Source organism: Panthera tigris, chromosome A1 (assembly GCF_018350195.1).
Source record: "Panthera tigris isolate Pti1 chromosome A1, P.tigris_Pti1_mat1.1, whole genome shotgun sequence".
Classification (NCBI taxonomy): domain Eukaryota; kingdom Metazoa; phylum Chordata; class Mammalia; order Carnivora; family Felidae; genus Panthera; species Panthera tigris.
Window position 1 is genome coordinate 162,490,865 of NC_056660.1, and position 576,716 is coordinate 163,067,580.

Genomic DNA, 576,716 nt, shown 5'->3' on the forward strand with positions numbered 1-576,716 from the left:
CCTCCTCTGTTATCATCATCATTTTTAAAGACCTCTCCCCACACATACTGAATTCATCTCCAGCTTATTGCAAGTAGTGAGAATGTAAAGTTGATGTTCATGACCATCCATATGTTAGTTGGAAGAATAAAACCAAGGCCAAGAGAATGCAAGCATAGCTGCAAAGCTAATCCTTCAAGCTTAATTACAGATTTAAATCTGCGAGTGTTTTGGAGATGGGTTATAAATTTTAATCCCGAACATTGTTATAGAAAACTTGTGTTCTAAATTCAGAATTAAGCCACAAAAGGGTGAGTGTTCACACTTAATACCCCTTGATAGGCTAACACATGGTAACATATGAGAAATATTTATTTATTGAATAAAAGTATGAATAAATGAATCAATCAATGAACTTGCTCTGAGACTCACTTGAAAGATTCCCCATGAGGTGGTTCTTTTCCCGAACCATTCCACCTCCCCCAAGTGCAGATTCTGCAAGTGCCTGCCTCACTGTACCATGCCAGATATTTGCTGCCCCTCAACCATCAGTTACTGGAGTACCCGTGGTGAAGAACCATAGACTTGCTACAATGAGGGGAAATAGGATTCCATTATGCCTGGTGGGGAACCCTGCCTGGAAGCTGACAACTACATGGAATTGACTCACAAGCTTCTGCAAGTAGATACAAAGCTAATGAGACAACATTACTCAACTTTGCCAAGGCAATGTAGCACAGGGATATGGCTAATTAAAAAAACAAAAAATAAAAATTTTCCACAATTGGGTTAATGCTTTATATTCTCCACACAAAGGTCTGCCTCCAAAGAGCCATTATATAGGGAAAATTAACTTCATTTTCATTGTTCACCATGAAACCCTGAAGTAATTCTACATTGGGTAAATCTAGGAAGAGTTACCCAAACTAAAACTGGTCGAATCAATCCTGGCCATCAAAGGAGTAACAGATGTTATGGCCAGGCTGCCCTTACATTTTGCCAGAAAACTAAGTCATGATTTTAGACAGATTGCAACATTTTATGCAATATTCCAAATGGAGTCGTTCTTATCTTAACAACTAACACCACAGAGCTGCTTGGGTGTGGAGGAGATTGTTTTGCATCCAGAACAAAGAAATCTGATACAGGCTAGGTATCCTTAAAAACCAGAAATTTTCTGGTGAACTCAAAGAACAGGGGACCACAATGTATTTGGAACTACAAGTAATTTCTGCAATATGAATATACCTCTGCAGATTGGTACCAAATAACCACAGGGAGGAAGGTAAAATATTTGTTTCCAGCTTGCTGCAAGGTGTTTTTATTACAAAGTCACTGGTAAGTGGTGAGATTTTTATTCAATAGCATTGCTTGTAGCCAGCATGGAATGTCTGATGAAGGTAGGAGGCATATTTTCCACTGTCCTTCATGCTTCATACAGCGTTTATGAAATTCTCTCCTATACAGAATGTTGCCCTGAGCAACAAAGTGATTTTTATGTTTTGGGGCAGCAACAGCCTAGTGCTACACCATTCAGCTCTACCCACCATTGAGGAGCCTTCTATGGAGTGAGATGAGGCATCCAATACTCCTCCTACACCATAGTTGCAGACGCTTAAAATCTTAAAATTTGTTATTTTGTGTATTACATGTAAATTTCAAAATAATCATGGGTGTTAAGCCATGATCTACTGCAGAAACTTCTGAACAGGAAATGGCCTTACCATTTATAACTCAGAGTTCCTCAGTTACCAGAGTCTTATCTAAAAGTTGGTCTTATTGACTGGAGAAGAGATCCTGAGAATATTGATTACCAAAGTGGCTGTCAATCACAAAAAGAGAAGAAAGGGGAGGTTGGACTGCCAAAGCAAAAACAACGTGCCCACCCTGGATTACCTATGGCACTAATGAAGAGAGACATGTATCCAGAATCTCCAAACCCCAAATCTTGGCACCGTAGGTGTCTAAGGAGTATGTGCACAGAAGATACTATGCACACACAGAAGAAAAATTAATTCTTAATTATCAGCTAAGACTACAGTGTCAAACCTCTGGTTTATCTTATATCTCAGCAAGCCCAGAACTCTGAGGCCTCTTTTTTGGCCCTGCGGGTACACAGCATGCTCCAAGCCAGCTTTACCTTGGTTCTACGAAGTCATTCTACAGGTGGTCTCCCAATGCTGGGGAAGGGAAGGTCCCAAGGTGAAGCAGCACTAAACCACCTCACTGCACCTGGTGGGAAGGAAGAGACACAAAATGTCCAAAAGAGAGATCATTCAAGAGACACAGATGTAAAGGGGACCTGCAGAAGAGAGAGCATTTAACTTCTTTTCCTGTCCCTTCTCAGAAACTGAATATGCTTGATTCACATCAGAATTCAAACTCCTTAGGGTTAGTGGAATAAGTGAAGTGGGGAGTTTTGGTGGGAGGTAGTGAAAGAGGAAAGAATGGAGGCTGGAGCCTACATCTCTAAAGATTAGAGCGTCAGTAAATGCTTTGTATGTTAACTTGGCTGTAGATAAGTGCATAGGAAACAGGAGGCAGGGCTCAGGTTTACTCTTCTCTTAGTTGTCCTACTAATACAGACTTGAGAGCAAACATTCCACACTTGGCTATGCCACTGAACACAACTAGCATATTTTCCTCAATAATTATAATGGACAAGGCAGAACTGGCGTAAAACCAGCTAATCTTAAAGTTTGCTGAATGAATCTGTCAGTTAACTAATGCAGCCATGCCCAAATAACTCTAAGCATGGTTTCTTGATTTGTAAAAGGAGAATGAGTTAAGTTTCTAAAAGTACTTTTTCTTAATTTCTTAGCTCATAAATCCCATGATTTATAAATTGATAATTTATTTTAATAATTTTAAGGGATTGTCATGCTATACAGTAAGTAATATGTGGACAGGGGCAAGGATGGTGAGGCAAGCAGTAGCTATGTAGGTACCACCCCCCTCCTGAGGCAGTAGCTGCAAATGGGAACACTACAATCATAGAGCTAAGTTACAGATCGTATCAAAACTCCCCAACCTCTTCCACTCCCATTCTCTTAATGAAATAATATGCCTCCCAGTATCCCACAGAAGAGTTCTGTGCAGTGTCTGGCATTGAGCTTCGGATGGAGCCATTTACCCCATTTCAGCTCTTAATAGCTGTGAAAGGATTTGTTCAACCCCGATTGTTGATATTTCTCACGACCTGAAAAGATTGGGATGTTCAGATACAAACTGCAAACTCAGACCCCTCCAGCCTAGTAGTCTAAGTTATTCCTTAATGGGAAGAAGAGACGTTTTTTGTGAAGCTAACTGCAACTTAAATCTTCAGAACCCCTTCATTTTTGTGGCTAACTATTGTGACCCTGAGAGGTTTTAGCAAGACATTGAATTTGAAATTTTGCACAATTTTAACTTCAACCAATTAACACTATTATCCCTTTGCATTCTAACTTCCTCCCCTTTGCACTGTCCTAGGTGTTTGGTGGCATCAGAGTAGCCATGAGCATAATGGGATCCAGGTAAAGGAAATTTGAGATGCACAGTCATTCAACACGGGTTTGGCCTGGCTCCCAGTGACTTCTGTACATCCACAGATTTGTGCATTGCTAGTCCTCCTGATGCAGGAAGGGCTTCCAGGAATGACTCGGTGATGAATCATCTGCAGGAAGGTACAGGGACAAAGGCTTTATTGTGATTTAAGCACATAATTTGTGGAGAAATGAGGTTTGAAAATCCAGAGCCAGACACTAGTCTATGGAAAATTCTTCTAATCATCAGACATATAGAATTGTAATAAGGGGAACCAATTCTCATCTATGACTGATCAAAACTGAATTTTTCTCCTATCAGAAATATAATAAATAATGCAGCCTATACAATTATGCAGCAACAATTTTGTGGAATGGTCCAAAAAAGAATTTATCAGCATTTCTGAGTTTGTAGGGCATAAACCTGAAGCAGTACTAACAAAAAACAAATATAGCTATATGTAAAGTCATGTTTTATTAATGCCAATGTATTAGATCACATGTTAGTAAATATAATGCATTGTCCTGATAAGACCAGAGGTTCAGATGAAATGACATGCAAAAAGGCTATGAAGGCAGCAAAACACCCTGAGAATACAAAGTGTTTCCATGACCAAACTCCTACACTTACCTATTCAATGTGTTTTATATGAGTAATTTGATTACAAAATTATGTGGCCCATTACAACATAGCACTAACTCTAGCATACATTTAGCTTGGCATGTGCATTCCATAATTTCAGATTCCTTTTACTATTTTTTTTTTCAGAATTATGGAGCATATCAGAATTTAAATGTATTAAGAAGAAAGTATTCAAGTAAAAGCCAAAATCATAACCAACAACAAAAAATATTTGTTAGCTGGTTTTTAAAAATGTTTAATTTGTGGCAATTTATCGTTCTAAATAAACATTTTTTTTTCATACCTAATTTTCTATTTGTAATTTCCCATTCCTTTTCTTATATTGGGGGGGGGGGGGTGTCCAATCAAATTAAGTTTCAGGCTGCACAAAACCTGAATCTGACACCAAATCAAACCAGCTGCAAAGGTGTTGGGGTCCCTGGGTATGCTGGCTCTGCCATGTTGTGTAGAGCATGGCTGACTTTTGGGAAAATGGGCTCAGGCCACCCTTACTTCAGTGCATAGCTCTAAAAGCCCTTATCCCAATGATGAAATCCTAAAAATTCTGAAAACTTAAAGATGTGTTTATTATTTGGCATCAACACTCATTAGGCAACTAAACTTAGCTGGAACTGACATGAGGCTATTTATAAATTTAATTGATCTCACTTAGTATGAATATTCATATATTATTGTGGAAATATTAAAAATTTGAGTTTAAGATGATGCACAAATCCCATGGGAGGTTTTAGAATTTATTTTTTTTAACTCAATTTTTTTTTTTAATTCTGAAATACATGTAGATCTGGGGATCTATTTTTCCCCACAGTTGCCTCCCATGGGCAGGGACTTATGGAGTCAAGCAATCTGTTGGGGACTGTGATAAAGTTTGGGGAATATTTGGTGTTTTTTTTGTGTTTTTTTTTTTAATTTTTTTTAACATTTATTTATTTTTGAGACAGAGAGAGACAGAGCATGAACGGGGGAGGGTCAGAGAGAGGGAGACACAGAATCGGAAGCAGGCTCCAGGCTCTGAGCCATCAGCACAGAGCCCGATGCGGGGCTCGAACCCACGGACCGTGAGATCATGACCTGAGCCGAAGTCGGCCACTTAACCTACTGAGCCACCCAGGCGCCCCGGGGAATATTTGATAGTATATGACTGGTGGATTCATGGATATCTAATCCCTGCCCTGGGTTCCAGAAGATACTGTTCACAAAAGAAAACTGATGGAATGGAGGCAAAATTCCATCTGATTATTGGGGGTTACTGATGTGGACTTGAAACCTACATTAGATCTACAATGTCTCTAAGCCCAAAGAAATGATCAGCACACTTAGGCACATACTAGTTGTGTGACCTTGGGCAAAAGCTTCTCTGTGAAAAAAATGCCCTCCCCTAGAAAACATTATTTTATATCATCCACTTTATATTTTTATATAACATAGGTATAAATATATTATCTACTTTATAGATTTGTTTTTAGGTTTAAATGGTATAATACAAGTAACATACTTAAAACAATGTCTTAAGTGCTTATAACATATGGATACCTAGTAAAGTTCAGCAATTATTATTATATTACAGATGAGGAGAGAGAGTAATGATAAGATCCCCAGAAGGGCCCACATCTACTTACAAAGCACACTCACTCCCTTTGAGCTATATTAACTAAGTTCTAAAAATGTAGCCCAGGGGCGCCTGGGTGGCTCAGTCGGTTAAGCGTCCGCCTTCAGCTCAGGTCACGATCTCGCGGTCCGTGAGTTTGAGCCCCGTGTCGGGCTCTGGGCTGATGGCTCAGAGCCTGGAGCCTGCTTCCGAGTCTGTGTCTCCCTCTCTCTCTGCCCCTCCCCCGTTCATGCTCTGTCTCTCTCTGTCTCAAAAATAAATAAACATTAAAAAAAAAAAATGTAGCCCTGACTCCAATTGATACTTGTACACCTATGTTCATAGCAACATTATTCACAATAGCCCAAGGTGGAAACGACCCAAATGCCCATCAGCAAATGAATGGTATATACATACAATAGAATTTTATTTAGCCTTAAAAAACAATGAAATTCTGACACATGCTGCAGTATGTTTACATTCGGAAGGTGTTATGCTAAGTGAAATAAACCAGATGCAAAAGGACAAACATCGCAGGATTCTACTCACATAAGGTACCAAGGATAATCAAATTCATATAGACAGCAAGTAGAATGGTGATTGCCAAGGGATGGGGGGGAGGGAGAATAGGGGGTTATTGTTTAAGGGGCAGGGAGTTTCAGTTTGGGAAGATGAAAGAATTCTTGAGATGGATGGTTGTGATGTTTGCAAAAACAATGCAAATGTATTTAATGCCACTGAACTATACACTTAAAAATGGTTAAAATGGTAAATTTTATATTATGTATTTTTAACACAACAAAAAAAAAAGGCTAAATAAATAAATAAATGTAGCCCTGGCTCTCTCCTCAACTGGCTAGTGAAGGTCCTCCAGCCCTCTGATAAGTCTACCTCTACTGACCTGAGTTTTCTCCTCTGTGCTCAAGAACAAATCTGTTGAACTGTAACAGAGTATGCATAAATTTGTCCTGTTCTGCTCCATCCGCTATTTACTGAGCACCAACATCTCCTATTGGAAACTGAAGTAATGAACCCAAGATGTCCAAATGAAATTGAGAAAGTTGTCTCCTTTTTTTTGCTTTTGCCTTCTGTAAAGGGGGTGTCAAAGTTATGATTCTTCTTCCTCAATTTCTTACAGTTTTTAGTAAAATATTTCTTTCTGGTTTTATTTACAATCCCTCAATCTTTTCCCCAAACCTCAACAAACTACTATTGTATACTCAAAATTTTCTTCCCTTCATCCTCCATTCCATTAGTCTTGTGAGTCTGATTCTCTCTTCCCTTAGGAGATGTGGCTGATATTTAGCTAGTATACACCATTACGGCCATGCTATTGATTAAATACTGAAATGGTCTTCATGGGTTGCATACTGCTACTGTCCTGTGACCCTGAGGGCCTCCTCCTGCCTCCCTAGCCACCCCAGCCACCCCAGGCCATCCCTCCAGGACCCCTCACACCTGGCACTATTCCATCAATGAGGAGTTAGCATATAGCATGGTTAGTGCTTACAGGACCACACCTCATCACCCCCAGCCAGTGGTCATTCTGATTGGCCAATGTCGTGTCTTAGCAGTTGTTAAATATTTTGAAATTGCCTCTGTCTGACACAGTCTGTTAGCTGGCTCCTTCATCTCTTAGAAATTGTCCTATTAAGTCATCAGCTATGCTCCACTTCATTAGTCATCAAGAAAAGGCAAATAAAGAATGCAATGAGATACCCCAACACATCCTACAGAATGGCTAGAATGAAAAATAGAGTTGACAAGGATGTAGAACACATGCAGTTCTCATACACCGCTGGTGGGAGTGCAGCTACGTGGGGAAATTGGTTACTGATATTTACTGAAGCTGAACGTATATGTGTTGGCACAGGTCATGACCCAGCAATTCCACGCTAAGCAGGGAAATGTCTCTCTCTCTACACTTTGCCTCCTCATCTTTCAACAAGGGGATATTCCCCAGGGTTGTTGTCTACCTACAAGGAGACCACAGATACTGGTTGCCTACCCTTCTCAGATCCACAGTGGGACAGCATTTTGATGTGCACAGCTTTCTCAATCCTAGTGTCTCACAGGTATTTTTATAATGCAGCACTCCTCAATCACAGTAAAAAATTTCTACCTCCTCTCCTGCCTGTTTCTGTGACTTAATAAACTTTATAAAAATACCAGCACCCAGCATGGATTGCTGCCAAAGCTTTTTTGTTCTGTTCTCTACTTTTCCTCTTCAACAAGGATTCAATGGGCACTGCTAGTTCTCCTGTCTCTTTCTGGATGGAAACGTGAAGAAGGGACAAGCAGGAGAGCCACTTTAAAAATGCAGAATCCACAAATTAGATGGGTACCTAAACATTTTCTGGTGGGTAAAGGCCAGAATAAGGGTGTAGCCTTGCTATTTTTTTCTCCATCCAGCTCTAGCTTCTTCATATTGGTTAGAAACATATCCTAGGGGTGCCTTGGTGGCTCAGTCAGTTAAGCATCCAACTTTGGCTCAGGTCATGATTTAATGGTTCATGAGTTCAAGCCCCATGTTGGGCTCTGTGCTGACAGCTCGGAGACTGGAGCCTGCTTTGAATTCTTTGTCTCCCTCTCTCTCTGCCCCTTCCCCGCTTGCATTCTGTCTCTCTCTCTCTCTCTCTCTCTCAAAAATGAATGAACACTAAAATTTTTTTTAAAGAAATGTATCCCAGATTTTGACATTAGCTTTTCTGATAATCTTAGTTTTTGGTGAGGTCTCTACTGCATTTAGCAGAAATATGCATCAAGTGACTCAGGTCAGACACGATTTAAAACCAGAGAACTGCTCCTTTTTAGATTATTCGGCAAAAGATCATTCCTATCTTATACATTTATATATTCCCCCCAACCTTGACCCCAAAACCTCTCAGGTAATGCTGACAGAGTCTTTTCTGACTTAGATTTTTTTATGTCACTACTCCACACTCATTCTTCAAGTAATGCCTCCCCTCCACCATCTCATGTCAGGAGGATGATCTTTTACAATATTAAAACACCTTCAAACTATAGTAGCAGCAACAGACTCAATTTCCACTAAAAGCCCAAAAGAGTGTCACTCTTGCCTTTAGTAATTTGAATATCCAGCAGTAACCCAGCTGTTTAGATATTCAGGATAGCACTTTTCTCTTCTGATGGTTACAAGAAGCTATGATTAATGCCCCCAAAGGTATTAATATCAGACCTACGCCTTTCTGCAGAACAGCCAAATCCAGCTATGTCAGGCAGAAGAAGACCACTCGGACATGTTAGTCATCACAAGAACTACTCTCATACACATAACTTAGAAAATAAAGTGTAATATTGGCTTCAACTCTAAGGCATGGCCATATTCCAATACCTTACTTTTAAAACTCTGGTCTCACCATTTGAAATCAAAGTTGGTATGCAGGTGGTGCCAATGGAACTTTCCCACCAGCCAACTGTGCCTGTAGGGAAGACAGGATTCCGATGAAGTCTCACCAGCTTTGATTATCATCCAGTGCTGGTGCCACAGAGCTGCCCTTTCCTACTTGTCAGCCCTCCAAGAGACACAATGGCTTCCATTAGGCAAAAGCAATACCACAACAGTTATTACAGGAAGGAAGAGACATTCATCACTGGAATATTTTAGCAAATGAATCACAACAGACTGTTGCCATAACTCACGTTCTAAGGCCAAGTACAAAAATTATATGGTTTATTTTAAGGCAGCAGCAGAGTAAAAAAAAAAACAGATTGAAAAACATATGATATCCCCTCCAGCTCAAAGCTCTATAAACAGCAGTGGCATTTGCAAAGTTCTGCGTGTCTTCTCAAATGTGGTTTCAGTTTTAATGTGTGTTGACATCTTTCTCTGTGTGCAGATTTAACTGGAAGAACAACAGTTTGTGCTTTTTTTTTCCTTTTGCTACAGGATGAGAAGAATAGGGAAAGAACCCAACAATCTATATTTACATTGAGCATCTATACGCTCTGAATGAACACTAAGATATGGTTTTCCTTCGGTGATTTCAAATTAGCATAATGAAAACATGCTTAAGCCATTATAACACAGGAGAGATGTACTAGCCGTGGTGGCTCTTTACATTCTCCTGTGGAGCAGAGGCAAATGAAATAAATAAATAAGATGACTGGAAAGGAATTCTCTTTTTCAAAACCAATGTATGGTAGAGGAACTGAGTGCCAGACTTCACAGAACCACACAAAGAACTGGAGCTTCGAATTGTAATTTCCAAAATAGTGGAGTGAAAAATTAAGGAGCTCTAACACGAAACAAATTTAGGAAGAAAGAGAAAGAAACAGCATGCCAAGAACTGTACTGATTAGGAAGTGGGCAATTTAATTTCTTCAGGAGAGTAAATCTCCAACATGAATTAATTTGCTTCACGCTGAGACCTGCTGGTTTTTCTTCTTTCCTCAATCACTGTTTATTTCACAAAATCAGCACTCACCTATCTTCTTTGATTATTTAATTTTGGGAGGATTTTCCTTTCACAAAGCAGTTAGCGTAGCTAAACTCACTCTGCATGCCATGTGTAAACACATTATAATGGCCTGCCTAGGTGTGGAGATTATTTATTTCATCTTGGAGACATTGTTTTGACGTTCTACTTCCCCTCAAGTGAAATCTCTCAGTGACATTGCTGAATCCACTTCCCACAGAATACATCTTTCATTGACATTTGCCAAATGCACAGGTTCTGATACAAAATCCGGAAAGCAGTATTCAAACCATGGCATACATATTCTTATTTCTAAAGAAGTGAGTGGGTCATGGGAGATAGCTGATAGCACTTGTAAATAATACACAAAATGCCATTTTAAAATGAAAATAGGCATTGACGTCTTTGTTAGTAACTTCTCTGTGGATGTCTAAACTCTCCTGAGTTTTCATTTTATGCACGTAGGTCAATGTAATAGCAAGGTTTATTAGAATTCAAGGCTATGCCTTTTTTAAAAAAAGGAGGCTGGTATCTCAATGAATTTCTTCTGGCAGAATATTTAGACAGAGATTATTAGAAATATGGTACACTTAGAAATAAACAACTAAAGATCCCCTTAGAAGTGCCACAGAGTTTGTTTTTAACTTTGCCTCAAGGACAAGCATGACGCATATAGCCTCTCCTTTAATCTTTGTTTCTGCTTCTTTACTGCTTCTGATTAGTGACCTCAATTGAGACTCATTGCTCATGGCAAAGGCTGCTAATGGATTGTTTGAGCCTGAATGTGTTAGGCTGGAATATTCCATCTCCCCAGACCCAAGGCCAGGGCTTTTCCACCGCCAGGACATTCTACTCGGATTTCTAGATAGTGATGATCAGGTTATTCAAACTGAGTGCTTTTTCACTTTTGAAAAAACAAAGTTCTCCTTTATCATGTTCTATATAGTGATGTTTGTGGTCATTATATTCAAAAGCACGCTGTTGGGCTGCCTCAATTTGAGCCAAGGCATTTTCTTATCAAAACCCATGCCAGGAGAGATCAAATCAGGAAACCAAATATTCATATAGATCTTCACAGTGAACTTTAATCATGAGGTAACCGCTCAGATTATTAGTCTATTGTAATTATGTTTATATGTTTTACTCACTTGCTTTGTCACTTAAGAGACATGAAAATGCTATTCATCGTTGCTAGGAGATGGGTGACTATGGCAACAGTGTGGGACAGAGCCAGATGCAGCGCCTCAAGCATAGTCAGGTTTAGGCTCCGTTTTGATCTCTAACTGACTCCATAGCAGTCCTGTCCAAAGAAGCCCCAAATCGCTGCCTCTTCAGCTTGTTTCAAAAGATACTCCACATGGCTTCTTCTCGCACACATCAGTTCTCCCCATTTAACAAGTGTCTTTTCAGTGCTTAACTGTACACCATGAAGTTGTCTGGAAAAGAGAAAAGCTGGATAACAAGGGGATTATCACTATTTAGCTGTGTTTTCATACTGTTATTAATTTAGTTCAGATCCGGTGCCATATGCTTGTCGTCATCATTCCACTGAACTCCTAGTGACTTTCATAGAAGTTCCATGCAAAGAATGAGAGCAACATATGGTTCTAATAGTGGTTTGTTCATTCCTCAAAGATTTATGGATGTTTTAAAGTCATTAATCGTTATCATTGAGACACCCTTCAATGTGTTCAGAAGGAGTACTTTCACTGATTTAAAGGAATCCTCACCATGCAGCCATGTCTAGTATGAAAAATAATGTTTGTTTTTCTTTAAAATCTTGGAAAGAAAAGAAAAATACTGATTTATCCCTCTTACAATCAAGGAAGGTGGCAGCAAATTACAATCATCAATGGTCGTAGGAAATGGCCATTATATCTAGTATTCTAAAAGTAATTTGCTATTGGATCATGAAAGTCTTAACGGATTTACTCATCATTTTCATGATGTCACTCACCTTCAAAAAGCTATGACTCCCTATTGTCCACCACATCAAATCCAAATTCCTTCACCTGGTCTTCCTCTACTTGGGTCCCAACAATCCATCGAGGATAATTTATTCCCCTACATAAATCTTTCCTCTGACCATATTAGAGGAATTATCTCACTATCTCTCCCTTCCACTGTTATTCAGATAGATAATCTCTATGTCCATTTCTGTACCTATGTGGCTGCCATTTCCTAAAATATCTTCTCCGTCATGAATGCTTATTTTGGTTCAAATACTTCTCAGGTATCTGCCATGGGCATGATGAGAGCACCACACCATCTAATAAGGGCAACAGATCCATAAAACTCAACAGTGGACCTCATTTTTGAAGTGTTCACTGTACACAGGACTCACTGAGACCCTACTCCCTATTTAATAATGTTCAGAATCTTGTCATTGTCATCTCTGGCCAACAGATCAAAGACCTGAGTCCTTGCTCAAATGGTCAAGGGTAAATGATTTGCCCAAAGTCAGAGAGCCACTTAGCAGTAAAACTGAAACTACAACCTAGGTCTGTCTCATTTAAAAAATGGTACTTAATCACACTGCTGTTTTCACACAATGAGATACTTTCAGTAATGTAAACATGTATTTCACAAAGATAGGAACCACTAACGGAGAATGATCCACTCCATTAGGGAGGGTCAGAGAAGAGTCCCTAGGGTTTAGAAAGGGGGTAATTTATAAATAAGTAGTTTGACAGTGAATTTAGCAGGCAAAATACATTTTTGGAAAGGGGTTGAACTTAGAAGTTTAAATTCTTTTCAGCTTCTTTTAATACCAGTCCTATCAACTTCATGCTTTCCCTTTATCAAAGTGCAACTCAACGCCTACCTCTTTCCTACTGTTGTCAGTCTGCGCATTGACCTTTGCTCTTTTCATTCTCCTCTAAACTCTAATGGCACTTCTTTTGCGGGAGCCCCTTAGGTCTTGATTAGATACTGTTTTATGCTGAGGACACTGAGGACACTGAGGACAGTAACCACATTTTTATCTCTTTTATAGCTTCCAAAGCACCTAGAGCTGTATTAGAAACATCCTTGGTGATCTGCATGTGCCACTGATTGGCAATAAGTCCTCTATCATGTTTATAGGTTGTAAATTCTTTCATGCATGCAATCTTCTTGGATATTCACAATAACCCAGAGAAGTATGCTGTGTGCTGTTTTTCATCCCCATTTTGCAGACTGGACGAAACTATAATTTAGAGTAGTTCGTTGGAAAACCCAGAATCACCCTGGCAGTAAATAAATGAAACATTCAGTAAAAGAATCTAGGTGCTGTCTTCACTATACAATTCTTAATTCAGAGCATGATGGAGAGATGGGCTAACTTCCATATTCTGGAAGATGTATCAAGTCTCATATCCACATTATCACCAGTGAGTCTGTAATATAATTCCGTCTTCATATAATAAGTGTCTAGCCAATTTTATCTCAGAGAAGTAACTGCAAAATATTTCACTTAAGCCATTCAACCACTTGATAGTTGAACAAAGAGCAAAGAAAGGGATTTTGAAAATGCGCATAAAGTAGCATGGCGGTTACTCTTGTCCACTTGAGAATCAGCTTAACAAGTCTCATACAGACTGCAAACAGCAGGTGGGTATTTCCCAGCCATCTGCTGATTTCTCCAATTGAGAGCCCTTGAGAAAGTCACTAACATGATTGTGAAAGGGATGAACAGTCCTGCTCATTAATCAAAGACTGCAGGAAAATAACCAAACTTGACTCTCCCTGCTGAAGGCTGGGCACACCGTCAAAGCCCAGAAGGAGGGCACGATGTAGGATAAAATGTCTCCTCTATTCAATGCAGAACTTGCTTTCACTACCATGGAAAGACCCTCAGTCCATGGCCCTAGGAGAATCCACTGTGAACACACATCCTGAATGAAGATCAGAGCCCTAAGTGAGCCCTTTAAAGGGCCTCTTTGGCAGAACACTGTTTTATCTCATCAGAAATCAAACCTGAAATTATCTTGACATTTTTAACTGATGAGCGAGCAGGTAAGCATGTTATAAAGCATTCACTGAGTCTCAAAGGGCTTATTGGATATTCCATCTGGCCTGCTCTTCTGCCCCCAGACCCAGAGATAATTCTCCAATATTGACCACTGGGACAGAATTCAAAGGAGATATGTGAGTTCCACTTACCAGTGGTTCTGTTTAGAAATTTGAGTCTAGCTGCTTCGAAGTATGTCTGCATTTAACACTCCGAACCCCCTTCTCCATTGTCTTCCTTCTCTCCTTCCCATTATTCTACACATGCACCCAACTACATGGCTTTAAGATAAGGGATTTGTCCTATTTTTTTTTTTCTTTCTCCACTGACACCCCTCCAGAATACATGTAATGTATGGTCAGCAAACAGGAGGTTAATAACATTTACTAAAGATAAGGCATTAGATTCAATTGAAGGGAAAAAAATAGAATTAGCTTAAACAAGTGTGGAAAGAATTCAATCTCACTAGTAAACAAACAAAAAAACTATATACTACTTCTACCTATATACTTGGCAAAGCTCTTTTAAATTTCTTTTTTCTTCTTTTTTAACAAAATTTATTTTGTATTTTGTAATGAGATTTCTCAGTGCCAGAGTCACTTTGTAAATAAATTGCCGTAAGTTATTCAATCCTGATTAAATTCTCAATGACATGCTTTTCTCTACTTAGTGATCAGCTTCCCACCTCAGAGATCAGGCTTCTTATGCCTGACTTTGTCCCAACAGTTTCCAAGTTTTCCCTGTTCAAATCTCTCTTGATCCTGGTAATGATTTCTTCCTCTCTATTGGATCTCTCAACTCTCTCGTCCACACCAACTGCACCACAGCCCAAGAGGGTTTAAAGGCACTCTTTGGGCACTGCCTGCTCCAACCCCTTTCCAACATTGTGCCCATCACAGTGCACTCCTCACACTCAGCTTTTTTTTTTTTTAAGTTTTTAGTTTTTAATTTTGAGAAAGCAGAGGAGGCGCAGAGAAAGGAGGGGACGGAGGATCTGAAGCGGGCTCTGTGCTGACAACAGTGAGACCAATGCAGGGCTTGAACTCATGAACCATGAGATCGTGACCTGAGCCCAAGTCAGATGCTTAACCAACTGAGCTACCCAGGCGCCCCCACACACCCAGCTTCTGATGTGACTATAGACTTACTGATTCATCTTGATTTTCCTTTACTGTGCTAATTAGCTCACATAAAATATTTTTGATATTTAAAAATACCAGAACAATTCAGAGGCACCAGGATGGCTCAGTTGGTTCAGCGTCCTACTTCAGCTCGAGTCATGATCTCATGGTTCGTGGGTTTGAACCCCATGTTTGGCTTTGTGCTGACAGCTCAGAGCCTGGAACCTGCTTTGGATTCTGTGTCTCCCTCTCTCTCTGCCCCTCCCCTGCTCACATTCTGTCTTTCTCTCTCTCTCAAAAATAAATAGACATTAAAAAAATTGTTTTAAATAAAAATACCAGAACAATTCTTGTTTTTTCAGTCAATATATCCCAGTTTGGGAGGGAGGATGAAAATCCATTCTGTATCTGCACACAAGTTATTGACAGAAAAGCATTAACTTGCCTCATGAGCACTTCAATTAGTTCTCAAAGTACATCTTTCTTACACTACCTTCTCGCTTTTATTTCCATGAAGAACACATTATTTCCTTCCTCAAAAGGCTATGGCAGTAAGAAATGAGATGAAAGCAGCACACACAGTATGCATCCATGTTGCCCTGGAAGGTACTGAATGTGTTTCCCCTGAGTTCCCTTCCTTTGAGTTTCACGCTGTTATAAATGTTACTTTCCAAAGACTACTAAAGATTCTTTTCAAAGTGACCTGGGAACTTCCAAATCAATCAAACTCTGTTTTTTAAAGATGGCAGGAATGTTTTGTGATAACATCTAAAAATACATTTTAATAGAACCAACATTTATAGTGGCGTGGATAAATTTATAAATTACATTGTCAGAATCTCAATTTTATTTATGCCAAATTGAAATATAAAGCACCGTATGGGGTATCTGGGTGACTCAGTTGGTTGAGTGACCAACTCGTGATTTTCACTAAGGTCATGATCTTGTGGTTGGCAAGTTCAAACCCCACATCCAGCTCTGCCCTGATAGTGTAGAACCTGCTTGGGATTCTCTCTCTCCCTCTCCCTCTCTCTCTCTGGCCCTCCCTCTTTTCACACAAAATAAATAAATAAGCTTAAAGAAAAAGAAAATATAAATAGCATATACAAATGAACTCTTAGAAAACTCAAATACAATATTATGTACCTGTTTCAAATTGTTTCCCCACCACCATCATATGTAAGGACAGATTAAGCCCTGAGTTATGTTCCTATTTAGTTTTCCTATCCAATTTCTGTTCTCGATCACTTTAAGCAGAGAGGATTACTCAAGGGCAGGTAACCAGAGGGAAAATAGGTAAAGCAAAAAGCCTGTATTATCTTCATATTAGAGTATTCATATTGAGTAAGTGAATAATTAAGAGTTAACAATACACGGGCGCCTGGGTGGCTCAGTTGGTTAAGCATCAGACTTCAGCTCACATCATGATCTTACAGTTTGTGTGTTCAAGGCTGACGTCAGGCTCTGTGCTGACAGCTCAGAGCCTGGAGTCTGCTTAGGATTCTGTGTCTCCCTCGATCTCTGCCCCTCCCCCACTCATGCTCGCTCACTCTCTCACTGTCTCTCTCTCTCAAAAATAACAATTAAAAAGTTAAAAAATTTAAAAAAAAGAGTTAACAATACATTTCTTATTGTTTTGGTAGATTAATATTTCCAATAAAATAATCAGTAATGTTCTCTAAAGCACACACCTAAGAAAACACATTTAAGTTATCAAGCTTTACTGTTATTACTTACATTAATTTAGTGTAACTTGGAAAAACAATCACACTTTATATTTTAAACTTCTTTGAAATTGTATACAAAATGGACTTCCTTGCACAAAAATATGGATTCAAAGTGATCTTAGTTTACATAAGTGATTTTAATTTAAAAAAAAAAACAAGTCAGGGCGTTTGCTGAACTCTATGAGATTTGTTTTTACTGCCCTTCACTAGTGTGCTTAGGCATTCTTACTGGTAAGAATTCCAGAATGGTTTATGTATTTCTTACGAAAATGAGCTTGACAAATAATCACTAAATGAGTTTTTATTCTGCAAATTGATAGTAAAGTAATAGTTTCTATTTGCCACCTGATTTTCTCTTTATTTTCCAACAAAATTTAAAAATAGGCAGATTCATCCATTAAAGCATTAAAACACATCCTCAACTGAATCTACAGTCAAGTTTAATTCAGAAGAAATACAAAATTAGCCTCTAACACATAAGAGGCTAATCATATATTCTGGATATAATGGGACAGCCATAATTTCAAATATTTGGTCCATTGATGTGTCCCCATTTTTGATCCAAGATATAGGATTACTCCAACCATATGATTGTGTGGGTTGACATTGACTGGTTACTTTCAGTTAGTGCAGAAATACTCATTTCCAGAGGTTAGTTGGAACGCAGCATATGCCAGCTACGTGGTGGCTTCCAGAAAGGAGGTGGGGGAGGAGGGTGAAATAAATGAATGGGACCAAGAGTACTCACTCTTATCTTGATGAGCACTGAGTAATGTATAGAATTGTTGAATCATTGTATTATATATCTGAAATTAATATAACATTGTATGTTAATCATACTTCAATTAAAAGAAAGAAAAAAACAATGAAAGCATTCTATGAGAATCAGCTGATTATATGGAATTGGCAATAAATGGTGTTGCATATAAAAATAAAATAAACTCTGTGAAAAAACACATATGCCAACCATGTATGAGGCAGCTCTTGAATAACTTTACAATTTCTGTATTATAGCTTTGCCATCCTCATATAGAGAGTTTCTGACCACAGAAATGAATTGCAAATTTTTCTGAAGGCAACCCATCTTGGTTCCGCATAATAAAAACCAGTAAGGCAGTGTGTGTGTTGCAAAGTACATGTCACTTTGTGATTACAAGGTTTTAATTCAAAATGTTCAAAGCAAATTTTTAATAGAGCAAACTGAATCAGACGTTCAAATGTCATGTACTCTGCCAACTTTTTTCTCCCCTGCACGAAGATAATGGACTTCAAAGCCAGAGAGACGTGGCTTCTTCATTTCCTAGCTGCAAGATGTTTCCGAAACTTAGTTAACCTCCAGAACTTTATTTCCTCAATGGCAAAGTAGGGTGAAGAGTTTACAGAATTGCTGGCAGCTTTAAATGAGCTAAAGAAATGTGAGAATGTCTGGCGTGTTGCCTGGCATATAGCAGATAACCAATAAATGTTAGTTTCATTTTCACATCTCCAAAATACTTTAGTAATATGTCCCTTCACTGTAATTCTGACCTTGCATTTTACATAAATCCTTAACTTTGAGAAACTTTTACAATTTAGATACCAACCTTATCAATAAAGTTGACTGCTTAGCTCTTCTATGTGATTTCAACAGCAACAAAAAGTCCCCTTGACTTCAAAAACAGTTCTCTTTGTTATGCTCATACCTAAAGCTCCTAAATATTATCGAAGACAAAGGCATTTATTCTAGAATTACAGATAAGTCCAAAAATATAAATCCCCCAGAGACAGATAGCACCATGACTTCAATTCATACCAGGCTCTACATGACTGATAACAGACACTTTTCTTTGATGAATGGGCAGAGCAGGAGTGAGAGCACAAGGAAATGCAGAAATCTGGGCTGGGAAGAGGGTCTGCTGAGGGAGGAAAATGATTTTGAAATAAGGGACAAAGCCAAAGACAAATTTCAACCACACAATTTTTCCTCTAGACCAGATTCTGCAAAAAAAGATATGATTTACATCACAATGACTTTTTTAAAAAAACAACTTTTGCCTGATGGTGGTAGAGAATCCAGTTTAAAATATAGACTTCACCATGGTGATATTTTCTGCTATTACTGATTAGCCCAGGGCATGTATATGATCAGAGATGGTATAATTAGAAATATGTCAGTGTCCACAGTGTGCTAGCCTCTGCCCACAGGTGTTGCTAGTATCTTTAACATTCCTAATTTAGTGTTATGAATTGGTATTTTCAGGCTTGTTTTCCCAATGGGTGGAGGAATGAATAATTGAACTATTGAATGGAACTTACAGAGAAGCTACAGAAAATATTAAATATCAAGGTTTTCACACCAATCAGTGCTTTCAACCCCTTGCCCTCTGGAGTGGCTAGGGCCTCCAGTGGATGCTCTGAAAATTATTCTGGACCTACCAGTCAGTCAACCAAAGAAAGAAACCAAGAGAGCAAGAGGGTTTTGGGGGGTTTTGTTTTTTTTTTCTAAACCTAACATAAATAACTGTTTGCAATATGCTTCAGCCCAAGACACCTAATCCTCTACGTTAGGAGCGGTAGCCTGGTGGGAGAATATCAGATGATTTAAGCAAATTCTGAAAGCACTAAGCTGTCAGACTTGGGTATTTATGGTCTTTGATTGCAAACTTCGAAAGAACAAAGACCATGTCATGTATATTCTGAACCAGCACTCTATGGATACTCAGGGAATATTAAACAATAACATTTTATTGTAGAAGGCCTTTAAATGTCCTCTCTGACAGTCAGGCCAGGCTCCTCAAATGGTATTGCATATTTTGTATTCATTCTGAAGCCAGAGCCTTCCTTGTGGAAAGTGTTCTTCCTCTTACATCTCCCCTGAAGTTAATAAAACCCCAGACATCTTTCAGTAAAACAAAACTAAATATAATTTCTACCTAGAAGCTATCTCTGGTTATTCCAGTTTACACTTAGAACTTTTTTTTTGTAATTAAAGGCTGTATAATGACATGATACTTTGAACTCTTATGTTTCTTCCTTGTTTTAATCTTGATATTATTTCCTTTTCTTAGCTGTGTTACTGGTTCACTGTGGTAAGGATCATGTCCTACCATTCTAATACCAATCCCATTCCCATTTATTCTTAACCCCTGGTATGTGATTTTTTTAAGGATATTTTTTATTTATTAATTGAAAATCAGTTAAATTATTAAAATCCACACATATCAGCATTTGTTATGTTTGTGTCCCCTTTCCCAAATCTATATGTTGAAGCCCAAATCCTTTATGTGACTGCAGTTGGAGATAGGGCTTTTGAGAAGGTGATAGAGGTTAAAGGGGGTCTTAGGTAGAGTCCTAACCTGGTGCCCTTATTAGAAGAAAAGATACCAGAATTCTCTTTCTAGAAGGCAGCCATCTCCAGCCAGGAAGAGAGCTCTCACTAGAAACCAACTGTTCAGGACCTTGATGTGGGACTTCCAGCCTCCAGAACTGTGAAAATAAATGTCTATGTTCAAGGGACCCAGTCCATGGTATTTTGTTACGGCAGCCCAAGCAGACTAATGAAACAGTTAAACTGTTTTGAGGAAGTTCATTATGCATGTTTTCAATTTCAAGAAAGAACTATATTCAAAGCCATCAGAAATCAATTCTCTGGTTTAAGTGTACAAAGAAAGAAAACCTTTGGGCAATTCTGGTTAAAAAACTTTGCCTTTCACCTTCAGTAGTGTAGTGCCAATTTTAGGAAAAGATCATGAAAAGAACCAGAAAAATTCCTTATACATTTACGAAGGTAAACAAAGCCAAAACAAACATCTAAAAAACAAAACCACTAATTATAAAGTAATAAAATCTACATGACATTTATATAAATTAAAAAAATAATTTTATAAAAAGCTTTCAGAGGAAGTACTTCTCAAATGTTGGCATTAATTTAAAAAATGGGAGATGGTCTTAAAGGCCCAACCCAACAGTCTTTTGTAACCAGTAGGGGGCAGCAAGGCACCCCAGATCCCTCAGTGTCTGAAACTTGAGGGAGTCTTGCCAGGTTAGCCAAGAAATTGTCCAGGGGAGCAACAGGAGGCAGGGCAAGCAACAGATATGCAGAAATAAAGAAGCCAGAAAGTTGGGATAAGGCATTAGAAAAAAGAGATGGTAGAAATACCTAAGTCAAAATTACCTGGACACCGATGCAGAGCTTTGAATTAGAACTGAGAATATGTATGCTTCTAGAAATCAGTATGTGTCAGCACTTCCTTAATACCCCTACCAAATTCACCAAAATAATACAGAATGTTTGGGATCATCCTGCCCTAATTTCTCAGAGTTAAATCTGAGCACTCTTCCTTTCTCTTGTACTCATTGCCTTTAAGCCTGCGCAGGAAGTAGCTCTACAACATTTTGAACGGTTCAGTGGTCTAGGATGAAGGGTAGGTTTACTATTTCTCTCCCAGGAAAAGAGAAGACAGACTTTCAGCACTGCATAACTGTAGAAAAAAACCAGTTTGTTCCAAAACTCACTACCCTTTGCCTAACAGAATATGCCCAGAGAATTAGGCCCTGGAAGAAATTAAGCTAAATCTAAAAGATCTCAGGTAATGTCAAAATTTAGAATTGTTAAATTCCTTACCACTTTCACTATACTAATATGGCACCTTTTTTGTAGTTACTATGCATTTGATAAACACAAAGAAAGTTGATAAATTGTTTGCTGGTTAGTTGAAAAGATTGTGAGAAAATAGATAAATTTTCTCAGCCACAAACAAAGAGCTTACAGTTTTCCCAACTTGCTGAAGTAACTTCATAATGTTTCTGCGAGAAATGTTTCATTAATGAAAAGATTATAGAGATCCAGAAGGAAAAGGAGCAGTGCTTTTTTTCTGATGAATGTGACTTCCTTGCTCTTTCTCCACTAAGCAAATTCCATGTTGGTCATAGCAGAAGGATTAACTTCCCCTGAGGACCATGATACAAAAAAGAAAGCGGAGTAGGAAAAGAAAGGGGGAAGGGGAGGTGGAAGAAGAAGAAAAGGCAAACCAACAAACAAATAAGATGCAGTACATATCACCACATCTGTCAGGCATGAATATTGGTACTGAAGTTTCAGAAATGAAAGCTTAGACATATTCCACCCTTTTCTGGCCTCTGACTATCTTAGTCTCAGAAACATGAACGAACTCTTGTGTTGGGATTAAGGAAAAAAAATTTCCCCTCAAGACTTGACTTCAGCCTGCAGTGAATTTTTATGATCAAGTTATTAACCCCTGAAAAATGGGATTTATAATGGAAATACCGATAGATTCTTAATGGTAGCTGTGCTGGCAGGCACCTATATATTAGCCTTAATAATGTCATATTATAAAACCAAAGTGATTGAAAACCTACTAAGTTACACTTAAGGAATCCCTGCTTCAGTAGTTTTTGATATGTCCCTCATGTGAATGATTTTCCAGGCTGTTCTGAAGACTAGAGTCCTATATTTTTGACAATTAGAGTTGCAAAATCATATAGGACTTTGTGAACATCATAAACTTAGAATGGCATATTTATTTCTGAATGGCTTAAGACTCTGTGGTCCTTTTCTATTTAGGAAATTTACCTGTATAAAAATCTTGAGTTCTCCAGCCATGAATTCTATAGCCTGAGGCCTTTCTTCTTTTCCTCCCATTTTATTTTATTCTTATTTCTAGTGGCTCATTGCACAGCTGAAGGGGATAACAATGTAATTTCATGAGCAGTGACCAGAAAGAAAAAAAAAAATCCTTGACTTGGGTAGATAAGCAGACTCTCCACACTGTTAGTAGAACTACAGCTGGATGCCAGACTTTGATTGGCTTAATCTCGTTACATAACCTATTCCCTGCAACTGTCTTCTGTTATGGCCTGTTTTATGTGACCTGACAGCGCATATACAGATGTAGCAGTAAATACATGCTGCCAATGCTTAAACAAAAATTTTCCCTATCATCATGTTTATCAGGATAAATGTGTTGCCAGATATATTCTTCTTCCTGAGTTGATATAAGCAGAGCATGGCAAATGTCATCTCTCCCTCCTCAAGGGGCTCTTCTGAAGATCTCATTTGGCATTTGAAAACATTGAACACGGTTGAATAGATCCAGATGCATTCTGTAACAGAAGTTACAGAAACATGGAGGCAACTTTATCCTGCCAATAATTGTATTATTTCAGGGCTATTCTGACATGGAGCAGGAAATTCAAAGCACTTTTGCCCTGAACCAACTGTAGCATACAGCACAACAAGGAAAGTCAAATCAGTCAGAGAAAGTTTTGAAATCCTATGCTTTATGGCCTTTGGGATGTGGGAAGCTGTTTCACTGCATTTTTCAAGAACAATTAGAAAAAAATCATGTAAACATCATAGATTTAGATTTGTGTGCGTGCGTGTGTGTGTGTGTGTGTGTGTGTGTACACACAGATATATAAATACAACAGCAATAGTACCAGTACATTTATGCATCTCCATTACAAATACTATCCTAAACAGAATTTGCATGGATGGAGTTTTCCCTTAGCCTTTATAAGCCACTGGGAACAATGCAAGAATTTCAAGTAACCACCCAGCTTTCCATTTTCCATCACTGAAAAGCTTACCCTTTGCGTGCAAATCTCTCGCTGTGGCTGACGGCTGTAAGCCCATTATATTTCAACTGCCATCTGGCAGCAGAGATTCAATCCATTGCTTCAATCACAGTGGCCTGTCTTCTCTTGCTCTGGGAATTGCACTAAAGTGTGTGATTTAAATGTCTTCACTGTCAAATTATTGTTGTTTAGTTCATCAAGATAAATTTAAAAAAAATAACATGGGGAAAAATATGCCCTAAAGAGTATCATTTGTTGTAGGGAAGAAAGTATTTGAAAACCAACAGTTGCTGAGAGACCTCAAATTAGTTTTATTCATAATGCTACGTTTGCTAAGTGTGAGGTAACAGAATAATAATTACCAAATAAGCCAAATGCTTAATGTATAAAAGGCCCAATTCAAACATTTGGGTGGAAAAATGTAGTGTTTTAAATAATTAGAAGTTTATAAAATCTTTGCCTTTTTGCTCACCACCCTCCCAAGATCATTTCTAATTCATTTTGCAGTACATTTGCCAGGCGATTGTTCTTTACCAGGCACTGTGAGAGGTAGTGGGAATAGAAAGATAAATAAGACATGGTCCTTGCCTTCTAGACACTAGTAAAAGTAAGAGAACAGCCTTTGATTTATGACTTACTAAAAGTCACTTCTTTGTCACAAAAGAAAACACAGCTGACAGTGGCAAACTGGGGAAAACATGGCTGCCAACTTCGCATATCATGCCTGGCTTTTGCTAGGTTTCCCTGCACACCACGGCATATACTACCAGAGGATGCCTACAGTTGTTCTCAACTTTTTATTTACCCAGATGTGCCTACATGATGTGACACATCCTTATCAGCAATTGTAACTCACTTGGCCAGTAGTTTTCTTCCTTTATTTTTTTAAATGTGTCTTTATTTATTTCTGAGAGAGAGAGAGAGAGAGCACATGTGCATGTGAGCAGTTGAAGGGCAAAAAGAAAGAGACAGAATCCCTAGCAGGCTTAGCACTGTCATTGCAGGGCCCAATGCAGGGCTCAATTCCTCAAAAGAAACTGTGAGATCACTACCTGAGCAGAAATCAAGCATCTGATGCTTAACTGACTGAGCCACCCAGGTACCCTGGCAGTAATTTTCAATGGTAGCAGTGGGAGAGTGTCCACAAAACTGTTTTTAAAAAGCCCACAGCTGGTTTTGATTGTGCACTTAATCCCTGCCTTGAGAATGGGTGCTCTACCATGTAGAATTGAACAGTGCAAGGCAGATGAGTTTCCATGAGTTTCCATGTTCCACACACATGAGTGTGTCCCTTGTGTAACTAAGAAAGACAATTGAGAAGCTAACTATGAGCTTCATGTATAAATTGGCCCCCTTCACCCTCTCCCCTCCAGGGAACACAGGCTTTCTATTTATGAAGAGCAGTTTCTCTCTCTTACCTGCTCACATTACTGTAAGTTCTTTGGCTCCATATTTTTCTAGGCTTCACTGCAAACAAAACAATTTTCAGATTTGGGATTTGTATATTCTTATTCCACTTTTGGGAAAAATCCAACAGAATATCTGGTAAAGCCCAGGACCCCTAAGTTTACATGAGCCAGGTCTCCCGGGCTAGTCAGAGAATGAGACTCACTCAGTCATTACTATAAAATGGAAGTTTGGATAAATTAAATTAAACATACAGAAGAAGGATTGGGGGAAAAAAATCAAAGGGGCAGAAGCTATCATAAGTTACTGTATTTAAGTTATGAAATTCTGATCTCCCCATTGGAGCAGAGACAGAAAAGAAGGAAAAAAAAAAACCAAGTGAATTAAAGGTTCTCACAAAGGATATTGGTTGACAGAAGGATTTCCAAGAGATAAATCCTGTTCCTATCTCTGCTCCACAGTAGAGCTACAGGGAGAGTGGATCATTTCACTTCAAAACTCTTCCATAGTTCCCATCATCTGCAAAATGACAGCCAACCAGCCAGTCTAATCAATGAGGGGACAGGTGGCAGTGCATGTCCTGAGCCCATTTGTCTGCTCCTGTCATAGCTCTGCCCCATGTCCATCTATATCTGGCTAAGTCAAATTGCTTGCTAATCTGCGCACCACAGCCCTCTCCTCTCATGCCCCATGCTGTTTTCTCCTTCCATGCTTTGGCTCCTGCTATTCTGTCTGATAGAAATCCCCTCTTCACCTTCCTTGGTCTAGCTGGACCAAGGTTTTTCTACTCTTCAAGACTTCCTCTGGTCATCTCCTCTGGGAAGCACCCTGTTTTCCCAGTTTGGCTGAAGACCTCCTTCTTTATATTCCCACAGCATCCAAGTGAATCTATGTCTTACCTCCTACTATATTTATATTTAAGTCATCTGTTTATGTGCGCATTTCTTCATCTAGGCTGTCAGTTCTTCAAAGCTAGTAAGCTAAGTGCAATGCCTGGAGTGTAATAGACTTCAAATAAGTTGGTTTTTTGTTTGTATACTAAACTTAAAAGCAAGCATTAAGGGAAAAATCTTGTGTGGATAAGATAACGTTGAGCATATTAATGAAATTCTATATAATTACATTTCCAGAAAACATAAAAATACAAAATGAAATATCAGAGCTGAAGATTCTCAAACTCGTATACCACACACCCATGACTGTCGTCATCACTGGACTAGGGGTTAAGAGTCTATCTGGAGACTGCTCACTGATTTCACCTGTTCCACCAACTGCCTCGAGTAAGTTACTGAGCTACTTTTGCCTCATTTCTTCAACTGTGAAATGGGGGCAATAATTGCATCATTGTGAGTCTTAAAACAAGACAATATATGTAAAACACTTCTTAAAACTTCTTATGATCACTGTTGCAGCCTTTGTACCTCCCTTACCATATAGTTTTCCCCATGTGTTATTTCCATCCATTGTAGCAACCATCTACTGAGTAATAAACTGCAAAAATTACTACTGCAAAAATCCTCGCTGCACGGTAATGGAAGTATTGTTAGCTGCCATTTTATGGACGGTGATATTAAAGCTCAGATAGATGAAATATATTACTCATAGTCACACCATTAGTATGTGGTGGATCCAGAAAATAAAGCCAAAACTAGCCAACTGTAAGACCAGTACTTTTTCACAACACCAAGATGCTTTCTCAACACCTCAGGAAAAACAGAATTGTGGAGCTTTTATAAGTTCATTGTTCCTCTAGAATGTGGTTGTATGATTTCAAGTGATCTAGAAAAATTACCTACCCTCTCACTTTCTAAAGCCTGATAGTCATGGGCCGCCTGGGTGGCTCAGTCGGTTAAGCATCCAACTTCGGTTCAGGTCATGATCTCACAGTCCATGAGTTCGAGCCCTGGGTCGGACTCTGTGCTCACAGCTTGGAGCCTGGAGACTCTTTTAGATTCTGTGTCTCCCTCTCTCTCTCTCTGCTCCTCCCCCATTCATGCTCTGTCTTTCTTAGTCTCAAAATAAACATTAAAAAAAATTTAATGCCTGACAGTCGTTAAACAGGCAACATGTTTAGTTCCACGGTCAGAAGTCAAACAAAAAAAGAGAGACTATTCCTGAGAAGTAACATGTTAATATTCACACTAAAGTGTTAATGACAAATATGAAGTCCTTTCCTAAGAGCCATATTAGTATAAAGCATCAAAGGAATGAGGTAAGCGTACAAAATTACTTTACTACTTAAAGCAGAAGAAAGTGAAAGTCAATTTTTAATATCAAAGTAGTTGTTTCTTTAACCTGTTGGGGAGATTATTTCTGATGATTTGCTAGAAGCTATGAAAACCTTTTCAGAAATATGCTCAACAGCATACATACTCATTCATTACAACTTTTGAATGTCTTGTCAGGAGATTCACAACTCACAAAGCTCAAACCTAGATTTCCCCACAAAAATCTCTGGCCGGGGTCCAGTGATGCCAACACAAAGATTTTGCAGGAGAGACCAATATGGGGAAAGGAAGGATTTAAAAATATCAAGGAGGCCAATAAAAGCTGTTTCCACACCTCATAGACTTACTACACTCTCTTCTATTAATTTTGAGATGCCCCCAAGTGTTCCACATTATCTTCAGTTTAAGAACCAATGGCTTGACAGTCTACAGCATGGGGGAAGATATTTGCAAATGATATATCTCAGAAAGGATTAGTATACAAAATCTATAAAGAATTTATCAAACTCAAGATCCAACAAATAATCCAGTTAAGAAATGGGCAGAATAGACATGAATAGACATTTTTCCAAAGAAGACATACAAATGACTAACAGGCACAGGAAAAGATGCTCAACATCACTCATCATCAGGGAAATACAAATCGAAATTTGTATCACAATGAGTTACCACCTCACACTTGCAAGAATGGCTAAAATTAACAACACAGGAAACAACAGATGCTGGTGAGGATACAGAGAAAGGGGAACCTTCTTACATAAGATTGTTAGTAGGAACACACACTGGTGCAGCCACTCTGGAGAACACTATAGAGGTTCCTCAAAAAGTTAAAAATAGAACTATCCTTTGATGCAGCAATTGCACTAGTAGGTATTTACCCAAAAGATACAAAAATGCTGATTCAAAGGGGCACATGCATCCCAATGTTTATAGCAGTACTATCAATAATAGTCACATTATGGGAAGAGCCCAAATGTCCATTGACTGATGAATGGATAAAAAAGATGTGTCATAACACACACACACACACACACACACACACACACACACACATTGGAATATCACTCAGCCATCAAAAAGAATGAAACTTGCCGTTTGCAATGACATGAATGGAGCTAGAGTGTATTATGCTAAGTAAAATAAGTCAGTCAGAGTAAGACAAATACCGTATGTGGAACTTAAGAAACAAAGCAGATGAACATATGGAAAGGGAAAGAAAAGAGAGAGAGAGTGAAACAAACCATGACAGACTCTCAATGATAGAGAGCTAACTGAAGGTTGATGGAGGGAGGTGGGTGGGGATGGGCTAGATGGGTGATGGGTAATAAGGAAGACACTTCTTGTGATGAGCACTGGGTGTTATACGTAAGTGATGAATCACTAAATTCTACTCCTGAAACCAATATTACATTATATGTTAACTAAAATTTAAATGAAAATTTAAAAAAAAAGAACGAATGGTCTGAAACATTAAACAATATGCACCTCCTGAAACCCTTAGCATTCATTTCATCATGCTCTAAAATGTAGGGTAGAATTTGTTTTAAACAAGGCTTTCTTGACCACGTGTAACACATTCTGATGAAGCTAAAGAAAGGGAGTATAGCATTAGATTTGGGGGTTATACAAATATTAATTGCCTAGAAAATATGAGAGAAGCATCAGGGGTCTCTCAGGTGCAAAGGAGCCCTTTTCCTCTCATCATGAGCCTCCTTTCCCTTTCTCTCCTCCTTCAGCCCAGGCTCAGTATGCACTTGCTGCATATTGCCATCCATGAAGGACAAATGACTCACTCTTTTATGCTTGTCTGTTCACTATGAATTCTGAGAAAGATCTACATTTATGCATTCATTCCATTGGGCAAGCTGAGCACATGTGCTGTTAGAAGTTGCTGCTAGCATCTTTCCATATGGTCTTGCTTACAGACTTCAAAACTGAATAGACTGAGACAGAAACTACTCAACATTTGAATATCAGATCATGATGCTTGTCTAGGGAGCCCCATTGAGGGTTATGGTGAAGCCACTGATTCCAAATATAGCATTATTTTTCATATGGCTTTCATGCATACCCTTAGCTTAGCCCTCAAGAACTGTTTTACAAGCTGTTACAAACATGGTAACCAGAGCCCAGGCTGTAGGAAAAAGAATGCTAACCATGTGGTGATTCTGCAGCACAATTTTGCAATCTCCAAATCGTAATAAATAGGGTTGCTTCCTTCCTATTAAGCATTTGTGACTTTGCTGGGAACCAAAAGACAGATGGACAGAAATGTAAGAAGCAATGTAGTCATTGAATAAATGGAATGGCATCAAAACGTGTGCTAGAATTTTGCTTGTGAAGAACATTTAGATGAAGTACTTACAATGTCACAAAAATAATGGCCCCCAATTTAAAAAAATTCACAGTTCAAAAAACTATAGCAACCTGTCAATGAAAGAAATACCAAGCAGATGTTTTCCTTATTTCCAAATATATTTAGAATTCTGAGGGAAAACCACAAAGGGTGTTTTTATTATGCACCTGTCGTGGTCAACATCTGGCACTAGCTCTCGCCAATCCATCAACCCTGCAATGTTGTGTCTCCTTCCAGCTCACAGGGAGACTGTAAATAAACCCACAGTGCAGAGTACGGCTTTTCCTTTTCCCTTTTCTTTATTTCTCCTTTCTTTTTCTTGTCTTTATTTGTGTGTCTGTGTGTTTGTTTTTCATAGCAAGAAGGGAGCAGCACAGAAAACAGAAAAAGTCTATTTGTGCCATCTATAAACTGTATAGTATACAGGCCTCCTAAAGAAGGAATTACAAATGTAGTAGGATGAGAGAATTTAAATTCTTTTTAAGAAAAAAAGGAGTTGTCTGGTATCTGCCAATCTTCTATTCTTTCGTTCACTTAACAACTACTTTTCACTACTCGGGCATAGTATGTAACACAGTGCATTAAGGCCAAATTAAAAATACACTTGCACAATGAAAAAGTCCTTGCTCTCATGCAAGACAGGGCATACACTCAAAGAACTATTATAAAGTCTGTAAGTGAGGGGTCAAGACCTGATGCTGATCTTATTTACGAGACTTTTATTTATATAAACTGGGAGGAACATTTTCAGGCCCTGGCACAGGAAACAGGAGAAAACTTTCTATCAGTTATTTCATGAAAAGAGAGAGAGATCAAATTCCATTAAAAAGAGCATAGTTACCATCTAAATTATTTTGTTATTTTTAGATTTTGGATAAGTGGGTCATTGACTAAAGATTGGAAGTTTGTTTTTGTAAAAGAAGTATTTTATTCATCACTTGTTACACTGGATTTTTTTGCATAACAGATTCTTTTAAGCCACTTTTTTTTCTTGTCTAAAAATCTTACTGGAAATGTCAGGTAGGTAAACAGACAAGACTTGCATTAGTCATGTTCCCATTTAGGGGAACTTACAAACACACACACACACACACACACACACTCACACACAAACACACTTGTACAATTGTAGCTAGAAGTTCACGGTGTGCTTTAAGACTCTTGATTTCAAGTGAGGAAACTCAGTTTGAACTAAGAAAGAGAGACACCATTGATTCATAACAAAGGAATGGGTAAGAGTGGCTGGAACAAGGGACTCATACATCTTCAGGACTCTTGCTTTCAGGTTTCTGCTTCTTCCTGTATGTTATTCACTGCTTAATTTCTCCCAGACAGGCAGGGCTCTCCATGCTGTGAGAGATTTGAATGTGTTGCCAATAGCATCTGTGTTCAAATCATCCCAGATTCACCATCATAAAGAAGAAATTCTTTTCCGCTATTCTTGACTCTTTCTCATGCCAATCTTAGTCTGAAACCTCTCTAAAATGGACAATGGTAGTAGATGTCCATTTGGAATCACCACTAAAGCCAGTGAGGTAGTATCAGGTAGGAAGAAAGGAAGCTCCAATTCAACCATGTGGAGATAGCTGGGTGGGGGGCATGGGGAGGAGAAGGAGAGAAGTCTACAAAGGTAGGAAGAGCCAGTCCTCCAAAGAGAGGAATGCTAGACATAGAAGTAATTAATGACCTCAAATGTGGTTTAAATATCTTCAAATGTTTGATGTCATTGTGATTGTTTTTGTCAAAGCTTTATAGTTTCTGTGAAGGGTATATGTTCATTTGTTATTGATAAAGGAGTTCTAATCTTGTTTTGCAATTCAAATATAAAGTATATTACTTGTGATTGAAAATAATGGAATTATATCTGGGAGTATTATTTGATTCTTTGTATTTTATTATATTTTTACAATTATTTAACCTCAACAAAGGTGTTATAATACTTCGCTATTGCAGTGATAGTTGTAAAATCACACAAAAAAATATGAGCTTATAATGCCATAATTAGAAGCAACATACTAGAGATTTGGCCGTTTCTAGTACAGCCTATTTCTTTAAACATTTAGAGTCAACATAGATTTTTTTTTTAAGTGCCTCTAATAAATTTAGACAGATCTCTTCTTATAAAGCAATTTATTTCTATATTGTTACAAACAAAATGTCTTGTTCAAACTAACTTTCTTCAATGGTTTAGGGGGAAAAACGTACTTGTAGATAATTTTAGCCTTCTCAATGGCAATTTCTATTCAAGTTCAAATTGGAATTGACTCAAATGAGTGAAAATCAGTTCCGTTATTTTCATTTTCTACAATGCCCTTCACTTCCATTTTTTTAATACCATGAGCTAGTCATTTCTTATTTTCTTCACTTTTCTTCCGAGTAGATTCATATGCATAGCTTCTAATTTCCCAGATCTGCCATTTTAATTTCTTAAGGCATAGATTAGATTTCTAATTTTGAACCTTGTAGCACAAAAACGTAGAATGGGTCAGACAGCTGAATGTAATTAAGGTTGATTGGCCAATTCAACAATAAAAACAACTAGCCAGATAAGGGGTTAGTGTTTGTGCCAAGCAAGTAAAAAAGAATCAAATTACCTAATCGCTGGAATGAAACGCTTGAATTTTGAAAGAATAAAGACTGGTGATAAACTTGAAAGTGCACTATATGTACTACAATGTACTCTCTTTGGGCCAAATATAATATGCCTGCTAGGAAGATCCGTGGAGATGTGTTCAACCACAAATAATAAACTGAAACTTGTTCCATATTGGTGGGCGACCATAAGATATTTCCGTGTAACCACAGAGCCCCTGGGTCTCAGAATGGTGTATAGCAGAGTTTTCATGAACCCTTCAGGCACTATTCTGTAAAATCCAGTGTGCAAAGTACTAAAAGTCATATGATCTTTTTTTTTTTTTTAATTTAAAGTGTACTTATTTATTCTGAGACAGAGAAAGCACGGGTCAGGGAGGGGTGGAGAGAGAGGGAGAGAGAGAAAATCTCAAGCAGGCTCTGCACTGTCAACACAAAGCCTGACACAGGGCTCAAACCCACAAACAATGAGATCATGACCTGAACCTCAGTCAGAAGCTTAACCAACTGAGCCACCCAGGCACCCCCATGTGATCATTTTAGATGTCACACACAACACTTTCCTTTTCCTTTTACTCAACTTTTAATACATTGACTATAATATAAACATTAGAATTATATATTAGATAAAATACAATATCACACCCACATTTTAATGACTAGTTTGTTAAGACTAAGACTGAAGTTGAGATTTAAGATTAAAAAAGGATCAATTTGAAGAAAAATATCCAGTATTCAGTTGCTCATTCTACAAGTATTAAGCAGGTAGCCAGTGTTGACCTTGTTGAGAAGGTGAGATCTGAGCCAACTTGGAAAAGGTGAAGGAGGGAGCCAAGTTGATATCTGGGGTAGTGTTCCTTGCAGAGGGAAGTTAGAACAGAAGCCCTAGAGTAGAAGTGGCCCGTGTGTGGGAGGAATAGTAAGGAGGCCAGTGTGGCCAGAGAAGAGAAGGAGAGGGGGCCAACAGATTATGGGGATCCAGACCATGTAGTGCATTCTAGGTGGATGACTGTAGAACTATCATACAATCTGGGATGCTCACTAGAGTAAAGAACATGTATTTGTTTAATAGTTACATCAAAACAGCATGTGTAAATTGGAGCTATCCCAGGAAAACTGAAACATAGGGTCACTCAACTCATACAACAATGTAAAGACTTTGGCTTTTACTCTGAGCAAAATGGAGAGCCATTGCAGATATTTTTAAAGGATTGTCCTTGCTGCTAGGACTAGACTGTAGTAGGGTGGGTGTAAAAACAGACAATAGGTTATAATTGAGGTGATACAAGCATATGGCCAAGTCTAGAAAGTACTGTTCTAGCACATATGGCACTGTTAATCCTCCTGATCCAGGATAATTCTGTCAGGTCCCTAGAATAGGTGATGTCAGGATATGCCTAAAGAGTTTGTTCCACATCCCAAGAGATTAACACTTATTTTCTATAGCACTGAGCTAGGTACTAGAAATATAATATTTAAACCATACACCTAGACTCAAGAAATTTGATTGGAGAGATAGAAAACAAATTTATGTGACAAATAATAAACCTTCAAAGATTGTGGATTGGGAATACTAGCAGCCTGGTGAAGTTATTCTCCTGATGTTAGAGGAGAAACAAGAAAAGACATTCTAGGCAGACTCCAGCAGGTGAGTTCAAAGAACTCATATCTCATTTTTTCTTCTGAAACTTCTGACAAACCCCCAAAAAGAGTGTGTCTAGTTTTAAACCTAGAAAACACTTCCTGGTGATTCTAATATTAGTGCTTAAGTTGAGAACCATTCACCATAGTGAAAGTACACTGGATTACAGGATATTCTTTTGGGACTTGTTTTCCTCATTTCAGAATTAAAAACAGTGTACAGTTACACCCCATTGTGAGCTGCTAAAGATAGAAAAACTTGGAAGAGACTAGACAAAAACATGGGTTGAGTCAAGTTTTCATTTGTATAAGGAAATGCAACTAGATAGAGACAGACAGATAGATGGAAATGATAGATAGAGGTGATCCCTGAAGAGCACAGATTTGAACTGTGTAGATACACTTAAATGTAGAGTTTTTTCAATAAATATATGTAAAGTACTATAAATATATTTCTTCATCCTTGTGATTTGTTTAGTAAGATTTTCTTTTTCTCTAGCTTACTGTAAGAATGCAGCATATAATACATATAACATACAAAATATGTGTTAGCTGTCTATGCTATTGGTAAGGCTTCCACTCAATAGTAGGCTATTAATAGTTAAATTTTAGGGGGAGTCAAAAGTTATAGGTGGATTTTCAACTGCACTGGGTTGACACCCCTAAGCCCCACATTGTTCAGTGTCAACTGTGTATGTACTAGTCTGCCTGGCCAAAGGAGATACCACAAACTGGGTGCCTTGAACATTTATATCCTTACAGTTCTGGAGGCCAAAAGATCACAATCAAAGTGGCTTCAGAGCTGATTTCTGCTAAGAACTCATTTCCTGGCTGTTCTCACATGGCAACTTCTCTGTATGTATAGACATAGAGAGAGAGATCTCTGGAGTCTCTTCCTCTTATAGGGACACCAGTCTTTCAGATTAAAGCCCCACCCTTATGACCTCATTTAACCTTAGTTACCCCCTCTAAAGTCCCTATCTTCAATAAAGTCGCTGAAGATTAGGGCTTCAGCACATAAATTTTGAGGGGAAAAAATGAAGTCAGTAGCAGTATACAGTAAAACCTCGGTTTGGGAGCATAAATTCCATTCTGGAAACATGCTTGTAATCCAAAGCACTTGTATATCAAAATAATTTCCCCAGGGGTACCTGAGTGGCTCAGTCAGTTAAGCATCTGACTTTGGCTCAGGTCATGATCTCACGGTTTGTGAGTTCAAGCCCCGCGTCGGGCTCTGTGCTGACAGCTCGGAGCTTGGAGCCTGCTTCTGATTCTCTGTCTCCCTCTCTCTCTGCCCCTCCCTGCTCACTCTCTCTCTCTCTCACACACACAAGAATAAATTAACATTAACAAAATTTAAAAAAAAAGAATTTCCCCAGAAGAAATAATGGAAACTCAAATGATTCATTCCACAACCCAAAAATATTCATATAAAAATGATTACACTACTGTAATATAATACAAAATAATAAAGAAAATACAAAATATTTTTAAAAGTAAACAAATTAACCTGCACTTACCTCTGAAAACCTTCATGGCTGATGTGAGGGAGACAAGAGAGAGGAGGGTTATTTTGTAGGAGGACTTTCACTATCACTAACGGAATCACTGCTACCTATTGGCGTAAATGAATATTTTTCTTTTCTTGCAACTTTAACAAAGAACCTATCCAATGGCACTTGCTTTTGCCTCTTTTTGAGGATTTTGAGGAAATGTGACATTGCACTGATGATCACCCACAATCCCGCAGCGAGAGAGAGAGAGAGAGAGAGAGAGAGGGGAGTGGCTCAGATATGATCATGTGACATTTTGTGTCACATACGACCCATATTGCAAGACATCATTCATTTATCAAGTTAAAATTTATTAGAAATGTTTGCTTCTCTTGCAGAACACTCTCAGGAAAAAGTTACAATCTGTATATCTATAAATGTCTATGTATCTATATTTATATATGAATCTAAATATGTCTGTCTGTCTGTCTATCTATCTATCTATCCATCTACTAAACTGTTGGCTACAGGTAATTCAGTAGGGGATAAGTACTTTGAATTGCTAGGTCCAAGCTAATTGTTGCAACTCTTCTGATAAACAGCAGGCCCGTCACTTTGAGAAGGAATTGATTTCACTTTGACTACATTTAATTAACTCAGAAGCAAAAGAAATATATCATTTGTGTATATCTTTTGTCCAAGAGCTGATTCGAAATAAGAGCTCTGACTCAAAATGGTTGCCACATTACATAGCCTGATTATACCTCAGGAGGTAGATACAGGCAAAAACCCTTGTCTGTCTCAGAGTCCTTACCATTTCCAGACAAGTGTATAATGACTAACAAATGCACCAGTAGGAATTCTTGGTAGAAGTAAACGTGCCTCTTCTCAACTTCCTCTAGCACAAGATGATAATTTCAGTGACCTCTGTCCTATTCACCAAACCTGTTTCCCAATTGTTATGCTATATGATTGTACAGGTTCATCACCTTTTCCCCAATTTGGGCTTTAGCTCTTGCTTTAATTAGCTTATGTTTTAGTAGAATGAACTGAACTTGACACCTTTAAGCTCTCACTTTAAATTGATCTAAACTCTTTTGTATTATACATGCTGTTCCTTTTTATTTCTTCCAACTGAATCTTACAAATTGAATATCATCTGCATACTTGAAAGAAGAATTTCATGTCCTCTCTCTGCAGCTCTCCTGTCTCGTGGATAATAGTAATTCTAAAATGGGTTTGTGATAAATCCTCTCTGAAAGGAATTTAGGGAATATGCAAGTAAAAATGCACATTAAATGTAAACTCTTCATTTTACAGAGGAGGAAATTGTGGTCTATAGAGATTCCATGATCTGCTTAGAACTACTCAATTAATGTCAAAGCAAAACCTAGAACCCAGAGAACTTAATTCCAAATAAAAACAATGTTGTACTAAGAAAAGGATCTTACTGAAATGTTTTAAGAGATAATTACTCATTTTCTGAATTAGAAATCTAGACACCAATGTCCCCATTAATAGATTACCACTGGGAAATTGTATCTTCTTTTGTTATATGTTTATTTTATATGCAAAATAAAAGAGGTACTCTTGTCAAACACCTTAAGGGGATATATAAATTCACACTACAAATATTAGGAACGAGCAATAGTCACAAGTGATATTCTGTGATGTTCTTTGATATGCATCTCCCAGAAGCAGAATTGACAGGCACAATCTTCATGTTACATTTTTAAAAATGGAATGCACTGCCAAACATATAGAAAGCCATTCAGGCAAAGAGCAGTGTAGAACAAGCCAAGAGGTGATATCCTGGCCAAATAAAAGTCAGTTCTCAAATAAATATGTCTAGAAATGGAAATTTCAGTTTATGTCTTCAGTTGTATAATCTGATTATTGTAATAAGTAACATAACAATGATGATGATGATGATGATGATGACGGTGGAGATGACAACAGTTAACATTAACATGGAACAACATGCCAGGCACCTTTTCAAGCATTTTACATTTATTTGATCCTCAGAAAAGTCATATAAAATAGGTACTATTATTACCCTTTTTAAAACTTCTTTTATAAAAAGCATAGGTGTGTGTGGAAGGCAGAATTTGATAAGATCAATGGAAAAGAGAAAGGCTAAGAGAGTAGCCTTGATGAGGAAGCCTATGTTTGGTATATTAAGAGCAGGGATTCTTCTGTCTACTTGAGAAAAAAATCCAGCTCACAGTGGCTTAATTAAAATGGATATGTATTGGCTTGCATAAGCCAAAGGCTGGATCTAGGGGCTCAAATGGCGTCCTCAGCACTTGGTTTCTTTCCATCTTTTGTGTCTGCTTTGTTCTGTGATGGCTTCATTCAGGTCAGTTCTTCCTGGAGGGCTAGAGAGTAATAACCACAGCTCCAGGCTTAGATCTCATCACTTTAGCAATCCCACCAAAACTAGAACTTTTCCATTCCAATCATCAAAGCCATATTACTATACTGGAGTTTCATTGGACTGACACCCATCAAATTGGGCCTATGTCCATCACTGTGGCCATGGAGCTAGAATATGATTCAACCAGAACTAGGCCATATGCCTATTCCTGATGCTAATCATCCTCCAAAGAAAAATCAGTTTTTGTTATTAGATGAAGGGAAAATGACACCAGGAAAGCAAAAGTCAAAGCTGTCTACCAAAGCATAGAAATAAGTGCATAAACATACAGGGCAAGACAGAAATCATAAAATAGTGGTGAAGGGAGTTAAGGTAAGACAGTTCCTTTAGGAGGGGAAGAAATCATACAGACAGAAAAGAAAACGTTAGAATGGGGTATAAAATGTTCTTGTCATTATGCAAGTAAAATAAAATTACAATGGGGTTTAACTTATATTATGACTTTTATTCTGCATTGGGTCTTGCTGTAATTCCCAGGCTCTATGAAAAGTAAAAGACTACATTCAGCTGGGTTCTGCATTAAATAACCTAAGAGCATGTAGCATCAGCTCCCAAATTTAACCCAATGCAACAATCAAGCTGTTTGTGAAGCTCTGGGTTAAGCAGTAAGTGACTGATGAAAAAGACCGACTTACAACCAACTACAACTCAAAACAGACCATGGTAAGTACTATAACAGAAATGCTGACAGTTATTTAGTGGGGGGTGGGAATCTGGAAGAGGTTATTAGAGAGAGACAGAAGGTCACAGAAGAAAGCATCATGGAAGAAGTGGCATCTCCAGTAGGCCTTGAAAGATGAGAAGAACCTTGACATGAGAAATTATGGGGACAGTATTTAATGGTAAGAGGTGAAAGAAAGTAGCATCTAGTGATGTGAAAGCAGAAGTCTTGAAAGAATTCTAAAAATAAGATAAGGTTATAAATGTAGCTGGTGAACAGAGTATGAACGGCATGGGGGGGATTAAAATTCTTCAGGCAAAGAGGGACAATTGAAGAAGACCTTCAAGTATAAGCAGAGTGTCATTAGTTGTGTAGTGCTAATAGAATTGTCCTACAGAAAGAATATTCTGTGGGCACCTGGGTGACTCAGTCGGTTAACTATCTGACTCTTGGTTTCGCTCAGGTCACCATCTCCCAGTTTCTGGGTTTGAGCCCCGTGCTGGACTCTGTGCTGACAGTGCGGAGCCTGCTTGGATTCTCTGTTTCTACCTCTCTCTCTGCCCCTCCCCTTCTCGTGCCCTCTCTCAAAATAAGTAAATAAACTTGAAAAAAAAAAAAAAAACATTCTGGTGGTAGAAGACAAATTGGCGGAAACAAGCCCGAGGCAAGGAATCCCACTGGGAGTTTATGGCAAAATTTTGAATGGAAGAATAGTGGAGATGAAAGGAGTAACAAAGGAAAGAAAGGAGAACATAAAGCAAGAAATAGTTTGGAGTAGAATTCATAGAACTTGTCAATAATTAGTTGTGAGAATTGAAAGAAGAGATGAAAAACAATTTCAAGACCGGGAGCTTAGGAGAATGGTGAAATGGTGATGCCATTAATGAAGCTAGATGTCACAGAAGGGAGGCTGGTTTGTCTGTCTTATTTGTCCAAATTAGTAGAGTGGGGCAGGGCGTGCATGGGGAAAGAGTGAAGAATAACCTCACAGCAAAAAAGAAACAAATGCATGATTGGAAACATTGTATGATGCAGGTGAAGAAGACAACCTTTCACAGGTTGTGACTGTTTAAGCTATAATTTAAAGTATATTTAGACTTTTTAAAATGTTACTTATGTTCTCTAGCTCCTAACTCTGAATCAGATTCATATAAAATGAAAGCTTAAAAAATACCAGCTAAATCGATTTTCATTTCCCTGACTGCACCTTACTAATAATCCTGAACCCTTGTCATCTAGACTTGCTGCTTTCTTCATTAAGTAAGCCTAAACTTTTAAGAAGGAATTCTTTAATCTGTACAAACTTTAGTTCATTTCCTGTCATTTTCAGAGAACTGATTCTTGTCTTGTGCAGTCTCCAGGTTCTTTTCTCTAAAGATAGTGGAGAAGTAAATATTTAGTGACTATGCCCTTATCCTCTGACACAAGCTCTCTAGTCTGCTTTTAAAACACCCTGCAATTTCTTTCATCTTAAAACTAGCCAGGGGGAGAGGAAGAAGTTGGAGGTGATTGCTTGAAATCAAACATCATTTTTTGAAAAATGTCAAGCACTTGTTTTGAGTGAGATTCTAGGTGGACAGGGAAGGGAAGCAAATAACCTGACAATAGCACTCATAAGGGATGGTTTCAGTGATTATAATGCCCAAGCAAATCTTTTTCCTCTGGCCTCTGTGTTCTCAGATCAGAAGTATTCCGTGAAGAATTCATCCCAGATTTAACATGATAAACAACATGCACTGAGATAACAATGCATCAGGGAACCCAAAGTGACTTTCGGTTAACTATCAAAGCTAAAAATACTTATTACAGCTGCAACTCCCTTCCTCTTGTCCAAGATGTTGGGGTATTAACTGAAGACTCCGCGAACGGGAGCACGGCAGCGGCAAAGACAAGCCAACCGTGAAAGGAAGAAAGAGAACTCGGACTGAAGGGGAAGACGGGATAAAGGGTCAAATAAAGCTGAATGTTGCCCTTAAAGATAAAGTGGTCACATTAAAAAAGAAAAAGAAATACTTATTACACAGGTAGCAGATTTGCCTTCCCCACTGCCTCTTCCTTCTTTATTATTGTTCACGAAGCTCTATTTTTTCCCACCTCTCCTCAGATGACTTAAAATTAAGTCCTAATGAAGTTTATCAATGTCAAGAAAAATAAATCCCATTGTTCATACCAGTGATGGGCTGAAAAATGAATGTATTATATAATTCTGGCCAATCGGATGAAAATAAAGATCTGCTGACTGGTTTCTGGTGAAGTTCCCTTGCTGCTGCGAAGAGGAACACACAAAAGGATGTCCATTACTCTGCTCCCCATATTCTTTCAGATGGTGTCAAGTGTGAGTGTGGTAACACCTAGAACTTGAGCAGCAACCATCTTGCTACCATGACTGGTGCTAGTCAAAGACAGAGTCAGATGGCAGGGCAGACACCAGGAGAGCTTGGGTTCTAGGGTATTTCATTTAACTGCTGAATTAACCAATCTGGAAGCCACTGTTAAAATTATTATAATTTACTTTAAAATACTTCAGCATATACAGGGGCACCTGGGTGACCCAGTCAGTTGAGTATCTGACTCTTGATCTCAGCTCAGGTCTTGATCCAGCATTGTGAGTTCAAGACCCACATTGGGCTCCACACTGGACATGAAACCGACATCCTACTTTAAAGAAAATTCACCATAGATTGTGATGTTATGTGAGTGTAACTTGGGTTGAGTTCTAAGCATTGTAATCAAACATGCCCTATCCCAGAGTGATCAATGACCATGGCAATCAAGAACACAAGAGTGATCTGCTGGCATTCTCATCAGGACATCTGTACTTCCGAAAGGCTAATTACAAGCACTTCTGTTACCTGGATCTTGCTCAATAACCTACACTTTGTTAATTAGCATACTAAATGTCAGAAAAGGGCTTTGAGTGATAAAAATAGCAGTCTGTTGACTAGCATGATGCATGCTAAAATTGGGCTCTCACTGGTGAAACGGAAGGTATTTAAGTTGTGTTGATTTGCTAAAATTATTTTACAGACACTTCCTACTCTTGCATGAATAGAGAATAAGAGTTAAGCAAGGTCATAAACCTGTGCTCCTCAGGATTTTTTCCCAGGCTAAATGCCTAAACCACATAGTCCCTAGCCCTGGAATCCAGAATCCTATTTGCCTGCAGCCAGCTGCCGGGATGGCAGAATCTTGTCTCAGGAATCTTCGTGATTATCTTCAGTGGCCCTTTCATACAAGATGGTGATCTGAGACTGTAGAAGGGTAGGGAGATGGGACTTCCTCAAGCCTAGAGAACAGACTGTACAAATTCTTTGCATTCACGTGCCCACCAATATATGTTTAGCACAATAAATTTCTGTAACAGTGTCATTACATTTATTTTGTAACGTTACCCACCTTAAGGCTGCTTATTTTGATAAGAATGCTTTTATTTATTGTCTGAGATGGCTGAATCAGGATTTTCTATTACTTGCTGCTGAGAGCATCCTAATTTATGTACCCTACCCACCAATATGGTTCAGCAATTATCTCTGCAACTTAGGTAATAATTTGAAGGGTATGAGTTACAGGAAAGATTGGGGGGGGGGTGCCTACATGGCTTTGTTGGTTAAGGGTCTGACTCTTGATTTTAGCTCATGATCTCATGGTTCTTGAGTTTGAGCCCCATGTCGGGCTCTGCAATGTCAGCACTGAACCTGCTTGGGATTCTCTCTCTCCCTCTCTCTCTCTCTCTGTCCCTCCCCTGCTCTCTCTGTCTCTCTCAAAAATAAACTTAAAAAAAAAAAAGGAAAGATTTTTTTTTTTTACTTAGGAAATGTGTTGTAGAAGAAAAAAAGAGTGAAACAGGCACTCATGAGATGAAGTTTGAGACTCCATTCTGTGACAGCCTTGGATATATCATTCAACCTCCCTAAGAATGAGTGACAGGCAAAGTAGCAAATGAAGACGAGGGAGTCAGACAGCCTGGGTTTAATCCTGGCTTCATCACTTACTAGCTGTGCGAGCTTTTTAGGCTTTAATTTCCTTATCATATAATGGGCTAGTACCTACTTACAGTTGTTGTAAGGATTAAACAGGACATGACACAATCAACCCATAGCACAAAGCCTGGCATGGTAAATAGGAAGTAAATATCATCATTATAATCTCTAAAATAAGGTAACCAGTCTGATTGGTCACCTCATTCCTCTTCTTTCTTTCTTTCTTTTTAATTATTTACTTAATTTGAGGGAGGGAGGGAGGGAGGGAGGCAGGGAGAGAGAGAGCGCGAGCGAGCACAAGCAGGGGAGGTGCAGAGAGAGTGGGGGAGAGAGAGAGAGAATCCCAAGCAGGCTCCCAGCCATCAGCACAGAGACGTGGAGCTCAAAGAGCTCATGAGATCATGACTGGAACTGAAACCAAGAGTCAGTCACTTAGCCAACTAAGCTACCCAGGCTCCCTCTCTTCTTTCTAATACTTTGCAATTTTACTTTCATTGTTGTATGCTCCAGAGAAAGCGTTAGTAAAGAAATGTAAAATTCATCTATTTTAAATTCAGTGTTAATCCTTGGGTAAGGCAATACCATCCACTCCCTTATTTATGTAGTCACACATTTATTGAGTGCCTACTGTAAACAAGGCACTGTGTAAACACAGGAGATATCTCTGAGGAGCTCCTAGTCCTGCAGAAAAACCAGGAATATCTGTTTTTCCCCCAAACTGAAATGCTTGCCCACATATATTCAAGTTTCATAACAGTCCTTTCTCAAAACAGGGCTTTGATACAAATTTGTGCTCCGTGTTACATAAATCTGTGTTCCAACTTTGAGCCCCTCACCCAATGTGGAAATTAACATTCATCCCTTTGTTGGTGGTGAGGGAACAATAGCTATGACCAATGAAGAGCCTGCAGAGAGTTAAAGGAAACCATGAACCATGCAGTTCTGAAGGATTTCCGTGCCATTGTCTGCAATCACAGTCACTTGTAATCTGACACAGACCACTAAGGAGACCTTCTATACTAATGAAATAAAGGATCTGAGACAAGGAGCTTCTTTAAAACTGGTAACTCTTTCTCCCCCTCTTCTCCATAGGCCTCAGTTTAAATTTGCTCCTTAAGCAAGAATGCCAATATTTTCCCCTCTGATCATGAAACACTGCTTACAAATTGAACTCTTTTTATCACATGCATTCTACCACGTGTGAGAGCGCAGTGAGCCTTGGCAACCGGAACAAAGCCCCCATGTGTTTGGACCCACTGTACTGCACACACTTGAAACACCATCTGCAGGCGGCCTTTCCTCTCCAACTTGTCAGGGTGAGCGGCAGAAGAGAATCATGAGCTGAGATGCTTCGTTGACTGGCAGTAAAGCTGTCAGTACGAGGGGAACATCTGTACCAGCCAAATCTGGTGAAAATTAAACCATTAACTAAGTCTGAACATACAAGCAAGTGAGACTCTCAATGTCCTTAAAACAAAAACCATGCCTCTAAAACCCCTGATTGTGTCTCCATATCTTAGCATTCACTGCAAGCACCAGGGTCACGTGAGGGTCATTTAAATCTTGGAAATGTCTTAGAGATGCTTCTTGGATCTTTAGAGTGCTGGTGTCTTAAGGGGTGTGTGGGAGGAAGCTGGGAATCAGTAAGCCTTGCCCTTGTCCTGATCTTTCTTCACCTTTCTCCATGGTGAAAACAGTGAATTATCTCAGCATGGACAATATTTCAAAATTTTCCCCTGAAACAGTCTCTAAAGCATAAGTGTTTATGATAGGAGGTTTTGTGAACTACAAATAAAAAAAAATTTTAAATCAAAACTCTCTACTTCTGCACCAATTGAAACAGGTTGATCCTCTCAGTGTGATCCCTGAGTTTAGATTTGTTAAGAAGTCTGGCTGAAAAATTCTGAAGAAAGCCTGTATGTGCACACAGAAAAAAATTGGGCAGGTAGACTGATAGCCAGCCAGTGAATCTTATGTGGGCTAACCCATGAAGCATGTTAGGACTTCAGTTAATGATGGCAGTTGGGGAAAGGGAGTCAGGAAGGGAGTGTCAGGGAGGACTAGAGTTCATGGCTCAAAGAGCGACCAACATTGTGAATCATGGCTGCCAAAGTGTCAGAGCGAACTCTGGCTCCATCCATACCAGCACTCACACCTAACAAGGAAGTGACCTAGGACACAGGAGTTCCTAGGCTGTAGGTGGCGATACTGGTTGAGTAAAAGATCTGAACCGGAAACCACAGGTGCAGAAAGCAAGGAACATTGAGAGATAACCAAGACATTTGGGCTCCAAATAAGTGACCTAGTGTTAGGGCTCTATTCTGGGTGGGTACTTGTAATGCAGACAGGGTTATCTGATGAGTTGAGTATTTCACAGTGTAGGTAGAGAAAAAAGCTACCATAAGGTGCTCAGGTGACTGGGGGCTCATCTCAGGGACCCCCAGTTTCTAAGCTGAAGCAAGATAATTACAAACCCCCTCTTGTGGGAGGCAGAAGTATCCTATTGTATATGTTGACAATATATATTTAGCCAGTATTGGCTCAGGGACTAGGTGGTTTGAACCTGTCTACAGCCTTCAGTGAATGCTGCTGAGCAGGGTGTGGAAAGGCAAGGACTGGCATCTGGCAAAATTTTCTTCCAGGACCTCTCTAAACTCACAAGCATGTTGCTCTTGGCCTAGGTGTTTCTTTATCTCCTCATTCTTGGTACTTGGTCACCACCCTACTAGTTAAAATGTATTTTTTAATATGGGAGTCCTGACTATATCTATACACACACCTGAGAGGACTGTCCTTATGAAGTTAGCCATCATCCCAATCGCAGCTCTTAGCCCATCATTATCCTGACCCCACTCTCAGCATGAACATCATTAAATATCTACTGCAACCACTACACTGACATAATTATCAGTAAATAGGAATAAATTAGGGTGAGGACCTGCTTTAAGATGTCACAATCATCATTTTCTTCTCAAATAATTAGAGAAGAAGAGAAAAATCTGGAGATAAAACAGTGGATTGAATAATATTTCCATGAGTCATTAGCATACTCTAAAAGTGACTCACAATAATAAGTTCTGAGCTCTGGAAATGTTCACCTACTTAGCAAATTCTGGGAAAACATCAGAATCTTTGGGGATGAGGTCAACTCTCTGTAAGTATGTCACTCCTGCTTCCCATGATCTGTTGATGATTTAACATGTTTTTTAAATTTTTAAATGTTTATTCATTTTTGAGACAGAGAGAGAGAGACAGAGCATGAGCAGGGGAGGAGGAGAGAAAGAGGGAGACACAGAATCCAAAGCAGGCTCCAGGCTCTAAGCTGTTAGCACAGAACCCAATGCCGGGCTAGAACTCATGAGCCGGAATCAGACACTCAACTGACCGAGCCACCAGGGGCCCTGATGATTTAACATGTTTAACAGGGCGACTTTGTAAAATAATAATAATGATAATAATAATAATAACAATAATAATAATGGTTTTAGCTTGTAGTTCATTCACACCAACTCCCCAAAAGGATAACACAGAGTTCCTAAAATTTCTTTTGTGACAAATTGCATTGAGTAATTCATGAGGAGAGAGGTTGGGAGAAAGTAGCAAAAGGGAAAGACACGGGGAGGAGTTTGAGGTGGGTTTGGGAAGAAGCAGAGATTGCCCTCATGGTAGCTGGCAAGGCCCTGAAAAATGGTTGGGTATCACCCATTTAAGGACCCAGAAAAGCTGCAAACTAGACTGAAACTAACAACCTCATCACAGAACCCATGCACAAGTAAAGAGCCAAAGGAAGCTTAGAGAGTGAGGGTCTCCACAGTGACCAGGGGGGAGCCAACTTAAGAATACCTCTCTCCTCTTCCGGACTGCCTCAAACCCTTCCTCTTTAGCATGGCTCTAAAGAAAAGGGAGTCATATTAATTACTGGGATTGAATTTCTATGATTCTGAATAATGGGGGGTTTATGGGCAAATATAATTTTATTTTGAAAAATGAAGGATGGTAAAACTTTCCCATTCTAGTTTTGAGGAAGGTAAAATTTATACCCACTGCCCATGTAACAGACTAAAGAATATTGCCCAACTTTGTGTTTGTACAAGGAAAGAAGAATACTAATAGAACATTGTAATAGGTAATGGGGGAGAGTCTGGAGAAAAAGAATTCGAAAAGATAGGGGAGTGGCTCCTCCATGGTGTCCTAGCACCCTTTGCTCCACTCCAGACATGCCATATGGGCAAAGGTGTGAACTGTAGCCTGAGTCATGGCAAGATGCCTTATGAACTTCACAGAGCAGAAATGAATGGAAGGCTAGGGATGGCTTGGAACCATTGCACACCTGCCTTTCTTTCTCCCCCAGGAGGCTGTCACGAGACAGTTTCCCACTGTCTCTGCTGAAGTATGAGAATTTCAGCCCCTCCTCCTTGAAGGTACAGTGACAGACTATGAAACCACTTAGCTATAGTCTAGAATGGGCTGCTTAACAATGGGATAATCCACAACATGCAATACAGTCATTCAGTCCCTGTGGGTTCCGTGGCATCTGTTTTGTGGTGTGGGAAAGGGAACTGGCATTCGGCAGCTTTAATTACTCTTACATGGATGGTCTATGTAAGTAATAAACTCTTAAAAAATGAAAAGTGGCTCCAGGGTCACTGTTGTCAAATCAGGGTCAAATCAGTGTCAAATCATTTTGGCCTTGCCCTGTCTTCTGTGTGCAACAGGAGAAAGAAAAAAGCTAGAAAGGACCACTGAAGTCTCTAAAAGAAGCATGGAAAGCTATTCATGAAAATTTATTTTACAATAAACTTCTTAAAAGTAGTTCGAAAATATGTAGTAAAGGAAAAAATGGTGCTTGTTTTAAACTCCCACCTTGTCTACACACATGAAATGTACAAGCCATCCCTCACAAAGTGAACTGTGTGGTGTGGTCCCTCAGGTGGGCCAGTGTGGACGGTCAGAGCTGAGCAATGGAGGGCCTGCCATAACCAGGATCAGAGATTACGATGCCTGCGAGGAAGCACGAAGTGTCCTTCCCGTGCTTACATATTTCCATTATTGGTTTTTCTATTTTAATGTTTAATGTTATGAGATAGAAATAAGTTTTATTAAAAGCGGATTCTTTTTGTTTTCTTGTTCCTATATTCCAGGTGAAGTAATGAAAGTTCATTTAATGACAGGAAAAGACTTTAAGCCAAGAAGGAGCTCAAGTTTCTAAAACTGTGCTTCCTCCTTGCCCACGTAAACAGAGTCAAATCCCAACAAAATGTCTTGGATTTGTTTTCAATATTCTGTCTGCAGCAAACACTAAACCATGAAGGGGGCACAATGATACTGAAAGGGCAGGGCTACACTGATATGCTATTAATATTTCCTAAACTCATATTTTGTGCCAGAACCAAAAAAAAAAACCACACAAATTTTATTCAATCCCTGACTGTTATGTGAGCTAGTTGTTAGTAGAGCCTCTCACCATGTTCTTTCACATTTGTTTAGTTTAGCTGGTGGCAAAGGCTTAAAGAATAAAACTAGAAATGTAGAGAGAGAAAAATCCTAGAATACACACACACACGCACCTAGACAAACACTCACATATATAAACATAAACTTTGGCACTTATTTCAGGGAATAAGATGTAAAGCAAAAATGTTAACTAATTTAAGAAAACATCTAGAATAACATTCCAATTTTTAAAAAACACCTTAGGTTGAAATATGCTTTCATAAAGGAAATGTATGTGTATACTTCTTTTCCATAAAAACAGTATTCTTTCTTCTGAAGTACAGTCTCACATGATTTCATATTGAGTGACAAAGAGTCAATTTGTTTTAAGCTGTAATTATTCCTTTAGAAAAATTAATTCGTGGATGTCATTCAGTATAGGTTTGTAGTAAGTTTGCTTTCACCTATACTGAGAAACAAACTAACAATGACTCTTCATCCAGAAATTACTGTTTCTGTATATATCACTCCATCCCCCATCCCACTCCCAACAGTGATTGATACATGTGATGAGGAAAATGGAAGCTGAAAAGGTAATGAGGCCAAAGAAATCCCATGAATTTTTTCGCCCTGCCTTTAGCAGCCTAGCCTCAATTAGTTAATAATACTCTGACACAGAGAAGAATGACAAAATGTCACATCTGCCATTAAGCAGTTATGAACTTTCTTTAGTTTTAAATTGCATTTCTTAGAATATTCAACCAGTGATTCGCTCACTAGCAAATATTTATTGAGCTCTTCATGTATGCCTGGTTCAACCAATTAAAAAACCTAGGAACTTCTGAGTCTGGGTTATTGACAATGGTTCTAAGGCCATCTTAAGTAGCCTAGGACATCAGAAAAGATCTCTAGAAAGCTGAATTCTTTAGGACCACCTGGGTGGCTCAGTCAGTTAAGTGACCAACTCTTGATTTCACCTCAGGTCGTGATTTCACGGTTTGTGAGTTCCAGGGTTCTTGCTATGAGCAAGGAGCCTGCTTGGGATTCTCTCCCTCTGCCCTTCCCTTTCCCTCTCTCTCTCTCTCTCTCTGCCCCTCCTTTTCTTTCTCTGTCCCTCCCTCTCTCCCTCTCTCTGCCCCTCCCTGTCTTGCCCAGGGATGTGTGTTCTCTCTCTCTCCCTCAAAATAAATAAACTTAAAAAAAAAAAAAAACAGCCAAATTCTCTATCTTAAATCAAGGGGATTTATAAGAAAACTACTATGGCTTTAGAAGAAAAATTCTATATATTATATTCTTAATGGACCTTCTTCCATTTTCTATTTGTCACTGGGTAGAGGAAAGGCAGTTGATTAAGCATCTGACATCAGCTCAGGTCATGATCTTACAGCTGGTGAACTCAAGTCCCACATGGGGCTCTGTGCTTACAATGCAGAGCCTGCTTGGGATTCTCTCTCTCTCCCTGTCTTTCTGCCTCGCCCCCACTTGCATGTACTTTCTCTCTATAAACAAATAAATAAACTTAAAAGTGTGTGTATATATATATGTATACATGTATATATATACATACATATAATAAAAGTGCAACAACAAAAGTAGCTATAGTTTATTAAACATTTTTTATATGCAAATCACTTAACACCTAATTACATCTTTTTCCTTGTTTAAAATCTGGGGGTCCATTGTTTTCTTCTTGGGAATATTGAAGAGATAACACATTTTAGATTGGATATGGTGGATTTGAAACCACACACACACACACACACACCTACTTAGAATTATTGCTATTTTTCAGCACATTGCTTAAACCACAAATTACTACTCTCACTACCCTCACTGACATCCAATTTTTTATGTTACATTTGTTTCTGTAGCCTAACTTCAGCATTTAAGAACTAAGAAGTAATAGGAAAATTTGGTTTCTTTACCTCTTTTTTTCCTATTTGTAAGTAGAGGAAAATGTATAATTCCATTTTATTTTTAAATTGGAATATTCCTTAACAGTATGAAAATAACAGTTGAAAAAAAAAACTAATGAGGAAAGCACTACTTCTCTTGGAAAAGCAGTATCCTCAACTGAGGCAGATTATATGATTCTTCATGTTAAATCTCAGGAAAAAAAAGCTAACATTTGAACTTCAATTCAAGGGTCCAATTTGTTTCTGAATTTCAGACCAGCATTAAATATGATACAGTGTCAGGCATCATATTTGGATTCTGAAAATATTGGTTTTGAAAATATTCCAATATACTTAAAGGGATATTAGAGATTAAGGAAGATGAGCATCACTTCATGTATACTAGAAACTGGAACTGCAATAACTTGTTACAGAAATACGATTGCTCTAATCTGTCTTTCAGATAGCACTAGACACAAATATCATGCATATTTAACAAGGATTTAAACAAATATTTAGCCAATATTAACAAATATTTGCTAAAAAGATGATCATTTGTTAAATCTGTTAAATGATCCAGCTAAATAAATGAGTAATTTTTCAGAATATTTATACATGTCAAGCCTAGTATATAACACATGCAGTACAGTACATTAATTCTCTCATGTGTCTCCATAGGTCAATGGAATAATAAACCCCAGTCGTTCATTATAAAGATGGAATGCTGATGTGATTTTCTTGGGACTCTAAGCCATAGGACTTCTACCCTGAAAATATTGAAAGATTTATACTTCAAAGATAAATTATCAACACAGAGATTATGCTTCCCAGTGTCGGAAAATGTGAAATAACAATAAGGTAGTGGTCAGAAAACCATATTTCTCTACTTATATTGTGTGACAGACACGAAAATAAACCATAGGACCTAAAGAAAAATTGGGACGGCTTTAGAGCATTTTATCTGTGTCTCTTTTTTCTGTTCCAGTTTATTTGGTTTTCATGAGATCCTGTTTATAAGATTCTCTAGGAGCCTTTGCTATAGAGTGCCTTTTGTTTCCTTGACCTTGTGACATGAAAAGTAGATGAATATAAAGGATGTGGGGAGGGGGAGGAGAAAGACATTTATTCAAGATAATATAAAGGTTCTCGCTCTCACAAGTTACAGAATTAATGATTTTTGACACTAATTCTAGGGCTAAAGAAATTCTTTAAGGGGTGATAGAAAAAAAGTGTCTAGTTGCTTAACTTATCATCATTTATTGCAAACCTAAAGGTTCTGACTATAGTAGATGGACTTTCTTTAATTCTACACAAAGACAAAGTAACTGTCTCCAATATTTTGCCCCCCCACCACAAACTCTAGTATGAAACAAAGTAATAAGGCCCAATATTAGCACATCTTACTATCACAGAAATTAAATAGATTTCTAAATCACCGCATGAAATTTTAAGTATATTCTTTTGACATGTATTACTATGATAGTAATTACCAGCTTATAAATACTCCTTCCACAAACACTTATTGAACACCTATTTGGTGTTAGACATATTGGTAGTCTTAGCAATGCATGGCCTATCTCTAACCCAGTACTTTTCAAACATTACAGAAATGACGAATTCTCTTATCTGTTTTTTCAAACAGACTTGTATTCCTTGAAAGCAAAATCACTGTCAGTAGAGTTGCCAGTAACAACTCCCCAGAGAAGAAGTTACTTGAACAAAATTTTGAAAGCCACTAATGGTAATCATAGTATTGATAATAATTACAATATTAAGAAGGAAGAGGAAAAGAAGAAGGGGCAATATTGAAGGGATTGCTAATTACTAGTATTCTCTGTTTATTTTTCCATTTAATCCTATCATAACTCTATGAAGGAGATAACATTATGGATCGATCCCATTTACACATTAGTAAGTCAAGATTCCAAAGTGTTAGTAGCAAGGTGTTAGCATGATCAAATTCATCCAAGAAATAGAAATGAGGAGGTGGAGAGTGGTAGACGGAGAGAGGGGTGTCTGTGGCCCATCATTATGAGGCACTAGATATGTATATCTGGATTTTGGAAGGCAGAGGTCTGGGTTGTAGACATAGATTTAGGAGTCCTTGACTTACACAGAGTAGTCAAATGCTTGTACGTGTATAAACAGGACAACAAAGAAGAAGAAGATGGGTTGAGTAGAATACTTACAGAATACAGAAGGGAGAATATTATGAAAACAAAAGAGGAAATGATGTCAAGGAAGAGTGATGGAAGTATCAGATTCTGCAGGAGAGGTGAAGTAGGATGAGAAGGGAAAGTGCACATCATTTGAGAACTTGGGGTAGAGGAGTATTTGTAGTCATGTGATTGAGCATGTGATGTGGCAAAAGCCAAAGCTGAGGGCTATGGAAAGAAACAATGGATACATGCATCCCAATATTTATAACAGCATTATCTACAATAACCAAACTATGGAAACAGCCCAAGTGTCCACTGACTGATGAATGGATAAAGAAAAGATAGTATACACATACAACGGAGTATTACTCAGCCATAAAAAAAAGAATGAAATCCTGTCATTTGCAACCATGAGGCTAGAGCTCGAGAGTATAATGCTAATAAAATAAGTCAAAGAAAGACAAATACCATATGATTTCACTCATATGTGGAATTTCAGAAACAAAACAAACAAGTATAGGGAAAAAGAGAGAGAGGGGGCAAACCAAGAAACAGACTCTTAACTATAGAGCACACACTGATGGTTACCAGAGGAGAGGGAGGCAGGGGGATGGGTTAAAAAAGAGATGGGGATTAAGGAGTGCACTTGTGATGAGCACTCAGTGTTGTATGGAAGTGTTGAATCACTATATTGTGTCACCTGAAACTAATATTACACTGTATGTTAACTAACTGGAATTTAAACTAAAACTTTAAAAGAAAGAAAGAAAGAAAGAAAGAAAGAAAGAAAGAAAGAAAGAAACAAACAAACAAACAAACAGGGGCGCCTGGGTGGTTCAGTTGGTTAAACGTCCAACTTTGGCTCAGGTCATGATCTCATGGTTCATGGGTTTGAGACCCGTGTAGGGCTCTGTGCTGAACAGTTCAGAACCTGGACCCTGCTTCAGATTCTGTGTCTCCTTCTCTTTCTGCCCTTCTCCCACTCACACTCTGTTTCTCTCTCTCTCTCTCTCTCTCTCAAAGATAAATAAACTTTGAAAAAATTTATAAAAGGAAAGAAAAGAAACAACGAAGACATGGAGAGAAAACTTCTCTCAAGGAACTTGGCTATAAAAAAATAATATAGAAGTAAGGGCAATATAAGATAAAGGAAAGAGCTTTTACATTTTTAACATAGGAGATATATAAATATGTTTCTGAACTGAGGATAACTTAGTAGCTCCCAGGAAGAAGTGAGATTTGAGATGGAGAAGAGAGGTGACTGATATAGGAGGTTGGGGATCATGGAATCCAGAACAAAGATGGAGAAATTAGGAAAAGCTAGCAAAGAGCCTCTAAAATGAATGTGGGGAGTTAAGCCATAAGCTAAGTCATTAAACACACAAACATACTGGAAAAGAATGTGTGTATTATATTGTAAACAGCTAATCTCCGAGTATATACAAGGCTCTTTGAACTCCGTGAAAGTATGACCAACAATCAATAAAAATAGGGATATGATATGAGTAGCAAGGTCACAGGAAGGCAAAGCAAACAACCTATAAAAAAGATAATTAAATTCACTCAGAACAAGAGGTATACAAACGAGGATATACAGAGATATTTGTTTTCACTCATCAGATTGTCAACAATGCAAAAGTTTGACAACTTTGAACTTTTGTTATTGTCACAACCTTAAAAAGAAGGAAAACTTGCAATATATACATATCATAAATTTCTTTACCCTTTGAACTAGGAATCCCACTTCTGGGAGTTTATCTCATCCTTAATTTAAGAACACCTTGGTCTTTCAGGATTCCTTTTTTTTTTTTTAATCTTTTGTTTCTTTAACTTTTCAGATTCTGAACTTCTTGGACTCAAAAATTCCATGTCATTTGAAACATTTTTTTTAATTAGAAAATATTTGTATCACTCACAAAATAACACACATTCAAGGTTATTTTTTGCAACATTCTTTATAATAGCAAAAGATTAGAATCTCTCTTAGTTTCCACGAATATTGGACTGACTAAAAATGTCTTATGGTATAGACCATGTAGTTTTAAAAATGAAATATATATATATATATATATATATATGTATATATATATATATATATATATATATATTCTGTGTCATAATATATCATCAGAGTATGTGATGTAGAGTACCCTTGGATAGATTTAAAACTAAAAAAAAAAAAAAGAAAAGAAAACCATGGTGCAAGACAATGGATATAGTAGCCTTCATTTGTGAAATGAAAGAGGAAAATAAGAATATATATTTAAATTACATGAAGAACCACAAGTCAAAACTAAAAGTTAATGCCTACCAAAAGGGGCAAGAAAGGGAAAAGATATGAGAATGCGACTTCTCAGCATATATCTTTTCATATCATTCTGATTTTTGGATAATTTAACTATGTTAGCTATTAAAAAAATAAGAGCATTGAAAGAAAACATGAAATAAAATTTATTGTTGGCACTCCTAACCTTTATTCATGATTAAATCGGTAAATGCTGCACAAAAGCTGTTCTCAGCCATAAGGCTCTAAAACATTTTGTCTCCATCAGATGTGAAGTATTCTGTATAATAAAATATCAAGGTTAGGAATGATTTTTTAAAAATATATTAAAGTCAATGTTTTCCCCAATACTCTCATGCACTTAATATCCAATGTGCATTTGGAAATGCAGTGCAGTAGTCTTGACCTTATGCACAGGGATTCTTTCCAAGACCCCCCACTGGATGCCTGAAACCAAGCACAGAACTAAACCCTGTATATACTGTATTTTTTCACTACACATACATACCTATGATAAAGTTTAATTTATAAATTAGGCACAGTAAGAGATTAACAATAATAACCAATAATATAAAGTAGAACTATTATTAACAATACACAATAATAAAAGTTATGTGAATGTGGTCTCTTTCAAAATATTTTATTGTAGTGTACTCATCTTCCTTTAAAATTTTTTTTTAATGTTTATTTATTTTTGAGAGAGCGAGAGAGAGACAGAGCGCAAGCAGGGGAGGGGCAGAGAGAGAAGGAGACACAGAATCCGAAGCAGGCTCCAGGGTCTGATCTGTCAGCACAGGGCGCGCGCAAAGCTCGCATGGGCCATGAGAACATGACCTGAGCTGAAGTCGGACCGGTGCCCCTCACCTTTCTTTTTTAATTTTTTTTTAAGTTCATTTATTTTTAAGAGGGGGTAGGGGGAGAGGGCGAGTGCAAGTGGGGGAGGGGCAAAAAGAGAAGGAGGGAGAGAATCCAAAGCTCGTTCCTCACTATCAGCGCAGAGCCTCATGTGGGGCTGGAGCTCACAAACCGTGAGTTCATGACCTGAGCCAGTCAGAAGCTTAACTGACTGAGCCACCCAGGTGCCCTTGTACTCACCTTTCTTATGATGATGTGAGAAAATAAGTTGCCTCCATGATGAAATGAAGTGACGTGATGTAGGCATTGTGATGTAGAGTTAGGAAACTACTGACCTTCTGATGATTCATCAAAGAAGGATTGCCTGCTTTCCGGCTGAAGGATCGCATGCTTTCCGGCAGAAGGATCACCTGCTTGTGGTTGACTTGATCACAGGTAACCGAAACAGCAGAAAGCAAAACTGTAGACAGACTACTTTACTTGTGGTCTCAATTGGCGCCAGGGTCTCTTGTGAATGTGACTCACATGTAAATATTATGGCCACATTTTATTGTAGAGAAGCAACAAGTTTAGCAAATGCTATTCTAGGGTTCCCCCCAAAAATGTTTAAACTAGAAATCTCAGCTTTGTTTGTATCGCACTGTTAAAATGTGAGAGACAATTCCTAGGAATTTCTACCATCAAAACAGGAAGTATAATGGTTTACCAGTATATTACCTGGAACCCAAGAAAGACCATGACTGCCTGGTTCTCTTTTGCTCAGGTTCTGAACTTCTTAGACACAGAAGTCCAGCTCTTGGGGAAATATATATGTATATATATATATATATATATATATATATATATATATATGTATATATATATATATATACACACACACACACACACAGGGTTTTGTTTCTGTTTTTGTTTTTGTTTTTTTAGTAAGAAGGAGGCTATTTGCATTTGAAACTATGAAGTTTCACAGGCCAAATTATGTTTTTTAACCTCATGTCCAAATAAATTCTGACAGAGAGAAAAAGAATAATTTTTCATAGATGTTATTTGTATATCAGTCCCAAAGAATAAATGCTTTCAAAACTGCTGCAAATAGCTCTCAGCTAGTGAAATTTCTGCAACAGACATTTTCCTCTAGAAAGTGTAAAATAAATAAACAAAACCCGTCACAGTGCATTTGGTGGCTTGAATTCTAGGTAGTCTGAATTTAGAGTTACAAATTAGCTTAGCTCTGTATATCCAAAACCTAAAAGAAATTGAACTGTGTAAATAGATGAATAAGTAATAACTGTGAGTTTACCCCCTACCCAATGAGAAAATTGATCTACAGCATCAGTTCTGATATGGTTCCTTAATCAGTAAAATTAAGGGTCTTGGATTAGACTGTATATAGCCCTCACTACCTTAAACATTCTGATTTCCCTTCCTCTTGGTTGCACTAGGAAACAAAGTTGCATTTTCCGGTGGTCCTTACTCTGAGACCAACATTTCCAACCACGTCACTCACTACAATAGACAAGAAAATCTGAGGCTTAAACTATACTTTCTGCCAAGAAAAATTTTCAGAGACATATTCTGGAATGAGTGGGAGCCCTCTACAATGCAGAGGTCTGAGAGATGAGAGTCTTCTTTTTTGTTCCAGCATTTTCTGAAATTCAGAAGCATTATCATTGCTTCATACCCTAGCTGAGCAATATAAGGTTTCTTTCCACAATCTAGGTTGAGAGTACCATATAAGAAAAAAAAAAAAAAAAAAATCGAAGTGATCTAACAGCATTCCTCTAAGGTGGTCTGCAACTTTTGCCCTTTCTTAACTGAATATTGAAAAATCTGAAAAAAACACAGCTCAAAGAAAATAGGTTTTATATGTTTATTAACTTTAGATGTTTCTCCCAGGAAAGAGAGATTGTTGGCAGAAAATAATGAAAACACAAGGGCTTGTGCTGTATGCTGAAAGAATTGCTCCTGAGATGATAAAGGTGAATGCAGATAAGGACCATCAAGATGCAGCCTATTTGCTTTGTTTAGTTAAAGAAAATTATGTTTCCATTCCATTCCTATCCATCCTGGCTATGAAGTAACTGTCAACCCAGAGATGTAGAAGCTCCAAGTAAATAATGTAGACTTAATTACTTTGGTGCCCTTTAGGTATCTAATGCATACTATAGATGATTGCACTGTCATTTTATCACTGGGAGGTACAAAATAATAGGTCCATCTTCAAAGGACATGGCCTTAACAGGACTAGTATTTTTACTTTTAGTATCCAGAATACTGGAATAAAGGTAATCATTAACTATAACTTAGGAGTATGGAATAAAGGAAATTACTAACTATAACTTAAAGCAGAAATATGCATACATTTTAGTCATTGCAAGCACTAAGTCATTTTAGGTATTCTCAATGCCACATTTTAATGGAACCAAATTTTCCTACTTGAAATAGGAATTTTATAATAGTCATATGTTAATGGAACAGGAAGAAATTTCTTGGGCCATCTCTGTGCCATGTGGTCCACTGAAACCCCAATTGTAAATAATTTGACCTATTTTGAGACACATATTATCACGTTTAAACATTCATCACCTCCAAATGCATCTTACATTAGGTACTGAATCAATTTAATTGGCAGTGTTTTTCTTTTTCATTGGTATATAAAATAACAGTGCAACTCTGTGATCATGAAGAATGGTAAGTGACTGATGCTTTTCTTGTCTCATATGGTAAGAGGATTACTTATTTCATGGAATGAAGCAAATAAATAAAGCATTAAAATCAGCGTATGTTTTCTCCAGGCACTAAGGGATGTTAATAGTAAAGCACGCAGTAAAGACCATAACATTATTCTGTGGTAAGCCGAATAATGTCTTTCAAAGATGTCCACATCCAGAACCCCAGAGTCGGTAACTATGTGGCCCAACATGACAAAAGGGATTTCGCAGATGTGATTACATTAAACCCCTTGAGATAGGGAGATTATCTTTGATTATCTGGGTAGGGCCAGAGTAGTCATAAGGGTCCTTATAACAGGGAGGCAGGAGGGGCAGAGTTCAGGAGAGATTTAAGGATGGAAGAAAAGGTTGGAGTGATGTACTTTGAAGAATGAGGAAGGAATGAAAAGATTGTTTTAGAAGCTGAAAAACATGAGGAAACATTTTCCTTCAAAGCCTTCAGAAGGAATGTAGTTTTGCTGACACCTTAAATTTAGCCTGTAAGATCTCAGATTTCTGCCTCCAGAACCATAAGATTAATAAATTCATGTTGTTTTAAGCCTGCGAGTTTGTGTGATATTTTTAAACAAAACAGACATTTTTACAGCAATAGGGAACTAATACAATCCTCTCCAAGAAACATCCTCTGAAAAATACAGAATATATTTTACACACCTTCTGGTTGGTCTCAATATATATACATATAGTAATAATTCCATTCTTATTTTATAAGAAGATACAGAGCTCAAAAAAAAAAAGATGGAACAATAGATGTATAGAAAGACGGGTAGATTAGTGAGTACATAATAAAGCAAAAATAGCAACATGCTAATTACAGAATTGAGGAAGTAAGTATATGGATATTGGCTGCATACTTTTCCTTTCAACATTCCCATATTTTTTTTTAAACATCTTGTAACAAAATATTGGTAAGGGGAAATGTCAAATGCATATTTGACAGCATTAAAATAGAGATGATGTTATTCTTTGAAAGAAAAAAAAAAAAACAGCTTTCGGAAGCGACCCTGCAAAAAGTTAAGCCCGTGCATGGCTAGCACTATGTAATTGGGTTAAATCACAACTTTTATATTAGTCGTAATTTTCATTTATGAGGTGTTTTATATATATAAAGCCAAAACCTGGAATGAAAAAAAATGATTCTTTTTCTTCATTAAGAATAATTTTTTATTCAAGCATGACTTTTAAAATGGTAAAAGAAATCACACGCAGAATTTAACAACATGTACTGAAAGACATGCTTGCTGCAATTCTTATGTCAGCAAAAGAATTATAAAACAACCTTAATATTTCCCAGTCCTGGGAAAAAAAATGTGAAGTAGAAATTAGCCTTTAATTCTCTTCCACCCTGTCTACTAGGTCCCACTCTCTTGACCTCCCCCCCAACCCCTCTCTACAAAGGGATTTGCTCTGTATCAGAGCTGGAAAATGAACAGCTAGGTTGTTCTTTACCAAGATGGTTTTATTTTAGCCGGCCTCTGCCAAAAATTTCAGTGCCTTTAGTTCTTACAGTGAATGAATAAACAATGGCAGAGTTCCAAGTCCTGTTCCAAGTCCATGCCACAAAGTATCTGTGAATCTCCAAAAGATGAAGCCTGGCTTGCTTCCAAAATCAGTTCATGAGGTTAGCACTACAACCTATGTGCGGTGAATAGCTCCTGTTACCTGGTTAATAAGTGAAATCATGTAGGAACTGTAAAGTAGACTATTGTTTTCTGATTATTTCCATATCTTTGGATTCAGTTATGCTCACAGTCCACAGCACTGCTTCTGAAATTTTAGAAGAAAACACAATTAATAGGAACAATAAGGTATAAAAATTTTATTCCACCTTTAAATTCTGTGACTGATTTTCATTATCACACTTATATCTCAACTGGTTAATTGTATTTAATTTTTTTCATATTCCTTCTACTTGTTTCATTATATCTATTATCCTCTTAAAATTGCCTATAACCTACAGTAGAGTATCTTCAGAAATTAGCCAATTAAACAAAGGCACAGACCATTAAGTAACTTAATTGTTTGTTCAATGGACTTTGCCAGTTTATTTTAGATTATCCTATTTTAAAAATTCACTTAGATGTACTGCCAACATGTAAAGTGCCCTGCTTGATCTCAGGTGAAACCATACTGTTATTATACCTTTTTGACATCATCCTTGATTACTGTTGATAACATTTTCCTCCTTTTAGTTTTAAACTGAACTCCTCCAAAAAAGCATCCCTTATGTCTTCACCTTCTTTGTTAGTAATATAAAGAATAGAGTCCTCTCTCTCTTTTTTCTTTCTTTTTAATTGCATTGGATTAGATTCCTCAGCTGGGCCCCCAAGTGCTACTCAGCAATTCTTTTATTTAACTCTAATTGATTCCCTATTGCACTTGCCACAGCAACTGTTTGAAAATGCATCTCAAGGCTCCTAATCCACACCTGTCATCCTTACTCTCAGTAAATAATTTTTCCCTCTACCTAAATCACACAGACGACCAAAGCCCTCTGAAGGAGATTCCCATTCTGGTATATATCCAGCATTTGATATTTTCTTGGAAACTTATTCTTTCTGATTCCTCTATGATCTGAAGGCAGGAATGTTACTTCCTTCCAAGACTAAATCTTCTACATTTTCCACTACATAGGAAAAAACACTGCTTCATCTATAATGTTTGCCCTGTACGAACAAGTAGATTTCCCCCATTCTACCCCATAGCACACCAAACAAGTCTGAAATATTTAAACATGACTTTACTGAGGGCTAGAGGATAATGAAAGAGAAAAAGTTCCAAAGAGGTATGTGTAACCAGAGGATCTGATTTGCAATACAATGGACCCGTCTTCAGTTTATGGCCTACTACAGGGTCCTATCTTCTTGGCTTCCTAGACTACCTACACAGAATTCAACAGCATGCAGGAGCATACATCTGGGTAGATGTCCTCCTCAGGAAGAGGCCAAGATAGCAGGATACAAAGAGGTAAGTATTTGCTTTCTTGACTTCCCAGGGACCACCTTCAGAGTATTCTTTTCTTTTCTTCTCAAGATGGAGGCTAGGAATATCTACTCTACCATGAAAATCACTCTGTGTTCTACCTACATAAATTTTTTGCCCACGTTCTATAAATACTTTCCTTATCCTGATTTATAGTCTTTGTCCTGGAGTACATTTCCTCTGCTTCCCTTCCATGAATTATCTACCCATTCCTTAACACATTTCCAACTTTCGTTTCCTCCAGATGACCTTCCCAGGATTGGGAAGGTCTCTAGTTGCACTTATTTGTTTTTCCTCTGATGTAGATGATTCTCAACTTGTAGGATATTTGTTAGTTGTATATTTGGCTGCCTCTTTCACGGGATTGAACTCTTGGGAAGTAAGAAATCTGCCTTTTTCATAATAATATCAAAAATTACATATACGTTATTATTATAATTTATACTTACATGTGTTGATCCCTTTAGCCTGCTTAACAAAAATGCCATAGACTGGGTAGCTTATAAACAACATAAATTTATTTCTACAGATCTGGAGGTTGGAAAGTCCAAGATCAAGGGGCCAGCAGATGCTGTGTCTGTGAGGACTTGCTTCTTGATTTATAGATGGCTGTTTTTTTTTCTCTATATCCTCACCTGGAGGAAGGAGAAGGGGAGCTCTCTGAAGTTTTTCAATAAGGGTTTTAGTAAGGTTTTTTTATAATCCCATTAGTGCCCTCATGATCTAATCACCTTCCAAAGGCCCCACCTCCAAATACTATCACACTGGGGATTAAGTTTCAACATATGAATTTTTGGAGGACACAGTCAGCCTATGGCATTGTGGTCACATATGTATCCGATGGTCTGCTTTCAAAGTGTTATCTCATTTAATCTTTACCACAAACTTAAGAAATAGGTTCTATTATTAGCTCCATTTTACAAATGAGGAATAGGGGAAAAGAAGTTCGATAACTTGCCCAAATTCCTACGATATTAAGGATTGAACCAGGCTTTATGAGTAAGCATCTAATTCCAGTGATCTCGCCCTTGTGTCTTACACGACCCCCACAACAATCCCTTTCACCAACAGGTACTACATAAATGTTGGTTGACTTTGAGATTGCAATGGTTCTTCCACTTAAAGCAAGGTAAGTTTTAGCTCTCAACTATATTCCATGAGATAGAAAAGATTAGACTTTAAAAATAAAGTGCATCAAAAAGACCACTGCAAATAAGAACCTCAACTCATACAATTTATAGGAAAAGGTATGGTTTGGGTTCATTCGGAATATCAACATGAGGGTTATTGGCTCCTAATTTAAAATTTTTTGCAGAAAAATAATAAATAAAAACCAAGAGACCATGTGAAGCCACTTACATTTTCTTTATACACATATTCTTGCACACCTAAGTTATGTTACCAAGTCTGATTGAACAGACTATGTTACCATAACATGTCACCATTTTATTTAACCCTATCAGTAAACAGTAGTATTCCCCATAGTACTTTCCTTTTCAGGCTCTTAAGTTAACTAAGAGCTGTATCTTCTAAATGAATCATCTCTTATAGGGAATTCTTGATGAATGTTGGCTAATACAAAATAAATGAATTTTCTTGGGAAGGGCAGTTAAGATGGCAAAGTAGGGGACCTGGATTTTCCTTGTCCCTCAAACACAGCTATATTTAGGTCAAATCACTTGGGACACCCATGAAATAGATCTGCGGAGCAGCAGAAGGATCTCCATAGCTGGAGGAAGACAACTTGGCAGGACGGAGGTGTGTATATGTGTGTTGGGAGAGATAAAACAGTGGAGCTGTAGAGGAAAGGGAACCCTTTCTGTGGAAAGACAAAAAAGAGAGAAAGAGAGAGGGGTTGTGAAAATATGGCATGGAGTTAGCACAAGAGGAAAACCTCTCTGGACCATGGACTTGTGCAAACAGCCTTTGGAGCTGAAACTCCAAGGCTTTGAAAATGCACGACTTTCTCCAAAGCAGAGCCACAGCGCGTGCTCCTGGGGAGGGGGAGAGCTGGCCCAGGGGTACATAGCATGGTGTAGTGATCTCCGAGGCACACTGGGAGAAAATGCTTCCTTTCCTGGAGTACTTTGGGAAGAGGGCTTATTGCCTCCCCAAGGACAAAAGACCCTGCAGGTTCCGGCCACAGGCCTTTCATCAGCAGGGTGACAGGCTCTACTCGTGAGCAGGGGAGAGAATCCACACAGTGCTGGGTCCTTTTAAGACATGGGGTTTTGAATCCCAGCTGAGCGCCAAGAAGAAGGAGCAGGAGAACTGTGGTGCAGGGCAAGCCAACTGCCCTCACTCTTCTGTGCGGGCTGCCTGAACAGCATGGGTTGAGATTCCTGGTCCACAGTGGAGAAAGTGGGGTGACACTGACACCATTTTTCTCCTCAACACCAACATGGTGAGACTTCAGAGAGCAGCACAACAGCTCCCAGTGGAGGCAGGACAAGCTTATAACCAAACCTCACCCTTCCGTGCCTGGCAAATGGTTAGTTACTGGAGCAAGACTGACTGAGCCAACACAGCCAATACAGTGACAGCAAGGATGGGAGAAGCAGAGGAGAAAATAGATGAGATAGAAAATAAAATTATGGAAAATAATGAAGCTGGAAAAAAGAGGGAAAAGGAATTACTAGATGACAAGGGGATGAAACAAAACAATACCCTTATCATAGGATTCCCAGAAGAGTGAGAAAAAGGCGCAGGAGGTTCATTTAAACAAATTATAGTGGAGAAGTTCCCTATTCTGGGGAAGGAAACAGGTATCCAAGTCCAAGAGGCCTAGAGAACTCCCTTCTAAATCAACAAAAGCAGGTCAACAACACAACATATCATAGTAAAACTTGCAAAATACAAAGATAAAGAGAGAATTCTGAAAGCAGCTAGGGACAAAATGTTCTTAAACTAACAGGGTAGACCCACAAGGTTAGTAGCAGACCTGTCCACTGAAACTTGGCAGGCCAGAAGGAAGTGGCAGGAAATATTCAATACTCTGAATATGAAAAATAGGAGGCCAAGAATCCTTTATCTATCGAGGCTGTCATTCAGAATAGAAAAAAGGACAGTTAAAGACTTCTCAGACAAACAAAAACTAAAAGAGTTCATGACACCTAAGCCAGTCCTGCAAGAAATTCTAAGGGGGACTCTGTGAGTAGAAATCGAAAGAGACTACAAATGACCAGAGAACATCACTACAAACATGAAATCTATGGATAACACAATGGCACTAAATTCATACTTTAAATAATCACTCTGAGTGTAAATGGACTAAATGCCCCAAACAAAAGACATAGGGTATCAGAATGGATAAAATAACAAGATCCATCTATATGCTGCCTAGAAGAGACTCATTTTAGAACTGAGGAACGCTACAGGTTGAAAGTGAGGGGATGGGGAACCATCTATCATGCTAATGGAGGTCAGAAGAAAGTTGAAGTAGCCATACTTATATCAGACAAACTAGATTTTTTAAATTTTTTTTCAATATATAAAATTTATTGTCAAATTGGTTTCCATACAACACCCAGTGCTCATCCCAACAGGTGCCCTCCTAAATACACATAACCCACCCTCCAATCCCTCCCACCCCCCATCAACCCTCAGTTAGTTCTCAGTTTTTAACAGTCTCTTATGCTTTGGCTCTCTCCCACTCTAACCTCTTTTTTTTTTCCTTCACCTCCCCCATGGGTTTCTGTTAAGTTTCTCAGGATCCACATAAAAGTGAAAACATACAGTATCTGGCTTTCTCTGTATGGCTTATTTCACTTAGCATCACACTCTCCAGTTCCATCCATGTTTCTACAAAGGGCCATATTTCATTCTTTCTCATTGCCACATAGTACTCCATTGTGTATATAAACCACAATTTCTTTATCCATTCATCAGTTGATGGACATTTAGGCTCTTTCCATAATTTAGCTATTGTTGAGAGCGCTGCTATAAACATTGGGGTACAAGTGCCCCTATGCATCAGTACTCCTGTATCCCTTGGGTAAATTCCTAGCAGTGCTACTGCTGGGTCATAGGGTAGATCTATTTTTAATTTTTTGAGGAACCTCCACACTGTTTTCTAGAGTGGCTGCACCAATTTGCATTCTCACCAACAGTGCAAGAGGGTTCCCGTTTCTCCACATCCTCGCCAGCATCTATAGTCTCCTGATTTGTTCATTTTGGCCACTCTGGTGTGAGGTGATATCTGAGTGTGGTTTTGATTTGTATTTCCCTGATGAGGAGTTACGTTGAGCATCTTTTCATGTGCCTGTTGGCCATCTGGATGTCTTCTTTAGAGAAGTGTCCATTCATGTTTTCTGCCCATTTCTTCACTGGGTCATTTGTTTTTTGGGTGTGGAGTTTAGTGAGCTCTTTATAGATTTTGGATACTAGCCCTTTGTCTGATATGTCATTTGCAAATATCTTTTCCCATTCCGTTGGTTGCCTTTTAGTTTTGTTGGTTGTTTCCTTTGCTGTGCAGAAGCTTTTGATCTTCATAAGGTCCCAGTAGTTCATTTTTGCTTTTAATTCCCTTGCCTTTGGGGATGTGTCAAGTAAGAAATTGCTACAGCTGAGGTCAGAGAGGTCTTTTCCTGCTTTCTCCTCTAGAGTTTTGATGATTTCCTATCTCACATTCAGGTCCTTTATCCATTTTGAGTTTATTTTTGTGAATGGTGTGAGAAAGTGATCTAGTTTCAACCTTCTGCATGTTGCTGTCCAGTTCTCCCAGCACCATTTGTTAAAGAGACTGTCTTTTTTCCATTGGATGTTCTTTCCTGCTTTGTCAAAGATGAGTTGGCCATACGTTTGTGGGTCTAGTTCTGGGGTTTCTATTCTATTCCATTGGTCTATGTGTCTGTTTTTGTGCCAATACCATGCTGTCTTGATGATGACAGCTTTGTAGTAGAGGCTAAAGTCTGGGATTGTGATGCCTCCTGCTTTGCTCTTCTTCTTCAAAATTACTTTGGCTATTCGGGGCCTTTTGTGGTTCCATATGAATTTTAGGATTGCTTGTTCTAGCTTCGAGAAGAATGCTGGTGCGATTTTGATTGGGATTGCATTGAATGTGTAGATAGCTTTGGGTAGTATTGACATTTTGACAATATTTCTTCTTCCAATCCATGGGCATGGAATGTTTTTCCATTTCTTTATATCTTCCTCAATTTCCTTCATAAGCTTTCTATAGTTTTCAGCATACAGATCTTTTACATCTTTGGTTAGATTTATTCCTAGGTATTTTATGCTTCTTGGTGCAATTGTGAATGGGATCAGTTTCTTTATTTGTCTTTCTGTTGCTTCATTATTACTGTATAAGAATGCAACTGATTTCTGTACATTGATTTTGTATCCTGCAACTTTGCTAAATTCAGGTATCAGTTCTAGCAGACTTCTGGTGGAGTCTATCGGATTTTCCATGTATAATATCATGTCATCTGCAAAAAGTGAAAGCTTAACTTCATCTTTGCCTATTTTGATGCCTTTGATTTCCTTTTGTTGTCTGATTGCTGATGCTAGAACTTCCAGCACTATGTTAAACAACAGCGATGAGAGTGGGCATCCCTGTCGTGTTCCTGATCTCAGAGGAAAAGCTCTCAGTTTTTCCCCATTGAGGATGATGTTAGCTGTGGGCTTTTCATAAATGGCTTTTATGATCTTTAAGTATGTTCATTCTATCCCAACTTTCTCGAGGGCTTTTATTAAGAAAGTTGCTGAATTTTGTCAAATGCCTTTTCTGCATTGATTGACAGGATCATATGGTTCTTATCTTTTCTTTTATTAATGTGATGTATCACATTGATTGATTTGCAAATGTTGAACCAGCCCTGCATCCCAGGAATGAATCCCACTTGATCATGGTGAATAATTCTTTTTATAAGCTGTTGAATTCGATTTGCTAGTATCTTATTGAGAACTTTTGCATCTATATTCATCAGGGATGTTGGCCTGTAATTCTCTTTTTTTACTGGGTGTCTGTCTGGTTTAGGAATCAAAGTAATACTGGCTTCATAGAATGAGTCTGGAAGTTTTCCTTCCCTTTCTATTTTTTGGAATAGGTTGAGAAGGATAGGTATTATCTCTGCTTTAAACGTCTGGTAGAACTCCCTTGGGAAGCCATCTGGTCCTGGACTCTTATCAGACAAACTAGATTTTAAAACAAAGACTGTAACAAGAGATGAACAAAGGCATTATATCATAATTAAGGGGTCTATCCATCAAGAAGAGCTAACAATCACAAATATTTATGCTCTCAACTTGAGCGCACCCAAATATATAAATCAATTAATCACAAAAATAAGCAAACTTATTGATAATAATACCATAATTGTAGGAGACTTTAATACTCCATTTACAACAATGAACAGATCATCTAAGCAGAAAATCAACAAAGAAACAATGGCTCTGAATGACACATTGGACCAAATGGACTTAACAAATATATTCAGAATATTTCATTCTAAAGCAGCAAAAAACACATTCTTTTTGAGTGCACATGGAACATTCTCCAGAATAGATCACATATTGGGTCACAAATCAGCCCTCAACAGGTACAAAAAGATTGAGATCATATCATGCATATTTTCAGATCACAATGCTATGAAACTTGGAAACTACCACAAGAAAAACTTTGGAAAGGCCTCAAATACATGGGAGTTAAAGAACGTCCTATGAAAGAATCAATGTGTTAACCAGGAAATTAAAGAAGAAATTAAAAAATACATGGAAGAAAATGCAATGAAAACATGATAGTCCAAACCCTTTGGGATGCAGTAAAGGCAGTCTTAAGAGGAAAATACATTGCAGTTCAGGCCTATCTCAAGAAGCAAGAAAGGTCCCAAATATACAACCTAATCTTACACCTAAAGGAGCTAGAAAAGGTTCAGCAAATAAAGTGTAAAGCCAGCAGGAGAAGGGAAATAATAAAGATTAGAGCAGAAATAAATGATATAGAATCCAAAAAAACAGTAGAGCAGATCAATGAAACTAAGAGCTGGTTTTTTGAAAGAATAAGCAAAACTAATAAACCCCTAGCCAGATTTCTCAAAAACAAAAGAGAGGACCCAAATGGATAAAGTCATGAATAAAGGAGGAGAGATTACAATCAACACCACAGAAAATAAATGAATTTTCTTAATAAAAATAAAAGATGATCCAGACTTTTGATGCATAATATGTAAAATGAGTTGCACCCAGGCAGGAACAAGTTGTTGATGAAACTCTCAGTGTCTTTGAACATAAACATTCCAGGACCAACTGAATTTTTTGTCTAAGTGAAAGTATTTTTCTTTTTCAAATAATTAGGGAAATGTATAATATCAAGACAGTAGCTATCAAGGGCATCCACCTAAATTGAGCTTATGAGACTAGAATATAAAATATATATAAACAAGAGACAGAAAGTAAAGCATTTTATTGGATGGGTTATTATAATGTAATATCGAATATTTTTAAAATATCTCATTTCCCAATTGTTTTCATACAATTGTTTTTGTTTTCCTTTAAGTGTATTTTAAAGTAAAACTGGAATTGTGAATATTACCATATTAGCTGCTGCACAAAAAAAATTGTTCTGATATATGGCCCATATAAGAGATGACAAGTATTACATCTTCTTTAGCTCATTCCAACACCACTCAATTTCTTCTGCTGTACCTTACTTGAGCAGATGCAAAAATATGTTACAATATAGAAATCCTAAATACTGCTTTTGAATTCATACAGTTTGTATTTTATTGACTTTTTAAAATCAGTTTGTTTCTCCCCTTAATATTAGTAGCTCAGCACATCAATTTAAGAGAACTGTGCTCTGATGGATTGAGAGCCTGGATCTCAGCAGTATTTTCTTTCTGCTAGAAGCAATAAAATATAGGATGAGCTATTAGGATTGGGAGGTGGTTGAGGGAAGAATAGAGGGCAAAGGTAAGGAGTGTCCAGAAAAAAATCATGAAGCATTCTTAAGCCTGCAGGAATTTATCGGATAATTTTAATCCTTAAAAGAGATCTTTGAAGATTTTCATGCTTTCTTGTTGCCAGCAGTGTTTCTGTTGAAATAAGATAATTTCTGTAATTGTGTACCTCAGAAAAGAAAAAGAAAAAAAATTGAAACATTGGCACATTTTTTCTAAAATACCAAATTAAACAGAATGACAGACTGAGTTAAGGACAGAGAAAAGTGGCAAAGCTTTGCACATGCCAAGACCTCAGATATCCTGCCATAAATTATGTGGATGCTATTTATATGCTTAGAACAAGTATCTTTGTGAAACATTTACATAAAACATGATAAAGGTAGCCAGAGTTTACTGATGAAGTACCTAAGAGAACAGAATTTCTTTTTAAAATTGCTGAGGTAGGGGCATTTGGGTGGCTCAGTCAGTTAAGCAACCAACTCTTGGTTTTGGCTCAGCTCATGATCTCACAGTTTGTGAGTTTGAGTCCTGCATTGGGCTCTGTGCTGACAGTGTGGAGCCTGCTTGGGATTCTCTCTCTCTCTCTCTCTCTCTCTCTGCCTCTCTCTCTTTCTCTCAAAATAAATAAGTAAACTTAAAATGAAATAAAATAAAATTTCTGACTTAGGGGGTGCCTGGGTGGCTCAGTCGGTCGAGTGTGCAACTTTGATTCAGGTCATGATCTCAAGGTTCCAGCTCCACATCGGTCTCTCCCCTAACAGATGGATGCTGCTTGGGATTCTCTGTCTCCCTCTGTCTCTATCCCTTCTCAGCTCTCTCTGTCTCTCTCTCAAAAATACATACATACAAGCAAACAATTAAAAAATTCTTTCAAGTTAGAAGTAATATGTCAATTACATGAAGAACAATGTCTGGGTGTAAACATATTCCAAGTTTTCATAAAATGAACAATGTCTATTTTTGTCTGAGGCAACAATAAAGTTGAAGGAACAAAAAGCATGGCAGGGCCTGGAATGATGATGTTGCTAACTAGTTTCATGAAATAAAAAGCTTTAAGCTAATATTATATGATATATATTTATATTTACAAATAAAATACATAAAAATGTATTATGTATAATTATGTATTATGTATAAAATACATAAAAATACATATATTTCACAGATTTCCTTATTCAACCCTCCTCACATGGTACAATGTCCTTTAAAAATGTGTTTTTGTTGAGTTTATTATTCAGATTCATATCCTCATGGGATTTAAGCAAAGGCTGAGACACATTTATTAATGCCTAAAATATGGTTCATCTCACTGCAGTGACATGAATGCCAAAAAAAAGAACCAGATATTGCATTTTTCATCAAATATTGAAATAGAGATTATCTAGTAAATGCAGTTTTTTCCAGGAGCTTATGGGAAGTAATTTGTATGTATGTGACAGATATCTGAGCATCCTTCATTTAGTGTATGTTTTTGTGTATATTGCACATATTTTAAAAATGCCACCCTACTTTCAATGTCCTGGGCCTCCAGGCAAACTGACACTGACCAGAGTCCTTCCACCATCTAGACATCCCTCAGCAGGCCATGGAAAGCTTGGTGACTTGACGATCAAAAAGCAAATACCCATGACCACATACTCTCGTTTCCCCCTCTCCTTCTGCCTTTGACATTCTTTTATGCCATTCATGTAAAAACTCTGAGCTTATTCCTCCAGAAATTCCACAGGTTTTTAATCATCTACCTATCCAATAGGGTAAACCTGCTCACCTACTTCCTCTCAACCACGAGTCTGCCTCCTGCTTCTCATGAGCCTGTCACCTTGACAACCTTCTGTGCTTCCCCTGTTACTTGTCAGTTACGTATAAATTCCCAGCTGCTCAATATAGTGTGAGAGATGACAGTATTTCATGTCGTATGAATTTTAGTGTAGTCCTAGTGAGAATATAAAATTGAGAGGTTATAGGTTAAAGCAGTAGTTCTCGAAGGTTTTGGTCTCTGTATCCCTCCATACTCTTAAAGATCCCAAAGACCTTTTTGGTTTATGTGAATAATAGCTACTGATATTTTTTGTATTAGAAAGTAAAACAAAATTTTCAAATATTTATTAATTCATTTAAAAATAATGGTCGTTTGGGGCGCCTGGGTGGCTCAGTTGGTTAAGCATCCAACTTCGACTCAGGTCATGATCTCGCGCTCTGTGAGTTCGAGCCCCGCCTCGGGCTCTGGGCTGATGGCTCGGAGTCTGGAGCCTGCTTCCGATTCTGTGTCTCCCTCTCTCTCTGCCCCTCCCCCGTTCATGCTCTGTCTCTCTCTGTCTCAAAAATAAATAAACGTTAAAAAAAATTAAAAAACATAATGGTCGTAAACCCACTACATGGTAACAATAATATATTTAGGAGAACAAAATACCCTACATTTTCCACAGTGAAAGAAATTCAGTGAGAAGAAAGCCATTGTTTGCATTTTGGCCAATGTGTTTAATGTCTGATTTAATAGTCAAAATTAAATGTAAATTCTTGCTTCTCTTATCTGCTTCTACAGTTAGTCACTTGTGATATCACATGTCATATAGATACTGGAAAACACTACCTGCTTCTGAGCAAAAGTGATAAAGGCAAATATCTGTCTTGTAATTTAACCTCACGGATTGTGGGGTCTTTTATACTTTGTGTGGCATAACTGTAAAAACGTTTCAGCATCTCTCAGCCACCCCCCGGATTTCATTGTGAGATCCTCTGGAATAAAGGACTCTGAGAAAGGAACCATTGAGAATACAGTGCAGTGCCTCTTAAAGGTGAATAACGAACAGAATCCTGAAGTAAAAATAATTTCAGGGACTCTTCAATGATTACTTAAACTATCTTTAATATGATGTAAATATAAACTAAAATCTAGGTGGAAATTCATTGCATAAGCCTTTGGACAACTATTAAATTGAAATTTAAAATTACAAACTACATAAACAAAAAACAAAATTCTAATTCTTAACACTGATTTAATGTGACAGGTGATATTTGCTGGATATTTCTAACATGAATACAATACTCACTGCTCTAGCAGCAAGGCTTGTCAGTATGTGTGTGCTATCATGTCCCATGTGTAACACAGTCTTCTCTCTCATGCTCTCATTGGAACTCAGGTGCACAAAATTAGATAAATCATCATCTATAGTTCAGCGCACATTGTCATCATTAATCCATTAATAGTCCTCTTACACTTAGTTAGCTGGTTAATTTTTGTAGTGTTACAAACGACAGTAAACCCATCGCTCAAAATAAAACTCAGGATCCTGAAAAGGACGGTGATAGTGACCACACATTAGGGTAGACGTTTTACTTCCTACTCTTCCCTTACCTCAGGCTTTATTACCTCAGGCACACAACTGGCCCTCTTTGACCCTCAATTCCTCACTTGTAGAAGAAAGAGGAGGGCTGATCTACATTACTTCCAAATTTCCCGTTGGCTTTCAGAGGAAAAGAGAGCAGATTCTAGTCAGATCTTTTTTCTTTAAATTTTTTCTCCATCACCCAATAGCTTAGTTCTCACTTTAAAAAATGAGGATGTATACATAAGGGGTGAATCACAGGAATCTACTCCTGAAATCATTAGTGCATTATATGCTAACTTGGATATACATTAAAAATAAATAAATAAATAAATAAATAAATAAGTTAGTCAGGATAAAAACAGTACTGACCTGATAGAGTTGTTGTGAAGATTAAATAAAATAATATGTATGAAACAGTAAAACACAACAACAAACACAGAAACAAAAACTTAGGATCCTGACAATAGCTTACACTGACAATACGACCTCCTATTCTATTCCCTAGGCTCCTATGCCTGTGGTAACCATCATCCTAAATTCTGTACTTACGATCATTTTTGCCTTTTAAAAGATGGTTTTATGTCATATACATAATTTTATAAATGTATAAGAAGGATTATATATTTCTAAAAAGTACATATTTTATTTTTATTGTTTTTAATTTCATAGGAGAAATATGATATTTGGAAACATTTTTTCCTTTGATATTATATTTCTAATATCCATCCATATTGTATTCCTGCATGGTGCCGCGCTTTATTCACTTTAACTACTATATCACATTCTATTGTGTGAATATGTAGCAGTTTATCCAGCCACCTTTTTATTTGTGGGTAATGGGTTATTTCCTATATCTTCACTATCAAGAACAATGCTTCTTTGAGCATTCTTATTCACACATCCTATTGTACATATGTAAGTCATTTCTTCTACCATTTTTCTCTATTGGAGTTACAGTAAAACCTATAGCATACCTGATGTCACATGCTCTTCACTTGGCTCAAAAACATAATTTATATAATCAAAAGAATAGAGCATTTTTGAGCATTTACTGTATGGCAGACAATATTCTAAGATCTCTACTCATATCAACTCCTTTAATATTCACACTAACCTAGTGAGGTTGGTAGTTATCATTTTCTCTATTTTACAGACAAGGACACTAGCAACTAAAAGTCAGAATAAATTTTCAGAGATATTGCCAGGATTCAAACACAGGCAGTTGCCAGAGCATGCTCTTTTATTACAACCATCATTAATTCTTTATCTTTAGCTCACAAAAATGACTTGTGACAAAAGCAATGAAATTGCATGGCAGTCCTCAATTAGAGGGTCATCCAGATAAACAAGACTATTTTTACATAAATTATTTAAAGTTAGAATTGAAATGTAAATGAACATTTTAAAATGTGTATATTGTTTCTGGACATTCTGAAAATATGTCTGTAGACCCTAGTTTGAGAAATAATGCTATCAAGGAATGACTGGTTGGACCTTCTCTATAATCTAGGACTTCAGTCAAGTTTATTGTAAGTGATAGGAATGCAACTGAAAGTCGTATAACAATAAGATAATTTGTTGTCTCACAGATTTAGGCAGGATGCAAAGTAGTCAGATGAAAAAAAAATGTTGCAGGAGAAATAGACAAATCTGTGACAATAATTGGAGACTTCAATACCCTTCTTTCAATAGTTAATAGAATAAGGAAACATAAAAATCAGCACAAATAAGGAAGAATTTAATAGCATAATCTGTCAAAAGGATCTAATCAACACGTATAAAATACTCCACACTACAACTCTTCCCATTAAAATTAACTGGTCTATCTTGCATTTTAAGTTAACCCTTATTGAAGAATGATTCAATAACATCATGGATGGTCATGTGAAAAATGTCGGTTCACTGAGTTATCCAAATCTTCCCTATTTTATTGTGCAACATAAAAAAGTACGTTTGCTAACATCATCACTGACCTTTAAGAAAAATCTTTAAGCCCTGGAAAATACAAGTTTTCCAAAATTCTAATTTTGCTTCAATGTCTGGTATTTACTACTGGCAACAAATATTGTTATTTATTTTCCTTGAAATCACAGGCCCGCATTGTTTATTTTCCAGAAAATATCTGCCAAATACCTAAGTCTAAATAACTACATTTTCTCTGCCAGTAATTTCTTTTCAAGTAAAAATGGTGCTGCGTGGAGAGGCAGCTATATTAGCTCACAACTTCGACGAATTGCCCCAGTGCTTTTCCTCATAACAATAGTATTTGAGTACGCAGAAGGGCTTCATGAGTACTTTGCATTTGGTGACACAGAACATGAAAAAAATGGGTATTCAAGTAGCAAATGTAAGAGTTATTTTTACTGCTACATCTGTGACATTCTTAAGTAAAGTTGGCATTAAAATTTTTATAATGTAAGTGTATGGCTATAAAAAATTATTATTCATACAATTTGGTGCCTTGATTCATATTAAGGCACCAGCAGTTTTACCCATGATTTCTTTTGTGCCATCACTACAAATGGAACACAGTGAAAAAGGCAAATAATGTCTTAGTATTATTATTAAAGAAGTTTTGACTTCGTGGTCCCCCTGAAAAGGTAAGAGACTCTCAGGATTCTAGGGACCACATTCTTGACAGCACTGCTCTGTTAGAACAAATCTTTTGCTTCTCTGGTTCAACTAGTGTTTCCATCCTGCTAGAACAGTAACTAGAATGTAGTAGGTAGTCAATAAATATTTGTTGGATAAAGAATGGAGGGATGAATGAATTATCCCTGTAGACACTTGGTTGAAATTTCTTTACCACTCTGTAAATGTACAAAGACTAATAATTCATCCATGAATTAGTTAATTTACCTTTTTAAACAGCATCTAGCCCCAGAAAGGAGAAAGAAGAAATGGTTCTAGTTTGATCTCTAGTGTATAAAGTAAGATGCAGATAAAAGAGTACATCTAATACGGATGTGAAACAAAGATATCAATAAGGCATCAGAGAAATGGTGGGGGTTTTTTTCTAATCTCAAACTTCCATGAAAATTCAAAGGGAGATGGTAGTAACACTTTTATATTGATATGAGTCAGATGATAAGTTCATTATAAAAATATGGCTTTATGGTTACTTACAAGAACCTATTAAGCCAGATTTTCCCAGGAGAGAGAGAAAAAGAATGTCCATAACAGTATTCCTTTGGCATGATTATTCAAACACCTAATACAATTATTATGATTATCTATTTTTGTTACAGATTAAATGCTCAGTAGACAATACTCTGCATTAGATTTTATTCTTTAATAAACTGTATTTTTATTATAAAACATGCCACTTCTTCACCTAAAACATAGGGAAAGAGACTCCGTTACATAAAGTAGCTATTAGAATAAAAAGCAAGATTCAAAATCTTCCCCTTTGAATAGTCATCTACCATTTGCAGGCAGCAGTGTGTAGCCAAGACTTTGGGGTTAGAAGGAATAGAAACCAGAGTCGGAATCCCAGAACCATTTTTTCCAGCTCTCTAAGCCCCTGGATGAGTTTCTTGTGTTTTGTTTTTTGTTTTAATTTATCTAACCTGGAGTTCTCTCATGTAGAGGAGATCACAAAATTAATTTCAGGTCAAAACATTTTTGTGAGTTGCCAATTCATGAAGTAATGGCTTTGAAAGTGGCTGACGAATTATAAAGAAAAATCAACTAATAGTAATGTTCATTGCTATTTTTGCAACTCACATAAGTGTGCTTATACCTAATCAGTCTTAAGTCACGTCAATATTGGAAAAGAATAAAGGTTTTCATCATGAATATTAACCTAAGGGAAAATGCCTCTTATTTTTGATAATAAAAAATACTGGCAATTTAAGTCATCATTTCCTATCTGCAAACTGATGAGCTCTAAATCTTGCATTTCTAAGGCTTCCAATAAAAACAGGAAAAGAGGATTATAAGAGCCACAATAGCAGATTAAGAAAGGATTAATTGCAATTTACAAACCACTGAACACCTAAAAAACACCTATTGGACATTTAAAAACTAGCTACTAAATATGACCACATTAAGGTAATATATTTTATTCCCCCTTTAAAATATCCTTTGCATGCAAAGTATATCTATCATGTAGTCAATTATCTTACACAGCATGAGATCAATCCTAACATATGCACATGAGAGTAATAACATGGTATACTGTTTGTTTGAAAGTAATAGGTACACTAGAATAGTCTACCATACCGACATACCTTTAATGTCCCAGTGTTAAAAAGGCTCTTTAAGATTGTGAATTAGCAATAGTGTATGAATGCTCCAAATATGGTACTGATGCAATTACTTAGAATGTTAAATGCATTGGGAAATCTTTCCTTTTATTTTATTTTCTTCACAAATGCAGGAGAAAAAAGCTATTGGGATCATTTCTTGTCTTAGTCTGAGAACCCCTGTGGAGAGGATCCAAGCGTGATGTTTCCTTTGAAGTGAATGGAATATCCATTCTCAGATCAGCCATGAGGCTATATAGAGGAGAACAAGAAACTGGCTGAATGAAAACTGACATTAGCATTTAAATAAGGCTAGGCTTAAAAGAAAATTTATGCAACAAAAAATACTAAGATTTGAAAACTAACATGCAATTTTTCAGAATCCTAGGTCAAACCACCTTGCATTAGAAGCAGGTCTTTGTTAGGTCTAACACAAAGAAACTAACAATAGAAAATGTTCAAAAAGCTTAAAGGTTAGGTCAGATATAGGAGATCTATAGCATATTGAAATATCATAGATGCCAAGTATTCCTACTGTGGATACACACAAAAGTCCTGCAACAGCCATGGATTGTATGTGTCCCAAATCCTGATTTTCATTCTGTATTTAATACTAGTAGACTGGCAACGAATAAAACAAAACACAACAAAAATAACCACCACAAAACAATATTCCAGTTAAGAATTCAAGCATAAATCTTGCTGATGTGAGAAAATACAGCATAGGAAATATAATCTTCTTTTAATGCAAAATGTATCTGCCATCTATAAAACCAAAATAGAAACCATAATCAGTGATTTCAGCAGTATCCGTCATCTGTCAGTCAAAAACTAGGCTTTGAATAGCAGCAGTGTTCTTGGTCTGTTCAGCTGAGTTTAAGTCATGGCTCCTGATTTTGATGTTTATACGTAAGAAGATAGCTAACTATATAAGGCAATATATGTTGAGCACCAAAAATTTTTTGAAGGAAGAGAATCTTAGTAAGTTAAAATTCCCTGCAAAGGTTTCCTAGACAGTTCTCAAAGGATGGAGAGCACCTAGCCCAACAGAGTGGAATGTTGAGGTCCTGCACATAGAGGGAGGTACCCAAGCAAAGACTTGGAAACAGGCAGGAAGAGTGAGTTTGAGGATGAGAAGAGGACCAAAGGTCTCTAGAGCAAAGAGACCTAGCAGTGTCTGGTGAAAAATAAAGGAGGAGAGGAAGGTTGGGATCAGAATGAAGAGGGCTCTCTAGTCAGAGCTCTCATGGCAAGTCACAGACCTAAAGAATCATAATTGGAAGGGCGTGGTGGGGTTGATCAGGCCCAACTTACCGAGTAACCCTTGACTGCCTCTTCAAGCACCCATGGCAAATTGTCATCCAGTCTCTGCTTGCAGAATGATGAAAAATTGATGTGCATATTAACTTTCTTAGGTCCCTGATGTTTTCCCCTTGTATACATCATGAATTCATAAAATATGAACCCCCAAATTGTGTGTTGATGAATGACAGAATAACATACTCTTTGTACTGGGAGAATTCAGGGAATGGAAATGGAAATAGCCAGGAAAGGTATCATAGAAAAGGAGGACATCGATGGGCTTTGAAAAATGGGTAGTACTTAGGAAGTAGAGAGGAAAGGGATGGATTCTGCACAGGTAGATTTTAGGAGGAAAACCTCAAGGGCAAAAAGAACATACATTAAGGAGAAAAAACTACAAAGATCCACCTTTTTAACACAGATTTTTCATTAAGAAGTGGTGAGTGTCAAGACCATCAAAAAGATATCAAAAGACTTTGGATTTGTTGATGTAGACAATAAGTTGCTACAGTAAATTCTCGAGTAAAATTAGCATTTAGAATGTAAGGAAAACATGCTGAAAGTAGCATTTTTAGGAAGACCAAATTAATGATAGTGGACACGATAGATGGATTTAGAAAAAAACTGGAGTCAGAAGCACTATTTAAGAATCTTTTTAACTGGAAAAGCAATAAGAATGAAATCGGTGTAAGCATTTTGGAAAACAATTTGGCATTACCTGGTAGAGCTCATGGCCCAGTGATTCTGCTCCTTGGTATAGTCCCTAAAGAAACTTCACATATGCACCAGAAAACATGCATATGAATGTTTGCCGCAGTATTATTTATATTAGTAAAATCCTGGAAACCTCTCAAATATTCTTTAACAGTAGAATAAATGCACTGTAGCATATTCATAAAGAGCAATGACAACGAGTGAACTAAAGCTCCATCAACATGTAAATACCACCAAAACATAATTTGACTGGGAAAAATAATTCACAAGAGAATTTTATATATTTGTTAATGTGTGTGTGTGTGTATATTTTTAAAAATATATTTATATATTCATGTGCCTGAACATAGATTCTCTTGTGGGAATTTTACTTATTATCTTGTTTATTATATATACACATTTATATATATAGTTGTATGTGTATACATGTATAAATTCTCTTGTGAATTGTGAATTTTTATAATTTCACAAACATATAAGACAACCATATTTTTGTTTAGGAATGCATAAAAATGTGGGAAACGTATAAGGGATGGTAAGGGAATGATAATAAAGTTCAAGATATTATTTACCTCTGGGGAAAAGAGCATATGACTGAGGAGGGAGGGTCTTTCTGAGGTTTTGGCAACACTATTTCTTTAACTGCATGTATATCTGAGTTTATTTTGTTATTAAACAGTGTAGCTATATTTTATATACCCTTAAGTAGTTGTGATATATTTCACAAGTTGAAAACAAATATTAAGGATTTGATCTAGGGTGGTCACAGTGGGCATACAAAGAAATACACACATGGTGACATTCACTGCTCATTTGTAAGATTACAACAAGAGTTAATTTTGTACTACTAACACTAGTGCTGAGGATAAACTGTGCAAACCAACAATGCACTAAAACTATGACTTAGATTTGGAATGAAAGAATAGCAATTCTGGAAGTCTATTACGTATGGTTTTTGACAAAGGGTAGCATGGTAGAGGGGAAAGAAGTCGTGAACTGTTGAGGCATGCTTGAATGTTGTCATCCACTCTGAAGTACAACGTGATAAGGCTCCCCTAACATGAGCTGCAACATGTTGGCCTTCCATTGTACCCCTCTTCCATCTCACCAATTCCATACCCATTGTTGATTCCTGGCTAATTGTGAAAGTTCTCTTTCACTTTTCCAAAAATATTTGTGAAAAATGAAGACTTATGTCTCCCTGTGATACTTTGATTTACTATATGCATATGGTCCTTCAGATGACCAGAATACATTTCTCATATGTGTGTATGTGGTCTTCATTCAGTTCCTGGCTCATAGCTCCCCAAACCCTCAGAATTTTCTGAGCAATAACAGCAGTGGGAGCATCTTTTGTTATATTATTTGGTCTCTTGTCTTCAGTTTCTGAAAATGCTTCAAAGCCATAAAGGTAAAATGGGTGTCTTGTTACTCATAACAACCCCCTTTTTACACAACTGGGTTTATGTTACTGCAGTGACTTTTGGAAAGCACCTAAGGATGGGGCTGGTTGCCAGAAGAACCAACCATGATTAGAGGTTTGGAATTTTCAGTCCCACTCCTTGATTTCTGGGAGGTGAAAGGGGCTGGATATTGAAGGGTCATCAATGAGCAACTAGTTAACTCAGTCATGCCTATGTAATGAAGCCTCTGTAAAAACCCAAAAGGAGGGGGTTGAGAGAACTTCCTGGTTGGGGAATCAGAATGTTTCCTTGTGCCACCGTGCCAGGCCCAAGCTCCATGAGGACAGAAGCTCCTTTGTTTGGGACTCACCATATATACCTCTTCATCAGGCTGTTGATTTGTATTATTTAATATCCTTTGTAATAAATCAGTGATCTAGTGAGTAAATGGGTTTCCTGAGTTCTAGCAAATTAAGTGAGTCCAAGGTGGGGGCCAGGGGAACCTCTGATTTATAGACATTTGGTCAGAAGTACAGGTAAGAATCTGAGCTTGTGATTGGAACCTGAAGTGGAGGGTGGTCCTGTGAGAATGCACCCTTTATTTTTGGAATCTGATGCTATCTCCAGGTAGATAGTGTCAGAATTGAGTTGAACTGAGTTGAATTCTCACACACTTCCTGAGAATTGTTTGTTGGTATGGGGCAGAGTCCACATAACACAAGTTGGACTAGGGGTCCAGGAACTAACATACTATTTCTTACTCTCCCTCCCTTTTATCTTACTTTCATCACCCAATATTTATTCAAACTAAATGTCAATTCCATGCAAAGTACTGGGAGCCAGAGGTAAAGAGGCATGGGTCATAGCTTTCATTCAAGATACAGTGGATGCATTGCTTTTCAATAATTGTTGTAACAAATTACCACAAACTTAGCATCTTGAAACACAAAATTATTTTTATCTTACAGCTTTATGGGTCAGAAGTGCCAAGCGGGTCTCACTAAGCTAAAACCAAAGTCTGGCAAGGCTGAGTTCCTTTTTGGAGGCTTACAGGAGCATCGATATTCTTGCTCACCTAGATTATTGACAGACTTCAGTTTCTTGGGGTTATAGGACTGAAGATCCTTTTTCCTTGCTGGCTGTTGGCTGGGGCTCATTCCCAGCTTCTAAATCCATGTGCACTCTTTGGCTTATAGCCCTCTTTGTCTCCGAAGTCAGAAAGGCAGTTAAGTCTTTGTCAGGTCTTATCTCTCTGGCCTCTTCTCCCATCATTGAATCTCTCTGATGAACTCTCTTGCCTTCCTTATCCACTTTGAAGGACTCATGTGATTAGACTGGGCCAACCCAGATACTCCAGGAAAATCTCCCTGTCTTAGTCATATCTGCAAAGTCTCTTGCCATGTAAAGTAACATGGTCACAGGCTCCAGGGATCAGGATGTGGACATCTTTGGAAGCCATTATTCTGCCTACCACATTGGATTTTTTTTTTTAATTATAAAATGAAAACCAAAGCCACATAATTATTAATGTGTGGCCATGGAGTGGTGATTAATAGTGCGGCCATGGTAACAAAGGATAAGAACTATCATTTGCTTCAGTACATTTTTCTATTTTTTTTCCTGGGAAGACAGAAAGATGCAACAGGTGAGGAGCACAGCACAGTGCCTGACACATAGTAAGCCTTCAACAAATAAGAGATCTCATGTGACCCAAATGCTGTCAATAATCCCATCCTCAGATGCCTTCTCTTTAATATTCAAACAGTTAGCCAGTCCTCCACCTAGCTGGACTCATAGGAAGGGCTGCCTTTTACTATATTTCCCATCCCAGACAATTTAAGGGTCATAAGTGTTTCACCATCAGGCACCGTTACCCTGGGCTGCTCTGAAGGTCACAACACCATCATTTCCGTCTCCTGCAGCTGTTACAGATGTCTCTCATAGAGCTTCCCTAAGCATTAACCCATATCTTTCCCTTCATTCTCCAAAACTCAGCAAAGTCAGCATGGTGAGATGAGAAAATGGATGGACTGCAGACAAGGAAACTTATCATTGGATCCATTACCTGTATCCCTACACAACCATCTTGCTACCAACCATCTGCTGTTGATGGCTTTGCTTCTGGGACCAAAGTGGCTGCCAATGACCAGAGTAGACTGTGACCAATCCCTCTATACGTGCTTCAGGTATTCAGGCATTCGGTGTCTCAGGTGTCCTTTCCTGAGAAGAGTCAGGCCTTGATCTCAGGAGAGTAAAAATACCCACTAATGCCTCCTCCCAACAGAAAACACTTCCACAAAGGGCAGGAGCAGAGTGCCTGCTTGCCCAAGCCTCAAGAAAAAGCAGGCATTTAAAAATATGTACTTGTTTTTTGTAGCCATCAATATTTCAGAAACATAGGGGTCTAATCCCAAAGCACTTCCTTGAGTGAACTTTTGCTTTTTTTTGTTGTCCATAAAATAATCTTATGTTATTTTTGAAGAAACTTGAAGTTTAGGCCAACCTCTCACCATGTACTGGAAAAAGGACAGAGAGGAGAAGTGATGTGCATGTGACACAACTCATCAGCAATAAATGCACAATAAGGAGAATCAGGTATTCTGACCTCCTGTATGCTATTTTGAAAAGCTTTTTTTGGTTCATGATAAAAACAAAAAAAAGTAACACCCATATGTGGTTTTCTTGCTGCTAAATAGCACTGGAAATTTTGTCATTCTTTACATATCCAGGATTTTGTTGTTGTTGTTGTTGTTGTTGTTGAAAACAAATCTCCATTGCCATCCCACTAAGAACCTAAAATAGAGAGGCAAATTTACAGGTGTAAAATGAAAAGAAAATACAAATATGAGAAAGAAAACTGTGAAGCAAATTTACTTCATTTTCAGTTTTCAAGTCACTGAAAAGAAACAGGATGCTATGACAAAGGATGTAGATCATGCCTTTTGAAAATAACATTGGTCACTTTCTAACAATAAATGTATTACATGTTATTTTGGAAAGTCCGGAAAAGTATAAACCTTTTTAAAAAATTCAACAAAATTGAGGTCACATACGCAAATAATTTCAAAGAATCTATCAGTCCTTCTAATTTCCTTTACATGTACTAATAACCATTTGTATATTTTCTACTTGAAAAATATGGGGGATTACCACTTTCTATTAGGAAATCAAGTAAATCCATTTGGTGAGAAATTAACTGAATTTCTTATTTAAAAAAATCTAAGCTCATGGAGCATTGTTGGAGTCATTGACTTGCAGAAATTTCTAGTGACTCATTGGCTATTCTAGCCTTCATCTCTGCCGTACCACCTTTATAAACTGCTAGTAGTCACTCCAAATAAGGTAATGAAGGAAAGCAGTAGTAACTCACATTTAACTTGACCTTGTAATCTCTACTGCCTAAACACTATTAGCTCATTCACCTTCTCCAATATATCAATTTCCTATCAACTGATTTCTTTCTTATATCCCCTTTTCCCACCTTGCTCTCTCTTATCCAAGCATGCTAAATTGTATGAAGAGAGCTTTTATGGTTTAAATATGATATTGTATATAAAACCTATCATGTATTCTTTTTCAGGTTAGATTATTTTCATTCCATAAGCATATTCAAAATATTAACTACTTATGTGAAATTGCCAGAAGCATTTTGACACTCCGTTTTCAGAATCAAATATTTCTTTCTTCATTAGTGCTGAATCTACATAAAACTGATGATCCTGGTTATTCTCGTAATGATTTTGTTTCTAAACCTTGGACTTTATAGAAATAATTAATTATAGCATGTATCCATTTTTTAAAGGCTAAATTGGATAATGGTTTAATAGCTCAAGGAGATTACTTGTGAGAATTTAAGACTTATAAGATTCGGTTTTCCCCAAGTCTATTTTCCTACAGTGATCCATGGCTTTGATTCCAGTAAATCACCAAAACCAGGGTAGGTGATGCACTTGCATTGTGAGCTAGCCTCGCTATCTTAGCCAAAAAGTTAGGTAGAGAGAACATAATTTGGTAAGGAAAACTTACCTTGTCAAACCAAATTAACAACTTTCGTGATTTAAAAAAAAAAAAAAGTAAAAAAGTGCACCCAATTGGTAGGTCAGTTCATATTAAATAGTATATTAAAAATGAATAGCTTTATTTTTATTTGCTACGTGTTCACATGCTGCCAGTGGCTGCCCTGAGTGCAAATAAAAACCACCTAGAGAATTAAAGGAATACCTATCCTCGGGCTCCACCCCCCATGGAGTCTTGATTATTTGGTTGAGGCAGGCTTGAGACATCAGGATTTTTAAAGCTCCCCAGATAATTTTAATATGCAGTCAGGATTGAGAATCACTATGTCTAGCCAATAAGACTGAAATGTATTTTCCTCCCCAAATAAGGGGATTCTATGAAATTAGAGGGACCAGTTCCTGGGGAACGTGGGATATATGAATCATAATTAGGCCCTCTAAGTGTCAACCACAGTCTGGGCAGGGAACACCTGTTGAGCCAAGGATTAGAAATGAATGATGCCCTTTGTACTGCAATGATAATACATTCTACTCTCTGGGAAGCTATTAAGATATTCCTCTTAAGAATTTTTTTAAAATCTATTTTAAAGTGTCACAAGTAATATGAGGTATTCAAGAAGGCTCTGTGTACTTAACCTGGCAGGGCTTTCTGAAAAATATTTTGGTATTTTATTTATGTGTGCATCATGCAGTGAAAGAGGGGAGAATGGGAGTTTGCCTGAGAAAAGAAAAAGAGAAAAAGGTTTTATATTTGCATTACATCAAGGAAGTTTGACTTGGCCTAACTATCTCTTATTGCACTTTTCAAATCTTGAGGTCTATTTGATGCATAAATTTCATAAGAATCAAGCCTCATTTAAATGATAATTTATGTCCTTAGAATGCCATTTCCAGCCTTGTTCTTCTGCACACCCCTGGAGCTGATCAGAGTGTGGTGATTCCTTTGTTTTCAAAGGAAACTTCATGTTCACATTCTCTCTACAGGGGTTAGTAGAGGAAGACAAGAAAATAGTTCCATAGTGTTTCTGCCAGTTTATGAAGAAAATTTTTCCTCCTACATATATCATGGTACATAATTGAATTAGTACTCCAGTAGGAAAGGGTTTGCTATTTCATACTCCTATAGTTTTTTCTTAACACCATGAAATTAAAGACATGCCAGCATGAAGCTGCATATTCCTGATCACTTTCAAATAAGCAATGTAGTATATTATTTCTTTTATGTGCTTTTATAGCACATGCTGTGCAAGATAATTGACTCCATGACAGATGTCTGTATTTCAGAGGAAAATTTATTTGTGAAAGAACACACATATATTACTTTAACATGGCTCTATTCTTTATGTGGTCCACAAGGTGCTTTTTGATGACTTGTAAATTGAAATTAATATTTTCTCGTGCCATTCTGTATATGCATAAGCAAATTTGACTGTTTGATATAACCAATTTGAAGCTTATTCTACTACTGAATATAACCCTCTGTTCTCAATCAGGGTTGGGTGCTCTTAGATCTTATTGGAAGAGCTGCAGAATGTAGAAGGATGCAGTTTTCTTTCTTTTCAGAGAAGCCCATAGGCCTGCACATTCCCCAACCGTCCAGGATAACTTCTGTCCATTGGACCTGTCTTTACAATGAAATGACTACCAGAAAGATCTAAAAGAGTACAGGAAAGATTTTCCATGGATCTCCTTTTATTCTTTCACTTCTGCTCAAAATGTCACTCTTTCCCACGACAAGCACTGGTAGGCAACAGCATCTGAAGTCCCTAACACTTTTCTGTGAGGTGTATTGGCTTGGAGAACTGGCAATATTGGGTGGATGAGGCTGCTGGGAAGGCAAATCGAAGCAGGAGAGGTTTAAGGAGGACATGCCCATCTCAGTGTACTTTGTAATACTTCCTGAGACCAATTCTCCTTCCTGTAAATAAACTCTCCCATTCTTTTTGGCTACAAGAATTTTCCTAGGGAAAAAAAAACTGGACCCTTTATCCCCATCAGCTGGCTGGACACTTTTTGCCATAGGATTGTACCATATATATAAGATCAAAATAACTAATAGATATAGAGGGATTATCATATTCAGAAATGATGCAAGTTTAATAAGACTCCATTTCAGAGATGGTTTTTCTTTTAATGAGAAGAGAAGAAGAAACTTCTTATTAGGGCAGGTCCCTTCTAGCCTCTGGGACTTTTAATGGCTTAGCCTTTTGTGCACTAGCAGAAATAAGGAAAGGAGATTTCATAGTTGAAATTGAGGTAGCCTTTACAATAGTAACAGTGGGACACCAGGGATGGTTCTGTAATGGCACTTCTACAGGGCAAAGCTCAGGGGAGGTGGAGCCCTGAGGCCAGGAGAAAAGAATCTTCTCACCTACAAAGTGGGGGTGGTTGGCTCTCTTCCATAAGTTGGTGCTAAGCTTGTGTGTGCTCGGTGGCTGGACTGCACACAGACTGGAACGTTCTGAGGCTGTGATGTCTGACTTCTGAGCTTGGGGGGGACTTCCTCAGGCAGACTGGCTCTGTGTCAGTGCAGGTGAAGCTGTGGCTGTGCGCACCCTCTCGAGACTGTGAGAGAAGGTTGCCATCAGGTAAAATAGAAAGCGCTGTCCCAGCCATTCTCTTATCTTGGAAAGGAAACTTTTCTTGACATAAAAATACACCGAATTGAACTTAAAAATAACAACCACCATAGTCTTAGGACTTCCATCCCTCCCCACTTCCTTCTTTTCTCATCAAAAGTGACTTCTTAGTTCAAGGGAGGGTTCCAAGTGTTTGTTTCAGTAAATAACCCAGGCCAGGAGGGAGGGATAAGTGAGTTAGAGGATGCCTAAGGCAGAAGAACAGCCAGGCCAGCTGTAAACCTGACCCAGCTGTTTCCTTGTATCTCCTCAATGACCCATCACTTCCCAGGATGAATTACTCATCTTTGGCCAAGAGCTAGAGGGGTTATCAGACTTCCCAGGAATTTAGGAGGGAAGTGGAGCTGGTGAAGGCATGCTCTAGGTCCTGAAGTTTATCTGTGACTCCACTGCTCTCTGGGAATTCTGTTGGAGATGGTCCAAATTTTCCAATCTGTCTACTGCAAGCATTGATGCTTTCCCAAGGGAGAAATGGATTTTCTTTCTTGGAGTTGCCCTATGGCTGGAGGGCTTTGCTTTCTGTCTTACAGCCTATCTCCTGAGTTTTCATTCGGTTTGCATTTTCCTTCCCTGCCCTCAGTCCACCGGCTCATTTTTCTTCCTCTTCACTGTTTCTCCTCCCAGATTGCTCTTCGCTCCCCAATCCCCCAACTCTCCCCGCCCCCCCCCAAGACCCCAGGAGGATCTGCTATTTGAAGAACCAGCTGGAATGGGAAAGGCTGGGAGAAGACAGAGTGGGATTTAGGGAGATGAGAAACGGCTGGCGCTGGGGAGGGAAAAAGCACGGTGCATGTACCCAAGAGCTCACCTGTAATGGGATACAGAAAGTGGCAGACACAGCCCTCGAATTGTACGCGTATTAATTTGTCTGTGGGATCAGTAACGCTCAGCATGTCACCTCATGGGTACAGAACCTTCCCGCCGAAACTACCCGGATCCTCGGCACCCTGTTTCCTCCTGCTTTGAGGTGAGGCCCGGAGGGAGTTGGCTCCTTAGTTCCTTGCCCGCACTTTAGGGGAGAAGTGGTCAAGAGAGTGCGCGCTGGGCGCGCTGCAGGATTAAGATTTGGGCGGGGCGGAGGACCTGCAGACCTAAGTGGGAAGCCAGGCTAGGAAAGGGGGTGCCCTTAGGCCTGGGGTGCGGGCAGGAAAGGACTGCGAAGACGTGAGCGAGGAACCTGAACTCAGGGACCGGGTTAGGGTGTGTGTGTGACTAGAAACCACACCTTTTCCGCAGGTTCAACCCCCGGTGCCCGGTCTGCTAGTTGCCTACCCTCTCTGTGCTAGAGTTCCCAGCCCCAGGCAGGAGCTGGGGGGGAGGGGTCCTCGGTTCCCTCGGGAAATGTCCTCCCAGCCCCTCGCTGGGCGGAGGGAGAGTCGGACATTTTCCTCGGCCTCTTTCCGGGCAGCCGGCGTGGCCACCTCGCAGGGCTGCTTTTAAGGGACACGGGACTCGGGCGGAGCAAAAGGAGACTTTCAGGCCCGCCCTTCACCCCCTGCCCAGGCTCAAGAACGAGCCCCAGCTCTTGCCCACCTCCTGCCCTCACGTAAGTGCAAACACCCAGGACGAGCGATCCCCGCAGGGAAACCCCGGCAAGCTGCGCGCGACCAGGAGGTGACTCTGCGGGGACCTCGTTCCCAACCCCCGCGGCCCCCCGCCCGAGGGGGCAGGGGCGGAGCGCAGGCGGGCCCGGGGGCGGCCGGGAACCGCGGAGCCGCCCCGGGGGAGGGACTGAGAGCTGTCCCCGGGAGGGGAGGGCGAGCGGCGGACCGGGCTGGGCCCCGCGCGCGCCAGGAGGAAGGAGCCCCCGCCACCGCGGCCGCCGCGTGCTTAGCCTGTCCCCGCCCAGGGAGCCGGAGCCTCCCAACTAACTCCGCCCGCCGCGCCCGTCGCTTCGCCGCCGGCAGGCTCTGGCTTCCGTCCCGGACTGTGCCCGCGGCCGCGCAGGTTGGTGCCGCCGCCGCCGCCGCCGTGGGGCGGGCCGGGCGAGGCTGGGGTGGGAGCGCCGAGGGGGCTCGGAAGTTAGGCAGATGCTGGGGCCGGGGCGCCGACCCTGCCCCCTCGGCGCCCGACGCGGTTGTTGATTTCCTCCTCGGCTGCGGGTCCCGGGGAAGCCAGCGCCTCGGCCGGGGAGGGTCGCCGGGACTGAGCCTTCCTCGAGCTCCCCTGGTCTCTCCCTGGCCGCCCCGCCCCCCCCGCCTCGGCCTCGGCCGCTTCGAGAGGGGTCACCCCCTCCTGGCTCTCTCACCTTCGCACTTCTTGCACCCATTAATTCGTTCTTTCTGCCCCCAACTTCGGGAACTCTCGGTGCCGGTGAGAAAGCCTCCCTGGTTCCCGGCTTGCTCCTGAGACTAGTTTGGGGGGAAGCGGGGTCCGCCGCGCGGGGAGAGGGGCTGGAGCTGGGGAGCGACCTGGGGGGCTCGAGAACCGGCGGGGAAGTGCCGGGAAGCGGTGGAAATTCCCTCTCGCCCGTCGCGTCCTTGCCCAGCTCTGCCCTCCTTCCCGCCGTTCTGCCGGTCAGACGACTGCGCCCGCCAAGGGTGATCGCAGAGGCGGGATGGAAAAAGCCGCCACTTGGCGCTCTGTCGGGATTTCAGTCGGGTCTCGGTCATCCTCCTGTTTGCGTGGCCTTGGGACTCGACCCCTGGGCACTGGGTTGGTGTCTGCAAAACGTGCGTCCGCTCTGCCCACCGCGGAGGGTCGTTGTGAAGATCCAGTGGGATGACTTAGGGGTGTTCCTCGACTTCGAGCCTTGTCGCCCGTCTCTCGGGAAGCTCCTGGATGGCGGGTCCTGTGTTCTAATCATCGGAGTTCAGGTGCTTCTGCTGAGATGTAATTATGTCTCTAGGTGGTTGGGCGTGTAGCTCTTCTGGGATAAAAGGCTCGTGTTTCCGGATCGGGTCAGAAGTGTTCAGGGTTGAAATCGTTTCTTCCCCACCGAACCCAAAGTACCAAGCTAGGGACCTTACGTATATATCTATGGCCATAGGAATTCAAACAGCAGAAGATCGTTACTGGCCTCGTTCTTTGTAAACAAGAATTGTGTGTGCTTCCGATGTTTGCCAACCTTTGCAATCGCTTTTCCATCTGTACTGAAATTTAAATTTGCTAAAAATTCAGGAAGTAGACCTTTATTTTAGTAGGTAAGTTTAGACATTTAGCTCAAAGAAAAGATAGATACTCTATCGTTGGCAACTTTTCAGTTTAAAATCATAGGCACAAGAAGCATGGTTAGCACCATTCTAATTACTGTATGAAGAAAGCAAGTAAATGGCCTAAGAAAGTCAGCTTTAGACTTGATATTAAATGTCTGAGTCCCGCCATCCATGAATTCCTGATTTTGTAGACATTTCCTAAGTTCCTGTATTGTACAATATACATGGTGATAGGTGCTTAAAAAGACAAATATACAATATATTCCTTGTCCTAAAGAGGCTTCCAGTCTAAATTAGAGAATAATATTTTTACTTCCTATTTTTATATGAACATCGAATATATCCTAATGCTACATACAGCAAGTAGAATGATATCAAGAATACATTATTGAAGGCCCTTTAAGATAATTAATTTGGTGAATCTACTTAATAGGTTGAAATAAAAAGTTAACCTAAGCCAGTGTTTTCTGAAGTGAAATTTCAAATGTTATTTCACCAAATGGGAGGCATTCTTTGTAATAAAATAAATTCTGTGTTTTTAGAATGAAAACTCAGAAAAAGTATCCATGCATATATGATATGGTAATCAAATGTTAAAAGCTATAGAAAGTTCAATCCTAATTCAGCTCTCTTTAGTCAAGTCAATTTATGGTGCCCATATATGTTTTTTTCTCAGCTCTTTGAGAAAGGAAATTAAAATGGCTAGAAAAAGTACAGAGATTGAATGTAATATTTTTAATAAATTGAAACTTGAACACTTAAAGGCCTATGGGCCCTGGATTGACTCTGGAAATTTGACTGAAACAGTTACAAGATTCTCAGTAAGACGTTGTGTTTTTTTGTTTGTTTTGTTTTTGTTTTTCCCATTTTAAAAGAATTTAGTTTGGCACAAAGGATGGGCAAGAATTCCATCTGGAAAAGATTGACCAGGCTGTGTTGTATTTGGTGCAACATTAGTGACATCTCTGGTTCTTGTCAGTGAGGCAAGCCACCTTGAAGGACATCCTGAGGGAGATGAAGTTAACTTTACACTTGGCCTTTTTGCTTAGCACCTTTGGCTTTTTTTTATAATTTTGAGTTGAGATTAAAGATCCTGTCACTGCTCTGGAAACTGTGCGGTTTGGTAAATAGTCATGAGTCTTCAGCCAGGAAGCTTCTTATGTAAGAACTTTATTTACCCCTTTTAACTCCTTTAACTAGTAAAAGCTAATTGTTAAAACTACATACACATAGCTTTACAAAAAAAGTCTCTGAATAAAGTTGTTGGTATTATGTTCTCTCAAGTCTCCTTGGAGAAGTTTTGGTCATCTTTATCTCCTGTCATTTACTGTACTTGTGTAGAGAATAAGACCTTCATTTTACCCAGCGTTGGACAGCTAGTTAGTGGCGGCAAGAGTAGATCTATAATTCATATTGCTTGAATAATAGTTCTGTGGGTTTCTTTCTTTCTTCCTTCCTTTCTTAACCCTGTGTGGTCTTTTATCATCTAGGGTATATTAAAAATCTCATGTTTGTAAATTGTATATGGTTAAAACTTTTGGATTTGGGGTCTGGTGGGCCTGGGTTTGAATCCTGCCCTGCCATTTAGTAGTCATGTAATAATGGGTAAGTTACTTAACCTCCCAAGTCCTCAGTTTCCTCATCTCCAAAACAGGGATAATGGAAGTACCTAGCTCAAAGGACTGTTATTAGGATGAAATGCACTTAGCACATTGCCTTTATTTAGTACAAAACCTACTTCTCTACTAAAGTAGTTATTTTAGTTTCTTGGGGCAGGGGATGATGTTTCAAAATTTAAAAATAAATAAAATTACATTGCTATTTAACATTTAAAAAATAAAAGCAAAAACAAAACTATACATCACCCCCCCTCCCCAATATTTTGAATTGGTCATTCTTCAGCTAATGTTTGTTTATTTAGTCAGCAATGTTTATTGAGCTCCTACTGTGTGTTGGACTTTTTCCTAGGCACTGGCATACAGTGGCGTAGAAGATAGTCATAGTCACTCTTTTATGACCTTAAGAGTCTGGGGAGGGATCTGGACTTGTAAACAGAAAATTATAATCTCATGTGATTCGTGCCATGATAGGGGTAATGCAGAGAACCACAGGAGATGGGATGGTGGGGGCCTGGGTGCAAGAGTGTCCTCCAGTGCATCACCTCATTGTACCTGGGGCTGGTGGTGGGTAGGGAAAGCTTACTGTGAATGCACTAAAACCTGAAGAATTAATGATAATTAGTAACTGCAGAAGTTGGGGATTGAGGAATGTCGCAGACCAAGGGGAACAAACAGAGCATGATGCGTTAGAATGGAAGTCAGGTAGATAATGTAAAAGAATAAATGAATGAGAGTGGGAAGGAGAGGTGTGGCACCTGCAGAACCCAGGCTTTGTTCAAAAGAAACAGTGATACTCAACTCCAGCCAAGTGTTGTCAGGTTGGGATGCAGGCCTTGTATGGCCAGATGCCCTGGTTGTTGTTGTTGTTTTTAAAAAAATTGTTTTTAGTGTTTATTTTTGAGAGAGAGAGAGAGAGAGAGACAGACAGAGACAGACAAAGCATGAGCAGAGGAGGGGCAGAGAGAGGAGACACAGAATCTGAAGCAGACTCCAGGCTCTGAGCTGTCAGCACAGAGCCCGATGTGGGGCTCAAACTCACATATTGTGAGATCATGTCCTGAGCCAAAGTCGGACACTTAACCAACTGAGCCACCCAGGCGTCCCAGAGGCCCTGGATTTTTAAGAAGAGCTGACTGTCTAGTGTAAGAGATTTGGGTACTCTAAGCTCAGGGTCCCCCTTCTGCAATGCAATCATTAGGTATCACTTGCCCTGTTTGCATCATACTGTGGGAACTGGGTTTCAAAGAGCTGGCACAACTGTATTAATACCCTTGCTATTGCTGTTTCCGTGAGTAGTGTAGTCCTTTGTCTCATACTTAGCAATCTCCTGTCTTCTCCCAGCGTCTATAAAGCTGTGGCATGCTTATTTGTTAGCTTGCCAATTGGGTAAAATCTAAGATCCTTTACAGTTCTTTAAAGCCACTAGTTACATTGTTTAAATTTAAATTTAGTTAATTAAAAAAAATGTTAATTCCTCTGTCACACTGGCCACATTTTAGGTGTTTAATAGCCACATGTGGCTAGTGGCTACTGTTGTGGGAAGAGCAGATACAGAACATTTCCATCACTGCAGGAAGTTCTACCAGGGATTGCTGCTTTAAAGCTTCAGATTTTTTTGTGTGTTCTTGGGTGAGTTGAGATGAGTTGTTGATTTCGACAGCCTAAAAATGATAACTTGTTTTCATGTTAGGCTCATAGGAGTTCCTTTATACAAAGGAAATATTTCAGTTTGGATAATCAATGCAGTATTCGGTTCAGGCCTCTTGGGAAAATAAAAGCAGAAAATTACCCAAAGTGTCAGTTTGGAGACTGGACAGACGAGGGCCATGTGGCAACAGAAATTCTCCATGTATATGGCATTCCTCAGTATCATGTGGAGATAGGATCTGTGCCCAAAGGAGCTTGAACTTCTGCACACTGTCTTCAGTTTCATCTACTAGGCATGTTTACTGTGAAAGGATAAGAGGTGTGCATTCGCAAGGAGGTTCTGGAACACTGCCAGTCCACCAGCACCCAGGCTGCTCCTTCTGCCCTCCAGCTGTGCCATCTGAATTCATATAGAGGATGGAGGAAAGGAACAAGATTCCCAGTGGCTCTCATTCAGGGAGTTTAAAGGGACAGCCTGGAGGACAGAGCAAACTAGATTCAAACAGGAGAAAAAAAAAAGTAGTACTTTACAGCACAACTTTCAGTGACACCGCGTGGGTGGGAGAAAATTCCAGGAAACGATAAAAACAGCAGATCCCCTCTCTGTCGGGGGGGCGGGGGGGAGTGGCGGGAGGACAGTTCATTTTGAGGAGGTCATGGACCACAAGTCCCGGGAAGGAGAAGCACAACATTATTTCTATCATTCTTTCTGTCATTCTGTAGGCCCAGACAACAGCAGTGGCAGCCTCAGAGGACGGTTTTTTACCTGCATTGACTGTGAAATTGACTGCAGTCATGTAGGTACAACATAAGCAAAACAAAGGACAGTGGTTGAAATTTAAAAAAAATGAAGGCGGAGGCCCTTAGGGAAGAATCATATTACCACCTGCTATTTCCCTGGCTAGAAATGCCCTATAAAAAATTTCAGATTTGGGGAATTTCATTTACGTGTGGCAGAAGAAATTTGCTTGTACGTATTTCTAGTGTAATAAAATGGTTCGTACTTGAAGACAAATTCAAAGTTTTAAAAATTTGAGTTTTAGAATATTTTAAAAATTGCATTTATTGTTCACAAGTTCTTACATGCATAACCCAGAGTACGCTATGGCTTTCTTTTAGAACTCTTTCACAGAAGACTTTTATAAAAGAGACAGGTTAATTTTGAAGTCGCAAGATGATTGGATGATTGTTTGCATATAACTGGAGGGCTTCTGTGTTATTTAAAGAAAATTTGTGTAGGCTACACATATAGCTCTTGTTTACCCTGCTAAATGCATAGACAAACCCTTATTTTCACAGATACTCTTCAGGTTTTAATAGATTTGGGGAGAGCTGGATCGTGTGCTGTTAGGGTTTGTACCAATGTAGAGTCCCCTGCATAAATTTCTCAATTAGTAAGGTTTTACTCCATTTTGTGTTTCAGTGTTACTTTGCTCCGTGTCTTTTTGTATGTGTGTGAATTTTGAAATCTTAATTCTGGAGGGGTGGAAAAGGTTTGTGATCTTCCCTGTATTCTTCCCGCCCCTCCCAGCCTAAATCTCACACCATCAGTTTTTTAGCATGCTTTCGTTTTTCCCTTTCTGTTTTGTTTGCCACAGTTTGGTTAGCACACTTCAGGCTTGCATTTCCTTGTGCCTCCTTTCTCTTCATATCAACAGCATGAAATTGGAAGTAATCATTGTCTGTTGTATTTCTGAAGATCAGAATTCTCAGCAGTTTCATGCTGTCCTTTCGCAGGCAGGGTGTGGTAAATCATCTTTGGAGAACTGGCTCCAGTAAAACTGGAGTATGTGGTTGAAACTGTTGTGCCCTTCTCAGAAACAAACCCAGGAGACTTGGCTGTTTATTGCATGAGTCACTGATGGGCTCAAATGAAAGGAGATGGTACTAGGTTGCTTTTCATTCACGTCCACGTTACCTCTTATTTTAAAAGAAGCCTGAAATAAAGAAAAACCAGTAAGTTCTTCCTTTTCCCTCAGAATTTAGAATTACATGGATTCAGCATTAGGTGATAAAAACAACAACAGTTGAGGGTTACAAATCAGGCTTTGTCGTTTAACCCCTGATTTCCTGTGGTGTTCAAAAATTTTTAGTGTGTACATTTCCTCAAGTCATACATGAGTGGCTTTAATCAGTAGCAAAGTGGGTTCTTTCTATTATATGTCATTTCCTCCATAGACCTTGCCTCACTTAGCTATTGCTCTATGCCTAATTGACCACAGTGAAATGTCTTTAAAACATTTTCCGGGGACTGAGGACTTTTTTGAGAATTTTTATAAGAGCAAATGCCAAGAAGGAAAGTTTGAATAGTTTCTTTGCAGAGACAATTGTTTCCAGAGAGACTGATGAGTCAAGGAGTCCTTAATAGGATATGTAGATGTAACCTTTCACCTAGTTACTGTCATTACCTAAGTCATAACTGTGTAGTTTTAGCAAATTGTTTGGACTGGTTCTTGTCTAGTTCTTAATGTAACAAACTCTCTTCGTGCCATTCTTTTCCAGTCTGTAGTCAGTGTTGTTTCAAAGTTTGTATTGCCCTCGGCTTCCCCTTGTTCCTCCTGTTTTAGTGCCAGCTTGTTATCATATTGTACATTTTCACTAGTATCTTTGTCTTCAGCTCTTCTTCAGTATTTGTGGAAAGTTTTTATATGTGTATTTGATACTGGCTTCTAGCTCTTTGGTTCCTACCAAGGTGCCTTCTTTCACTTATTCAACAAATATTTATTCGGTGCCAGTCATGTACTAGGCACTGTTCTTGACCCTAGAGATTCGATAGGGAGCAAATTATTCATGATCTGTGCTGTCATGGAGTGAAGAGTCCAAGATGAAGACAATCATTAATTTAAAAATACCCACAGCAACTAAAATTACATAAATGTACAGAGTTAAATGCTCTGAATAGAACAATACGGTGTTATGGGCTTGTGTAACAGGAACCTGAGTAAGTAACACTCGATCAATATCTGAAAAATAAGGTGGAGAATTTGAGAGAGGGTGGGGAGAAGAATGGTCCTGACAGCAGACAGAAGTTTGTGCAAAGGCCCTGTGAAGGTGGTTGGTCATGGGGAGGAGATGGATGGCTGCTGCATTCCAAGTAGAAATGACCATGTGCATTACACCTGTTTGTATGCTGTGGAGTGGTAGTGAAGATGGATTAAAAAGTGTTTTAGAGGATAACATCAGCCGTATTTGGGAATAAGATTCTTTTATTCAGTCAGCAAATATTTATGAGTCCCTGCTTTATGCCAAGATTTGTGCCAGGCTCTGGAGATACAGCTGTGAATAAGACAAGCAAGATCCCTGTACTTGTGGAGTTTATGTACTGACGAGAGTAATGGCTAATCAATAATTTAAAAATAAATATAATTTGAGGTAATAACAAGTCTTATAGAGAAAAATGAAGCCATGTAAGGGAATGGAGAATGACAAGGGGAGAGTCTTCTTGTATAGAGTAGTCAAGAACGATCTTTCTGAAGAGGTGGGTCTTTTGAACAAAGACCCAAATAAAGTGGGGGAGCTAACCATGCAAAAATCCTCTACCAAGCAGAGGGAGCAGCTAGTACAAGGTCTTGAGGCTGAAACAAGAACCCCCCCACACCCTCAAAAAAAACCAAGAAGGCCAGTTTGTCTAGAAATATGTAAGCTGTCAAGGATGTCTTGGTCGAAGCTGAAACTTGGAGCATCTAGAGAGATTCATTATACTCTGTGTAGTCATGACCACTCTTTCAAAGCCACACACTGTACCAGTCACAATCCCACTTTGCTCTGCCATTAAACTGTTGTTAACACTGCTACTGGGACAGTTTCCTTCATCACATCACACGCCCGCTGAAAGTCAGGCATTGGTAACTGCTTGTCCATCATGTCAATGATAACCCTTTGATTGGCTCAATGGAAGGACCCCTTTTTTAAAATTTTAACCTATTTTCCATTATAGCCTTCTCTGGACTTCTCCATTTAGTCATTTGAAGGGCCTGATGTTTGTTTCGGCCTTACCCATAATTTGTTATCTTTCTCCTTGATGTTACATTTATTCACCATGGTGCCTATTTCCTTTTTGTTAGTCTGTTTCCAGCTCTTCCTTCAAGGCCAGGTTCATAAATTACCAGTTACTTTTTCTACCAGTTTCTTCTGAATTACCCCATTTTATTTGGATCACTGAGCACCTCAGCCTAGTCCGTCTGTAGGATACTATTTTTTTCCTTTGTTCCTTGAGTCATTGGAAGAGGCACCACTTTAAAGTGCTACTGTTGTTTCAAGTTAAAATACTTATGTTTCTATTCTTCCTAGAAAAGACTGGACACCAATACTAGCTCTGCCATATGCATATGTGACTTTGGCCAACGCATTCAACCCTTTGAGGTTCAGGTTCCTTGTCAGTAAGATGAAGATGATAATCCTCCCCTATTTCATTCACAGTGTGGTTGTGAGAAGTAAATGAAGTAAAACACAGGAAACATGTTTTAAACAAATGTAAGTCATTATTTTAAATATTGTAGATGGGCAAATTTCATTTCCTCATCTAAATTGCAAGTTTTTCACACCAGTTCCTAGTGTGGAATCTCGTGTGCTGCCGGAATTCTTTGAGGCTTCTTGAGCTTCTAGCCTCACTACGCAAGCTTGGGACATGCCAGTCCATGTCCTGTGTAATAGTTTCCTGGGGCTGCTATAACAAAACACCAGAAACTGGGTGGCTTAGCACAACAGAAACATATTGTCTCATGGTTCTGGAGGCTCTGAGCTTAGTGTATGGTCAGGGTGGGTTCCCTCTGAGGGCTGTGAGGGGGCATCTCTTCCATTCCTCTCTCTTAGTTTCCAGGAGCCCCTGGCATTCCTTTGCCTGCAGATGCAGTTCTCTTGGTGTCTTCACATCACCATTCCTCTGTGTCACTGTGTCCAAGTTGCCCCTTTGTATAAGGACACAGTCATTGGATTACAGCCCACCCTAATGTCCTCATCTTAACTTGATCACTTGCAAAGATCCTATTTCCAAATAAGATGACATTCACAGATACTGGAATAAGACTTTAACATCTTTTTTAGGGGATGTGATTCAGCTCACATCTGCATGATTCAATACACATTAAGAAATGGTAACCACAAATATCATGAATTAGTTGTGTAGTATTAGAATGATTGATAGAGGTGATGGATTAGGTATGTAAGAGCTAATCTTCTGTATGACATAGGGCAAAATAAATGAAATACCTGGTCAAAGTTCCATGTGAAATTCTGAACGTACGTATATACTTATTTAAGAATTCTGTAATTCCTGTTAATTTCCAGTTGGTATAAATTAGAATAGAGAGGGACAACCATACTTTTCTTTTAATAGTACATTCAGATATTGTACTGATGTAAATGGAAGCAAATATGTAATTCTTCTACTTATTCATATAATCTTTATGTAGACTCTTGTGTGTGAAAAGTTTTATTTCTTCAATTGCTTCTTTGGCCTAAGCATGCTTCCTTTGACTCTCTGGAAGGCCACATGTGGTCCTGTGACACAGACTAACCACTCTCCACTAAACGTGTGGAAGGATCTGTGGTTTTTATGTTATTAGATGGCTCAGCCTCGGTTGATTAAAAACTCACTCTTCTCTTAGGCTTAAAAATCTCATATATTTGTTTTTATCATCAGTTTCTTTTTTGTTTGCATTTATTTATTTATTTATTTATGATACCGCAGGGAAGAGTTTAATACGATTCTATCTGTTGATGTTGGAGAATACTTAAGTGCTTCTCTTGCAAGAGTTTTTATCATATTTGGCATTAAGGTGTTCCATTTTTCGTGTTACTCTTCAGACGGCCTCTTCTTCTAGTGTTCAGGACAACCTTTGTTACAGGGGCCCTGAGGAAAGGTACCTGCAGCTGGTGTGGTGGTATTTTCCTGTGTACCTGGCCGACCTGTTTAAAAGTCTGACCATTTTTTATTTTCTAATAGTCTAGCATGTAGATCACATCTGAGAAGCCTATGGTAGGAAGCCGTTCAGATTTAGTGAATAGAAATTGAATACTTGACCTTTACCACAAAAGTGGCTATTTTTGGTCAATCAGAACTTTTTTAGCATAGCTCTTATATTCCAAATAATTATGTGATAGAGAAAGGTTTTAATTGTTGCACTTTAATTAATTTGTTTCACTGTTATTGCTATATTGAGATTTTTGCTAAAGGAAAAACGGCCATGGATTATTTCTGCTTGTACTTTTTTGTAAAAATTTTTTAAAGAAAAAGGCAAGCAGTGAATTTCAGATTTCACTGTTATTGTAGAAATAAATTTCCTCTTGGTATGCAATCAAGTAGATGTCATCAGGAGAAAAAAATGTTTTCATCGTTATTTTCCAAATCTACTAGAACATCTTCTTTCTGAAACTAGAAAAAAATTGAAAAATCATATGAGAAGGATAAAATCATCACAGGAGATTAAATTTATTGCTACCTTAATCTTCACTATCTGCAAAATTTGATTTTTCCTTGTTCTTAAGCAAAGTTTTTGACATATATTTTACTTTCTAAACATAAACACCAGAGGGTCAAAACAGTGACTGAAGCAATAACATCAACCAAAAATATGTTGAAGAGAGAACATGTTAGATAGAAAATTTCATGGGTTGAGGAGTGAGACATGTGGGGAAAACATTTGAAAGAAGTATATTTGTTCCTGGAGTCAGGAAAGATCTTGATTCTGGTCATGTAAATTTTTTGGTATTTTTGTTTTGGCAACTTTTCATTGTTCCACTTTAAATGTGTATATTCTTTCTCCTGAAAACATGAGCTTTAAGCTATACTTGGGACTATTTGGTGTTTCATGTAATCTCAGCATGTAGTAGAGATATTTGACCCAAGGGGTGCTTAATCACTAGGTTCTGGGGCAGTCATTCCAGAGCATCATCAACTTCATTGATACTGGTTGTCTCATTGAGTAAATTCTCTATACTTGAAAAATACAGTTTTTGTTTGTTTGTTTTGAGGTAGTTAAAAGGATGGACTTGAGAGTTAAAATGCCTTATGTTCAGACTCTAGGTCTGACTTTTACCAGTTTGTGACTTCAGACAAATGACTTATTTTCTCTATGCCTCAGTTTCCTAATCTCTGAAATGAAATGATAATAATAATAATAATAACAACAACAATGACTCCTCACAGGGTGCCTGGGTGGTTCAGTCAGTTAAGCATCTGACTCTTGATTTTGGCTCAGGTTATGATCTCACGGCTGTGAGATTGAGTGCTAAATCAGACTTTACCCTGAGTACACTGAGCCTACTTGGGATTCTCTGTTTGCCTGTCTCTCTCTGTGCCCTTCTCCCACTCATGCTCTCTCTGACTCTCTCAAAATAAACAAGTAAACTTAAAAAGATAATAATTCACCAGTAGCCCTTGTGATACTGGTTATATGCCAGGCATTGTTCTAAACATGTCACATATTTTTAACACATTTAAGTCTCACAGCAACTTTGTGCCATAGGTAGTTATTACTCCAGTTACAAATAAGGAAAATCAGCTACTCATAGGTCAACGTAATTTACCCAAGGTCACATTGATATTAAGTGGTGTGGCCACTATTTGAATCCAGGGATTCTGGCTTGGGGGCCTATGCCACCCTGGAACAGATGAGATGCTCATGTAATGCACTTAGCCCGGAGTCACGCACTTATGAGCACTTGAACTACCGCTCCTTTTCACCACTACTGCTATTACAATAACTACTACTACTGTTTATATTGCCCACTCTGATTCATACCTAACTATATTTTAATAATAATCATTTTCCCAAACACTCTCTATAGACTCTGAAAAAATGACTTTACTAGTGTCTCTCTTATTGTTTCCCCTTTTTTAGTTATTTTCAAGGCATTGATTCCTAAAGGAGTTTTTGAACATAATATTTTAGCATGTCCATATAATAAAAGTATTTTGTACAGTGGAGCCATTTATAGGTCGTAGCTATACAAAAAAAAAAAAAAAAAAAAAAATCCACAAGGTGTTGGTTAAGCTTTTGGGAGTTATAAATTCTTGGCAGCCATTTTATTAAAAAATTAAAAAAAAATTTTAATGTTTATTTATTTTTGAGAGAGAGAGAGAAAGAGAGCATGAACAGGGGATGGGCAGAGAGAAAAGAGAAGGAGACACAGAATCTGAAGCAGGTTCCACGCTCTGAACTGTCAGCACAGAGCCCACCCAATGCAGGGCTCGAACTCATGAGCCATGAGATCATGACCTGAGAAGTCTGACTGAACCACCCAGACGCCCATAAAAAAATTTTTTTAATGTTTATTTATTTTTGAGAGAGAGAGAGAGCAAGCAAGTAGGGGAGGGACAGAGAGAGACAGGGAGACATAGAATCCTAAGTGGGCTCCAGGCTCTGAGCTGTCAGCACAGAACCTGACGTGAGGCTTGAACTCACAAACTGCGAGATCATGACCTGGGGTGAAGTCAGATACCCAACCAACTGAGCCACCCAGGTGCCCCATTGATAGCCATTTTAGTGTCTCTTCAAAGAAGTTAAGCCCTGTCACAGTTTAAAACCTTTATATTTCAGTACATTGTATACTTGATTCTGGGGCGGGGGGGAGGGTGGGCAGTAAGATGTGAGGGTAGTTGGGAACTAAATCTCCTAATAACCTTTTTTTCCCATTGCTAAAAATTATAATTCTGATAATCATTTAAGATGATCGATCTTTCTTTCTTTCTTTCTTTCTTTCTTTCTTTCTTTCTTTCCTTAAGTAATCTCTGCACCCACTGTGGGGCTCAAACTCATGATTCAGAGATCAAGAGTCTCATGTTCTACCAGTTGAGCCAGCCAGGTGCCCCTAAGATGCCTCTAAAAAATGAAAATAAACCCATTTTCCAGTTAGGAATGAAACTGAAGATTTTTGTCATTGGTACTACATTCTAAGCAGGGGAAACATAGGAAATGGCAAGAAGGGGTTTTAGTTTTTAAAGTATAACCCTGTATGGAGTTTAAACACACCAACTTTGCAATGTTAACCAAGATTTTTTTTTATTATTTGTACAAAAACCTTGGTGGTGACAATGATTTTGGCTCCTTCCCATAAGCACTGTGTACTTATGCCTAGTGACTTAGTCTAGAGTTATCAACTATGGGAATACAAAGGGAGGAAACACTGGGGGAGGAACCTTTTAGAATCCTGAGAAGAGGAAATTGATGTTTACACTGCTGTTGGCTAGTTTTGAAGCTTTTAAAAATAAAGTTGCATTGTATGTCTCAAATTTTGTAGAAAGAAGACTAATGCCAATTGGAAAATAGCATTCTGGGAAGGTTTATGACCTGAGTGGCTCGGAAACCCCCTCAGAGGCCATGGCTCACTAGAAGGTCTGTGGCTAGGTTTAAAAGAAGAAATGTTTATGTGTTCTCATTCTAGTAAACTATGGACATAAGTATCATGATAATTGCTCCCATTTATTGAGGGATTTTTTTATAAAGGAGAAGAAAACGAGCTTCCTGGCCTTAGATATTTTGGTTAAGTCTTAGCTCTCCATTTTAATAGCTACGTGACCTTGGACAAATCACTGAACCTCTCAGTGTCTTAGCTTTATCATCTTTAAAACAAAGATATGCTAGTACCTATTATATGTGGTGTAGTGGTTGTAATTATTTTTTGAAGTGATGCATATAAAATGTTATGTGTGTATAAAATGCATACAAAATGCCTAGCACATGATTAACTGTATAGTAAATATTAACTATTAGTATTATTATTACTGTTACATGTTGTATACCTACCTGGAGTACTTCTGCTTTCTATAACCCTGCAATGGAAACCATTATCCCTGTTTTACAGAAGAAAACTGAAGCTCACAAAGGTGAAGTATTTTGTTCTGAAGGTGAATTCATGTGAAAATGGTCCTTCTTTTGGCATCCTTTTCATCCTGATGGTTATGTTCTGCTGTTGCCCATTAATACCAAGCTTGTGAGATAGAGCATAAGGGGTTTGCGATTGTTTTTCTCAGAATTTATGTACTAGGATTATGATGCAATTTACAAGATACAGCATTCTCAAACTTATGAAATACAAAGGCCTCTTTTCATCCTTATTTCCAGTTTGACTTAATTATGTTTGTCGTAATGTTATGTAAATATATCCCAACATGGAGTAAATGTCTTAGTTTATAGCATTTACACAGTTATAAAATAAAGCAAATTTACAAATTGAATGCCAACAAAACTGCAAAAACAATAAAATTCAAGTAATGACATTAATTTATGTGACAGATGTGTTATTCTGCTGCAAGTAAACTGTCAATTTTGGGTTTATCCATACTCCAGATGGGTTTTATGTTTAGTCTATGACTACCTCTTGATTTAATACTATTAATGTGTTATAAACCTTTGAATATCTATGGTTTCATGTGTTCCAGCTCAAGAAACAATGTCTTTTTAAATGAATGTTTTATGATTTGAGAGCAATTTCAAGCTGTTTGACAGTTCAGAATAATAGGACTTTAGGAACACCAGTTTTACCGGGTGTTACTTGACAAACCTGAAAAGCTGTTGTATTCCCTGCAGAGTCAGTGTTTAAGTGTAACCTTCACCCCAGTCTTGGCCCTGAGCATAGGACCTAGAGTCAGACTTCTTGGGTTCTCATTGCTGCAACAATACATTTACAGGAAACTTTAGGTGAATTATACATTTCTTTGTGATAAATGAAAATTACTGGGTCAACTCGTGTGAAGATATGCATATTTTGTTTTGCGTTGCATTTGATTGCCATTTACAGCGACAGTGTAGAAGAGGGCCCAGTTTACCATATCCCAAATTGGGAGACAACAAACATTTCTTGGAAAAAGCCAAATGGGATAAATATTTTAGGCTTTGCAGGCCACATGCAATCTCTGTTCCAACTGCTTAACTCTGCTGTTATTTGTAGACATTGAAATTAAACTTCATATAATTTTCACGTCACAAAATTTTCACGTTACATGATTTTTTTTCCCCCCAACAATTGAAGAATGCAAAAACCATTCATTTTTAGCTTGCAGACCATGCAAAAATGTCTGGCAGGGCATTTGAGTTCAGGGCCTGGTTTGTCCAGGCCTGCCCTCGACGACATGTGACAGAGTGAAAAGGTATCTCTTTTTTCCTTTTATTTATGAAGGCAGTAGAGTGTGGTGAAGAACACAGCAGCTCTGAACAGAGCCTGTTTGCCCTTGGAATATGACTTTTTCGTTGACTCCGTTTTCTCAACTGAAAAACAGGGGAAAGTTTTTTTTTGTACCTCGGTTGCAGGAGATGAGGTAAGAAACTGGACGTATAACATGTAGCACAGAGTACATCGTCTGCAGCTTTAGCTCTTGTGATTTCTTTAATTACTATTGAGGTCATACAGTTTTCATGTACTTATTGGCTATTTTAATATTTTGTTCTTTTATGACTTCTACAGTCATATTGACTATTTTGATGCAATGCCGTACTTATATATTATCAACCCATTGTCAGACACTTAGTGAATTATTTTTGTTTGCCTTCTGGTTTTGTAGTGGTGAGTTTTTTAAAAAAAACAAAATAGTCTCAGTTTTATATATTTCAGTTATTGAAGAAATGCAATTATTTCAGTTGTTGAAGATAAATGCAATACATTTATCTTCTCCATTGTTTTTATTTTTGTAAAAATGTTCTCACACTAAGGTCAGATAATATTTACCTATGTTTTTAGTCTAGTTGTTTTGTAATTTCACATCTTAACTGTTTAATTCTGGAATTAAATCTTACGTATGTCATGATTAATACTGTTTAATATAGATTGTTACAAATTAGTTCCACATCATGAATTGATGAGTTATTTCCTCCCCACCCGTTTAAAGTGCCACTTTTTTCTGATTCCAGGTAATTTGGTTGAATGGAATTGGACCTGAAAAATATTTTGGTGGGGAGCACCTGGCTGGTTAATTCAATAGAGTATGTGACTCTTGATCTTGGGGTTGTGAGTTCAAGCTCCATGTTGGGTGTAGGGATTACTTAAAAATAAAATATTAAAAAAATTTTTATTTTAAAAACAAGGCTGTCAGTATGACACTATTCTTTGGCCTTCAGTATTGGTAATTTGGTACAATATGAAGCTTTTATATGACTTTAATAATTTTTATCTATCTTTTAATTGTGGTAAAAAACATCACAAAGTTTATCATATGAACTCTTTTTAAGTGTATATAGTTCAGGAGTATTAATTAAATTCATATTTTTATGTAACAGATCTCCAAAACTTTTTGTTACTTATAAAACAGAAGCTCTATACCCATTAGACAACAACTCTTCACTTCCTCCTCCCTTTGCTCTGGTAACTACCATTCTGCTCTATGTTTCTATAATTTGACATTTCAGATAACTCATATAAATGGAACCATGCAATATTTGTCTTTTTGTGACTGGCTTGTTTCACCTAGCATAATATCTTAAGTTTAGAACTTCTTAAAAATATTTTTTTCTAGGACACCTGAGTGTCTTAGTCGATTAAGCCTCCTCTTTAAAAACAAAAATTTTTTTAACGTTTATTTTTGAGAGAGAGAGAGAGACAGACAGACAGACCTTGAGTGGGGGAGGGGCAGAGAGAGAGGGAGACACAGAATCCCAGGCAGGCTCCAGGCTCTGAGCTGTCAGCCCAGAGCCAGACATGGGACTCAAACCCATGAACCTTCAGATCATGACCTGAGCTGAAGTTGGATGCTTAACTTGAGCCACCCAGGCACCCCTAGCCTCTGACTTGATTTCTGCTCAGGTCATGATCTCACGTTTGTGGGATCAAGTCCTGCATCAGGTTCTGCACTGAATCCCTGCTCGGGATTCTCTCTCTCCCTCTCTCTCTCTCTCTCTGGCCCTTCCCTGCTGGTGAGTGTTCTCTCTCTCTCTGTCTCAAAATAAGTAAGTAAACATTAAAAAAATTAAAATTATAAAAAAAATTTTTCCCATTATTTGGTATCTTGGTAATTATGGGTGAGATTGAAATGTTTTTAAATCTAGTCTCTTATCTGATGGGATTATGGATGTCCTTTATGTCTTACTGCTTTCAGATATATCTTAATGTATTTATTATACATTTTGTAGGAAAAAATGATGCAAGAATTTCTGCTGGACTTTCAGGTTATTTTCTGTGTGTCTCTTGCGGTAGGACCTGTAGCTGGTCACTAGCCCTGTTCTGGCTCGTTGGCTGCACAGTTATTTACCAGATCTTCTCTGTGTACCAGAGTACCAAATCTGATCATCCCCTATTATCAAAATTTGATTTGGTCCTTATACATCACTTGTATCAAATACTTAATTGTTACAACTTATCACTGTGATTGGACATTGAGTTTTTCCAACTTAAAAAAAAAATTGTGATGTGCCAGAGCAGGAATTTTTAGCAGACTGAAATTAATAATGAAATAAAAAAAAAAAGAAGGAAAGGAAAGGAAGAAAGAAAGAAAGAAAAAGAAAGGAAGAAGGAAAGAAAGAAAGAAAGAAAGAGAGAAAGAAAGAAAGAAAAAAATACCAAAACAATATTTAGGAGAAAACACTTTTTAACATGAACAAAACACTTAAAAACAGTTTTAAAGCTGTTCTTCTCTTAGGTGCCCAATTTGCCATTATGTGAAAAATATCAGTGAACAAATTAACTACATAGCTTTGAAAAATAGATACCGTTTAAAGAAAATTAAAAGCTACAAATAACATTAAGAAACTGAACACAAACCAAAAGGGAAAAAGAATCAGCCAGAGTCAACTACTGTTAACGTGAGTATTCTTACAAATAGGTGTGTTGATAAATATAGAATCATGCTGTGCTTACTGTTTTGTAACCTGTTATCTGATCTAACTTGTGGATATATGTCAGTTGCTTCTTTTTCTTCCTTTCAAATTATTTGGTAAAAATAACCTAAATTTTCTTATTTTTTTTCTCAATCATTTTTTTTTCTGTGTCCCCATCCCTAATTCTTTAAGGTTTTTGTTTTGTTTTGATTGGTATGATTAAAATAATTTCAGGGGTGCCTGGGTGGCTCAGTCGGTTTAGCATCCAACTTCAGCTCTGGTCAGGATCTTGTGGTTCATGAGTTGGAGCCCTGTGTTGGGCTCTGTGCTGACAGCTCAGAGCCTGGAGCCTGCTTCAGATTCTATGTCTCCCTCTCTCTCTGCTCCTCCCCGTCTCATGCTGTCTCTCTCTTGCTCTCTCTCTCTTTCTCTCTCAAAAACAGTAAAAAATAATAATTTCAAAGTCTTGTCCACATGTACATTGTAAGTCGAAATCTGTATGTTCTACAAAGTGATCACCACTAAAAGTCTAGTTACAGTCCATCACCATACAAGTGAACCCCTTTCTTCCATTTTGCCCACCCCTTGCCATCTCCTTCCCCCCGGTAACCACACATTTGTTCATTGTATCTGTGACTTTGTTTATGTTTTCTTTAGTGTGTTCATTTGTTTTTTAAATTCTACATATTAGTGAAATCACATGATACTTGTCTTTGACTTATTTTATTGGGCATGATACCTTCAAGGTCCATCCATGTTGTCACAGATGGCAAAATTTCACTCTTTTGTTATGACTGAGTGGTATTCCATTGTGTATAAATACTGCATCTTCTTTATCCATTTATCTGTCTGTGGACTTTTAGATTATTTCCATTTCTTGGCTATTGTAAATAACACTATAGTGAACAAAGGGGTATATGTATCTTTTCAAATCAGTATTTTTGTGTTCTTTGGCTAAATATCCAGAAGTGAAATAGCTGGATCATATAAGTTCTATTATTAATTTTTTGATGAATCATGATACCGATTTCCACAGTGACTGTACCAATTTATATTCCCATCAACAGTGCACAAGGATTCCCTTTTCTCTACATCCTCACCAACACTTGTTGGTGATAATAGCCATCCTAATTGGTGTGAGATGATATCCATTGTGGTTGTGACTCGCATTTCCATAATAATTAGTCATGTTGATCAACTGTTCATGTGCCTGTTGGTGGCCATCTGGATGTCTTCTTTGGAAAAATGTCTTTTCATATCCTCTGTGCATTTTCTAACAGGTGGTTTGGTTTTTAGGATGAGTTGTGTGAGTTCTTTACACATTTTAGATATTAATCTTTTGTTGGATATACGACTTGCAAAAATCTCCCATTCAGTTGGTTACCTTTTCATTTTGATGATGGTTTCATTTGCTCTGCAGAACCTTGTTAGTTTGGTCTGTAAGCCCATTTGTTTATTTTTGCTTTTGTTTCCTTTGCCTTTGGAGTCAGATGTACAAGAGCATCACTAAGACTAATGTTCAGGAGCTTACCACCTACATTTTCTGTATATACAAAACCCAAAAGACTCTGTCATAAAGCTGTTAGAACTAATAAATGAATTCATTAAAGTAGCAGGATATAAAATTGATGTATAGAAATGTGGCATTTCTATACACAAATAACAAATTATCAGAAAGAGAAATGAACACTTACAATTGATGCATGTACATTTACATCAGAAAGAATAAAATACCTAGGAATGAATTTAACCAACGAGGTGAAAGACTTGTACACTGAAAACTATAAGACAGTGATGAAAGAAATTGAGGAAGACACAAATGGAAAGATATTTTGTGCTTATGGATTGGAAGAGAATCAATATTATTAAAATATCCATACTACCCAAAGCAACCTGTAGATTAAATGTAACCCTTATCAAAATTCCAATGCCATTTTTTTACAGAACTGGAACAAATAATTCTAAAATTTTCATAGAACCACAAATCATCCCAAATAGCCAAAGCAGTCTTGAGAGAGAACAAAACTGGATATATCGTGCTCCCTGATTTCAAACTATACTACAAAGCTGTAGTAGTCAAAACAGCATGGTATTGGCATGAAAACAGACACATAAATCAATGACACAAAATTGAGATCCCAGAAATAAACCCACACATGTATTAACAATTTATGACAAAGGAGCCAAGAACACACAATGGGGAAAGGACAGTCCCTTCGTCAAGTGTTGGGAAAACTGGACAGCTACATGAAAAGAATGAAACTAGACCACTATCCTATACCCTACACACAAATTAACTCAAAATAGGTGAAAGGTTTGAATGTAAAACTTCAAACCATAAAATTACCTTCAATTTTTTAATCTACCTGGGTGAGTGAGTGAGTGTGTGTGTGTGTGTGTGTGTGTGTGTGTTGTGTAGGTCTGTGTAGTGTGAGGTATAATTTTAAGTTGATCCCTTCCCCACGTTGCTTAAAATGATTCAGAGCATAGTGTATTTCTTCTCCATTGAGCTGTGGTTTTTCTTTTATGTGTGAATACAGAACATGACTTCCTGGGAAGTTTATGGGTTTATTCTTCTCCATGAGAAGATGTATCTGTCTATTCTACAAGTACCAGATTGATCTTATTTTTTGTAGTTTGAAGATAGGTTATATGACTGGTAAGTCATGCTTTTTAGTGATCCTTTTTTTCCAATTAGATTCCCTATCATTTGTTATTCCCAGTCATTGATTCTTAACCAACGTTATGCATAAAAATTATCTGGGAAGCTTTGACCAAATATATGTGACATTTGTAAGTTGTAATTTCCTAAGTGTAAGGTGGGACACAGGCATGTGTATTCTGATAAAACTCTGATGGATTCTGATATATGCCTATGTTTAACAACCACTGTTCAGAGATGTTAGCATTGTTATGCTCATTTATGCTCTACCTTGAGATTTTTTTTTTAGTGGAATTGCATTAAATTTGCCAATTAATTTTGGAAGAAATAACATTTTTATAGTATTTACTCTTCTCATACAGGGTAACGATATTTACTTGCCATTGTTGCATAACTGTATTTATTGCTCATAAAAATTTTATTTTTGTGTATCTCACACGTTTTTTATTAGAGTTATTCCTATATATTTAGGGTTGTTTTGTTTTGCTTTGTGAATGGGTAAGGCCTCCCTTTTGCTCCCTCATATTTTCTTACTTGTTTTTGTGGGTATGCAGAAAAGTTTTTGTGGGGAGAGAAGAATGTTTGTATTGTAGGGCAGTTTTCTTTATAGTTTCTGGAACTTTATCTTAGTTGAAATGGATCTTTTTCGCAATCACCATGTAGCAACAAAAATAGGGATACAAAAATGGAAAAAGTGAGGCAACATATGAGTTGACTTAAAATCTAGAAAGGAGATTTTCTGTGAATTAGACTGTTCAAGTTACTTTCTCATTGAGACCTACCTTGACTGTGCTGTGTGAATTTGCACCCCTGCACCTCTAATTCTTTATCCTTTTGCCCTGCTCTCTTTTTCTCCCATAGAACTTGTTATTGTCTAACATATTACATAATTTACTTTAAATATTTTCCCCTTACTGTCTATCTTGATCAGAATCAAAGCTTCATTGGGCTCATTTTTTAGAATAGTGCCTGGAACCTAGGAAGTGTTCTATAAATTTTAGTTGAATAAAACTTTAGTTAGGGAAAAATCAAGTATTTAAGTGAGGGTTTCTGAAAATAGTGACCTACTTGTCTGAGTAAGGGTGAGAAATCTGTTCTACTAGAGAATTTAAAAATTAGCCAAATGAAGCTTTTTCTTTGCGGAAGGAATCCATAGGTAAAATGTGCATTAGGGAAGCAGGCTTTTAGCTAAGAGGTCAGTGATTTATATTTGAATATGTGAGAAACAGGATGTTGCTCTTCATGCTGAGGGCTCTGTTAACTATGTGGAGATCTATTTTCTTTCAGCAATAGCAGATTGGGTTACCCCTCTTGTTTCCCCTACAAAAGAGAGGTCATTGAAGCTATCATTCTCCATTTTTAAAGATGAAAATAAACATGAGAGAGAAAAGTTGTTTTGCTAGATTAGAGATTAATAGGGGCTCGTTCTGTTTATTTCTCCTGTGATGTTGTAAGTGAAATGTCATCTGCCAAATTTCTTCCTGCCCTTGAGAGACCTGTAGTCATTTCTGTTACAGGCAGAACTGTATTAATTATGGCTTAACACTTGAATGGCACCAGCCTGGATATCTGCTATATATATTTGTATTGCCCTAATATATTATCATGCCCTTTTATAGTATATATAATATTTATGATCCAATAACATTTCAGTATGTAAATGCTTAGTTACAATTAAGTGAGAAGATGTAATGAAGTATTCAGAATCAACTCTTGGAGCCCCCACTAGTTCGAAAAAGTTCAAGGGAGAAAACCCACATCACAGAAAATTAAGAAGGAGACTTGGGAGGGCCGCCTTTCAGCTTCTCAGCTCCCCACATTTTTTTTTTTAAGATTTGATTTGTCTTCCCTTTTAATACTTGTGTATCGTTCTTCCGCAGTCTCCTTGATTTTGCCCTATGCTTGTGTTTATATGTTTGTATTTGCTCTGTCTCCTGTTTTAGGTGGTAACATTGTCAGTGGCAGACAGTTTGTCTCCTATTTTATAATTCCCTAGAGCATTCTGTACAGTGTTTTAAACAAGAAGCACTCAATTAATGTTTGCCTCACAAGTAAATGAGGGAAAATTAAGGTTCCAGGAAGGAGATTGTAACATTACCAAAAATTATATTAAGGAGTCAGAATAATCAAAACAGGCATTTGGTCTCTCTGGCATTCAGAGTGAGATGAAAAGTGGACCTCATACGGATGGATAAAATGAGTTTGGGGACTGCTCAAGTAGATTACTGTTATTGTTTGCTTCCAAAGCCTGGTCTGTGGCATTTGTTCCAGAGGAAATTCTAGATCGGTGGTGATTTAATCCTGCCAAGTGACAAATGTCTGAAATGAGTCATTCCCATTTTCATTCACTTTGTTTTTATTTTATTTATTTATTTTTATTTTAGAGAGAGAGCACAAGCAGTGAGAGGGGCAGAGAGAGAGAGAGAGAGAGAGAGAGGAAGAGAGAGAGAGAGAATGAATCTTAAGCAGGTTCCATGCTCAGCACAGATTCTGACCCAGGGTTCTATCCCATGACCCTAGGATTATGACCTGAGCCAAAAATCAAGACTCAGACACTCAACTGACTGAGCCACCCAGGCGCCCTTCACTTTGTTTTTACATGGAAGACCACATGGACAACCAAATAAATGAAGCTGAGCTTTCTGATTGGTTGGCACTGACAATTTTCACAATTCATCCTTGTCGTGGTTCCCATAGTAATATTTTATATGTGGATCCTGTACAAGATGGGTTTATATTGTATATTTGGAGGGAATAGTTTGTGTGAATTTGAATCAGGCAGTCCCTACCACTCAGAGATCTTTTGATAGTGTGAATCTAAGACCAGAATTACCTGTCATGGAAAACTCTTGGACTTGCCATGAGGAACCTGGGCTCCTCTCCAGGCATCCAACTTGACTTCCATAAAATGAAGGAGTTGAATAAGGTATTCTGTAAAGCAAAGATTCTCAACCCTGTAAGATCCAATGCTTCTTTTTTACAGCATATGTTTTGTAGTACCTTCTTTGCTACCATGAAGTGAAATCCTATATAATATAACCTCCTTGCATGCATAATTTTATAAAAATATATATATTATTTATATTTATGTGTATATAAAATTCCTACCTGTAATATAAAATAACAATACAAATCAAGTAATTTATAATGAAATAATATACTTTTAATATGTAAATTAGTTACAGTTACACAGGAAGACATAATGAAGTATTCAGAAGGCTGTGCCTATATGTAGAATAACAGTGTATGTGATGGCTATACACATAGATTGATGTTTTTGTTATATTGCCCACTCAGATACTATAAATGGTGTTGGTGATGTTATTTTTCCAGAATGATGAGCAACTCTTGGCAGAGTTCCAGATTAAACAAAATGCTGCCTTCTCTTGATTTATGTAGTTTCATTTCTAAACATAAAAGTTTTTAAACCATACAAAAATTTTTTTTGTGTTCATATGTATGATGGAATTAGGCTCTGGCCTAGATAATCATAAACACGTTGATCACCATTGTGGTTCATGAGACATTTGAAAGTTCAGTAGCATACGGTATGGCACTCTATTAAGAGTGCACATTGCATGATGTATCCCTGGACCTGGCCACCTAATGCCTGTAGCCCCCTTTTGTCACACCAACCCTGATGCCAGATTTGTGCATCACCTTCTAGGGGACAGTACTGCCCCCATGGAAAACCATTGTCCTAGGGTGCAGTTTCTTAACCTTAGTAACACTTTTCACATTTTAGGCCAGGGAATTCTTTATTTAGGGGAGCTGTCCTTGTGTTGGAAGATGTTTAGCAGCAATCCCTGGCTTCTACCCACTCGATGCCAGTGCTCTCCCTTAGTTGTGATAAACAAAAATGACTTCAGACATTGCCAAATGTCTCTTGGGGGGTGAAACTACTCCAGGTTGAGATGCATTACTCTGAGGTCTCTACCAGCTCCCCAGATCTGTCATTAGAATTATGTAATACTTGTTTATATGGATAAAAAACATTGCATACCACACTAATAGGTAGTATTAATTTTTCTGTCAGGCTCAGCACTAATGGAGGCTTTTACCAATTTCTCATTCTTGATTTTCTAGTTATTCAACAGTGGGATTATTTTATAGCCTGGCTTTGGAGGGGTAGGAAGTATGTACAGTGTAGGATGATAAATTTCTTAGTATGAGAAAAATGAGAATTTCAAGAAAAACTACCCTAAGAAGACCCTCTGATAGGTAGGAGTTCATGGAATTCCTTTCTGACAAGTTTGACATTGATGTTAAAGGTTACAAAATCAGAATTTCAGTTCTGCAGGAAATATTAGAAATTCTATGGGTACTTTCTCATTTTACAGATGAGAAAAGGACTAAAAGCTAAAGTGTGGTCATAGTTTCAGTGTGAACCAGTACTTTAATAAATCTCATGGGTGTCTCCCTGATGCTCTTTGTACATTACAGTGTCTCCTAACCAGGCTATATTTGTAAAAATAGTTCTGGTTTTTTGCAAGCTCTGACTCTTGATGCGACATGAAAGACAAAATAATACTTTTCTTTAAAACCTTGATGTCCATCATGCTTGCCAGGAAAAACAAGTGAGAAGGTTCACTATCAGATACAGGGACTTATATTCCTAGATTAAACAGAAATATTTTTAATACTAAGGTTAATAACACCACTTCCATGAAGGTTTTGTGGACTAGGCCTTTTTCCAAGAATTGTATCTTTTAATTCTTACAATAGCCCTATGAAGTAGATACTGCTTTTATCATCCCCCTTATGTAGGTGAGGTGCCAAGAGCCCAAGAAGCCTGCCCAAGGTCATGGGGTTCCTACGTGGCAGAGCTGGGATCTAAGGCCAGTCAGTCGACTGCCAGATCCCACGCTCTTGTTCGCTACCTGCTCCAGTCTACTTGCTTCAAGCCTTAAGCACTGAACTCATGAAGGACAGATAGCTGTTACATCCTGCTGGTGAAACTGGTATTCTTAGGAGTTAAACGTTTGGAGCATTTCAAACCTGAACACTTTCGGGACACATTCTATTTTCTCCAAAGATGAAATCATTCTTCACACTTCTCCAACATTTACACCGAAGGTGAACTCACTCTTTATAGGGTATAAGAGCTCCTTTCATCTTGTCCATATCTGAAGCAAATAAAGCAGAATTCTGGCATGAAGTTCATAGCAGGAAGGAACCAGGATCTGAAATGAAAGGATTATATGAAGTCATCTTCCTTTTTGTTTTACCCTTTGTTATTCTCCCAGAGGAAGGAGAAAGGATTTTGAAAACATTTATTGCAAAATGAGTTCAAACTCATATATATTTGATTGACAGCTATAAGTAGAAAGAAAGAAAAATCCAACCCTTACTTAAGTAAGACAGTTGATGGAAAACCATCTGTATTTATTGAGAAGTGAATGCAAACCTTTTCAAAGGTAATATTTGAAAAATCAAAATAGCATTGCAGGGTTTAGAAATATTTCCAAAGTCAATATTAGGTTTGTAAGTGCAGGTAGTAGAGAAGGCAGAATCAATTAAGTTCTGTATTCCCAGTGCTTTCTCTCTTTCCCTCTGGTTTTATATATTATTGGTGATACCGGTATAGGCAACATGTTGGCTTCTTTTTTCCATTTACCTTTTTTTTTTTAAATTTTTTTTAACGTTTATTTATTTTTGATACAGAGAGAGAGACAGAGTATGAACGGGGGAGGGTCAGAGAGAGAGGGAGACACAGAATCTGAAACAGGCTCCAGGCTCTGAGCTGTCAGCACAGAGCCTGACGCGGGGCTCGAACGCACGGACCGTAAGATCATGACCTGAGCCGAAGTCGGACGCTCAACCAACTGAGCCACTCAGGCACCCCTCCATTTACCTTTTTTTAAAAAGAAATTGTGCTTTTGTGAAAAGTATTTCTTAAAATTTTCATTCTTTCCGTATACTCTCCATACTGTTGGTAGTGTTTAAATCTCTAAAGGGCTTTCATTTCCAGGTTTTTATTTCCTAGTTGGCAGCCGCACTTTTACACCTTCGTGCAGATGGAAACTTGGCAGGAAAGTTGTACATCAGGGTGTGTTTCTGTGGGGGATTTGAAGGCAGGAAAGGAAGATGCTGAAATAAAAAGAAAGTTTTTCATTCAGTGTGATCTCAGCTGGTGTTGTATATTACTCAGTTCATTCATTTACCTTATGAACTTAATGTTTAGATTTGCTGTCATGCTCAGGAGGGGTTACACAATTTGTTGGGCCCGGTTTGAAATGAAAATGTGGGTAGGGCTACCAGATTGAGGAAATAAGAATAGGGGACACCTGGCTACATTTGTGGGTTTTGGGGTTTTTTTTCAGTGTTATTGAGGTATAATTGACAAAATCTGTATATGTTTAAATTTTTTTTAATGTTTATCATTTTTGAGAGAGAGAGAGAGCAAGAGGGGAGGGACAGAGAGAGAAGGAGACACAGAATCTGAAGCAGGCTCCAGGATCTGAGCTGTCAGCACAGAATCCAACGTGGAGCTCCAACTCACAGACCGCGAGATCATGATCTGAGCTGAAGTCAGCCACTTAACTCACTGAGCCACCCAAGCGCCCCCCAAATCTGTATATTTGTAAGATGTACAACCTGATGTTTTGCTATAGGTATACATTGTGAAATGATCACCACAGTCAAGCTAATTAACATATCCATCAGGCCATATAGTTACCATTTTTTTGTGTGTGGTGAGAACACTTAAGATCTATCCTCTTAGCAAATTTCAAGTACGCAATACAGGGATGTCTGGGTGGTTCAGTCGGTTAAGTTTCTGACTTCAGCTCAAGTCTTGGTCACATGGTTTGATTCATGGGTTCAAGCCCTGCGTGGGGCTCTGTGCTGACAACTCAGAGCCTGGTGCCTGTTTTTGGATTGTGTGTCTCCCTCTCGCTCTGCCCCTGCCCTGCTTGCACTCTTTCTCTCTCAAAAACAAACATTAAAATTTAAAAAAAGAATTTAAATTCAAGCACACAATACAGTTCACAATAGTGTGCAAATCAGAATGACCTGGAGGATTAAAAAAAACTCCACACAATGAAATCCTGCATGTATTTGGTTGAGGGTATATGGCAGGGCATTTTATGAAACTTGCCCACGTAGTTTTAAAGTGTGGTCTCTGGCCCAGCAGCATTATAACCACCTAGGAACTTGTAGGAAATGCAGATTCTTGGGCCCCATCCTAGTCTGGTCAAATCGGAAAGGGAGAGGGGTCTTATGGCAATCTGTTTTAACAAGCCTTTCTGGTGAATGTAATATACTTTATAGTTTGGAAATCCTGCTTTATTTTTTAAAATTTTTTGAATGCTTATTTTTGAGAGGCAGAGTGAGACAGAGTGCAAGCGGGAGAGGGGCAAAGAGAGAGGGAGACAGAATCCGAAGTAGGCTCCAGCCTCTGAGCTGTCAGCACAGAACCTGATGTGGGGCTTGGTCCCACAAACCGTGAGATCATGACCTGAGCTGAAGTCAGACGCTCAGCTGTGCCACCCAGGTGTCCCTGGAAATTCTGCTTTAAATGATTGGAAACTTAAAAGCTTTTAATTTTCTTTTTACGTTAGAAGAGAACTCTGATAGAGATTTATGAAGGACTGATTAAAGAATAAACCAGAGGATAAAGCAGTCTGTTAGAAGCTGTTACCATTACAGGTTCCTGGGGTAAGAAAATGGGGCTCAGAACTGGAGCAGTGAATACAGGAATGAAGGCAGGTGACAGATTCGGGAGATGTGCCAGAGATACAATTGGCAGAATATTGTGATGAATGATTGCATTGAAGGTATTGAAAGAGAGCACGGGCTGAAAAAAATATGAAGTTTCTTTTTTGGTTGATTAGATGATGTGATTAAACAAGGTAGAAATGTGTTTGGGAAGTGTAAGCTTGGGGGAAGAGATAAACCTGTTGAATATGAAGTGACCTTAACCATCCAAGAGGTTTCTTGCCTAAAATTTGTCTCCATAACTTTGAAAGCAAATGGGGACTAGGGGGTAATTGTGAGTTCTCACTATGGTATTTACATTTTTAAAATCACTCATTTAAATGGTTATATATGTACTAAATTTTATATATGTACTAAACATGTCCATTTCATATCAGATTGAACCAAAGATGCTGAACTTTAAACACATCTGTAAACTCTCTTATTTGGATCATTTATATGGAGTTATTTTTAGTAATTAATAAAATCTGTAGAATATGTTAGCAAAATTATAGTAAAACAAAAGTTACTTTTTGTAAACTTACATTATTCCATTCTTGGGTCAAACAAACACAAAAGATATTCATTTCAGAGAAAGAACTGAGATAGGAAAAAGAAAAAAATCTTGTTGCAGCTTTTAATTAAAGGAGGTGGTTTGTGTCATGATTACAACTACAGGTTCTGGGGGCGCCTGGGTGGCTCAGTCGGTTAAGCGTCCGACTTCAGCTCAGGTCACGATCTCGCAGTCCGTGAGTTCGAGCCCCGCTTCGGGCTCTAGCCTGATGGCTCGGAGCCTGGAGCCTGCTTCCGATTCTGTGTCTCCCTCTCTCTCTGCCCCTCCCCCGTTCATGCTCTGTCTCTGTCTGTCTCAAAAATAAATAAAACGTTAAAAAAAAAACAAAAACCAAAAAAACCCCTACAGGTTCTGGAGCTAGACTGAGTTACACCCACTTACAGGAGTAGTGACTTTGGACATAGTACTTACACTCTGTGCTTTCGCTTCCTTGTTTGCAAAGTGGCTTAGTTGGTTGGTATTATCCATTTTACAGGGTTTTATAAGCATTGATGAGTTCATTTCTAAAAGTATTTTGGAAAGTGCCTCGCATTTAGTTAGCCATAATTAAATTTAAGCTCTTCCTAATACTGAAAACAAATTTTCCCTCTTTCTACTTGGTCTTACTTTCTAAATTGCTGCTGTTAACAGTTTCTGAGTCTTCTGTTATTTCTGTCATTTTTATGAACTTCCGGACATTGAAGGGAAGATTACAAACCAGCAGATTTCTAGGAATTGTATTCTGAAACGTTCATAGAGAAAAAGTAGAAAATACCAAAAATGTAGTACAATTTATATATATATGAAAACTAAACCTTGCCTTTCAGTTTTGACACATTCCAGTTTATTTGCTAAAAGTTGACGGTCAGGAGGAGCTAGGCTCCAAATTCTTTACAACTTTAAATCTATTCCATTAATCTTCATTCTGAGTAGTCAGTAGCAAATCAATAATTTACTCTGAACAGGAATAAGTAAATTACTACTCTTTTGATGCAAAGTATAAAGGTCAAGAATATATCATAACAATTTCTATATCAAAAGTTATGTGAAAGAAAGCTACCAAGCAAAGTGTGATTATAATTAGGTATAATAATGATAATTCCCAGCTGTAACATTTGACCCTTACAACGCAGTGAGAAGAAGGTAGCACCTCTGGAAGCAGAAAATCATCTTATTCTTCTATCTGAGTTTTGTAAATTAAAACTGTTCATCACCATTCTTGAATTATAATGGCATGACTTTCACTTTAAATCTTCCCTTAGTTTAGAAATCATTATGCAGATGTAAAGGCCAGGGAGAAATGCTCCATCTTTAACATTTTGCTTATCCTCTTCAAAAATGGTTTTACAATCCACGTTTTCCAACCCATTTCAGTTGAGGTGGGGAGCTGGCAGAAGAAGAATAGATGTAGTCCTGGGTATTTGTATGTCCAGGCCCTATCAGACCCATAGGACTCTTGCAACTTGGGGATATGCCCAGCCAGGTTCTAAATATAGCTTTCACGATCCTATGCTACTTGGAATTCTTGTGTTCTGGGAATGGCCCATGGTTGGACTCAGTAAAAGGTATGGAAAATATGCCACGTTATGGTTTAAGTGCCTAAACGCAAACTTCACTTACCGCAGTCACCTTTACTTCCAGAAGAAAACTATTGTGCAACTCTCACCAAGGAAATCCAAATTAATGATACTCATGGGGGGCAAGTAGAGGTGTGGATTCTTTGGCAAAACAGATAGGGCTTTACAAAAAAACTAATGTTCGATATTCTTAGGAAATATTGGTTATTTCCAGTATTGATCAATTGCCTCCCATCTAAGGAATTGAAGTTCTCTATGTTAGGATTTAGCATGTATAGTGAGTACATTTTTTGGGATTTATTAAGTGATGCATATATTATAGATATTTCAAAGTTGTTAGTATCAGTGTTGATGGATTTGGCAAAATAGATTCTTTAATTTTTTTTCAATTTGGTTTATTCATTTAATATTGCAAAATGGTGGCATCCTGGGCGCCTGGGTGGCTCAGTCGGTTGAGCGGCCGACTTTGGCCCAGGTCATGATCTCGCGGTCCGTGAGTTCGAGCCCCGCGTTGGGCTCTGTGCTGACAGCTCAGAGCCTGGAGCCTGTTTCAGATTCTGTGTCTCCCTCTCTCTGATGCTCCCCCGTTCATGCTTTGTCTCTCTCTGTCTCAAAAATAAATAAACGCTAAAAAAAAAAAAAATGGTGGCATCCTAACTCTATCATTCTATCTTCACTTTACTTTTTGATTTAAGAGCTAAAATTGTATCACGTCATTGAAAACTTCTTGTTCTTCCTCGCTGTTAAAGTAGTTGAGGGAAGTCTTGTCCTATTTCAATTAATTTGTATTTCCACAGCTCTAACTGACTTCAGTATCAATCACTGGACCCTAGTAACATAAATTGTATATTTGATGTCTTGGAGGAGAAATGGACAGATATGAAGTAATTTTCTATTATAACTTAATCACATAATTCAGCTTGCTTCAAATTGTTTGTTAACAATGTGTGACAATTTATGTATTAAAGATAAAAATTTATAATAAGTAACTGCCCACATACTTTACTTGAAGGGTAATTACCCTTCATAAAATCCATAATTCACCAGCTTTGATGAAGGTGGCAGTGAGTTATGATGGTCTTTACCTTGTCAGAAAGACTTTAATAACTTCATCATGCCACTGGTATCTTAAAATTATGGATTGTATGCAAGGCATAATAACTCTATTTCTTTTTGATAGAAACTACATTTCTCTTCTCAAGTGGTCAGTAATTCACAGTTAGGAATTCAAATTGGCTTTGTATCTCTAGAGTATATTTCCACTCACTATAGTGATGAAATGCCTTTAGTATATTTACATAGTTTTAAAAACTACTCACATATTAATGTGAGTATAATCCTCACATATTAATTTTTTTATATAGTGGAATCCTTTTGTAGTACCACTGAATAACAGATAGTAATATTTGTATTCTGGGCCAGGTATATTAGATCTGGCTTTTATGGTGGTATGAAATTAAATATTGTGTTGAGAGAGAGGGTCATGATTTGATCTGAAACATACTACCTTGTTCTTAGTCTATTTGGTTGAAGTTCTTCCTATTAAGTAACTATTAGTTTAACAGCAGAATTGTGAGCATTGTGGTGGGCATTTTCAAAATATGTATGTGTTACTTGGAAGTGGGAGGTAAGAATATGTTAATAGTTGGAGGGGAACGTATCAGCTACAAAAACAGAATGGCTTGGTGGTTTAAGTGCCCTGATGATTCACACTGAAAAGCAGAGAATACAGTGTGGGGAAACAGGAAGAGTATTTATGGATGACAGTACCAAAGAGCGATGCACTTTGCTAGGGAAAAGTTGGCTAATGTTGTTATTAGCAGGAGGTTTACCATTAAGTCTTAAGTATGAAAAATTCTTTTATTTTTAACTTGGGTTTTTAAGGCATACCCTGAAAGAGAATAAAATAGCTATTTTGCTGTTAAAAATTCAGTCTAGAGACTGAATTTGATACTGATTTTTAACATATCAAAAGATATGTTTATTGAAAGTTGGAATTCTTAAAAGCAGAACTTACCTAGCAGTTCTCTTTTGTGTTTATTCCCAAAAGATTTGAAATCAGGAACTTGAACAGATATTTGTACATCAGCGTGCATAACAGCATTATTCATAATACCCGCAAGGTGGACATAACCCAAATGCCCATCAATGGATGAATGGATAAAGTGGGATATACATGCAGTGCATATTAGTGTTAAAAAAGAAATGAAAATCTGACACCTGCTACAACATGGATTAACCTTGAAGACAGTGTGCTAACTGAAATAAGCCAGACATAAAAGGAAAAATACCGTATGATTCCACTTGCATGAGGAACTTAGAGTGTTCAGATTCATAGAAATAGAAAATAGAATGGTAGCTGCCAAGGGCTGGGTGGGAGGTGGGCAGAGAATGGGGAGTAATTGTTGAATGGACACAGAATTTTGGTTTGGAAAAGATGCTAAAGTTTTGGAGATGGACCGTGGTAATGGTTGCACAATAATTTGAATGGGACTTAATGTGAAGTCTAAAAATGGTGAAAAGGTAAATTTTATGCTATGTATATTCTACTTTAATAACAAAAACAAAACTTACTACAATGGTATCATAAAGTAATAAAATGGTTCCAGTTAGAGAACAAACTAATAAGACATATAGAAGGGTTAGCTAATTATTCATATTCATAAATATTCAGTAGTCATCGTTAGACTGAATTGGAGGAAATAAATTCCTTGTCTTGTATATGATCTAGGGAGTGATTTGCCTAAATAATTAAAAATATTTTCTTTCAGTACTTGACATAATTCATAGAACATGGAAGATGCTCAGTAAATATTTGTTGATTGCTCTTTGTTTATTCAGGAAATTATAGTCATATCTTCATGTGCAAAATAATCAGCTTAACTGTAACTCGTTAAGCCTACTTATAAGCTCAGTGAACAGATAGAAAATATAACCTTTAAAGTATAGACAATAAAACTGCAGTATACAATATATTAGATTATGGGAACTGGTATTTCTTAGTTATTATAAAATAGGCCAAGACTTTTTGTCGTTGGTATTTAAAACAGTATTAGTATTATCTTGAGAAATGGACAGTTCGTCGCCTGAAAGATTGGCTGTAGGGTCGATAGTGCTATTATCTTCATTTCATAGATGGACAGAGATCACTGTGGGTCTCGTGGCCATCTCGGTGCTTCTTTTACCATGACCACAGCTTCATGTAAGCCTGTGGTTCTTATGAGGGTGATTTGACTATTTTCCTGGGAAGAAATCTAAGTGGCGATGCAGAAAACCTATCTAAATAGTATGGTATTAGGTTATGTAACACTGCTTCATATGGCTGGTTTTGCCAGGTTGAGAGTGATGCCACTGTGTATTTTTTGTTGGCAAAGAGTTGATTTTAGTCTTTTATAGGAACATTATTTTCATTATTCTGAGCAGTATGATTCTAGTTATCAGAAACTATCTCCTACATAGGAACTTACAGTTTTGTTTTTCTGAGTAATTATGTTGTCTCCCCCTTCTCCCACCCCGGCCCATTACTTCTTGAATTATATTCATTCATTAGGCAACATTGGCAAATGCAAATGCAAAAAACAAAAACAAAAACAAAAAACACAAAGGTAATGCTATTTTTTAAATTACTCATATTTTACCACTCAAAGATAAGCACTGATATCATTTGTTTGCATGCCTGCAGTTTTCCTGTTCTGCCCCACATGTATGCACACACAGGAACAGAGATACAAAACTGGAAGACATAAAATTAGGATTGTAATGGTTACTGTATTTTATAACCTGCAATTTTTTTTTCACTGAGTGTTAAATAGTAAACATTTTCTCGTGTCACTAAATATTCTTTTACAGCTGCTTTCTAAGTAGCTGCATTGCCCTTTATTTTATGCCTATACCAATTCTCTATTACTGGGATTTTAGAATATTATTCTGTTTTTGTTATTATAAATGGCAGTATGCTGGAAATACTTAGATTAATCTTTTGCCTATTTCTATTTATTTTCTGTAAAAAAAATTGTTTTTAAGTTTATTTATTTATTTTGTGAAAGCGAACACAGGCAGGGGAGGGGCAGAGAGAGGGGAGACAGAATCCCAAGCAGGCTCTCATGACCTGAGCTGAGATCAAGAGTTGGATGCTTAACCGACTGCACCACCCAGGCACCCCTCTATTTTTTTTCTTAAAATAAATTCCTAGAAGTAGAGTTAAGTAAAGGAATATGAACATTTTAAAAGGTGTTTGATCCATATATGCCAAATTGTCCTTCAGAAAGATTCTTCTGGTTTATACTTCTGTGACGTTCTATATGAGAGCAACAACTGCCCATTCTGGAATTTGTGTGTGTGTGTGTGTGTGTGTGTGTGTGTGTGTGTGTGTGTGTGTGTGTGTTTTAACTGCCAATTAGAGAAATGAAGAATTATGATCGTTTATTTTAATTTTCAACGGTGACTTGAGCATTTTTATATGATTGTTGAGCATTTATTTTTCTCCATGTCGGGGTTAATCCTATGTGTTCCTCTTTTCTATTTGTAAGACTTATTTATATGCACATGTAATGCCCCCTATTTCTAATCCGAGAGACCACCAAGGAGCAGATACCACTGCAAACGCATGAGGGTTTATTTGCAAGCTCGAGCTTGCACCCAAGTATACCCGACACAGCGGAGCAGCGACTTGGACCCCTAGGTTAAGAGGTGTAGCAGTTTTATAGGGGCCAGTGGCCAATGAGATTGTAACACACACAGAAACTTGCATAGTCATGTCAGTCCACACACAGGTGGCCAATTGAATTACAATTTACCCTATAGTAACTGTTTGAACTAGCCTATCACTCTGGTCAGAATTGGCACCCAAGTTTGGCGGGCAAAAGGCGGGGTTTAAGAATTGGCGGTTAGGGGTTCCGCATTCCTATATGAGCCGGTTTCTAGTAAGGGTGTGCTCAGCGGCTTGACTAGGGTGGGGGAGTGTCTTAAGCAATAAGTAGGTCATGTGGGGGTTATAATGAGATGGTGGGTGTAGCACAAAATGGAGTTAGTCTTGCTTTGCTTGTCCAGGGGTAGGGGATTTTTGTTAAATTCCTTGGGTCCCACACACATTAAAGATATTACCCGTTTTATGTTATTATTTTTTTTTTTTTGCAAATACTTTTTCTCCAGTGGATTTTTCTATTTTCAACATTTTGCCAAGTGTTACCAAGGTAAAAAAAAAAAATAAATTAAAATAAATAAAAAAAAACCAAAAAAATTCTTTTAGAGAGATTACTTAAGTTTATTTCAGTTTTGTTTCTGAAGGCAAGATAGTTTCCTTTCTTCAACCCCAGATGAGAAACATTTACCCTGTCAATTAGCCCTAAAGCATTCAGTCTTATAACAATAACTAGGTAACTTTAGATCCTTTGTTTCTAAAGGGATTTGTCTCTGATAAGGGGTTTTATCTAGGTGTTAGTAGTTTATTGAAGGAAAGTGTAGGTAGAGCGAACATTTCCATTTGGATATGTTCCATTACACCAAGTATTGCTGAAACACAACAGCAGTTGGCATTTTTGCTGGGTAATATGCAAACGTGGAGAGAACGTGTACTCATGCTAATAAGGAAGATAATAATTTCATTACTGTGTAGAATTGTGTTTCTTACAGCAGAGTGTTTAAGTAACTAACACTTTTTCCAAGAAGGAGATTAGAGCCATTTATTGTTTGCAGGTTATAATTTATATTTAAACATGGTACATATGCAATTTAGGAAATTCACTTCAGATATGTGAAAGTAACACTGATGTGTATACATATATGTGGGTTTGTATATATATCAGAGGGGATGGGGTGATGAAAGTAATGCCAAAATCATAATGTTGAGAAATATATTAAAGGTAAATTAAATCTTTATGGTCATAAATTGCTCTCCAATCCAATAGTGATAAAGTGCATGTGAAAAGACTTTAAGGTTACTTTCAAAACAAACAGTTACCAGGTTCCAGGAAATGAATGTATTTGCATAAAAAGCACTTGGCAATTACAGAAGGCCTGTTCTTTATCTGTTTACCAAGCAATTGACTGTTAAGGTCTCTTAGGTTGTGTTAGGGGCCCTTGATGTGCACTCTCTTCAGCTTTCAAAAACATGATACAGGAGCACCTATTTGCCACTAACTGGCGTTATGAAGAGTTGGAATGGGGGCAGTGTACTAACATAATCTGATAGCAAATTGAGTTTTTGTAATTTGAAATCCCTTCTAAATATATTAGAGGTACTTGCTGTTTAAAGGAGCCCTATAAATTGTAATTTTGTCAAGTGAAGAATTTGCAATTCAAATTACCATTGGTTTAAACTTCTTGCAAATCAGAATACAGCTTGACAGTCTTTGAGGCTTATGGTAGTTTCAGTTTGACTATGAACAAGAAATGTGCTGTCTGTAGCCATCTTAGAGAAAAAAAGTAACAAAGTCTCAGGTAGCAAGTAAGTTAATAGTGCTGCGAAGTAGACTCTGATGTTAATCAAGTATATAGAAATTTTTTTTTCTCTCTAAAACATCTGCCCTTTGTCATCATGGTTGGTTAGGAGTCTTGGTCGTCATAGGAACGGAATACATTCTTTTCGTTCTATACCAAAATGTCTTAAACCTACTTTTGCCTTTACAAATTGTGTAAGATAACTTGTATGAATTTGTGAATTTTTGTAGAACACCTGATTCTTTGCTTTTAAAATTCTTAGAAGAAACACCTAGATATATATTTGACTATCCATATACATTGAGTTATGTCTGAAGTACCTAGGCTTTTTCATTTCTAATGTTTAAATTAAAAGCTTTTGTACATGGGAATTTGTCAAAATTTGAAACTATTACAGAATGTTTAGAACAGTTACTGGTTCAGTGCGGTATTTGAAGCGTATTATATGTATAGTATATTTAAGTAAACTAAGTGCTGTAAGTACTGGTTTTATTTTAAAGCTCAAAAATCACAGATATAGTAATGTCTTATTTAAAAACTGAACTAGTAAAAGATTTTGAAGCATTTTGAAAATATTAAATGTGTTAAGTAATTATAGCAACACTGTAAAAAATGTTTATTTATTTTGAGAGAGAAGGAGAGAGAGAATCCTAAGCAAGCCCTCACTGTTAGCACAGAGCCCTATGTGGGGCTCCAACCCACATACCACGACATTATTACCTGAGCCAAAATCAAGAGTTGGAGGCTTCAGTGACTGAGCCACAGGCACCCCAGAATAGATTATTTTTACATTAAGAATTTAAAGCTTAAATTTTTTTACACTTAAATTCAACAATATGTGAAACATATTGAATATATTGTGTTATATTTACCTGAGAGTTTCTGGTTTAATAAATGAAAGGGACATTGCTCTCTTTTTAAAAATTTGTTAAACAGGCACACCTGGGTGGGTCATTTGGTTGAGCATTCGACTTTAGCTCAGATCATGATTTCGTGGGTACAAGAGTTCAAGCCCCGCATTGGGCTCTGTGCTGTCAGCCTGCTTCGGATTCTGTGTCTCCCTCTCTTTCTGCCCCTTTCCCGCTCACACTCTATCTCTCTCAAAAAAATAAGTAAACATTAAAAACATTTAAAAAAATTTGTTGGGGCACCTGGGTGGCTCAGTTGGTTAAGCCTCCGACTTTGGCTCAGGTCATGATCTCACCGTTCATGGGTTCAAGCCCCGCATCAGGTTCTGTGCTGACAGCTCAGAGCCTGGAGCCTGCTTTGGATTCTGTGTCTCCTTCTCTATCTGCCCCTCCCCCACTCGCGTGTGTGCTCCTTCCCTATCTCTCAAAAATAAACATTAAAAGATTTTTTTTAATTTTGTTAAGTATATGCATTCATTCACAGATCTCTTTATTGAGGAATTTTAAATAAAATTTATTACTTATCTAATACTTTTGAGTTCATAATGTACTTAAAATGGTTTATTTATCCTTGGCCAGTTACTTCTTGAGACTCATACTTTCTATTTTATAGGGCTAATTTAAATGATCATTTAAACATGTTTTGTTACCGGTTATCTTCTATTTCTGGTATATTGAGGGTCATACAGGACTGGCTGTGATCACCAGGTCTCACAAAGATGGGAATAGAGGCAGAACATTCATCTTAATAAAGTCCAAGAATGACCCAGCCTGGAGCAGAGGTGTGATTTGGCAGGTGGAAATGAATATTTTCCTGGAATGAATTGGCAGAAGTAGGTTCTTACTGATTTAGATACATTTTCAACCAACTAAAGGTAGGAATTATTAAATCTAGGATTGAACAAAGCATTTCAAGCATTTTATTAGAAGTGATTAGATGAGGGAGATTTTTCTGTCCTTAAAATTAGACAGAAGATATTAGTATGATTATAATAGCAGATTCTTCTTAATCTGTAGTATTTCTAATGTAGACTTTTACTAAAAATTTAACTTTTGTAGAAAACTGAAGCCATTTGATTAAATGTGAAATTTAGTGAAATTTACAAGTATTTAGTTATGCTGTTCCCCACGAAAAAGTTGTTGTGTGTATGAATTAAAGACTATCAGCTTTAAAAATGTATATCAATTGGACATGTAAAATGTAACTATGTAAATTCTGATGTTGATGTTTTGCTTGATAACCACGCACTTCAAAATCTGACACCATGTTTCATGAGAGTGATGATTTTATTTCCACTGTTACTTACTTAGGTTATGTGACTTTTCACAAAATTAAATATATGTTAGCTGGTTCCTCTAAGCAGCGACAAATAAAAGAATAGAAAAATGGTTGGAAAGGAAGATGGGTTATGTTGCCCTCATAATTATTCTGTTTGCTTACTGCTGTATCTTTCTCAGCACACCCTTAGGTAAAACTCTGTACTTATTATTGAGATCTTTGTGGCCACCAAGTGAGACAAGAAGAAAAGTTTAAGACTGCTGCTTGACCCCTAATACTAGAGATGCTCAGTTGTTTGAGTGCCACTAAGTTTAAAAGTGCTTATCAGAGCAACTCTTTACAACCTTAATTTGTGTGTAGATTGCTGTTTGTGTTGGGACTATCTGCTTTGTATCAGGCTTGCTAGCTAATTTCCTTGTTTATTAGCTAAGTGATTTTCTTAATGGCTACCCTTTTGACAAAGGAAGAAATCTTAGCTACTCTGACAGGGAAATCAAATTTAAAGACTCACGGTGAAATGAATGAGGAACATCTGAATTCATGCTGCTGCTGTATTGTTGGTGTGGGAGAAAATCTGGTGACTGACCTTGAATCTTGACTGAAGTCACAAAAATATGCATAATTTGGCCTTTATCCATAAAACAAATAGCAACAGTCTCCAGTCAAGGCAGGGATTCAGTTTCCTTTGTTTGGGGTGTGGAAAAAGGAATCTTTTCCAACCTTATTATCTGAGATTTAGTGAATTTTTTACTGAAATATTTTAGAATCTTCATTTTGACAGATGCATTTTGTATGATTCCATGTTTTATTAACAACGAGGTATTTTGTTTAATTTGTGTTTGAAGATTTACAGGCTTCCAATGTTGTGTTTTAAGGGGAAATGTTTTTGTTGTTATTTGTTGAATAATCAAAGAAAATTCAAATACCCAGTTGCACCAACAAAACCTCTCATGATCCGATGATAGGTTTTGGATTAGGGCCCTGGAAAGATCACTGGGCACTTATATTGGAGAGCCAGTTTAAGATTTCTTACAAACAAATTTAGCATGGCTCAAGTCAGTGAGGATAACACCAGGGAAGCTGAGACCTCTCTAGAGCTAACAGCCTGGGAACTCCACTGACCCTTTTTGAAGTCAGTCTCCAAGAGTTGCCCTTGATCCATCTTAGAAACCAGGTTTATTTATTTATTTTATTTTTAACATTTATTCAGTTTTGAGAGACAGAAACAGAGCATGAGTGGGGGAGGGGCAGAGAGAAACACACACACACACACACACAGAATCCGAAGCAGGCTCCCGGCTCTGAGCTGTCAGCACAGAGACCGATGTGGGGCCTGAACCCACAAACCATGAGATCATGACCTGAGCTGAAGTTGGATGCTTAACCAACTGAGCCAGACAGGCGCTCCTATCTTAGGAACCAGGTTTATAGGTGAATAACATAGGGCTCTTAGAAACCCATTTCTGCCTCTACAGTTTGCTAATCTGACATGATACCAAAATGTGTATTTATCCATTGGAGGTAATCTCAGGGCTTGAGCAGTGAGATTGGGTATTTGCAGTCCACAAAACAGAAATCCATCTTTTAAGTAAGACAAGAAAACGTGATCTTCCTAGTGTTTAAGTAGAAGTCATCTTTGCCTTTGCAAACCAGATTACAATTCTCTTACCTCTTTATTTTGTTTATTAAGCACACCACCGTCAGTAAGATTAGAGAAGATAGTAAACAGAAATAAATAGAAACAGAAAATAGAGAAAAAGAAAAAGCCTTTGTTTCTCTTCCATCCTTTCTTTTGGCTGTCCTTGACTTAGGCCTCTTTTGTTTTCTTTCCTGTGGTTGCCCATCACATCAGGACTTCACATTTTATAAACTGTGAGTTTCCCTCCTTGAAATGTAGCCATCTGCTGTCTGTATCACTGTGAGCAAATTCCTCAACCTCTTTGTGCCTTAATTTCCTTATTTGTGAAATACTGATAGGATAATACCTATATCATCAAGTTGTTGTGGGGATTAAATGCATTAAGATTATGTCATGTACTGAGCTTAGTACCTGGCTATACAAAGTGCCACATGACCAGTCATCTAATAATTGCAAATAGAACCTATTAATATATTAATGATATTGAGCTATATACTTCATTGCCAAGTTTCAAAATGTTAAACAAGACAGGGTTGTGAATTCTTTATGTGCAATGGCACAGAGGCTGGTGTTTTGCTTCCTTTTTCTGAATGACTTGTAGAATGTCTTATTGATAAAAAAGGACTGTTGGGTCAGTCCCCAGAAGACTACTGAAGGGTGAGAGAGAATGTCCTAAGAATCCCAGGAATCAAATTAAGTCTGTCACTTTATTGGAAAAAGAGACAGTGGTAGCCATTGTGTTGAGCTGCTTGGTTATTATATGTTTTCATTTATGTATTCATTTCTCTCATAGTAGACGTGGTACTTTCTTTATCTAATGTGAATACTCCAAATTATATGACCCTTATTAAATCTTATTTTGAAATTAACTTCTGGCATGGTGAGTGTATTTCCTTTCAAGGCATCACATGTTAAAACATTTAGAATATAACTTCACCCATTTTACATTGAGAATATTGTATGCAAAATAATTTTGAAGGGCATTTTATTTCCTAGTATGTGTTTCCAGCAGGTGGCTAATGGCTTTTGACCTGCTGTAGCAGCATACAGAACTGAATGTCAGACAGAGTATTTTTTAAAAGCTGCATTTTCATCTTGCATAATGTGCACAGTGATTTTTTTTTGAGATTGTCTTGCATATTTTTCCAAGTAGTTATTGATAGAGATGTGTCAATTTGATAGGAAATAGAAAATGTAATGTTACAGCATTTAATTTTTAACAATATTTAAACTTGTTCAGATTAGTAAATATAAGTATCTTAATAAATAATATCAGATCTAATATGTTTACATGTTAAAAACCATTTAAAATTCATGGTATCAGCCTTACATCTTTCCCATATCTTTGAACCATTGTTAAGAAAAATCCCACATTTTAATCCATTCACTTCTCTTTTTAGTGATTTCCATTTTCTCTTGAAATTTATACAGGATATTCCATGGCCTATTTCACACAGCCTTTGAGAATTATACATACTAAATAATAATTCTCAATTTTTGTGTGAAAACAGACCATGATATATACTCTATAAATGATAGAGATTGCTCAGGGTTCCAGGATTAGCAATTATAGATCATTGTCAATGTTAGTTTGAAGTTAATGTTGGCACAAATTTTCATACAACCATAGTCTTTACAAGGATTTCCCACATGGCTTGTACATGTGAGTAACACTCCTGATTTCAACTTTGTTGGATTTTTGAGATGAAGTTGCATATGTAGCTTGATTAATGCCCAGAGTACCTTGTGGGGTGGTGAATCAGAAAATGCCAATGTAAATAGTTCTGTTTCCTGTACTGAGCATATTAGAGCTGGCATTTTGCCCCTGAACTGTATGATGAAGGAGGAATATTGTTTGTGTGTTAATGCATTTAAGGCTTAATTTCTGAGGCTGAGTTCTAATCTTGTTTATTCCCTCAGGTAATTACTGGTTTTCAAAATGCAAAAGAAGTATATCATTGGATTTTTTCAAATGGTTAAACTTGTAGATGTCCTTTTTTTTAAATTTAGGCACTAAAAATTCTCACACATCAAAGTAGCTTGTGATTCTCATTTGTGGCTAGAGAGTTAATCATCTTTCAGTAGTGCTTTGAAGTTGGCTTTTCTTCTTCTTCTTTTTTTTTTTTTTTTTTTTCTTAACCCAGCATGCATTCATGAATAAAACTAACCACTCTGTTAGGTATCGTGCATTATTGCTTTTGCCTATGGCTCTTGCTAATAAAAATTCAAACTCTGGGTAGTTTCCTGGAATTAGATCAATGTAGTATGTGGCATACTTTTTTCCTGTTATGAAGCCCTCTCACAGAAAATAAGTGCAAAGGAAAGCATGGTGGAGGGAAGAAAGGACAAGGCAATTCAAGATTAAATATATTTAGCTTTTCTGCCTATGGTGTGGTTAGTCTGTAACCTACACAAGAGTTTTTATTTCTCAGTGCCCTAGAATCCTTGAAATTAAAATTACTATTCCTTAGGACATTAAATTCCTAAAAATTTCTTTTCTTTAGTCAAAGTATATGAATCTGCTTTTGTGTGTCAGGATGGGGTAACAATAACAATAGCAGTAACTTCATTGATACAGGGTATCTGTGGGCTTGCCAATGCAGCTAGATGGGAAGCCATCAGCTGAAGAATAGGTAGGTGATGGCTAAAATAACTTGGAACTCTGACAGTTGCTAAAATTAAGTCATTTTGCTTACAAAATTACCTAATAATCAAATAGGATTTGATATTTTAACAACTAGGATGTTTTCCACTAACATCAGCACAGAAAAAGAATTGTGCCAAGATGCTTCCTTAAGAAAGCCAACATGTTAATTTAGAAACCAGCGAACATGCCAGAATTAGAGAGATGATTGAACAAGACATTCCATCCTAGAGCCAGATGTGCTAAGCTCAGCTGGAAAGACCCTTAAAGTGCAGTTAGGGGAATACATATAAGGACTTATTTAGCAAATTTACATGAATATATTACAGTGGGTAGGAGCATGGTCTCAGGAGTTAGAGATGCCCAGATTTGGTTCTTAGTTTTAATTATTTGAAGGCTGGTCACTTTGGGCAAATAAATTATTCCCTCTCAGCCTCAGGTTTCTTAATTACGTAATAGGAATAGTAATGGTATCTAATTTATATTATTATAAGAAAAAAGTACCAAAAATTTAAATGAAATTTATAGTGAACAAACACTGCTAATTCTAGAGCCTTGCTCTAGAATTCTAGAGCCTTGGAAATATGCTACCATTTATATATCTTGCATATATTGGAACACGTTGTTACCTAGGCTCATACTTGGCTTCAGAATCCTGCTCAACACAGAATGCCCGGAATTTTGTAGAAGTTGGCAGTCAACGTGAAACATTCGTTCTCCCTAAACTAATCCACTTCTACCAGTCTTCTCTCTTCCTTCTGTTTTGCTGACAGTATCCCTAATGCAGGTGTCAATTCAGTTACTTAAAAAGTGGGAATAGAGAGATTATTCATAATCATAATGTTCAGACATTGTGCTGGGTGTTAAGTAGATGTTTCCCAAATTTACATTTCCAGTTCTATCCTCTACCCCAAGCACCATTCATGAGTTCATTACTTGGCTTCTTCACTTACTAGTCTAATAGGTATCTACATTTACTGCTCATTGCTCTCTGTCCTCCAGCCACATTGGGCTTCTTTATGTTCTTCATACATTATGAGCTTGTTTCTGTTTTAAAACTTTTATTCTTCCTGATCAGTTATTTTACACATCTTGCTCCTTCTCCTTATTCAAGTATCATTTCTTCTGAGGTTCAGGTTTCTCTGACAAGTGTATCTAAGTCATCTTCCCATTCAGTCAGTTTCTTATCTTCTCATCCTATAAGTTTCTTCACAGCCCTTTTCCATACATATAAAATTATGTTATTTATATAATTTTTTATTGTTTTTTCTCCCATCCCAGAATGCAAGCTTCCTGAGAGGAGTGACCTTGTGTGGTGTGTTCAGCACTGTGTATTCTCAGTACCTAAAAATGTGACTGTTTCCTAGAAGTGCTCTCAACTACATTCAGAGGTAGGATTATTCTTTCCTTAATTTTATAGGTAACAAAAGTGATGCCAGGGAGGTTGAAAGCTTGTCCAAGATCACAGGAATGGAGGTGACAGAGCTGAGATTTAGACCCAGTGCTGCGCCCTAGGAACCTGTGCAACAATGCCTCCCTTTTCACAACTGAAGGTCAGGGACATTAATGGGCGGGAGGGGGCTCTGTTGAGTTCTTGGAACTTCTCTGAGTCTCTGGGCCACAGTTATTGTTCCTATAGCATTGTCAGACAAGCCCTGGTCCTGATCACTACACTCTAGTATTCTTGGCTTATCTTCTCTTCCCTTTGCCTTCCCGACTCAGTGCCCAAGACATGCATGATTAATATTTTACAAGAATGCATTCAGTCCCTTGGGAAAGACAATGAAACAGTGGACTTTAAAGAAGCTCTTGAAGGGCTAGAATTCATAGTTTTGAACCCAGATGTAATTTTCCACCTGGTGTGGTTCTTCCTCTTTCGTAATGCTATATCCTGAGCATCTATTACTTGACAGTGGCATTTATTAGGGCTGTAGCTTTTTGTGTGTGAATTTGCTGTAATCACACAGATAATGGTTTGCTTGTAGTTGGCCCCTATTGACTAGACTAGAATAGTTCGGCTTCTGCCCTTTTCTGCTCCATCCTCTAACCCCCATGCAAAATGTGATGCTGAAGCTGGACCACTTATATCGTTTTAGTCCGACACACTGTAGAATACAATAGGCAATCTTGTAATGTATATATATCATTTAAATGTAGAAATATGTTGTAGCTTTTGGGGGAAAATGAACAGAAAAAGAAAACCAGGGCAGTTGATTAAAAAGGGATAATCCACTGCATAATGAGTCACACCCAGCAAATTATAGAGGAAGAAGTTATTGGTGCTTTTTACTCTAGGACATTTGCTGTGTGTTGCTGCATTTGACCTTTTAGAAGCTATTGACATCATTTGGGAGCTGCCTGTAAACCTGCCTTAATCAGTTAAACGGAAGGAATCTTAGCATTGTGGAACTGACCGGTTGATTAATTTCAATCCAAACACGCAGTCCTGCCTGGATGCCCTCTGTGAGACCCTTGCACAAAAGGATTTCATTCAGAAGCATTATAACCCACATCCTGCTGTCAGACCCTTTCAGCTCCGTTGGTCTCCTTAGACTGCAGGCAGCTTCTTTAACCCTGCTTATGCTCCCTTTTATTTCACGAAAACAATATCTATGCTGTGATTCATACAAATGCTCTACATTTCCTTCAGAGTTCTTTATTTGTATCCTAGGGAAAATGTATTTTAAAGTTCCACTAATTGAGAGACTAAAATGGGAATTTATTTTAAACTGGCTTCTTTAGAAAAAGTGTATTAGAACTTAATCCAGAGCTTCCTCTGGGAATCATAATCAAAATTAGAATCACGAAATGTTGAAATAACTTTTTGGTATTAGACTAAGCCATCATCTGTAATTCCTTTGACTTTTAGATTCAAAACATTGAAGGCTTTATAATCTGTGTTTAGCTTTGGGAAAACATTAATTGACTCTTGAGTGAGTTCAGAGGTAGTATAAAGATCTAGTTCTGGATCTTTAAATGAAAGCAAAATTAAAATTCTTTAAGGATAAAACTTTGAATAATTTCAGTCTGTTACATAAAGTGAGAAAAAAATCCACACATTGGGTACTCTGCTGGGCTTGGTTACAAAAGAGGGCAGATATCTGTGGGGAGGAAATGAAAAAAACTGCATTCTATAGAATGCTTCCACACATGGAATATTAGCTGGAAAAGACCAACATCCCCATTTTAAACACCAAAAGACTGAGCCCCCACCCACCCCCACCCCCACTCCCGCCCCCACCCCTGCCGGCTACTTGATTAGTCAAGTTCTTAAGGGCCCTTACTTGGTCAGTTTCTACTTCCTCATCACCTAATTACAACACTTTTCTGGAATACAAAGGAAGCTTTTCAGAGATGGTTGTATAATCTGCTTCTCTGGTTTTGTTCATTTTCGTTAATTTTAATAACTACTACTTACTGAGTGTTTGTGTTGTGCTGGTACTTTGTGCCTTATCTTTGTCTTCATAACTATAATACGAGGTAGCACTCTTCCCTGTTTGAAAATGAGGAACTGATGTTTAGCAAAGTCAGGAGCTTGCCCAGCGTATCAGTTACTCTGAGAAGGTAGGATGAAACAGAGGAAGCAGCCTTCCTATGATGGTAGCTAGATATAGGGAAGATAAATTGTAACAAAAGATGTTTCTCCCAAGCCTTGTAAGTTGACTTGAGAATATTATGGTGAATGCATGACTATGCCATGGATCATTGGTAAGATAGAAAAATTAAGGCCATTTTGGCCTGAATTCTTCAGAAACAGCAGATCCACTGTGTAGGAATATGAGGGCACCTCCTTTCTGGCTGCCATTAGAAGTAGTGGATGTCCAGGTGGGGAACATGTTGGGAAATCAGGGAATCGAGAAGCTGTGTGACACAAGAGAATTCATGGCATCATTCTGAGCTTCTGCTTCTTATTTTTACTTCTAAAAGTGAAATTCCAATTTCTACTTTATGCTACCTACCCTGCTAGCTTGTTTCAAAGATTAAGTGCAATAATTTCATCTTAAGCACTCTGGAAAATGAAAAAAAAATTAAGACATAATAAATTTTTGTTCATTTATCCGATAAGTATTTATTGAATGAATGCCAGATGCAAGGCAAGGTGCCATGTAGAGAATAAGAGGCAAATACAGACTTTTGTCTCTACCTTTCAGAAGGTTAAATGGAGCAGGGAGATAAGACACATGCTAATAACTAGACAGTGGAATGCTTTAAATGCAGTTAGTAAGATAGAGAACACTGGTGTTTCTGAGGAAGAACCCATTCCTGATGGAAGAGATGGGCCGTAGAGGATTGTTAGATTGATAGGGAGGAGAGACAGGAGTTATGGATCAGGAAGTAGGTGTGGGATTTCATGAGGAAGAGACAGAAAGCTCAAAGGCCTGGAGGAGGGAAAGGATGAGGACATATTAGTGTGCCTCACCGGCTGTATGTACCTCATTGGCTGTATTTAGTTCATTGACTATGTAGCTCAAGGAGGTAGGTTTGACAAAGATGGGTTTATAGTGAAGCTGTGAAATCTGCAGTTGATTCCGTGGCTCACAAGGGGCCTGTTAAGATGTTGGATTTTTGTGGTAACCTGGTAAGAAAATGTTTTGTGATGACTCATTAAGGACACAGTGATGCATGAAATGATTAAAGAAGTGAGCAAGACACTGAAGTCAGGGAGACCCGAGACCACAGCACTATGGGAGGACTGATGGAGAAGGCTGCACTAGAGGGGCAACAATGGGACAGGAACAGAAAGGAGATAGATCACTGAAATTTGGCCCCTGACTGGACTTAAGGACAATGGGGAGTTACAACCCTTTTGCCATTGGAAGTGATACTTTCTTGTGATACTTTTTTTTTTCTTTTAATTAAATCAGTATGAATTTGTTTTAGTGAACTAATTTGAACCCAAATGCTAGTATAATCCCATATGCCACTGTCATTTTTGATTGTTTTTGTACTTATAGTATGTTTAACTGAAATTAGGAAAAGGGTTGTATTAAGACCAGAGGAGCCAAGAACATTGCTCATCTGGGCTAGAAATTCAATGTAAATTATGAGGCAGAGCTGATTTGGGATTAAGATTAAGGGTGTTTATATATATCATCAGAAAAGTGATTTGGGGGAGGAGGTCGGCTGGCTACTGTGGCTGACTATTAAGGCTTTAGAAATCCTGGCCGAACATCTCCTCATAAGTGGCACTTTAACCCCCATTTGCTTCTGAATCAGCACTTGCCAACATAAATTTACTTTAGTTTAAGAAACAGGGTTAGCTCAGGGCCTTGTTGAACACTAAACTTTGATTTAAGGATTACGGTGGTTGCATGGGAATTATATGAGATTGATCATACTTTGGTAGTCAAGGGGTGACTTCTTTGGGAAAAATGCTGTCTTTTGTTGTTGTTGTTGTTGTTGTTGTTGTTGTTGTTTTTGGAAGAGTATTTTCACCTTCTAACTTTGGTTTTCTTTCAGTTTGAGAAATTATAATATTGTTGGTTATCTGTGAAGCCTTGGGATCTGCTAGGAAATAAGAAGTGGATTTTCTGATGTTTAGGACAAATTAAAGGGGTGTACAGTTATCCAGCAAGAATATGTCAGAGCTTGGTGGAGCTCATGCTGTCATTGGGTAGATTCTGTCCCTGATCCCAGCTCTGTGCTGTGAGTGGCTTAATATAGGTGTGTACTTCACAGGGCTTCTCTGTGAGATCCTCAGGGATCCAAGGAAGAGGTAGTGATTTTTGTACAAAGTTGTCAATTTAGGAAAGCGTTTATAATCTTCTCTAAGAAGGTGGTGAGATTGCACTGATTATAAAGTGTATTGGAGTGGCAAGAGGAAATAGAACACTGATGAGAAAATGATTTGTAGATTAAAAGGAGAATAAAAACTAAATGAAGCCTGGAGTTAGGGAATGGAAGTTGGAGAGATTACGCTTCTTTTCTGTAAAGTAGACATCTTTTAACTTTATTTTTTAATGTTTATTTATTTTAGAGAGAGAGAGACAGAATGCAAGCAGGGGAGGGGCAGAGAGAGAGGGAGACACAGAATCTGAAGCAGGCTCCAGGCTCCGAGCTGTCAGCACAGAACCCGATGCGGGGTTCTAATCCACAAACCACGAGATCATGACCTGAGCCGAAGTCGGATGCTTAACCGACTGAGCCACCCAGGTGCCCCTAAAGTAGGCATCTTTAATAAGACCCATAATCTGGCTACCTGGGGCCATTTGTCTCAGTGACACTTGATTTCTATTCCTGCTGGTGGTCTTCCATGTTGCGTTCAGCCCTTTGGTCGGAAATCTCTTGCTTTGGCCTTACTTTTGGATATACTGTTTTTTAAGCTGTACCTTTTTAAAAAATGTAACAAACTAGCTTTATTGTTGGACTATTCCTTTTTGATTGTCAATTTTCTACAAAAGTCCATTCACCTTCTCCCTTTTGTGTGTGTGTTGTCCAGATAGCCTTTATTTGCTTTTCCCATCCAATTCTGTTTAGACAGGTGGATCATCTTCCTGCTGAGAACTGTTTAAAGCAACCTTAAAATTGTCTGGCTGGCATATTAGGATATAGTCCACTAAAGCTGTCATTGGTCTTCTCTGAGAGCAAGTAGAATAGAATAACAAGTTCAAACACATTTTCCATTTTTTGAATTACAGTTGTAATTCATATCCATGGGTACGAAAAACACTTAAAAGTATAAAACTATTATATAAAGTAAAAATTGGAGCATACTCTCAGTCTGTAATTGGATATGTAACTTCTAGACATTTTCCAATGCATATTCAGGTAAGCAAACACATTTATTTTAAAACATGAATCACATATGTAATATATATGTATATATATGTGTGTGTGTGTGTGTGTATATATATATATATATATATATAACTATTGTCACTTATATCATGACACACTTTGCATATGTATTTACATTTTCATTTATATCATGATAAAGTGTGCATATTTTGCTTCTCAAACTGAGGATCTCAGGAAGAACAAGTGAAATGAAGGGAGTAATTCCATTTTGTTGGAAGGCTTTTTCATCTTACCAAAGTTAAGGAACCCTGAATTTCATGTTTTTTTGTGACAGCTGACTATTCTACTTTCACAATTCTCCCTAACCTCTACAAGCAGTGAAAAGTCCAACTTGTCAATGAGTATAAATTCTCTACATTATTCCGGGTTGTAAATCGGTGCTGTTGTATTCTATTTTACTATTTTTTTAAGCAGTATTATCGCTATACATTTGTACACTGTTTACTCACAAAGGAAACATTAAAAGGCAGGCCGCACCTCATCTAGATTGAAATAGAGATAATAATAGTTTCTTTGAAGTAGCTTAGATCTAAGTATACTGTACAGAATGACAACCTTCATTTTTTATTGCGTTATGAATATCTTAAAGACGATCTGCCAAGTTACTTGCGTTACAATTACAGTATTTGCAGTAGAAAAATTAGACCAGGGTATTGTTTAAAAAACATGTCAATCCAATCTTCATGGAGAAGAAAACAATAGTTTTTATAGCACAGATGATAAATTGTATACTTATTAAAGCATCACATCTGATCGAATAAACATGGTATATCATTACAGATTCAGTCTGATGTTGAAGTGTTGTTATTTTAAGCAATTACTTTAAACCTGGTATTTTTTAAAGGGATTGTATTCCCACGAACGTGGGTGACAGATGTGGAGGAGGACAAATAGTTCAAAGGGACATTTAAATTATGTGTAGTTTTAGGGAATGTTAGAAGTAGAAGTAATTCTGCGTGTGATAGAAGAGACTTAATCAAAAAGACTGTGTGGCAGTAAGACAGCAGATTTCTTCTGATTTTATCTGGGTGTCATAATTAGGCATTTCGCTGGAGGTGTTTCCTGGATAAGTGATGTATTGGCAAGGCTTTCCTGGAGCTTGGAGATAAATGGAACGGGCAGCTGCTGCCTCCTGGAGAAGTAAATAGAATCAGTTTTCATTGTTATCAGCACATTGACCTCCGAAGGCACAGATGTGAGCTTTCTTTTCAAATGGAATCAAGTATTCATCCTCAAGGAAAAGGATGTTTGTAATGCAATAATATTAATGCTCGTTAAGTGAGAAAACCATCTATGAATACTTACACTGTTGCTACCTGGGAGCATTATTTATTGACCTGTGACTTTGTCAGAGCTTCAGCTGTGAGATGAATATTGCTAGTGGAATCATGTAATGACATTTGTCATTAAAAAGTCACGTCTCAATGAATAGATTCAAAATTCACTGAGTCCCCTTGCTCTGTGTCACATTTGCCGCTTCTGTGACAATCTTCACTTCCCACTTAGCAAATCTGAGCCTGGTAGCTTGAGCCCCAGGAAGTTGTTAAAGCAATTAAAGGCTTCTGTCTCCCAGCACATTGCTTGGTTACCATAGTATCCTCTGCCTCCAAGTCTCTCCTGATGATGTCAGTATGCATACAGGGGTTGTTCAGAGCTTTTACGTGGGGATGATTCACCCCGCAATAAAGCCCCTCTCCCGTTGCTCGGTTTCCAGCGCACTTTCAGACATCCCTAGAAATGGAAGGTGAGTGCCTTGTTTTGCATATCAGAGAATTACTAAATGCCTCTATTATTCTGTTTTAGGTATGTGAATGGTTTCTTCTTTCTAAGATACACTAATAACTGAAATCATACTATATGGGAGCATTTCATCCAATTACCTGGAATAGACTTACAGTTTGTACTCAAAGTGTGTGTTTGTGTGTGTGTGTGTGTACGCATGTGAGATAGGCTTATAAAAATAACTGAATGCACAATGTAATGCTTGCTGCTCTCCCTGGTAAGCAGCATTAGCAAACACAGTAGGGCTTTTGATTACAAATTATTTGAAATACATAAATTCCCTAAAATATTTTGACAAGCGTCACTGTTTTTAAGTCTGTAAATTATATATTTTTATTGGTAGTTTGTATATTTTATCCAGTTTAAATATTAAAATTTTAAAGGTCAAGATGACATGGGCAGATACTAGAAAAGAAGGGCCAGGTTACATTGAGAATTTGCATTGTTAGAGAAATTAAAACTTCCATTATAGCAACAAAGATTCAGTTACAGGGAGATGTATGAAGAAGCTTCAAGTATATTAATAACTACCATTTCATACTTATGCTTTTAATGCTTTTCTAAATAACTCACAATTTGATAGTAAAAACAATGCTCCTATTGTCATGTTAAATGAAATTAGGGCTTTATAAAAGTTTTCCTTTAATGCATATTCATGCTTCTTAATGATAAGCCAGCTGAGTTCAGCTCTATGACAAGAATACTTTAGAACCACTTACAACATTCTCCTAGAAGAGCCATGAACAAACATTTCCCTTGAAAAGTTAGTTTTGTGTTTCAATTTTTCTACTATGGTATGCCTCTTCAATAGACAATAAATGATGACACACAAGGCAGGTTTCTTCCTCCCAGCCTGCTTCTGAGTCTCGATGCATTATGAGAGTTCCGTCCATATGACAAGATTAGTCTTGCATTTATTTCCTCTTCTTGATTTCCACAGGACTGGTTGAGTATGTCTATGCAGACCATGCTACTGTGTATAAATGAAGTTGGTAGGTGAAGGCAGTTTCTAATTAATTAATGGATAGCTTTGCAAGAGAAAGAAAGAAAAAGAGTAGAGTGGATGGAGTAGAGAGCCCCTCTCCCCCAATTTTAATGTAACTGAACCTTCATTGTGTGTGGAAGTAAACAGGTGGCTCTTTTGAGATGTGGGTCAATGGTTTAAATGGTTTAGTCCATTCCTAGAGAGACATTGATTAAAATTTTTGTTTTATTTTCGGAATCTTCTAGAATATACCCTCCTTTGTTTTTGTGTGATACTTAGTGGACTGGTGATACCCTTCACTCACCTTTCTACAGAGAATCTGTGAGAAATAGAGTTGTGAGGGAGTGTGAAAAAAGGGTTAAAAAATTTAAATTTAACTACTTGTACGTGAAGAATTTCTGTCTTAAATATCATAAATGCTTATTTATGAGTTCTATTCTGAAAACATGCTAAACTACTTTGACTTTTAATTACTTTGTGTTTAGAATACTTAATCCTGTTCATGTGTTTGAAAATTTGCTAGTTAATTGCTATCCAAAAAAATTCCTGGGGCACTTGGCTGGCTTAGTCAGTAGGGCTGTGGCTCTTGATCTCAGGATTGTGGATTTGAGCCCTGCATTGGGTATAGAGATTACTTAAAAATAAAATCTTTTTTAAAAAGTTCCTGAGAAGTAGAGAGATATTATGACTTATTTACATATTGAGATATGTATTACATATATTACATTTTTACATTACATTAATGTAATTAATAAATTACATTACATTAATATTACATTACATAATTACCTTACTACATATATTGCATAACTTAGATCATGGTAGGTTAAATACTAAAGAAATTAAGTCAGTGTAAAGTGTTTTCATACTTTGAAAAATTCTTTTATTGAAAACCTCTTTCCAAATGCTTGTGTTAAAAACGAAACTTTTATATCCAGGCTATGTTCCATGAAATTTTTGCTCATTGTTGTATTAATGTTTTGGGTGATATAATTTAATCTATTGAGTAACTAACTGTAATTAAAAAATACTTCTGTAATTTTGAGCCCTTAATATAACCATGAAGATATTTTCCTGCTGACTTAACAGATATGGGTGGCAGTTTATAGAGAGTATGCTGTGAAGATTACAGTTTCTTTTATCCTTGAGTTAAGAAGTAATTCCAAGCAGTTTTAGGCAGGGGGTTTTAAAAATTGTCTTAGGAGAGTTTTCATTTTATTCTTTCATTTTATTCCTATGTCATAATAAGAATGTTTTAAGTTTGACAGATACTCAAACTTGTTCTTGCTCGAAATATGAAAATGGCAGGTCTGTAGAGTTTGCCATCATGAGACGATGGACAATGGCAGGAGAAGCATCACTTTGGTTGTCACCAGAAAGACAACAAGCTAAATGAAACTAGTATCCAAAAGAATTGGAAGAAGCTGTTTGGAGAAGATAGACCTGAAAATAAACATTCTTTTTTCCAATGAGAGAAAGCGGTTCAACTTGTAAGGGACTGGTTAAGTGCTTTGCCCCAATTTTTTTTTTTTTGTTATTGTTTGTTTTGTTTTTTTGTTCTTTTAATGGCATAGCCAGGGCTAGAATCTGGACGCCCACACTCTCATAGGCCGGTTTTCATTATCATGGCCGCATTCTCCCTAGTTGGAGGTGAGCCCTTTTTCCTAGTCAACTTTTCAACCTACTTCTCCCCTGCAAAAGGAAGGATTACAACAATATAATAATTAGGGAGTTTATTAGTTTTCATGTATTGCTGTAACACATTTAGCCAACATGGTGGCTTAAAGAATACGGTATTTTATAGCTCTGTTGGTTAGTAGTCTGGCACAGCTCTCAATGGACTACAAAGTCAAAGTATCAGAAAGGCTACATTCCATTCTGGAGGCTCTAGGCGAGAATCCATTTCCCATCTTTTCCAGCTTCTACGAACTGCCTGTATTCTTTGGCTCATGGCCACTTTCCTTCCTCTGTACAGCTAGCAAATGCTGAAGGAATCCTCATGCAGCCATCTCTCTGGTTCTCTGCAATTGGGGCAGAGTCTCGACTTTTAAAGAATTCATATGATTAGATTAGGCTGATTTTATAACCCAGGATAATCTCTCCATTTTAAGGTCCTTAACCTTAATCACATCTGCAAAGTCCTTTCTGTCCTGTAAAGCAGCATATTTACAAGTTCTAGGGATTAGGAAAGAGGCATCTTTTGAGACCTTATCCTGCCCACCACAGAAAGCTTACAAAATGTATGGCTGATTTTATCAACATTAAATTCACACATTGGATATTTTTATTGACAACTATAAGTTAAACTGGTGATTGCCTACAGACACTATGAAATTTTGACCTAATTCGGTGGGTGCAGCCATCCCCTGCATAATTAATGAGGAAAAATCAGATTAGAGAGTAGTGTTTCACCAATTCAAACATTTAAAACTCTGAGGTATGGATCTGAGCCTTATAAAGTGACACAATTCTCAGTTTAATATTTTTAGTGAACGGCTCATGTCAAATGAAGTTAATTAAACAAAACTGATTTGGGAATGCAAAAATTACATTAGTTACCTCGTATGTGAATCATCCTGGGTTTCTTTAGATACTGAAGGGTAATGGTGGGGCTGCCAGACGCAAAGGTGAGCCCTGGTAACCCTGAGTTTTGAATAACGCTGTCATTCATTGATCTGCCGTTAAGCCATTTGCGTCAAAAGACACAGCAGATGAATCTGACAGGTATGCCCTAACTGGTTTCCTAGGAAAGGCACAATATATTCCCACAATCAATAACACTAGACTTGAGGCCAACAGCTGCAAAAATAGTTTATTTTATTGTTCATATCCTGTGTTTATCATAGATTTGAGCCAATTCATGGCACATGTATCCATCCATACTAAGCATTAGGTCATTTATATCTAACAGTAGTTTTTAAAACTTCTTTGCTAAACACCAGTGGTAAAAGATGCAGAGGAGAGAGAACTGTAGCATATTACTTTTGGACAGAAAGCCTAAAATTACTTTTTGCTGTGGTTCTCTGAAGGAAAAGAATGGGAAGAAAATCAGCTATATTCTTTCTCATATTCCTTTTTATTTTTGGAATCATTTTCTAAGGAAAACTGAACACTACCTTACGACCCTTGCTTAGAAGACATGAGCTTGTGGAAGGCACATTTCTTTGCAAGAAGTAACTATGGGTCCTTTTGGTACTAGAGGGGTGCTATATAAAAGCATAATCTGATTTCATCCCATCATGGGATTTATTTTTCAATAAAAATATCATTATTAAAAGAAAGGTGTTATTTGACAATGAAGTTGAAAATAAAATCAGCTAAACAATTTGATAAACAACAAAATAGCTGTGCATCTGTAGAAAATATCTCTAAAAATTTAGTTGAAAGTTTCTTCATGCTCATATTAAACTCACTTCAATGTTTACTTTTATCAATAGTATGTGTTAAATGCTAATATAAATGAAGAAAACACAAACACTTTTAAACATTAAAAAAAATGTGTACACAATACTCAATACTGAATTCCCCAGCTATAGTACATTAGAGATTAAATCTCTTTGTTTCCTTAAAAAAAAAAAAAATCATGGAACAGCTGCCTTCTCTGATAGAAGAGACTATTTAATCTTTAAATCATTTTGAACTGGCTCAGTTGCTTTGCCGATCCTTTAACTTTGTTAAAAATTATCTTAAAAGCTTATCTTTGAGAGAAATCAGAGATAAAGGAACTAATTAATGGAGATGAGAGTTTTGAGGTTCTGAATCATATGTGGTCAGTGAGTGGTGGATAAGGTGGAAGGAAACTTCAAAATCGAAACTTAAAAGATTGTTATGATTTCTCACAGACTGTTTTGAAAACCAGCTCGGTTTTATTTCTAGGGGGATTTTCTCAGGCAATGGGAGTAAAGGCAATCAGCAAAGAAAGGATGGAACTAGGCAGTTATCCTAAATCTTTCTTGTTCCAAAGCCTTTGTAGATCAGAGAACCACCACAAGCTCTACTCACTTTCCTCACTGACCTTGCATTCCATTGTTTTCCTTTAATTGTTGCTTTAATTTGACTTCTGTCCTTAAAATAGGTGAGCCTTGCAAAAAGGAAAGCAATTATTGAAATTTTTATGAAGAAAGTTCTGTTATTTTAATTTGTGGAATGCCCCTGTTTCTGTCAATTTCCGCTATGGAAGCAAGATTCTATAACCATGGACCAATTTTTTTCATTAACTCCTTCTTTGGAGCGAGTATTAATGGAAATAAATGGTTCCCATTCTGCTTGCAAAATCTGTGGTGGGGCTGGGGGGCAAAGTCAGAGCAGCAGTACTTAAATGACAAAAGGCACAGGGAGAGAGTCTTGCCATCTTCTGTCAGGGGGTTGCAGTGAGGAGGGCAGCACAAGACCAGCCAAGAGGCTGGAAAGCTTAGCACCACTTCTCATGCCTGGTTCTTATTGTATCCTAGATGACTTTACAACAAGTAAGCCTATGTTGGGGGTTAGGAGGTTGATTCCTGGGATTTAGCCACAGTCATGCTAGAAAATAGAGCTGTTCTCAGGTGCTTTCTTCCCGTTCCAAGGGTGTTGGAGAGGGGAGGCAATTGCAGACCATCATGCGGCCTTCAATATTCCTAAGTAAGGGAATGAGCTCACCAATGATTTAGCTAAATTGAAACCTTCTGTTACCAAATACATACCACAAGTTAAGTTTAAAGTTTTCCCTAGAGTCTTAGGAGAGACAGTGACAGATGAATGTAACTTACCAATTGGAATATTAGAGTATGACAGGAGTCAGGTGGCATTGTTTTCCTTTGTTGGCAAAGGTCAGTCTTGTCCTCTTCAATCAAAGTGCAATCTCAGTGATTACTATTGAATGCTGTCACGTGCATGGTGGTGCACTAAACACAATGCAGAATTAATCAAAGGACGATGTGACCTTGTATTTCAAGGAGTTTCCGCTGAAAGAGGAACTACACATGGACAGTAACTTTCTTATCACTTAATAACCCATATTGTCTTATTTTCATAGTTATTTTTACCAAGTGGCAAGTTCCAGTTGGAATTTGATAAAGTCATTTTATTTACATTCTACTGAAAAGTAATGTTTTTAAAAATGGTAAACGAGGGGCGCCTGGGTGGCTCAGTCGGTTAAGCGGCCGACTTCGGCTCAGGTCATGATCTCACGTTCCGTGAGTTCGAGCCCCGCGTCGGGCTCTGTGCTGACAGCTCAGAGCCTGGAGCCTGTTTCAGATTCTGTGTCTCCCTCTCTCTGACTCTCCCCCGTTCATGCTCTGTCTCTCCCTGTCTCAAAAATAAATAAAATGTTAAAAAAAAACAAACGGTAAATGAGTTGATGTATTTACTTGGTGGCAGACTTATTGCTATGCTGTTAAGCATTTTATTCTCCCACCTTTTTGGTCCTACTTGTCTGACTTAAAAAAATTTTTTTTGATGTTTCTTAATTTTTGAGAGAGAGAGTGAACAGGGGAGGAGCAGAGATATAGGGAGACAGAATCAGAAGCAGGCTCTAGGCTCTGAGCTGTCAGCACAGAGCCCAATGTGGGGCTCGAACGCACAAGCCATGAGATCATGACCCGACTGAGGTCGGACGCTTAACCAACTGAGCCACTCACTTGCCTGACTTAAAACTCACATACTTTCTTTGTGTTTTTTCTGTTGTAGAATGTCTTTCTCTTCCTTATTACCCACACAAGTAACATGCACATGCTGACATACATGGAGTTACTTCACAATGAATGCTTCCTATGTCAGTCCTTCTCTTTACTCTTGTTTGCTTCTTCCTTTAGGCTCCCTATAATATTTAATGCAAGCAGCCCACCTCCTGTTTATGGGATCCCTATGGAGTGTAAAGCATCATGCTACACTTGGAGGCCTCTGCCTCTCCCTTTCTCCCGCTGCAGAGCCTTGATTGTATAGTTATCAGTCTCTTCTGTGGGTGGAAGGCACGTAAAATTAAAGGAGAGACAGGGCAGAAGGAAGAGGCATGACTGGTTCTAGAGAAAAGAAATTGAAGGTCGATTTTGTAAACCAGGAAAAGGAACTGAGAGCACTGATTGTGTTGAGACACTGGAGTCTTGTTAAGTTGATAGGACAAGGTAAAGAAGCAGCACCAGCAGAATTATTTTGACTGTTTCATAAGGCGTTTTATGGTGAGGAAAATGGATTGCAATATTTGCACATTGAAACTTCTGCACTAAGTTACCAGTGTATCCTTTTCAAATGGCTAACACCCAAGTGCAAAAACCTCAAAACCTTACATTTCTTAGAGATCACCTCAACTATTCTGTTACCCTGCCCATTCTCTGGCCATCATTTCTCAATCTTGGGTGCTAAACTTGGAAAGTGAATTCTTTACTTACTATTTAGAAACAATGTGTGTTTTCTAAATGAAACTTAAAGAGCCCAAGATTTTTTTTTATGCCAAGAAGCAACATATATTAGGCTTGATAATAGTTATCTAGAGTTGCCTCCTAATATGTTAACTCTATGAGGACTTTCCAGTAAAATTGAACCATTGTTGAAAGACTGATTGTGCAGAAACAATGGCCTGAAATTTGCCCAGACGTAGTAAAATGTTGGAAGTTGAAGAAGAATTGATTTTTCTTGTCGTTGTATTTTTCACTGTAACAATCTCCTATATTGATTTGGTTTACAGTCTGTGGTCTTTTTGTGTCCTAGCAGATAACTCACTGGTTATCTGCCTGAAGTTTCAGTGTTTGGGATTTTTTCATCTTTGCAGTAATGTCAAAGAAATGTAGTGGTTAGTAGTTTTTAAATGCGAAATTTGGAAAAAGAAAAAGCATCCTTGATGAAAGTGTTCACTGAGGAATTTTTACTTAGGCTTCATGACACCCAGTAATTATCAGATTGCAGTTACTTTTCAGAGGTGTTTACCCTGAGTTGAAGTTTTCACCAATCGATGATTTGAATCATGAATTAACTTTCATGTTAATCCATTGATTTACCTCAGCATTCAGTATGCCAGCTTGTGTAAAATTACTATATTGTTGCTAGGCACGTATTTTTAATTCGTTGCTGCAAAAGTTAATACTGGGCTCAGACAATCCCTGTTTTAAGAAACTTACATCAGAGTGGGAGAGAGAACCTGAGAACATAAGGCTATGATTCTACCCTCATACACCGTCTTTCTTTGCCCTCCTACACAGCAGAATGCTCAAGTGTGGTTGTTGAATTTTTCTGCAGTTCATTTCCTCCTGGTCTGTCTTGAACCCACTTCTTTTGGAGCCCCCTTCTCCACCAAACCTGCTCATGTCAGGACCCTGACTCCCTTTCAAGTCAATACCTTGGTCAGTTCTCAGTTCTCCTTGGATGTTACTTGAAGTATCTTTTGAAAAGGTGGTCATTTTCATTTTCTACTTCTACAACTACCACATTCTTTTTGTTTTCTTTCAACCTAACTTGCTGTCCTTCCCAGTCTTGTTGGCTGGTCCTTCACCTCCTTAGAGCTTAGGACTCTTTACAGTCCTCCTTACTCTAAATGTTGGATATCCTAGGGTGCAGTCCTTGGTCCTGGTTTCTTTTCTGTTGAAACCCAGTTTCTTAATGATCTCATACATTTTCTTGCCTTTAAATTCTATCTAACATTGACAGTTTCCAGATTCATAGTAGTGATCAGAACCTCCCTCTTTAACTCTAGATAACATATTCCACTTGGGGAGTCTAATAGGCATCCTAAATGTAATATATTCAAAACTTCTGATCATCCCCCTGTGTCAGATACTCTTCCTATAGTCTTTCCTCTATCAAATATCCCAGAAATGATCAATGTTAATTAACACTTTGACATATGTCTTTCCAAGCTCACGTGTGTGTGTGTGTGTGTGTGTGTGTGTGTGTGTGTGTGTTTCTCATTGCTATTCATGAGATCGTTTTGTATATACCATTTTTTCCTCTGATCCTTCCCTACCCACCCCCTGCCCCACTTTACTATGAACATGTTTTGTATACTCTTGAATGTTCTTTGGGAATCTTGCTTTTAGTAGCTATTTGGTTGTACCATAATTTATTAATGACTCTTATGAGTGAATATTGGATTGCCTCCCATGACTTGCTATTATAATTTAAACTATAACTAGCATTCCCATTACATCTAGTATCCGTGTTACAAAAGGAAAGAAAAAGCCACTTAATCATTTTAGTTCTGCAAGATCCCAATATGGTAGCCACTAACCATATGTGGTTTTTGAACACTTAAATGTGACTAGACTGAAGTAAATGTGCTGTAAATGTAAAATACACACCAGAATTCACAGAATTTGAAAAAAAGTACAATATCTTATTAATAATTTTTATATTGATCACTTATTGAAATAGTATTTTGTTTTATTGGGCTAACTAAGATATACTTTAAAAATTGATTTCATCTTTGTCCTTTACTTATTAAAATGTGACTATAAGAAAATTAAAAGTGGGGCGCCTGGTGGCTCAGTCAGTTAAGCCACCAACTCTTGATTTTGGCTCAGGTCATGACCCCAAGGTTGTGTGTGGGATCGAGCCCTGCGTCAGGCTCCGTGCTGATCATGGAGCCTACTTGGGATTATCTCTCTCTCTCTCCCTCTGCCTCTCCTTCACTCATAGGCTCTCTCTCAAAATAAATCACTAAACACTTAAAAAAAAAAGAAATTAAAAGTTAACATGTGTGACTTACACTATGTTTCTTCTGTTGGACAGTGCTGTTTTAGTAGCTCGGGTCAAAAACCTTGGAGTCATCCTTTTCTCCTCTCTTCCTTTTCTACTACTTATCCTGTGAATGCTACCTAGAAGCTGACCACTTTCCCCACATTTGCTACTGCCACTCAGATCCAAGCTGTCATTATTAACTCTTGCTTAGATTCTTGCAACAGGCATTTAACTTGTCTCCTGACTTTTACAGTCTAATTTCAATATATTGGCCTAGGTCATTGTTTTAAAACATGTCAGATCGTGCCTCTCCTCTTCTCAAAACCTTCCAGTGGCTTCTTGTATTCAGGGTAGAGGTTAAGTCCTAAAAAAGCTGGTCTCCATCTACCCCTTGGACTGTGTTTCTACACTCTCCCTGTGGTGAGCCAAACTTGTTGCCCACCTGAGGTCTTTACATTTTCTCTTACGGCACCTGGAGTGCTCTTCCTCCAGTTATCTGCCGGGCTGTACCTTCACCTCCTTCAGGTATTTGCTTCTTTGTGAAATCTTCCATTAACACCCTATTTAAAATTATCAGCCTGTCCCGCCCAACTGTACCCAATAATCCCTAATTCCCTTTCTCGATTTTTTTTTCTTAGTGCTTATCATCTAACATATTTTTCTTATCGATTGAGTTGATTTTCTGTCTTTCCCCACCAGAACATAAATTCCATGAGGGCAAGAACCTTTGTTTTATTCACTGCCATTTCTTGAGCTCTGAAAACAATGTTTAGCATATATTAGGGGATAGATAACTATTTGTCAAATGGATGAGTAAATGAACTTATTAGCACTACAGGTGCTCTAAGGACTTGAAGTGAAAGATTATAGGTGTTTCGTGAGATAAGACAACTGCTGCTTTCTTTACTGAAATGAACTAAAAGGAGGTAAGATTGGGTAATCATGGTGGGGCATTGTTAGAGAGGACCTTAAATCCTAGGTGGAGGGATCTACATTTAACTCAGTGGACTATTAGGAGCCATTCAAATTCTTTAAGTAGAAACACAATAGACTGACACTTACTTTAATCCTGTAGGTAAGAGAATAGATAGATGGACAGAGAGACAGTTGATGAAACAGTGCATAAAAGAATAATTGATTATATCACAGAGAGACCAGAGACAAGAAGACCAATTGAATGGATAATGAGGTCATGCAGTTGAAAACTAAGGACTTGCTACAGGAACCTACAGGTTTTGACAACCAATTGTATGAGATAAGGGAGGAATAAAAAGATAAAGATGACTGTTCTTTAATCCCCAATGGCAGCCTTGATGGGAAGGTAAGAAGAAATGGGGAATCCTGAAGGAGGCAAATTTTGAGGGAAATAAGTGATTTCAGGCTAGGGAAATCTTAAGCTTAAAGAGATATGAATTCATGCAATGTTTTCATGCGCATTTCAAGTTTCTTCAATGATGAGAGCACATTTGACCAAACTTGGGAGCTTGCTGCCCCTTAAATTCATGCTATGAAGATGTTCTGGGAAAGGTAGTAGAAGGATGACCCTGCTTTTATTAGTATTTGCCAATGGAAATATAGTGAACTCTGCTTTAGATTCACATATTGCAGAAGCATTAATTATTCCCAAATCAGTCTGGGCCTAACAACAACCTGGAGTATTGGTGAAAGAGATAATGTCTAGTGTAGAGTGTTTGCTTGCTGCTAATTAGTAGTGTTGGGATTGGCATGTTTGGAGCAGTCATTAGGACTGACTGAATTATTTTAGTCATGTTTGCAAAGAAAGTCACAGAATGCATTATGAATTACTTTGTGAAATTACATTTTCTGACTTCATATAGTCTTTAAGAACTGAAGTTTGCATGTCCTTGCTCATTCAAAATGTTTCTGTAGTATAATCAAGGAGCTTTAAGTAAAGTTGTTTTACATGCTATGCCAGTGTTTGTGGGCATCATAGATAATCTCATTAATTTCTTCTGGGTATTTAAGGATAGATTCAAATTATTGACCTCACCAATGGGTTTATCTCTTATTTTTGATTTTTGGTGACATGTCTTTTTTTGAAGTTATGACTCTACTTCAGAGGTAGCTTGTTAGATGGTCTTCCACCTAAAACATAAGTTGCAGTAAAAGCTCATAAAACTTCCACCAGGCTAAACTTTTAACCACTATACAAGAAATGAAGAGGTTTATGTATCATTAGCAACCGTCTGTTTCTGGAACTGATTTGATTCATTCGACAGATATTTTTTGCAAATCCACTATGTGTCAATACTATTGATCTACCAACAAAAATTCCTCCCTTTATGGAGTCTGTATTCTAGTTGTGTAAAACTGACAATAAACAAATAATTAAAATATATTGACTGTTTGAGTATGGTTAGCACCGATAGAAAAATAACAAAGCAGGCAGTAGAGGTAGGGAGTGATGAAGTGTTTGTGGTTGGGTTTGCAATTCTATTTTGAGTGGTCCGAGAATGACTCACTGAGGGTCACGGTTGAACCTTTGGAGGTGACAGATGAAAAAACAAGGTATCGAGGGGCCTGGGTAAAGAGTGTTTAAGCCACAGGGAAGAGCAAGGCCCTAGGCCTTGGGTGTGTGCAGATGTATTTGAACAACAGCAAGGAAGTCACTGTGTCTGGAATGGGGTAAATGAGGGTGAGTAGCTGGGGATGAGGTCAGATAGGTAATGGGGACAAGATGGTGCAGGGCCCTTTTAGTCCCAGCAAGAGCAGAGGCCAGTGGGAGTTTTGAACATGGGAGTGACTTGGTCCGATTTGCCTTTCTTAAAGCTCACCCCGGCCAATGAAAGGAAATGATCAGTTGGGAGGAACTGTGGTAACCTTGGTGAAAGGTGCTAGGGACCAGAGAGCAGTGGAGAGATATTCTGAATATACTTTGAAGATGGAGTGGAGAGAAAGGATTGGGTATGAAAGAAACAGAACTGGGGATGACTCCAAAGGTTTTTGATCTGAACAACTGGCAAGATAGAGTATCTAGATAGAAGATTATAAAACATTGTGTAATATTTCCTGGTTGTTTGCAATGATGCATAAAATAGTTTACTTTAGTTGGTTTTTGGTAGCCTGGAGTGATTTTTTTAGACTCCAAGGTTATGAATATCGAAGAATTTCCTTTCACTCACCTGTCACTTCCTAATATTCCTCTTTTTTACTCTTAATTTAAAATTTTCACCTTTGTCATACATAAGGAATCTATTATTTCCTGAACCTTATATCCATTGCTATAATGGATTATAGCTGCCTTCTCGCCGTTTTATTTAATTGGATGACAGCCTGCAATTATAAATCTAGCAAGTCAGGGGCGCCTGGGTGGCTTAGTCGGTTGGGCGTCCAACTTCGGCTCAGGACATGATCTCATGGTCCGTGAGTTCAAGCCCTGCATCGGGCTCTGGGCTGACAGCTCAGAGCCTGGAGCCTGTTTCGGATTCTGTGTTTCCCTCTCTCTCTGACCCTTCCCTGCTCATGCTCTGTCTCTCTCTGTCTCAAAAATAAATAAATGTTAAAAAAATAAAAATAAAAAAATTTAAAATAAAAAAATAAAAAAAATAAATCTAGCAAGTCATATACATTTTCTTGTATGGAGGAGAAAAAAAAAACCTTTGATGTGGCAGTATAACAAAGAGTATAATGTATTTTGTGCTACTCCACATTTAGTAAGTTGGCCTAATAAATACTTTGTTATATGGAGAACATATTTCCTTAAAAAATAATCATGATTTTTTGGAGCAGGGAAAAGGAGTTGGGTGATGTGGTTTCTAGTCTTCTAAGAATTTAAAGTTAAAAAAAAAAAGGAAATAAAAACATCTAGTTATTAAAACATCTCATTGTTTGGTGTTGGATTGGTAACCTAGTTACCTTTTATATGTGGATGAGGTAGCATTTGATTGAGGATCAAGGTTCTGATAATTATAAAATGGTGGTGATTTTAGGGTGATAATGGTGATCTGTGATATATTTCTAAAAGTTTTGTGTTTTTAGAACATTTTGAAAGTGTTTCTCTTAGTATACTCATTATCTGTGTCAAGGGACTCTGATAGTGAATTGATATCTGAATTCCATAGCAAATATGAAAATTGGCTCAAGGCAAGACCATTTCTTTACCAATGCTGTGAAAAGGTAGCATATATTAACTGTCTTGTCATTACTTGTTCTGGGGATAAAACTGAGAAAAAATATGAGAAGGTAGGTATCATTAAGGGTGGGTGATAATTTGGATAAGAAAAAATAAACTGGATTAGCAAAAGTTACATATGATTGTATAAACATTTTTGGTTATTTAATGTAAAAGGAAATAGTTCTTGATCAAAAATAATTCAATGAATAATTTTGAAGAAACGTAATTCTTCAATTAGTTATAAAAATAAACCAAACTTTATACAGTCCCACTAAGAGCAGCCATTTCTGTCCGATTTCAGCCTGCTTAGTTCTGAAATCTTCTTTCCACCCTGTCTCCTCTTAAATACTCACCCTTCTTCCTCCCTCTCTCCCCTTTCCTCTTCACCTTTCCCCTACTCCTCTTCTGCTAAACTGCTACCCACTTCATTTTCCATGTATTTTGAAACCTGCTTCAAATCTAAGACTATTCTGTAAAAAGTCACCAATAATTTTCAAATGGCTAATTGTAATGGGTCCCTTTTAGATCCTATGCCAAATAATCTCTTGGTTGCATTTGACCTGTAGATCACCATTCCCAAGAGATAAGTAGGCAGGAGGGAACATTATGAACTGTCAGGTGTCCCTGCCTTTCTGCATGCTGTCCCCCCCATTTGATATGTCTTCCCCCACTTCTGCCTTATTTGTCTCAGTGAAAGCATTTATCCTTCTGAAAGTCCCCCTGAATCCCAACAAGATTACTCTTTCTCTCCTCTCTGCCACCATTCATGTACTTTATTTATACGTCTCATTACATGTTTTTGTTTTGCCTTCAGGTACTTACGGTGTTGGCCACTTAGCTAGACTCTGAGATCCTTTAGGGCAGGGGCCATCTTTATTCATCTTTACTCCAACCCAGCATATAATAAGCACTTGATAAATGCTTATCGGATGAATGAAATTATTTTGTCATAATGCACATTTAGAGTTTAGAAATCCTTTTACTGTCATTACTTGTGTATGTTCCTATAGTTTCTTAAACTTCAAAACGTAACTAAAACTTTGAGGTCGCTGTGAATCCCTGAAGTTACTCTATAATCCTTGATGCTAAATATTTGGTGCTAGTGAGAGGTGGCAGGGAAGACTGAGTTGGGAGAATACAAAATGTTAAGGCAAAAGAGACCTCTTTCCCTTTAATCCCTCCCTATACTCTTCTTGCTTGCTTGCCCATCCCAGTCATGGGGAGCCCCTGAACACATCCAGGGTGGAAGTGCAAAGTCCAAGTCCTGTCTGTACTTCTACACTTCCTGTCCACATGGTGATGAAATAAGGTGAGTCCCAGAATGAACTCATTTACGAGAATAATAGCACGATAACCAAACAGCCTAATATCATTTGGGAGAAAATGAACAGGGTGTCTGTCACTTACCAGAAACGTTTTGAAAGCTCTGGTATTTCTCTTACTGACATGAATTTTTATAATAATCTAAAGATATATTAACAAGTATAATATATACTATGTAATTACAAAAACACAATAATATAAATTTGCATATTACAATAAATGAGATTTTCTCATTTTATTGAATTTTAGTAGGATTACTCTTTGGTGTCCAGAATATTTGGATCATATTTTACTTTTCAATGATTACCTCTTTTGTGTATATAATTCTCTCATGCACATTAGAATTGCCTTAGAAAAAGAGTATAACATAAAGCTGAGGTAAAATAGAAATATTTTTGAGAAGATATTCACACTATCACTAGATTTTGTTCTTAATTGACAGTGCTCTTTTTTTTTTTCTAGTACATGGCAATTTCTACTTTAGTTTTTGAAAGAAATTACGTGTTATGTCTCTTGTACTCTATGAAAATGTGCAGCTCTGGCAGTTACACTGGATGGCTTTGCTGTAGTAATTAAAACACAGATGGAGCTCATTTCTTTCCCAAGTGTTTGATTGGCAGATAGTCTGTGATCAACGCTTCCCTCAGCTGAACATGTCAGCACCATCTGCCTTCAGTCAGCTTGGAGAGGGGGGTCGCAGCAGAATTTCCTGATCATCACATGAGCCAGTTTAAATAGAGTATATTCCTCTTGCTGAAGCCACCAAATGACTTATGTAAAGTTACGTATAATATATAAGGGTTTTCAAGACAGTTGGTTGCAACTTGATGAAATATTCATTAATTAATATATGTTTTTTAATTCACCACTTCCTTCCTCTGCTTAAAATATTTGGAGCATAACATAAAGTCACCATACCTTACAAAGTTAAAATTTCTAAACAAATTGAGCTGATGGGGCGTTTTGTTTTTAGCGAGGTTATTAGAGATGATTTTAAATCAGGGTCCTGTGTTTTGAACTATTAGTGCAAGCACTAGTTACAAATAAAAATTCTTCAGTATGCTGTCTCCTAAACCCAACACAAAAATCATTTAGAAAAATATGCTAATTTTAAAAAATTGTGTATTTATAACTGTTAGAAATAAATTATGATGAATGGTGCTTATTTAGATGTCAGGGTAAGAAATGAATAGAAATTTATGCTCATCCAATTTTGATGCAGCCGAATGAATGGGGGTTGATTGTTATGTAGAAAACATACATTTAAGGCATTGGAAGCACCGAAATAAGGACATTTTTTAAAAAGAAGAAAAATATAGTTATTTCATATTCCTGGAAATGTATTTTGGAATCTATGATACTTGTGCAAACAGATAGTCTAGATTTGTAAAGACTGCACATGTATTCATAATAACATGAATTCTTTTTTTTTATTTAAAAAAAGTTTTTTTAATGTTTATTTATTTTTGAGACAGAGAGAGACAGAGCATGAATGGGGGAGGGGCAGAGAGAGAGGGAGACACAGAATCGGAAGCAGGCTCCAGGCTCTGAGCCATCAGCCCAGAGCCTGTCGCGGGGCTCGAACTCACGAACCGTGAGATCGTGACCTGAGCTGAAGTCGGACGCTCAACCGACTGAGCCACCCAGGCGCCCCACATGAATTCTAAATATAATTAAATAATGGAAAACTGATTTGACTTCCCCCTTCCCTGTCCAAATGGATACATAGTTCTGAGTGCCAAATGAAAAACATGGTCTACCGCACTTGTGGGGGCAAGTGAATGAAGGAGACTGTTGCTCACAGAATGTTAGCACAAAGAATAAAGGAGTTGGATTGAAAATCATTCTGAAGAATGTGGAATACACTCATTGCTCATGGTTCCTGTGGAAACCCACTTACAGTAAAGGGCAAGTGACTTTGGGGACTTTGACAAGCATTTGAAGATTAAATTGGTAAAGGTAATCACTTCCCAGTTGGACGGAAAAATACGATGAGTTGTGGAAGGGAGAATACAGAAAAGAAAGAAAATAATTATGTATGTATAGAAATCTATCATCTTCTATTACCAGAAACTTTTAAAGATAAAACTTTGGATTAGTTTCTCATTTTGTTTGAATATATAATCACCTCTGTTCAAGCTTGCAGTGTTTCCAGGCAAAGAGTAGGGGTGGGAAAGAAGAAAAGTTTTAATTTTAGTTACGTAAAATGCATTTTAGTTTATGTAGAAAACATTTATCCCAATGATCCTACATTCTCTGAAGGGGAAGGATGGGAATAATTTTGATTTAACAAAACAGATTAGGATAAGAACCATAAACAAAGTGCTGCAGAAATTCAGAGAAAGGAGTTTCCAAATTGAGAGGCACCCCAGAGCACCTGAACATACAGTCATTTGCTTAAATTCTCCTTCTGTAACTTACCTTGTCTCCTTGCCCAACCTGTTTCTTCTTTCTGTGACAGTTTTATTGTGTGTCAATATTTTCTATATAGTTTACGTTTGCCAATATCCATCTCATTATGATTATCTATCTAGTGTGGATCTCCAGAGAACTTTGGCAGATGTCACTTGGCTAATAACAACCAACATTTATTGAAGACTTTGTGTGTGCCTGACGGTTTTCTAAGTACATTCTTAGTTCATTCCTACAGAAACCCTATTATTATTCATTTTGCAAATGAGGAATCCCATAACCCAGCTAATCCAGTAGAGGGATTGAGATTACTGTGGGAAGATGGGCTCCAGATTACTGTTCCCTAGTGCCATTTTAGACCCACCTGGCTCCTAGAAGTGTCCTGCGTGTGAAGAGTACATGTCCCCTCCAACCTCATCCTCTCCAGATTAAACCCAAGAAAGGGCAGCAGAGGAGACTGAGAAGATGGTGTCACAATGAAGTGTTAAACTGAAAAGAGGGAAAAAAAGCTGAGAAGGGCATTTACGTTTGGGAGAGACTGAGCAGAGGGCAGACTGCTCTAGACATGCACCCAAGACTGGTATGGACTCCCTGCCATGGTTGCCCACCTGGCTTCCTCCTCATCCCAGTGTCCAATGTGTATCCCCCCCACTCATGTCCAGTCCAAGTGCTGATGGACAACTGAGAGACAAGGGGAGGAAAAGTGCTTCTTAGGGGAAAAGACGTTTCATCTCATTAATTATTTTTTTCCAGTTAAAAGAGATTTCTGAGCACCTGGACAAGGTGTTGAATGGGATGTGGAAAAGTGAATCTTTTACTTCAAACATGATAGAAAGTGTACTGGCCTGAGAGAACGTGAGTTCCCTTGTCTTAGTCCCAGGATTTATGCTAACTGTCTGTTCTTCGTTTTCTTGTTCATGTGAGGGAGTTGGGTCACCAGTTCTAGAGTCCCTACTAGCTCTGAGAAAAGTTGGTGATGATAAGGAGCTTACAGTTTAGCTGAGCAGATATGAGGCCTGTCCACACAAAGTTAACTACAAGGAAAACTTAAAAATGGGGAAAGAGATACGAAGAGAGGTTCCCCCTGGTGGTGTGGGGATTGGTTGGACTAGAAGTTCCCTACTGATGTGGTGATGGCACAGGTGTATAATTCATTAAAATTCATTGAATTGTATATTTAAGATGTGCATTTAATTCAAACAGAGCAAAGAAAAAAAGATGTGATATATTTTTTTAAAGTATCTCAAATCAGTGTAGAAATTCCATATAACAAACTCTAGGTATGGTCTAAGGGTTTAAGAAAGGTGCTATATCAGGAAGGTGGAGGGTCAAATGTGATAAATATATAAAAGATAGCCCAGTAATAGACCCTGCTTTTTTGTGTGCGATAAAATACTATTTTGCTTCCCTTAACTATTTTCATTTCTTTTTCTAAAGATTTTTTATTATTTTTAAGTAATCTGCATACCCAGCATGGAGCTTGAACTCACAACCCCAAGATCAAGACTTTCATGCTCCACTAACTGAGCCAGCCAGGCACCCCAACTGTTTTTATTTCTTAAGATAGTTTTTAGACTATTACATTTTTTTTTCTTTTTCCTTGTCTTTTTTAAGTTGCGTCACATTTTTCTTTATCCTTTCTTTAAAAAATTAGCTCTGCTATTTCTTCAAATTTCCCTCAGTTTTTTTTTTTTTAATATGGCAGTTATTGTGTGAGTCTGGCATGTCTAGACAGTTCCTGGCACATAGTTAACACCCCATAAATATTGGTTACACAAACCAAGTTTATATCACTATAATTGTTTCGCCAATTAAACAATCACCTACATTTTCACCCCTTTCCTAAAGAGATGATGCATTAGGTATACTTTGGGCTGTTCCTTTAAAAACTTTTTGTTCTTATTTAAAATTTTTATCCAAAAAGGTGTTTTTTTCTTTTTTTTAATCTTTGGTTAAAATCTTAAACCATTATTTCATTGTCACCTTTCACCTAACTTACCCATGCATGCCAACAGCAAATTGAGTGACGTTGATCGAAATTTTTGTTGTTTTTGTTATATCCAAGTGTATAAGTTAAATAAGTGGTTGGCAATACATGATCTGCTATTACACGACACCAGGATTCAAAGATAATATAATTAAAAATGCATTTTACTAAAATGTCTTGCATTTAAACAAGATGAGGAAGATTGGAAGAGAAGGAATAGGTGAAAGAAGTCGGAATAATGCATAGCTTAAGAGATGAAGTATTAAGCATGGAAAGAAGCAAAAGAGAAGGGAGGGCAGCAGTTCCTGCCCTGCTCCTGACACTCCTTATATTCTGTACTATCCTGATGCCATTATCCAAGTTATCCAACCTTGGTTTTTTGCTGGTTTGAATTCATTCTGGGCCATGCTGATTTACTGTTGGTTATTTTTGGTCTTTTTTTTCCTCCTCGGTCCCCTAAGTTCTTAAAGTCTGTGCCAATGTTACTTGTTTCCAAAATCCAAAAGGCAAAACTGGCCCTGGAAAGGGTCCTGCCTCCCAGGTGAATCTAATTCCAAAGTGCCCAAGAGGTTTGATTTGACTTTCAATATCTAAAGGTGTCCAATCTAAGAGTTCTGATAGAACAAAAATAGGTTATGGGCAGTGGTGATGTCTGAGATCTTGAGGATGAAAGGGGTGGGATTTAAAACTTTAGGAAGAAAATAAATATGTTTGTAAGGTACTCTGTCCAAATTTAAAATGCTCCATTCTTTGTAGTGTAGTTCAGTGGGAGGCCAGATTATGTTCTAAACTCTCAGATGAATGCATCTCCAAATGGGCAGTGAAGAGAAGCCCATAATCCCAAGTTTTTAGCCTCCTCAGTTAAATCTGAATGTTGACACCAGGTCACAGAAACTGTGGTGTATTTTGAATGTTTTCATTTAATTTGTTAACTCCTCTTACCACAGTCCCAAAATACAATGACTGGGTGTATAATATAGTTTGAGGATAACAGTGTAAGTTTGAATGAAGTTCAGCCAAGTTGCTGTTTTCCCACTGCCATCCTTGTGTAACGTCTGACTAATGAATATTTAAACTTTTCCAGATGGACATGATAAAGAATATTTCTACAGAATTCTACAATATTGAAAAAAAATTCTCAGAAGTTATCTTTTGAAATATAATTTTGGTGGAGAAGAGGAGAATGAATGAAGAGTATGGAATTATAGAGAAGATAGAAAAACTATGAGGAAAAAGCACTAGCTCCTTTAGAACTAGATCTCTCACATTTGTGTTATCAAAGCTGAGAGTCTTAGGAATATGGGATGTTGGGACGGGATCAGAATAAAATCACAATGTTTGTTTAGCCACATTAGGTTAAAACAGTCATAAACTGCTACAAGATCTTAACTCACTTTAAGGGAAGAGAGTTACATGAAAATTTAAAAAGATTTTTAAAAATATAAGTAGGAATTAATGGTATATAGTTCCCCTAATTTTAAAATCAAAGGCTAAAATAAATTTTTTTTCTCCTTAGAATGTTTCATTTTAAGTATGTGACCATCATGTAGAACTTTCATGTGGGAATTAATTAGACAGGAAAGACTGAACAACTGGATGATCCAATCTTTCTTGCATCTGTGACTTGATTCCTGGAAGGAGCCCTGGAACAGATGTCAAACTACAATCAGGGTGAACAGTTAAAACTAAGGAGTCGTAGAGCATACTTGCCTAGGAATTAGAGTTATGGATCCTTTCTTTTTCTATGGGCATTTTTCTCCCCAAGAGTGGCCATGAAGAAAGAAACTGCAGTGATTGGTACCAGTGGTCTTGAGTTTAAATTTACTGTAAATCTTTACATTCCTGTTCTCATTTCTACTTTGTAAGGCAGAGTCTGAACTTAGGATAATCAAGTCACAAAAGGAAACTAACTATATATCAAATAGACTCTGACCCTGGAAAAGAGTTTTGCTCCCTTCTCTGTTTAGGAGAAAAATACTTCAACTTTCATTACTTAATCTTTTCTTTGTGTGTTCCTAGTTTATTAAGCATTAATTTAACCTAACGCTTTTATTGTGGTTAGGAGCATTGGAAATGGAAACATTTAAGATGACATTTGGTTTATTAAAACCTCCCCAAACTAGCAGATGGTTTAGGAAAGCAGCATTAAAGATGCTACTTGATCCTTAATTCCAGACCATACTTGATGCTGCATCTGGAAGAAGAACTATGCCAAGAAAAACGCTATTGAGTTAAAGACTGTGTTATTCATAAATATTTAGGAAAATAAGAGACAAGTGTTCATGAGCATAGCTTGTGAAACCAAATAGATATTCCATGGGAGAAGGGTTCTGCAAACATTTCCAAATACGTGGTATTTATTCTTAGAACATTTTAATAAACCTATTGAGAATAGAATTTTATAATGAATCCAGCCAAAACTTGATAGCTATGGTGCTTTATCTTATCCATTCTCTGTACAAATGGAAGTTGTCATTTGTTATAGTCACTAGGATGAATAGTCACTGTGTATTTAAACTCCTTCACACCAAATATAGAATCCTCCAAGTTTTGACTTTAAATATTTTCCCAGCACTTAAAATATTAAAAAGCTGAGTGTAATTAATTGGTACCATATATAACTGTGATAGGTGGCATCTGGTTACTTTTCTGTTATTAAGTTTACTCTTTTGCTGTAACCATTCTGTTTGTGAAGTTGTGCTTCCTGCTTAATACATGCTAAATGTTTTGTTTCCTTTGGGTGAGGCAAAGGAAGCTTCAAAACTGTTAAATACAAGTGACAGTGTTTCCTAATTAGTTTTATGGGAGTAGAAATAAATTACTTAAAAATTGTGAGAAATAAATTACTTAAAAATTTAATTCTTTTATTAAGAAATGTAAACTTTAAACAATATGGGCTTTTGTAAACAAACACTTTTATGTTCTAATCGTTGTAGTTACCATATTGTTGCTGACCTATGTCTAGATGGCAAGTTAGACTTCAGAGACCCTGTCAGATGCTGAAATGGTCAGGAATAGGAAATTACCCATTAGTTAATGAAAGATCTCTTTGGACTTCCTAAGATCCAAGAAACTCAACAGTGGGGGAGACACTGCCTTTTCTACTTGAGCAATGATGGTCTTTGGGAGCCCTCAGGCTCTGAGTTGTAACATAGTCAGCCTCTTGTGTAAGTTAACAGAAAATAGAAAAATCTAAGTCATACTCAAACATACGAATTAAATGGCTAATAATTACATTTTAAACATCAAATATTTCCTTATTGGACTCCTGAGAAGAAACCTTGGATAATGGATCTCTCTAGAGAGAAATGATTTTAGATTCTATAATACTATTATTATCTTTTGTTCAGCGTTGCAAAATTTAGATCTAAGTCTTGGGTAGGAAATTATATATTATGTAAATCAAATATATTCTTAATAGTTGAAGACAACAGAATCAGAAGAGAATCAATGACATGTTTAATAGTAACCTGGCCATTTACTGTTTGCCTGTGTATGAGATCAAATATCTAATGTCAGATTTTAATAGCAGCATGATATGCCAGAAAGACCATCTTATGTGGCCCCAGGAGACCATTTAATGTAGCCTAAAATTCAAGCTCCAAGAGTACAGACTGTGTGGACTTGGCCAAGTCATGGAACCTCTTTGAGTCTCAGTTTCACCACAGTTAATGAGTAAATAGGAGACTAATCCTACTTTCTAAAGTACTGTGATATGTAAATAAGATTATTAAAGTGATTTATGCATTGTAAAAGCTGGGCTTGAATTCTGACTTTACCACTTTCTGGCATTGTAATTTTGGATAAATTATTTAACCCAATGGAGTCATGTTTTTCACAATTTAAAATAAAGATAAGAATCCAATATTTGCAAACTTACAAAGTAAGAGCTTCAAAAATGTTAGTTGCTGTTATAACTTACTATTTTTACTAAATGTCTACACATCTCTTGTCATTTGGAGATCTAAAATAATGTAATAAAATTTTATTTTGTTTGAAGTTATTGAAAGCCTATTCTAATAGTGTTTTTTTTGTTTTTTTTTTTTTACTTGAAGACTTGTTACTCCCCATGCTTTCTTGTAAATTAGAATAACTTAAGCTAAGGCAGTATGTAGAATGAGGAGCTTTCTTCCTAAACCGATAATGCCCTCTGTATGTAATGTTTTAGCTTTCTGATACAAGGGACTTGAGGAGGAATGGATGTCCAGAATTCTTTCATTGTTTATACTGTGCCATAATTAATTACAATTTAAATCTTTTTGTTGGTGTGTTTGGCATAAAATAAGAGAAGCTTGTATGACTCTACAGAGAGAGGGTAAAGTTTAAAAAAAAATTGCAATGAGAAGACATTTGAAGCCACTCTGAGCTGCTGGTGCCCTCCTGTAGAGAACATATTTGAGACACACAAGCAACTGCCTACCTTTTACAATCCATTTAGAGAGTCAACCTCAAACCTTTCCTTAGGTAATGGGATTAACACTCTGCTGGGACTGCAATCTTTAAAGATACAAATTTGTTTCTAAATGTTCTAGCTAGTAATCCTGTGCTCTTTAACAGGTTTTACAATGTAATTGACACTCTTGGAATGGAAAACGCAGACCTCAGACCTCTTTCTGTCTACTGGATTAGGAAATACGAAGGCTTTAACAGAAAGCACTCTGTTTTGAGAAAGTTATAATTCGTTGCGCCTCATCTTTGTTCTTCAATGGTAGTATCATTGAAGGGATGTGAAGAGTAAGGTGAATTTAGAATACAGTGATACACAGTTGCTTTTATAAGCCATTCAACCATACAGGAAAAAATTTCCTTTTAATATCCTTAATTTGTACTACTTCAGAAGAAAAGTGTGTTAAGAAACATTTTCAGTTTAAGCATATTGCTTGATAATTAAAAACCTTCAGATCCAGTTAGTTTAAATATAAAAGGAATAAAAGTCAAGAACTGTTCAGTTCTTCTCTTTACTGTCTTCTTTGAACAAGCCATACCTTACCTCCCTGGAAGGACAATATAAGTATTTTGAGACATTATTATCCTTGGAAAATAAAACAAGATAAAATCTTGGTAAACTTCTTTTATAACACATTCCTGATCATATTCTAATATTTTTATTCCCTTTTATTTTTAATTACATCCTAACATGAATAATGACTGAACATTGTAAACAAATATTATTACTTTTAGAAAAGTGCGTATAAATTGATCTATTCCAAGTCCGTTTTCATGAAGCATACTTTTTTTTAGAGCTAGGATTCCAATGGTCTATCAAATATAAATTATAATATCTTTTGAAGGTTACTGTGAGTTTAATATAAACACCGCTCTTGTTACCACATTGAGTAATTTATTTTTTTTGAGTAATTTAGATAAAAAAGCAAATATTATTCTATAGTAAAATTTTACCCCACATTTGTTGTAATTTTTCTTTTGAAACTACACTCAATTTCTTCTAAGATGTTCTATTTCCCTTTCTTCTTTATGTACTATATTGACTATGTCTTTACCTTGTCTTGATGGCTTTTGATCATAACTCTGAATATGAGTTGTGTCTGTGCTGTAGAAATGCTGGGGTACACCCTAGGGAATACTCACTTTGGCATCAGAGGCCTGATTTACCACTCTTTGACTACCTACTGTAAGTTATTCAGTTTTTTCATCTGTAAGATGGGGCTAGTCATATACATCTAGGGCAGTGGTGAGGGTTACATGAGATTGAATTGTATATAACAGTGTGTGACATATAGAAGGTGTCTCCTAGTTCAATAAGTTTAGTTTCCTAGTTCATGGTAGAATGGAAATGCAGATGGTTGGGTGTGGTTTGGGGTTTGGGTTTGGACAGTTCCATGCTTATATGCTGAGTGCATCTGTGGCCTTGATATTTATCATATTATTATTTCTTTGCTTCCTTTTTATTAATTGAAAAAAGGAGAGGAAAAATGAACCTATGTAATCTCCAAGGTAGTATCCTTTAGCTCTCAGCATAGGCTGAAAGTATATATGACTTAATCAACTGCATTTGCAGATAAGAAGTTCCTACCTCATAGGGTTATTTTGAAGATTTAAAGATATAATAATTCAAAGAGCTTATTAGCACCTGCTAAGTGCTCAGGAATGTAAGCTGTTACTAATATAAAGATGTGACTCTTGTGATAGACTTTTCATACTGTGAATTTTGGCCGAAAGTTATATGTATAAAACATTTTCTGGGTACTCCAATTTAGGCTAATCTAAATGTACTCCATTTTTTTTAAAGACTAAGCTTTTAATGGTTATAATTATCAATAAAAGTTGCTAAATTGTAAGAACATTTGATATATATTCATGTAAACAAACAATTCCTTTTGGATTTTTAATATGTAGTCTTTAAATAAAAAAGCCAAAAATTAGCAACTAAGAGATTTTTGTCTTTAGAAAAGAGTACCTGTTAGGAATAATTCTGAATATATTTTATATTTTATCCAAATATATACAGATTATCTGTGTGTATATTACCTTTGGAAATCTCAGAATCTAGAGAGAATTTACTTAGTCTCTTTTTCTGGGCCCTGGTCGTGCATCATGTCAGTAGTCCACTGGTCAAACAACATATATAGAGCTCTTTCAATATACTAGGTAAATATTTGCCTGTAACCATGGCTGATGTCTAGCTGGGATACACTCATCTTCTATTAATTAAAAATCCTATACACAGCAAATTAGGCATTTTTGCTTTGAAAAAAATGGAGGACCTAAAGGAGTCTCACAGATTTTATAGGAATAACGCTCATCGGTTGTTAAACTTCTGCCTCTGCTCATTGTGGTTATGAGTGTCAGGGTCGCAGGGTAAGTCAGAAGTCAAGTATCTCAATTTATAGATCAGAATATGAACTTCAGTGTGGTTAAGGTACTAGCCTAGGGATCATAAGTTTCAACTTCTGTGTCAGCTCTGCTCAGTTGGGTTTTGGCTGCTTGAAGGTCATAGACTTGCCAGTCAAGGTCACACAACTAGTTTGTGGCAGACCTTGGACTAGAACCTAGTTCTTTCGGTTTCTAATCTCATTTTCGTTTCTCCTGGCCATTTTAGTATAAAACTCTTGGAAACCTTTATATTGAATACATTTTTATAACCTTGTAATCCATTATGTAGGCATAAAAAGTTAAGATTCTGACATTTTTATTATATGCAAAGGAAGTGAAAATTATCTTGTTAAAAATATCATGCTTATTATTCAATTTTGAAAATGCAGACAAGATGTGTGAAAGAGGAATGTAGCTTCATATGCATATCTTTTAAGTGTGACCCTTTGTTACTGTGCTCTGTTGTACAAAGTATGCTATCAGCTTTTTTAAGGACCCACTTCAACATGGATTAAGTCTTTAGGGAATTAGCTTGAACTATTTTTTGGCAATTGCCAAAACATGCATATGTGTGGAGTAGAAATATATTATCAATAGCTGAAAGTAATTGTGATGCTATGTATAATATGACTATATTTCATACGGTTTTTAGGCCCGGTGGGTGAAGTTTGTGTATTTCCTGGGTAGCATTGTTAGCACACAGTAAATATCTAACAATATGATAACTCTTTCCCCATATAGTATTTGCTTTAACTGGAAAAAATTTACTGCTATGCTAATATGGTATAGTTCTTAAATTATGTTAAGATGCTAAGTGAAATTCATGGCATTTTGTTACAATATTGTCATTTTTTATAGGAAGTAATTTGTCTTTCTTCCTCTCGCTCTTCTGCACACACTACACCTTCCTCCAGTCATTGAACTTTCCTATGACATGCTCTATGTTTTCATCTAACTGCCTTTGTAACCAGTAGTACTAAAGTTCTACATTCCCTTAAAACCCAGGCTTTAAAGATGGTTTCAGAGCTGTTCCCTTTACGTCTTTTGTCTAGTAGTTCTTTATAACCTGAAAAATTTATAAATGTCTGAATCTAACCATGATTGCAAATTTCCAAACTTTTCTCTGTTTTTATAATTGAGTCCTACTTTACCTAGTAGTGTATTGATTATTTGGGGACACACAGTAATTCCTCTTAACAAGAATACTAAAATATTATTGGAGCTAACACCGTTTTAAGTCAGGCCTGACATTGACCCATGAACATAGCTAGGGCAAGGCCAAGCTAGTCTGGTATAGCTTCAGGAGCTTCCATGTATGTCCCCTTTCTCCCAAATATTGTCCTCCTTTTCTTTTATTCTTACATATTGCTCTTTATTCTGTAATTAGATATACCAATTTTTCAATAACTGGTTAGAAGGATAAGTCACGGAGAACTCATTCACATGAAAGTGTAATACCAGACAATTGGGTACATAACCACCTCTAGAGCAACGGGAGGTGAAACAGCTAAGTAACAAGGGGCACAAGCTTTGAGTCAGACACTCCTAGGGTTAAGTCTTTTTTTTTTTTTTTTTTAGATATTTTGCCATTTTGAACAAGTTAAAGTTTGTAAGTTCATTCAGATCACTGTTTCCTCACTTGTAAAATGAAGATGATAATGTTTCATCAACTATATTATTAGAAAGTGAATAAATGAGAAGCTGAGGCCCCTCCAGGCATGTTTTGTGGGGATCATATCTTTGCCAGGAATCTTTCCTGTTTACTTCTATTGGTTGAGGAAATGTAGAGGCCATGTTAATGCTTACAGCTGTGCTTCCCGTTATTTATAAACATTCTTTGCTTTTCTTTGATGATGTTATAAGTGGATTCATCCTCATCAAACTGAGTCTTTATTAATTGAGGATTTCTGCCCTCAAGCATCCGTCATGCAGAAACAGTCCGTACTGAAGAAACAGTTAAAATACAAAGAAACAGTTAATACAATACAGTTAATACATACAATACAACAGTTAATACATACAAGAAACAGTTAAAATACAAAGCTTTTTATATAAAGGTCATCAGTGCTACAGGATGTTGGGGAAGGGAAAGAACACATTGTGCAGATCAAACACCATATGAATGACAACTCCACTTTTCTCTTTGGTGTGGCCATTGAGATAAGTGGCATAAAAGGATGTTTGATACTGGGACTCAATAAGGGTAGTCCCGTAAAAATCTGTAAAAATCATAATTTTGTCAGATCTTGTTTGCAAGGTTTGGTTTCATAGAAGAAATTAGCATATCTTTTAAAAATATTTAATTCATTTACCATCTATACTTGAAAGGCAACTTGGTTTTTTCACATTCCAATGAGTGGAGCTTAGTATTATTCACAGGGTGAAGGATGCTGCGTTCCCCACACCTATCCCTAAGGGCTCACATTTTCTGAGAACATATCCTACATTGAATTTGCGATTGTCCATGAAGCTGTTATAGAGTAATGGCTGAAATACAAATTTTATCTTTATGTGTTTGTGGCAGCAAAATGCAGAGTTCTCCTACTTGTTTGAGTAGCAGTCTTTATTTCATATACAGAGGAAAAGCAAAGGCATATATAATTAACTTAATTATTGAATGTGTCTAACACTAAATGGTTCCCTTTTTAAAAAATTTTAGTCAAAGATGGATTTGAAATGTGTTCTTTAATTCTACGTTGACTAATTAAGTAAAGGTTTTATGAATATGTTGGAGCTCTCCTGAGTTTAATGCCAATTAGTTTATTTTGTTTTGGATGATTTTTTTAAATTTCACTTTTGTTCCTCATCTTTGTATAATCTTTTCCTCTTCTTTTGCAATGGCTCTTTCCCCCTCATGCAATGGCCATGGTAATTTCTATATCGTTTCAGTTTTCGTATATGTGCTGCCAAAGAGAGCACCCATTCTTTTTGGAACATTTATCTTGAACTGAGTACAAAAGAGTTTGTTATAATATTGTACTAGTTGAAAGTTGCATATCTGTTAACAAATATTTGCTGATGTCTTGCTATGTGTGAGGCACTATGCTAGGTATTGGGGGTATAATAGTGAATAAAGCTTTCAAAAATCCCTACTCTCATGGGGCTTACAGTCAGAAATAAAACAAAGTAATAAGTAAAATAGGTAATATTGTAATTAAACTAAACACTTTGGAGCAGTACAGGGTGGTGGGTGATCCTAGGAGCATGGGAAATGTTGCAATTCTAAATGTCAAGGTCAGTGAAGACCTCACTGTAAAGGTGATAATTTATCAAAGACCTGAAGTGAGCAAGAGAGGAAACCAAATGGATACCTACCTACGTGGGGTGAGAATATTCTTGGCAGATGAAACAGCAAGTGCAAAGACTCTGAAGTGGGAACATGCTTGTGTGAAGCACAGCAAGAAGGCCAGTGTCCCTGTTAAGAGGAAGGAGGGAGGAAAGACCCATGAAGAGGGGTGGGCGGTGGGAGAGGTTGGTTTTGTAGGGCCTCGCATGCCAGGATGATGACTCTTGATTTTACTCTGACTCAAATGAGAGGGGTGTTAAGCAGCGAGATATGAGCTGCCTTACCAAAGGCTTACTATGATTGCTGTGCATTGAGAACAGATTATAAGGTGGCAAGGGCAAAAGCGGGGAGATGAGTTAGGAGGCAATTACAATAACCCGGGTATGAGAAGATGGTATCTAACTACTTACTGTGCATTCATTGCTGCGTGTATTGTATACAGAGACCAGTGCAAAGGGACCATTTCTATTTAGTTTTTAGTCTCTGCATTGTTTCCCCTTGTGGCACAAATCTTACATGAAAGGAAAACAAATCAATGAAAGTGACATCCTTCACATTGTTTTAGTCGTTACTGTGATAATATGAATCTTGTGTGTGTATGGCATTATATAGTTTTTCAGAGCATTCTTATATATATTGCCACATCTAGCCCACACTATAGCCTATTTAAAGGATGATAGTCCTGAGGTTTATAGGACATGGCTAGAGTCATGCAGCTGGTTCCTTCTTTTTTCAGGAGCGTGCACATTGTCTTCTGTGAATATGTATAAGCTAAGCAATAACCAATAACCATCTATTCATGGAAGATGGGATTTGGGTACACTTAAAGAAATTTACTCAGCTGCTGACTCATTAAAGAGTATATTTATCATTGGTGGTGGCTGGGTTGTCAAGCTGAAAAAACAGCTTTGTTATTGGAATTGACTGTAAATTCTTCAGAGGAGATACTTTATAAACAAGAATATGCATTAATTTTCTCCTTTTAAGTTCATCATTTCTGTTTGCAGGATTCACATGTCTAAAGATGAAGTAGATAAAAGTGTTCTAAAACTGGAAGAAACTTCCCCCCAAATGGGGGGGGGGATTATAATACCGAAAGATATTTAATTTTTGTTCAACAGTATTACTAGGTACAGTGTTGCCTTGTGTATGTCAAAATATTTCAGACAGATGATTTTCATATATGGAATTTAAATAACAAGGCTCATGACATTTTACTTTTAACCTACAAGATACATTGAATACAATTAAAATAGTCAAGTTAATGTCAAAGGAAATAACAAAAATAACTTCTCTGATTTAATTTAAATTTAAAATATATTTTCAGTGTTTCAGAGAAAGAGTGAGGGTATTGCAGAAATTGCTCTATGTTATAGTAGTTGAGAAAGCAGAGTGTGTATTTTGTGTGATGTAACACCTATTGCAACATTTGAATGAACAAAATCTGAATGGGAAAATACACCTTTGTAGTCAAAGGGAATAATATATCACTTGAATTGTGTTCCTGAATTGCCATTTGTCTGGGAGATTGAATTTTTGAACATAACAGCAGTAAAATGCAAAAAAGGCAGATTAATATAGTGATGACTGTGAAAAAATTTAAGTGCTCAGGATCAGAATTTGAACTTATGGTCCACACAATAGTACTCCATTTCTTTCTTACAAATATGATTATTGAAAAGATTAATATTTTATGTTGAAAAAGCCACTTATTTGAATAAGCTCTCAATTATAATATTCCCCATTAAAGATGTTTTTTCCCCCACTTTTTAGTTGAAATAGCAATATGTATAAAATGCAGTTGATGTTCTGGCTTTCAATCTGACAAGCTTTTGCAATATGTAGAATACATGATAGGCAGAGCCCTTTCAAAATGTTCTTTTTGAGCTTTTTTCTGGGTAATGGTTTCTGGATTAGCCTAGGGATTAGTGCCGCGGGTAGCATCTGAGATAGTGGTTTCTTTTTCTCTAATCCTGTTCTTTCCTATGTGGCCCACTCTTTAAGTCCTTCTTCCCTCCTTTTGCTTCTTTTCTTGTTGATTTCATTCTTCTGTTCAACAATATGATCGAGTGCCTCCTATATGCCAGGCATTATTCAATACAGCTCCTTGCTCTCTTGAAGCTTCCCATCTTGTGAGGCAGGTGAACCATCACACAAACAAGTGAAAGTATTCACTATGATTAGGTCCAGAGAGTAGTGAGAGAGAGCAGGGCACCTTTGTGCTGGGGAGGTGGGGGGAGGCAAAGTCCGCTCACTTCGTGTGGAAAGATGGGGCTGTTACTTCCTTCTTGAGCCTTTTTCTGTTTATTCTCAGCCTGATTCCTAATAGCCTGACTGCACTCACAACTTTCATGTACCCGGAGTTGAAGCCAGTGCCACGGTGTGTCTCTTCCCCCACTTAGAGATCTGCCAGTGACAGAAAAACATCTCCCTAATGTGCTTTTGCTTTTCTTATTTCCTATTAAGCATAATGATTGAGTATTTTACAAGGCATTCCTGATCCTTCCACCACCACCTAGCTTCATTCTCTTAGTACCACACATGTTGTATTTGCTTCTGTTATAGACCCTCTCACGTTGCCTTATAACGTTTCTCTTCCATCCCGTTATTATGCCACCCCAGCTGCCCCTGTAAAAGCCAGGTAAGCATGGTTTCTGTTTATCTTTGTTTGTTTTTTCCCCCAGAGGTTAAACAGTGACTGAGGCAAATAAGTTTCAATAACTTATGTTGTATTTTGTAACCATATTAATAAATGGGTTATTTTTATAGTACTTAGTCTTACAATAATTCCAAGCCACAAATATACTTTTTTCCAAGATGTAAATTGTTAAGTGAAAGCACAAAATGTAATATATTATGGGATTAATTTCAGAAACTAAATGCACTCTTGTCAATTAAATAAAATGTAAAAGGTACATTAATAACTAGTTTCCTCTGTTTCAGTATTTATATTTTTCATAGCCAAAGACAGCAGGATTCTGAACCACATTTAGAATTAATCAGAAGAAACCTAAGAGGCATGTAGAAAAACAACGTAATTATATATGTGGTTTTATATATGCACTGCAAAGTGAAATTAGATAAGTCATTTGAAGAGTTGTATGATTCATTATAATGCAATCCATTATGTGGCTCACCTTAAATTATAATGTAACACTGAAAAAAATGCCACGGCCCTAAAGAAATATTTTATGTGAGGGATGTCATCATGCATTTACCGGAATCAGTATCGATATTTATAAGTTTTCATAGAAAAACTTCTAAACATTTTAAAGCAACATTTAAAAAGAACGTTACATTGTGAATATTTAGTTATGTGTTTTTATTTGTTCACTACTAAGATGGAGAAAAATTGATTATATTGACATCATTCTTAAGGTTTTAACAGTGTTTGCCATTATTTCCATTAGTTAAAAAAAAGTGAATAAGTATCGATTTGTAGATCAGCAGTCATTGACTTGAAACATCAAGGCATTTTTGTATTTTGTACAGCCTTTTAAAGTCTACGTACGTTTTTACTATCTTTAGTCATACCAATTTTAAAGAGTGGTCATTAAGTTCTTTGGACATGAATTACTTGCCCCCAAAAGAAGAAGAATATTAATAATACAAATACTTATGTTTATGTTTTTGTAAAAATATCTACATTTAAAGTTTTATATTGTTCCTTCCAATATGTCAGTTAGTAGGTAGTAAAATGATAAATTCAGCTAAATATAATGGAGAGAAGGGAAGAAAAAAATGTGAATACAACTTAATAATTTCTTAACTTTTGTTTTCTTCTACGTGTCAGAGAAACTTATTTAAACTCAAGTTTTAGTTGAATGGTAATTTTTATTATTTAAAAGAGAAATGTGGCATCATTGTAATTATACTCTCAAGGTGTATGTTTGCTTTGTTTTGTTTTTAATTTATTGTGAGTTCAAAGGGAATAGCTGTCTCATCATGAGTTTCTGTCAATGATCAGGAAATAAAATTAAGAAGAAAATAGTGAGGAGAGGGTCTCTGCTTCATATTCTAATCCATCAGGATAACACATATGTCATGCATGTTCTTAATTCTTGATTAAAAATCTCGATTAAGATGGAAGAGATTCTGGTTTTTCACCTTTAAATATTCTTTAATATAGAGAGTTGACAGTGATGGATTGACTAATAAGTAATAAATATAGAATCAGAGGTCTGGAATAATCTTTGAAATATCACCTCCAACTCCCTGAATCTCAGAAGTAGTGCATTGAAATATTTGAATTCCTAAAGATCTTTAAAGAAAATTTCATCACTTTTTTATTGTGATATATATCATACATACAGATGAATGCATAAAGCTTAGACAGTTTAAAGAATAGCCATATATTCCTATGGGACCAACACCCAGTTCAAGAAATAGAACATTACTCTTGCCCTAGAACATTAGTCTTTCACTCTACATGAAATTGCTTTTACTTTCTATCAAAACCAGTTCCAGTTGTCAAAGTTTATGTTCAAGGATTACATGTAGAATCACTGTGTTCCCCTTACCTCCCAAAGTTTCAGGGCTTTATTACTGGAAAGAGTTAAACTCAACAGAGACCCTGCCTAGACCAGAAGTGTTTCTATTCCTGGTGATTCTGAAATGCATTTAGTGGCTGAAAATAAAAGTGTGTCATTTAGGTAATTGTGCCAGGTGATGTGTTTGTTGAAAGAGCTGTGGGGAGCATCCTTCTATCTGTCTTTAAAATGCAGAGGCTTAAGATGAAATGTTGTAGAGATTTGGGCAGATGGGACAGAGAAGAGATTCTTGGGTTGACATCGATTAAATCCATCTTTCAGGATAATAGAAAAGATCCAGTAGTACCACAATCAGCTGAAATAGTAGGGTAGAAGGTGACTACTGGGAGGCAATTTTCAATTAAGACATCAGACAAATGTGGGCACCCGGTGGCTTAGTCAGTTAAGCCTCCAACTTCAGCTCAGGTCATGATCTCACCGTTCGTGAGTTGGAGCCCTGCATCAGGCTCTCTGCTGACAGCTCAGAGCCTGGAGTCTCCTGCTTTGGATTCTGTGTTTCCCTCCCTCTCTGCCTCTCCCATGCTTGCATTCTGTCTCTTTCTCAAAAATAAACAAACAATTTAAAAAAGACATCAGACAAGTGACTTCAGTGGGTGTAATCAAGTTTTTCAGAAGGAAAAAAACGTGTACTGTCATTTTTTACTAGACACTAGATCTTTAAATATACACCTCAGTGTTCTGCCCACAAAACATGTTGCTTTTCTTCATTTTGATAGGTACAGCATTATGTCCAAACTTATTTCTTATACCACTTCTTTTTTTTTTAAGTTTATTTATTTTGAGAGAGAAACAGAGGAAGAGCTTGAGCAGGGTAGAGAGAGAGGGGGAGAGAGAATCCCAAGCAGGCTCCATGCGGTCACTGCAGAGCCCCACACGGGGCTCACTGTGGGGCTCACTTTCAGGAACCGCGAGATTATGATCTGAGCGGAAATCAAGAGTCAGACGCTTAACCGACTGAGCCACCCAGCCTCTCTTCTTATGCTACTTTCTTACATTAGGGCCCTTTGTTTGGTTTTGTTTTATTGTATTTTGGATTATTAATCACTGAGCAGATACTTTATTATTATAAAAGGAATTATAAATATCATTGAAATGGTGCTGGTGTTGAAGGAGCAGATGGGTGCTGATTTCTGCAGTTTTTTGTCTTTGTTTTTTAATATTTTCCCAAAATAGCTGTTGGCAAAGTATAATAATCTGTGATCAGATTACTGGAACAGAAGAAAAAAAAAAAAAGGAAAAGGAAATTAACCATACATAGGTCTACATATATTTTTTCTAAAAAGAGAAAAAACCCAACACCTCTAAATATGGATATTTGTTATAATTAAAGAACATAGAAACACTTCTATCAGACTTAATATTGCACCTCTCCCATTTCATGATTTTCATTTTCCCTTGCCCTCCTGTTTACCTCTATGCTCTGTAGTGGATCTGTGTAATAATCATTGCTGCCAGGGCAAAGCTCCCACCAGCCAGAGATGTGACAGTTCACAAAGAGAGATGTTTTGGCATTCCCAGACACAGAGGACATTAAATTTGGTGTGAGACAGAACAGGTCTTCTTTATTTTGACCTATAAAACATAGATGCTATTGTAAAAAATATCACTACACAAAATATCTTCAGCCAGTAGCTTTGGATGATATCAATCTTCAAGGTTTGCACTGTATTTTATTACTGTATGTTTTGCCTCCTCCTCTTTATATTTTGAAAAGAAAACCAAGGGGATTCACTATACTATATATCAATTTTGAAGCAACTTGTCTGGCTTCAGAGGCATCTCTGAAAGGAGTGTCCCATTTCGTTGTTAGAGTATATTCTTTAACATGTTAAAGGATCATAGGTTTTAATATCACTAGCTGGGGTAAAGGGCAAGAACTAATCAATATTCTTTCCTAGATCTGTCCCAGGGTGTCTTGCAACCCTATCTGTTTCCTGTTTCTCCTTTACTTCTTCTGCTTGAGAGCTTTTCTAGTTAAAGTCTCCCACATCTCATACACAGTCCATTAGGATATCCCATTTTCTCTACCTATAAAGTGTACTTGGAATCCAACCACTTGTTACCTCAACTGCTACCACTTTGGATTGAACTACCAGGATAAGACAGAAAAAGATAATAAGATATAAAAATACTACCTAATAATAATATAATTTATAATAATATAAATGTATAATGATTTCATAAATTAATGAAATAAATTTATAATTTATAGGGGCACCTGAGTAGCTCAGTCGGTTGAACATCCGACTTCTGCTCAGGTCATGATCTCAAGGTTGCTCAATTTGAGCCCCACATTAGGTTTGCTGCTGTCAGCGCAGAGCCTGCTTCAGATCCTCAGTGCCCCTCTCTCTCTGCCCCTCTCCCGCTCATGCTCTCTCTCTCAAAAATAAATAAAGCATTAAAAAATACTGTAAATTTATAATACTATAATATAAAAAGAAGAATATACTTTCCTTGCTTTATCCCCTTTCTCCTCCATTCTTTCCCTCAGTCCACAATCTCCATAAAGAAGCAAAATGATTAATTTGAAATATAAATCCAATCATGTCCTTCTTCTCGGCCTCTGTAGTGACTTTCCATTTGACGACAAGCCATAGTCCTTACAGTGACCCATAAAGCTCTACTGATCCAATCTCCATTACCTGCCTGAGCTGCTCCCCTGACTTGATTCCAGCACATTTGCCTTTTTGTGGCTGCTTTGCTCCAGCCCTTTCATCTCCCTGGAGACCTCTGTAGACAGCCAGTGTTCTCACTCCTGACCTCCTGGGAGTCTTGGTCACCTGTCACCTTTATAGTCTCATAGTTTACTGCTTGTCTTATCCTAACATTCTCATTCTCTTTTCCTCTGCTCTCCTTTTCCCATGATGATCATCACCTTCTAACATACAATGTTATTAAACTATTGTGTGTTTATGGTCCATTTTCTTGCTACGATGTAAGATGCATGAGGGCTGAAATCTTCCATTTGTCCATGGTGTATTTTAAGCACTTAGAAATTATTTATTCAGTAAATGAATCCGTATAAAATAAATGATTGGTATACACCTTACTGGCTCTTCACTTTTCTTCCTTCCAGATCTCACAGCCGCCCTTATTTGTAACTAGACAAATGGGTGGCATCAGCACTAAATCTCTTAGATGTAGCATCCTAAACCAAATATTAGAACCAAAATTTTAAAAGGAAAGTGAATCTCAAATATAAATATCTTTAAGTCGTTTTTTAAGCATGACCATAACACCCTTATTTCTGTCTCTCTCAAAAACATCTACAAACTTTCATTATCGCTTTTGGTTCCAAAAAGGAGTTACCAAAAAGAGATGTTTTCAATCTAGATTTAATATCCCTATTGATATCCATGTTACTCTAAGGGTAATTCAGTTCTCCACTAATTTATAGATGGGAGGAATGAGAATCTTGGAATAAATGCTGAATATGATCAGAAAAGAAAATAGATCAAAATCTTCTTGTCATAGTCCTTTTAGGCTGCTATAACAAAATACCATAGACTGGATGGCTTATAAGCAAAAGAAAGCTATATCTCAAAGTTCTGGAGGCCAGGAAGTCCAACATCAAGATGTCAGCAGATTAATACCTGATGAGAACCTGCTCCCTGTTTCATAGGTGGCCATCTTTACATTGCATACTCATGTGGAAGGGACAAAGAAGCTCCTCAATGTCTCTTATAAGAACACCATGCCCTCCTCATGTACCACTGCTACCTAATCATCTGTCAAAGGCCCCACTTGCTAATATCATCACATTGGGTGTTGGGATTTCAACATGAATTTTGAGGAGGGACACAAACTTTCAGTCTATAGCACCTCTCTATTCACAGAGATAGAAATAAAATTACATCAAGATTAAAGGTGGAAAGTTTTTAGGAGAAAGTTTGGCATTAAATACCACAATAATATGGGATGCCTGGGTGGCGCTCAGTTGGTTAAATCTCCGACTCTTGGTTTTGGCTCAGGTCATGGTCTCATGATTGGCGACATAGAGCCCCACGTTGGGCTTTGCACTGGCAGCATGGAGCCTGCTTGGGATTGTTTCTCTCCCTTTCTCTCTGCCCTCCCTCCCCTCAAAATAAATAAATAAGCATTTCTTTAAAAAAAATGAAAATCCACAAAAATATGAAAAAATTCGTTTCTGGCAATAGTGTTTAAAAAGCAGCCACTCTATGTATCATGACCTTGTTGAAAAGGGTAATTATTTAGGTCAGTATGTGAGTATTTTGTGTGAACTTACATGATAACATTTGAAGACAGTACAGGTTCTGAATGAAAGAGTAAAGATCTCATATACTCATATACTCATATTTTTCCATCTATAATGGAAAAATATAGATCCACAGAAAGTGTAGTGGAAATATGGGTTGGGTGCTAGAACAGGAAGATAGATTAAAAATTTTACCAAAAAATTTTAACCAACTTTGGCTGAAAAATTTTACCAAATGCTAATCAGTGAAGGGAGGAACCTTTTGTTTCAGTTTTACCCCTAAAGTAGGTCACAGTGTCATACGCTAAAAAGCTAGAAGGGGGGCGCCTGGGTGGCTTGGTCGGTTAAGCGTCTCACTTCGGCTCAGGTCACGTCTCACGGTCCGTGAGTTCAAGCCCCGCGTCGGGCTCTGTGCTGACAGCTCAGAGCCTGGAGCCTGTTTCCGATTCTGTGTCTCCCTCTCTCTCTGCCCCTCCCCTGTTCATGCTCTGTCTCTCTCTGTCTCAAAAATAAATAAATATTAAAAAAAATAATAATAAAAAAATAAAAAAATTAAAAAAAAAAATAAAAAGCTAGAAGGGACAGCAAGTGCATTTGATTAGAAAATCAAGGTCCCAAATATCATTTGAAATGGGTTTGAGCAAAACAAATATAATTTAATGCAGTAGTGAGAACTTCTATAGTTAGTCCAAAAAAAAAAAAAAAACCTGCATAATGAAAAGATGGTAAAGCTGTATAGCGTAGAAAGATCATTAGAATTCTAGTAGCTACCAGAAAAAAGAGTCTGATGTGAAGATGAACTATTGTAATGAGCACTCAGGGTACAAGGATACTTCCTAGGATTTTTTGCTTTCAGAAACCACAATTTAAGAGGGACTTGAAAAATGGAAACTCCAAGAATGTTCATCAGAGTGGGAAATGAAGGAAGAGGAATGAACTGTCTGGAAAATACACTGCTTAGGCACTGACCATGAAGCTCATTTAATCCCCTTAACTCTGCAAGTGGATTAATGTCTCCACAAGATAGAAAATTTAGTATTGCTCTTTTTACTAAATCGAAATTATCAATGAAACTTTCAAATGGACACCATCTTGGGAAAATATCTCAACAGAACTAACTCAAGAAAAAATAAAAATTGGAAAAGGTCTGTAACCATTAAAGGGATTCAGTCACTAGTTAAAAACTTATTTACAAAAAAATCTCAAAAGGCCTAAACATTTTTGCAGGAAACTTCTATAAACAATTTCGAGAATATACAAACTGAACAAAATACAGTCTAGAAGAATGTTTTATTTGCAAGTCATTTTATAAGTCTTGGATAATCTTGATGTCCAAACCAGAGAAGAGAATATGATAAGATAAAATTAAAGGTAAATCTTATTTGTAAAATTAGATGAAAAAATCCTCAGTGAAATAATAAAAACTGAACCCAGACACATATTTAAAACATGTATCATGACCGAAGGTGTTTTATCGAAAATGTTAAAGAGTGGTTTGACCTCAGAAAATTTATTAAGGTAATTTCCCACATGAGTAGATTAAAGGTTAAAAAAAGCACATTAGTAATGATTTCACAAAAATATTTGATAAAATTCAGTGTCCCATTGTAATAAAAACTCTTAGCAAACTGGAAATAGAAAGTAACTATCCCTAACTGGATAAAGGGAGTCTACTAAGACTCACAGCAGATGTCATGCTTGATGCTGAAAGATGTGAAGTGTTCGCTTTATATTAGAAATGAGGCATGTCTACTCTCACTGCTCCTATTTACTGTTGTAGTAGATGTCCTAACCAGAGCAGTAAAACAAGAAGAATGAAAATTCAAATATTATATATAAATGTAAATTAAAATTAATATATAGTTACATATGGTTAGATTAAGATACGTTAAAAATAGTAAACATTCTTTTCTTTGAAACAACATTGATCCAAACTATTTTTAAATGATGCATAAAAGGGAGGAAAATTAGGTTGTCTTTATTTGTTACTTATGGGTTTTATAAATATGTTCTTTGTTTCTATTCAAAAGTGCTGATATTAATGGGAAAAAAGCCATGGGCAAAACAAAGTCTAGAGGAAACGATTATTTTGTTTTGGAAACTCTTTGACATAAAAATTCTTTAATTAAACCGTATTGTCTTAGACATAGTAGATTCAATTTAACTAACATATAGTATAGTATTGGTTTTAGAAGTAGAATTTAGTAATTCATCCCTTACATATAATACCCAGTGCTCATCTAAACAAGTGCCCTTCTTAATGCCCATCACCCATTTAGCCTATCTCCCCACCTACCTCCCCTCAATCAACCCTCAATTTGTTCTCTCTGTTTAGGAATCTCTTAGGGCTTGCCTCCCTCTCTGGACATAGTGTATGTTTATAACAATGATAAAAAAATTTCTGTAGAAAACTTGTTTAATACATTGGGTCCCACAGACTTTAATCCTACTGGGCAGTAGTGGTATATAATTTGGGAGTGGATTTGACTACATACAGCAAAACAAATGAAAATATTTCAATAAGATAGCAGTTAATTTCATTCACAAAGGAAAGAGATATATGTGTTTTGGAGATAAGGTGGTCTGGCTTTTCCATATATTCATCAGGGACCCAGGCTCATTCTAGCCTACCACTCTAGCATCTTTAGGTATAGTCCTTGTCCTCATGGTTCAGCCCAGCTGTGAAACCTCCAGTCATAGCATGCCCTTTTTAGCCAGCAGGATAGATGAAGTGGCAAAGCAGGACGTACAAATAATACTTTGGCTTTACCTATCTGCTGTTGAGGGTGAGGCATGTCATCCTATAATTGAGCAGCAATGTGACTAGCTAAAAATTAGGGTTTTTGTGCTGAAGGTGGAAAGGGAAAGGGATATTGTAAGGCTAGTGGTCCTTGTTACATGTCAGGTGGCTGTTTAACTTCATAATAATGATGGTTTAATTGTTGGAAGATTAGAGGAGACATACTATTTTTTTAAGTTTATTTATTTATTCTGAGAGAGAGAGAGAAAGAATCTCAAGCAGGCTCCATGCTGTCAGTGCAAAGCCAGGTGTAGGGCTCAATCCCATGAACCATGAGATGATGAACTAAGCCAAAGCCAAGAGTCAGATGCTCAACTGACTGAGCCACCCAGGCACCCCACAGAGGAGACATACTCTTCACTTGATTTTTTTTTAATGTTATTTATTTTTGAGAGAAACAGAGTGCGAGCAGGGGAGGGGCAGAGAGAGAGGAAGACACAGAATCTGAAGCAGGCTGCAGGCTGTGAGTTGGCAGCACAGAGCTCGACATGGGGCTCGAACTTACGAACCCCAAGATCATGACCGGAACCAAAGTTGGATGCTCAATCAACTGAGCCACTCAGGTGCCCCTTTACTTGTTTTTACCTTGTCCCTTTCAGTATAGGAGTAAGTCTGTCATCGAGCACTTATTTTTTTTAAGATGACTTTGTCATTATGAATGGTAAACACACTAGCATAGAAACAAGAAATAACACATATAATAAGCTTCATTAAAATTCAGTTATTTAGAGTGAAATTGCCTAATTCTTCCAGGCAACTCATACTAACAAATTGTACTTAGCATAATTGCTGGGTTAATATTATCTCTTTTTCCAAATTACATATTTTTGATTCACATTTATTATGGCAGTTGTCCTCTGCACTTGGAGTGATAACACACTGTTTATTTATACATTCTAGGACCCAGAATCAAGCTTTGATTTTTCTACCATCTCTACCTGCTCACTCCTGAACTGTTACAAACACACAGACATACACACACACAGACACACACACACACACACACACACACACACACACACACACATCTTCATTATCATTTCACCTATTGATGGACCCTTATGTTACCTCCATATCTTGGCTATTGTAAATAGTGCTGCAATAAACATAGGGGTACATATATCCTTTCAAAACAGAGTTTTTGTTTTCTTTGGATAAATGCCTAGTAGTGAAATTATTGGATCATATGGTATTTCTATTTTTAATTTTTTGAGGAGCCCCCATACTTTTTCCACAGTGACTATACCAATTTACATTTCCACCAACACTGTACATGGGTTCCTTTTTTCCACATCTTCACCAACACTTGTAATTTCTTGTGTTTGAGTTTAGCCATTCTGACAGGTATAAGGTGATATCCCATTGTGGTTTTGATTTTCATTTTCCCGATGATGAGTGATGTTGAGCATCTTTCCGTGTGTCTGTTGACCATCTGTATGTCTTCTTTTGAAAAATGTCTGTTCAGGGCCTCTGCCCATTTTTTAATTGGGTTGTTGTTTTTTTGGTGTTGAGTTGTGTATGATCTTTACATATTTTTGATATTAACCCCTTATCATTTGCAAATATTGTCTCCCATTCAGTAGGTTGCCTTTTGTTTTGTTGATGGTTTCCTTTGACGTGCAAAAGTTTTTATTTCGATGTAGACCCAATAGTTTATTTTTGCTTTTCTTTCCTTTGTTCTTAGGAGACATATCTAGAAAAATGCTGTTATGTTCGATGTCTGAGAAATTACATCTTGTGTTATCTTCTAGAATTTTTATGGTTTCAGGCCTGACACTTAGATCTTAAATCCATCTTGAGTTTGTTTTTGTACGTGGTGTACATGTAGCTGTCGAGTTTTCCTGACACCATTTATTGAAGAGATTATCTTCTCCTTAGTGTATATTCTTGCCTCTTTTGTCATAGATTAATTAACCATATAATTGTCGGCTTATTTCTGGGCTTTCTATCCATTGATCTATGTGTCTGTTTCTTTGCTAGTACCATACTGGTTTGATTACTACAGCTTTGTAGTATATCTTGAGAACTGGAATTGTGATACCTCCAGCTCTGTTTTTCTTTCTCAAGATTGGAGAAAAAGAGAGCAATTAATGGATAGGCTGTTTTGAATAACTTTATGAGCCAGACTTTGAGTACGACATAATTTCTCCACTGGATATGCACAATGATACTAGGATTTGGGTAGTTCTGGAATCTAGAAACATTCTTATTCCACTATCAGGGGCTATTCTAAGAGAGGAGGAAGAGGAGGGCATTAACATTGTTCTAAGAAGCAAGTCAGCACAATGCCAAATGATAAGTCTTAACAGCTTGGTCAGTGATATGTTGTACAGTGTTCTATCCTCAGTCCTGATGCTTTAAAGAAATCAGTACAGCCTAAGGGCTTGCTGATCCATGAGCAGAGGCACCGCCACATGTGATCCAGCACATGATAAAACATTTTAATATTTCTAGAACTGTGCTTTCTTACTTTGGATATGTACATTTAATGTAATCACTCTTGTTTTTGTTTTTTTTTTCCTCCTTGCAAAGTTTCTATTAAGTTGAGGGTATACTTCAAAAGTGATGGTTGGCCCAAACAAATAGAAATTCAAAGGAAAAAAAAATAAAAATAACTTCAACCTAAACCTCACAGCTTATATAAAAACTAACTTAAAATGTATCACAGTTAAATGTGAAACATAAAACTACAACACTTTTACGAAAAAAAAATAGGAGAAAATCATCAGGACCTAGGGCTAGGTGAAAAGTTCTTAGACCTGACACTAAATGCACAATCCATAAAAGGGAAAATTGACAAATTGAAGTCATCAAAACTAAAAACTTTTGCTTCGAAAAAGATGCTGTGAAGAAGATGTGAAGACAAGGTACAGAGGCAGAGATATATTTGCAAACCACATATCTGACAAAGGCCTTTTATCTAGAATATAATATAAGCTTTCAAAATTCAACAGTAAAAGAAAAAAAAAGCAATCCAGTTAGAAAATGGACAAAAGACATGAGTAGACATTTCATTGAAGAAGATATATAGTTGGCAGATAGGCGTATGAAAAGATGGCCAACATCATTACTTACCAGGGAAATGCAGATTAAAAGCAAAGTAAAGTATTACTACACACCCACCTATCACACTGGCTAAAATGTAAAAATAGCGATAACACCAAATAAAGCCCAGGGTGTGGAGAACTGGATCACTCATACATTACTAGTAGAAATCATTTTACACATAGCCACTCTAGAAAAGAGAATGACAGTTTCTCACAAAATGGCCATATGACCCAGCAATTGCATTCTTGAGCATTTATTCTCAGAGAAACAAATTTATGTTCACAGAAAAACCTGCACATGCCTGTTCATTGCAGCATAATTTAGAGAAGCCTCAAGCTGGAAACAATCCAAATGTCCTGCAAAAGATGATTAGTTAAACTATGGTACATCTGTACCATGAAATAAGACTCAGCAGTAAATAGGAATGAATTATTGATATGTATAACAGCTTGGATGTGTCTCAATGGAATTGTGCTGAGAAGCCAATCTCAGACGATGACCCAGTGTATGATTCTGTTTATAAAACATTCTTGAAATGACAAACTTATAAAAGATAGAGACCAGATTTCCTCATGTGCTGTGGACGATAGTTGAACAGGATGTTACCATAGGGAGAAATTGGATGAAGGTTATCTGGGATCTCTCTGTATTATTTCTTCCGAATTCATGTGAATCTACCATGATCTTAAAAGCAAACAAACAAAAAACTAAATGGTCCCTTCAACTCAAGGGAAAACGGACAAAAGACTCAACCTTGTAGTTAAATAACTTGCCCATGATCCCACAGCGTGTGAATATAGCAGTGCTTAGACTTGAACTCAGAGAGCTGACTTTAAATCTAGTCTCTGTTTCCACAGCACATGCCATCCTCCTGGTCCCACTCAAGGTAAATGGCAGTAATTTTTACATGCAGGCCTTTGCAGCCATTTCTCCAAAGGAAAAAAAAGTGAGAAAGAAAGAAACATTAAAATGAAAGAAATTCAAAGAAAATTGGGATCAGATGTTAGGTTGTAGTCAAACTCTCCTCAACTGTGCCTCTCAAACATCTCAAGGTCACCTGGGGTTCTTGATAAAATGCAGATTCGAACTGAGTCAGTCTTGGGTGGGGCCTGAGACTAGTTCTGATAAGCTCCCAGGTGATGCTAAAATTGTAATCCATGGACCAGTCACTGAGCAGCAGGGATAAAAGGATAAAAGAAACAGGGATAGCTGTTTGTAACTAAGGTAACGAAGAATGCCTTACAACAAACAGCATTTCAGATGCGGTTAGGATACTGCACTCCAGTGGCACATGGAATGAGAGAGGAAGAAAAACATTGTCGGGCTGTAGTTTAAGCCTGGGGAATCCATCCATAAGTGAAGACAGCTGAGTGGAAAGAGACACACACTCAAGAGTCAAAGCGTTGTGTTAAGATGATGCTTTGCAGTCAGTTGCAGCAAACAGCTGTTGTAAATGTGAGGTTGTCTACTTTTTACATTTGTGTGTAAAAGAAATTATTGATAATGTAGGAAGTTTATTGTGTCCACAGCCTAGACTGTCATCAGACCTGACAACTCCAGTTCCATTCAGTTAAGTGTTTTGGGATTTGATTTGTCCTGTTATCTAAACTAATTAAGGTCAGAATATCCAAAGTTCCATTTATTCAGGGGTACGTATGTTTAATTTTTGTATTACTGAATAGCACAAATAAATTGTGCCAAAGAGTTTTAGATGCCCTTCTTTGAAAGTCACTCTTTAATTATTAATGCTTTTATCAGGCTTTCTGAAAGGTGCCATGTTTCCGAGAGTAACTAAAGCTTGATGGGGCTTTATGTTATGATAGGAAATTAATAAATGAGTATGAGAACTGAGGAAATGAAGTGTGAAATTGTGTGGTATTTCAAAGTGTGAGCTTCTTTTGTCATCTATATTTTATCACACACTAGGTCATATTTGGTGGAGTATTTGCTCATGGGTCAGCAAGCCCATAGGCTGTAGTAGTTTCTTTAAAACAACAAGCATGAAGGGTGGAACACTGATCAACTGCACCCCTGGCCGAGCTGCAAGACCTTTTAATTTCATGGGGTGTTGTACTGACTTGCTTCTTAGGAACAGGTGAATGCCTTTTTCTTTTCCCTCCTCCCTTAGAACAGTCCCTGATGGTAGAAGTAATGACACACAAAACTACCCTTGAGAAGCTTACTTTCTCATTAGTCTCTCGTCTCCACTCTTGCTCCCAGTTCCTCCACTTCAGCCTCCACTCCACAGCCAGAGTTTACAACACACCTGTGATTCCATCACCTACAGGATGAAGTCTCAATGTATCTCGGCATGGATCACAGGGCCTCTTGTGTGTTGGCTCCTGCCTTTCTCACCAGCCTCGTTTTCTAGCCCTCCCCACTTCCAGTGTTCCTTGAGCTCTGGCCATACTAAACTACTTGTAGTTCTTAGAACTCACCTTGCTCACCTGCCTCTAGGTTGACCTATAAGCTGTTTTCTCTTTTTGGCATGTTTTGTTTGTTTTTGTTTTGTTTTGTTTTGTTTTGTTTTGTTTTGTTTCCGCTTGGCCACCTGCTGGACACTTGATCCCTAGCTTAGTCACCTCCTCCATGAGGCTGCCTTAGTCAAGGCTGTTTGGTTTCAAGGTCTAGAAATCCACCGAAATTATCACCAAAAAAGTGTTTATGTAAATGAAAATCAGGCCACTTCATGCTTTTCTGAACAGGACAGGAAATATGCTAGGGCTTTGGAGAGAACCCAGTTAGGAACCAAGTTGGCTCCCTTGGTGTTGTGTAGTTTCCATCACTCCTCTCTGTGACTGATCCATTCTTCTCTTTTGATTTGTGAAGGGATGTTCTGGCTTCTCTACCCTTTTGTCACTTCAGCTTGCTAATGGCTTTGCTTTGGATTCCCCTGATACCATTTGGCCCTGATATTACATGAATTTCTGACTCAGCTAACATCTCATTTTCACAATATCAGATTTTTAGGCAGAGATGTTTACACTGGCCCAGTTAGGTCAAGTGGCTGATTAGCTGTATACAGAGCTATATACAGGATTGTATACAGAGTGAGGTCCTACCGTAACTTCCATGGAGCCCACCATTCAAGGCTGGGAGGTGTGTTTGGTGCTGCTTCTCTGATTCTACCGCTCAGAGGGAGATGGCCCTTCCCCTTTCTCCGAAGTCTCACTTTACAGAGTTCCTACACACAGTTCTACTTACCCTTCACTCAAAGGGTATACTGATCTCAGATTTTAGGGCATGACATCTCAGTTCATATGAATAAGCCCTTTTCCAAATTCTGGGGTGGTTTTCCCTCTCATGGTTTTCTTGCCAAGTAAGAAGAGGAAGTTCACTTTTTGGAATGGCCGTGTTCTCACTGGGATTATTACAAAAACTTTGTTGTTGGTGGTGGTGGTGCAGGGGACTCAATTCTGTTTATTTGGGGAAAATTATAATTAAATTTAAGAGAAAATTAGGTTTTTAAATCTCTTGTGCTGTGAAAATGTATCTACTTGAGTGAGCTAAAGATAGTAAAATTACATCTAGGTTAATATCATTCAGCTCTCTAAACTCCTTCCTGACTATTCCGGTGAGAGTGCTTTAGATGATAAGGGGCAACATTTTTCTAAGAAAACTTATTTAAGTGGAAATATCCTAAAGAAACTCAATTAAAGCTGAAATCAGAGAATTATGGAGTTTTCTCTTTAAATACATACCACATCCTACAAATTGTTCCATGATGCTCTATTTTGAGAATTTATCTCACAGAATACCAGTTCTATAATAGAATAGGAACATGGTGAAGATTTTATTGATTAGGGCAAAGAAAAGTACTGTTTTTGAGAGGCCTATTCCATATAGCCCGTGTGATCCTCTTGACACACCTCTTACTTCATGCTGAGATTTGCTGAATATATAGAATGATTTCCCACTGTGACTGTCAGGAGAAGGGTATACCTGAGGAGAAGAAAAATTGGGTAAAAATTTTTGAATTGTAAAATGTGATCTCTTTCTTTCTCTCCATTACCTTCCTCCCCCACCCCCCGCCTTTTTTTCTTCTTTATCCAGGAAGCATAGAACTTGATTGTGCTTTATTTTTCCCACCCATAAGAAAATGAACCTATTGCCCTTATGTACTATGATTATTTGGGGGAATCTTGTGCATGTACCTTATAAACCATAATGTTTTAGAAAGGTGAGACACTGTTAAGGGTCTAGTATGTGCAGTGAAGGGAACAAAGATGCCTCACATGTGACCCCTACCCTAAAGGGTTAGCACTTATTTGGGGAGTCAGGATAATCTAGTCTCCTTGTCTGAACAAGAGAAAAATCATTTGGAGTAGAATCTGCTCCTATTTTAAAAGCCCTTTCCCTCCTATCCCAGATTATTCTTATTATTGGATCAGTTTGGGAAATACTGACAAAAGATTTCATTTTCATTTTCTTCATTCATTAAATGGAGGATAAAATGCCTACCCAGGAGATTGTGACAAAGTATGAATAAGGTAACATTCCTGAAAGTACCCGCATGGTGCTTGGAACATGATAGGTGCTTAGGAAATGGTAGCTCTCCTTCCTTTTAATAGAACGAAGAAAGAATTGACAGAACCTGAATGGAAGTACAAATTAAAGTGTCCTGGTAATTCAGAGCAGAGGAAGAAGAGTTTGTTTCCATTTGGGAAGGAGAGATGAATTCCCTGTACTGGCCCATCACTCTGAAAGGTGGTGTGTGCAGCAGGTTTAGCGGGCAGGCACTGGCATCTCTTAGTTCTACAAGACTGGGTTTCAAATCCTGGGTTTTCACTGAACAGCTGAGGAACCTGAAACATGTCACTTAACCTCATGTTATCAGTTTTCTTATTTATATAATAAAAGTAATTAAAAAAACCTAACTCATAGGATTGTTGTCAGACAATAAAGCCCTCATTCATTCATTCATTCATTCATTCGACGAGTATTTTTGAGCACTTGCTTTCTGTCAGGCATGGTTCTGCATGCTAGGGATATAGCAGTGACCAAAGAAAAAACAGCCCCCCACCATATAGTCAGTGCTCAACAAATGAGAGCCATTGTTATGCTGTAATAAAAAGTATTCCAGCCCTGTTAGTCTGATTTATATTTTGTTGCCATGACAGATATATAAATTACTGGAGCTTTAACCATTTGGCTGGAACCACAGAATCAAAATAATAAGCCTTAGCTGGAAAGAGCGCCAGAGCTCCTATGGGACATTGCTGATGTTGCCCATTGTATACACATCTGGTAGCTGTTGATGCACAGTGAGTGTGCCCCATTATTTATTTTTTTAGAAGTAGTGATTGATTGATTGATAACTGTGTGATCTAGGTACATACTCCTATTAAATCCTTCTTGTGAGTCAGGGCTCATATTTTGAAGCACTTGATGGTGGTTATACTTGTAATCATTGACCAAAGGCATAATAAATTTAACAAGTCCACATCATGTGTGCATATGCATATTTTGAAGGCAGGGCATTGACAAGGAAGATGAAGGAGAGGACAGGAGTAAGGATATACCACCTTAACTTTGTTATCATTAGCTACAGTTGGTCAACAACCAGTTCATTATGGTCAGGATTACCATATTAATAGTTTGTGCTGAATTGTTCCTAGTCTTAGTTTGGTGCTTATTTGTTTTGCTGAGGATCCTCTTTGTATACATGCATTGGTAGTGCATCAAGACCTTGAATTAGAATTTTGCAATGTATCGAAAAGCCAGATACTCCTTGTTAAAGTGTTATGATAACAGAAATAGTCAAGAAAACCAGGCGGGAACTTAAAAGATGGTAGGAAGAGAAATGCCATTATTACATTTTAGAGGCATTGTTCTTGAGTGCAAATGCATGGATGTCTTCGTGAATTATGCGAGCTGAGAATTAGCACTATGAGCTTTTGTGAAAATTAGTGTTTGTGCAGTTTATTGATGGTGTAGATGCTACACGAAAGACATTTACCACCTTCATGAATAAGAATTCTCTTTTTTAGTTCTATTTTTAGTCATTTAGTTAAGGAAACAATTGTCTTCACCTTAAGATAATTTCAGTTTTGGATAGAAATTTGAACACAATTTTGTCAAAAAAAACTCATTCATGTACATACTATTTTCCAGAAAAAAGTGTTGCCTTCAAAGTAGACGTATGTACATTAGATTTTAATGAACAAGTCCTTTGTCAGTTGTCCATCCCTCTATTTATCAGCTGTCATAAGATGTATGTGAATTTATACTGACCTGTTTTTAACATTTTAGATGGTTAGACAAATATCCAAGTTCACCTTATTCTCATTCAACTAACAGAATGATTTCCTGCTTTCTGGGAATAAAAACATTGAATGGAAAATGAATAAAGGTGTGCAAAACAAATGCTGGATTTTTCATAATTCTGCAAGGTGGTATACTCCCTGACATCTCATGTTTGTTTTGGTTCATGTGAAGCTTCTGCTTTTGCCAAGGGCCAGGAGATAGCTACAGAGGCTCCAGTCATCCTTGAATATACGGTGGTCTGAGCCAAGTAGGGGTCAGAGAGAACTAAAATGCACCTGAGGCCTTCTCTTGTCATCTTGCTCTGTTTCAGTCATAGCCATTGACATCAAGAGATTTCAGTGTATCATTACTGGAAGGGAAAGGAGTGGGGATAGTCTACCATGACTAGAAGACTATTTGGCTGTGTCCGGTTTCCCTCATACATCAAAACCCACCTATTCCCTCATGGTAGCCTCTGAGCTTTTTGTTCTTATCCAGATACCATATTTAGAAACAAGGTATATTATCCTAGATTAGTGCAAGTGGAATGGTTTTCCAGTACATCCTGTGTTGTAGGTCAGTCAGTTATGGTTGACCCAAGAAAGTGAAGACCCAAGGAAGAAAAGTCAAGGAGGATAAGTTTCGTGGAAATAATAGACTTTGATCCTAAGGGGCCCTGATGGGATCCTGTTTGTTTAGAGCACTTACCAGTAGGGTGGATTATTATGCATCAGATTTACAGAAGTCTGAACATCATCTTAAGACCCTGGAACACCATGCCTGTTGCAGAGTGATCAAAACTCCTAGGCCATGGTTTCAAAATTGATCCTCACCCCACCTGCATCAGAATACGCATTCCAGGTCCTTACCAAAGCTACTAGATGTGAGTTAGTAGGTGTGTGCTCTGGAATCTGCATTTTTAAAATAATCTTATTAAGAATAGAGAATTTAATTACAAAGAAATAATTAGTGGCAGCTTATTTTCTTTTTGAAATTTTTAAAAATTTCAATTTAAAATTTGATACCAAATTCTCAAAACTAATTTACCCTCGGTTTACTTAATTTAAAAAATATTTGTATACATTACTTGAAGTCAAACAAACAATATTGTGATGCATTTTTAAAATTTAATTTTTTTCATAACAATTTCCAAAAAAATATTTTCATTGAAGAGTGGTAAGTGCACTCTTTAACCCTCATTCCCTATTTCCCTTATCCCCCCATCCACCTCCCTTCTGGTAGCCATTAGTTCTCTATAGTTAAGAGTCTGTGTCTTGGTATTTCTTTCTCTCTCTTTTTTTTTTCTCCTTTTGCTCATTCGTTTACTATAAAAAGTTTCTGCACAGGGAGGGAAACAATCAACAACACTAAAAGGCAAACCTACTTACTGGGAGAAGATATTTGTAAATGACATATCTGATAAAGGGTTATTATCCAAAATATATAAAGAACTGATACAACTCAATACCCAAAAAAGAAATAATCTGATTAAAAATGGGCAGAAGACATGAACAGACATCTCTCCAAAGAAGACATCCAGGTGGCCAGCAGACACATGAAAAGATACTCAACATCACACATCATCAGGGAATTGCAAGTCAAAACCACAATGAGATACTACTTCACACCTGTCAGAATGGCTAAAATCAAAAACATAAGGAACAGCCTGTGTTGGAGAGGATGTGGAGAGAAAGAAACCCTCTTGCTTTTTGGTGGAAATACAAACCAGTATAGCCACTGTGGAACACAGTGTGGAGGTTCCTCAAAAAATTAAAAAGAGAAATAGTCTACAATCCAGTCATCACACTACTGTGTATTTACCCCCCAAATACAAAAACCCTAATTCAAAGGGATACATGCATCCCTAGGTTTATTGCAGCATTATTTACAACAGCCAAACTATGGAAGCTGCCCAAGTTTCCATCAATAGATGAATGGATAAAGGAGATGTGGTATATATTTACAATGGAACATTGGTCACCCATAAAAAAAGAATGAAATCTCATCATTTGCAATAATATGGATGAAGCTAGAGAGTATAACGCTAAGCAAAATAAGTCAAAGAGAGACAAATACTGTATGATCTCACTTATGTAGAATTTAAGAAACAAAAGGAGCAGTGGAATCTGTATTTTAAGCTCCCTGGGAAATAATCAAGTTTGAACAATATTGTGTTATGGGGTTGTAGGAATCAAACTCAGATTTAGGAAGACCCAATAGTGACCTGAATCCAGAAGATTTTGCTGGAAACAGTGCTCTGATTTTGCCTCTCACCTGACCCATTTGGAGAATAATAGATTGGCTTTGGTGAGAATGACATTGATCTGCAGAACAGAGATTCACAACCTGGAGAACTTTTAAAAATCACACATTGCTTACCCTACCCCTCAAAAGGTCAAACTGAGTAGGTCTGAACTTAAGCATTTATATATGTACGTAAGATTCAAAGATCCTAGAATCGGAGGACTCTTGTACCAAGCAGGTGTATGACTTTATTTATCTAGTCTAATTTTTTTCAAAAATAGGCTCCCATCTCCCACTTTGCTTTTTGACATTTCGTAAATACTTTGGAATAGTTCAGCAACTGGATATAGATCAGTTTTGATACTGTAAGACTGATGCTAGAGTATATTGGACTTTTTGGAGCAGTTTCTGTCTTCATGACTGATTCTCATGGAAGAAAGTCTTTTAAAGTAAAATATGCAGAGCCTCTCATGGCTATTGTCTTTCTTTGTCTTCCAAGAATCCCTATGAGATAAAGGGGACAAGAATAGGTTTTATTGTTCTCTTTTAAATACTTGTAATTAGAGCAAGTCCTGGAAGATTCCTTGTGAGAGCAAGCTTGGATATGGTGCATAGACATGCATTCATGAGCAAATGAAGACATTTGCTTCAAGAGCAAATTCAGGAATGTATCTTGACCTAATGGTCAAGAATCCCCAGTTACAGAATACTTGGGTCTATTTCTATTACTAATTTAAAGGGATTTGAATAATCTAAGTCTAAACCTCTCCTCAATTAAGTTATAGTTTATTCAAAATATGGTTTAATTGTATTCTAGGTAGTGGGGGCTCCCACTGCATTCCTGAATAAATAGCTAAAGCACACATATTTTAAGTCTCTAATCCTAGAATTTCAACAGAATTAGATAAGGCAAAAAAAAAAAATAGGAGGAAGTGTATGGAAATGTTTTTGCCACTGATTACATGGTTTTTGTTTGTTTATGCCTCATTAATTAAAAGCATTTGTTTTATTTTGAAATATCCAGTTGCATCTTTATAACTAAGTTGACAAAATTAAATAGAAACTATCTTTTTTCCATTGAAAGAGGTAGTGTATATGTTAAGGTCATAGGCGAGTAGATATTTGGTGATATTTTAGCTACGAAAGCTGCCTTGAAGTATGAACAATAACAAATATAATTGCTGTTGTGTTTTACCTATCTTATTTAGAATTAATAAGCATTTTATTGTTTTCCTAAGAAAGGTAAGTATTGAATACTTTATTTTAAGCTTTTCTTTTATTATCAAGAGTTATTTATTAATGCTTCCTGATTTCTTTTGATATATGACATAGAAAAAAAAGTGCCCAAATTTTAGATGTTTTTGGTGGCATTCAGTTGAATTTTTAAAATTCTACCTCATCCAGCCATATTTTTGTCTTATAACCACTGTTTTAGTCCTTAAACACCATGTCTTACTTATAGATATTGAAGCTGCTTCATAAAATTCGGGGTGTATCACTTTTTAAAAAATGGCTATCAGATAATGAAACTGTAATAAAAAATGAAGAACTACCCAGTGATTCCACAATATAGAATACAGAGAGTAAGAGTCAACGTAATATAATTGGCTTGTGCAGACGGACAGAGTCCAGAGAATCAAGCAGTAATGTTGTTGGTTTATGCGTTCTGGGCACGTGTCAAAATGCAGGACATTGCAGGAGTGGATTCTATGTTTCATGAAAACAGCCTTGGTGAAAATCTGTGAAGCATGGATCCCTCATCGCTCCTGACATAGAACCTCTGCCAACACATTGCCTTTGTTCTCCCCTTAACTGGAGCTCCTGTGGCAATATCTAATGCAAATCTCAGCTGCTTCGTGGAGCTTTTTGGAATTGCCCTGTCCCTCAGGGATCTCTCCTTCTCTCAGCTCCTTGCTGCTCATTATTTTTGACACACAGCATTCAGTGTATGCTCCCCTGAGTTATTAGTTTCCTCTTTAATTATGTAATTAGTGGATGGTTCAGTGGTATATTTCTTGTCCCTTATCCAGAAGGCCAGAAAAATGCTTTTCTTAGAAAGACGTTCTACTGGGAGTCACAGAAATCCTGGACTAATAGACAGGAGACATTTTATCCCTGGTTCTCCTCTGATTGTGGGAAAGAAACTTCGAGCAGAGCACTTAACCTACCTTTGTTTCTTTCCTCTGCTATTAAATGAAGGAATTGAACTAGATAATCTCCAGATAATCTACTTTAAAATTGTGTTTCTGAGACTTCAGGTTCAATGTGGCAGATTAAGTACATGATTTTTATCTTTTTATCTCCCCAAATCTCTCTAAAAAGGGTGGAAAAGGAGTTTTAAAAAATTATAAACCTGAAAAGATAAAGAGACTAAGAGAGATTCTACAGCAAGTAACAGATTAATACATATTTGGAAAGTGGAAAGTAGAGAACTGGTAATAAGCTTCGTATAACAGGAGGTGTTACAACTAAGTGTCCTTGAGAGGTAAGCCCCATGAGAAGCAAGCTGATTGGTCTAAAAGACCACATGAAAGTTTCAAGCCTTGGTGATGGGCTATGTGGAAATTGGGAGTGCTATCTGGGGTTGCAACCAGGGAATTAATATGCAGTCTGTTCCAGCCTCCTCTCTCTTCCTGCAGAACACTGGCAACATATTTGACCCTTTCAGGAGATGGGCAAGTTCTTCTCTAGAGAATTGAAAACCCCCCTGATGAAGAGGAACTTAGGTGTCTGAACTGAAAAGGAGAATTTAAAAAAAAAGAGAGAAAAAGGAAAAGAAACTCATTTGGAACAAGCAATGTAGAGAGGAATAGAAATTAGAAATAGCTGAACACAGAAAATAGAAAAAGTTGAGGAAATCTCTAAGAAAGGATGTAAACAAAACAGACAGTAGAAAGGAAATGGTTTTACAATTTGAAGAGCATTCCAGCAGATCCCACATGGAAATATGGAATTCTGAAAAAGAGAACAGAGATAGAGAAAAGAAATTATCAAAGACATATATAAGAATATTTATCAATAGAATGATTTAAATCTTCAGATTAAAATGACTTCATAAGATGGATAAGAAATGCCTGAGAAAATGAATGAGAAAAGACTTCATTAGGGCACATCAGTAAAAGTTCAGAACAGGAGGCTAAAGAGAAGATTTTTAAAGCTTCTGGGGATGAGAGAGGGGAGATTGAGAGAGATCATAGATAAATTGTGAAAAATCAGAATTAGGTTGGCGTCTGACTTTTCAACAACAGGATTATAAGAGAGAATATAGAGAAGTAATATCCTTAAATCTCTTAGAGGAAATGATTGTCAGCTTGTAAATCTATATCCAAACACAATGAAGGATGAAGCTAAAATAAAGATATTTTATTTTTAGATAGATATTTTAAAGATAAGTGAAGGTGATTAAGAGGTACAAATTTCCAGATATAAAATAAATAAGTCATGGGGATAGTATAGCATAGGGAATATAGTCAATAAAAAAAAATCCAAACATGGTTCAGAAACCATGCCATAGTTCTTGAACTCTAGTAAAAATAAAAAGGTGTTCAAGAAAGTTAATCATAGGACAATTACTTGGCTCAGTGAAGAACAACATTTATATATCTTTAAATTATGGTTTTACTAAACCAGTGCTAGTATTTAATACAATCTAAATACTGATTTTACTAAAAATTGTGATATGTCCAGTACTGAATATAATAAAGGCCTTATATGAAAAACCCACAGCAAACATCATACTCCGTGGTGAAAAACTGAGACCTTTTTCCCTTAAGGTCAGGAACAAGACAAAGATGTCTGCTTTCACTGCTCTTATTCAACATAGTATTGGAAGTCCTAGCTACAGTAATTAGACAACATAAAGAAATAAAAGGCATCCAAATTGATAGGGAAAAAGTAAAACTCTCACTGTTTGCAGCTGGCATGATTATATAGAAAACTCTAACGACTCTACCAAAACACTACCAGAACTGATAAATGAATTCAGTAAACTCATAGGATATAGATTCAATGCACGGAAATCTGTTAACATTCTTATACACAAATACTGAAGGAGCAGAAATTAAGGAAACAATCTCATTTACAATTGTACCAGAAACAATAAAATATCTGGGAATAAACTTAAACTAAAGAGGTGGAAGACCTGGACTCTGAAAACTATAAAACACTGATGAAAGAAATTCAAGAGGATGCAAAGACATGGAAAGACATTCCATGTTCACACATTGGAAGAACAAATGTTATTAAAATGTTTACCACCTAAAGTAATCTACCATTTAATGGAATCCCTATCAAAATACCAACATCATTTTCCACACAACCAGAAGAAATAATCCTCACATTTGTATGGAACCACAAAAGACCTCGAATAGCCAAAGCAATGTTGAATATGGAGAAAAACAAAACTGAAGGCATCACAATTCCAGATATCAAGTTACATTACAAAGTGGTAGTAATTAAAGCAGTATGGTACTAGTATAAAAATAGACACATAGATCAATAGAATAGAACAGAAAACCCAGCAATACACCCAGTTGTATGGTCAATTAATCTTTGACAAAGGAAGAATGAATATCCATAGGTAAAGATAGTCTCTTCAACACATTGTCTTGGGAAAACTGGAGAGCAACATGCAAAAGAATGAATCTGGACCATTTTCTTTGACCATACACGAAAATAAACTCAAAGTGGATTAAAGACCTAAATGTGAGACTTGAAACCATAACAGTCCTTGAAGAGAGTACAGGCAGTAATCTCTCTGACAGCAGCCATAGCAACATTTTTCTAGGTAGGCCTCTTAAGGGAAATAAAAGTAAAAATAACTATTGGGACTGTATCAAAATAAAAGTTTCTGCACTGAGACAGGAAACAACAAAATTAAAAGGCAACCTACTGAAAGGGAGAAGATATTTGTAAATGACATATCTGATAAAGGGTTAGTATCCAAATATATAAATAAGTGGTACAACTCAACACCCAAAAATCAAATAATCCAATTAAAAATAGGCAGAAGACATGAACAGACATCTCTCCAAAGAAGACATCCAGGTGGCCAACAGGCACATGAAAAGATACTCAACATCACACATCATCAGGGAATTGCAAATCAAAACCACAATGAGATACTACCTCACACCTGTCAGAATGGCTAAAATCAAAAACATAAGGAACAGCCCGTGTTGGAGAGGATGTGGAGAGAAAGAAACCCTTTTGCTTTTTGGTGGAAATACAAACCAGTATAGCCACTGTGGAACACAGTGTGGAGGTTCCTCAAAAAATTAAAAAGAGAAATAGTCTACAATCCAGTCATCACACTACTGTGTACTTACCCCCCAAATACAAAAACCCTAATTCAAAGGGATACATGCATCCCTAGGTTTATTGCAGCATTATTTACAACAGCCAAACTATTGAAGCTGCCCAGTTTCCATCAATAGATGAATGGATAAAGGAGATGTGGTATATATTTACAATGGAACATTGGAACAATGGAACATCAACCATAAAAAAGAATGAAATCTTGCCATTTGCAACAACATGGATGGACCTAGAAGAGTATAATGCTAAGCAAAATAATTCAGTCAGCGAAAGACAGATGCCATATGATCTTACTCATGTGGAATGGAAGAAACAAAACAGGTGCGCAAATGAAAAAAGAGAGAGGGAGAGAGAGAGGGAGAGAGGGAAACCAACAAACAGACTCTTAACTATAGAGAAAAAACCAGAGGGAAGGTGGGCAGGAAGATGAGTGAAATAGGGAAGGGGGATTAAAGAGTACACTTACCTTGAGGAAATAAAATAAAATGATAAAAATTTGTGATATGTTTATTAGAAAGCAGGTGGTATGAGAAGGGTGGTATAAGAGACTTCAATCCTCATCTTCCAAAGTAATAAGTCAAAAGATAATGAATAGAACTGTGAATCAGTAAACCAGAACATTAACACATTTGGAAAAATGAAGTAAAATACCTGAATAGTCTGCTAACAGTTTGCAAAAAGTTGCATCTGAGGAGTGGGACTCGAGGTAGTTGGGAGAGGACGGCTGTTTTCACTGTAGGATTTTAGCATTATTTGACTTTTAACTATGTGTATATACTACTTTGATTTAAAAAAAATTATTTTAAAGTTTCCGTCCAGTTTTATACAATGTAATATATATGCAAATTTTGGTATATATAATTTTCTCAAACTTTACTGTGAGACCCTCGAGAACTGTGTGATGTATTTCTTTGTATCCCTTGTTGGCATTCATTTGCTTAACATTTATTGAGTATGTCAATGTTGGAACAGGTAGGATGAAGTCCCAGTCTCCCTGGATTTAAAAACAACAACGAACAAACTTTTTCTACATGGAGATGAGTATGAGGCCTTAGCAAACATAGTGCATTGGGTAGGAGTAGGCATCTGAGTGTATATTGAAAATCACACCCTTTTCTCTGTGTAACTCATATAAACTTCTTCATAATGCGTACCCTCCTGGGTAGTTGGGAAGTAATGAAATTTGCCCATTGGAATTACCTGGTTCTTCTGCATTAACATTCTTTTACCATGTAAATATTTGCGTAATTTCTAAATCCAAGTCCCTGTAAGGATGGCTGTTCGTTTTATTTGCCCTCTCCCTTCCCCAGGGAGGGTCTTGGTTCAGGCTCCTGGAGCAGCCTCCCTCTCACATCACCCATCACTGAGCAGGAGGAGTGGGGGTATTTCTGTAGGTAACACAGAAGGAAAAGAGGGAAAGAGAGTGGTGAATTACATAAGGGCTTTTAAAACTTGAGTTTGGATTCACACAGTTCACTGCTATTCCCCTTTCATTGGTTAAAGTAAGTCACATACCCATTTGATGCCAGTCCTGGTGATTCCCCTACTCAGCTGGGCCATAAGCTACCCAGCTGTGGGGAAGTGAGGTGTGTTTCTATAGCAGATAAGGTGCCTACAAAACTCAGACTCCGAAAATTGGGACATGAAGAATAGAGAAAAAAGACAGAAGAGCAGCAGTAGCCATTGACTACCATTAGGCCTCAGATTGAAATACCTTAATTTGTGGACGAAATATGAGGGGACAGGAACTTAAATTAGCAGACTCCATTTCTAGAAAGCTAAAGACAGGATAATGTGCTGATTGGATCAGTGCTGAGCAGTAGGGATGTGGGATCGAGAGAACCTGAACATGAGCACGTGTGGAGAATTCTGCTCCAGAGTCAGATGCATTCTCCAACTTAGAAAACAGTTTTACATGCATAAAGAGTAGGATTGCTTCTCCAAATTTTTCTATAATTCTATTAATTTTGACTTTCTCCTTAGAAGACAACTTCAGAAGGTTTCAGTAGTGAATGAAATACTTGTGTGCATATGTATGTATTTTGATTATGTATTGGAACATACTGCATAATTAAACTTAAATATTTTAATGATATCTCATTTGCTATATCCTTGGAGGATAATTGTAACTCCATAATTTCCCCTCCAGTGTGTTTTGTTTTTACATAACAAAGGCTGCCTTAATGAACCTTTATCTCATTACAATGTAATACCAATAGTGATTTAAATATCAAAATGAAAGGGAAATTTTAGCACAGCTTTATTCTATTTTAGGCAAATTAATACTGCTTAATCCATTTATTTTTCTGGTTTTGATATTAGCATTTGGTTAAGATAAAACCTACTGGTAAAAAAAATGCTGACCTCTTTGATAACAAGCAAATTTTTGGTATTTTGTGAGAAGATAACAAGGCAATTACCCAGTTTTAGGAACAAGAAATAAAGTAGGCCATCTTAAAATGTTACTTTGGCTAAATCAGAATGAAACAGTTAGTAGTATTTTTTTAATATCTTAAAACAGCTCTGTGGCTTTGAGTTCAAGACTAAGAGAGCTGTATTATTATTTATAGAGGGAGAAATTCCACCTTTTTTTCCCTTAATCTTGACCTAATCAAATACTTTAAAGTATATTTTCCCATTGTTTGAATTGACTCTACTCATATTTAATATTTTTTTTGTTTCTGTCATTCAGCTTTTGTTTAGTCATGAATGAAGATATCATGAAGTAAAATACAAATTCTGCCATGCCCAAAGAGCAGGATCTGGTATGGTACTTTCCTAGCCGTATACCAGCATCACCAGCCTGGCACTGCCTTCCCTTTTGGTATCCATCCCTGAATCATTGAAGCACCTATCTGCCAGCCATTATGATGGTGGGAATGACCCGCTGATCAAGCATGGGCCATTAATTTTGAATCTGTTGATAGAGACATAAATTTCCCAGAAATCATATTGAAAGATAAAATGGTCAGCTTCTTTTAAGTACATGCTAATATACCTCAGGGATGATTGGAACCACTGATTATTTTATAGTTTTATTTTGCCATTGGAATTTTAAAAGGTTTTTTTTTTTTTTAATTTTTTTTTTTTTTAGCGTTTGTTTTATTTTTGAGACAGAGAGAGACAGAGCATGAACGGGGGAGGGGCAGAGAGAGAGGGAGACACAGAATCGGAAACAGGCTTCAGGCTCCGAGCCATCAGCCCAGAGCCTGACGCGGGGCTCGAACTCACGGACCGCGAGATCGTGACCTGGCTGAAGTCGGACGCTTAACCGACTGAGCCACCCAGGCGCCCCTTTTTTTTTTTTAATTTTTTTTTTAACGTTTATTTTATTTTTGAGACAGAGAGAGACAGAGCATGAACAGGGGAGGGGTGGAATTTTAAAAGGTTTGACGATGACATTAGTGTGTTTGAAAGTAACAATAAATATGATCATTCTAAATCTGTAATTACTATACCTTTATGAATAGTATGTTTAAAGGCCTAAGGTCCTATTTGTTTTTACTTCTGTTTTTACTAAATATTTAGGGATGTGCTGTTTCAAAAGAGAGAAGTCTTCTGGTGGAATTAGTGGACTGGCGGTACATTGTTTGCTTTATGAGTAGAGTTTTACATATTATCATGAGTTGTATTATGACCACATTTTTTTATCTGCAATGATTTCTTTGCTATTTGAAAGAGTCTTAACTTTATGATAATGGAAATTCATTATAACGGGAAGCAAATTTTTAAGAAAATAAAATTTGTGCATATACGCCAACTATTAAAATTTCATTTCAAAGGCTCGAAAAAAATTCTATTTCAAAAGAACCAACTTCCAGCAAAGTAATTCACATAATCCCTCTATTTAGGAGTAAATATTAAATTCAGTAGGATCAAGTAAATAGTAGTAAACTTGATACCTCATATAGCATTTAGTATTTGCGTAGCAGTAGTTACACAGCACATTTCATCTTCAAAATGCTTCAGCAACAATAAGTTATGTTTCTTGTCAATATTCCTATAAAGGAATAGGCAAGTGTTACTAATAAGAATCTATTTGTCTCACTTAAATCCCAAGCACCTAGTTGGGGCTACCATTTTATATTTACTTGTTCCCAGAAAATAACTGCTTGTGGAATATAAATTCATGTTATTTACCTCTACCACAGATGTCTTTGGGCAGCTGGTTCTGCAAGCCTGACTCTGTATACTTTCCTTAAGTCATGTGACACAAACTCAAAGGCCATGACATACTGTACCTGTCAGTGCCCATACCCAGTAAATGTTTCCTAATAATCTTGACATAACATTGGTAATTCCCTTGAAATATAAATGTTATTCCTGATTACTGGAGCACATTTCAAATGATTTAGGTTGACTTTAGTTCTCTTTTTGCTGAATGACAGAGTTCCTGCTTTTGCTCTTATTTTTCTTGTTAGGAAGAGTTTAAATTTGGATCTTTTAGCCCTATTTTTTTCCTGACTTTTCAAGGATAGTTTTTGGTTTGTTTGTTTGTTTTTGTATTCTCAAGTTAGTTAACAAACAACATAGTCTTGGCTTCAGGAGTAGAACTCAGTGATTCATCTCTTACATATGACACCCAGTGCTCATCCCAAAGAGGGCCCTCCTTAATGCCCGTCACCCATTTACCCACCCTCCCACCATCAACCTGCAGTTTGTTCTGTGTATTTAAGAGTCTCTTATGGTTTGCCTCCCTCTCTGTTTTTATCTTATTTTTCCTTCCCTTTCCCTATGTTCATCTGTTAAGTTTCTCAAATTCCACATATGAGTGAAATCAGATGATATCTGTCTTTTTGTGACCGGTTTACTTCACTTAGTATAATACCCTCTAGTTCTATCCATGTTGTTGCAAATGGCAAGACTTGCTTCTTTGTCATCTCCGAGTAATATTCTGTTGTATAGTTGTATATCACATCTTCTTAATCCATTCATCAGTTGATGGACATTGTGTTCTTTCCATAATATGGCTATCGTTGATAGTGCTGCTATAAACATTGGGGTGCCTGTGCCCCTTCGAATCAGCATTTCTGTATCCTTTGGATAAATTCCTAGTAGTGCAATTGCTGGGTCGAAGGGTAATTCTATTTTTAATTTTTTGAGGAACCTCCACACTATTTTCCAGAGCAGCTGCACCTGTTCCCATCAGCAGTGTAAAAGTGTTCTTTCTCCGCGTCCTCGCCGACATCTGCTGTTCCCTGAGTTGTTCATTTTAGCCATTCTGACCAGTGTGAGGTGGTATCTCATCATGGTTTTGATTTGTATTTCCCTGATGATGAGCGATGTTAAGCATCTTTTCATGTGTCAGTTGGCCATCTGGATGTGTTCTTTGGAAAAGTATCTATTCATGTCTTCTGCCCATTTCTTCACTGGATTATTTGTTTGCAGGTGCTAAGTTTGGTAAGTTATAGTTTATAGATTTTGGATACTAATCCTTTATCCTGTATGTCATTTGCAAATATCTTCTCCCATCCCGCCAGTTGCCTTTTAGTTTTGTTAATTGTTTCCTTTGCAGAAGCTTTGTATCTTGATGAAATCCCAATAGTTCATTCTCGCTTTTACAAAAATGGATAATTTTACAGTATCTCTCATCTGAAGATGTTCTAGTACTCCGAAACTTTACTCAAAGATGAGGTATAAGTAGATTCAGAATGTACAGTACAAAATTAGAAAAAGAAAAGATTTAAAAATTTTTCCATTGATAAAGCTGAACCTAAAACACCAATAAGAACTTCTGTCTCTGTGACTCTTTACTCTTTTCAGAATTTGCTCACGGTAGCCCTTTGGTAGTACGTTTATCAATTATCCCTCTTTGGTACAGGGAGAAACCAAAGTGCAGAGAAATGTGAAATGAATCCCTAAAATGGGACTTGAAACCACAACTTCTGATTTCAAGTGCAAGTCTTCACGCTCCATTTTACACCAGTAGTTTGCATCTTTGGGTTCAGAGTCTGCTGGAGGAGAGAGATTTTGAGATTTAGCCTGGAGTCACCGATAGAAAGCAGGCGTTATGAGATGGGAAATATCATGTCTCATGCTTATGTGTATTACTGGTTTTAGTTATATTGGGAATAAAATAGAAATTCATTGAAAATCATTACTCAGTCAGTCATAGTTTTTTTAGCCTTTACATATTCTCTTAATAAGCAAATACCAGACTTACAGCCTTTATCAAGTGTAGCCTGACATTTAATAGCTCCTACCTCTGGAATCAGCCATTGTCAATGTCAAGCAAATTCCTTAACTTCTTTGTGCCTCTATTTCCTCATCTGTAAAATGGAGATAATACTCTAGTTCATAGGATGTTGTGAGAATTCAATGAAATAATACATGAGAAGTACTTAGAACACTGTCTAGCATTTAGCAAATACTAACTGTTAAATAATTTAATTATTAAAAGTATCATTTATTATTATGGATAGGTCCATGAAATGTTGTGACTTTAGAAAGAGGTTTTCTTACTTCAAATATGGGAACCAATTTTCCATATGGTACTGTTGTGGGCCTCTTTATTTTGGTTAAAATTGGCAAACACAATTGGTCTATTTCACATTTTTCTGTGACTTAAAAGCTCAACTTTTAGTTACGATATAAGTCAAGGTTAGGGCCTATAACTTCCATAATGGAAAGAGGAGGCAAATAAAATCAACAGGGTGTGCTCAGGCCTCCCCTCCTGGGGGAAGTACCACCAGGACTGTACCCGGTGTGTGCTCCCAAGCCCAGAGGGTCATGGGCCTCATCGTTTTTCAGCGTTCATTTTCAGTGTCCGGGTGTAGTCCACATCACTATGGGAAACCTTGTAAAGAAGACTAAAAATGGGGGAAGAGCGAGCTGGTCTGTAAGCATCTTGTTAAAATAAACCACTTCTTCCTAAGCTCAAGGCAGCAAGAAATGGTTTAGTAACAATGAAATAAATTCACCACCTGTTTGTGCAGCGGTATCAAAGAGTTCTAGCAAACATAAGAATGCTTTGATCCTTTCAGTCAGAAGAAAATTATGAAGCTCCTCATTGGTAGTTCATGGGGGAGTTTGGGGACACTGATCAAAGAAAACTATTGCTGTAGACGAGAAATTAAAATGTCTGAATATTAGCTACTTTAATACATTATATTTCTTTCAATGGTGGATTGCATATTTAAAGTTTCAAATGCTGTTCTTATTAAGTTAAATTTTATTGTAGCTTCTATGCCATAAAATAAAAAACTTTAAAGTGGTTTTAAGCAACCATGTTCCTATTGTTAGTGGCTTTCAAATTATGTAGCTGAGACGGATTGAGGGGGCACTGTGTGCCGTAGATTTTATAGAATCCCTCTAGGTTGCTATAAACTCACTTGAGCAAAATTATATAAATGAGAGAATGTTTTGACATTTTTTTATGATCCTTAAGAAAAATTCCCATGTTTTTCAATTATATAATAACATTATCTAATTATAGATACCACTGTTTAGTGCTGTAATTATCGAGCTGAGAGGCTTGAAGAAAAGGATAGCCAGACAAACTTATGTAATAAAAATGGGTATGTTTATAGGCATTTTATTGTAAGGATTGAAACATTTGAAATGAAAAACATGAGAATCATTTGAAAATTTAATTCTGCTATGGGAGAAAATGCTTCTATGTGAGTATCACAAGAAGCAAAAGATAAAGTTAAGTCTTATTTTTGAATGGGAATCTAGACATTTTCCTGTAGATTTTTTACTTATCAAGAAAAAGAATTCTTATTTTTAAACTTATTTTTAGCGTGTTCTGGATCTGAGGTTTTATGTGTAGTTAATAGCTCCTGCCTCTGAAGTCATCAGGAGGCATTTAACAAAATATGGAGTAAAATGCTTTGGAAATAACCATGCCTAAGGATGTAGAATCAAACAGGAAAAAGAACCCTCAAAAGAGGACATCTCATTTAAAAAAATGTGTTGATAATTGCAAGACAGAAGGAGAGGCAGATCCCAACTATAGACCACATCCGTCTAAGCCCAGTGGCTGGCATTAAATATTTGAGCTTAAATATGGTACCTCCCACCCCATTCTGTACCAACTTCCTCTTCAAAATGGGAGAAAATAATAATGCAAAGACCCACAAAGGAAACATTACAAAGGTAATGCAAAAGACCTTTCAATACCAAAATCAGTGGGCCTTTCAGTGATCCACACTTTATTGAAAACCACAAGACATTTGAAATTTATTCAGATCTTGGGCATTAGTTTCAAATTAGTTTCTTAAAAACTTCACTGAAGAGGAAGAAGAGAGTTTATTAATTTTCGAAGTGGAAATAGCCTGTAAGTTTAGGTCCTCACATCTAACTCTGTGAGTTAGCACAGAAATCACTGAGGGCTCTCCACTTTGCTAAGAGACTCTGCAGGAGAAGGCTGACACCCTGTGATCCAGCACTTGATGGGAACATTTAAAGGAAAAGAGTGGTGAAAACTGTAGATGTGCTTTGTGTTCTTTTTCTGAAACTAAATTCTATGTGATATTCTGAGCTTGTAAATAAATAAGTTGCCTGCTAGGCAAATGAGTAGCATACAGAGGAGCTGGTCTTCTTCTCTGACATCATCAGTAACAGTTAATGCTTTCCTGTGCAAGAAACTAGTTTCCTGAGGACTGCCCAATGTAGTCCTTAGAACTAAAAGATGTGTGCTGATTGGAACTCAGGGATCTGTTTTCTCTTACAGTAAGATATGCCAGCAGTGACTTTAGATACATGTGTTATGAAGTAACATTTATATTAGTCAAAGCTGAAAAATTTAATTAAGAATAATGTCTCTTTTTTTTCCCCATGGAAGTATTTACAGAACTGAGCGATTTGATGACTAATGAACATATTTAAAGGGCATCTGGTACTGATCATGGAAACCAAAAAATAAAAGAAAATTTGTTACTGTTGGCAAGTTGTTATTCCAGTAGAATCATATGCTGAATGGTACCCCTGAGATTTTTTTTAACATAAATATTCTATAGTTACCCAGTCAGTTTTGACTTTCAAGTGAAAAATACTTCAAATTGGCTACATATTGAAATAACGAATTCCAAACAAATCCACGTGCAGAAAATGCCACTCAATTTGGTGTGCCTTAGTAATGAAGAGCGAGAGAAAGAAAAGGAGGAAGGAAGGAAGGAAGGAAGGAAGGAAGGAAGGAAGGAAGGAAGGAAGGAAGAAGGGGAAAGAAAGAAAGAAAGAAAGAAAGAAAGAAAGAAAGAAAGAAAGAAAGAAAAAAAGAAAGAAAGAGGGAAGGAAAGAGGGAAGGAAAGGAGAAAGGAAGGAAAGGAAAGGATGGAAGAGAAAAGAAAAGAACAAAGAAGAAAAAAAGAAAAGAAAAAAGAGCAGCAACTTAGTATATCAGAGTGGGCAAACTCTACCCTACGTATAGGGTCAAGTTTACCTTTTCACATAGAGAAATGCTGTGCCTCTGGGGTTACCACACAGATGATTTTAGGGTCCAGCTAGTAATGTTAACAAACAAAACAAAGACCTCCAATGAATAGACAGACAACAACTATACCTTCATGCTGAGTGGCAGTTGCAACAACTACTCTTGTCTTCAGGATCTGGAAGTAATAGGGGGGGAGTGGGGACCGCGGCAATCTGCAGAGCACTGGCCTCGTCTAAAAAGAAGACACTACTTGGCTCAGTTAGTTGTTGCCATATGGAAATGTGGGTCCAAGGATGCCAGATTTTACAATTCTTCAAAAGACACTTTTTATGTGAAATCTTTTCATTTTGAAATGTTTTCTCAGAATTCAGATTCAGTTGGGAAAAATTCATGCAAGCCAAAAGAAACCTAATTTTGGACCAGACTTGGACTTTAGTCATAAATCTTCAATTTGTTCTTTCTGAATTAGCTAAATGAGTAATGTTAGTAGATTCACAGAGGAAATGTGAATGCTTCCTAATATGTGAATGAAAAAAAATAAGACTAGGTAACATTGCTAGCTGAGTAGTTAAGGTCTTCAACTTTGGTATCCGATTGCCTGGGTTAAATCTCAGCTATGTACCCTGGGTAAATTGCCAGTTCTCTTTGTGTCCAGTTTCTACTCTGTAAAATGTGAATGATAATGGTATGAATTTCGTAGAGTTGCTGTGAGGATTCAGTTGAACTTATTGTCCACACAGTGCCTAGCACACAGTAGTTGCTCAATAAACATTGGCTATTAGTTTATAAAATAATGATCTTCAGAGGACTTGGCCTTTTTGTTCTTGAAGAAAACATTCCCTGTGAATGTAGAGTCTTTTTTATGTTGAAAAATAGGAACTAAGAGAATATATTCTGGAGTCTAAAGCCAGGATTTGAATCCTTACCCTACTGCCATATAACCAGGGCAAGTTATTTTTCTAAGGCTCAGATCTGTCATCTATAAAATGAAAATAATAGCCTGTACTTTAAAGTCATAAGAATTCAGTGAGATAATATGTATAAAATCAATACTTGGCATATAAGTCAATAAATGTTACCTGCTTTTTTGATTGTTATTTTCCTATTATTTAGAAGTTCCATATTTGCAAGCACTTTTGTTTCTGGCAATTTATGTCTCGCTATATGTATTTGAAGGAAACTGCATCACATTCGATTTACAGATTAAATTTCATGTTAATGAACCATATTATAACATTGCTTCTCAACCAAGGTGATTTACCTTCCAGAAGACATTTGGCAATGTTTGAGACATTTTGTTGTCACAACTGAAGAAAGTACAACCGAAATCTAGTAGGCAGACTCCAGAGATGCTGCTGAACATCCTGTAATGCACAGGCCAGTCCCCTACAACAAAGAAGTATTTTCCTAAAGTGTTTCTAGTACTGAGCTGGAGAAATCCTGCATTATGGCCATATAACCACCCTAAATATTAGCTTATAAAGTTCTTGCCAAGAAAGGAGAGTTATTCATTTTTCAAAATATAACCTAACTCAGATAGAAATTAACATGTAAATTGAAATATATAGATTCATATCCAATAAAATATTTTAAAATGCATATCTATATCTGTATATGTTTTTTCTGGTTACAAAAGTAACATAAACTTATAAAAGTTGAAAGCCTACAAAAACATATAAATGGAAAGTGAAGGTCTGCCTTTTTCCCCACCTGTCCCCATTGAAAACCGCTGGAAATACAACTGAATTATATTACTTCAGGTTTATAAATGCATGTGTATATTGTTGTATAATTTGATTTCTCTTTGAACAATTCAGTCCTACAGTTATTATGTGGGGCAGAGCAAGGTAGGCATTTAGAAAGGGCAGCCTGGCATAGGGTATGGAACCAATCTCATGGAAGGAGAGTGTCCATGTGGTGGGTTGGTGGCCTTCCATGGGATGCCATAGCCCAAACAAGGTACAGAGGGCATCCATGTGTGTGAGCAGCCCGCTATAGGATGTCAGCGAAGGCCAAGTGGGGTGAAGAACACAAACAGAAAGCCCTGGTGCTAAGAGGGTTTTGAGCCCAAATGAGAGAAGAGGCAAAAAAGCAAGAAAGTGCTCTAAGGATAATGGGACAAGTCAGAAGGACACAAAAGCTAGCTTAAGGGGGCCACAATTGAGACTGTTTGAGCATCTAAGTAAATAATGTAAATAAGTAAAGTTAGTAGCAGATTAAAACCCACTGAATAAAATGAGTCCGTTATGATGTAATAAATAGTAAATAAAATGAAAGTTTACTTAGAATTATAATATTTACAAAGTTAAAAAATAAATTTTCCACCAAAAAAAATAATGACAAAGGGAAAAATAATCTTTACAGTGGAAAAGCCTGGAAGACACGCCTTAATCAAATGATTTAACATCATCAGCAATGAGACAAATTAAAATTGCATGCCATCTCATGAGAGGCTGTTGTAGCCAGCTTCCAAGAAGATGATCCTTGCCTTCTGGTATTCATGCTCTTGGGTAGTTTTTGTACACACTGAGTGGGACTGACCTGTGTAACCATAGGATATTATAGAAATGACGGCATGTGACTTCTGATGCTAGATGCTAAAAGACCTTGCTCACTCTGGCGGAGGGTAGCTGCCATGTTGTAAAGGCCCTTAGGCAGCCCTGGAGAGAGGGCCACATAGTGAGGACAGGTTGTTTCTGCTAACAGCCAGCACTAATTTACTCATCCAAGGTGAGTAAGCCACCTTGCAAGCAGATCCTTCAAACCTTCAGTTGACTGTAGCCCTTGCCAACATCTTGATTGTAACTTCGTGAGAAAATCACCCCACTAACCTTCTTCTTTTCCTTATGCACAGAAACTATTTGAGATAATATTTGTTGTTTTCAACTACTAAGTTTGGGGATAATTTGATATGCTTCAATGGACAACTAATACAGATACATTGAAAAAATACGGATACATAACCTTCTGTGATATTCCTACCAGAGATGCACAACCAGAATCTAGTCCTTATGGAAAAGATAACAAATACTAATTGAGAGGCATTCTGCGAAATAACTGGCTTGAAATCTTCAGTAAAGGTCACAAAAAGTAAAGACAGACTGAGAAACTATCTTGTCATGAAGGAGACTAGATACATGATAACTGTACACATAAGGCTTGATTCTAAACTGGACTTTTGCTATTAGAGATATTATTGAGATAGTTGGCAACATCTGGAGACTGAGGATTAGATGGTAGTAATGTGTAAGTGTGAATATGTTTATTTTGATGACTGCATTGTGATAATGTAGTGGAACGTACTTAGGAAATACATACAGAAGTTTTCAGGGATGATGAGGCACCATGTCAGCAATTTACTCTCAAATGGTTAAAGGAAAAAAATTCTTTGTAACTGTACTTGCAACATTTCTAAGGTGCTCCAGTGGAGCAGCAGTCAGTGGTTAGCTCCACAGCAACATTTCGTAAGTTTGATATTGTTTAAACATTTTTTTAATTATGCAAGAAGAAAAACAATATGTCATAGAATATGACCTTGCCTATAAAAATAGACCCATCTTGTCCTATTTGTTTGTTTGTTTATTTATTTATTTATTTATTTATCATTTATTTATTTAGAGAGAGAGAAAGAGTGTGTGAGCTGGGGAGGGGCAGAGAGAGAGAGAGTGAGAGAGAGAGAGAGGGAGGGAGGGAGGGAGGGAGGGAGGGAGGGAGGGAGAGAAATCCCAAGCAGGCTCCACACTGACACAATGCGGGGCTTGAACTTAGGAATCTTGTGATCATGATCTGAGCTGAAACTAAGACTCCAACACTCAACTGACTGAGCCGCTTAGGCTCCCCTCTTGGCCTTTTTAAAAGGGATTCATAGTATTCAAGTTTTAATATTAAAAAAAAAAAAGCTTTTTGCCATTCTCTCATTGATGAGCATTTAAACTGATTCCAACTCTTTGCTTATTATAAATATCCAGTTCTTTGTTATTATAAACCATGTCAGTAAATATCACTTTAAACATGTTTGTGCTCTTGTTCAATTTTTGCTTAAGAATAAATGCGGAGAGTTGAATTGTTATGTGAGTGGATATGCATCCTTTAATCAGTTTAATCATAAGTCATTGTAGGAAACCACATAAAATCTTCGTAAAAGAAAATGAAATTTATAATTTGGTAGTTATTTTCATTTGTTTTCCCCCCCCACTAGAAATTAATCTCTATAAAAGTGAGAACTTTATCTGTCTTGATTATCACCATCCCCAGCATTAAGCAGTCTTAGGCACTCAATAAATATTTGTTGCAAGAACAGTAACAGTGAACATTTATTATATGTCTAGCACTATTCTAAGGATATAAATTCATGTACTTCTTGTAACAGCCCAAGAATAGGTAGTAGGATTATCCATTTTACTTTTGAGGAAACTGAGGCAAAGAGAGGCTAGGTACTTGCCCACTTTCACAAGGCTATGAAATGATGGAGCCAGGGATCCAGGCAGTTTTCCTTTGGTTTACATGTTCTTTGCCACTGTGCTATCTTGGTTCTCTTGTTGAATAAAGGAATTAATGGCCAATGTATTTATTTGATTCTTTGGTCAATTACAGATTTCAACTACTTTTTTTTTTCAAATGAAAATTGAAAGGAATGGAATTCTCACTTTGTAAAAGCCAAATTCATTTTATGGTCCTTTCTACTAGGCTGTACTTAACTTCATAATGTTACTGTTCCTGAAATTAATATTCTGTACTGTATAAACTTTACATCATTCTTGCTACAAATTTACGGACATGGAAACAGAATATTAGCTTTGTATTACAAATAAAATAGTAACTCTGGGTCTGCAGCTTTAGTCTAGCAGGCAGAATCTTTGTCACTTATTTTTCAAACATATCATCCACTCCCCACTTGGGCGCCTCTGCCCCTGCCCGTCCCTCAACTTGGAATATGTGTGTCCATCTCCCCACAGTGGAAACCTGACCCTCCAAACTCCCACTTCCATTGGCAACTCCTATACCTTTCTCTTTTTCTTATTCTCCTCTTGAAGGTTAAAATTATCTTTTCTTCCTCAAAATTCCCTGAGTCCTTTTTAGAGTACTATAGTATAGTATAGGAATACTACATTCTAAACATATATTAACTGTGTTAAGTTCTCATCCCCCTTAATAGACTATATTGTCTTTTCATTTTATTCATGTTACAAAACCCAAATATATATTCCAACATTTTGAACAGGATATGAAATTCAGTATTGTGGTTTTTTGGATGAGGGAATGGATTATCTCAAGGAAATATATTTTCAATTTTTCAACTACTGAATAAAGACTACTAAGATTTGGATATTATATATTCCACAACTTTCAGGAATTAGAAAATAACAAATGAAATGGCTACACTTTTTTTTTTTCATATGGTGATTTGTATTTTGTCTTTAGTTTACGAGGCATCAAGAACCAGAGTAATTAGCTTTCATTTCGATGGGACCTTCTTTTCAGTTCATTGCTGTAAATACCAGCTTTGCTTCTACCTACAACTTTGGTTCCCTTTTCTTTTAATGGGTGTTTTAGGGACATCAAAGGTAATAAAATCAATCAGAGAGATAAGTGGAATATTTTTTCAAAGGCTAGTACTTAAGGATGTGTTCCTGTTAAAGAATTTGAATACTGAATTTGTTTCAAGTGTTTGTATAATACCATATCTCCCTGCCAACTGGAAGAAGGACTGTCCTTGAATCCTGTTCTGCATGAAATAATAAAATATAATCCCTTCTTCACATACGTTTACAAAAAAAAAAGAAAAAACACCAGGGAATGGGAAGTATTGTCATTAGACAGGATTATATTTTCTTGCTGGCAGAGGCAATACTATAGCCTTCGGGCCCGTTTTTTCTCTTCCCCCATAAGGACTTCTTTCCTTTACCCACAGGATTCAGACAAAGCTGAAGGTTTTTGTTGCAGAAATCTCAAACAGCAAACCAAAGAGAAAGTTCAAGCAAATATCATCAGACTTTTAAAAATGTCATTGCTTGTGTAAGTTAATTGTGGTCTTTTGGGTGCTGGTGAGCCCCGAGCACCCCTTGGATTGGTCAGATATTCAATCATTTTATTTGTATTTGGTGTAAGGTATTCTTCTGGAAAGCACTGATCATGAGGTTTTCTGATTTAATTTAACGTTAGTGCATGCTTTTTTGTTTTAACTTTGTTTTTTGCTTGTTTGATTGTTAGGTGTGTGTTTTTTTTCAATTAACTCAATATCTTGTGCATTCCAAAAGATAATTTAGAGGCTAATGTATTATTGTGATGTACTTCTATATGATCTTACTGATTTTTTGTTTTTACTTTTATTCATCTAGCTAATAGATTTATTTGAGTTTCCCCAAACCATGTTTATAATTGGTGATTAAAATAAAACTTTAAGGAACACTGCATGTTAGCTAACTTGACCTCAAATTATATGTAAAAAATTAAAAATAATAATAATAAAGAAGAAATATTTTTCTTTGGAACTATTTTTATATTGCGAATGATACATATGAAAATGTCTTCTATCTAAAGTTACAAACGATGCATAGTCTGAGTTAAGTTCAGAAAAACAGTAAAGTCAACATACCTCTTTTTCAGAATTTAGCCTATTTGACTCTTCCTCCTAAAATCCTGAGTTCTGCAGGGCTTCTCATTTCTATTAAGTTCTTGGTCATACCCTGTGTAGGTGAAATTCATTTGGGGGCCAGCTGAGATTTTCCCTACTGTTTCTAATTGCATTGCATTGTAAATCTCCAGACTTTATTCAGGAAAGTTTATCTTTTGTGAGGCATGCCTTATAAGTAAGAAATTATTACTTTGTGTATCCAATGTAGAATTTTAAAATCGGCATTTACATTTCATATATCATGTCAGCTGTAGATCTTTTATTTGTTTTAACATTATCCTGAGAACTTCAGAAATTACTTCTTTGGTGATCATTCTTGAGGGGGGAACCGTTCTCCTGGAATCTGTAACTCTGGTGCATGTATATAAACATGCCTTTGTTCTCAAAGTCTTTTTCTATTTGATTACTGTTGTATCCAAGTGCTTTGTCTCTGCCTCTCTTAGTTGTTTTTTTTTTTCCTTCCCTTTTCTTGTTCCTTAGTGTGTCCTTTGTGTGAATAACTTTGTTTACATTCAGCAGAGGTACTAAGTGCATTTTTGATAATAGAAGGGAGTGATACAGGCAGTAAGGAGAAGACATCTGGAGAATGGGGTGGAAGAAAGGGAAAAGGAGGGAACAGTTAGGAAAGGAAAAGGTGTGATGGAGGAAGAAAGAGCAAAAGCCAGAATGGGGGGGGGGGTATGCAGGTTTGTGAGATCTTGGGGGCTGGTCGTGGGGGAGGGAGATCAACAGACCAGCATTTTCCCCAGGCTTGGGCTCAAGCTTGTGAAAACTCCTAATGTGTTAAACAACCTCAGCTGGGATTTGCTGAGGACAAATGCTGTAATGTGTTAGTCATCCATTATCTGCTTCTATTTTTGCAGGTTCTGAATGATGACTGACGCGCGTTTGTGTGATAGCCCTCACAGTCCCTGTCATTCCCGAGTGATAAGGCGCCCGCACCACTAGCCCCAGCACCGGGGCAGAAGGGAGCTCTGGAGGCTGGAAAGCTTCCGCTCGCGGACCGGACAAAAGTACCGCCTTCCCAGGGGCTTGTGCGTGCGGCTGGTGATCCAGGCGCCTCACCTCGTCCGGCTCGCCGCTCTCGCGGGCAGATGGTGTGCGGCCGCCGCAGGACGCCCGCCGCGCCCGGGCCATGAAGTAGCGGCTGCTGGCGGCGCCGCTGCCCGACCGCCGGCCCCAGGCGAGCGCTGCGCTGCCGCCGGGTCCTCTCCCGGCGGGGCCGGAGCGGCGAGGACATGGCTGGCGTGCTGAGCCTGCTTGCTCTCCTTCTTGTTTTCCCAAGCAGCTGTTTGGGTTTCAGAAGCCCGCTTTCAGTCTTTAAGAGGTGGGTGTGTGTTTTTTCAGACGGGCGGGATGGTGTTTGGATGGTTCCTGTGCATGCTGTTGAAAATGTAATCACTTTTATGAACCAGAGTGTTGTGGAAATATGCGAGGTTGATTTACTTGGCTGAAACGACTTGGGATTTTAGCACAGTAACTTGTTGTAAAGTCCCTCGTACAGAAAAAGCCCACTGTATTGTCGCCAGGCTGCACTGGCTTTCAAAACTCCAATTAGAAGTTGTGATTTCCAATACTAATCACTCCCTCTCCGGGAGATATTTCAGAAACTACAGTAGAGTCGTTTAGACTTGAATGCTTTCTTGTTTAAAACAGCTTGAAGAATAAAATATCAAGATAGATAAGTGGTGGGGAGAAGCAGATCATGGACTGTAATAGCTCAGGAGAAAACATTGAGCTGTATATACACTCCTCATAATTACCATATTAAATATTCATGCACTTGTACATTTGTAATTCACATCGCAGTCTTTTTCCCTCCCTCATACAGCTATGCCTACTAGCAATATTATTGTTGGTGTTTTGTTTCTGGCTAGTGATCCTGGATACTCACAAAATAGTTACAAAATTTTTACTTGGTTATAGTTAATGTTTATGCCATTAGAAAATTGATATGCCTGTGTTGATTTCTAATTTATGAATACTGTATTAATTGAGTAGAAACAAATATATGTTTTGACAAGCTTTTATTGAATGGAGTTTTAAATGTAGCCAGCCTGCTCGCTCGCTTTGGTGATATTTTGTTTCCAAGTTGGGCATATGTTGCTCCTAGACTATAAAATGCAATTCTGATGTTTTAGAACATTATATAGTCATTACATCTTTTAGACTTATCTTTGGAACTAAATCAATAATCTTTTATCTTAAGATCTTAGAATTCTTTTTTCCCCCTTCTCATGTTAAAATTCCATTATGTTCAAGGATATTGAAATGTTCTTTTTCAAGGTTTAAAGAAAGTACCAGATCCTTTTCCAATGAATGTCTTGGTACCACCAGACCAGTAATTCCTATTGATTCATCAGATTTCGCGTTGGATGTTCACATGCCTGGAGTCACGCCTAAACAGGTGAGAGGCATTCTGCATTTCATGATTCCTTGTTCTGTATACTGTCTGTAACTGAAGCAGGGAAAGTGCATTTACAGCAGTAGTAACTTCTTTGAAAGTAGGCATTTGATTTCAGGACTCCTCAGGTAGGCCCAAAATAATTGAATATTATAAAGAGGAGTAAATCTTTCAGGGTAAATCTTTTGGTTAAATTTCTTTTTTAAAAATTTTACTCATATTATTTGTGTTTTGAAATAGAACCTTGGAAATTTATGTTTTGAAATTCTCAGTGGACTAATAGCCTCTGTAATGCAGCATGTAAGGATGTATTAAAATATGAAAAATTATTCTAATAAAGGGAAATGATATTGAGCAGCTGCATCTAAGAAATTATTTAAATACCCTTCTATCACAGCCACAAATTAAGAAATAAAAGCATTTGTTTTCCTGCCAAGAATTTGAAAAACAAAACATCACACACTTTTAAGAAAACTGTTCAAACAGGTGGTTGATTGTGAGTTTTCTTTGGTGTGATTTGCTTGTTATAAAAAATATATATTTTGAAGAAATAATGGCAGAGCTCATACAAGTATGCCCTATAGAGTATTTTGAGTAAAACTAGGTTGTTGCCAAGGTTTTCCCTGTTTTAGAAGAAGCTCAAACTCAGTGCTGTGGTGTGTGCAAGGTGTCTCATTAGGCATAAAAAGGCCAGAATTAATTATGCTTTGTAGTCAGGCACTGCGGGGATTTATGTGTGTCATTAAAAGATAGTCTTCTTCTTTTGAAGGGCTGTGGAGACAGGGAGAGACCTGGGTGTTGTAGAGCTGCAGTGACTGATGACTCATTGTTGCAGATAACATTCTAGTTTCCTTTCCTTTTTTTTTTTTTTTTTTTTTTTTTTTTTTTTTTTTACGTATTGAAAAAACAAAAGTCGGAGAGAATTCCTTTGAAATTGACATCCAGATGCTCTAAGAAAATACACATGGCCCTTTTTTGGGCGCCTAAGGGTTGACATTCATTTGTTTGAAAACCTGTGTATGATCTAGCTATCTATAAATAACTACTTTACTATTGTAAAAGGACCCTCACCCCCACCCCTGCCCATTCTCACATGACCAGGCAGATGACTTTTCTGTACATTCAGTTGTTAGTGTCCTGGCCTTTAATTCCATAAGCTGTTTATTTAGTACATAGTCAGAAGAGGTGTAATGAGATTGGGAATAGGAGAGAGCAGTGACAGTTGCTCACTTGTGAAGAGTGCTCCTTCTTATCTCTTTTCACTTTTTTAAGAATTTTTTTAATGTTTATTTATTTTTGAGAGAGAGACAGACAGACAGAATGTGACCAGGGGAGGGGCAGAGAGAGGGAGACACAGAATCCAAAGCAGGCTCCAGGCTCTGAGCTGTCAGCACAGAGCCTGATAAGGGGCTCAAACCCACAAACTGCGAGATCATGACCTGAGCCGAAGTTGGACGCTTAACTGACTGAGCCATCCAGGCACCCCACTCTCTTTTCACTTTTAAAAGTTTTTTTTTCACCTATATTTGCTTTATGTTAAAACTGATTTTTTTTTAAATCCACTAATTGGCCTTTAAGCCCTCTTTTCCCCCAGGAAAAAGTTATTTTCTCAAGTAGTCATTTGTCATGGTTCGTTATTATTCTGTTTTTTCTTCCTGTTATTTTACAGAAATAACATTTAAGTTATTTAACAATAGTAATAATTGGTAACTATGTTGGAGTCAATATTGTCAGAAAGATTCCTAGAGGAATTGATTATTTTAAAAAAATGTAGAGAAGATCAATTTTCATAAAATAAAATGTGTTTACTCATTTTTATAATTTTATAATTATCAAAATAAGTCCTTGACAAAAGAACTTACATGAAGTTATAGCTTGCTATTCTCCACCATCTGCATCCAGTTTTTGCCTTATTCAGTGGGCAGTTTCTTCCCAGCAGACGTCTCCTCGTTGCTCCTTCTCTTTAAACCGTGTGGTTTCCAGGAGCTTTCTACCCAAGATCTAGAGGGTGAGGATTAGCCAATCACTGCATCCCATCTCCCCTCCCACACTAATTGGTTCAGAAGAAGGTGTGTGACCTAGAACAGTACAATTAAACCTCAAGACTTTTGCTGAGAATGCATTTGTCTGTTGCATGTGAGCAGGAGGCATGCACTGTTAGGGTCTGCTGCATCCGTGAGGGCAACCGTGCCTAGAGTAAAACTAATACCATAGAAGGTAATGCAGAGACAGGGAAAGAACAGATGTTCTAGGTGACCTTGCTACTTAGGAAGTTTTCAGTTACATTAGGCTTTTTGTTTCAACCAGGTTGAGTCGGGTTTACAAGTTCTGACTTGTAACTGAAACTACCTAACAGAGTAAGTGATTCAGTTGTGCTGCCTCATCAGCTCAGAACTGGTTGTTGAAGGTTTCTTCCACTTCCCCCATCATGTAAATACCAAGAGTATTTACTCACGTGATCCAGCCAACCTAGCTATACCTTGGAAACCTTCCTGAGAAATGAATTATACTCCCTACTGAGTGTAGCCGGGAGGAGATGGATGCAGAAACCCATTTCCTTCCTGAACTTGGTGTTGTTGGTGAGGAAGACCAAGAGTTGTGATAGTATGAATACTTTTGGTAGAGAAAGTATTCTTTTCCCAAAAAGCAGATGAAACCAAATTTAACACAGATACTTAGAGGAATGGAGATTACAAGGCAAGAAAAGGAAAGTGAAACATATTAGAGGAAAGAAATAAAAGAAAGGAATAAAAAGAGTTGGTCCCCCCCCCAAAAAAATTCAAGAGAATAGAACGATCAAGAACAAAAATAAAGGACAAAAAAAATAACTATAATCTGAAGAACAGAACATTTTAAAAATCTTATAAGAAAATGAGGAGTAAGGAAACATAAAAGCAAGGAGAGGCATGGAGGAGTTAAAATCTTTTTTTTTTTTTTTTTTTTTTTTTTTTTAAAGAGCAGATCATGAAGAGCAACACAATTTAAAGAAAGAAGTATCTGAGGGCCCCGAACTTAAGAGTAATTGAAGCAGACCAAGTTGGTTAAAGAGATATATTCACTCAACAAATTTTTTTTTTTTATAACACATATCTTAAGTTTTGGCAATAACAAAATAACAATGTACATCAGTGAATCTGCTCTAAGACTTTTCCTTGGGAAACTTGAGATTGTTAGGTAGGCTTGAATAGAGAAACAAACAGATGCGGAACAGAGGTGGAGAGAATTTAGCTATAATACTAACACAGTATAAGTAACTAATTTTGCTGGTGGAATACAGGACAAATTAGTGTGTTACCAAAAAATCTCCAGTCATGTCAGGTCTCTGAGTTGCAATCCATTCAGCCATATCATAGACTCCAGAGCAACCTTTAAAGAGTACTCTCGTTGAACCAGCTCTGGAGAGTCTGGGGAAGGTAGTTTAATTACCTATTGCAATGTCAACTTTATATTCAAGATAAGCTCACACTGTCTTCTGTGACTTGAAATTTTAAAAAATAATTTCTGTCTTCTTTAATAAATTTCTTATTAATCTGTATGTTCTCAGACTTTGGGAAGAGAGGGAGAAGAGAAGGCAGCTAAGTAGCCTAGAGTAGAGGTAAAGTAAGCACATCTGGTTTCTGATGGCACAGGCCTCAGACCCAACAAAGGTGCAGAGTGTAGTGTCTTGAGGCTCTTAGCACTTTTTCTTCCTCATTTGCTTCCTTTTCTCACCAAAGACCCTGCGGGCTTTTGCTGTCGCCAATTCATATCAACAAACAAAGCAATTTGATAAACTGCCAGTTGATGGTCACAGTAAGGTGCTATCATCAATTTGATGTGCATGGACAAATGTCCATTTTAAAAACAAAATAAATGAGGCATAATCATGACGATTTTATATAAAGTCTGTTGTCTAAGTCTAAGCCACATCTGGTGTGTTATGTAGACTTCAGGGCCAGGTTGAGAGCATTCTTGTCCCAGCTCTTGTGGTGTCAACTATGGTGTGGTTTTTAACCAGCAGGTCCTGCTCCTTCATCTATAGATGGAATAATAATTGTCCTTACCCAGGACTATTTTGTGGACTGAGCAAGATAATCCCAGCGGCATGTTCAGGTGCCATGCATATGATAAGTTCTCATGAACTCTGAACTTGTATCATTATTGTGATTTTGTATGTTGAGGGAAATGTGAATGAGGTTTTTTTTTTGTATTTTTTTTTAAATTTTTATTTATCCTTGAGAGAGAGAGAGAGCATGGGAGGGGCAAAGAGAGAGGGACAGAGAGAGAATCCCAAGCAGGCTCCACACGGTCATTGCAGAGCCCGATGAGGGTCTTGAACCCACAAACCATGAGATCATGACCTGAGCTGAAACCGAGAGTCAGACGCTTAAATGACTGAGCCACCCAGGCACCAGAGTCTTAAGAAAGAAATTGCCAGCCTTTATGCTTTCGGAAATAACTTCATGGGGAAGGTAAAACATTGTAATAATTTTGAAAGAGAGGAAAGTTAGCCAAATGAAGAAAAATAGAAAGCATGAACCTGGACAAGAGGAACCTGGGCAGGAAGAAGTAAGTGAGGAAGTCACTCTTGCAGTGTGCCCATTCCCCAGAAGTTATTTCTATTAAAAATGGCTCTCATGATCAGAGAATGAAGGAACACTGAGGATGAATATGTTTTTCTCAAAGTTCTTATATATTTTTCATACTGCTTAGAAAAGCAATTACCAAAAGCCATTTCATCAGTATAAAGTCTTATTTTTTTTAACATCAATTCGAAATTATCCTGGATTTCTTCACTTTGCTGGAGACTTTATACATTGACCTTATTTAAAAAAATCACTCTTACCTAACATAAGTCTTTTCAAATCCTGGGTTTAAATAACATTTTGTTTATTTGTTATCTCTGCTCTTAGGCCCTCTGCAGTCTTGCTAAGGACTTACAAATGTTAATTAATTTGTAAAAATATAATTTTATAGAATTAAATATTTTCTTTGAACCTAATAACTTGAAATCATGTAACAATTGAATTTCTTTACATTAGGATATGTTAGGCTGTCACTAATGTGGTCATTTTCCTCCCTTATTTTGGGAGCAGTTTGAGAAATAAAAAGGAGTACACTTTTCCTTTCTGAACCTCTTGCAGATTCTTGTCGCATTCTGTATTTGTCTTTTGAAGAGTCACAGATTATGCTTTGAAATCAGAAGGCAGCCTTCCCCTGTGTTCCTGAACACAAATGTCTATCACCGAGAAGAGCAGGAAATGGAAAAATTCTGAGTTTAAAGATTATATCTGATATCCCTGAACATCAAGCTGAAAAACCTTAGAGTCTAAAGTTATCACTTATTTTAAAATAACACTGAAAGAATGTAGTCATTGAAATAAAACCATGATGAACAAATTACTCCTGTGAGATTTTCTCAAAAGCTTCCCACAATGTTTCTCTTTGCTTTTTTCTCAAAATTGGACAACTATTAGAAAATGTTTACTAACATATTTTAACTTTTCATTCTCTGACATAAAAAGAAAGAGATTCCCTTTGCTTTCCCTATGCATATAAACATGTAATAAGAACCTAGCTTTTGTAGACTTTTCTTACTGCACCTGTTTAAAAAATCAGTTTCAGAGGCACCTGAGTGGCTCGGTCGGTTAAACATCGGACTCTTATTTTGGCTCAGGTCATGATCTTAAGGTTTGTGAGATCGAGCCCTGCCTTGGGCTCTGTGCTGGGCTTGGATCCTGCTTAAGATCCTCTCTCTCCCAACCGCTCTGGAAAACAGTATAGAGGTTCCTCAAAAAATCAAAAATAGACCTACCTACAACCCAGCAATTGGCCAACTAGCCATTTATCCAGAGGATAACAAAAATGCTGTTTCAAAGGGGCACATGCACCCCAATGTCTATAGCACTATCAATAATAGCCAAATTATGGAAAGAGCCTAAATGTCCATCGACTCATAAATGGATAAAGAAGATGTGGTGTGTGTGTGTGTATACATATACATAAATACACACACACACACACACACACACACTAGAATATTACTTGGCAGTCAAAAGGTATGAAATCTTATCATTTGCAGCAACGTGGATGGAATTAGAGTGTATTAGGCTAAGCAGAATAAGTGAAAGAAAGAAAAATACCGTATGATTTCACTCATATGTGGAATTTAAGAAACAAAACAGATGAACATAGGGGAAGAGAAGGAAAAATAAGAGGGAGGCAAACTATAAGAGACTCTTAAATGCAGAGAACAAACTGAGGGTTGCTTGTGAGGTATTGGGTGGTGGGGTGGGCTAAATGGGCAATGGGCATTAAGGAGGGCACTTGTTGGGATGAGCACTGGGTGTAATACCTAAGTGATGAATCACTAAATTCTATTTCTGAAATCATTATTACACTCTTTGTTAACTAACTTGGATTTATATTTTAAAAAGAAGAAAATAGGTTAAAAAATTCTTTCTCTCTCTGCCCCTCCCCCACTCACGTGTGCATACTTTCCCTCAACACAAACAAACAAACAAACAAACAAAAATCAGTTTTAAAAGATCAAGCCAGTATCATAACTTCCCTTATAAACAGCATTTGCTTAGGATATATGTTTATCAAAAGTAGTATACAAAAGTAAATGAAGAAATCGCTATAATGTCTTAATTTTCTTAAGTTCAAAATTGCTGATAAAATTAGATGTTTTCTTGTAGTCACTTACTTGTACAAAGTTTGGCTTATGACTGACTTGTGGAATATTCTAATGTATTAAATCTATATGTTTTTATATTAATCATTATGGGGGATAAAAAGGAATCCCAATCAGTGCTTAAAATTCAGGACAGAATTATCAAGGACACCTGCCCTGCAAATGAGGCTTTACTGGAATAGTTTTCAGTTCTTTGGGGGTTGTGATTTACTTGTCTCCTTCTCTCTAGTTATTAATATGTAATAATATTTGCATTTTTTTAAATAAAAATTCCGAGGTATTTTTTGAGCATGAGAATAAAAAAGAGAGATGTACTCCATATCCCATTTCAAGGCTAGTTTGACTTTCAGATTAAGCCTCTTGTACAAGTGGAGAAAATTAATCTATGGGCACCAACAGCCTTCTGGGCACCAGCAGTAGGTTATCTGTTGCACTCGTTGGAGAAAGTGGATTCAAGGTCTTCCCAAAATAGCAGGATGATTGCTGGGAAATGCCCAGAGAAGATCCCTATCTGACTCTAGAGTTTATGTATCTGGAACCCCCATAGATTCACTGACCACCCGTATGTGGCCAGTGGCTGTGTCCCATCCTGCCTTCCCTAGTCCTGTGACCTGTTCTTGCACTGCACCCTCATCCTCTTCTCATTCAATCTATGCATTAGGACAAACATGGCAAATAGGTTTGCTTTTTGAGGCAAGTCCATTTGAATGAGAGGAGGTGCCTAGAAACTGCTAAGAACTGTGAGACCATGAGTGTGAAAGACAGAGGTAGTGGCTCCAGTAACCAGTTCTATGCCAGTGCATTTCTGTTGCCAGAAAAAATATATCATGGGTAAAGGTTGATTGAATTAAGTCATTGTCTTAAAAAGAACATGAATCACAGCTTTTAGTGTTTCTTAGTTCTTAGTGTTTTAGTTTTTTTCCCTTTACAAAAACATTAAAGGAGCATGGTTGTCTTGCTACTGAAGGAGGAAAATCAAGGAATATCCTAATTCTGGACGAGTATTTGCTTTTTATTCACAAAGACTTAGGCAATGTGTATAAATTTCCAAGAGTTAGAAAACTAATAACAAGAGAGATTAACATGCTATACCTTCCACCTTCCCTAAACCAAGGAAGTAATATTATCCATTTTACCAATGGAGAAGCTAATAGCAAAGACAATTCAGTGATTATTAGAAAGGAAAGTCACCAGACCTTTGTTTTGTTTACTTAGCTGCCTCACATTAAGTTGTTTTTTCCACTTTATTTTCTGAAAGTTCAGGATTGGTGTCGTTTAAGATGCTACACGTCAAATTCTCTGGCTGGATTTGTATAATTCACCTCCTGCTTCATCAGCAAGGCTCAGTTATGTGAATTAGGTAGAATACAAAAACACTAAATGGATCTTGTAAACTGCAAATTAAAGTCATACACTGTTCACTGCTAATTGTTTAAGTTTAAATCATGATGCTTCCTCTTTATTTTTACTAAAACCTATATAATGTCCACTTGGGAAAGATATGATTGAACTATTAACAGTGTTTTCTTCTGTGAGAATAATCTAAACATCTCCCAAATCTGGGTTCAGAGCTGCAAATACACATCAACCTTTTTTTTTCTTTCTTTATTAAAAATGAGAAACAGGACTTTTTGTTTTCAATTATTTTTTGTTATCTTTATATCAATGTGATATTTAAAGAAAATATTTTACAAAGTAACTATAGTCTAAGAGACTCCCTTATGATCACCTATTTTCTCAATAAGATTTTGAGTTCTTGTTGTTTTTTATTCTAGTAAATTTTTTAAAGGAGAAAATATATTTATTGAGTGCTCATTATGCAATACCATTCTATTAGGCACTATATAAGCATTGTCTTATTAATTTTCATAAAAACATTGCATTTATGGTACTAGTAGTCCCGTTTTTATATGAGGTATAAAAACTCGGGGAGATTAAATAACCTAGCAATCACCAAATAGCCAGTAAATAGGAGAACAAGGATTTAAATACAGATTTATTTGAATCTGAGACCATGTTTGTTTCATAAACCTGTTAATGGTTTATATGTATTTTCCAGGGAATGTTTCTATATATATATTTTATGTGTGCGTATGTGTGTACACAGACACTTATACTTTTTCTTACACATGTATTATACAATAAAAGCTTTCTTTTGTCACATAAACTAAATAGAGATCACTGGTTCCATCCTAAATCCTTGAGTAACTTTTTTCTTCTATTTTCTCATGTCCATCCAGAAAGAAATGTTACTAATCTGAATTCTGATAAGGTATTTCTGATCACCTCGCTGTTAAAAGAGCCTAGTTCTGTTTTATACAATTTTGGCGTATCCCTCTCTGAATCTAAGTCAGAGATTAGCAAATTATTTCTTAAAGTGTCACATAGTAAATATTTTCAGCTTGCCAGCCGTATGGTCCCAGTTGTAACTGCTGTAGTGAGAAAGCAGCCCTAGACAATATGTAAATGAATAGCTTGGCTGTGTTCCAGTAAAAAAATTTATTTACTAAAACAAGCAGCCACCCATGCCCTGTAGTTTCCTGATCCCTGATTGAAAACCATTGCATATGCCATTTAGACTAATAAATGGATTTAACCTTTGACATCTTATGAACTGTGTCTTCTGACTTCTAGAACATAAAGAATAAAAATACCAATGCAAGGTTAACAGCTCTTTGATCTTTGTTCCTTAGTTACCTATTTGGTTTTCGTGAGTTAAATGGTTAAAAACAAGACTTTTCTTATTTGGAATATTGTGTTTCAGTCTCCTCCATCTCAGTGAACAGCAGTGCCTGTGTTACATAGTTCCTGTAGGAACTAGAAAGACACTGGAGTCTTTCTTGGTTCCTCTTTCTCACACCCCATGGACAATATGCCAGCAACTCCTGCTGGTTCTACCTTCCAGATATATCCAGAATCCAGTCCTTTCTCACCACACTCATCTCTCCCACTCTGGCCCGTGTAACATTCTCTCTTCCTGTATTATTACAGTAGCTCTCCTCACTGGTCTCCTTGCACCCTTTATTCCTATAGTCTGTGATCCATCTAGCAACAAATTGCACAATATCATTCTATAGAATATTATGCAGTAAGTGGAAGACTGAGAGAGATCTACATGTGTTGCCCTAGAAGTATTTTCACTGTGTGTTGAGTGAGAGAAGCAAACTATAGTCATATGCAGAGTATGATCCCATCTTAATAAAAATAAATAATAACAAAACTCCTGAATGTGTGTGTGTGGTTAGATATTTTTGTACAGGCATGGAGGAAGCTGGAAGGAGATACATTAAACTGTAAACACAGGTTCCCTTGGAGAAGTTAGCAGGTGAAGGAGGATAACAGCAGATTTTTTAGTATATATCAAAGTTGTTTCATCATTAAAAAGATCATCTTTTATTTTGTAATTGTTAAAAATTAATAAATAAATAAGCACTATCACCAATGAAAAGAATACACAACAACAACAACAAAAGATCTTCGTTTCTGATATAAACCCTCATGTTCTAGAAATCTCTAGAGGGGTTTTCTACGCAATGCCTCTAATTGATAAATTTTTAATCCCTATTCCTCTGCTTTGCAACAATGCTATTAAGAGAGCCTGATTAATTAAAGAATTTAGGAAATTGGTACACGTTTAGAAACAAATAGAGCCTTTTTTGTAGGGGGTCATTCTTCTATTTTAGTTGGTCTGAAGATATTTGTCGAAGGCAACCATGCATATCTTTCCACATTAGCAAGAGAAGTGATTCTCTTTGCACTTATTAGCCACCAGAAAAATCCTCTTTGTTTCACTTGTTTTCAGATTTATGTAGTCTGAATTAATATTTCAATAACCCTATTCAAGAGGAGCATTCGGAACCATTCCACATGAATGTTGCCTTCTTTAAGCAAAAGTGCAGAACACACTCTTTCAAGGCACAGATTGCTTTTCACAGATAATGTATTCTACTTAATCATATATAAAGGGACAAATCTGAGGTACACATTAAAGGAATAGCTTTGTCTCAGCGTGCAAAAGTCACCTCATCCAACAAACCTCAGTGCAGTTTTAAGGAGGAAGATATATAAAAATAGCCAGTACATTTCTGCTGTACATTGTGTCATACTCCCACCCTCCGCGAATCCAGTGTTAAATGAAAACATTTGCCATGGCAACATCGATTTACAAAGGGCAAATGATGTTTCTGAGATATTGGAGTGCTTCCTTTCATAGATCTCAGATGTACACACAGTTAACACTTTAGCACTCTTACTTAATAATTTTATATATAACTGAACTTGATTATTCTTAAATGTTTTAACTTGGAAATAGAATACAAAACAAAACACCACACTCTCAACAAAAACTGACACCAAGTTAAATATACGCTGGAAAATATCACTAAAATATTTCAGCTTTCACTGTTTGTGGAAATCAAAATTATTTCATGTGGTAAGCTACACTGAACTATGGTTAAATCTTTTGCTTTCAACTGAATGAATATTTTGCTTTCAAAATGCAAATTATCTGTTTACCTCACTATTTCTAGAATTGATGTTACTAGTTATAATATTTAGCTTCCCCATTTTGGACACATTAAAATATTAATTTTATCTCCTTAATGTATTTTTCATAAATGCTACAGCAGTACTCACAGATATTTTACTGTTGTGGTTTTCATCCACTTGCCTCAGACTTCGAAAGCAGACTCAGGAGCTGTAAGAAGGAAGATAGATTGGTAGCCTGGGTAAATGTGAGTATTAAAGAGGTGACTGTAGTGGGGTCAAACACGTTTAGAAGTTAACAAATAGTCTCTGTATTGTTTTTGTGCTCTCATAACCACTCTGTAATACAAAATGGAAAAAACTATGCTCAGGGGTAAGGAAATTAAGTTCCCGCCCTAAACAGCTCAGAGCTAAGGGTAAAAAATTTATCTTACTCAACATGAATTCTTTGACTCTGCCAGAGGTATATACTGTTCTATCTTACACCTATCATTTATTTAATCAGCACCGTAAGCTTGGGTCTAAGAAGCCCATGGCTGTTAGGTGTAAGGGGACTTTTAGTCCCTCAATCAATTATGGCAGGAGTCAGTTGAGATAAACAAGGTATTTCATACAGTTACAACCCACAATATTCCCTTTTCACTTTGGTTTGTGATGACCTGAAAACCTTCTACAATAGCCAAAGAGATATGAAGCACCACTGAAGCAAATAAAAGCCAAATCTAGCGTTCTTTTAATGCTTTCAAGTCTGCTGCTGGTGAGGGACTCCAAATTTATTGGAAGACTGTGTATCATTTATTTATTTCCGCTTCCCTTCCTTTCTCAACATGTATTCCCCAAGATTCAAAAATGTCAGTTGTCCAAAAAAGGTTTACAAATATATGAATCCAAGGCAGTTTCTTTGCTTTTAAAAGAGATAAATCTTCCAGAACCTATTTATTGTAGTTATGAACTTTAGAGAGAACAGGAATATGCAAACCCATGAAATACTCTGTTATGAAGGAGAACATTAATTAAAAAATGATCTTGTCACTTTATTGTGGTAGTCAGTTCAAGACATCATGGACTGACAATGCTTTCTTTGAGGTGTGTTCAAATCTGGTAATTCAGGCATATATGACGATGTTCTAAGTAACTTCGAAATGTAAACAAGATTGAAATGGTTTTTCCAATTCTTTCCTTTCTAAATATCAGTCTTCCAGACCGTTTCTCCCCCAGGTTTTTAAAAATAATCTTATGTAACCATCGTGACATCATTATATAGCAGTCATTATACTACACCTAGCCTATCACGTATTACAGTGAATAAAATAGTCTCGATAGCTAGCCCTTCCTTATAAAATTACTTGTATGAGTCAGGGGAAGAAGTCTGAATTCAGTCTGAGTAGTCATCACTCAAGGAACAAATCCCTGTTTCGTGTCCACTCGTTGAAGTATTATCCCCACTTCTGTCTTTTTCGAGATATACGGTCAAGAATGTAAGTTCCTTAAGAGAAAAGGCTTGTACAAGTTTCGTTCACTCTTGTATCCCCTGGGCCTAAAACAATGCCAAGTGTCCAATAAAGATTAGTTGAAAATTTTTTTTTTCAAAAGGGAAGGAAGTTACCTTCATACTGAGGATATTCCCTGCCCCTCCCCGATACCCCCAAACACACACACATACATGCACTTCCTAGTGACTGTGGTATTTTTTTTTATTTTATTTTTTTAACGTTTATTTATTTTTGAGACAGAGCGAGACAGAGCATGAACAGGGGAGGGGCAGAGAGAGAGGGAGACACAGAATCTGAAACAGGCTCCAGGCTCTGAGCTGTCAGCATCGAGCCCGACGCGGGGCTCAAACTCACGGACCGCGAGATCGTGACCTGAGCTGAAGTCAGACACTTAACCGACTGAGCCACCCAGGCGCCCCAGACTGTGGTATTTTTTATGCCTCCACACTGATGACAAATCTCCTGCTTGTGAATCCCCTGCTGCCATGCTCCTAATATGTAAGAAATCTTCATCAGATCAATTATTTTTATTTCAACTGTAATCTTTTTACTTTTGCGTGATTTTTTTCACTTTTATCAGCTTGAGATGAATTTACTTAAAAATAAAAAATCATCGATTTCAAGAGTAGAATTCGATGAATGTTGATAAATATATATGCAGTTGTATAATTGCCCCTTAGTCATGGTAAATAACATTTTCATCACCCCTGAATGTTCCCTTGTGTTCCTCTGTGCTCTTTCCCATTCCTTCCCCAAACCCAGCCTCTGGCAGGGACTGATCTTTCTGTCACTATTGTTTGGCCTTCTCTAGATTCACGTGTAAATGTAATCACAAGAGTATATAGTCTTTGGTGTCTGGCTTCTTTAACTTAGCATGAGACATTTGAGATTCATCTGTGACATTGTGTTTATCACTAGTTTGTTCCTTTTTAGTGCAAGTCATAGCCGTGAGGGAGTCTGGACTTTTTGCCTTAGGCAGACTGGCTCCAAATCTTGTGCTTTTAACCATTATGTTAGGATGTTTTTCAGTTCATATAATTTTCTTATGATCCCCATTAATGCTGTTCTCTTACTGGGAATCTTCAGTGACTCCTTGATCTGACCTCGTATGTTTCCTCGTCCACATTCTTGAATTCTATGTCCAGTGGTCCCCATCTGTGCCACTTTAACTTTTGTTCCCTGCATTGCTACTTCCTGACTTTCCCATTTTCTACCATGCTTAGCCTGTTTGTTATTCCTACAAGTAGATGCCCTGGAACTGATTTCATTCTTTAGTGCCTGTTATAATGTCTTTGCCCTGCATCTTCACTTATTGAAATCATACACTATTAAGTTGAAGAATCCATGTACCTTTCGTCATGAAGCTACCCGATTCCCTCAAACTGATCTCATCTCAGTGCCGTGATACTTTATACCACCATTCTAGACCTGTTGTATTGTCACTTACAGTGATTCATTCTCGTGTTTTAAATCTCTCCCACTAAAAAGTCTCTCAAACCAATGACTGCATCTTATTCATCATTGTGCATATTTTTGTCAGTTTACACTTAGGCTGAGCAAACAAACATCACAATCTTTATTTAAAAGAAGTCAGCTCATACCTGTCCTGCAGATTAGATATTTTTTGCACAGTGTTTTGTATCATGCCTTGCACATAGAAGGTACTCAGTGAATATTTGTTGATTAATAGATCTATCTGCCTTAAATCTGTGCCCAGCTATTTCTTCTGCTTTTGGGTACGTGTAGGAAAGCAGGTTGGCTGATGACTCATATGATGTGATAAAGATTGTCTGTGTAGTTAAGGCTATATGTTTACAGATTGATGAGGCTGTTGCAACATCTCATCTCCTTGGTTAAAATGACTGGAATAGCATTAGACTGTGTTCCCTTCCTAGTGTCTAAAATCGAGGTGTCTACAGTTTTCATTTCTTCCTTCGAAATGCCTTTCTGGTCTGTCCCTTTTCGTCTCCATCCCAGTGACACTGGTTTCTTCATTCCCGGGCCTTCCTGCACTCCCTGTCCAGTTTGGCTCTTGCTGTGTTCCTGCTGTGCTTGCTCTTCCCTCCCTGCTTGCCTTGGGTGATGCCTTCCCAGCTTTCCAGCTTCCATGTCTCAGTCTGATCACCATTCTTTCAGAGGAGCTTGTCCCGACCACCTCCTCTTCCCTCCTTCCCTGTGATGCCCCTACTCCACCTTTCAGGGAACTGTCATAGCCCCCCCAGCTCCTAGGATGTGCTTCACCACTGCAGTTTTACACTTGTTCGTGTCATTACTCTCTTCATGCCTCTGTTTCGTCATCAGACTGTGGACCGTGTGAGGGCAGGAAACATACCTGTTTTGCTCACCATTGTCTGGCAACGCTAGACTTATTTGTGGGATCAATAGATATATGGACCGTATGGCCAGATATATGGACATATTTCACTGTTATTCTCCTGTTACAGACTTAACCCAGACTGAAAGCAACATCTCCTGGTTAGTTTCCAAACTCCACTGCCTTCTCCCTCCCATTGTGTCTTTATTGCTAATTCTCAGTTCCATCAGTGTGTTCTTCCTAAAGGACTGCACTCATGACTTAATGCCCCACACCTCACTCTCTTGCTATAACCAGCCTCACATCTAAATAGATCAAATCGAAATTCACTTTATCTCCCAGGCCCTTTCTATTACCTAGCTTCATTCAATTTTTTCAACTTCCTTTCTCAGAACTCCCTAAAATGTCACCTCCACGCCTGTTCATCACACTTGCTCCCATCTGGGTTTTGTTTTTGTTTTTGTTTTTGTTTTTTTCAAACTAATTTTACAGCTTAGAGGGTCTTTCTCTTACCTCTTTATCTGAATTCTTCCCCTCCTACACAGTGACTCAGCTTCTCTGTTCAAGGTCTCTCAGATGCTAAGAGAACTCTAGGCCACTTCCTCTGTTTTTGTGGCTTCCATTTGATCATGGAATATTAAGAAATGCCAAACCAAGAGTGTAAAAGGAGGGATGTATTCTACTTGCTGGGAATTCTTCATTGGCCTCTCCAGATGTACTTTCCACTCATCTCTAGCCTTCTCTGCTCTGCAGGAGACTTACCTTTATGGATCCCATCCATAGGCTCCCTTACTCTCTGGCTTCCTGTTGGCTCTAGTCATTGGGAGGCACAGACAGAAAACTGAAAAGCAGGAAGATGTGCTGACAGAATTTATTTCCTTGGCTCTTTCTCTGTTGGGCAGCTGGTTGACACTGACAATTTCTCTTGCTTTGCCATAGCTCCTATTCTCTCTTATGGCTAAAGCAGCTTCTGGTTTTGACAATTCTTCCTCTTATTGCCTTATATGTCTTTAAGTGGTAACAGCTTGCTACTTTGTGAATCCCTGGGGTGTTTCAACATCACCCACATGCTTCTTTTAACCTAGCCCCTACCTTTATTCTTGGTTCCTTGGTTACATTTTCCTTAATTGTCCCCTTTATTTTGCCTTCTGTTTCCTAAAGAAACTTGACTGATATATTTTAATATTAAGTATAGCAAATTAATACTTTTATTACAAAGATGGTACAGTGCCATTCACAAGAAAATTACAAGATTTGTAAAATATGCTAAGTCTGTGAATTACAAGTGGTGAACAAGTTGGAACTTGTAAGATAAATGTCATCTTTTTTCAGTCTTGTCTGTGTGTCTCTCTCTGCATAATCTTGTTAGGAGAAAAGGCCCTCTGAATGTTAGGCCCTGCCAGATGGCCCTCCTCCCTGTCCCCTGACTGGTCCTATCTAGGACCAAGTCATCACTCTCCCTTCTCTGAACTCCTCTGTCACTCTTCTAGCCCTTAACACTAAGCTTTACACCTCACTCTTCCCTAAGCCCAATAGGCTTTGTCTCCATTAGATTTTAAAGTTTCTGAAGGGAGAGAATTATTTGTGTGTATTTTTGTGTACCAGGATTAAAATATATATGGACTCAAGATATGATGGTTGTTCAGTTTGTTTGTTATTGTATTAGTTGGTTGATAAGTTGGTAGCAATGATTCTTTGGGACAAACTGTACCTTTTTTATATTTTAAACATTTTTAATGGAAACTTCTAATGTACACAAAATTAAAAGGCTTATATAATGAACTCCCACATACCCATTCATGATGATAAACTCATGCTCAGGCTTATTATCATTCCTTCCCCAACACACACACTGAGTTATTTTGAGGCATCTACTAGACATCATTTCATTTCATAGTATTTCAGTACTATTTTTAAAAATAAGTACTTTATTTGGAAACATAGCCACAATTACCATTATATCATCATATATCTAGTCAGTATCAAATTTCTCTGATATGTTTTTTTTTTTTTAATGTTGGTTTGTTTGCATCATGATCCAAACATAGTCCCCATGGTAAATTTTGTTGATAGGTCTCGTTTATAGGGATTCTTGAAATTCCTTTTGTCTCTTTTTTCTCCTGTAATTTATTTGTGAAGAAAATGGTATTTGTCCTAAAACGTTTTCTGTGTTCTAGGTTTTGCTGATTGCATCACTAGAGTATCGTTTAACATGTACCTCTGTCCTTTGTATTTCTTCTACTGCTACATCTAAAGGCTTGATCAAATTCAGAGTGTTTAGCAAGAATTTTTCATAGGTGATGTTATATTAAACCAATAGGAAGCATATAATGACTGGTTGTCTCTCTTCTTATAATGTAAATCCTAATAAACAAATTAGGAATTGTGAAATTGATTGACCCATTATAAAGTTCCCTATAAGTTTTTCACCTATTGGTTTTAGCAGCTATGAATATTTATCATTGCCTCGATTTGTTAGAAGTTGCATATGATGAGTATTCTAATTATGTCATTTCTCCCAGATTTGTCAATGAAAATACTTTTATAAAAAGAAACTTTCCTCCAGGGGAACTCTTGTGCATTGTTGGTGGAAATATAAATTGATATAACTACTGTGAAAAACAGTATGGAGATTCCTCGAAATTTAAAAATAGAAATACTGTAGGAGTCAGTAATTCCACTACTGGGTATTTACCCAAAGAAAATGCAAGCGCTAATTTGAAAAGATACATGTACCGTAGGTTTATTGTAACATTATTTTGCAATAGCTACATTATGCAAACAACCCGAGTGTTGATTGATAGATAAATGGATTGTATATATATGTACACACACACACAATGGAATATTACTCAGCCATAAAAAACAATGAGAGCTTGACATTTGAGACAAGATAGATGGACCTGGAGGGATTATGCTAATTGAAATAAGTCAGACAGATAGAGATGAATGCCATATTATTTGCCTTGTATGTGTAATCTAAACTACAGAGCAAACAGACTCTTAAATACAGAAAACAAACTGGTGGTTTGTCAGAGGGGCGGTTGGTGAGGAGGATGAAATAGATAAAGGAAATTGAAAGGTACAAACTTCTAGTTTAAAATAAATAAGTCATGGATGTGAAAAGTACAGCATGGAGAATAAAGTCAATAATATTATGATGGGGCGCCTGGGTGGCTTAGTCAGTTAAGCGTCCAACTTTTGATTTCAGCTCAGGTCGTGATCTCACGGTTTGTGAGATAGAGCCCCACATTGGGCTCTGTACCGATAGCACAAAATCTACTTGGTATTCTCTCTCTCCCTCTCTGCCCCTCCCCTGCTCAGTCTCTCTCTTTCACTCTCTCTCTCAAAATAAATAAATACACATTAAAAAAATAATACTGTGATAATATTCTATGGTGACAGATGGTGACTCTACTTATAGTGATGAGCACTGAGTAATTCATAGAATTGTTGAACCAATGTGTTGTACGCTTGAAACTAATATATTGTATGTTCATTATACTTAGCCAATAATAATTACAAAAACCATTTGATCACTCTTAAATTCAGTTTATTATGTTTACACAGTTTATATCTTGTAACTGCTAGATATAAAAGGTCATATTTTCTTATAGCACCTACTAAGGGCTACTGATTGTTTAGTTTATTGTTCTTATTATGCTGTGTATGTATAAGTCTATGAAAACTTCAAGAAATGAAGCTGATTTTAAAATGTTGAATCTACTTTTTCTTTTAGTGTCAGGGATTTCCCAAGCTGGTTTAACAAAGGACGCCAATACTAAAGTGCAGTATTTATGTTTATAATGTAAAATTAACTGATGACAAGTAAAAATATATCTGGGAAATGGACATTTTCAGTTTCTAAGCTCTTTGGTTCATTGCAATAATAACTCCATTAACTATATGACAAGTATCCACCCCTGGGAGTTGAGATACAAAGAGAAGACAACCTTTGTAGAGTCATTCATTTTCTTGAATTATTAATTTGTCTTTCAATGGAAGTTGGAAAGTTGCAGTGGGATAAATTTAGTTTGATAGTCTTTTTTTTAAAGCATAAATAAAATCCTTAAAGGAAAAAATGACTCACTGCTCTGGAGCTATTTTTGTAGGAATAGGCCCTTTGTGAAATGTTACTAGTCATGCAGTTTAAAAAAAAATTCAACAAACAAATTCAACCAACATTCACTACATACCCAATTCTTATGCCAAGTGGTCTTTGGCAATACAAACAAGAATAAATCAAGGCTTCAGCCTTTAAAACACAATGTAATAACAAGGGGACACACTAGCAAACAAGGAGCTTTGTTCTAACCTGCCTGATGTTGAAACAGAGATGTTTATGATGTGCGAAGGAAAAGCAAAGAGCATTCAAAAGAATATTTTTATATTTGATTTTATAGTTCCTCTTAGAAATTTGAGGCAAAGGATGCAAATCTGTAGTAATGTTTTCTTTATGAGTTGGAAATCTAAGGAAAATGAACAGTTTGCAAAATCACTGGGAGGGAGGTTCAGAGAGACAGAAGTGTAAGCATATCATGCCTGTGGTACCTCTTGTTTGGAAGAAAAAAACATTTTTTGGAAGGTACAATTATCTTTTTTTCACTTACGGTTAAACTGGTTTTCCATCTCTTATTTCCCTCAAGATCCTCAGGTTTGCCAAACTGGGAATTTGGCATTTTATCCGCTCCTGGCCTCTAAATCTTAGTGTATTTTGGCACCTACTCAAGAGATGCAACAGAAAATGTCTAATGTAGTATATATTTAGTTGACATAATTCTTTTACTAGGCAAGAAGAAAAGATTTCAAAAATTCTGAATATTGCAGATCAATACATTGAAATGGACCCAGCTACCCAAAGATTATCTACCACTGGTTAAATTCAGAATTTTGAGGATTTTTGTTTTTGTTCTCAGTAATATTCTGTCCGGACATTTTGGTTGCCTACTCTACCAGCATTTTTTTTCTCCCTTTCTTTCTTTGACCTTCCCTAGCCCAGAAAGTGAATCTTGATTAGACTAAGCCAATCATAGTAATTGTTTTACCTTGTAATGATTAGTTTAGAAAATGGCATGTGATACAGTTCTGGCCATTTAGATGTAAAGGGAATTCTGCTGGAAGCAAATGCTTCTGGGAAAGCTTCACTCTTGAAAGGGAACTGAAGGAAGGACTTTCCCTCTGTTGGCCTTTGGGAATTAACCTGAGAATATGACATTGAAAGCTGCTGCAACTGTCTCGTAATCACGAAGAAAGAATCCTACAGATGAAAAGCGATATACTGAATATGATAAAGTTGATAGATGGCAAGAACCTAGGTCTTTGATGACATTGTTGAGTTGCTGGATGAAATAACCATTCCTGCCCCTGTCTTATTTCTGGAATTCACACACACACATTATGTGAGAGACTGCATCTCTGTTTAAGCCATTTTGAGTTCTTCTGCAATTTGCAACAAAATGTACTCTTAGTGATCACAAACATTTTCTTAGGCCTTTTACATATGACTGAGATGGTATGTATTTGATTTAGTACAGTCTTTGTGATATGTCCTGGTGAGTGTATGCTCAATCCATTACAGGAGAAAAGGGCTGTTTCTGATAAACACTTTCCTTGATAATAATGCCTCCTTCCCTTCCATTCAAATCCACTCCTAAGTCATGTCTGTTTTACCATTTAAATGTCTCTAAAATCTGTTCTCTTTTCTCCTTCTTTAGTGCAAACACCCAGTTTCAAGCTAATATCATCTTTTTTTCTGAATAACTATGTGGCCTTTTTACTTAACTCATCTAATCAATTCTAGCCTCCATGTCACTTTCCTACAAAAAGTTTCATTGGCTTTCTGTTGCTCTCAAGAAAAACAAAACGGGGGTACCTGGCTGGCTCAGTTGCAAAAACATGCGACTCTTGATTTTGAGGTTGTGAGTTTGAGCCTCACATTGGGTGTAGAGATTACTAAAAAAATAAACTTAAAAAAAAAGATAATAAAAGACAAACAAAATAAAACAAAACAACTGGAGTCCTCAACATAGACCACAAGGTCTAGCTGTATGTACTGCATCTCCTTTTCCAGTCCAGCTTGACACATGTGCCCTTGTCTCTATGCACTGACTTTTGTTTCCTCGATCACATCAAATTCTCTCCAATTACAGGACCTTTGAAAATGCTGTTTCGTATGCCTAAAACTTTGCTAACCCCCCTTCACCTGGTCATTTCACCTGAATTACTGGCTCTTATAGCAACTTGTACTGTTCCCATGTATTATTTAAAATGGGAAAAAATTAACATTCATTTGTGTGATTATTTGTCTGCTCTGTTAGTAGACTGCAAGCTCAATGAGAAGAGAAACGATATATACTTTTGCTCACAGTTTCATGAGTGTAGCCTAGTGCCTGGTTCCTAGGAGTCTCCCAACATATATGTTTGTTGAAGGAACAAATGAATGGGTAGATGAATGGATTTCTACACAGACATTAAAACAGACCTAAAGGTAGGCAAGTATAACAATAGCAGAGTGGCGCAGCGGAAGCGTGCTGGGCCCATAAAGGTAGGCAAGTATTAATGAGATGCCTATGACAAGACATGTGGGAACAGGCCCAGAAATTGTATTGGCCACTTTGTTTGCTGATGGTTCCTTTTAAATTTCAAGAGAATAGGAGGCAACTCAAGTGGGAAGGTAATTGACAGACCTGTTGAATTCTGGAGCTTCTCTTCCACGATACTGTATTGCCCCAGAATCAAATGGAAGGCACTTATCACAGAAGCCTGGTGTTTGGGTAGTGACTGTGGGGCTTTTTTGTTCTGAAGTGTCTCCAAACAGATCTGAGGTAGTTATTTTCCAATTTGCTGTGCTAAAAGATAGAAACATAGGCGTGGCTAGTTAATGTTGGTCACAGTTTCCGAAAGTTGACTCTTTTCATTCTGGGGAAATGATGAAAAGCATAAACCACTGGCTTAAGCTTGGAGAAGGTAAGTAGTAGAGGCCATCAGCAACCTCTGTTCAGAACCCTAGTTTCCTCTCACATAAATTCCCCATAATCATGAATCCAAAGAGAAACCCACCACTGTCACCACCTGTTGTTTCATAGGTGATTAATTATAGACTGTTATTAGTAAGCTCCTTTCTGTTTTCTCTTAAACGAAAGCGTGTGAAAGCTCTAAGACAGATGTTCACTCACCAAAATATTTTTTCCGTCATCATTTGCTCACACAGATTTGTAATTCCCAAAGAAGAGCCCTTGCCAGGAAGTAGCTTCCACTTGAGCTAGTTGGCATTAAGAATCTTGTCATCATCAGCCACAGTGTGATTATAGTTTAAAAATGCAAATGGGATTCTGGGATGAATCAACTGAAGGATGAAATTCATATGAAAAAGTGATGCTGTATAAAACCCTAATTAGGCAGCATCTATAATACAGGTTTCAGTTCAGCCTTTCTTAAATTGTCAGTTTATTGCCACCAAAGGAGGAAGGTACATGCAAAATTCAGCAAATATTTATAGAGCTCCCAGTATGTGCCAGATATTATTCTAAATAGGATGCAAAACAGACACTGTTATAAGAAGATTACATTCTAGATTGGGCTAAACATCCAAAAAGTACGTGGGGCTGGGGCTTATAGCTTAATATTAGGGCAAGTGTGGAACAATTTGGAGAATACTTTCTTTTAGTCAATTTGGGAATGTTTTAACATAAAATCTGCACGATGACTATTTCTTCCAGAGCCTAATGAATACAAATATAAATAGGCACATATTTTTTATTTATATGGTAAGGGAAAGACAACAGCAAGGGAAAAAATGAAGATAGACTATATACAAAGTGACAGTTTAAGGGATTTTATCTGTCAGTATCTTAAGTTCTGGTTTTAGAGAAGTACACTTTTTTTTTTAATTAAAGAGTTTTTTATTCCTCATCTTCCTCCAACTTCGCAACATAAGTATATATTGGTGAAGAAGTTTAATAGCTTATTATTCTTTTAATATCTAATACAGCATCTAAAATAGAAAGTCTTGTTTGTCTTCTTTCTTGATATTTTTTTCTCCAAATTTTCATTTAAGTTCCAGTTACTTTGCAATGTAATATTGGTTTCTGGTGTAGAATTTAGTGATTCATCACTTACATACAACACCCAGTGCTCGTTACAAGTGCCTTCCTTAATGCCCATCACCCATTTAACCCATCCCCCACCCACCTCCCCTCCAGCAACTCTCAGATTGCCCTCTAGAGTTAAGGGGCTGTTTCTTGGTTTGCCTAGAGAGGTGGACTTCTTAAACCTGAGTTTTTCACTTGAGAAAATCCTCCATGTTTTGCTATAATTTTCCTTTGCTTTAGCTTTCTTTTATACTAGGATGATGTTGAAAATACAGACTACTTTCTTTTATACTAGGATAATATTAAAAGATACAGTATAAGCTTAATAAGCATGCATTAAAGTCACTTTGGGAAATAGCAGTTTGATTCCATTTTCCATCTGGATCAATTAAAAGAAAACTTTGAAAGATAATTTTCCAGTTGCTTCCTTCCTCTCCTAACTGAAATCCTTGTCAAAGAGGCCTGATCACTTCCTGGGCCTTTCCCTTGTTGGACTGGCATCACCACCATTAGTCCCTGAGATTTCCACTAGTTCTTTGCAAAATGAAACTTACTTAAACCCAAAGTGAGTACTGTATGAAAATGAAGGGCTTTGTGGATCCTTCACACTTTGTCTAGATCAGATTTAAACTGTGCATGATCTGGGTTGGTAAAGAGGTTACTACTTGCTTTGTAAGCAATACTCTAAGGCACAAAGTCACAGTTGCCACCATGAAATGGTTTCACCACTCTGGTTATTTAGCAAGGGATGGCTGAGAAAGGTTACCAGAGACCCTACCATACACAATATAATATTTCTACAGGTTGTGGCCTATTAACAGAAAACAACCAATTTGCAAAGGGCCACGGAAATAAACATGTCCAGGTAAAACTGGGTCATGTCTATTTGTAAACCTGTTTGTGTCATTACACTGAGTAGTCTCCTTAAGAGAGGTTGTCTGCAGGGATTTTTCAAGCTCAAACAATATAAAGACAGCGAGGGGGGTGCCTGGGTGGTTCAATTGGTTAAGTGTCCAACTTTGGCTCAGGTCATGATCTCGCGGTTCATAAGGTTGAGGCCACGTTGGGCTCTGTGTTGAAGCTCAGATCCTGGAACCTGCTTCAGAGTCTGTCTCCATCTCTCTCTTCTCTCCTCCCTTCCCCTTCTCGCTCGCTCTCTCTCTCTCACACACACACACACACACACTGTCTCTCTCTCTCAAATATAAATTTATATATATATATATATATATATATATATATATGAGGCTATATCAGTGAGGATATTATCTAATCAAGATCAAATAATAGTGTTCAACACTAGAATCTGAATAGTACCTCTGGTTTCCCAAAACAAAAATTACTAGTTTTATGTGAACAGATGGTTTTGTTTGTCCCATATTAATTTAAATAAGCAGTTGATTTTGTTAACTACTCATTCCTTAGAAACCACTGCATCTCTGTCTCACAAATGACTAAATCAAAATAAAGAACACTTTTTAAATAATGTAAGGAAGGTGTTACTAAACCCTATTGTCTATGGGAGAACTCTCGTTTTAAAATGGCTTGATTTAATAGAATATAATAGGAGTTCTTTAATAACAAGTACTTTTTTTTTCGTTTCTAGTGCATTTCTTTTGTTGGAAAAATGTGCTTTTCTTGGATAGTTCCCAGTAGCAGCAGTAAAGAAGCATCAGCAATATCATATCCCTCTTGATTCAGATTTGGCTGATGTGCCATAACAGAGAGCACTGGGAAACACAGCTATGTAGATTCACATTATTTCTCCCTTTTTGTACCTCTGAGCCTTATGTTAGCAGTTTGAATCCACAGTATTTTACAGACAGTCCCCTGGCACCAAGCTCAGATCCAATGTTTTTCCCACAGAGAGAAAAAGAGGATTCATGATGATGATATATGGAAAATGGTGAAAGGTTGTATTGGTAGTTTGGGTTGAATTATGGAAGCATCCTTTCTGGGACAGTGTGTTCAAATGAAGAAGCTATTATAATGGGCAGTAAGGTGCTATTTTTGTGTCTACAGAATGTGTTGGAGAGAAGCATTGATCTGAGTTATGTATATGCTTTCAAATAGCTTTACTTTACAGAAACAAAATAATGGCAAAATTAAATTGCTGTGGCTGTAGACTAGTTCCTTGCGGTTTGTCAACAGGCTTTCATGAAATACTCTCACGTGCTATTGAAAATTTAGGGGACTTGGACTAAAACTTCCTGTTAAATGTCATGTGTCTTTGATTTCTTTATTTCTCCCCTTAATCAAAGAAACAACTAAAGTTGTGTCTAAGAATTGAAATTTTCTTTTCAAATATTAGAGAGGTTTGAAAAACAACCTTTTAATAGCTGTCTTCCTATATTGGAAAGAGAAGTGCTTTAATGAGCTGGGTTCAAATTCCATTTCATCAGTTTCAAGAATTTTGTTTTATCACAAACATGTTACTTACCTGTTTGAGCTTCAGTTTTCCACCTTTAAAACAGTGTCTGCTTAAACACCACCTGGCAGTGTTATCATGGCAAATAACTGATGGAAAGCTCCTAGAATAAAGTAGAAGGCTCAGTAAATGTTTTCCCTTTTACAAGGTATCATACACCAAGTGCTGATTGAATGTTTAAGTCATTTGAATTTTTTTTTTTTGTATTGTTGGTTGACAGAGAGTATGAGATTACATTGATCTGATGAACATATTATTAAATCGTGTTCTTGATGGTCATCCTGCAAAAAAGAAAAACACAACTGGTTACTCGTTCATATCAGTGATATAATGATTTTATTACTTTGAGAAATGTGTTGTCCCACTTTTCTTAATATTGTTGTCTTCAGAGGCTTTGTTTTTTAAAAAAGTTTCTCTATCACAAGGTTGGTAGCAATTAACTATGTAATTACATGTTATTATAGCCTTAAATTTATATTGACTGTTGTTTACAGCATGGAATTTAAATTTAAGTAACTGTCCCTTCTTGGTGACCTGCTATAGATATTAACCTGTATTGAGGAAACAGTATTTTGTAATCACCAAAATAATTTTTCTTTCCCTCTGCTATAATGAGTTCATAATAGTTTGGCAAAGGCCGCTGTCCAATCCATTATTCAGCAAATTACCTGTCTTGCCAAAAAAAAAAAAAAAAAAAAAAAAAAAAAAAAAAGCTACTCATTTACTTATGAAGAGTCTTAAATTTAATTTTAAATATAGGATTTAGTCTCATAGTTCGAGAAAAAGAGGTATGAAGATTCAAAGACTCTCTCCAGAATCACAATTTAACTAGATTAAAATGGCAAGAAACTAGATTAATGACAAGAAAGTAGCAGGAAAGATAGATAGTTATCTCTAATCGTCTTAAAGGCATAAACTTGAGGACTTTTAATCCTTATTCTGACACTAACTACCTGAGTAGCCTTAGGTAGATCAATAACCTTACTGTAAATCAGTTTCCATTTCTGTAAAAATGATGCAGTGCCTGTTAGACCTACTCACAGCATAATTGTGAGAAGAAAACAAAGTAGCACAAAAAGAGTGCTTACTCAGACTCAGCCAGCCTAAGGCGGACAGAACTTGGCCCTGAGTCATCTTTAAGATATGGCTTCTCCGATTAGTCCCTGTAAATGATCGTTAGATCATATGATCCCATATGATCATACCCTTACATAGATCTTGAGCTCTCAACTAAATTCTAGGAACCAAACTATGTTACCAGAATGTTACAGAACAGATCACTGACACCTTTTACACTTGCAGAGAAAAGAATAAATTACTTTTTGTTATTCTCTGTTCCATCGAACTGTGGTCTTCAGAGCTTTTAGCTGAAGGCTAATTATTGATTTGATACATACTATTTTTTCATGTGCTCATTTTTAGAAAAAAAAAGTTTTACCTTCTTTTCTTCTAACAGAATTATTTTTATCTTGAAAAATGGGGTATAAGTAAAAGACTAAATCAGAGTATGATGGGGCATGGTACACCATTGATCAAAGTATAAAACAGACTTTGCTGTCCCAAAACAATTTTGCCAAATTGTGCAGAGGCTCTCCCTCATCTCATCCTTGTTTTTTTTCTAAACTGGTTTCCACAGAAAAGGAAAGAAACCATTGAAATTTGAATACATTCTCACTATCGGAGAAGGTATAAGCCAAGAAATAAAAATTGGTAAGAGGAAGACATTCCCAAGTTATTCTGTCCTTTTAAATTGTGCAGCTGCTGATGAGAATAAGAATTACAACATGGATCCAATCAATTCTGAGTATGATAGTAGTTTCCTTTGTTCCGTCTATGGAACCATTATTGTGCTTCGTTGTTTATTTTTAATCAAAAGAACCAACTTTTTAAACTTGATATATGTATTTATTCCTATAACTTACTATTCCAAAAACAAGTTGAGATGGTTTATAATAAAATGAAAGGTAAAATAAAACCGAAAACTGTTAAATCCAAATATAAAAGAAGTTTTGTTTGGTTTACATTTAATTGCAACCTTTGATCCTTTATTATTACAAATATATGCTTAGCTACTCTAAATTGACTTTTGTTTTTATGTTTGCTTGTAAGTCATTAATTGTTCATATTGCTTTGAATGATCTGTAATGCATTAGTCGGACTGCCTGTGTTCAGATGCCAGCTCCTGCACTTGTTAGGGTAAAAGGTAAATCAGGTGGACACTAGTTGAAGTGGTAAGGACAGATTTTCTTCAAAATTAACCATTGTAATAGTGAAGGAGGTCCAGTGTGGACTGAACTCAATTTTGCCAAAACAAAGAACAGAAGACCTTTGAAGCCTTGGAGGGTACTAAGGGAAAAGCCCTGAAGGGTTTTAGGGAGGTTGGTCCATGTGACTAGTGCTTCTGGGTTTGTTCATTGGCACCTATCCACAAGAAAAACAAGCTTCTCCTATCTTCATGACAGGAAGCAGTGATATAACTTAGAGCAAGGCATCCACTGGCTGACAACCAGAGCAGAATTGTCTCATTGAATGTCAGAAGACAGTTCTGGGTTATAGAAGATTTATATCTCAAAGAGGCAGAGCAAAGATTTATAATTGCCAACTTTCTAAAGCAAAGTGGGGCGGGGGGTACTACTCAAAAGCCTATCAGCCTACTGTCAGGTTTTGGCTAGAGCAAACAGTGAAGTTACTTAACCTCAGTTTGCCTCAGTTTCCTCATCCGTAAAATGGAGAATAATAGTATCATATCATAGAGATGTGTTTTGAGGATTAAAGAAATTAATACATGTAAAGTGTTTAGAGCAGTGCTGTGAATAAATGTTAGTGATTATTCTCACTGTCTTTAAAATGGAGTTCATAATAGTATCTATCTACCATATTTGATTGTTTTAGTTATTAAATGATATAATACAAGTAAAACAGGAAGAGCTATGCCTGGCACATAAAAAGCATTCTATAACTGTTGGCTTAGAAATAGCAATAGTTGCTGCAGCTCTGTAGTAGCTACTAAATATCTTCTAGTCCTGAATTATTTCTAGATCAGGACGACCAAATCCTGAATTGCTTGTAGATCAGGACGACCAAATAGCAAAGAATCTTAAACTTCCTGTGTTTTATGTTAGAATGGAGTAGGTACGTTTTGTAATGGTAATAATTCAGAGATTGGAAAAATATTTATGAGCAATTTTGTGTGTGATTTTAAGATCGTTAAGCATCATTTTGCCATTGTATTTCTCGAGTTTTAGATATGCAGGCCACATGTCCATCATTTATGTCGCTTAACCTCCTTACTGTTCAACCTTCAATATTTCCCAGCATATTTCCTTCTTAGGAAAGTAAAGGTGAATCTAAATAATTGTAAATCCATTAAAGAAACAAAAGAGTTCGGGGTGCCTGGGTGGGTCAGTTGGTTAAGTGGCTGACTTCGGCTCAGGTCTTGATCTCACAGTTCGTGGGTTCGAGCCCCGTGTCAGGCTCTGTGCTGACAGCTTGGAGCCTGGAGCCTGCTTTGGATTCTGTGTCTCCTTCTGTCTCTGTTCCTCCTCTGCTCTCACTCTGTCTATCTCTCTCTCTCTCAAAAAATGAATAAATATTAAAAAAAATTTTTTTAAACAAAAGAGTTTGCTTAATTGAGAAAAAAAAAATGGCATTTATACGAGTAGTAATGGGGGTGCCTGGGTGGCTCAGTCGGTTGGACATCTGACGACTTCGGCTCAGGTCATGATCTCACAGCTGGTGAGTTCGAGCCCTGTGTCGGGCTTTGTGCTGACAGCTCAGATCCTGGAGCCTGCTTTGGATTCTGTGTCTCCCTCTCTCTCTGCCCCTCCCCGACTTGTGCTCTTTCTCTCTCTCTCTCAAAAATAAACATTAAAAGTTTTTTAAAATAGTAATAAAGACTGAACCATATTTATCAAATTTTTCAAAAGTTGAGATGTTGATTTGCTGTATATTTGAACTTCCTTGTTTCCCACCCAATACAGAATTTTAAGAAGAGGTACAGATTTCACAGTTTTTCAACGCTAACTAGTAGGTTCAGAGATACCCAAATGATCTCTATCCATGTTTATGGAATCTCTTGATCCCAGCACTGTATAGTAATAATCCATGAAGTATGAATTACTAAATGCAGTATTTGTGTTGGGTATATTACCAACTATGGTGCATAGGTCTTCCACTAATGAAGTGGAATGCATAGATGAAAAGAGAATCCCATTCTCCTTAAATTACATTTTTCATCACTAAAAATTCTTGGTGTTAATACATTTGATAGTGGAAAAATGGCCATTTAGGTAAGAGACTGGATGCTGGAAAAGAAAGAATAACTTGAGTTAATGTTGATTTCTTCAGTGTACTACATAAAAATGTTAAAGTAAGGGAGAACCAAATATATATTACCTTTTAAGACCAACTTTTTTTCATTGTACTTCTCTAATTAATATTTGGGGCAATTGTAAAGTGATTCAAGAAATTGAATAATTATGCATATAGTGAAGATGGTCAACACCAACTAACCTACCATTTTAAGGTCAAGGGCATAAAGTAGTTCACTGTTTTTATAGAAGTATCTAAAATGTTGCCTTTTAACTGTGACAGAACTAGAAATATCAGTCATAATAATTGGTGTTATAAATAGGATTTGAGGTCAATTAGGAAAGAGTCTTAGAAAAATGTTTGGAGTACCTAAGTTCTAGACTTGGCCCTTCTATTAACTTGGTCACACCCATTCAGCAGGCATCTTCACCTCATTGGGCCAATAGTTCTTTTTCAGTCATAGAGCCCATGCTTTTACTTGTTATTTTTCCTTCTTTACTAGCTGCAGATTAATTCAGATTTTGTATCTTTCTTTCTTTACCAGTCTGATACGTACTTCTGCATGTCAATGCGCTTGCCGGTGGATGAGGAAGCCTTCGTGAGTAAGTATTAATTGGATGGTGTGCCAGGGTGGGCGGTCGAAGGGAGGGCAGCTATTTGAAATCAGTGAAAGGTTCTCTTTGATGGTTATGAGCATATTAATCTTTTACTGTCAGTTTCTAAAATGCACTTATCATGCCTAATGCAGAAACAAACTAGAGAGAGCCACTCAGAGACAAGGTTGCAAACTGTATCTGGAGAGATTCATGAGTAATAGTAGTTAAGGAGTTGCATGCAGATGTCAATGGTCGCCAATACCGTGTGGTCCCATTTGTATAGTATTGGCTTTCTGTCTGTGGCTGGATGCTTAATTCCGCTCCACTCAACAGACTGTTTATTTACCTGCTGGTTCATGCTATAAATCGACTGTACTTAGAATCAACATTGGGGAATTTAAGATTTTACCTGTCAAATAGTAGATGGATAGAAAGGAAGGAAGGAGAAATTGAAAGAAGGAAAGAAGCGAAGGAGGTAGAGATTGGGAAAGGCAGGAACATTGGTCCTGTGGTTTCTATTGTAGAATAAGAGGACTCATAAATGGCAGGTCCTTCCCCAGCTGAGCTCTTAAGTCAGATAAGAAAAGTGACAAAATACCATCTGTTTCCATCTAGGTTGTTTTCATTGAAATATCCTTATGACAAACTTTTAACTGTTTGGGAGGAGGTGTGATTGACAAATTATTCATGGATTTGTTTCTGTCTCCCACTGCTTCACTTTTCTGGTTTGAGATGTTAATTTTGGAGAGAAAGTAATGGTAATGAGAGTTGTGCTTTGGTCCCATGAAACTAATCTTCAAGTAGGCTGTCTGAAATGGCCATTATCTGAATTATAAAATGTGTACTGTTGCCTCGGGGCCATCTGAGGATAAATTTTCATGAGATGTTCCCACAGGAGTATACATTACAGACCTGAAAAGCCAGAGCAATGTGCATTTTTTTCCACACACTTTGGTGGCAATTCCAACAGAAAATACAACTTAGAATAGCACTCTACAAATTTGTTCCCAGAGTTAATTCTTAAGAATGAAAGGCCTTAGGAAGTTGAGCATTGCCTGTGTGTCCTTACTTTGTATAATAATCGAATATTACCAAGAAAAAAGGTACAAACGACAATGCTCCCAGATCCTCAACTTTAACTTTAAAGACAGAGAAAATAATTGTAGTGCCTTGTGTAATAGTAAATGTGATTTAGGTTACAAATTCATCATTGAAATATCAACAGTAAAGGTTTTTTCAATATCATATCCACATTTTTGGCAGCCTAGGAGAAAATAATATTTACTCACTAAAAGGCATTTACATGATGTTTTCTTCTTTATGATTTTATATTTTCTTTCCAAGCTCCAAGAAAGCTTGATTCCTCCTATTTCACATTTGCATAGAAGAGAAGGCCATCTCCATGCCTGTATGCATATGAATGTCATGTTTCACAGCAACATTATAGGTCTCACATTAAGAGGTTATTGACTTGTTTCTGGAGGTTGGTGGTAGTATATGATTTCAGAGCTGGTGACTCTAAGGACTATAAATATATATCCTGGAATGCGTTATTGCTCTCCTAATAGAAATGTGTTTACTTTCACATAAATTAAAATCGAGAAGTACAAGTGAATATATTCAGTCAAGGAAAATATTCATGGGAAACTCATAAAGGACTATATTAGAACTAGGGTACCAAATGGTTTTGCATTTTCTTAAGCACCTCCCTTCTAAGATTAAACTGTTCCCAGTTTGAAGGTCCTTAAAGGATCTTGTAAGATTAATAATTATTTTCAATATATTTTTTTCTTTTCTCTGTGGCTGGGAGGATTGCATGAATACTAAAGATTTTGTCACTTGTTCAAAACAGGGTTGTTTCATCTTCAATGTGAGTCCTTTAATGTACTAGCTCCAGGCGTTTGTGGTTACTACTATTTGCATAATCCAGCAACCACAGATGTTTAGGTGTAAGCAAATTAGAACTGGAAAGTTGAAAACCAAACAATCATTCATATAAGGGAATGAGAAAGGGGAAGTTTGCATGTATTGTCTCATTAATTCTTAGGGCAAACCTGAAGGTAGCCCCAGTTTATAATTAGAGAAACAAAGGAACATCTCCGTCTTTGATTTAATCAAACAGGAGGGCAATAGTTTGTATAGGATCCTTGTTCATAGAATCAGCTCATTACCACCCATAATTTACCAGGGGCCTACAAGACACTAATATACTTACACCTAAGCATATTTAAGCCATTTTATAGAGAGGAAATTGATGGTCAGAGAGGTCAAGGAACGTGAGCAAGATTTTTACTAGCTGTGTGTTACCCTGTCATAAGAGATTTGGATGTGAGGATAGTGAATCGGGGAAGAAATGAAAGAAGTTATCAAATGGATAGATAGAGCTGAAATACAGCAATCGCACATCTCTGTCTTACATCAAATACAATTCTTTGATTTCCTTACCTTTCAGTCTCTACTAGGAACACTCTGGTCAGTTTTGTCAAAAACAAAAATAAACCTCAAACCATCCTACAAAGCGAAACCCAGGATACACAAAGGTGAAAGATTTGCAGTAGGAAAAGTGGATATATAGGTTGTATGTTGGGAGGGTGATCATGCATAGCTTTTCCCTATTCCCAGAGTGAAAGTTCTGCTAGTGGTAAACAAGGTTTTGCCATGATTGAAATACGTGGGTTCTCCCAAATTCTAGGTCTCAGGATACCTTATCATAAGATAAGATATGGTTGAAAATGAAGACTTGTAAAGCATTTACTACTTTTATTTTTTTTCTTAAGAGATTTATCAATTTTATATTTTCTGCTTTCATTATCTGTGCCTTTTCAATTTTTGAAGGCCAGCAGGATATGTGCTACTGGATATGGTGGGGACTCAATATTGCTTGCTCAATACATGATTGAATACTAAAAAAAGTGTTGTGCTTGGCTATTTTTAAATTTTTTTTTTTTAAACGTTTTTTTTAATTTATTTTTGGGACAGAGAGAGACAGAGCATGAACGGGGGAGGGGCAGAGAGAGAGGGAGACACAGAATCGGAAACAGGCTCCAGGCTCCGAGCCATCAGCCCAGAGCCTGACGCGGGGCTCGAACTCACGGACCGCTTGGCTATTTTTAAGACAATGTATCATCTAGTAGACACTTTACCTTTTTGCCTTAAATTTTACTCTTATTTGAATATAAGGGAATAATTCTTTTTTTAAGAAAAGCCACTTGTTCATACATTCGGCAGACATTAAAAATTCTGTTGTGTGCTAGTTATTGGGCAAGGCAATGGGGATGTGAGGTATGACACCAATTCAAAGAAATTATAGCCTGGCAGAATTCTAAAGACAAGAATATAAATATTATAACATCTGAAAAGAACTTTCTCCTTTGGCTTTTCAAATTTCTAAAGAAGATCACAAAAGGCAGAGTACAATTGAGATTGCTTATTAGGACTAAAACAAACTCTCTTCATGGTGTTAAAAGCCAGAATTGCATTTGAATAATTCATAATTTTGGCTTTCTGCTTGTGTGCCTAGTTATGTAACTCATTTTAGATAAACATATTTCTTAATTCTGAGAAGATACCATCACAATTGTCATAGAATTTATATGTGCATATGCCCAGCATTTTTATGTATAAGCATGCACAACATCTTTGATGTATTTATATGTCTCCATTGAATTAGTAAATGTGAATTAAAGTAGTTGTTTGGGGAAATACTCTAATGAAGATAAATATAATTTTTATACTTTGAACAGAATCATAGCTTTCCCTAGAGCACTGCTTTTGTTTATTGTTTTAATAAGAAATCACAGATTGGAATGGGTGAAGGTATGATAAAATCTGCATTTGACCACTGAACTGTGATGCTGTCTAAAAGGTGTTTTACAGACACTCTGAGGAATTGACTCTGACAGCAGCCCACTCAGCCAAGAAATTTGACTGTCATCTTCATCCACTTGCTTTCCCTCACATGGATGACCAGTAAATAAATGTGTCTTTTCCTTAGTGAATGATGGCGGGTCCCTATCTATTAAATTGCACTATACAAATGAGGTAGAAGCCATTGAATTTAGAAATAGATGAAATTAATCTAATGATTCATTGCTTTTCCTTTCCTTGGGCTTCTCTCTTGAATGTAGAACAATGTCTTCTGCAGAATAGCACCATGAGACTTAAATATTTCTGAATGTGACCTTTCTTAAACAAAGCACATGTTCAGGTGATGTTGAGTTACCTCAAAAAATACAGGAGCAGTCTAATTTTGATCATGTTTATGGGTCATTACATAAGGTCATTACAAGATTATAAAGACCAAGGTCGGGTAGGATACAGTGCTCAGATAATCACATTTTATGGCATGGCAGCAGTAAATAGAAGGGTGTGTGTGTGTGTGTGTGTACATACGTGTGAGTCTCCATCCCCATGAAGTCACTCTGTCACCTTTCTGCTTCTGATTAGTTGCCTGCATAACTTTTCTTTTCCCTCTTCTAGGATTTTCTCCAACATCAAAACTGTAGTCTGTGTCTTCACGTGACCATTGGGTATCTTCCCGCAATCACCCTCAGAAGCTTTTCTAGCATCATAGTGAAAGTTACTTGGAGAGCTAGCGCAAATAAGATATGCTACACCTATAGGTCTGTGATGTGCAGATAAAACCTGATTTGCTTGGTCATAAACAAAAAAGAAAAGATGTTGCTGCCTGCCTTGTCTCAGAGTATTTCTAGGATGTCTTCTATTGTTTGGTCACCCAAATACCACATTTCCAACATGACAACCCCTGATAATGCCCAGGGTTCTTTCAAGTAATAAAACAAAGGGAGATGGAGGAGTAGGAACCATCTCATCATATTTTATAAAGCTGAGAGTTAGGATGTCTTCCGTTACATACATCTAGAGATCACCAGAAACTAACTTGACACGTTGACTGTGCTGCTTTATTGCATTAATGTCAAAATGCCACCCCCCCCCCACCTCTGCCGACACTCCCAGGAAAATGGCCAATCCAGAAAGCCCAGGTCTGAATCGTATTCGATGTGTCAATGCCCTTCATTAGTGAAGGGTACATGACATTTTGACAGTCATTCTGAAGTAGCCATTTCTGCTATTTCAGTACGGACAACTGTAGGGGCCAACTCTAAAAAGATGAACGTGAACTGTTCTAGTCAGAGAAAACATCATGTGAGAGACAGACAGGATTTTATCTGCATCTGGAAAGATGGTCTATTTGGATCTGCAGAGGGGAGGAGAATATTCCAGTGGCTAACAGTATGATCAGTGAAGGAGCACACTGGGCACAATGTGAGCCTCACCACCTGCTGGCTGCAGGGTTGTACACAAGCTACTCAGCCTGTCTCTCCTCAAGGCTCATCTGTTTGAGGGGAAAAGACCAGACATAGGGTCACTGTGAGCAATAAGCAAGCCTGGCAGGGGGTGGCCCTCAGTAAATGCTAGTGGTCGTGGGTGGTTATTAGGTGCAGAGGGCTGTCCGAGGGGAGGGTAGGGTGAGTGTAGGGAGCTGTCATGTTGGAAACATCGCGGACCAGGAGACTGGTCAGAAGGAGCTATGGATTTTGTTCCATAGGAAGTTAATAGGGGACTGCTAGAGGGATGACGTTACAAATATAGGGATTAATGAAGCTTATACTATTTTAGCTTGCACAGCCTGGCTGATAAAGTCTATTTGTTGATTATTTAGTTGGTTCTGACATATACCAAAAAAGTTCCATTTTAAAAGGTATATCATCCAGAAATCTAAATCTTTTTTGTGCTTAAATTATTTTATTCAGAGGCAAGGATTATTTCATTTTAAATTCATGTTCAATTTAAAGGCTTGCTCAGGTGTCTTATTTCTTGCTTAATTTGGCAACAGCAGCTTAACATCCTCATAAACCACATTAGGGATTCTTTCTGAAGTGTACATCATTGTCCATGCTAGTGAGGGTTAACAACAATTTATCTATTAAACATTCTGATTAAAAACGTTCAAGCAAAAGGTCTTTATTTTGGTGCAGAATTGCTTTACAGTTTTGGAGGAAGCTGGTAGAAGATAATATAATATGTGATTGCTGTGGGTTTTTAACATGCTGCTAAATGGTTTGTACTGCTATGAGCTCTACATTTATCTGAACCTTTCTGACCCAGCTGCAAGATTATGAACATTAAGGGTGATCATATCCTACACTTTCATGATAGTTTACAGCCTTATCTTCAGTTGCAATGGATTTTGATATATAATCTTTATTTTTTGGGAAACAGAGAAATGTTTATGGAAGGGATATTAAGATTTGGGGCCTGTCATTTTTTAAAAATTTTAACAGCTCTTTTACGTTATTATGTCTTAAACCTTACATGTCTCTAGTCTCCATACTGAATATGACTGGAAACACTAACAGTAGTAGAAGACTGACACTACACAGACATGACTGTAATCACCAGAGGCTCCATTTGTGTGCCTGCTTCAGACCTCGGCCTTAAAATGACTTCAGGTGATATAGCTGAAGCTGTACAATGTACTGCAGAGTTCCAGTGATCTCTTTTAACACACTGATTTTGAGGGATCAGCTAATTATTTCCAGAAAATTTTTCTTTATAAATTAATTTTAAAAGAAACTTTGTTCTTACTGTTTGCTCTGTGCCTTTAAGAGAGTAACACAGTCCACGTTAACTAAGATGAGTTGACCAAACTCTAAGCATGCTTATATAATATATATATTCAGGCACTAAAAATGTCGACTGGGGTCAGAATCACCTGTGAATCACCTGTGAAACTTTTCAAATGTACACATGCCTGGAATGACCTCTGAGATTTAAATGAGATATTGATGGGGGAAGGGGTAGGACTGACCCAGGATTAACTCTGAGCATCTCTACTTTTAATAAACTGCGTAGCATAATTCTAATGCACACTATTAGATAAAAAGTATCATTGACAAAAATTGTTTAATAACAGGTAAAAATATCCATAGCATAGGAAAGAAACCATTTACTATGTATAATATGATTCCACTGGGAGAAAAAAGGAAACAAAGAGAACAATAATGATCTCTAATGATATATATGGGCAATAATTCCAGAGTGCCTAAATTCTGAAGATCCAAACTTGCATTGAAAAGTCAGTTCCTTTTTATTTGATAGGTTAATTATTGGTGGTCTATAGTATTCCTCTATGGCATATCTTTAGCTGAGAGGGGTGTACCTCTTATATTCAGTGGTAATTAGGGTTGATTGTGCATGGATATCTCCTAAGTCTCTAGTTCCTATACTTGGCCATGTGGGTTCTTCAAAATCTTTCCATGTCCCACGTCTGGCAGATACATCAACATTTGATATGCAGACCTGGATATCCAGTTGGAGAGGAAAAACGGAGAGAAAGCCAAGTGCTAAATGAAATTCCATCCTAGGTCACATTCTTAGAGAATTTTATGGTCCTGATTTGTGTCTGATGTTCGCTAAAAGAAGCCATAAATTTCAAACAACCTCATGCAGTTAGAACAAATTTTGCTTAGAACGCCAGAAAATAGACCTCACTGTCTCTGCTAAGTACGTCGCCCACACACATCCTTTCAAGTCTTTCATTGCAGATGACATTAACCTTTGAGAAGTCCTCCACCCTGTGCACTTTTAGAGCCATTGCATTTCCTTTAATTAATGTGCGTGAGTTACTATTTCTGGAGTCTTAGTCCTTCAGAAATATTTGATTCCCAGGACTTGGTCACACTTGCTTGCCTGTAAACTGCTCTCTGATCTTATACATCAGGCAGTCTGAACTAACACCCATTGAGACTGAAGTTCCATTTCCACTTAAGTAACTGTCATCTTATTATTGAGTTAGAAGAGTAGGTGGCACTTTTTAATCTTACGGAATATTCCCTTGCATTCTCACAAGGCTGTGCTTCTGCCTGTTTGTGGCCATCCCAAGGCTGCCTTTGTTTATTCCGCCTGTTAGTTGTCGTAATTATCCTCTGGCTCCCTTCCCCTTGGATCCTGGACTTCTTTGGCGTATGATGGGAGAGAGAGAAAGAAGGGAGAACTTCTTTTAAGATGTAATTTGAAAATATTTTCCCATATTCTTTTTGTGTAGTGTTGAAATCTCCAGCATGGTCATATGTGTATCTTGTGCCCAACAGATCTCATTCTTATTCACTAGGGGTGGGATCTTGTTTTGCAAAGCTAGGGATAATAAGTAGGAATGGAGCAAACCCAGGTAATGAACCTGTCAGCATAATCTTTTCCCAGTTGACCCCCCCACCATTGGCAGCAGGCCCTTCAAAGAAATTGTCCAAGGCCTGCTTTATTTTATGGCACCTACTGTTTGTTTTAGATTTACATTTTGATATGACATTCCTTTTGCTGGCAGTACTTTTCATTTCAACTTGCAATGAATTGTACTTTGAACTATAATCATATGAATACTTTGATATTATACTCTTTCTTTAGGATGTGAAAAAGATGGTTATATACAACTCTATACCAGTAATTTACTTAGCATTCAAATGAGATCTTGAGTTTCTGGAAGAATGCATGAGTCACGAGAGTAAGTTTCTATGAGAGGGAACTCTGAGGAATGTTCTGTTAACTACCTCTTAAAGATATTGATTTGTTTCTAATTATAGAAACTAAAATTAAACACTAATCTGGTAAGCTTTCAATGTGGAGCAAATAAGTGGTTCTTAAAGCAGTATGTCAGAAGGAGAAGAAAATCAGAAAATGGACAGAGAAGTTATACTTTGAATAATTTTTGCCCTTTACAAAGGACAATTAGTCCTCTGCATAAGCAGAGGCTCAGGCGAAACATTTGACTTTCATTCCTAATGAAAAGCCAAAGAGATGGTATATCTTCATGATCTGTTTTTCTCTCAACAGGTCTCCTCTCCATCCTTCCCTAAATGTTTTTGCTTAATAATTCATTTTATAAATTTAATGATGGCCCCCTTTTTTTAAAAAATAATATTTGCCTCGTTTCCCAGCAGTACACACAGTGATTTAATATTAAAAAAAAAAAAAAACAAAAAACAAAAACTGTTGGGGTCTCCTACACAGATCCTGACAGCTCAGAGCTTTCCCGAAAATTCTGTCCTGAGCCTTTTGTTCACCCTCATGGCTTGAGGGTTCAATTTCTGAGTGGTTCCCAAGTATGTAATTCTCTGACTTCTTTCTTGAGCAAGAGTCCAATCTTCTACTGGATATTTCCACCTGGATTTTTAGATGACACTGCAAATTCGTGTTGCTTTGCACCCAACAGCTTAATTCTTCATAAAATGCATTTGGCCATGTTGGTTTATTATCAAAATTCCTAGAATGATTCAAACTTTGGAAATCTAATATAATCCACCCATAGTAAAAGAAGTTAAGGGGGATGAGAACCATATGATCATCTACATAGGTTCTGAAAAAACAGAGGAGTTATCTTCTTGTTTGTCAAACCCCTTGTGTATTGACAGAGGGATATTGAAAAAGAGAGAGTAGAAGGTGGATACAGTCAGATCAAAAAGTTAGATGTCCATAGAGTGAGATAAGCCATTTCATAAAAATGAATATAAGATAACAATTACATCACATACCAAAATAAATTTTAAGTGAATAATAAACAAAGGCCAGCTACTCCCATCTCAGAGCTTTTTTCAAATTCCCTTCTGCCAGGGATAATACCCTGGGAGGATTCTGAAAGAAAGGAAGGATATCCTGTACTTGATAGTGAGTCTATGGAGATAGAATCCCTCTTATTCCTTCTATTTCTCTTGGTAACAAATGTAGACTTGTTAACAGCAGGATTTTCTATGATTTATGAACTGTTGTAACTTCCAATTGATTCTTTCCTTCTAAAGTATCTTCTTCAACCTCCTAGGCTTATTGTATTCTTTGGTGGTAGAAAACAAAGCCTTAAGTTCTAGCAAGTCCATTTTCCAGCCATTTGTTAGGTTTTTAAATGGTGGTATTAATATCTCATGATGGGATTTTTGGACTTTAAATTCTTATTTTCAACGCAGTAAGTGAAAGACTTTTTATTTCCCCTGAAAGTTGTGAGTCAAATGGCTCATAGTAGGTGTTAAGTTTTCTGACCAACCACGCTTTCCAAGTCATGACACTATACTTTGATGTAGAACATATTTTATTTTGTAAATACACCTGTACTCACATATTTTAACAATAAATGATGTTTTATTTTATCAGACAAGAAAAGACAAAATATGCAGTTTTGCATACACCTGCGATTCAAGATCATTTAAAAAAAATTGTTTTCAACGTTTTTTATTTATTTTTGGGACAGAGAGAGACAGAGCATGAACGGGGGAGGGGCAGAGAGAGAGAGGGAGACACAGAATCGGAAGCAGGCTCCAGGCTCTGAGCCATCAGCCCAGAGCCTGACGGGGGGCTCGAACTCACGGACCGCAAGATCGTGACCTGGCTGAAGTCGGACGCTTAACCGACTGCGCCACCCAGGCGCCCCTCAAGATCATTTTAGATTGTTTAGCATGTTTCTATGTAAAGGTGACTGGTAAACTGTGTTGGTAGAGCAGCAGTTTGAATGCAGACAAAAGTAGCTGAGCCAAACCCAAACCAGAAAAGGCAGCTCATGCTGAATATTGACCATGCACAATAGTATAATTTATCTTTAATTTTTTCTTTGTCTTATCTCCAAACTCATTTTTGTTTACTTTAATGTCTTTCAACCACTATTATTAGGAGAAAAATAAAGAAGTGACATTTAATAAGTTTCACTATCCTTGTAACAAGCGCACAGTGCTCCTCTAGGACAGTGATTTTTCTCTTTTCTGTACTTTCATAAAGACACATTTTCCAATTTTATTTTATTTTCTAGTAAACTGTTTCTTCATATCACATCCCAGTGACTACTGTTGGTTTAAGATGGTGATAAATTTGCGTTAAGAATCCTTCCGCTCATGTTCTGACCACTCACTGTGGTTTCTGTTTCACTGCGGTGTTGTGCAGTATTTTATAGTACTCAGCACTCTACTGAAATCTCGAAGGGAATCTGTTGTGAACACGTAGCCTGGAGCTTTCATTTTGTACCCGCATACTGTTCTCAGCACTTTAAAAGGGGTCTTCCTTTAAAAAGTATGTGGGTGTATGTATAGCTGCAGCCTGTACATTATTGCTTTTCTCTTTTCGGTCTATAATAGTTGACCACTGTCCTGCAAAATTAAATTGTCAAATCATGCTCATCTTAAGGAATAAGATAGTTTATACAATCAGGAGCAACATAATATCATTGTTACACAGCTATTGGAATGGTTGAGTGATGGGGTCTCTTGGAACATTTGTGCACAGACGTGTAACTTGTATTCACATTCATGTGTCATTTTCTTTTAACAGTTGACTTTAAACCTCGTGCCAGCATGGATACTGTCCATCATATGTTACTTTTTGGATGCAATATGCCTTCTTCCACCGGAAGTTACTGGTAAGGGATAATGGGCTCATAGTCAAAAGGGGTGTAGAAAATGTGTATGTTTTATAAATACAAATTGCATCTGTGTATGTATTTTACAACTGATTAATAAATAGGTAGAATGCTTACTTTTCAGAAAAGAACATTGTTCTTTTGCATCACGTGGTTATCATGGTCTGATTATCAGTTATTTAGTCTGCTATGGAGCACATCCATCAGTCTTAGACACTGACTTAATAAATGTATGTCTGTTGTCGTAGATAGTGTATCAAGGTACAGACAGCTTATTTAAAAAAGACAATTTAGATAATGGATGTTCTGATGTTTACTTTTTTTAAGATCTTGCTTTAATCCAAAGAGCACCATGGCTCTGTTCTTTGAGCACTCTTTTATCCTAGACAGTGTGCTAGGTAATCTGTATACACCATTTCATTTTCTCCTAAAGTTTTTGTAGAGCAGTTACTATTGTCCCCACTTTACAAACAAGAGCCTGAAGAGAATCAGTATCATGTTTAAGGTAACACAGCTGGTTGGTGTCAGACCAGGATAGAACCCTAGGTTGTCTGGTTCCAAATCCAGCATTTCACCACGCTGCCTCCCATTTCTTCGAGCAACTGTTGCAGTTTTAGAATTTATTTTAATCACTATGTAGAGTCTTAATATCATGTTATGAATGATCAGTAAGCATCTATTAAATGCCTCTTGTATCCTAGAACTATAGCAGATGCTGTGGAATAGAATACATAGATATATTTTTAACCCCCAGAAGCTTACAGCTTAATTTATGGCCTGAGATCTGTCCTTCCCTTTTGTTCTTTGGAGTTCATGAAGATTGGTGAGGTTTGAAAATAGCCATGCATTTAAGCCTCATATTTTGCACCAATAGCCAGAATCACTGTTATGTATTTCACAGTCCAGAATGACTAGTGTGTCTTGCTTTGCATTGAAAAAGTATCTGTTTTGTGTTCCTGTCCGTGCATAATCATGTAGACTGATAGACCCTTCTCTGTGCATCCTAATATTCATCAGGCTGATGCAAGGCACACAGCAACTGTATTCTAGTCGTTCTTATAACAAACGACTGTAATATGTATTTGGAACTGTTAAAAGCACAGGGCAATTAGTGGAAATCTCCAGGGACCAAGTACCATCAAAGCATTTGTTAATAGGCTTAAGTTATTTGATGAAAGGAGCATATCACATAGGAATCCTGCTCACATGACTGGGTTTATATAAAAATGGAGCCAGCAAATCACAGTTAACACTCTTTGATAGCAGCAATCCAGTTTTTGCTCTTCGATAAATTTTTGTAAATAAAATTCTGGGATTAAAAGATTATTCTGGGGGCGACTGGGTGGCTCAGTCGGTTAAGCATCCGACTTCGGCTCAGGTCATAATCTCGCGGTCTGTGAGTTGGAGTCCCGCATTGGGCTCTGTGCTGACCGCTCAGAGCCTGGAGCCTGTTTCAGATTCTGTGTCTCCCTCACTCTCTGACCCTCCCCCATTCATGCTCTGTCCCTCTCTGTCTCAAAAATAAGTAAACGTTAAAAAAAAATTTTTAAAGATTATTCTGTGACAGCTTTTTCTGAATCTTATACAATAAATCACATCCTTTGATTTTACGTTTTAAAAATATTTCTTGTGAAATTGGAAAAATTTAGTTTGAATTGGAATTAGTGAAAATGGCAGGAAGGAATATAAGCTTTTAAAACCTGCTATAACTTTACCTTGGTAGAAGAGAATGAGGGAAAAAACAAAACGTCACTAAATGTTGTTACGCTTTTAATTGAGAAAGATTATATACAATGAACTAAGCCTGGTTTACTGTTCTCCTTTCAAGGGAATATCAGAGGAAACATTATTTGGGCCCTGTAGAAGTATTTATTAATATTCTTAAATATACTGATTTGAAATTAAGTCTAGTAAAATATGTATATTTTTTTTTCCAAAAGACTTCCAAGTTGGGGAAAGAGAGAATTCGAAGAAAAATGTAAATGAAAGTGAAAATGGCAATTTTGAGTAAAGTAATTGCTAGATGTATTATTTTGCTAAAATTACTACTTGAAAGGCAACATAGTACAGTGAAAGAGTAGTGAACTAACTAGCTGGATTCCCTGGGTAAATTACTTATTTCATGTGGACTGGTCTAAGTTTCTTCATTTCAGCAAGGGACTACCACTGGATCATTTCTAGAACTCCTCTATGCTCTGTAATTCCATAATTCTATGAATATAAATTGCATGCAGATGCTGAGTCAGATTGGAAAGTCATCATTATAAGGCGTTGGAGATATGTGCACTGGTTGACTCACCTCAAGCAGGCCTCCCACTGCATTACTGCTGAGTAATTAGAACTCTGAATGGCATTATACCTATATCATTTTAAGGGGATTTTAGTAATCTACCCTGCAGCCCACATTCCCACTTAGTCTATAGGTTTGTTACGATTGACTTTATAACCATACAAGAAGGACAGTAATTGATGGTGGTATTTATCTTCTTTGAGCCAAGCGCAAGTGTTCATCTAACATTTAAAGTAGGATCTTTTTAATCTACATATCTAGGATCTGTTCGATAATGTAAACCAAGAGGTATGCATTAAGGAAAACTCTTCCAGTGACTCTGGCTTCCACAATCCAGTCTTATTCTCCATATAAAGATGGTATAGACTTTTTATCCCCCAATATTTGGCAAGATCCTTGCTTCTTTAAAGCATTGGCACTCACAGAATATTTCATAGACTAAACTCTTCAGTTGCTTCACAGAAACATCTCATACCCTGTCTCCTCACAGCAACACAGGCACAGCCATGGAAACAGCGGATGTTTTCAACTGCTTTGCCCCTTATCCTCCCACCTGAATTACAATACTAATAACAAAAATCTATCAGTGTCAAAGCCTCGCATTATTTTTCTTGAATGTTTGAGTCATAGAATTTATCACACTCATTTTACAGTTGCAAATCTATTCTTCAACAGCTCCAAGATACAGACAGTAGTTAAATTAAGATTCCCCAACGTTCACATATATTTTTGGTTATGCTACCTGTAATGTTTTTTGAGGCTTCAGAAAATCAAGAACTCCTTCACACTCTGGGAAAACCTTTATGGAAATACAAAGCTGTTTTAGTGAAAGAAGAAAAAGCTAATGGGATATTTTAGCACCAAAATGTCAAGCTTTCCTCTTTTTTTTTTTTTCTGTTTGTTAGCTAGGATTAGCCCCCTGTTTTCACGTCACTGTTCTATTTTCATTGCCAGCAGGTTGGCAAATAGGTATGTGTCTCTAATAAAGTAAACATTTCCCCCTGAAATTATGAAGTTATAATTCATCCCCTGTCTTCAGGCAGCACTTTTAATATGAAAACAAAGAGCTATTCTGATGATATTTCACTGTTGTGCTGCCCTCCTTTGCTCTTTGTAATTGCCTCTTTCTTCTGTTCATTAAAATATATTTACAGTTATATTAAGTTTACATGAAAATACTAGACACAGCATGAAGCAGTTTTCATTATGTAGTCATTTTAATTTTAAAGTTTTTTTTTCCCCACACATATTCCAGTCTTTTGTGTCTCATTCCAAATTAGCAGCCCACACCGCTAATGTGTCTAGTTAATTATATGCATGTGCATTTAAATTGCATACATTGATGTGAACCTTTTAATATACTGTGGGGTGGTCCCTTTACAGTTAGAGTGGGCCTGGTGCTCAATTCCAAATTAACATACCTCTCGAGGATGCAAACAAGGACCAGCTGATGGAAAAGCTGCTGGCCCTTGTGAAGAAGGCAGCAGTACCTGTCAGATGTAACCCTCAAACCTTCTTTCCCAGGCCCTTAGAGGAGGAGACAATTAAGTGTATCTAGGGACCAACAGAAAGTAATAGCACCAAGACTGGAGCAAAGCGTAGCAATGGCATGATTTGTTGGACTCCACTGGTGTTTGCAGACTTCACTCAAAGCATAGCAGCTCTAAGCTCTCCAGATTTGTTGGCTACACGTGAGCCATAGGTGAGTAGATGTGCCTTTTAGGGTCAGTAAGGAAATGAGGTGCTGTAAACTGGGTAATTTGGACATCAAACATCTATTACAGCTCCTTGCTAAAAAATGGTAAATTTCTAAAGATCTTAGAAATACTGCATTTGTCTATTCTATGAATACCTTTCTTTATTCTGTTTTTATTCTCAGTTTTTAAAAATAATGCATGGCTGGCTATGGAGAGTATTTCAGGCTTTGAAAATCATGATGTTTTGTTCATACAAGTTGTTTGACATTTGGGGTAGTTCAGGAGCACCACTTTTTGTAATGCAAGTTTGTACAGGCTTGTGCACTTTTATCTGCTGAGCACAGGACTTAGGGTTTAAAGCAATTTATGACTGCAAACTGCAAGATTATGTGCTCACAATATTGGGTGATTAAAGCGAATGGGCTTCTCATGTATCCTGCCTTGTACTTAGGCATCATCTTCTATACATAACTAAAGTCATTATGTTTAGTCTTAGCAATTAATATTTGATTTAAAAACTATTTCTAATGATGCTTATGACCAAGTACTTTTTACAAATCAAAGATGGCTTCTACAGGGTTGTTTGATCTTTTTTGAAAAGAAGAATCCCAGCTGGTTAAATGAGGCTGTTTCCAGCTGTTCTAACTTGGAATCCTTCTCAAGCTAAAGCAGTAGTGCTTTACCATCCTATGAGGCTTCAGCTTCAGTCCCTTTCAACTGCTTCTATTTATTAACCACCTGCTGTGTCTTTTTAAATGCCACTGTCTCCACAGGGTTACAGATGCTGATGTGGTGAAGGAGAAAAGTAGCTAAAACATACAAATATATATATCGAGAGAGAGAGAGAGAGAGAGAGAGAGAGAGAGAGAGAGGAAGAGAGAGAGAGGAGCCAGTATGTGAGACACCCTGCTTGGTTACTCATTTAAATGACTGTTTTTTTTAGGGTGCTAGTACTTTCCAGATACATCTACAGTTTTGTTGCCTCCCTCATGATGCTAATGATTCTTTGGTTGAGAGTGGCATTCGCATACACTGCCTTTATGCACCCTCTCCATATCCTAGCTATGTGTCATCCGTGCACAGTGTATGTTCTGCAGTCTCTTCTTTGTTTCTTCTGCTGTAAAGAAACTTGTAAAGCTAAACGTACATAACATCCTCATCAGTATAAATAAAAATAACAATCTCCAAAAACTGCGCTGTTCCTCATTCTAAGCCATGAGGACACAAAGTGTGTCTTTGAGTGTAGTAGCAAATTTTAGACATAAATTTCTACTAGGCTAAAATTAATTGTATCCATTTTCTTTTTCAATTGGAATGTAATAGATTCATATGATAGCACATATCAGGGTAGCATAAGGGATCTTTGTTTATATAAAATACACTTGGTACTTATTCTTACTTCTAGTTACCAGTGAACCTATTCCTTGGCTAATTTGTAGGTGCCTGGATTAGAGGTGTTGATAGGAGTTCCTTAGCAACTGACCAGTTCTTAGTAGACTAGTGTAAACTTTCATAATATACAATGGCATGATTATAACCATTTGGACAGTTTCAACAGAAACAAAAATTACATAACTTTGAATATGGTTCTTTCTTGGCAAGACGAAGCATAGTGCTATAACACCTAGTTTAGAGCCAGTAGTAATAAACATTGGTCAAATTATTTAACCTGTGTTCGTCTGTTTCCTTATCTGTAAAATGAGACTACTAATCCCACCCGATTGGGTCATCATGAAGTATAAGTAAAGGAATGTAAATAATGTGTTTGGCGCAGTGCCTGGCTCGTAGAGGTCCTTAATAAATGGTAGTTGTTATCCTCATTTGTTTATTAATATTTATTAACCATTCACTATGTGCCAAGTACTTTGTTAGGCACTGAAAGTTTGGTGTGAACAAAACAAACCCACCCTCTTTTTTTATGGAACTTATGGCTTCTTTAATCTTGCTGGGAAGGTGGGAGTGTGGGTATTGTGGGGCTATTTATCAGGCCACTTTAAATCACCACTTTTATTTAGCTTTTCCATTAAGTATCCTTCTAATTACTGTGTTATTAGCAATACCTGTTGCCTACCCATTGCACTGATATTCACATAGGATTTGTCTGAATTGGGAAATAATTGTCTATGGGTTTATAGAGCAGTTAATGAAATTTGAATATCTGATTATTCAGGATGCAGTTTTGAATGATAAAGACATTCCACATGTGCCGTTGATTATATATTGTGTTTCTTAAAGAAACATTCTAACTTTGGATTAGTTTTTCAGTGGCCCTGATATTTAATTTATTAAAATTGGAATTTAAGGCTATATAGACTTAACTTGAAGGCATGACAATTTTATTTAAAAAAAATTTTTTTTAGACAAAGAAGAAATGACTTGTCAGATCTGATCTTCCCTGAGTAACCTTGGATTTTAAATAGCCTTTAACTGATACAACTAGAGAGTACTTTAACAGTCAATCATGCTTTATTTGGATAATTCGAAATGACAGGTTAGCATTTTTCAGTGCTTGGCATAGCCTGAAAATATTCATGCCATCTGAATGGTTTCCCCATGGATTAGAGGTGAAAAGGTTCTAAAGCAACGGTCCAGGAATCCAGAATAGTTTTCTTTTCAAAAGTTAATTCTCATCATTTTCACTATGACTACTAAGAAACCACAAGGGAACTGTGTGAATCTTTTCACAATTAATAGGCTTAATCTGGAGGAGCCTTTAGGAGAAGCTGCTAGATTTATAAGAATAAGACACCCAATTGATGAAGCCTGAAATTACAACAGCCATTGATCAAGGGTTACATTGCCGCCTAGCCTGAAGACTTTTCTTATTAATAAGAATAGTAAAAATCCTCTCTATTTTTACAGTACTCTTTGAAAAGCCAAAATACACAATACTGTCTTTATCCTGGTGGTCATCTTATGTGGAGAAAATATGATGTTATTTTTCACTTAAAAGGGAAAATGGAAATCTGAAAATGAAAAGATTGCAGGGATTTTAATTAAATGTTTTTTGCCACCCGTTTGCCATTGTATTATCTGTTCTAGAACCCATTTCTCTTGGCTTTCTTATTTTGCCTCTTTACCTAGTCCTCTCACATAGGAAGTTTTAGGATTAGTTTGAATATCCCAGTGCCTTCCAGTGAGTCATTCTTTATTCAGTCTTGAGTTTAATAAATTTCTTAAAAATTATAAAACAGGACTTAAAAGAATCAAGGTTTGCTTTTGGAGCTCTACGTTTACCAGAGCTCAGAAGAAAATGAAATGTATGGAGCACCTGGGTGGCTCAGTCATTTGAGGGTCCGACTTCAGCTCAGGTGGTTTGTGAGTTCTAGCCCTGCATCTGGCTGTCTGCTGTCAGCAGGGAGCCTGTTTTGGATCCTCTGATCCTGTCTCTGCCCCTCCCCCACTCATGCTCTGTCTCTCAAAAGTAAATATTAAAAAAAGAAAGAAAGAAAATGTAAAATCATTGTCTTCTTGTGAATAAGTGAGGACAACTTATTTTATCTAGAATTTTGTTTTAGAATTGTGTACATACATTGCAGCTTAGTTCAGACATGAGAGTAGTGTAGTCATCGAAGCTTATCTTCATAGAATATAATTTTCTGCCCATACATCAATCTCATGAATTGAGACAGAAGGGAGTGTGACAGGCAGAGCTTTGAATCAGGGCTTGAATACGTGACCTTTGGAAGTTAAACTCTCTGAGCTTAATCAGCTGTAAAGCATAACCTCTTTGTATTCTTCTTGTGAAAGCTGATTTCTATAAAACACCAGGCAAGTAATAATTCAGATTTATCATTATTTAATGTTTTAGTTAAAACTTTTTAAGTAAATTAAAAAAAATTATATTTGAAAGTGTACAGTAAAATTAAGGTCAGTTCAGATTTTTTAAGTGTTCATATATGAAAAGTTAAAAACATACTTGGAAGGCAACTTCACCAAACACCTGTTGGATATTGACTCAGTGACAGGCAGGTATGCAGGTGCTGGGCGTTTATGACCTTAAATCACAAAGTATGCACAGGATATTAGTAAGCTGATACTTGATGAACACTATGGTTAACAAGTATAAGTTGGCCTGGATAGGGACCAGAGAAACTTCCTCGAGGAGAAAGCCTAGAGGGAATCTTGAAGGAGAAAGTCAGTACAGGTTTGTCAGGTAGAGATTTGGGGAAAGGGTCTTCCAGGCAAAGGGAATAGTACAGAAGAGAGACTTTACAAACTGGCAAGAACTTAGAGTGCCTGGGTGGCTCACTTGGTTAAGCAGCTGACTTCAGCTCAGGTCATGATCTCACAGCTTGTGGGTTCAAGCCCCGCGTCTGGCTCTGTGTTGACAGCTCGGAGCCTGGAGTCTGTTTCAGATTCTGTCTCTCCCTCTCTCTCCTCCCCTCCCCACTTGTGTCCTGTCTCACTCTCTCTCTCAAAAATAAATACATTTTAAAAAAAAAGAAACTGGCAGAAACTTGGCATGAGTATAAGGGGAATTTTTTTCTGAGATATAAAAGATCCCAGGTAATGAAAAGCCTTAATATGTTGTGCTACAATGTTTGGATTTTATTTTCATGTTATTTGGGAGGAAGCATTTGAAAGATTTTGTGCCAGTGAATGACATAATCGAATATGTACGTTAGAAAAACGTACTAAAGCTGTTTTCTCTGTTATATTTCATTCCGGTTCTCTCTACTCATACACTGAATTGACTTCCATATCAGAAGAAACAATTATCTTGTTTAACCTAAGACTGTCATCACGTTGATGTTAGGCACTTTTGTATATTTATGATCTTCGTTGAAAGCTCTGTAAACTGCCACCCGAGTCTGTAAATTTTAGTAGCTGACAATAGTGAGATATAAAGTTCGTCCCATCTGACAGTCTCATTTCTTAAACTATAATAGCATGAGTCCAAGGAGGAAAATTTTGCTTTTGGGCACTGTCCCATTCCCTATGCCTTTGGTACGGTTGGCACAAGGATGTCACAGACATGTTCCAGTGCACAAGTCTCACAGGATGATAATAGTCCTTCATCATAAATATATTGTTCTTGACAGTGAACACTAAGAAACCACAGGTTGATGTGTTTTACACTGCACACTAACCAGTTTCTTTCTACAGCCTGATTGAGAGAAGCAAAACATTTGTTAAATATAACCTTATGGGGACCTCCTGGTTCCCAGTCCCTCAATCATTTATCCAGATGCATAACAACTGTCTGCACTTACTGCCTTTTCTCCCACCCATTTCTGTCTATAAGCAGGGACATGTCCGTGCCTCTGAGTGTGAAAGTACATTTTACCAGTGATTTTCTTATCTGTGACCTGGGTGTTGTCCCAGTGTCTAGCCTCAGTTCCTAACCTGTTTAGAAAGCTACCACGGTCTGCCTTCATTTCTCTCCCAGCCCATGGGCACTGCCCATTTTCTACCATGTGAGCCAATGTCCTGCCCAAGAAGCTGTCTCTGTCCTTCTCATTGCTAGTCCTGAAACCTTTCAAGTCTGCCCAAACTCCTGACCCTGACCTTGCTTGGTGCCAGTTTCCCAAAACACAAATATGGAAAGGCACTTAAAAATATTACCAAATGGTGTTTTGAACAAATCCAATTCTTAGAACGGAACAAACTAAAAGATACAGTGTAATGGGAAAAAAATGTGTGGCTTGTAATCAGACAGCTTTTCGCTTATGAAATTCTATCTACTGATGTAGATTCCAATGTGCCGGTTACCATAGTGAATGTCTTACCCACATCGCCACCACAGCCCGATCAGAGAAGTTTCCATACAGGAACCAGGCCTGGGAGGGTTTACAGACATGCCCAGTCTGTATGAGGGGGGAGGTTCAACTCCAGATACGTCTTTCTGCCTGGCCTCCTGTCACCACACAACACTGCCTCTCAATAATGAGTCTGTAGATAAAGTGAATGTTTTATTAAATAATGCATTGCCCTGGTATAGTGCTTTGAGGTTTATAAAGTGCTTTTATTTATATCTCATTTGATTTATGGAATAACTGTGAGGTAAGTATAACTAACCCTGTTTGTCCAGAGAGAAAACTGAGGCTCACTAGTTCAAGTGACTTGCGCAACATGAAACAACTTATAAATGGCACAACCAGTATTCATAAACTTAAGAAAAAAGTCACATATATATAACACCAGGAACATCTTAAGTGGGATATACTTGTACTGTTCCCTCTGCTGAGAGTAGGCACTGGGTACTACTGTTTCTTGCCGTGGCCAAAGACATATTGACAATGCTGATCCCCAAAGGGGACATGTGTATGACATTTGGCTTAGTCAGCTTCCAAAGTAACAGTGTTAGCTTTGGTTTATATGCATTCTCTGTGTGATGCTTACGTTCCTACCCAATTTACACAGAATACATTCCACACAGGGACATATCACATAAATTGTATATCATCTTCACAGGATCGTTTCACATCGGGCAACACACAGACAAATCTCCCTTTGTGTTTACTTTTTTTACATGTAAAATTATTGTTTAGTCTTTGTTAAGATCTTAGAGCTGGTATGACTACAATCATGATACAATGACGTATTTTACTGTGTTTCCAAATGCCTTCCCCTTAACCTCTCTGCCCTCCTTGGTGGAGATTTTTTATGCATTTTGCTACTTGAATCTTTATTTATGGCTACTTTTTTTTTCTTCTTCAGGTTTTGTGATGAAGGAACCTGTACAGATAAAGCCAATATTCTATATGCCTGGGCAAGAAATGCTCCCCCTACCAGACTCCCCAAAGGTATATCTGAGGCCTCTTGCATAGTCTTCTTCTATAAAGCTGCTTAATTTCTGACTCCAAAGTACTTTTTATTATATGTTCTTTCCACAGTTGTTGACAGTGTTCCATTTTGCAATTTCACACTAAAAAAATATCTGTATTACCTGCTTTGTATTGAAAAGGTTTCATTTAAGTAGTTGCTCTTTCTCTGCCTCTCTTTGGTATAACTTGCCCAGCACAACAGCTTGGATAGAATTAGAAAATACCCTAGAATACCTCAAGCCACCTTTGGCCTACAGCACATTGGTTCCTGACAGCAGGAGCATTTCAGAAGCCAAGAGAGCTAGGAATTAAATAAATTGCTGTTTCAGCAAACAGATTAAAAAAAAAAATTGTCTTGGAACCTGGGTATTTAATGTAATACCAAACCTCAGCTGGCTTTCTATCTTCACTCTAAATTGCTCATCACTACCAATGTGTGAATGAATTATCAGGCTCTCTTCTATTACCTTGATGTTTCTTAATGTCAAAGGGAATGTGCAGTTCTGTAACAGAATATGTCTGCCATGGTTCAGGGATGGTGTCTTATACACCTGTTTCTCTCTTGCCTCCCTAACTTTGCCAGCTCTAACTGATACCTCTTTTGATTTGCTTCAAATGAGCTTCTGAATCCTCTCCATAGTTTACCAGGCAGCTGCTACCAAACACATTTGCAAACTAATGGGGGCTGGGGGAAGGCTGTTATAGATTTGTTGACATTTTAAAGATCCATTGGTTGAGCAGATAAAAAAAAATTTTTTTCTTCACCTGTAAATATTTTCTCTGTAGATGTTTAAAAAGCTTCCTAGGAAACTCTATTAATAGTAAGACCATTAGGAACCCTTCAGATTCCAAGCACTTATTGACACACTGGACTTTGTAATCTAATTGATAACTGATTTCCTCAATGACCTTTCCACAGATACCTGTTTTCATATGGGAATAAAAGCATTTCCCCTGAGATATTTTTAAGAAGTCTGTTTTCTATATTCAGTCAGAAACTAAAAATGAATGTGAATATATTCAAAACAAAATGAAAATGGGTTTATGTATGTCTGTTATGTACTCAATAATGGCAGAATTTTGTTTCATTCTATTTCTTTCAAAATGAGTAAATTCTTCTCTTAAAGTGTATGTATTTACTCTGGTTCTGAAATGGGAAGTATGGATAGAAACCTATCAGAGCCTGTAGAAGGAATGATAGATTATATTAGAAATTTTCAGTGAATGCCTGGTTCATTTCCTTTTTCATATAACATAATTTCATATGTTATATGCTATTTTATTTCCCTTTGGATTTCATAGATAAGCAACCTGAGATTAGTTCCATTTTAGACTTTCATTTCTAAAATATTAATTTATCATCTTTATAAATCTTTAGGAGTTGGATTCAGAGTCGGAGGAGAGACTGGAAGTAAATACTTTGTACTACAAGTACACTATGGGGATATTAGTGCTTTTAGAGGTAAGTTTTTAAATTTTGGAACTAAGCACAACTTTCAATACTATAAATATATAAAATACATACAAAAACTTAAAATGTATGTACAAACTATTGACCACACTCTCTGCTCACTGGGAAAAAACTGCTTTTGTTTCCTTTAATTTGAGACGATTGAAGCAATGACTTTTATTTTGGAAATGATGCCATCTTATACATTCTACTATTCTGCTATGCTTCTTTCTCTTATGCTGACTTCATGGTTCCTTTGCTTTCCAATGTATTGTCTTATCTGTCCTCTCCTTGCAAGCAGTATCGTCAGAAGAATAGGGACTAGCAATTTATTTCCATTGCTAGAGGCAAGCCACTGAGTGAGTCACCATACTTTGCAGTACCAGGGAGGTTCTCAGACTCTAGGGCTCATGTCAGTGCTTTCTCTGTAATCTACACTTGCCACTTCATGAACTCATCCATCATCCACTGCAGTAATGCACAGACCCCACCCACTCTTCTGACACTGCTGAACACCCCCCTAGACACTCATTGGTCTGCCCATGATTACGATGCACTTCATTTTTTTAATTGAAGTATAATTGACATACAATATCCGATTAGTTTCAGGTGTTCATCACAGTGTTTCAATATTTTTATACATTATGAAACGATCCCCATGATAAGTCTACTTACCATCTGTCACCATACAAAGTCATTACAGTATTATTGACTATATTCCCTATGCTGTACATTAATCCCCATGACTTTATAACTGGAAGTTTGTACTATGTACTTCATTTAAACCCTCCTTTTCTTATTATAGAATCATTAACATGAGGAAGGGGCCCTGTTCCCAAGGCAACAGAGACTGGTACTTGTTATTCCTTCTGCTACATTTAGTCAAACTCCAACTGCCTTCCAGGTTCACACTTCAGTGTTCACGGGAGTGTAAATATTAAGCAGTCTTCTCCTTGGCTTATCAGCTTTTCCACTATGTCTTGCTGACTTAAACATATTGCCCCAAGTTTTCTAATTTAACGTTATATTTCTGCTAACTAACCTGATACATTTTCCTCTCCAGACACATTAGCTTTCTATCCAGTAACTAAGTCTTGAAGTACATGTCCATCTCTGCCTATGAATTATCCTCTGGGGCCTTTGCTGAGAGTGCCTCGTGTGGTGATAGTTTCCATAGATTCCCAGTATTCAGGATGGGGACAGTAAATGCGGTCTTCCTCTGGGAACAAATGTTAGAAAAATTGTATATAATTTTTCAATTAGAACTAACATTGCAGTCAGACATATTATCAATTAAACAACCTCCTGTGGACCAGCCCATGAACCTGCCTTCCAAATGAAACTTGTTTTTCTATTAAAAATATACTTTGAGGTGTAGTATGCAAATAGCTTTCCGTTTTTGGAACAGAACCTAAAACCTTAAGTTGTTAACTGTAGTGTTGATAGAGGATTCTGTTGAAAACAATGAAATAAATGTGTTTGAGCAACAACGACAGAACTTATCTCTTCTAAAAATTGACTGTGTGGGTGTGAGTGGAACAGGCAGATGCCACCACTGCTGACTTTCAAAGCACTGACCTGACAATAATTTTCCCAAGAAGGCAAGGAAGGCTTTCCCTGTTCCCCCAACTAAGGTATCCGGTCATACCTACACACGCTCCCCCACTCCGACTCTCGGTCCCTCTATAGAGCCCTGGACTTCACTTTTCAATCTAATTCCTCTTAGCTTTATAGTACATGCTAACAGATACCACAATGATACCCTAGGCAAGATGGATGATATAGACTAGTTTTTAAGCTATATTACTGTCATAATATATATTAAGTTCTTACTGGTGAGGAATTAATTTTGTTTTATAATTTATATTTAATCTAGGGATAATTTAAGTTTTGATATTTAGGGGTGCCTGGGCGTCCTAGTTGGTTAAGCATCTGACTTTGGCTCAGGTCTTGATCTCACGGTTCGGTTTGCGGGTTTGAGCCCCACATCTCTCTCTGTGCTGACAGCTCGGAGCCTGGAGCCTGCTTTAGATTCCGTGTCTCCCCCTCTCTCTGCCTCTCCCCTGCTTTAACTTTGCCTTTCTCTCAAAAATAAATAAACATTAAATAATAAAAGTTCCAATATTTAATATGTAAATATATAGTTATTCTTTACTATAAGAGACTGATCAGAAATTTTTATACTAATTTTTCATTTTCCACCTTTTTGAGAACAATTTTCCTAAAAGAAGGTACAGATGAGGTATGAGTTAGAAGCATTACTGGTGCTATAATTCATAGGCTTTATTGTAATATAATAAAAATATAAACAACAAATTTCACCATGTAATTTTTTCAGTAGCCTTAGATACAGTTTTGTGCCTTAAGCTATACACGGGTACATGGCTCAGAATAGTAAATAAACACACGGGAAAATATCAAATCTCACTAAAACTAGAGAACATTTTATATTTATTAAATTGGGGGTGTGTGGAGATTAAATTATAAAACCCAGGACTGCCAGGGTTTGGACTAATCTGGTGGTACAGTTTGGGGAGCTTTTTGAATTAGTGCACTGTTTTGGAAAGCAACATTATCATATTAGATACATTTTATATAGAACAGTAAAATCTTGCTCAAGGCTCTTATCCTAAAAAGAGTTGTTGTTTTTAAATGAGCTACCTACCCATGGTTGTTTCTGCTCCATTAACTATTAATATGAAAAACTGGAAAGTTAACAAATGTCCCTAATAATAGGGGACTAGTTAAATAAATGGTATAATAACAAAAATAATAAATCATAAAAATGTATAGAGACCACATAAAACCATAAGTAGGCTTGCATGTTTCCAAGTATTATAAGGAACAAGGAAAAAAAAAGAAAATAGTCAATAAGCATGAAAGACAGGTTTGTGTGATTATTTTTTTTTCTTGAAAGTGTTATAACATTATCTTGAAGTTTTTAAAATTCCACAAGTAGAAGTAATATGTTAAGTCTGTTAATACCTACCAGTTAGCGTGCTGTATTCTCAATCATACCCTTCTGACAAAAAGCATCAGTATAAATCTCCTCTATATGCCTGATTTCCTATAAGGAGTGATTTATACTATATAAAAATTCTATGTTCTGATGACACACTTATATCTAGATATACCTAGAAGTAGAAAATAATTATATCATCTTATCTTCTAGTGATGAAAAATCACATATGTGCACATACACATACACACATATATCGTCGTATTGGTGTTGGTCAGGATTTGAACCTAATGATGTTGAAACTGTTGATGATATTTTTGAGTATAGAAATTATACATCAAAAGCAGACTAACACTACAAGGAAGTTACTGCACCCCTGAAAAACAGGAAAATGTTCAGCTTAAGGGTGTGAGTATTCATCCTTACAGGGAATGTTTTAGACGTCTGAGAAGCCTAGGACTTTTTTTTTCTTTCTTTCTTTTTTTTTTTTAATTTAAATTCAAGTTCGTTAACGTATTGTGTAGCCTTGGCTTCAGGAGTAGAAAGAACCCAGTGATGCATCTCTTACATACAACACCCAGTGCTCATTCCAAAAAGTGCCCTCCTTAATGTCCGCCCATTTAACCCATACCCCCACCCAGCGTTCCTCCAGTAGCCCTCAGTTTGTTCTCTGTATTTAAGGGTCTCTAGAACTTTTCTTTAATAGAAACACCAATAGTGAAGGTAAAATATTTTAAAATTTATTGGAATGTTTTAAAGTATCAGAAGCCAGATGGGTGTGTCTTACACTGTGGTCTCTATTAGTGGGAAAAATTGAGTGTGATTTTAGAGTGAGTTCTGTGGAATTACATGAAATATTTGTTTGGGTTTGGGTCCTTGTTTGTTTTGGAAATTGCACAGAATGTGAAGCTGTTAAAAGCATCATTTAAAAACAGCTATCTTTATTAAATGCCACGTCAATCACAGAGTCAGACCCATGCTGGTGCTGGTATCCTAACCTTCCTGCCCGGAGGAGTTTAGTATATGCCAGCAGGAGGGACAAGCACAAAACTGCATTTACAGACAATTCTAGAAATGTATATCAAGTACTGAGGCTGTGGAGGGGCAGAGCACGCAGGTTTGCTGGGAAAGCAGGAGACAGCGAGAGGAAAAGGCTTCTTAGAAGGTGGAAACAGAGCAAGGATTTGCGTGGTGGTCAGGAGCCCCCAGGTAGGCAGGGGCAGGGGGAAGACATGTTCCAAACAAAGGTGAAAGCATGTGTATAGACACAGGGAAGTGAAAAGCCCATCCATGAGGAGATTTCTGTAATTTGGTGCTCCTGGAGTGTGAAATGTAAAGACAGAAGTGGCAAGAAATGAGAACATTGGTGAAAGGTGAGGGCCAGACCATACAGAGCCTTGTCAGGACTTTATTCTCACAAACACTCAGAGTGCTTGTCAGCCAGACAGTAACCTAGGCTTCAGTCCTAGGCTTGACTGTGGAAAAGCCACTAGCCTTATGAAGAAAGCATTGAGGCTTTAGGAGGCCCAGGTAACCCAGAACTGAGGCTCCGGAAAGCCAGAATGAGTTGTTTTTAAAATATAGACTCACTAATTTTTATAAATTAATATTCCATGGAAAACATAATGTAATATAATTAGAGATGAATGTCCCAGGGAGCCTGGCTGATTCGGTCGGGAGAGCATGAAATTCTTGATGTTGGGGTTGTGAGTTCGAGCCCCATGATGAATGTGGAGATTACTTAAAAATTAAAAAACAACAACAACAAAAAGAAACGAATATCCCGCATAAGCAATAGCATTCAGGGGTTAGGTGTTTAGACTCTAAGACCAGATGGCCTGGCAATGGCACTTGCTTGTTTTGTTACCCTCACAAACTTTCTAAGCCTCTCTGCCCCCTCATCTATAAAATGGGATCATAATGGTTTATAGAAAGGTACCTGGTAAGTGCTCAATAAATATTAGCTAGTATCATTATAGTCCCTATAAAAGGCTTCAAAGTGACAATAAATTGCCCTAAATGCAACCTTTTGTCGTAGTTGCCTATAATATAAAGGGTGTGTTGGTTACTTTTCAGGGGTGTTATAATGTCTTGTTGTATTTAGACACAGAACTAAGCTACTAGAAGTTTCCTGGTTATGCTGTTTCCTGTTCTCCACAGCATTTGTTGTTATTCATAGTTCATTTATAAGAAGATAAACTACAAGACAGTCCCTGCCCTCAAGGGAATTAGAATAATAGGAAATAGAGATTCCTCCTCTTTTTTCTTTCTTGACAAGTTTTTTTCAGTAATATCTTGTTCCAAGAAGAAAATTATCCTGAGATTGCTGTAGAAATTTGGCACATTTCTTCTGGATGCTTTGGCCTAGGGGAATCTTAAGAAACTGGTCTCTCCAGAGTTATCGGCATTAGCTTGCTAGTTTCCAGCAGTAACTCATTTCTCAAATTGGAAAACTTGCTCACTCACTAACTGAAGTTGGAATGGATATCCTTAAAATGGAGATAAGAACCTCTGCCCGAGTGCAGAAGTTCTGACTATCTTTGTGTGGCAGAATTTCCAAACTGTCTTGCTTTCCAACTACTTACTGTCCCTTCAGCTCTTGTTGCTGATAGGAAAACTATCAAGGATACAGAGCCCTTTCCACAGCCTCCCCCCAAACACACATACATATCTAGGGCTTGCTTTTACCCCTTCATCACAGCTCTCAAAATCCACATACATTTTAGCATGTTCTTTGGAATATAGCTAAAAGATTCATTTTCCTTTAGAGGGGTGTTTAATACTTACACTCTAAATGAGATGATTGAAACCTGAGGTACCTGTTTTCAACTCTCTTTTCTGTGAGCTCTCAGAAATTTAGTCTCCAAATTTCTGGGGTTATAAGTAAAATCAGATCATAAAATTCCAGTTAGAATCCTTAAAGAAGAAATCATTTTTAATAGCCAAGTTTTTTAGAAAGCCAAGGTTTTAGCTCTGTAAGTATTATAATTATAAAATATTTTAGACAGAAATCTTTCCCAAATATATTACATGTCTTTTCAAATTAAAATAGGTGGTAGATGTTAAATGTCTATAGTTGTGTCCAACACAGCTGTTCGTTTCCTTCCCTATCCCCATCCCTCTTTTCTTTGTAATTTTGGGATATCGTTCTAAACGTCAACGACTGCACAATGATTTCCCTCAAAATTGAATATATGGAGTTTTTCTGTGTTATTGGGCTTGTTGCCTCCTTCTATCTGCTTTTCTATATTTTCTGTGTGTTCCTCTTTGTCAAGCTACCACTTCAACTCATTTTAATTCCCACAGAGCACTGCGTGGAAGTAAAGATGAGTAGGCTCAAAAATCTGCCTTCATGTAGGTCACCATCCAATGGCAAAAAATAAAACAATAGCTATAATCACATGAGTCAGTACACAGTCCTCGCAGGTGGTGAGAGAGGGGATTGATAAGCAGGTAAGACCATACCCAGTTTAGAAAGAGATTGATATTTTTAAAGAGTTTTTTAAATGTTCATTTATTTTGAGGGGAGGGGGGAGGGGCAGAGAGCGAGGGAGACACAGAATCCAAAGCAGGCTCCAGGCTCTGAGCTGTCAGCACAGAACCCGACGCGGGGCTTGAACTCAAATTGTGAGATCATGACCTGAGCCAAAGTCAGACGCTTAACCGACTGAGCCACCCAGGTACCCCAGAGATTGATTTCTTATAGACATTGTGCTCCCTTGTTCTAAATTGATGCATTAGATATGAAATCCAGGTGACTAAGTTTCATATAATTGTTTCCAAATTTAGAATAAACAGACTCAGATTTAAAGCGTTTAAAAGGAACTTTCTGAACAAAATCATGAGAACACTAGTGCCTGAACTTGGTGACCTTCGGATTTGATTTCTACTTGGCTTCTTTGTCTTATTCCATCCTATGATCCGTTAGGTGTGGCTTCTGAGCAGCTTAGTTCAGGGGAGGTGGGTATTCTTGGACATAGGATGTGAGTTCACGCATTCACACGTCACACTCATCCACATGCACACCCTGGGGGTCCCCGTCTCACCACCACTGCAGGAACAGTAGAACGAGCATGAAGGAGTCAATGGCAGGCAGAAGGGAAAAGAGAGGGCTCTCGAGGAATTCTAATTCCACTGTGACTTATGCTGCATCTCTGCCTCTTACAAGACTACTGCCAGGAAGCTATTGGAAAAAGCTTTGAAATTGTGAGCACAGGAAAAATCCCTTGCTAATGCATTTTTGAACAAGATGGAGTATAGATCAGTGGCAGGGCAGCGACACTTAAAATTATTTCATTCCAGTATAAAGCAGACTACTCTGACTTCAGTGGAAGCGTGAGAATGCTCTTGACTCCCTGGTACCTGGGTCCTGGATAACAGCAGGGAAGGTCACACCCCACCGCTTCCTCTGTTGTCTTCTCTAAATCTCTCTCAGAGGCTTCCTCCTGCGCTCTCTCCAGGAAGATACACCCATGCTTGACTTTACGTCTCTACAAAGTGAGGGATACTATAGGTGGGGTGTTTAAAGCCAAGTATTTTCCATTGGTTTGGATTACTTTCTATAGTTAATTAACCTCCTTTGAAATTGCAAATGTGGAGACTTTTGTTCATGCTTCTCCTCACCCCCAGCCCCTCCCCACCCCCCAGATGCCTGAAAGCCATGGGCCTTTACACTGACAGAGAAACCTAGATGGCACCTTTCTAGTCCTCAGCCTGGCCTTCCCTGAATAGGACCGTTAGTGCACGTAGTCCAGAAAGCCTAATCCCCTTCCAGAATATAGGAGGTTCGTTCTCACCATGGTCTTTTATTCCAGAGTACACATAATGTGCCCAAGTTCTCAACACCAGCAACAGCACCCCTGCTTAAGCAAGTGTACCTTCAGCAGATACAGAAATGTGGCTCTGGAAGGCTGCACTTTGCCCTTTTCTCTTTCAAGGCTGTGATACCCATGCCATTCAGCAAGTCTCCTTTCTTCCCTCCCCAGCTCCTACTTTTTTTAAAGTTTATTTATTTGTTTATGGAGAGTAAGAGAACCCATGCACATGCACATATGTGCACCCTCGCAAGGAGAGGGCAGAGAGCAAGGGAGAGACAGAATCCAAGCAGGCTCCGTGCTGTCAGTGCAGAGCCTGATTCCGGGCTCGATTTCACAAACTGTGAGATCATGAACTAAGCTGAGATCAAGAGTCAGATGCTTAACTGACTGAGCTACCCAGGCACCCCCCAACTTCCACTTTTTATTTCTCTTTTATTACTTGATAAAAGTACAAACTTTTACTCAGGTGCTTTGGGCCACATGTGGTTTGGAAGTAAGGATTGTAAATCTGATAGAAAGGTGCTTAAGCTCATAATCCATGTATTACATTATGTCACCTTTGGGAGGCTGAGGCACCATCTCTCATCAAATATGCTGACATTCCTATAGCAAAATATTCAAATAGTCACATTACAAGGGATAAATAAAGATATAAATAGCATCGCATCCATTCAGCCCAGATTTTGCTGCCAAACATTATTAAAAAACTCTTTAGGCTTCCAGAGCTTTTCAGATTTCAGAATTGCAAAAAGTTCTATTAGAAGAAAGAAACCTATTCCCTAATACTTGAGTTATCAGTTGCAATACTAACAAGATTGGAGGACTCTGGATATATTTGAATATTTTCCCATTAAAATAATCTCTCCCAAACTTTATTTTTAATCTTTTGGAAAATACAGAAAAATATTAAAAAAGAAAAGTAAAAACTCCTTCACAATGCCTTACTATTCAAAAAACCTGTGATATGAGGTGAGGGTTGTACATCTCTATGAATATACTAAAAACTGTTGAATGATACACTTTAAAGGGGTGAATTGTGTGGCATATGAATTATATCTCAATAAAGCTATCAAAGAAAAGGTATATAGATGGCAAAGAAAAAAAAATCTATAATACCCTCTTCACTTGTACCTCCCTTTCTCACTGGACACCCAGCTTCAGGTAAGTATCATTTAGATCTGCCTACTTTTCATATGCTTATCCTAACTAACATTTGTATACACACAAAAACAACAGATATGTATATATGCACTTTTTCTCTTTTGGACAAAAATCAGACCACTTTTCACAGTTCTGCATCTGCTGTTGTTTTTAATTTAACAATGTACCCTGGGCATATTTCTGAAGCAGCCCATGTAAAACTCTTCCATTATTTATAATGGTTGCCTAGTATTCTGTTGTGCAGATATACTATAATTTATACATCCTTCTCTCTATTAAAGACATTTAAGTTCTGAGTTGTTTGCTATCACAAGCAATGCTGCAGTGAACTTTAATGTAAGCAGTGTTTTAGGTAACGATGTATTGTTTCTGCAGGGTAGATTTGTAGAAATGGGATTTTTGGGTCGTGGAGTGTTTAAACCTTAACAGATTCCACCAAATTGCCTGACAAAACAGTTTTTCCAATTTACAATCCAAGTGAATGAGTGAGCCCCATATCCTTCCCTCCCCTAGATGTTTTCACACTTGAAAAATTTTGCCCATTGTTTACTTAAACAAAGGAACTCCTCTTACTGTTTCATTAAAAGGATTGGAATTAGCTGGAAGGTCTTAATAGAATTACCTCTAAAGTACATAGTCTAGTTCAGGATTTCTCAAAATCTGATCTGAGTACCACCTGCGCCAGAATCTCCTTGGGGTGCTTTTTAAAATGAAAATTCTTGTTCCATCCGGACCTACTGAATCAGATGCATAAAAGGTAGAGGTGAGGCACAGGTGTATTGGAGCTGCCTCATAATGACTCCAAGACCCAATTGTTAATTTTCACATGTTTTTTGAGCTGTTTGCTAATTATAACCATCATTAAAAATGAAGGCAATAGATACTCAAAAATCATCATCTCCTAATTATTTCACCGCATTTTACTATTACTGCTCTTGGGGATATTTAAGTTATTATTTCTATTGTATCTGTATGGTGGAAATAAAATAAAGTGGCGTGTTAACTGCTCATCTCTTCCCAACCTAGTGTTCACTGACGTCACATTGATAACTTGAAATCAACCATTACATTATGGTAATTGACAAATGCTGTAGATCTGTGCTTGAGAAATTATTTTGTTGGATCATATTTTTAAAAAATGATGGAAAAGATGTCAGTAATGCAGATTATTGTGAATAGTCAAAAAATTTGAGGAAATATTCCTCCAGTATTCAAAAACTATTAGCTAGTACAGGAAAGATTTTGCTCACATCATTGACAAGCAAATGCAGTTCTTACATATATCTTTGTTGTTTCAATAACCAAGAATATCAACAAACATTCTTTTCTGAATTACTCCTCAGTTACAACTATATATCGGCTATGGAAAAGTTCAGCAAAAATTAAGGAAATAATTCTGTGAAATTCAACTGGTGAGAAGGAATTTACAATAAAGAATATTATATATTTTATTATTATTTATGAATTATGTGTTGCATATCTTTTATATTAACAAAAACTATAATATATTTATGTGTACACACAAGCATATTTTTCCCGAGAGACAACAATATGTTACCCGCACACCAGCGAGCCCAGAATTTTGAAATTTTAATGAGCTATCCAGTTGATTTTGAGGCAAACTAAAATTTAAAAACTGAGGCTCAGATTTTTCTAGTAAGAATTGAGTTCCTTCTACATTTTTCCCCCCATGCTACAGCTGTGTCAGGGCATTCCCTGGGGACTTGGGACATGAGCAGAATAATTTGCATTTACCAAAATAAGTATAATTAAATCTCAATTCTCTTAAGAAAGGGGAAGCTTTGAAAGAGGAAAATGCATTTAATTATTGCCTGGTTATTCTAGCACTTTCTTGATTTCACTTAGAAATTTAAAAGAGAGTTTGTTTTTATTCTTAATGTTTTCACAAAATTTGGTGTAAATCAAAAAAAGTGGTGTAAGTAGAAGCCACTTAGAGTGAATAGATGACTGCCTTGGACATGTCCCTCCCTATATATAGGTGTGCAAATGTTCCTTATTTACATTTAATCTAGATGAACCTTTTTGAAGGGCAGCAAAAATAAGTTCTATCCTCCCCCCAGTTTTTACACTTTTACTTTTTTTAATGTTTATTTTTATTTATTTTGAGAGAGAGAACAGGCAGGGGAGGAGCAGAGAGACAGAGAGAGAGAGAGAGAGAGAGAGAGAGAGAGTGTCTCAAGCAGGCTCCATGCTGTCAGTGCAGAGCCTGATGCAGGGCTCAATCCCACGAATCATGAGACCATGACCTGAGCTGAATCAAGAGTCAGATGCTTAACTGACTGAGCCACCCAGGCATCCCTTACATTTTTATTTTTAAGTGGAGCTTATGGAGTGACAAGGACTAGAAAGTAAGAGAAAAGCAGAGACCATGAGACCAATTCTGAAAGAGAAATGACTGGCAAGCACTTGGTAACATTCCACCTGCACAAAATTTCCATAGCTTCTTAGGCCTTTTCAGATAAGAGATGGAAATGTGGTTAAGAATTGTTAAAAATAAAACCATAACTTTTCTTTTCTTCTGTCGTAAAAAAGGAGTGAAAACCATAGACCTTTATGAGTTGTGTACTAACTTGTTTTTAAAGCACTGGTTTTTAACACCAGAGACTGAGTGTTCAGGGTGACACAGCATGAACAATGTCCCTCAAGGGATCATCTAGCCCAACCCCTCCATTTTACAGAAAGGGGATCGATGCTGAAAAAGGTTAAGTGATTTGCCTAAGGTGATATAGCTACTAGTCCAATGCTATTAAAAACCAAAGCAATTTAATTTGTGTTGGATTTCTAGTTTGTCTATGAGCCAAAGTTCATGTCTTGACTGTATAAAACAAATAATGGAGTCAGTGTTTCTAAGAGTCCTTTGAACTGCTAGGAACCAGGAGGAATGAGCTCTTTGAATGAATATGGAGTCGTTTACCTCATCTCATTTCTGCCTTTCATCCTGACGTATGAAGTAATCCACTTCCCTTATCCAGCAGGGATATTTCTAAATCAGGTTGCTTGATAGTACCACTGATTTCAGAAGAACTGTAATCGGATGTTCTTCATGTTCTTGTCTACCCTTCATTATACACAAGCAGCTTGATATGAGTCATGGGAATGATTTTAGGACTATTCAGTACCTCTCGAACGATCCAAAAGAAGCCTATTCTCCTGCAATATTTTTTTTTGCTCTTTCCAATCTCTTCACATAAATGTGAGCTTTCTGATTCCCTAGCTTTTTCACTTTGTTAATCATCCTCAGTATGGAAGACTAATGATCCTTATTCATCTCATTCATTCCATGGGACACCTGTTTATTTTAATACCTAAATATGGTCATTAAGAATCAGAAATTGCATTTTCATTCATTTGGTTGTAAGAAGACATATTAAACACTGCAGTATTATTTCTTTGTTAAAGAATATATTCAGAACATTTTTATCCCTTAAAATGTGTTTTTTAAAGCAATTTAACATTGAACAATATAATATTTAGCTTAAGTGTGTCTTTTTTTAGGAAGAAAAGTTCCCCTAATACCATTTACTTTTTCATATTTTGAATTTATTTTCTAGTTGTTTTTGAAGCAAAGCTTATATTTTACCTTCATTTACCTCTTTGCAACTCATGCCTTTATAATCACTCGTACTTATTAACTCCTCTCTTGAAGTTGGTCAGGGCTACATAGTCCCAACTAATTAATTCTGTTTAAATTAATAGCAGATAACATTTCATTTTTTAACCAAAAGAAATTAAGAGGAGAAATAAAGTTACTTGCCCATTGGCTCACATAAAAATAGGGAGATGCAATTATGTTTCAGTGAAATCTAGTTCAGGGCACTGACACTCTCCAGGGCATCATCCTTGGATGTTACCCATTTTGCACATACTCCAGCTAGTTTCCTACCCTTCACCCTGTCTCTCATTGCTCCCCATCATTGCCTTAGCATGTTTATGTTTGTTTCCTATGTTCTAGGAATTCTGGCAAAAGAGGAATTTTTAGAGAGATATGCTAGGATTTGCACATTCCATTTCCCATTTACTATTAATACCCTTTTATGGTAGTTGACTGTCTTACTTGTAAAATGGAAAAGATACCCTCAATAAATATTTGACAAATAAAGCATTTGATGAAAATGATCCAATTATAATATTTAGTGATACTTACAAAATATTGTTAGAAAAATAGAATCCACCCTTCCCTAGACCTGGAGGAAACCCCACTAACCTCCCTGTTTCTGCCAATGGAAACATTTCTCTCTTCCTCATTCAATTTGAAAACCCTTCATCCTGCTCTGCATTTCTTCTCATTACAAATTAATTCTTATTTTCTCTATCTTTGAAAACTTTCAAGAATTTTTCTTCTTGCAGCAATATTTCTCCTCTTCACACTTGTCTATCCCCATCTTTTTTTTGCAAATGTTTCTTATTCTTGTTTCCCCAACTTAACTGAAAGAAGGATAAAATCTGATCAATAACCACAGTCCCTTCTACACTAACCCTTTATGTTATGGTATAAAGACTTGCTTAAGGACTAAGGGAATTTTGAGAGATAAATCTGGTCACCAAGGGGTTTCAGTATTTTTTTCGTTAATGTAGAAGTGATACTTAGCACTTATATACCTTATGTAAGTATAGTTACAGTATAAGTATACTATATATAAGTATACTTATAGTATAAGTATACTTAGCACTTACACCTCTCAACTCTGAAGTGTTTTATAAATGTTACTTTATTCACATTACAACATAAACATATTTATTGAATTACTGAAAACTAATGCTAAATCAAATACAGGAGCTATAATGTTCAAAGTGTATTCCCTAATTAATACCAAGGACTACATGCATGCATAATTATATGTAAATTAGATTTTTTAGATTATTTTTTTTTCACTGAAGAACCAAGCACAATATACAATAGTATTTTAAGTTGAGGAAGATAATTGGGTGGAAAATGTAGCCACTGATTTTAGATTGAGCTTCAAAAGGCATATATTGCAGTTAAATTACTGCATTTGCAGAATATGAAGTTCCTGTTGTCAAAACAAAGTAGGATAGTGTTGCCATAGCATACCCTCTTTTTGTTTATCATTTGTGAGCATTTAGAGGTTTAAATTAAATAAAAGGTGGAGAGCATCTTGCACAAAGGAGTTAAGAATTCTAAAGGAGGTGAAAGGTTAACCTTTTATATACATAAAAAAAAACCTTCCAAAATGATTTTAAAAATCATGATAGAGCATTTTATATGAGAAACATTTTTAGCTTTATATTTCAAATTGAATTTAAAACAGTATCTTTGACTAAAACTTTGAAAGTCCTGGAGTATCTGGGTGCCATATTCAGTTAAGTGTCAGACTCTTAATCTTGGCTCAGGTCATGATTTCACTGTTCATGAGCTGGGGCCCCACATCAGGCTCTGCACTGATGGTGCAGAGCCTCCTTGGGAATCTGTCTCTCCTTCTGTCTGTCCCTCACTGTTTGTGTGTTCTCTTTCAAAATAAATAAGTAAACTGAAAAAAATAATTTAAAAACTTTTCAAGTCCCTTTTCATTCCATTATTTATTTAATACTATTTCTGTGGTTCCTAGACTTTTGCATGGACATTCAGCCCTCAGTGGGGAGAACAAACAAAAATTGGGAAGAATGCAGAAGAAAATTTAGATTATCATTTTTAAAATGAATATATACTAAAAACAGAGATACAGAAGTAAGAAAGTTGATAGGGCTTTCACTGAGAGAAAGGGAAAAAATATTTCATAGTAACCAGGTATGATATTTAAAATAGTCCAGTTTAACTAGAAGCTAGTTAAGTGTGCTGGGTTTTACCTAAAAGACAACTCCAGAAAGACTAATAAATGTTTACATAAGGCATATCCATGACATAAAGATTTAAAACTTAATGCCTTAGGAATGGGACACAAATGGAGGGTTTTCCCTCTTGATATGCATGCTGATTACAAGGGTATGTTAGCATTTTTAAATTCCTGAAGCTTAAGTACCTTTTGATTTGTGCACTTTTCTGTATATTATGTAGTTCAACAAAAAGTTCAAAAATCAATCAACAATTAAAAACTCAGTGCCATTTTTAAAAAATATTTACCTAGGATTGGTGGATTTTGTCTTTTACTTCCTTAGAATTATGATTCTGGGGCAGTTTTGTAATTCTGACAGAAGAAGTCACATAAATTCTAAGCTTTGCTGTAGATACTTTTTTTTTTTTTTTGCATTCATAAAAGATGGAAACAGGAAGGTGCTTTGACATTAGTCATGCCTTAACATCCTCCACCAACAGAGTGATTATAAAAGCACGTTGGTGAGCCTGCCTGCCTGCCTTCCATTTGATCTCTTTTGGAAACAGCACAGGCCATCATTTGTGCAAGTCGTCTTCTTGCAAGATGGATAAATGCATTTTCTCTTCCTTGCCACAGGACAGATGGAAGCTAGTAATTTCTAGTCCCATAGCAGAGAATACAAAATCAAAAGAGGCCTACTTGCTGCAGTGACAGCTTCAAAAGGAATCCCTTTTTGAAGATTTTTTTTTTTTTTGTAGTGCTGGTTTATTTAGCACTGAAGCTTGTCTGTTAAGCCAGCTTTCAACGGCCTCCAGGTTGTGTCTGTATTAGCAGTGCCCCTATTGCAGTTATATTTGCTAAACAGATACACATTTGCCGTGACAGCTCAAGGTATTCATGCTTTTTGAGTGAAGATTATTTTATATCAATGGATCTATAACTGGAGAGTACTGATATTCTGAGATTATGATTTCAGGGATCCACGGATTCTCTAGGAGCAACTTGGTGCTTCAAATTTTGTCTTGAAGAAACTCTTAAGAAAAAAAACTTACAGGTATACATTTTTTGGTAAATTTGGAGGATCATTTTTTACTGAGTACTGTCCAGTGACTTTGAGACCTGTACTTATGATACAGGTGGTACCACAAAAACAATAAAGGAGCTGTGTATTAGCTTCATTAAAACCAGAGTGAACACAGGAAAAGACCCCAATTTGCTGTTCCCTCTGCCTCCTGTGCTGTGTCCATCTCATCAGCTACAGCTTTTCCAACTTACAGAAAGAACCTTTTTTTCTATAACCACACAGTCCAACTGTATAGAAATAACTTTTATTTTTTTAACAACATAGTCCAGCTGATAAAACTGACAGCAAGCTGTTCCAATGCGAAGGCGACTGGCTGTGTTTAATCTATTAAGAGACCACACCATCTACACTCCTAAGGGATTTTCCAAGTAATTTTGTCTACATGAAAATTTCCCTGACTTTAGAAATGAATCCCCAAGTACTCTCCCATTCTTGGTCACCTTGGGAGCCATGATGTAATCTCAGAAAAACATCATCTGTCTCATTAAGTTAATATTGTTCATTTAGAACAAAGAACCATAAGGTGAAGATCAAGCCAGTTTAATAAGCAAATAGTTACCACGCTATCTGTACAAACATTATTGCAGAATTATTGGTGTATACTAGTGATATCCTTCATTCATTTTTGTTTGTTCAAGACAGGGAAAAAGTTGGGAAGGTAGCCTTTAACTTTTGTTCAGAGCACTCTGAGAGAGTAGAAAGGTATGATACAGTTTACTATTTTCTTACAAATTTTGTGAAATACGTTTTTTATCATTAAAGATGTTACTTCTTTGTTTTTCATAAGACCTGGCAATGGTTTCAGGCATGCTTTGTCAGTACTTCCATAAGGAAAGGATCCATTATCCAAAACTGTGGTTGGAATGGTAGATAATGGGTATGCTTTATCCTTTACCACCTTAGGAGAGTGCAGTGAATTGAAATCCACTCTACAACTGTCTTTCTGAGGATTTTTCCAATTAGTGGGATGTAGTTTATAATAATATTCCCCCAGGATTGATGGTTAACCTATTTTTTTTTTATTAAAGCAGGAAACAACCAAGACAAGATGAGCTCATGAAATGTAGAAGGCTATCTCTAGAGGGAAAGATTAGGAGACACCAAGAGTCTTCTAAGGACTTACAATGTAATAGGTTATTATCATGCATTATTCCACAGTTACTTTGCTACTTAACTATGTATCCAAGCAGGAACTACAAGCTATTATTAGAAAGGCAAGCTAAATAGTTTGGAATGGATAACCTCACATCCCATGCATTCACCTGCCATTAAGAGAAATGAACTTCCTGCTTAAGTGGATGTCCTTAAGTACCACTGGTTACTTATCCATTCTTGCTTAATTCCTTTATCTTAGTTTCAGGATATTTCATAAATAAAATCCCTTGGAAGTGTTTAAGAAATAGAACCTTTTTTTTTAAGTAAGTAATGTTTACTAACTAGTAACATTGGAGAATTAGTTTTGATACCCAGGTATGACCCAGTTAGCTAAATTACTTTGGCCAAAGCTCCTAATCCCTGCAGCCTCTTTTTCTCTATAAAGTGCCAGAGTTGAACTCCATCATCTCCAGAGTCCCTTCCAATTCTGAAATTCTGAGTCTATATATTTGATAAACTATCTTGCTGTGATTATAGGTCTCAGCCTCAACAGAGGAGAGCAATTTCTCAAGAGACAAGCTTGAGACCCTTGTGGAGTGGTCGTCCAGTTTTCATTTTGCTCAAGATTAGATTCTGATTGAATGCTGTTTTCAAGTTTCATCCAGTGTCTGGAAATACTTGTTTCTTCCATTATCAGACTACTCTCCAGAAGTCTAACCACTCAACTACTAGTACTCTTTACTGTCCTATGCTGTGATGTGCTTCTAAGACATTATTAGACTTTCTTATTTTACATCTTTTAAAAAATAATTCTTTTAACTTTTCCACTGTTAACATCTTCACCATTACTAAAGCTTCAAGTACATACATATGACATTATAATGGAATATAATGACATATAATGAAATATATCCCATTGTCTTCTGATACCTATCTAGTGAGTGAAGTTTCATCTCTGTATCTTTAAATCCATTAGGCTATAATTATGTCTTACTAAAAGAGAACAGCGATCATGAAAGATCTCTTTAACAGGGACATCTTGGGTTCAATCCTCGATAAGTACAGAACATTAATAGCTAGGAGTCAAGTATTCACCAGTGTACCTTGAAGAAAGAATGAACCTATAGCCCAATCCAATGAGGAAGAGAATAGTTTACTTTGGGATAAGAAAATTTTAAAAAATAAATGAAGCTAGCTGGAAGGAAGACCTGTCAGGATTTTTGCATGAAGACAGTTGTGCAGTATAAGTGAATAAATGTAAATTAAAGCAACAGTTTCGGTATCAGGATAAAAATGGCCTTGCTGTCTTTTCTGCAAACATAGAATCCTATTGAACTGACCTCTAGTCCAGACCTCAGAAAGAAGCAGATTGTCTTCAGTCTGATCAGGGGATGCTTTATTACTAACAGTTGTGGAAGGATCTTGAAACAATGCATTATCAACTTTTTCATGGTCCTGTGGTACCCAGTCCAAGAATTTCATCTTAGCCAGACCATGGTACTTATGTCTTACTAATATTTCTTTATTTAGTGATTACTCTGTTCTGTATCTACCTAGTACAGACCCTTCTTAATCAGCATTTCTGTTCCTACTTTGAGAGTATTCCTATTTTGTGCAACATCTTTAAAATACCATTTCAATTCTAATTCCCTTTTTTAACCATGTCTTTACTCATTTCACATTCTCATGTTTGGGGTTGGTGGGTGGCCCCGTTGGTTAAGCGTCTGACTTTGGCTCAAGTCATGATTTCATGGTTCATGAGTTCAAGCCCCACGTTGGGCTCTGTTCTGACAGCTCAGAGCCTGGAGCCTGCTTCAGATTCTATGTCTCCCTTTCTCTCTGCCCCTCCCCCATTCTGTCTGTCTGTCTCTCTCTCTCTCTTTCTCTCTCTCTCTCTAAAATAAATAAACATTAAAAAATATTCTCATCTCCTTTTCCCCTTTTTTATAACTTTGTTAATAGTTGAAGAAATTTTATGTGGTCTAGTTTCTACAGTTAAAGAAATTCCATACCTATGACTATGAAATTATATTTGTTAAAATAAAATATTCATGTGTTGAAGATTTTTGGGATCTACCAATGAAAAGAATAATAATAATAACAACTAATATGTATTGGATATTTACTGTGATCCGCAAAGACTGTACGTTCTTTACATAGATTATCTTATTTATAGACTGTGGTTTTTTAGTGGTATCAGTATTGATTATGAATACTAAATCTACCAAGTATTAAAATTGATAACCTTCCAGATCCTACTCATTGTAGACAAAGGAACTCAAAGAGCACCTGGCTGCAACTTACGATCTTATAAGGCACTATGATCAAGTAACTGTGTGTAATTAAAATACACAGATTAATTTCAAACTTTCCACCCAACATGTCGTCCACTGTACAAACATGTACAATATTTATATGGAAATATAAATTGGGGAAGTTGTTCACTTCCTAGTCTAGCTGTCTTTCAAATTCAATCCTATAATTTCAGGCTATTTTAGTTATTTGACTCATTACTGTTCCTATCTATTTTTAAGCTATGGAATTCCATTTCTCTGGTCTTCTGCCCTACATTAACTTTCCCATCTATTTCCTCTTCTCTCTTCTTTCCTGTTTACTTTCATTCTAGTCACAGAATCAGCCTTTCCGAGGAGTTTTTTCAGCTAGCTTATGACGTTGACATTCTGAGTTCATTTTCTATACATTTCTTAATGATCTCAGTCCTTATTTTGATTTTTTTGTTTTATGTGGTAAAATATTAGCAGAGGCACTGATGTATTTTTTAATGATAATAAACCTTTTAAGTTGTCATCCATTTTTATGATGATGCATGTCAGAGACAGATTCATATATAGCCTAGCGAATTGAAATGAATTAATTCTTATGAAGCTTCGTATCCTGTCGCTGAAGTACTGTGTCGCAATAGAAGGGCAAAGTCAGAGCACACTGGAAACCATCAGTGAAATATGCAAAACTAGGAGAAGTTTCTGAGTTCACCAGAAGTAAGATCAGAGTAGAGGTTATGGAAATAAGAATGCATCACTATGGCAAGGATCACAGTGGGAGTTAGAAGGTCATAATCTCCGCACCAAACACTAGGCTGAAATATGCTTCTCTCCAGAGCTACCACTTGCTGTAGGAATATCAGCGGATCCAGGAGCCCTCCAGGCCCCCAGACCACCTTGTTTGAAGGAGTTTAAGTTGCTCCCTCGGGGACCTCTCACTGTGTGTGTATGCAAGCACACGGGATCTTCAGGGTAAACTGTAAAAAGTAGCATGAGAAGAGATTACAACCATTTACAATAATAAAATTTGACTTTGAAATGATATATATGTAGCAGTTGACTGTAATAATGTCTAAAATGTATATAAGTAATGCTTTATAAGTATTTTCCTCACTTGGAGATAACTTCTACAATTTTATTCAACTTAAAATATCATTGTTAATGGGTGCCTGGGTGGCTCACTCAGTTGAGCATCCACTCTTGGTTTCAGCTCAGGTCATGATCTCACAGTTTCATGAGTTCAAGCCCCACGTCAAGCTCTGTGCTGGCAGCACAGAGCCTGCTTGGGATTCTTTCCCCCTCTTTCCCTCTCTCTCTCTGCTCCTACCCCACTCACGCTGTCTCTGTCTCACTCAAAAAGAAACCTTAAAATATCATTGTTAAAATGTGTATCCATTATTAAGTAACTGTGTGTGATTAAACAGGATTTATTTTTTTTATGCTTATTTGTTTATTTAGAGAGAGAGAAAGTGTGAGGGGAAGGGCAGAGAGAGAGGGAGACAGAATCCCAAGCAGGCTCCACAATGTCAGAGCCCAACGTGGGGCCTGATCTTACCAACCGTAAGATCATGACCTGAGCTGAAATCAAGAGTTGTCACTTAACTCACTGAGCCACCCAGGTGCCCCTAAGTAACAGAATTTCTTAAAGTAACACAGAATTATAACTCTATTACCCCATGATTAAATAATGATGATAATCCAGAGTGTTCTGTTTAATTTAAAACATACTGTCTACATGCTTACACACATACCCGTGCACACACACAGCATAGTTTTTAGAAATGCCTTGTTTCTTGCTGATTCAGTGGATCACATTGACCAGATAAATTTGATGTAAATAAATTCCTTCAGCAGTGACTCAGAAATTCTATCTAGTGTGGTTTTTAAGTGTATCTTGTAACTAACTTTAATTCTATATATTGTTATTTCTTGAGCTTTTTGTAAAATAGGCAAGATTTTTACTTTGGATTTTTATATGTATATTCACCAACCCTCTACCCATATAAGAGTCACATTATATAGGAAAAAAAAAAAAAACGTAGAGCCTTAAAATTCAATCTTTCCTAAAGTCATTATGATATGTGAATCAGAAGTTCAGATGTTTTTCTTAAGAATGTGTTGATCATCTCATATTACTACTTGAGTTTTTAGCTGATTTGCTATGATTGTGTGGTATCCTTGACCTTTTTATAGGATATGGCATGTGGTTGATAAACATGAGTTCAAAAGAAAACCTGTACTGTGTCTTTATAGTGGAGTGAGTGGTGAGACTATGACTCACTCTTAAAACTCTGGAGTGAAGTAAATATACAACAATTACATAGCAATGGCTCTTATTTAATTTGGAGAAAACTTTTATAAGTCTGGGTATTTAAAAAAAAAGTCCTCAAATTAAAATTCGACATGTATAGACTAACATAAGTTTTTTACTTATTTTTGAGCTTTTCTCTGAGTAAAAATCCTCTCCATTTAGACAATTCTAGTAAAGAACATTATCTAAAGGAAGACACACTGTCCCTGGCATTAGCTGGCATGTTACTATTATTAGTAACATTCCTGTTACTCTGAATTTGATGACATTTCAGCCTTAATGATGAATTTCCTTAATAGTTTCTGAAATGTGTTAATTTATTTATTAGTTGTTCCTGATTTTCTTTAAGTCATGGTAAAGAATATTAGCCAAGTCGGATATCAAAATGTGACTCACTTGGTTCTTTTAATGCAAAAATGTAATGTAAATCCAAGAAGCAATTCTCATTGCACACTGGCCCTTTTGTTTGGATGGACATCATATGGGGAAAAACTCTCTCCTGGTATATCGTTAATTAAAAAAATTTACAAAGCCTAACATTCAGTAATTAGTCATCTATAAGTGCCAGGTACTGTGCTAGGTGAACACCTATATGATCCTATCACTTCATTCCTTAAAATCTTCCAGTGGCATCTGTCAGACAGAGAATAATAAAACTTTTAACACACTCTGCATGGCCTACACAATCTCTAGCCCCAAGACCACGCCATCCTTCCTGGATCACAGTGGATAAAATTGCTATGCACTCTCACATTATCCTGTTGAGTTTACTGTAACATTATTTTCTTTATATATTCGGTGTTTTGTTTTTCTGTATCTCTCCTACCTACCTCATTTCCTTATCCCTCCATTTGCATTAGAGCGTAAGTACCGCGAGAGCGGGAAACTTGAATATATTATTTTTCACTACATCCCCCATGTATAGAATAGTGTCTTAATATAGCAAGTACTCAATAAATATTAACTGAATGAAAGGATGATTATTGTCTCTCAAAATAACCTTATAAGATGGGTATGATGTTTTTTATACACACGAGAAATGTTTCCTAAAATTGACTAAGCTAAATTAGTGAGTCTCTGGAGTTTGGAAATCATTTGGCATGAATGCATGGTATACTTTCAGCCATTCTCTTTTGATCATGTAGATGTTTACATAATTCTGGTTGAAGTCCTTGGCTAATCATACTGAAAGTAGTACAGACTAGGCATATTTACTATAGCTCATGTAGTTCATTTAGGAAACCTTAGTCTCAAAAATAGTCTTTTGTAATGTTTAATTGAATTTTAATTTTGAGAGAGAGAGAGAGCATGAGGGGAGGGTCGGAGAGAGAGAGGGAGACAGAGGATCCAAGTCGGCTCTTCACTGACCGCAGAGAGCCTGATGCGGGTGCCAACTCACAAACCGTGAGATCATGAGCTGAGCCAAAGTCGGACACTTAACTGACTGAGCCACCCAGGTGCCCCCAAAATAATTTTTTTAGGACCTTAAAAAACAATACTTAATTATCCTTTCTATATTTAAAAGCATGGACAAAAATTAAGATAAACTTGTGTTGTTATTTGTTATTATTTTCTCATCTCTTTAAATGTTTATTTATTTGTTTTGAGAGGAGGGAAGGGAAAAGAGAGAGGGAGCAAGAGAGAATCCCAAGCAGACTCTGTACTGTCTTCACAGAACCTGATGCTGGGCTCAATCTCACAAACTGTGGGATCATGACCTGAGCCAAAATCAGAGAGTTGGACACTCTACCGACTTAGCCACCCAGGTGCCTCATCTCGCCATCTCTTTAAAACTCACTTGAAATTAAAAAAAAAAAAAAAAAAAAAAAAAACCTCACTAATATGATTATGAAAATATCACCACATTGGAATTTGATTTAGGAGATTAGATAGAGATCCCTTTGTAAAGTGACCAAAAAAAACCTGATTAAATATAAAATGTTTATCTTTGAATTTATTCCTGCACTATCTTTGTTAAAATCAATCTTAATACTATATCGAGAAATTTCCTTTGTGTTTTATGGCCAAAGTATTAAATAATGATTTGTTATACTTTCTGAATTTTATATCTGGTAAATCAAAATGTATATCTTGTTAGTTAGGTTACCTATTTTTATATATTACTGTATGAAGCTACCTTTGTTTTTCTCATAAGAATTATAGCTGAAACAAGGAAATTCCCATAAACTATTCTATCTGCTGTTATTTGTTAGCATACTTCACTTCTTAATTTCAAGTATAAATCTGTCAATCTTGCACACACACAGTAGTTATTTATATTAAATCAACTCAAAATTGAGATATAATGTGTTATAAATACAATAAAATGTGAAGTAAAAAGAATTTAACATATACAGAAATAGAAGGAATGAGTAAGTATGAGTTACTACTCATGGTCTCTGTGGTGACAGATCAGCAAGTTCAACAGAGATAAAAATTAGGATGGGTCATTTAAATTTTTACCTTCTTTCTACTTCAGGAAGGCAAAGGCATAAGGAAAATGATTTGTCAGAGGTCTCTAAAGGGTCCTTGACAAAAATAAAGAGATGGTCAGAGGCTTTCCACTGCAGTTGGGGTGAAAATTAGCATCAGGTCTCTATTTAGGAGGTAAGAATGGGCAAGGCATAGAAGTTAAACAAAGTGATTCCTATTCATATATCAAAAACATTGCAGACTCTAAACATGGCTGTATCTTGAAAGGTCAAAGTATGGACTGCTACAGTTTTTTAAAAGTAGAGAAACTAGTTGTCTGGAGCCACCGTGGAGCAAACCATCCAGTTAATCAACTTTTCTGGATGTTTCAACGAGGTCGCTCATTCATAAAGAGCAGCAACAACTTTCTTCTCTAAGCTTTGACTAGTATCTTGAACATCTGCAGGAAAGCAGTTGACTTAGCAGTTTGTGGTGTCAAGAAAAAACCACAGACTTTTGTTGTCATGATGCATTGGAGATTAAATATATTCATGAATATGAAAGTACTCTGCAAACTATAAAGCACCATTGAGATAAAACATAGTTGGGTGTTTTTAGTGTTGAGTTATAATCGTTTAAAATTTATTAGTTTGAAATTCGATTTTCACATTTTCATATTTAAGATGTGTATTGTGTGTGTGTGTGTGTGTGTGTGTGTATTTTCAGATAATCACAAAGACTGTTCTGGTGTGTCCTTGCACCTCACCCGCCTGCCGTAAGTACTTCCAGTTACCCCAGCTCAGTGACAGCTTTAAGATCTTTGAGAACTTAAAAGTGGGAAATCCACTGGATTCATTGTCTATTGCTGTATAACAAATTACTCTAAATTTAGTGGCCAAAACAACAAATATTCTGGGCACAAGCTTAGCTGGGGGCTGTGGCTAGTGGTCTCATACAAAGGCTGTGATCAAAGGCTCAGCCAGGGTTTCAGTCATTGGGAGCGAGGGGTGGAGAGGGGTCCCCTGAGGTAGAGCCACGTCCGGGATTACTCACATGGCTGTTGACAGGATTCAATTCCTTGCTGGCTGTGGGCTGGAGGACTCCCTCATTTCTTGCCTCGTAGGCTCTAAACAAGACAGCTCACAATATGGCACCTGGTTACCATCACACCCAGCAACAGAAAGCAAGAAAGGGCGTGTAAGATAGAAACCATAGCCTTTTTGCAGCCTAATATTGGAAGCTACTGAATAATATAGAAGTCTGATAGGTGAAGAAAAGAGTTGCCACAAATCTTTATACTCTGACTCCTATGGAAAAAAAAGTGAAATTGCATTTGCCTTATTCTGCTTGTTAGAAATAACAAATGCCTAAGTCGAGTTACTGTGCCCAATCCATGCTTAAGGGAAGAGGATTCCACAAGCGCATGAGTGTCAGAGCTAAGATATTGAGAGCTAACTATTGGGAGCTTTATTATAAGCCAGGATTCTCCAGAGAAATCAAACCAGTAGAAAGCACACGCACATGCATGCGTGCACGCACGCGTGCGCACACGCACGCGCACACACACACACGTATAGAGAAAGCCAGATTTACTTCAGAGAATTGGCTTACATGATTGTGGGGGCTGGCAAGTCTGATCTGCAAGGCAGGCTGGAAATTCTGGCAGGAGTCAGCATGCAGACTCGAGGCAGACTCCAGTGCAATCTGGAGGCAGAATTCCTTCCTCTTCCTGGGACCTCAGTCTTTTCTCTTAAGAGACCTACCCACAGGGTGAATGGTAATCTGATTTACTCAAAGTCGATAATTAACATGTTAGTCACATCTAAAGAATACCTTCACAGCTACATCTAGACCAACGTTTGACCAAGCAACTGGGCTATCACTTGCTTCACCAAGTTAACACATAGGATTAACCATCACAGGAGCCATTTAGAGACTGCTTTCCAAGTGCACCATGCCATAAAAATGTGTTTTTAATTCCTTGCCCAGGAAATTAAGTTATTTTAAGAAAAACATCTATTCTACCTCTTTTTCCATATTGTTTTGTTTTAGTTTTCACGTGAATCTTATAGACTGGTGTACTGAAGTATATCTTGTTTTTCTAAGGCCATAGTTTTGATGTTTCAAATAGTTAAGATAAATATTATTGTTTCCTGCAGACAGCCATTAATTGCTGGCATGTACCTTATGATGTCTGTTGACACTGTTATTCCACCAGGAGAAAAAGGTAATTATTTTTTCAGATTTACGATGATCTCATTACTTAATATATAGAAATGCATTTACAGAATATTTTTAATAAAATTTTGAAATGACCAATATCTCTGAAAACTAAAACAATTCTTATTATCATCCTTAGATTTAAAATAGATTTTTGTATTATTCTAAGCCAGTAGCTTATTATCATCCATTCTTTTATTGAGATGCTAAGAATTAAGGTCCATGGGTAGGTAGTAAGTTATGTAAATGAAAGAATAAATCCTGAGTATTTTACAAATCAGTCTTCCATTCTTTAGATGCCAAAAACAAACCTCATAGCATACTGTGACATAAACTTGCTACAGAGAATATCAGGTTCAAAATCAAGAAGTTAGCAAATCTTGATTTGACTCAATCTTCGAATTCAGATATACTGAGCTTAATTCTCTGTTTGTAAAATGGGGATAATAATAGCTGATTCTCCTAAACTTACTAAAAGCTTTTGGAATAAGTGTAATATTATTTATCAATGTATCTGATCTTCTGATGAAAATGCCCTATTAAATATCATTCATTTGTTTTTACTGGGAATCTTTTAAAGCTAATGACAAGTATGGTATCATTGTTACTGCTTACTTATTATCAAAGACATATTTATTGAATAACTACAGTGTTTTAAACTGAAGGGAAAGAGATGTATATGAAGTGGTTCCTTCTCAACAGGAGCTGTCAATCTAATTACCTTAGGTGTTTGCAATTTTTCAAAAATCCTTATTTTCTAAGAAATAAAAACAATTTTTAAGCTTTTTCAACTGCATAAATTTCATGGTAAAAGTAACAGATTAAGCCTATGTTTTTCCTGACGGTATGTCTTGATTTGGTCCTAGACATTTTGTTTGTGAAGGAAATTAAATGTGAGGGCAAGAGGTTATTGCAAGAGGGTAAGAGGTCATCTTAGTAAATTGGCTGGCACATAATAAGCATGTAATATCCACCGAATACATGAATGCATGTCCACTTTATAGGAAAATCCCTGTGCCTAGCATCTTGTACATACTACTACCTATACATACTTTTAGACAAGAATAATGTTGTTTTCCAGCTGGATAGTGACCTGTTTTCTGTGTTTTCATTTCTAACAGTGGTGAATTCGGATATTTCATGCCATTACAAAAAGTATCCAATGCATGTCTTTGCCTATAGAGTTCACACTCACCATTTAGGTAAGAACTTTAAACTATAGGTTAAATTATAAATATTTACCATTGTGCTTGCTAATGCTATAAATGTACAATGTAAATTATATTTGACCTTAAGTCTGTTTCTATGAGAGATGTTGTTGCATAATACCTTGAAATTCTATATTTTTTTCATATCTTTTCATTAAAATACCTAGCGTTTGGGGTTCTGACAATATTCAGATTTTATTTTGAAAAAGGAAAGCAAATAATGCCTTTTATTTTTCTAATACTTTATGATATTATATGATTCTAATTTATGTTCATTACAGGTAAGGTTGTGAGTGGGTATAGAGTAAGAAATGGACAGTGGACACTGATTGGACGCCAGAGCCCCCAGCTGCCACAGGTGTGTAGAAACTAGTTTAATTTTGAGAGAAAAAATGTTAATCAGCAGATAATAATTTTAGAAACCCTCATAGAATCCTTGTGAATGTCTCTAGAATCCTAGCGTCTCTAAATCTACCATTATTCTGTATCTAAGCTGTGTGTAACTGCGTTTTTTACAACTTCCAACTTGATGGTTTCTCTTAACATTTCTAAACAGACGATGAAGCGTGTGTCTGCATGTGTGTGTCTTCATCCTTTCTACCCAGGGCGTGCCAAGCCTCACATTATTAAAGCATGCAGTTCTGGGGTTTATTGGTAATATTAATGAATTGTGTTTATCTTCTTGGCAGGCTTTCTATCCTGTGGAACACCCAGTAGATGTTAGTTTTGGTGACATATTGGCAGCAAGATGTGTATTCACTGGCGAAGGAAGGACAGAAGCCACGCATATTGGGTATGGTTTTGCAAATTTCGCTATTTAAAAGTGTTTTATTGGGGCAAGGCATGATTATAAGTGACATTTATCTTTGTGGCTGAATCACAGACTTTCTCCTATCATGAGCAATTATAATAAATTATATATAGCCTTTTCTCATTTTAGAACTGAGTGATGAGGATAAACTCCAGAACATGTGCTTATTTTTATATGCTTGCCTTCCTCCTTTTTATTCAAAGCCTTCCATATCACACCTCCATATATTATACTTGTCACAAGAGTGTATATTACTTCCTCAGGCTCATTTAATGAAGAAAAACATAATGGAAAATGAAATTTCTTTCTCAAGTGTCCTTTTGCCCTATGGTCAAATTTAGGTAAATATATAGCTTCCACATTTGGTGGTGTCCATTAATTACTCAGAACTGTGATTTTTTTCTGCCTGTTAAAACTTCTATGTATTCATTGTTTTCCAGTTGTTTAGTCAACCAAATGAGAATAATAATATGTAGCACTTTTCTAAAAGAGAACATTGGACTTTAAACAGTTTTTAAATATTGAGCCTCTTTGAAAGAAGTATATTTTTTATAACACTAAGTAAAATTTTCAAAGCACTATAAACTCTTTCAAAAAAGGTTTGCCTAAATTAAAAATGAAAGATAAAGGCCCTTATCATAGTTTTTTGTTGTTTTGTTTTCTTTTGTTTTGTTTTTGCCAGAAAAGAACCAAGGAGCCTTCTTTCCATGTTAAACTAGGTTATAAAATATTTACTGATGCCACCTGGAAGCTGGAATTTTAAACTACTTGTCTTTGATCAAAGAGAATTTATAGAAAGTAGGCACCTGAAAATATACACTAGATGTACTAATGATGATTCTTACAGTGACAACACCAGCTATTGGTTGTCAGGGGAAAGGGAAAAGATGCTGAAGCAAGTAAAAGGAAAAAAAGGAGTTTGAGACAGTGGAATAGGATTTTTTATTTCTCTCTAAGATGATTTTTATATTAATAAACATCAATTTTAAGGCTAAAGATAGAACAAACAAAAAAATTATCGTTATATTAAACAAGAAGTTTCTAAGAGTTTTGCTTTTGAATAAATTTTTTAAGTTTGGGAGTCTTGAGGAAAACAGCAAAATTACTGAGTCGCATGAATGGTAAGTAAGAAAAGGCTTGACAAAGTAGACAAAGTTAGATGTGAAGGAAAGAATTAGACATTTACTTCTCACGTGAAGTAATAGGAGTCACAGGGTATTGATCAGCTATTTTCCACTCTGTTAGCGTAGACCTCCACAGCTTTACTTAAGTACCATTGGTGATTTTATTAACCTTTGAAATAGGTAAACAAAGTAAGAAAAAAATCCCTTTCAACACATTCTGTGTATTAGTGTACAAGTTCAAGTGTGGAATAGGTAGAAATTTTTGCTGAGAGCCCCCTTAGCAATTTGGAAGGACTTATAACTTTGACCAAATTATATCCTTTGAGTGTCCTCTGTGAGGCAGTATCCAACATAAAAACTAGTAACTTGTTAATAGTGCCAAAATGAGAGGCCAAAGTAATCTCAGGAAGGCTCTTTCATTTTTCGGAGTTCAGAACTAATTCCAAATAATTCTAGTTTTTTTAAAAATATGCATTTTGCTTGGGGCACCTGGGTTGCTCAGTCGGTTGAGAGTCTAATTCTTGATTTCAGCTCAGGTCATGATCTCACGGTCATAGGATTGAGCACTGCATCAGGCTCCATGCTGGGCGTTGAGCCTGCTTGAGATCTCTCTCTCTTGCACGTGCACACACACTTTCTCTCTGTCTAAATAAATAAGTAAATAAATAATAAAATAATACCCTAAAGTGACTGTACATCCCATGTGGGCTAAAGGGAATGCCATTTTGAAATATAAATGATAATAGAGGGAAATTACAGGAAATTAAGTTATGGGATGAGCCCATATTCGGAATATTTAATTTATATTAAGAAAGCAATTTTTCCCAGTGAAATGATAAACTGATAAGACAGGCTTGAATAAAATTTGAATATGAATAATAATTCTCATAACAACACATGGTATTCCTATAGCACTAATATGCATTTTAGTTTTAGAAAGGTTATAGCATCAATGCATTCATTTTGTAAAATAATGGATACTACTTCCATAGGGTAGTATAGAATTACAGTTGAGAATGTAAAAAGTAAAAAAAGAAAACCAGTATTTTATGAATCTGTTAAATGATACTCTGTAAAGTTCCTCTCCCTTTTCTCCCTTCCTGCCTAACTCCCAACCCACATACATGAACATGCACTCCCTCTGGGCACAGGTGTGAGCCATGAGCAGGAAGCCTACTAAGATGCAAGCCCACTTACCTGCAGGTCATATGGGGCTAGGAGATGTCCCTCCATGTCCTGGAAGAACCACCTGCATCAAATGTTTAACTTTCTTCTTCTGCAGCCACCTGGAAATTAGGTTTTATGGGGAAATTCTATCAGTGACCTACCAGGATTTTCAGCTGAGTATTCTTCCACCCAATCTGAGCTTAAGTTTGTAGTAAGCTAAAAATCTTAGGACTGGAGAAAATTTTGCCTGAGTGGAACAATGATAGTTAAAAGGCTTTTAAAAAGCACTTTTTAAAAATAGGGACTGATATTTTCATAGCAGGGACTCAACAAAAAATACAACCATTAAAAAATGGTGGATTTGGGGGGGGGGTGGTGCCTGGGTGACTCAGTCAGTTAAGCGTCCGACTCAATTTCAGCTCAGGTCATGACCTCACGGTTCCTAGGATCAAGCCCCATGTCAGGCTTTTTTGCTTATGGCATGGAGCCTGCTTGGGATTCTCTCTCTCCCTCTCTCTGCCCCTCCGTGCTTTCTCTTTCTCTCTCTTAAAATAAATAAACATTTTCGAAAAAACAAGGGGATTTTGGGGCATCTGGGTGGCTTAGTCAGCTGAGCATCTGACTCTTGGTTTTGGCCCAGGTCATGATCTCGCATTTTGTGGGTTCACACCCCGCATTGGGCTCTGCGCTGACAGTGCACAGCCTGCTTGGGATTCTCTCTCTCTGCCCCTCCCTGGCTTGCTTTCTCTGTGTCTCTCAAAATGAATAAATAAGCTTAAAAAAAATTGATGGATTTAAAATAAGACGTATTAATTTACTTAATGGTAATATTTTTTAACCTAGATATATTAAATTTCTTTTTAAATAGTAAATATGAACATGTCTTAGACAAAGTTGCACCGATGTATATACTGGCAACATAGTACTACCTAATTTATGTAAAAGCAGTATTTTGTGGCTGACTGCAGTACCTATTTTATATTCAATATGAGACTTCTCTAAATTCGTTTCTAACATTTAGTCAAGTTTAAACAAACCAAAAAAGAATTTTATTAAGTCAGTTAATTAAGCCAATTAAGTCAGTTAATTTCCCAGAAAGTTTATATGCTAAATTTTTAAATTGACTCTTGAGAATTGGTAGATAATATTTACCTATTTGGTCATTTTTCTTGGTCGTATTTTTCATTTGGAACCAGTTATTTCATGTACATATGAGAATGTCTGATGGATATTCATAGATATCAAATACAATACTTTAATCAACATTTTAAAGTGTATTATATGCAAAGATAAAGGTATATGATCAATAACTCCTTAATGTATAAGTTTAAAAGCACCATGAAACCCCTTATGAAACAATCCGAAGTTTTGAAAATTAAGGTTTTTTTTTAACGTTTATTTATTTAAAAAAAATTTTTTTTAACGTTTTATTTATTTTTGAGACAGAGAGAGACAGAGCATGAACGGGGGAGGGACAGAGAGAGAGGGAGACACAGAATCGGAAGCAGGCTCCAGGATCTGAGCCATCAGCCCAGAGCCCGACACGGGGCTCTAACCCACGGACCTCGAGATCGTGACCTGAGCTGAAGTCGGATGCTTAACCCGACTGAGCCACCCAGGCGCCCCCATTTATTTATTTTTGAGACAGAGAGAGACAGAGCATGAACGGGGGAGGGTCAGAGAGAGGGAGACACAGAATCTGAAACAGGCTCCAGGCTCTGAGCTGTCAGCACAGAGCCCGACACGGGGCTCGAACTCACGGACCGTGAGATCATGACCTGACCCGAAGTCGGACGCTTAACCGACTGAGCCACCCAGGCGCCCCATGAAAATGAAGTTCTTTAAAGTGTTCATATTTCTTTCCAAAATTAGTATTTCCCATCATTCTTTTTTTTTTTTAATGGGATTAGGGCTGAGGGCATGATCAATGGAAGGAGTATCAGAGTCACAGTGTACAACAAGATTTGGGTTTCTTTAAAATGGGACATTTGAGAATATTTTGTACTTTCTTAAACCTCTATTACATATGTTTATATGAAATAATATATTTTACTAAAACCTTCACAGAACATAGATGATAAATAGGTAGATAGATAAATAGATAGCTATAAATATTTTTCTGGAATGCCTTAGACCAAGTTCATAAAATTAACCTGACTCAGCAGTATGATATATTAGGGGTAACTGGTTATGCCATAACAAGTTGTAAACATTTATTAAAATAGATTATTCATTCTTTCCTTCAACAAATATTTATTGAGGGCTTAACAATTTTCAGGTTCATCACACTTTGTCAGATTGAGAGCTAGCTGATATAAAAAGTAGTAATCACATAAGCACTTTATTTTGCTTGATGAAAGACCTGCACCACTGTAATTTTGGAATACAGCTGGTACTAGGAGGCATTGTTCAGGGAATCACATTGGCATTAGGAAATGCATAAAGGGCTATTCAACAGAGCCAGGGCCTACGTGTGAACACAGCCTCCCAACATACTTTCTCATGTTAATAGTCATTAGGTTGACAGAGTTGAATTGCACATGTTGTTCTTTATGGAAAATAAGGGTAGATGTGTCAGAATTCTCCCTTAGGAATACAGAAAGCAGTTTGATTTTTTTTTAAGTTTATTTATTTATTTTTGGGGGGAGCATGCACATTCATTTGCATGTGAGCAGGGGAGGGGCAGAGAGAGGGAGAGAGAGAATCCCAAGCAGGCTCCGTGCTGTAGCACAGAGCCGACACGGGGCTCGATTTTACAAACCTGGAGATCATGACCTGAGCCAGAATCAAGAGTTGATGTTTAACCAAAAGCAGTTTGATTTAATATCATATTTTTTTATTACTGTTGAGTGGAAGAAAGAAGGATGTGGAATAAAATAGGCAAATTAGTTTGCTGATATTAAGAGTGTCTTGAGTCCTAACCCATTTAAGAAGTGATAGTTTCCCTGTCAGATAGGAACTCAGAGTTACCTCAACTACAAGTTCAGTTATGGATGGAAAGGAATAAAGTATGACTCTTTTCTTTCTCTTTAGCTCTTTAATGAAATTTTCTGTATGACAGCAAAGATTCTTAAGTTATTTGACCAGCTCAATTTTGTATCATAAAATCGGTATCTTAAAAAAACTATATTGGTGAGCAGATTATGCTATCTCACAGGCATGTGTTTAGAGATGAACATGGGCATGATGTTCCCATACAGGTAAAATATGGGAGGATCTGTCCATGGATTGGTTGCAAGTTTCATTTATTACTATATAAATTTATTAAGATTTTACTTTCACTAATTGGAGAAGCATACATGATTATTTTGCTTTCCCTCTCTGCATGATGATTCAAGGTCTCCTAAACTAGAGCCACATCTTGAATTTCTTCTCCCTCATCTCTGTCCCTTGATCTATATATTTTACTTCCTTTTGAACAGGGGAAGGGTAGATAATATGGTGAGAGGTTCTGGTTTTATTACTTTGACACCAGCCATTTCTTTTATAGCGCATAGTTTTCTGACCAACTCCAGCAATGTTAAAATGGAATTCTTAGGAATGATGTTTTGACACATGAAGATCTGTGTAGTGAACAGGTGTTTGTTTGGGATTGCACCTCACCATTTGCTTATATTTCACGGGAGAAGCAATTACACTGACAGGTATCAGATTCAGAGAATGAGAAGCCAAATGACTTTTAAAGCATGAAAAGTGCTTCCCATGGCAGGGATTCATTCCTCTGGTCTCTCAGGGGCTTTACATTTTCAGACCTTACAGAAACTACATCCCTGTTTTGAAAAAAAAAAAATTTCCTTCCCTTGCTGATGTCATTCTGTTGCTATGGAGAGGAAGAGAGTGCCACATGACATTGCTGGAAAAATCACCACTGACGTATTTTTGTAGAGCAAATAGTCCACTTCATAGCTTGTTTTTTATTAGCAGAGGCTTGCTAAAAATTGTCAGAACACCAAAAAGGAAACATTCATCTGCGCAAACTACCTTGGAAATGAAAGTCTCATGATGGTGTACCAAAATAATTCCCTCCTAATAGTAATGCAGAGAATGAAATACATGATAACCCACATGAAAGAAAGAAGAAAACATGTTTTAAACTACTAGGCATAACTTATATTATTTGGAACTTTTATCTTGGAAATGTCTATCCCACTGTTTTATTTTATTTATTTATTTTAAGTTTATTTATTTATTTTGAGAGAGAGAGAGAGAGCGTGCACGAGCATGTGTAAGCAGGGAAGGGTTGGAGAGAAAAACAGAGAGAGAGAATCCCAAGCGCGCTCCATACTGTCAGCAAAGAGCCCAACATGAGGCTCAACCTCACAAACTGTGAAATCATGACCTGATCCAAAACCAAGAATCGGACACTTAACTGACTGAGCCACCCACACACCCATCATCGCACTGTTTTAAAATCTATTTTTAATATTGAGTCTTTCAGTTGTTCAGTGCTGCCCCATGGAGGTCTGAGTCTTTAGAAGAGCTTAGGATTGCTTTCATTTTGTATCACTCCTGAGGCTCCCTTTTCTTCCCTGGTGTAGAAGCCAAGGTGCCAGTTCAGGTTTCAGGGATACATTTATGATGTCTTAGGGTCAGTACATGACTCTCCGTTCATGTGACCATGAGGAAGAAGGCAGTTACCCAAAGCAAGATCCTAGACTCTCAGGGTTAAATGGAAGAAGGCATTTTTGAAGGCTTGTAAATAATATATGACATTCCTGTTAAAGTGTCCTGAATTTTACCGTTATTAAATGAATAATTAAGATTTTTCTGTCAGAAAAGTACTTTGCCCAATCTCTGAGTTTTAGCAAATGGAAGAAGGGCTAAAGAATAAAAGGACTTAAAAGAGGAAAGAATGGCTGCTTAAATGCCATTTCCATCTGCCGTACTTGGTACTGCATGGAGTGAGTGCGAATGGATACTCCATTATGAAGTGGAGATAGGCCTTTGACACTGTGCTTTAGATACTAAAAACTGTGATGGGCTTTAATGAAAGCTATAAAATAAGTGCACAATATTTCCACCTCTGAACCCATTGCTGGCAGATTTACTGGTTGTGTTTTTCTTGCATTAAGAATGTGTTTTATGTGAATGGCTGATTTGTTATGTCTTGTTTTTTTTTTTTTTGCTTGCAGTGGCACATCTAGTGATGAAATGTGCAACTTATACATTATGTATTACATGGAAGCTAGGCATGCAGTCTCTTTCATGACCTGCACGCAGAATGTAGCTCCAGATATGTTCAGAACCATACCACCGGAGGCCAATATTCCAATTCCTGTGCAGTCTGATATGGTTATGATGCATGGACATCACAAAGGTAAAATGGGTATTAATTTACAGTACAATGATTTCATATTTTATATTTTCTTGCATATCACACTTGACTGTATGATTAATATTTAAAATCACCCTCCTCCTGTCACAATCACTTGTATACACAATCCAATTCCCACTTTCCCTTCTTTTGTAACCTGTCGTCCCTCCTGACATGTCCCCATCAAAACAGTTAAAGTGAAAAATCTCAACTGGTGATGAAACAGATTAATTTGGGGGCCAATTCCAGAAATGTACCTCTTTTTTTCATTCAATTCATGTTTTCTAGTTTCCCCATTTGATTCCTTCCATAGCAAGTAATGACTTATGTAATTTATGAATTTATACACCATGTTCTGAAGAGTGCTTCAGTTTGCCAATGAAAATGGTGATTGTCTCCAACCATACCCTAAATTATCTATTTTAATGGGCCTCCTCAAGCAAAGAAGAGTTTGTGATTTATGAGGCATTTCTAATCTTGGCCTTTTTGGTCTCATTCTCAGAATTGTTGATGAACTTGCTCTTCCTCTGCAAAATGATCATACTGATTGTCATTTTGTTAGTTTAAAATTGCAAAACCCACACCCTGTTTTATTGGATGAAGTATGCTGAGACTTCATTGAGTTTTACAAGTTCAATCTTAAAGTGCCAGAGCACCTTCTTATATCTTTCTATTAGAAATTTTATGAATGAAGTTTACATAGCAATTAGGTCACTTATTAAGATCTTAATATATTTATAGAATGTGCCTTAAAATGTTCTTAAAATATCCTTAAAATTTCAGTAAGTTCAATTTTTAAAATTATAAGCAGTTTTATTAATGCATTTTTAGTTTGGTATCATGTATGTATTACTGAAAGGGTAGTTGATTTAATTATTAAGTCAGAAATCTTCTTCTTAATTGGTGGTTACACTGGAGATTTTTGCGAATTAAATTCTTAATGCTTTTGTTTTTATGAAACATAAGACCCTGAAAATATTTTTACGTTGACGGCATATTTCCAATAAGCTATTTAAAGTATATGATATATCCCACAAATTTATGCTCAGTTTTTTTGATCCTTTACAGAAACAGAGAACAAAGATAAGACTTCCTTACAACAGCAGCCAAAAGGAGAAGAAGAAGTGTTAGAACAGGGTATGTATGCATAGTTTTATAACTTGACCTATAAAAGTGTTCATACTCCAATTGGGCAACCAAATCTTAAAGTTACTAAGATATTTTAGGTCTTACCAGCCTCGATCCCTGTGTATTGCTGTGTTTATATAATATATAATTCATGAGAAAATGGTCAATTGTTGTACTTTAGCTTTGAAAGTAAAATTCCTTGATGTAATAATTTGGACCTATCAGATATTTCTTTGTTTTGGTTTACTTAATATTGTATCTTTTATATATAGCGCAAATATAATTGTTAGAAACATTCATTGGGCAGCATTTTAAACTTGAAAGGACTTTACCATTTAAAATCTTGTGTATTTTGTATGGTATGTTCATTGACTGTATTTAAAATAAATTAGGACTTAAACTTGCATCTGGCCTCTCTTAAGTCTTCTCTGCCTTCAGTAAGGTAGGTGGGATTACCAACTTAGGCATTTATAGTTTTATATTAAATTGCCATCTGATGAATCAGGAGAGCATCCTTCTTCCTCTGATCCATTTATTTGAAGCTGTAATACTTGGTCCTTGCATGTCATACACTGCGTATCTTGGCACTGAAAAATATTTTCCTCAATTTTTTCTTACTAGTTGTTTCAAAGATGATACTTTGTGTTATGTGTTGGAGTATGTTATCTTATCAAGTCTTTTTGGCCTAGATAGGATATATTTTAAAACATTAATGTTAATGCAAACATACTTCTTAGGACAACATAAAGTGTACAGGAAATAGATATTTTCTATTGGCAACAGACAGAAATTTCTCACTCTTTGGATATTGTAAACCACTATTGGAATTCTTCAGAATGTATCTAGGAGGTCTAGGACAAAGATAACACTCTTGCATTAAGAGTATCTGCAAAATTAAAGAATACAGACTTTTTAAAGGGAAACATGCACTCTGAAAGGGAAATAAGGTAAACCGTAATAGAAATGTTTTTTCAGTTATATAGAGTATGTTCCATAGCATCTCATTCCAACAAAATGGCCTTTGGGAAAAATAAAATAGGACTTTAGCTCAAAGTTGTTGGTACTTTTCTGTTGAGTCAAAAAAAGGGAGATGATGTTATACTAAATGGCTCATACTAAACTATTGAGTATGATTTAAATTAGCTAAATTTATCAATCCTTTGTGTATAATTGTAAGGAAGTTAGTAATTATAACCTAAATATGGTAGTAGTAGTAATAGTGTTTGTTATAATTGTACTGAAATTTGATCAGACTTAAAATGAATCATTTCAGTTTTGATAATGAACACACTGTTTGGAATATATGTCTTTGAAATAACTTGAGTCATCTTCGCATACTCTTCCAAATAGTAACATATGTGATACAGTATGGAATGAGACCATCATTTAGTAGATGTGTCTAATAAAAAGGTAAGTTTCTATGGAAACTTAGGCTGGGCTGTGTTTTCCTTTTCAAGTTTGTTGAGTTGATCAAGGGAGACACTGAAACTTCTGAAAGGTTAGAAACCCAAAAGTTTCACTAGGTGAAGAACCTTAAATGTCAAGTTTAACCTGTTCTTTTCAAATAAGATTTAGGACGGGTCTATCACTTATGCCTAAAAACCAAATTCTTTAAAACACTTTCATGTTTTGCCAGTCATTTACCCTTTCACATCTGATAGCATACATATAATATTAAGAAGTTTAAATATATCCAAAGACTTACTGATTCCAGAGAAGAATTCCACGGACACAGAAGAAATTATTTTCTTATAGTTAGTGCTTTATTCTACTTACGAATAAAAGTTCTGTAAAGTTATTTCACTTGAGAAGAAAAAATATTCTTCTGACTGAATTTTCATACTACCGAAAATGGGCTATGGCATTCACATGTTGACATTAGTGGGTCCATCAAAATGTCACCTCCCAGGTTATTTGAAGACAGATACCTAACCAAAAACCATTCAATGTCCATTGTAGCCTATATATTATTCTACAGGCCTTTGGGGACCACCAGCCTGTAAGTTAGAGAATATAAAGGTATGCCAAATGCATATTTGTACACACAGTCCATTTGATTCGCTAATGAGGTCAATCTGTCTCCTTGCGCTACACGTGGCGAATCTACTCATTACTGAGAGAGTAAGTACCCCATTCTTCTGAAAGATGTTGATTTGCACAAAATGTGTATTTGTATTCATTCCCTGAGTTGATAGATTGATCAGGGCTCTAATTATTCAGATAAATTATGCCACATCTGCTGATTTTAAAGTAAACCCTCCAACTCAACCTCCTGCCTTATTTTGGTGCTCTGGACAAAACAATTTATGTTCAGGTACTCCTCCAGGTTGTACTGATTCTTTTAATATTTTAAATCCCTAATAAATAAAAGCCATGAATCATTTCAGTTGTGCTAGCCACAAGTTAACAGACAGCATCTATGTTGGTCACACAGAGGATGTCAGATCCCCAATGGAAATAGAACACTTGTGGAGCAGGAAAGAAAAGACCCCAAATGTCAGAAAGGCAAGTTCTATACCCATCAGTAGCTAAATAATAGAGATAGTTCTTCCTGGAGAATACAAACAATATTATTTTTACTTCCTATCTTAATACATTGGAAAGCATACAGGAAGATAAAGGTCAAGATATATAATAAATGCTCCATTGGAAAGAAGGGATGACTTTTATTAAGGTAGTAAAAAAAGAGAGAGAGAGAGAAGTATTCATATGCTATAGGCTGAAAAAAAAATGTAGCTGTGTCACATTATTTATCTGATACTCTGTTTCTCCAGAAGGAATAGAAGTGGGGTGTTTTTGAAATTCGAATCACTGAAATTGCTAGCTATTAATTTTTGTCAGGATATTAACCTTGATTGGAAATTTTACTAGAGTTTGAAAGAGACAGCTCAGATCTATGAATCTATGTAGTACTGCCCAGCCTATGCTTACAAACACACTTACCTTCTGCAGTATCCTTGTATGTGTTTGCGTCCTGTAGAACAAAATTTGGTGTAAGGCAAATGTATCTCAGACCTTATCTCAAAAGATGTAATTATGAAGACATCAGAAGAGCCTCATTGTATGACAGCTTTACCTATCAGGTTGTCCTGGATCGTACAACAATGAGACACATTTTAGTGAAGCTTTAATTAAGTCTGTGGGAGGGCGGTGGGGGCGGTCTGAGTTGTTAAATAATATTCATTTAAAAAAATATGGAATTTAAGGAAAAGTATAAAGAATCAAATAAAAATCATCCATTATTCCCAGAAATATGGATTATATGGACATCTTTGTGTGAAATATATATTATATATACATTATTTTAATAATGTTTAGATCATATATGCACAGTTTTGTCTCCTTTTTTTAAAATATTGTATCTTGAATATTTCTTCCAACTACAGAAATCACTAGCAAGCATGATTTTTAATGCCTGCATAGTATGTGTATATTCCTACCTATACTGCTTTGAAAATAGCCTGTTTGCCTGTAGGTGAGTTAATCTGTTAATGAGTTGATTGTGTCTGCCTCCAAGCAGAAAAACACTAATAGGTATTCAAAATGAACTGAAATGTTACTGTCCTTTGAAAACACTGTAAGTGAGGAATCACCTATATCTGTAATAAGTACAGTCAGCTAAACAGTACGACTCAATTAGACATTGATTCTGAGTGGAGAAAATGAATCCCAGGAGACTTCAGAATGAAAGGGTGGTGTTGAGGTTTCCCAGAGCAGACACATGAACATATCCTTTACTTATATCTTATGGTTGGCACTTTTAGGAAAGTAAAGTGTGTTTTGTAATTTCTCTATATTTCTTATGCGTATGACTTCTCATATACGTTCGCTCTACCTGTGGTACAACCTGAGCTTTCTTTCAACATTGTTTGGGTGAGGAGCTTGGGCTGAAACAAGGAAGCTTACCAGCTTCAAGCAAGCATCAATGCAACTACTATTAGGAGTGCTGATTTTGAGTGTTTCTCTCCTTTATAATTCAAAGTATAAGGTGCAGTATTGAAATTCTGCATTGAATTCTGCATTCTGCAATGAAATTCTGAACATTGAAATTCAGTGTTAGTTGTATTGTGAAGATTTGATGTCTTAAAAAAAAATCATGGCAGAATTGAAAGTCAAAATCTACAATGCCAGTTGTCCTTGTTATTATACATTATGCTCTAGACAGCATTGCTTTTGCTGCAGAAAGGGCCTTTTAACATGTTTTACTCGGTTTTCTCCAAACTCTTCTCATTGTAGTCTTTGTGCCCTCATATAATCAATCTTTCTACTCAAAGGTCAGCATGAGTGACTATATTCCCAAGGCAGGGAGAATATGACAAAAATACAATTTGTAGAGGGAAAACACTCCATGACCCCAGATAGTTAAAGGTCTTCAGACACCTTCTGTGAAACAGGATAATTTCACCCTGGTTTTATGCTAACAAAAATGAATTACCATTGGCATGTTTTATCAAATAAGCAGAATCAAGGAAACAAGGTTTCAAGTTTAAAAGACAATAGTCTACTGCAAAAGCTTGTTAAGGTGACAGTTGGTAAACCATTTATAGAGGAGTGGAGCAAAGTCCGGGCTTAATCACACAATTTGTATTTCTTTGCTTTATTCAAAATAGAATACTTCATTCATCCCTTAATAAAGTCCAAATGGTTTTAGTAGCATCTTCTTGGCTAATTCTAAGCGCCCTCATTGCCACTTTGCTGTTTGAAAGAAGTTATAATTCTTGTTTGTATTCCTATTCGCTAAAAATTTATCGGTTTGTTATGATTTATGAGCAGCTCACAAGTCTTTACATATTGAACTCATCTATCAAACGCAATTCTAAATACCCCCCAAGGCTCTGGGAAGCTGAGTGGATGCTGTTTTGAATTGGTTTCCTAATAGCAGAATAGGCAGATGAGAATGATCATTTATCACACAGTTGTGCTTTCTGATACAGATCTGTGTGCATGGTAGTTGCAGAAGCCATCATCTGCTAACTTCTCCTTTTTTATATTTGTCTCATTTTCTTAGGAAAAGGTGCAGGGAGAAGCTCATTTCTGATTGTTCAATTCAGTAGGAGGAAAAAATAATAAAGTTCACTTCTTTTGAGATCCTTGAGCTGTCATCATGATCATGCTTTATTTCTCTAAGGCTAGTGGGATAAATGTTAGTGTTAAGTAAGTGCTGAATAAACCAAATCAACTAACCAGAAAGGAAAATCAACTATGACTGAGTTACAAACCAAAAATACTAAAATCTGAAAAGAAATGCTTTTATTTCTCCATTCCTCATATCTCTGTCATTAATCAGTTACATTGCACATTGCAATCTCACTAGCTTAGTTACTTGGCATATTTTGTCAGGGGTTAAACGCTGATGAACATCCTATTTACTTTCCATGTACCATAGAAATGACAGAGCAATAACGAGCGTTATTTGGTTTGGGTAATGAAGTACTAGTGGTATGTGTGGGAAATAGGACTTCATAGTCTGAAGATTACCACGATGTTTCTGATTATTTTTTTAAATGCCTCCACAATTAAGATTTTTCGCTGTCTAGGAGTGCCTGGGTGGCTGACTCTCGATTTCCACTCAGGTCATGATCTCACGTCAAGAGATCAAGTCCCACGTTGGGCTCTGTGCCGACAGCACTTTGGAGCCTGCTTGGGATTCTTTCTCAAAAATAAATAAATAAGCTTTAAAAAAATATATTCTTAAAGATTTTTTACACTGTCTAAAAGTAGAGATACTTATTTTTTTTTCCAATAATTTTAAAGCATTTTATTAAAAAAAAAACTCATGGGGCAATTTTTCAATGTATGTTTTTATTTCAGTTTGATCTCACTATATTCCTGAAGGTAAGCCAGAAAAATTTTCATGTTGATGGCAGGGAATGCGAATGGTCCCTACTAAAGAAAAAAGGCCCACTGAGTCATGAAGTAGTTAATGCAAGCATACAACTTAACACATTGGGAGTTTAATTGGTAGTGTTTTAGATTTTCTTCTACTGTGCTGTGTACTTTTTCCTGGCACATTAGCTGCTAGCACAGTTATGTTTTCCAAATCCAGACCCACTCAGCCAAATGACATAAAAGAACTAGAACATTTGTGCATTCTATAAGAATCAAAGCTTGAGTGAGAAAAAAATAAATGGACTCACTGCAGCCTAAAATCATCAAAGAAATATTTTTATTTCTACTGATGCAGAGGCAAAGGGTGACATTTTTGACAAATTATTATTCATCCCATAATAATTTACTGGGTAGCTGCTGTGATAGGAATAGTACTAATCACTGGAAATACGACAATGTGTAAGAAATGAGAGATTTTTAATGTTTCCATAAAAAATCACATTTATCCCTTGCCACTTGTCCCTTCTCAGATAATTTAAATGTACCATTTTTTTAAGAAAATCTTAGAGAGTTTGATCATACTACACATAAGGTATATTAGAAGTGGGAAGTGAAAACTATTGAAGAGAACAGAAAACGCTCCTACTTTTTCAAACCAAAGGTAGCCAGTCATTATTCTTTAGGCCAGCTTTGTCAAATCACTATGGTATGGAGGTATTAACTAGTTTACAAGCATCTTATGTTATGATGTGGAGAAGGCAGGCCAGCAAAGGACAAAAAGAAACTTGTTCAGTTAAAGAGCACACCTGGCACAAAGCTCAGAAGACAGTTCATTTAAATAGAAAAACAAATATAGTAAGATTGACAGGTCTGAGGTAAATTCACAGGAGTTTATTAGCCACTATAGGGAAAAAAAAAAAAAGTGGAACCTGGATCCAGTATAGTCATCAGTTAGAAGGTGTGCCCTTAATACAGGTTGCTCCTTCAAATCCCAGTTCACCTTCCTACCAGATGTGCAGGTTTGTACTGTACCATTGATTTCCTCATCTCAACTGAAGACAGTAAGTATTTTGTAGAGATGAAATGTGTTAAATCATATACAGCAACTCAGCAAAGCAACTAGGTAATGCAAAGCTCACAAAAAATTTTAGCTATTACTATTGTCATGTGCAGTTTATAAAGTACTTGTTTATCCTCTTATCTCTGTCAACAATAGGTAGGGTAACTGTACATCCCAGTTTTGCCAGAATTGTCCCATTTTATACCTAGTATAAATTTTACCATTACCCTTTTTCTTCTCAAATATGTCCCAGTTTGGGAAAGAAATTATATGGTCATCTTAGCAGTGGGAGCCAGAATAAAATTAGAGAGTACCCCTGAGAAGTATATAGATTGACAGAGCCGAGAAAAAGGTGGGGCATAAGCAAGGACTGTCCAGGGAAGCAGGCAACCATGAATCAGAAGTCAGTTCCACAGAGGTAGAACAGCTTTATACCATTACAGACAGATTTTGACGTTGAAGGCAGGGATGAAAATCCATTCTGAGGAAGGAGGGGAAGAGTCTTTAAGCACGCCAATCAGATGATAAGAATCCCAAATGAGTCCTGGTGGTAGGGAGGGAAAAAATGATGTTGACATATCAGCATTGATGAATCAGTTGATTCACTGGTGAGAGAGGGATGAATCCAGTTTTCTGGATTGATGGACCCAAAACATGCTTCATCATCAAGACAGATACTATAAAAAGATAAAGTATGGGGAGGAGATTAAGAGCTCAGTTTAGGACAGGTTGAGTTCAAAATTCCTATGAAACAGACGTCTAGGTGGAAATTTCCACAGGGTGGTTTTATAAATCAATTTGGTATTAGGAGAGCTCCAGATATGAGGGTCATTTGTCTGGAGGCAGCAACTTAAGCCTTGTGAATGGCTGATATTTCTCAGCAGGAAGAGGCCTTAGCCAGCGGAGAGAAAGGATGCCAGGGACAGACCTCAGAAAACAACATTTTCATATGTTGGGGAGAGGAATATGAGAAAGCAAAGGTGACAGGTAGAGGAGATCTAGAAAGAACAATGTTATAAGCAGAGAGTTTCTGAAGGGACTTTTCAGCAGTGCTGCATGCCGCTGATAGGTTAAGATGGCTGTGGCAACTAAGAGCTCTTGAGCAACTCATGTGGAAGTCATACAGGGATGAATGAAGAAGTGGAATCAGATGCCTTTGGCTTGGGAAGGAGAGAGGATGTTGTGAGCAAGGATGAAGTAGCCTTGCACGGTCCAATATGGTAGGCGCTAGCCACATGTGGTTATTTAAATTGGGGTATAAATTAATTAAAAGTAAAATTAAAAACTAAACTCCTCAATCACATTAGCCACATTACAAGTTCTCAGTAGCCCCACATGTCTAGTGGCGTCATGTTGGGCAGCACAGGAACAGGGTATTTCCATTATCACAGAAAGCACTGTTAGGCCATGTTGGAACTTGGAAAAGGGAAGGCAGAAAAGTCTGAAAGATAGACTGTGTCAGAGGAGGGTCTCCCTTGCTTCCATGACCCACTCAAGATAAATGCAGGCTGAGTGTGCTTTTATCCTGAGTCAAGTCTTTGGCAAAGAGGCTGAATTAGGAAAAGAAAAGGAAGCAAATAGGAAAGGCTCCAGAAGGTAGTGAGAGGGCTGGCATCCAGAACACTGGAGTAGGGATAGTTCTTTCTCCAAAAATAGACTTAAGAAAAAAGAGAGAAAGCGCAAGTACAATTTACTTTGGCAAAGCGAGGACGCAAATCACTACAACAGCCATAGTGACTTGAGAAAATATAGGGCTGTAAAGTTAAAGAAACCTTTTTTTTTTTCTGTTAGGAAAATCCCAATACCTGTATATGAGATAAGAACTGATTTTTTTTTTTTAAGTTTAGGTAAACAATAGCTGGAAACAGATGCATGTGCATGTTACAACTGGAATTTATGTCTTTTTTGCTGGTAATTAGCTATAATTTAGTGATACCTCCTTTATGATATACGTGGAACTGGGCCTTGTACATTAACTTCTTTAAATCCACCAAAGAATTCTTAAAGGTAGTGGTCATTGTCTATATAATGTTAAGGCACAAAATAGCTACTAAGCGTCAGGGTTGGATTCAAAGAAGAGTGTGCAGTATACCCCAGACACTGGGCAGTAACAATACAGTGAAAGACCTGTGGGCCATATGTGCACATAGCTAAGACCCCTAATTTGATAGTCAAGGAAGGCTTCTTGGATATAAGTAACACCTCAGTAGGATCTGAAGGCTTAGGAGCTAGTTGGTTACTGGGGAGCAATTGTCCCAGGAAGAAGAAACAACATTGTAGAGTGACATTGAAGGAAGGGGAAGTCCAATACGTGTGTAACATAAACTGAGGAGAAAGAAAGGAATATTGAGAAATGAGATTGGGGTAGAGACCCCACAACTTGCTCCATTAGTTTTCTACTCCATCCACTGCACTCAAGGTTAGATATACCTGGCACAGAAAAATATTTAACATCTCAGGATTCCATATTTCCAATACCCCAGAAGCGAAAGAAAAACTCTCTAGTTTGTGTGTAAGAGTGTAAGAGATAGCCATCTAGTGGTCTCTCTCTCTCTCTCTCTCACATGTCATCTCTATAAATGAGATGCAGCCCTAAATTTCATTTCATAAGGCCAGTGCAATCTGTATGCAGCGAAGCCTAATACATTGCTAAAGGTTTACTTTCCTCACCCAATGATAACTGTAAATGACAATTTCAAAGGAACTGGAGTGCTGTGCATTTCATATTTTATCACAGCTTTTAGATTTTTACTGACAAACCTGAAGAACCATGCATAGTTGCAAGTCTGTGTTCCTCCATCAATATTAGACTAATGACATGGATTCAAGTTTTAATTTTTTTTTAACGTTTATTTATTTTTGAGACAGAGAGAGACAGAGCATGAACGGGGGAGGGTCAGAGAGAGGGAGATACAGAATCTGAAGCAGGCTCCAGGCTCTGAGCGGTCAGCACAGAGCCCGACGCGGGGCTCGAACTCACGGACCGCGAGATCATGACCTGAGCCGAAGTCGGCCGCTCAACCGACTGAGCCACCCAGGCGCCCCGGATTCAAGTTTTAAAATTCTGGTTTTTACTCATTCCTGAAATAATCTTGTGTTTTATTTTCCATGTAAATGTTTCATTGCACAACAGCACATTAAACTATTTGTATTTAGTTTGAGGGCAGGTGAATTTAACAGTAATGAATTAATTTCTTCCCTGTGAGGGAAAATGCCACTGTGGCCTAACAGATTTGGTTGAGTTGTAATTTGCTTTGTTCATTTTCCTGAGATTGGCCCTATTACTTGGTAATTATTTTTTGATTGAAGATTTCACCTGGGATAAGCCTCTTTCATGGGAAAGAATTGAAAGCTTTGAGTCATTAAGCCAAGACTATTTGTAAACATGACAGGATCTCTTAGCATCATTTTGGAAAGACTTCATTTCCCCTTACACCAATTTTTTAATAATATATTCTTTGGTGGAACGCATCATAGCAAAACCGGTTATCATTTTCATTTCCTACTGGTCATAAAAAAGATTTTGTAAATGTTAACTGATCATGCTGTAAATGTAATTAAAACTTAAGTAGTAAGACTCCACGGTCATAACTAATTTCATTAGCAGCCCTTAGAATAGGGTGAGGGAAAAGAACTGAGTGTTTGTTCAACCTTGGGGTTTGGCTTAGAAGAGCAGATTTGTTTCTATCAAGAACGTAGACATGTTTCCGATTCACATAGTTGATGTAAATGGATTTAAAGCCATAGATGTAAATGATAAGGATTAAAATGCTTTGTGAACTTTCCATAGTCATATTTTATATCTCTCATAATGTTTTATAAATAATACTGTCTTCGTGATAATGGATGATCACATCCAAGTTTACTTTTTAGTACAGAAAGGCATGAAATACATCGTGATGAACCATTCCGATGATATTAGTTTGTTAAAATCTCTTGTTTGAAACTGATTTGAGGTATTCTTTTTTCACAAAATTATTTTTCTGGAACTTGTTCATTTCTTGTCTAAAATGAACAACTGGAGCTACACACAGTAGCACTGCTAACAAAATAATAATAACAAAACATGGGTTTTTTGCTTGCCAAAGAGATGCATATCTGTTACGTTTCTTGTGTTTTATAGCATATGCTGAAAAAATATACCTTTAATTTCTTGTGCATTATACTTTAATAGGCTTTTAAAGACAACTTCAAAGGGTTTTCCTTGAAGGTAGCTCTTTTCTGATGTAGCTGTTGATCATACTTTTAGAAATCTGATGAACTGTAACTTCCAAATCAACCCGACTCTACTGTGAAAACCATTTACTGAAACATGCCGTGCAATCACATGCACATCGTTTTGTTTCCACTAATATGCAAATAGAGGTTATCTGGTGTTATTGGCTCCTGAGATAATAGAAGGACATAGGTGGTATATAAAATGAAATGTGAAGCCTATTATTTTTTTCATTGTTCTGGAAAATCATCCTTTTTCCCCTGATGCTTAAACATCTGAGAGCAACCTTCTCTCTCACTTATTATGACAAATCAGGCGATGGTATTTTTAAGGCACAAAATTTTGTAAATTTTGCAATCTTATCAACCCTCCACCCCTTCTCTCTTCTCTTTTTTCCACAGGTGATTTCTATTCACTACTTTCCAAGCTGCTAGGAGAAAGGGAAGATGTTGTTCATGTGCATAAATATAATCCTACAGAAAAGGCAGAATCAGAGTCAGACCTGGTAGCTGAGATTGCAAATGTAGTCCAAAAGAAGGATCTTGGTCGATCTGATGCCAGAGAGAGTGCAGAGCACGAGGAGAGGGGCAATGCTATTCTTGTCAGAGACAGAATTCACAAATTCCACAGACTAGAGTCTACTTTGAGGCCAGCAGAAAGCAGAGTTTTGTCATTACAGCAGCCCCTACCTGGTGAAGGCACCTGGGAACCCGAACACACAGGAGGTGCGTTTAGGGCTTCTTTTAAAGAACAAACTATGAAATGCTACAATCCACATTAGCAAAATCTGAAGGGAATAAAAATGAATGGGTGAAAATACTTATCGATAAAAAAAAAAAACTCATGAGAAAAAAACATTACTATGATTTGGGTTATCAGATACCACCTTTGTTTGAGGTTTTATTTTTGTTTTGGTCCAATACTTCATAAATTCAGCTTCTGTTCAGTTGATGAGCCAGAATTACCGGGACCAAAAATACCTAGATCGTGTTCGGAGAGTGGCACGTGAAATTCAGCATAACAAATTCTTACCAAATCAGTATTCTCTATTTTGCTCAATGGAAAGAAGCTGAAAATTCAACACCTGATCTGTAAAGTCTCAGTGTATGAAATGCTTATATGCTACCTTCTTTAAGGTAATTAAGGTCCTCTCAAAGGAATCTTCTATTTCCCAGCATTCTTTTCCAACTGACTTGTAAAATATAACCATTTTTATGATTTTGTTTCTTAAGTTCCATTATCAATTACTATCTTAATTGAAAATTTAGTTTAGTTTTTTTTTTTTTTTTTCTTTCCTGAGGGGACCTCCAGCAACTCAGAAACTATCAGATTTATCTTTATTTCTAACCAGGATTCCTCTGGTTATGGCTTCCATAATTAGAGGACAATACCTTATTCCCTTCAGGTTTCTGTACCAGCAAGCTATGGATGCCTCATCTTTGTCTTTAATTGTATTGTGGCCTCTTTCATATTGATTGTGTTTCATGTTACTTGCTAATGTGGAAAGCCAGATAATACAGCATGTGGAGATAATCTCCAAAAAAAGTAACAGATATGGGTGCATGGCAGCTGTCCATGCGTGGGCTGGAATGGCTCAGGCTGCCAGCTTGGTGTTTTCAAATACAGCTTTGCAGTAAGCCATAAATTATTCAACACCCAGCTGATTTTTATTTATAATTGAAAAAAAGCATGTGGTGCCTTTTGCTCACACAGAAGTTTCAAGCACTGTCCATTGGGTCTGGTCTAATACTTTCTATGGGGTGTACTGGGACTCAGTTTTTTACATCTTCATACTTAAACAGAGTCAGCCCTGCTCTAACTCCTAAATTTATCTAATGAAACTATTTCTCAAGAGGGTTTCCTAAACTCCACTGCATTAGAATCACCTCACCTAAGGTGCTTATGAAAAATCTAGACTCCTGAATACTACCTAAGAACAACTGAATTGACATTTCCAAGGGTGGTGCCTAGAAAATCTGCAGTTTATCACGTCCCTATCCATTTCATAGACAGACTTGAGTGTCTTTCTGAACCTCTATATTAAGGACAGCAAATGGTAACCCATACGACATGAAAATATAAAAGGCAGAAGGGCTTCTTTGGCAAGAGTACAATTCCATTCAAGTGCGAAATGTTAGAGTTGCAATATATTTTATCCCATGACTTCTCTTTGTTACCCTGGATTTGAAATAATATTGTGGTTCTTATAATTTACCTATAGGTATCATAAGTATGCATGTAAAAATCATAGTTTGACTTAAGGCATTGTATTCCTAAAACCTAGTTAGCTTTTCTAAGAAAGAAATATTTAAAATACCCCAAATACATTTACTTGCCAGATCTCATACCTTATAGGGTGGTCAAAATGGCAGTGTCCAGGAGTAAAATGTTGCTTCAGGATCTGGGTCAGGAAATTTCCTTTCATTTAAAATATGTGGGTAAACGTCACTGAATTAAATAAAATGATGAGTCATAGAAACATACAGCACAAATCCTCATTATAGAAAGAAAATGTGCCTGTGTTTCCTTTCTGCAATGATTTATTTTAGTGTTATTTCACTACTCTGATTCAAAAACCTTTTAAACGTTAAATGTAAAATAGCAAAATTCATATTTAGGTAAGCTATTTCTGAAAGTCTTTTTCTTTTCACCCTTCTGTCACTGTTTACCATAGCACAATATAAAACCTAACCTTAATTGAAAATGTTTCATTCCTTTGTGTAAGCCAGAGAATGCCCTATCCTCAGGAAACTTCCATTTGCAAAAAAAGAAAGTAGGCATTATTAGCATGTAACACCCTGGTAAAATACATTAGCAGTCTAATTCATGTATATTTCCCAGGGTATGAGCAAGGGGGATAAATTTGATGGATAATCTCCCATTGTTGTTCTCATAGCCTTTTCTTTACTTCAGACAAAGCTGAGAAGGGGACCCTGTAATAGTCTGGAGGAACTAACTGTCTCCCTAAATGCCTAATTTGCTGTAAGGAATTATATTACCTTCAAAGAAGAAGGTAGTTTATCATATGAGATTATTACTCAAACAAAAATGCGAGGCTATGGTGTTGCTTAATGTTATAGCTCCTACTCATTTCAGATGCCTTTGAGACCTATTTTAATTTTTAAATGAAGAAACTGAAGCCTAGAGAAGTTAACCCATTTCAGTGAGGTCACAGAGTCTGAATTTAAAACTTGGACTTTATAACTGAATTTAAAACTAGAATGTACACTTCCTAGTTCTTTACACTTCATTACAGTTTTGCTCAAAACACTGAGCTAACTTGTTCGCCCAGTTCAGATATGCCTCTCTGGAGCTCTGGGCCATAACTGCTGACAAGCTGGAGGCTTCCACTTAGGACTCTGTTCTAATGTCCACAGTTCATGGCACTAGCACAATCCAATACAGGAGCATTTTATGCCACAGCACTTTGGATTTCATTGACTGGACCATACTTTGGAACTACAATACAGTAATGTATCCCATCCAGCTGATTTGAGAGGTCACAGGTGAAATTATTGGATCGGCTCAAAAATCTGGATGTGACTATATGTGGTAGGCCCAGAACTACCTCATGGTTTCAAAAACACCATTTTGTGGACTTTTAGATTTGTCTGAATTCCGCTTAGTTCCATACCTTGGCAGCTGCCTTTAAACTTGAATCCCCACCTCATAATGGGATGAGCATCATTGGACACAGCTGCATGAAGAGCACAACCAGAATGACATCTTCCATCTTTGCTATGAAGCCTTTAGCATTCCCGAGAACAAGATGGTTAAGTATTGTGTCTTCAGCGTGTCTCTAAGAGCGCAAATATCCACAACTAGCACCTCTTTCTAAGTCTTGTCTTCATGACCTGTGGTGAGTCTGTTCTGAAAACTCTTGTCCCAATAGTTGTGAGAACAACATTAGAAACAGGGAAATTTCCCGGACAGGTGTAGCTAGACTAGCACAGAGGTTTTGCAGCTATTGTTGGAAAGGACGTGCCTCACATAGGAAGCTATAGCTGCAATCTCCACACAACGTACACACATGCATGCATACAACACACACATGCGTGCACTGCGCGCACACGATTCAGCTCACCCCAGAACAGTTCTGCATTTGGCCAAAATAAAATCTGAAAACCATTCCACACAGGTTGTATGCTGTGGATCACTTCAGACTCTGGAGCCTGACTTCCTGGCTTTGAATCCTAACTACACCACTTATTATGTGGTCCGTAGGAAAAATTAGAAAAGAAATTCTCTGGGCTTTAGTTTTCTCATCTATAAAAATGAGGATGATTACAGTACAGTCCTCATAGGGTTTTAGTGAGGGTCAAATAATACTTCCATGTATTCCAGGTAATGCATGGAAAGGGCTTTGAACAGTTTCTGGCACACACAAAGTATTAAATAAATGTAATACATTAACAATACATATGATTATAATTGCCACCGTTAACATCATGTCAGATTAGGATTTCAAAATTTTAAACACCAAAGCAATAGGAGTAAATGTTAATTACTATAACTTAAGCAGCACCCATGAGAGAATTTTCTTGGAAAGTGTAGGAAAGCTGTAAAATTTGGCACTCTAATTTGATAAATTCAGAAAATGACTTGGCAGTGTTCTGTCGTAATGGCAGTGTGTGGCTCTCAAATCTCTGATCACTTACATTGACCTGCCTTGACGTTTTCCTGTGATACATGATGTACAGTGTGGAAATATTCGACTAGGTAAACTGAGAAGCAAATACACTCTTTTTTACACCTAACATCATTTGTTTTTTTACCGTTAATTTGATATTTATATTGAGACAATATTCGTAGGATAGGAACAAAATCCTAGTCTTTATTCTAGTGGCCTTCTGGAAACCACACTCACTGAAAAATGAATTTAAAACTATATTCTCAGTGGCAGATTTGATTGGAATGCTATTGCTAGCATATGGAAGCCTGGTTCAGCATGTATTGTATACCTGTGAACAGAAAATAATATCTGCATGTGTGTGATGCTTATCAAAGTATTCACAGACTCTTAATCAACTCAGAGTCTATATTTCAGTCATATGCTTACCTCTAGGTTCACATCTTATAGAATTACCAGGTAAAATAAGGCATTCAGTTGGCTGCAATTTCATCCCTGGAGGGAAGGAGACTAATAAAGACAAACATATACATAGCCCTCACTGTGAGCCAGGCTAAGTGTTTTAGGTGCATTAACTTATTTAATCCCCATAACAACCCTATTTATAAACCCTTTTAGAGAGGAAGAAACAGGCACAGAAAGGTTAAGTCATGTGCCTAAAGTGCCATAGCTGAAGGAACCAAGATTTGCTCAAGTCTTGGTTTTAATCACTTTGTTATTCTGCCTCACAATAATATAAAATGATAGATAGATAGATAGATAGATAGATAGATAGATAGATAGATAAGAGAGAGAGAGAGAGAGAGATAGGAAGGCAGGCATGCAGGAGGGAAGCATGATGACAGGTTTTTTTCCAATCATCCCGTCATCTCATCTACACTTGCAGTAACTCTTGGTGTAGATTACTTTTGATCATACTTTCTCAGTCAGCATCCAAACATTTTGACCAAGTCGAAGATCTCATTTGCAATTAAATTTTAAAAAGAAAAGAAATTCTGCTAATGCTTTTGGCCCCTATGTCTAAATTCTCTTCCTCACTTCATCCTCATTAAATGAAACACTGTAATTTAATCCTTGTTTTCTTTCTGACTTGGTTATAAACATTTCTCATCTGATTTCAGTTAATCATCGCTATGGCCGACACTTCTGATGAGTAACAGTCTCTGCCCAAAATAAGTCACCTTTCCTCACTAGATGAATTCCCAAGTGTAGAAAAAGCAGCCATTACATTTTGTTCTTGTTGAAGTCATCTAGTGATTTCACTAAAACTAATCTTTTAATTACGTAACACTGAAGTCACAGCTCTGGGTTTAAAATTAGATTTTCTCTTAACTTAATTCTGTCATTTCTTCTGTAACACAGATAAATGAATGCCCTTTTAAATGCATATTAATAATTTCATATGAAAGTAGCATTGATCACTACATTAATCTCTTTCTTGGAAAGGTATAATTCATTAATTCTTAGTGATTTATTGATATAATTTTAATAGTAATGTTTATTTTTTTTCTGAAGGTCGTTAATTTTTTTCCTAAATATATAGAATATGAGGCTGCACATTGACCTTTATAATGAGTGCAAGAATTCCTCTGAAAAAATCCTATTATTTGACATCTGAATTTAGAGCAGCTGACAGAGTTGGGAATGGCTTGCCAGATGTCATGCGTAAGAAATTTGTATTAATATTCAAATTAAAACTGAAAGGCTACAACATTAGTCACATACTGAATCGCCTCTTAAATGAAAGCTAAGAAAAATATGAATTCTTAATTTTTAACTTCTCCATGATTGAAAAAGTTAGGTTTAAGTTAGAACCCAAATATATTTTATCATGTAATTTCTTTAATAAGGATTTGAAATATTTCTTAATTGGGGTCTAGAAAATAATCAATCTTGACATTGACAACTGAAGTCTGGCCCAAGCCCACAGTTCCTTTCCTGTGAAGTGAGAAAACGACCTGGGATGACCCAGTACTGTTCTGACATTCTTTGACTCTCATGTAGCAACAGGCAGGGATTGGAGAAACATGTTATTGACTCCATCCATATACCTAGACCACTAGTCCTAAAAGACTGCTTTGAATCTTGATCATCTAATCTTAAAGGGAACCGCTTTTAACCACCTAATAATGAAAAAGATGGTGACACTGGAAGCAAAAACATCAATTAACTGAGCTAATGTTCACAGAGGAGACATGAACTCAGTTTTTCTGTAACTATTTTACAATTTCTATTTAACCTGGAGACCTAGATCCTAAGAATGTTGAGGTCTTGGGTTGGTAATCTTAAAAGCGTGTGATGGTATTTTTAAATGAAATTTTAAATAATATAACCTCTCTAAAAATTTTGCGATGCACAAAGTAGTTCTCCTTTGCATTGACTCAGTACTCACAGTGTATATATTTCTTCTTATATATTTCCTTACATATTACCTTTACTGTTTTGAAAATTCACCAAACCTATACATTTTAATAATATGTTCTATTTACACTATTTTTCCTTCTTGAAAATTTCCAACCAAATGGACTCTCATATGTGACAAAATAAGCTGTTAACAACCTATCAGTCAATGCTTTTAGCAGAGTTTTGAGTGCTTACCAATCTAAGGTCATTGGTAATTGGGGTCATTCATAGCCAGTTTAAAGTTGATTGTGCAATATTTCCAATAGTTAATGAAACTCACATGTGTCCCGGTTTGTTTATTTTGGACGCTGCATCTATTTTTTATCAGAATTAGTATCTCTGGACCTTCATGAGCACCTAGCTTCCAGTACCTGCTGGATGAACCACTGAATAGAAATGTTCTAGGAAACATATCTGTTTATTTTCTTTAATAAAAATGATTAGCCAATTAGCATTTTTATTGAGTCTCTTAACGTCTTCAGCAGTGTGGAGGGTAAAAAGAGGTAGTACAAGTGAAATATAAGATTATAAGGGTGCTTAAGTGCTGGTTGACAACATAAATAAGTAGACTGGACCACAGCATTCTGTTTAGTGTATTTATTAGGCCATAACAGGCAGCCAGGTGCTGTGTTAAGACTTTACAACAAATAGTGAATACGACACGATCCCTGCCCTCAAGAAGTTCCATCTGGGTGCAGTAGTTCCGGGCACTGAGAATCTGATGAAAAGCAGCTAAATATCTGTGTTATCATGAGGTTCAAGGTTGCCTTGAAGACCATCCGGACTCTTCAGGAGCTGATGAATGAGCATAGAACAATGACCACCAAATGGACAAGCTGTAACGGAGATGGGAGTGAATGATATACAACCTGAGAACTTTAAAATAATTGAAAACATTTTCTTTGGGGGATGATTTATCCATCTGTTGATCTATCTAGACATCTCTAATTGTCATGCTCATACCACTGCTTCCAGATTTCACTTTCAAAAACACAGTTTTAATCATGCCACCCCATGCTTAGAAACCTTCAGTGGCTACCAGTCGCCTGTAGCAGCAATTTGCATCCTTTTTTCCTATTATGACAAACGTGATAGATGATGAATGTTATTCATCTGAGCAGCCCCATTCACGTCCACTGCTGTGCCCAGAATTGTTTGCAAATGTAAGCGTGCCAGCTGTAACTCTGTCCCCCTTCTCTTCAACTCAAGAAGGCGTATCAGAACACGTGAGTGAGAATGACATTCTCATGGGCCCTAATATATTTCAAAAGTAAATTATTCCAAACTCTGTGCTTTACTGATACTAATAATATACTTGCAGCATGCCTCAAAATTAATCTTCGTATAGATCAAGACACCACAGCTCAGACTGACATTCATTCGTTGTTAAATCCATACTCTGTCATATGGTATACAATATATTTTCCAGCCTAAACTAGATCTCCAGGTCTGTTAATCCCGCCTTTTGCTCTCCTAAGCCCCACCTGGACACAGAGAGGTATCCTTTCCAGATTAAAGATCTTGAAACACATTCTGCAATTGTAAACATCCTCGCTTTTGATCTTTCTGACCAAAATATTCTCTGCTTGCTTCTGCACTCAGTGAACTCACTTACCTTTAAGTGCATACACAAGTGTTTATTTCTCTGGGAAATCTCCCAGGTCTAACCTTAACCCTACCCTCTCCCAGCCAAGCCCCAGGAAGGATTATGGGCCCTCTCCTGTGTTCCATCACTACAGTGTGTCATAAGTATTTGGTTTCTGTTTTTCTCATTTTATTCTACGAGGTCTTCAAGGCCAAAAGCCATGTTTTATTCCCAGAATCTAGCAATGCCTTACATAGACAATACACTTAGCGAATACTTGAAGATGCTTCTGCAGAAGTTGTAGGCAGAACTGACCTAGGCATTCAGTTGCGCTGTTTTCTTAATTTTTATTAAAGAAAAAAATTAAATGTGCAGAGGTAAAAAGACTTTGAATGAAGCAGTACTATTTCCTTAAGTACAGTTGAGAAAATTACTTCAAAAGTGTTTATTCTCACACCAGCATGCTCTCAAGCTTTCATAAGCTGATCCTACAAGCCCTGTGCTTTCCTTTCTTCCTCCAGTCTTTAATGCCTGTCTCTAGGGATTTCACTGCATGTTGCCACATCCTCCAGAGGATGGAAAGGAGAAACGAGACTCGAATTGCTGCATTTCTACCTCTCGGCATCTCTGTTGAAGTATTCGAGAGGGAAAGAAATATGGAACTGATACAGTTGATTTCACAGTATCTTCATAACTTTATATCCTCAGTCAGTACAGCTACTTCATACATCATACCTCTTTATTCATAAGCATGTTTATAAAAGGGCCTAACACAAATAAATGCAGGTATTCTCTAAGTATAAAGGTACTCTGATTAGAAATCAGAATAACTTGAGAGTCACAGAGTTTGTTATGTTTCCCTTCTCTTGTGTCAGGAAACAGTGAAATATAAGCCATGAAAGAGAGTGTCCCTCCATTCCCATTGCTATAGGAACCCTCACATTCAGAGAAATGAGATTGGTATCTTATATAGATTCCTTGTACGATATAATTAGCGATGGTTTATTATAGGGTCTTGTGTCTATTGAACATCTAGAATTTACACAGGAGTCAGATCACACACACACACACACACACACACACACACACACACACACACACAGGCTTACTGCCCATGCTTGCTATTGATTCACACATAAAATCTCTGTATTAAAATGATGCCATCCATGTGGTCTTATTTCCCAAACATACTATTTTTAAATAATCATGTCAAGAAGAAAGTAGTCTCAGATTTGTTCTATAAGGACTTCCGGGCAAGCTGTTTTCATAGGCATGTTACCAAGAGGAAAAGAGGGCATACGGTCCCCAAACAAATTCACAGTCACTTCATTTCATAGCTCAGGAAGCTACTCGGCATGTGCATGTGGTTTATTTATTTAGAGCACGGCTTGACTTTTTTTTTTCTTTGCATCTAGTGACATTACTGCATGAGTTTCTTATAACCATTGTGCATCTTCATGAGGTTATACAGCTTTCTTTTTTACACCAAATGTCTGTATTTATCTTATAGATTTCCATGTCGAAGAATCACTGGATTGGCCTGGAGTATACCTGTTACCAGGCCAGGTCTCTGGGGTGGCTCTGGACCCTAAGAATAACCTGGTGATTTTCCACAGAGGTGACCATGTCTGGGATGGAAAGTAAGTAATATTTTTCCTTCAGGGTGTAAATGAAAATAAATGTGGCATGCATCACTTTTTGTTAAACTAGGGTAATAGTAAGAGAACTACCAAGGTTCTTTGTGAACTTGATTTTTGTGAGCAAACCATATTTATCCTTTTAATGCATGACTCTGATAAGTAATGGAGAGGAAGTCTTGGGCATTTTAAAACAATTAAAGTAGTTTCACAAACTAGTTGATGGAAAGACAATGACAATCTGATTCTGCCTACTTACCATTTTCTTCCCTTGTCCTTGAAGCCACCTTCACATTCTTAAGGAGGATAATATTAAAAGGCAGTTAAGAGAGTACATTTGCTGAGGCGTTTCAAGACTTCAAAGAAAGTGCATCCTGAGAAATGATCAACTAAGAAAAGTTACTAGTTGACTACAAGAAAACACTTTGTTATTTCCGTGTGCATGCTGCATAAAGAACCACTTTAAGACCATTGGACTCTCCTTTTCCATCAGACTGCTGCACAGCAGTGAAAACAATTAACCTTCTGGAGATTATGGTTGAACCAGTTTAGCCACCACATGTATAGAAATAGTAGCTTGACTTCATATTTTCATACAGATTAACTTTATCACTCAAATTTTCTCTTTTTATGAGCACCAAAGACTTAAGAATAACACGAGGACTAATTCCCCTGCTTTTCCTTTGGGTTTCTCTTTCCAACCTTTTATTCTACCTTCCACTATCTACTTAGAAGGATTTTGACTAAAAATGTCTAACATTTATTGTTTACTGTGGGTCTGTCACTGTTTTAAATGTTTACCTAAATCACCTTACAACAGCTGGGCACTGTTACTATCACCATCATTCACATTTTCCAGATGAAACCAAGAGGAGGTAAGTGTTTTGCCCCACGTCTCTGAGTTAGAAAATGGCAAAACCAAGCTTCACTTCCTTTTCATCTGACTCCAGGGTTGGCCCAGTTGCCCACTTTGCAATATTGCGTTTTATAGGATTGTGAGCACATTCACATGATGACATTTTTAAAAGGTTGGTCTCAACTCTCCTGAGTAATGAATATCCATTTATTCATTTATTTTATCACAAATGTGCATATGAAGGTGAATCTTAAACTAACAATTAACTGTAACGAATCTTCTCCTTTCAAGTGTATAGCTGTAGGGTCTCATTTGGAAAACGGAGAGCCTACATATATAGTTCAGTTGTTTTTTTCCCTCTAATTTCAGAGATAGTGATTATACTTATGCTGGTGCTAACTCTGCTCTGTCACACAAACGTGTATGTATTTTTCTTTGTGCAGGTCAAGATGGCACTCATTCAGCATTTCACAATACATTGGTAGTTTGGTTACTGTGTAATTGTCCTCTCCAGTTGTCACACTTGAAAATGGAATCTGAGAAAGGAATCACTTCAGAGTTCAAAGCAATCGAACTCAATATTCGTATTCATACATCTCTGTTACATCGTCTCAGTCATTATTGAACATCTAATGGTATTTTAACAAGTGCTTTTAAAAGCAAACTATTACTATTCATTGTAGCATATTCTTCGTTTTAATGAATATTGCTACATTTTCTGCATGGATTTCTAGCCACATTTTACCAGAGGAGAAAATTACAGCATCATTTTCTCCCATTGATACTGTTTCAGCTGGCCAAAGCTAAATTGGATAAAGTCCAAGTCTCCATTTGAATGTGATACTCATTCCAAGTAAACAGCAGAGGCTGGAACAGTTTCACAGGAGAAGGGATCAGTAAAGGCCAGCTTGGGGTGGGAGACGATGACACAACACTGAAATAAGAGCCACATAAGAACAGTTTCTGTGACTTATATGATAGTCCTCACTCAAGAACTGCTCTTTCCTGGCATCTAGCTTTCATCTAGATAACCAGTATCATGTGCAAATAGATTCCAGCTTCAGTGCCAAAGCCCTGGTGTGTTTATCCCGATAAATGGCACCAACAAAAGGGTGTTGTTAAAAATGCAAGACTTCTTCAGAGCAGATGTGCTGATTTAACTTATTAAATCTCTATTTCTTCTTTCTTATTCATCTTTATCTTTCAGGTGTAAGAATTTTGTTAGCTGTCTTTCCTTGTGTCTCTCTTGTAGTGTCCATTGGCCTCTAGCAGCCTTTTCAGTCAATGGTTGCAAGGAAATTCTCTTCTGGAACGTACTTCTTTGCTTTTAACCACTGTCTGCTTTATTATTCATGAAGAGAATTAGAAGTGGATTACTCTTTATTTTTTTAGAAAAATAGATTTGGATTTGTAGGCTCTGTTCTTTGAACAGTCATGCATAGCGATCCTTCATATATAAGCTGCATTATATAAAATAGGCAAAGTACATAGTTTTTGTTCTCCCTCATTAAATATCCAAGGATTGTAAAAAGAAAAAGACAGCACCTTCCTGAAAAATTTATGATGTACTGGTGAGAGACAATGGACATTAAACATTGGGAGGAAATTGCATTCTTATTGCTACCACTGTTTGAATAGAGTAGTGAGAAATCCTGTATTAATCTTCCTTGGAATTTTTCTCATCCTGATAGTTCTCATGTTCACAAAATTGTAGTTTCCTTAATGTCAGGTCTTGCTCTAAAACTAAGCACTCTGTGTCCCCTAATTTTTAGGATGTGATCATTCTTTAACCATTAGGCATGCTTCATATTAATAATCCGTACTTAATACTTAGTACCCAAAGCTCTTTGATATCATCATATCAACTTTTTTATAAGTAGTATTACTCCTCATTTCTACCTGATTTCCCTGATCACCCCTTACTCTTGTATTTAACCATGCTAAATAAGCATGGCAACCAAACTGAAATAATAATAATAATAATAATTAATAATAAACCACTTGACCTCCTGAAAGGTGGTCATCACTCCCTTTCAGTATTTGATTTCCATTTTCTTTCCTGTCCATCTCTTACTACAATATGGCTACTTTAAGAAGCTTCTTCTAGCTGCAATAAGAAATGCCTATTATCAGAAGGATGTAATGAAATGTTTAAGAGCCTGCGGTCTGTCCTGGTGTTAGGGAGGCATCACAGCTAGAGCTCTTTTCAAGTTTAAATGTGTCCCAGCAGGAGGTGGGTAGCTCCTGCCTCAGTAACAGCTGTTCCTGGGTCTCAGTCTTAAAATCCAGACTGCTGTCAAATCTTGCTTCCTGGCCTTTCTTTTATTTATCTCAGCTATGGTTCTGGTTCCACTGTGCAAGACTCACATCACATACCCACTTAACTAAACCATGGGCTTTACCCCTTATTTTTAGGTGTTAAAAAGTTGTTTCCTTTTTACAATTAGTTTTCCACCTGGAGTGGAAAGGAAAGTTGGAAGTTGTATCACTTGGAATTCTTTCAGTAAGAGAGAAAAACAACTCAAACTACCTTAGGAAAAGAAGAAATAGATTAGATTGTATAAGTGAAAACTTCAAGGGTATGGTAATCCAGATGACATCACTAGGATCCATTTTTTAACAAATTTTCTCCTGGTTAGCTCCATTCCTGCGCCCCGATTGATCTCTGTCCCTGCTTTCAGCTTCAGAATCACATTATCACACTAGTCTCACAGAAGATGTAGTCTGTGTCCTGGACAGGTCAACAGAAAATCCTTAAATTGAGTCTGTTAGCATATTTTTTGGTCTGACTTGGGTCATGTCTCCTCCATCTCCAAACCAGTCATTGTGGCAAAAAAATAAAATCCACTCTTTGGCTTAGCTTGAGTTTTTTTCTTCTGTGTCTGGAATGTAGGAATAGAGTTGACATCAGAAGTAAATGCACCGACAGCGGGCTTAGAATGTTGGGTCACCTAAAGAAACACTGAAGTTTCATTAGCTCAATGTGGGGCAGCAGACATTGGGCACCCAGAAGAGCAACTGTGCACCAGAGAGCTCACCTCCAATCTCCCGCCTAATGTACACACACCTCTTAGAAGATCTTCCACAGTCATCCAGTGCTTGGACTCTCAGTACCAAGAAATTCCCTATGATATGAGACATACTTTCCAATTATGGGACTCATCTAGCTGTTATAAAGTTCTTCACTATGTTAAACTCAAATCCGAGTCTCCTAACTCCACCTGCATGACAACCTAACGCAGGGTGAACTTACTCCCATTTATCCATGGCAATTACTTACACATTTGAAGAAAGTTTTCTCTTCTCTGGAATAAGTATCCCCAGGCCATCAACCAGTCTGTATGCTGACATGATACTGTCATCTGAAGGTAGTTTGATTTCTCATCCTTTTAAAGTGTTTTGTGGAGAAGTGGCCACAATACCTCATGTATTATCTGCTCAGCAATGCAATTACTATCCTTAATGTGTATTCTAGATATCTCTCAGCGTAAAAAGTTTGTATTCACTCTTATTCAGCATTCATATCATCTTGTTGTGTGTTGAATCTGCTAAAATCTTTAAATACATTTCATAAAACTTTTACTGGAAATTTATATTTATGTGGTGTTTTTATTTTTTAGCATATATTTATTTTTGAGAGACCGAGAGAGACACAGCATGAGCAGGGGAGGGGCAAAGAGAGAGGGAGACACAGAATCCGAAGCAGGCTCCAGGCTCTGAACTGTCAGCACAGAGCCTGACGCAGGGCTTGAACTCACGGACTGTGAGATCATGACCTGATCTGAAGTCAGACGCTCAACTGACTGAGCCACCCAGGCACCCCACTTATGTGGTGTTTTAAAAATACTGAATTCAGGACTTTATTCCAATTATATTTCCCTTCATTAGATTTAACAATTTATAGATATTATTTAACCAGAGAATGAGCTGTCCCTCCCAGCTTTGTATCAAGTCTATTCATGTACATGCCTTTCATATCTTCATAAATGTTGTTTATAAAATTTGAATAGTTCATTGGTTGGCTTAGCAAAGTTTTGTTCTTAGATATGTGGTCTTCTGGGATTCTTCTCCCATTTGCCCCCCAAATAGCTCACAAAACATGGCTTCATCAGTGCTTTATGGAATGTTGCCAAGCTCTATTGTTTCAGAAATCTCTCTGCATCCTTTCAGAAAAATCGGTTCAAGATTTGTCTCACTGGTTTTCTGGAGCCTCAGTTAAGATATCTGCTTCATTTGAGAATTAAGTGAACCTGTAAAACAGAACTCAAAGTGACTGAATGGTACCTTAGTACCTTCATATCTGAGAGAAAATCATGAGGGGTTCTACAGAAAGAATGTTTCCATATTCTAGCATTCTCTCTCACATTGTCATTTGCCACTCAAACCATTTTCTTCCAGATTTGTGTTACTTTCTCTAGTTCTTCGTTATGTGACTATTCTTCTATCGCTTTTGCATACACACATTCAGTTTGATAACTGGCAGGGAGATTCTCCAGTCCAGTGAGGTCAGTCCTACTAAGAGGAGACTATATATATAAATATGCAAATATGTTAAAAAAAAAAAAAAATATATATATATATATATATATATATATATATATACATATCTATCTTAAGACAGCTAACCTAAGTTACCTTGTAACTTAGTTACCATTAGTTAACCTTGGTTACCATCTTCTAGCTCTGAGACCTGCATGAAGATGTTTGCACTCCTTTTACCTGCAGTTCCCTAGTCCAAAAAAATGAGGACTTTAATAAGTGCCTCGTTCTATTGAGTAACAAAAAGCACTTTGTTCAGTGACTTCTACTCAGTGGCTTTACTGACCCAGCAGAGCTGGTGCTATAATACCTAGCTCTTTGTTCTTTTCATCCCTGTTTGTGATGTCTCCATTGCTAGGTCCATTGGGGCACTAAAGAGTCATACTGGTTTCTTTGTCTGTCTACCTAATTTCCTCCTCACAGAGATTTTTTGCAATGTGTATATATTCAGAAGTGAGTGTTTTTAACATATTATTTAAGTATATTCCACTTAAAAACTCTGGCCTTTATATGGTATATCTTTGCTTTCCTAATATTGAGGGTATCTTTCCACTTATTTTCTCACTTGAAAACTTACAGTTCTAACAGATGGTTAGAGGAGGTGGTGGCGGGGGGCGGGGCGGAGGGAGATAGGTGAACTAGGTGTAAGGAATTAAGAGTACACTTATAATGAGCACTGAGTAATATATGGAAGTGCTGAATCACTGTATTGTACACCTGAAATGAATATACCACTATGTATTAACTCCACTGGAATTAAAATTAAAACATAAAAGGAAAGAAAGAGAAAACCTATGGTTCTCTCTCCAGCTTCTTAATTTATGTAATTGCAACATTATATTATACTTCTCTCTTCAGTTGCTATTATTTATTTTGCATTCCCTTAATTTTGATTGATGGCACAGAAGCTTATTTTCTTCTTACTGGAGTTTATTTTTTGTGTGAATATAGCAGAGCATTTCTTCTCAGCCTTATCTAAACTATTTGATTGGCTGCTAATGTGCAAAACCATTAATGGGGGATTCAAACTGCTAAAATAAAGAAGTGATGAATTCCCGCCCATGAACCATAGTTCAGTCTTTTTGACTGAGTGTGTTTTCAGAGAAGCAAACAAAAGTCAGCAGTGCTCCAGGCACTGTGTGAAATTTGCAGGGTATTATTATATCCTGTAAAAAGTTAAATGTGGTTGAAATAAAGACTTCTCTGCAGCATATAATGTGGGGTAGCTGCTTTAGAACACTAAATAAGCAGTTTGCTATAGCAACAGTATATCCAGTTCTGTAATCTGACATCCATTTGTGAACTGTTCAAGGGTTACCGTTCTTTGAATTACAGGAATTTATAAACTACTTTATTTGGCAGATTTGGTGTGCATGTGTATGTTTGTGACTTTCCCATTTAAGAAAAAATTTCAACTTCTTCTGTCCCTTGCCCTGTGTGACTACCATGCACGAACTGTTAGTGGCACAAAGCTCCACTATCCCAAATGAAAGGATCGCGTCTGGCCAGCCAATCAGCTGAGTGACTGTCTCTTGATGTGCAGCTATAGGTATGCTGAGATCTGTTATGCTCCAGCTTTATCGGGATATACAGTAGGCATTGTTGCCACTATACAGTGCCACTATTATTAAGTATCAGTAGTGGGTCAGAACACTATGTATCAAGTGTATAGCACTTGGTAAGAACTATGAGGACTTGGTAACTTTCCATATTACTAACTCACAAGTGGGGGCAAAGTAGATAAATAATACACTAGTATGTTTCATGCCCAATCCAATAAACTGCAAGAATACATGAAAAATTTAGAAAATACAAAAGGGAAAAGGAAATCTAAATACAATCAGTAGATTTTTAGCAATATCCATAAATATCCTAGTTATGATGCTGTATTGTAGTTGTGCAAAATGCTACTTTTGAAGAGAGAAGTACATATGAATCCACAGTTCAATTCAAAATTTCTTTTCAAAAAAGAGGAAACAGATTTTAACTCCTTACAGTCAGGGAAAGCATAATTCTCACATTATTTAGACTGCTATGGTGCTGTCATAAAGCACTGGAATGTTCCTAGATAATGAAGAATATGCCTTAAAACAGATAAAAAATGAAGAGACTATTCTATTGTACATGAATGTGAACCTTATAGCATACTCTGAGTCTCAGACATGCTGACCTTATGCTATCCAATATCATAGACATGTTGGAAGAAAAAGAAAACAACACTGATGGTTGAATCCAATGCCATTGTTTTCTAGAAGAATAGTTATGATGTTTTTAGTATAGAAATTCATATTGAAAATAGAGTTTCAGATACAGAATAACTCTTTGGTGTTTCATTAAAGAATTACATCATGTTTGCCCTTTACCAGTCTCCCATGTTTTAATAACACCTTGTACATTCTTACATTGGTTCTAATAAAATTTCACATTCCAATTTAATGAAGATCCCATGAATATCTTAGAAAATCTACTTTGTTAGTGATGTTACTTCTATTTCATAAACTCAGGTATTTTTTTTTCTAGGTACTGCTGTGTGGTTTTAACTACACGTAATAGCATATGTAAACAGTATTACTTAAGTTTTAGGTTGACAAAGTTGAATCAATATTTTGTTTTTAATTGAATGCATCATTAATAAGAACTACTTCAGGGACTTAGTGTTATCTTTCATGGAAAATATCCCCAAAGACTCTAACAGTCAAGAAGCTCAAATAATCGTGTGATGAATTTTTTAATGGCAAGAGAATGTAATTTTGAAATTTTTATTCATCTACTGGGACTCTACATAAGTTCCACAAAAATGTCAACCAATCAAATATCAACCTAATCAATAGGTCTGTGACAGATCTGAGCACTCTTTTGCCTTTCCAAACTGCAAATGTATCTCCATTAATAGTTAATATTATTCAGGTTCTTCTTTTGCTTACACAGTTGAACTACAACATATTAGTTTTTTTCACAGCTTTGTCTGATTCTATAAAGGAAATTCTGTTACAGCTTTGACTGTATCAAATAGTTTCTGTTACAGAAATATTTGTTGATCATCCACTGACTCGTCTGGAAAAATATGTATATATTGTGTATATTTTTATGTAGATACACATATGTATGGCTCAACTATGTGCTAATTCAATTCTTTGTTCTTTAACATATAAATTGGTCCCTTTGTGATTTGTAGATTTACCTTTCTGTTATATAAGCTTATATTACAAGATTTTATCTTTGTCATTTGTCTCAAATAATTACCCAAACAGGAATTGAAATAAATATAGTATCTATGCTAATTGTCAATTTAGGTAAAGATACTACCAGCAATTTATATAGAAATATAAATGGGAAAAATGTATATAAACATATATGTTCATAATATTTTATAACCTGGGAGATAGAATTAAAAAGCAGAAACCGTCATGTTTGTTTTAGCTTTATATTATTATGTAGTTGGTCATTTTGTACTTAAAGAAAAATTGTTTTATGGAAGAAGTTTTATGATTCCAGAATCAATTTATGTTTTATATTTTTTAAATACTTTGAACATTATATACTATATCCTTATATTATGTATTTGCATGTTGGGGCACCTGGGTGGCTGAGTCGGTTAAGCGTCCGACTTCAGCTTAGGTTATGATCTCGCAGTTTGTGAGTTCGAGCCCCACGTCAGGCTCTGTGCTGACAGCTTAGAGCCAGGCGCCTGCTTTGGATTCTGTGTCTCCCTCTCTCTCTCTCTGCCTCCCCTGCTCACACTGTGTCTCTCAAAAATGAATAAATGTTAAAAATAATTTTAAAAATATTTGTATTTGCATGCGGTTCTTATGGCAAATACTATAGCAAACATATTTTATATTCCTTCCTGCTATCATTTACACTTTCCTTATTACAGTGTGAGTTAAAATAAGTTATGCTTCCTTCTGTAGTTTCAAATAGATATTGAATTAAAATATTTTGAGGAGCTTTGAAAAAATAAGAGTTCTTGGTAGTATTTCTTAAATTCTCATGTGAATATGAATCACCTGGGGTTCTTGTGAAAAGTATGGACTTCAGATTCAGTGGGTCTGAGACCTTGCATTTCCAGGCAGTCCCCATGTCGTTGTTCCCCTGGCCCCTCTCAGCAGCATAGTTCTACAGTCAAATGGTACAGATGTAATTATATTTGTAATTATGTATGTAATTACCCCTATATATATTGGTATATATATATATGTAATCAAAGGTACAGAAATGTGAAGGACAAAGAATGAAATCAAAGTCTAAGCTCTTTGGTTGACTGTGTATTTAGAATCTCAAGTGAATGGTCTGCATTTCTCAAGCTCATTGACCTTTCTCATTGGTCTATTTTCCATTCTAATGCTTTTGTTTGTTTGTTTGTTTTAAGCTCTTTTGACAGCATGTTTGTTTACCAGCAAAGAGGACTGGGGCCAATTGAAGAAGACACTATTCTTGTCATAGATCCAAATAATGCTGCAGTACTACAGTCCAGTGGAAAAAATCTGTGAGTTAAATTACTTATTTTTTTTAAATGTTTTATTTTTGAGAGAGAGCGAGAGCGCGCACGTGTGCGAGCGCATGGGGGAGGGGCAGAGAGAGAGGGAGTCAGAGGATCCCAAGTGGGCTCCTTGCTGAGAGAAGACAGCCTAATGAGGGACTCAATCCCACATGTGAGATCATGACCTGAGCAGAAATCAAGAATCAGACACTTAACCAACTGAGCCACCCAGGCTCCCCTACTTATGTTGTTATTAAGGCTCTTGCTGCATATATTTTATCAAAGTGTGTCACTGGCTCTGGTCCTGTAAAGGGTGTATTGTACAACAGTGGCAAAAAAGCGGAGCTTAAGAAAGCAGGTGACTAATTGGGCCATCCCATCTTTCATTTTCTAAATAGGTGGCTCTAAACTGAAATTAGAATCACCTGGGAAACTACAGAAAAATTAGATTGGATTTAGTCTGGAATGAGGCCCAGGCATCAAAACAGTACTTTTAAAGCTCCCCAGGTGATTCTAATAGGTACTCAAACTTCATAGAACCATTGATACACATAGCTAATGAAGTGAGCTGCTAGTCAGCTTAGATTTGAAGATTAAAAAAATTTTTTCAGCGTAAAAGTTACATAACCAAACTCATCAAGTAATCAACATTAAGGAAAAAGGCTTCTTTCTTCCCATCTCAAAGGGAAGACTAAACAAATGGCATTTTTAGCTTTTCTTAGCATGCATAGGTAATTTGGCCTTGAAAGCCGCTTATTATTTGCTCTTATTCCTAGATGACATTTGGCAACCAAAAAAAAAAGTTGGCTGATATTCGTGGTCATTGAAAGGAAGGGCACCTGCTTACAGTGTCCTCAACCATTTTAACCTGGCAGCTTGAGGAACTAGACCCTGCTCCGTCTGCTTAGGCACAGGAAAAGCCAGGGAGCCATCCATCCACCTGAGTGCAGCTGCTTATGGAGATGGTGATACTTTTTTATAGGATTCTAAGATGGTGGAGTCAGGGGCCAAATCCTAATACCAGCTTTATCACTTCGTGTATTTGAACCTGTCTCTTCTATGCTTTACTAATGAATCAGAAACATTCTTTTTCCAGAAGGGAATCAGAGAAAGGCAGAGCAACTGTTGCCGAATGAACCTGGGCAGCCATGGGGAGTCTGTATTGAAAGCAAATCATAACTCTCACATTCAGTCACCAAAACACAGATTTAGTTCAGTCAATTAGTCAAGGTCAGGGTGTTCCCATCTTGGCACATGAAAAAAGAATCTGTGGTGTCAACACCTTGGTTAAGGCTAGAAGCTGACAAACAGCCTGTGGATTGTTGGATGTCATGTGACCAAACCACATTAAGATATTGTCCAGGTGTTTGTTAATTCTAAGTTCCTTAAGCCTGTGAGCCTCTGTGTACATTACAGTTCTCCCACCCACATCATTCCAACTGATTTTGTTAAATAGATTAACCTTCTCTAATGATTATCCAGAACACTACTTCACTTTGCTTAGATGAACACAGCCCCTGTCTGCTGGAAGATGTTTTGTTGGGTTTTATTGTGTTTAGGAGACGCTCTTAAAGCTTTTGAGTCATAGAATTAATATTTTATATTAATACGGCATTCATTACATTACCTTGAAGTATACTGAAGCTATTCAAACTATATAAATCCATTTGTATTTTTCTACACAATTTGCTTTATGCACATTTCTAAAATGGTAATATTACCCTTGAACTCATTTTTAAATTGATGTGATTTGTGTTGTTTAATATACCATACTTTGTAATAAATATTTGTAATTGGTTGTAGGCTTCACTTATGGGTTTTTGAAAGATTAAATGCCATTTAAGATTTGTCACAAGGAGGTTTCTATGATAACAGGCATTTTCATTTAACTTATGTTGGTCTTTAGGAATGCAGGTACCCATTTATCAATTTATCAATTTATATTACCTTTACAGATTAATTAGCAAGAAATTCCTCTCATGTGGGCTTTGGGAGTAATTGTACAATTAAGACAATTATTTTTATTTTGCAGGTTTTATTTGCCCCATGGCTTGAGCATAGATAAAGACGGAAATTATTGGGTCACAGACGTTGCTCTGCATCAGGTAATCTTCCATTTGGCAGTTATTCAACTAGAAGTTCATGGAGTTATGCTTTTGATATGCTCTAGAGCTGTGTGGGTATTTTTCTGTCACCCAGGAAGTTGATAACAAGAAAATACAACTGCCAAAACTGAAATTTTTCTTTTTGAACTCAGTGCCAGGAAGAGCTAATATGTACGTAACCGAGTCACCCTTCTCTGCAGGGCTGGTGGGACACTTAAGGGCCTGATGTGAGGCTTCACCCTGACCACTGTATAGGCCATCCCACCCTCCTTCTTGGCTTTTCCACATTTGCTTTTCCTTCCTGCATCCCCAAGTCTTAGTTCTGTTTTGTCACTTGTTGTTTTAAACTACCTTAATCTATAAATCCTTCAAGGTCTTTAGTACATTCATGTTTATGTATAAAACATTTTTGTTGTTTTTAAAGGAAATTATATTTCTATCACAGAATAGCCTAAAGTCTTCCTCTCAGAAGATAAGCTCTACTAACCATTTTATGAATAAGTGGCAAAGAGGTATGAAAACTAGAAAAAAAAAAACACAACTAGAACTCAGAAGACATAACTGTAAGAGTCTTCAAACATCATCTCAGTAAACATTCATTGCTCATGTATTATTGGGAGAGCATTGTACTATTATTACATTAGCCAAGGAGAGACCCAAAAGGAAGTGTGAGGTGGGTGGAACAAGACATCCAAGTACTAGTCTCCCCTCACCACTAATTACCTGGATGACCTTGAGCAGATTACTTAATGTCTAAGGGCCTCCCTTATCAAATGAAGGAATCAGACCAAATGATCTTTAGAGTCCCATCCAGTTCTACAAAGTATCTTCCTCTAAATAAATCTCTGGGAGCTTACACTATAATTGCCTGTGAAAGTCTTCTAAGGCAGGAGTGTGCCACTAGTAACCATGCGAAGTGGGTAAGGCTTTTGTTCCTTGTTAAAAAGGTGTTCAAACTGGATCCAAACAGTAAAGGTGGTCCTCTGTTAATCCTGGGAAGGAGCATGCAACCAGGCAGTGACCAGAATCACTTTTGTCAACCCACTGATGTGGCTGTGGATCCAGACACTGGAACCATCTATGTCTCAGACGGTTACTGCAACAGTCGGATTGTGCAATTTTCACCAACTGGAACGTTCATCACACAGTGGGGAGAAGGTACTCAATAAGACTTGATCTCTAATTGTTATTCTTAGCCAGTAACAATTAGGAACTAGAGATTGGCCACCCCTCACATTCTCTAGGATTTAATTGTCCCCTCCAGTGGGAAAAGCACGGCCTTTGTTTGCACCCAGTTGCCAGCTTTCTCACACACACCACACACACACACACACACACGCGCGCGCACACACACACATACACACACGCACACACAGTCTTGTGAAAGGGAAAAAGAATGCCTCAACCTGAAAACTTTGTCCAAAAAGGGAGAAAATCTGTAATGTGTTTGTGGGTAAGAGATATTCTAGAACAAACTTAGTACCTCATTTTTCCCCTGGTTCCAAATATTTAATGGTTTACTATCATGAATTTGGAAAACTAGAAAACTTTAACATTAGAGGTTTGGGTGATTTTACAAATTGTATAGCCAAGATTTTTCTTTCTTCTATAGAATCTTCTGGGAGCAATCCTAAACCAGGCCAGTTCAGGGTTCCTCACAGCTTGGCTCTTGTGCCTCATTTGGGCCAATTATGTGTGGCAGACAGGGAAAATGGTCGAATCCAGTGTTTTAAAACTGACACCAAAGAATTTGTGCGAGAGATTAAGCATGCGTCATTTGGAAGAAACGTATTTGCAATTTCGTATATACCAGGTATTTCATCTTTATTTGTTATATTTTGTCATGCTGTCCTCTATCCTTACAAGTTACTTCTCTTATCTTAGTATACTCTTATTATAATTTTTTTCTCATTAAGGGATTGAAGATGCTTTATCAGATCTTACACTCTTTTAGTGTAAAGATGCCTTGTAAATCATTTTCAACTCAGGTGACCCTGTTCTTTATTCAGCAATAAGAAAGAACTCAAACTTAACTGTGTGTAATGGATTCAAAAATTGTTTCCAAACATTGATTTTCATTTTTCCTTAATGATGATCATTTGCTCTAGTTATTAAATGATTCATATTATGTCTTCACACATCATCAACAGATGGTGTGTGTCTGAAAAATCAGTATCCAAAATGCTTCTGCGCCACATTTTTTTTTTAAAAGCAGTGGCCAAGTTTTTTCCCTGAAGATAAATATGTAAATTAAGTGAGGCTTGTATTTAAATGTCAGGAGGAGTGACCAGTAAAATCCAGAATTTTGTTTCCTATTTTCAAAATAGATTTTCTTGATGTGAAGAAAATCAGAAAAATAATATAAACTTATGACATAAGATCCAGTTAATTCATATTACAAAATAACTTGCATAAGATTTCTTTAAATCATTAATACTGAACAACTGAAAATATATTTCTAAACTATATATAATTTTTATAATATATTTCATAAATATAGGTGTACCTATATTAAAGTAGTATTGACTATTTGTAGCCACCACTGTTATATTTACATTTCCTGTTTTATTAAAGTTGCATATTCCTGCTGTCTTCCCAAGCTGCCCCCAGTTTATTTAGGACATGGAATAAACGGATTCAAGTATGCAGATAAGGAGCAAATTTGGCTTCCACAAGGAATAAGTAATGAAGTGATAAAAGACTCATAAATTAATGTCAGTGAAAAAGAAATTCTCATGTTGGTTTTTAATTTTATATCTAAGGAATAAATTTGGCAAGTCCATTCACTTAAAAAGAGGGTGATCAAGTTCATAGTGAATAAAAAATCAAATATGAAGAGAAAAACATTAAGAGAGAAGATGAGAGAAAATCTGGTTAAAAACAATCTAAGCAAAGACAAAGTGTATTATATTTGGAATTCTCTCTACAATATTGCACAACAGTAGTTGATTGTCATAGTATTTATTTTTTTCTTAGTATGATACGCTGAAGAACCTTTTCCTGGAATCCTTAAAAAAAAGATGAAAGGATCTTCAACAGTCATTTAGTTTGATGTGTATTTTATTGTGTTTCACTTTTTTTTTTTTTTTTAATTTTTTTTTTTCAACGTTTTTTATTTATTTTTGGGACAGAGAGAGACAGAGCATGAACGGGGGAGGGGCAGAGAGAGAGGGAGACACAGAATCGGAAACAGGCTCCAGGCTCCGAGCCATCAGCCCAGAGCCTGACGCGGGGCTCGAACTCACGGACCGCGAGATTGTGACCTGGCTGAAGTCGGACGCTTAACCGACTGCGCCACCCAGGCGCCCCTTGTGTTTTACTTCTTTAAAACATAATATTCAATCATCTGAAGTGTTTAAGCCAAACATCACTGTTTCCATTATTTTTTATAAGTACTACTATATTAAGAAATACAATTTTGCTACAAAAAGTATTCATGAAGTTAATATTAAAAGGGTGGTTTAGGGGCACTTGGGAGGCTCATTTGGTTAAGTGTCTGACTCTTGATTTCGGCTCAGGTCATGATCTCATGGTTTGTGAGATTCAGCCGCGCGATAGGCTCTATGTTGAAAGCGTGAAGCATGCTTGATTGAGATTCTCTCACTCTCCCTCTCTCTTTGCTCCTCCCCCGTTCACACTCTCTTTCCCTCTCTCCCTCTCTCAAAATAAACATTTAAAAATAAATAAATAATGAAAAGATGGTCTGATTTTTTTAATTAGGAAAAAGTAGGTCTTTGATAATCTGAAGTATGCATCTCACATTTTCAAACTTCATTTGTTTAAAATCATATTATTCTGTTTCTGCTATAACATCACGTATTGCCTTTGTGTATTTTTCTCTGATTCTTCTGGTAAGGATAGCAGATATTATTTTTTAAAAGATCTAACATCCCACAATAATTTATGTAAAGGTTATCACTAGGATGTCTGTGATATGTCTCTCCATCTAGATCTATTCCTAAGCCTATGTATCTATATCTATATCACTATGTGTGTATTCCTGATTTTTACTGGCTTCCTAAATGGAGAGGCCTTGTAATTCCTGGTTTTCCTATTGCAAGGAGATTAGTCCCTTAACCTGTTTGCCCCTGTTGTTATTACTTAAGAAGATAAATTTGCTTAGTGTATTATTTTCTACTTTTGTTTTCAATTATAAGGACCAGGCTGACCCTATATTAATAGTCTGTGTAACGTACATGTATATATTTGAAGGCCAGTTTTCTCCATATTTTAAAGAGTGTTTAACTGGATGTGTTGTCACAGGTTTGCTCTTTGCGGTGAATGGGAAGCCTTACTTTGGGGACCAAGAACCTGTACAGGGATTTGTGTTGAACTTTTCCAGTGGGGAAATTATGGATGTCTTCAAGCCAGTGCGCAAGGTATTCACATATATTGCCTAGGTATCAGTTTTCATGGGAATAAACTAAAATAGGAATCTTGGCATTCGATTTGTACTTGAATAATTTTTAAAATCTTTAAGGAGATGTGATAACCAACCGTCTTAGCTAGGTTGATAGGGGTTTCCTGTTACTATGTTTTATTTAGAATAAATATCCTTGTCTGTTCTTAGATCAGTTTCTTCAGATACAAAGCAACACTGTATGCTTTCTAAGGTTCTTAGTAGACTTCACGCAGGATAGCAGGTTGAAATTCACTGTAGTTAGAACACCAAAAAAAAAAAAAATAATAATGTCTTTTCCTGGTTTCATCCAAGTAGAGAAGATACCACAGTATATCAAATTGTACTTTTGTAGTTCTCTTAGATCCAACAGAAATCTCGTTTGCTTTTTGTATGCTGTTACTACATTGAGCAACAAGACTTCAAAATAGCACTTCCTGGAGTTTAAGTCCTAAAGGCTTGGTTTAGATAAGAGACTAAAGGCTAGTTTTGACTTCACAAATGGCTTACCACTGTTTATTCTAATACTGCTTGTTTACAAACACACTGTCTGGTTCATCATGCCCACAGCTCTTTTGTCTCTTCAATGTACTTTCTCTTCAGTATGACTGCCTGAATGATCAGATTGTTCATATAAACTTCCTAGATGTACTTGTGGCAGCACATCAATTTTAGAAAATTCAGCCTGCTCACTATCGACAGTAGCCAAATTAAAGAAAGAGCCTAAATGCCCATCGACTGACAAATGGATAAAGAAGATGTAGTATATATATACATAACGGAATATTACTTGTCAATCAAAAAGAATGAAATCTTGCCATTTGCAACAACATGGATGGAACTAGAGTGTATTATGCTAAGAGAAATTAGAGAAAGATAAATATTATATGATTTTACTCATATGTGGAATTTAAGAAACAAAACAGATGAATATAGGGGAAGGGAAGGAAAAATAAGGTGAAAACAGAGGGAGACAAACCATAAGAGACTCTTAAATACAGAGAACAAACTGAGAGTTGCTGGAGGGGTGTTGGGTAGGGGGATGGGCTCAATGGGTGATGGGCATTAGACGGGGCACTTGTTGGGATGAGCAGTGGGTGTTAGATGTAAGTGATGGAACATTATTACACCATATGTTAACTAACCTGGATTTAAATTTTAAGTAAAAGAAAAAAAAAAAGAAAAAAAAATTCAGCCTGCCAAAATGCTGCTTTAATAAGAGTTATTTTTCAAAACATGCAAATATTTATTGGCTTTACTTGGATCAAAATGCAGTTGCCATAAAGCACTGGACAAACTATATCCATACTCATAATTCTTACAGTATTCTTTAAAATACCAAATTTGCTAGATTAAAAAAAAAAACAAACTTTAAAGTGTCTCAATATTTGAGAAATATGTCTGTGAGACTACTGACAGCTAGTCTGGGATTTATTTATCCTAGAGATATTTATTAACTCCCTACTCTGTCATACACCATGTTAGATAACTAAGGATATGGTGGTGAACAGAACAGGACATAGCCTACATAGCCTCTCCCTCAAATGGAGTTTTAGCTAAAGTTACAGGATCTGAGCTGAACCAAACTGAATCTGAACTAAAGATTGTAGTACAAATTCCTTATTTTTCCTAAGTTTCTATTGATATGCAACAAGAAGGACTTTTCACCGTATTTTACCTGAAAAGCTATACAGAATCAAATATCCAATCATAGTACCCTTCAGAAAGAAATTCATTACATTGATAATATCTATTTTACTTCAGTAGTGTTGCAGATCCTTACTGATTATCTGATATTCATTGTTTTGCCCCTTTGAGTTAACTTCCTCATATCTATTGATAAAGTAAGAGACTTAACTTTCTTTCAGGTCTTCACTTTGTATTAGTACAGTGTTTGCCTTGATTGTTCTTTTAATGCTAATATAATAATTGTTGTTTTAATGCTAATATAATATACTGTGTCAACCAGGACATTAACTTTTAATTCATATATGCATCTAGAAAGCAAAACTATGGGCTAAGCAAGAAGCTAAATTCTACATGAGCCTTATTCTCATAAAAATATGAACAGCCATGAATGAAAATCTTAGAAAGCATTATGCCTAAACATTAGCGTTCATCAGACATTCAACAATGAATAAGTCACAAGATGTAAGTCGTAAGTCAGTATAGCAAACTTAAATAGAGAGTCTAACTCCAAGGTGAAATTTGCTTTTCCTTTCAATAAACAGGACTTACAACAAAATGTAGAAATTTGTTCTGTGTTGACTCTGTAAACTAACATCAGTTGATGAATCTCTCAGAATTCCCATTTAATCACATTATCATCACAAAGATTAAATTTGGGTGAAGGAAACCATATGGTACTCTGATTCCTAAGTATGAAGAGATTCTTCTTTCAAATCAAAAGTCAGGTTTTGCATAATGTGTACCTGTTTGTGCCTGTCCACCACATATTTCCCCATGTACTTCAGTTCTCTCTTCTGTTACATTCTTTAGAAAAGTTTATGCCTGAATGTATGAGCTTCATTTTATGTCTATGCAGGGAGGCTCAGACCGTAGGACAGTAAAGATCAGGGCAAAAGATACACAGTTACCTTCTACTTTCTTACCCCCATTATCACAAGAAAGCCTACAGTCCCTAACATCTGGTTGCACACACATTCTTCAGGCTGGAATGGAATGGATCCCTGCCACTCCAAGCGAAAAGAAAAGAAAAAAAAACCAAAAACAGAAAACAAAAACCAGCCTATATTTATGTTGTTTCTCTAACCTTAACAATGGAGATTAAAATTACAGGATTTGATAGGATTTGAACTCAAAATTTCACACAAGTGAAATTCCTTATCCAAAGCTACAGAGTAAGTAGCACACCTGGATCATAAACACAAGTCTTTAGACCCTAAAATGTGTTTTAACCTTTTAATTCCCGGAGGTACACATCCATATACCAATGGATTATATTAAACTACAACATAACTCGGTGCAACTTCTTAGAGAGCTATTTTACTTCATATTAAGTAATTTTAAACATTATTTTATGTTGAAGAAAACATAACTGTACAGAGAACACAAATCCCTTATGCAGTTTTAAGACAGAATATAAGATTTTGAGAGCAGGTTGATTGCCCTGGGCTCTGTCATCAGATGCCCCAGGAGGATGCTGTCATTCTTTCTTGTCAGTGTTACTTTGCTAGGGAGGGGTACCTCAAGAGAAGAGAGGAGAAACCTCAGAAAAGTTTACAAAGCCTAGACTGGAAGGTCTTTAAATCCATTCAACTCTGGAATCCTAAAGCTTACAACATGATTTTCTGTTTCAGATAACACAAAACAGAATAGTTCATTAAAGAAATTACAGTTGAGTGCTTCTGATTGCAGTAGGAATAGAGGTCCCGAAGTCCTATCCACTATTTCTCCCCCCTCAACCCCTCCAATGGCCGCAGAGTATCTCCAGCAGAACCCCTGGTTCCCTGGATCAGCTTGAGAACCAGAGAGAAGTTTATTGTTATTGTAGCATGGAATTGATGACATATTGTGATTTATTTAAACCAAAGTCCTTAGCTAATGACGAGTTCACACATTTCCCCCTCACCTATTTATATTATTTTTCCTATCAGAAAATACGCAGCACTTTACAACCATATGCTTTGCAAAGCAGTTTCTAAGAACATATTTTGGTACAGAAGAGGAACTGCCTAGAATTTACAAGTCTGTTGCCACGTATTAGCTGAACCCAAAATAAAGATGAACATTTAATCACTGGCTTGTGAGATTTCAACAAGGCAACATTTTGATTTCTGGCTTTCTGTTCCTCTCATGTGCATTTGTCACAGCTCATTTGATAGTATGAGGGAATGAGCCTCCTTGGCATGGCTGTCTCATGTTTCTTTTCAGTGTGACAAATTGTTGCTGATTCGCAAAGTACAATAGTATCTCCACAGCATGTATTCTGCCCGCCTAAAGTGAGCTAGGAACAGTGGTTTGCCTCATCGGTGCCCTTTGTACTCAGCAAACTGAAGTGGGCAGATCCTGTCTGATAAGACCACAGGCAGGATAATGCTCCTGTTCACACGCACTGGTCATATTTCCGAGAACTGTATACTCAGGCCTACTGACCTCAAAGGTGAAAAAAATCATCCATGTCCTACCAGCTGGTGGACACGTGGCACCTCCGAAAGCTTCAGTAGCCAGACAGAGATGGCAGCAGCACAACATTTTAAGGCTGCTTTTCCAGGAACTAGTTTAGTGACCTTAGGAAAGTCACAGAAAGTGCTCCCCTGTCTCATGTCCTCATGACTGAGATGGCAATGATTTGAAATGGAACTATGTCATGAAGAAAAACATTAAACCACTGAATATTGAAATAGGTAAAAAAAACAAAAAACAGGAAGTACTTGCAGGAAACACTCTATTTGTTTCCTTTTGCTGACTGAAAATACTACAAATACTGGGCTTCAGAGTAAGCAAACCCCACATTTGCTGCATATCACTTTGGATGCATTCAGACTGAATGCCCTGAAACTTTGAAATGACTCCTCTTATCAGTAACGTATAAACAGCTTGTCAGGTAGCATATGGTAGGTAGCTTGATGGGAGCAATAACAAAAATTAATACTCAGTCTTTTTTTACTTGTGTAAATTAAAACAGGCAAATGTGATAGTGATTAAAAGAAGAAAGAAACATGGAGGCAAAAATACATATAACTAAATAGGTGGCTAATGTAACAGCAAGTAAACAAAACTGTAAAAAATTAATCTTCCTATAAATGCTCACTTTTAAAAGATTTGAAAGTCAGTGGTGAGGGTCCCTTGGCATTTCCCGAGGTGGCAGAGTCGGTGCCTGGTGAATGAGTGAATGCTTCTTCTTGGCCTAGAGTTGCTTTGACAGAATTATAGGTTGTTTGGTTTGATTCATAGGCTTCTTGCTTTGTTGTGTGCTTTGCTTTGTTTTTCTGCCTTTTCATGAAGAATTCAAGTGTAGGCTCACCACCCTCATTTTTATTCTGGCAGCACTTTGACATGCCTCACGATATTGCTGCGTCAGAAGATGGGACTGTGTATGTTGGAGACGCTCACACCAACACTGTGTGGAAGTTCACCCTGACTGAAAGTATGATTTTTAGAGTATTATTGTCCACACTTTTCCTCAGTTGCATCGCTTAAGAGCATGTGAAAAAAATATTTGCATTCCCTTCTCTTTTTATTGATAGGAGAAGGAAATCAAAGCATAATTGGCAGCTGTTAAACGACCTGTTTGGTTTCATTTCAGGGATTAAGCTGATTTTTAAAAAGTAAAGAGAAACACTTTTTTTTTTTTTTTTTTCCTGGCAGTTATCCCCTTGTTTCCACAGATACTCCACAGGAAATTCTTGATGCCTGGAGTAATGTCTGTTACATTGAAAGCCAATGTTAATTCCAAGTTAGTTCCAGAGGGAGATGATGGCTTTGGCAAAGCAGAGGAGCTACTGGCTTCCACCCTGGTGTCACTTCCCATGTGGCTCTTCAGCTCTCGGTAGCTGCCGAGCACCTAGGAGCACCAGCACATCTGTGTCAGACACATAGTATCCCAAGCAGGAAGCACTGCATTTTCTCCTTTAGACTTCAGCTTGTTCAGAATACTGAACTGTTGTTTCACATAACTCAAAATTATGTCTGGGGACAGAAGAGTTTCCCCATTAGGATCAAGCCAGCTACTTTTGGGGATTTTGTAATGGCAATTTGGACATTATTTCTAATTCTTGAAAAGTATACTAACCTAGCCTCTGACATCATACTAAAAACAAGTTTCTCAATTAAACAGGGTCCAGGGCACCTGGGTGGCTCAGTCGATTGAGTGTCTGACTTTTGATTTCAGGTCAGTCATAATCCCTGGGTCATAGGATCGAGCACCACGTCAGGCTCCATGCTGAGAGTGGAGCCTGCTTAAGATTCTCTCTCTCTCCCTCTGTCCCTCTCCCCCACTCACACTCTCTCTCTCTCTCTCTCAAAAAAAAAAAAAAAAAAAAAAAGGTTAGAAACAATAGGAGAAGATAGGGTTAAGGAAAAGAATTAAAGAATGGAAGACAGTAAAGCTGAGGTATCAGGAACTGCAACAAGCAATTTTAGATAGATAATAAGGTCATTTGGAATTAATGAAGATAAATACTAATTATAACAAGGAAAAGTGAAAATTACAACAAAGAAAAGAAGTAAGTTATAAGAAAGAGAAGTAATATCAAGAGTCCAAAAACTTTAATCGTTGAGCATACAGATCTTGGAACCCAAGTAAATTTGATAACTGCTATCTTCAGAATTGTCCTTTGAGTAGCTTTTGCTGTTTTGTAATAAGGACCCAGTTAGAGTTGAGGGCACAGAGATGTCTGTGGACTGTTCTATTCCAGCAGTAGCCTTACATTCCCCTTGTAAGTGTAGCTTTCCCACCATCTGCCTCCTCAAAGAGGAACCAGAACGTGTGGCAGACAGGAAAGTAAATAGATGGATAATTCCCAAATCCAAGACTAAATCCAGGCTTTTCCAAATTAAAAAAAAAAAAAAAAAATGAATAGCTTTCAAGATAGAAAAGACCTCAGAAATCTAGACAGTATCTTCATTTTGCAGACAGGAATATGATACTTGAACTCATTAAGATTCTGGTCTGAGGGTCTTTATACCATCCTAGTGGTCAGTACTCAACAGAGATGCATATCCAAGTCACGGTGGGGAGGGCTTTCAAAACACGTGGCCAGATCCTACTCAAGATCTATAGAAAGAAGAGGGTGACAATATGTGTATTTTGGAAAGTCTTCCCAAGTGGTTTTGACAATCCCTTGGTTGAGAAGCGCTGCAATAAACATTCAGCTTTGAAAGAGAAAAACGCTCTCTGGAGTCCAGAATGCAACTGAATAATAAATCTCGAAAACAGTACCTTTGGAACAGTAAGACTGCCATCGGAGGCTAAACAAATGTCCCCTGTCTTTGCATTCTACTATTTAACTAGTGAAATCTACTTATGTAGCTAGAATACTGGTAATCAAACATGGCAGAGTTAGTCATCAGTCCATGTCCATATAAAAACAGAACCACTTGATATTTCAAAAATACATTCATTATGAACTCCACAAGGAAAATCTCATTTTGAATATGAAGAGCTTAGAAATGTTTCAGCTTTCCCTAGGAGACTGTATCCAGGATTCATGGGCCTGGCACCAAATTAGTGGTTTGTCTTAAAACTCTTCTGTAATATGATATTGCATTTGATGAAGTGAGAAAATATTTGCTATTAAGGAAAATTAATGTCAGAATTAAGTTTTCAAATCTTTTTTGGAGATTTTGATTTTCTTTTTCCTTTGCTGTGCTATTTACAGAAATGGAACATCGATCAGTAAAAAAGGCTGGCATTGAGGTCCAGGAAATCAAAGGTTGGTCAGATTCCTCTTATGACTGTGAAACCCAAGACTATTTGTGCTGAATTATTTTATGGCTCTTGATTGCACATTAAAAAATATCAGACTAAAAATATAATCCGGTAAATCATCCATAACTTCTACTATGTACTGAGCCTTTAAACCTGCATGTTGCTACTGTTTTCTCTCTTAAATGGACTGGTAATAATGAGCTCAAATTCACTGATTTCAAGTGATAGAAAGTGATTCTGAACAAGCGGGCCAAAGACATTCAAAGAGGAAAAAAAGTAAGCCAGCCACTTTTAGAAGTACATTAACCTCAGACAAGCAGAAAAATACCATCCAGTATACTGGAAAAGGCCTTCCATAATGGGCTGTAGTCTAAATGAGTGAAAAACATATCTTTGGTGAGTTACTGTTATAGGGGCCTGACAAGATGAGCTGTTCCCTAAGCTCCAATCTTAGCACCAATCGCCCCAAAATTTACTGAGGGCCATCTATGTATAAGGGGCTATAATTGGTTTAAGGGAAGTGTAACTGTGCCTGACTTCAAAAGACTTATAACCTATAAGGGGAGAGAGGGGGAGAGAGAGAGAGAGAGAGAGAGAGAGAGAGAGAGAGAGAGTGTGTGTGTGTGTGTGTGTGTGTGCACGCGCACGCATATGCATATACACAAATAAGTATAGCTTTGGTACATACTATCAGGAATGGGAAATGGAATTTAGCTACTGTTAAGCAACCACTGGTTTAATTCGAAATCCTAGTCAAATTATTCTCTTCCTTTTCTAGGATCAGTTTATATTTGTACACGTTATACTATCTGCAGGGTTTTGACATGGTCATGTAAAATTAAGAACTCAATATAGGGTGCTCCTAATGTTTAAGAAGCAAAGTGATTCCATTATTAGTTGCTTTACAAATGATTCACCTAGATATTCAGACTTAACCCTAGGCTTACTTGTTTTCCTTTCTCATGAAAGCAGATGGAAAAAGATACAAAGAAGCAAGAACCAAGAGGGAGCTTAGGGATTTTATATAGGCAGATAAGAGAATATAGCCAACTCAAGGTTGAAAGGGGTAAGATAATATTATAAAATAAATAAATAGCAAATGTTTGGCATTTATAGAGATTCAACACAGGTGACTCTACTGGGTGGCATTGATACCACACTCATATTGAAGAGTTCCTGATCCTTTATTTTTCTATGATTGTTACATACAGAATTATTGGTGAGTTGTTTTCCCTGGAATAAATATATTATTATTAATAATAGCTATCATTCATGGAGCACAAACAATGAGCTATACAAAAATTACTAAATTAATTCCTTACACCAGCCATGTGATAATTTGGTATTATCCCCATTTTACACATGAGGAAATCAAAGATCAGAATTACTACTAAGTGATAGAGCCGGGGTTAAACCACAGTTTATTTGCCACTGAAGTCTGTGCTGGTAACCACTATTCCTGTACTACTGAGGAGAAATGAATACCACCAATTCATTTACCATAAATTCTTCCAAGAGCTATAGGTTGGGGATGGTTGTATTTACTCTGAAATCTCTGGGATTTCACAGTGGCCTCAAGCCACTTCTGTTTAAATAAGTTCCACCAAAAATAAAATAAAATAAAATAAAAATCGTAGATTATAGTGTTTGGATTGTTGAGAACAGCCCATCCACACTGATCTCTTCTTGCCTGGCCAATGAAGGACGAACAGTGAGCGCTCTCCCCACACCATGTCCTCTTTCCTCAGTGCACACCACTGACTGAATTCAGAAAACCTCCCAGCCTTGTGGCGGAACACAGGAGTTCAAATAGTAAATGCCATTGAGCTATCTTGTCATGACATTCACATTTTAATAGGAATACCTAAACTCAAATACCCAAACTCAAATGAAGTTGTTCTAGTCCTCTGTTGGATTCATATGACTCTCATTAAACCTTTCTTTTTTTAAGATTATTTCCTTATTACACAAAGGAGTATAAAGCATGCTGAATCTCCAAAAGTTTGTCTTTTATCAAAATCTGAAAACTTAATTTAAACCATCCCTTACAAAAGAGAGGGAGAAACATCATTCCAGATTTAGCTGCTGTATAAATTTCCAAATTTGAGTAACCTCTGATGACCTTCATCCCCACTGTGAATGGTCATATAACTGATGAGTAATAACAGGGTTTCAGAACCAGTGTTGTGTTCACAGGGAGTTGCACAGTAAGAGAATGTGTGATGACAAGAAACTTAGGAAAAGCATTTTCAAATAAAGTTGCTAGGGATGAAAGATGTCAAAATCGTAGCCTTTACCCCTAGCTCCCAAAATAAAAGATGATGATAGTGAATCAGTCTCAGTAACATAAAAAGAAACTCTCTAGGGCAGCTAGCGTCTTAGGCCTTATGGAGAACAACATATTATAGGGGAAACACACTGCATTAAAAAAATAGTAATAAAAAGAAAGGAAAGAGTAATCTCATTGGTGCTATCTGCACTTTTCCTGTTACTTGCTAGTATGCCATCTAAAACCTTCAGTCGTCAGTTGTGTCTGTAATAAACTGGGTAATAATTGCTGTATTGCTGTATTAAGAATGTCTCTCCTTTACTGTCCGAGTTATTCCAATTCCAAGAGGTCTCTGGGCTTCTCCCCTCTCTCAAGGGGAAAGAAACATGTTCATCTTGAGTGTGTGAGCTCACACAAGAATGCACCTAGGCTCCCTTTCTAAACTCAGGGCTTTAAAGAAGGGAAAAAACTTCCTGTATGTCAGCTTTTCAAAATTATACTTATTTCCAAGTATGTATAGGGATGCCAGAAGAGCTTGTTTGAAGACATTTTTGTTTAAAATGCAGTACATCTGGCATCATACATGATAGAAAAATGTCACATGAGGCAGCCCCTCTCTTCCAGAAGCCCCAGGTTCTGGATAATATTGGAGCTTCTTCACTGCTCCTTCATCAGGGATGCTCCAAATTAAAGAATTTAATTTTCAGTTAAAGAATTTAGGATAAAGAATAAAAGTGGCAGAATTTGAATTGTTACTGTTTTGAAATTCCTTAATTCCTTAAATCATAACTATTTTTTAGACTTTTTATTCCACTTATAAAAGTTCCTGAGAAAGAACAATATTGTTGTTTTGTTTTGTTTTGTTTTTTTACTGGGAAATCTAAATTTATCCTCTTTCTTTAAGATATAGAGTATTTTTTAAAATCTAAACATACTTCAGCAGGTTCAAAAGTTAGAATGTTGGTGTATTTTTAGTAGATGCACTCAGATTACCAAAGGGAATGTGGACATCAAGAATTTCTCAAGTGTAGTGTGTATACCTTAGTGAGGTTATTACCTCATTCTCAGCATACTCTCTGTGAATGCTAAACTGATTCTGTTAGTCTGTCACCTACTTCACAGTTCTTGTTTCCTTTTACTGGAGCTCACTCCTAGCTCTGCCTTTATAAAAAGGGAACTGAAAATGAGCTGGTACAGCCATTGTCTCTGGTGCCAGTAAACCCACTAAATGACAGAAAATGCTATGTAATTATTCTGGTTATAGTCACCTTCAAATAGAAACAAATCCTTCTTTCAAGGCAACAAATTTTTGACTACCAATCTGTATCTTTGGTCTGTTTTTTTAATCTTGTCTTCTATTTATTGTTATTTTCCTGCTTAAATATAGAAGGAATTTAAGTAAAACAGAACAATTTGCCTATCTCTCCTATAGTAATGAAGAAAAAGATGTAACAATTAGTGATCAGGAAGAGTAAGAATCACACTTATATTCCTCTTGGAAACTGAGATCCAGACAGGTTAAATTGGAGCCATCTAGGTCTACGAACCAATCCCTTTCCTTCTCTCCTGCTGAAGTTTCAAAGAGCCACTCCAGTGGACAAAAAATTGAAATAATGGTTTCCCCTTAACCATAGTACAGAGAAGGAAATGAAGACTATGGGGCCATCTGTAAAATGGTGATACTAACAATGCCTACACATAGGCTTGGTGTAATGATTAAATGAGAACATTGCCTGAAACAGTCTAAGTGCTCAGTAGGTTTCATTGAGATCATGAAGGAGGCTGGCTCAGAACATTGAAGCAAATAGCTGCAAAAAACTTATAAGCAAAAAGCTTATAGTGTCTTAAGTAATTTGAGAAATCCTTCCTTGGAGAATTGTCCAGCAAGCTACTAAGAATGTGAACACATATTAAACATTAACCAAAGATTTTCCTGATTGTGTTGAACCAGCTATTCCTGCCATTTTGTCAAAATTTCCATGAGGCCATATGATACACTCTACATCACACCAAGAAACTGAAGTTCCAGAAATCTTGTGAGCATTTTGGCAAAGATGATAGTAACTTCTAGACTTTGCACACTATGGTTTTTGTACAAGCACACATATGTGCTTCTGGAGGGCAAGAATGTTGGAAGGCTCAACCTTCAAGTCAGTAGTTGTTAAGATACCTGAAGCAGTTTATATGGTTCAGTTGAATCATTTCCCAAACAGTACTTTAGGCCTGTTATCTACCCAGTACCAGTCAATACCAGAGAATTGTTCTATTTTCATCATACACAGAATCATATATACAGTGCTTCTGTGTATACTTACGGCTTGCTAGGAACTGTATAAAAGAACCTGAAAAGGACACAGTTCTTTTTCCAGTTTGAAATCCTAGAATTAATGTGTGTCACTGTGCATGTGATGTGCCAGTAACTCATTGAACATTAACAAGATTCATAAACTAAAGATACAAGGAAACATGCTTATTAAACACCATCTCTATGATAAACATTCACACTCAACAATTTTATAAAGGAGGTGTTTTGTTTGTTTGTTTATCATCATAGTTCTACAGATGAGGTTACTAAGGCCCAGATTATTTAAGTAACTTGCCCAAAGTTACACAGCTAATTTATATAGGAGAACTAGGATTTCAGCCTAGATTCATTTGACTGTAGTATGCACACCAATTCTTTGCCTGCACCATACTGCCTATTAATTTTAACTTTGAAAAAATGCAAAAGGAGGATATTTGTTTTGTGGAATTATGGGGAATAAAGGGTAGGATCAAAGAAAACCAACTTAAAGGTACAAAACCATTGGGTGGATATTACTAATCACAATACCTGCTGCTAGCTTGGTAGATTCAGATATTGAAATGTGAACCCCACATGCACGGAACTCAACAAGTTCTTTATGAGCAGTTGTTGATTTGACTGGGTAGGGGTGGGTGGTTGGGTTTTGGAATCTTTGAGTCAGTTGAATATTGTGAACTCTTCTTTCCCTGAAGAATCCGAGGCAGTTGTTGAAAACAAAATGGAGAACAAACCGGCCTCCACAGAGTTGCAGAAGATGCAAGAGAAACAGAAACTGATCAAAGAGCCGGGCTTTGGAGTGCCCATTGTTCTCATTACAACCCTTCTGGTTATTCCGGTGGTTGTCCTGCTGGCCATTGCCTTATTTATTCGGTGGAAAAAATCAAAGGCCTTTGGAGGCAAGTAAAATGAGCCCCTTGAACTTGGAACCTACCTTTGAAAGAGTGTTTGGCCTAAGTATCCCCAAAGTTTGGTTGTGATTTTTTTCAGTGTTTTTTCTAAATGCTCTCTGCCTTTTTGGATATTATTGTTTATGTTCCAAATATTGTTTATAGTTAGTATCACCATAGAAAAAGTATCTGAAGCCTCAGAAATTTAGATAGTTAGATTAAAATATAACTTTTAATACTGCCTTTTAGCAATTGGCATAAGCCCAGTTAATGTCTCCACATGAAATTGTGTAGATATGTAGTCACTATAAATTAGGGTCAGTAAGGAGGAGATCCTTGCTGTTAGAAACAGGCCCAGGCCTCAAAATACCTAGGTCCATTCTTTGGGAGTTATATATTTCCCCTGCTAGTCCTGGCTTTAGCTCCTAGCTACATGACCTTGGGCAAGTTACTTAGTCTCTCCAAGCCACAGTTTCCTCATCTATAAAGTAGGGATAAAATACTCACATGGTTGTGTGAAGATTAAGGGAAATAATAAACATAAAGCATTTATCAACAGTATCTGCCACCAGGTAAGTGCTCAAGTAACACCAATGATTGTGAAAAACAGTCATTGGTAATACAGTAATAGAAGTCATAAGTCATAAAAGATACTTATCTTAAACCTCAACTTTCTCAGGAAATTAACTATTTATTCCTACAATACATCATTCAGTAGCTTTTAAATAGTCACAATTTGGGCCATCAGCCTTCCTTCACCAGACAAGGCAGGGTCCAGTGTTGGAATCAGTATTTTATCAGATCATTATCATAGTGTAGGAAGAGGAGCTGTGTTCCTTTCAGGACATTCAAATAAACAAACAAATAATCCAACCCATGATTCTTACCTCCCAGGAGCAGTCCCTTGGCTGGCTTCCCAGGCCCTAAGGCAAGAGTCTACAACTGTGTTGGGGAAGGAATCTGTGGGCCAGGGTGGGAGGCAGCATTCGATCAAGAAGTAGCATCTGATTCTATTTCAGGCCAAGGCGACCATGGCAGGGATTCAGTGCCCACGGCAAAGCCCTGACACAGAAAAGCACACAGAAACAAAGAACAGAGGATTCCATTTAATTAGTTGTGAAAGGGAATTTTTCTAGGACTTTGGTTTGCTGTTCATCTGCAATTGATAAAGCTCTCAAAAATACAATTAACTCTTCAAAAAGAACTTCTTTTGAGCCCCTGTTAAGGGTATGGAACTGTGGTAAGCAGAAGCAAAGATAAACATAGTCGTTGTCTTCATGGAGTTAGATGGAAGCTTCAAAAGAGCAAAAATCTTACATGTTGACTTGTTTACTTATGTATCCTCAGCACAGTCACAGTTCCTGGCACTAGGGGTTTGATAAATAGTTGTTGGGGAAATGACTGAATAAATAAGTGGAGCTCACAGAATAGATGAAACATAAAAAAAGAGAGGACTGTCTATAAAGGTAACAACAGAGGGTGGTAAGTGCAGTGATAAATACGCAGAGCATCAGGAACACAAGGGGCTGGGACCAGGCAGCAGGAATGGTGGTATTCAGCCACACTGGAAGGAGTAGTAGCTGGGGAGTTAAGAAGGTTTGGTCTCTCCTGTTCACCGGTAAGCACGTGTGACACGGCACTGTTACAGAATACTGAATTTACAGGAGTGTGTTGGGAAGGCAGAGACCTAAGTCAGACCATATGAAATTACCTTTATTCATATTGAAATATTCAACAGAAATATTGCAGTTTTATATGGTTCCATATAATACATTTAATTCTAAAAGTAGATCAGCCTGTCACCTTTTTTCAGCATTTGTTCTGGATAGATCTTGTCCAATTAATGAGTTTTTAGTAACCCTCATAAAAGACCTTCCATTTATTCAACACATACTTAATTGCATGTCACTTCCACATCAGACACTGTGGTAGGCACAGGGAATACAAAGCCAGCTAAGTAAAGGCTGTCCTGCATCCTTATAGAACTTACAATCTAATTTGTTGGCTCTCTAACAGTCTTAATCAGATTCTTCCCTTCTTGCCTATTTTTCTCCACACCCACTCTTCTACCTTTCCTCTGCCATCTGCTTGCTAGCTTTTTCCTCGAGGCTGCCTCTACTCCTGGTTAGAGGCTTCATAGGAGAACCCCAAGCCTCACTTCCCTGTCTACAGCCTTTAGGGGAGTAGCCCTTAGGGGAGGTCAGGACAAAAAGTACAGACAGATACAGAGCAAAGGGAAAAATAAGTCCATTGGGAGTTCTGCCTCCCCATAAAGAAAGAAAGTCCATCCATCAGGAAGATGGGAAGCTCCAAGGGAGAGTTTGGGTCACTTTTATGACTGAAATTATTCAGTGTTTCAGGTCCTTGCCTTCAGTTAAGTCCTACACAAAGAAGAAATGATGTACGTGAATCCAAGGCTGTCTCAAGCACAACATGTACTGTGCTTAATAGAAAGATTAAAGCCTAAGACAAAAGTCCTAATTTATAATAACCAAAGCTTCCCAAGTTGTTACAAACTCTTGGTAATTTAATTTTGTCCTAATAAAAATAACTAATATTTATTGAGCATTTACTGTGTAGCTACCAGGCACTGTTCTAAGCACATCACATGCAGTATCCCATCTAAACCTTGCAGATGGGTAGGGAATTATCATTGATCCCTCTTTTCTCCAATGAGAAAACTGAGGCTCAAAGAAGTAATTTATTGAGACTGCACAGCATTGAAGTCGAACCCAGCTCTGGCCCTCAGATACATCACAATAACATATCGCCTTTTTTCCCCCTTAGAATTGCTTACAGACAAACACAGGCCTTGTTTTTAATCATTTATGAACCTCTGATTCGGTATTGAAAGTTGAGCCCATGGTTGAGGAGGGTGACTGGGACTCATTTTGAAATGTGCCATCTTTTTCTAGCAGATTCTGAACACAAACTTGAGGCAAGTTCAGGAAGAGTGCTCGGAAGACTTAGAGGTATGCCTGTGACCTTTCAGAATCCTTCACATGTGGCTCAGAGTCAACACGCTCATGTCCTTTACAGAGCAGGGATCTAATTCCCATACTCTCTCTGAAAAGTAAACTCCTCATGTGCAGCACAGCAATGTTAAATGCAGAATGCAAACCGTAAACTAACCTGAAGTATGTGGCGCTGGCAGCACATTTCCCAGTTTCGTTTTTTTCTACCTTGCCTTTCTATATTTAATTCTCTTCCCCTGCCTTTTATCTATCTGGCTTCATTTGTCTTCAGTAAATTTTCTTTCACTCCTGTCAGCATGTCAGTGCTTGTCATAGTGAAGATGACCTTTTCATATAGTCATTGAAATGAAGAGCTCCTCAAGGGATCCCAGTTCCAGAGAGCCTGGAAAAAGCAGGAGCTGGGAAATGAATCTTAAAGAATCCTACAGAAACACATAATCCTGGGGAGCTTTTTTTCTTATTTATTTTAATAAATCAGTACAAGTAATATCTTTCTGACTCTGTAGGTTAAGTATCTCTTTCACTTATGTTGTTGTTGTTAATAAATACCCTTTCCCATCCCAATATCTAATGTGTTTACCATTTAAGAATTTACAAGTACACCGAGAATCATTTGTGCAAACTTTCCATCAGTTCTATGTCACTGTGTGCTTTCTCCAGGAAAGGGAAGTGGAGGCTTAAACCTCGGAAATTTCTTTGCAAGCCGGAAAGGCTACAGCCGGAAAGGGTTTGACCGTCTTAGCACCGAGGGAAGTGACCTAGAGAAAGAGGAGGATGATGGAAGTGAATCGGAAGAGGAGTATTCAGCACCTCTGCCTGCGCCCTCACCTTCTTCCTCCTGAAGACGGGCTTTGATTTAGGTTGATGAGATTTTCCAAGAATGCCCGATTCCTTTCCCTTTAGCACGTTTAGAGTTTTGCGTATTTAATTGTAAACTGTACTAGTCTATGTGGGACTGTACATGTTTTATTTCATTTGTTTTTAGTTGGCTTCTGTTTCTAGTTGAGGAGTTTCCTAAAAGTTCATAACAGTGCCATTGTCTTTATATGAACATAGCCTAGAGGAATGGTCCTCTTCTTCCATCACACTACTAATTTAATGATGGAAGCTTTGCTCATTTACATTTTTGAGACTTTTCTGTAGATGTAAATAACCCCATTCTCTGCTTGAACACAGTATTTTCCCAATAGCACTTCCATTGCCTATGTCTGTCTTTGGTGCCTTTCCTGTTCAGCATTCTCAGCCTGTGGCAGTAAAGAGAAACTTTGTGCTACATGAGGACAAAGCTGCTAAATCTCCTATTTTTTTAAAATCACTAACATTATATTGCAATGAGGGAAAGAAAAAAAAGTCTCTATTTAAATTCGTTTTTTAATTTTCTTCAGTTGGTGTGTTTTTGGGATGTCTTATTTTTAGATGGTTACACTGTTAGAACACTATTTTCAGAATCTGAATGTAATTTGTGTAATAAAGTGTTTTCAGAGCATTAGCTGTCAGAGTGTATTTTGCAATTTTTGCATACTTGCAGGGTTTTGTATACAACTTTTGTAATAATTACACAAACCACGGATATAGTGAAAACTACCCAATGTCTTCAGCAGAAAGAAATGTGTTGTATTGTATTAAAATGAAGATGATATTTTGTTATGTAGCTGATATAAATTAAAAACCAGCATCAGAGTTTACATACATGTGTAAATCCAGGCTCTCTTTTAAATTTAAAGAGGGGTTTTGCCTGTGTATCAATCAGGAGGTAAATAATTTAATAAAAGGTGATCTAGCTAAGAGGAAACCTGTGTCTCAAGTTACATATGCAAATAGACCCATCAATATAGGTTACTACTAGTTTTCTTTTTAAAGAATAATTTCACTCCAATTCCATGTATTCATGGGAATATTCATCTCTTACAGGAACTATGAATTACTTTTATAACATCTTTTTCATAATTCATCAATGCAGTTTAGTAAGAACGTGATCACTTATCTTTGTGTAATAATCAGACTCTAGAACCCTTTCTTCAAAATGCCTGTATTTGCAATCCAGGCATCTTAGTAGTGGCACATTAGAGATTTAATTGATTCATCGTGAAAACAATAGAGTGCTTTGCAAAAAAAGTATATTAATTAGAATGTCTTCCAGCTATGTTGTTTTTAAAAATCTAACATAACCTAGATTTTTTTCTTCTCATACACCAAAGAAGATCTGATTGAAATATTTATTACTTCCCATATATTCACCTTCCTGGTATAGCTTAATTTGGGCATCCTACCCAAATAGAAGCTTCACCTTTTTTTTTTTATTCTTATCTTCCTTCTCAAATAAGGATATATTTACCTCCCTTTGCCCACTCCTTTATGCCCCTTTCAGTGCATACTGGTAAACATGTAAATGTAGAATGATAACACTATTCTGAGGTATATGTGCCTGTTCACAGTATGTAAGATATTTTTATTTCAACATCAGAATTAGTCCAGTACCGCCTCCCCCCCGCCCCCACCAAGACACATGTTTTATAGGTTGACTTTGATGCTGTTCAAGTTTGCTTACATTGAGGAAATTAGTTGACTTGCACTAAGGTCATATTTTGTGGTGCAATATTTGATCATCAGCTCTATTAGCTGCTTTTTTAAATGTTACCTACATCAAATCTTATTCCTAAACAGTTTACAATGACTCAATGGATGCAAAAAATAAATAAAAATGATAAATGATAAGGAGGTGAAAAAGATAAATGGAGAACAAAGATAAAAATGGAGAACAAAGATAAAAAGAAAAATTAATACGAGAGTAGTTCCTATTACACCTGCTCAGGCCAAGACGTTGGCTCTAAGCTTTCTAGCAGCTCATTAAATAAAACTTGATTAGTTATATAATTCATAAATCCATTAAACATTTAGAATTCCTAATTATAAGGACAGAAAAACTTGTTCCCAAATATCTTCTGAAAGACAGCAAGATGTGTGAGTCAAGTCTTCAACAATATCCACAGAGTAGACAAATACATTTTGCAAGTCTGTTCTTACATATATCCCTCAATATAGCATGTGACATCTTATATCTCATATAAGCAAATGGCATTATAAAAAAGAAGATACAGAAAAAGAAAATCTGGGGCATTATAAACCTGTCCTAGTACACTACCCTTATTCTACTAACCTGGCTTAAAGATGGTAGACTAGAAATGAATGAACTGCATTGCCTTCAAGCAATCTCTCCATTGATTATTGTTCTTAGCTGAATTTCATTCACTGAGCCACTCAGAGAATGCACTGCCTGGGAAGCGTCTCAAGCGTCTCAAGAAGCCATCCCTGGCTTCACAGTAGAATCCCCTGGGGAATTTAAGAAAGAAAAGGAAAAAAAAAAAAAATAGGCACTCCTTCCAGAGAGCCTGATTTAGTTGACTTACAGTAGGACATTGGTATAAGTCACGTTTTTTAATTTCTCTAGGTAATTCTAATGTGCATCTAGAGTTGAAAACCATTGTTTTTGAGAATTGGCTATTCAACTTTGCCAGTTACTACAAGTAGATAGCTATATTTGCACATAAATTATAGTTTACAGATGTTTGGACAGAGGAGACAGGGTCTGAGGTATTTTGTTTTAACCATTAGTACCATGATCGGAATACCTCAATTGTTCATTGTTTTAAATTAGATAATTAAAATAGGTATAATTGACTTCTTAAAAAGGTGAAGAGAAACAGCTGGGCTTTGATTTTTTTTTTACATTAAATTATCCAGATACTTTTGTTTGGGGGACATAAAAGAACACTCATTCACTGATTTAGCTCTGAATTATCATATGCATAAAATCTTTTGTTCTAAGCTTTCTTCTTAGTTTATTATAATTTTTAATATATTAATTTTTTTAAGTTTTATTTATTTTGAGAGAGCATGTACGAGCAAGGGAGAAGCACAGAGTAGGAGAGAGAATCCCAAGCAGGCTCTGCACTGTCAGCATGGAATCCTACAAAGGGCTCAAACTTATGAACCGTGAGATCATGACCTGGACTGAAACCAAGAGCTGGACGCTTAACCAACTGAGTCACAAAGGTACCCCATCTTCTTAGTTTATTAAATCAGCATATTATTTTTCAAAATTCCCATATATCTTTAAACTCTCATTCAAATGTTATATAAATTGAGTATTTAAGTAGCTGAATGATAAGGGAAGCCACAGACTTGGTTTTAGGGCTTATTCCCCAGACTGTCACCTACTTAGTAGCCCAAAGTCGATGTCAAAGTTAACGTAGCCTATAGCAATACTTCTCAGACTTCAGCAACTGTAAGTATCAACTGGGGCTACTTATAAGGACTAACTCTTGGTCCCATTCCCAGAGTTTCTGATTCACTACATTGAGTGGGGCCTAGATCTCTGCATTTTTAAAAAAAGTTTATTTATTTTGAGAGAGAAAGTGCATGTGAGTGGGGGAGAGGCAGAAAGAGAGAGAGGAGAAAGAGAATCCCAAGCAGGGTACACTCTATTAGCACGGACCAGGAAGCGGGGCTTGATCTCATGAACCAGGAGATCATGATCTGAGCCAAAATCAAAGCTTAACTGAGCCACCCAGGAGCCCCAGATGTATGCATCTTTAAGAAGTACCCCTGGTGATTTGGATCCAGGTGTTTCATGGACCATCTACAGGAAATACGGTCCTACAAGGATTAGCTAAGCCTTAAAACAAATTATTAGGCACACAAAGCCGTTTGCTCAAATATGTGGTCTCTATAGAGCAAAAGGCCCAGAAGCCAACTCTCCTTATCATCCTCACTCCAAGGAGAAGCCACATTTGACTTCTCTCTCAAATGGCCATGCCCTTACTGTCCTTCCAGCTTCTAGACATTTTTCCAGATGCCTAAATAGACTTCCCCTATCAAACTCTTACCTCACTGGGTTATAATTAAATAAGAACGAAATTTTTTGGCTCATTATTTCATAACAGAGGATCTAGGGACACAAAAACTATCATCAGATCTGTCTCTCTCTGTCTCTCCCTCATTCTCTCATTCTCTTTCTCTTAACACACTCTCTCTCTCTCCCCTGCAGCTGTTTTCCTCTGTGTTGGTTTCATACTCTAGAATTTTCTTTCTATGTGATATGAAAGATATCTCCGGTAGATGTCTGAAAATTTGAGAGAGCCTCCCCTACATTCCCCATATCTATATCACTCCCCCAAAAGGATTCAGAAACGCAGTAACACTAGTATTTTCTTCTTCAGGAATGACAATAGATTCACAAAGATATATCCATCAGCCCTTATAGTTCACTCTTTTAGGAGTGAGGAAAGTGAGAAAAAGTTTTCCTTGGACCTTCTATGGCCATGGTCATTTCTGAGCTAATCCTTAGCAAAGGGAATGGGATCATTTTTATACCACTCAGGCCCATGCATGAAGCTTGATGGGATGAAATTTCCCTAAGTCTCATGGCTCCAAAAGAGAAGTGCTAGACACCGAAACAAAATTCAGACAGGAAAGAGAGGTAGAAGAAAATGGTTGTTAAGGAGGCAACCAACAGTCCACTACAGGCTAGCTGTACTCTAAGTTTAGAGAATAAAATTCATTTATCAACAGATACCTGCTAAACTCCCAAAACCTCAAAAAGCTCACAATGTTGAAGGGCAAAAAGCATAAAATCATTGGATTAAACTCAGTGATTGAAGTAGAGCAACACACCTGACAAAGTTTGTAGTCAGGGATCATAGAAGTTATATGTTAATACTCAAGAAGGCATTTAATAGAAAAAAAATTAAATGGAAGTTGTTGGTGGGCAAAAATTCTACATAGTTCTTCAATAATTAATTAGCTTTTTAATCACCTTAGGGCTTCTCTAAAAATCAAATATTGCATAGTTTGTTCGATATGTAGTTGATACTCTTCCAATAAGAATATAATTTCAGAATACCAACAAGTATCTAATAAAAATTCCAAAAAAGCAAAAGTTCTGGGTGACAGTTGAAAGTATGTTCTGAAACAAAGGCTGCAAAATTTTGCATTGGTCCCAAAGTTCCTGGACTGAAAAGAGCCTGAATTCCAGATCAAAGTTGAAAAAACATTTTAGTGTCATTTTCACATTTGTATATGATAATATTTAAACTCTAAATCATGTTAGTTTTCTTAAAATATCTAATATATCCCTTTCATTATTTATTTTTATTATTTTTTGTTTTTTAAATTTTTTTAATGTTTTTATTTATTTTTGAGACAGAGAGAGACAGAGCATGAGCAGGGGAGGGGCAGAGAGAAAGGGAGACACAGAATCCGAAGCGGGCTCCAGGCTCCGAGCTGTCAGCACAGAGCCCAATGCGGGGCTCGAACTCAAGGACTGTGAGATCATGACCTGAGCCGAAGTCGGATGCTTAACCGACTGAGCCACCCGGGCGCCCCTCCCTTTCATTATTTAGATAGATTAGAAGAGATATGTGCATTCTAATTAAAATATAAGTCAATTGATTATTGACTGACAGTCATAGCGGGAAGGAGGAAAAGAAGGACAGAGTGAGAGATGAAGGTGACATCCACATACATAGATTTCTCATCAAGAGTTCTTCAGGATAGTTATTACCAGTGCAGTGGATGGCTGACATCTGGTGGTAAAACAAAAAATTTGCATGGATTTGTGCACTCATAAAAGGGGCTATTCAGTGAATGATGCCTGTGTCTTCAAGAACAACTTAAAATGGTACTAGTCATCCAGTTTTTATGTTTACATCATGCCATACATCCAGGTATTCGAAAAGATCTGGAACATCAGGTGTCACATAGATACTGACAGTACCCATGTCCTCTTTGCCAATGCAGTCACCAGAGAACAGAAAATCATGAAATTGTTTGGCTATTTTTTTTTTTAATGTGAGCACTTGAGGCAAAAATAAACATATATAATGTCTTTCAAAATCATTTTCTTACTTTTAAGAAATAAGAGAAAATAAAAATTTGGTCCATAAAAGTAAAAAAGTTGGGGGCTTAATATTGATCCCTGGGAAAGAAGATGCAGCCAGTAATTATGCCAAAGGCCATGACATCATTGGCAAGGACATTACTGACCTAGACTTGATCTGAAAACTGGTGGATCTGTGTACAGGGCTATGGGACTTGCATATCTTCCACAGCTTCAGGGGCAGCACCAGCTCTAGGTTTGTGCCTCTGCTTATGGAACAGCTCTTGGTAGTCTATGGCAGGAAGTCCAAACTCAAAGTTGCCAATCCCCCAGGTTTCCACAGTCACGGTGGAGCACCACAATTCCTTCCTGATCACCCACCGGACCCTGGATCATTCTCACTGTGCCTTCACGGTCAGTGAGGAAGCCATCTATGACATATGTCGACACAACCTAGATACTAAACAGCCCATATATACCAATCTCATTCATGTGATTGGGCAGATTGTGTCCACCATCACTACCTCTCAGCAACTTGACACTACCCTGAATGTGAATTTGACAGAATTCCCAAACAACCTGTTCCCATATCCACTTTCCACTGGCTACCAATCCCCAGGCATCTCAGCTAAGAAGGCCTATGATGAGTAGCTGCTTGTGGCCAACATCACCAATGCCTGCAAGCCAGCCAATCAGATTGCCAAGTATGACCCTTGCTGAAGCAATACGTCGTCTGTAGCATGTAACTGGGACATGGTCCCAAAGATGTCAACACAGCCATTACCAGCATCAGGATGAAGTGCACCATCCAGCTTGTGGATGTTGCCCAACTAGATTTAAAGTGGGGTCAACTACCAGCCCCCCAATTGTCATCCCCAGGGGAGACCTGGTCAAAGTGCAGCAGACTATGTGCATACTGTGCAACACCACTGCCATGGCTGAGGTCTGGGCCTCCCTGAACCAAAAGTATGATCTCATGTAAGCAAAGTGAATATGGGAGAAGGCATCTATGAAGGGGAGTTCTCTGAGGCCCTGAAGAACCTGGCAGCTCTGGAGAAAGATGAAGAAGAGGTGGGCATGGATTCTGTGGAGGAACAGGCCAAAAAGGGGGAAGATACTAGAGTGCAACTGGCAGGTATTTCTCTCAGGTGGCTTTCTCCTGCTACCCCTCAGAATGGCTGGTTTCAAGTTGTTTACAATTAAAGTTTCTGCATTAAATGAGTAAAATCATAACTCTATGAATACTAAACTATTGAATTTTCACTTTAAATGAGTGAATTTTATGGTATGTTAATTTTACACACACACACACACACACACACACGCAATCATATTCAAACCCAGTAAACCACATCCATCCTCAAAGCCTGAAAACTCCCGATCACAGGTGGGCCATGGAGAAATGCCTCCATGTCTTCCAAAATTGAGTCATAGCTCCCTCAAATACTGAATCATTCCTACCCCAGCCAAGCGCCTCACTAAGTAATTCCCTAGCTTTACACTTGTGAAAATACCCTATAGATGTCCTGCTTAGGCCAGTGCTATACACTTCTCCAAGGACATTCCTGCGACACAGCCTTCCTTGCTTAGGGAGAGACCCACAGATACCGGAATGTTTCTGTTGCATGTGGAAGTCTGTGTCCCACAGCAGAATTTCTCTGCCTGGTGTTGTCCTCTTGCTGTTATGTCCCCATCCCACCATCAGGTAGATCTATTGCCTACTTTAGATTTCTCAACTCAGGGAGCCTCTTTCCGTGAGATTCAAAACCTAAAAGACAGAGGGCCTTCCAGTAGGGAGAGATGTGAAGCTAGCTATGGAAAGAGCTGCGTATGTGTGGGAGGAGAACAGAAAGCATTCAGCTTTCTGCTCCTTCACTACCTTCACTGCCCATTCCATCTTCCCTACTCACATATGACCAGTCCTTCATCACAGTTGGAATAAAACTCTTTACCAATGGAGCCAAACACAGCTTTCTCCTCCGAGTTAACTGAAATGTCATATTGCTTCAGTAAAGCCCTGTATCCCAATGACCTTGGCAATCTAGGTATCTTAGTAAAATTATACACTATGCTAAGACTTTTAGGTTATGACAAGAATTCAAAGGAAGATTTAGAATTAAAGGCTAATAACTCAAGTTTGTGAGGTAGGATAGGAGATATTCCTAAGAATTTCTGATTCTTTTTCTGGAAAAAAAAAGTTCTCTCTCTAGTTTTCCAACTGAAAATTGAGGTAAAAATAGGAAAAGTGATATTCTGTATAAATTACACTGGATTGTAAATTCCTCAGCAAAGACAAAGTACTATGTGATTGCAAAGTAATATGTTATTGCTAAGACCAACGCTCTGTCTCATTCAGTATGTACTGAAAGATGAGGATGAGATTTTTGAGAACTTGCAAGCTTTATTTGCAGTCCCTTAAATGTGGTGTTAGCATCAGCTGTATCCATCAAAAGGGGGAAGGGGGCCAAATGCTCTGCTGCCATCATTCATAAAGCTAGAAAACTTGCTTGAGCATCTGTTTGATCTGCCAGGTAATATAAATAATGCCATAGAGTATGTACAATCAGTCACCAGATGCTTTGGATCGCTGCCTCAGCAGTGATTAACAAGAAATGTGGCAGGTCAACTATAAGTGCAGCAAAGAGAATGTCTTGGCCTCTCCAAAGGGAAACATATTAATTAAAGTTTTATTCTGGAGAGTTCTGAACTGTGCATAAATGAATGCTGAATGTTTATCCCCTGGATTCCAGACTCTTATCCAAATATCTACCCAACAGTTCTACGTCAATGTATAATAAGCATCTCAAACTCAACACGTTGAAACTGAACTACTCCCCTCTCTTTCCCAAGTCTCTTCCTCCTAGTCTTCCTCATCTTAGTGGCAACTCCATCTTTCCAGTTATGCAAGCCTAAAAAGTTTAGAGTCATCATAGATTTCTCTCTTCTTCTAAATATCCACCTCCAGTGTCAGCAAATCCTGTTTACCTTCAAAATACAACAGATATTAGCCATTTCTCACCACCTCCATTACTACCAGTGCCATCATCATCTCTCACCTCAATTACTGCAACAGCCTCATAACCAGTCTTCCATTGCCCTTTCTCTGTCCATTCTTAATCCAGCTTCCAGAGTAATTATCTAAAAAAATAAGAATTGATATCATGTCACTTTTCTCAAATACTTTCAGTGAGTTCCCATATTACTCAGACTAAAAACAAAGTCAATATGAGGCCTGAAACAATTTATTCTACCACTTTGCCTCTATGATCTTCTGTTATACTCCCTACTACTCTGTTCTAGGTCTCCTGGGCCCCTTACTATTCCTCAAAACCACAGACACAGAAACACTGAAGCATCTTTGCGCTTGGTATTCCTTCTCTCTGGAATGCTCTTCCCCCAGGTATACACATGGCTCCTTTTCTCACTTTATTCAAAACTTTGCTCATGTGTCACCTCCTTCTGTTGGTTGATTTCTCTGCTCCCTATTGTGTTCCTGACTTCATTCATGCTTTTTTTATGTAGCTGTAATTTATTCATTTTCACTGCCACTTAGTATTCTATTGTATGAATATGCCACAATTTATCCATTCTATTGATGGATAGCTATGGTGTTTCTAATGTTTGCTATTGCAAAAAAAAAAAAATCCTCCTATAAACATTCATGAACACAGCACCTGGTGCAAAATGCTGCATTATAGACTTGTGCATCTTCAGCTTTGCTACAGAATGCTAAATTGTTTTTCAGAAACAGTTGTATCAATTTATACACTCACCAACTATATATAACTGTATTGTCTGCTCTACAGCCCTGCTGAGATTTTTAATTATTCCCAATATGGCAGTTTTTAAATCATCTTTAATAATGGTTTTGATCTGCATTTTTTTTCTGGCTATCAATGAGATTGAGCATCTTTTAATATACTGATCAACTGTATCAGGATTTGAAGAGGGAACAAATGACATGTTAGGATAATCAAAGGAACTAAGTACAAAGATGTTCATGGAGTGTAGGTGAATCCAGACTGTCAGCAATAGAGCTGCTTCTACTCCTAGATCCAAAAGGATAAGAGGAGGGAAAGGTTACTGGAAACCTAGAGGAATAGAGTCTTATGAAGCAGGAAACTTTGGTTGGAAGAAACAGCTAGAGTGAGGAAGGGATCAAGGAGAATAAATATCTCAACTTCACTCTCCTCTCCTGATCTTCTGCCAGGTATCCCCATTGGCTGAATCCAAATGGATGTCAAAGAGGATGAGAACGCTGCTGAGGCCAGGATCCTAAACGAAGCATGGGGTGAAGAATGTAAAGTTGGTATATAGGGGCAAACAAAAGATATTTGCAGGAGCTATTCATTTTTACTTTTCTCTCCTATGAGTAGGAGACTTTCGCCCATTTTTATATTAGGTTATTTTTTTCATATTGATTTATATTAGTTCTTTATGTGGACAATTATTTCTATTGCAAATAAAATTAGTTTCTTTCTGATTGTTATGACTTTTCTTTCTTTTTGCTTGCCTTAATATACTGGCTAGAGCCCTCAATAATTAAAACCAGTGATATTTGTCTGGTTCATGATCTTATACAGAATATTTGCAAATTTGTCTTCATTAAGTATAAAGCCTATTATAGGCTTTTTTTTTTCTTAACACCATATACTGAATCAGGATAAGGAAATGCTTTTCTGAGTTTGCCGAGAGGTTTTTGTTATTGTTGTTGTTTTAAATTTCAAATGGATGTTAACATTCAGTAAATATTTTTTCTCCATCTACTAAATACAGGGTCTACAAACTACTGTCCTCAAAGGCCAAATTCAGCCAACAATTTTTTTTTTTTTGTAAATACAGTTTTATTGGAAAAGAGCCACACTCACTTGTTTAAGTACAATATGGCTGCTTTCATACTACAATGGCAAAATGTGTAGTTCCGTGGCCTGCAAATTTAAAAATACTTACTATCTAATTAGCCCTTTGCAGAACTTTGTCAACTAGATGGTTATACAACTTTCCTTTTTACCTCTGATCATATGGCTTAGCTGGCTGTTCTCAAAGCGAACACCCCAAATCCATTCTCTGCCCTTTACTGCTCTATTCCCTCTGAGGCTTATTTTCACTAATTGCATCCCCAAGCTCCCTTGCCACTGGCTTTTCATGAGGGCTGACAAATGAGAGGCAGTAACAGGAGATGGGAGGGTGGTAGCCCTCATTGGTCACAGTTCTGACTTGTTATGGTTCTGGCAGAGGATACATTCCTCTACGGCTACAAAGACTTATGGTTAAACCCTTTTCCATAATTCCATTTCTCGCTAAGCATTTCCTCTCTTTGCCTTTGCCCTTGCAATCCTAGAGGTTTCTGGCTATTGTTAGTCACCAAAAGGATGTCCAAGTATCTGTTATGGGTTCCATTAATCCTTCTGTAAACTGTTCCTTAAATTTCTTTCAGTTATAACTATCTTTTGTGTTTCATCTCTTTCTTGCTATGTCTCTTAGAAGTGCAGCTGTTAATTATACAAACTGCTTTTCTAACATTAAACCAACCTTGAATTTTGGGGATCTACTCAATTGGTCATATTGCGTATTGTTATATAGGTCACTGCATTCAGTTTGCTTTTTTTTTTTTTTTCCTTTGAGGTCTTTGTATTTCTATTTATGAGAGAATAACCTGTTATTTTCCTTTCTTATTCTGTCCTTTTTAGATTTTGATATCATGTTTCTTCTACCCTCATGCCAAGATTTAAGGAGTGTTCTGTTTTTTTAGATTGAATAATTTATATAAGATAATATGTATTCTGTATGTTTCGTTACAAACTTTTGGAAAACCCATCTGGCTTATTATTTTAAAATCACTTTTGCAAGCTAAATTTTTTTAGAATTTATCCATTTTATTAAGTCTTCAAATTTATTGAAACAAAGTTGTGACACCCTCTATCTTTTAAATATATGCCTCATATCTGGTTCTGACCCTTTTTACCTCACAGTATTATTTATTTACAAATTCCCTAGACTTATTGTTTTAGTAGGATTGCTAACTCTTCCCTCAGTGCATGTCATTACATGTTTATTTTCTATTCCATTAATATCTATTATCTTCATGATTTCATTTATTGTATTTTCTTTAGGATTATTCACTTGTTATTTTTACATCACATTAAATTAAATGCTAAGCTCATTACTTTTTAACTCTTATTTTTTTCCAAGATAGGCACGTAAGTCATAAATTCTCCTCTAAGGACAATTTGGGCTGTATCCCACAATTTTTTTAAGCAGCTTTCATGAGACATAATTCACATACCATATGATTTACCCAGTTAAAGTGAATAATTCAATAGTTTTTGGTATGTTACATGTTAACTTTATGGTAAAATATATACAATATAGAAGTTGCCATGTTAATCATTTAAAGTACACCATTCAGTGGTATACTTACATTCACAATGCTGCACAACCACTATCTATTTCCAACATGTTGTCATTACTTCAAACAGAAATGCTAAAATCAATAACCATTAGCTCTCCTTTCCCCCTCCCCTATATCCTGGTATCTACTAGTATCTACTTTCTGTCTCTATAAATTTGCCCATTCTTCTATTTCATTAACTGAAATCATACAATACTTCTCCTTTTTTGTCTGACTTATTTCACTTAGCATAATGTCTTCAAGGGTCAATGATGTTGTAGCATTATTCAGAACTTCATTCCTTTTGATGGCTAAATAATAGTCCATTCTATGTACATACCACATTTTGTTTATCCATTCATCTGTTGATGGACACTTGGGTTGTTTCTGCCTTTTGGCTATTGTGAATAATGCTGCAATAAACACTGGTGTAAAAGTATCTCTTCCAGTCCCAGCTTTCAAATACTTTGGGTATATACCTAGGAATTAAATTACTGGGTCATATGGTAATTCTGTCTAGCTTTTTGAAAAACAACCAGACTGTTTCTCTCAGGGGCTGCACTATTTTACGTTCCTATTAGCAATGTACAAGGGTTCCAATTTGTCTATATTCCCATCAACATTTGTAACTTTCAATTAAAAAATTATTACAGCCATTCTTGGAGATGTGAAGTGATATCTCATTGTGGTTTAGACTTGCTTTTTCCAAATGACTAAAGATGTTAAGTGAGCATCTTTTCCTGTGCTTTTTGGCCATTTGTATATCTTCTTTGGGAACTGCATAATCAAGTACTTTGCACATTTTTTAATTGGGTTGTTGTCTTTTTGGGTGTTGAATTTTTAGGGTTTTTAATATATTTGTATTTTTTCTGGATTTTATTTATTTTTTTTTTAATTTTTTTTTAACGTTTATTTATTTTTGAGACAGAGAGAGACAGAGCATGAACAGGGGAGGGTCAGAGAGAGAGGGAGACACAGAATCTGAAACAGGCTCCAGGCTCTGAGCGGTCAGCACAGAGCCCGATGCGGGGCTCGAACTCACGGACTGTGAGATCGTGACCTGAGCCGAAGTCGGCCGCTTAACCAACTGAGCCACCCAGGCGCCCCTTTTTTCTGGATTTTATATGTTTTTTCTACATTACATAAAAAAGAAGCTATTACGTCTTCAACCCATAACATATTAACTTCCTCAGGTAAAATTAGTGATTATTCAACATAATTTGTGATCAGTATGGCTTAACAGCGGTCTGACTCTAAGTCTTATTCTGAAAGCATAGGCAGATTTGCCAATAATTTACTTCTAGCTATGACCAAGTCACATAAACCACCACTATGATCATTTTATCATTGTTTATGTACCACATAAAATTGAAAAATGAATATATATGTAATATGTGTATATATGTGTGTGTTAAATATATATATATATATATATATATTTGTAAGGATGAAATTCTAAATAAAAAGAGCAAAACCCAGTATAAAATACTGCTCAGAAGCCCAGAGACTATAGATTTTGTACTATGATGCAATAGAAACATGTAATATTGGAGGAAGAGAACCATTCCATTTAGTATTTTCTCTCTACCACTATATGAAAATAGTACAAGGCAAGGATTACAGTCAGACTACCTTTCCTTTAGTTTCTCCTCCATTCTCCACTTCAATTCTTGAGACCTTTCAGAACTAACAGAGGTTTCATTGCGAGGTAGGGGAGAGGAATGAAGTTGTCATTGGCTTTCTGGTCTCCTCCAGCTACTCAGCAGACTAAGGAATTCCTTCTGTGTGCTCCTCACAAGGACCTTCAAAGGTTGGATAATTGGGTGGTCAGATAAGGGAAGTCCCCCAGGCCCAGGGCTACTTAACTTCTAAACAAGGTGTGAGTGGGTACACAAGGGATGTAGCATTAATGGGCATGAGGAAGTAAGAAAGGGGGTGAGGAGAACATTGAGGGATTAGAAGAAGCAAAAGAAACATTTGCCTGGGCCTCACACTCAGAGCAAGCTACCAATTTAGATACTTTTTAATTTGATGACACTGAATTGATCTTTGCCTGCTTAACATTAATTGTTAACACTGCACGAAGCTAGCATTTCCCATTTAGTAACAGATGCACTTGTAGAAAACAGAAGTTTGAAATAAGTTTGCTTTTTAAATGCTTATTTTTGCTTTTAATTATTAGAGTTAGAAACTCCCAATGGAAGTGGCACAGTCCTTTGTAGAGCTCTGAACAAAACAGTTAAAACTTTCTATGCAGTCACAACCCTGAAATCAAGACCTGAGCTGAGATCAAGAGTCAGATGCTTAACCAACTGGGCCGCACAGGTACGCCTTCCCCCACTTTTTTTAAATACATACCTTTTTTTATTGTATGAATGAATCCGATAACTAACCATGTGGTAAGTTTTCTTTTATAAATCTTAGTGAGTTGCTTTTTTTAAGACGGTCATATAAGAAAATTCTACACTTCACAGGTTAATCATGATATTTAAAAATAACTTTTCAAGGGGCGTCTGGGTGGCTCAGTCGGTTAAGTGTCCGACTTCATGATCTCACAATTCGTGAGTTCGAGCCTGTGTCGGGCTCTGTGCTGACAGCTCAGAAACTGAAGCCTGCTTTGGATTCTCTGTCTCCCTCTTTCGCTGCCCCTCCCCAGCTTGCACTCTGTTTCTGTCTCTCTCTCAAAAATAACCATTAAGCAAAATTTAAAAATAACTTTTCAAAGATATTATTCTCATTTAAAATATATTTTTGTTTTATTATAGTCCAGCATCTCCATTTCCTCCTATAACATGTTTTTAAGTGTATACCACAAGGTGGCATACAAAACCTCATAAAGACATTTCTGGACATCTGTCAAAACTTTACTATATACTTATAGAAAACCTCCCTTAAATCCAGGCAAGAGGGACTCCAACCCTGGACCCTTTGCTTGAGAGCTAGGCTCTGTCCCATTCTATCATATGTCCCTCCCCACACAGTAAGATCACAGCAACTGGGGACGTGTCCCTCCTCACCTGGAGAACCTCTTCCAAGGCCTTCCTGGTCCATCCCAGGACAGTGGATGAAGCTTGGAAGCACATTCCAAATGTCTGGACCGCTGAAGCAGCACACCTGCAGGAGCTGGGGGTGGGTTGTCCTTGGGACAGGACGGCGTTGGGACAAAGAGAGCTGAGTCCAGCTCGCCCTGCTTTGCTGCTCATCAGTGCCAGGCTCGAGGAGTCCGAGAATTCTGGGAACCTTAAGAAGGCATATTTGCCAAGGTAGGAACAGTTTGTTAGTGTGATTTATAACTTCTCATTATTTAGGCATATGGTATGTGGACCTCCATTTTCATGGAGAGTCCTGCAAACATTAGAGATGAGACTGTGCACATACAAAATTTGTTATTTTTTGTGTATATTTGCTTACTTATAATCTGTACTTGAAATTAGACTACATTAGAATCCTGAGATTTCAGCAATAAAATCAGCAGCTTATATGACTAGCTTGTATTGGCTATTTATCAGGAAGTAAAAATAACTGTCATCAAAATGGCCTATAATAGAATTTATAAACAAAGGTAAACAAGGCAGCTATTATAGCTAGCCACCACTATTTCAGTTTTCCTCCTTCCAGGAATATAGGACTGTACTAAACTATCCTTAGGTATTACAGGTGTGGCCATGTGGCTAGCTTTTTTTTTTTTTTTTAAGTTTTGGTTTAGACTCTTTTTATAATAATCTTACTGAGATGTAGCTCTCACACCATAAAATCACCCTTGTAAAGTGTATAATTCAGTGGATTTTAATATTTTCAGTTAGGCAACTAACACCACTAACTTTAGGACTTTTGTACCATTGCCACAAAAAGAAACTTGTACCTGTTAGCAGTGTATGACTAGGTTTGACCACCGTAATTGGAGATGGAAGGTTGTGCATGACGTGACAGCAAGGCTCTTCATGGTGCTGGGTATGTTCTCCCCTTGCCGTGGTGGCGGTATTCCACAGGTGAGGCTACACCAGCTTGTCTCTTGGGAGTGAGGATAAAAATGGAGCCAAGGCCTTAATGAACCAAGAATGTAGCTAAGAAACACTTTCATTGTGTTAAGTCACTAAGATTTTTGGGGTCGTTCGTACACACAGCATAGTGTAGCCCACCATGATCAATGCACACAGGATAAAGATCAGTTTGATCATAAATTAGTTAGGGAAGGCAGAATTTTTTTTAGAGTGTCTAGAAATTGTAATTATGACTTTTGGGGTGCCCGGGTGGCAGTCAGTGAGCGTGTGACTTGATCTCAGCTCAGGTCATGATCTCAGTTTGTGGGACCGAGCACCACATAGGGCTCTACGTGGACAGCATGGAGCCTACTTGGGATTCTCTCTCTCTCTCTCTCTCTCTCTCTCTCTCTCTCTCTCTCTCTCTCTTTTGTCCATCCTCCATTCTTGCACTCACACTCTCTCTCAAAATAAATAAATTAAAAAAATAAATGACTCATTACTAATTACCTTGTTACAATGAAAAAGAGGCTGATTTTGAATGAGATGATCATTGGAGGAAAGTCATTTCATTTGAGCAAGGGACACTTGACCATTATATTAACCATCAAGGGCCCAATATGACATCATCACAAACCCTGTTCTGCTGATGGGAGGAGCATGATAGCTATCACTATTTTGGACTATACTTTAAGATTTCTTTCTGGACTCCTACCGGGAATTTAATTGGTCTATGGTATAGGGCCCCAGATTCTTTTTTTTTCTTCCTTCATTCACATATCCTTTAGCCCATATTAAACATAATTTAATCTTTCCTTTTTTAAAAAATTTTTAATGTTTATGTTTAAGACAGAGAAAGACAGCATAGTATGAGTGGGGGAGAGGTGGAGAGAGGGAGACAGAATCTCAGGCAGACTCCCGATTCTGACCTGTCAGGACAGAGCCCAAGATGGGTCTCGAACCCATGAACAGCAAGATCATGACCTGAGCTGAAGTCTGACTCTTAACCAACTTGAGCCACCCAAGTGCCCCTAATCTTTCTTCTTAAATGAGTAATTACAGTATCTCAGGTCTCTATTTCCCATATCATATCACCGTTCAGTAAGGTTCATACATAATGTGTGGGATATTCTGTTGATCTTAAAATATGCTCTATTCATTAACAGTTTAGGTTCCCATTACTCATCACTGCCAAACTGTATCAAATAATCCCCATTCTTTTCTTCTCTCTTCCTCTAACCTTTATTAGCTATCAGATTAAACTTCCTAAAATGTATTTTTTATCATTAATTTTAATGTTGATTTTTGAAAAGAGAGAGAAACAGAGTGTGAGCAGGCGAGGGGCAGAGAGAGAGAGGGAGACACAGAATCTGAAGCAGGCTCCAGGCTTTGAGCTGTCAGCACAGAGCCCGACGCAGGGCTCAAACTCACAAACTGAGAGGTCATGACCTGAGCTGAAGTTGGATGCTTAACCAACTGAGCCACCCAGGCAGGAGTCTCTCTAAAATGTATTTCTGATCATGACACCTCCCTATACAAAAATCTTCAATGGGGGTGCCTGACTGGCTCAGTCAGTGGAGCATGCAACTCTTCATCTAGGGGCCATGGGTTCCAGTCCCATGCTAGGTGTAGAACTTATATTAAGAAAGAAAAAAAAAAAAATCGGGGTGCCTGGGTGGCGCAGTCGGTTAAGCGTCCGACTTCAGCCAGGTCACGATCTCGCGGTCCGTGAGTTCGAGCCCCGCATCAGGCTCTGGGCTGATGGCTCGGAGCCTGGAGCCTGCTTCAGATTCTGTGTCTCCCTCTCTCTCTGCCCCTCCCCCGTTCATGCTCTGTCTCTCTCTGTCCCAAAAATAAATAAAAAATGTTGAAAAAAAAAATTTTAAAAAAAAGAAAGAAAAAAAATAAAAAGCAAAAACAAAACCTTCAATAGCCCTCAGAAAATAAAAAATAACTTAGCTAGGTATTTGTATTACTTTGGTAGGGCTGCGATAAAAAAGTGCCATAAACTGGTTTGTGTATAAAAAAGGTTATTTATTGCCTCACAGTTCTGGAGGCTACAAATCAACAATGAAGGTGTTAACAGGGATGATTCTTTTTTGAGGCCTGTGAGGAAGAATCTGTTCCATGCCTCCTCCTTAGTTCCTGGAGGTTTGCTGGTAATCTGGCATTCTTTGGCTTGTAGAAGATATATGCCCAGTCCCTGCCTTCCTCTTCATTCCTCTTGAGTCTGTGTTCAAATTACTCCCTTTTATAAAGACATCAGTCATATTGTATTAGGACCCCATTCTACTCCAATATGACTTCATCTACACTGATGTTTACATCTGCAATAACCCTATTTCCAAATAAGGTCACATTCTGAGGTACCAGAGTTTAGTACTTCACAATTCAAACCATAACCGTATTCAACACCCTCCACAAAGTTTCATTCATACTTCCCTTTTCAGCTTTATTTTCCCATACATTACACCTGAATGTAAGTATCTGAGGTACTATAGACAACCAAAAGCCCTGCCTTTCTGTGAATCACTATAATATTTTTCTGACTCTGTTCATTTTTCTTCCTCTCTTTTGTACCGTCTCATCACATCCTGTGCATTCTTCAAAGTCATGTTCAAATGATCCTTCTTTTGTAAGCATAATCCTAAATTTTCTATCTAGAAGTTAAAATCTCTCCTTTATGACACTCTCTGTATATTACCTGTACTTCTCTAATGGACTTCAGCATGTAATTTGTAACTTGTGTTATACATGACTTATATGGTCTATAATCTTTACCACACTGTAAATCCCTTATGAAGATGAGACACACATCTAACTCATTCTTTAATCTTCCCACAAAATTCTTCAAAGTGTTTTACAGCAAATATTTGTTGAATAAAGTTATAAATATCAGAATATCAGAGCTTATAGTTTAAAATCTTTTATACTAGTTAGCATTATTTACTTCTCTAAGATTGAAGAAAAATGTTATTAAAGGTGTTTTTGGCTTAATATATACTATGGAAATGCACAACTGTTTTCAAACCAATACATCGATTCAGATACAAATTCTGAGCCTACACGGTGAAATTATCAATACCCTTTAAGAGCTTATTAAACAACTCTAAAATTTTTTCCCTACAATAGTTTTTAAAAGTTCCTATGACACAGAAAGAAGTTTCACTTAATTCATCGTTATGGTTGAATAAATATTTATTAATCCCATTCTAGGTAGTTCAAACTTACTTTCAAAGGGGGAAAATATTCCAAAAAAAAATTAAACTGAAAACATGGCACCAATAGCAGAGAAAGATCTGAGAGTTCTGAGCTGGAATTCAGTTTCCTTCCTAAGAAGTAATCATGCTTTGCCTATTCTCTTTTCAGAAGAAAAAGGGAATTCTATATATTATATGTTTTCTTTGCCTTTATATATATGTATTGACATTCAAACATAAGTTTATATAAATTAATAGTTATAAAATAAAACTTCAGGATTTAGTCATCGAGAGTGTGTCAAGACACTTCTATACAACTTTTTTGAATGGAAAAGATATCAAGATTCAAGGAGTTATACATTCTAAACAAACACTTTAAATAGATTTTAGTATTTACTAACTTAAGTACTCAAGGACTTGGTTTGAAGAGTCCAACAGACTGAAAGTCTGCTTTTCAAGAGTACTATGATCTTCCAGCAATGGAGAGATTTTGGCACTTCTATATTCTAATAGTTCACCATCTTTGCTTGATGTCAGTAATTCATTATCGACTACGCCAATAGTTGCATCTTCTACCAGAATATTTGCTTGGTATGCTCCAATTGGAATTTCAGGCAATCCGATGTAGTCATGATCTGCCACTACCGAACCTTGCAAGAGATAAAGACTGTCTGAAAGAAGAAACATCATAAGGTCACCTTTTAGTATTATAATTAAACATCATTTTAAAATTAAACAATGTTAAATAAGGATGAAACCCCAAGTAATAAAAATTAACAATAAGATTAACTTCTGGTGGGTTCTCCTATCTACTAAATAAATATACATGTCAAAGGATGAATAAAATGATATATACAGGGGCGCCTGGGTGGCTTAGTCGGTTAAGCACCAGACTCTTGATTTCAACTCAGGTCATGATCTCATGGTTCATGAGATCGAGCCCCACATCAGGCTCCACGCTAACAGCACAGAGCCTGCTTGGGATTCTCTCTCTCCTTCTCACTCTGTCCCTCTCCTACTCACACATGCATGCTCTCTCAAAATAAATAAATAAACATTAAAAAAATGACAAATACAGTTCATATGCATAGAGTTCAGGAAAGACCAAAAATTTTAAAAGAGTCAAGTTGTCCTGTTCCCTTGACCTGTCTTTGGCAGGTATGGGTGAAGGGATAGAAGGGGCTGAAGATGATGGTAAAGATTAAAAGCAAAGTTACAGAACTCTATTTCTGATGTTGGTGTTATCCTTAAAAGCACCTCTGAGTGAATTAATGGGATCTTGAATGATATTTAACAAATTAAATCCTCACATTTGTAACTTCAGATAACCTAATCTTCATAGAATATGTAGTAGAGCAATAATATCAAATTGTTTATAATATGAAATTATAAACGAATAATAATATGAAGTTACTAGAATGAGGCTTCTGTGAGAGTTACTAAAGTCAGGCTTATATGATACAGGTAAGTAGGCAAGCTTATGTGTAAGTGGGCTTAAAATACTTAGCTTACCTAAGTCTAATTTAATACCAAAATGTTCATGAAGTTTTAAGGTATAGCTAAATTCATACTGAAATACTGACAAGGAACTTTCCTTGCCAGCATTTTGTTCTATTTTGAGCAAAGTTATCATCACTATCAAAAAAAAAAAATGCTTAATATGAATGTTAAACTGATGGAAAAGCAGTAGCATCTTTGCAAAAGAAAAAAAAAAGATTAATGTATATAAAAGGATTCCTCCCAACCTGGCATTTTTTAATTCGTTACAACAAAGAACTCTTCCACCATAGATGATTAACTTCCCGGACCCCTGCTTTCTCTTTCTGGATTTTTCTCCCCAAACATTCATAATTCTATGATTTTAATGGCTTAAAGAATCCTCAAATTTTAAGTTCAAGAAATATCAAAAGGAAGATTAATTGCCCATTTAGATAAGAGATTAACAAAAACTTCTCAGAGCATATAAATTTCCTAATAAACCCTGGAATATGATCCTCTTCGACCCATTCTCATGCCAACTTGTGGAAAGCTTACTGAGCCTAATCCAATCCCATTAAGTTTACAACATTTAAGCACTTTTGATTTAAAAACTTCCGAAGATCAAAGCCATGGTCTCTACCCACAGATGGTATAAATGGACTTGGCTTGTGTGGGCATTTAGTTTTGCCCATTTTATTCTTCATTAAGCAAAGTATACTTGGTATTTTAGTTCTGAGAGGTTTTTCCAAGTTTTACCCCACCAATTCTTATTTATGAATAGTAGGAACTAAAATTGAGAAGGATGGTAAGAAGATACACATATTTATGATGAAAATCAAAGTATGGATAATTGAAGGTGGTTAAGAATGAGTTTTGTATGTTAGCATGATGAACTGTTGGACAAGAGGTACTCTGAAAGATAAAAACCAAATCATACAGACCATGAGAAGTGCTACTGCCCAAGAGCAGTAAGAAAGAACAAAATTGTGATCAATGCATTTGAAACACTTTTAGCATATGTTGCTAAGATTCAAAATCAAAGTTCACTCTTAAGGCTCTTAATATTGGAGAAGGCTAGATACTAGTATATAAGAGAACTTTAAAAGGTTAGGTATGATAAAAGCATTGCTGATGAAATTTTTCAAATAAGCCATGGGAATTCCTGCACAAAGCTGCAAAAATATCAGTGAAAGCAGATACCACAGCATTTAAGGTATTTCCAAAGATCCTTGCCAAGATCTTTGATGAAGGACGTTTTTGGTCTCAAACACTGTTTTCAATGCAGATAAATCAGGTCTCTTTTAAAAAATATGTCCAGTAAACATGTATCAACAGGGAAAACATGCACAGATATAAAGTTCTTAGAAGTTACCACTTTGGTATCTTGGAAATGTACTCACAGACCTTCAGCTTAAACACCCCCTTGTTACACTGAACTTCGAAATAAATGGATTTTACCAACTTCACTTGTTTATGAGAGGAGAGTTTCTATATATGTCTTTATATAATATACATACTTTTTCTTTTAGATAAGTGATACATTTTAAAGTACCTATTGCAATAACACTGTAAACAACAAGAACTATACCTGGCAAATTCTATACAAATCACTTTATATGCAATGGAAAATTACTCTGGAGATTTCAAGCCTTGTTTGTGTAAGAAAAAAAACAAAATTCTCATTCATTCAGAAAGGTCAAATATGTTTCAACTCCTACTATGGTCTAAACCTACTGGAGCTAACAGAAATGCTCTTTAACTTCAAAACAAATTACCAAAAATTACCTGAAAGAGACTTTCGATCAGGCCCTACTCACATGATTAAATAATAACAATTAGATACACTGGGTTATATCAAATATATTATTAAAATTATTTTCACCTGTTTCTTTCTACTTTAATGTGACTACTAGAAAATTTAAAATTACACTATTAAATAATTTTTGCATTTTATATATATCTACTGGATGGTACTGATGTAGAATAATCCTGAGTTAGGGATATTAAAAAAGAAGAAATTAAGTTTTTACCCCCAAGATAGAGAGGTAAACATACAATATTAAAACATTTTCAATTCAGTCACATTACATGATAAACTTTACTTAATTTTTCTTTTCTCATTCTGTTAATTTAGTTATCATTATGACATCTGTTTGCTGAAAAGCATTATTTCAGTTTTGACCAGACTGAATAATTAGGTCTTTAGCTTCTCACAAAAAGAGGTAAGGTGTTACCAGCAGTTTGACATACTTTTCCTTACTCAGTTTTTGTTTGTTTTTTTTTTTAAGTTTATTTTTATTTTAAGAGACAGCAAGAAAGCAGGGTAGGGTGGGGGGGGGAGGGAGGGGGTGGGCAGGGAGGGGTGGGGGAGGGAGGGAGGGAGGGAGAGAGAGAATGAGAGAGAATGAGAATGAGAATCAGCATGGAGCCTGACATGGGGCTTGAACTCAGAAACCATGAGATCATGACCTCAGCTGAAATCAAGTGGGACGCTTAACCAACTGAGCCACCCAGGCACCCCACCTTATATAGTTTTAAGCGGTAAAAAAATAAAAGAAACAAATTTTTAAATTTCCCTAAGAAGAAAAATAAGTTAAAATTAAAGTCTCAAAAAAGTCCGCATAATTCGGTTTAATTTGTTTCTTCAAACAGAAAAATACATGGTTTTAAAATAATTTTCTTATTCTGAAAAAAGGTGACCAGACTAATTCTATATATGGCCTGATAATCCTAAAAGTATTAGAATGTATTGCCACACTAGTATATCCTTCCTTATGATAAAATAACAATAATTATAATTTGATACTACATAATTGTCACTATAATAGATAAGCAATACTAACAACAGAGAACTGAAGGACTCTTGATTTAGAGATTATACAACTAGGAGCCCAAACAAAGGGAGGTTCTGTGGATGAATTACATTAATAATAAAAATCATGGGCTTGACAATAAAGAACTAAGGTTAGTTGTTTCCTGACTGTAGACCATAATTGTGGTTGGGAGAATAATGGGCCCCTAAAGATGTCCATGTACCAAAAACTCCCTGAACCTGTACTTATATTACCTTACATGACAAAGGAAAATTAGAGAAGTGACAGAATTAAGGTTGTTAACCAGCTGACCCTAAAATAGGGAGATTATCCTGTACTATCCAGGTGGCCTCAAGAACATGGTCCTTAAATGTGGAAGGGGGAGGAAGAGAGAAGGTTGCAGTGCCTGTGACCTGAGAAAGACTCTACCAGCCATTGCTGGCTCTGGAGAGGCAGGAGACCACAACCCACACGAGGTGGGCAGCCCCTCAAAGGTGGGAAAGGCAAAGAAATAGGTTCTCTTCTAGAGTTTCCAGAAAGGAACACAGCCCTGCCAACATTTGGCTTTAGTCCAAGAAAAATTATCTTGGCATTCTAAGATACTGAATTGTAAGATGTGCATTTTAAACCACTGAATTTATGGTAATTTGTTATGGCAGGAAAAGGAAACTTACAAAGTAATGAAGACCATTTCATAAATTGTGAAGGGCAATCAGCAGACAGATATCTATCACAACTTCCACCCAAAACAAAATAAAACTACTCAAAATGTATGTTGGATACGATAAGGAGTCAGTAACATTTTTCCTTTCAAAGGGAACATTATGATCACAAAAAGATAGTATGGAATGTCATAAAACTTCTTGTTAAAATAATTAGTCTTGAAAAGGTACCTGACATTGAACTACTAAACAAAATGACATAGGGTTGCTAAAAATAGCAATGAGAAATATTGTAGACCTAGTACTGAATGTGTTCCCTCATGTTCTAGATAAGAATGGATAAGAAGTTGGCAACAGAAGCTTATCTGCTTTGGACAGTGAGTCTTTAAAACAGCTACGAGATCTCATGGCTGGTAAGAGTAGCAATGATAAGTGCAGACAGACAGTGCACAGCAATGATAAGTGCAGAGGCTATACCTCTTTCAAATTTATGTCAAATGAAAGAAAAGGATTTAAGTCATTCAAAGACATTTAGTTTGCTTCACATTCAGCTCAAGGACTCTTTAAAATCAGCTTTTGAATTAAAGATTTTCAAGAAAATGTGTGATACTGAAGAAAAAGATGGCAGAAATCACATTTATTTTGAATCTAAGAAAAAAATGAAAAGAAAAGAAAAGAAAAAGAAACACAAAATAAGAAACAAAGAGTAATCAAGAACCAGATTCCAGGATGGCCAGACCACACGTCCTTTGATTAACAAGAAAAAACAATTTTACCCATTTATCTCAGGTTTCTTATATGTACACTAGTACTAAAATTGTAATTTCTTTTATATTACTGGAAGAAATATCAGCAGAGAATTCGAGCATGAGGCAAAAATTAGACTGCCTCTGTTTAGAAACTGTTCTCCTCAATTGGATTCTGAAATATGCAGGAGTAGCAAAATGTTTGGCCTCCTTTCTGAGAAAGTCTTTGGTAACAGCAAACTGTAAAATGTTGAAACAGATCCTGATATAGCAACATTTTCAATGTAAATTTTGTATTAATTAAGGAAGGTTTACACATTAGAAGGGAGCAAGTCCTGAATGCTGAGACTAGGGAGAAAATCATGCTAGAGAAAAAAGGACAACATGTACCTGTATAATCAGTTTTTTTCCTACTTAATTTGCATAAGACAAATCATGAAGGGAACTCAGTACTGAGAAGAGGTACAAGGAATGAAAGCGCCGACCTTCCAAGAAAGAGAATGAGTACTGTGAGATTTCAGAATTAGAACAGTCCAAGGTAAGTTTACTAATAGAGCAATTAGGCTGTCATAAGCAGAAGGAAAGGTGCTAAGAATTTTAAACATTAGAGTTGTAACCCAGATCGGAAGCAAAGCTAAACTATTCTTGAGCAGCCTCCAAGGCCTTTTTTATCCTAAAAAACTAGGGTAAACATAAATAGTCTATTATTGCTCTTATAATATTCACTTAAGCCTGGTACTGTATTATCTTCCTTTGTTATTCATATTCAAAGAATACTGCTTTATAGGAAAAGCAAAATTAACTGGATGAGGTACCAATTCACTCCCTGTCAGTTATCCACCCAAGAGAATCTGTAGGGAGCAGTTAAAATAGGCTGGAGAAAGTGGGATTTAATCTGAAAGCCATGGGAAAATGTCACTTATCTCTTAATCTCTGAACGGAAGAGTTAAATCAGGATATCATCCTGACTGTTCAAAACCACATTTGGGGGCAAGTATAACCTTGCTGTCAAAAGGCTATCACCTCTTCTGACAGTACCTTAAAGCATTCTGACTACACCCTACTCTGCACCCTCCTTGCATCCATCATGACCTGACTATGGTGCAACATTACAAATTAATCACTTTTTTTTTAAAGTTCCCTAGTGTATTTATCTCACAGAATTATGGTTAGTACGGTTGGTTCTGGCATTATTTATCTTAGTTGATATTTTCTGATGCTAAACAAGGCACAAAGTGACAAGTAAAATATTGTGAAAGTAAAAATAGAAAAGGTATTAATTCTTCCTTCTGTGAAATAGGTACAGCATCTCCTATGTGAACTGTGGGGCAAATGTGTGAAAAGTAAACTAGAAATCAAAATAAAATTTCTTCCAAGCCTGACAGTTTCAGAAGAGACATTCTAATAAAACAGAATACCTGGTATCTAAAACTATACCACATTTTATAAAAATGGGAAGGGGAAAGAAAACCTAACTAAGAGAAGGAGTTTAGGCCAGGGTCGGGGGATTCTTATATTATTTTTAAGTTCTCTCCTCATTCAAAGAGTAAAAATTCAGATAAATGACAGATGTTTACCTTGTTCACTGGACTCTCTTACATAGGGCTTAAGGTGGGACATTTTGATAGGTCTTTTAAGTCTAGTCCCAGTGTTGTCTCTCAGAACAGCACATCCACTTTCGGTAATATAGTCTATGACACAAGGACCAACCCATTCAGACTGGAAACGACCATCCTTCCACCAATTCTTCCTTTGTCGTAAAACTTCATGACCTACTTTTAGATGAAATGGATTTAACTGCTTTGGTTTCTTTTTAACAATGACTTTGCTTTTATTCAGTTCCTCAAAATTGTTGTTCTCCACCTACAATAGCAAAATAAAAAAGAGAACAAAGGAATGAAAGAGCTATAGTATCTTGAAGGTAAATGCAGATAATAACAAAATGGTTATTTTACTGAGATACTACTGCAAAGTGGGTATGAATCCCATTTGAATCTTAAAATATTTCAAAACCAGTATCATTAATACCCTAACTTCACAAAGAAGTTAAACTGAGATTGGTTAAGCCATTGGCCCAAATCAAACAACTGGAAAGCAACAAGACCAGAAATCTGAGTTCAGCTCTACTTGATACCAAAATACAAGGTTCTCCCATTATTGTCTCTCATGATTTAAAAAAAAATTTTTTTTTTACATTTATTCATTTTTGAAAGACAGAGAGAGAGACAGAGCACAAGCAGGGGTGGGGTGGAGAGAGAGGGGGACACAGAATCTGAAGCAAGCTCCAGGCTCTGGGCTGTCAGTACAGAGCCCGACGCGGGGCTCAAACTCACAAATGGTGAGATCATGACCTGAGCCAAAGCTGGACACTCAACCGACTGAGACACCCAGGCGCCCCGGTCTCTCAAGATTTTATAGCTAATAAGCATACTGTTTTATCAAGACAAACAGAATTTAACAGAAAAAAATTTGGCTTAGTATATTATATATATGCTTATGGATGTGTGTGTACCTCCGTGTGTATGTATGTGTATGCCAAAATTTTTTAAATTGCCTTATGGATTTTTAGATTATAGAGTTTTCTATTAAATAGAATCACCTGTCGTCCTGATGCTGTCTTATTCTCCATTTTTGATAATTTATCAGCTTCTTTAACTGCACCTAGAATTTTGGCAAACATACTTGTATCATCACCATCCACTTCATGAAGAATATCTGAAGTCTCAGGCATATAAGGATTTCGATTAAACATTTGAAAATATGGTGTATTTTTAGTAGGTTCCTATTTTAACGAAAATAAACAACAATTTGTAATAAATTACATAGCAAGAAACAGTCATCACTCAAAAGTGAGGAATTATAAAAAGTATAAAAAGACACACACCAAGTGAGTTACATTGAAGGCAAATGAAATGGCTGATAGGTGATCATCCCAGTTGTTTGGGTGGTCAGCACAGTGTTTACAAAGAAATGCTTTGATTGTGCTAGATGTACTTTCAGTTCGATAAACAGCTTGGGAGGCGTGAGAAATTACAATTTGCTTTGTGCCAAACAATCCACATAGTTCAACATTGATCTGAAAAATATATAAACAAAGTTGACTTTAAAATTTGTATTTTATGCTGATTCAAAGGGCCACATGCACCCCAATGTTTATAGCAGCACTATCAACAATAGCCAAATATGCAGAGCCCAAATGTCCATCAACTAATGAATGGATAAAGAAGATGTGGTATATATACATACAATGGAATACTACTTGGCAATGAGAAAGAATGAAATCTTGCCATTTGCAACAACATGGATGGAACTGGAGAGTATCATGCTAAGTGAAGTAAGTCAGTCGAGAAAGGCAGATATCATAGGATTTCACTCGTGGAATTTGAGAAATTTAACAGATGAACATAGGGAAAGAGAAGGAAAAATAAGATAAAAACAGAGAGGGAAGCAAACCATAAGAGACTTTTAAATACAGAGACCAAACTGAGGGCTGATAGGGGTGGGAGGGTGAGGGAGTGGGTTAACTGGGTGATGAGCATTAAGGAGGGCCCTCTTCGGGATGAGCATTGGATGTCATATGTAAGAGATGAATTGCTGGGTCCTAGTCCTGAAACCTAGACTACATTGTATGTTACCTAATTTGAGAATATAAAAATTAAAAAATTAAAGAAATAATAAAGTTTGTATTTTACTCTTCCACTGACTGAAAGGTTTCAAAAGAATTTGAATCTTGCCTTTTTCACTGATCGTAGCCGTTCTATATAAAAGCATACATATTGTATTAAAAACAGCAATGACTATTTGAGTCATTATGTGGTCAGTACACTAAATGCTTTACATTAGCTTAGAACAATCATAAGTTATCATTAACTCCATTTTACAGATAAGAAGTTGAAGCTTTGGGAGGCTAAGTGCCTTGCTAAACATACACATACAGCAAGGAAATCAAAGAATAGAATTTAACACTAACCCTGAGTTCATGTAACATTTTAATTCAGCAAACAATTTCTCAAAAAAACACGAAGTCACATAATCTGGTTAATAGCTATGTGACTTTGACAAGTAACCAAACTTCTGTGTACTCACTTTCCTCATCTGTAGAATGAGGAAAATCCTACCCAGGACTCTTGAGCATTATAGGAGTAGATGTTTGTAAAGCACCTAAAACAGTTCTTGGCAACTACTAAGTACTTTATAACTTGTAATGTTACTATTATTGTTGTGGTTATTTTATTATCTGCAGGACCTAACAAAAGCCAAAATGAGTTTAGAAAACTTCTAACAGTAAGTCTATAAAATGTGAAACAACTTACTTTTCCTACCTTATGCCTCGGACTATGTTTTATTATTCTTAACTGGGTAAATGTTTGATTAATAAACCTGTCTTTTGAAAAACTATATTCTTGTTGCTTAATTGTAAGAAGACAAGTATCATAGTAACTAAAAAGGTAAAGCTAATAAATTAGGAAAAAAAACCCAACAAAAACAAAATCATATTTCCCAAGCTGCTGTGCAGGTAAGGGTAGTCATGTGATATAGTTCTGGCCCAAAGAGCTGTAAATGGAAGTTGCTGGGCAGACTCAGATGGTACTAGCTTTTTTGGTCTGTTGTCCTACCCATTTCTTCTGTCTGAAACACGGACTTTGTGGCAAGGGCTCTGGCAGCCATGTCATGAACATAAGATTGAGAGTCACATCTCAAAGATGATGGAACATAATACTAGAAGCATGGGTCCCCAATGACATTCAGAGTTACCCTTCCAACCTTGGACAGCCAAGAGAAGAGAGGGGTACTCTCTTGTACCTTACTTGGGGTAAGGATATCAGGATAGCACCTTATTCTCTTACTTGTAGCTAATAGAGTTCCTAGCTAATATATGTACTAATTTAGGCTGCCTCCTTTTAATTCAAAAGTAATTTAGAAGAAATCCTAGAGGGGCACCCACATGGCTCAGTGGGTACAGCATGTGACTCTTGATTTCAGGGTTTTAAGTCTGAGCCCCACATTGGGTGGGGAGGAAGGAGAGAGGGAGAAAGAGACAGAGAAAGAGAGAAATCCCAGAGAATTGGTATCATTTGGGATAGCCTCAATCTGAGGTTATAATCAATGGCTTTAAATGACTGACCTCTGGAAAAGGATCAGACAACTTTGTTTCAATAAGTTGTCTAGGAATGATCCAGTGAATTCATTTGTGGGATGCTATCCTGATATCCTTACCCCAAGAGCCTTTTTTCTTCCATCAACAAGACATTCTATTAATGGTTATAATTTTGGTTTTCCTTAAGACCTATCTTTAAAATCAAAGAAGCAGATTTTCCTTTGACAATGTTTATTGTCTTTCCTTCAGAGACTTACAAAAAGTTCGTGCATTTTATTAAAACATCTGTATTTTCATCCAACTGTGTAATACACACACACACATTGTATTCATCCACACTGTAATATTCTAATATTATTTCAACACTTTAGCAGTGTTTTCTATGTATTTTCTGGAAAAGAAAACATTACATTTTGTCACCATTATGTTCTCTCAGTAATATTTAAACCACTGAAATCACAGCAAAAAGAACAAATTTTCTCAATCTTCTGTGAGTTTTAGTTTTTTGCTATTAAACCTCACAAAAGAGGCTTATAAACATTTACTGATACCTTTGGTAAAATTTCCAAACTCCTGGATTATCACATGACTTTAAACATAACTGGAAAAACTGGTGATTCATAATAGCTTCACAGTGTTATTATTATTATCTCTAAGCACTATATGCACTTAGGGTGAGGCTTTTCATTAGTTACTTTTCATTACTTACTGAAAGGTAAGTAAAATATGCTCTTAGATATAAGTTATTTATCTTACCTCATGAATGAACTCCTCTCTTTGGTCCATTATTATTTTCTGTGGTGGTCCATATAAGAAAAATATATTGATAATAGCTTTAGAAACTTCTGATGGTGAAACATCACAGAGAGGCAAAATCACAACCCATTTTGTGAACAAATCTGTCATGATTATAGCATACACGTGACTTCTGATGCTTGTATGAAATGGGCCCATCAGATCAACAGTAACTATACTCCATGGATTCTCCACCTTGAGAAAGTGCTGTTTAGGAGCTAGAATAACTGTATTTTTTGCCACTTGGCAATGCTGACAAGCATATACCTATAAAATAGGCACACAGTAACAAAAAAAAAAAAAAGAAATGAAATACAGATGTTAATATAGTCAACATAATACCAGTCTTATAAATCTGAACTTTAAAATGGTTAACTGGTACTTTGTGTTCTGAAAGAGAAACTTTTAGACTATTCTCAGAATAGAATAAAACCTTCTATTTAGAATAATAAGCAAAATATTACTTGTTATTACAATCCAAGGACTACCTTAACAGGTCTTATTCACATGGAACAATAGTTTATATTCAATATATATTTATTAAATGAATAAATCTTCAAACAAATTTCTTATATCAAATTTGTTAAAATTTGAAGTCAGTAGCTGAATATACAATAATTTCTATAATCAAAAGATTTTTTCTTTTAAAGTTATCATTCTAATAAATGTAGTCATTAATCTATTCCAACAATATTTATTAAAACATAATTTTATTCAAACAATACTTACAGATGCCAGAAATCCCTCAAGGTCTCAAGAAAATAGAAAGACCAAAAGCAAAGCCCATGCTGTCATGGAGGTTTTTACGTAAGTGGGATGAGAATTGATTAACATATGGATGCTGCCACTGCTCAACATATTTCTAGAATTCCACTTAGGAAACTTCTTTTAAACCAACTTGTGAACAAAATTTTATAAACTGTCTTTGCATTACAGTTACTTTTAATCAAAAGTCTTATCTTCCAACTTATATACTAGTTTTCATAATAACCTCTGATTATTTCCAAAAATCATATCCATTCTCAAATGATAAAGATTTGGCAAATATTTCACTGAATAAAGTAATGTGTGGCAGGTTATAAAGGCAAATACAATTACTGAGGTCTTAGAATATATGCATAGACTACAAACTGATAACTCATAAATGATTTTTAGTTAGTTGTTGGTTTAATTTTTTATACCTGAAATGACAATCTTTTCAATGTACTATTATAATTATTAAAGGGATCTCATATACGTACCAAGGAATTCCTACCATTCATCATATAAAGTACACTAGAAACAGTAGGAATCAGATGACCTACCAGTAAGAATACCACAATTCCTAGATGAATTTCCTATAAGAAGAAGTTGAAGGTTTAATAGGTCATAAAGTTACAAAACTCAGACGAATTTCATTATTTTGCAACTTGACTTTACCTTTAGTTGATTTGGGGTATCTACCATATTTGATATTTTCTATATCAAGATGAAATATGCACAAAAGATGAGAGCATACAATGGATCTGACTTACGAACATAGTCTCCTCTCAAGAAAAGATCACATGATTGCCATCAGAGAGGTAATCATTTAGTCAAAAGAATTTCAGCCCCATTTGAATTCTGCCTATACAAGAGTTGAATGATGAAAACCTGGTTCTAAATAATCTATTTAAATATGCTATTTTTCAAATGTTTAAATAATGTTTTAGTTCAAATTATACTTTAGTGATTTTAAAGGAGAATTTTGATGGGAAGTAAAACTCCTTTTAAATGTTTTTGTACAAAAACTACCATACAAAAAGTGCTTAATAAGAGGTAATATCTAGAATAAATCTGGAGCAATAAAGAATTTTGGATATCTACTACAAAGACATTATTTAAAATATTCTCGTGCATGCACAAGTGGGAAAGGGACAGAGAGAGAAGGAGAGAATCTTAGGCAGGCTCCACGCCAGTGAGGAGCCTACTGTGGGGCTCGATCTCACAACTGTGATATCATGACCTGACCCAAAATCAAGAATCAGACACTTACCGACTGAGCCACCCAGGTACCCCTAAGAAATTCTTAATACATAAGCCATACCCACTGTTTGACATCATTGGTCACAGAAGTCCAATAATAACTGGATTCCACTAGAGTAAGGGTCCTGGATATGCCATGATGAGCTCCAGTGTCATTTTCATGGCATTCTCTTAGGACTTTCTTTTTTTCTTCTTCTGAAACAATCACCAAACGATTTTGTTTTCTGTCTTTTCCAACATAAAACAGCTTTTTTTCTAGAATAAATAATGCCAAAAAGATATAATTGCAATTTTTAGAGACCAATATAGTTTTAAAATAATCACAGCCTTATCTTCAAGCCGTTACATTTTTTTTTTTTTACTCTTTTTTTCCCTCTAAGATAGCATATTTATTTGTAATGAATACATGCAGTCTGAAAGGTTTTCAGCTGCTAAACTTACTAGATACATAGGAGGAGCACCAGTTGCTGTAATTTTGTAACTATACCAGTGGAGCTAGCTTGCTCACCAAAACATGTAATAACCACAGAAGTATAAAATTATCTTTTCATGGGAGTACTCAAACTGGAAAAAAACTCCAAAATACAGCATCAAGTTACTAATGTGCTTAATTAACTATATGCTGAGTGGAACATTCCTTACTTGAATTAGAAGGTAAGCAACTTAAGAGCAGGAACCTCATCTAATTTATTCATCAATGTATTATCCTCAACCTAACATGTGATTGGCACACAGTAGGAACTTGGTAAACATTTGTTGCATAAATGATTAAATAAATAAATGAATGAATCCTAACTTTACCAAAAAGTAAAACGTGTCCTTACTAAGTGTAGAGGAATTATAAGAAGGGTTATACACAGAGAGATAAGAGGAGGTGTTTATTTATTATTTTATAGTCTTCATGACCCGCTTTTAAGGAAGTCTGATTTTCTACCTATAGACAAAACTCCCATTAATAGCACCAACATTCATTCATTTATCTGGTGACTACCAGCTTATTTCAACTCAAAACTTCTCTTCCCTGTGAAGAGGAGAAAGAGAAAAATTATCATAATCTTTCAACATAAAGATTCTACTGCCTTTCAAATATTCATTCCATTCAGGGGGATTAGGTGTCCAAAAATGAATGTGATCCTGAGAATATCTGATGGCAGGGGGAGACCACAGGAATAAATATAGCAAGAAAAGTTAACGTCAACACTTTCATATTAGCATCAATTAAGCTCTTCATTAATAGTGACATAAGTGGTAGAAAGTGTCATTAAAGTTGGAACCACCTGAGAACAAAAGCAGGCAAGATTAATTTAGGTGAGTGTTTAATTTTTCATGGTATCATTTTCGGTCTATGATTTAAAATGGCCTTTTCATGCTTGCTGGCATTCAGTTAGCTTCAGTGTCATTTTTATTTTGCTTTTGAGTGAGTGGCATCATCAATTACACTGGTAACTGTTAAGCAACAACCAGTTACTGCAGAAATTCTCAGGACTCCACAGAGAACACACATGGAAAAGCATCTATATTAACTTTTTACTTAAGATGTAGGGCATTAATGTTACCTCTGAAGATAAATTTTTTTGCTGCTCTTCTTATGCCACTCCTCTCACTTGGTAGCGTAGTTGGATGATATTCACCAGTTCGTTTATAATACGCAATCTGCTTAAGATGAAGGTCACCATTTTTTCCACTACGGACCATCATGAACCTAGGTAAAAGATATTTAAAGATATAACTTAAATGATAAGCTTGTGCAGTTGCTATTTCAGTGCAGGCTGCTGTCATATTTCTGCTTACATATGAATTGAACATTCCCGGGATATTATCTGTGACGGAGATAATTATAGTACAGAAAAGGAACTGTGTGACGTATATGAACTAAAATATTCAAAAGCTATTTTTGAGATACATCATGACACATTATCTTGTCTCTTTCCATGTGAGAATGCTGAAAATTTTCCACATAATGGGAAAAAAGAAAATAAACAAGTACACTTCTAAAAGTTTTGCTTCAAGTCTCTCACTACCATCAATTGAAATGTCACTTATTTAAGATGGTTGTTATGTGACATTTAAATACATGATAGGTTATAAAAGGCAGAAATAGTTTTATATTATTCCTAAATATATTTATGGTCATTGGGAAATGCAAAAACAAAGCCTATCCAAATAATTTATGAGATTTTGGAAATGTTCAAATGATAAATGAAAAAGAAGATATTTAGCTATGCTAGATCTCATCATATGCTCTTCTGAACTGCATCTAAGCTGCTTTTCTTGAAGAGAAATGATTTTTGGTCCTGTACATACTTTATGTTATAAAGAAAACTCTGGGTGCACTGACAAAATTAAAACAAAATAAAATGTGTCTATTTTAGATCATAAATTATATGGAAAATCACTAAATTCAAAAGAAAAAAAAAGACCTTGTCTTTCATATTTTCAGCTAAAAGGAATTATTCTGTGCAGAGTATTGGGTGTGCCACCACTCTCATCAATCCAGATCAATTTTTGGCCTTTCTTTCCCTGCTACTGTGCCCAAAGAGACTGACCCTTACAGACTACATTTATAGTTTTCTGATTAGACTTGTCCAATGGGAGGTACCAGCAGGCAAATCAGAATGGAGAAGAAGTCAGGATATTCGTTTCACAGGTCCTTCCTTGGTTTAGGCTGCAACCTTCTATAACTACAGCTCCTGTTGAGTAGCCCATCCTCCATGTCTCTAGTTCTCATTAGAAGTCTATAACATCATTTCTTCTTGTTAATTCAGAGGTACTATGCCATCCTTATTTCCTGCTGTTACTAATCTCCAGGTTCCATGTTGATTTCCCGTACCCTGTTCTTATATCTTTATAGAGGAGCTTCGTTAAATTTTCTTCAAATTCCCAGTAAAATGTATCTTCTATTTCCTACCAGGGCTCTGATACAAATACATAAAGTTTTTATTTCTAAAAATAATACGGATGTTTACTGACCACTAGAAAATCTAGGGAGGAGGCTACAAGAGAATGCTACTGCAGAGAGAATGTTAGAACAAAAAAGAATAGAGTGTGCCTAGGAACCCATGGCTTAAATAGCCTATTAAGTGTCTTCCCCTATGATATATCACTTTCCACATTCAATAACTATGTTTCTGATCTTTTCATAACTTCCAGTGAAGATATCAGTACATTTATAACATCTTTTAATCTTGGGTTAGCATGAACTATAAGCCATTTTTGAAAGCAAAGTTTCTGCAAAGCTAATTCTGTCCTCTCATAACCTAAAAAACAAGTTAATTATCTCTGTAATGTATTATAAAACAGTTTGTTCTAAGTTTATTCACTTTCAACTAAATACTAAGTATATGCATTTTTCATTTTATAACAGATAGCTATATCCCAAAATCAAACAAATGTAACTTATTACAGTTTCTAAAAAATATCAAAAATGAATGGATCAGGTTTTAAGACTTACTATGAAACTATAGTTAATACAACAGTGAAGTATTGGCATAAGGATGGACAAATACGTCACTGGAACAGAACAAGGAGTCCAGAATTAGATCCACATGTATACAATCAATGTACAACAAAGACATAAATAAATACAAAGGGGGGAAGAGAAAGCCTTTTCAATAAATGATGCTGGAAATATCTGCTATATGTACGGGGGGGGGGGGGGAATGAATCTTAACTACTTACATCTTCCACAAACTTAATTCCAGATAAGTCACAAACCTAAATATGAAAGGTAAGTTATAAAGTTTCTGGAGAAAATATAGAAAGATCTTCAAAACCTTGGGATATGTAAAGACTGCTTAAACAGGACACAAAAATCACTATTCTTAAAAGAAAAAAATTATAACAAATTGCACTTCATCAAAATCAAAGCCTGTTCAAGAGGAAAGGAAAGTTAATCCACAGACTGGGAGAAGATATTTTTAATATATATATCTAACAAAGGACTCATACTCAGCATATATAAAGAACTTTAAGCCCTAAAAACTGAGAAACCACTTGAAAAATACATATAAGCAGAATAAAATAATCTTTTTATTTTATTCTTACATAATTACAATTACTTATAATGGTATGCATGTACCTGCTAGTCAGTGTACAAATTCTCAAAGCTTGCAATCAGATTAGACCCTGCTGGCCTCATTTCCTCTTCCACATTGATTTTCATGCAGTATTTGCTTTATTACCACAGCAACCATCTAAAAAACCAGTTTTGCGAAGATATCAAGAAAGCAATGTAGTGTGACCATATGTTGAAACTGTGAACTACCTCAGACTAGTAGTCCACAAGAGATCTGATAGATGTTGAGTACAGCTGTGCTTCTTTGAAAGCTTAAAATATTCCATGGCATCCTGTCAATTAACTATGATGTCCAGGAAAGCTTTGGCACACAATTTGAGAACTGTGAGTTAAAGCATTTAACAAGTAAATACAAACTAGATTTATTGAGTTAAATATCTAGATGTTAAGGAAAGGCTGTAGACTGAGAACACTGATTATATATATATATACGCATATATATATGCGTATATATATATATTTATTTCGGTTGTTGTGTGAGTTCTTTTTTTTCTTTTTTAAATGTTTACTTATTTGAGAGAGAGAGAGAGAGAGAAACAGAGCATGAGTAGGGGAGGCGCTGAGAGAGTGGGAGACAACAGAATCCAAAGCAGGCTCCAGGATCTGAGCTGTCAGCACAGAGCCCGACACGGGGCTTGAACTCACAAACAGTAGTATCATGACCTGAGCTGAAGTCAGACGCTTAACTGACTGAGTCACCCAGGTACCCCAGAACACTGATATTTATTAATTATAGGTTCATGGGCGCCTGGGTGGCTCAGTCAGTAGTGTCCAACTTCGACTCAGGTCATGGTCTCCCAGCTTGTGAGTTGGAGCCCCAAGTCAGGCTCTGTGCTGACAGCTCAGAGCCTGGAGTCTGCTTCGGATTCTGTGTCTCCCTCTCTCTCTGCTCCTAACCCACTCGCATTCTGTCTCTGTCTCTCTCAAAAATAGACATTAAAAAAAATTTTTTTTTTAATTATAGGTTCATCAGAGGTACAGACTGAAAGTTTTTGTCAAATGTTTAACTGGAACCAAAGAAACCTGGCAGATATCAATGTTAATACTAAGTTCTATAAGTATATGATAGAAAGCACCTATTAGGTCAATCTCTTATTTCTGTTCTCTAAGCACTTTCCAAATAAAGAAAAAAAAAAGCAAGAGCTAATTTCATAGAAGAATAAGATTTCTTATTTCATTTTCTCTTTCAAAGTTAATTTTTACACTTTTAAAACATACACCTTTCTTGGTGATACGTGTTTCTAGCTTCCAGAAAAAAAAGTTCATTGAAATAAGGCTTTCTAATGTGGAAGACCAATTTTATTAACAGAAGGCTTACTATATTTCATATTTCTATTCTCTGGTATCACACAAATATAGAAAAGGATACTAAAAGTAAATTTAATTTTCAAGAAGTAAGGAAATATGAATAAATTTTTGAAAAATTAAATATACCACATGGCAAATGTAAAAATTAGATCTTTGACTGTAGAACACAGTAGGTTACCACTAAAAGGAAGGCCAGAGATTATGATTCAATCTCACACTTTCCAGATAAGGAAAATAACTTCAGGTGGTTAATTTAGATAGAAATTGGTAAATTATAATATTCAACAATGGAAATACATTATTCCTTTCTGAAATAGCATTAAAAAATCCCCACAGAAGCTTCTGTCTTAGAATCTAGAATGCTGGAACAAGAGCCCTTCCCATCCTAATAATGAGAAAAAGCTGGGTAAACTTCCTAAGATGTCAGTTCTCCTCAAAGTGATCTACAAAATCAATGCAACACAATCAGAAACCCAGCCAGCTCTTTTGTACAAACTGACAGGCTGATTCTAAAGTTAAATAGAAAACCAAAAAGACTTAGAATAGTTAAAACAAGTTCAAAAACCAAAAGACTTAGTTAAAACAAGTTCAAAAAACACGGATATAGTTGAAGAATTTCACATTACCTGGTTTCAAGACTTCCTTTAATCTATAGTAATCAAGACTGTGGTATCGGAAAACGATAGCCAAAGATCTATGGAACAGAATAGTGTCCAGAAACAACCACAAAGAAATGGTAAATTAATTTCTGACAAAGATGCCAAGAAATTCAATAGAGAAAGGATAATATTTACAACAAATGATGCTAGAACAACTAAGCACCCATATGAAAAAAGATGAACCTCAATTCATAACTTGCACCATGTGTAAAAAGCAATCCCAATGGGTCATAGACCTAAATGTAAAACCTAAAACTACAGAACTGCTAGAAGTCAACAAAAAAGAAAATCTTGGTGAGCTTACATTAGCTATGATTTCCAGAGAGCAAATAAAAAGAACCATCCATAAAAGAAATAATTTAAATTTTACGAAAACAGCAATCTCAGCTGAGAGAAAATATTTGTAGTACACATATATAATAAAGAACTTATGTCCAGAATTTGAAAAGAACTCTCAAATCTCAGTAAGGTAATGATCAATCCAACTAAAAAATGGGCAAAAGATTGAACAGACATTTCATTAAAGATGACTTGCAAGTAAACAGGTGAAAACATGTTCAACACAATTAGACAATTAAAAAAATACAAATAAAAACTAAGATACTACTACACATCCATCAAAATGGCAAAAAAACAACAAAAAAGAAACAAAACCTGACAATACTAAGCACTACAAAGGGTACAGAGCATTGCTGGTGAGAATAAAAAATGGTGTAAACATGTTTGAAAACAGTTTTAACTAAAGAGAAATTATATGTTCATACAAAAATGTATATGTGACTGTTTCCGGAAGCTTTATTCCTAACAGCTAAAATCTGAAAATGAACCAAATGTTCATCAGTGGATGAATGGGTAAACAAATTATGGTAGATCCATATGATGGAATTGATAAGGAACATCGATAAGGAACAAACTGAAAATCTACTTAATAATAAGGATGAATCTCAAAAATCATTATGCTAAGTAAAAAAAGTGAGACACAAAAGGCTACACACTATATGCTACTGTTTTATACAATATCCAGAAAAGCCAAAACTATAGGAACTACAGGAACAGGGAACAATTTTTTTTTTTTTAAAGGAGAATTCTCTAAATAACTGCAAAAGCAATTTTTAAAAATTGCAAACATTTATACAGTGCTTTACTGTGATGATCCTCTCAACATCCTGTCAAGTAGGTACTAGTTGTATATCTACTTCATAGATAAGAAAATAGAGGTTCACAGACATTATCCAATTTGTACAAAGCAACACAGTAAGTGCAAGCACTAGGCATTTGCAGCCTGTTCTATGTTGCTTCAAATTTCCCGTTGGCTTTTTTTCCCCTGCTACACTAATAACTGAATTATTGTCCTCAGATTTAATAATTCTTGGCCCAGGCCTCTGCTAGAAAACTTATAAAATACTTTTTAATTAATAATTCAGGTTATATATGAGAAAGCGATATTAATTTTTAATCATTTCACATGGTTTGGGACACAATGGACATTCAACTATTTGTAAATGAATAAAGAATTATTTGCTCTTCCTCATAGGAAAGATAGCACTGAATTAGAAAAAAAAAAAAAAAAAAAAGAAAAGGGCACATGTTCCAAAGATAATTGTTATTTCACTTAGGAAAACAATACTTCACTTGCATATCTATCGCACTCCAAGAAGGGTGTGTCAAAGAAGTCAAGACTTTTAGGGGTCAGAATTTCTAGTGTAAGAGCTACCTAAGTACCTAAGTCTCAGTATCCACATATGAAAAAAGAAAATAATACTTATCCCTCCTTCTTCATAAATATCAGGATCAATGAGATTGAAAAGACTTGGAAAGTCCTTTGCAAATAGTCAAGCAATATACAATTACTGTTAAAACATTTCACTATTATCAGCCACATCAAGCTGTTCAAAGTAGTAAAGAACACTTTGTTTTCTCAAAAGCTTTCCTTACAAGTAAAAAGATTGAAAATCTTGTCTCTTCACTTATGGTGATTAATGTTTTATGGCAATGTTTGTTTGTTGTAATGCTAACATCAAAACCCAGAAGACTCAAGAGTTATTTAATACATTATAATGAGTTTATAGTCTAATGGGGTTCACAAGCTTAAATACTTAAGAAAAATCAGTTCACAGAAAGGAAAATCGTGTAAGTTAGGTTAAAGTTTGCTGTTAATATTTGGCATTTATAGGGGCGCCTGGGTGGCTCAGTCGGTTAAGCGGCCGACTTCGGCTCAGGTCATGATCTCACAGTTTGTGAGTTCGAGCCCCGCATCAGGCTCTGTGCTGGCAGCTCAGAGCCTGAAGCCTGCTTCTGATTCTGTGTCCCTCTCTCACTCTGCCCCTCCCCTGCTCAGGCTCTGTCTCTCTCTCTCTGTGTCAAAAATAAATATTAAAAAAAAATTTTTTTTTTAAATTGGCATTTATACACAAGAGTAACTCAAAGAACCAGTAGTTTTTTCTTGTCAAAGTACACTCACCATGTGATCCCTAAAAACCATCCAATTGAGTAGTGAATATAAAGAAAATGGCTTTAAACTGTAATATTAGAACAAACCTAAATATCTTCCTATACCCAAATGTTGAATGAAGGTATCGTTTACAGGATAGAATTAAGTGGTTTAAGTTATAAAAATGAAGTTTAGGACTTCTTTAAATATGTTCTTATTTTTAAGAATTTGTGTATTAAAAAAAGTAGGAATGAGAAAAGGAGGTGAAGGTGGCTGACTACAACTTCTAATTTTGCAGGAGGAACTGTCAGGATCAAACTTGGTTGAGCTTTAACACTATGTCCCTAATACAACGTCAAATAAAATCAGTAAGTACCTGTATAAATACTTATTACTTAATTCCTTTAATCATTTTATTTTGTGTGCAATAAAATGAAGTGGTTAAGTATCACCTTAAATAAAATTAGGATTGGACAAAACCCATCAAGGCTACCAATTTAAGCCTCCAAAAAGTTGTTAAATGCATGTGTTCCACCTTAAAAACTTAAAATCTGTAACATTTCAATGAACATGTGAACTTGTGATCATTATTTTTACTTCTGCGTTGGTCTACTTTAATCTCTGACAAAAGGAAAAGCATAATTTTATGTAATGTTAAAGACTGGGAAATCTAATTACACCAGGCACTTCTAATCTGATTCAACCTATAAATTGGTTTTAACAAAAAAATGCCTTCATCCCTATATGCATACACATGAAGCCACATGTGATAAGTGAATTTCCATTTTGAAAATTATTTCTCCACTTTAGTTCAGAAAAGCTCATTTAAAGGAAAAGTCCACAGAAAAAAAGTGTGTACTTTGCCTTTAGAACTACGGGACAAGATTGTCCCTTGAATTCGCGTCTCTCCCCGCCACAGGAGATTGTAATTTGGTGCGAAAGGCGAATATTTCAGATTAAATGGCAACTATGATAAAGTAAGTAGGGAGACTTCGTTCATGTCAGCCAACTGCCACGGTCAATTTTTGAACCTGCTCTGACTCTCGGACGCTATTTTAACTATTAGAGAGCATTTCCAGGGAGGCTTAATGGCTCGTTAATCAATTCTTCAGGGCAAGGTCCAGCTAAATTTAACAAAAGCAGGAAGACCATCAAGTAAAACTCGGTTACACAGACTAGGCACCTCCCCAAGCCTGACAACAAAACTCGCCCCTTTTCCACTCAGCGGCCGCGGGACGCCGTAACGCCCAAGCAAGGCCCTCTCGCCCCAAGAGCGCCTGCGCAATCTCCACAGTCAATTAAACCCTTTCTTAAACTAGTCGATAGAAATGGTTTTGAAATTACTGTCAGGTGATGCCTCACTTTAAAAATCATCAGACATAACAAAGCATACCGGGACGACCACTCACCGAAAGTGGTCCTAAAAGCAAACGACAGGATTTAAGCTTCCTCTCGCGACTTATCTGGTGCTGCCGGAAGCGGAACTACCGGTGTCTTTAAGAGGTGTGTGCTTATGAGGGCCGTGCGGACTGTTTGGCAATTGCCGGAAATCGTTCCGCCCGGTGAGATTTCTTGGTGAGACCCGAGGCGGGCGGGGAGAGGCGCGACCGAGATAAGGGAGGTGGTGTAGTGCTTTGCAGAACCTCTGCGTGGCCCTTCATCTGCTACTGTAGAGAGGAGACCGACGTCCTACCTAACAGCTGTAGTCTTTTGACGAACACCTCACTCCTGTCTCCGGCATTAAAGGGGAAACCGAAGCCCGAGTGGGCTCGGCTATCTCCTGCAGCTCGCGTGGCTACTGCAGCGGTGGCAGGTGAGGATTCCGGGACCGGAGGAGAACCGAGTTGCCGAACCCGGTCACCGAGGCCGCTGCTGGGCAGTTGCTTTGTCTCCTGCGCGTTGCGGAGCCCAGACACGCGCTCTTCCCAGGGGCGTGTGCCAGAGCAAAAGGCAGCGTGGGCGAGGAAGGAGTGACACTACAGCCCTGAGGCGCTTTTCGCGTCTGGATTTCTTCTTCTCTTCTATTGCGTCCCTTTTTTATTTCTTGGGTTTGAGATACACGAGATTTCAGCCCAGCCAGAAGGGAACTGCCGAGCGCCTAAGCTGGTACTCTAGCCTGTGGGCTCGCTCCACCAAAGTAGGCAGCCTCGAGTTTGGGGACTGCTGTGGGTCGAGATCGCTGTTTTTGTTTTCAGTCTTTGCCCCTTTTCTCGCCGCCTGCACCCCCACTTCAAGAGAACAAAAAGGCCCTTGCGTTGCAGCTTTCCAGAATAAAAACGGAGGCTGCAGGTCTCTCCCTCACCTAATGAGTTCGATTGTTGCACCTCGCGCGCTTGGAGGGAGAAGGAACGAGGGTGGCGACCATTGTATCACATTTACTAGTTTATGGACGACTTCTGGCAGTTTGCGACCTTTGAATTCTTATGGGTGATACTTGTCTTGATCTAGTGTGCTGGAAGGCTTAGCTGGGGAAGTAGGAAGCATGGCTGGCTTTAGCACCTAGCATCCTTGCCCGACGCTGGGATAGGGTATTGTTTTGCTTTTGAAAATTCTTCAATGAAAAATACAGTTTTTGTTTCAGGCAGATTAAATATTAAAGATAGCCGCCATTGACTGAGTTCTTATGTGTGCCAGGTGATTTACATATGTTCTCATGTACTTCTCAACAATTCCATGATGTATGTTAGATTATTCGTCTCATTTTCCAGAGGTAGGTACTGAGGCTTGGAGAGGTCACTTAACTCGTCCTAATAAACTTTTGCTATTAGTAAACGTTTGAACCTCTGTTAGAAACCAGATTTTTCAGGTTCCAAAATCTGTATTATTGACTGTTACTATTGTCTTACCATTGTGCTTCGTTGCTTCCAGTTACTTCACTAACATTTTAAGTGGTTGAAAGTATTCATTAAAAACCAAGTTCAGTGTGCCTATTTATGTCTGACGAAATGATCTCTGTCCTCATGGAGCTTCCTTGTTCTGATGCAGAAGTAAATAGTTTAGAAACCAAAATACTGACGGTAGCGTGGGTTTTTTAAAGCGAGTGATTAAACTGACGTGCAGAAGGTTCAGAGTTGTCCAGTCAAATCTTGCCATTTTGGGTTTTAAACTCCTATGACTTTCATGGTAGTTGTGAGGATATTACACTTAGCGTTGACAGCAGCATTGTCACCATTCACAGCAGTGTTTCCATCCGGAAAATGCTTTTGGGGTTTCAGGAAAATTGGTCATGTGTCTATTTAGACTGAGCAGTAAGAGCTGAGGGTCCTCAAGAAAGACGGACTTCTGTACACTACATAGGACTGATGGATGATCCAAGTTGTCATTTTAAGGATTAAGTAGCTTAAATTTGGGGAGAAGATGAGTATTTATTCCAGGCAGTAGTGTTCATGACAGTCTGAAGCAGTGTGGTAAGACTAGAAAACGTAATGAGGTCTCCAGCAGAAGCAGTGGCAAAGAGGAGTTTCTGTGGCTTCATTGCAAGGGCAGTAAATAGGTACATTCTAAACTAAATTGTTTGTCTTTGTTCTGTGCCAGTTAAGTTAGATCAGGAATCTCTTTTTTAATTATAAAAGCCAATAAAAGAAACACCTCACATTTACTAAATGTTTACCCTGTGCTAAATTGCTGCTTTGGCATTTAGTTTTCAAAATAATTTATTAAATTTATCACAGTTTACAGATGGTGGCTAGAGAGTTTCAGTAACTTAGTTAAGGATACGGATCTGAACAACTATTAGAAAAAGCTTTCTAACCCACTTTTGTCAAAGTCTAGAACAATGGTTCTCTCTCCTTTTTAAAAAAGTTGATTTCTTTTGAGAGAGCACGAGCAAGTGGGAACCTGAGCAGGGGAGGGGGCAGAGAGAGAGGGAGAAAGAGAATCCCTCCTTGGGGTCGTGAGATCATGACCTGAGCTGAAATCTAGAATCTGACACTTATTAGACTAAGCCATCCAGGCGCTCTTAGAGCAGTGGTTCTCAAAGTGTGATTACCAGTCCAGCAGCATCAGCATCACCGTGGAATTTTAAAAATGCAGAGTATTGGCTCCCACTTTGAGACTTTAGTATTTTAACAAGCCCTCCTGGTGATTCTGATGTATGATGAAGTTTGAGAACCACTTCCTTGAGTGTCGATACTTTAGTAGCATGGTACTTTCCAATTTATAAATCGGAGTTGAGTAGCATTTGTCTTTTGAACAAGTATTTCTACCTTTTTTAATCACAAACTGTTTTAAATTTCATAACACCATGCAATTTTAATTTGAAAATTGGATACAATGAAGCCTGCCTAGGTACACTAGGGTTTCAGTATTTAATAGGGAGCCACCAATTAAACTAGAATTACATCTTTAGAAATAAGAGTTTTGGAGTTACACCTTACAGTTTTTTATCTAACATACACTCCCAACTCTTAAGAATATTTGATCAAATAATTTATTATATTACCAGTAATCCAATGAATTATTTGATATATAGTTTCATCTTGGTAAGTAATTAGTTTTAATGTGACCAAGAAACAAGTACATGTAAACAACTTTGGTAAAGAATATTTTGAGATGTCACTGTTACATGAGATTTCTTGAACTGATGTTGATAGACATCTGTTTATGTGGAAAGCTTGGGTGTCAATCACATAAAATTTTTGCAGAATTTGTTACACTTGTACATTTTTTTTTTTTGAGGAGAGAATCCATAGATTTTTATTAGTTCAGCCAAAGAATTTTTGACTTCTAAAACTTCAAAAGCTGCTGTTAAAATGAAATATTTTCTTTACTCTCGTTTTATTGGTATTTTTTGAGACTAGAACGCAGAAAGGTTTTGTTCCCTAAAAAAGATAAAAATAAAAAAAAGCCTCGTTTGCAAGTTGAACTTTCAAGTTAAAACCTTTTAAAAATTGATTTAATGAGTTTTCAAATTGATTTATAGTTGTCAATGGGTTTTAAATTTACATTGCATTTTATCTGGGGTTTTTTTCCCCCAGATATTGATCTGATCTATTCAGATATTACTGAACTGTGTTGCAAAGGAATTCAGCTTTTAATGGAATTTTGTTATAATTTGAATAATTTTCTCACTTATTAGATATTTTTGGACTTAAAGAATTTACTGTGTATTTTTGTTACTGTTACTGTCTTTTTGTTATTTTTGAATCAGTGCTGAATTGTTAAAATGTAGATTATTGAATATCAATGCCATCGCTTCTCGGCCTTTTGGCTAAGATCAAGTGAATATCAATGCCTAATTTTTTAATATCATGGAAGAAAATGTCTTTGTATTTGAAGGTATGCATCAAATTACTGGTAATGATTTTACAAGTATCATTTTACTTTTACATGAATGTTTTTGAAGTACAGTCTCCAAAATTAATTTTTTCATTGTATTTTAGGTAGAAAGATTGTTGCATCGACTCACTGAAGCACTAAGCCTCTCTCTTTTAAACTTCATCAACAAATGAAGCAATGATATCTGAGAACAGAAGAACATTTGCCAGCTAACTGTCATCACAATTTCAAGTGATTGTAAAAGCAAAAACAAGCTGCAACAGACCTTGTATAGTAGAGAGAGAATGGTTTATTTAAAAGCAATTTTAGTATAGTGCTTTATATCTATATCAAATGAAATAAAAATGAGTGAAGCCCCCAGGTTCTTTGTTGGGCCTGAAGATACAGAAATAAATTCAGGAAATTATCGACATTTCTTCCACCATGCAGATGAAGATGAGGAGGAAGAGGATGAGTCTGTAAGTTGTTTGGTGAGAGAAGACCAGTACAGTATAGACTTCTTACTCATCACTGTTAAAGTGAATTATTACTGTCTAAATTGTGAAGCCATTTTTGCACATAGTAATTTGTTGCAAGTCTTTTGCACTAAAACAGCATGTTTCATTACAACATTATTGAATCTATGTTGCATCAAGAAATCCAATCAGGAGTCAGAGTTCTAAGTTGTTTAATGATGCTTATTCTAGTGTCTTTCACTGGTATGCCTAGCGTGACACAAGACTCAGTTGAAAACATGGCAAAAAGAATAGGGCCATAAACCAAAGGATTTCTTGTATGTAGAAGTACCTAAAAAACATGTCAAGAGAAAGAAGTAAGTTGAAGGAAATCATTTTAAAGTTACAAAGAAGGACTTCTTAGCTTCGTTAAGTTTGTCATGTTGTCAATACAAGTGGTGCTTGACTCAGATAGCCTTATGTATTAACTATTCAGAAGCCTGTAACTGTGTGGCTAGGAGAGGCTACCTCAAGTATCCACAGGGGTGTGTAACTGTGTAAGTCTTACTTTCTTTTTTATCTTATCTATTAGGATGTATAACCATAGTGGATCTTCAGGAATAACACCCATTTATTATGTTCATTTTACCATAGCTATATTAGCTCAACATTTGTCTTGTTTTCCCTTTACACATAGACATTGCTTTACTGTGAAGACTGATTCAAGATACAAACTTATGTTTTTTTCCCTTATATTTCCAGTTCGAAAGAGAATTTTGTTTTCAAACCTGTTATACTTGGTAAAAGTAGTTAAAAACAAACCAAAAATAGCTATTAGATTATTCTTTAAATCTTTTTTCCTAATTATTTAATACTTTTCCCAGTACAGTTATGCGTGTCTGAAATGTGAATCAGACAGCTTTCACTTGAAACCTTTCCCACCCACCCCTCATCCTCAGCCCAGGAAAGATGATTTTCAAGCTTCTCTTACGAGCAGTGCTTTTCTTCATCTGAAGTATTGTCTAGGAATCCAATAAGTAAAACAGGAAAGCAGACCTTCTCTGGCTGACTTAAACTAGGAAGTGCTATTGACTCTGCTTCAAGTACTGCTATCCCTTTTCACTAGAGTACATCTGAACACACTGTGAATGTCACTGACCATCAAGTCCACTTTTTCCAGATAAGGACTTCTGTCCCTTATATCCAGAACTCTATTTGTCTCTCTTCCCTTCTACCTTTTATGTTTTAGCAGTATCAAATTTTTGCTTTTCACGTGTTCTTCTATGTTGTGCCATGCCTCTTCGCCGTTGGGTATATTCCTTTATCTGTATAGAATGCCCTTTTCTGGGAAGGGATACCTTGTGAATAGTTTTTCATTCTTCAAAACCCTGCTCATTATTCATATTCATTCTTCCCCTTCTCCTTGTAAACTTGAATACTTCTTCCTCAGTACCATTCTATACCTTAACACATATACTTGTATTCCATGTATCATAATGTACTGCATTGTTACTGTAATCCCTGTTAGATTCACAGCACTTTGAGTGTAGGTAGTTTCAGTATATTTAACTTTTAGTTTAATTCTTAGACTATTGGTACTAATTAAATTGAACTCACATTTGTGATGTATAATTGTCACTTTTGAGTAGCTTCAATTTGGTTCATTTGACCTATAGATTGTTGACCTATAGAACAAAATGGTTTGTTCTAGGTCATTCTGTTTTTAAGATTAAAGGTATGAATTTAATTTTAGACATTGAATCTGACAAAGTAATTTAGATCTGTTTAAAAAGTAATTACATGCTATCACGTAATTTTACCTGATAGAAAAATTCTGTGATTTTGTCTTAATAATGCAGCTTTATTTGTGCATTTTAAACTTGGAAGTTTCTAGTTGATCTCAGCCAATGAGTAGATATTAAATAGATCTGTAATAAACAAAATTTAACATTTTAATATTAAATAAAATAAAAGTAAATAAAATAAAGTAAAAGTAGCCTTTTAATCTGTAAAACAGTAGGAAGTGTTAGGTTGAATGCTGTTTTTACTGAAATATAATTGACATTAGTTTCATGTGTACAACATGGTGATTCAGCAATTGTATACATTACAGAATGCTCACCATGATAAGTGTAGTTACCATCTGTCACCATACAAAGTTTCTACTTTGTATGCCCTATGCTGTACTTTTCATCCCTTTAACTTCTCTATTTTATAACTGAAGTCTGTACCTCTTAATCCCCTTCACGTGTTTCACCCATCCTTGCACCTCCCCTTCCCACTGAGAGCCACCAGTTTGTTCTCTGTGTTTGAGTCTAGATGGTTTTTTTTTTTTTATTTCTTTCAGTTTTTAGATTCCACATGTAAGTGGAATCATAAGGTATATGTTTTTCTGTTTCACTTATCATAATATCCTATAAGTCCATCCATGTTATTGTGAATGGCAAGATTTCATTCTTTTTCTTTTTTTTTTTTTTTTTAAGGTTTATTTTTGAGATACAGAGAAAGAGCACAAGCAGGGGAGGGGCAGAGAAAGGGGGACAGAGAAGCCAAAGCAGGCTCCAGGCTGATAGCAATGAGCCCGATGTGGGGCTCAAACTCACAAACCGCAAGATCAAGACCTGAGTCGAAGTTAGATGCTCAACCAGCTGAGCCTCCCAGGCACCCCTTCATTTTTTTTATGCCTGATATATATATATATATATATATATATATATATATATATATATATATATATACACACACACACACACACACATACATGTATATATATTCTATATCTATATATATGTATATATACACATATATACGTTATATATACACTATATATGGTATGTGTAATATATATAATATACATCACATGTGTATCCATTTATGGATGGACACTTAGGTTGCTTCCATATCTTGGCTGTTGTAAATAATGATGCAGTAAACATATCTTTTTGAATTAGTGTTTTTATTTTCTTAGTAAATACCCGGAAGTAGGATTAATAGGTAATATGCTATTTTTAAGTTTTTGAGGAACCTCCATACTGTTTTCTACAGTGGTTGCTCCAGTTTGCATTCCCACCAATGGTGCATGAGGATTCCTTTTTCTCCACATCCTTGCCAACTCTTGTTATGTCTTGTCTTTTTGATACTAGCCTTTTTGACAAGTGTGAGGTGATGTGTCATTGTGGTTTTGATTTACATTTTCCTGATGATTAGTGTTGTCGACCATCTTTTCATGAATCTTTTGCCCATCTGTATGTCTTCTTTGGAGAAATGTCCGACTAAGGTCCTCTGTTCATTTTTTAATTGGATTATTTGGGTTTTTTTGATGTTGAGTTGTAGGAGTTCTTTGTATATTTTAGAAGTTGACCCCTTAATAGACATATCATTTGCAAGTATCTCCTCCCATTCTGTAGGTTGCCTTTTTTGTTTTGTTGATGGTTTAGCTTGAGTACTTTTGTTGGCTAGGGAAATACTCATTAGGAACATCATGAGCTGGATAGAGGCTTTTGATCAGGAAATAATTGAATAAGGGAACATAAAAGTGGATAATCAAGGTGGAAAGACAGCAAATCCTGGGAAGGTTAGGATTTACAATCAAATTCAATACCAATTTGACCTCTAGATTTTATGAGTTAGAAGAGGCAATGAGGAAATCTAATTTTAGGCATAAAGAATAGCAATTTAAATCTGATGTTATCCTATTTTATTTTTAGATTTATAAGAGAGAGTCTAGTAAAACACTTGAGCACGGATTATATTGTCATCTGAAATATATAAAATATGGAAGGGGGAGAACTAAAAAGAAAAACTAGACACAGCTTTATTTATTTGATAAATTATTAACTATTTAAATGCAGAGACCTCAGAATGAATCTTGAGTGGTTTTGTAAACCTGTGAGCTGCTCATAAATTATTTCTGTCTCCTCCTTTTTTTAGTTTCAGGATGAACCATGGCCTTTGAGCTATAGTAGGGGTGCCAGAGATGAGCAACACCATTAATGGGAATATTGAGTATAAAGATAGGAGCTTCAAAGAGCATTGACACCTCTGTTAGCAGTTTGGCGTTCTCCAAAATTTTCTTCCAAGTTGTCATTGGTGACCAACTCCTATTCAAGCTCAGTCTCCAAAAAATAGTTCAACACTGTAGTACAGCTTTGTAGTCAGAACATCTTATTTTAGGCAAGAGAATTCTTTATCTCACTCTCATTGGTCTTTTTACTTGGATTAGATAAGTTTTGGCCCTTATTTTCCCCTTTCTTTTGTAAGGAGAACAACAAGTGTTGAAGACAGTCAAGAAAGGAGTATTTAAGTTTAAAATCAGAATGAAAATAGTAACGATGTCCTGAAAGTGTATTGTTTTAGAATTTTTTCCAAACCTTTGTAAACAACTATTTGTTATTTATTATAATAACAATGTAATTTTGAAAAATGCCTTTTTTGGTTAGTGTGTCATTTGTATTAATCACATCCCTCATCTACTTCTGAACAAGATTTAAAATAGCTCTACTTTGCAGTTCGTGTCGAGTCAACCTGATTTTTTTGTTTTGTTTTCCTTCTGTTTTAGCCGCCGGAAAGACAGATTGTGGTTGGAATATGTTCCATGGCAAAGAAATCCAAATCCAAACCAATGAAGGAAATTCTTGAACGGATCTCCTTATTTAAATATATCACAGTAGTAGTATTTGAAGAAGATGTTATTTTGAATGAACCAGTAGAAAACTGGCCTTTATGTGATTGTCTTATTTCTTTCCATTCTAAAGGTATTAAAGATTGGGGTGGGAACTACTTTTATCCTCTTATAATAAAACCAATACATACTAATTGTAGATTATTAGATAAAATAGAAAAATAAAATTAAACTTACCCACTCTCACAGATCAGTGTTGCTAACATTTTGATATATTTCTTTTCAGCCATTTTTCCTCTGTATATTTTTTAAAAACAAATTTACTATTACAGTGTATATGTAATTTTATATTTAATTTTCCATTAACTATATCGAGGTTTATTTTCCTTTCATTACATTCTTCAGAGACCTGATTTTTAATGACATCTTAGCTTGTCATCATGAGGATATACTATAACATATTTAGCCAGTATCTTAACAATTAGTCTCCGGTTTTCACTATTAAAAATAGTGAAAAATAGGTTGATGAATTCTTTGAAAGTATATCTTTGTTACTCTAAGTTATTTAGAATGAATTCTTGAATTATTGAATATTTTAAGGTCTATGCTTTTGTCATATAGAAAATGATGTTTCCTCATATACATTTTTATATTTTATTTCTGAGGCGCTTAATATTTGAATTTTAGACTTTACTCGGTTTCTTTTATAAACCAAAGTGAAATATAATTAAACTTCAGTATTACTTGATGGTAAAGTATGCCTTCATAGTAAAACCCACTAATCAAAATTATTAGTGAACATCTGAAATTTTTATTACCCAGTTATCTGTGAATTAAATGTATTTCTTGCTAAGAACTACAATTTAAAAGATATGTACTCAGTTATAAATGAATTCACATTAAAGCAAACTTGTTACCAAAATATGTAATCTCTAGCTGTGTTAAAGTTTCACTTTACTTAGGTATTCAAGAAACGTCTTCAGCCAGAAAGGGGTGGAGCATGTTTGAGACTTCTTGTGCTCCTATAGCCTATAGAGAAGCCAAGGCCCTGGTCTTCTTTATAAAACTGAAGTCCTTTATTTCAGAGAATATGAAAATTAGCTTATCTTTGAGGGTAAGGTTTCTTCCCTTACTACTACATGGTTCTTCCTACAGAGCTATTTATTTGCTTGTAAAAACTAGGTGCTCTCCAAGGTGATATCCCATATGCTGTCTCTTGGTAAGGGAAATGTCCCCTTTAACCACAACAACAACAAAAGCAGGGAACTGAATAAGGGTTCCTATATGCTGAGTTCTGTTAGGAAACATGAAATCATAGACATTGAGATACCTTTATGACAAGTGATGAATTCTTCTGAGAATCCTTACAAAAGTAGAAGGGTTTGTAATTTGTGGCCAAGTGATTCTAGGTATAGAGTACTTTCATTACATTTTAAAAACTAAAAGGAATTTAGGAATAAGTCTTTTTTAACTGACTATGGTTTTTTGTTTAGTTTTTTTTAACTTCAGTATGCCTTAGTACTTAACTTCTCCAACCGTTCCGATAATGCTACAAAACACAGCGTCTTCACAGGTATACTATAGTATGCTATAGTTAAATTCTAAAGTTATGCATACCTAATGATTTTTACTCTGTTTCTTCAATTAGATATTCATTAAAATATTTTCATTTAAGGAATAATAATATTTATTGGGAGCTTATTATGTCAGGTACTGTGCTAAGTGTTTTATGTATACTCCTTGATGGAGTTCCTCCAAAAACTACTAGGTAAGACTGTTAAAATACCCATTTATAGTTGTGAATCAGGGGCTGAGAGATTTTAGGTAAATTTGCCCGAGATCACGTAGCTAATGAAAGATGGAGCCAGGACTTTGGACCCTGTTATATTAACCTCTAGGGAATACTGCCTTACCATCTCTAAGTAATAGGTATTGATGGATAAAACTGGAGCTTTTAGCATCAATACAGACAGCATAGTAGAATCATTAAAATGCTTTAGATACTTTAGACCTCTTACTATATCTGCCATTTGATTTATTTTCCTTGTAATTAGTAATTTTACCAAAGTCTAGTCATTTTTGAGTTAATTTCTGATATCTTAACGTTGAACAAGTAACAGCAAGTACGATTCTACTCATATACTTTATATTTAGAGCATATCTTTGCAAGAGAATTAACTTTTGTTTTACTATTTTAAAGATGCATAAATTCTTTGAATTATCAACAATTTATATGTATAGATATCAAATTTTAAAAGTGAGAAAAAGAGTTATATATATTTTAAAAATTACCAAGTGATTGTGATATATTTATTTATATATAGATTTCTGTTTGTGTATGAGGTAATCTTAACTTTTTATCATTGACTTTGAATAATCAGGTGTTGACTAATGTGTCAGTGGTCTAAATTTGGTTATATAACCACTAGCTTATTGTGCCTTATCAATCAAATTAACTAGGAAAAAATAAGACTTATTAATAGTACAAGTTAAGTTTTATGTGTTTATTTTTCCATGATTTATATGGAAAGTAGTGATTAATAAAACTAACCTTTTATCAGAAATGGCATAAATTCAAATTGATAGAGTTATAGATGTCAACTTATCTTGAGATTGTACAGAATATGTTAATAATATGTGTTCTTAGGATTTCCACTGGACAAAGCAGTTGCCTATGCAAAACTCAGGAATCCATTTGTAATCAATGACTTGAATATGCAGTATCTCATACAAGATAGGTGAGTGATGGAGATGGCTGAATAAGGGAAGGAAAATTAACATTTTTTTAGTATAGACTGTAAGCTGATATGGCATCAGGTGTTTTCATATACGTTAATTTTGGTATCCTCTAAATAATACTTAAGAATAGGTATTTATACCCAATTTTGTAGATGAAGAATCTTGCAAATCAGGGAGATGAATTGATTTGCCCAAAGTCACAAGTAGTCCTGCAAATAGTGGGACGAGGACTTAAACCAGATTTATTTAATTTCTGGAGTCTACTGAACCACTGAAAATTATGAACAACTTCTCTGTCATGGTGACTGATGATGAAATTAGGACTATACTAGATTATTTTTAATGGTAAAGTGCAACTGTTTTGAAAAATACCTCACTATCTTAGCATTCATTTTACAGGCCAAAAGCATGGGTTTCCAAGAGAAACTGTAAAATGCAAATATATTTATTTATATTGTTTGATGTTTCACTCTGATGGCTACCCTTATGATTTCACCAACATTTGATTTTCCTTTATGTGAACATTACAATATGAGATTATGTGTATGAAAATACTTTATAAACTATAAGGCCTTATGGTTTTTTGTTTCTGGTATTCTGTTCTTCCAGATAGTGACATTATTGATATCTAAAACTTTAAAACATTTTTCCTAGATTTCCATATTAATACATGCTTATATATTATATGCATATATATGAAAATGCATATTTACTTTAAGAAATTTGGAAAATAAAAGCATCAAGGAAGGATTTTACCCTGCCACCATATCTGTCATATTTTTTTCATACAGAAAGCAATATGTACATGCACTCACATTTTACACAGGGTCACTTTTCTCTTACAATACAATGAACATTTTCCCATGCCATTAAATATTCTTTAGGTATAAAGTTTTTAATGGTTAGGTAATATTCTGTCATTGCTTATAGCAACTTTATTTGACCATTTCTTTTTATGCATTTACATTCCCAATTTTAAATGTTAGTATTTTAATATGCCACATAAAGTATTGTGCAGACGTTTTTGTTTTAATATTGCATAATATTTCCTTTGAATACATATTTTTTCAATACTTTAAATGACAAATTTTTGTTTAAAAAATAAGGCTTGATATCCATGCCTTTTTAGTAATACAATAGTAATAATGTACTCGTGAAATAGAATAAAACAATAAAGGATGTTTTCCCTTTTTTTCAGGAGAGAAGTATACAGTATTCTTCAGGCTGAAGGTATTTTACTTCCACGTTACGCAATTTTGAACCGTGACCCAAATAATCCCAAAGGTAAGAGTAAGAGATTTTGAGCGAGCTGCCTTTTGTCACTCAACATACTTTTGAGCCACTTCCCTTCTATAATTAAGTACAAGGAATTTGAAGAATTCATAGTATTTTGTTTACTTTTTTTTAAAGAAATGAACCAATTAAGTATTATGTCCAGTTGAAGTGTAGCACTATAAGCTAAAAGACCCAGTAATAATTTAAGAGTTATATATCCTACTTTTCTTTGGTTTGCATTTGACATCTATTTGGGAAATGTAAAGAAGAATTTTTAAATTATGTGCTTAATAAATTTGTATTGATTAGTGTAAACAAGTGATTTATCTGTGACTCTTGAATTAAGCATTAGAAACTTCACACTAGAATGCTGTGATTAAATTTCTGATGACTAGGAACTTTGGAGTATTATTACCTACTAATGTCTTAAAGCACCCTTTGCTTCATTTTTCTGGTTATCTAAAACATACCATGTAAGTTATATATAGCAGTCTAAAAAAACCAAGATAAATGTTTATCTGCATTAAGATTTAATATTCTGATAAGAGTATTTTAGGGAATTCTGATGATTTTATTGTATCTAAAAGCAACTTTTATTAAAAACAAAATATAGCATTTATTATCTGTAACAGGGAACTTCCCTCATTTGTCTAGAGGTAAAAAAATAACTTCCTAATTAGATTGCTTGCTTACTTTGTATAGGTTACTTTAGTAACCTGAATAATTTCATGTTTCATGGTATCTGTGATACAAATGATCCCTTACATTTTTCAGAAGATGATAGCGTTCTAAAATTATTTCTCAGTCTTTCTTGTTGGTGTCATTTCCTATCTAACTTTGTATTCTGTGGATTGATAAGGTGAAATGACAGGTTCATAACATTTTGAAGAAAAACTATAGTTTTTAATGTCATAGATCATAGATGTTGATGTATGTTGTTTGCATAAATAGTTTTAACTAAAATCAAATCATATATTATCCAAGCTTACTTTTCTTTGTAATCTCCATTGTAGTAAAAACTTCAATAATAATACTATTTCCAGATAATATACAGTATGTAATTTTTCCTGATGTTCTGTTTGACTTTTAGAGTGCAATCTGATTGAAGGTGAAGATCATGTAGAAGTAAATGGTGAAGTTTTTCAAAAGCCATTTGTAGAAAAGCCAGTCAGTGCAGAGGATCATAATGTTTACATTTACTACCCAACATCTGCTGGTGGTGGGAGTCAAAGACTTTTTCGGAAGGTAAACCTTTGTTATCCCAGGGAATACTGTTCTTCATACTTTGTGCAAATTTTACTAAAAGTAATCAAGTATTTAATAGAATTAAGACTAAGAATGTATCATTTAGGAATAAATGAAAACTGGTACTCTTCTTTGTTAGAAAAGCAAGGCATTATTTTATTTTTTAATGTGATGCATGCAAAATTTCTAGGTACAAAGTATGAAGAGTATTATTTGATTTCATTTGCATCTTCCAGTTATGTATCTGGCCTATGAGAAATCAGGTAAAGATCAGCAGTATTTAAGAAAAATGGCACCTTGGGGCACCTGGGTGGCTCTGTCAGTTAAGCCTCCGACTTAGGCTTAGGTCATGATCTTGTGGTTTGTGAGTTCGAGCCCCGCGTCTGGCTCTGTGCTGACAGCTCAGAGCCTGGAGCCTGCTTTGGATTCTGTTATCTCCCCATCTCTCGGCCCCTCCCCTGCTCATGCTCTGTCTCTCTCTGTCTTTCATAGACAGAGTTAATAAGTGTTAAATAAGCAATAAATAAGTGTTAAAAAAAAAAAAAAAAGAAAAAATGGCACCTTAGGGCACCTGGATGGCTCAGTTGGTAGAGCATGCGACTCAGGGTGTGAGTTTAAGCCCCACATTAGGCATGGAGCCTATTTAAAACAGAGAGAGAGAAGAAAAATAGCCCCCAAGATGGATGATTCATAGACAAAAATAATACCAATAATTTTTACATACATGACAGTATGCTCAAAATTGCACCCATAAGAGGATGTGGAGAAACGGGAACCCTCTTGCCCTGTTGGTGGGAATGCAAACTGGTGCAGCCGCTCTAGAAAAGTTTGGAGGTTCCTCAAAAAATTAAAAATAGACCTACCCTACGACCCAGCAGTAGCACTGCTAGGAATTTACCCAAGGGATACTCAAGTACTGATGCATAGGGGCACTTGTACCCCAATGTTTATAGCAGCACTCTCAACAATAGCCAAATTATGGAAAGACCCTAAATGTCCATCAACTGATAAATGGATAAAGAAATTGTGGTTTATATACACAATGGAGTACTACATGGCAATGAGAAAGAATGAAATATGACCCTTTGAAGCAACATGGATGGAACTGGAGAGTGTTATGCTAAGTGAAATAAGTCATACAGAGAAAGACAGATACCATATGTTTTCACTCTTATGTGGATCCTGAGGAACTTAACAGAAACCCATGGGGGAGGGGAAGAAAAAAAAAAGAGGTTAGAGTGGGAGAGAGCCAAAGCATAAGAGAGTCTTAAAAACTAAGAACAAACTGAGGGTTGATGGGGGGGTGGGAGGGAGGGGAGGGTGGGTGATGGGTACTGAAGAGGGCGTCTTTTGGGATGAGCACTGGGTGTTGTATGGAAACCAATTTGACAATAAATTTCATATATTAAAAAAAATAAAAAGTAATAATAAAAAATAATATTAAAGATTTAAAAAAAATTGCACCCATAATAAAATAAATGCAAATGAAGTCTAAAAGTTAATGACATTGAATTACTTTTTGGATTGCCAAAGATCTAAAAGATTGAGGTAGTTGGAAAACAAGCACAAGCCCACATGTTGTTGGCAGGAATGCAAGTTAATATAGCCTCTTAGCAATATAATTTAATAATACATTAAGATTTAAAATGTGTGTACATTTATAATCATGGAAATGCAAAGAAAAAACTCAGTGGGATACTATTTTATATCCATTAGAGTGGCAAATATTAAGTCTAACAATACCAATTATAGTAGAGCAGTGGGAACTAATATATGTGCTAAAAGAACTCTAAATTGTTAAAACAGTTCATAAAGGATTTTGGTATTATCTTTGTATGTTGAATATGAGCACCTAGCAATTCTATCACCTGGTAATTCTACTTGTAGAACATACATTAGAAACCCTCTTGCACATGGGACACATATAAGAATGTTCCAAGCAAAACTATTCTACTGACAAAAGCTTAGAAAACAGCCGAAATATCCATTAATGAATGAATTCCGTGTACGTACACAGTGGAAAATTCTATAGTAGAGAAAGTGAACAAACCAGGTTACATGCAACAACATGGTTGAATCTAAGAAACATTATTCTTAGCATTCATTGTATATTTATGCTATTTAACTTACATATAAATTGTAATTACGGTAGAAAATAATACAGCGTCAACTGTATAGTAAATGTTGTTAAATACTTGTGCACCAAAAAAATTTTTTGGAAATATCTAAGATGGAAAAATATGGTGAAAGTTTATATTAATAAAATGAGATGAATAATTTAGTTTTTATATTAATGGACATCTTTGTTTTCAGATTGGCAGTAGAAGTAGTGTTTATTCCCCAGAAAGCAATGTACGAAAAACAGGCTCATATATATATGAAGAGTTTATGCCCACAGATGGTACTGACGTAAAGGTAGGATTGATTACAGTATATTTTAATTTTGTATTTAGTTTACCGATGGCAACAGAAAAAGAGATTACCCTTTAATTAGTTATATCTATATTCTGGATCTCTCTCTCTCTCTCTCTCTCTCTCTCTCTCTCTCTTTTTTTTTTTTTTTTTTTTTTTTTTTTTTTGGTGACTAGAGGTTCTTAATCTGTTTTGTATTATGAATGCCTTTGACAGTCTGAAGGCCATGGACCCTTTTTTTTAGAATAATGTTCTTAAATGCTTAAAACAGGATTGCCAAGGAGACAAATTTTATTGTAATACAGTTATAAAAATATTTAATAAACAACTTGGTGATATAATAAAATGTATGCTTCTTTAAAAGGACATTAAATAATAAAGCAGTAAAGGTCTAATAGCCACCAGTTTCTAAGCATTGATTAGCATAAATGATGTTTGAGATCCACACTAACCGTAGCATAATGTAAAAATATGTTTGACTTCTTTTGGTGACAGACAAAGACCTAGACCTTGGTCTAAGGTATAAACCTGATCATGAGCCTCTCCTTTAAAATTCTCTTATGGATTTTTGTTGACCAGAGGATAATAATCAGGTTCTTAAGTGTGGCATACAGAATGTTTTAGTCTGTCTTCTGTCAACCTTATTTCTTACAGTATAAACTATACTAAATAATTTACTCTTATCTGAATACATCATGCTCTTTAACACCTCTGGCCTCTGTGTTAATTACCTGTGTTTGGAGTGCTGTTCTCTTTCTTATCTGCTTTTCATTCTATGCTGTCCCTCACCACCACCCCCATTTTTTAATCTTCCTTTTGGCCATTACTTTCTTTTATGTTTTTATAATTAACTTGTACCTCTCCTTTGTTAAACTTAAAACAATTTGAATAAGATCACCTCATATACAACCTAGTATTCCCTCATAATGCTCAGCATAATCAGTCTCTGTAAAGAACAGAACTTCACTTTACCATTTTTTTGCCATGTTATTGTTTATAACCTTTTCCATTGTATTGAAAATTTTGGCATGTGAAATAGAGGTGTGAAATGAATAGTCTGGAGACTGAAGTAAAGTTTTATTATTTTTCTTTAGGTTGTTGTCTGCTGTTTTTTAAAATACATTTTAAATAATATAAAATTTTTTATATATTTTAACTTTAATGAAAGGTTTATACAGTGGGTCCAGATTATGCTCATGCTGAGGCTCGAAAATCTCCAGCCCTCGATGGCAAGGTGGAACGAGATAGTGAGGGAAAAGAAGTTAGATACCCTGTTATTCTGAATGCACGCGAGAAATTAATTGCTTGGAAAGTCTGCCTTGCTTTTAAGGTAAGATGTTTTAAAGGCCATACAGGCCCCTGTCAAAGAAATTCCAATGTCTTTTTTGAGTAAAAGAAATGTTACTTGGGCATTTAGTGGGAGAAGTAAGCTGAGAAAATAAAAATGATACATTTAAATGGTTTATGTACTTTTCAGGGGATTCTTATAGCGCCATTAATAAAAATATATAATAAGTGAAGGCCTTTGTTTCTCTCTATTTTATCTGTTATATAAAAAGGCAATTTTGTCAATTTATTCAGAAATTAAAATGATGGAGGAAAACTTAACTAAAACAGTAGCATTAACCAGTGTTTAGAGGTATTATTTAACATGCTTAAAACAACTGGTTGCAAGTACTATTTACTCAGAATTGATACGTGATTGTTTTCTTGAATAAAAAAGGTCTTCAGTAGTCTTCTAGCCTTGGTAATACATCCTTTAGCCTATTTATTGTATATAATAAAATGTGTTTTTGAAAGCAATACAAATAACATTCCTTAAAGAAAACTTTTTACTTCTAACATTTGACTAGTTCCCTCAGTCTACATCATTAGGTTTCCAGTAATGTATGGTAAAGATTTAAATAGAAGTAGTGCAACTTGCATCTAACAAAGGATAAACTTCACCTTTTTGAAGTCTTGTCTTGAGTTATAATGTAAAGACTAGGATGCGTTACTGGTTATTAAATAATACTTTATGTCTTAATAATTTGAAGTCACTTTTATGGAAGGAATATTATCCTGTAAGTATATTTTAATAGCTTTGTATGAATTGTCTTAACTTCGTAATACCAGGATTCTAAAAGACATGACTTAAAATCATATTTATGCTAATGTGTCATGATTTGAATGTAAAATGCAGAAGTTAGAAAATTCTTGGAGCCTGAGTAGGAAATTTATACCTTGCAATGGTTTTCTTCTCCCAAATAAAATGTATTTAATTTATTTCAAGTGCTCACAAGTATATAGTTGTCAAGTTTTAAAAGATTCAGAACGAAGGGCACCTGGTTGGCTCAGTTTGTGGAGCCTGCGACTCTCAATCTCAGGGTTGTGAGCTTAAACCCCACAGTGGGTGTAAAGATTACATAAAAATAAAATCTTTCTTTAAAAAAAGATTCATAGGGATAATTGGACATTTCCTCTGGGACATATCTTCAAAACTATTTTTTCTTTATGTTTTCCTTGATGCTTTGGATTAAAGTGATATAATTTCTACTATCACAAAATTTTACAAAGCCTTTAAAAATTTTTTTACTCTTTTTAATTAAATATTACTTGAAGAACTTCTTGATACAGTAGGTTATTTTTTGGCCTCTCTAGTCCCTGAAGCATTTTTGTTCCATATTTACTTCATGGTGTGGAACTAAAACAATCATATAGTATGTTTGACATATTTTCAGAATACTCAGATTACAGATGAGTAATTTCATTACTTACTATGAAGTAAACTAAGATGCAGTAGTACATTTTTAGGCATTTATAAAATTTCATATGTTGTAATAAGACTAGTACATTGTGAATCCTAATTCAAATGTAACTTAAAGCTTACAATTTATTTTAAATAGCAAACAGTTTGTGGTTTTGATTTGTTACGGGCCAATGGACAGTCCTATGTCTGTGATGTCAATGGCTTCAGTTTTGTGAAAAATTCCATGAAGTATTATGATGATTGTGCAAAAATACTTGGGTAAGAATTTTTTATCTTTTTCTTCTATACCTTTGTTATAGCTAATGCATAGTAGGTATTCAGAAACCAAATAATTGTAAATGCATCAAATGATCAGAATCTTATAAGCACTCTAGAGTAAAAACAAATGTTCACAAAATGACATCTCCAAAGAACTATGACAAATCTTGAATTATACTTCAGGTTGTCAAAGGCGGATTAATTTAGGGCCAATATAGATGAAGTTTTAAAGATATTTAACTTCATAGATTCACAAATATATACCGTGATTATTACAGTGATTGTTAGTCGAAACAGCTAATTTGTTAGGTTACTTTGTCCCTCAAGATTTTGATACATAATTGAAAAGGTTTAATTCTCTTACTTTAAGGTACAGAATGAATATTCATGAAATAAGTAACTAGCGTAAAATAGAAATATTTGGAATTCAGGGTTCTTTTGAATGATACTGCTTTCTACAAGCATATGTCAGTTAAAGATAATCCCATGAGATTATTAGTGAATCCAAAAGAAATTACTGCATGTAGAAATACCATTTTTATATTCTTTGACCTATTTTCTTATAGTTTGATTTAGAAGATTCATAAGACAAATATTTTTGAACCATTTCAAAGTATATATGACAGAGCCATAAGAAACTTACATTTTAAAATGTGTTATCATGGGGCACTTGGGTGGCTCAGTCGGTTGACCATCTCACTCTTGATTTCAGTTTAGGTCAAGATCCCAGGTTGGTGGGATCCAGCCTCATGTGATGCTTAGCTTGGAGTCTCCTTAGGATATTCACTCTCTCTCTCTCTCTCTCCTTCTGCCCCTTTCACCCACTCATGCATGCACTCTCTCTCCCTCACTCAAATAAATATAAATAAATATTTATTTATTTATAAATAAATAAATAATTATTTATTACTAATAAATAAATAAATGTATTGTCCTAATTGGAGTCAGCTTTTATAGAATATTTTAAAGATTGGTGAACTTAACGCTTAAGGTGAAATTTAGGGGAGCTTACTAAATTTTAGCATGAATAAGTGCTAAATTTAAGCAAAACAAAAAATGTTTTATAATTACTTAACATGTTTTCTGTTTTTAACCCTATTAGGAAAGTATAATAGAAATTTATTAAAAAAGAGCCACAGTATTTAGAGTAACTTCAAAAGTGATCAATAAACTTGTAAGAAATGATCCGTAGCCATAAAGAGGAGCCAATCTTGGTTTTCAGATTGTATCTATAAGTGCATATGATGCAGTTATAGTGATTTATTTGAATCCAATGTGACTTATATTTTAAAACTAATGTAAATAATTAATAATTCCAAATTCATGGCATCTCTTTAGGGTGTTCTGATATACCAGTTTAGAACTGCTAATCTAGTTTATCTTTATCAGGATTGATTCTTTGAGTTAATTTTTGTGTGCTGTAATCACAGAATCACTAGTTTGACTTTAATTTCATTGATTATATCATTAGTCATTAAGTACTGAGGTTTGCCTTAAAGTAAATTAATTCTTAGCTTTTTATTTTTGTATCAAAGCAATATTGTAATGCGAGAGCTTGCTCCACAATTTCATATCCCCTGGTCAATACCCTTAGAAGCTGAAGATATCCCAATTGTACCAACTACATCTGGAACTATGTAAGTTTCAATATTTTCATTTAGAAATTCCTTGGGTTTTGTACATCAGTCTCTGCTATTACAATAAAGATTAAATTTCTAAATGATCATTGGACACTTTGTATGTTTTCATATAATTCACTTTGCAGATGGAAAAATAGATTATATGCTTTTGCAAGGGTCCACCTAGACCAAAACTCTTTTGTATTGTTAAAAATAAAATCTGAAAAAAAATTAAATAAAATCCTGAAAAATGCTTGTGTAACTATAGAACTATTGAATTAAGTCACAAAAATAAAGGAGGTACCAACAGGTATGTCACTTAAAGGTTCATAGTCAGTGGCTGTACAGCTTTTATTCTCTTATTGTATAAAGAAAAAATATACAGTTTTATCTTGAGGTAAATTAATTAGACCAGTATTGCGAAACTGTTTTATAATATTCTAGTGAAAATTACTGCTTGAAACTCACCTGCTACTCAGGTGGGTTGACCAAATGCTTCATATTTACAAGTTAGACATTTACATTAGCATGTCAAATATTCTGCGAAGGGCTGGTTGGGATGGAGAAACACAAATATTTAATTTTGTTTTAAACCAGTATTCTCAAACTATTTAACATAAAAATTTTTAGGTAACTTATTAAAATCCTGCAGGGTTGTGTTCTGTGGCCTGTAGTTTGGCAAACACTAAATTATACCCTAGCATTCTTTCTAAGACAGTTTTATCTTCTAGTAATTTGAGTTTGAAGTACTTGTTCTTCTTACAAGGGCAAAATAAATATAGCAGCTATCAAGTAAAGCTTTATTTTGCTTTGATTTAATGAAATCTCAGTCTGTAATGATCTCTGCTACAGACCAAGTATTTTATGAAGTTCCGGGATTGTCATCCGTTTACTTTTATTCCAAAGTTAGCATAGTCATCTCTAGAGAAGAAGCTGATATATAGCTTAATATTACTCCCCCTCCAGCTTCTTAAAATCTTTTTAAGATTGGATTTGATAAAATTGACTAGTTGTTACAAGAACTATCTTCATAGGAAACTTTTTGAAATGGTAAAAGATGGCTCTAAAGAAATGAGATGTTGTGTGAGTCTGAATTATATAACACAAATCTTTGTTAGAAAATTGAGAACTTTTATTTTATTTTAGGATGGAACTCAGATGTGTCATAGCTGTAATACGTCATGGGGATCGAACACCAAAACAAAAAATGAAAATGGAAGTGAGGCATCAAAAGTATGTTTTAAGGGGAATAATTTAACACTTAGGAGATAATTTAAGATTTCTGATAGGTGATTAGCTATTTTGATCAATACATCATATAGGAAAACTGTTTTCCCATTTCTTGGCCATTAATTTAAACCACTGGATGGAGACAAAATCCATTTAAAGTAATTGTATATATTAGCATCTGAAAATTATGATGGCAATATCCGTAAATTATCATCCATCTGATCCACCTTTCGTTTATTGTAAAAGTGTAAACATCCTAAGATGTTTAATCTTGGTTTGTTATTCTCTCACATTGCTTTCTCTGAGTCCTTTAACCTCTCAACCTTGTAGAAAAAACTTGGTAGAATAAAAGTTTGTTATTTCTATTCACTATTTGATTTGGAAATAATAAAAATTTAAAACTTGAGCCAATAAATATGTGTTGAAACATTTTTTATATGTATACGTATGCAGTGACTTCAGAGAATATGATATGCAATTTTACAATCATGTATTCAGTTTCCATCATGAGAAAACTTTTAAAAATAATCTATAGTGATTATTAGCTTGCCGTGGTTAGGAGAATACCAAGTTTTGTCACTGACAGTAAATGAGCAACCTTCTATAGTGAAAGAGGACATACAGTATTTGAAATCCATAGACCAAGTCCCATGTCTTCATTTATAATTGATTTATGTTAAGTATATGGTAGTAATATTAATTATTGCAAAGGACTAACTGTGCTCTTTTGTTTTAATAAGATTTTTCGATCTTTTTGAAAAGTGTGATGGATATAAATCTGGGAAATTAAAACTCAAAAAGCCAAAACAATTACAGGCAAGTGCATTTGACTGCTTGTTGGTTATAAATTGCTAATGGCAAAGTTACATAAAAATTCAGTTCTTTATTATTTTATAGGAAGTGCTGGACATTGCCCGACAACTTCTTATGGAGCTGGGGCAAAATAATGATTCTGAAATTGAAGAAAACAAGTCAAAACTTGAACAACTTAAGACCGTATTAGAAATGTGAGAATATTTTTGAAACCCTTAATTTTGATAACTAAATTTGATAACAGTGTTCTTTTATAATGTATGACTTTCTATGTTACGTTGCCTTCACAGTTTGATCGTTTTCCACTTTAGTGCTGAAGCTGAAGAGAAATTAGCGAAAGTCTAGTGAGACTTTTATTTGCACCAGTGAGAAAATAGATTGTTGTGTTGAAGTTTCTTGTTTTAGTTTTACTTTTAATTTTGATGAGAAACATTTGGATCTTTTATGAAGTACCACTTAGGATGAAAGCAACATGTCTAACTTGAGCACAGATTAAATGTTGTTTAAGTAAAAAACAATTTTGAACTATGCTTTAGTCAAGTGAAATTGATAACACCATTATTACTATTGGAAGCTTTTACACTTGGCCACCTAGAATCTTATTTCCTTAATTTTTTAAATGCCCATACATTTCTGTTTTATATATTTCTATACTTTGTCATCTCTTCAAAATTGTCTAACTTTTGTAGAGAAACTTGTTTTCCTTTCTAATGAGATTAGAATGACTACCTATGGTACAGACTTTCTGCTACAGTATTTTAAAGAATTCAACAATTAATTAAAAACAGAGGAGGGCATTAATATGTAGATTTAATTTTTATCTAGATGGATTTTAGTTTCTCTTTAAGAGGTTTCATTGAACACTTACTGAAAATCGTTCATTCTGCTTGCCATTTTGTTTTTCAGGTATGGCCATTTTTCTGGAATAAATCGTAAAGTCCAACTAACTTATCTCCCTCATGGTTGTCCTAAAACATCTAGTGAAGAGGAAGGTATATCACTATTAATGCCTATTGTGTTTTAATTATATGTAGAGACTTATTACTCATTGTACTGCCTTAGTACCCTCTCCTTTGTAACAGTTAAGGAGCTGACATGCTGAATAAAGGAAAATTAAAGTGGAGTTTTGTCAACTTTGCTTCCTATCCTTTAAATAGAGGATAGATTGGGGCTCCTGGGTGGCTCAGTTAAGCGTCTGATTTAGGCTCAGGTCATGATCTCACGTGTTGTGAGTTCGAGCCCCGCCTCGGGCTCTGTGCTGACAGCTCAGAGCTTGGAGCCACTTCAGATACCTGTGTCTTCCTGTCTCTGTCTGCCCCTCCCCTGGTCACATGCTGTCTCTCTCTCTCTCTCAAAAATAAATAAAAACATTAAAAAAATTTTTTTTAAATAATAAATAAATAAAGGATAGTTTACCCTTTAAGGAAAGGATCTATTTTATTTTAAAAACTGTAGGACTCCCCATTTACTCTGGGATTGTTTCAGAAACCTTATTTATAACTAAATGTTACTTAATCGGTCCCTTTCTTCCTCTTTTGGTAGAAGAGGGCAGAGTGTTCAGGAAGAAAGCTCAAAAAGTACAAAAAGACTATTTGAAAGAATACCAATAATCATGTTTCTAATTAGTTAATTTCCTCCACCAGTTAAGTCTGAATAAAGCATTTAAATAAGGTCATTCTCCTAAAAGCAGTCAGCATAAAACTCCAAAAATTCATTTATGTTTTAAAGTAAAAATGGGCAGAGGGATGCCTGGTTGACCTGGTTGGGTCAATTGAGCATCTGACTTAGGCTCACGTTATGATCTCATAGTTTGTGGGTTTGGCCCCGCATTGGGCCCTGCGCTGACAGCTCAGAGCCTGCAGCCCACTTTGGATTCTTTGTCTCCCTTTCTCTCTATCCCTCCCCTGCTTGTGCTCACTCTCTCTCTCTCTCTCTCCCCCTCCCTCCCTCCCTCCACCTCTCTCTCTCTGTCTCAAAAATAAATAAATAAGCATTAAAAAAATAATAATAATGGGCAGAAATTGTAGAAACCATTTCATGAAGAAATGTAGATGCCCAATAAAACAGTTATAATAGTAATAATTACTTTTGCCTATCTCACTAGCAGAGTGTTTTCTTATTATTTTGTCAAATCATTATTAAAGAATGTTGATGAGAATATAGTATGAGTGGATTTCAGTCTGTTGGTAGGAGTATAAATTGATGTAGCCCTTTGAAAGGTAATTTGGCAATATAAGAAACTTCAAATATGCTTTTACCTTTTTTTTAAGTTCATTTATTTATTTTGACAGTGTGTAAGAGAGGGAGGGAGGGAGGGAGGGAGGGAGGGAGAGAGAGAGAGAGAGGGAGAGAGAGAGAGAGAGAGAGAGAGAAAGAATCCCAAGCAGGCTCTGCACTGACAGTGCTGAGCCCCATGTGGAGCTCAAACTCACAAATCATGAGATCATGACCTAAGCCGAAATCAAGAGTCTGATGCTTAACCAACTGAGCCACCCAGTCATCTCTCATATGCTATGATCTTAATTCTACTTATAAGGATTTATCCCAAGGAAGTGATCAAATATTCAGGGAAAGATTGGCCTGTGGGGATATCCAAAATGGCATTATTTATAGTGGCATAAATTGAAGTAGTGATTATTTTAATGTGAACACAAGTTTATTTATATTGATCTTCATATATTTATTTTAAAATTTGACATTGCTACTGTGTCACACTTTGTGATTGGTAGCAATACAGATTAATTTCCTATACTTTAATGTTTGTAATCAAAAATATTCTGTATATAACTATGATTGAAAAAGTCTGTTAATTAATTGTCCTTCCATAAATTAATATTAGCCTGCATGATGAAGCACATACAACTACAAGGTACTACCCCTAGCACAAAGTTGATTCCTATCACTTTTCATGAATCATCATTAAGTTTTTTAGCACTTATATTGCTCATTTTTAAATTACCTCTTTTCTGTAGCCTAATGCAGATCTTAGGACATAAAGGGCAGATAAATTAGGTACAGAAATTCATTCGCTTGTGGAATATCTGAGAAAAAACTTTGGTCGGGAACAGAAAAAGATTACACAATTCCAAATTTAAATTTTTTTTTTTTTTTAACGTTTATTTATTTTTGAGACAGAGACAGAGCATGAACAGGGGAGGGGCAGAGAGAGAGGGAGACACAGAATCTGAAACAGGCTCCAGGCTCTGAGCTGTCAGCACAGAGCCCGATGCGGGGCTCGAACTCACGGACCGTGAGATCATGACCTGAGCCAAAGTTGGACGCTTAACCGACCGAGCCACCCAGGTGCCCTCACAATTCCAAATGTAAAAAGCTGCTCTTGGCTACATTTTATTGTATATCTCATTCATAAGTTTAAATTATAGTAAGTTTTAGGCTCTCTCACATCTTTCAAAAAATTATACAAATCATTGATTCCTCTTTGTAAAAATGTATACATCTTCACTTTGGCTAACATTACCTTTTATGCGAGCCTCTTGATATAAAGACAAGATCTCGATGCTGTGGTGAGGGAGCTCTTAATGTAACAGCTGTGACAAATTAAATATATTGGACAAATACTATTGCTGTCATATCACTATGAGAACAGGGAAGGTGGAAACATCGCTTCCTTTCAGAAAACTGGGAAAGAGCTTTCTTCCTAAAGTGAGGAAGAGATTATGAAATTAGAGTAAGATTTTAACAGGTAGAACAAGGGTTGTTCCCTACAGAATCAAAAGCATACAAAGATAGGTATGTTCAAAGGAACAAAATAATTTACATAAAAGCTATTTTCCGCTACAGAAGAGAAAATAAAGAAAAAATTAATCTTGAAACACGCCTCTTTAAAAGAAACCAACTTGACATTTATTTGCTTTTATTCATTAACATATATCTTAGACAGCCGAAGAGAAGAACCATCCTTACTTTTGGTTCTAAAATGGGGAGGAGAACTAACTCCTGCAGGCAGGGTCCAGGCTGAAGAACTTGGAAGAGCTTTCAGGTGTATGTATCCTGGAGGTCAAGGTAAATCTTGGAGTTTCTTTAATTTGGTTAAGTTTATGCATTGTTTTTTCAAATCTTCACTTATTTTGAGATGTTACTAAATATTTATAGAAATACACTGAGACAAAAATATAGCTTAAGTGATTTGAGTATTTATTTTCAGGAGATTATGCAGGATTTCCTGGTTGTGGTTTACTTAGATTACATAGTACCTACCGACATGACCTCAAAATATATGCCTCTGATGAAGGACGAGTCCAGATGACTGCAGCTGCTTTTGCAAAGGTATAAATAAATGTTTTTCAGAATTACTAGAAATTTCATCTAATACCACATTTTAAAAGATTTTTGCTAAGGCAATATTTAAACATTCCGAATTTGAAATTTCCAGCTCAAGCCCTGAAATTGTGATAGGTTGTATTATTAATAAAGTTTATTCATTGCAAATAGTTAGCTTATTCCTTATGAAATTCAGCATGTAACAAAATAATTATGATACTTTTCATTAATTTACATACTAATTTTTGAATTTGCGTTGGCTTTATTTAATATGTTTAGGGGCTCTTAGCTCTAGAAGGAGAGCTTACACCCATTCTTGTTCAGATGGTAAAAAGTGCGAATATGAATGGTCTTTTGGATAGTGATAGTGACTCTTTGAGCAGTTGCCAGCAACGTGTGAAAGCAAGACTTCATGAAATACTTCAGAAAGATAGAGATTTTACGGCTGAAGATTATGAAAAGGTGGGTCTTAGCAAACTCTTCTACATTGTGAAATATGCACACACAGAAAAGTATATAAAACAAAAACTTAGAGCCTATTGTATTATAAAGCAGTACTCCTAAGAGCGCCTGGGTGGCTCAGTCGGTTAAGCGCCTGACTTCGGTTAAGCGTCTGACTTCAGCTCAGGTCATGATCTCACAGTTCGTGGGTTCTAGCCCGGTGTCAGGCTCTGTGCTGATGGCTCAGAGCCTGGAGCCTGCTTAGGATTCTTTGTCTCCCTCTCTTTCTGTCCCTGTCCTGCTCATGCTGCCTCTCTCTCTGTGTCAAAAATAAACATTATTTTTTTTTTTTTTAAATAAAGCAAATACTCCTATAGTCCCCATCCAGATGGAGAAATAGAACATTGAGACACCTCTGATCCCTTTGTGCCCCTTCTCAATTGCAACTCCTTCCCAAACTCCTAGAAATAATTACTATCCTGACTTAATAGTGCTCTTTTTTTATAGTCTTCTTATATCAAGAATACTTATTTGGATAAGTAATCATCCCTAACTACTATGGTCTCAGTTTTGGCTGTTTTCTAAGTTTCTTACATTTCTTTTATGTTTGGCTTCTTGTGCCCTATGTCGTGTTTGTGACATTTATCTGTATTTTTGAGAATTTCCATAGTTAACTAATAATCAGTTCTATGTAGTACTTTATTTCAGGGACTAACAAACTTTTTCTGTAGAAGACCAGATAGTAAATTTTAGGCTTTGTCGGTCACATGTGGTCGCTTGATGCATACTCTTTTTGATTTTTAACCACCTTTTAAAAATACTGGGGCACCTGGGTAGCTTAGTCGGTTAAGTGACCGTCTCTTGATTTGGACTCAGGTTGTGGTTCATGAGTTTGAGCCCCACGTCAGGTTCCACACTGACAGTGTGTAGCCCACTTGGGATTCTCTGTCTCCTTCTCTCTCTATGTCTCTCTCTGCCCTCCTGCATATGCACTGTCTGTCAAAAATAAATAAATAAACAAACTTAATAAAAATAAAAATGTGAATACCTTTCTTTGTCCATGGGCTATGCCACAGACCACATTTGGCCTGCAGGCCATAGTTTAATGACCCGTATTCTATTTTATGAACATACTGTAATTGATATATACCTTGTATCATTGTTATAGTTTTGGGCTGTTGTGATTAATATTTCTATGAGTGTCCTTGTATGTCTCCCACTGCATATGAGCATACATTCTCTTGGGTACATTCTAGGATTGGAATTGTTGTGACCCACAGTATGCTTATGTTTCAGTATCAGATAATGTCAAACTTTTCCAAAGTCATTGAACCAATTTATACTCCCACTAGAAGTCCATGAAAATAATCATTGTTCTACATAGTCTCTATTCTTTGCATTCTCCGACTATTCAGTTTTGGCCATTCTGAAGATGGATGTGTAGTAGTTCAATGTGGCTTTGATGTTTTTTGACCATTTAGATACCGTCTTTCATGAAGCCTTCTATTAAATCTCTTGTCCTTTATTTCTACCTTTTGTCTGTATTTTTCTTATTGAGTGGTAGAGGTTCTTTGGATATGTGTTCTAAATACCACCACCTATTCTGAGCCTTTATGATGTCTTTCAGTAAGCAGAGGTTCTTATTTTTCATGAACTCCAAGTTGAATTTTTTTCCTTTATGGTCAGTGCAGTTTTGATGTCGTCTAATTTCTTTCTTTTTTTTTTAATTAGTGAGGTATAATTGACACACAGTGTTGTTTCAGGTGTACAGTATAGTGATTAGACAAATCTATATGTTCTATGCTTTGCTCAGCACCACGAGTCTAGTTACCATCTATCACCACACAGTGCTATTACAGGACCACTGACCATATTCCCTATGCTGTACTGTCTGTCCTCATGACTTCAATAACTGGATGCCTCTATCTCCCACTCCCCTTTGTGGTCAGTGCATTTTAATGTTTCTTTTTCTAACTAGAGGTCATAAAATACTCTTATGTATGATCTTCTATAAGCTTTATTGTTTTGCCCTTCACATTTATCTGTAATCCAGCTAAAATTGACTTTTGTGTGTGCTATAAGGTAAAGATGTCAAACTTAATTTTTGCCAACTGTATATACATCCAAATATACCAATACCACATACCAAAAGTCTCCCCTTTATAGTATCACTTTATAGTATCATCTTTATAATCTATCTGGTGGTCTATTTCTACACTATATTCTTTTCTCGATCCTGGGCCACTGAATAAGATCTCTCAAGTCCTACATGCTTCCTTCTTCAAGTTGTTCAGGACTTCTTTTGCATTTCCATATAAATTTTAAAATATGCTGTCAAATATCCTGTTGTTATTGATTTAGATGCATCAAATCTAGTTTCTGAAAATTTATCTTAATATATTTTTATGCCATTGTAAATAGTACTTCTAAAAATTTTATTTTGATTGTTGATACGTAGAAACAGCTTTTTAATATTGACTTTATATGCATCAACCTTATTGAACTCATTTGTTAGTTTAATAATATTTCTGTAGATTTTTTGATCCTTTAAAAGCATACTCACAGGTTTGTTTCTTCCTTTCTGATCCTTATTTGTTTTATTCTTTTTCTTGTTTAACTTCAATAACTAGCACATTCAAAACAATGTTCAATAGAAGTGGCATTTATTTTCTTGTCCATGTTCTCAAAGAAAGCCTTTAATGCTTGTCCGTTAGGTATGTTTTCTGTACATTTTGTAATAACTATTCTGTTTCAAAATAAATTTCACTCTGTCCCTATTTTGCTAAAAGTTTTGTCATGAAAAGTTACTGAATTTCATCATTTTCTTTTCATCTGTTGCATCGTATGATTTTTTGTGATGTAAAGCTATTTTGGCTCTTCCGGGGCACCTGGGCAACTTAGTCAGTTAAGTGTCCAACTTCAGCTCAGGTCGCAATCTCACGGTTCTTGAGTTCGAGCCCTGCATCAGGCTCTCTGCTGTCAGCACAGAGCCTGCTTTGGATCCTCTGTGCCCCTGTCTCTCTGTCCCTTTCATGCTCCCTTTTTCTTAAAAGTAAATAAAGTTAAGCTATCTTGGCTCCTAAAATAAAGTCAATTTACATAGATACATAGTGGTGGTGGTGGTGGTGTTAATATATCTCACTGGTTTGGGTTTACTATTTTTGGTTAGAAGTTTTACATCTATGTTCAGGATTCAGATTAACCTTTAAATTTTAATTCTTATGCCTTTGTCTGCTTTCAATATCGGGATTATGCTAGTCTCATAAATTTAGTTAGGGAGTCCTATTTTGGGAGAATAGTTTGTATACATATCTTTAATGAAATGTTCGGTAAAATTTACTGATAAATCCTATGGACATTTTCTTTGTGGGAAATCAAATAATCATTATAATCATGGAGTCCAGAGTAATTGTTGTTATGTGTTGTGTCAGTATTAAGTTACATTGTTGTAAGAGTTTATCGTATCCTCTTTAAATTCTTTGTGATGTCTATAGGATTTTGTAGAGTTGTCACTTCTTATTTCATAACATTCTACAGTTTTTTTTCTCTTGATCAGTTTAACCATGGTTAATATACTTTATTACTCCCTTCAAAGAAATAACTGACTTGTTGGTCTTCTGAATTTTACACTTGTTTTCCACTTGATTAATTTTTGCTTATATTTTTTTCCTTCCACTTTTGTAAACCTGTGTCACTAGCTGTCTACTTATTAATTCTTGAATGTTCAATCTTTTCTAAAATAAGGACTTTAGGCCATAAATTTCCCTTTATGATTATATGCATAAATTTTGTGGTTTATGCAGTTTGGGATATTTTCTAATTTCCTTTGTGATTTCTTCTTTGGTCATAGATGATTCAGAGCTGTAGTTTTAGAATTTCCAAACCTATGACATTTTTAAGTTAAACTTTTTTTATTTTGAACTTTCTATCATTTCAATAAAAACAAAACTTTGTGACTTTTTTCCTTTCTTCACTGTTGTGTGTTAAAATTTCTCACTCGTGGATTTTCCTTGTCTTTGTAGTTCTCTTAATTTTTGCTTTACATATTTGATACCATGTTATTAGGTAGATTACAAATTTAGAATAGATACATTTCAGTCAGTACATTTTGCCTCAAAGTTTTGAGATGAATATAGTAACAACAGCTTTTCCCCTCTTACTTGATTTTGGATTGTATATCTTTTTTTACTTTCAATCTTTTGGAAATTATATTTTTAGGTATATCAAAATCTGCATAAAGCTAGTTTTTTTTAATTTATTATGAAAATCTTTGTTTAAGGCAGTTTTATTTACATTATAAATTACTGATAAATTTATATATGAATCCATTATAGTTTATCCCACTCTTGACATACTCTTGGTTTGGTCTTAGGCAAGTTGCCTAACCTCTGTTAAGTACCTCATCTGGAAAAAGATGGTGAAAATAATAGAGTCTTAGTGTTATTACATGTAAATATATGTCAAACGACCAGAACCATATTGAGTCAGCAATTTGTCACTGTTAGAATAAACTCTCATTGTAAGTTAGAGTACTTTTGCTAAATTTTCTCTGTGGACAATCTAATGATAGCTTATGTTTGCTATTTTTTTAACATGTAATTCTGAGATTTTTACTTCCTTCTTGATGTTATTACTATATTTGGGGGGGTCATCTTCATGTGTGGTATTAAATTGTTCTCCAACTACTGGAAAGTTTTGTATATTGTTCTCTTGGACAATTAGGCATAACTACATGTGAAATATATACTTTACTCATTTGTAGCTTACTCCATCTGGGAGCATTTCTCTTATCAAATCAATGCATTTAATTAAAAATCCTGTGAAGACCTGTGACAAAGTTTATTCCTTGATACAAAGTTTGACTTCTCAGATCAGACATCGAATGGAAGATCCCAAATCATCAGGTAAATACTATGTGCCTTGGAACATAAAGCAAATAAAAATATTAACTAATTACTATAAACATTTTAAAATAAGATACATCAGTTCTTAAAAAATTAAGTCTCATACTGTATCTAGGTATGAGTTAACATACATCCAGCAAAAGAATAATAATTAGGTTATGGTTTATTTTATCCATGATAGCATGACAAAGATAATAAAATACTATTTGATTAATTATGTAGCGTTGTCATATAGTTAGGCAGCAAATAACTAGCATAATAAGAAGCAAACAATTGGAAGAAGATCTGGACTCTCACTCTGAGATTAGCTTGGTTTTAATTTGGCAACTTTGAAATCTAGGATTCTTGGTGGTAAGAATAAATCCTTTCAGCTATTTAATTTCTAAGATTCCTTTCGCCTAAAGACTGTCTATTCTGTTAGTTTTGTGAATCTAATAAGAAAATTATATAGTATTTAAATTTTGAATTGAAAATGTATTAGCCTAAGAGTTTTGTTATTGTTGTTCTTTTTCTTTTGATTATTGAAGTGTGTAACATGAGGATAGGTCTTTTACAAACCCAAACCCAAGTCCTAAGCCATGTATTTATATCTTTTATTTAAGTGTATAAAATGTATGGTTACTAATAATATACTCCTATGGTAATATTCCCTACTTTCTTAACAGTTATACCTCTGATATTTAAAAATGTTTCTAATTGTCAACTTTTTAATATATACCCTTAATCTGAGTCTAAGTTTAATATGCTAAATTTGTTATGTTGTTTTAGATATTCAACTTTACCATAGTGAAACATTAGAGCTTATGCTACGTAGATGGTCCAAGTTGGAAAAAGACTTTAAAACAAAGAATGGAAGATACGACATTAGTAAAATCCCTGACATATATGACTGTATAAAATATGATGTTCAGCATAATGGTTCCTTGAAATTAGAAAATACAATGGAATTATACAGGCTTTCAAAGGCATTAGCAGATATTGTTATCCCTCAGGTGAGTAATTCCTAGGAATCAGTTTTCTTACAGTGTTGTGTAGATTCTTTTACAATGCCTATCACTGGATAAAACATAGTTGGTTTTGGGGTGCCTGGGTGGCTCAGTCGGTTAAGCGGCCGACTTCGGCTCAGGTCATGATCTCACAGTCTGCGAGTTCTAGCCCCACTTTGGGCTCTGTGCGGACAGCTCAGAGCCTGGAGCCTGCTTCAGATTCTGTGTCTCCCTCTCTCTGACCCTCCCCTGTTGATGTTCTGTCTCTCCCTGTCTCAAAAATAAAATAAACGTTAAAAAAAAAAAATTAAAAAAAAAAACATAGTTGGTTTTCTTCTCTCTATAAAATCCATAACTTTTAAAAGGAAACTGAATAATTGTGAATTTTATATTCAAAACTTTTTACTATAGTAAGTCATTACCTGATTTTCTAATAGTTTGATTGTAGTGACTTTTTAAAATTTAAGAATTGATACTCTTAAAGAACAGTAATATACTAACAAACAAGACAACTAAAACAGGGTGGAATAAATTACTTAAGTGTTTGCTGGGTACCCATTATGTACCTATCAAGTCTGTGCTATGAAAATATGTGAGGAATGGGAGAAAATCGTACCTGTGGCTCTAAATTTTGCAAGTCTTTTTACTTCATGTGCAAGTATTTTGAAATTATTATTTAGAGGTCAAGGTGTAAGTTGTTATCAGAGGGGTGTGGGTTGGGTCATGGGTCTTTTCATTTATAGGAGAATAAAAATAAAGGTGTAACCAGAATTCAAATAATTTAAATGTAATTAGGGCAGAGAATCAGATTGATAATAAAGAGGTAAGTAACAAGACAAATTGAGATACAGGAAATGTTAGCAGATACCCTTTTGGGACCCGTTTTCAACTCAATTACTAATGATTATGTGGATACTGTAAAGAGGAGATTGGAGGGGCGCCTGGGTGGCTCAGTCGGTTAAGCGTCCGACTTCGGCTCAGGTCATGATCTCACGGTCTGTGAGTTCGAGCCCCGCGTCGGGCTCTGTGCTGACAGCTCAGAGCCTGGAGCCTGTTTCAGATTCTGTGTCTCCCTCTCTCTCTGACCCTCCCGCGTTCATGCTCTGTCTCTCTGTCTCAAAAATAAATAAACATTAAAAAAATTAAAAAAAAAAAAAAAAGACCTTTAAAGAGGAGATTGGAGTAGATCAGACATTCCAACTATGAGCAGACTTAAAAAGCAGGAAAAAATGGAATACATGAAGAGTATGAGGATTCTGAGCAAAAGTTGCTTCACTTAAAGATACATATAAAAATAGTTAAATAAGATCAGTGTCCTTAATATTTACAGAAAGTTCAGGAAAAACTGCAGGCTTTGACAAATTGGAAATTCAGACAGTGCACAACTTACCTATAATTACTTGTGTTCATGTTAAAGATTAGCTTATTCTTTCAGCATGAGAGAACACTATTTGTTTGATCAGATGTATAATATAGACCATCTTTGGTATATTACATGATTCAGTGGTTGGAAGTGTAAGATCCAGTTTTTTTTTCACTGTTTTGTGTTGCTTTGTGCATATTAGGTTCAGTGCACATTATTTATACTTATTCTTACAGTGGAGATTATTTTTAAGTATGCTGTTTAACAGGTGAGCTGTTAATATAAGATTCTTAAATATTTCAGGTGACTATATTCATTATTCAAAGTATGCTTTAAGTATATCTAAACTTACCACTTTAGTGGCTAAATACACAAATGATTTGTTACATAATCATGTCTGTTTTGTTACATGGCTTATTTTACCTCATGTCTCCTCTTTTTCAGTTATGTATATACTACATGTTCTAGAATCGGGAATGAAAAGTTGGTTTCTTAGAGTTGGGCTTAAAAAGATAGTCAAGTGTTAAAAGGGATTTAGATGTAATCTCTCCTATGTGTTATGTATGTATTTCAGGTATATTACTTACATCACTGAAGAAATTTCTTACCATCTCCTTGTAACTTAAATTTTTATAATGAATTTTTTAAAGTACTGTAATTAAAAGAACCAGTAAAAATGAGAATAGTTTGGGAAAGATTTGAGATGTCATTTGTATCTTTTAAAGTAATTGGTCTTGCTCAGTGGTTCTCAGTCTCTGTTACATTGTCTTTTGATGCACTTAGCTTAGATCTTCTCAGCAGTCTGAGACCTTATTTGAAGACATCTCCAGAATTTTTTTCTTGGATAAATTATTTATTTTTTAAACCTTACATCTCTTCAGACAACATTTTGTCCAAGCTTGCCAGAATCAGTCTTATTTTTGGTAAAATCATAATTATAGTTTGGTAAAGTTATAACTTTAAAAGCTGAGGTTTTTTTTTTTACATGCTTTCCTAGAGTTTTGAAATTATAATTTGAGGAAAGGACAACTTTGGGTTTACCTCCCTAACTTTTTGGTTTGATATTCTTTATTGTGGCAAAAATTTGGGATCTCTTCTTTTCTAATGAAGTGCTGAATTCATTCCAATAAATAATATTTTGTTTTGTTACTTTAAGTAAGCCTTTATAAATCCAGAACCATGGACAAAAAAAAAAAAAAAAACAAGCATTTTCAATCACTGAACAAACTAAAAATTACTAATGTATATGTAGTAATTGTAATGATACTATAGTTTATAATGGGGAAAAATGAAAATTTTGCCTACCTCATTTTCAAGGAAATAAAGAGTATTTCAAGCAGAGAGACTTGATTCAGTCAAATAATGTAAAATTTTGACTTGTTTAGAATATACTAATTTAGTTTTAGAGAATATCACTGTGTGCAAGAAAAATGCATATATGCTCTGGTGTACCTCAAAGTGTTACTATACCTCTAAAAATACATTTCTACTCTTACATTGAACTGATTAATTTTTATATCAGTGCTATGTGAAATATGTGCTTCTAATCATATCTAAGCTTAAATACAACATAATTACTTTTAATTATTTTAACAGTTAAACTAATTTTCAGCTGTTAACAGAATTTCTGCTGTGATAAAATTAACTTTTCACCTTTTGACCAGTCTCAATTTTCAGCAAATAGAGGCCCTGGCTTAAAAATGATACTTTAAAATCATCATGATTGTATGGCAGTCAATAAGAGTATCTAAAGACTAAATTTGGTATTAAGGTTTTCTTAACAGAGATCACATTTAAGAAAGTTTGAAAACCGTGTCTTTGAATATTTATGGATTGTGAAATGCAGAGGATTGTTTATAACAGTATTTGCCATAGAAAGTCAATTGACACTCTCATTAAGTAAAACCACATAATAAGCTTTCAGATAGCCTCATCTGGTATTTTAGTTAGTCCTATTTATGGCAGAAATATTGTAATTACACTTGAGAACTAAGATATCTAACAGTTATTTGATCCCAGTTGGTGGTAGCAGATGAACAAAATATGTCAATTTGTTAAAGGGAAAGATTTCTTTATTACAAAATTAATATACTTATGTGTAAATTTAGAAAATGTAGAAATAGCAAAAAAGATCACTGTGATGTTACCAACTAGAGAAAAACATTTTAATGTTTCGGAAAATTCTTAAAGGACTTTTCTCTTGAATCATGAAGATACAGTTTTTCTCATAAATTCATACATATAACAAATGTATTCTTTGCAAAAGGGAACCAGGAAAGCCATACTATTTTACAACCTGATTTTTGTCTCTTCACTTAGAACGAAGAACTTCTTTCATTTTATTAAACCTATATGTACATCGTTATTTCTAATAGCTAAATGGTATGATGTAATAATTATGTAACCATTTTTTCATATTTGGGAATATGATCTCTTTTATTTCGCTCTCTTTAAATATCTTTACATGCACTCAAGACTATTTCTGTAGCTCCAGAAATCTTTTACCAGTTTTCTTCCAGTTAAACAGTGCAGAAGACTACCTGTTTATTCATACCTTGGTAACAACACACACACACACACACACACAATTTCCCCCTGATGATTTTTTTTTAATTAAAAAAATTTTTTTTAATTTTTATTTATTTTATTATTTTTTTAATATATGAAATTTATTGTCAAATTGGTTTTCATACAACAAAAAAAATTTTTTTAATGTTTATTTTTCAGAAAGAATGAGAGACAGACTGTGAACAGGGGAGGAGAGAGAGACACACACAGAATCCAAAGCAGGTTCCAGGCTCTGAGCTGTCAGCACAGAGCCCAATATGGGGCTCAAACCCATGACAGCGAGATCGTTACCTGAGCCAAAGTCGGATGCTTACCCGACTGAGCCACCAAGGCACCCCTCCCCTGATGATTTTTAATGCCAATATTTTCCTTTTGTTCACATATACACAATTATATGTATACATACATGTTTTTTGCATACCCAATTCACAGTTACCTATGTTGGTAAGATTATTGAACCAATGAAGCTTTAGTTTAAGATAAATGACACCAAGAAGTATTTTCATAGGCCTTCCATCTGTAATCAATCAACCTCTTCTTTATTTGGCACTTTTCAGATCTGTTATCCATAAAGAATTTTTGCTATCTGGGAAGTTCCTGATAGCAGGAAGTAGCCTTTAAATTCGGATATCCTGAATGAACTTGGAGAGAGATAGTATGCCTGTTTCTTCCCTCCTTCTCTCTTCTCTCCTTTCTGTCTCTGTCCCTCCCACTCCACTTTTCTGCTTTCTCCCTCTTTCCATCTACACAGCTGTCAAAGCTTTTTCTCTTCACACATCAGGTCATTTTTAAATCTACCTCTTTGATCTCATTTTTATTACAATTATGAGTATGTTCTCTTAACACTTCATATCGTAATTCCTCATTGTAAATTTAATTAACTCATAGGCATCATTAAATTTGACAGTTTCATGACATTTCTTGCTCACCACTAGGTAAGTCTTTAAAAGTATTAGCCAAAGGCTTTTAAATAATTGTTTAGCCTTTTTCATCTTGGACATTTAAATCAAATCTCATGGTTTCATTTATATTTCTTTTCATAGGGTTATTGATTGTTGTTCTGTGCTTTAGTGTTTATGTCCTTAATCCATCTTTCTTTTAGGGTTATTTCTTCATTGAAAACTTTATGATTCAGTTGAGCTTCTGTCCATAAAGATTACATTCATCCATTCATCCTTCCCTTTTAAGAAATCACTTGCTTTTTCAGTTCTACCAAAAAAATTTTCCCATTATACTTAATAGTTGTAGGAATAGTATCCTTGCAGTTGCAAAAAATGTAAACTAGGAATTGTGTAATATTAAGAAAAAAAGCTTAATAGAAATATTTTGTCTGTTACTAGAATGTTTTAGCAGTGCATTTGTTAGAGTGCTTTGTCATTATACCCTTTTTCTAATATCATGTATTTTCTGCTCAGGAATATGGTATAACTAAAGCTGAAAAACTGGAGATTGCCAAAGGCTACTGTACTCCTCTAGTTAGAAAAATTCGCTCAGACCTTCAGAGGACACAAGATGATGACACTGTAAATAAACTCCACCCTGTGTAAGAGACTGTACTGGTATTTAAATCTGTAGGCATCTGTTTTTGCATACTTCAACTCTAATGTTCCTATGAAGAAATCAGGAATGTGTCATTTAGCGCACTATGGAAATAAGGATTACCTAGATATTCCTAACAGTTAACTTCCAACCAAGGTTCTTTAAGTCTCCAAATTGAGGAAAAACTGAGGTGTACAGGAAAAGGTGATATGTGTCATCATTCACATGGGATCATCAATGTGTACCCCATTCAGCACCATAAATGTCTGTGAACTTCCTTAGTGCTAAGACAGTTGTCATTGCTAATAGAGGAGCTAAAATGACCAAATTATTTGCAGTGAACTTGACTAATGTTAACTTTTGTTTTGACTAATCTCAGAACTTCTAGTTAGTTCTAGTTAATCTTCATGTTAGAGGAATATCTACTAAGGTAACTCCTCCTTGTGGTTGGAAGACTGATAGATTTACTTATTGTGGTCTTTGACTTCTAGTAAGATTAAGTTCCACTTTACAAAACAATGTCAGTACTTAATGAGTTTTGACTGTATGCTTATATTCTAATACTGTCTGCTATTAACTTCAGGTATTCCAGAGGTGTTCTGTCTCCCGAACGTCATGTCCGTACCAGGTTATATTTTACCAGTGAAAGTCATGTACATTCTTTACTATCTATTCTTCGCTATGGTGCCTTATGCAATGTAAGTAAAGTAAGTTATTCCCATCTACTTAACAAATATGGTTCTGTGAATTTGTAATCAAATCACTAACACCAGTCTTTACTGTGCAGTTTCAACAGTTGATCATTTGCCATCATTTGTCAAGTGTCTACTATATTCCAAGCGCTGTGATAGATGTTGGGAATAAAGACATGTTCCCTTCCCTTTGGAGAAGATTAATTTAAACAAACAATAATGCAAAATTTTTTTTTTATTTTATTTTTTTTTAACGTTTATTCATTTTTGAGACAGAGAGCATGAACGGGGGAGGGTCAGAGAGAGGGAGACACAGAATCTGAAACAGGCTCCAGGCTCTGAGCTGTCAGCACAGAGCCCGACGCGGGGCTCGAACTCACAGACCGCGAGATCATGACCTGAGCCGAAGTCGGCCGCTTAACCAACTGAGCCACCCAGGTGCCCCAAATGCAAAATGTTTTAGATGATGTTATAGGCTGGTGGTAATAAGATAAAGAGAAGCTGATAAATTTGAGTTATTTAGGGGTTAGAAAGAACTTGGTGTTTGTTTGGATATTGCTCCTCTCATCTACTGTTAGTAATGAATCATACCAAAGTTTAGCTTAAAACAATCACATTTTTATCTCACAGCTTAAAGGATTGACTGATATACTTAGGCAGTTTCGCTTTGGGTCTCTCATGAGGTTGTAGTTAGACAGTGACTGGGGTTTGAATCATCTAAAGCTTTCCTCAGGTCTGGTGCTTGATGCTGTATGTCAGCTAGAACTTCAGCTTGAGTTCTTGACCACAATACTTACATCTGGCCTCTTCATGTGACCTGCTTCCTCCAAACATGGTAGCTGAGTTCCAAGATTTAGTTTCAAAATGGAACAAGGTGCAAGTGCAAGACATTTTTATGACCTAACTTACAAAGTCACATAACATCACTTATACTGAGCTGTACTGATTGAGGCAATCACAGAGGTTCATCCAGGTTCAAGAGGTGGGGAGATAGATCCACCTTACTACATGAGTGGAGTGTCACTGTCATATTATCCGATGAGAATATGTCTCATCTTGACCACACAATCCATATTTCTCCCATATTCAAAATTCACTTAACCTTTTACCCAGTAATACCCATCCTATCCTATTTAATTATAAACTTGGCATCCCAGGCTTCTTCATCTAAGTCAGGTCCAGATGTAGATGGGGCTTCTTGGACACAACTCCTTGAGTGCTCAAAAGCATTCAGTCTTAAAGACCTATGCACTGAAGAGACCAATTATCTGTCCTTCAAATACCCATTATACAGTGGTGGGTTAGGCATGAGATAACTATAGTAGATAAACTTCAAGAGAGGGTAAAACAGAAGGTATACTGTAGTCATTGGTCATAGCAATTTTGAAATCTACCTAGGTACATGTTGCCCATTCTTTAATTAGGGTTCTATCATACTGGAGTAATTTGAAATATATTGTACTAAATAAATCATACCCAAAGATCTCTTAAGGATAAGCCCTTTTCTACCTTGGGTTCCCTCTGTGGTTATTAAGGGATGGCACTCAACAATCCTTATTACTTAATTCTGAGCATCTGAAAAACATATTCCTAAGATCCTGAGGAAGTCTTCTGTTTCTTTGGAGGATTTGAGGTCTTAACAAGTGTTTTTGCAGTCACATCGTTTTCATGGCGGATTCCTGTGGACCCTTTCTTCCTGAAAGCCATCTTTTAATTACAGCATTGTTTGTTCCCTAAAAAGCCTCGGAATGAGGAACAGTTTTTTTGGTGTTTTTTTTTTTTTTTTAAGTCTTGGCTTCTTTGTAATTGACAATTTGCCTGCAGCTTTGCTGTCTCCTGTCACAGGCAGTGAGAAGAATCTTGATGACATGTTCAGTACTTTTCCTAGAAATCTCCATAGCTAGCTCATTAGATATACTTTTTATTTTCCACCATCTACAGGCTAGTGTTTTTACACTTTATGCCACTACATAGCAAGAGTTCTTTTTCTTATACCTTCCAGTAACATTTTTCTTTCTGTAATCCCTCGCCAACAACCTTTTCACGGCCCATTAGGCTTTCACTAATGCTCTCCTTGAGAGCCTTCCAGTGCTCACAGGTATGAAGGTTAAGAAAGAGAAGAGAATTGAGAAAGATTCCCATATCTCTAATATGGGTAAATTGGTAGATATTCCTACCCATTCACTGATAAAACTAACACCTACGGAGAGGATCAGGTCTTAGAAAGAAAGTAGTAAGTTTAGTTTTAGACAGCTTGAGTATGTTCATATGTGAGGACACAGATGTGAGTTAAAAGTACAGAGTTAAGCCAACATATTAATGACAGTAAAGTAGTGGCTGATAATAAGATTCCCAGAGATTTTGCATTTGAAAAGATAAAAAAAATGACATTGTAGGGATTGACAATGGAAGTGATAATGTACCAAAGAGACTTAAAAATTTGAATATCTTCTTTGTTTCTCAGTATACCCAAACCATAGATTATCCAAAATACAATGTCACCCTGTTATATATCAAAAATATTTTTGCATCATCTGTAAAATAGCAACAAATAAGAATTTTCCTTTAATTTTCTTATTCTATTACATCCTAAATTTGACATTGGTATATATATTGATGTACACATCTATACACATCTGTTAACAAAATGGTCGGTCCTTAAAAGAAAATCCAGCCTTGTTTTCCTACTTTTTTAGTAAAGGGAAATTAGATGTATAACAAAGATTTGTTTTTATGTCTCTTGGTTCTTAATTTTATTATTAGCCTTGATGAATAACTAATATTAAAGTAACCCTGAAGTTATTTCAGTGTTCTGTTCTAATCATGTTTTCTAATTCATATGTTCTTCCCTCTTGTTTTGGTTTCTTGTTGGTCCCTAAGGAATAGCCAAGTGACATCCCTTGCAGCTTTAATAAACGAAATAGTTGGGGAAAAAAATGACCCTTAATTAGCAAGGCAAGAATTCACATATCCAATAGTAATGATGGAATTGTTTTTGGGGGAGAGAATTACGTCTCTTACATGGTTCATTTTTTACTCTCTTACATTTACTTAGGGGATGAAGCATGGAACATATAGGAACCAATAGAACAAGGCTATGGAGCAGAATAGTGAGCAATGGAGAAAATGGCAACAAATAAGGATGAAGAGCCAGTGCTTTGGGAATCCTAAAGGGATTAGAAAGCCATTTTTAAGCAGGGAAGTAAATGGCTTTGGTTGCTGTGTGGACAGCAGATAGGCTGGAGTAGATATGAAGAAACCAGTTAGGAAGCTATGGCAGTGATCTAAAAAAGATGATGTAATTTGGACTAGGGTGATGGCAATACAATAGAGCTTGTTGAGTATATCTCACGCTCAGCTGCATTTGTAAAACAGAAACTGAACACCATTCTTTTAAAACTCTGCTTCCAGATTTTTGAAAAAAAAAAGTATTTTTCACGTTAGTAAATACATGTAAAGTCTATAATATCAATATGATGTCCCATTTGCTAATTTTAAAAAATTAATTTATTTGAACTATAAATCATTGTCCCAGGTCATAATATCTTTATAAGACCCTGTAACTAATATACTTAAAACCTTGTTCATTCTCTTCCCTGTTGAAACTGTAGATTTTTCAGTGTGAACTCGGTAAAATCTAGCTCTCCATAATAGATTTTTTTTTAAAGGTGTTTGTTAAGGAAACAATATTGTAAACAACATTTCAGGGACTATATTGAATGAGACTTAATTTAAAAAAAAAAAGGTTTTATGGATTTTTGCATACTGACTATATTCAGGAAGTTACTAAATATATGCTAAATATACTAAATATGTAGTATATATAGTGCTATATATATTATATACATACACATAGTATATGTATATATATTATTATATATACAATATGTATAGTACATAAAGATATATAGTACTATATATAACATATATAAATATAAAAGTGCTACTAAATATTATTTAATTTCATCTCTTCATTAGCACTGACCTAGCAGAACCTGTACCTACAGCACTGAATTAGATATTATTAGATGGTGTTCTTATTCATAATGTAGGATCATGAACCTATTGAAAAATTTTAGTATTTAATTTAAACCCTTCATTTATAGTAATTCTCATTTAGTATAACTCAGAAATGTTATACTAACTTATATTTTTCTTTATTAATTTTTTAAAAAATGTATATATCTTTGCACATATACCTTCCCCAAATACACTCACAAACACACAGATGCAGTTGTTTCTCTGGAGTATTGCTTAGGTTAAGAGTAGCAGCTTTGATGGCTTGGCATTACAGCATTTAGAGGTGTGGATAGCCATTTGTTATAATGATGCTAAGCACACATGGAAGAATACAAATTATATGATGTATATTTAATTTTACTCTTCCATAAACTTGAAAAGGGGCATGCTTCCTCAGGGATGTCGAGTGTCTAAATTTGAAAAGGAAATACATGCTAGTTTTGTTTTCTGGGGTTTTTTAATATGCAATTAACATGTGGTGTTATAAGTTTGGGCTTTTGTATATCAAATTTCATTTCTTAAAACAATGCACATTTTATACTGAAGTGCAAAATACTGAATGCTCTTACTATATGCAGAAAATTGTATGCCTTTATTTCTAAAGTTTATGACATATGGAAGAGTTTTCTGTGATGTGGACCCTATTGACTATTGACTGTAGACTTTGTACCTTGACTAGTTTAACCTTTTCAGATAGAATTTTCTACTTAGAATGTTTGTAGTTCATGTTCTCTAGGATCCCTTTCAGTTCTGATGCTCTGTGATTAGATGTTTAAAGACCATGATTATCTAAATGAAGGTGGAGGAGCGATGAAAGAGATGGTAAGATTAATGGAACCTACATGTGCCACCTCCTGCTGATTATTTTAAATACCACTGCAGTGTAACAAGGCATATTTACGGATAGGCATGTAATACATACATGCACTATTTGATGGTGGAAAAATAGCTCTATTCTTAGATGATGGTATTCAGTTTACGAAGCATGATACTACATCAGGTACTTTGGAACTTAAGGTTAACAACTCACTGCTCCTTACCCTCAGAATTCAGTTGTGGGTTTGTATTTCAAGAGATTTTTAATTTTTAAATTCTAGAAGCTATTAAAAAAAAGTTACCACTAGACTTTCTAAGAATGCCATAACAGATTTTTAAAATAATTAACCTAAACATAAGTAATTTATCAAGACTTAAAGATAGTGGAGTTATTTTGAGAGGTTGAGCATATACTTATTTACCTTATTTGTATGGTATCACTCAAGATTAAATAACTACCATAATGAAAATAGAGTGACTTTCAAGTAAAGCAATAGGAGAAAATGCTTACCATATACCTTTTGTTTAGGAATCGAAGGATGAACAGTGGAAACGGGCTATGGATTACTTAAATGTTGTCAATGAACTCAATTATATGACTCAGATTGTTATCATGCTTTATGAGGATCCTAACAAGGTAAAAAGAGTTCTTGATTTGGGTGTATTACCATAGGTAAATAAATAGCCTGACGTTTTTCATTTTGAAAATGTTCTATAATATTTTTTAGGATCTTTCCTCAGAGGAACGCTTTCATGTTGAATTACATTTTAGTCCTGGAGCTAAAGGATGCGAAGAAGACAAAAATTTACCATCAGGCTATGGATATAGACCAGCTTCAAGAGAGGTAATAAAGATGAAATTCTCAGGGCTTGGTTATATACTGTGAGATCATGACCTGAGCCGAAATCAGGAGTTGAAGACTTAACCAACTGAGCCACCCAGGCACCCTGGGAGGACAACATTTCTGAGCATACTAGAATTTTATGTTTTATTTAGATTTTTTTGTATTTTTTTGATGTTCTTCATTTTTGAGAGAGAGACAGTGACAGAGACAGAAACAGAGCTCGAGCTGGGTAGGGGCAGAGAGAGAGGGAGACACAGAATCCAAGCAGGCTCCAGGCTCTGAGCTGTTAACACAGAACCCAATGTGGGGCTCGAACTCACAAGCCAGGAGATCATGATCTGAGCCCAAGTCTGACACTTAACCGACTGAGCCACCCCGGGGCCCCTAAACTTTTTGTATTTTTAAGGCCATTATTTACAATACTTAACTATAGTTTTGGTTTGGGTTTTGGTTGTCATATTACTTGAGCACTGTTGCAAGGAGTATGGCCTGTCGCAAAAGATGAGTGCGCAAATAAAGTGCAGTTAAGCAAAGGTCCTCATACTGGATGGAATGAGGCCCCAGGGCCCCCCGACTCCAGAATGAAGCTTTTTGTTAGGATAATTGTGCATAAAGTCATCTAAGCAAGTGTTAATTAATCTAATGGTTTAGCTTTTCAAGGTTGAATTTCGAGTTAATTGTTGCTATAACACTAGGAAGGGTCAGGTGTGAAGGAGGATCCGGCCCTGGACAATGTTAATGGCTCTAGGCTTAGGAGTCTAGCCAGCCTAGTTCAGGTATGTAAACATTTCCTAAGGCCTTGCACCTTCTCCAGCCTTTCCCTTTTGAAGTCTTTTCCTTTGATGCTTCTCTCCTGCATCTCCCACAGAGCACTATTGCATGGTAAACATTGTGCTAATAATAATAAGCACTTGGCACAAATTATTGTATTTTAATTCTTAGAGTGATCTTACAAAGTTAAATATATATTAAATTTAAAACTTTTTACTAAACTATAACTCATATTGATAAATCCAAAGTGTATAGCTTAATGATGTATTGCAAAAGGAACACAATTATAAAACAGCCAACCAGGTAATAGATAGAATAATATCATCATTCCAGAAGATCCAGTTGTGCCCCTCCCTGTCATAGTCTCCCTGTCTTCTCCCCAAAGATACCTATCAAGACAGTTAGCACCATGTTTTAATTATGAATATTTTTGAACTTGTTATAAATGAAATCACAAAATACATGCTTTTTTGGGGGGTGTGAGGTGGGTTTTCTTTCATTATGTTAATGAGTTTCATCCATTCTGTTGTTTCTGTTGTCATATAGGATTACATGGCAACAATATATAGAAGTAAATATAGTGCAATGTGTTCATCTATTCCACTTTGATCATTTGTTTCCAGTCAAGCTATGAAGATGAGTGCTTTCATGAACATTCTTGTACAAGTCTTTTGGTGAATATATGTACATATTTCTTTTGGATATACATCAAGGAGTAAACTTGCTAGGTCATCGGGTGTGCATATGTTCAGCTTGAGATAATACAGTCAAATAGTTTTCTAAAGATACTGCCATCTTTGTCAGCCCCTGGTATGATATAGATACAGATACAGATATAGATATAAATAGATAAATAGATTTTTTTTTTAATGTAGCCATTTTGAGGGATATGTAGTGATTTCTTGTCATGGTTTAAATTTACATTATCCTCATGACCAGTAACGATTGGCACCTTTTCATATGTTTATTGGCCATTTGGATATGCTTTTATGAAGTGCTACTAGCTTGGACCAGTATGGTGTTGAATAGAAGTGTTGATACTAAACACTTAGACATTCTCAAGCTAAAGCAAAAAGTAATGTTGCAAAGAGATCTTTTTGGGATTTTGATTGAGATGACATAAATTCTCCAGATCAATTTTGAGGGCAATAACACAGTATTTGAGGGCAATAACAAGGACTTGGTATATCTCTGAATTTATTTAGCTATTTTTATATCTTTTTGGTACAATTAAGGGACTTTTTTCATGTGTTGTATCTTTGTCAGATTAGTTCCTAGGTCTTTGTATTTTTATGCTATCATAAATGGCTTATTCAAATTCTCCTTTGTTTGTTATTGTCAAATTGAATTTTAACTCATTTTTATATGAAGATTTTATAACTAGCAGCCTCATTGCATGCTATTATTCATTCTAGTAGTTTATCCATAGAGTCATTTGGATTTCCTATGTATATGACCATATCTATTAATTGTGACAAATGTCCAGTACAGTGTTGAGTAGATTTAGTAATGGTAGACACACTAATATTTCAGTGATTTATTAACTGATGATGTGTCAAGATCTTTTTTTTTTAATGTTTATTTATTTTGAGAGAGAGAGAGAGAGAGAGAGTATGAGCAAGCACGAGCAGGGGAGGGGCAGAGAGAGAGGGAGACACAGAATCCAAAGCAGGCTCCAGGCTCTGAGCTGTAAGCACAACCCCACGCAGGGCTCGAACTCATAAGCCGTTAGATCATGACCTGAGCTAAAGTCAGATGCTCAACCAACTGAGCCACCCAGGTGCCCCGATGTGTCAAGATTTTAGATATCCCTTAACCAATGAAAGAAGTTCCTCTTCATTTCCTATACTCCTTAGTTTGATGAGGGGTTTTAGGTACTTCTGCTTGACTTCTTTTTGCTAATCTTATGTTTGTGAGATTCTTTGATATAATTATATTTACTTTTAGTCTGTTCATTGTTGCTGCTTTACAAAACGTGTTTTAGTGTTATGACTATGCCCCAATTTACTTATTCTATTATAGATATATATTTGGTATAAATTTTTTTAATTTGTTTATCTTTTACCTGGGACTTCATCTTATTCATCTGTGTCCTGGCACACCCAGTAAATATTTAATAGGTCATCGCATGATTATTTATGTATGCAGTCATCACATGTGTTGGGAATATTTGGAACAGAATTTAAATATTCTGAAATTTATAAATCAAAATGCTATTTTAGTTTGTGCTCATGCTGATGCCATTCCTATATAATAAAATTGATGTCTGTTATTACTGTCATTTGTTATTATTTCTTATTTATTTTGGCATTTGATAAAAATTAAGTACTTTGTTTTAGATGGCTTTATATTGTCATTTAGCTGTTTAATTTCTCTGTGGAGTATATGTTTTTATTAAAGTTGGGTACTCTGTCATCTGTCTCATGATACCTAGTACAGTACTAGGCTGTTGTAAAAATTCAATTAATATGGATTGATTTGAATAAACAAACTTGTATATGTACTTCAACTGACTTCACCAACTGGTGGTTGAATTTGTTCATCAGAAGAGAATTTATCTGAATTTTATATGTTGTATTCTTTGCCTACAGAATGAAGGCAGGAGATCTTTTAAAATTGATAATGATGAGGAACCACATACTTCTAAAAAAGATGAGGTTGATCGTGCTGTGATACTGTTCAAACCAATGGTATCAGAGCCAATTCATATACACAGGAAGTCTCCACTTCCAAGATCTAGGAAGATGGCTACAAATGAAGTAAGTATATGTGTCAGAGCATGTTTTCATTAAATAAACTAACTATATTTTAATAAACCAGAAAAGAAAATACAGCTTTAATTATGGAACTTGGGACCCTGACAGATTTTTTATTTTTATCTTTGCCTATTTTTCTAATAAATATTTTAAAAATATAGAGGCTATTAAAAAAGAGATCAGTTTTAAGAATCTGGAGCTCTATGTATAGTTTTTGTAACCAAGTTGAATAAATACGGTAAAATAAGACCTTTCCAAGAGCTGATCTATTTTTTTTTTTTTTTGTCCTGTCACTTTAGGTTATTCTAATAAAGAACTTTTTTAAGAGTTTGATGTAATGAGCAGAGAATAATTTTTGTCTGAAAGGAGAGAGGTATTGCCAGAAATGCTTCAACAACAACTGATTCCAGTGACACTGTAATAAAGATATGAACTTCTAAAATGTCAGCCTGATTGCAAAAACCAGTATAGGAATTTGAAAATTTGAAGAGATAGTTGAAAGTTTACCTTTGTCTACAATTAAATAAAGCTAGTTCTTATGTTCTCTAATAGAATAACACTTAAATAACTACTAAAAGAAGACTTAAGAGGAAAGTTGAATAGTTGGATTGTAGCTAGTTAAGTAAATATTTAACACCTGTATATATTTTTATATTTTAAATACCTTAATTTTGGGTTATCTGTATTCTCAGTAGCATGATTCTCCCCAGCACTGATTGAGATTAGTGCTTATAAATGTTGTCTAAATGCTAAAGTAAAAGCATAGAGCAAGATTGTAAGATAGAAACAACCATAAACTTTTAATTAGAAAAATATTTTTTGTTGATAATTAAACATGCCAAGACTTAAGAGTTAGGTATAACATTTATTTAGCAGTTGTTGAGTCAGAATATAAACAACAAAAAAGAATTATGCTCATTTCTATAGCCTCAAATTATACAAACATAAGTGCTTTACGATTCTCAAATTTCAAATATATCTGTGACCCAGTTGGGCAAGTATGAATAGGAAAAACATCCATCAGTAAAATAGATTGTTATAATTTTATAATGAAAATTGTGTACTAGTTAGGATTTCTATGATATTCTAAGTTAATTATAAAAGAGGACGACTAACAACTGTAGAATTTGGGATTATGTTCTACTATACTTAATTTAAAAATGAGATACCTGGGGTTATGTTCAGGTATCTTTAATTAAAAAAAATTGGGAAATGACATATTAATATAACCTAAACTACCATTTGTGTGAGGGCAGTGATTTTGATGTTGTTGAATAAGAGCAATCTGCAAATTAATCAGATTGTTCAAAATTTCACCATTAAACCTTCTCCTGCACTCCAAAAACGTTATAACACTGATACAGCCAAATGTGTTGGGAGTCCATTTTGCAACACATTTATGTTTATAAAATCTTCAACAAAATTACTGCCCTTTGTTAATTCTTAAGACGCAGAACACATTTATAAACCTTTTTCTCATACTTAAATAGTTGCTTTCAAGAGATTATTTCTATGCCATGCTAAACTTTTACTTCCATAAGGTAAATAATTCAAGTAAAACCTTGAAGACTTTTTCCAGCGTCCACCATCTCCATGGATATCAGAAGTTTGTACTTCCAAAAGACACACAGAGAGAAAGACTATTCTCTTCATTTTGTGCAAGTAGATTTTACTCTGTCCTCACTGTCTGAAACCTGAACATGCAAACATGTAAATGAGAATGTTTGCTGCATGTTTTGCCTATTGAACTCTATGAATCTTTGGAGGGGGTAAACAAATAAATAACTTGAAAGTGGAAACAAGTGCAGTTTGAATCCATCTTACCTCTTTTTTTTTTTTTTTTTTTTTTTTTTAAATATGGCTGGCAGACAGGTTTTCTTTTCTACCTTACATACATTGAAATCTCTTTAACCCTTTGCACAATTCTTTAGTGCTTTGGGTTAAAAGGTTAGTATAGCACAAAACGTCTTGAATATCTAAAATTAAACAATACTTTCATATTTTATAAGTTGCTAAGACAGAAAATTGTTAAATCTTTCCAGTTTTAAGAGACAAGGAACAACTATTAAGCAGTATAGATATTTTGTATATTTAAGATAATAAGGTAATTCTTACAGTTGTTGTCACATGCAATTAGATTTGTAAGCCATTCCTGTCAGTTTCTCAAATATTTGAATTATTTGGCTCCCAAATTACTGTTTAATAGTTTTTTAAAAATTGTTAAACAAATGCAAACAAACTGTATTTTTTTTTCTTTCTGATCATTTGGCTCTGTTGTATCTAACTTTGCATGCTCTGCTTTTTTTTTTTTTTTTTTTTTTTTTTTTTTTTTTTTTTTTTTTGCCCCTTTCTCACTTCCAGGAAGAGAGCCCCCTGAGTGTGTCTAGCCCAGAGGGTACTGGTACCTGGCTGCATTATACCAGTGGTGTGGGTACTGGGCGTCGAAGACGCAGATCAGGGGAACAAATCACTTCTTCCCCTGTCTCCCCCAAATCATTGGCTTTCACATCCAGTATTTTTGGCTCATGGCAACAGGTTTTTAAACTTTACTTCATTAAAATTTTCTACCTGCATTCAGAGCAACAAATAGCTGTCTTTGAGGACATCTAATCCCTTATATTTAACATCAGAGTAAATCCTTCTGTATTTTAATTTTTAATTTTCAAATGCTCGTGATATCTGACAATATTTGAGGGAAAGAAACCACTTACATTGCATGTGTTGAGGATTTTTACTGGGAGGGTTTTAAATATCCAGGAGTAAAAAATTAATAAGTTTTATACTCCTGGAACTTTTAGTGTTAATAAAAAAATTTTTTTAAAGGAGAGAAATCGTTTTTTTGGCATAGTTGTCCTTTAAAACATTTAGAAACAAAATTACATAATTTGATGGTAAGAAAATTCAGTAACCATTTCCCCCATAATTGAAATATTAGACTCCATTTGGAATTTGCTGAGAGTTTGAACATTTTTTAAAATCCAAGATTTACATGGTCCTGTGTTAATTAGCAGGGCTCATGTAATACTGATTGTTCTCTCCCTCACTATTGCATTATCTGGAAGTATCTAAGGGATATATACAGCATGGGGTTTAGTTGTGTAATATTTTAATGCTCTCTTTATGAGAGGGTATAATGTATAGGTGCCCACTAATAATGTGGGCCAAAGTTAAATGATTTCAGAAGGACTTTCTGTGATGACATTTGGAAATTTAAAATACTAGGGTTTGGGGGTTTGTTTTGTTTTATAGTGGAAGGTTTTACACTTCCATGCTGTTACACATGACTTTTTTGAGAATTTCAGCAATTTCCTTTTGGAAGTATAATGCATTTGATTATAGGAAAAGGGATTATGGTATCCATTAAGGCTGTGAATATTTAAAGGTTACTCTGATAAAGCCCGTGCATGGATCAGTAATTGTATGGTGACCTCAACAGTCTCTGTCTGTCTTTTCTTTTGTTTGTGATTGTTTTTTCCCCCCTTCAAATACAGGAGCTGTTTAAAAGTGGGCATTTGGCTTCTTTTAAGAGAGTGTGAAATTTTATCAATCTATTAATTGTTTCTTTTCATCTGTCTTGTTTCATACATGATATTTCATTCTGAATGCCTGCTTTGCACCACTTCATTGCAAGGACTTCATATGAAATGGACTCCCTTCAGAAGGGGATCTTGCATGATCTTTCATGTTTTATGTATTTCTACTAATATTTATCATACAGCTTATTAACCTTTGTCTGTCTGGAACAGGCTGCAAATGAAGTATGGACTTTTAAATTGATTTTACTGTTTTACCTCATTTATTTTGCTTTCCTTGTGCAGGTTGTATCTGAAAACGCTAATTATCTGCGAACACCAAGAACTCTTGTGGAACAGAAGCAGAACCCTACTGTAGGTATGTGGTCTAAAGGAAATTGAACTCCAGACCTTCAACTCCCTATTTTGCACACATGTAAAACTAACTCTTCAGTGACGAAAGCATGACCAAATGCTATGCTTTATTTTTATTTAACATACACTAATTCAAAAATGTTGAGTTGTACAACTCAAAGTATACAATAAAGTTTTGATAAAATGAACAAGAAATAGCATTTAATTTTGATGTATAATTTTTTTTAAGTGTCCATAATGTAAACTGCTTAGTCCAATTGCCAATGGTAGTTTTTAGTCTTGTATTCTATAAATTAAAATCCCAAAATTCTTTAATTTAGGAAGGAACTTCATTTTTCCCACTTGATAAAATTGTGATTACGCTATTGCATACAAAACAGAACCTTCTACTTTTCTGATTAAAAAAAAAAAATTTAGGGGGGCGCCTGGGTGGCTCAGTGGATTAAGCATCCAACTCTTGATCTCAGCTCAGGTCTTGATCTCAGGGTCATGAGTTCAAGCCCCGCGTTGGGCTCTGTGCTATTGTGAAGCCTACTTTAAAAAATTGTTGTTGTTGTTGTTGTTGTTGTTGTTGTTGTTTTTAAGTTACTTAGTAAAGAGTGTTTTAAACCCTTTCTTGGTGTATTAATTTTCCTTTTGACTATTTCCTAAGAAAAACCAAAGCAAAACTAATGCACAGGGATAGTTGTTACTCTTTCTTGACCTATAGAACATAATTGGTTCTTTGCAAATAATGTTGCAAAGCAACATCGAGAAAGATCTTGCTAAACTTATCGGTTTTAAGCTCATTGTTGATAAACTATATGAGGTAATAGCATACTGTAAGTAGTTGTCTAAATAGGTTTAATAAAAGTATAAATAAGTAATTTTCAACTATATATGTACTTTGCTCTGTATACTAAGTATATGAACTGCTTGTTGATGCCTACTTACTTGAAGATCTTTAGTTAATTACGTATAGCTTGTGTTGGTAACTTAATATTCCCACATGATCTTCCTTTATGTATCAAAATGTATTTGATAGAAACTTATTTAATCTTCACCTAGTGGTAAAAGTTTTACTAGGGTGTGAAGACTTTGACTACAAACTAAGCATCAGTTGGATTGGCTGTGTTTTATTTGCTAATAATGTGTTTCATAGGGTCTTATTAATTAAGATCTTAAGTCATTCAAGTATTAGAAGTGTAAGGTGATTTAGGCCTGGATGACCTACAAGAAGTTGTTCTTACCTGGTCTTCTCACAAATTAGCAAGCTTTGTTTTATTTCATAACATATGTTGATGATTCTTAACTCAAGGGTACCAGAAAAAATTCTTCATTTACAGACATACATTCAAAAATGCTGATCTATTGTGACTAGATCTGTGCGAAGAGCGATTTCTTTATATGACCTGTTAATGCAAATTGACAGAATCCCTTATCAACCTAAATTAACTTATATAGTAGTGTTTTTAATAGTTTTAAAATGTATATGTCTAATTGTGTAGGCATATTATTTTCCTCAAAGACAACATTTTATACAGTGTTAAGTACCCTTATTTGTACATATGATAAATGGTGGTGGTGATTATATTAAACTTGACATTACAAGTGAATTGTGAGCCTGTTCAAGGCACTGCCAGATAAGTGTGGTAAGAGCCATGTTATTGCATGCTGCATGAATTCCCAATGTGAATGGAAGAACACCCGTTGTGTATGTATTTTCTCTAACTCCCATCAGGGTCTCACTGTGCGGGCCTGTTTAGCACCTCGGTGCTCGGGGGTTCTTCAAGCGCACCTAACCTACAGGATTATGCTCGTACTCATCGTAAAAAGCTGACTTCTTCTGGCTGCATAGATGGTATGTGCACACATGCACACACAGATTCATATCCACACCCATGCACACACCCATGAGCATATAGTACTTCTCAAAGACAAGCCTAAGCCCACTGACTAACTCAAATGGAATCCTAGCACCCTTTGCCTAAATGACAACCAGTGCTCTCTCATCCATAGCTTGGATTCATGTTTCATCAAAGAGTTAATAGTAGTTAGACATACAGTACTTATTCAATAAATAGTTTGTTCAAATGTGAAGTTACATGTATTGGGTCTTTTAGATAGTTGATAAGCCATATTATAAAGAATAAATCTTTCTTTGATCTTTTAAACTTTTGTTTATCGTTATCCCTTATTTTACTTACTGATATTGATAAAAATAAAATAAAGTGAATGGAATGTAGATAAGTAGAAGAAAATATACTTCTATACTTGGCAATATTTTTATAAAAACAAACATGATGAGAATATTTTAGAATCCCTAGTTGGATAGCCTCTCACTGTTGTTAATGTACCTTAAGTTTTAATATTTGGACTATCCTTGGAGGCTTCTGGAAGCTTGTCCCTTCTATTAATAGGAGTGTTTATTACCCTTTGATTTATTTAAAACTTCTTTTCATATATCAACAAATTTACTTAAGTCAGTAAAACATGGACTTAACAGAATTGCTGGCTCATCCTGCTTTTCTTTCTTTTGTGTATTTCATTAAACACTTTGCCTCTATCCTCAAGCCATTTTACTTTTAACCAGTACCCTCTCTCATTCCCTTCTGCATGTCACCTAATTCTAACCTCCTTATATATTTGTTTTTTCCCTCTTTTTTTAAGTGTCCTTCTTTTGGTAGCTATTACGAATTTCAGGTACCTGTTTTTCTCTTTCTCAGACGCCACACGCGGTTCTGCTGTTAAAAGGTTTTCTATCTCATTTGCTCGACACCCAACCAATGGTACGTTTTGCTTTTATTTTAAAAGATACTCCCCTGCTTCATCCTTTTTTATTTTTCTTTTATTTCAAACTGTGGGGTATACAGTATCATTCATTTCTCCATTCTTAATTTCAGTTGGCATGTAATTCCAACTTACTATTAATCCAAAATATTGATACTGTCTCGCTCCCTTTATCAGCTGTAATTTACACAATCATTTAACATCACTCATCTCAAATTTTTAAATGACCACAATGATGATGAGTTTTAATACTAAATTAGCACCTAAAAATCCCTTCTAATTTCTCAAGTGATCAGTCTACACAAATTTTAAAAATACAACAATTAGTATTGTTTTCTTTTTAAGTCTTAATTATTTTAATGTTTTTTTTTCTTCCTGAATTCTTTTCTGATCACATAGTTATTTTATTGAGCTACTTGATAAAAAATACTGAGCCACGCTTGTCAAACAGCCAGATGATGTCTTTGAAAAGTTCTTGGGATCTAGGAGATGCAGATTTCACTGTGTAACATTTATCAGTGGCTCTTTGTCTAAAGCAAACTCAACCTGGTCTGGAGACCTCTGAAAATTTTATCCAGTATTTACTTTATCCTCATGTGGCCGTATGGTTTGCTGTTGTCAAGCAACGAATTCTTTTTGGTACCACTGCTTTTCGTTAAAATTTGGAGAACTTCTGATAGGAAGAACACTAAGCTAAAAATCTAGAAAGCTCATTCAGTTAAATTCAATTTCTGAGGCTGAACAGTACAGTAAAGTGTTTTTGTGGCCATTGTTTATAAACTGAATTGTTGCATTATTACAGCTTTCTTACACAGAGCTTGTTCTTCTGGGTCAAGAGGGAGTATTTACTGACCACTTGTAAATAATTGAGGATAGAAGAATTTAAAAGAAAACATACCCGTTTTTGCTTTTATTCGGAATGAAGGTACTTTTATCCCCTGGAATTTTTTTTTTCCTTTTAACTGCAAATACACCTTTCAAAAATTCAAGTCAAGTCTTTCAAAAACTTAGATGAAACTGAAGGATTAAACACAAGTTTATAGCCATTCTCCCCCTTCTGGATCCTATAGAAGTGCACTAAATACTTCTGGAGGTGGAGTAAGAAGATCTCATCCTCAACAAGAAAATTTACCCTTAAAGCTTATGTGCTTTTCCTCCTTTGTAGCTCTTTAAATGCTACTTTCTGAAGAAAAAGATCCTTATTTGATACAGCTGCAGCTTCTAAAGAACTTCTTAGAAGAAAAACCAAAGTCACAAGAAAAACAAGTCACAAAATTCTAAGAAGAGACATTGCAGGTTTAAGACTGACTATAGTTTTTGTGCAGAATGCTTATGTATTTACAGCCAGTATGGAAAGTTTTACATAGGAGAAATCTGTGTTTACTGAAGCTTTAAAAAAAAAAAAAAAAAAAAAGTTTAACAGAAAATAGAGTAACTTTATATTCCTTTGGCTAAAGCTTTTTTAAAAATGTGGATTTTCCACACATGTGACTTAATGCGTTTAAAATGCATTTCTTTCAATTCTAGAAATGTTTCTTTGGGGTTTTCAAGATTTTTTTTCTTTTTTATACTGTGTTGTCTTATCTGTCCTATGAATTGTCATTTGACTCTTTCACTTTTTATTTCCCCCTAACTTTCATGTTATTTCCATCTTAATACATATCATGGACTTACCCCCTCCCTTCATCTTTAGTTCAAGGAACATGGTGAAACAAGTATCTTCTGACAGTGCTTTACCTTATTTTCTGGGCCTCTGTGCAGAACACCTACACCTCTATAGGTGCTGGTCCGTTTCCTCTGTGGAATGTCTAGGCTCCAGTGGTATGTTTTTATAGCTTCTAAACATGACAGCAGGGTGGCTTTTTAAATTGCTGCGCTAACCCTTTCATTGTGCATTAAATACAAAGTTTACTAAAGATAAATGGGGAAAAAATGCAGTCCTGAGGAACCTGATTATATTATTATTTGCCTGTTATAAAATCTAACAGGCAAATGCAAGGAAATAGCTGTTACAGAATACTTAGCAACATTCTGATGAAAGGATAAAAAACATAACATTGCTAAGTTCAGTGTAATGCAAAGAAAGGGTTTGCGCTTATTTGCATGAGTCTTATACTTTAAAAAAATGTATTACTTGTGCAAGCCCAATTCTTTTAGTGCTTTATTTAGGTGCTTTAGCTGCTTTTATGGTATAGTTTGTTTTGTTTTGTTCTTTAAGCATATGTAACATTCCGTCATGCTTTGGTTTGCACCTGAAAATCAAACATACCAATTTTATAAATCCTTTGGTTATTTTCATAGAAAGATTAGATTCTCTTTTAACCAGTTTCCCTATTCCAGCCAAGAATTAGTCAGTTCTTGGGTCACTGTTTCCTCCTGAAATTAAGTAAATATCAGTCAGTGTTAAAATGAGCACATGCCTATTGAAGCAGAGAATTTTGTAGTCTGTTTGAGTTTAATTAATTTTTACTTTTTATTTAATAACGTTAGCCTTTATATAAAATCTTAATCTAAGTATTAAAAGTATTTCCTTTGGAGGGAAATTAGTTTGAATGTTAGAAAGAAGAGGTGCAGGAAGACTTACTACTTTAATTGTTTATGAGAGCAATTTTAAAAGCCATTCAGTTGAATAAAATTTAAATCAACAGGCAATTTTTATAAAAAGCAAATAATCTATATCTTGTTTTTTTAAAAAGTGTATATTGTAAGCAGTTTTGTTTCACTGATGGTATTAATATTTATGTGCATGGTTTGTTTCATGAAATTTTTCTATTTCTGTGCCATTGTTGAATGCAAACATGTCTGTATTTTGTATTGCTTTTTACTTGGCCTAACGGTACTCAGCTAGCAATTTCCAACAATAGAATATTTGAGTTATTTCAATAAAGGTAGGTAAAATGTGTTTTGGAATTTGATTTTCAGCATAAATGAATGAGTGTGGTTTTCAGGTCACACTAGAGAGTATTGTTGGCCTTGGTATTACTAGAAAAGTTACTTAAAATCACTCCTCAAGTAATTACAATGTAATCATTTTTCAACAAGAAGTTAATTTTAACATCCTAGCATCAGAGACACATCATGGCATCAACTTACCTGTCAAATAGACCTGATTTTTATAAAGTACAAACTTAATGTAATTTTTCTGTCCCCCCCCCCCAGGTTTTTTTTCTTTAAGTATCATTCTTAGATTTTACTAAAGTGTAGAATGAAATTGTGTGCATGCGGTACTATGTGAATACATTTAAAATGAAATATTTGTCACAGCTTGTTCCAGTCCCATATTGCATAGCATCTGGTGTCATGACTTCAGAGATCTCATGTGATTGCATGTGATAGATTGGAAAGACCTAACCTGTACAATTCTAAGCAATGGTCTTCTTCCTTCTTAATTATTTTTTAAATATCCAAATTTTTTTTCATTTCTTTTTTTCAGGCTTTGAATTGTATTCCATGGTGCCATCTATTTGTCCTCTAGAAACTCTTCACAATGCCCTGTCTTTAAAGCAGGTGGATGAATTTCTTGCTTCCATTGCTTCTCCATCAAGTGAAGTTCCACGGAAGACCCCTGAAATTTGTAGGAAAATAATTATTATTGTTATTATTGTTGTTGTTGTTGTTGTTATTGTTATTAGTTTCATTATTTTGTGGCAGTGATATTATCAGACTATAAGAAGAATTATTACAACAAACTCATGTAGTGATAGTGAATAAAATTTTAGGAGAGAAGGGGGTATAAAGGAACATTATTTGAAATTCTTTGGTGTTATTGATGTGGAATGCACCACTTTTCTTTATAACTCCCAAAAAACTTTCCTCCCAAAAAAGGAAAAAAAAAAATCTAACACCCAGCAATAGAAGTCAACAATATAGACTGATGGCCTTTTTTTCGTTTTCTTATTGTGTGTGATTTTACAATAAACTTTTTAAAAACTACAAAATACCATTTGTCATTAACCCACACATGCACAAATAACCATCCATGCCTCACCACCTCTGGTACATATTCACAATGATTCAGAAGGAGCTCTTGGCTAAAGAGAGCAAATTAGGACAACAGGTTTTCAAATTATGTTCTTCAGAAAATATTCTGCAAAAGTTAATGCATGTGTGTGAAGAAAAGGGATTCATGACTCAGTAAATTTTGGAAACTGTATTATATCCCACCTCCCTTTGGAGAGACAGAGTTACATTAATGTAGGAAAACTGTATACTTAGATTTTCCAAAACTTATTTTTTGAGAAGACACATTTTTGGTGACACATTTAGACACCATGTAGCACTATTCTGAGGGACATCATTCTGGGAAACCTTTAGGGCTACCTTTTTTGGGTATGAAAAGTCAGCTGACTACTATGATCCTCAGCTCTATAGGATCCTTCAGCCTGTGGGAATTTCCAGTTTAGGAAGCATCCAGTTTGGGAGAGCATGCTCTGCTTAGTTAAGAATCTTGCTAGGGCTAGTCCTGTTTTTTGGAAAGTCACAAACATTGAGTGTATACCTTTCTTCTTTTTGTAAGGAGCATACTATAAATGTGTTTCTCTGAAGAATGAAACCAGAGGTCTTGGAATGAAAGCCACTTTCGTGTATTGCTGTTCTCTTCCCTTTTCTGGCTTCCACATTGTATTATTCTAGAGAGTTCTCGTCACATTGTATTCTGTCTAAATGGCACCCCTTGCATTTCTCCAGTATAGTGGGCTTCCCTTTTCTTCCACGTCTGGTAGTAGAGGTCAGGTTTCAATCATTGATGGCAATGGAGAGATACTTGGGTTTATGTTCTAAAATATTTCACTTTAAGAATGGTTTTAGGAAGTAGGATTTAATTTCAAAGTTTTCCTGTGAATGTGTCTGACTCTGAGAATTGATAATACTCCAAATGAAATAACTTCTTTAAGCTGTGTGAGGTCAAAGTTAGGAAAATGAAGTATGTTTATCTTCTTTTCCCTTTTAGCTGATAGAATGGAAAATGCTTTTCCTCAGAATGCAGTGGAGAACCTGAATTAATTCTCATTTACCATTTACCCCTTTATATTTGATGTTTCACAGCTTCACTGGGGCAAGGATTTATAATCTTAAAATAAAGATGAAAGAAAAGTTCTAATTAGTAAAAAAGAACTTAGGATAGATAATCAATGTTATTTTGAATTTAGAAGATTTTCAGTGAGTGACTTACAGGTAACAGCAGTAATGACATCTGTTTTGGAAAGAGAATTGGTAGAACATTTACAGAAAGAAAATCTCTGAAGGTATATTCTGTGGTGCTGTTTTATTATGATGGCTTTATTTCTGTGGTTAGTGAATTCAATTAATCAGAGTATATTATTGAGGTGTATTAATGAAGGATATTAAATTCCTTTTCCAGTTCAGATTAGCTCTTTTCTATATCATGGATATAAGTTGTACCCCATATTCTCTAGTTCTCTTAAAATTTCATGCCATTACTTACTAAGGAAACTAGATAAGAACGTAAATACAGTTAATACAACTCATTGAGTTGAATAAACCTTAAAATCAAGCTAGTTCATTGATCTTCAGACTGTATTCCCAAGAGCTTTTGGAAATTCCATTAGGAAGATGATGCTGAATGGTTAGGCCTTATGCATGGCTGCTTCAACTAGAGTATATGTTTTCATCTATTTGATTTAAGATTTCATTTGAGAAAAAATTATTCTTTAAAGAAAAAAAACTTAGACACCATTGAGGAAATCAAGTGGTTAGTGGTCAAGCAATACTAAAAAACCCATGTCTTCTGAGTGTATGGTTTTCTAGTTCTTCTTGAGTAGTAAATAGGTGCCAGCTATAATAGAAGCCTCTGAATCCTCTGTTTTATACTGTAACTGCAGAATTAAGTGAGGTTTGATGGGGGGTGGGAGGGAGGGGAAAGTGGGTGATGGGCATTGAGGAGGGCACCTGTTGGGATGAGCACTGGGTGTGGTGTGGAAACCAATTTAACAATAAATTTCATATTAAAAAAAGAAAAGAAAATAGGTGCCAGCTGTAATAGAAGCCTCTGAATCCTCTATTTTATACTGTAACTGCAGAATTAATATTTAGTAATCACAGTATATTTATATTATTTTATACTTAATTCCCTGAATTGTCAAGGAATTAGCATTTTAATGTAGACTATATTGATTTTGTGCTATTTATAATGAAGCCGATATTGTTAATCCTCTGTCGTTCAGAAAGGCTTTTTCCTCACTTCAAACAAAATTAAATCAATTTTGTGGCAACTAGAAGGTAGCTTACAATGGAACACTAACAGTATCAGATGGGGGGAAAGGTGTGGAAATACTAACTGGATAAGTTAGAGATGGAAGTTAACGAGACAGGATCAAACATGTAAGCAGGAAAGAGCTTAGTAGTGGTGTAGTGCTTTACATGATGCTTTCGGGATTTTTGTCATCACTTGTATGTTATATCGTTAGTGACTACTTGGAGCTTCTGCCAATGGGATTTGTATTCATTCAGTGTAGATACGGGTCAGCCACATGAAACACATTTGCTGTGACTGGCTCACGTATTTGTTTTTCAGAGACATGCTGTTTATTGCTATCAGGTCCTCCAAAAATTGCAAAAGCAGGCGAGTTGGTGTTTTGTTAACTCCTCACCTCCCTTCAGTTAAGAACCTGGAAGCTCATGCCAGAAGCTCTCCTTCCCCAGAGGACTTCATACTTCAGAATTACCGTACTTTTCCTTTTCATGCCTCTCAACCACTCCACCTTGATTAGAAAGAGAAAAAAAATCTTTAAAAGTCCTTGCATTAAGATAAATCTCACTAGGTAATATAGGGAGACAGTCTGATTTATTACTTATAAATACAATAGATTAATAGACCATAGTGTTTACAAAGTAACTGTCCCTGAATCTCTACTTCATATTTTTAAGAGAAAAACAATTTGGGACTTTTTTTTTTTTTTTTTTAACTAGGCAGTAAAATTATGCCATTAGCTCTCTGCCATCCCTTAAGAATCTGAGTTTCTATCAGGACAATAAAATTAAGTCCATTGCTCTATTCTTGGCATGCCATTAGTAAATACTGTTAAATGCTTATTATTTGCAGTATAAACAGAACATCTATTGGGCTAAGAGCATGAGAGAACTTTTTATAGGAAAGATGATGTATCCGAATTTACTTTGTAAACCTTGCATTGTCTATTTTCTCCTGTAACGTATAGTCCTAAGTCCACTAAATATGTCATTAGAAATTTCTAAATGTAAGGACTTGGTAGGAAATTACTGAACTGCCATATCTGTTTTGTTTTTTTTTTTTCTTTTCAGCCTCTTCAGCTTCACGTTCCAGTCCAGTAATGAGAAGAAAAATATCTTTAAATACGTATACACCTGCAAAAATCCTCCCAACACCACCAGCTACCTTAAAGAATACGAAAGCAAGCAGCAAGCCAGGTTAGCAGTGTGTGAATTTGTGGATTCTGTAGTGCAATTAGAGGAGTAGTAATAGCTTGCCTTTTGAGTTTAAAATCTGTTTTTAAAAAGGATCATTATACTTCCTAGAGTTAAAAACCGTTATTGTAGTCTGTTGATGTATTTGTATTTTTTCCTCTGTTGTCTCCCCCGCCACTGTATCTGTTAATAAAATATATTTCATACTCATACTGTTCTCAAAACTAACTTATGAACTGTCTCCTATTGCTTTTCTTTTGAGTCTAGGCTTTATTTTAGTCATTTTATATGAAAGATTTTTTTTTTAATTTTTTAAAACATTTATTTATTAGTATTGAGAGACAGAGACAGAGCATGAACATGGGAGGGACAGAGAGAGGGGGAGACACAGAATCCAAAGCAGGCTCCAGGCTCCAAGCTGTCAGCATAGAGCCTGACACAGGGCTCAAACTCATGAACCATGAGATCATGACCTGGGCTGAAGTTGGACGCTTAACCAACTGAGCCACCCACACGCCCCCTATTTTTGTCTCTTTCTTTACAGTGTTTTAATTCTCCATGCGCAGTCTAATGACATGAGTACCAAATTCAACTATCTTTTATCAGCTTTTTTTCTATTTTTTTTAAAGCTTTTATTTTTTAACTAATCCCTGCACCCAACGTGGGACTTGAGCTCACAACCCCAACATCAAGAGTTTCATGCTCTACTGACTCAGCCAGCCAGACACCCCAACTGTTTTTTTGTTCTTATTTTTTGGCATATTTGACTGTGTGGTTGATCCTTGCTGAAATCCTCTCTTACTCTGACTTCCACGGTGTACTCTGCCTTGCTGTTATTTCCCTTTACCCGATTCTTACAGTCTTATCTGACAGTTGTTCTTCTTCCTACTTTGATATGCCAGACAGGGTCATCCAACTGTTCACTTTTTCTTACCCTATACCTTTTTTTTTCTTGAGAGAATTCTATATAGCTCCAAGGTTTGACTGTATCCTCACTGGAAATTTCTTCATTCTTTTCAGCATTTTAGTGCTCTCACAAATTCTTTTGGTTAACAGTTTAGGCTTGGGAGTCAGAGGGACCTAGATTAAAATCTCAACACTACTACTTATTAGCTTTATGACTTTGGGTAAGTTACTAACCTCTCCGATCCTCAGTTTCATAGTCCTAAAATCGGGGTAATAGTACTCCTTTAAAGGTTGTCAGAAATGAATGCAATAACCTATGTAAAGTACTTGACATACATAGTAAACACTCACTAAATGTTAGTTGCTGTTGTTACACTGTTGCCAAACTGTTCACTGCCTCCCAAATAAATCCTTGTGATACTCAGCTCATTTTTCTTCTAAAATGTTCTCCCTTTACTTCCCACTCCCAACCCAGCCCCCTCCACTGGTGATGTATTTATATGATTACCAAAACAAGAACTCTTACAGCACTCTGTACCACTGACTTGATCATTTATTCCTGATAATAGTTCTGTCAGGTTATCCGGCCTTATAAATTAAAGGCAATATCTTAAATATAGTTAAAGTTTGCACCGTCTAAATAATCAATATATGCAGGTACAGACAACTGAAAAAGTATCTTAAATATAAATTACAGTGTATTCCATATACAACTCAAAGCTAACATTTGTATAGTTTTTTATGCTACAAAACACTTTTTTTGTTCATACATTTCTAAACATGGCCTTCAGAGATCAATACCATTCTTATGCCATTACGGATGAAAAAATTGCAGAGGTTGTGACTAATCCCTGTTCACATAACAGTCGTAGGCCTAAGATTTGAATGCTCTTTGAATCATGGTCCATTGTTTTTCTCTATATATTAGACACATAATAAATGTATTATTTCATATGCTTTTTTAAATAATAAAGATGAAGTGGTGTTATTTTGACTTTTTCAATATAACATAAGCCAATAAAAGCCAATCTTGCATTCCTGGAATGGACCCCACTTGGTCATGATGAATAATTTATATAAATGTTGCTGGATTCAGTTTGACCTTGAGGATTTTGACACCTGCATTTTTAAAAGATAATGATTCGTCTGTAGTTATTTTTTGTTTTTGTTGTTGTTTTTGTTTTCATGTTGGTTTTTGTTTTTGTGATGTCTTTTAAATGTTGGTATCAGGCTGATGATGCTGGCCTCAAAATGATTTGGAAGTATTTCTTCCACTTCTATTTTCTGAATGAAGTTTTTTATAAGAGAGGTATTTCTTACTTAAATTTTGATAGAATTAATTTTCTGTTACATTTTAGTGATGGCTTTGGTAACTTGGTTTTTCAAGGAATTTGTTCATTTTATCTAAGTTGTCAATCTTCTTGTTACTTCATTATCCTTTTTTAATTTATTTTAAATATTTTTTAATGTTTATTTTTATTTTTGAGAGAGAGAGAGAGAGAGAGAGAGCGAGCAGGGGAGGGGCAGAGAGAGAGGGAGACACAAAATCTGAATCAGGTTCCAGGCTTCAGGCTCTGGAACACAGAGCCCAAGGTGGGACTCGAACTTACGAACCATGAGATCATGACCTGAGCCGAAGTCAGGCACTTCACTGACTGAGCCACCTAGGCGCCACACTGCACTATCCTTTTAATGAATTTAGTAATAATTTCTGTTATTCATGATACTGATAATTTGTGTTATGATTTTTTTTTTCATTATTCCCACTAGGGATTTATCCCTTCTGTTGGTGTTTTCAAAGAAACAGATTTTAGCTGTTTGTTTTATAGTTCACTGATTTCTCTCTTTTAATATTTCCATCCTCCTACTTACTTTGGGTTGACCTTTATTCTCTTTCTAGTTTCTTAAATCACTTTTTATTAGACATTTCTTCTCCTGTTACAGAAACATTGAAGGCTTTAAGTTTCCCTCTGAGTACTTCTTTAGCTACATCTCACAAAAGTTACATTTAATTCTCATTCTCATTCAGTTAAAAATACTTTATAATTTGTGATTTATTCCTTGAGTCATGGAGTATTTAGACACATATTGGTTACTTTCCAAATATTTGGGGGTTGGGGTTTGGATGTCTTGTTACCAATTCCTTCATACCGTTGCAATTACAAAACATATACTGTACTGTCTTAGTATTTTAAATGTGAGCTATTTTATGGCTTAACATTTGGACTTGGTACATCTTAAATGCAGCAAGAGCACTAAAAAAGAATTTTTATTCCATAGTTCATTGATGTAATGTTCTATCAGTATCCATTAGGTCAGAATTGCTGATAATCTTTTTCATATCTTCTGTGTTTTTCCTATTTTGAGGGGTGGGGACATGTGGATGGGAGGAGAGGTTCTGAATGTGCTATCAATTGCTTAGAGAGCAATTTCCACTCACAGCTGTACGATTGTCTTTTTCTTCCTTTAATTCAATCAGTTTTTATTCTGTGCTTTGAAGCTTTGTGATTACATACATACATATTTGGTATGCCTTCCTAATGTATTGACTCACTTATCATCATGAAATTTCCCTTTGATTCCTAGTAATGCTTTGTCCTAAAGTTTATCTGATGTGAATTTTGCTACCTCACATTTCTAATGCTTACTGTATGCATGGATTATTTTTCCAAACAACCTGTGGTCTTCATATGTAAGGGATTTTTTTTTTTTTTTTTTTTTTTTTTTTTTTGTAAGCAATATATATTTGGCTTCTTTAAAAACCCATTCTAGGGACACCTGGGTCGCTCATTCAGTTAAGCATCCAACTTTGGCTTAGGTCATGATCTCTCAGTTTGTGGGTTTGAGTCCCACATCAGGCTCTGTGCTGACAGCTCAGAGCCTGGAGCCTGCTTCAGATTCTGTCTCTCTCTCTCTCTCTCTCTCTCTCTCTCTCTCTCTCTCTCTCAAAGAATATAAATATTTTTTAAAAATTTAAAAACCCATTCTAACAATATCTGCCTTATAGTTGCAATGTTTCTGGTTCATTAACATTGTAATTATTGATATGGTTGGGTTAGATCTACTATGTTATTATATTTTTGGTTTATACATTCTGATTGTTATTCTTTTATTCTTTTCTGCCTTGTTTTGTATTCAATATTTTTTAGAGTTTTATTTTAACTTATCTATTGACTTTGTAGCTTTACCTTTTTGCATCATTCTTTAATTAGTGGCTATAAATATACCTAACTTTTCATGATTTACTTAGAGGTAATTTTATACTACTCAGAGTAAAATGTGGGAACCTTGCAACTCTGTAGATTCATTTACCTTCCTCTCCACCCATCCTTGACACATAGTTATCCATGTATGTTACTTCCACATATATTATAAAGGCTACAATACAATGTTAGAATATTTGCTTTACACAGTCATGTATTTTAATGACACTTGGAAGAGAAAAAAGTATTTTATTTATCCACACATTAGCCATCAGTCTTCATTCCTTTTTCTAAATCTTTGTTTCCATCTGGTTTTATTTGCCTTCTACCTGAATCTCTTTAGCATTTTTATACTGCAGATCTCTTACTGTATTTGAAAAAGTCTTGATTGACAATTTGAGGAAGAAAGTTTTTTCTTTCAGTGTTTTAAAGGTGTTGTGTCCTATTTAGGGTTCCCATTGTTTCTGATGAGAAGTCTTTGGTAATTTGAATTGTCCCAATGTGTGCAGTGGGTTGAATTATTTTTTTCTGCCTGCTTTCAATATTTTTTCTTTATCTTTGATTCTCAGCAATTTGACTATGGCAAGCATGCTTAGAATTTTTTTTTTTTTTTTTTTTTTTTTTTTTTTTTTTTTTTTTATAATCTGGGTTGATGTTCACTTTTACCTATCATCTCCATTCTGCTGTTAAGCTATCTAGTGGGTTTTTTTTCAGATATTTATTCCTTAGTTTTAGATACTCTTTTTTGATTCTTCAGAGATCTCCAAAATTTTATTTATCATAAGCATATTTTCCTTTGTTCTTGAGTAAGTTAAAGTACTTGCTTTAACATTCTTGTGTACTAATCTAGCTGACCTCAGAAATAGTCTCTACCAATTTATCCATTCCCAAGAAGAAAGATGTTTTCCTGTTTTTTTTCATACATTGAGTACTTTTGGATTGCATCCTAGACATTATGAATGAGATGTTGTATAAACTCCAGACTGTTATTTTTGTTACGCTTTTCCCAAGAGTATTGAGTTGTTTGGGTTTTTTTCAAGCAAAGAGTTAACCTTGGGCGAACTCATGTTGCAAAACTGTGTTCCTTGAAGTAGTCAGCAGCTCATCTTTCACATCTTTTCTTTTGGCCTTAGCTACACTCTTGGAGCCTACCCTCCCCATGCCATAAATGTGATCATGCTTTATACAAAGAACTGGAGACTCTCCCTTTCTGGGATCTCCCACCTGATTTTCCAGCAGCTATAGTTGCTCCAGTACTTGTCTTCTGGTTCTTCCTGCTAGTAAGAATGAGTTTCATGTTTAGTTGTAGTCATTGCACATGGTTCAGACCAGATACTCTCCTTAGGCCTACAGCTTTCAAAAAAATGGGGGTGGGGGGGACTCAACATGAGTTTCCTTCCTCCAAGTGTTGATTTTTTTTTTTCCAGTATACACCTGCTTTTGTTTACTCTTCAGTGTCTTCAAGTAGTTGTTTTTCATATTTTATCCAGAGTTTATACTTGTTAACCTGCAGGAGAATTAGTCTGATAGGAGCTTGCCCATCCATACCAGAAGTGTCATCTGTCTTAGAATAACTTTTTAATAACTCATAAGGGCTTGATGTTGGTTTGGATGTAGAAGGATGAGTTCTAAGTCAAGACTGTGTATAGTTTTCTAATATTTGAACTTTTTAAGTAGTGGTAATATAAAAGAGGAGAAAATAGATTTAAGGGGAAATGACAAGTTCATTATTAAGCATATTAAGTTTATGTTTACTGTCAGTTTTATATATAGAGAGATTTCTGATAGGATGAACAGAATAAACAGATCTTGAAGTAAGGGAAAAGACCTGAACCAAAAGTATACATTTGAATATTGTTAGCACAATAGATAGATGGTAGTTAAAAATGATGGAATAAATTAGTTTTTAAGGAAGAATGTAGAGTGAAAAGACAAATTTGGAACACACCCCATTGACCTTACTTTCCTGTATTGATGTTGAATTCTAAAAAGTTAAAAGGTTAAAAATGCTCTATTGGATGTTTACAATGTTTCATTTACATCACAGTTATAAAGTTAATTATTTGTCACTTAGCAGTAGTATTTGAACGTGAATTGCTTGTGAAAATCTAAACAATTTTTCTTTTTTTGTATAGCTACCAGCGGACCTTCTAATGCCGTTGTTCCTAATACCTCATCTCGAAAAAAGACTATAGCTAGCAAAACAGAAATGCACGAACACAAAAAAACCACTGGGAAAAAGAAATGAAATCTTAGCGGAAGCTGGAGCTCCATATATTTATAAAAATCACGTTGTTCGATAGAAAAAGACACGTAATAAACCTTGACTGAAAACTGTCAAAGCAAGTAATTGATGTTTCTCCTTATACACCTCTGTATTCATTTTAAAATATGTTAAATCTAGAGAATTCTTTGTATATATTCAGGTAAGGACCTTTTCTCATGATCTTGAAATGTTTAAAACAATGTTTATTAACATTTTAGCAAAACTTATGGTGATGAAGGTCTGTCATTCTTAATATTATGTTTGCTATGTTCCCTCTGTAAAGAAAACGACAGGAGACCTCAGCCTGCCTGTCCCAGTGTCTCACCAGTAATGCTGTTTACTCAAGAATCTGTGAGGTGACCTCTGTACATACTTTCATTTTCATGGGATTGTATGTCAGCTATAAAAACCTATAGCTTGAGTTGGAATTTGACAGCCAGGATTACATATTACAGATTTTTAAAGTGTATTTCCAAAGAGATTTCACTGACCATTTGGATTAGAAACTTTTTTCCTCCAATTGTTAGAATTACATATATGCTGCAATATTTAATAACTGGAGTACTAGCATATGGGTTATTTTTCCAATATGTGCTTTGAGGTTTTTTTTTTTTTTATTGTGTATTATTTAAAATATTACATATACAGCTGGGGTGACTACACCTTTATGTGCATAAATTTCTATATTAGTTTGTAGAAAATACTTGCTTTATATATTTCCTTATCATAAGGTGCTTTTGCTCATCAGGAAAATACTGCTTTATGTATCGGGAAGAAAGACATCTTTAGAATTTCTTTTTAAGAGACATAGTTGATAAGTTTATAAATGTTACACTTATTTTCAGAGTTCTTTTTAGATCTAAGGAAACCAGTTCAAAAATGGATATCAGCAGTGTGAGGAGAATGTCTCAATTCTGTAGTTAGGAGATATTATGCATAACACCTCTTTTTAGCATTTCCATTCTTATCTCTAGTGTATCAGTTGATCTCACTAAGAAAGCTTAAAGATTGAACATTGGATATAAATGCTCTTTTCAAACTATTAGATTTTGAAAGGAAATTGAGATCATTGTTTTGTGATTTCATATGTGATGTGAAAAAATATTTACTGTATTGGTGCTTTTTTATCCCCTAGTGCACAAATAATTATAAGCCACTTGAATGACTTAAACTGTAAACCAAACAATACAACCTGGTAAGAATTCCATGCATTGCCAGTCAGGTAACTTAAGTTGCTAAAGCTTTACTTTGAAGCTTATATTTAGGATATTATTGAATTCTCATACGAACACAACTATTAAAACTCTTCAGGAGGCTCTCCTAACTTTAAATCATCACCTATGAATTGACATTTAGAAAATAAACATATTAAGTGTTAGTTTTAAAAGGTACCAGATGCAAAAGTCACAAATATATAATTATATAAGTTCATATACTTCACGTGAATGTACTTGTATTATATGGAGACATGTCTTGTAAACAGTTGAATGTACCTAAACTTTCTGTATGTGAAAATGTTAATGTGCTCAGTGTGGGAGTAAGAAGCTACTTTTATTTTTTAAGTGGAACTTAATTAAAATATTTTATTTCCAGAATCAGAGAGTCAATGAAGTGGCAACTTATTTTTGATTTCTAGTCTTTATCTCTTTACTTTTAGCTTTCAAAGTAGAAATAAGAAAACTATTTGAGTATTAAACGATGCTAATCTCAGATATGAAAACTTACTGTTGGCCATATCTATTTCCTAGAAATTAGTTACAGAAATTCAGCATAGCTCATTTTTACCATTGTTATACATGAACTATGATTTCACCGTAGTCACTAAACTCTGTAATATTTTTGTGTAGACTGATTAGATAAACTGATTTGAAAGAATCTTTGAATCATTTTCTAAAACAACAGAAGTCTTATATATGAGAGCAAGAAATTACAGTTATCATTCTTTAGTGCAGGTTTGACTGAACCATCCGTTTCTCCCATGATTCTATCCCTGTATGGGTTTGTTTGTTTTAAATACTGCAAGATACTGTTTCTTGCAGCCCAGTCCTCCAAGCAGCAGAGATGAGAAAGCCCATCCTGAGGAGCTGTCCAGCCATTCTAGGATGTTAGTCTTCATGGTGCATTATTCCATCTTTCCATCCTTAATCCCGCATCTGAACGCAGACCTCACTTTCCCCTTGAAGCAATGCTGGCAGATTTTGCTGCCCTGGTTCTATAGGATTCTCCTAAGTCCATTCTAAACACCAGGAAATACATTTGGGGTGTTGTACCAACATTGGATTAAAGAGCAAAATGTGCTGAACAGCTTATCTCAGGTTTCCTTTGAGCAGGAAATGGAGGTATTTCCATTTCCATGAAAAGGGACAAAGAACATGTGACAGTGTGCTTGCATATACATGGAACAAAAGGGCAATAGACAGCAATTAAAAGAGAAAAGCTAAATGTATCGCTCTTCAATAAAGATCTAATTACAATTCTTAAGACAAGAGAAAAGCCTCTTTTGAACAGTATTATTACCCAGAGTTTCCTCCAGGTTTTGCTGACTCTAATGTGCATGTCCACTATTACCTAGTTTCATGCTAAATTTTTTTCATGCTAAGATTTTGCTTTTACTTGGTCTTGTGTGCATACTTTAATGGAAAGTCCACAGTATTTCCTTGTGTGCTTATCAAAGTTTGCTTTACATATAGTATTCATTAATATGACCTCATTTTATCCTTGGTTTATCTGGGCAGAGTAGACTGCCTATATTATTCTTAGTAATGTTGGGATTCTTAGTAAACTCTGTGAGTTTAGACCCTCTCTAATTCTCTTGAGCTGTACCCAGAGCTGTCATCAACAGCAGCATTCTTGCCCATGGGGACAATTTTTATCCTTCTGAAGGGGTCACTTGATACAAGGAATTCAAGTAGAAATAGCTCTCCCTTTGCACAGAATCATTCATAAGTACCAAACTATTGCCGTGTAAGGTTTTCTTTATATGGGTCAGTTTTTGTTGAAGGGTCTACTCTGTATTTTCAGAGAATGGAAAACTTTATAAAATCTATTCTTTTATTACATATATAAATTATATCTCAAATATATCACTTAGGTTTTCTATAACCTTTTCCTTTGGCCCATGTGCTTAGTCATGACTTGAAAGAGGTAAAGGAAACTTTCCATATAAGGATTTTCTCCTTTTATTGCCTGTGTTTTTTTTTTTATTTCTTTCTATGTTTTTATGTCTTCTGTTGCATATGAATTCATGACTGCTACATCTACAATGTGGGTTTTACATTTATCATTATAACAATATCTTTTGTTGTTATTTCATTGGATGCTTTTGCCTTATAGTTTAAAATGTCAGATATTAAGATTATGACGTTTTATTTTAAAGTACATTTGCTTGATACACCTTTATCTATCCCTGAATTTGTTTATGTTTGTGTCACTGTGTTTAGGTATTTTAAAATAGTGTGGTTTGCTTTGTGATTCACTTTTAGGATTCCTCCTATTTCATACATTAGTGTAGTGTTTTTATATGTAATATATTTCTGCTTTTAGATTAATGCTTTCTGTTTTTATTGCTTTTTTAGTTTGTTTGTTTTTTTATCTTTTTTGTAGAACAGTTTTCATTGCAAGTAAGAAAAACTCCAGTTGAAACTTAAAATCATAAGGAAATTTATTAACCATTTTGGGAAGTCCACAGACGGGGTGCGTTCTGGACATAGTGCTTTCAGTCATACTGTCATCAAAGACCCGGGTTCTCTACCTCACTCCTGTAGCATAGTACAAGTACTTCATCCCAAAGTTGCTTTCCCACAATGTTCACACATCATGTTCACACGATGGCTGCCAGTGGCAGTCAGGGTTTTATGTTCTCTTGTTCATGTCCAACACAACAAAAATTGAGGAAAATTCTCCCTCAGCCATGGAATAGTCTTTCATTTCAGTATGATTAGCCTTCTTATTTGGTCATCTATCGCTCCTGGATGAATAACATTCTCTAGGAGAAATCCATGGGCTTATTGGCTCTGGAGGTGGTGGTGATGGAGTCAAGTTCTGCCAAATGCCTCAGCCCTGTTGACAGTTCGGACCATTTAATGCTTTTCTGGGAGCTGTTCTCTACATAGTAGGATGTTTAGCAATAATCCTATGCTAAGCTGCTAGTTGAGGTAGTCAGTTAAGGCAATGAGCCAAAATGAAAATAATAATCAAATTTTTATTTACTTACTGTGGCAATATAAGCAGGAGACCAAAAAGGAATGTAGCACTGGCTCCTCACTGTTCTTTCCTAGCCCCCCACTGAATGGCACTGGGCAAGGGTCAATCAAGCAGTGCAGGTGGAGGAAATTGTCTCAGTGTTTTGAAAACAATTTTTGGTGGAAATTTTGATCATTGCTGAGGAGCACTGCCATTTTATGAACCCAGGGAACTGGGGACAGGGAGAGAAGGAAAGGCTAGAAGTGGAAAAACAGAGTGGAGGAGAATACCTTGGTCAAGACCTGTCCCCGGGAAGGTCTCGGTGGAGACACCTGAAGGAGTCCCATAAGAATGAGGCCTCTGAATGGAGGTGTCAGGGCTAGGAGTGCAGATATGAATATAAGCATGCTGGCCCTTGGTGTCTTTGACTAGATAGCTCCCTTAGAAGACTCTGTGTATGGAGGACAGCTTTTCCTCATAAAGACTTCCAGGCAAAACTTTTTTAAATTGCCCATGATAAAGAAGGCCTAAAAGATCACACATAGGGTTTTGGCCTGAAATTGGTCTCCTCGTCCCGGTCTCTAACCTAAATGCCAGTAACACCCCCTGAAAGAGAGTCTAAATTGTCTCCAGACATTGCCAAATGTCCCCTACAGAGGCAGAATCACTCCCAATTAAGAATCCTTGCTTTTAAGCATAAGATTATGTGAAAAAAGGATAGATATATGACCAAAATTAGGGTTCTTTTAGGAAAGGGGTGGAGGAATGAATAAGGGGTAAGTGATCAACAATATGAACACTACACTTTCATTGTACTATCCGTGTTTGCTGTACTTCCCTTTGTTCCACTTGTTCTCTTCTTAACTGTAATTTTGATTTATATATTTCATTTTTTAGATGCTCTTGATACCCTGTTAGGAGCAATGTCCAATTAGTGTACTTTTTTCTGCCTTTCCTCTAGAGCAGTTTAAGTTGACAGTATTATTTCCTTGGTTCTTGTGTTTAGCTTTATACCTGTAAATGTTTTATGCCTTTATTACATGCTTATCAGTTTAAATGCTATATTTTGAACCCCTCATTAACAGGTTGAAATTATTTCCACCTTATCCCCTCTTGGCCTTCTCTCAGTTTACCCATCTCTTGTATTCCCTCTGGTGTAGCATTGTTTGGAGGATGGTCGTCTTCTTCTCTTTTCCATTTCTTTCCTAAAGTCTTTTAGCTCCTGTTGCATTTCCTTTGGTTGTGTCACTATGTGGTTTCTGATCGCTTGTATCTCTGGATGAAGTTTTTGTTTACTTATTTGGTCATATATTTCATATGCTCAATGGATTCATTTTTTCCAATGAATGGTTTTATCTGCTATTGTTTCTCCCGTTCCAGTCCTGCTTTTTTTGGAGTATATTTGTATGAACACTATTATGCAGGCTCATTTTCATTTACCACTCATCTCGAAATAAGTTCCTTTCTGGATCACCTATTTGATATACTTCCATATGGTAGTTAATAGCATTTTGGGCTAACAATTCTTCCTGGGTAATACGGAAGCGACTTATCCCAGGTCTGCAGGTCTACAAAAGTTGTTTTTTAGCCTTTTTATTCTCTGCAGCAAACAGTGACTGTCAGCCACAGAGCTGCTCCCCTTTGGGGCGTCTTTCCTCCACTCTTGTCTCATCCACATACTGCTTCTTGTAAGTGACATGTCTATATTTCCTCCTTGGGCTTTGCAGCTCTGCTCCTCTGTGGTACCAGGAAGTATCCAGAAAACACCCGAATGGTGGTGCTGACTCCATTTCCATTGTTTCAGGCAAGGAATTGGCTTTGCCCCTTAGAATATGCCAGCTATTTTGGAGTCTGTTGCTCTGATAACTTTGAGGTCTGGAGCTGTAAGCATCCTCTCCAGGGATCTTCCTTTTATATCTTGACTGCATCTGTTAGCTCTTTCTCAGAAGTTGTGGCGGAGGTTACAAGTGTTTTATAGTTTTGTTGAAGACTGTTTATATTTCTTTTATTTTAAGATAATTTATATTTATATTTGGGGATGATCATTTTTATTGAGAAATGATTTCTCCATTTTCAAACTGGATATCACTTCTTTTTTTATTACTATCCTTTGACATCAAGGAATAAGAAGAGGAAGAAAAGGAGAAGTTTCTATTTTCTTACCACAGCTATGTTTTTTTAAATGAAGTTAATAATGCCACTTATGCCTAAAGTCCAATGTTGTCAGGATCAAATGAAATGATAATTTGGTAAACTGCAAAAGGAAGAACAAATTTGAAGCATTATTTGTGTTCTTTTGTTGTAATGGAGTTGTATATAGTCCACATGTCAACCAGGCTTCTGTTTTCAGTTGTATTTCAGCATTTTTGCAGTCAAGGATGTTCTAGACAGCTCCCAATACTCTTCTGTGGTTGCTTTTGTTGCCACAGGAATAGCTTGCCTGGTAACAATCTGACAAACCAAAAAAATAAAAAAAATCAAGGTTATTTCGGCATCTTTTCCATTTATAAAATCTTTCAAATAAGACAATACAGTCCTTCTCAAAGCAAGGTTTAAATAAAACAACAGTATTTAACAAAACAAAATGAGGCCTTCCCTCCCACCCATCCATCTCATGTCATGTGTGGTGTGAATGACACAATTTATGTGACCCTGGTGAGATAACGGATGTATGATTTAGATACCCATTTTAAAGCCCTTACAAGGATGTATCTCGATGAAGAAAGTAAGCTGTTTATTTATCATTCCATGTAACGTGCTTCAAGAGTCCTTGATATATGAAGGATGATTTTTTTAAGAGCTAAAAAAAAGTGTGCCTTCTGAAAGTGTTTTGCTACTTTCGAAAACTAGATTTTTCTGAAACCAGTCAATTGACTAGAATGCTCATTGTTAAAGGTGGATGGATGGATGGATAGATGGAAAAATGAAGGGAAAAAAATGAGGGAGAAGTGAGGCAGAGAGAATAAAAGAACGTAAGCTCTACTGTACTACCAAAAAACATTGCTGATATGAAAAAGTTGGAGGCCAGATAATTAAAGATTCTCTTGCCATACATAGAAATGCTAACTTGTCCTATAGTAAAATGAGACCTGGGAGTCCCTAATGTTTTAACTCACAACAGTTTTGTATAACTGATTCTTCATTAGTCATTTAGAAACCTTTCTGAAAGTTTCTAATATGCCATATGCCATACCTACCTTGTTCTTGAACATTAATTTAGGTAGATAGCATAACTAAAGTAAGAGTTACTGGTACTGATGGCCATTACTACTCCCTCTTGCTCCCCAGATGCTCATTTAAGGAACTTACTGTTAACAGTAAGCATAAATAAAGTTTATGCTTCAATATTTATAATTTTAGAATTATCTATATGAGGATTTTACTAGCTCCCATTTGTTAACCTGAGTTCATTTAGTTCTGGATATTGGTTGATAATATAAATGCAAGCTTTTTTATATTTAAACAGAATAGAATATAGTTATCGAAATGTTTTTACAGCAAGAACAAGAAAAAAATTATACCCAGCATATTGATGATGTAGTACTATGATTGTGTAAAAGCAGATGGCTAATAGGAAATCTTTGAGTCTATAGAATAAGTTCTATATTTCTACTACATGTGCATTATTGCCTTGTCTGGTTGTTAAAATGGACATCTGTAAAGTTGTGGCATAAAATGATCATCTGGGTTCTCAGCTGTCTTTAGTCTATGGTGATGTGATTCTAAGAAAGTTCTTTTCCTTGTTACCTTCTGCCCTCTATATTCTGACCAATGCTGCAACCACAAAGAAGTGGATGATTTGTCTTGCTGTATGAGAAATAATAGACTGATAACATCCTATCATAACATGGTTATAACTCATTTTGACCAAAAAAAAAAAAAAAAATTATCCCTAAAAAACTAGAGTTACTTCATAGGAATCAGGTGACCCCCATATTACAGACTTGGGCCAGGAGGCTACGACCTGAGCAGGAAAGTTGGTTGCTAAGTAACGAGTAAGAATTTGGGAGGAATTTATCTGCTCAAAATCTTACCTACTTGCTGGATACAGTGTCTATGTAGGGAGAATCATTAAGAAAGCTCAGTGAACTCCCTGCCAAACACATAGATAACCACTTTTAATATGCAAATACCCTTGGAAGGCTTATGTCATTAATCTGGCCATTAACCCCATAATTTATCAAATGCTTTTCTCACTGTCTTCCGAAAGGCATTCCTTCACCAAATGCGTGGTGGGTGCTGATTATAAACCCATTACTGTGCTAAACCCTGGTGAAAATGAAAGTCCTGTTGCCATTCTTCAAGGAATTTACTATCTATTGGAGACCAAGTGCTCTAAAGCAATCACAGAGACCATGGCAAAATGGGTGAGCAACTTATATTTCAAACACTTAAAAATTCTGGATAAAATATTTATTTTGGAAATGCATGTAGCAGCTCAAAAGCAAGAAATTAAAACCAGAAGGTATCAGAAATGAAAGGAATCAGCAATTGAATCAAGTCTGAAGTCCTTTTGTCTAAGGGACTCAAAGCGTACCTGAATCCCTGATTTTTCAGGGATAATTTACTTGATCAGCATGAACTATATTAGCTAAGGGTACTGTTGAGGAAGCCTTGAAGTTGGAAACTGTCTATATGGCTGGAGCTGGGTTCCATTCGTAAAAGCAGGAAAGGCTCTACAGTGTGCAAACCAGAACTGTAAGATCTTATACCTACCCTTGTAGGTCCACAAAAAGAAGCAAATGCCAAAACATACACTGGGACACTTGCATAATCCAGGGCACACACAGGGCGCTTCCATACTAGAAATCACACTGAAAAAAAGCTCACTCAAAAAACAACTTGCAGGGGTGCCTGGATGGCTCAGTCAGTTAAGCGTCCAACTTCAGCTCAGGTCATGGTCTCACAGTTTGTGAATTCAAGCCCCATGTCATTCTCTGCGCTGACAGCTCAGAGCCTGGAGCCTGCTTCAGATTCTGTGTCTTCCTCTCAATCTGCCCTTCCCCCGCTCACACTCTGTCTCTCTCCCTCTCAAAAATAAACATTAAAAAAAAAAAAAAAAAAACCTTGCAAATCCCATGAAAAACCACTTGGCATCCTAGGAGATTTTCTGAGGAAGTAGATGGTGGTGTGTTATTGTGGCATAAAAGGAGCAGAATAAAGTTGGGGCAGGAAGAGACGTTTAAAGGGTAAGATAGGAAAACAGCGACGACTTCATGAATGTGCTTGGGGTGGTGTAGAGTAGGAGGCTTTAATTTAGGAGACTTCAAGAATTTCATAACATTGGAATATAAACTGTTGGAGACAGGGATGATTTCCATGCTGACATAATCCCAAATAAAGTGTGTATTTCAACGTGGTATTCTGTAAATTTTAATAATTTTTCAAAATAAGTGATGTCAAGCTAATATTATAACAGTAAGTAAAAAAATTTTAAGTCACTTTTATTCTATTACCCTATATGTGTTTTCATTTTTTCATGGTCTCTTATAGTTACTGTTCTTAAGTATCTTTACATAATTGTAATTATTGCACCATAAATATAAAATGTTTTTCCTAGGTTCTTTACTCCACATTACATGATATTTTCCCATGATCAGTAGTATTTATAATGGTCATAATTGTCACTTTAAAATCTGGCATTTTACTTAAAATTAAGATTATTAAAGTAATACTTACATATTAGGTCAAATGTTACTAAACTGTAACAAAAGAGCTTCACTTTCCTTGCTCTTTTTCTCTGACCTCTACCCATCCCTACCCCAAGTCAAATCTCATTTTCTTTTTTTTTTTTTTTTTGGCTTTTTTATTTTTTTAATGTTTATTTATTTTTGAGGGACAGACAGAGCACGAGCTGGGGAGGGGCAGAGAGAGAGGGAGATACAGAATCCAAAGCAGGATCCAGGCTCTGAGCTGTCAGAACAGAGCCTGACGTGGGCTAGAGCCCGACGTGGGCTAGGGCTAGAGCCCGACGTGGGCTAGAACCCAGGAACCACGAAATCATGACCTGAGCTGAAATCGGATGCTTAACTGACTGATTGCTTTCTTTTTTTTTTTTTTTTTGTTTTATTTTTGATAGAAATAGGCTGTGTGTGTGTGAGAGCTGGGAAGGGAGAGAGAGAGAGACCAAGGATCTGAAGCAGACTCTGTGGTGACAGCAGAGAGCCCAATGCAAGATTCAAACTCACAAACCATAAGATCATGATCTGAGCTGAAGTTGGCCGCTTAACCAACTGAGACACCCAGGTGCCCCCAAGTCTCAATTTCTAAAGGCATCTCCTTATAAGTTTTCCAGCCCTTTCTTCAGATATTCGCCCCCATATTTCTGTATAATAATCTTCTACAACTGTGTTTTATCAATTTTAGATATTATCTATTGACTTCTTGTTATGGTAAGTAAGAATTTAAATTTCTAAAGTCTACCTTCCTTGTCTCTAATAATGTTAAATCATTAATCAGTGCATACAGTTAGTGGTTCTGTAAATACTGCTTATTGCTGAGCCAGGTAGAATGCTCTGATTGTTCCTTTTCTTGTAAAATACTTGGTCTTCTTGAAACTGTTTCATTGGTTCCCATTCAGTATATGTATTGTGAGTTTTTTAAATTTTCCAATGAATATATAAAGCAGAGTTCAATATTATTTTCAAAGTAACAGGTAACTAATTAGTTCCATGTTTTCCCCTTGAATATCACCTTCTTGTTTCTTGTCAGTAGGATGACTTTAGAAGTTGGGCCCACAAAACTAGACAAAAAAACAATGACAGATACTCAGAGGTCAATCCAATGACATCTTTCTATCCCTAAGAGTTGTGTGGTCTTACCAGTCAGGAAAAATTCAAAATGAATGAAGGGTTCGTAAAGTTCAGTTTTTAAAGTTAGACAGGGAGATATTTATACTTGAAGAAGGGCCAAAGAAATTCAAAATCCCATCAAGTCATATAGCCAAATACATGGAAGTGGTCGACTTAAAGAATTCTTTGAGTAGACAGAAAAATTAGATAATTTGTGTTTCCATTCTAAGAGTTGCAGCACACTTAAAATCTTCCTTCTTTAGGTCATGACTTTCTTAGTATAGCAGCTATAAGCAGTGCTCATTAAGTCCCATCAAAGTTGAAGGCAAGAATCCCATCCTTGCCTAGTCCAAGGTCTTCTCAGAACAGAAGGAAACTGAACAAGCTGAGAAGATGGCCATAAAAATGACATAGGATGGTAAGTTCAATATTTTATTGGTAGGTAGTGGTTTTTTCCTTAGTGGGAAAGAACTATTTATCTTTTAACCTTGATAAGACTCAGAATTTAGAGGAATATTTAGGGAATCAAAGTAACAATGTTTTTTTGTGTTAAAGAATCTCTGCAGGGGTACCTGGGTGGCTTAGTTGGTTGACCATCCAGCTCTTAATTTTGGCTTGGTCATAGTCTCACAGTGGGTATAAGATTGAACCCTGCCGTCCTGTCTCCTGTGGGGCTCCACCCTGAGTTGGAGCCTGCTTAAGATTCTCCTTCCCTCTAACACTGTCCCTCCCTCACTCGCACAGACATGCTCTCTCTCAGTCAGTTGAGAGACCAGCTCTTGATTTCAGCTCAGGTCATGATCTCATGGTTTGAGTTCAAGCCCCACATGGAGTCTGCACTAATGGTACAGAGCCTGCTTGGGATTCTCTGTCTCCCACCTCTCTCTCTCTCCCTGTCAAAAATAAATAAATAAACTTTAAAAATTTTTTTAAAGGGGTGCCTGGGTGGCTCAGTCGGTTAAGCATCTGACTACAGCTCAGGTCATGATCTGGTAGTTTGTGAGTTCAAGCCCCACATCTGTCTCTGTGCTGAAATAACTTCTTTGAGTAGACAGAAAAAATAGGTAATGTGTACTTTCATTTTAAGAGTTGCAGTGTACTTAAAAGCCTCTTCCTTCTTTAGGTCATGGCTTACTTAGTATAGCAGCTATAAACAGTGCTCGGTAAGTCCAATCAAAATTGAAGGCAAGAATCCCATCCTGCTGGGAGTCTGGAGCCTGCTTTGGATTCTGTGTCTCCCTCTCTCTGCTCCTTCCCTGCTCATGTTCTGTCTCTCTCTGTCTCTCAAAAAATGAATAAATGTTAAAAACAAAAAAATTTTAAAAAAGAATCTGCAGTTTTGAGTTTTATGTAACTGTAGTATTTAAGAAAACTTTAATTGGACTTAACAAATCAGCTTTATGATTCTAATTTTAAGATGCGTAATTGATTTAATTTGATTTCAAGTTGAAATCTAACATTAAATTTATAAGAATTATATGAGCACCTTGGATTGGAATATGTGTCGCACATTTAAAGCATTTAAAATGCAGTTTAAAAAGTTTAAACAAGTCTCATGAACCAAGCTACTAAATGGGATTGAATATTAATAAGAGGATCCCTGAAAAGTGATTAAAATTTACTAGCTTTATAAATATGATACTGTTATCTTTAAGTCAAGTGCTTAAGAATTTTGAATTTGTAACCTTACTAAATTGAGCATTTTAAAAGCCAAAGTGCTCTCTGAATAGTCTTTTTTGTGCCCTCAGGCTGCCCTTGACCACATGCATTGCAGAACTCAATTAACAGAGTCGCTCCAGGGTGGGCCCCTTCTCTAAGCCTGCCTCCTTGCTTTCCTGTGTTAGCTTTATGTTTCCCAGATTCTGTGCCCATGTCCTCCTCTGAGTCACATGGTCCCACTCAGAGAAGGACATAGTGTTCTTCCAAGAAGGAGAAAGGGTGAGCCTGTAGAAGACTGGGTGAGAAACAGATGTTGAAGAGAAATCCATCATTGTCTTCCACACAGCCTTTCCCCCAAGCCACATCCCATCCTTGCCTCCCACTGAGCCATATGCCCCCAGCCCTTCCCTGCTTCCTGGAGTGGCTGGTTTGCTTTTCTTTGGTGTCCCCATCTGCAGTGCCTTCAAGTGCAGTTGCCTCTGCTCTTTAAATCCAGTAACACAATGTGCTGGGCTTTTTTCTTTCCATAAATCCGTTGACACCTCTCATGTGATGTTCTTTCCATTCATACTCTCTTTATGTTGTTCCCCCACCCCCCACACACACCCCCCAACCCCCCCCACCCCCGCCTTTCTTGTCACTTTAGAGTGGTTTGGGAAGAAAGGGTAGGTACATTGTAAGAGTTGAACTTTTCATTAATAGGAAGTCTCTTTCACAATATGTAAATAGCCTGTTAGTTCATCTACCTTAATTTGTTTAAATGTGTGTTATTATAGACACCTTAAATTCCTTCTTTTTCTTTCCTGACAGCTTGTTTTCTTCTGATAAATTATTTCCTTGTAGTAAATTACAAGAGGTGGAATTATGGGATCAAAAGTTGTAAAGAGATACAGTGTGGGGTAGTAGAAGTGTGGGTTTTGGTATATAGTTTAATTCCTAATTAAATGCATTGCTGTCTGTGTGATAAGCAACTTATTTTTTTGATCTACCCCAATTTAGATTGAGACAGAATATTTATTGCAAAAATCAAAATAATCTGCAAGGAAAATAAAGTAAAATTAAAGTAAATAAAATTTAAAGTAGCTATAAGTATGGCTTAAAAAATAAAAAATAAAGTACTTTCCTTGGTGTTAAAATCCTGCTACATAACCTCCTTAACAAATTTAATTCCATTACTTACCATTTTCCTTTCTTAAAACATCTCTAGGTTTGACAATTTCTATGCATCAAATCACTTCTAAGTTTAACAAACTGTCTACACCCTCAGTGCTTTTTTACAAACTGTCTACACCCTCAATGCTTTCTAGCACAGGCATATGAAGGTTGAATAATGTTTTTTTGCACCTAATTAGTGCTTAGCAAACTGTATTACAATAAAAACAAGTTATTTCACTAACAGCCTTTTGCAATTCGTGTGAAAAGTTATTAAGCTGGGGCACCTGGGTGGCTCAGTCAGTTGAGCATACAACTCTTGAATTCATCTCAGGTCATGATCTCAGGGTTGTGGGATTGAGCTCTGCATCAGGCTCCACACTAAGTCTGGAGCCTACTTGGGGTTCTCTCTCTCTCTCTCTCTCTCTCTCTCTCTCTCTCTCTCTCTTTCTCTCTTTCTCTAAAAGAAAAAAAAAGTTATACTTTTCTGGAATCTTGCCAGCTTTTAAATAATGACTAAGTACAAACAGGAGAATGGTGTCTTCACCTCATTGTCCTAACTGCATTACTAAGAAGTTGATTGCCAAAACTGTACAGATAACAGATTCCTAGCTTTTCCATTTCAGTTTTCACTTTGAAGAGGCCAGTTTACTACAGAATCTGTTTGGATTGAAGCCTGCCCAATTTTTGGTTCTTGCTTCACACTCCTCAAACTATGGATAAGACATTAAATATTTCCTTGAGTATACATTTCACTTTCAATTGGCATCTTTATTAAAAAGAAAAGTACAAGCAAAATCAGAGTAAATGGGGGTAGTCATTAGAACATCAGAAAGGAATATAAAATTGCTTGTGTTTTTCTGAAATGTTGCATATATTACCAGAAATAAAATACACGATTTTTAAAATGCTAAGCCTATTTATTATTCACATGATTTAAAAAGAGAAGAAGTTCTAGTCAAGTAACTCAGCTACAGGCCTTTCATTTGAATAGAGACATTATTTTCAACTTCATCGTAAATTATTTTTCCAAGCTCCTTAGAGCCTGGGGAGATTAACAGAGCAGGTATTATTATTCTTGATAGATAAGGAAGTTGACCTCCAGAGAGTTTGCCAAAGGAAACACAGTAAGTCAGTGACATAGCTGGAAAAGGAATTCAGGTGGCCCAACTTCTGGGCATTTTTGTCTCACAGAACCATCTTTCAATGATTAGCTCTCTCACTGCTTATTACTTTAATTTGCTAACCTTGCCAAGTGGCTGAAGTCCTGAGGAAGTATCATTTGGTGTTTGCAATTCATTACGCAGTTACTGAAAAAAAATATTTTTCAAATCAGAAGTATTTTAGTGCACAGAAATTCTGGTAGCTTGACTGGGTTTCAGGAATCTTCATGCAAGAAGTATAGCTTGGGGCACCTGGGTGGCTCAGTCAGTTAAGTGTCCAGCTTCAGCTCAGGTCATGATCCCACAGTCCATGGGATTGAGCCCCACATTGGGCACTGTGCGGACAGCTCAAGAGCCTGGAGCCTGCTTCGGATTCTGTGTCTCCCTCTCTCTCTGCCCCTCCCCTGCTCATGCTCTGTCTCTGTCTCTCTCAAAAATAAACATTAAAAAAAATTTTTTTGAAAAGAAGTATAACTCAACCTTATCTTTTATTCATTCAGTCTGTATGTCAACTCCGACCACAGTGTGGTTATGGGAAGAGAACTGAATGAAAATCTGGGAGGTCTGTGGGTCTCAGCCCTGTCCTCCACTAGTACATCTCCCTGGGCAAACTGGTCACCTTCCTCCAACTTCAGTTGCCTTTTAGGTAAAACTCAAAATAATATCTGCTTTTCCTGCTTTCCAGGCTTTTTGTGATAAGCAACAGTAAGATGATATATGGGAAAATGTTTGGTAGACTATGAAGCATACCACCAAGGTAAGATATTATTATTTCCTCAATACCACAGAACAGGTGAAGAGACACCTCTTAGGTTCCTGGAAGTGGAAGGCCACTTAAGACATTTCAGCCTTTGCTCTTGTTAGGATTTATTTGCTTGAATGATACAACTTGACCTTTAGTAAATATTTCCACCACGAAAGCAATTCAAGTGTGGCAGTTTACAATAGGCTGGGTGTCTCTTTACAAAGTACAAAGGTATACCAATTAGACCTATGTGAAATTCCTGGTCTTTAGGGATGAGTGTAATAGGGAACAATCTGTAGGATTAAATCCAGGTTTATTATAATTTGGTAGCTTATGAGTTGTTTTCAGACTTGCTATGTGGCTACTGGGTTTTCAAATTCTCTTACCAGTAAACAGTAGGTTTTGAAAGAGCAATAATTTAGTAAACTCTATGTTTGTGTGTGTGTGTATACATGAAGGTGCTCATGCAGGCAAGAATTAAATGTTTGGAGAAAAACCGAATTGTTCAAAATTGTTGTTGACCTTTTATTGCAAGCAGAGTTATCACTCATGGAAGATTCATGATGCCAAGAATACAATCTAGTGCCCAGCATAGAATACTCATTTAAAGACCTGACTGAAATGTGGCATAATACAAGTTTAGATTTAAGTTTTCCATTCCATTTTGGTGGAGGGAGTGGGCAGGAGAGCCTGCGAAATTAATATGTATCTGTGTGGCAGGTTGTACCTGTGCTTGTCCAAATGTGCCAGGGCTTTAGGTGCACTGAAGATATACATCGGTCTGTCCATTTGTACCCACTCTGTCTGACATTTGAAATTCCTTTACTGTAGAGTTCTGAGATAAGAAATTTGGATCAATAAACAGGTGAATGAGAGAATAGAAGAGAGGAAAAAAGGAAAGAGAATTGATTTTTAAGTCAAAAAGTACTGTAGAAAATATTTATTTTTCCAATTGTGAGATAATTTATTTTCTAATAGATTTGAATCCCCTCTAATATATTATTGGCATTAATGTGGACCTTTAGGAAAACAACATATGTTTTCCTAACATAACAAGTGCCCCACCCATATGTTTAGGAAAACAACATATGGGTGGGGCACTTGGGTGGCTCAGTCAGTTAAGCATCTTATTCTTGATTTTGGCTCAAGTCATGATCTCATGGTTCATGAGTTGGAGCCCCACATCAGGCTCCACACTGACAGCACAGAGCCTGCTTGGGGCTCTCTCTCTGTCTTTCTTCCTCTCTCTGCCCCTCCCCCACTTGTACGCATGCACTCTCTCTCTCTCTCCCTCTCAAATAAAATTAAAAAAAAAAGAAAAAGAAAACTACGTATGGGACATTGGTCAATTCATTAAGTGATGATGGTCAGAAGTCCCTTAAACATATAGCAGTTATGTAAATGATCTTTCTGCATCAGAATTACCCAGTGCTATGCCCCTTATTAAGTAAAAAAAATAGGCTTAAGTTTTCAATTTTCTGATAAACAAATGTTTATGATTAATAAAACTGATGTGAGAAATTAATGCCACTCTTCTCCATAACATACATTTTTGGGATTGCACTATATGCCTCACAAAATGTTTAGAAATGGTTCTTACTTTCATGGCATTTATAGTGAGGCAAGTCCCTTTGACTAAAAACTAAAAAGCAAAAGCATACACTTCTGTTCTTTCACGACTACTGTCTTGCTCTAATCTTTCCTAAACTCATCCAAAATATGGCCTGTCCACATGGAGCATTGGGCCTTTTAGAATGGTTGGTAATACACTGTTCAGTTAAAGCTGAACAGTTGTTAATGCAGGTCTTTTGTCTGTTATTACCAATTACTTGGGGGAAAAAGTTCAATGATTAATTAAATCTGGGAATAAGCCCAGGTTAAACAAAGTTAAATGTGCTTCATTAATGCAAGGGTCCTTCATAGCCTTTAAAAATGATAACAAGTCTGTGATTCTTCCAATGGGGAACTTAATAGACAGTGTTCCCCAAATGCATTTGACCTTGAAATTCTTTTCTCATGGATGTATCTCTTGCGAGAGAAAGATCATTTAGAAATTGACATTAGTATGGATATTAGGAAAGCCTTTTAAATGGTCTGGTTCCAGATTATTATCAGACAGAGTTCTAGCACTAGCTCAGCTACTTATTAACTATGTCCCTGGACATGTCACAAAAACCTTTCTAAGTCTTAACTTCCTCATCTGTAAATGAGAGTACAAATACTTACTTCAAATTGTAATTATAAGAATAAAAACAAAACAAAACAAAAAAAGCTATGTGAAAGTGCCCTGCAACCTGCAAGGCATTTTAAAGATAGTAAACATTATGAAAATAATAGGCATAGCATTAAATGTTGGTCTCACTAAGAATGTTTGACCTACTCATTTTTTTAATGTGCTATGACATTAGATTAATGATATGCAATTATCAGATTTTCTGATTCAGCAAAGGAGAGCTGTTCTCCTCCAAACCATTCAGGTAGTGAAGTATTAACTTTAGGAGAAATAACTATAAAGTAATGAGGCAAACATTTCCATGTGGATCATTATTTTATAACAATATCATGTGAACTCTTGCATAGTGTTTATTGAACTAGAGATGATAGATGTTGAAGGGTAAGCTTCATTATGGTTGGTGAAATACCAGACTGTAACTTTCCTCACTTGGATTGGTGGTAAAATACTCAGAAATGAGGAAAAGAAAATTATATGAGTAAATAACAAAATGATTTTGAGTTTCTCCCTAGTATCAACTATATGGCTGGTGGAGATAATAATGAACCCATAAAATTACAACATCAGGTTGGAGAAGTGTGAGAAGGCAGAGGGTCTAAAACATCTAGTATTACTGAAATAGAGTGAATTGGTTCTCCTCTATAGAAAACCATGACAATGTAATAAAAGACTGAGGTTTGGAGCTAGACAGCCTGGGATCAAGTCCTGGTCCTGCCAGTGTAGAAGTCATCTATAAAATGGGTATACAAATAGTACCTATTTTACAGGGTCGTTGTGAAAATTAAATGACTTAATGGATATAAAGTTTCAAAAAAGCCATTATCCTAAAGGTGTTTAATAAAGGCAATTCATATATTCAACACCAGATGGCAGTGTAGCCATCCAAGGTCAGGTTGTCTGATAGGCGATGAGCCAGCATGAATCTCTGAAATACAGGGTAATCAAATTCTAGAAGATTTCTATGAAAATAAGATGAATTTAAAGGCTCTATGCAAATAGTTCTATATAAAGTCACAGAATATATATAAAAGAAGAGCTTTAAAAAAAAAGAAAAGCTTAAATAAAATATACCTGATTACCATTAGTTGCTTTCTGTCACCAGTTATTCAAACCATGGCTCCATGGTTTACTAGGTGACTAAGTTTGGACAGGTTACTTACCCTTTCTAAGCCTCAATTGTCTTATCTGTAAAATAATACATAAATTTAACAAAACTTTGTTGAGCCACTGTATGTCAGGCTCAAAATGTTCTAGGAGCTGGGGATATAGTACTTTTTAAAAGGATAGAAATCCTTGGCTGTGTGGTGCTTATACTGTACTCCAGTAACTAGTCTCTAATTAATAATCAGAGAACATCTATCACTTGAAATCAGACACTGGTTGTATACCAGGATGTTAGATTGAGACCCCCTACCTCAGTTTACACTGAATCCCCAAAGGCTGAGAACTAAATCATAGGTTCAACATATCTCCACATTTTGTAGCAAGGTATTCAATAGGCCACTGATGCAGTACCTGAGAAAAGAGTTATCAACCACTGCAAACTTCAGCTCAATACATACCCCCAAGCATGTGAGAGAGCTTGGATGGGTCAAAAGAAAGAATTGTTTTTAAAGAGAATTTAGAGACACCTGGGTGGCTCAGCTGGTTGGGCATCCGACTTTGACTCAGGTCTTGATCTCATGGTTTGTGAGTTTGAGACACTGGGAGGACTTGACATGAGTGTCCTGGAGTTGAAGCACATGAAGGTCATGTGAGAGGCTGTGGCTGGTTAGGCCTGAGGTAGCAGAGCCAAGGGAGGAGAGCTGAACTGCTTGCGAAGTACACTTCTATTGCTGACTGCCAGAAAGCATGGCTGTTTCTCATGGACAAGATGTGAACTCCAAGGTTGTGAAGGATCCCTGTCTGGAAAGACAATCTGATACTCAGTGTTACAGGGTAACCTGAGGCCCATTGCAATTTTCAAGAGTTTATTAGAGCAAGTGTGGATAGGGATGGAGCACTGCATGGACAAGAGGTGGGAGAAAAAGGCTTTTATAAAGCAAACCTGGAAGTAAAGCAAGGAAACTGATTGAATGTAGCTTATGTGGTTGCCTTATTTAGGAGCAACCAGTTGGCTGTTTGTGATTGGTTGTTCTTAAATTTCGTTTTCTTCAAAGGAGTGCATTTACAGGAATTGACTCGTGTTTAAGTTTCTGCTTGTTTACACAGGCTACCAAGACAGTAGAGCCAGCTCAGTCTCATGGCTTCCTTTTTAATTCCTTGAACACCACAAAGGAGATGGGTCACCAAGTAGATGCCCAGGGCAGGAGGGAGGAATCATGATGACCAGTTGGGGCAAGGCGCAGTGAGCCTCACAGTGTGAGAGCCCCAGCAGCAGTGTCTCTGAGGAGCTCTGCCAGAGAAGGACTCAGCCCTAGGGGTCCACCAGCTCAGGAGCCCCAAAGGTGCAATCTGTGCCAGCCAAGCAGGGCTTTCCTGCCCCGGACTCTACCTCTGCAGTGAGGGTGTGAGGAGTTGCCCACGCTGGGACAGGAAGGGAGGACTAACTTGGAAGAAAGCTTGGAACATGAGTTATTACACTGCACTGAGCATTTTAATGATTAAACTGAGAATATTCTTATGCCCAGATGGGGTTAGAAGGCGTATGTTCTTGTTAAGATTCCAAAAATTCAGGTATCTGCCTGACATTTCAACCAGGGACAGGAATATACTTAGCCCTCCAAGTAAAGTAAAAGCAGATTTAACATATGTAAAGTGCCTAACATAGTAAATATTTTCTATTTTCATCACTGTTTTTATTATCAGCTCATGTAACTTGTTGGACTCTAAGTTGTACCATTCTTTTTTTTTTTTTTTTTTTTTTTTTTTTTTTGTAACGTTTATTTTACTTTTGAGACAGAGACAGAGCATGAACGGGGGAGGGTCAGAGAGAGGGAGACACAGAATCGGAAGTAGGCTCCAGGCTCTGAGCCATCAGCCCAGAGCCCGACGCGGGGCTCGAACTCACGGACCGTGAGATCGTGACCTGGGCTGAAGTCGGACGCTTAACCGACTGAGCCACCCAGGTGCCCCAGTTGTACCATTCTTAAACTGAAGATCGAGTGAATGTTGCCAAGGACACTCGAATGGTGTACTGTAAAGAGTGGACCAAGCAGAATTCACATGACTGTTTACTTCCTTCACAATCCATCCACACCTAGGGTCTGACTCTGTTTCCTGGTGCCATAAAGTGGGGGGTAAAGTCCCTTACCTGAATGTCTGATCCGTATTTTCCAATCTTCAGCACATAGTCCTTCTCAGCTGTCCAGTAAGGCTCTGTGGTCCCAACCAAGGAAACAAAGTCAGGGGTGCTCATCTAGCCATGCAGTGGCTCTCCATAAAAATGTGTAGAACCTGGGTGGCTCAGTCGGTTGAGCGTCCGACTTCAGCTCAGGTCACGATCGCACGGTTCATGAGTTCGAGCCCCACATCAAGCTCTGGGCTGATGGCTCAGAGCCTAGAGCCTGCTTCTGATTCTGTGTCTCCCTCTCTCTCTGCCCCTCCCCCATTCATGCTCTGTCTCTCTCTGTCTCAAAAATAAATAAACATTAAAAAAAATTTTTTTTTTTTAAATGTGTAGAATGAATACACATATGAAGACCTGGGGCAGGATGAGGGACATCAAATTACCTTCAGGATTTTGATGATGAATCTATTCTGGCCACCAAAGCAAAATGGTGTAATTTGAATGGTGTCTTCAGAAATATTTCTTCCCCACAAGACTGTTTCCACCACAGAGTGCCACTCCTTTCAGCAAAGGCATGCAGCATTTTTCAGAGCGGTGTTCTGCCAACTCTTCCAGGTGTCAACAGGAATAGAGAGAGAAAATAAAAGTTTCCACAAGGCAAATAAGCTTGAGAAATGGTGCACACTTTTCCCTCCCTACTGGAACATACACGTGAGCATATTATAGAGTCCTCAAAATTGCATAGATTAGTTTTGCTAAACCCAGAATATTTACTGACTTCCTAGGAGTTCTGAACACCATTTCCTTTTCCTCAGCACACTTGCTTAATGTCCCTCTGATGACTGTTCTTTGTCACACCATTCTGGATCCATAGGATTGATGCATGACCTCCAGAAAGGCTCTGTGCAAAGGAAGAGCACGTAAAGAAAAGTTGGTGTGGAGATTATCCCCAGCCATGATTCTGGAAAATAGAAAATAGGACTGCAAGGATGCAGGATCCATGGGGAGAGGTAGCTTTTGAGGAGGTGATGGAAGATAAAGAAAGGGTTGAAAACCACTGTATCTAGAAGACTAGGAGACCAAAAGGAAGCAGGAGCACAATGGAAAAATGGAAAAATGCAATGTGTTTCACAATTCTGTGTATGACAAGATATAGAAATAGTACTTTATGTTACTCTAGGGGACAAGAGCTTGGTGGAAGATGGAAGTGCCATAGACTACAATTCAGTTATCTATTTTGTCTGTTTAATTAAGACTTCTACAACACTCACTGTGTTTCAGGCACTGTTCAGAGCATGTTACAAACATGAATTCGTCAAATTCTCAAAATAATTGTGAGGTAGGTAATACTATTATCATCCCCATTTCACAGATGAGGGGACTAAGGCACAAAGACATTTATTAGCTTAAGGACTGGGACTCAGGTCTAGATCCTGTCTCCAGAGGCCATGCTCTTAATCTCTGCCCTCTGCTGCCTTTGTGAATCCATGAAGTCAAATAGAACACTGCTGGAGGTGATCCCAAACCATCTAATAATACAAACAACAATTGAAAAATTAAAGGAAAAACTCCCTCTCTTTTAGGTCCTCTGGAATGGGAGAAAGTTTTCCACTTTAATCAAAATTGACTGACATTAATGTTTATTCCTGTAACTTCTTGCTATGACCTTTCATATACCCAAGATGAAACTAAAATTGATGTGAGGGATAGTGTTCCAGGTAAAACAACTTAAGTGATAAAACTTGTTACCTCAGCAATGTTGCCCGAGGGGCAGACTTACATTTTTCATGGAAAATGTTAGGCAGAAGGTCTTGATGCCATTTCATGCACCATTTAATCAGGTTTAGCTCTAGAAACAGGGAGAGATAAAAAGCTATATTTTTCTTTTTTAAAATACAACTCCTATTTTTGGCATAAAAGTAATTCATGCTCACTATAGACAACTTTGAAAAAAACATAAATTATAATTAAGAAAATAAAAAGTATGCATAGTTTACCACCCAAAGACAACTACTTTGATGTATTTACCTCTATTCATTTTTGTCTTTTTTTAATTTTAAAAAAATGTTTACTTATTTTTGAGAGAGAGAGAAAAACAGAGCACAAGCAGGGGGCTGGGGGACAGAGAGAGAGGGAGACACAGGATCCAAAGCAGGCTCCAGGTTCTAAGCTGTCAACACAGAGCCGGACGTGGGGCTCGAACTCACAAATGGTGAGATCAAGACCTGAGCCAAAGTCGGATACTTAACCCACTGAGCCACCCAGGTGGCCCCATTCATTCTTTTTCTATGCTGAATATATATGTGTGTGTTTAACATAATTATGGTCGTTCTGAATACACGTTTGCATCTCACATATTATATTTAACATTTTGTCATGAACATTTTTTTTGCGTGTCTCAAAGAATCTTTATGTATGATTTGTCTGTTATGTTGTTTTAAATTCTTTATTTTTATGTGTTGGTGCCAAGCCCCGTGCTCTTTGTCTTTCGATATAAGGAATTTGGTTCTTTTGCTTTTGTCTTTTGCAGTGATTTGTACGGGTTTCATTTCTTGTTTGTACTTGCATTGAAAAAACAGATCTCTAATTATGCAAGTGAAGACGGAAACTAACTTTTTTTTTGACTCAGTTCACTTCAATAGATAGGAAGCTTTTTATGTTTCTGTTTCTTCACACCTGTCCTTCTCCACTTCTTGATCTTTGCCAGCATCATTTGGGGTTTAAACTATTATTTAATATAATATTATATGATATTTAATATTATATTGTATATATTTATACTTTAAATATTTATTATATTTGTATATGCAAATATATTCTTAGAGATGATTTAACATTTATAATTCCTGTGACCATATTCATAACAATTTTCTTCTCTTTTACTTTTTTACTCAAATAATTTCAGACTTCTAAAATACTACAAAAACAAAAAAAGTATAAACACTTTTGAAGGCACATACACTCCTATATCCAGATTTGCAAAATATCTCAATATCTGCTTCCTCAAAGAATTGCATAGATGCGTATGAAAAATGCATAACATTAATTGTCACTAAGAAAATATAAATTAAACCCACAATGAGATACTACTACACCCTTGTTAGAATGAGTAAAATTAAAAATGCTGATTGTACTAAGTGTTGGCAAGGAAGCAGAACCACCAGAACCCTCATACGCTATTAGTGAGAATTTAAAATGATATGACCATGTTGGAAAAGAGTTTGACACCTACTTTAAAAATTAACATATACGTATCATATGACCCAGTCATCCCACTCGTACATATCCACCCATGATAAATGAAAACATAATGCGCACAAATACTTGAACCTGAATGTTCATAACAGCTTTACTTGTAATGTCTACAAACAGGTGACTACATAAACACATTGTGATATATCCAAACCATGGACATGTACTATGCCGCATTAAAATAGAACACTGTAGATACATGCAGGAACAGGAATGAGTCTCCATATAATTGTGATGATTGTAGGAAGCCAGGCGTAAGAGAATCTGTACTATATCATTCCATGTATGTAGCATGTTAGAATATGAAAACAAATCTAATGACAAAGCAGATCACCGGCTGCCCAGGTGGGGGACGGGGTGGTAATGCGATCGCTGTGGGCGGAAAGGATGACAAAGGTACAAGGTAACTCTGCAGCTGATTGATATCTTCATTATCTGGGTTGTTGGGATGAGTTCACAAGTGTGTACATACATCAATACTTAACAAATTGTACTTTTTAAATAAGTGCAGTTTGTTTTATTTTAGTTATACTCCAATAAATCTATAAAAAATCATAATAGACATAGTATTTTTATATATATGGTACTGTTTTCTGGCTCTTTATAAAACATAAAAGATACATAAAAGCATTTAGCACTCTAGCAGGCAGTTATAGTAGAGGTTCAGTATAATTTAGTTGAAAATTAATCTGATTTATGACTCTTGTTTATGAATATGTTTGGCATAGAGTAAAAAGTATACCTCTAATTCCATATGGAATCATAGTTTCCCTTTGGTATATTTTTGGACTAAACAAAGAAAAATGAATGCAAGAAAAAGTTTTCCTGGCCCATGGAACCCAATGACAAAACAGCAGGAACAAGAGTCAGATCATCGGCCTTGCTCTCTCTTTAGATATATAGATACAGAGACATATATGTACATGTGTCTATATATATTCATACATAGTACACACAGAGAAATGTACAAATTTAAATCCATCTAAGAGGATTAGATAGATTTTTAGAAATCTATTCATTGTTACCTGAATGTCAGAGATTTCAAAGTGAATTTATACAAGATGCCTTAAGTACAGTTGTGTTCGATAGATTTTTTTAAATGAATCTATTTTGTGTTTTGAGTTACTTATATATTCACATAAAAGTCTTTTAATGAAGATGACTTTCAGTATTTTAAAACATTAGTTTTGGTCATCTAGCCCTAAACGTTGCTCCTACCTATGAAAATCACTACTCTAAAAAAGCTTCCAATTGAAGATACTAAACAAAAGAAATACTGTTTCCAAAATTATTCTGGCACTGAAGTTAGCATTATTTGTGTAACAGTCATTAGAGACAACTGATAAAGAAGATGGTCACTCAGTGGTTTAAAGCAGGAAATAAAGGGGCGCCTGGGTGGCTCAGTTGGATAAGCGTCCGACTTTGGCTCAGGTCATGATCTTGCAGTTCATGAGTTCAAGCCCTGCATCGGGCTCTGTGCTGACAGCTCAGAGCCTCGAGCCTGTTTCAGATTCTGTGTCTCCCTCTCTCTCTCTGACCCTCCCCCATTCATGCTCTGTCTCTCTCTGTCTCAAAAATAAATAAATGTTAAAAAAAAATTAAAAAAAAAAAGAAAGCAGGAAATAAAAAATAATACTTTGCTTTCTTGTTTACTTTTTCATCATTTGAATATCCTCATGCTGTTATTACTTATAAACTCTGGTTTATCAAAGGCCAGAGTTCGTTATACAGTTAATACTTTTTTTTTAATAGTAAAGTTAAGGTGTTAAGGTGAAAAAAAACTGAAAAGAGGAGAAATGAGAAAAAGGAGGTAGAATGCTGAAGATTTATACTATTAAGTTTAAAAGATTGCTAAATATGCATACCAAATATAGAATTTCTAAAATCACCATTTAGCTTTGAGCTCATATTTAATTAGCTCATCAATAATTCAATATTTGTTAGACTTCTATAGTTAAGGAACTATGAGAGACACCATGATAGATGATTCTTAAATCTTCAAGAAAAATAGTACATAAGAAGTGTAGCATATGGCTGGAAACTGAACCTTGGGAAACATATTTATAAGGGATGTGAAAGAAGTAAATCCACTGGGAGAAAAAGTGAATAAAAAAGCTAAGAGGAGAATCTGAGTAGTGTATCATCTTGGAAACCAAGCTTATATCATAAACACATTTGACACAGCATTGAGGACATGTGGTAGCTCATCAATATCCAATCTCCTCTCCTTTGAGGCATATGGAAAACAACACATTCCGGCCGTTGGGGGCAGACCTGGCAATTTGACTAGTCCTAGCCAATGAGCTTTGAGCAGCAGTGGTGCAGCAGAGCAGATCTAAGATGTCCTTTCTCTCTCTTCTCCCACCATGTGTTGGCATAGTGGAAGGTCCATCAGCCTGTGTCCTTGAATGACTGTACGAAGCAGGGCATTTTTATGGTGACATATAACACGAGAGAGAAATGTTAACTCGTGTGGTGTTAAAGGACTGGGATTTGACGGTTGACTGTTTTTAAAACACAAATTTAGCAGCCTAGACTAAAGCAAGCAAGAAGTTAGCACTGCTATGCATCAGAGGAGCCAAAGCAAATTCTGCCAGCCAGATTTGGGTGGGCCTGTGATGCTATCTTAAAGGATTTTCTCTTTCTGGATCAGAAACACAACACAATCATGTGTCTCAGATAGAAGAGATAAAACAAACACGGCCACATTTTTGGGTGATAGATATTGACTTATCATTTCCAATCTCACAACCATAATATATTTTATCATAGAATACCATTTACTTGCTTGAAAGTTCCATATTGCAATGAAGCATCTTGTCACCGTGGGCCTACACAAAATGTTAACAATGTTTATGAAGTGCTGGAGTACCATGCATGATTTTATATGGAGTTTCAGTAAGGTAAGTTTTTTTTTAATGTTTACTTATTTTTGAGAGAGAGAGAAAGCAAGCATGAGCAGGGGAGGGGCAAAGAGAGAGGGGAACAGAGGATCTGAAGCAGGCTCTCTGCTGACAGTAGAGAGCCCAATGTGGGGCTCAAACTCACGAACTGTGAGATCATGACCTGAGCCAAAGTTGGCCACTTAACCAACTGAGACACCCAGACACCCCAAGTAAGATAAGTTTTAATCACCCCTTCCTATCAAGACACTGTGCTATCAGGCACCACAAGATCACTGCCCCAATATCAACGCCAGTGAAAACAGTGGAAATAGAAACATCAGGATAGACAGCAAGCTGTCAGAAATTCCTGGGAAGATTGAGGGCTGTTTTGAATGGTTGCATGAGGGAATGAAGGTCCTAGTCCAGGGCATTCTCGATCTTGCCTCAGTTGTGCCCAGAATCCACATAGATGCAAGTGTCCTCAAGTGTAAAATCTTGGCAACCCAAATGTTGGTTAGGAGTTTCAAAAACAAGCAGGTGGAGATTGATAGCCTTGGATAGTCACCTCTCTTCCCCTGCCTCCTCACCCAAACCTCCAGGACTGGTGACACAAACTAAGATGTTTTTCTGGTGCCCATGGCACTCCACCTTTAGGCGCACACCTGTCCGCTGCCCCACAAACACTCCAAGGGCATCAGGTCTGAGTTAGACTGGAGTTTGACCTTTCATCTTCCCCCACATATGTTTCTGGACAGAGCAATGTGTACTCCAATAGCAATATTAACTGAAAGGTTAAAGTAAGGAGATATCTAAGGAGCACAGCTATTTTAAAAGAAAACAGCAAACTGCATTAGAGTCCATCAAAAGAATAAATTTTACAACTGATGGGACAAGGATTCAAAATAAGCATTATAAATACACTCAAATGGCTTAGGAAAGATATTACCAATATGAAACAGTATGAAAATGTGAAAAGTAACAGGTGGAAATATTATGTGTAAAATAGTATAGGACTTGAAATAAAGAGCACAATAGACAGGATAAAAAGTAGAATTGGCACAATAGCAGAATTAATGAATACGTTGGAGATTTGATGGAGGCACTCTCCCAGAAGGGAACAGGTAAAGATAACGACACAGAAAATATAAAAGGAAAGCTAAGCAATGTGGAGGTGATAAGTATAAAAGCTAACATCTTGATATTAGGAGTCCCAGAAGTAGAGAGAGGAGTTAATGTTTGAAGAAACAATGGACATCAATTGCCCAGAATGAAAGGTGAATGTTTTCAGTGAAAAAAATATATATAGTGTGTGACAAAAATGAGAAATAAAGAAAAAGCCACATTTAGGCATAGTCTATAAAATTTAAGAATATCCAAGATACAAAGCTTAGTAAATTTCAGGAAAAGCAAATCAGGTATCCCTAAACACATACAGCTTATCCCTGTATGTACTGTTCATAAGAAATTATTACATTTCTAAGCTATCAACTTGTCTGTAATCAAAACAAAATAGCACTTGTTTGCAAAGGCTGATTATGAAGATAATCCAACCTGGTTTGAGGATATGGATAATTAGTAAAAGAGCAAAACAGCTTATTCACCACAGCTGGGGGAAATATATTTTCCCTTGACTAGATGCAATATTTTCTTTGACTCTTTTAAAGTCCTAAGCAATATTCTGAATAAACATCACTCTACTACCTGACAGCTATGAAGAAGTATATATAGATTAATACTTCAGTGGGATAAAATTATAATAAAAGTAAGCTCACCTATTAAAATGTTTATTATCATTATCATATTGCAAAGTAGTCTGGCTTAGATAGAAGTTGTTCATGTAAATGATTGTAACTAATATTATTATAACCGGATCAAAGTGTGTTCTTTCCTCAATTTTTTAGTCCTCCAGTTAAAAATCAGTAAATTTTAAGTAAGAAATATTATCATTGTCACCATCATCATCACCACTTTCACGTGTGTTAGTATCTTCCCTCTCCCCCATATATATAAAATGGCAGTCTTGCTTCTGAGTGATCTTAGGCATTGGGATTTCCTAACCACCAACCCCTTTATGCCATGCCATAAAAAGTAAGCACCCAGTTTTTTGTTTGTTTTTTGCCAGATCAATTGCAAAATTCCCCTTCCTTCCTTGCTTCTCTCAATATTTATTGAGTGCTCACTATGTACTAGCACTGAATTATGGTGATAAAAGAGAAAAAAAAAAGCTTTGATCTCTGATCTATACCTTCTGCAAGACCTGGAGGGCTGGTGAGCAATTGCTCCTTGCTCAACAGTTCTTTGTTGAATATCCTGGGGACTAAGGGATTTGAGGGAATAGAATCTAGACCAAGAAGGTATTGATTGTATGTCGCAGGTATGCTCCCAGAATGTGGGAATGAAGAAAGTTGCTCATCCAGGATTTGTAGCAATGGAAAGGCAAGAACTGAAAATGTGACTACAGAGACATGGTAAAGCTAACCTAGGTTTTAGGGGGGAAAGGATGATCAGCCTTCCTCCAAGAATGTAGTAATGTCTCATCTCTCTCTCTCTCGCTCTCTCACTCTCTTTCTCTCTCCTCCACCCTCTCTCTCCCTCCCCACCTCTCATACATACATACATACATACATACATACATACAAACACACCAGGTTTGATTTAAGGCCCAAACTTAAGCATGCACAGTGTGATTTTAAAAGCCAACTCTTTACTTTCTGATTCTGTGATTTAGCATGGAGAAACAAAGCTTTCATTTGCCTGGTAATAATCATAATAGAGTTAATAACGTAGCATTCCCAAGATGGCTATGTTACTGAGAAGCACAGGAACCCAAGAGCCGACTTACAATTTCTGGCTGTGTCATTAAGAATGGGCTTAAGTTTCAAAAATAATCAATAAAGTGATAGTGCAAAAATCACAATGCCTTATAAGGAAGTTATAGTCATCCTATTTGCTAAGGTACTTAAAACAATAATTGTTGATTAAACTCACTAAATTGTGGTGGATGGAGGTGCCACGTCCTCAACAAACCAGATACTGTCTCTTAAAAAAAAAGGTTGATTCAGAGAAGCTTTCTTTGTAAGACAGCCATGGGGGCTTTTCCAGGTAAATACTTAGAGGTTCAAAGAACCGAAAGGGTAGCTTGGAGAAGTGGAAATCTAGGCTTGGAAACCATTTAGGGCTCTTGTCTTTAGGTTGCCCAGGAAAGAGAGGTCAAATGGGCCAACAGGAGGACCTGGATAATCTACCCAACCCCGTGAGGGTATGTGCAGTTCTTACTGAAATCCTAAATGGGCAGACTTCTAATATCAAGTTGCTTTCTCTGCCAGCGAAATATTTCTTTGAGAAGTGATTAAATGGACTTTCTACTCCAAATTTGTTTTATATGACTTTGGGTAGTGGATTTTTCCAGGAAATGGATAAGTTGATCTTTACAGTTGTTAAATCATCAACTTTAGCATAGGATGAGAGAGAAAAAAACTGCACGAAGCTTTTTGAACACCAGCTTATCCTTCACAGATGCTACCTCTCAACATTTCAAAGCTTTGGTCATGTGCAACAAAAGGAGAGTCCAGTCTCCTAATAAGACTATCTTTTTCAATAATGAGTACAGAGAGACGGAGGTTAGTGACCATTGATATCTAGACCATTCTGTCCCTATGAGTCTTCTATTCATGAATTCTGCTGAATACTTAGGTAGGATGATGACTTCAATATAAAAATCTCTTTGAGTTCCAAAAAGCCCCCAAAATGATAATCACCCATGTGGTGCGCATTAATATATGTGTGCTATTTACAGAAACGAGTGTATGAAAGTTCTGTGATTTGACTGTCCTTTTGACTATATTAGAGTTTGAGCTAAGAACTTATTGTATGCAAATTATACATCAACAAGGGCAGGATACTTTGAAATGTAAATGTCAGAGTTAAATGTCAATGTAGGGACTTCAACTGGCAACTAGAAACTTACAGTAAAAGAGGCATCTTAAATATTCTTTAGCTACAACATTTCACTTGTGGCTATTGAAACAATATGGAAATACAGAAACATCAAAGAAACTTCACATATCTTCATAAATTTGAGTTGATGTACATTAGGTTAATGCCTTATGGAACTGTGGCTCTGTGCCATCTTCAATTAAGGTGGATGCTCATGTAGATACAGTATATTACTGGTGTTAATCTACTGATTTAATAGGAACTAACCTGTTAAAATGGTCTCAGATTGATTTGTTGTCTTATTTGATTAGGTGACTACACAGCTGATAATTCTCTGACATTGGAAGTTTGTTCCTAATGAAAGAAAGCACCCAAGATAAGAAGGGGAGAGGCAAATGTGGGAACTGGGGTTTCTTTCACGTTGTGAGTAGGGATACTTTGTGTCTACTGAGTGTGATCTATGTGGCAACCTCTCCCATTTCACCGACTTTTACTCTCTTTATGAGATTTGTGAAGGAGAAGGTTCATTTCACATCCCCCCACCCCCACCTCCGAAGCCTCATCTTGGTAACTGGTCCTCATGCCGCATCCTCTCCATTGCCCTCAGTTCCACTGGGGGCTACTACCTTCTAGAACTCCCTACTGTCCGCCCTGCTAGGGTACTGGCCTGGACTCCATGTTCCTGTGGTTGGAAATTCTGCACTTTGATTTATTACTATGTAGTCTAATTCCCCAAAAGTGCCAGCAGTCAAGGCTGTATGGGTGAAACAGTTTTCTCTGAAGAATGAAGAATAATTTAATAAAATTAATTACAACAAAGGTTAAAAACCTTTAATATTATTTAATATTATACCCCAAATATGTCTGTTTCCCTAGTCCAAGAGAAAAGAAAAACAGGCAAGTTCTGCCCATCAAAGGGATCATTTAAGAGCAAACACTATCTGTCTTGTTCTTCTTCCTTCTTTTTCCTTGCTGCCAATGTTCACCCTCCCCGTTTTAGTAAAACCCTATGGCCTGCCCCACAGGGACTTAACCTGCCCTTGTTTCTAGCCCCTTCCTCCAAGGAATGTAATCCAGAAAACGAAATCATCCTCAAGCATATTTTCAGTGAGATATTCAATCTGGAACAACATCAAGGAATTTCAGCAGAAAGTCCATGTTGGCTTTGGCTCTCAAAAAGTGAAGTGTCCTAAGGTTTAAGAATAAGCTATGTCTGGGGCACCTGGGTGGCTCAGTCAGTTAAACGTCTAACTTCAGCTCAGATCATGATCTCACAGTTTGTGAGTTCAAGCCCTGCATTGGGCTCTGTGCTGACAGCTCGGAGCCTTGAGCCTGCTTCAGATTCTGTGTCTCCCTCTCCTTGTGCCCCTCTCTCTCTCTCTCTGCCTGTCCCCCACATGTGTTCTCCCTTTCTCTCAAAAATAAATAAACATTAAAAAAATAAAAAAATAAAAACAGAATAAGCTATATCCATTTATCCTTCCTAGGGGTAACTAATGAATAAAACACACACACACACACACACACACACACACACACACACACACAGAGAAAGAGACAAATACACGGGTGGGGGAGGGAAATGAACAATAAATGTCAGAGCACAAAAGTTTAAATTCATAGTAAGGAATAGAAACATATTTCTAACTGTAATATAATATGGGAGATAATGTGTAAGAGAATGTATCTTCACCTCTTACCTGACTAGTTAATTGGCTTAACTTCTTAAGGCCAAGAAAATTCCCCAAAGTCCTTTCCACCTGGCAAGATTTCTTGGGTTGCTGCATTTCTGTTGCTGTGTTTAACTTGGGACGAGGGAGCCCCAAACGAGCCTTGTGGAGCCACTTCACCCCCACAGGTGCACAGGGCCCGACACAGTGGCTACCATGAAACATGCCCAACTGCAAACAGCAAGGGAAAAGGCAAGGACTTTGTCACTTTATTACTGTCCCCTTGCCAGTACTGAAGAGTTTTAGCCAAAGGAAAGGGATAATTCCCGAATTAAAGGGATTTGCCTCTGCAGCTTGAGGAACTGGAAGGAGTTTGTGCACCAAGAACGGTCATTCCGAGCAGCTCACACGTTTATCAGCCTTCGGAACGTGGGTCCACTTAAGAAACAGACACGCTCCCTGCCACCGCCTGTGGCACAAACCCTGTTCAGACTGGGGAGCCAAGACACCTCGATGATGAACACTAGCTTCTCCTCCACCAATGAAGCCTCTGGTTTTTACATGAAGTGAACTGTGATGTCACGAAGCTGTTGCCCGACAATACATTCTTTATTTCATACACTCACCCCTCCAAATTTCCCCAATACTACTGTTAGAAAGCTCAACTTGACTTCTTTTCTTTTGTAGGTGTTTCTTTATTTTTGAGACAGAGACAGAGCGTGAACAGGGGAGGGGCAGAGACAGAGGGAGACACAGAATTCCAAGCAGGCTGCAGGCTCCGGGCTGTCAGCACAGAGCCCGAATGGGGGCTCGAACCCACCAACTGTGAGATCGTGACCCTAGCCGAAGTCGGAGGCTTAACCCACTCAGCTGCCCAGGCGCCCCGGCAACCTGACTTCTTAATTCAAGTAAATCGATTTTTAATGGGGAAAGGAAATTAAAGAAGAAACTAAGATTTTTGAGCACCTTCTGGACGCCAAAAGCCCTACACCATTTGTTTTCACTGCATCTTAACTTCTACTCCACGAGGACGTATCCTCCCCAGTGTAAGTATTCCATCAGGTGACGCTGTCTGAACCTGAACCCCATCTCGTCTGGCTCCAAAGCCCACTGACGTTGCTTTATATACATGTGGCCTCTGTTCAGCCATAAGCCCGGATGTACAGCTTTTTACACAATAACCATGTTCCTGAAAAATGTAAATTAATTTCTGTAAATGGAATTCTATTTCCAATGTGTGGGGAGGCACTTTATTTTAAAGCTTTACTGCCTCACTTGTGAAATGATTAGCGGGAGGTAGTTTTAGCTACTAGTTCTAGTGTTATTTCCAACTGGAAAGTGTTAGCATGTCACAGCACATAGTGCAGTCTTCCACGAAGTCATTCTAAGTCACGGGCCCTTTCTTCCAGGAGCGGGTAAGATACTTTAAAATCATAAATCGTAAGGCAGGAAAAACACGTATCAACCAGTGGTTGGGCATCAAATACAGATCGACATTTCCGCTGAATATTTCAGGACTACATCTATCACAAAGTGAGATAAACTTCATTTAGACTTCTGGCAATTTTAGATTGAAAACCCAGCAGGAGGAACATGGGAAAAGTCTGGATCTGGTTTAAGTCTAAATCAAAAATCGTTTTCAAAAACAGTGTAAAATCTCAATCAAACTTTCATATAATTTGCACCATGTACTTGGTGATACATGCTTCCTTTCAAACTTGTAAATGCACTGAAGAAATGTATTGTCCAACATTTTTTCAACAGCAAAAGAAAAATCAACCTAAAACTTCATTCTGGATTGGAAAACAGAGGAGCCTTAAAGTAATTATCCCACTCGTGCCCCGGAGCTGATGTGGAAGTCTAGGAAATGGTGGTAATTTCATAGTAAACAAACTGTAGTAACTACACTAGTAACAAAGAGGAACAAAGATTTTCCCACCAACTGCTTTTTATTCTGGAAAAGAATGAGTATATAAAAGTGAATGTTCATAATTAAAAAAAAATAAAGATTTTGGCTAAGTGTTTAGGAAGAACAAAGTACTTGTAATACTGCAATAGGTTAATGACTGGAAGGGGAAAAGAGCCACTTCATGTACTTTCTGAATAGAAAATTAACAGGTTAATCAAGACTGTTAACAATTGGAAATCATCAGGCTTTGATTGGCTGAGGAATTACAAAATAGATATGTGAAAATTTATTTTTTGAATAAGCATTAATTTTGCATAGTTCAAAATTGGAAATATACAGAAGAGTATATTTCAAATTTACCTCCCACTGTGTTCCCCAGCCATCATCTTTCCTTTCCATCATCTTTCCTCCCTGGGGGCAACTAATACTTTCCACTTCTGGGCTATGCTTCTAAAAATATGTTCTAAATATGCAGATGTGCTGCTTTTAAATCCAATATTTTAACGTTTGTTATTTTGAGTTATTTTGCAGTTATAGGAAATAATACAGAGAGATTCCATGAACTCTTTAGCCAGTTTTCCCCATTGGTAACTTACAGTATAGTGCTACGTGGTACTATATTATGGTGCAATATCACAGCCTTAACCCCTGGCAACCATTAATCTCTTCTCCATTTCTATAATTTTGTCATTTCAAGAATTTCCTATTTATGGAATCATACAGATTGTAAGATTTTGAGATTGGCTTTTTTGTTTCAGTACAATTCTCTGCAGATTGTTGCATGAATCTATAGTTTTTTTCCTTTTTATTGCCGAGTAGTATTCCATGGTATGGTTGCATCACTGTTTAACCATTCACCCATTGAACAACACCTGGGTTGTTTCCTGTTTCTGACTATAAGGAATAATGCTGAGCATTATTATGAAGGCTATAAGTATTCATGTAGAGTTTGTTGAGTAAATGTAGGTGTTCATTTCCCTGGAAAAAGTGCTCAGGAGTGTAATCGCTGGGTCATATGTAGCTGCATGTTTAATTTTTTCCAGAGTGTTTTTTCAGATTGTTTTCCACAGTGGCTCTGCCATGTTACATTTTTACCAGCAATGTGAATGATTCAGTTTCTCCACATACTCACCAGCATTTGGTGTCGTCACTATTTGTTATTTTAGCCATTATGATAGTTATGTAAGTAGTATCTCATTGTGGTTTTACTTTGCATTCCCATAATGGCTAGTGATCTTTCCATGTGCCAATTTGCCATCTGTATATCCTCTTTGGTGAAATATCTCTAAATATCTTTTGCCTATTTTCTAATTGGATTGAGTTTTTTACGGTTGAGTTTTAAACATTTATAATGTATTCTAGATTCCAGTTCTTCATTAGGTATATGATCCGTAAATATTTTCTCCCCATCTTCAGTTTGTCTTTTGATCCTCTTAACAGGGTTTTTAGCAGAGCGAATGTTTTTAATTTTCACGAAGTCCACTTTATTAGTTTTTCATCTTATGAATCATGTTTTGCATGTTTTAGCTAAAAGTTTAGCGTTTTTGAAAAGTTTTATAGTTTTTATAGTTTTATGTTTTACATTTAAGTTCAAGATTCATTTTTAGTTAATTTTTGCAGAAAGTGTAAGACACATTGAGCTTCAGTTTTCTTTTCCAAGACGTCCGATGGCTTGGAGCAATATTTGTTCTAAAGGCTATCTTTCCTCTGTTGAATTGCTTTTGCTTCTATGTCAAAAATCAGTTTCCAAAGGAGTAGACTGATTCTCTCTGCTTTATTCTTCTTAAGATTTTTTTTTTAAGCTGTTCTAGGGACTGTGCCTTTCCATATAGATTATAGAATAAACTCATCTCTGTCTACAAAAAACCTTATTGGGACTTTGGTAGGGACTTCATTAAACCAGCAGATCAATTTAAAGAGATCTGACATCTTTACTAGGTTGAATCTTCCAATCCGTGAACACAGTATGTCTCTCTGTTTATTTAGATCTTTGATTTCTTTTATCAACATTTTATAGTTTTCAACATATAAGTCCTATACCTATATCTAGATATTTCTTTTTTGAGTGATTGTTATTGATACTGTATTTTAAATTTTGGTTTCCATATACTCATTACAGGTACACAGAAATACTGTAGACTTTTGTATGTATATCTTGTATATTGAGGCCTTGTTGAACTCTTCAAATGGTTCTAGGAACTTGTTTGTTTATTTGTTTTTGTTTGTAGATTTCTAGGGATTTTCCATAGAAAATTAGGTCATCTGAAAATAGAAGTAGTTTTCTTTCTTCTATTCCAATCTTTTCTTGCCTTATTGTACTGGCTAGAAATTCCAGCACAATTTGAAGATGAGTAGTGAGAACAATTTTGTATTTTCCCAAGTGCTTAGGGGAAAGCATTTCATCTTCCACTATTAATATCATATTAACTGTAGCTTTTTTTTTATAGATGCTCATTATCAAATTGAGAAGGTTCCTCTTCATTCCCATTTTCTATGAGCTTTTTTAAAAATCATGAATAGCTGTTGAATTTTGTCAAATGCCTTTTCTTTATTAATTGATGAGATCATATGAGTTTTCTACTTTAATATATTACTATGATGGATAACATTGATTTTTAAGTATCAAGCCAGCCTTTCATCCCTGATATAAACTCCCTCAGTCATAGTGTATACTTCTTTTTATATATCACTGATTTTTATTTGCTAATATTTTGTTGAGTTTTTTTACAACTATATTCATGAGGGATATTTGTCTGCAGATTTCTTTTTTTAGTAGTGTCTTTTTCTGGTTTTGGTATCAGAGTACTATTAGCTTCATAAAATGAATTGGGAAGTGTTCATTCCTCATCCTTTTTCTGAAAGGGACCACAGAGTTGGTACTAATTCTTTTTTTTTTTATATATTTATTTTCATGTTTATTTATTTATTTTTGGGAGAGAGAGAGAGAGAGAGAGAGAGAGAGAGAGAGAGACAAAGTACAAGTGGGGGAGGGGCAGAGAGAGAGGGAGACACAGAATCCAAAGCAGGCTCCAGGCTCTGAGCTGTCAGCACAGAACCTGACACGGGACTGGAACTCACAAAATATGAAATTGTGACCTGACCCAAAGTTGGACGCTTAACTGTTTACCCGCTTAACCAACTGAGCCACCCAGGCACCCCTGGTACTAATCCTTTAAATGTATGATAGAGGTTTTAGGAGTTCTCTCAACCCAGATATTGCTTTTTGGAAGCTGTAAAGTTATGAATTAAATTTCTTTAATAGTTACATGGTTGTTCTTATTATCTACTTCATATTGGGTATATTTGGGTAGTTTATATTTTTCAAGGAATTGGTCCATTTCATTTAAGTTGTCCAATGTATGAGTGTAGAATTGTTCCTAGTATTTTCTAACTGCCCTTTTAATGTCTTCAGGGCCTACAGTGACATCCTCTGTTTTATTCCTGATTTTGATCATTTGGATTTTCTTTTTTTTAGTTTTGCTAGAAACTGAGTTTTACTGATACTTTCAAAGAACCAGCTTTCCATTTCATTCATTTTCTCCATTGTTTTCTGTTTCAATTCCATTGATTTCTGTTCTGATTTTTGCTTTGGGTTTATTTTGCTCTTTTTGTTTGCTTGTTTGTTTTTAGATTCTTAAAATAAGAGATTATTGATCTGAGATTTTCCTCTCTTCCAATGTACTCTTTTTAGTGCTACAAATTTCCTTCTCAGGACTGCTTTACCTGTGTCCCACATGTTCTGAAATGTTGTATTTTCATTTTCACTCTGTTAAATAAATGTATTTTTAAAATTTCCCTTGAGATTTCCTCTTTGATTAATGGATTATGTAGAAATTTGTTGTTTTGTTCCAAGTGTTGGGCATTTTCTGGTTTTCTTTGTGGTATTGATTTCTAGTTTGATTTCCTTATAGTTGGAGGAAATGCTCTGTATGATTTGTTGTTTTAGATTTGTTCAGATTTGATTTATGAACCAGGATAGTCCTTATTGGTGTATGTTCCATGGGCATTTGAAAAGACGATACAAGTGCCCCTGTATGGCTCAGTCAGTTGAGCGTCTGGCTCTTGATTTCGGCTCAAGTCATGATCTTGCTATTCATGAGATTGAGCCCCACATTGGGCTCTTGTGTTAACAGCGTGGAGCCTGCTTGGGGTTCTCTCTTTCTCTCTCTCTCTGTCCCTCCCCTGCTCATGCTCTCTATCTCAAAATAAATAAAATAAACATTAAAAAAAAAGTTGTACATTCTTCTGTTCTTGGGTGGAGTGTTCCATAGATGTCAGTTACAGCCTGTTGGGTGATGTTGTTATTGATCCTTGCTGATTTATTGTCTAGTTGTTCTATCAGTTCTTAATAGAGGGGTGTTGAGGTCTTCAACTGTAAGTGTATGTTTGCCTATTTCTCTTTTCAGTTCACCAGCTTTTGTTTTACGTAATTTGCAGCTCTCCTATTTGGTGTATTGCACAGTAGTCTCTGGGTATATTGACCATTTAATCATCTTATAATGCCCTTTCTATCAATTTTCTTTGATCTGAGGTCTACTTTATCTAATATTAATGATGCTACTCTTGTTTTCAACAATATTTGCATGATGTATCTTTTTTTTTCATTCTTAAACTTTCAACCTGCCTATATCATATGTTTGATAAAGGACCCTAAATATAAATGACTGATAATGTGTGAGGCTTAATAGGACAGTCCTAGACCTTAGAAATATTCTTTGGCTCCAAGTGTGTGCTAGAATAGGAGAGGGCTAAAGGGAGGATTCAAGTGTATAGGACAGGGCCATCCCATCTATGGACATGTTGTGCACTGCAGCCTGCTGCCATAGGTGATAGTTCTGGGAAGGGACAATAGAAACCTCTGTGGATAATTGCATATAAACCAAAGGACTTCTTCCCACTGCCTGTCATCACTACCTACCCATGGCCTGGAATGGAACTCTTGGAACTTTGACCCTACCCAAGGGAGTGGGGAAAAAACTGGGAGAAAGACTGAAGCCTTGAAAGTGAAATAAAAAGATGTGCTGATCTGGGGCCTGTTTGCCCTTAGATGCACACCCCATGTCCTTCCCCTGTTTGCCTCCATGTTGCAGAAGGGCTAAGCCCTGAAGGGTGTTTTCCTGGTTCTCATGATGGCGGGAGTCTACATTTGGCTAAATGTCAGGCACTGGCAGGAGATCAGAGGGCAGGAGGAGAGGAGAACCTATTTACATTTCCACCTTTTCCCTGCCATAAAGGACTACTTGGCAGTAGCTGTTTCTCCTCTACGGCCATAGCTCCCAGGTTGGCCATAGCTCCCAGGTTGGCCATACCTCCGGGTCCCTGGGTTCCAGTAACCCTCTCTACTCCCCTTAGTTCTCCAGCAAGGGTCTATGCTCACTTCACCAACCCCTGTTTAGCTTCTGAGTTCTTCCATTGCCTGTGTTATCCTTTCCTTGTGTTTAGTTGTCTGTTTGGAAAAACTTGAAGTGGTCTCTATTTTCCTAGTTAGCCCCCGATGCAAACAAAAGGGTTTAGAGGAAATGTGCAACGTGGTATTTCTTACACACTTGGCTTTGTAGTTTCTCTTTTCTTTTTTTTTTTAATTTTTTAATATTTATTTATTTTTGAGAGAAAGAATGTGAGCAGGGGAGGGGCAGAGAGAGAGGGAGACACAGAATCTGAAGCAGGCTTCAGGCTCCAAGCTGTCAGCACAGAGCCCTACCTGGGGCTCAAACTAACAAACCATGAAATCATGACCTGAGCCAAAGTCCAGCGCTTAACAGACTGAACTACCCAGGCGCCCCTGTAGTTTCTGTTTTATATCCACTATGTTATTATCAAATTTACCTATCCTGTTCTCGTAAGCTGGCTGTTTGCTATTTACTATTTACATCATAAATACTATTTACATCAATGTATAATCCTTCCCAGACAACCGTCATTTTAAAGTGATTTTTCTGGGGAGGCTGGCTTGAGGCAAAGATGGCCTTTCAGATCACAAGGTCTATTCTACCTTTGTCCCTATTGTTTATAAGCACAGCATTTTTCTTTGTAGATTGAATAGATCATCTTCACAGAATATGGGAAAGCTCTGGCAAGAGCTTCCACATTCCCCACCTCCCTTGAGCTCCAGCCACAAGCCACAACACATCTGAATTAAGGCAGTCCCAGTCAGAGTCTTTAGGTGGCACAGACATGTCATTGAGGGGCCACACATAAAGCTATTATCAGTCATTAACCGCCTCACAAATTGGTTTATTAGGCAGGTGTTCTATGTGACAATCCTAGACTGAAGTTTTGATTGGATGAGGAGTTAAGGCAAGGATGCAAGCACCACCCAAGGAGCAAGGCAATTTGGAGACAATGCTCTCCTAAGAGGGTTAGCCTGGAGCCTAATAAACTCAAGGGCAAGGGCACCTGGGTGGCTCAGTCATTTGAGCATCTGACTCTTGATTTCAGCTCGGGTCATGATCTTGCAATTCGTGGGATGGAGCCCTGCACTGGGCTCTGCACTGTCATGACAGCAAGGAGCCTGTTTGGGATTCTCTCTCTCTGCCCCTCCCCTGCATGCCCCTTGAGCACAGGTGCTCGCTCTCACTCTGTCTCTGTCTCTCTAAATGAATAAACTTAAAAACAAAAAAACAAAAAACTTAAGGACAAATCAGCACTTTGTTGCTTTTGGTCAAAAAAACATCGCTAAACGTTCAGAGCAAAGAGCAAGTACAAGGCATTCTTCTGAAAAGGTTTTAAGATTTCAGACAGGACAGAATGAAAGGAAGTTTCCTAATATAATATACACATTGTTTTGGAAGTGGTTTTATGAGAATGATCATCAGAACAATTCACTGCTGTGTCACAGATTATAATCTGCAATAACTTTCAGTGTGTTCTCCTGAAGTACTGATGCAAAAAAAAAAAAAAAATCCATTCGTTTATTTGATACTTAGTATGTTGTGCCAGGTTCTATATTTGAGAAGTTATGTACACATATACGTTTGAAATAAAGTAATTTATGCTTTTTGGGGCACCTGGGTGTCTCAGTCGGTTAAGCCACCGACTTCAGCTCAGGTCACCATCTCACAGTTCGTGAGTTCAAGCCCCGCGTCAGGCTCTGTGCTGACAGTCTGGAGCCTGTTTCAGATTCTGTGTCTCCCTCTCTCTCTGCCCCTCCCCTGCTCATGCTCTATCTCTCTCTGTCTCAAAAATAAATAAAAACATTAAAAAAAATTAAACATTAAAAAAAATTTTAATTAATTTGTGTTTTCTAAAATTGTTCTTTAGAGAATATTCTTCAAAGTCTTCTCCCTCTAACTTCCCATATTTACTTTAGGACACAGAGAGGTAGTATAAAATGTCTTCTAGCGGAGAAGCCGATGGGCATCGCTCTTTTGAAACAGAGGTGTTCGGGTTTATTTGTTTTTATGTTATCAGAAGCATATACAGATTTGGGAACAAGTTTGAATCAAGATTTGTTTAAATTTCTATTACGTTTATGCCTTTTGTGTTCACATAAAGTATTTTGTTAAAAAAAAGAAAGAACAGTAACAACTCTCTTGGATTGAGACTGGAACATAAATTAGCAACATCTATAAACAATTTCGTGTTTCCAGTGCCTGGGTTCAGACTCAGCTCAGGCACTAAGTACAAGTGTGACCTCGAGGAAGTTAAACTTTCCAAACCTTTAGGATGTGGATAATCGGTCACTCCCTCACAAATTTGTCGAGAGGTATAAATTTGGAAATTCACGTGAAAAGTCTTGGCATATATTCTTATCACTGAGTTTGTGAACCTGTTTGGCGGAGGAGATGCATATGAATTGAGAACAGAAAATCTTGATCAAAGAAAAGAATTTCTTACAAGAATGGAAAAGATCAAGCCTGAGGCTTCAAAAATAGCTAATCCAATCAGAATGTGAATTTGAATTCACCTCACTCCATTCCCTAGATATTTAGCAGTTTTCTAAGATTTGAAGGGTCAAATTTGTAATTTCATGGGCTTTCAGTCTGCTCAGGGCTGAGTCCTTTAAGCAGAGACTCACGAATGACAAACATCACCACACCACCTGAGGAAACGTACGTGCAGCCTAGGCCAGCGAGTCGGAGCTCTTCAGTTGGGCTGCAGGTTTGGACTGGGAGGAGGTGTTACGACTCCTCCTCCCCTTCCCAGTCCGCAACTCCCCCGCCCCCGCCAACTACTTCGGGCCTCTTAGCGCCTTTCTCCGGCCGGCCCGCCCTTCCTCCGGGTGTCAGAGCAGGGCGCAGGAGGCGGGCCCAGCGCAGACGGGCTGCGCCTCCGCAGCCGGAGGGAGGAGGGCGGGAAGGCGGGCGGCGGCGGCGGCGGCGGAGGAGGAGGCGGGGACTACGCCGGGCGGTAGCTGGCTCCGAGCGCGGTGGGAGAGGAGAGGGTACCCGGCTGGCTCGGCTGGCGGCCTCTGCCCGGCTCTCGGCGCCGCAGCCCTGCGCCTCTCCCGCCCTTCTCTCCGGCTCTGCGGCCCAGGCGCGGCGGAGGTGGCAGAGCCCTGGGCCACCGGTAGGTTGCACGGGGACGGCGGTTCCGCCTGCAACCTTTTGTGCTGCAGAAAAGGTGGTGGTGATGGGTGGGTGGGTTGGGGGGTGCTCCAGTCACCGAGCTCCGGTGCCAGCCCAGTCGCGGCACCGCCCCTTCCTCCCTGCCTCGTGTCGGGGCCGGGCGCGCGGTGCCCGCGGTGCCCGCGCGGTGCCGGGGAACCCCAGGCAGGCGGGTCGGCCTCGGGGTGGACGACGAGGCGACCCCAGGGGCCCCGAGCCTCGGCGGGCTGGTCCCTGAGCGCCCGAGCTGGAGGCTGGGGTCTGGTGAACTGGGTGGGGCCCCTACGGGGTGCGGGGAGCCCGCGGCTGCTTGGCACAGGGGTGGGGCTGGAGACGCCGTGAGTGTGCAGCGCGTGTGAGTGTGCGGGGGCGTGCGCCCCCGTGTGCGCGCGGCGTGCGCTCGCCGGGGAGGTGCGGGGACTCGGCGATCCGGAGCGCCTCTCCCGCGGTGCGGCGGTGCGGAAGTCCAGGCGCGTTGGCGCGCACGCTGGTTCCTCCGCCGGCGTGCCCGCACCGCGGGGCAGACGGCCTCGGGGCCCCATTGAGAAGTAGCTCTTTCCCTGGCCTGCTGCGCCTCTGGCGGCGCGCCACGGCCGCGCGCCTGGTGCGACTGCCCCGGCCAGATAGCGCCCACGGGCGAGCCCTGAAGGTCTTATCTCGCCGGCCCTCCTCGCCCCCACTGCAATCCTGGGGGTGAGGTCGCCCGAGAGCCCGCAGCCCGCGCCCGCTGCGCGTCTGCGGGTACAGCGGGGGCGGACAGGCCGGCAGTGCCGGGAGGGGCGCGCTTGTAGATTGGGGCGGGTTGCTGGCCAGAAGCGAAAGCGGCAGATTTGTTGTTGGCCATTGCCGCCCTCTCCCCACCTGTCGCGGGTGGACTTTTGTAGGGCGGGTGATAAGCGGGGGAAAGGGGTTTCCAGGCGGGCGGCAGTCAGACGCTGAGCAGGCGGCCCCATTGTGAAGCTGCCAAACTCTCTCTAGTGGTGGAATCTGCAAATCTGCCAGCAAGGAGATGGGAACATGAAGGGAATGACGGCCCCGTCCTTTTCCCCTTGCAAGTGTTCCACGTCCTTAGGGTTTTCCTGCTTCTCCACCCACTTCGGTTTGCATCCGGGTGGGTTACTGATGAGTGTCGAGCCAAGATGCTGACAGTGTCTGTGCGTGGTGGTTGTACATAGGTAAAACTGGGGCTGGGAACTTTTTAATCATTTGAGGAAGAATGGAGGCAGTAGCATTTAATCGCATGCTTGCTACTCCTAGCCCAAAGAGCAATTCTTGCAAAACATTTCTGACGTTACTAGACTTCATTTTACATTGTTTTTCTCAGATGAGCCTCTCTACAATTTAGAGTTGTTAGTTGCTTTGTATGTTTTTTTTAACCCTGTAGAAGTTACACTCTCAGGGAGATATAAATGATCTCTTCTCAGTTTATTTTCCCAGTGATTTCAAAATAAAGTGTTGGTTATTATTGCAGAAGCTTTTGGTGCTTTATTAATTAAAGGCCATGCTTTATGCTTACAGTTATGTTTAATGAATGTTTCACAGATTTCAGTGTTTTTATCATGTAACTGTGTATGCATTATAAACTTAATAAAATGTCCAGGATGAAATACAAGGCTTAATGAGCCCCTAGACCTCTTCATTTGATAAGAATGGTGTATATAGAAAATGCTTCTGTCAGCATTTTAGTTAATTGCAAATGAGACTGTTTAATAGTGACTATTCCAAGATATAAGATACATAGGATATTCATTGACCTTGCATAATGGTCAGTAAATTTGTTTACCTTCTCTGTGTAACTTTGTATGCTTCGGGAAGCTATTGTACACTCTTAAAAGTATGTAGTGTGGTAGAAGTGATAAAACTTTATATACAGTGTTTAAATTTTCTTTGCTGTTGCCAATTTATATCCTCTGGGGGAAGAATCACCTCTTTCCTCCAGAGAGAACTCTTGATTTCATCACAGGCCTATCAGAAGAAGTTTCTGGTTTTAAGCTTTCACGTGGAAGGTTAGCCATTTCCACCGTGTGCACCTGTCCCATTTCGGTTATGTTTCCTAGGAGGCAAATTTCTTGTAAAGACTGCATGTAGACCTCCAGTTCCAGTTACCATCAGTCATATTTGTAGTGAAACTCCCATTTTTTTTTTTTCTAAAAGTAGAAGGTGACTTCACATAATGGTAAGACAACATTGGTAATCTAGCTTTAATTTCTACTAGCAGAAACAGAGGGGAAAATGAATGCTGCACTTTGAGGGGGTTGCTATTGAAAGAACTGATACTAGCAAGAGAAACACATTTTTGTCTACTGAACCAATTATGGGTTGTCTTACCACCCTGGTGAGATTAGTGATTTGTTTGTAAGGTCAAGGATGGTTTCAGAACAGTCACACTCAACAGCTCTTAAAATTTTTGATGTTAGTTTTTATGAGTTACGAATGGAAAAGTAAGATTAAAGTAATCTTTAAGAGGATCATGTAGGGTAGGCACAGCTAAGCATTTTGTTTTCATTGTGTGTGTTGTGCTTTAGCAGCTAACCTGTTTTATTTCTGCTCAGTGTTTTGTGACTTGAGAGATGTTTTGGTCTGTGTCTTTTTTGTTTTTAGAGTAATATTTGAGACTGGTGGTTGCAAAATATTTTCATTAATCTGCGACTTTTAAAAATAGCTGTTTTTTTTTTTTTTTTTTTTTTTTTTTTCCAGGTGCTTTTTTAAAATTACTGATCGGTCCTCAAAGAGCTACTCTGAGAAATACTGCCTGTTTCCTTTTTTTTTTTCTTTGTGTTTTTGAATCTAGAATTAGAATCCATAACCTCTACTCTACCAGTTTCCTTTGCCCAAAATTTATCTTTTCATAACATAATCTTTAATGATTAGTGGGATTTATTTACCAGAATTTTGCAAGGGCTATTTCCTGGCCTTCATATTTATAACCATATGGTTTGGAAGTGATAGATGTTAATTTTTTTTCTTACTGCTATTTTGTTAGTGGATCTGTGCTGAAGTCTGATACTTAGGGCTTTTTTGAGTGTAGAGATTTTGTGTGTGGGTTTGAACATTTCCATGTGGGAGCTTTCTGCAGTTGGGGAAAAAAAAACACTCCCTTCTCTGGGTTCCCAGGACCATTCAGGTTTCCTGTTCTGTGTATTAGATGTATATTATTTCCATGTCTGTCTGTCTTTCCTTCCCAGCTTCACTTTTTCTATTTGCCCCAGTGCCTGTACAATGCTGGGATATAATGAGACTCCAGAAATACTGTTGAATGACAGAATGAGTAAATGAATAATTGAAAGGCTCAATGGATACACCCAAAGAAATACTCCTCAGATCTGTATGGGAAGCCACTGTGCAAGCAGAAGGGGCTTTCTTTCCCTTTTCCCCCGTTTTAATTCATTGCCTTTTCATTGTTAAATATTACTTTTGAGTAGAATAACAATGTAATTGCCAAACTGGGACACTTTTGAGAGATAAAGGGCGTGCTATAAATAATTATGCCAGAGAACGGGCTCTGACAGAGACATGGCCACCCTACTTTTGAAGGACATTCTTCTTTATTTACCTGTTTTGCTATCTATCACCTTGCCTGTGAAATTTGACACACTTCCTAGTTAATGTTTGCAAACTTTAAAAAACATCTTTTTTTAATGTTTTTAGTTATTTTTGAGACAGAGAGAGACAGAACATGAGTATGGGAGGGTCAGAAAGAGGGGAGACATAGAATCTGAACAGGCTCCAGGCTCTGCGGTGTCAGCACAGAGCCTGACACGGGGATCGAACTCATGGAGTGTGAGATCATGACCTGAGCTGAGGTTGGACGCTTAACTGACTGAGCCATCCAGGCGCCCCAGTTTGCAAACTTTTCTATCTGCAGAAGATTCATTTGCAGTCATGTGTTGAGTGTCTTTTGCTTACTCACTCATGGCCTCCCTATCCAGAGGCCTGTGGGAAGTCCTTGGCCATGCTCAGTTTTCCCTATTTACAGTGCTTACAGGATAATGTCACAGGGTTTTCTGTTTGTTTCAGTTGTTTATAGCTGGAAGCATTATGTACTCTAGCCTCTGGTCTGTTTACTTCAGTCTGTCTTTCTACACAGCATTTAGTACATCTTGTAAGAATTTCACGTGAATTCTTTTCCTTCTTGCTGACTGTTTTTGAGAGGAGATGCATTGGTATGTCGCCAAGCCTTCATGTTCAAAACATTGGCCAGAATCAGTTGCAAGTGTTAAGAGATTTATAGATTTTAAAAGTATTCTAAAAATGTTATTTCAATCTAAAACTTTATTCTAGATTTGAAAGCAGAGGAACCTTAAAGTGATTATCTCCGCCAGCCCTGGAGCTGAAGTGGAAATTTAGGAAATGGCTGGTAATTTCATAGTAAACAAAGTGTATTAACTCATCTTCCCTATTATGACAGTGTCCGTGGGCTTTGGAGTCGGACTGGTAGGCATTGAGATTCTTGCTTGGACTCTCAAATAGTATTATTTGATTGAATACTTTAAAATGGGGGTAGTATTTTCCTCAGGGAGTAGCTATAAATCGCTTATAGCTTTTGGCGTAAAGAAGGTGTTCAAAAATACTGGTTTCTTTTTTATTAAAAATCCCAATCTGTTGGAAGCTTTTATATTAGACTCCTAATTGTTTGTAGTAGATGAGGGTAAGCCCTTACTATAGTTTTTTGTTTTGTTGTTTGTTTTTGTAAATAGTTTCCTTTATAGGCAATCTCTTTAAAGAAGTTATATTCTTATACTCGTGTCTGGTCTCATTCTTTTAATTCTTCCCCTTTTTCATCATCTTTATCCTCCTCCTCCTTTTAGCCCCTGTGCACAGATAGCAGGTGGTACACGCCCGACAGAAAGCAAAGTCAGAAATGAGTAAAACTGAGACCAGGAAAGGAGCTGCCGTACCTTGGTGTTGACTGGGTGGCTCCCTTGGACTCTGTGTTTGTATTCTATTTTTGGCTTGGCAGTGCCCTATTAGGGATAATCAGTTACTACACTTTGTTTACTATGAAATTACCACCATTTCCTAGACTTCCACATCAGCTCCGGGGCACGAGTGGGATAATTACTTTAAGGCTCCTCTGTTTTCCAATCCAGAATGAAGTTTTAGGTTGATTTTTCTTTTGCTGTTGAAAAAATGTTGGACAATACATTTCTTCAGTGCATTTACAAGTTTGAAAGGAAGCATGTATCACCAAGTACATGGTGCAAATTATATGAAAGTTTGATTGAGATTTTACACTGTTTTTGAAAACGATTTTTGATTTAGACTTAAACCAGATCCAGACTTTTCCCATGTTCCTCCTGCTGGGTTTTCAATCTAAAATTGCCAGAAGTCTAAATGAAGTTTATCTCACTTTGTGATAGATGTAGTCCTGAAATATTCAGCGGAAATGTCGATCTGTATTTGATGCCCAACCACTGGTTGATACGTGTTTTTCCTGCCTTACGATTTATGATTTTAAAGTATCTTACCCGCTCCTGGAAGAAAGGGCCCGTGACTTAGAATGACTTCGTGGAAGACTGCACTATGTGCTGTGACATGCTAACACTTTCCAGTTGGAAATAACACTAGAACTAGTAGCTAAAACTACCTCCCGCTAATCATTTCACAAGTGAGGCAGTAAAGCTTTAAAATAAAGTGCCTCCCCACACATTGGAAATAGAATTCCATTTACAGAAATTAATTTACATTTTTCAGGAACATGGTTATTGTGTAAAAAGCTGTACATCCGGGCTTATGGCTGAACAGAGGCCACATGTATATAAAGCAACGTCAGTGGGCTTTGGAGCCAGACGAGATGGGGTTCAGGTTCAGACAGCGTCACCTGATGGAATACTTACACTGGGGAGGATACGTCCTCGTGGAGTAGAAGTTAAGATGCAGTGAAAACAAATGGTGTAGGGCTTTTGGCGTCCAGAAGGTGCTCAAAAATCTTAGTTTCTTCTTTAATTTCCTTTCCCCATTAAAAATCGATTTACTTGAATTAAGAAGTCAGGTTGCCGGGGCGCCTGGGCAGCTGAGTGGGTTAAGCCTCCGACTTCGGCTAGGGTCACGATCTCACAGTTGGTGGGTTCGAGCCCCCATTCGGGCTCTGTGCTGACAGCCCGGAGCCTGCAGCCTGCTTGGAATTCTGTGTCTCCCTCTGTCTCTGCCCCTCCCCTGTTCACGCTCTGTCTCTGTCTCAAAAATAAAGAAACACCTACAAAAGAAAAGAAGTCAAGTTGAGCTTTCTAACAGTAGTATTGGGGAAATTTGGAGGGGTGAGTGTATGAAATAAAGAATGTATTGTCGGGCAACAGCTTCGTGACATCACAGTTCACTTCATGTAAAAACCAGAGGCTTCATTGGTGGAGGAGAAGCTAGTGTTCATCATCGAGGTGTCTTGGCTCCCCAGTCTGAACAGGGTTTGTGCCACAGGCGGTGGCAGGGAGCGTGTCTGTTTCTTAAGTGGACCCACGTTCCGAAGGCTGATAAACGTGTGAGCTGCTCGGAATGACCGTTCTTGGTGCACAAACTCCTTCCAGTTCCTCAAGCTGCAGAGGCAAATCCCTTTAATTCGGGAATTATCCCTTTCCTTTGGCTAAAACTCTTCAGTACTGGCAAGGGGACAGTAATAAAGTGACAAAGTCCTTGCCTTTTCCCTTGCTGTTTGCAGTTGGGCATGTTTCATGGTAGCCACTGTGTCGGGCCCTGTGCACCTGTGGGGGTGAAGTGGCTCCACAAGGCTCGTTTGGGGCTCCCTCGTCCCAAGTTAAACACAGCAACAGAAATGCAGCAACCCAAGAAATCTTGCCAGGTGGAAAGGACTTTGGGGAATTTTCTTGGCCTTAAGAAGTTAAGCCAATTAACTAGGAAGGTAGGAGATACAGATAGATTCTTTTACACATTACCTTCCCAGGTAGGGGGAAGACACAAAGGAGATGCTAGAAACCTTAAGTACTGTGGTAACTCCAAAGAAGTGTTTTTCAAGTTGTTGCTGGGAAGGAAGGAAGGAAGGGCATTGTTTTCCAAGACCTTTCCGTTTATTTGCTTCAGAGCAGCAGTCTTATGAAGGATTTTTAATTGTTGCTATTTTGTGGCTAAAATGAGTAGACACCAAAAATTAATTGCATGACAATAACATCACACATCCATAAAGGACTTTGCAGAATATGTTCACCTGCCTCCTCTCATTAGATCCATACAACAACTGTATGAGGAGGAAGGGTGGTACTGTCCTCATATTAAATAATTGCTCTTGATGCAAGGTCAAGAGGCAGCGTTGTTAGCAAGGCCAGGACTAGGACCTGTTCTTTTGACCTCAGCCTCAGGGTTACTATTTCCATAGGATACTCTGAATCTCTTGAACACACGAATTGGTGGTGGAATCGACTTTGAACCCCCCAAATTTTTGTGTCTTTGTCTTTAGTCCAGTTAGCTGCTCTTAGTCTCAAGGTAGAATTTCAGCAGCAGAATACAGAGGAACAAACATGATAAAGTGTTTGAAGTTAAAATTTAGCTGAACTCAAATTGCTTTAATGAAATGAATTAATATTGTGTCCTCTCTAACCTGTACCTGGTGTTAGTACCTCCTGCTAGTTTCATCCTCTTTTGCAGTTAGAATTCTTATAATTGCTTTTTAAGTTGTGTTACTTGTTATATTAAAGGTTTATTTTTATATTCCATGTTTAGTATCTGGAGTAGAGCAGAAAAAATAGTATGCCTGTGTTCCCTTGGGACTCATTGGACATTGTACAGTGACATCTTCTGGGATTTAGTCTGGTGAGTTATATTTTGCTTTTTCTGTTTGTTAACCAGTTGTGTGAACATAGTATCGTAATGTAATTTAAGGACCACATAAACAATCAACATGAAATGTCAGTATATCATTGCAAATATGTACACTACAATTACGAATTTTTTCATGATGAGAACTGAAATTACTGTTGCAGAATGAGACTGTTACTATCTTGAAGTGTTTGCTTCATTGATTGAGTAGGTTTTTTTTTTTTTTTTATTCCCTATAAGATACAGGACGTTTTATGGAATAAGATTTCAAAATAGAGTAGTTAAGAGGTAGTTGCTCTAATTTCAGGGAGATTTTAGTAAAACATGAATCCCTAGGGATTGGCACAATAATTTGCAAAAAGTTCTAGTTGTATATTTTCCCACATAAAGAATGGCAAACAGGTGACTGAATGGAGCATCATTTTTACTTGGTCATGTAGCAGTTCACTGCAAGTATGACGTTCCTTTTATTACTCCATGAATTTAAACTTGTTCAAATTATGCAGTGCTGTTGTCTTCTTTTAGTTCTTTTTCAGTGTGTCATCTGTGTATCTGTGCTAACACAGGTGTCCATGTGACTCCATCTCTTTGAAGGTGAAAAACATTTAATAATGATCATTATAGCTTTTAGCATTTTAAAAAGTGTGTTAGTGTGAGTTCATGCTTTGGTATGTCCTTCTGCTTGGGCAATGTTTTTGTAGGTCCTTCCTTTGAATTAGAGTCATCATAATCCTTGGGGGGTGGGGGGAATCCTTGGGGAAAAAAAATCTAGTTTCCTAATGAGTGATTTCCAAATTAGCAGTCAGCAGCAGAATGACTCAAAAGAATGATGGGGGAAAACCAACACTTTGGTGTCAGTAGGTAGATATAGCTTATTAGATTTATGAAAATGCATTTTAAAACATTGACAAAATGGAAACATTACTACATTTTCAGTTTTGAGAAAGAAAGCAAGAAGTACAAAATACTTTTAGAGGATACTGAGTAAGAAGTACTGTGGCTGGGTTATTAACTCATCTGATTTAAATAAAGCACAAAACTACTTGCAGTGAGAAGAAGCTACAGGAATGTGTGTGTCTGTCTGTTTGTCTCTATCTTTCTCTCCAGATCCATGTCTGTAGACAAATGCATGTATACATAATTATAGATATATTTATAAATGATAGGACAGTCTAGCATAGCTGCAGAAGGTGAAATGAACCAACTCAAGAGGCAGTAAGTTACTTGTAATTGAAGGTGTTCAAACACACACTGTAACAGCCATTAAGATTCCTTCTGATTCTGAGATTAGATAATGTGAAGAATTCTAAAAGTAGGACAGTCAAAAACTTGGAAATATGTGATAGACTTCTTTTATTTTTAAAGTCTGAATTATTGATATATAAATTATATATAGTGAAATTCACCCTTTTGTATAGTTTGATGAGTTTTGACAAATGTAGCCAGTTATAGAAAGACCACTACAGTCAATATGTAGAATATTTTAATCACCCCCCGTTGTAGCATTTTGTAGTCATTGATTTTTTTCCAGAATGTCCTATAAATAGGATCACACAGTATGTAGCATTTTCTGTCTGCAACTTTCACTTGTGTAATGCTAGTCTGCACCTTTTTGTTGCTGAGTGGTATTCCACTGTATGGACAGACCATGGTTTCTTTTTCCATTTCCCTGTTGATGGACATTTGGATTGTTTCCAGTTTTTGGTGATTAAGAATGAAACTGTTAAAAACATTCGCATTCAGGTCTTTGTGTGAACATATATTTTCATTTTTCTTAGTAGGTAAATGCCTACAAGTTAGGTAGGTGGGTTTTTTAATAAGTACTTATTTAACTGTACAAGTAATTGCCAGACTGTTGTCCAAAGAGCTGTATCTGACAGAGGCTGCTTAGAAACTAAAGAAACTGTACCAAAGTATGTGCAGATGAAGGGGCCTGGTTCTCATTCAGCACTGATTTATTTTTATTTTATATCCGGTTTTAACAAGGTTGGTTAGCAGATCATTATTAAGCCCACAATGGATTAGAAACAGTAAGTTAAAGGTCTTAGGGATAGGTTGTTAGCAATTCAAAGCATACAAAAATGATATACACTAATATGACAATAATCACTGATTGAAAGCTAGCAAACAAACAAACAAAAAAGGCAGTGAAATTCTCCTACTCGGTAAGTTCTCTGACAAGTTCCTGAACATGTCTGCATAGTAGAATCTCCTGGAGATCTTTTGTAAACTTCAGACCCTAGGCTGTACCCCCGATGAATTAAATCACAGATCTGGGGTAGAGCACAGACATCAGTATTTTTTGAAGCTCCTTGGATGATGTTAGCATGTGTACAGGTTTGGGAACCATGTGCTGCAGGCCCAGCATGATGAAGTTGATGGAGACAGGAAACCAGGAAATGTCTGCCTGACTCTGGGCAGGCCCCTGCCTTCATGGCTTCAGAAGTTCAGCATCCATGCAATCCAAGATCATTCTGGCATTAAAACTAGGTGGTTCTAGATATTACTAGATTGACAGTAGTCATGCTTAGGAGACTCCCCATTTTCCAAGAGCCGGCTTTATTCCAAATGGTTCATTTCTTGAAAAGGATTTGGTTCACATGGTGACATTTTTGTTCTGTATATTTAGACAGTTATATCTGTTTTCTTTTAAATGGAATTGCTGTGTGTTACTAAAAGCGGTTCAAACATATGGAACAATTTTTTGATTACTGGTGGTGACTTTTTTCGATAGGCCTGATTAAAAAAAAAAAAAAAAATTCCCAGAATGCAGTATTTCTCGAAAAGAATTCTTTGTGTGGCAATTGTGAAACTTCTCAGCTATTTTCAGAGCTGGTCTAAGGAGCTAAGGTGTTTAGGTTATATTTTTTTAAGGCCCCTTGTGCCACATGCTTAGGAAGTTAGACTTCCTGGGGAGTGTTCAAAGCTGAACACATTCTAGACAGGTCACAGTCTTTTGAACGTGCTCATCTTGCTGTACTGGGTTCCCCACATGTGTGTTGTGGTTTGTACCTGTTGGCATTAGTTGCAACCAAAATTCATAATTGCAGGCTGTACCTAGTGTTTTTAAAATATGCACTGTATGCACTGTGTACATTTTTCTAGCAAAACGTGTTACCTTGTCTAGTGTTGTCTAATTTTGAATCCTCATCTATTTCAAAGAAATAAATGGCATCCGTGAGCACTGTCAGTCTTGCATGTTTTATTAAGTATATGTTAGTCCCCTTGTGACAGATTAGATTGTGAGGCAATTTGATATGGAATTAAAGAAAATTTTTTTAATTATATAAAATTTTTAAAAAATATATGAATTATGTTTGTTCTTGGAACGTACTTAAGAAACTCACTTTTAAAAGTACTATTCAGCTACAAGTTGACTTTTCTATTCTCATTGTACTGTGTTGTTCTAGACTCTTCTATCAACAGAAATTTTGCTGCTTTTGTTATTATTAACAATACTTTCCCTGTTTTCTGTTTCCAGTTTTTATTTTTGCTTTAAGCTATATGTGAAAGGCATTAATGGAATCAATAAGGATATTGTTGGTCTCTGATTTCTAGTGTTCAGCAATGCAGAAGTTAGCATTGTGCCTGATTTCCTGCCTCATGTTTATTCTTATTGATGCAGTGGGAGAGGGTGCCTGTTGCACACACCCGCAGTGTTTACAAGAGTTCTTGTAATCTTTTACCTTGGCAGTATGCGTTTATGATGCACAGTTTATTTTAGGATATGAAGCAAAATGCTTAGTCATGAGCAGTTTATGAAGAATAACAAACCTATAAGCAAATTTTTCATGGGAAAATATGAAGCATGTTCTGCCAAACAAAGGCCATCTCCAATTGTAGTCATGGTAGCCATGTTTCCTGATGAGTGCTTTTAGTGAGAAATTTTGCAATGTGAAATATTGGACATCCATCTTTAGCGTCACTGGTGTATTACTATTATTATTTTTTTTTTTTTCTGTAGGATTGCAGGATTAGAAAGTACCTAGACTTCTTCAGAACACGCTAGATGTGATCTATACTACTTCTACCCACTTAAGAGATAGCCTGTGGAAGCTGATTTGCTAACTGTTCCCAGGATCTTGCTCCAGTGTGCAAATGCAGTCAGGAAATTCTAAGGAATTTAATAGCATAAAAACTTTGCTTTCAGTCACATTGAAGAATGGAAGGCATGCTGCTTAGTCAGCATTCCACCTAGCTAAAAACAAAATATTTGCCAACCAGCATTCTCTTTTCTGAAACCCCGCCGCCACCTAGCTTCCTTAGTGCTGCATAGTAGATACTCTTTAGAAAGGCCATATATTAATTAAAAAGGATCCTTTAAAAAAACAAAAACAACAACAACAACAACAACAAAAACTAAGTGGTCTGCAAGAGTTCAGGTTGTTGCAGCATTGACATTCATTCCTACGTGAATATTAAGGTCTGAAGATGTTCTCATGAATTTGGCAGCACACTGCAGAAACCAGTGAAGCCACCTAAAAGAGCTGTTAGTTTTGAGACTCTCTTACTGTTTGGAGCAGAAATACTGATGCTTTTGTAGCAAAAATGTGCACAGTTCTCCAGAATTTACAGTTGTGCATCAAGAGAGATTGAGTAGGTTGCAGCTTTATGTGTATTTCAAACAGCGTTTTTATGTTCCAGCACAGTGAGACTATAATTCAGAAATCTGATGTAGAGTATTGACCTTAGTTACTAGGCTAAATATTTGTTAGAGTGTATAAGAAATGCTTATTTCTTTGACTTTCTGGTTCGTTGGTGTTTTCTAACAAGGGAGCCGGGTTGTTTACCTCAGCAAAATCACGGTAGGTTTCTTACACCAGGGCTGCTTGGCTGAAATTTCCAGAGCTCTTTAACCACATCTGTTCCTTTTGTTTGACAATCTGGGTGAAATCATTGTCTATCAGGTAGATGCCTGCAGATCCTGTTAGGCAGTTTTGCCCAGGCCAGGTGATATTTTTGTGTGATGTTATGGCTGCTGGAAACTTATGCAGTGGTGGTTACGTACCTCATGTTTCATGTTCCATCAGATTTTGACCTTTATACATCACTTTACTCACTGTCTTAAGTTTTCTCATTTTCTAGGTGCTTATTTTCTAGATAATAGATAATTTCTGCCTTTTACTCTCAGACCTTTGTATCCTGCCACCCTTTATCCTCATCCTCTAGAGAGTCTCACAGCTCCTGATGGTCTGTCTTGATGCAGCAGAATTGGCTTAGTATAGGCACACACTTCCAAGTGATTCTGTTGATCACAGAAGCCTGTGCCTGCTCTTCTTTGTGGTGATTTTGTGTGTTACCTTGTTTAGCAATTTTTATCCTTCAGAGGCGAAAAAGACTTTCAGCCTAGCTCCGTTTGAATTATTACCCAAATCAGAATGGGTGGAGTGTGAATTCATGGATTTGGGGAAGTTTATAATGTACCAAATGAGAATGCAGGAACGTGGCTGGTGGAGGTCTGTGGACTGTCATGGGATACCAGATTTGGAAGAGACCTAAACCATTGTGTCACTTAATGTGGACTAACTGCTGGAGTGTCATCTCCTGGGTCATTCTTGAGTGAGGTACCCATCTGGGTGTGTGTTCTCTTTCCTCTGTAGCCTGGGTTATTTTAGCCTCACTGACCCTCCTCGTCTTTCAGAATGGAGTATCAGAGAAACACTGCGTGCCTATAGCTGCCTGTCAGGTTAGGTAGTTTGGAGGCCTTGAATCTGTCTTCTTGTGCTTCTTCTGGGCTGTAGAATTAGCGAGAAAGAAAGTATTAAATTAGTTTGTCATTTGGCTTAGGGTCAACATTTTTTTATTCAGCATAAGGTTTGACGAGGCTTGGGTTCTCTCAAGTTGATTAGGTAAGAAATCTTAAGTTTTTGTATGCATGTCAAAGTAGCTGATAGTCGCCTACTATTCCTGTCCTGTTTTTTTAAAAAAATTTTTTTTTTTAACATTTATTCATTTTTGAGACAGAGAGAGACAGAGCATGAACGGGGGAAGGTCAGAGAGAGAGGGAGACACAGAATCCAAAACGGGCTCCAGGCTCTGAGCTGTCCGCACAGAACCCGACGCGGGGCTCGAACTCACAGACCGCGAGATCATGACCTGAGCCGAAGTCGGACGTCCAACCGACTGAGCCACCCAGGCGCCCCCCTGTCCTGTTAACAGAGCTATAAATTACACGGTCAAATATAAATTTATTTTTACATTAATAATATAGAATAAAGTCAATCACTTTAAATCCGGAGGGTCTGAAGGGCTACAGTATCTTGATTAAATTAAATTTGGGAATGCATAGTCTAAGATTTAGAACAGGAAGTAAGTAGAGTTCTGTGGATCCCTTTGGCGTTTGCTGTATCTCAGGAATCCTTATTAGTGTTAGTTTTCAGTTGTGCTATAGATGTGGGCTGTAGTGAGGACAGGATAGTATCTGGGAACTTCTTCATAGTCTTGGTTTATTTTCTAATGAAGGAGAGTATAGTGTGTAAATGAGGGAATAAGGTTCTTTTTTTTTTTTTTTCTTTCTTCTAAAGCTTTAGAATTGCTTGGATTTTAAATGAATACCCAAAGTTTGGGAAGAGCTTCAATTAGGGAAAGGTTGTTTTACAACGAGATTTTATAAGAATTATTTAATAAATTTATTTTTCAATAAATTTTTCATCTTAAAGTTGACATCTTAATAGTTGACTCTTAGACATCATTTTGATTAGCCATCTGAGATTCTTAAAACTGTGTTTTCTACTTCTAATTGATGATCAAGTAGAAATAAAGTTTCTCTGAAATGACACGGCCACTCGGTTTTCCTTAGTATTTTATTTTCCAAAGTTTGATTTATCTGCGGCTTTCTAGAAACGTGGCCATTATTTGTGGTACTTGGTGTCAGTAGGGTTTTCCAAACTATGTAATGTGATAATCGTGGTGAATAATATCAGCATTCATTGAGAATTGTTCTGCCATTTTTTACACTATTCAAAAGTACAGTGTTTTAGGTATTGCAAAATAAAATAACTCTCAGAGCAATAGCTGATTAAACAGTCAAAGTACATCTGATATTTTATATAAATTCACTGTTAAAAATGACCTGATGTATTGGATTGGGGTTTATTTTTAAACTACAAAATGGTTTGCTCTAAACAATTCATTGGGTGTATGGGAGGAACAACATTTACAACATTTGGGGAACTTTCCCTGAAGGCTCCCCATACCTTAAAAAGAAAAATTGGGTCTGATTGGAACCTTTGCAGAAAGGTTTTTATCTTTCATAAAAGTCCCTTAAACACAATTGAAAAACAAAATTGTGGGCGTGAGGAGCTGAGTGCTTGTTTTCAGTTACATGATGGAAAATGTAAAGATTTAAATTTTCAGGTTGGGAACATTTAGTGGATTCTTGCTAAATAAGCTGTGTGTATTTTTATTTGCTTAATGTTGAGATCTGTATTTGATTTGCTTAATAGCACATCGAGAAATAAACTTCGTGTGATTTGTGTGGAGTGCCTCATTTAGAGAAGTATTGTTTTCTGTTTGCTTCTTGTCTGAACCTTTTAGTAGTACTCCAGACTTTAATTTAACCTGCCTTTGAGTTCTTGAAGGCAGAGAAGTAGTAGTCATTTTATGCCTGCTCTGGAATGCTTTATAGACAGAGATAAAAATCTGGCGGTTGTTCACTGGCTTTTCTTCAGGCCAGTGTTATTTCATGCTCCCTGAGCCTTCCAAAATGATCAGCGTGGCCCAGGATTCTGTGTCTTATACCTTTACAGTCTGAGTCTGTTTGCTTTCAGGGGTGTGCAGACTGGTGCCTAAGATGGAAGTAGATGTTAATGGAGAGTCCAGAAGTACCCTGGCCACCCTGCCCTTGCCTGTGGCGGAGGCGAGCTCCCCAGGAAAGGCAGAAGCAGAGAAGCCGCGCTGTTCCAGCACGCCGTGCTCGCCGATGCGCCGGACTGTGTCAGGCTACCAGATCCTGCACATGGACTCTAACTATCTGGTGGGCTTCACAACTGGTGAGGAACTCCTGAAGTTAGCCCAGAAGTGCACAGGAGGTGAAGAGAGTAAGGGAGAAGCTGTGCCTTCCATGCGCTCCAAGCAGCTGGATGCAGGACTTGCACGTTCCTCTCGTTTGTATAAAACCAGAAGTAGGTACTACCAGCCATACGAGATTCCGGCGGTCAATGGCAGGAGGCGAAGGCGGATGCCCAGCTCGGGAGACAAGTGCACTAAATCTTTACCTTATGAACCTTACAAGGCCCTCCATGGGCCCCTGCCTCTTTGTCTTCTTAAAGGTAAGAGGGCTCACTCCAAATCTCTGGACTACCTCAATCTAGACAAAATGAACATCAAGGAGCCAGCCGACACCGAAGTGCTCCAGTACCAGCTTCAACACCTAACCCTCAGAGGGGACCGTGTGTTTGCTAGGAATAACACATGAATGACTTACAGAGAGTGCAGACCAGTCTAGGCCAGCCTGCGCTTGGCGGGAAAAGACCAGTCTAGGCCAGCCTGCGCTTGGCGGGAAACCCACTGTTGTACTCTGTACAGGACTCTTCATGTTACAGATGGTTATATCAGCTCAGCGTTCCTGGAACAGAAAAATTGTTTGGATCAGATTTCAAATGCAGGGATGAAATCACAGGTACTTTGGGGGAAATCATTCTAGAGCACGCAACTGCAAAGAACACAGAATGTTGGCCGTTAGTCTGTATAGCTTTTTAGCTAGGAAAAAAGGCTTCGGGTACAGTAATACCATCTTTATGATTCTGACACTCAAATTGGGAATGTTACATGCTTGGTTGTTGCTGACTTGGTATGATTCATTAGAAATTGATATCCTTAAGTACTCAAGTACTTCTTTAATCTCTGTATTTTACTATAAAATGTATGTAATGATTTGTTTTACGAAATTTAGAACTTGAACATTGCTGAATTGGACCACTTTTTATTTTTAAATATTGAGTTTAAAGATTTTATAACTGGTTTTGCACTGAAAAAATTAACATTTCAGATTGACAAGAGAATAATCTTTCTTCACTTGCCTCAATAATACTATTGAGCAATGAATTTTTTTATTTCCGCATGGAAAGTTATTGATCTCTATGGCTGTAAAATATTTCTTTATAGCATTATTAAAGTGTGTCTTAATACAATTAAATTTGGGATACAAAGTATTTATTTTACAATGGGTGGGGGGAAGCTTTTCCAGAAAGTTTCCAATATGAAGTTTTCATAAGTTAAAAAAGTTTCCTTAGTGCTTACTTTCTAAGTTAAAATTCATCTGGAACTTTAAAATGGAAAGGATTCTTTTAATTGTGGATGATAGGCATAATACTGTTTGCATCTGAATGTTCTGTAAGTGAATGAAACTTTAATAGAAGGACTCATGATTTCTACTATCGAATGCTTAAACTAAGTATGAAGTGATACCATTCAGCATGGCATCGGGTCATTCCAGTTTTAGTTCTGTGCAGCTCAAAGCGCTCATTGAAATTTCAGTTTCTAGGATTAGTGTGGGAGCCTAAAGGGCTTCTACAGTTTTAATGGGTTAATCCTGGATTACTTAACAATTTATGTCAATTGCACTGGTTTAATTTGTTGCTAAAGAAATAATGCCCTGGCTTTAGTAACAAATACAGCTCAACTATTCTTGAATATATTTTGAGGAAAATGTATGTAACTTAACCTTTTGTAAAAGTTTCTATTTTTTTTTTTTCTTTTTTGACTCTTGAAGGTGCAATTTATTACCGAATTGGCATTTCTGGCAGCATAGAACTGCTTATTTGAAATTTTATTTTGGGGACTGTTTCTTAGGTGTTAGCCATCTTGCTTATAAAATAAGAACACCTTTTATTAATGAGTGGGTCATTCCTGGTGCAGATGATGACTTTTATTTAGCCAGAATGAATGGCTAACTCTATGTAGAGCAGAGTAAGTATTAGAAAACCCTAGGAACTCTTTAAATCAACATTTATTATACTTTCACTGAGGCAAATCGTGTGAAAGAGCCTTGGGGAAGTTGACCCATGTCTTAAGACTGTGTTGGTCAGATTTCTTGGTGGGCTGGAAATTTTCAGCTGTTGTATATTTTAAAGTAAATTGCACCTTTGTAACATATTGTATTGACGAATGATCACTAAGATTAACTATATCTATACAGTCATTAGTTTGACAAGAAATAGAATCCTGTCAGATGCCAAAGAGTTGGGATTTTTACGTTTAATGATTAAACACCGTTATTTATTGATGATTTACCCTGTGGAACTGTATTATTTCTAACTATGAAATAAAAGGGTGATGTAAACACACATTGTTGTGTGGTGCTTTAAACAAGGTCCATCATCAGCAGGCTAGTTACTGTTCAAGAATTCCACCTAAGGACTTGTTTTTAGGCCCCATTTTTGTAAAAAAAAAAAAATTACTTTTGTAGCTCATTTGTATTTCAGGGTAAAGGATATATTCATGGCAATGGTATGCATTCAGTCCATGAGGAAACACAACTGGGTGCCTGTGACATCTGTCCCTGCTCGTGCACCTAAGTAATTTCTTGAGCTAAATAGAAATATGTAGCTCTTTTGTTTTGGTTTTAAAGACTAGTGAACCTCTGTGGCAAAAATGAAGGGGTAGGAAGTTTGAGATATGACATATTTGCAATGATCTGGTTAGTAAAGAGAAATAATTTTCAGCTTGGTTGTAAATTTTGAAAGTCTAGGTCTGTAGTTTACAGAGTGTGTTTGGAGAGCTCCTTTTGGTGTTGTTTTCTGTGCTCTCCATGATCTTGTGCTCCTAATGTAGGTAGTATCCCATCAAGAAAAAAGGGTAGGCTGGATCACTTTGAGCTGCAGGAAAAAAAAAAATCCCATTTTCTATAGACTTTTCCCATGGTTTCTAATTTTGAACTCTTTATTCCTCCCCCCCATTTTTATTGAATTTAGTATTTTATACTAAACAGGGCTCCATTGGCCATAACACAACCTGCCTTTAAACAAATTGCCATCCTATATGGCTTTATTTTTTTTTTCCTTTTTGGAAAAATACCATGTTTTAGAGGCTTAGCTGATGTAGCAGTGGAATTTCACTCTTTGCTCAAATCTGAGGTGAGCTGCTTTTGTGCCTCTGACTTCTACCTGGCTGTGTTTGCACCTCTGTTTCCAGGGCTCCTGTAGTCAGCAGTCAAGGAGGGAAAGACTTTTGGGGGTGGATTAAAATGTAAACTGGTTCAGAACCCCAGATCTTCCAGACTCCGGCTCAGCTAGGCTACTGTTCCAGGCTATTGCTCCTTATGTAATGCCCGTGTGTGTGTCTTTTTCCTTCCCTAACATAATTATTTAAGTGATTCTAATATTTGGGATTTGGGAAGCTTTTATAAGATTGTAAGTTAACTTACAAAAGCAAATTGGCCTTTAACTAAACAAAGAATGTTTCTTCAACTCTTGAGAAAAGCAATGGATTTTTACTTATTTTCTCATTCTAACATACTTTTATCTTGGAAAGACTTTTATTTTGTTACAACCGTTGAAAACATTTTAAGGGAACTTTTAAATGACCCTGGCCTAAGTGATTTGTTCTAGGTCAAAGAAAGTGGGAGGAGAGGCTGTCAAGCAGTTTAAAGTGGCATAAATGCTTTGGAAGGGTTGGGGTGGAGAGAGCAAGGGTGCACGTTCTCATAATGCAGAGGGAACGGTGCGTATTAAGCAAAATTGCCTTTTTAAACAATATAATTTGATGAGGGAAGTGCAAATTGATGAAGATGGCCTTAGAAATAAAATAAATCCGATTATAAAACTAGAAGTGGAGATTGTCCCTGCTTGATGTGCTTTGCTTTTTGTAATATGCTTCTTTAGATAAGAATTATGAAATAGATTCTTTGATCTTTTACATTACAAAAAAAATTAAGGATTTTTCTGGCTGAGGGGAGCACTCCCAGGAACAAATCCAAAGAAGAATGGGGTTTGATATGTTATTTTGAGTTTGCTGAGCCCCTAGGACGTTTTTTTGCTCCTGTTGGGGGAGATGTTGAATTTATATTCATAGCCATTGTGAAAAGACTTTGTGCAAGGTTTTATCAAATGATTTCAGAGGAAAAGTCGGAAACCGAATCTCTTAATGTTGTTACCCCTGATCTTGGGGTTGTCTTTGATGTACAGATTTATGGGAAAGCACAGGATGAGGCGAATAGAGTTCTTTAAACGGAAAGATGCAGCATCTACTAGAATGAAAGAGAGTAGCTGCACCGTCAGTGGAGTCCTTAAGTGATCCTGGCTGGTGTCGCTTCTGGAACTAAGAGCTTTGATGCTTTGGCTTTTGTGGAAAAGCTATGGGCAAGACAAGGGAACACTGGGTCTGTCATGTTGACCTTTCAGTCTGATTCACCAGGAAGAGTATTCTTTACCAAACTTTTATATAAAAGGATACATAGCAATATATATCTGGAAGACTTTTGAATTCTCTATCCCTGGCCTAAAGCTTCAGTTAGGAAAGGAACTTAAGCAGTAAGAAGTTGTTGAACTTACTGAAATTGAGATTTTGGCTAAGTACTTAGAGCTAGGATGGCAAATGCTGAGCATCCATGTCACCATGCTCCTCACCAGTGCATATGGCAGACATCACTAATCCATTAGTGCAGTCTCTCACTCAGTCCAGAGGTGGCCTCGTTATCTTTCCTAACCCAGCGCTTTAGGCAGCTGCTCCTGTATTGATCAGCATTACACAGGAGATAAAACCTGTTTCTTCACCACACCCTCACACCCCCACACCCCCTATAATAGGTTATACTGTGAACTGGTAAATGGTCTGAATGTTTTTGAGTAGGAGGCTGTTCCAGGGCCTGTCTCCTCACCAGAGACCACAGGAGAACGGCCCATCCCTGTTACCATCACCCACAGGGTGCCCACTGAACATATGCTGGCGCTCTGGTTACAAAAAGGCTCAAGATAGCTTTCACCTTCAAGGACCTGACTCTTACTGGGAGAGGAGAAGGGTAAGTAAGGTAGCCTAAGATGCATGCCAAGTAAGTGTTGTGTTGAATAAATAGCAATTGAAGAAAGAGGAGCTGAAATCCTATGGGACTGAAATCTGAGAAAGAACTATCTTGTTCCCATTCAGTAGCCTGGCCAATTTATTTTGGATATGCACACTTCATTGCTGATCTGTGTGGAAGGTGAAAAAAGAGAAAAAGAAAAAGTCTTCAGAGGGAAGTTTGGGGAAAGCAAAAACTTAACAAAATAATTGAATCTAAGAAGGATCAGGGCATGGCAACAGTGTTCACTTGGTTATCTCTACCTTTCTCCTTGGTTACTGACCTGCGTCCCAGAGGAGAAGAGGTAAGGCAGAGGATAGTTAACGGAAATAGTGGAATTGGGAGTCAGGGAAGGTGAGAGCTGTGAGGGAATAAATAAATGGATATTTTAGTGATTTGTTTTCTCTTGCACTGCCCTGCATCCTGGCATAGGTGGGCTGGGGATTGATAGAAGGTTTGCTTTATTTAGGGTCAGAAGTACATGTAAAAATGTATATTCTTGGGGCGCCTGGGTGGCTCAGGCGGTTAGGCATCTGGCTCTTGATTTTGTTTCAGATCATGATCTCAGTCAGGGTTTGTGAGATTGAGCTCCCACATTACATCCAGCTCTGTGCTGGCAGCACAGAGCCTGCTTGAGATTCTCTTTCTGCTCCTCCCCTGCTCACACACGCTCACTCTATTTCAGAATAAAAAAACATTAAAAATAAAGACGTGTATTCTTGGCATAATTTATATAAGATATTGAACTATATCAGAAGTGTTTTGCACAAGGAGTTTCCTCATATAGATCACCTTTTAATACAGCTAACTAGGACCCTGCGTTACTTGGTAGATTTCTGTATTTTACTTTCTAATATTTACAAGATTTGAGTTTCGTTATTCTCAATGTTTCACATACAGATTTGGTGTCATGCTTCTATAATAAGTTACTAAATTTAAAAGGAAATTTTTTTTTTGTTTGTTAGAGCGCAAGCGAGCACAAGGCGGGAGAGGGACAGAGAAAGAGGGAGACACTGAATCGGAAGCAGGCTCCAGGCTTTCAGCTCTGAACACCGACCCCATGAGGGGCTAGAACCCACGAACTCATGATCATGATCTGAGCCCAAGTTGGATGCTCAACCTCCTGAGCCAACCAGGTGCCTCAAAAGGAAAATTTTAAGTTAGGTTATTTCTAGGATTGAATATTCTGTGGTAGGCCACATAAAGTAACTCACTGGTAGTTCAGAAAGATACTAAACATGACAGATGGACTCTTTGTGGGGAAAAGGACATACACTACATTTGGTGTAACATTGCCTAACTACACCCCACCCTGAAACTCATTTTTTAAATATTTGCTTGATGAAGCCCTCAAAGTGAAATAGAGGGGGATTTTTTTTTTCAGATTTTATTTTTTATTATTTAAAAAAATTTTTTAAAATATTTATTTATTTTTGAGAGAGAGAGATCGGGGGAGGGGCAGAGAGAGGGAGACACAGAATCAGAAGCAGGCTCCAGGTGCTGAGCTGTCAGCACAGAGCCCGACATGAGGCTTGAACCTCAGAACCATGGGATCGTGACCTGAGCCCTTAACCAATTGAGCCACCCAGGGGCCCCCAGATTTTCATTAAATCGTAACTTGTTTTTTAAATTAAAAACAATTGTTAATGTTTATTTTTTATTTTTATTTTTGAGAGAGAGAGAGAAAGAACGTGCAAACCTCTTTCTTAATAAACATAAGTTTAAGATCTTTTGAAGTGCGCAGAGGAGAAAGTTCCTAATTCCACGTTAAGTGTGGGGAAATCTTCACATGGAAGCCCTACTCGGGTGCCAACCATGAAGAGGATACTAATCGTGAAGAGGGGTTTGCTAGTGGGGAGAATGCCTGTGTGGGAGTATAAAACTGGAGAAGGCCTCCAGATTCATCCATTCTACTTTTCTTTTTTTCAAGTTTATTTATTTTGAGAGAGAGAGAATGGGGGAGGGGCAGAGAGAGAGGGGGGAGAGAGAGAGAGAGAGAGGATCCCAAGCAGGCTCCATTCTGTCACCACATAGCCCTATGTGGGGCTCGAACCCCCAAACCATGAGATTGTGAGGTGAGCTGAAACCAAGAGTTGGGTACTTAACCGACTGAGCCACGCAGGATCCCCCCCATTCTACTTTTTCTACTATCTAAACCAACTTGGACAGAAGCATGCCATGTATCTAAAAATGTCCAAGAAAGGAAATCATATTCAGTCACTACTGTATTCGACTCATGTTTTCCGTTCACGAGTTCAGCAGTGAAATTTCAAGTCATGGTACTTAAACCGCCAAACAGAATGTTTCAATCAGCATTTCTCCTAATCCAACCACTTTTTACCTTCACGTAACTACCCCAGCCTCTCTGACCCCATCTTTTGTGTGTCTCTGTCGGTCCAGAGTTTTCAGATTTTCGTTGTATATGCATCTGGAAGAGGAGTAAGTTTTGGGGTATGAAGAAGCCAGTTTCAGACTCTATTTGGGAGCGTAGCTGGAAACACTGGGCCCTGAGGGAAAGTCCAAGATGCTCCTGCTACAGAGTCAGGCCGGTGAGAAGGGTGGGGAGGGAAGCCGGCTTTCCGTGCATCCACTGCTCTTGCCCTTCCTCAGTGCAGAACAGAACACGAACACTGCCAGCTCCAAAACTCACCCTTCACAAGTTCTTTTTAAAGCCTACGGGAGGACCTTGTTTGGGGAAACGGTGCTGGCTAGGCTCAGAGGTTTCAGACGAGTGGAACCCTACCCTGGGCCGAATGATTTTGACTGCTGTAACCACTTTCAGAACTCAGGCCTGCAGACCTCTTTCTAGGACTTAAAAGGGCTGTTTGCTGGAGAAGGGGAGAGGAGCAGGTGGAAATGTCTGAGGGCTGTTGTTTTTTAAAACTAAGGCAATTTTTAATAGCCAATCATTTGTTTCTAAGTTCCCCTCTCGGCCTTAAGGAACCAGCTGTAAATAAAATATTGAAAGAGCTAAAATGCTGGCCCTTCACATAATGTCCTATAGTTGCATCATTTTGATTCTGTGGTTTTAAAGATACCCACCCTGGCTCTACCACTTATTTATAGGATACAGTTGATCATGACACTTAGTTTCATTTTTTTTTTATAAAATAGGTGTAATAATTTCTACTTTATAGTTCTTGGGAGAATTGGACGTAATTCATATAATATAAAATGTCTGTCACATAGTAATTGCTGAATAAAGTGCAACCAAATAAAAACCATCTTTGCAACATCTGAATTACTGTCTTAATTTACCCCACAACTGCTTTAAGAAGGTTCTACACAGGAGGATTTGGGTGGCTCGGTTGGTTAAGCATCCAGCTTTTGATTTGGGCTCAGGACATGATCTCACAGTTTATGAGATTCAGCCCTGTATCAGGCTCTGCACTGACAGAATAGTGCCTGCTTGGGATTCTCTCTCCCTCTCTCTGCCCCTACCCTGCTTGCACGCTCTCTCTCAAAATAAATAAATAAACTTAAAAACAATTTCTTAAGGTTCTAGACAGTAAAATAAAAGCACGACATTTAAAATTGACGTATTTTGAATAAAATATTATAAAATCTCAAATTGTGAGCTACGGGTAACTATATGTTGCCACTCACACTCAGCGAACTAGTGTTTTCTGAAGTGGGCTATCGACATTCCAAGTTAGGCAAAGATCATGCACTTGCGTGTGGGAAGAAAATATTAGAGCTGCTTTAAAAATATTATTTATCTTCTCCTTTAAAACTCTTTTTTTGTTGGGGCGCCTGGGTGGGTCAGTCGTTTGAGCATCCGGCTCTTGATTTCGGCTTAGGTCATGATCCCGAGGTCATGGGATTGAGACCCATAACGGGTTCCACACTGAGCATGGAGCCTGCTTGGGATTCTATCTCTCCCATTCCCTCTGCCCCTCTCCCCTACTGATGCTCTCTCTCTCTAAAATAAAAAATTGTATTTGTTGTATATATCATTTATATAGTGTGCCAGTATAGTAGTAAATGCATAAATTATATAAATGTCTATTTATATAAGATATCAACTCAGTTTTTAAAATTTTTTTTTAACTTATGACCATAAGCGTTTGGAAATCACTGATCTAAGTGGCCACGTCCATTATAACATGCAGATTCTTGTCAAGTCCAATTTCTTAGAATTTTATCACATTAAATGTTTGAACATGGGTTTGAGATTTAGCAAGATAAAAAAATAAGGACCATTTAAAAAAATGTATGGGCAGTTTTATTTGATTCTTATTCTATATCTGTTTGCTAGTAATTTTCTACCCAGTGCAGTGTTTTTCAAGTTTTTTGGATTTGCTTTTTAGTTCCTAATTTGAAGAATTAATACAATTTGGGAAATAAAAGACACCAGAACGGAACCCATCTGTCTCAATAGGTTTCTGAAGTTTCTATTGTGAACCTTTTCCTGTGCACACATTATAGTTTTGGTTAGGGACTCCTGAACCATGCGGTGAAACATTTGCTGAATATCCCATTTGCAGAATCCATTTTTTGTGCCTCAAGTGAGGTCGTGTTCTTGGTCATGGGTTTTAGTCATGTGTTTTAAAGGCACGATACTGCCTTACCCTTCAGAGCTTTCTGCTGCTTACCCAAAGTTCTTCCAGGTAGCCATCTCTGATCATTTGAAGACTTTTTTATCTTTTTCTTTTTTTTCAGAAGATTAGCAGAATTCCTGATCACATTTTCTGGCCCATGACTCCCATACAAAATATATCTTCCCAGAGGTCAATTTCTCTTGCACTGACAGGTAAATTGTGCATATGGTTACTCTCCTATCCTGGTTAAAAAGAAAAAAAAAAGTAAAACCAGAGACTGTGTTGTGATACATTTTGTTGCCAGAATCTTTGGCAATGAAGGGGTAAATAACAATGACAGAAAGCGTTTAGAAACTGGCTTCTTCCTCACTCCCCTGATTCTGCCACAACTAAGAGCTGGAGTTAACCCCACCCTCTCTAGCACAGGCGGCTGGTGCTCAAGCAGTGAGTATGAAGTATCGGGTTGGGTGTGGTCCAAAGACCCACCTGCCCATAACCCACATATTGTTCTTTCCATCTTTAGGACCAGCTGGCTCTCATGGCTCCCATCAAACTATGCAGCATAACATAGTCCTTCCCCACCAATTATTTGCTGTAGTTAACTTTGCTACAGTTAGTTACAGCTAACTTCCTGTAGGGCATACCTGTTACTTGTACTTAATAAGAATAGAGATCCATTTTCATCATTTCCTTTCTCTCCTTATGGAGAGGAAAATATTTACATGTACCATAACCTGCACGTTTACATCTCTTTGTTAGATTTGTTTGGCCATCATCTCAATGCCTGGTCTAGTTTCTAGTGTGTATTTTTGGTTTAAGGGTTGTTTTTGTTTTGCCTAGGGTAAATTGAGCACCCAGAGGGGAAATTTTCAATTATTTCTGCAGGAGTTTTCCTGAGTTGCTAACAATGCCCTTATTTGTTGTCTAGCCACTGCAAACTGACTTTGACAAGAACCGCTGAGAATTTAGTTTGTCGTCTTTTTTCATATAAAAATATATTAGCCATCCTTTGATCTGTTTTCCAAAAATCTCTTATGACTGGTGCAGCTTACTTTTTCATAGCTTCTGAAGTAAAAACACATTTTTTTATGCACAACTGTAGATTCTTCATTTTGTAACAAAGCCTCAAATTATATTAATTCTTCTCTAAGATTTTGTGATATATCTGAAAGATGGACATACTGACAAAAACCTTAAAAATCAAATTTTATTTGGATGAAAATGGAAAAGCAAAAGAGCCTGTTTGGCTGAAATCTGCATTCACAATATCTCTGTAGCTGCTAGTTTTAATAAAAACATCTGAAGCAATGGAAAATTGGGGTGGAGGAGGGTGAATGTGTTATTGGACCTTTTTGAAATTACAGAAATTCTCAAAACATTTTGTACCTGAAGGCTTTTTAAAGTAGTGTTCCATTCCTGCAAATTGTGGTACATAATCGATGTTTATAATAGCCCTGTGTGCAGTTGGTTGCTCCATAAAAATGTATACTAACAAGCATCTTTATGTGGGCTGTTTAATGAATGACTCCCCATTCACAGACTTGCATTCTGTACCTGGGGGGTCTTATTGCCCTTTCTGAAGGCCTGCCTGATACATGGTATGCCTCATACTCATTCTATCAGTGTTTTGTTTTGAAATTAGTCACTGTTACAGAGTGTGTGTGTGTGTGTGTGTGTATACTCTCTCCCACCCCCACCCCCGCTCTGACAATTTCCTGGGTTGAGTGCATGGGCGCTTGGGGCACCTGGATGGCTCAGTCAGTTAAGCATCCGAGTTTGGCTCAGGTCATGATCTTGCAGCTCCTGGGTTCAAGCTCCGTGTCGGGCTCTGTGCTGACAGCTCAGAGCCTGGAGCCTGCTTCCGATTCTGTGTCTCCCTCTTTCTGCCCCTCCCCTGCTCATGCTCTGTCTCTCTCTCAAAAATAAATAAACATTAAAAAAATTGTTTTAAGTGCTTAGCCTTATTCAGATTAAAAATTGAGAACCTACTATGTGCACATAGTGCTTTGACACTAAACCAAATTAGGTAGTAGGTGGCTTTTAAGGATAATAGTTAATGTTCAGAAAGCCTATGAGTTTCTCTGAAACTACAGATAGCATGCTCTTTGTTTTGTGTACATATAACCAAAGGTTTCATGCAGTTGGGTTATCATGACATATCATCGTTTGACAATTTGATAATAGTTATTTGCTATCACTGTTGTACTATTCAAGAAACTTTGAAATTACCATTCTAAAAGGCGATGAAGAATCTTTTCAAGTAAGTAACTTCACTTAATGTTTGAAGAAATATGTGAATAAAAGGCCTCAGTATGATGAAGTTGTTCTATGTGTGAGGGTTTCCAGATAATTGCTCTAGATTTGTTCAAACCCTTATGACACTGATAGTGCCAGAAATGAAAGGAGCAATGCAAACTGTATGGAAACTGAGAAACCTAAGTTGGTTCAGTAACACTCACCTCTTCTTCTTTTTTTTTTTTTTAAAGTGTTCACCTGCTTTAGATATAAAAATAACTTTGCAATTGCAGACTTCCAAGTTTATCCCAATGTTCTCAGTGCTATGGGCTATATGTGGATGCACAGTGTGTGTTAAAAGTACTTTTGTAACCATCTCAGGATTTTTAAAATGACTCGTTATTTCTGTGAAGTCACAAAAAACCTGACTGCTGAAATATGCAAGAATTAGAGCAAGGTGATAGAATCTGGAGCACCTTATAAAAGCCTGACCTTATGCTTTAATTTAACTCCCACACAATCTTTTTTTCTCAAAAGTTTAATTGAGCTGCACTTGGTTTTTGTTGATTAGGATAATTATGCCGGAATGACTTTAAAATCTCTTTGCATGCACTGTTTAGCTCGGGCACTTCTTATAATCACTTGGAGAGGGACCAGGAGTGTCCTACCCAGAATTCCCAGGGTAGGGCCGTGGGAGAACAGAGCAAGGTGAGTTTAAGGAAGCAGCTACCTTTGTTCTGCAGCTTTTAGCTATTCAGCACTGCTGGGGTCGGTCATTGAATTGAAAGCGGCAGGACTGGAGGTCTGAGTGCCAGGTCAATCTGAAACCAAGCAGCAGAATATGAGATGGAAAAAACATGGGCCTTAAAATTGGACAAAACCTGGATTTGAATTCTGGGCATGAACCCTGCCACGGAGGCTTTTAGCTGTATGACCTTGAGCTACTGAATTCGAGACTCAGTTTTTTAAATTTATTGTGGAGGATGTGAGCTAAGTTAACATGCCTTTGCTTAGCACAGTGTCTGGTGTAATAGTTAACTCATTTTTTTTTCCAGCTTATGATAAAGAAACTGACATCTACTCACCTTTGGCATATAATTAAGGATGTTTGCATCACTCATTTTTATTGACTTTTCATTTTTTAACCATTAAAATAATGTCATGGCATTTCATAGACCATGAAAACTCAGTTTAAACAATCTTGGGCATATTCTTCTGCTATGACGAGCGAGCTGTTCTCTCAAGGTATCTTTGATATTTGGTATCGTGCAAGAGAAGTGATATGGCCGATGTCAAATCTGAATTGATTTTCCCAAGAAGAGTATCAAGCAATTGTGCATTCGCAACAAGCTGAAATCTGAAATGATTTTCCTCTCTCATTTGTGCAACTCATTTTCATTGTGAAGGCGATTCATAAAAACAATGCATAATCAAACCTGCCTACCAAGATAAAACATTCTCTAGCCCACTGATTTAAATTTAAGAACAAACAGCAAACAAAAAAAACCTAGCCCTTTCATGACTAAACTACAAAGCATCTTTTAAATAGATGGTAAAATTAATAGAATTACCTAATTTATAATAAACTTTTTTAATTAAAAAAATGTTTTAATAATGTTTTTTATTTATTTTTGAGAGAGACAGAGAGTGAGTTGGGGGGAGGGGGACAGAGAAAGAGGGAGACACAGAATCCAAAACAGGCTCCAGGCTCTGAGCTGTCAGCAGAGAGCCCGATGTGGGGCTTGAACCCATGAAACATGAGATCATGACCTGAGCCGAAGTCGATCGCTCAACTGACTGAGACACCCAGGCTCATTTTTTTTAATGTTTATTTTTGAGAGAGAGAAGAGAGTATGGGTGTGTGTGTCTGTGTGTGTGTGTGTGCACATACGCACACAAAGTGGGGGAGAGTCAGAGAGAAAAGGAGACAGAGGATCCCAAGTAAGCTCTGTGCTGATACAGGGCTTTGAGTTCACAAACTGAACTGTGAAATCATGACCTGAGCTGAAATCAAGAGTCAGAAGCATAACCAACTGAGCCACTCAGGTGCCCATAGATAAGCATTTAAAAAGCATTCCTAAACTACTTCCAAGCCTAGGGGTGCCTGGGTGGCTTAGTGTGTTGAGCATTAGAGTTTAGATCTTATGGTTTGTGAGTTCGAGCCCCACATTCAGGCTCTGTGCTGATAGCTCAGAACCTGGAGCCTGCTTCGGATTCTGTGTCTCTGCCCCTCCCCCACTCATGCTCTGTCTCTCAAAAATAAAAACATTAAAAAGAAAGTTTTAAACTGCTTCCTAGGCTAGACCTATATATTAGTTACAACAGGTTAGATTTAAATATTTTCCTAATATTTCCTGCTATGTGGTAATAATTAATTGTGTATCCTCTTGGAATCAGGTATTATAGTGTAGCTAAAGAAATAAAATTGAAGATTAATTTAGAGAATTAAGTGTTGAGGTGGAAATGTTAGCCTCACCTTAGTTTCAGACAACATCACCTCTTAAATAAGATATAATAAACCTTGAGTCCTGAGTCTTTTTTTTTTTTTTTTGGTTATTAAATTTGCTTCGTATTTGGCATAATCCTAGAGTAAGACCTTTCAACTTTCCCTTCTTCTGAAGTCATTAAATGATAGCTATGTAGGGTCCTAAAGATGGTCTGTCTCATAATTATATCAGTTTATGAACTCCGTTTAAGAAATAAAAGAACAATTGCACATTTAATCCAGGAGATCATCTACTGACCATATTGAAGTAGAGGGTCTGTTTTCTGTGTGATTCCCTAACCCACTTATTAATACTTGAGGACTCAGCAGTTTTCGGAGTCTGTGCCCTGAAATTGCTTATTTTGAGAGCAGCAGGTTTCTCTAAGGAGTATTTACTTGGGCCTTTTTTTTTTTTTTTTCTTTTTCCCTTGGTGGTACTAGTCAGAAACTTTCTAGACCAAACCAGAGCTATTCTGATAAATATAACCTCATTTACACATAAAAAAAAATGTCCTGTTCGGTCTCGTCTGTCACAAGGGAAATATTTTTTTCCTTTAACATACAAATGAGAGAGCTAGGTTAAATATAGCAGATAATCTTAATGCAGTGAACATGCTGAGGACCCTTAAGTATGGCTATTTTCCAATTTGAGTTCCCTAAATGAGGGCAGTTAAGCACAGGAGCCTGTGGTCAGCTGGAATGAATGAGCAAAACGAGCCGTGACCTTTTGCATCAGGGGAAACACATCGTTCTGTTTCTGGCTTTTCACAGCTTATGTGTTTGCGTTTTTAATGTATGACTGAACCTGAAAGTTCATCTCTAATCTTGATCCACAGGGAAATGGCAGAAATCCTAACCAGCCAAATGATACAAATTTAAATTTCCTGTGGAAGAAAGGTCAGTAATGTTCTGCTCGCTGGGGACAGTCTTAACTCAGCAAGCAATCCTTCTGATTAAAATTCCTGTTGAGAGCTAGTGGTTTGTCTGATTGAAAAACTAAATAAGTCCTTAATCACTTAGGTAAGATGACATCACTGGGACATCAGAAACTGTCCAAGAGATGAAAAACCCCTCCCGGGTATCAACTTCATTTTAAAATTGAAAAACAAAAACATAGGGCTGCATTTAACAGCAACTATTTATAGTTCTGTGATGTAAGACCTCCAGCTTCCTATAATCCCCATTGTTCTCTAAAAATAAAGACCCATTTAACCGAGGAGGACTGGCGAGTGATCTTGTGATGGATTTGAGTTATTGTTCAATGTGCCAGTCCAGGCAGGGGACCACAACAGCGAGTCAACACTGCCGGGAGCCTCTGGCTTGATTGGGTGCCTGCTGCCTTTGCTCACTGTACTTACCTGTTTGCACACTGGTACTGTTGAGAAAATAGCACTTTTGTGGTTGGCTTCTGCTTTTCTCGTGGAAACCTAGCCCTTTTATGAGATGAGCACACAGCTGGCATATTTAGTTGGTAGCAAGTGACTGACCTAATGAATTAGGTCAGCATGGCGAGGATTTAGTTTCTTTGCCCCAACCTTAAAGTTCTTGTTTTTTTAACCATGGAGCTTTGTATCTGTATCACCTACATCTAACTAGGACCTTCCCATGAAGTCTCAAGATAGCCTTTATCCTGAATTTAAAATAACCTCAGATGCACCATTTTACCAAGAGGCCAACAAAATGATGTTACACCCTTGTTAATGTTTCTAATATTAGATTTTACTTGACAGTCCCTACTTACAGTTTGCTTCTTTTCTTTCTCAGTTTTTATGTGCCTGCTGTTTTTCTTTCTTGCAAGCCAGAAGAAAGTAATAAAAAATAAAAGTTAAGAAAAGACGTCCATGCAGATTAAGTGCATTTCCAGTCTCCCTTTGAAATCACATAAAGCGGCTCTGTGTCTCCTTGCTCTGTGGTGTAAGCGGGGAGTGCCTGAGGAGAGCCAGGGACTATGTCTGCTTTCAGAAAGGCCCTGGGAGTCCCTGTTTGAGGCTTCTCATCTTGTCAGTGCTGAAGGGCTGGAGGAGAATTCGGGGATTTCTCACAATCAGTAAACCCTGACATTTTGTCTTTAATCTCTTTTTCAATGTGAATTCTGTCAGATGATCTGAGAAGACACCCAATTACAGTCTGAGTTGCTACCCAGTGCCTAAAACTGCTCAAGAAAAGGGTTTTCTTTTCAGGAATATGATAGCATATGTGTTTCTGAGCTTTTAGCTTTTCGTATGAAATTATAATAAATTGTGCATGAAGGTGAAACACTGAGGATGATGCCACCTTATTAAATTGAATTTAGTGGATGGTTAATTCTGATGATGCTAAAATATTGCTCATTCCAAAGTAGGCACATTGATGCCAGGAAAGACCTTGGTATGTTTGGCATGGAACAGTGACATTTAGCTATTAGGCTGGAGTGAAACATGAATGGAGCTGACAGGGTGAGTGGTCTCACTTCTAATGCCTTTGGGTAGTTCTCTGTGTGCCTAATTATAATTGAGAGCTTTTTAGATTTACTACATAGTAAATATCTGTTACATACTCAAATAGATTTAGAAGGCTTAATGGTCTGATAAGTAGGTTGGGGATGTATTTTTAAATATCTAGGTTCTGATATCGGAATCAGACATATCTTGTGTGTGAAAGTGAATGTAAAAATCAAAGAAACTGACATTTGACTAATGCTTAGTAGGTTTCCAAAAACAAAATAATTTCAAACATTTATCTATTTTTAAAATGGACATGTATTGTAGGGACGCCTGGGTGGCTCAGTCTCTTGAGCATCTGACTTGGGCTCAGGTCATGATCTTGATTAAGCATCCACCTTTGGCTCAGGTGATGATCTCTCAGTCTGTGGGTTTGAGCCCTGCACTGGGCTCTGTGCTGACAATCTGGGGCCTGGAATCTGCTTCGGATTCTGTGTCTCCTTCTCTCTCTGCCTCTACCCTACCTGTGCTCTGTCTCTGTCTCAAAAATAAATAAACGTTAAAAATAATTTTTAAAAATGGACACCTATTGTAGGAAACAATGGACAAATGGAGACAAGTTCAGAGTGAAAGCTTGATAAAAGTTTCTTTGTGGACAAATAAAATGATAATAAAAATGGAAAAAAATAAAACCCTTTACACATTTTTGTCGAGCCCAATATAATTTCACCCTAGTAAGTGCTGATAAGGCTAGTGAACCTCAAGAACATGAAAAGGGCTTTTCCTCATTATTCATATCGAATTAGCTACAGATGGTTGTGTCTTGAGTGATAATCTGAATTTTAACCCCAATTCCATAGTATCCACTTTTAAGGCCCTGATATTGTGAAATTATTTTACTTCGATACTGAATGGGTTTTCATCAGTGAGTCTTCACGTTTTAGAGAGAGAGAAAAAAGTCAAAACTGCTTTATCTGCTTGGTGGCCATAAGTGCCTTGCATCGTGATTTGCTTTGCTGACACCCTGGAGGGCTGTGTGTGGGTGACAGACCATGTCATACAGTCTCCGCCTCAAAGGCCACTCAGGCAGCATAGGGGGCACACAAGGACATCAGGAATCTGCAAGAGTGGATTATTTTCAAGAAGGCTCCAGATGGGATTGACTTATTTAGGTTTCATTTGGAAATACATCCAGTTTTGAATTATCAGATATCAATATAAATAATAATAATCAGAACTGCTCTTTAGTGATTTGTAAAATATATCCTCTCTATCATGCTTTGTGACTTTCTACAATTCTTCTGAGTCTATGAAACCACATCTCTCATACCCAACAATATTCACTGAATATATTTGACCAAATTCACTACACATAAAAGGGTACTAAAGTTTGAAATGTTTCAAACCAAGTTTAAAAATCTTTACCCAGGTCACTATTTGAAAAAAGCATTGACTCTTTTTAGTAAGGGATCCCTTTTCCCCTACACCCTATCTAAAACTGCAAAACCACGTCTGTCTCAATACACTTTTTTTTTTTTTTTGCTTTATTTTTTTCTCTTAGCTTTTTTTTAATTTTTTTTTTTAATTTTTTTTTTCAACGTTTTTAATTTATTTTTGGGACAGAGAGAGACAGAGCATGAACGGGGGAGGGGCAGAGAGAGAGGGAGACACAGAATCGGAAACAGGCTCCAGGCTCCGAGCCATCAGCCCAGAGCCTGACGCGGGGCTCGAACTCACAGACCGCGAGATCGTGACCTGGCTGAAGTCGGACGCTTAACCGACTGCGCCACCCAGGCGCCCCCTCTCTTAGCTTTTATGACTAAGATACTAAATATCTTTCTTATCCTGTTTATTTTTGGTTTCCTTCCATCAGAGTGTAAATTCCACGAAGGCAGAGATTTTGTCCGTTTTGCTCACTATTGTTTGTCCATGCCTAGAACAGTGCCTGACACAGAGTTGGCACCAAATAAATATTTGTTGAATCAATAAATAAATTTTAAGAGACATAGCCTTCATTCATTCATCAGACAGTTATTAAGCAGACACTGTGTGCCTATGCCTCGTTTAAGTACCTATCTCGGTTTGTGAGTATATTCATTTAGTTAACACTTTATTAAATGTGCAATTTTTAGTGCCCTCATGTCTAAGGAGTCTGTGATTTTCAGTATTTGTGTTCAACAGGGCCTTACTGATCTGGAGGAATTAACATGTGCATTAAAAAGATTTCTATAGGTATAGTTTATTTATTTTTTTATTATGAAACTTATTGTCAAATTGGTTTCCATATAACACCCAGTGCTCATCCCAACAGGTGCCCTCCTCAATACCCATCACCCCCCTACCCCCCCATAAACCCTCAGTTTGTCTATAGGTATAGTTTAAATACTAAGATTATCTGTTTGAATCATAATCTAAGTGAATCATGTACTTTTAGAGAATGGGAAGAACCAAAGAAAAATCTTCAAATCCTACAATTCTTAATATATGTGGCCAAATAAGATCATGATTTCTGTCACTTGAACAGCTGTGAGAGGATGTTGAGGCACCGAGAACATGTGCCTGGGGTTGAAATCTGGCTCCACCACTTCTGCGTTACACAGGGCACAACCCTTAGCCTTTTTGTATCTCAATGATCAAATCTGAAAAGTTGAGTTAGATGAGGATATAGTGAAAGAAGACATGTAAAGTGCTCAGGACAGTGCATGTAGTACGTGCTCATTAGGGTCAGTGTTGGTGTGGCTCTGTCTACCTCAAAACAGTTTCTATACTTAGCCTGTTGTTTTTTTTTTTTTTTTGTATTTGGAAATAATGTCTATAATATTTTTCTCACATGGGAAGCAAGTGGCAAACTGAATAGAAATATATTCAATGCGTTAGCATTCTTTTTCAGATGCTCTATATTTTCTTGTGTGTGTGTGTGTGTGTGTGTTTTAATTAAGTACTGTGTCATCCACATGCTAATATTTTTGCTTTATTGGAGAAGGAGAAATAATGACTATTGACTGTTGTCTAATTATCTTAGTCCAAAGTTGCTTTCCCTCTCTAGGGGAGTCAGGGATTCTCAATCTTATCCCAGAAATGAAAGCGAAAGGGGGAAGCGTGTGAATTCAAGAGGAGTTTAGAGGGGACAGTTTTCAAGTGCATTGTACCCTGGGCACTTGTGTCTGGCCTGGTGCTACTGGACGGACAGACGGTACGGCAAGCAGCCAGAGAACACTCAAAGTTGCGTTGGAATCTCGATCCTACTGCTTGCTGGTAATGGGATTTTGATCAGTCCCCTGACTTCTCAGAGAAGCAGAAAGAGTGCAAACCAAGTACAGTGTAGACAGAGAACCTTAGTTTGAATCACATCGCTAACTAATTAGCTGTGGATTTGTGGCCATATTGTGGAATGTGCCTTGAAGTCTTACTCTTCCTATCTATATGTTGGCCACAGAAGAATCCCTGTCACAGGGCTGGTAATGGAAGACATAAGTTAAATCACTTCCCACTTTGCCGGGTTCATGAAAAATGCCAGTACGTTGTTGTTGCTATGATGATGGGTAACATCAGCGTCTACCTTAAAGATCTAGAGACTAAATGGGATATATAAAGTACCAAGCACATAGTATATGCTTTCAAAATGTTCTTATTTACTTCCTTTGTGGCTTTCCCGGGAATGGGTGCAATTCTCATGCTTCCCTAGAGGGCATCTGTTCCTTCTGCTCCTCCTCCTCTCCAGCCGCATCTCCTCATCAGACTCTGGGAGTGATGCTCACAGCCCATCTGCCCACATCTCTCGCTTTGTGCTCGTGAAATGCAAGATTAGAGGAGGATGGCAAAACGGGCCACTTAAGGAATGCCACACATTTCATCTTTTTGAGCTCTTGCACTGAAAACAGACCCACCTACACCTCTCTTTTCTTCCCAATGATGATTATATCTACTCAGTACTTAAAATCACAGAATTCTGATGCTAAATAGTGTTTCATCCAGAGGCAGAAAATGGAGGGCCTGTGGGCCAGTGCAGCCTGGAGACATTTTCTTTCACTTCCCGCAGGTGGCTTAGGTGGTGTTTAAAAAATTTTGAATCACTTGATAATATTTTTAAAAGTCAGCCATTTCAAATTAAAGCATGCACACAGATTCACACATGTCTCTGGCTATTCTGGCACAAGGGGGACATTTGGGCCATCCTCAGCCCAGATTCCTGAAGGCAACCGAGGCCTGCAGTGGGGCAGCAGCATCCCCTGTGTGGACCCAGTCCCCCACGACCGTCTTCCTTTATTCATGCCTGCATGGCTGCTGTCCATGCAAAAATCCAGTTCCTTCCATTTACAGATATAGCACCTGAAACCAACTGGGGCTTAGTGCTGCTTACAGATCACAAGGTGAATTAGTAAAATGAGTGAAAATGAGAATTCTAGTTTTTAGATTCTTTGACCCCTGCTCTTTTAATCTTCTTAGCTGATATTCATGGAAGATCATTATTCAACTGAGGACAGGTTATTTATTTATTTATTTTTATGACTAATTTTCAAAACATCTTTGCTCATTATCTTTCCTGGTTAGAACATGAACAAGTCAAAATAAATCCACAGGTTCCATCTTTTTTTTTTTTTAATGTTAATTTTATTTTAGAGAGAGTGAGCACGAGCAGTGGGAGGGGCAGAGGGAGAGAGAGAGAATCTCAAGTGGGCTCCACGTTCCGCATGGAGCTCAATGCAGGGCTTGATCCCACGACCCTGGGATCATGACCTGAGCTGAAATCAAGAGTCAGACACCCTGTCAACTGAGCCACCAAGACACCACAACAGGTTCCATCTTGCTCTTCAGTCTTATTTCTTTCCTTCATTCTATTTTGCAGCTTCTAGCCACCCCCCTGTACCCGTTCCCAAGTTGGAAGGCAGTGGCACTGCTTGCAGACAATGTTCAGAATATGAGGTGACTTCTTTTGATATAATGAATCCAGAAATGGCAAACTCAGATGCCTGTCCATCAGAGTCAGGCAGTTAACTTGTGTGTGTGTGACAGGCTGGGGACACCTGAAGAAAGAGCACAGCCATCCCTCAGGTGTCAGTTGCTCTGAGGAAATCCTGGTGCTATCGCATCTTTTTTAATGCTTTTATTTTTAAGGAGAAGCCCATGTCAGGATTTTACATGAAATCTCTGGCTTTAAATTTGGCAATTAATGCACGTTTGTAATTGAAACTGTTCTGTCTAGAAAGAACAAAGGCTCAAGTTTGTGAGCCCGCCAAGGAGAAGTCAGGGTATAAAATTGGGGAACAAAAATAACCCCTGCTACCAGAGGGGCAAAGAGACATGTACAGAAAGAACATAAGCTGTGGTTTTAGACAGACTTGGGTTTGAATCTCAGGTCTATCACTACTCCTCTGTGATCCTGTTCAAATTACTTTATCTCTGAGCTTCAAAACCTTCATCTGAAAAACGTGAAGACCAAAGGAAGAATGTGGATACAGTGCCTAGCACAAAACAGGTACAGACTTGATCTCAGCTCCTTTCTTCCTTTGTGTTATCATCGTGGTTTTTGCAGGATGGTGCATTTGAATGTAAAACTGTATAATTTCTTTGTTCCTCCCCTCCACCCCACCCCCATCTCAGAATACCATGAAATTGGTGGGTTGAAAACTGCCCCTACTATTTTGGCTCCCTCATGCTTGCTCTCTCAGACATAGGATTGTAGGATCCAAAGGAGATCGATCGTTAGGAGGAGATGGGCTATTAAATGCTGTCTGGTGCATTTAAAAAACATTGAAAACAAGCTGTTATTTATGTCATTAAAACCAGAATCAGCAATTGAAATACATTCAAATATGATATTATAAGGTAACAATTCACTGAGAGGAAATGTGCTATGTTCCCAAGCAGCATTTCATTTAAAACAACACATACATATCAGAACAATCCAGAAATGCCGGAAAATTCAGATGTTCCACTTTATTTTTAGACATTATTTCAGTTCTCATGGCAAAAAGACATATTTTATAGTTTTCTGGGTTTTTTTCCTGGAAAAATCAAGATATCCTCTACTGGATTTGGATGAACTTTGAGAGAATTCTAAGTGCCTTTTTGAATAATGAAAGCTTTTTAGACAGAGGGATGACCAAAGAAATGCCCAACTTCTCCCTTAATATCACCACTGGCAGCTGGGAGTGGGAAATGAGGTTAAGTAACTACAGACAGAATTATGGGATTTAGAGCATCTATCTATTGATTCTGTTATTATCCAATTAGAAATTCTTTGATTTGGAACAATTATTCAGTTAAGGATGGAAACAAGAAGAGCCACAAAGAAAGGAATGGAGTCAGGGTTACCAAACCAACTATATCCCCTGCTGAATTGGTGCCAGAGGCAGGGAATCCCCTCCCTACCTACTTCCCTGTTCACACCTCTCCTCTCTCTCTCTCTCTCTCTCTCTCTCTCTCTCTCTCTCTCTCTCTCTCTCTCTCCCCCCTGCTTCCCTCTCATCTGATGGTACAGAATGGCTTTCCATCTTTTTGCCCTTAGCAAAGGATGGGTAATTCTGGATACATCCTTTTAAAAAATGTTTTTTTCCTGGTGTATGGCAAGTCTTAATTTCCCTAGGCATATCTTAGTTTAGGGAAAACGTTCCCATGGCAAAGATAAAAAATATTCGATAAAAATCTTTTTATATATTTTCCTATAATTTCTCTTGAAGCTTAGAAGTGGGCTAAGAGTTGTGTGATGTAGCCGTTGCTAGGGAAACTTGCTTTTTAGTGAGCAGCAATTTTCCAAAGCAGATGCATTTCCTCTCTTACTAATGAGTGTGTAAATGGTACCTCTATTGCTTTTTGCCTCCATATTTTGGAAACAACTTGAACTATTTGCTTAGGACAGCAGACATCTGCTTTATAAAACTGAGGCAGACAGACTCTTAGAATGTCTTATTTATATGCAACTTGTGCTGCATATTTCAAAAGCACATTTGCTGTTCTGCACTTTCTTGTTAGGAGACATTTTACACCTGTTAATGGCAGAAATAATTGCTTAGATTAAAAAAAGCAGTCCTCTCTCAAAGGTTTAACTGTGTTTGGTTGCATTGTGCATCTCATTCCCATTGAGCCAATGGTAGAGAGGCGAACTTTCCTGATATGGGCTGGGCAGCAGGCTGGAAGTCGTGCTACATAATAGCAAACTGAATATTGTTATGCAAAGTTGAGCGGGAGCAAGGCTATTTCAGAGGCAATAATGTTTCCTTCCAGTTCACTGATCCACTAATTTCTATTCACTTTAAACTGCTCTTGTATTTTTCAAAGGGAAAAAAAAAGCTATTTTCTACCATTTGCACTGTTCTAATCTTTGGCTTTGAACAGAATCTGCCTGGATAATAAGGAGGAATGGTCACCCTCCTGCTTTTACAGACAGCTGGTAATGGGTCCAAACACATGCAAATAAGGAGCAGAGCTATTTCCATAAAAGGTGGAGCCACATGCCCTCTAATTATGCTCTCTGATTTTAGACAGAGGGGAAAGATGGATTTAAGGAATTAGGAGAGAGAAAAGGCCAGAAAAGGAAAGCAGCAGCTTGGATAACATAAAAGATTATCTGAGCAAAAGATAATGTACTCACATTTTTAAAAAGTATCCCCCTCCCTGAAAGAGTCCTCAAAAAGTTTCTAAATTGGGTGGCTTTTTACAGTACCACTGAAATGAGAGTATTATTCTGCTTATTAGTTTAAATTTATAAGAATGGCCCTCTGATATGATTATACATGTCTTTTTCTTTTTGTTAAATCATTTACTCCTTTTTTTTTTTTCTCCTGGAAGTTTTGTACCCCTTAACAATCTTCCTTAAAGGGATTAAAGTTGCATATTAGCATTGGATATATTATGTGAGTGGTTTTAGATCTCAGTTTATTCAACTTGAAGCCCCCCCCCCCACCTTTTTTAAACTAAATAATATACTTTCTTAATATAGTTTCAAGCTGACTTGGCATTCTGGCTGTGGCATGTGTAAGGGAGAATAGAAAGCAAGGCAGTATTCTTCTAATATATCTTATACAAGATTATCAAGAGGATTCTACTGTACACAGAATGAGAGCGGAATTTTCTAACAAGTTACTTTGAATAGGGACTTTCTCTGTGGGTTTAATGAGGTTATTGTACCTTTTCCCATTTCTGTATTGAGAATATAAATTACCTTGCTTCTATGGAATTGTGAGATTTTTTTTTACCCAAGTTAGATATCAGAATAAAGTTTTCTATTCTTTTTAAAAAATTTTTTTTTAACATTTATTCATTTTTGAAAGACAGAGACAGAGTGCGAATGGGGTAGGGGCAGAGAGAGAGGGAGACACAGAATTTGAAGCAGGCTCCAGGCTCCAAGCTGTCAGCAAGGAGCAGGACGCAGGGCTCGAACTCAAAGACTGCAAGATCATGAGATCATGACCTGAGCTGAAGTCAGCTGCCCAACTGGCTGAACCACCTAGGCGCCCCTAAAGTTTTCTATTCTTGATAGTCTTTTTTTTTTTTTTTTTTTGGAACTTTTAAAATTAAGCCCCAGACTTCATTTAGACTTCACCAGTTTTTCTGTTAATGTCCTCTTTCGGTTCTAGGATCCAGTACCGGGTGCCATGATGCATTTGTCACCTCCCCTCCCTCGGTTCTGCTGTTTTTGACAGTTTCTCAGTATTTCCTCCCCCACCCCCCACTCCCACCAAGACCTTGATGGTCTTGAGCAGTATTGGACACATATGCTATAGACTATCTCAAACCTGGATTTGTCTGATTTTCTTTCTTCCTTCCTTTCTTTCTTTCTTTTTTTGAAGGTTAGGGTAGGGTTGTGCATTTTGGAAAGAATACCACAGAGATGAGAACATGATATCCACATCAGGGTGGTCCTTGTTTTAGTCATTTTGGGCTGCTATAACAAAGCACCGTAGACTGGGTAGTTTAAATAAGAGACATTTATTTCTCACAGTTCCAGAGGCTAAGTCCAAGATCAGGGTGCTAACAGATTTGGTTCCTGATTAGAGCTCTCTTCCTGGCTTGCAGCCAGCCACTCACTTTATCCCTACATAGCCCTGAGGGTGGGGGGAGAGGAAGGAGACAGAGAGAAAGAGAGAAAGCAGATAGGGAGAGAGTGAGCTCTGGCCTCTTCTTCGTACAAGGACATTAATCCCATTATGAGGGCCCTACCCATCTAAAGCTAATTAGCTTCCAAAGACCCTGCCTCCAAATACCAGCTCACTGGGGGTTAGGGCTTCAGGACGTGAACGGGGCAGGGAGGGGGGGCATATTCAGTCCATAATAGCCCTAAGCCAATAGAACTGGTGTCCTTGTAAGAAGAGGAAATTAAGACAGAGGGACGAATAGATCAGACACAACCATGTGAGGACACAATGAGAAATTGGCCATCTGCAAGCCAAGGAAAGAGACCTCAGAAAATATCAAAACTGCCAACACCTTGATATTGGACTCCCAGCCTCAAGATTGTGAGAAATAAATTTTTGTTGGCTAAGCTACCCAGTCTCTGGTACTTTGTTATGGTAGTCCTACCAAACTAATACAAGTGATATATTTATATATGTATTTTTAAACACTTTGAAATTAGCAGTCCTGTGTGGGAGACAGGTATTAATGAAATAACGAAATGATGGTGATAGTGGGGAAAATAGTTATAGAGAGTATGAAAGCATCCAATGAGGGGACCTGATCCAACTGGGGCTAGTATGGGAATAAGGGGAGAAATGGACAAGTAACGTTTTACTCAGGAAGCCACACTTAAGTTGAGAGCTGAGAAAGCCAGAAGGCCAGAGCACTGAGGGCAAGGGCAGGCGAGGTAGACAAGCACATTGCCACAGAAAGGGATTTTGCTTCTTTCAGTTGGCGTCCTTCTCCACATGGGCCTCTCCACAGGGCTGCTCGAGTGTCCTCACAAATGACAGCTGATTTCTCCAGAAGAAAACATTCCAGAAAGTAAGGCAGAATTTGCATTGGCTTTTATGACCTCGCAAAGGAAATCACACGCTGTTGCTTCTGCCATTTTCTATTGATTACTGTGGTAAACGGAATAATAATCCTTCAAAGATATCCTAAAACAATGGAACTGGTAAATATGTTATCTTCTTTGGCAAAGGGAATTTACAGGTGTTGTTAAGTTAGGATTTTGAGATGGGTAGAGTAGCCTGGATTATCCAGGTGGATCTAATATAATCAAAGGGTTCTTATAAGTAAAATAGGCAGGCAGGAGAATTAGAGGCAGAGAGGGAAATCTGATTGCAGACATTGGTGTCAGAGTGGTGTGATTGCTGGCTGGAAGGAATCCACGAGCCAAGGAAGCTGGAAAAGGCAAGGAAACAGATTCTCACTGAGAGATTCCACAGAAAACACACCCTGTTGACACCTTGACATGAGCCCGTTGTGGCCATTTTTGAACTTCTCGCTTCCAGAACTTGAAGGTACTAAATTCACACGGTTTAAAGTAGCTAGATGTGTGGTAACTTGTTACAGCAGCAGGAGGGTGTTATTGCCGTCTGGCAGCCATGATTCACTGTGGGAAGGAACTACACCCAGGGGTGGGTTCCAGGAGTCAGGGAGCATTAGGAGCCATGTTGGGTGATACAAAGAATCTGTCTGCTTTTAAGGTTTCGATATCTGTATTGTCAACCTGCTCCGTAGAAGGTTTTTTTGAATCTCTACAACCAGAAATTTGGATAAATACAGATTTCAGCAAGATCAGAGAAAGGGTCTTTCAAAGGAGCAATCTTTCCTGCCCCTGCATCCTCCAGGAAGTGGAAGAGAATACAAAGGCGAAGTAGGCTCTTTAACTGCCCAAGTTCTTTTCTTCTGACCTAGTGGGAGAGTAGGTAGCAAATGGGAGGGCTACAGCCAGAGGACCTATTTCCATGTTTCTTGAGACCATTTTCTTTTCCTACCACAGTTGATTCCGACCTGCTTCCCTAAAAGGGGATTCCTAGTTGCAATTCCATAAATGTATTTTTTTCCTGACAGAATTTAAGAACTACATCAGACTTTAAAGCCAAGAGATTCCTAAATAGGAGACAAAATTTTTTTTTAAGTTTATTTATTTTGAGAGAGAGAGAGAAAGCAAGCAGGCACTATGCACAGAGCCCAATGTGGGGCTCGATCTAATGAACTGGGAGATCATGACCTGACCCGAAATAAAGAGTCGGACACTTAACTGGCTGAGCCACCCAGGCACGCCTAGGTGAATTTTTTGTTCCCTTTGAGTATTATTCTGAGACTTGTCTCTCAACCAGGTGAACATTTTCATACTGTTTCAAAAAGACGAGCTTGAAATGAAGACGTGTGTTTAAGAGAAAACAAGTGATCTCTGTAGCAGCTGAGGTGAGCCTGTTCTTTGCAGAAAGCAAAGTCTGTGCTGGGGAAAAATTTTTAAAGCTTATCTCTGGCTCCCTGTTGATCATGCCTAATATCTGAATGTGTTTCCATAATGTGGATATTATATTACAGTTTAGGGCCACAATGAGTGAGGGAAGACTAATTTGTCCTACAGAGTATGTACTGCCCAACAGAGACCTGCCAAGCAGGGGTCTTTCTTATTTTGGAAGCCATTCTCTTTTTTCTAGAAGATATGAAATGCTTTAAAATGAATTAAACCAAGAAAGGAGATATGCCAGTGAGCAGATGGATTTCCAGCAAGGAAGTCCAGATCTCACTGTGCACTTTCCCAGGTTTTCCTCATGAAACTCACCCAATTTCTCAAAGGGGATTTAGAGGCCACTTAGTTCCCCTCATCACATAAGTGAGGGATCCAAGGGCTAGAGGCTTGATCTGCCGTAAAACTCGGCATCTGTGAGCAGTAGGCTAAGTCCTTCAGGGAAAAGAATATAGTTTATTTATCCTGCAAGTGGTTTTCTCTTGACTTTCTTTTCCCTCTCCCCTTGTAATCAGACAGGAACTTTCAGCTGAAAAGTCTTGGAAACCACAACTCAAGCCAGTTTGAGCCTATCATTGAATAACCTAACTTAAAAAATCCCCAGGGAGGTTTGACTCTCAGGAGGTTTGATTAAGTGCTTTCTCCAAGGCCCTGATTTCTCTCTGTCCCTTGGTTCTACATCCTCTGTGTCAGAGCCATTTTCAAATACACTCTGTCTTGGCAGTGATACCAGCTTCTCATTTTCCAGGTTTACCTCTGGTAGGAGAGAGTTCTTGTCTCTCTCGTGGCTGCCCACCAAGTTTCCAGCCTCCTATTGTCTGTGATCGGGTCCGATGCTCATCACTTAACCAATATCATTGGCTGGGAGGTTGCACTACTCTGCTTTGTCTCTGAGCTGTGTGCCCTAACCCTGGAGCCAGTGGGTAGAGCCGATACTTAATCACAGGGACTGAGAGTTGCAGGATATTTTGGGTATTGTTGTGTGTGTGTGTGTGTGTGTGTGTGTGTGTGTGTGTGTGTGTTTAATGTTTATTTTTCAAAGAGAAAGAGACAGAATGAGAGCAGGCAAGGGGCAGAAAGAGAGAGACAGATAGAGACTCCAAATCCAAAGCAGGCTCCAGGCTCTGAGCTGTCAACACAGAGCCTATATACCGGGGCTCAAACTGACAAACCATGAGATCATGACCTGAGCCAGAGTCAGACTCTTAACCGACTGAACCACCAATGCACCCCAAAATCCTGGGTATTTTTAACAAAAGAAGGGCAATGGATTCTGTCTGGCCCCCAGGTTGCAAATGGTTTTCTGTATTCACGTTTAAAATTTCTTCCTTGCTTGTTTACATTTAATTTATTGAGCACCTATGTACCAAGACTATAATTAGGATAAAACAGACTAGGTCTCTGACACATGGAGTTTGTAATCTGAGGGAAGGATAACAAACAAGCATTAAGAGAAATAATCCCACAAATAGGTGAAGTAAGAAATCAAGTGGTTTAGTGCTTGTATATTAAAGATATATGCTGTAAATATAGACTCATAATGTGATGTCTGGAATATTCAAAGTTGTCTGGGTTTGTGGAGGAGGGTGGGAGTGTAGCTGAAATAAAATTTGATAGGTAGTTGATGAAGCTAGTTGATGGGTATATGGGAATCCATGTACTATTCTCTCTGCTTCTGTATATGTTTGAAATATTCTATGATAAAAAGTTTAAGAAAGCAATCCTACAGAAAAACAGGCTTTGGGATAAGTGACATGGAATGGAAAATATATATGTAAAATTATATATATAATATATATTATATATAATATAAATAATATACTTAATAAATAAATTATAAAATAAATTTAATAGTAAATTATCAATATTAATATATTAAAATTATTAATATATTGTTAATATATTATCCAATATATTTATTTAATTTAATTATTAATCATTTAATATTTAATCTATTAAAATTATTAATATATTAAATTTAACAAATTGTTAAATATAATAAATAATATATAATAAAATATAAATATTATATTATAATATAATATATATAATAAAATATAAATATTATATTATTATAATATAATATATATAATAAAATATAAATATTATATTATTATAATATAATATATACAATAAAAAATATATATGGAGGGCTATATTCACCCTGGAGTGTTTCCAAGGTAAATAAAACAGTATGTGCAAAGGTCCTGTCTACTGCTGTGAACAAGGCCCTGTGCCTAATGTTGGGGGTATACAGGGATGAACCGAGTTTGGTCTCCACCATCATGTTGTCTACAGTTTATGTGGGAGACAAACACAAAAACATTCAAACACAATAAACAGGATACACTTCAACACTGAGAAAGCAGAGTAAGTGCAGTAGAGGTTAACATCCTAGAGGAAGTCAAGATGAATGTACCAGTGGAGGAGAGGGAGGAGGGGAGAGCAGAAGAGGAAGATTGGGAAAGGCTTCCTGGAGAAGCAGGTATTTAAGTGGCCCTTAGGGGTGGGTAGAATTCCCATAAGGGGAGGGGCAGGGAAGGACACTCCAGGCAGAGGCAAGTGCATGGTGCGTCTTCTGGCCTATTTTTGTCTGGGGTTCCCACCTGTAGCTTTGTCTCCACATTGTTCCAGCTTCTGGTGGAAAGGAGGTTCCTCCCATCACCCCTCCCTCCCCTGGGTTCTGGGAAGTCTCAGAGCACAGACCCCACATTCAGTGCTCTTGGCCTCCTCCTTCCTGTGTCCCACGCAAAGTGATCCTACCCTCACGCTTCCTGCTGTTGCTGCTTATGTGACTCGTGTTGGTGGGCGGCTGTTAGCAAGTTCATAATTAGGATGGTCTTCGTAGCGGTTTGAGGTCAAGATTGCAGAGGATCAGAATTTGCCTCAGCAGAATGGAATACATTTGAGTGAGTGGCAGAGGAGTTTTCATTGTATGCTGTGGCTGTCACGGGGAACGACACTGCCATCCTTTTCTGTTCCACCTACTTTGTAAAGCGTTTAAAGAAACAAGCTTGAGGAGTGCCTCTTGAGAAGTGGGAGGAGTAGTGGGAGAGAAAGTTTCCCTCTCAGGAGCACATGTGACAAGTCTCTCTCTGATGTCTTTTGCATAAATAGTGGGATTCCCACGTAAGACTTAGTCTTAAATAAAACAATAGATTGAAAGCCTGTCTGTTTTCGAAGATTGCTTCAAGAGCTGTCTATGTTGAATACCTGAAGGTGTTTTTCTTGCCCTAAAATAATTTGTATATGGTGAAAGTGAAGGTGAGGTCTTGCCGCACTGAATGTTTTTGAACTTTTTAGCATTTACAGCCAGAGTTGACACCCAGGCAGTTTTAAGGGATTCGCACCTACTAGGGAAAAGGAGGCAAGCTTTGATCAGAAAAAGGGTTTATTGACAGGCTGGTATTAAGCGACTGTAGCAGACAATTTGGAACAGGGCTCTTGTTAGAACCCCTCAGGTTTATAGCTACTCAGCAAATGTTAAAAAGGCCATTCCTCTAGCTGGAGGCAGTTCCAGGCCAACCTGCTAGAACTTGGTGCTCAGAGCACCTGCTGGGTTTCGGTGCCTACTCTGTGCTTTAGTCTAGAGACTTTGTTCATTGATTCACCTGCAGACCTGTGGCTGCATTTACCAATAGGCTTAAGGGTTAGTAGCTACTCTGGTGTGAGTTGCTGAATTTCCTTATTTTTGCCAAGATTATATCTTCTTATTTATTATTATATCTTTTTTTTTTAATTTTTTTTAACGTTTATTTATTTTTGAGACAGAGCACGAACAGGGGAGGGGCAGAGAGAGAGGGAGACACAGAATCTGAAACAGGCTCCAGGCTCTGAGCTGTCAGCACAGAGCCTGACGCGGGGCTCGAACTCATGGACCGTGAGATCATGACCTGAGCTGAAGTCGGACGCTTAACCGACCGAGCCACCCAGGCGCCCTTTATTATTATATCTTAATGTTTATTTTTTTGAGAGACAGAGTGTGAGCGGTGGAAGGGGCAGAGAGAGAAGGGGAGACACAGAATCTGAAGCAGGCACCAGGCTCTGAGCTGTCAGCACAGAACCCAATGCAGGGCTCGAACTCAGGAATGGCAAGATCATGACCTAGGTTGAAGTCGGATGCTTAACCGACTGAGCCACCAAGCGCCCCAAGATTACATACTCTTAAACTTGAGAGTTGTGATGGTTTATTTTATGTGTCACTTTGACTGGGCTAATGGTTGCCCAGAGAACTGGTGAGATACTATTTCTAGGTGTGCCTGTGGGGATGTTTATGTTTAGATCGGCATTTTAATCGGTAGATTGAATAAAGCAGATTGTCTTCCCCAGTGTGGGTGGGCATCATCCAGTACCTTCAGGGCCTGTATAGCAAGAAAAGAAGGGAGAACTCTCTCTGTCTCTCTGTCTCTCTGTCTCTCTGTCTCTCTGTCTCTCTGTCTCTCTGTCTCTCTGTCTCTCTGTCTCTCTGTCTCTCTGTCTCTCTCTCTGCCTAGCTAATTGAGCTGGGAAGTTGGATTTCGTCTCTCAGACAAACTGGGAGGTCCACCATTGTTGCTGCTGGTTTCAGGCCTTCAGACTGTGGACTGGAAATATACCAAGGCTCTTGTGGCTCCAGCTTGCAGACTGTGGGACTCGGCCGATTCTCTTTCTCCAGAGAACCTTACTATAAGAATCAATAATGGTATAAAATTGTTTGATTTTTTTTTTTTTTTTCACAAATACACCATGGAGTTTTCTTTTTCTTGACCAAAGGATGTTCATTCTCCATTAGATGCACTTCATTTTTCTATCTGATTTCCCACATTACTTCTTTTCATACCACAGCATTGCTCATCTTCCTATTCTTTTTGTTTCAGACTACATTTTTATAATACAATTCTGGACTCCTAAGTCTGTTCTGGGTATTCCAGGTTATTCACATCCATCTGGATAGGAATATTCTGGGGAAGGGTCAGGGAGTCGAATTTTTTATTTGGTTACTTTAGAAATGATTCATATCTCTAAAACTGTTAGCTTAAGAGTTCCTGCACATTCTGAAGAGATTTTTGAAGCTATTAAACAATATAGATTTCATAAAAACTTTATATACTTGATTTATTCATGCCAGGTACTGAGCTAGGTGTCATGGAGAAAACAGAAGATTATGACGTTGACCATGGCAACAAAGTTCTTAAAGTTTAATGAGAGTAGACAAAAATAAACATATTATGGTACAAGACACAGTGGATCTAAAAAACAAGTTCCTAGTGCTGTAACAGTTCAGATAAAGGAGAGCACTCTTCTGGTTTGTAGGAGCTGGGAAAGCTTGATGGAAGTGACTTTTGAACTAAGGTTGAAGAAATTGGATGACAATGGGGTAGGGAGAGAATTACAGACAAATGGCATGGCAAAGCACAGACAGTACTGGGGGTGGGGTGGGTATGCAGTTGGTTTTAACTGAAGGATATGGTATAATGATAATAACAATGAGAGAAATTATTTACTGAGTACCTACTAGGTGGGTGCATTGTTTTAAATCTGTGAACCCTATAAGATAAGCATCATTATTCCCTTTACAGATGGAAAGGTCATCTCCGAGAAGTAACCTGCCCACAGATCTATAGCTGTTAAGTGATGGTGTTGGGAGTGCAGATGTACCTGTCAAAAGCCTGTGTTCTTTCTACCGCACTACTACTGTCCTCAACTTGCGTATATGGAGGGGAAGATGCAGAATGGCATTTTATTCATTCAGTAGATTGTGTAGGGTAAGAAAGAAGAGGCAGAGGCAAGGGAAAGAATACGCTTTGATTGAAAAAGGCTTGTTAATAGGGTGTTTCTCTGGCAAAGGCATACTCATAGCCAGATGACACTATAAAACTGATGTCGATGATAATAAGTAGGTGTCAGTGGATGCCAAAAACAGGCCAACAATTCTGTCAGCTCTGATGCTCACAACTATATGTATCACAGTTAGGTGATTCATTACTCGGTGTGGTGGAAAGAACAGAGGTGTAGAGACAGAGAGAACTTGGTTAGAATGTTGCCTTTACCCTTTTCTAGGCTTTGAACTAGATTAAATTAAGTAGGTTATTTAAATTCATGAGCCTCAGTATTCTCATCTGTAAAATGAGCATATATGCATATGTCATAGAGTTCTTATAAATGTTAGAAAAAAGTTTTAAGAACTTATAATGCATTTTATAATAGACAAAGCAGAAAAATTAGGTAATAAAAATAAAATTGTACTGTAGAGGCAAGAGTATCTCTGAGCATATGTAAATGAAAAAAATGATAAAAGTATGATAAAAATATGAATATTCATAGTATCAAAATTAACCTACCTTTTATAAAGACTGTTCTTTCCTTTACAAAAAGAATTCTATTCTAGACTAGGCAACTGAGGATTGACCATGAATTTAAAAATATTCTAAGAACTGAGAGGATTTATATTAATGTATCTAATAGCAAAATAGACATAAAAATTATCAGTTCTAGAATCTCATGAAAAATACAACGCATTCTACTGTGTTGAAATAGGCTTTTACATCCATTGTGTTAATGCAGTTCTGTCTGAATTTTTAATGACAGTTTTTAATTCTTTTTGAGAAAAAATTCAGTACATCAAAAGTAGGTCAAGCTGTGCATAGATTTCTTTTACTAGCTTGATGTATGCTAACATAGTAGATTGAGAATTGAATCTTCTCAGAATGAAAAATGGATGATTCTGACATGTATATTGAGCATCAAAAATAATTATAAACATATTGATTGAAAGTATTGCTCTGGTTGTTTTGAATGGAATATTCTTGCAAAAAACACTTGTCTAGAAGCCTTTATTTTTGTTAATAGACTCTTTTAATTGAGACTCTTGTGTGGAAACCTCCCAGAGGGAAATCCTATAATTGCTGAAAGCAGGGAGGGAATGTACAGCATGCCAGATAATTTCAACCTCTTCAAGCCCTAGCCCCTAATGCTTTAATTGATCTCTTACCCTATCCCAGGGCACTGGACCTCGATTAACTTATCCAAAGAAATATTTGGAACAACTTTTAAGCATATCCAACTATCAGAGTCTTGAGGATGTGTTGATGTTCATTTTGAAAAGCATCAAATAACTATTCCTAGAACATAAAGTGAAGAACCCTATTGAACTACATCAATAGTGTTAGAGATTTGTAAGGCAGAACCAAAGACACAAAACAAAACCCAAACCACAAACTGGGAAAGCGTATTCTCAAGAGTTCTTTTCAAGGCACTTGGGCACAATGCTGGAAAAGAAGTCTATCCTGCAAAACACTTCCTCATTCTTGCTATGGAGTGACCTATGCACAAAGTAGTTTTAAAAGTTGAATAAATGTTCACAATGAACTGATTAGTCTATCCTGCCTTGCAGTCTAAATCTGAGTAATTTGTTTCAACATACATATGTATAAATGCTACAATATCATTTACTGCTCTTATAGTCTTAGTATTCCGGTATCGCCAAGTCTTAAAAAAAATTTATACATCTGGGTAACCTGGGTGTCTCAGTTGGTTAAGTGTCTGACTCTTGATTTTGGCTCAGGTCATGACCTCACAGTTGGTGAGTTCGAGTCTCTTAACAGGTTCTGTGTTGACAGTGTGGAGCCTGCTTGGGATTCTCTTTCTCCCCTCTCTCTCTGCCCCTACCCTGCTTGCTCCCTCTCTCAAAATAATAAATAAAAACCTATATAAAATTAAAAAAAAATTTAAGTCTTAACCCTGGAATTTATCCTATTTGAGGCATTTGTCCCTTGTAAGTTGCCATAAATTTAGATGCATAAAATGTACAAATATGGTCACTGTAGCATTATTTATAACAGTAAAAATATTGGAAAGATTCTATCTAATAATAGGAAAATGTTTAAGTACATTAGACTAGACTCATAAGTTGGAATATTGTGCAGCCACTAAAAATGGAGTTTTCCTTGGATAAATACCTAGTAGTGCAATTATTGGATCCTTGGGTAGTTCTACTTTTAGTTTTTTGAGGAACCTCCATACTGTTTTCCAGAGTGGTTTCACCAGCTTGCATTCCCACCAACGATGCAAAAGAGATCCTCTTACTCCACATTCTCGCCAACATCTGTTGTTACCTGAGTTGTTAATGTTAGCCATTCCAAAAGGTGTAAGGTGGTATCTCATTGTGGTTTTGGTTGGTATTTCCCTGATGATGAATGATGTACCGGTGTGCTGTTTCGAAGGGACACATGCACCCCAATGTTTATAGCAGCACTATCAACAATAGTATGTAAAGAGCCCGAATGTCCTGAATGTCCATCGATGGATGAATGGATAAGGAAGAGGTTGTATATATATACATAGGAGTATTACTCAGCAATTAAAAAGAATGAAATCTTGCCATTCACAGCTATGTGGATGGAACTGGAGGGTATTATGCTAAGTGAAATTAGTCAGAGAAAGACAAATATCATATGACTTCACTTTTATTAGGACTTTACTAGACAAAACAGTTGAACATAAGGGAAGGGAAACAAATAATATAAAAACAGGGAGGGGGACAAAACAGAAGAGACTCATAAATATGGAGAACAAACAGAGGGTTATGGGAGGGGGTGTGGGGGGAGATGGGCTAAATGGGTAAGGGGCACTAAGGAATGTACTCCTGAAATCATTGTTGCATTATATTCTAACTAATTTGGATGTAAATTAAAAAAAAAATAAATAAAAATAAAAAACAAGGAAAAAAATGGAGTTTTTGAGCAATAGCTTATAATTTCAGAAAACTCTTAAGAGTTTTATATAAGGATGAAAATTAAAATTGTAGAGACAGTATCTACCCAAATTATAAAAATACCAAAATATGTTTACATTAAAATTATTAGCAAGAAATATACAAAAATATAACGGCTTATTTTGGGGTATTGGAATTTTGAATGATTCCTTTTTTCATTCATTCATTGATTCATTTATGTAAAGTCTTTATTGAGAAACTAACATGATAGGTACTATACCAGAGCTGTACAATTAATGATAAACAAAACTTAAATAACCTCTGTCATCATTGGAAGCATAATCTATTGAAGAAGACATATGTTAATTTCAAAAAAAAATCACATGCAAATAAATGTAAAATTGCAACTGTGATAAGTGCTAAGAAGGAGACCATGAGAGCACACAGTAGGGGACTTAGCATAACGTGGGGTTTAGTTCACTAAAGCACTGACAAGCATACTAAAATTGGACAGGTGGGTAGATTTAAGCAGATACACAGGGGAGGAGGATTGGGAGAACATTCCTTTGCCAAGGAATACCACTGCAAGGTCCCTGTAGTAGGATGGAGCCCGGTGAGTTTATTTTTTTTATTTATTATTTTTTTTATTATGATATTTATTGTCAAATTGGTTTCCATACAACACCCAGTGCTCATCCCAAAAGGTGCCCTCCTCAATACCCATCACCCACCCTCCCCTCACTCCCACCCCCCATAAACCCTCAGTTTGTTCTCAGTTTTCAGGAGTCTCTTATGTTTTGGCTCCCTTCCTCTCTAACCATTTTTTTTTCTTCCCCTCCTTCACGTTAAGTTTCTCAGGATCCACATTGGAGTCAAAACACATGGAGTCTGTCCTTCTCTGTATGACTTACTTCACTTAGCATAACACTCTCCAGTTCCATCCACGTTGCTACAAAGGGCCATATTTCATTCTTTCTCATTGCCATGTAGTATTCCATTATGTATATAAACCACAATTTCTTTATCCATTTATCAGTTGATGGACATTTAGGCTCTTTCCATAATTTGGCTATTGTTGAGAGTGCTGCTATAAACATTGGGATACAAGTGCTCCTATGCATCAGTACTCCTGTATCCCTTGGGTAAATTCCTAGTAGTGCTACTGCTGGGTCATAGGTTAGGTCTGTTTTTAATTTTTTGAGGAACCTCCACACTGTTTTTCAGAGTGGCTGCACCAGTTTGCATTGCCACCAACAGTGCAAGAGGGTTCCCGTTTCTCTACATCCTCTCCAGCATCTATAGTCTTCTGTTTTGTTCATTTTAGCCACCCCCGGTGAGTTTAAAGAAGTGAAAGAGGGCTGAATATAGTGGTGTGTGAAGAAGAGTTATGGATCATAATATAAAATTTGTGTTTTTAAAATTTCATTCTTTTCTGCACTGTATAAAAGAGATTGGAAGGAGAAGCAGAACCAGGGAGCCAGCTGGGGGATTATAGTGCAATTAAGTGATCATGGTACATGGAATTAAGAAGATGAAGTTGGAGATAGTTAAGTGGATGGAATCAAGATATATTTAGGTACAATAAATTTCATATATTGGAAAAAAAAAGATATATTTAGGAGGTAACAATGAAATGGGCTTGAGGATGGATTAAAAATGGGGGTGAGGGGTCAGGGAAAACTGAAGAAGAGTCCTAAGTTTCTAACTTGAGCAACTGGTAGGCAGCTGGTGGCAATAAGTACTTGGGAAGAGGATTAGACCTGAGGAGGAGACCATGTGTATGGTTTGACACATGTTACTATGAGATGCCTTTGAGACATTCAAGTGGAGATAATAGGCAGTTGGATATATGGGTCTTAAACTCAGAAAGGTTTGAGTTCATTCACCCTCTATCCCAAGTGACTGGCATATTCTAGGCATTTAGTAAATACTTACAGAATGAGTGAATAAATGAATGGACTAAAGAAGTCAATTTGGGAGTCACTGGCTTATGGTTGATAACTGAAGTCCTATTGGATGAAATTTCTAAGAGCATAGATTGAGAAGAAAAATTCCATTTAATGACTTTGAAGAAGGAGAAAGAACACAGAGAAGTAGAGAGGTTGTAAGAAAACTAGATGTAATTCTGTCCTGAAAACCAGGAAGGAGAGGTCAGCCATGGCAAAACTGCTGATAAATCACATACGGTTAGGTTCCAAAATCCTTTGGGTTTAGTTACTGAAAGCCATTAGTGACCTTAGCAAGAGTTATTTTGGTAAATAGTGAGTGAGATGTTACGGAAGAAGAGGATGGAGGTGGTATCTAAATTGAGATGGAAGGGGGGCGCCTGGGTGGCTCAGTCGGTTGAGCGTCTGACTTCAGCTCAGGTCATGGTCTCACAGCTGGTGAGTTCGAGCCCCGCATCAGGCTCTGTACTGACAGCTCAGAGCCTGGAGCCTGCTTCTGCTTCTGTGTCTCCCTCTCTCTCTGCCCCTAACCCACTCACATTCCGTCTCTGTCTCTGTCAAAAATAAATAAACAACAACAAAAAAAATAAAAGTAAATTGAGATGGAAGGGCCAAGGTAGGTTATTGATTGATTAAGTGATTACCAGGAATTTGACTTTGGTTAAAGTACACTGGGAAAGATGGATTCAGATTGTATATGCACGTGTATGTATGAGATTTGAAAATACAAGAAAGAGATGAAATAATCTATTATATAAATTTCCTATGAAAGTCAGAGGAGATAAAATTCAATGCTATCGTAATCCTAAAGGAATATTTTTTTTTGAATAATAAATAAAAGCCAAGGGAGAGAGTTCATTCTGAAAGAGGAGAGGGGTAGTTTCTTTTTCTAACAGGTGAATGGGAAGGGTACAGAAGTAAGTTGACATGTTGAGTGAGACAGTCTCTGTTCCTTCTGTGAAATAGAAATCCTTCCACATCATCTCCTGAAGGAAGGAGGAAGAAGAATCGAGAGTGGAAAAGTTGGAGGTTTGAGAAAAATGAAGGCACTATGAGTAGTCATTTTATTGTTTTAATTTTTATTTCTTTTAAGATTTTATTTTTAACTAATTTGTACAGTCAACATGGGGCTCAAATTTATAACCCCAAGATTAAGAGTCACATGTTCAACTGACTGAGCCTGCCAGGTGTCCCTAGGTAGTCATTTTAGAGATTAAGAATGAGGGGGTCTGAGAAATATCATAGGCATGTCAGGTAGAGGTGACCACCTGTTTGAGGTTGGTACTATTAGTTCACAGTGATAGTAGTCAGCCCTGGTGGTGGACTTTATGAGACAGTGCTCAGCCACTCAGGTTGGGAATGGAGAAAGAAAGTAGGTGGGTCCATCCAGAGGTGGGATATTGCCACACCAGTGAGATATGAAGACAGTGGAGCAAGAGAGTGCAGAATATTGAAGAATTTTTCTGCAATGAGGGGCCATGAAAGGTAAGCTGGAAATGTGAGGAAAAGAGAAGGATTCTAATGTGTTGTTGATGGATTGACACTACAGGGATCCATGGACTCGTGTTTCCAAAGAGGTTGAAGAGCGATCATAAGCAAGCTTGAAGTGTAGTTTTTGTCAAAGGATGGAATTCTTGAATAAGTAATATTACATATGAAGGACTGTATGTAGTCCCTTCCAACCCCATTCATGGTTTCGCTTTCTGTAGTTTCAAGTTACCTTCAGTATCTGCAATCTAGAGGCAGATGATTCTTTTATGGTGAATGTCGGAATGTCAATAGCAGCCTAAGAATATATCACAGGTCTACGGTGTTCACCTGACTTCATTTACTCATGTAGACATTTTATCATTTCACATCATCACAAGAAGGATGAACATAGTATAATAAGATATTTAAAACATTTTTTCGGAGTGTAGTTGACACATAACAGTTTCAGGTGTACAACATAGTGACTCAACTTTGTCTATACATTATGCTTTGCTCACCACAACTGTAGCTACCATCTGTCACCATACAACACTATTACAGTATTGTTGACTATATTCCTTATGCTATGCCTTTTATTTACATGACTTACTCATTCCATAACTGGAAGCCTATAACTCTCACTCCCTTGTACCCATTTTGCCCATTCCCTAACTCTCCTGCCTTTCCTCTGGCAACCATCAGTGTTCTGTGTATTTGTAGGGCTACAAGAAGGTATTTGGAGAGAGAGAGGGAGAGACAGAGACCACATTCACATACCTTTTATTGCAGTATATTGTTATACTTGTTCTTTTTTATTATCAGTTATTGTTATTAATCTCTCTTTATGCCTTTAATTTAAACTTTCTCATATGTAAGTATGTATAGGAAAAAATGCAGTATAAAGAATAAGATACTATCTTCAGGTTCAGGCATCCACTGGGTGTTTTGAAATGTATCCCTCATGGATAAAGAGGGGGGGGGACTACTGTATTTTAAAACATTGAACAAATTTAACTCATAAATTAGTATATGTTCTTCTCAATCAATGGTGTCAAATATTTTTATTATGAGAAACTCTTTATACTAATGGTTTTTGAAGATCCCCACACTCATATTGTAGTAATATGGTTTAGTAGCTATTAGAAGACACTTTGGAAAGATACTGGGCCATATGTAAATCTAATGAAGAGAGTATTTGTAACAGACATAAATTTGAGGATATGTGTGTTTGAGGGGTATATATGTAGGTGGATATAATAATTTTATAATTCTAAACAAATTGGCTAGGGTTTGGGAAAAGTAGCCATTGAACTCCAATACCCAGGATGAAGAATAGCTGGGCCATAGTCATTCAGTGATCAATTTTGAAAGGATTTATGGGGAAAACAACACTTGAGGAGATTGGAAATTTGTGGCAAAGAATGGCTTGGTGGTTTTGAGGGAGAAGCATATTATAGGTCCTTGGACTTTGATTGAAAAAGGTTTACTGGTGGGCATAGGGTGATGAATAGACTGGGTGTGCACAGGTTATATCTCAGATGAAGTTGAGGTGCAACAAGTCATTCCAAGGGAAAGAAAGTAAGACTGTAAACTCCCTGACTCCATTTTCCTTTTTATGTTTCTGACCAAGTCAGAATTAGTTGACCTTAATTCCCAATATTGATTTGGCCTCTGTGAGGTGATTATTTATTTTGTGCCATGATCCTATGCACTCTCGTGTATGTTAGCTATTTTCTAATTCACGTTATAAAATAAAGAATTGTGCTCCAGGTGTGAAACGAGTTAGGAAATCCAGAAGGTGGTTGCATATCATCCATGCTTTGTGAATGTGGAAGAAAAGGAAAGAAAACTGTATAAGAGCAGCATAAGAATTTGTCTTTATGCAGCTAATATAAAACAGTTTCAGGCATAGCTATATGGAGATGTGATTTATAATTCAGTATACAGGCTATACAACATACTAGTTTAAAATAGGGTATCTGGAGTAAGAATGTTTTGGTTCATATCCAGTATCTACCCCTTAACAGCTGTGACCTTGAACACGCTACTGAACCTCAGTACATCTCACTTCTACAATATGGAGTTGTTTGAGGATTCAGTGAGATAATCCACTTAGAATAATGCCTACGACTTAGAATTCAACTAATGTTAGTTGTCTTTATTATTCTTTCTCATTAGTGAAATATTACCATTGGTATTCTATACTGCACAATATGAATGTTAGCTTTTTTATTTGCACAAAACTCCTTACTGGTTCATTAGCATGAATTCTTGATAAAGCTAACCAGTTATTAATACCCATTAAATCATTATTGTGAGTGGATGAAAATCTGATTTTGGGGCATTCACCTAGTACATGAAGTAAATCTGTTCATTAATATTTTCAACTTTTTCTGATCTAATGTTTAGCTAGAATGATCAGAATCAGAACATATTAGAAAAAGCATGGGACAGCAGGCTCCTTTCCACATATTGCTAAGCATGGAACTCCCCAGCCATTGTGAATTTTG

The 576,716-nt window shown here is 36.9% G+C and overlaps 4 protein-coding genes, 3 long non-coding RNA genes and 1 pseudogene across 54 annotated transcripts; 6 read left to right on the forward strand and 2 right to left on the reverse strand.

The window, feature by feature from the left end:
• The first annotated feature begins 55,363 nt into the window (after positions 1-55,363).
• On the forward strand, positions 55,364-81,692 carry LOC122240131. Its single transcript, XR_006219472.1, has 4 exons — positions 55,364-55,444; positions 60,615-60,705; positions 61,792-61,849; positions 81,612-81,692. It is a non-coding gene; the product is annotated as an uncharacterized LOC122240131 (long non-coding RNA).
• A 6,430-nt stretch (positions 81,693-88,122) lies between these two features.
• Positions 88,123-362,806, forward strand: PAM (peptidylglycine alpha-amidating monooxygenase). 13 transcript variants are annotated; one of them, XM_042990810.1, is made up of 27 exons: positions 88,123-88,218; positions 133,117-133,226; positions 215,314-215,777; positions 216,737-216,857; positions 247,196-247,253; positions 258,570-258,657; positions 269,308-269,393; positions 270,793-270,876; positions 295,504-295,552; positions 296,937-297,004; positions 298,119-298,199; positions 298,487-298,563; positions 298,895-298,998; positions 306,440-306,624; positions 307,690-307,758; positions 319,256-319,579; positions 328,983-329,112; positions 338,874-338,990; positions 341,017-341,089; positions 342,037-342,247; positions 342,702-342,902; positions 345,353-345,468; positions 350,499-350,598; positions 352,832-352,885; positions 358,148-358,351; positions 361,258-361,314; positions 361,978-362,806. In XM_042990810.1, the coding sequence occupies exons 3-27, from the start codon at positions 215,689-215,691 to the stop codon at positions 362,157-362,159; spliced, it is 2,928 nt and encodes a 975-aa protein (XP_042846744.1). In that variant the 5' UTR covers positions 88,123-88,218; positions 133,117-133,226; positions 215,314-215,688; the 3' UTR covers positions 362,160-362,806. The 13 variants fall into 13 exon arrangements, with proteins under 13 accessions (XP_042846744.1, XP_042846745.1, XP_007075019.2 ...); XM_042990811.1 differs by lacking the exon at positions 133,117-133,226 and having other exon boundaries at positions 88,143-88,218; XM_007074957.2 differs by lacking the exon at positions 88,123-88,218 and having other exon boundaries at positions 361,261-361,314.
• On the reverse strand, positions 188,133-219,272 carry LOC107180752. The gene is made up of 4 exons (XR_001511506.2): positions 218,717-219,272; positions 202,346-202,443; positions 199,644-199,831; positions 188,133-188,579 (listed from the first exon to the last, which is right to left on the reverse strand). It is a non-coding gene; the product is annotated as an uncharacterized LOC107180752 (long non-coding RNA).
• On the reverse strand, positions 326,470-405,335 carry GIN1 (gypsy retrotransposon integrase 1). 16 transcript variants are annotated; one of them, XR_006219438.1, is made up of 16 exons: positions 405,245-405,335; positions 396,919-397,064; positions 395,424-395,617; positions 394,663-394,695; positions 393,320-393,625; positions 390,350-390,541; positions 390,065-390,247; positions 389,043-389,328; positions 382,167-382,436; positions 378,448-378,596; positions 377,603-377,825; positions 376,218-376,387; positions 371,251-371,332; positions 359,230-359,404; positions 329,369-329,405; positions 326,470-326,682 (listed from the first exon to the last, which is right to left on the reverse strand). XR_006219438.1 is itself a non-coding variant. In XM_042990859.1 (10 exons), the coding sequence occupies exons 2-10, from the start codon at positions 397,058-397,060 to the stop codon at positions 380,704-380,706; spliced, it is 1,716 nt and encodes a 571-aa protein (XP_042846793.1). In that variant the 5' UTR covers positions 397,061-397,064; positions 405,245-405,335; the 3' UTR covers positions 380,479-380,703. The 16 variants fall into 16 exon arrangements, 3 of the variants coding, with proteins under 3 accessions (XP_042846793.1, XP_042846795.1, XP_007075031.1); XR_006219435.1 differs by having other exon boundaries at positions 326,470-326,723; XR_006219434.1 differs by lacking the exon at positions 329,369-329,405 and adding an exon at positions 350,263-351,015 and having other exon boundaries at positions 326,470-326,723.
• On the forward strand, positions 368,264-369,615 carry LOC122240126 (annotated as a pseudogene).
• Positions 405,336-405,353: 18 nt separating the features above from the next.
• On the forward strand, positions 405,354-476,516 carry PPIP5K2 (diphosphoinositol pentakisphosphate kinase 2). Of its 16 annotated transcripts, none has more exons than XM_042990779.1 (31): positions 405,354-405,397; positions 409,217-409,570; positions 414,105-414,300; positions 416,815-416,905; positions 418,105-418,190; positions 419,272-419,426; positions 421,740-421,841; positions 423,007-423,168; positions 424,724-424,845; positions 426,381-426,482; positions 427,611-427,697; positions 428,435-428,510; positions 428,592-428,701; positions 429,414-429,499; positions 432,405-432,530; positions 432,673-432,794; positions 433,068-433,250; positions 437,992-438,133; positions 438,902-439,125; positions 444,466-444,593; positions 445,173-445,287; positions 450,647-450,754; positions 450,846-450,962; positions 454,325-454,492; positions 456,851-457,024; positions 458,308-458,380; positions 460,097-460,216; positions 461,082-461,144; positions 464,579-464,719; positions 468,424-468,549; positions 474,791-476,516. In XM_042990779.1, the coding sequence occupies exons 2-31, from the start codon at positions 409,457-409,459 to the stop codon at positions 474,901-474,903; spliced, it is 3,732 nt and encodes a 1,243-aa protein (XP_042846713.1). In that variant the 5' UTR covers positions 405,354-405,397; positions 409,217-409,456; the 3' UTR covers positions 474,904-476,516. The 16 variants fall into 16 exon arrangements, with proteins under 16 accessions (XP_042846713.1, XP_042846712.1, XP_042846730.1 ...); XM_042990778.1 differs by having other exon boundaries at positions 405,360-405,410; XM_015542920.2 differs by lacking the exon at positions 405,354-405,397 and adding an exon at positions 405,425-405,648.
• Positions 476,517-518,028: 41,512 nt separating this feature from the next.
• On the forward strand, positions 518,029-536,323 carry MACIR (macrophage immunometabolism regulator). 6 transcript variants are annotated; one of them, XM_042990864.1, is made up of 3 exons: positions 518,030-518,235; positions 525,942-526,031; positions 533,807-536,323. In XM_042990864.1, exon 3 carries the CDS (start codon positions 533,830-533,832, stop codon positions 534,451-534,453), a length of 624 nt encoding a protein of 207 aa, XP_042846798.1. In that variant the 5' UTR covers positions 518,030-518,235; positions 525,942-526,031; positions 533,807-533,829; the 3' UTR covers positions 534,454-536,323. The 6 variants fall into 6 exon arrangements, with proteins under 6 accessions (XP_042846813.1, XP_042846798.1, XP_042846808.1 ...); XM_042990874.1 differs by lacking the exon at positions 518,030-518,235 and adding an exon at positions 519,258-519,384; XM_042990866.1 differs by lacking the exon at positions 518,030-518,235 and adding an exon at positions 519,285-519,448.
• Positions 536,324-540,015: 3,692 nt separating this feature from the next.
• LOC122231507 lies at positions 540,016-550,723 on the forward strand. The gene is made up of 5 exons (XR_006208751.1): positions 540,016-540,170; positions 543,697-543,787; positions 549,132-549,192; positions 550,060-550,342; positions 550,634-550,723. It is a non-coding gene; the product is annotated as an uncharacterized LOC122231507 (long non-coding RNA).
• The last annotated feature ends 25,993 nt before the right edge of the window (positions 550,724-576,716 follow it).

Bases quoted from the DNA above. Each gene is read 5' to 3' on its own strand.
- GIN1 (XM_042990859.1), bottom strand. From the start codon at position 397,060: ATGATGGTCCGTAGTGGAAAAAATGGTGACCTTCATCTTAAGCAGATT. The intron at 393,626-394,662 runs GTAGGTCATCTG...CCTATTTTATAG, and splicing joins GAATTGTGGTATTCTTACTG to GTATATGCTTGTCAGCATTG. The intron at 390,248-390,349 runs GTGTGTGTCTTT...TCGTTAAAATAG, and splicing joins CCTTCAATGTAACTCACTTG to GAACCTACTAAAAATACACC.
- PAM (XM_042990810.1), top strand. From the start codon at position 215,689: ATGGCTGGCGTGCTGAGCCTGCTTGCTCTCCTTCTTGTTTTCCCAAGC. The intron at 341,090-342,036 runs GTAATCTTCCAT...CTTGTTAAAAAG, and splicing joins CAGACGTTGCTCTGCATCAG to GTGTTCAAACTGGATCCAAA. The intron at 342,903-345,352 runs GTATTTCATCTT...GTGTTGTCACAG, and splicing joins TGCAATTTCGTATATACCAG to GTTTGCTCTTTGCGGTGAAT.
- MACIR (XM_042990879.1), top strand. From the start codon at position 533,830: ATGGAAGTAGATGTTAATGGAGAGTCCAGAAGTACCCTGGCCACCCTG.
- PPIP5K2 (XM_042990779.1), top strand. From the start codon at position 409,457: ATGAGTGAAGCCCCCAGGTTCTTTGTTGGGCCTGAAGATACAGAAATA. The intron at 432,795-433,067 runs GTATAAATAAAT...TAATATGTTTAG, and splicing joins CTGCAGCTGCTTTTGCAAAG to GGGCTCTTAGCTCTAGAAGG. The intron at 439,126-444,465 runs GTGAGTAATTCC...TTTTCTGCTCAG, and splicing joins CAGATATTGTTATCCCTCAG to GAATATGGTATAACTAAAGC.